This window comes from Desmodus rotundus, chromosome 3 (genome assembly GCF_022682495.2).
Source record: "Desmodus rotundus isolate HL8 chromosome 3, HLdesRot8A.1, whole genome shotgun sequence".
NCBI classification, from domain to species: Eukaryota; Metazoa; Chordata; class Mammalia; order Chiroptera; family Phyllostomidae; genus Desmodus; species Desmodus rotundus.
In genome coordinates, this window is record NC_071389.1 from 38,546,902 (window position 1) to 39,123,617 (window position 576,716).

The 576,716-nt window shown below is 43.3% G+C and overlaps 2 protein-coding genes across 11 annotated transcripts; both read right to left on the reverse strand.

The window, feature by feature from the left end:
- Window positions 1–5,117: 5,117 nt before the first annotated feature.
- C8B (complement C8 beta chain) lies at window positions 5,118–45,867 on the reverse strand. Its single transcript, XM_024571258.4, has 12 exons — window positions 45,627–45,867; window positions 37,942–38,098; window positions 34,859–35,000; window positions 32,837–32,978; window positions 30,235–30,367; window positions 27,618–27,815; window positions 23,924–24,164; window positions 21,802–21,930; window positions 19,216–19,379; window positions 10,537–10,690; window positions 8,172–8,240; window positions 5,118–6,017 (listed from the first exon to the last, which is right to left on the reverse strand). Exons 1-12 carry the CDS (start codon window positions 45,737–45,739, stop codon window positions 5,866–5,868), a joined length of 1,794 nt encoding a protein of 597 aa, XP_024427026.3. The 5' UTR covers window positions 45,740–45,867; the 3' UTR covers window positions 5,118–5,865.
- A 25,983-nt stretch (window positions 45,868–71,850) lies between these two features.
- DAB1 (DAB adaptor protein 1) lies at window positions 71,851–462,476 on the reverse strand. Of its 10 annotated transcripts, XM_071220927.1 has the most exons (18): window positions 353,960–354,068; window positions 336,716–336,918; window positions 301,466–301,540; window positions 209,557–209,696; window positions 200,535–200,633; window positions 138,905–139,036; window positions 138,162–138,281; window positions 137,704–137,742; window positions 136,054–136,119; window positions 129,056–129,115; window positions 105,139–105,189; window positions 105,000–105,047; window positions 100,293–100,355; window positions 97,839–97,947; window positions 89,710–90,258; window positions 86,006–86,133; window positions 85,542–85,652; window positions 71,851–75,214 (listed from the first exon to the last, which is right to left on the reverse strand). In XM_071220927.1, exons 3-17 carry the CDS (start codon window positions 301,467–301,469, stop codon window positions 85,557–85,559), a joined length of 1,704 nt encoding a protein of 567 aa, XP_071077028.1. In that variant the 5' UTR covers window positions 301,470–301,540; window positions 336,716–336,918; window positions 353,960–354,068; the 3' UTR covers window positions 71,851–75,214; window positions 85,542–85,556. The 10 variants fall into 10 exon arrangements, with proteins under 10 accessions (XP_071077028.1, XP_071077026.1, XP_071077025.1 ...); XM_071220925.1 differs by lacking the exon at window positions 301,466–301,540 and having other exon boundaries at window positions 129,062–129,115; XM_071220924.1 differs by lacking the exon at window positions 301,466–301,540.
- Window positions 462,477–576,716: the final 114,240 nt, after the last annotated feature.

Here is a 576,716-nt window from a genome sequence, read left to right on the forward strand (position 1 = left end):
CAGGAGGTAGTGGGGGATGGAGGAGTGGATACCAGGCAATGGTCAGTGATGGATGAAGGAACACTTGGGGTTGCAAGGTGTAGACGTGAGATAACTAGTGGACGTGGCCACCGATAAGGGAGCACCCAAGCCCCGGATCAGCCTCCTGCACAGAGGTGAATGTCAGACCAGCCACTTGACTGCCTTTGACAATCCTCCAACAATTCCCCACAGCAAACACAATCCTTATTTCTTTCTGTAAAATGCAATCTTATGATGCTGGGCAGGGTTAAAAAAAAAAAAAGAGGCAGACATTAGGCAGGGTTGGTTGTTGAGCACCCAAGGACAGGAAGGCAGTTGAGAACTCACCATGTGCCAGGCCCTCTGGGGTGATAGCAATCCCTGTGCACATGTTATGTCATTCAATCCTTACACTTGGGCCATTGGCAGTGTTGGCCACATTTTCTGAAGAGGACACTGAGGCACAGAGAAGACATGACTTATTGAGGACGCTCAGCTAGGAAGTGGTGGCATTGGGCCTTGGACCTTTGTCTGTCTGCCCCAAAGTCCTCCAAATGGCTCTGCTTCTCCTCTACTAAATGCCACACCAGGGGCCTTTCTCTGTCTCTTCTATGCAAGTGGGCTGGCGAGCAGGCACCAGCTGTACAATGAGCCGGGTATGCTTCTGCTGCTGTGGGAAGAGGGGCACAGTGCAGTGGCCGCCCTTGGAGGCAGGCAGTCCTGCGTGTTCCTAGCAGTCGTCTGGGGCAAATCGCTTAGTCTCTCATCACGTGTCAGAGGCAGATAAGAAGTCCTTCCTCTTGCAGGCATTGAGAGGATTAAGCTGGATTAGGTATGTGAAAGTTCTTTGTAACCATTAATGCCCTCTGCAAATATTAGTTATTATGCTGTTACATTTTCCCTTAATAACCCAGAGCTTGGGAAATAAAAGCTTTCTATGTCCTTTATTAAGACATCTCCTAAGTATTAAGCTGTTTTATGTCTTTCTTGTTCTCCTGTGTTGTAGTAGGTTTCACACGGAAATGCCTTTAAAGCAGTTTTAAATGACTATAAAAAGTCAAACAAACCAAGTATAGCCCTTACGGATGTTTTGAGAATCCCTAGAAACAATGATGCCAGTGCTATAGCTGACTGTGGTGGGCCGGCTTGGTCCCGGGCGCTCTCCTGTGTGTAGCGGTTCATGTAATGCTCCCAGAGCAGTATGCTACTGTCACCACCCCAGCTTACAGATGAGGAAACAGACGCACACATGGGTACATAACTTGCATAAGACCACAAAGCTAGTGAGACACAGAGCCAGGCCATGTTGCAAATGCAGGAGTCTGGCACCAGAGCACCCACATCTAAATGCTTTGCCCGCTACACAGCCTCTGTGATTCCAGTTCTGCCCGAGAGGCTGTGCTGTCCCTGAGGTAGCTAGGTAAGGCCACCTCTGAGTTCCTGAGTACCTCAGTATAGGAGACCTTTCTGTGTGGCATGGGCCCAGCTCCCACTCAGAAAGGCCAGTGGGGAGCAAGGTCCAGCACACAGGACCTATACCCACGGATAGGTTCTCCCGTGGGGAATCAGGCCCTCATTGCACCTAGGCCGCTCTGAGACTTGCTCTTGCTAAAACCCCCTCACCCTGAATTGAGGCAGCAAACGTCTACTACATACCTTTAAAGTAACTTCCTAAAATCTATGCTAAACCTTTCAAGGACGAGTGTAGCCAGCTTAACCACTTTTCCCTTTACATTTGAAAATATCCTTCCTTTTTTATGTAATTAGCAACATCCTCTCCTTTGTTTTCTGTAACCGCCTAAAGTGAACCTGTGCATAGTAAATGAGGATCATCCTCAATGTAATGTGCCCAGAAAAGCAATAAAAGCCTGTCCAGGCAAGGGTCAGACACTCTCCTGAGAGAGTGGCCTCGCCGTCCCTTTTTGTCCACAGGACTCAGTAGTCCGTGTGAATTTGTCCGCTGCAGCCACAACACATGGATCCCACCAGCAGGGATCTGCGTCACCTCCGTATTGGGATCTGGCCAAACATTTAAGAGAGACAACTCAGGGAGGAGCAAACCTCATGGAAAACTGATTTCACATCCAATAAACAGGGATTCTCAAAAACCTCAAGTGTCCCATCCCAACGCGCTGCTGTCAGGTTTTAGGTGGGCATTCTAGGTTTACCATAAATCTGTGATGAGAAAATGAAAGTGGAGGAAACATGTTGGAAGACAATTTTTAAAGTGAGTCTTAATCATTTCCCACCTCTGCCACATGCAGAGCAGGCCTCTTAACCTTGTTAAGCTCTGTTTCCTCCATCAACCTGTAAACGTGCTTCTCGGGTTAACTCTAGTGCCATGATTGTGGATTTTTCTGCTCTCTTCCTCTGTGAAGTTTCCCAGAAAATTTCTGATGGTCGTGAGTGGGTGTTCCCACACCCCTAAACAAGTATTATCAGCCCCCATCTGACATCAGCTTTCTGCCTCTCTTATTTGACTCTTTGTTTGCAGTGTGCCCATGAGGCTGGCTGGAGGTGCCTCCCCCAGCCACTGCCGTGTGGGTTGTCCCTATGGCATCTACATCTCAAGCTTCATGATGCCACCACCGTGTGCCAGCAATGCACAAGTTTCTCACTGTCCTAGGAAGGCTCTGTCCTCGGCTCCACTCGCATCTTTTTCCATTAGTTCGTTAATTCATGCAGCAACTATTCATTGTTGCCTCATCATCCCAGACACTGTACTGGGTGCTGGCCCTCCATGAGTGTGGCAGGTAGAGACTATCCTGCCTTCATGGACATTATATCTGAGAAGGGATAAGAGATGGTAAGTGAGTAAATTAAGATACTATGTCTGCAAAGCCTAAACATAGTGGCAAATACACTGTCATTAGGACATCTTCAATCTGGGAAACAAAATATTTCCCCATCAAGATGCTAATCCCAAAAGTCCCCAGGGAGACCTGGCGGGTATCCTAAGGGCTTTCTGTTCCAGGCACACTCTCTTCCTGTTTTTTTCAAAAAGCACCTGGGAGCAGGCCAGAGTCCTCTTCTTTAGAACAACGATGGCATTTTCCCCTGGATTGTCTGGCAGCAGGCGCTCCTTCTTCTGGCCTCCCTGCACATCCCTCCACCATCCCACCTTCATTTCCATAGTCAGCTCATTCATTGTAAGGATCGGCTTCCCTCTGAAGCTTTCTTCACGTGTCATCTGGTGACTGCATTAACATCTACCCAATCAAATGCAGATAAAGATTAAATGAGATAATGTAGGCTGAAAGACTTCATAAACTGAAAAGCACTCTCTAATTGGCAGCTATTACATAATAATTATAATAATTATTATTCCCACAGAAGTTATGTTATTAGCCAAGGTCATACAGGGAGGAAGCATAGATACAGAACACCTCTCCCCACCCCCCACAATCAAGCACATGGCAGAGCTACCAGCATTTCAGAGATTCATGCTTTTGGCTGCAAAACTCTCCCACATCTAGGTATCCTGTGCTGTGTTTGAGCTTCCAGGACCACTGCCAAGCCACTGCCTAGACTGTGCCCCATGGATACCTCAGCTCCTACACGGGCACACTGGTGCGAACTACAGTTGCTAAGGCTTTCCAAAAGCACAGTTTGCATTTATTTTGTTTAATTCTTACATTATGTTCGAGCCTCCTCCTAAATGCATTTGTTTGCAAAAAGAGCCACAAGGGGAAGTTCAGCCCACAAATAAGAATATAATTATTACACAGTTTAGCAGCGCCTGGGCGTCACCTGGGTATTCACCAGTGCTCTGCAATTCAATCGTCTCTCCTTCAAGACCTTATTTAATAGGATAAACAATTTCTGTTAAATGCAATAAATGTGAACCTAGGCTGTCATCTCCATAATCAACTCAAATTTCCCATCAGAAGCGGTGGCTGTGGCTGAGATTCAGAATTTAATTTGGCGGCGCTGGCTTCCACGTGCTGTGCTGGTGTCGGCTTCGTGGGAGCCTCCCATCCACCAAAGACAGAGCCGCTCTTCCCCATCTCTGGGGAATCTTAAAAGAAGATAGATTATAACTCAAGAAAATTATACAGCCCTGGTATAATGAAAGAGAGAAAACATTATTGGATTAGCCTGTTGAAATAACAGCAGACAGCAAAGAAATAATATTAAGTCAAAAAAGTCCCAGACCTATCAGCTCAATTGCAGGGGACAGGGGGATGCAGGAAAGCAGATAGAATCCATATGCTTGCTCCAGCAACCCCTCAGCAGTAAAATACTAGCTGCCTCTGGGGGTTGTTCAGTTCCAGATGGGTGGTTGGCCCAGAATGGGGGGTGGTAGTGCTCCATGCTTTGGTGTCATGGACGTGTTAAGGCCTTAAGCCCTAGGACTGAGCCCAACAGCAAACTCAAAGGAGATGATGTGGCAAAAACAAAACAAAACAAAACAAAAACCCAAAACAAAACAAAACAAAAAACTGGTTGAAAATGAATAGGATGAATCAATTCACCTTTCACTAACTCGTTTTTTTCTACCAATTTGATTTCAACAAATTCACATTAACTTCTGAATTCAGACTGAAAGTTCCCAAGAGACAAATAAAAATATTAAGGGATATTTTAATATCATAGACTAACAGCAATAAAGATTACATGGTCATTTGACTCAATCTAAATAGTAAAAATATTTTGTTTTTTAGTCACCTGAAGATCAACTGCCTCCTTATTCTCCTCTTCAAGTACCTCCCTCCCCCAAATGGAATTTGCACAAAAGCATGACTGAGTGAAGTAGAATGTACAGAGGTAGGAGAGGGGTTACATTGCACATTGCCCCCCAGCCAACTTGAACTTCTCCTTGACAAGTTTTCTCTTCCAGCCAACACAATCTCTCCTCTATTTTTCTCATTATTTTCTTAACTGTCTCTCATTCAGTGATCAGTTTCCCTGGCTCTTATTTCCAACTCAGGATCTTCTCTGGGTACCCACTCACACCACAGCAATTCAGCTCTGCCCCAGAACTCCTGCTTGCAACATACACAACCAACCCTTCCAGTGCTCAGCACCCAAGGGAGCCAAGGAACCAGAATCCACTCCCCTCAAGATGCATGGGTGAAGATTTGTCAATCACACACACATAAACACATACACACACGGCACTTTCTCCTAGGTTTTATTTCATAAAATATTCTTTGTTAAATGCCCAAATTTATTGAAAGAAAGGGAACATGAACATCATAATTGCAAGTTTGAAACCCTAGAACCCAAGTGCTCAGGGTTGCAGCCCAGCTCTGCCACTTCCTGACTGTGTATCCCTGGACAAGTCACTTAACTGTTCTAAGTGGCCTGTTTGACAGGGCTGATATATCACATCCATTGTATAAGGTTGCCATTAGGATGGAATGAATTAACTTACTGATGAATTAAGCGCTGTGGTTGGTCCAAAGTAATCATTCAACAAATATTAACTGCCACTGTCATTGACCGAGACAGTGTACTCCTCCAGGGAGGAGCAACTGAATATTTATTCATTGATTCATTACTGGACACCTACTCTGGGCCAGTCACTGCTAGACAGTAGGACTTTGAAGTGACTAACTCTCAGCACAGTTCCTAGCTGGTGGTACATGTGAGTAAAAGAAAACTGTAGAGATGAGCCAAGTGAGGATTACCAAAATGATTAAGCCTTTAAGGAACCTGTAATTATTGTTTAGCTCACTATGTGTTCCAATCCCTGTTCATGTTACAAATCTTTATTTTAAACATCTCGATCGGCACTGCCCTTCAGCCCTGGGCTAGCCCCAGGGGGGAGCTAGGGTGGGGCGAGCTGCCTGAGATCCTAGGGTGCAAACCCTTGCTGTGTGCAGCCCACGGCACTGTCAGCGGCTAGATGCTCTCCCTTCCTTAACAGGTGAGTGTTTCTGAAGTGGGGCCCAAGCAGGGGCTGCCCGCATTTTGAGGAGGTGGATTCATGCACTGCCTCTGTCTTGTTTTCTGTCCTCCAGAACATGGGGACCAGTTTGACCAGCAATTCCATCGCCCATCAATGGGGACATCTATAAGAAAGAAGGTCAAAGAATATTAATTAACCCTGATTACACTGTGGTGCCCTATAGGTGGGTGGGACATATAATCCAAAAGGCTTTGGGAGTCTGAATCTCTGATCTTCCTCCTCCAGTCAACTGTTCTTCTTTCAGGCCATTGTTTTCACTAAGCTCCCTTCTACCACAGGGCCTTTGCACACGCTGCCCCCCTGGCCAGAACATTCTTCCTTCCTCTATTTATGAAGTCCGTCCCATTCACCCTTCAGGTCTCAGTGTAGGTGTTCTTCCTACAGGAACACTTTCCCTGACCCCTACCTCCCTATCAATTCTTCATATTTGAAGCTCTCAGAGCATTTTGCGGCAGTTACAATTCAAACTTTAAATATATTTTTGGTACAATTCAAATAATGTTGGCCTTTATTTCTAAAGAGGAATCTCCAGGATGACAGGATCTATATCTGATTTGCTTGCCATGGAGTCCCAGCACCTAAGCTGTCATATAGGGGGCCCTTAGAGAATGTTCGTTGAATGAATAGTTTCCAGCTTAGACACTTTTCAGCTATAGGGTGCTGGATAGTTTACTTCTCAATGTATGTATTAAGTAAGAGCTATGTTGTCTGTTGTGAGCCTTGTGTATGTTAAATGACATAATAACACTGTGCTCTCTCTTCCCTCACATCTGCCTTTCCCCTAGGGATGTTCTGCTTGATGAGATTGGCAAATAATCAATTATACCCACCATGATATATCTATCATGTGTCTGGCTGAGCCTCTAACTCACAGTGTAATATTAAGTAGCAACACTACTTAATATCTCTGGGCCTCCCCATTTGTAAAATGAGAAGGCTGGAGTAGGAGTTTTCCAAGGTCTCTTCCAGCCAATAGAAATCCAATTGCACTCCTCCTGGCAGATTACTGTGTGGGACCTGGTTGAAGTGTGGGAGGAGAGGGAGTGAAGACAGCCTTGAGCATGTTGCTGGGGAGGGGAATAGTAGAGACAGTCAGGAGTCAAGATCAAAGCGTGTAGAGTCAGACCCACTGGACTTGAACCTGAGTTCCCACAGGTACTAACTGTGTGACCATGGTGCAAGTTAGTTCATGGCCCACTAAACCTCAGTTCTTCATCTTTAAAATGGGGATATCAACAGTATCTACTTTATGAGGTTGTGAGGATTAAAGGATTTAATATGTGTAAAATTTAAATTTAATATATGTAAAATACAAAATGTATAAAATGGATATAAAATTAATATATGTAAAATACAAGAGGATTTAATATTTATTTAGCTCTAAAACAAGCTAATCAATATTTATTTGGCTCTTACAATATGGTCAGCATCATTCTAGGTGCTTTATACACCTGATGAGAAACTCAAGACAACACTATGACATTCGAGTTTCCAACATCTACAGATGAGGAAACTGAGGCACAAAGAGGTGAAGTAAGTTGCTCAAGGTCACAGTTATTAAATGATAGAGATGGAATTTGAACTCAGTTGAGTTCAAGCACTCAGCAAGGTATCTGGAACACAGTAAAGTGCCTAATAAATGTTTATTGCTTCAATTTGATGTGTCATTTCCTCTTTTAATGGTATCACCAAAACTCATAGAAAGGAAAACAAAGGGAAGGAGGAGTAGTGGGTTGAGAACTCTTAGATAATAGACTGCCCAAAGAATTTGAGAGCTGGGAGGGATCTTAATGAGAGTTTAGTCTTTTGTTTGTTATTTCAACACATATCACTGAGCAGCAGCTGTGCTGGGACACGGGGACACAGAGATATAGTGGACATGATCATCCCTACTCACAGAGTCCAAAGGAGGAATTAACTAATTCTACTTGGGAAGGGGGAGGAGCTAGAAGACCTTTTACAGAACAAGACACATCTGCACTACATTTTGAGGACTGAATAGGAGTTCACTAAATTTAAAAAGAAAAAAAGGATAAGCATTTCAGAATGATGACTTGAAAATGCCTCTAGTCATCCTATGACATGAAGCACTCTCAGTTGCAAAATAATAAAATACACAACCTGGAGCCAGGACGGATCTCAAGTTTCATAGTGTCCAGCTCCCCACCAGACACCCCACCTTGCTCTTGCTCTTTTGAATTACCCTCTGAACTTCCCTAGATTTCCCTTTCCCCACCAACTTGCAAAGACTCCTTACTTTTCTGGAAGGTGATCTCACAGCCTTGGCCTTGAAATCCATTAGGACAGATGCATTCGCAGCGTGATTCTGGAAAGGCAACGCAGGGAGAATGTGAACTATAATCATGTGGCCTAAAGAACTCTTGGAGTTCGTTTCTCTACATTACTGCTTTTCCATTAGGTTAAAAGAGGGCAAACATTCAGCTGAATGGTTTGAAATAAGATGGTTCAGTGCCAAGAATACCTACTCCTTTCTTGATGGCCCTTTGCTCATAAAAGAACACATTTATTGCCATCACGGAGAATTATATGGAGTTGTTGAGGAATACCACTCATTAGCAAAAATTTGACCTAACCTTATGAGTTCAGAGTCAGAAGATACATTGACGGTCAGTGAGACCAATAGTCATTTTCACCCCAAGTAATTACCTAGCTTCTGCTTGATCATCTCTAGTAATGGGGAACTCACCACCGTGAGATGTCTCATCCTCCCTTTGGCCAGTTACTCCTTATGTTACTCTGTAACATACTGGCCTGGAGCTTCTCTCATCTGGATCACACTGCATCTCTTCACAGCTTATAACTCAGGCCCTGTCAGCATCCCAGCCCCTATCTTCATACTCTTCCCCACCTCCAGTGAACACCTCAGTTGGGTCCCAGGTTCTAGGTCCAAATGTCACACAAGGCAAGGGGGGTTTCAGCAACCCTAGATCAAACCCTTGAGCTTCTGAGCTGCTTTCCTTCCTACTGAACTGAGCCTCACGTAGGTGTCCTTGTCCTGAAGGCAGAGCTTCCCAGCCTTACACTCTCACTGTGTCTGCTTTGCTCATATCCGTCTCGTCCAACAAGTTAGACACACAGCCTCAATCTCAGCTGGGTAGCTGGGATATTTCCACACGAGAACAGGTCTTTTCTGTGTCCCCTCTGTTGAGCTTTTTCCATCCACATGGTTCGTCCTGCCCACTACAACTGGCTCCCCGGGCTGGGATGTCCTGGAACCAGTTGCTCTAGTTGTCCCATTTTGTCATCAGGCTGGACTGGGCACTTTTTCAGAGTTTTGCTAGCCTTCCATAAGAGAGCATAAGATCCCAGGCACCAGCATCTCCCAAATTTGTCCTACTCACTGCAGTGACCACAGTGTGACCCTCAAAGTAGGAATCAAATTCTAGTGGCCCATCCTTTCCACAGCTCCCCAGTACCCCAATCTGTTCACTGTGTCTCAGTCAGGAAATGCACAAATGGTTTCCTCTGCTCAGCCCAGGGCCCCTTCTTTGACCAGATTTCCTGAGTCCATCTCCACTCTTTTTTGTTACAAATCACACAGCCTCAGATGGCTCCTGTCTTCAGGTTAATGCTGCTATCACCCACTGTGCCCCTTGTGGCTGGAACCCAGGTCCCCTGACAGCCAGAGCATCATGTCTTAGCTGCCTGTGTTCTGAGTCCTTGGGAGCTAGACTAACACTTCTACCACCACTTGGTGTTTTCAGTGTAACTCTTTGGTCAAGTCCAGCTCTCCCACCAGTCCATAAGCTCAGCGAAATCCTTGGTCCTCTCTGCCATGGATTCAGCTGTAGAACAGCTTCTCAGCCCTGACTCTACAGTGGAAGCATCTGGTAGTCTTTTCAAAAGCTAATCCCAATGATTCACTCTGGGCAGAGGCCCCTGGCTTTGTGTTTGTGAAAAGCTTCCTGGGCGATTCTCATGGGCAGCCTGGGCTGGGATCAGCTACCTTAGAGAAACGGGGTGCCCTCAGCCATGAGCTGCACCTGAGTGCAGGGGTTTCCTGCTTCTAACCCAGGAGAGGTGGGGCCTCTGTCAATCTTGAGTCACACCCAGGCTGCAGGTTCGAACTACCTGGAGAGGGTTTCACCATCCTGATGCAGGGCCCTTCCCCAGAGATACTTACACCATGATCCAGGTTGGGGCCGAGCACCAGCAGTTCTGAAGGTCCCAGGCATGGCATACCTCACTTTATTGCACTTCACAGGTGTTGTGGTTTTTTACAGATGGAAGGCAAGACTCTCCACCAGCAAAAAGATTAAGGCTTGCTTTATCGCGATACCCACTTTATTATGGTGGTTCTGTAACCAAACCTACCATACACTGAATCCAAGGCATGCCTGTAGTTTGAATGCTGAGTTAGCTTGAAGAAGCTCAGCTTTAAGTGGCTCCCAATGACCATGGGGCCCTTTTCCCCCTTTGAGACAATGAAAAGAACTTCATGATGGATCCTGTGGCCTGAGGCAGAGGACCAGGGATTAACCTAGAAACTCTCCTTGAGCTACTCGGGAGGGTATGTGGCTTTGATAACCTGTTCTGGCCCTAGAAGCAGCCCCTCCAGATGAAGGCGTCCACAGGGGACACCAGCTGCCTGGAAGCGGTACCTTTCAGGACAGGGACTCCATTCCCATGGCAGGGAGCACAGACGCAGGAGCTGACTTCTCTCTGGAACTCCTCCAGGGCCCGCTTCATGTTCTGCTTCACTGTGCTGGAGTAGGCAAAGTCTGCGGAGGTCACCAGTTCATACAGAGGCTCTGCCTGGGAAGGGAGGGAAGGCATTTAGGTCAACAGAAAACAGTCATTAAATAGAAGTGTAAAGCAAGGCTCTGCAGGAATGGCAAAGGGTTAGTGCATGCATGGAGACCAAAAGTGGATTCATCTGGAAATGGATAAATGACACAGCATGTAGATACGCTCATTCAAGTTCAAGTCAACCAGCACTTACTGAATACTTCCTCAGTGCTGGGAACTCAGCACAAGTAAGGAATAAAATAAAATCCCCACTCGCAAGAAACTCAGAATCTAGAGATAGAGACTAACGTGCTAACAGATACTTATAGCACGGTGGTGACAGGTAACAGTGGAAACTTGTAATGGATAGAGAGGAGCAGGTGGTTAATCTGTCTGAGGTGAGGGAGGCAGTGATTTTCAAACAGCTCTTTGAAAGTCTTAAAGGAACATCAACCTAGCATCACTCTACCCCCCAAATCTATCAAAAGCATTCACATCATGCAAGAGCCACCATCAGAAAGTCTTTCCTGAGCTCCAAAGCGCACAGAACACCTTCCCACCAGGAAATGCTCAGGACACTCTATACTGCTCCTCTGATACAACTTCTTGTTGCTCCCTGGTGGTGGTTACATTTTCCATGTGTCAAAATCTCAATCTATCTCTCTCTCTTCTTCTTCTCCTTCTTTATCTTCTCTAGTTAGATTGTAAACTGGTGAAGATCAGGGCCACAACTGCTCAGTTCTGTCTCTAGCATCCATCCCTGAGCGCAGTGAGGACCACTGATAAAGTGGATAGATGCATTGAATGGGGATTGAAGACCTCATCATCAGGGCAGTAGCAGCAGGCACGGAGGAGTGGACAGAAGAACCACAGAAGCAGGAGGAGTGATGCTGGTTGCTCAGAGGGCACGGTAGTGTTTGAGAACTGGAAGCCACCAATGGAACTGGAGGTGTTTGTAGGTCAGGAAAACCCAGCAAAGCCCCAAAAGGTAGTTAAAAATGTTCATTCTCTTGGCTCTAGTTTCAGCTCCAAGGCCAGGTTCCTCTCCAGATTTTGTTAGTGATCCTGCTCTAATCCAGCCCTGGAGAGTTTAGGGTCTGTCTAAATACAGGCAATCATGCCTAATAGAAGCCTCCAGTGAGAAGAAAATTGCTTCCATTTCTTAATGCATCTGATGCTGACCTTCACCCCAGTGTGCAGAGAAAGGCCCCTTGGTGGTCCCATTGTCTCACTGTTTTGTGGTCAATGAATTGATCCAGAGGCTGTTTGCAGAAGCTTCCAGCCTGCTGGCCCACACAGAGGGGGGCACAGAGGATCCGGAGGCAAGGGGGTGGGTTTGCTATACACCAATGATGAGCTCTTCCAACAGTCAGCTTTCCCTACGGACTAGCCCGAAAGGCTGCTTTTAAGCACCCAGGCATCGTCCTACCAGCACTACCAGCATTGCTCCAGGAGGGAGCACGAGTCAGCGGCAGAACTGGAATACCCTCCATGGACACTGTGTGCCAGGAGCTGTGCAAGCAGCCCACAACTACAACCCACTTCTCTTTCAGGAGGTGGCGTCATCAGTCCTGTCTTTAGGTGAGGGGAAATAACTTGCACAAAGTCAAATAACTCCTGAAATAGCATTTGTTGTTCCTACTAGTTCATGATGATTACTGACAAAAATGGCTCTAATAGTTCTATTTCTAACCTCTATGCCAGCATACTCCAAATTTTGCAGATTATGGCAGAATTCTGAGCAGCAACTCAAAACTTCACAGCTTCCTTTTTAAATTAAATTAATATGACTCATCTGTCTGTTCTTTGGTTTGCTGGCCCTCTTTTCCTGTCTCTCTTTTCTCTTCTGTTTTCTTCCTCCCTCTCTCCCACCTTTCTTCCCTTTTTTTTTCCTTCCCATCTCTTCTCTAAATACACAGTCCCAACTACTCACATTGATTATTGGGTCCTTAGCACACCTGCCTTACCAAAATTTTATTTATCATATTTCTGCAAAGAGATGATGGGTGCTATCTATTAAAGACCATGCAATTCTCTATAATGGACCCTGGTGATTGACATTTTAAATAATAACAAATACTTATTGCCATAGCTAGCATTTATTAGGTGCTGAACTAAATACTTTATGTACATTATTTAACTTAATCTCCACAACAATCTTATGAGTCAGGTGGTCCTCTGTATTCCCATTTTACAGATGAAAAGACAAAGGCACAGAAAAGTTAAATAGATTGACCGGAGCCACACAGTAGTGGGAAAGAACTTGAACTGTTACCATTGCGGTCTATTTCCTTTCAGTGCATCTGTTTTGGATTGGTAGATGGACAAATACTGTAGCAACACCAAGTTGGTGGCCTAAGACAAATATAGTTTTGGATTCCACTTTTTTCACTCCACATTGTATTATGAGCATTAAGTGATTTTTTGTGGCTACTTGGTATCCTATGGTATGGGTGAATTAGAACGTGTTCAACTTTGGCCCTGTTATTAAATCTTTAGGTTGTTTCCTTTTTTCTTTTGCTATAATAAATCACATAAAACAAGGCATGTTTTATACACATGTCTTTACCAACTTTAACAAGTCCTTCTTTAGGTGATTCTGCATTTAGGGTTGCTAAATCAAAAGCTATAGCTTTTTTAAATGTCTGAGGTATGTATGGTTAAATTCTTTTCCTGAAGGGCTGTAACGATTCATAGTCCCAGTTCATTTTATGAAAGTGCCCATCTCATCGCTCTCTATTGACATTAAGTCTTACAGATTTTTAATAACTGTCGTTTGATATGTAAAACAATATTGCTTTGTTACTTTAATGTTTAATTCCTAGAAAAGTTGAAAAATTTGCAAATTTATTCATCTCCTGAGTTCTTCTGGCTGTTGCCTATCTCTTTGAGATGTGCCTTTCTTATAAATTGCATCATTCCTTTCACGGCTAGAATTTCACATGTGGTAAAATTATTTTGTAGGTGTGCAACCTGCCATTTAATCACATTCACGGTTTTCTGATTTAAAATTCAGAACTTATTTTTGAGGGTGATGTCATCAGTCCCATCAGTCCACGCCCAACATCATCTGCCCAGGACAGGCTAACACGACTTCTGTGTGTTAAACGTTCTCTTGGTCAGAGTAATTCGCTTTTAGAGAATCTTTGACTAAGCTGCTTTAGAAAGTTTTGGCAGCTGTTATCACTGTTTACCGAATACAGCAGCTTCTTTTCTTTCTGGACAGGTGGCAGGGCTGCAATTCCCTGACATCCTTAAGGGCAGCTTTGTAATGTGAGTTGTCTGGAGCCACGAAAAGTGAGCAGAGGGAGTGACCCTTTCAGACTGAAGCTGTTGGAGCAGAGTAAGGTGACTTCCTATTTCCTTACCTCTGCCAGCGATCTTGGGAGCACATGCCCAGGTAAAGCCTTCATCACCTGGATCCCTGAGTGATGGTGGGAAAGCCCCCTGGCCAGTATACTTTTGAACATGTCACGGAGGTTTGGGGGTTGTTTCACTGCAGCATAACCGAGGCTGTCCTTGCATCTCTGTGGGCACCATTTGCTACTGTATTTTTTCCTTCTACCCTGGACAATGCCCACACTCCACACAATGGCTTCCATCAGCCTGGATCTCAGACCACAGCCTAGCTGCTCTGACTACTCCGGAAATATGCGTGGATGATGGACTTGGTGATTAGGGTTGCTGGTTAAATACAGAATTCCCAGTTAAAATTGAATTTCAGATCAACAACAAATACTTTTTTTTAGTGTAAGTATATCCAGTGAAATACTGTGGAGATGCTTATATTAAAAAATTATTCCTGAGGACTTCTGGCCAAGATGGAGGCATAGGTAGACATACTGTGCCTCCTTACACAACCAAAAGAAGGACAACAACAATTTAAAAACAAAAAACAACCAGAACTGACAGAAAATCGAACTGAATGGCAGTCCGACAACCAAGGAGATTAAGAAGAAACATTCATCCAGACCTGTAGGAGGGGCAGAGACAGGCAGAGACGGGCTGAGAGGACTCACGGCAAGGCGGTGCTAGCGGACCCAGTGATTGTGGAGCGGGGTGGGCAAAGCTGCAGCAGCTGGTGGACTGGGTGACAGACTGCACAACCCAGGGCTCCAGCTCAGGGAAATAAAGCCTCAAACCACTGATTGAAAACACCTGTGGGGGGTTGAGGTGGCAGCGGGAGAAACTACCAGCCTCACAGGAGAGTTCGTTGGAGAGACCCACAGGGTCCTAGAATGTCCACAAACCCACCCACTCGGGAAGAAGCACTAGAAGGGCCCACTTTGCTTTTGGGTAGTGGAGGGAGTGATTGAAATCCGGCAGAGAGTGGAGCAAGTGCCATTGCTCCCTCTCGGCCCCTCCCCCACATACAGCCTCACAGTGCAGCGACCAGCGTTACCCCGCCCTGGTGAATACCTAAGGCTCCGCCCCTTTATGTAACAGGCACGCCAAGACCAAAAAAAAAAAAAAAAAAAAAAGGCCCAAATTAAAGAACAGATCAGAGCTCCAGAAAAAATACAACTAAGCAATGAAGAGCCAACCTATCAGATGCACAGTTCAAAATACTGGTAATCAGGAAGCTCACAGAATTGGTTGAATTTGGTCACAAATTAGGTGAAAAAATGAAGGCTATGCTAAGAGAAACAAAGGAAAATGTACAGGGAACCAATAGTGATGGGAAGGAAACTCGGACTCAAATCAACAATGCAGACCAGAAGGAAGAAAGAAATATCCAACCAGAAAAGAATGAAGAAACAAGAATTCAAAAAAATGAGGAGAGGCTTAGGAAACTCCAGGATGACTTTAAACATTCCAACATCTGAATTATAGGGGTACCAGAAGGAGAAGAGGAAGAGCAAAAAAATTGAAAACTTATTTGAACAAATAATGAAGGAAAACTTCCCTAATCTGGCAAAGGAAATAGACTTCCAGGAAGTCCAGGAAGCTCAGAGAATCCCAAAGAAGCTGGACCCAAGGAGGAACACACCAAGGCACTTCATAATTACATTACCCAAGATTAAAGATAAGGAGAGAATCTTAGAAGCAGCAAGAGAAAAGGACACAGTTACCTACAAAGGACTTCCCATAAGACTGTCAGCTGATTTCTCAAAAGAGACCTTACAGGCAAGAAGGGGCTGGAAAGAAGTATCCCAACTCACAAAAGGCAAGGACCTACGTCCAAGATTGCTCTGTCCAGCAAAACTATCATTTAGAATGGAAGGGCAGATAAAGTGCTTCTCAGATAAGGTCAAGTTAAAGGAGTTCATCATCACCAAGCCCTTGTTATATGAAATGTTAAAGGGATTTATCTAAGAAAAAGAAGATAAAAAATATGAACAGTAAAAAGGACAGCAAACTCAGTTATTAACAACCACACCTAAAACAAAAACAAAAGCAAACTAAGCAAACAACTAGAACAGGAACAGACCACAGAAATGGAGATCACATGGAGGGTTATCAAAGGGGGAGTGGGAGGGGGAGAGAGGGGGAGAAAGGTACAGAGAATAAGTAGCATAAATGGTAGGTAGAAAATACACAGGGGGAGGGTAAGAATAGTATAGGAAATGTAGAAGCCAAAGAATTTATAAGTATGACCCATGGACATGAACTATAGGGGGGAATGTGGGAGGGAGGGGGTATGCAGGATGGAGTGGAGTGAAGGGGGGGAATGGGACAACTGTAACAGCATAATCAACAAAATATATTTAAAAAATTATTCCTTATTAGTCTGAAATTCAAATTTAATCTGACATCCTGCATTTGCTAAATTTGGCTACCCCTTACACACTTCCTTTAATATCTCAAAATGTCTTTGGGATTTCTCAGCCATTAAGGATCATTCAATGCACCAGAAGCTTTTCCCTTCCAGACCTCATGGTTGTCACTCCATTATCTTCAGGCATTTAGTATTGAAGAAAATTCTAAGACCAGTATGACTTTTATTTTTATAGGATATATTTGTTGCTAAAAGTAAAAAAAAAAAAAAAATCACCAGAATGTGTTTCAGTACAGTTTTTTTCCCCCAGTACTTTTGCCTAATTTTCAACAAGCTGTTCATTTTGCACTGTCAGCTCAGGGAAATTTCCCTCATTATGTGTTTGATTAATGCATCTTCACACTTAATCTTGTCTCCTTCTCAGGAAGAAGTTCCTGAGTTTTAGATTGTAACTCTGTACTCCCTGTCCATCATATTTCTTTCATGTAATTGTTTTAATCTGGTTGTCTTGTGCTCCTACATTCTAAGAACCTTTTTATAGCACCTTCCACATCACTGGCTCAATTTTCTGCAGTGTCAATTCTGTTCTTTATAGTTTCCCAGGTAGGTTTTAATTCTGCTATTGTGAGTTTGGTTTCCTATATTCAGCTACGTCCCTTTTCGCCTGATTCATGTCTAAACATCTCAGCTCCTATTTTTTATTTCATACATTCCTCGTGTTCTTGAATTTTGTTATAATCACAAAGCAAATGCATTTTAAATTAACTTGTTTTTCTATATTTTAGACATATGCTTGTCTGTTGCATGTTGAATGTCATGTCAATCTTTTGTGCTCAGAACTTTCTTTATATGTCTATTGCTTTCTCTTAACTCTCCTGTAAACAAAGAGACCTCTCTCTGTGCCTAAAGTTCACCAGTGAACAGTGGGAATAGGGCACTTCTGTGGCTCTCTTCCCCGCCAGCCTGTCTCCTACAGGAATCCTGTCTCAGATCATGGTCTTCAACACTGGTCTTGGCCAACACTTGTGTCTAGGAATTGGTTATGTAGTGGGCTCTGCTGTCCTGGGAAGCAATCACTGTTCTAGCTACCTGGTCAGCTGACTCTGCAGAGGAGAATTAGTCAGAGATCATGTGGAGCCATTTGCAGGTTTCTCTTGCCAGAAACTGCATGAAGGAGTGGGATGCCCAGAATGGATGTTTCCAGCTCAGGTTAGGAACGTACAGAGGAAGTGCCTAAAACCCTTCAACAATCCTGCCTCCCCCGTTCCTGAAAACATCTCTGATTCTGCAATCTCTTCCCCTCTTTCAGCCCACATAGGCCTGCAGAGCCCTACACTGATCGTGGGTAAGACTTTCCACTCCATGCCTTGTGTGCTGAGAAGCCTCAGGAAAGTGCTACACTTCTGTGGTTCTTTGCAGGCCTGTTTGAGACCCTTAGCATGCAAACACGGCCTCCATACCCCACATCCCATATCACACCGTATGCTTGGCACTTGGCATTCCCAATGCCCAGGCTGGCATATCCGGCCTATTCAGACAGGTAATCAGGACAACCCATTAACTCTCGATTTTGAATAAAAGGTTCAGGTAAGAGAAAACTAAAGTGTAAATGCCAGGATTCTATTTTTCCTTGAACTCTGTTCTCTCCTATGCCCATATATGATACCAACCCATGTCACCGTACCATCAGCCAACCCTACATTTCTCTGGAGCTGCCTGCAATTCTGTCCTTCTCAGTGCTTGCCTACATGTCACTACTGAACAAGTGGCAGAGGAGAGCATTTGAATGGCAGCCTTCTTGTTCTGCAGACACTATGCATCTGACATACAAATAAAGACCCTGTGGGAAATTGCCAGGGTTGGGAAGCGCAGAGCGTCCCGTCAGAGCGCTGGCCCCTCAGCTCCCCTCCTTCGCTGCAAGAATAAATCTCCAGAGGCTGGAGGCTGGACGCTCAATGACTGTACAGATGACGGTGAGAAGAGGACGGTGTAAGATATGACATGGACACCCTCCTGAAGGCCCCACAGGCAAGGACCTACCGCTGCTGATGTGTATGACAGTCCTGTTCCAGCAAATGTCTTTTTAGCTTAAGTTTGTAAAACCGCTCTTGTTTGGGTGACAGGTGGTTGGGATCATTATTTTTTAAAAGTCTGGAGGGGAGGGAAAAGGTGCAAGTCTCGGGTCTGGACCTATCAGAGACCCCCAAGCCACAGAGGGGTGCAACCTCTGTGACCTTAGCTTTTGTCAGCCACAAAATGGAGATAAGTACTCTTAATCGGAAGATAAGACTGTTAGAGCCCCTGGCCGAGTGTCATGGATACGTGCCCCAAAGATGTGAGGGATCACCGTGAGGTTTTATCCTGCCCTTTAAGACAGTTGTGCCTGGATGTGTCTTAATGTTCAGCACAGACTGTGTTTCTCATCCTTGCACGTCCCTCTATTTTCCTCCAGCGCCGTAGTTCCTACCACATTGCAGGAACACAGCAACTATTTGTTGATTGCCTGAATGCATATTTAAATGAACAAATAAGTGAATGAGTAATTCTCTGATGAAATGACAACAATATTAACAAGGCTGGAATAGAAGCTGATGGTTCATTTTCTTTAGCAATTTGGGGGCCCAAGGGGGAGGGAGGCAGGATTTTCTAACCGGTGCCGAGCAGTATATGGTAATCAGTTCATTCCAGATGTATTTTCCACTATAAGGTATGCATCTTGTGATTAGGGGCTGGGGTTTATTGAGCTCTGTATCCTACACTCTGGCTCACAGTAGCCCCTCATGGCTGTTTTCTGAATAGAGGGAGGATGGGTAGAGCTGCTGCCAAGCTGTACCTTGATTTTGATGATGTCTGGGTTGTACTGCACTGCGTCTCCCCACTCCTGCATCAGGTCTGCCGTCGGCAGGTCCTTGTATGCCAGGGCGGTGATGTACTCACTTGCTCCTCCTCGCACTCGGACCACCAAATCCATCACCACGCTGTTTTTCTTGTTTCTGTCTGATATGGACACAGAGACCTGGAATGTCAGAGAATCTACTTTTGCACCTTAGAATTTACTGCAACCCAGCTAACAACCTGGTTACCACGATGTTCACTGAGCTTGCCCTGGAGAAGTGGGTAGACAAGACACATCCCTGCCAGCAAGAGAGGCACACTGCAAGGGGCAAAAGGCAGCTCAACCAATCATATGCAATGCAAGTTGGGGACAGAACAAGAGAGATATTTATTTTGAGCATCTATGAATGCCAGTCACTAAGTTAGTCAATGGAAGATAGTTACCAGATAGATAGATAGGTAGATTAACAGCTCAGGTATTTAAAGAGATTAGCAGACAGTTGATAGACAGATACATACCTGCGTACATATATACATTCCTATGGCTAAGTTGATAGATCATAGTTAGGTAAATAAATTGGTAAATAGATAGATACATAAATCCATCTATACATAGGGATAGATTCATAGATCATAGATAGGTAAATAGATTGGTAGATAGATTGTTGATCATTCACGTGTCAGTCACATCTAAGTGTTGTACATGTATTCACTCAATCTTCACTATGACACAGAAAGTATGTAATTCTTACTTAGCAGAGGAGAAGTCTCAGGCACTTGTGTGAAGGAATTTATGCAGATAGCTCTGCCCAAGCTCTAAGCTATATTGCTTCTTTGTGTGGGATGGCAAAGCTGGGAAAAATCTGTAAAGACTGGGCTCTGCAGGGCATAGATACCTATGAAGGAGTGATCTCTATAGACTGATTATTATTTTGATTTTTCTTGGAGTTTCCCAGAAAGCCCTCAATCACATCAGTGAGTCATTCCCATTCTAATTGGTCTACGTGGCCAAGGTCAAGACATCTACTTCTACTTTTGTGAAGCAACTACTCAGCTCTGAGCCTGCAACAGCTGAGCATCATGCGAAGGAGCCTTGCATACTGCTGGTGGGGGTGTAAACTGGTACAACCATTTTAGAAAATAGCTTGGCACTATCCAGTCTAGAAAAAGAACATACTTGACAACCCAGCAATTCCAGTCCTAGGTGTAGTCCCTGGAGAGACACTTGCACAGGTGGACCCGATGCCTGAGTGAGAATGGTCATAGCAGCATTGGTTCTAAGTGTGTGAGATGGCAAAATACCCAAACTTAACAGTAGGATGGACAAGGTACTGTATTCAAACAATAAAGTACTATGCAGTGATGGCAATGAACTAGTTATAATTATACACAAACACATGATGTTGAATGAAAAAAAAACCCCAAAGAACTGAAAAGACTACATTCCATCCATACACGGTCCAAAGACAAGCAAACTGAGCCATACTGGTCAGTGATACATACAGGAGGTGAAACTATTAAGAAAGGAAGAGCATGGTTAACACAGGAGTCAGGATGCTGTTATCTTGGAAAGGAAGAAAGGGGTTGTGATTGGTGAGGGTTTCTGGAGTGCTGAGCAATGTTCTTTCTAGTGACTTGGATGGGGGGTTGCTCTACAAGTGGTCTTTAAAGAGCACCTGAATTTAATGTATGCCTCCATATGTAGGATGCATCTTCCAACCCAGCTGCACCGAAATGAACCAATAAATGTCAACTAAACATCAGCCACAGTGTGAGAGATTGTTGTAGATGAGCGGTTAATTTTTGTTTTGTTTTGGCTGTGGAACTTTTTTCACATAAGCTTAGTAAATACAGCAGATGAAGGAGAGCTGCTCGAGGTGCAGAAGGGGCTGAGGACTAGAGCCCTGCTCATCAACCTCTCTTTCCTCCTCCACTGGCCATGGTGCGTCCCAGCTCCCTTGTATGGCCTTCGAGTTTCCTACTCCTAAGACACCTGGCTCTATACCCTGGTTTCAGTACACACCCCCAATCTGGTCTCTCCTGCCATGAGGACTCTGCTGCATGATTTTTGATTTTGCCCGTTCTTCTAGTCTCTCTAAAGCCCACTGTCTCAGGCAAGGGCTAGTCTCCTCGCCTACCTTCCTTGACCCCAGCATCCTACCTCTAGCCCAGCCAACTCCAGCTAAAATTAGCCCCTCGACTAATTTTCCATTGTCAGATTTTTTTTTTCCTGCCTAAAACATAACCTTGATACTTGACTCCTGTGGTAGCAACTCAAATGATGCCTCCCTTAGGAAGCCCTCCCTGATGCCCTAGGCTAGGTTTGGTGCTTATTACTGTCTTGTCTTTGGTTCTTTGTTTGCCTACTTCATGTGAGTACCATGAGGATAGAAATGCAATTTTATTCATTTTTGTATGCCCAGCACATAGTAGGGGCTGGGTAAATTTTTATTGAATGAGTTATCATTATTTTAATTGAAATGGCTTGAAATATCCAGTATTTAACGTAAAGGAAGACGAGGTCCTGGAGGTGCTCAAGGGGGAAAGAGGATAAGCATAGGAGTCACAGGCCCCTGCCACTCACCTTTTATTTCCCTCAGAATACCCTTGCATGTGGCCAGCGACACGCCAAGCTTGAGGTAGACCACCTCCATTGGAGCACCAACTTTAAAACCTTCTTGGGCACAGGCACGAACATCCTTAAGAGAATAATCTGAAAGAAGCAAGAAAAGAGGCTCTTGACCTAAAGGTGATTCATCCTGTCCCTTTCCCTGTGTTGATTCCAGAGGCCTGACCCTTGCTGGATATCATGTGGCCACACAGGGACTTGGGTGCAAATGAGTGGGTGGCCAGCCTGATGATAAGAAACGCAAGCAGCTACTGCACCAGGGCAGAAACCTCCTAAGAGATCAGTGTCAGCTTCCCCTGCAGCCTCCTCAAAGACTCTGAGGGTCCTTGTTGCCCACCAAAGAGAGGAAGTGCTCAGAGAGCCCTTTTCTAAAAACATGGCTCCTTATCAGGTCTCTAGAGATTGAGCCAATGAATATAGGGCTGCTGCAACCATCTCCCTTCCCTTGACCCCCTTCTCTCATCTTTGATGTAGTAGAGCTTGTTAATTGATTAATTGAGGCAATGCATATCAAGTGTGTGGTACAGTACCTGGCAAAGGGGCCCATTCCTACTTCTTCTTCGTCTTTGGATCATTTCCCACTTGTCCCACTCTAATTCTCCCCAAGGCATCCTCCTCCCCTGGGCAAGCTGAGATCTCAGGTATGCCTTGTAAGCACCTTTCTGTAGCACTTTAAGGCCAGTGCAAGAACCGGAATTTTGACTACTCGGGTTGTCTAGTGATATTGGTGCAGATTCCCCAAAGCATGTTTTTTGAAACATGAATCCCATGATAATGTCTCTTACCATTCTTGTACTAGTAAGTTTGATAAGCAAAGGGACTTCTGTGGTCAAGTAAGTGCGACCAGTGCTGTATCGGAGCAGGTGGAGGGCCACTTCGTGGCGGTGTACTTGTGAAACGCCTGAAGTGGGGTCTGTCGTGCTTCCCCAATTTATTTTATCTCAGGGCCCATCCAAGAAAGCATGAAAATCAATTTTGATACCACTGGCATGGAGAAAGGTACCCTCAATCTTGGCAAGCCTTAGGCCGCAGCGACATAAGTTTACATTATGCACCATGTGGCTTTTAGCAAGTACCCTGGACTTATAATCAAGCCCTGGCTCTGCCACTGTAAACTCTGTGACCCAAGGCAAGTCACTTAGTCTGACAAGTGCCACGTTGTTGGAAACAGTACTGGTTTGGGAAGCGGGAATCATGCCTTAGACTTGTAGTTAATTATAATTGGAAAGAGTGGTAACATCTGTATGGACAATGGATTGTAGAGTTGAATATTAGTTTGTAGGCTATGGCAATAATCTGCAACCTTGATATTTAAAGTGTGGTTTATGGGACAGCAGCGTTGACATCACATCAAAGCTTCCCAGAAATGCAGAATCTTGGGTTTCACCTGAAACTTATTGAATCAGAATGTGCCTCTTACAAGATTCTCAAATAATTCACATTCACGTTTTGAGAATCACTGGTCTGGGGTGAGCATAGATGGTAATGGTAAAGACAGAGATAAAAGGCAATTGGGGGCTAAGCTGATGGGACTTGCTAACAGGTTGAAAGGAAGGTACAATAATCAAGGTTGACTCCTAGGTTTTTGCCCTAATCTCTGGGTTAGAAGACAAAACTATTCTGAGATGTGGATGACTATGGAAGAAATATACTTGGGAAAGAAAAACGAATGTTTTCTTTGCGGGGCATATTAAAATTGTGATGGTTGCTAGGCATTCAAATGGAGATATCAAGGAGGCATTTTGACAGAGAAGAGATCCAGGAGGCATAAAACTTGGAAGTTATCTGCACATGGAAGGCATTGAAAGCTCTGGGATTAGACACTATTGTCTACAGGGGCATTGGAGAAGGAAGACTGCCTGGACAGAGGGCTGGGTAGAGAACCAAATTTAGCAAGTTACAAAAATGAGGAAGAGTCTGCAAATGACATTGTGAAAGTACAGTCGGGGAGGGAGAAGGAAAGCAAGGAGCATGACTTAAAACTCTCCTCCCTGCAACTAACGGAAGCCTCTCCCCATCAACACACATAGCTCACACGTGCCCCGGTAGGAAAGCCATGGGCCCCCGGGCCATGTACCTGCTTTCTCCATGGCCTCTTTGTTCAAAATGAGTGTGTATTCATAAATGCCCCCCAGCACAGCCTCTGTGATGTAGTGCGTCCCGAAATCGCGGAAAAGATCTCTGTACTCCCCATAGCCGTACTCCAGGGGCAGCTGCTTGACTCGCTGAAGGAATTCGTGATGCAGCATGAGGCTTCGGGATTTCAGCTTGTAATGCGCCACTTCAAGGTCAGAGCGTGCGTGCAGAAATTTGCTTCCCTAAATGAAATACCAACATGGGAAAACCAGACCTTTAAAGTTAGGAATCTGGAACGAGATGATGAACTTTACAAATACCAGCCGATGTTCTCGGTCTGGGGTCATCACTCTTATGATTCCTTTAGGATACTTGAAGGAAGACAGCTTCTCTGACATGTCTCATAAATATTCTGATGTCCTTTTCAGCTTGGAAGAGCTGGCTTTTCACTCACCTCCTTAAAGTAGCAAATAAGGAAGGAGAAGGGGAGGTAACCAGAAGCAAGACATGGCAGGGGGCAGCGTGGGCACATGTGGCAACAGCGATGGGACACGGGATTTGCTGACCCACAAAGGCAACTTTTTATGTTCTTCAGAAGAAAAGCTACTCAAGAAAAAGTAAAAGTGGTGCTTTAGGGAGGCGAGATACTGTCGTGCACGTCAAGACACCATCAGCCACAGCCTGCATGCCAAAATCAATGCCTGGCTTTGGAAATAAAGTTTTATTGGAATACGGCCATGTCCATGTGTTTATGTCCAAAGCTGCTGTCACACTACAGTGGCAGAGTCGAGTCCTGTCAACAGGCCTGTACGGCAACCACGAAGCCCATTTGGCCTTTTAGAGAAAAAGTTTTGTGACCCTGTTTTGTGGGATCGTCTGTAAGGTGGCTATGCTAGGTGACGTCCAAACATCCGGGAGGTGTTCATATAACCCGAGGGGAGGGGCTGCTACACTGCTATGGACGCCGAGAAAAAGGTGAAAAATTGGCAAGTGTCTGTGGGGTACATTCTGCCCCAATCTTAAAACTTCAGCAGCCTGGAGGATCAGCTCCAGAGAGCCACGCCAGCTCTGGGTGTGGCCCCACCCAGTGCCCTCACTGGTGTCTGCCTGGCTCCCACCCATTCTAGTCCTGCCCCAGAGACTCCTGACTCTCTTCCTTCGTCCTTGCCCCTCCAACCTAACACTAGGCGCTCTGTTCATGATTTTTCTAAGTATTTGAGGCTTCATCTCTTGCTTGGGTTATTATAAAAGCATTCCCACCCATCTCTCTTCTTTTTATAATCAGAACTGACATCCTTACATTCTGATAGCATTATTACAATGCCACTCTGGGCTTAAAACAAACCCATGCATTGGCTCGCTGTTGCCTCTGGAATAAAATCAACTCCCTTATTTTGAATACATGAGCTTCACAATCTGCTCCACTATCCTCTCTGGCTTCAGCTTCTACAACCCTCAGGTACTCCTCTCTTACCTTACTATTTCCATCCCCCACACCATGCTTCAAGCATCATCTCACGTCTTACTGTTCCCCAATCTGCCATTTTATTTCATAATATAATTCTGCACACGCTGTTCCTTCTGCTGGAACTGCTCTTCCCTCTCTTTTCTGCCTGACACACACCTACTTATATTTTAAATCCTTGCTTAGCTGTTGCCACCTGTTTGATACCATCTCTGAATTTCCTGTACACATACTGTTTTCCAGGATTGCATTGCACTTTGCTTGTATTTCTTTCATAGCATATGCAGTTCTGTATTACAACAGCCACTAGAAGATTAAGAGTAGGTTACCTACATACACATTTACCTCTCGTACTGACTGTGAGTATGAAAGCAAGAATCATGCTATATTTGTCTTTGGGTCCCAAGTCTCTAGTTTAGTGCCTCACACAATGTCAGCAGTCTGTAAGCCACTATTTGGATTAGGGAGATAGGGAGACAGAGAGGGAGGGAGGGGAGAAGAAAAGGAGAGAGACAGACGAAGAAAGGGAAGGAGTCAATGGGTGGTACCCTTCATTTTCTCTCTTAACAAGGAAAGGTCCTTTTAGTCAGTTCTATCCTTCATCATGAGCACCTACAAAGTGCCATCCTGAATCTAAAAAGGTAGAAAACCAGACTTTGCCACCCAGGAGCTCACAGCCTAGAAGATGGGGAACAATAAAGCAAGATAATTATAGTCTCATAAAGGTTTACTATCCATCCTCTACTGGTTGCTATTTTTGCAGCAGAGATCTTTCTGAGCCCCTCACTGTTTCTTCTCACATAAATCACTGTCAGCTTTAAGTCTTGGTCTCCCCATGTACCTCTCAGATTAATTTTCTATCATGTCACATCCAGGTTGAAAAGGCTCAGAGAAGAAAATGCACCTCCCTCACTCTGGAATTCAAGGTTCCTCCCATCTGCCTGTTACCTGTTCTCCAACATCACACATCCCATTACTTCCCACTCCTATTACTCCTCTTCCACCAAGGAAGGCTTTGACCTTCACCTTACGGGCAATAGGATGAGATGACTAGATTGGCATCATAAAAACATGTCTTTGGCAGCACAGACATTTGAGGGGCAAGTTGGAAGACAGGAAACCCTTTAAGAGAGCAGAGCAAGAGATGACAGGGCCTGGGATAGTTAAGATGGGATCTGAGTTAAGATTTTAAAATATTAAAGAGTTATACTAAAGGATTTAGTGGCCAAAAATGGTAGAAATGAAGAGAAAGGAGAATCAAATATGATTCTGAAATTCTTAGCCCAGGAAAGTAGTAGAAAAAAGAATAATATTTCACACAGAAAATTTAGGAGGAAGAACGTGCTTTGGAGTGTCAGGGAGGTATGCAGGGCGTGATGCTCAGAGCAGTAGGTGATAACTGGTCAGAGCTTAACAGAAAGGTGAGGAGCAGTGATGAAGGCTCATGGTTTGTCCACAGAGAGGAGGGAGGTGAGCAGAAGGGGTCACCCAGTCTGGCTGTAGAGGAAGAAAAGATGTCACAAATTAAGGAACAGGCAGAGAGCCCTGGCCAGTGTGGCTCAGTTGGTTAGAGTATTATCCTATATACCAAAAGACTGGGGGTTCAATTCCTGGTCAGGGCACAGACCTTGGTTGTGCGTTCAGTACCCGGTAGGGGCATGTATGGGAGGCAACCAATCAATGTTTCTCTCTCTCACTTCCTCTTTCTCTCTCAAATCAATACACATATTTAAGAAAAAAGAAGAACTTAATGGAGATAATAGACCCCAGGAAGGGAACTGATAAGGAGCAGGAAGAAGACAGGAGAAACTGGTGTGTGATGTGAGGTCAACTCCACCAAAGGCCCCCCAAAAGTCAGAGAATAGGTCTTGGGTGAATTCTGGAGAGGAACGTCAGCTGAACGTTTGAGACGGAAGTCAAGTTGCTGGGTTTGAAAAGTCTCCAGAGGTGATTTGGTCTGACATAGCTACAATCTTAAATTAATGAAAACCAAGGGGAAAAGCTTCTTAGAAAATGAGGGTAAACAATTTGAGAAGGCCACTGCTGCCTGGCCTTCTAAAAAGCAAGTTGACACGAGACCATGCTGTTTTTTTGTGTGTATGAGAGATTCTCAAGATAACGGGAATGTAACTGGTTGCCGGGCTGGTAGTAATGTGGAATATAAACACATCAGTGGGCATGAAAATCAAAACGAATACATAGAAATTGAAGAGCAACAAAAGGTACTTACAGTATGAGAGAATCGCTTGGTTTTGCGAACAAAATGTTTGCTACTATCACTTGCCATGTTAATGCCAAGTTCAAATATCCCAGGTATTGCCAAACCAAACTTCAAACTGTATTTGCTGGTGTCCAACTTTGAAACGTTATGTTCATAATCTGTGTATGATTCATATTCTGTCAGTGCAAATTCATGTTTGCCTTGAGTCTAAAGGAAGAAAAAAGAACATGTTTTTATTTGATTTGATTCTTATCAGCTCAGTAGAAGTCCACAAACACCCACGGTACTCTTCCTGCCCGCCAGCCACTGGACCTGGTGCTCTGGATACAAGAAACTCAAAGCCAGCTCCGTCCCTCCCCCCGGGGCTCCTGGTCCAGCAGAAGAAGCAGAGGGGTCCAATACTGGGGGGAGACACTCAGAACTGAGCGCTTGGTTTGGACTTGAATCGGCAGAAAGGTAGGAGAACGTCCGGGTTGAGGACTTGGTTTGGGCAGGGACATGGGGGGGCAAAGGGCAGGGTGTGTTTGGAAACCGCACAGGTTCTAGTGTGGCTGTATCAGAAGACATGAGAGCAAGGAGAAGAGAGGGGTGTTGTGAGAGAACGTGCTGGTATACAAATGCTGAGGCTTCTGGATGACTTGCTCTGAGGTTGGACTTAACCCAAAGATGAGCCAAACCTCAGGAAGATCATTCTAGAACAACATAGTGGTTAGATTGGTAGGGACAAATTTGGGGTCAGAGAGACAGGCCAATGAGGAGGCTGTAAGAGGAATGCCAGACAGGAAATGAGGGCCTGACCAAAGGTGGTGCAGTGGGGACGAGGTGACGGGTGGGAAGATGCCCTTGAGAGACCTCAGAAGAGCTTCTTGCTTAAAAATCAGGGCTGATCATTTTGTGCTCAGGGGAACTGCCAGGGGTACTGCCTTGGTGGCCCTGGAGTGACTGGTCCCGAGTTATCTCCACCCCAACAGTCATCAGCTTCTAGACGCTTGGGGTTCCACAACACTTCAGCTGCCAGTACAGAGAGGCAGACGTGATTCCAGTTGCCAGTTGGGGCCTAGAATAAGGCTGCCATTTTCAGGTTGGGTGACCTTGGCCATCTGACTTCACCTGTGTGTGCCTCATGCCTCAGTTCCTTCATGTGTAAAATACAGACAATAATTATTCCTGCCATTGGGCTTGTTCTGAGGGTTGCGTTTAAACGGGTAAAATACGGTACAGCACCTAGCACAGCAGCCAACAAAAGTTGGCTATGAAGAGGGGAGACTAAGATGTACAGGCATGGGCAAAAGGAGGTTTACACTTGTGAGTATGTGAAACAGAGTTTATTCTTATTGATTAATTATTATTATCGTATTATTATTGATTATTGATTAATTATTGCATTATTTCTATACAAACAACTGTAAACCTGCTTTTGCCTCCCACCCCTACCTCCATATATCCTGCCTGGGCCTGGTTGGTAAACAGCTGTCCTAAGATTCTCTCTTGGAAGTGCAGGCTGGGGGTGGGGGCTCTGGCTCCATGGGGGAGGGCGTTTGTCCCAGGCTCCCTTTTTCTTTGTTGGCCAATAAGTACAAGTGGGGACAATGGGAGCAGGAAGGGCGGTGGGTGGGGTAGTGGCTTGACCTCCAGGAATGCAGGTTTTGAAGTGGAAACTACCGTGAAGGTCATCTAGTCCAGCCCCTCATTCCACAAATGAGGGGAGTGAGGCCCAGAGCAGGAAAGGAGCTGAGGCTGAAGTAGAACTGGGGCCGGGGCAGAGCCAGGCCTCGGGCCCCCGTGTCTCCTCAGACCTCCGGTGCATGTCACTCACAGTAGCACCATCTGTTCTAAACCCCGCCCTCTGTGAGAACGCTTTGCAGTTCGCGTGTGCCACACTACGGGCTTCTATCGGTAGAGCACTTTACAACTTCGAATGCTTAGAACAATGCCCGGTTCTGACAGGCAAGGACTCGGGAACACCAAGAGTTAACGTTTCCCGAGGGCCACCATTCACCCCGATAGGGCGGGTGTGCTGAGCACGTACACACATTCCCGCAGTAGTCCTCTCCCCACAGGGTAGGGCCTTTGTAACCCCCAGTTTAAAGACAGGAAGAGGGGGTTAGTCGAAGAACATATATGAAGGACCCATGGACGTAGACAAAGGCGTGGGGATTGACTATGGGAGTAGTGAGGTGGGCTGGGTGGAGGGGGCAATGGGGGAAAAACTGGGATAACTGTACTAGCATGAGCAATCAAATATTTGAAAGAAAAAAAGAAAGAAAAACAAGGGAGACTTGGGGCATTTAGGATTACACAGAGGCAAACTGCGGAGCCATCACATCAGCGAGACTCCACATCCTGAGCTATTTATTCTTCTGTCTTCCTGGTGGCTTCTGATATTATTGTTAGTACAATCACTGCTACTACAGCTATTGCTCTTACTCTGTGCAGCATGTCAGCCTCCCCCCATGTCATGAGGAAGGAACCGTCCATTTGACACACGAAGAATTGAAGCTCAGAGAGATAAAGGGATGCCCCAAGCTTGCCCAGGCACAGGCTGCAGGCCTGGCCTCTCAGCCATGCTGGCCAGCTTCTCCCAGAGTTCCCACTGCCCTGCAGGGGCCTCCTGGCTGCCACATACCTGTGGGGTGTAGCTCTCCACGTTGTATGGCTTCCTAAACCTCGTGTTCAGAATGTAATGAGGGGTGCACCCACCACCGTAATACCTGTGATCGAGAACCGGGCCCTCCAAACTGTTTGTGAACAAATTAAGCCTGCAGGGAAGGCATGGAGAGGAAGAAGAGGTGTGGGTAAGCAGCAGACATCCCAAACGGTAGGTGGTCCTACAGAGTTTCTTGGCACGGCATTCAAGGCCCTTGATAGCTGGTAGGGAGCAGCTTTCCCACTTCATCTCTGGCCATTCCCACACACAACCTACCCTAGTCTCCCGCTCCTTCTCTTACGTATAGACAAAGGGAGCACTTATGTGTAAGTGCTGTTCCTTATGCCTAGAATGCCCTTCCAGCCATTTACTGTTTGGGTGTTTTTTTGCCCTTATCTTTCAAGATTGAGCTCTGCTGTTGCCAGTGTGCGAAGCCTTCACTGACACTTGCACCAGGCTTGGAGAGAGGCCCTCCCATTGTGCTTGTCCCATTCATGCAGTTATTGTTCCGTATTGTTACAGTTGCCTTACAAGGGCGCTCGAGCATAATAGGTAAGAACACAAACTCTGCAGCCGGACGCCTGGGGTCAAATTCCTGGTCTGCCATTTATGAGTTACATGACCTTGGCCACACTGGTTAACCTCTCCATACCTCAGCCTCCTCATCTATAAAATGGGAACAAGGAGAATACCTACCTCATGTGGCCATTGGGAGGAATGCACATGTCATATTTGTTAAGTGTTTAGAATACGGCCTGGTCCATGATAAATGCTTGTTATCAATTATGTGTCTGGGGTTCCCACTGGATTGTGTGCCCCTGGAGGAGGAGGCTTGTCTTCTGAATTTCTGTATGTCTCGCATCACGAGACAGTAAAATGATTAGCATTTACTGAGGTCTACCTGGAAACAGACACAGTAGTGTCGTGGTGACCCAATGCAACACCGTAGTGTCCCCGAAGCCCTGGGCAGTACGCATCATTCAGTCCATTTAGAACGGATGGAAATCCCGTCTGGAGTCACCCATCACTGCTCACTGCGTCCTGTGGCCCAGGTCTGACTGCACCTGAAAGGGCTTCTTGCTGTTGTTGAAAGGAGTTCTGTCTCCTGTCAGCTTCTACCCATTGGCCTCAGTTCTGTTCCCAACAGAATTGTCTCAAGCTCTCTTCCCTATGGCAGAATGTCACGTGTCATTAAAAAATTATATATTTATTTATTTTATTTAACAAATATAATGTGGTGCTTACTTTGTGGAGGCGCTGTAATAGTCGATTTACACACATTGACTCATTTAATCCTTATGAGATAGGGATTATTATTATTATTATACCCATTTAACAGATGAGGAAAGTGAGGCACAGAGAAGGCAACTGACCTGCCAGAAGCAAGTAGTGGGGCCAGGATTCCGTCCGAGGGACTAATTCAAGAACAGAGGCTGCATTCTTCCCGCCACACAAGCTGCCTCTCACCCACTAGTTTCTTACCATCACATTAGCTTCTTCAGTCCTCCCAGAACTTGACAGAAGGGCTTTACTGACTTTCTGCTACACATGACAAAACTGAAGCCTCCCGTAGATAAGCACTTCACCTGAAGTCGTGTGGCCAGTGAGCTTGGACCTCCACCATCTCCACTCAGAGTCCACTGCCAGCTCTGAATGTCCCCTCTGTCCTCTGGGACAGCCATGTGACCCCTGAGAACTGTCTTAACTTTTCCAGGCCTCAGTTTCCTTACAGAGGAGGTGGGGGTTAAAATAATGAGCTTATAAGGTGGCCCTGAGAGGATGTCTTCCCCAGGTGAGGAGTCTCTCTCTCTCTCTCTCTCTCTGTCTTTCAAATAACAGCCCTTTAAGATCGTGATTCGATTTTTGTTTAGGAGGAGGGTGAATCCCAGCAGCGTCGCTGCTCTCCTCCCCACACTGTGTCACATATGGTGATTTTTAATGCCCATGAGGGGAGGTTCTCACTCTTCCACCTGGAGGCCAAGGAGCTGCAGAACAGGGCAGGTGAGCAGGACAAACACCAGGCCAGTGTGGTCCCTTCTGACCTGGCTCCTCTGACCTGGCCAGAGGACTGGACCCACTCAGAGACCCCCAGAAGCCTGAAACACAGATTAACTGCAGACCCTTCCTGGAAATCCATACCTTCACTAACTGCTTAGGAGCCTCCTCTCTGGGCCAGACCCTACGCTTGGGCCCAGGGTTACAGAAGCAGATAAAACCTCCCACACAACTTGGCGATGGGATTCAAAGGTAAGGCTTGGAAAGCCCCTCACACGGCCACAAAGTAGGAGCTAAATGCGCATGCATCCCCGGGGCTCGCACAGAGCCTCTGTGGTCTCCATGCACAGCTCTGTCCCTCGTGTTCCCAACGTGGCCCTCCTCGTGGCCCTTGTGTGTTGGTGGGACGTACTCCTGCAGCTCCTCGGAACTATCCTCAGAGAGCAGCCATATATATCCACTTACACCACAGTCTTTGTCGGCAAGGCTAAAAGAAACAACTCTTCACATCAGCTTGTACTTCTTCTTTAGAATTCCATTTAATTTTGTGCCTTCCCATCTATACCATAGAAACACAGTAACTTACCCACTAGCCAGATTGTCAATTGCCCAGTACTGATCCATTTCTTGCTGACACTTTTTATAAATCCTTTTACAGTTTGCCTCATCTGACTGGTCCCCACAGTCGTTGTCCCCATTGCAAAGAAGTCTGCGGTTTATACACCTGCCTGGGGTGGAAAAACGATGTCACACACAGTTACGGGGCTGTCAGAGGGGAACTCATGTCTATGAGCACCTACTGGGCACCAGGCACTTTCTAGACTTTTAACACTTTGTTTGACATTTATCATGGTGGGTTGGTAATGGCTTTTACATTTCACTCCCCCAAAGAGGCCAGTGTCTGAAAGCACTTCGAGGGGACAGACAAGAAGTCTGGACTTCCCTCCCTGAGGCTGGGGGGAGAGGGGGGTTTGGTGGGTCCTGCAAGTCATACCAGCTGTGTGACTTTTCATATGTTACCTAACTCCCCACCTCAATTTACTCATCTGGAAAACAGGTAAGTCATCTACCTACTGCTAGGGCTGCTGGGAATTTAAATGAGTAAATAGAACAGTACTGACTCATTGTGCATACCTGCTGGGGGTCGTTATTACTATAATTAGTGTTTCTGTGGGCCAAGGACACATTTGCTGCAGGATTGGAACCCATAGCTGCCTAATCACAATTATTTCCAGTAAACCTCACTGCCTTCAAGACTATTGCCATTTGAACTATTTTTCAACTATAAAAGTATTTGGAGTACATGTTTGAAATTATTTGCAATACTTGACTAACTTGACTTCCTTTATTATTTATATGTTCTTGGGGGATAAAGCCCATAATACAGGCAACCTATTTCCTTAGATGTGTCTGGTCAATTTTAACCAATGTTCTTGGGGTGTTAAAGGCAGAAGAATAACATTCGGGTCCTCAAATGTTTCTTACAAGGCATTAAGCTAAAGCCTGCCCGAATGACCATTATGACTTTGGTCAGAATCACGGAACGCTGGCCATAATGAGTCTGTGGACACATTGTAAAACAGTCTTTCAGATTTATTGGATGGAATTTTGCATTTGCAATGAGCCTTAGAAATTGTTCTACAAATCCCTAACTTTTTCTTGAAAGATCCCAAAGCATAGTCCACATGGGTACAGTAAATGTAGAGACTTGTAGCTCCTATCTAGATAGTTTGGGTCAATCAAAATATTCTTATTTTTGCTGGACACTTGCAGAAATAGAGACGCATATGTTTACTCGAGTGAGCCAGATGAATGGGTTGAAAAAATAGGTGTTTACTTAGTCCTGCAGCCGATGATTATTTGTTTGTGTGCTCCTTTCTTCCTTCTGTCTGTCCATCCACGTGTCCTTTTTTTCCTTCCTTCCTTTCGTCGAAAATGTTTGTGCTGATATATCATGCCGTAGGGGTTATGCTAGACTTGGTGATGCACAAATGCAGAAGACAGGAACTATCCTTCCAGAGATTTTTCAGAGATCACTGATGCTAACCACCCTTGTTTAACTGTTTCAGGCTTTGCCTCTGACAGAGCCAGGTCAGCTCACGGTCTGAAAAGAGCTTTCACACCCGTCATGTCACTTGAAACTTCTAACAAACTTGTAAGGTAGTAATGTCACTTTTGATTTTCTTTAGTGAGAACCAACGTGCAGAAAGGTTAAGTGACTTCTCCCAAGTCACAAAGTCAGAAACAGACTTGATTCAGGATTTCTGATTCCTGCACACATCCTTTGGGTGTCCTTAATGTCTGTGAATGTGATTGGAATCCCCAAATTTCTAACTGCGACTTTTCCACCCGCCTGCTGTTATAACCTTCAGCAAGTAACTCCTCCACGTGTCAATTTCTTAATGTGTAAAATGGGGATAATAATTAACACCAACTTTACAAGATTGTTTTAATGAAATAATACATGTAGAAGGAGGAAGACAAAGAGGCCTCCTGGCCTGACACATGGCCCTGATCTTAAGCACTAGGCAAGGGCCAGCACCATCGTCACCATGTGCTGCCGCCTAATTTGCTAGCTTCCCCCTCCCACTCCTGTGTCCCTTTGTACCTGTCTGTGCACACACAAAGCCTTCACATCGCACTTGACTTCGGCATGGTGCGCTGGTAACACAGTCTTCGGCTTCCTTGTCAGAGAGTCTGCACGGGTCCCCATGGAACTGAGAGGGTCGCAGCAAGGTGGCATGTCGGTACTGGAGTGGAGAGATTCAAGGTGAGCCGAGGGCTGAACCTCATGGACCTCGGGTGCTTAGGGATATGTGCTTAAGGCTCCATGTTGCAATTGGCTGTTTGACTATTTTACCTGCACTGTGAGCTCCCTGCAGGCAGGGACCTTGTCTGATCTCTGCATCTGCTGCAGTCAGTAAAGGTTTGCTGAATGTGGGGAAAGCATGGGCTCTGGAGTCAAAAGGTGATAAGAAGATTGATGTAACTCATTCAATAGCCTGCAGCCACCATCTCTCAGCTTGATTACTCCTCTGGGCTGACTCAAGTATTCTCATTTACTTCAGTATCTTATAAATGCAAAAGCATGCACTTGGGAGCCACGGCAGACTCTGATACTTTCTGGTTTTGTAATGTTGGGCAAGTTACTTAATTTCTATGATCTCAGTTCACTGATCTTTAAAATGGAGATAATTAATTACAGAAAGGAACGGTTGTGAAGTTTCAATTACATATGTGATGTATATATGAAATCCCATTACATTGTCTGGTACATAGTAGGCACTCAATTTCTGGTACTTCCTGTTCTTTTTATTATTAATAACCTTTAGCAGTCAATCTTTATCTCCACCTTCCAGTCTGTTTATTTCAGGAATATTGATAGAATTTCCAAAATATTGATTGAACTACCCAATGGTTAAAAGAAAAAAAGTAGGTATTATTTATGCTTGCTTGTTTGTTTTTAGTCATAATTGTGCCCCCTGGGCTGCCCTCAGGGAGGTCACAGATGGTGGTAGGCACCAGGCTGTGAGGTGGGTGGCCTGACAGAGGAAGTACACAGTGCTCTGTGACTCATAGGGGCATTCCCAATGCACACTTAGGAGATGGAAAAGTGACATCTAAGCTGAGCCCCAAAGGATGAACAGAAAGGTTGGGCAAGCATGGAGAGAGCTGTAAGGAGAGGAGAGGAGTGTAGTCTGGGTAGAGCTGACTGCTGTACCAAAGCTGAGAGACTAAAGAGAACCGGCCTCCTTCCTGGAAGTGAAATTCATCACGGCTGGAGTGAAGAGTGCAAGAGGGAGAGAGGCGAGAGATGGGGGGAGACAGAGCAGCAGCAGGCAATGCAGGGCTTTCCAGGCCCTGCAGGAAGGGTGGATTTAGTGTTTTATTATGGGGCAGTGAGAAACCACGGCAGGGGAAGGAAGGAAGCAGATTTGGGTGGCTTCCAAATGCCAGTTGCAGTCAAGATTTTGGTGAAACAAAAAGGGGCAAATGAGGCTAGCAGCCCCTTTGCAGAATGACATGTTAACCAGCCACAGTTATTAATTGTGTACTATCTGGAAATCCAAAAAATATATAAAAAGTATAGACAACCATTCACCTATGCTCCTTCGCATTTCCAGAGGGTCTTTCTTCCTAGAAGGCAGAGGCTGGCTGGACAGGGATAAGGTCTGAAAGAAGACTATCCCCAGCCACTGAAGGTAAAATTGGTTTGAGGAGTGTGGAAATGTTGGAGGAGAGACATCTCCCAATTCCAGTTTGGAAGGTTTGATGACTCGCCTCCCTCCAGCCAGTGACCCTGCTGACAGTGATGATGTCAGCTGAGGGAAGTGTGTAGAGAACTCCAAGTGAAGAGCTCTGAGTGGCTGGGTGAATGGGTGACTCATGCTGAGTCTTCCTGGTTTATGTGCAGATGAAGCAATTATCTAGATAATTGGATCAATGTTGATAACTTCAGCAATAAAGCCTGCTTTGGGAACCAAATGATCCTGCTTGGCTCTCCACATCGATCCAATTAAGTGAGTAACTGTCCCGGGTCCCTAGCCCACAGTTGGTTTGGTTTCCCAGGGAGCTGGGGAAATGGCAACCATTCTCTGACACATCTGCTGCTCTCAGAGCTGGGGTCCCGGGTCAGCTGTCCTGCAACAAGGGAGCAGGAGAGACAATGCTGCAGAGACTACGTGTTTGATTGGTAGAGCACTAGACGAGAAGCCAGTGGCCTGAGTTCAATGCCTGCATTTGCTACCAGGTGAACCTGAGAACGCACTTACCTCTCGGTTTACCTATCTGCTTAATAGAGAGTGTAATAACTATTCTCCCTTCTTTACAGGGACATCAGAAAATACGCGATCAAGCAACACATATTTATGGAACACCTGTCATGTGGCAGAAGTTGGCCTACGTAATGAAGATAAAAAATGGAGTAAGCCTTTAACAGCACACAGGTTAATGGAAAGCTGAATAATAAAAGAACAGTAAATGATAAATGCGAGGATACCTGAGGCAGAGGGAGCTATTACATATCATAAAAGGGTGCCTCTCTACCTGTAAGTGGGGTGGAAAATCAGGGAGGGCTCCTCAAAAACACTGGTCCCTAAGCAGGGTTTCAGATTGTGAGTGGGTGTTAGCCAGTAAAGGAAGAGGGAAAGGTCACTCTGCCTGAGAAAGCAGCGCGAATAAAGGCACAGAGAGGAGGCGCAATGGTCAGGGAAATACAAGTGTTCAGTGTGCTGGAGTGGGGGTGCTTTATGGGGACGTAGGCCAGGTCTAGTTGTGGGGTCTAGCCTTTAATACTGCAAGCATGGACTTGATCCTAAGGGCCACGGGCAGACGTTGAGTGATTTCAGGCTGGGGAAAGGCAGGCCAGACTTGCATTTTTGATGCCTCCCTCTGGCTGCACGAGGAAAGATGGATTGAGAGGGCAAGCTTGGAGGCAGGATACCTAATTAGGAAGCTGTTAACATGAGCAAGGACACATAAGTTTCAGAAAAAAAAAAAAACCCCTGAAAGATCAAAGAAAGGATGTAATTGCTACTTGGCAGCACAGAGGAATGGAATTAATTCATTAAATCAGCCAACATGTAATGAGGTCCTACTATGTGCCAGGCACTGTTGGTAGTGCCTCAGCCAGTCTTGCTGAGGATTAAGGTTCCTGGAAGCTTAGAGATCTCTCAAGGCCTCGGCACTTACCCTTTTCTTCTGACAGGGATCACACCTGGTCCAGGAGGACCAGCTGGACAGTTCACAGTCAACAGGCATCAGTGCCACATCCACACTCCGTGTCTGCCTACTCTTGGCGAGGCTCCCATTGACTGCATCTGACTCAAGAGAGGGTGGCCTTTCACCTCTGAAAAGTCACCACGAGAGAAGAAAGTCAAGTATCAAACGGGAATTAAATATACATACAACCACCTATCCATCCATTCAGTAAATATATGTTTGCTCACTTGTGCAAAGCTATTAGTTTGTCATTCAAGTATAGGTTAATTCATCTAACAAATGTTTATTGAATACCCAGTGAGTGCCTGACATTATGGCTAGCTGTGGTCGAAAGTGTATTGAACTTGTATCAGAAGACAGTCCATCAGATCTCTCAACAGGGACTTTGCAGGCCAGAAGGGACTGGCAAGAAATATTCAAAGTGATGAAAAGCAAGGACCTACAACCAAGTTTACTGTATCCAGCAAAGTTATCATTTAGAATCAAAGGACAGATAAAGAGCTTCCCAGACAAGAAAAAGCTAAAGGAATTCATCACCACCAAGAAGTATTATATGAAATGTGAAAGGGTCTGCTTTAAGAAAAAGAAAAAAAAGACAAACACATGAACAATCAAATGACAAAATTACATATCATCGAGAATTGAATCTAAAAAACACAATATATGAACAAGCAGAACAGAAAGAGACTCATAGATACAGAGAACATTTTGACAGTTGCCGGGTGGGAGGGGAGTTGGAGGATGGGTGAAAAAGGTGAAGGGATTAAGAAATACGAATTAGTTGTTTCCGAATAGTCACAGGGAAGACTAGGAATTAAACTTTCAGAAACATTGTATCTCCCTTAACCTGCCCTCATCCCACTTAACGTACCACCACAACCACATGCTTCGTGATATTTTAAAAAGACAAGTTTATGGTCTAAAACAGAAAAAACGACCTTTTTAGATAGCTAGACTACGTACTATGAGCTTTGATACGATAACTTCAGTTTAGGCACTTGGCTCCTCTCAGAGCCTAACTGCCAAAAATAAGATGCTTTCCATTGCTTTTGTCAGAATATGGCTTTCCAAGTAAGAGCTACCCAAGTACTTCTACCTGGAATAGCACTACCCAGTATAAACCAACGAACTCCTATGCACAATTCTATAAATCTGAAACATTTCTTCAACTAGTGGCTTCGGATAAATTAGCTACTTAGTGCATTACCTTAATATCAAACATTCTAAGTAATTGTAGGGTTTAAGGAATAGGTATTTACTAACTATGCATGAAATGCTTCTTTCACCCCCCCCCCAGCTCTGTAACTATATATGTTTAAAATAAGTGTCAAGTATTCACTAGCTCCTATTAAAACAGGAGAAGAAGAGAAAGAAGCCTGTCCATCGGCAGCTGGGTCACTTGGTCTGGTTTTGCAACCTGTGTGAGTGTCACTTTTCTCATTTGTATGATGAGAACATCATACCCGGCTCGCAAGACTGTTTCTAGGGTCAAATAAAATGTATGTGAGAGCCCTGTGTAGATAGTGCGGGGAATACAACCAGCTGGATGGAAGACCTTAAGCAATTCTCTCCCCGGCTCTGAGCCTCTGTTTGCATTGCCTAGAGAGGGAGAGGTGTGCACGAGGCGGTCTTCAGGGTGCCTCTCCCCATGAGAGTCTATGAGACATTGACTGCGAACAGACCGTACTCGGGACGCCGTGCTACAGGAGACACAGAGAACTATACCACACAGGTTCTGCCTTCTGGAACTGAGTTTGCCTTCAAATAGGAAAAGAGAAACATATGTTGGCTCTTTCAGAATTGGCCCAGTAGGCAAGGTTTTAAAGCCTACAGTCTCCGCAGCCACAGCTGTGCTTTAGGGCATCACTGTGACTGCCGGGGGGAGGCTGCACAGGGGTGGGGAGTGGCTGGCAGCAGGAAACACAGGTAGATGGCTCATGCAGTTGGCCCGATGAGTGACGTGAGCCTGAGGTGTGGCAGTGTTGGGGGCAGAGAATGGGGAGGACAGACGAATGAGATGTTTCTCTGGTGGAATGGATGGTAGTCAGTGATGGGTAATTGGATGGGGTCTGGGTTAGGGAGAGGGGGTTAGGTGGATGCTGGTTTTCAGTCTGAATGTGTGGGTGGGTGGGCGACACAGGAGCAAAGGAGCTTATTGGGGGAGATGTGGCTGGAGCATGCTGAGTCCTAGTTGCCCATGGAACACCTATGTGGAGTCATTCAGTAAGTGGTTCCTGTGTGGTTTTAGAATCAGGGGAGAGATTTGCGCTATAGATACAGCACAAATCTGATCATGAAAAGCTGTGCCAGAGGATATGACTGTTTTCATGAGGGCGATCACGTCGGGGGTGAGCTCTTGGGGAGCGTCAACACCACCAGGAGACCAGGAGAGATGCGCCCTGCCAGTCCAGGTGTGCAGCGGTGACAGGGATGGGGGCAGCCTGGGGCCTGAGCGGGGACAGGCAGGCGGCGTCACATCTACGGAGCAGTCAGGCAATGTGAGGCCTGAAGTACGTCTGGAAGACAAGGCTGTGCTGTTTTGCTAAGTTCCCGACACAAGGTGGGACACTCAGTCAAAGAGTGAATGAATGACTTAATCTGACTAGGCCTCCAGCTTCCCCATGTAGTATGATGGGTATATGATGAATTTTCTTGTTCTTCCATCTGAAAGAGTGTATAGCACTGTATGATTCTTTGTAATTGATGTTCACTTTCAAGGCACAAAAAGGGGAAGAAGTGTGGAGAGAAGAGAAAGAGCAGTGAGATTTGCTGGTTGCCCAGGCTGTGCCCCACTCTGTGTGAGGGTTTTACGCCTGTGCTCTCCTTGAACACTGGCCTCAGTGCTACATGGCAGCTCTGCAGTGGGGCTGCCTGGCTGGGCAGGGAGATGGCCTGGAGCCCTGCATCTGGCACAGGTGGCCCTGGGGTCGTTGGCTTGACTCTGGAGTCTGTGCTATGCCTCTGCCCCATGCGGCCTGGAAGGGAACCGGGCCAGTGTCCACTCCACCAGTCCCTGTGGTTTCCGTGGCTCTTTCATCGCTGTGTCCAAGACTCAGTCATTAGGAAGAGACTCACATAGTTTCCACTGCCTCAAATACACAGTCTATCACTCCAGACAAGGCCATTAACCAATACATTCTCACTTGGCTAAAGTCCTAAAAAGAGGATAATATTAACTACAGCGAAATCTGTCTCCATGAACACCCCAGAGACCTGCAAAAATCAATTGCCTAGTAAAGTTAGATCTTTAACGAAAGGTCAAAGACTCCGCTGGAAACCACAGGTGGCTACTTTAACATGGTAACTTGAGGCAGGATGCTGCACACCAGCGGGATGCAGGGGGCACTTCAGAATGTGTTTTTCTACTCATTTGCCCAGGTTTGACAAAACAACATTGTCTGTGATTCGGCTGCTCCTAAGTGTGTGTTTGACAGCTCTTCCCGTTTCAACTGAGAAGCAGTGGCTCTGGCTGAGTAGGCCAGTCAGTTAGAGGGTTGTCCTGATACACCAAGGCTGAGGGTTCAATCCCTGGTCAGGGCACTAACAAGGAGCAACCAATCTATGTATAAATAAGTGGAACAACAAAATCTATGTCTCTCTCGCTCTCGCTCTCTCTCCCTTCCTCTCTCTCTCTAAAAAAATCAATTAGAAAAAGAAACAGTTACATTGTGTTTTCAGCAACTATCAATCCAATTTCAGACTATACTTGAGACTGAGTTGATAAGTAATGGGCGCACTTGCTATTAAGAGTTGCAATTATTTCCTTCTCTGACATTTGAAAGCCTGTTAATGGGCAAGATGATCGCTTATAGAAGGAACTTGGTAAAAAGTAGTTTTAACCAGCAGACCTCTCATTTTTGCACCCAATTTTCATTATGGAGGTAGCAATATAAGAAGTAATCAGCTGAATAAATAGTATGTTTGTAAATTACATTGGATGAGATGTGTGTGGTTTATAAGTACTGCAAAATGCAAATTCAAAAGCTAGCATTAAATTGCCTCTTTAATTCCTGGGAATACTGTGGAGCCAGGAAAGGGCAGATCCCGTCAGGCCCCAGCACATGGCTGCAACACATGTTGTTCCCGCCTGTGGGTTCCGACAGAAGCATACACGTGCACATTTAGAGCGACCGACCTGACTTCTGTCATTCGAAATCCTCTGTGGTTTCGATGGTGAAAAACTAGACAGAGAAGTACGGAAAACAAAACAATAAACACTCATGTACTCATAGCCCAGAACTGGCAATTGTTAACATTTGGTATGCTTCAAGATTTTTTTAAAACAAAAAATAACCCTATAAGTTCAATATCTGAGTTTTACACCTGTCTCAATTCCATTTACTGTTCTCCTCTGAAGAGGGGAATGTTGTCATGAATTTGGTATGTATCCTTCCAGTCTTTGAAACAGTGTGTATGTATACACACACACACACACACACAATACATAGTTGTGCTTTTGTGTACTTTACTCATACCGCACACATTATTCTGCAACTTGCCTTGTCAGCCAACATTGTATTTCTGAGGCCCATCCACACTGGTTTATGAAGAGACCTAGTTCCTTCCTTTTACTTAGATGTTCCATCATAGGGCATATACAGCATTCAGTTTAGTCTTTTCCTGTTTGAAGGCCATTTACTTTTTCCCATTGTTTTGCAATTGCAAGTAATGCTACAGTAAACACCTTCTACAAGTCCCTGGAACGTATCCCTCCACATAAACACTGGCAAGAATGTACCTGTCCTTGAGGTGCACAGGATGCTGTGGCCAGCATTAGGACATGTTTCACCCGGGTCCTCGTCTCCTACACTCTTTCTAACAGGAGTCTGTGATCAGAATAAAGGTGAGGGCATCAAGTACCGCAGGCTTAGGTCAGCAGTGAATTGCGAGCCATCGGCGTATACAGGCGGCTTGCGTCAACACGGTTTGGCTCGCTGGAAACACCCTGACACAACAACTCTCTTGTTACACGTAGTTTGTTAGGCAACTGCGTCCCCTTTGCAAATAGCATCATTCCTCTCTGCTCACAGGGGCAGCTTCTGCGTGGCGGATTTTCAGTTTCGCCTTTCTCTGCTCTTTGCTGTTGCAGATGCGAAATTTAATGCAGCATCTCAAGGCAGCAAATGTGTGGCCCAGAGATAGGGAAATGGCCTGGGACTCCAGCAAGTCAGATGCACATGCAGGAGGAGAGGGGGTGATGCATGAGCAGGGATACACACAGGCTCTGGGACCAGAAAAAAACTGGATCTGAATCCAGGTTCTGTTACGTAAGAAGTCAGTAGCCTTGAGGCAGTTACATCCTCCCTCCAAATCTGTTTCCCTCTCTGTGAACTGTAAGCAGCAGCGCTTGCCTCGAAGAATGTGAGGATCAGAGCTCATGTATCTAGTGCCTGGCACGGAGTGGCCGTGAGGACACGGTGGGTCTTATGAGGACAATGGGATGATGGTGTCATCTGACTTGATTACAGGAGTAACTGGAAATGAAAACCTTCTTAGCTGACATGAGGAGTCTCAGCATTTTCGGTCCCAGAACTGAAGGCTCTTCTCCCACTTCGTGTGTGGAGCCACATGCCGTGCTCAGGACTGCCCCGGGGAATCTGGGCGGAGGCCAGAGCGCCAAACCTGGATTCAGGCAAGGGTCTGAGGCTCATGAAACATGAGTGAATCTCTCGTCTCTCACAACCAGTTTTCTCTGCTACAGTGTGAGTAAGAGATAACCCCCAACTCATGACATTGCTGGTGGATTAAACAAGGTTTCCCAGCCTTCACTGTACTCACCCACTCGCACTTCCATTTCCAACCAGAGTGAACTTCCCAATATATCTAAGTAGGATTGTGTCGCTCTTTTGCTTAAAACCTTGCAAGTTTCTTCTTTTTATCTCGGATGAGGACATTTTAAAATTGCTTTTAGAGAGAGAAGAAAAGAGAGAGAGAGAGAGACAGGGAGACAGAGACACAGAGAGACAGAGAGAGACAGAGAGAGACATTGATTGGTTGCTTTCTTGCATGCACCCCAACCGGGGATTGAAATCACAGCCTGAGCATTTGCCCTAACTGGGAATCAAACCTGCAACCTTTAGGTCCGTGGGAAGACGCTCTAACTGAGCCACACCGACCAGGGCAAGGCACGAGCTTCTTAACTAGCACTCTAGTGCCCCCTCAATTCTGCCCATGATCTGACTTCCCTCTACCTCACTTCTGGGAGCTGCCTACCATGGCCTGTGCTCAAGGCTACTGAAGTAGACTCACAGCTTCAGGAACAAGCCAGGCTCTCTCTCATTTCCGTGTCTTTGTGCTCCTTCCTCTGCCTGGACCACCTATACCCCCCTTGGCTATTCAGCAAACACCTGTTCATAGGTAAAGACTCAGCTCTAGCATTATCCCTTCTGGAAACCTTTCCAGACCCCACCCCCAGGAGAGTTGATGACTCCCTCTCTTGCTTCCCACCTGCCCCTGTACCATCTCTTGGCAACAGCACACAGAGCATGTGCTCGTGTGTTGGCTTTCTCCATGGGAACGTGGGCTCTTTGTACCCTACTCATCTCTGTGTCCTCAGAGCCTGACAGGGGGCCTTGCATGGGGGTGGGTCAGTGCTGTGGGTAGGGTTGCTATGACCCCTTCAAACCCTCCATTGCAGACACATTTCCTTGGATCCTGAATGCTTCTCTGCACACACATAGTACAAACAGGCAAGGCCTTGGCCGCGTGATTCTTCTTAGGGCCAAGTTGAGATTCTTGATAACCATAATAGCTATTATTTACTGAGACCCCAATGGGTAGGAAATACTCATCGTGCTGGTCTCGAGGTGAGTCCAGGGGGTACTATGTGCTCCTTACACTACGTGAGAGGTTGTGCTCAGAGAGCATTTATGGAGTGAATAAATGCATTCAGTCCTTCTCCCCACAGCATTGCTCACAAGGTACCCACAGGGAGGCCTAGGATGCCAGAGGGCTCCAACTTCTCATGGCAGGGGCTTCTCATGCACCAGGGAGACCCCCGAATTGCCAAGTCACTGCCCTTTTTTTCACTGGAGCCCAAGTTTGAGCTTCCATTCAGATTAAGTTTGAGTTTTGACTCAGATATTGTCTTCGGCTTGTTTTGCATCTTACTGATGGATATAAAAATGATGAAATATATCATTTAGCATTTAACCCTGGGAACATCTGGAGTGTGTGTGTGTGTGTGACAGAGAAGAGGGGAAGGGCAGAGAGACAGAGAAAGAGAGAGAGAGAGACAGCACGCGAAAAAACCCCAAATCTGAGTTGATGAGCAGGTAGGGTAGGCCATGCTCAGGTAGTAAAATCACTGATAGAATGGATTCCTTTTTTTTTCCATGGATAACAAACCTTCTTTTGCATAACAAATCGCACCAAGGCTTTGTTCAGAATACAGAACCAGTATATCCTATTATTCTTAGCATGACAAAATACACTTAAACATGTCAGTTTCTTACGGGGACTTTTGTTGAAGTCAGCCGCTTGGTTTCACAATAATTTGAAGTGAGTTGTTGATATTATTTTATCAGATGCATGCAAATTGCTCCCAGGGATGTTGCTCATTCAATAGGCATGTGACAAAGAGACGGTCAGCATTATGTAGCTTTATAGTCCCTGCCATATTAATGGTCAGGGAATCGTGTGTAACTGTCACTCACCTGCAGCCAGGCAAACTGAGACATCCCAGGGCAGCCCAGAGGAGGAAGAGCCCGGCCGGCGCCCTGCAGGCCCAGATCCTGGATGTCTTCATTTTCTCTCTGTGACGGGACATCCGGCCGAGGCGCCCGGATCCACAAACAGCCTGCACAGGCAGCGCTGTCGCCGGCGTCCGTCCCCACTGAGCAAACAGCTGAGCAGTGCAAACAGACCAGTGACAAGAAACCCCTTAGACTTTGCACAGACAGCAAACCTGCCTGTAACTCTGGAAAGCAATGACAATGACCAAAAAAAAAACCCAACTCTGCAGCAGCCTGGTTTTTATCCACATATGACGGACTTTGGGGAAGCAGCTGTGGGAAGAAGACAGTCTGCTAGTGGGCAAGGACTGTGGGGTCCAAGTCCAGGCTGCCTGGTTCAAACCCTCTCTTTAAAATTTCCTTTCAATTGCAGGTTACATTCAATATTATTTTGCATTGGTTTTACGTGTATGGAATAGCAGTTAGATAATTGTCCACTTTACAAAGTGTTCCCCCAATGTGTCCAGCGCCCACCGGGCACCGTGCATAGCTATCACAGTATTATTGACTCTATTCCCTGCGCGGCACTTTGCATCCCCGTGACTTTTGTAACTGCCAGTGTGTACTTCTCAATCCCTTACCTCTTTCAGCCGGTCCCCCAGCCCCTCCCCTCTGTCGGCCATCAGGCTGTTCTCTGTGTCTATGAGTGTTTTTGTTTTGTTTGTTCATTTATATGGTTCTCTAGATTGCACATACAAGTGAAATCACAAGGTCTTTGTCTTCTCTGACCAACTTATTTCACTTGGCATAATACCCTCTAGTTCCATCTATGTTGTCACAAATGGCAAGATTTTGTTCTTTTTTATGGCCAAGTGGTATTCCACCATGTATATGTACTACGGCTTTTTATACAGTGAGCCCTTACTTTGTCACTTACTAGCTTTGGGACTGTGAGCAAGTTACTTTTGCTCTATGCCTCAATTTCCTCACTTGAAAAAAGTGATGAGGATGAAGTAAGTTAAGGTACCCAGTGAGCTCAGAACAGGCCTGTGATGCACACTCAGACACCTGGAAGTACCAGGTGGAATGCAGGGTTGGAGTCAGGCCAAGTTTTGAATTCCACTTCTGCCTTTTTCTAGCTGTGTGACTTGGGGCAAGTCGGCGAGGGGCTGAGGAGCTCTGGAGTCCATCTACCTGGGTTCAAATTCTGTTTCACCAGCTGTGTGACCTGCGGCATATTATTAACCTCTCTGGGCCTGAGCTTCGGCATCTATAAAACAGGGATAACAACAGTATCCACCTCATGGGGTTGCTGTGAAGGTTAGATGAATCTAAATATTTAAAACACTTAGAAGTGTGCCTAGCACATACTCTGTGCTCTCTCTGTAAGGGACTGTCTGTGATTCTGTTTCCTCATATGTAAAATTGAAAGGGCTACGCCTACGTATCACTCAGAGTTGGGAGGGTCAAGAAGATACTAAACGTGAAAATGTTCCACGAACAGGCATTATAAAAACCAAAACTATAAGATAATAATTACCCAATATGGGTTGTTGTTATTATATAACTTAGGTAGAACTTCATTGTGTTTGGGGAGAAGCAGATCACTTCCCTGACCTTGCTGGGAAGTGAAGTGTAGTAAACGACTGGTATTTGGTGAATTTAACGTTTGTCGCCAACAACTGCCAGTCACCCTGAAAGCCTCATTAAAGGTCGGGAGCGACCCCTTGTCCTTCCTCTGGGTTGAACATAGCAAAGACCGGTGCCACGCAGGTGAGTAAGACTTGTTGTGTTTGAGCCTAGAAGCATAACCTCTCCCTCATTTTTCCATTATTCTGAATAGTTCGTCCATTCTGTGTGGCCTCACTGCTAAACTGGATTTAAAGGAAATGTCACACTAAGGCTCTCTTGAAATGCCTTATCCAAGCAAATGTTCACCTCGGTGCCTCTTGAAGTAGTTCCCAGATTGCTTGTAACCAGATGTGGGATGGGTGCTTTCCCATTTTCAGTTCCCATGTGGACATGGAATGTCAGCCCTGACTTCCAGCCTGGAGATGATACCTACCCTGACTGTGTGAGGCACGCAGGAGTCTGGTGTGAAAGAAGCAGAGTGCCACACACATATGGACGAGGCTCTCAGATGAACCTCCCTGAAAACCGTCACTGGCTCCTCAGAACCAGCACAATAAAGTCCAAACTGCACTCACCTGGCATTTATGAAAGTGATCTGCGATTCATAAAGGGCTGTATGAACTTGGTGGGTGGCTGTTGGTGAGGAGCCTCAGAGGGGAGAGCGCAGGCAACTTGTGCGAGGGCTGGAAGAACGACATAGACTGCATTTGATTTCCTTAAACAGGCTCTCTAATTTCTCTAAGACTCAGTTTTCTCATCTGTGAAATGGGGATAAGAAATCATTCATACCTGCTTTATCAGGTTGTTCTGAGATTTGACTACATAAAACACTTTGAGCCCTTATTTCCTGACCCAGTTGGGCATTCTCTCGAGTGCAGCCTGCTCCCCCTTCCAGGCATGTCTGCCAGAGTACTGCCGGGCTGCGGCTGGGAAGGGAGTGGATGGAAAATGTCAGAGGGCAGCGGTCCCTTCCCAGTAATCGTGCCAGAACCCAGCACATGCGGTCTGCTGTCAGCCCGTCCTGGTGAATTCAGTTATCATCAGCCCCAGCACAAGGCACCATCTCACTGTTGTCCCAAAGGGGGTAGTGACTTGAACTTTGACATAATTGATTGCAGTAGTTAATCATTTGTAAACAAGCAGAAAATTGCATTTCCAGAGAGATTCATGCCCCCTCTGACGTCTGCCTGCATTTAAGGGAAGCCACGTCCTCCCAAGATATGGCTCCCTTTCCTCTTCTTTGACCTGATAGACTCAAGACAAACTTGCAAATATTAGATGTTTTTTAAAAAAACCTCACTCGAGGATATGTTTATTGACTTTTTTAGAGAGAGGGGGAAGGGAGAGAGAGAAACATCAATCAGTTGCCTCTCATATGCACCCAGACCGGGGATCAAACCACAGCCCAGGTGTGTGCCCTGACCAGGGGTCGAACCTGCAACATTTTGGTGTATGAGACAATCCTCTAAACAACTGAGGCACCTGGCCAGGGCAGGAATCTTCGCTCTCACCTCCAGATATTTTGTGCATGCTCTTTCTCTTGCCCAAAATATGTGTCACTTAGCTAAATGTGACTAATTATTTAGATTTTATACTAATGTCACTTTCTCAAAAGAGCTTTCCTGATTGACTCTCCTGGGGTTCTTTGGTTCCAGGCTCCAGGTCTCCTGGAAGTCCAACCTCATAGCGCCCCCTGGTGGTGTCAGATGCCACTCACCTGAAGGTCATGCCAGGAGGATGGAAGCCTTAGGATGCAGTGGTCACACACGTAGTTTTCAAGGGCAGTTCTTAGCAGTTTGACAGTTTTTCCCATACATCATCAGCAAACTAAGTATCATCTTTCATGTCTCTGAGATGGGGTTCCAAAAATCTATGATCAGGTACAGGTTTGTTTTTTTGTTTGCTTCCTAAACTCACTCTTTCTTCCTTTCTTTTCCTTCCTTCCTTCCTTCCTTCCTTCCTAACTTCCTAACTTCCTTTATTCCTTCCTTCCTTCCTCTCTCTCTCTCTCTCTTTCTTTCTTTTCGGTAGTTCCAAGACATTACCTGCTCTTAGGAAGTTGCAGGACTGATTAGGTCTACCACAGCCTCACCACTCCTCTGGTCTAGCTGCTCTTTCTAAAGGCTGTAGCTCTCTTCTCTGACTATAACACAGATTTAAAATGATCATGTATCTCTAGGCCTTCAAATGGTATGTCAGAATTAGAAGCTCTAGGTCAATGGATTGCCTAATAGTTCATTGTTTTTCTAGCCTTTGATGACTAACTTTCTAGTCCCCACCAAGTTCCATAATCACACAACACCACACGGTTTAGGCCTTTGTTATGGTAGAACTCTACTTCCATTCCCTATTTTTTTTGTATGAGTTAGCTTTTGCTGCCTAACAAATAATCCCCAAACTTAGTTGCTTAAAGCAATAGTCATTTTTTAGCTCATAATTCACTGGGTCATCAGTTAAGTCTGGGCTAAGCTGGGTGGTTGTGCTGGTTCACTCATGCAACCTATCCTGATTGACACACTCTTGTGTTACATACAAAATTTGGTGTGTATTCACCTTTTTTTTCCCCAGGAAAAAAATCCATAGCTTTCCTCAAATTCTTGAAAGGCTCAGAGATTCAAAAGAAGTCAAAATAAAATAAAGCAAAAAGTAAAAATTACCTCGAGATATAACGTTTTTTTTTTTTCCCTCACAAAATTATCTGTGGTTCCTTTGAAGGTAGTGGGGTAAGTAGTCTTTAGCATTTCATTTCTCCCATTTTTTATTTTCTATCCTGGAAAAGTCCCCTAATCTCTCAGAGCAGTGGTTTCTCTAGTTTAAAATGCAGGCTTGTTGAAATAATGCTTCAATAACCATTTATTAAGAGCCTGCTAGATCCCAGACACAATGCTAGGTGGCTGGGTATAAAGATGAATATGTAATAGACCTTCCCTATCAGAGCTGACAACCTGGTGAGAGGGATGAGACAGTAACACATCAGGGCGGCACAGTGTGATGAGTTCAGTCACAGAGATCTGCAGAGTATAGTTTGGCTGCAGCCAAATGTTCGTGCATGTGTCTGCCTGTCTGCGCATGGTCATCGGGGAAGATTTCTCATAGACGATGTTAGAGCTGGCCCTTACAGGGTGAGGAAGAGTTAGCAGATCAAAGAATCAAAGGAAGGGCATGTGGCATTACAGGGAAGAGGTGAACAAAATCCAGATACACAGGTAAGAAATTGTATAGTATTTGTGGGGAACTGTAAGCCATTCTGTGTTGTGGGAGCACATGTTCAACCTGAGTAGTGGGAAGAAATGAAACTGGAGAGGCAGGCAGGAGCCATATCACATAGGGCCTGATGGGCAGTGCTAACGATACAGGTTTTATTCGAAGTGCAAGGGAGAGCTATTAGAGGGTGTTAGGAGGGGGAGGTAGGGGGCAGCTTTCTTTGTAAGAGAGATTACTCTTGCTGCCATGTAGAGAATGGATTAGAAGGAGGCAAATTGGAGCGGAGAGACCAGTTAGGAGGCTGTTATAATAGTCCACTGGGAGAGGATGATGGCTTGAATTAGGGCAGTGGTAGCCGGATGGAGAGGAGGGCATAAACATAATATCTGTCTACTGGTGTTCAGAGGAGTAACTAACGCGCTGCTTATGGAGGGCTTTGTAAACCACACAGCTCTGCACAAAGGTGGGATTATTATGACCGAGATTATGCTTCTCTGGTAAGGAAGGTATATTAAGTCCCCACGGCTCAGCTCAGCAGCTGTTCCAAGCAGCACGGCTCCACAAAGCACACGTTTCCTTGCCTGTCATCTCCCCGTGGTCCCAGGGATCAAAGGGCAGAGCCTGGTCCACCTCAGGGTGAGTTCTCTGTCTTCCAGGCTCATCTTCCCTGGATCCTGGAGGGAAGTCAGGGCCCATGTGTGGGAGGCCCTCAGTTACTGTGTGGTACTCCCTGGGGTGGGGTCAACCTGCAGAATGTCTTCCTGAAGTCTCACCATGGACAGCATGGGAGACCTGAGCTTGTCGCCTACCCCCATCTCCTCATTAGCTCCAAGACCTTTTCCTGGGGAGATGGTAACCATACTCTACCCAATAATGTTCATGTAACTCTGCTTGCAACCGGCTGTGAAGATGACTGAAGAGAGCCTGGACCACTCCCCATTGGGGACCACAGCTCTGGTTTGGACCATTATGCTGCACATGGACCAGAAAAGGGTATGGGGGCTTAAGCTGGCCTTCTTTCCTTGTTCACATGATGACCAGTATACTGACCTTCTGTCCCTTCGCTCTAGCAGGAGGTGGGTTAAATAAATAAATTAGATTGGCCCATGAATCCAGCATTCCAGAGTCCATAGCAGTGTCTGAGATCCCCTGATCTTCACTGTAGGTTTTTCCTGGAGGCCTGGGGAGCCTGACTTAGAGGAGCCCCTGGCAGACGGCTGTGGTCCCTGCACCACTGGAGGAACTCTGTACCCGTCGCAGGGGTATTATCACCACCGTGGCTCAAACGTGGACCAGAAGGAAGTGGGGGTGGGTTCAGTGGGCAGAGAGGTCTTTGGACTAATTGGGGGACCAAAGGAGAAAGGGAAATAGCTCTATTTCCAAATAGAAAAATAAAAAAGGAAAAAGATAGCCAGAAAAATGAATCAAAATCTCATTCCTTTGTGCAAAGAGAATAACTTTTCATGGATCCCCATCCCCTTCCTGAGGCCTCCAGTTATACTACATTTCCCAGCACCCCTTGCAGTTCTGCTTGGTCCTGTGACCAAAGTCATGTGGAATATGAAGGGAAGTGATGCATGCCATTTTACCCTCCCCCATGCGGTCCTGCACTCTCTCTTTCCTCCTGTCTGCCAGATGAATGTGGACACCCAGGGTGAAGCCAGTGCTGAAGAGGGCAGAACCTCTGGTGGCCTGGGTTCCCATATGACTGCATGGAGCAGAGTCCTCCACACTCCCTGCTGGTGAGACTGTGCCTGAGGACAAAATCCACTTCTATTGTATTGAGCTGCTGAGATTTCCATGTTTTTCTGTGATGGTGGCTAGCATTCTCTAAATGAATACACCCTCCTCCCACAATTCCCATTCCGCACCTCACAGCATTGACGAGCATTCACTGACAAGGAGCCATGGGTTGAAGACAGCCATTCACGCAGGGGGCCTCTATGACACAGCCCTGGTGGGGGCAGAGAGGCAGTGTCTGCTTAGCAGAGGAGGCTCACACATATTCCAGGGTTTGTTGTCCTCCGTGTTGACAGATATGGGAATTCTGTGTCCACTATTATGTGTATTTCTGGATCTAGGTTTGGATGTGTATTGCTCTGCGGACACACACAATGCTCTGTTTCTTCCATTGTGCACGGCTCAGAAAACACAGATGTGCATTTCCCTCCGGCTGTAAAGGGGAAGGGACGAGATAGCGGACACTGAGTGTAAGCCATGCAGGTCAGGAAAGCATAGAAAGTGTATCAAGAATAGTTGATCAGTACCAACGGTGATGGTCAGCCCTGTGAAGACCAGGCAGGCAAAAGAGGCCAGCAGTGTGCTCCAAGGTGGGTTTTGGCCAGGGTGCTGAGAGGAGAGGTGAGTTTTTGGGCTTTGCCTCATCATTTGGGATGCACTTGCCAAACACATATAAGAAGATCAGAAAGAGAGAGCCCTTAAGGCACAATATGATTAGGTGCTAGAGATTTCAGACTTAGGGCGGGCTTGGCTGCTGGTCATTGACCAGAATGTCAATCTGCGGGGCCCCAAGAGTATATGTGAGGAGAGTGGGTAAAGGAGAAACACTGGAAGACAGGTAGGCCATGACAGTGGTAAAAATTATGCTTTTAATAAAGTCCCCAAACTGGGGAAAACTTTAAGTCATTGATCATGAAGCAGTAGTGTGGCCGGAACCCACATGTGGGCAAGGTGGATGATTTCATGTTTAATATTGGAGCACGGTACCTCATGTAGTCTTAGGGTAATTTACTGGCTTCATAATGCCTATTGACATCAGCCTAGGCAGGGAGGCATCTCAAACTCAGCTCAGAGCAGTACATTTTTATAAATGAGTTGATATTAAAGTAAGGGTAATTTAAAAAATCAAATATTGAATATTTACTGTCTGATTTCAGATATTTCCAGGAATGCCAGAAATACGTGAGGAGGGAAAAAGGGATTCCACCTGGCAATGTACCAGGAAACTCATTACCTGGGGGACTTGAAAACAGCTCGATGGATTGCGTAGTTGCATTGATTGTGTGGATTAACTGTGGCAAATAGCGAAATTTAAGTCACCTTGTTCATTTGTTCTTTTACCCACCATTGGATCAAGTTCTTACTCCTTAGCCTGGCAAATGAACGCGTTCTCAATCGGTACACCTCAGCTACTCTGAATTCTATACCAATTCATTTATTCATGCAAATATATACATTCAATGTCTACTGTGCTAGAGTGGATGATGCAGCAGTGACTATCACCCTTGGCTCCCTGCCCACACGGAGCTTCCAGTTTTAGAGAGGAAATAAACTGGAGTAATTACACATATCTGTCATGATGACTTGAGTAGCTGGATGTAGTAAAACCATACACTTTCCGGATGTCTTTGGGGTAGTGGCTGGGGTGCAGAAGGAACTCTGGGAAATGTCCCCTGGGCTTGGAAGCCCCAAACCAAAGGATGAAGTGGTTGAATAGTCAGGCTTTTTAATCACTGAAGCTGTTGCTGATGTTACATAGTGCCCCACAGTGTCTCTGCTATCTGGTGTTGCCACAAAGCACTACCCCCACATTTAGTGGCTTAAAACATTAATAACTTCATCATTACTCACAATTCTGTAGGTCAAGAACTCAAACAGGGCAGAGCAGGATGGTCCTCTCCGTTCCATGTGACATCTGCTGGGGCGGGGGCATCCCAGAAGGCTTTTCCATGCAGATGTTTGTTGATGTAGCTGGGGAGCTCGGCTCAGGGCCAGACGGGACAGCTTGGCTGGGGCCTTGGTCCTCCTCAGAGCTTCTTTCTCCCCAGGTGGCCACGCCACAGGCCTTTCCACATGATCTTGGCAACAGGGTAGCTGGATCCTTACATGGCAACTCAGGGGTCCCAAGAAATTAAAGCAGAAGCTGCCAGACCTTCTTAAGGCTCCAGCCTGGAAATGGCACAGCACAGCTTCCATAGCATTCCACGAGTTAAAGTGGGTTACAGAAGTCTACACACGTGGGAGGCAGCTGGGAGCTACACAGGGGTGTGAAAACAAGGGAGCCATGTTTGGAGGCCAGCTACTACATTTAGGAAGCAGAGTAGTTTAATAAGATTACTTCTTTTTTTTAATATGTCTTAATTAGGAAGAAGCTCTTTTACCCCAAAGAATCTGAAAGTACCCTTCTTTAACTGCTGCTGCTAGGGGGCATGGCTCACAGAAGCGGGCGGAGCTTTATGAGTAGGAAGTATGCTACCGCTCCACCAGCTCAGGGAAATGTCGTCTTCAGACTCACAAGTGAAGCAGCATTTCTCTGACCGGGACTCAAACCCCACAATGGACTTTGAGACTTGGCAGCTATAAAGACCAAGAACTTCTTTCAAAGGGTTTCAAGCCCCCTGATTCATGAAAGGGTGCTATTCAGAGACGGACCAGGGGAGAGAAGAGCAGAGACACTCAGAAGAGGGTCAGCAGATCTTCCATCAAGACAAAGCAGGACATCTGGTCCACCTGAACCAAGACTGTGCCCTCAGCTGAGGAAGACTTCAACTCCGACATCAGAACCCCACTCTGGCATTCTCAGACTTTGTTCTACACATTTCTGCTTAACTGTGCAGTAAATCAAGCATATGACCAGGCTCACCTTGCCTGCATGTTGAGAGAACAGGCTTTCCAGTAAGAGTGTCTGATTGTAAAGCCTGTCTCTTCTACTTGCTGGCGTGTGGCCTTTGTGTTAAGTTGCTTAATCTTTCCAATCAAGATTGTGAATAGTTACTTAACTTTTCTATTTAGGAATGCCACATATGGCAGGATCTCAATAAATGTTAATTATTGTTATCATTCTGATTGTTAATTTCATAATTTCCACCTTATACAGTCCTTCCAGCTAGACATCTGACTTGGATGGGCTCCTATATCTGTCTATTGGTGTGGAAATTTTGGTACTCAGAATGGGAAAAACCAGAATAAGAGCCCTCTTCTCAGGAGAGAATGGCAATATCCGTCCAGGTGCAGCCAGTATCCAACCTTGTAGCATGTGCCGGAGAGGCAAACCCTGGCCTTCTGAGCTTGGCTCCCCGCACAGGGTGGAGGAACGGCACAGCTGAAGTCAAGGCTGAATCACCTGCACTTCTAAAGCATGTTGACCAACCCAAGAAAGTGTCGTTTTTGTTTCATTGTACAAACAAGATATTTGAGGAGTCCTATGTGAATGCAAATAGGATTTTGATTTTTATTCAAAGTATACTTTCTGTGTTTCTATTTATCCTGAATGCATTAGTCTATTTGATCTGGACTTGTGTTTGAATAATTGAATTTGTCAAGGTGAGCAATTGCTCTTCCTCAGAGGCTCCCTTTCCCCTGGAACCTGACACTAGTCTGCATAATGAGCCAGACGTGGGGGACTTCCGTGTCCCCTGAGAGGGGAGGCACAGGGCAGTGGGTGCGCACAGACTGCAGCCCTGCTGCGTGGTGCCAGAGTAGGGGGCTTAGTCTATTCCAGCTTCTATAACAAAAATACCATAGGCTGGGTGTCCAGTAAACACCAGAAATGTACAGGGTCTGGCACAAATAATGACCCTTTTTATTACAAAATTTTTTTATTACAAAATCATAAACATGTAATTCTGTAACATAACAACATCATACTCAAGTATACCATAAGACATTTTAGGTGAAATATTCAAATTAAAACTATAAATTATTACACCCATATGATGACCCTAGCAACCACACTCAGGCAGGCGTTACTTCTGCTGGACCTGGTATTTCTCACAGTTCTGGAGGCTGGCAGTCCAAGGACAGGGTGCCAGCAGATTCAGTGTCTGGTGGGTCCACTTCCTGGTTCACAGACCGCCGTCTTCTCGCTGTGTCCTCACCTGGTGGGAGGGGGCAGGGAGCTCTCTGGGTCTCGCTCATAGGGACACGAGTTCCATTCGTGAAGGCTCTGAGCTCATGACGGAATCACCCCAGACACCATCACACTGGGGATTAGGTTTCGACAGATAAGTCTGGGGCACACGCACTCAGTCGGTAGCAGGGGGCTTCTGCACTGACTGGTCATGTGAACTTCAGTTTTCCTGACTGGAAGATGTGGCTGATTGTGCCCACCTCAAATAGGGCTCCTGTGAGGCTTGAATGAGTTAACACATAAACTACTTATAGCAACTCAGGGCCCGTGATGAGGACACTTTATAAGCATTAGTTATTACCATCACCCAGCTTCTACATCAAGTGTGGAAGTTTAATCCTGTTCTCAGGCCTCCCCTGTCTGGACCCTGACTCTGAACTCTAAGGACTTTCTCGCACAAATGTGAAAAGGGACAGAGGGGTAGCCTTTTCTAGATGTACAGCTCTGCCTGATGCCCAGAGCCTGGCCCCAGCTTTTCGATTCTTCTGTGGGAAGAACAGAGTGGGTCGGGGAGGGGAAGTCCTGGGATTCATCCTAGAGTATGAGGTTCGGGACCCATTTCTGCTTCTCTGTACCCTGTGTGTGTCACATCTCCTTTCTGGGTCTCAGGTTCTCACTTGCACAATAAGTGTGGCGCTCCCTGTGGATGGGAACCCCAGTACTTCAGATCCAGGACAACCTGCTGAGGCAGGGTGAGCCCAGGGCTCCAGGCAGCCAAGCCTGAGTCTCCTGCATTCCCCCCAGAGACCAGAAAGGAGGTGACGACTGGAACCCAGACACTAAAAAAGGACACAAGGGCCACAAGAGGCTGGCCTGCAGCTGTTCTGTGTTCAGGAACTTGCCCTCATAACCCCCGATCGGCAGTCTTCGTCCTCAGAGGCTGGGAGAAAGATAGTGTGTAGGGGGCACTAAGTGGCTCTGTTGTGCCCATGCAGGCCTTGCTGGTGGGGCTTCCTTCCAAACCCTCTAGAATTAGCCATGCCTTTTCCAGTCTGCTCTGACCCTCTGCTCCTTTTTGGCATCTTCTCCTGTTCCTCCCACCGCTCTTGAGTTCATCTATTTGGCTGCCCCTCTGGTGGGAGGGCAGTTCCGCCCTGCGTTCCTGACTCAGTTGCCATCCTTGCACTTTTGAGAGGCAGTGCCAAAGAGTGTGGGCCACAGGCCTGAGCTTGAATCTCCTTTCTGTCACTTACGAGCTACGGGACGCTGGGCAAGTTTCTCTCTGATCCTCAATTCTGTCACTGTAACGTAGACAGAACAGTACTTGCATGAGGGTTATAAGGATTGGAAGCAACACTTATACATTACCTGTTAAGTGCTTGGCTCACAGTAGGGATTCCAAATATGGCAGCTGTTCAATTTCAATTGTAGCTAAAACTACACTATTGTCTACGATGCCCTATCCAAGTCCAGGACTGTGGAGGAGGTCGCACAGTTGTAGGTGGCCTCATGCGACCATAAAGGTTAATCAAAGGTCATTCCATTTAGGGCCAGGCTTTCATCCGACATTTAGCCAAACCTCAGATTTTTGACCAAAAAGCTTGAGCAGAAGACTCACCAGAACTTTGAGATCTCCAGCATCCCTTTCCAGCGGGACAGGAAGAATAAATCAGGAAGAATAAACTCTTCCTGGGCAGGAAGAATAAATTCAGTGCTTTGAGTTTTCAGCCTGAGGCCCCAGTCCCACAGGTGTCCAGGAAGAGAGGTGGCAGGCTCTAAATACCGAACAGGAACAGCAGCGATGATGACCATCCCGGCATAATGATAATCTCGGCGGGTTTAACAAAACGGGCTTGTGTATGGATGTGTATAGGTCTAATCCCATGCTCCCCATGGTGCTGCTCAGGCTATTATTTTTCTTAGTAGCTCTGCCCCCCACTGCAAATCGCATACATTCTGCAGAACTTTGGGAAAGGAAAGAGCCCCTCTCCTCAGCGCTCCCATGGCTCTGTGTTCTCAAGCATTAGACTTTGTTGGCCGGGAGGGTGCTAGAGCGGGGGAGGCAGTGGCCAAGCCTGGGCCACAGCGGTCTTGCCAAGTTTCTTGTCAATACCTGTTGACATTTCCCTGAGTAATTATTCCGGGGGCCTCGGTATATTTCTTCATATCACTGGATGGATTACAGGGGCTCTATTGATTTTGTGGTTTCATGTGTGAAAGATCTAATCTTAATCCTCCATTGTTCATTTTCCTTAACCTTTCTTTTAACAACATGATAGTCAGGAAACCCATCAGAATGGAAATTGTTTCTGAGGCATGTTGTCATAAATATATGCCACAGACGGTTTTATTTTATGGGAGAAGCCATATTCTTTGAAGTAATAATAATGATAAAATTTGTATGGTATATGGCAGTTTACAAAGCACTTTCCCATATCAACTCATTTAATCCTGACAGCAATCTTGATAGGTAGGAGTTATTTTTTTATTTTGATTTATTTATTCTGTGAGTCTTTCCACAACATGAATTTTTATTACTATCCGCTGTGTCACAGATGAGGAACCTGCATCGCTCAAGGTCACACAGCTCTTAAAAATAAGCTTTGGAGTCAGGGTGATCTGCACTCAAATCCTGAGCCTGCCAAGTTGTCGCCATATAACCTTGGACGAGGGGTTTAAATTCTCCATGGTTCATTTCTTTGCCAACACAACGAGGATGATGCTTCTTTTTCAGGATTTTGCAAGGACTAAAGATGATGTGGGCAAACCACCTGCACTGCAGTACCTGTGGCACCAAGGAGAGGATCAATGACTGTTAGCTGTTAATTAAAATGGTAATATTAATTATTTGACGAAGATAGGATTTGAGTCAAGGGCTTTATGTCAAACCTCAGTTCTCCTTTGCTGGAGAGAAATTAGAATCGGTGCTTGTTGTCTCTCTCTCTCTCTCATTACTTAATATTTAAAACTTCAGTGAATGACAATAAATCAAGGACTTTTCAGGTGAACACCTGGAAGTTTCTATTGGTGCTGGGGGTGAAGAATAAGAGCCATCTGATAGATGGCAATGCCCTTGAGTCTTTCTTTCAGGAGCGGGATTCCAGCCAGTGGTCTGGGAATTGATACCCAGGGTGCATTTTGGACACTGGAGGTGTCCTGCCCACATCTGGGCCCGGCTTCAAGAAAGGCTGATAGGGTGTGCAGATGTTCTCACCATAGCTTGTATAAGTCAAAGAATCATGAACTTGAACCAAGAAAGCAGAGGGACTGGGGCTTTACCCCCAGCCCTGCCACTCACTAGCTCCAAGGCCTTGAGAAAGTAATTTCCTTTACCCAGGCCTTGGCTTTCTCTTTAAAATGAAGGTGTGCACCTGTAGTTTGTGTTTCCTAGGCCAAATTTACCTGGAAAACCCCCAAATGATTTAAATTCTAATGCCCCCCCTTTCCCATCCCAGAAACGAGGGTGGGGAAGAAGGAGGCAGCAGGAGAGGGATGAGTAAAAGAAAGAAGCGATGCTCACGTTAGGAAGTTTTAGCTTGGCTGACTTCCAGAGGGTTTCTCCTGGACCTCACATCTGTGGCTTCAGAGCTCTGGAACCGGATCCATTGTCTTGCTGTCTGTTTCACTGCCTCCTCATTAGTTCTTGAGTGTCACTCAGCAATGCAGGTAAGGTGCAAACAAATATATTCCTATCATCAGACGGCATTTTCTCTCCTCTCCTGTTCTGTCCTCCCTCTCTTCATGCCCCTCCCTTCTTTTCCTTTCCTTCCTCTCTGTGAGGAAATGCTTTATCTTCTGGTTTAAAGTCTGGGTCTCCACTGATAAATCCTAAATGTCCGGACTTGTGCTACTTGGTACATGTCATCCTGTCTGTCTGGATGGGCTTTCCACTTGGCCCCCCATTCTCCATCTGGTGAACTCCTTTTCGCCCTTTCAAGACCCACCTCAACTGTCAGCTCCTTTATAAAGCCTTCCCTAACGATCCCAAGAAAAGGAACCATTTCCTCTTTTGGCCCCGTAGCACTACCTGTATGATGGTATCTCCAATAATGGATTGTAATTCTTTAACTGCCGTTTTCCTCCACCTGTGCGCTCCTTCAAGGAGAGCGCCATGCCCGTATCTGTTTGGTATCCCGAACACTTGTGGGATATTCTTCTTTTTATGATACTGCCGTGCTGGTAAGAATGCTAATAACCCTGCCAAACAGCCTTTATTACTCACTGATGCATTTATCCATAGACGCGGCATATTTTATACCATAACAGGCACTACTTGTCATCCAACCTCTTCATCAGAAATTGGGGCTCAGAGGGCAAAGGAACTTGTGGCAGCCTACCCGGCTATGCAGAAGCAGAGCTGCAGGTCAACTCTAGGACCCCTGATTCAGCTCCATGTCTTCCTCTCAGTCCTGTGTGTTCAGTAAACCTTGACCACTCACCTACTATGTGCGAGGCACTGAGCAACGAGGAGGGACACGGAATTAACACAACATGATCCTGCTCTCAAGGGGTACAGTCTAGTAGGGCAGCAAAGGTGTTTACCCACATCATCCAAAGCACTGTGAAGATTTAAGCCCCACTGACCTAAGAGTGCACTGACCATCTTGACAGGGGGCCCCAGGTCACAGCTAGGCTCCTTCAGGAACGCTGCCCGGGGCTGGCCTGCCCTGAGCCGCCTCGTGCTGAACCTGGACCCCTCTCCCTGCGCTCTGACTCTGACAGTAGCTGGTGTCCACCTTCTGTCCCCGGCTCACCGTTTCAGAGTTTATCTGACTCTTCCTCCTGGCATTGTGTACTCAGGCTCTCTTTCGGGACCTTGAGGCTCTTTCCAGTCTGTCTCTTGCTGTCTTGATAAAGACTCCCGCTCTAGTTTCCAACACCACAAATCCCCACCGCCACCAATCCCCACTGCCACCCTCCTCACTCTCCCTCAGGCCAGTCCCAATGCCCGCGGCGAAATTAACTTAATCCTGGCACTGTTACAGAGATACTTCCACTGGCCGACTTTCTCTGTGCCCCTGGCACGCCACTTTTCTTTTTGTGGAGAGCAAAACTGCTGAAGCACGTTTTCCTTGAGATGATGGTTTCCAGCGCAGCCCTTGGGTTGCAAGTTATAGCACATTTGCAAGATACAATCCTTGTTCTACCTAAAATGCCATCAGCAGAGAGGATGCATGGCTTTGTAGGTTATTATTTTTTGAGAAATCTCATGTGGAGTTTGAGAAAACCTCTCCCCCATGATCCATAAGCCAGATGTTTCCACTGGGATAACATGGCGTTATTAGTGGTGACTCTCCTGCATTAGTGTAACAGATATTGGCTGAGCTCTTTCCATCTTCTGTCCAGGTGAATGTGGAAAGAGCCGGGGAAAGGTAGCCTAACAGGCCACACGGCCCAGGAGCTTCCTGAGAGTCAGCTGGATCCCAAGTGGAAGCAGAGGGACAGTCAGCTCACTCTTACTTCCCCCAGGAAGCACGGAGGGGTGAAAGACCGAGGGACCAGGAGTCTTGTCAGTCACGGTTCCAATTTTGGCTGCCCCATGTATCCGACGAGGCTGTTTCCTGTCCCTGATCTTCAGTTTCTTCCTTTATAAAAGGTGAGTGAAAATACCTGTCTCATAGGACCATTGTGAGATGGAAGCCAAGAATGTAGATACATTAACCCTCACCCCAATACCATCTTCTACAAAGAAGACCTGGGTGTAAGAGGAGGTGGGGCAGGAGCCCGGTGCAAATGAGGACACTTGAATTGTGGAGATAACTAATGAGCTAACTAAGGGACAGACCCCTGGACTAGCCATTCGGGGGTGACGAGGTGGAAGGGGCTGCTGGTCACAGGCCAAACAACCATGTCTAGGGGTAGAGGACGCCTGGGTCTGGCCCAGCTTGGCAGTGAGGCAGAATGGATTTCTGGGAGACCGAGGATTGACTTGGAGCAGGTCTCCAGCCCCCTCACAGCCCTGAACCAGACACCAAAGCCTGGAACTAAGACCTGATTACTGGGCCTGGGCATTCACAGCCAGGGACCAGAGGAAGGCTATGGGTCTGCAGGGAGACCCATTCTGACTGGGACAGCAAAGCCAGCCCCAAACCCTACCTGCTGGTGGGGGCAGGACTGCTCATCAACTACTTCCGTGGGCAGAACTGGCTCAGCACTGAGCATCGTGGGGCTGATGGCAGCTGGACACAGGCACAGAAGAAACCTACAGAGGGCTCCCAAGTCTCTCTCTTATCTTTCATCTTCACAAGAAGAGAGCGCACTGAGATTTCCGGGACACCTTAGGAAGAGAGCCAGCAACTTCTCAGGTTTTAACTTCATGACAAAATTCCAGAAATCTTGCCACTCATTGTAATTTTAATTCCTCCTTGTCCCTTTGAAAACCTGAGAGGAAGTAAATATTAGACTCACCCAGACTTAACTCTACAAAGTAACATGGAGCCATGGAAGGTCTTAGAATAACACAGTAAATGAGCAGACGTTTGTTACAGAAGATTTATCAGACATTGTATAAAAGGAAAGACAAGGCGAACACTCAGGAGGGGTAATGGGACGGAGAAGAGGGGAAAGATGGACATGTGTAAATAAAGGGAAATTGTCAGAACTCTCCTGTAAAGACTGGCAGAGGAGGTTCAGGTGGCGGATCAGGCAACACTTGCTCCCGGAGGGTGCCCTGTCTCTACTGGAGAAAGGCTGGGAGTCCAGCTGCTCCACTCTCCCTTCAAATGGAGAAGCTTGCCCTAGCTGGTGCGGCTCAGTGGATTGAGTGGCGGGCTGTGAAGCAAAGGGTCGCCGGTTCCATTCCCAGTCAGGGCACATGCCTCAGTTGCAGGCCAGGTCCCCAGTGGGGCGTGTGCAAGAGGCAACCATACATTGATGTTTCTCCCTTTCTCCCTCCCTTCTCATTTAAAAATAAATGGGTAATTAAAAAAAAAGAAAGAAAGAAATGAAGAAGCTCAGAAAGTTCAGGGTTATAAGCAAGGGTGAGGCTAGAATCCGGCCATTGGGCTGGCCCAGGCAAAGCCTGGGAGGGGAAGGGTGGAGAGTATCTCTGCCGCTCATTCTCCAGCTGAATTTCAAGCCACTACTCTACTGGGCTTCTGCTTTCCTACTTAAAGGGTGGGATCAGTGATCACCCTGCTTCGAAGAGAGGGTCATGATGGTGTGCGCCTCAGACCCTTCATTAATATTGAACGGACACAAATGTAGAGCCTACATGTGCCGCCCACTTCACAAGTGCCAGCTCATTTTCCCCTCATTACAGTGATATTCTCATGTCTGTTTTATAGATGAGGCTATGGCAGCTCCGGAGGTTACCTCGGCCAGCAGCACAGAGCTCCTAGGTGACAGAACTGGGCGCTGGGATGTGAACTGTACACTGAGGACGTGTGTACTTTACTGTAGGAACACTGCACCTCAGTTTCACACGCACACCCATTCATCTCTACTGATCTATGCATACAAGAAAGATGATATTCCAAACCCCACGGTTCTGTGAAGAAAAACAAGTACACATGCTATGATACTATTTATATTTTAAAAACCCAAACACCTACAAGATAAAATGATTTCTGCAGCAAACATTTGTGAATGTAAATGCCTAGAAGAGTAGACTGGATAACTAGTTTTCTCTGCGAAGGAATGGAGGAGCCTGGTCAAAATTTAGTTTTCTCTCCAAGATTAAAATTATTTTGATATTAAGAATGTATTTATGATTTATGTGTATTAAGATACATTTAAATAAACTAATGGAAAAACAGGGTTGACAGAGAGAGCACAGTTAGGAGTAAACTTATAAAAACTTTGTATTTTTGTTTCTTATATTTACTAAAATAAAGGGTGCATGCTAAATAAAAGAGAATGCTGTTGTTATAAGTTGTAAATGATGATGTGTCTCAGAGAGTGACTTAGATCTTTCATCTTTGATCATAGCATGGCTTGCTCAGGTGAGGGGAAGCTGGCAATGATGCCGAAGAGAAGAAAGGCAGCTAACTGTGGGTGCTCAGCCACTGGAGTTTCTGGGCCCCCTTCTTCCTTCCTCTGGCTCACTGAATGCCACCATCTCTGAAATGTCAGCAGACTCATTGGCTGAGCAACAATTAAGTTGGTCCCGTCCTCCCCAAACTGCCCTCTCCTCCCTTGAAGTGTTATGCGGAGCAGAATGCTTTACCTTCCTTATGGTCTCTTCGACCCTGTTTAGAGGATGATAGCGAGTCATTCAAACTTTGTCCAAAGATTAACTTCCTTTGAGAAGGGGATTGATGGATCTGCACTGACTGCTTCATTAGGGTGGTTTGGAGCTTAGAGTGAGAAATCGCTTATATGTTTGAGTCAGTTTTGTTGATTCCAAATCCTCTTCTTTTTCTCCAACATATATTGCTCAAGAGCACCAAACTATCTCCAATGAACAGCTCAATGGGTACTTTTTATCCTGAAGCTAAGCGAAGAGTCAGCCTTTAATGAAAAACCTGAGTTCTGGAGTTCGACTGGGTGTGACTCTCAGCCCTTCCATCAGCTTATTCTGTGACCTGGGTACCTTCTCTCTAAGCCCCCATGTTGTTTTTTACAAAATGGTTGAAACCTCATGGAGCTGTGGTGAGGATGAGGACCTGCGATGATCTAGGGAAAGCATTTCACACACAAATGAAAAACTCCGTCAATATTACCTCGTACTGTGATGCCTGCATAGCATTTTACACCTTTGTCTGATGGCTCCTTCTTTCTTAAAATAACAGTTATTTCTGCTTAAAAAGGTAATATTTACTCATTACAGAGAAACTGAAAAATAAAAAATTCAGCACAAATAATAAGAGAGAAGTCATATGTAATCTTATTGTACCACCTGGATTTTTGCAGTTTTTTCCCTATAAATGTATATGAATGTATATATTTTTATATAACCAAATTAGGATCACAATCTATACATGATTTTAACTCTGCTACATTGAGTTATTAATTTAATAAGTGGCACAGGAAATCCTGGGATAAAATAGAGCTTCTACAACATTATTTTAATGACTGAATAACCACATTCATCACTCATACTCACTGATGCTGAGGATAAATGTGAGAGAGAGACATGGTCTCTTGTCTTCAGGGGGATTGTCCCTGATTATCCTCCCATTCTACAGATACGGCATGTAGACAGTCTCCTACATACTGGAAATTTAGATTTCCAGTATTTCTGTATTGTACATAATAAATGAATAACATCTTAATGCCTATTTGTTCACCACCATGGAACTTCTGTCTTCTAAATTCCAGTTTTAGACATGGAATCACAATGTGAAGATTATGCGCCTTTCAAAAGAATTTGATATAAAAATGTCTTTGAATCAAAGACTCCAAGTGTTTAAGGGTGCCTGTGTCCTCATACGCTCACCAACACAGGGGTTACTACTTTTTAAGTCATTGCTGATTTGAGAGGCAAAAATTATCTTAATCTGAATTTCTTTGACTACAAACATTTATGCATCTAAACAAATACTTTGTGGCCGTTTAGCAATAGTGGAAACAGAAAGTATGTAGCAACCTAAAATTTTACAAAGTACAATTAGGTTTAGATAAAAAGTTCGTTTTCTCCTTCTGGAGACCCCCCTCCCTAGGGTTACTCCCTTTAGGGCCGGCATGCTCCTGACTTCCACCCCCAGGGCCAGCACTTTGCTTCCCTGGCAGGTAGCACAGTGCCTGGCGTGTAGCGCACACTCAGTAGATGGTTATCAAATGAACAAGCAGTTTCCCAAATAGCATAAGGAAACATTTCTATGAATATATAACAATTACATATACACTTTTTATATTAATAGAAATGGGAACTTACCAAACTCATTCTTCTTATATATCTGTGACATTGTTTCACATAAACTTATTTACATTCACTTATTTTTAAAAAAGGCTGCATGACACTGTACTTTAGTTAAGGTGATCCCTCCTGAAGCAGTTGGTTGTTTTCTATCTCTAGCTGTTATTTATGGGCCATTTGTATTTCTCCTTTGGGAGTTGTTTGCTCATATTCTTTATCAATTTTTCTATAAACTTTTTTTATAAGCTTTCAGGAGATTTCTTTATATTGAGGATAATAAAGTTTTGCTTATAATGTATGCTATAAATACTTTTCTAATTTTCCATGGCCTTTTCATCTTGTTTATGGCACTTTTTAAACATAAATATTCATGAAATGAAATCTATTTATATTTTTATAAATATATATTTTCTCCATTTGGAAATGTATTTGAGGGCCTTTCCTACCCTAATATATTCATTAATTTTTCCCATATATTTTCATGTCTATATATGATACACTTGATATTAATTTATATGAATTTTAATTAACTACATGGTCTGAAGTAGTAATCTAACTTTTTCTAGCAGTTTTTATTAAAATAATCTTTCTCCCCACTGATCTGAATACTTTCAATTATACATTAATTTCTTAGGTTTATTTCTGTATCTTATATTATGCCCACTGATCATTCTTTCCTTTGTCCTGTACCAATTATTTTAAATTATTTTGGCTTTAGGTTTTGAGATCTCATAGTATAAGTTTATCCTCATTACATTAATTTTTCTGTAATATTTTCACATGCTGTTCTATTTCAGATATGCTTTAGAATATGATTAAATATTAATATATGATTGAAGTCGTAGAAGTAAGATTATGATTGGAATTGCATTATCATAAATTAATTAGGAAGAATAGACACTTTTATAATGTTGAACCTTCCTCAGTTTGTTCAGTTACTTCCTGTTCTTCAACAAGGATTTGTCATTTTTTTAAATCTAGATTTTACATTTTCAGTATTAAATTTATTCTTGGGTGTTTTATTTTTGTTGCTATTATTAATGAAGTCGATTATTCCATTAACTGTTCTAAACATTTATTAGCAATACAGAAAATATCAATTTATATATATATTTTTTTTTGAGAGAGAGAGAATGAGGGAGAGAAACATCGATTTGTTGTTCCACTTACTTATGCATCCATTGGCTGATTCTTACATGTGCCCTGATCAGGGATCAAACCTACAACCTTGGCATATCAGGACAGTGCTCTCACCAGCTGAGCCACCTACCTGGCCAGGGCTTTATTTATTTTTTCAGTTACTTACCTTAATTCTCTTATTTGTTCTTATAGTTTTGGACAGTTATTTCTCATTAGATAATATTATCTGCAGACATTGATAGTTTTCTCATTTTAAATGCTTGATTTCTTTTTCTTAACTTGCCTCAAATTTCAGAAATGTTAAATGATAGCAGTGATGGCTGACAGCCTTGACCTCCATCTGATTTTACTGGGGATGCTCTCAGGTTTCACGGTACATTTAATATTGGCTGTTGGTTTGAGACAGATGTGCTTTATCTATGAAGGGAATTCTCTAATTCTAGTTTCCTTTTTTTTTTCCTTTTCTTGAGGAGAATAGTGAATTTTATCAGATGCCTTTTTGGCATCTGCTATGATGAGACAGTCTCTCTCGATGTATTAATTGCATTCCAAGAATCAACTTTTTTTAGTCATGGTTTACAGCTGTGTTTAATTTGCTAATATTTAATTTAGGAATTTCTGGTTATTCATTTGAAAGCTTAGGCTGTAATTTGGACTACTTTTTGAGGTTTCCTTATTCTAGCTTTGAAATACGAGTTGAGAAACTGGTTTTTCTGTGTTATTCAATAGCTTATAAGGGTGTCATTTTCCCCTTCATTTATAGCCACTTTAGGCACACCGTGCTCATTGGTCCTGCCAGTTCTGCTAATGCTTTTCCCGCTACTGCCATCACCTCGAGGTGCACTCCTCCTCATTTAAGACCCACCGTAACCAGCAATGCTTCTCTCCAGCCTTCTCCCACCATTTCCATAGGATTAGCACATGCTTGGATTCCAGCTCTATCCCTACCATAACTTATTCATCTGCAAACCTATTTTTCCCATTAGAGTCTGAATTTCTTGAAATGAGGACAGTAATATATACATCTTGTAAATTTTTTTCCTGAATTTCCAGTGCCTATCATTGTACTTGGCCTATAGCCTGTGCTTCATCATTCTTTTATTACATGAATAAATTCTTAATCCAGTTTTGCTTTAAATTTTGCCAGTGAAAACATTTCTAAGAGGTATGGGTATGCTTCTTTGCCTTCCTTTGACAATGAAACAGAGCTAACAATCACTCACTGACGTTCTGCACTCTCGGGAGCGCCACTGTGCAGGGACAATGGATGTGAAAGCATGAGGTGTGCAGTGAGAGCTAAGCATAAAAACACACAACAGCTATCAGACTTTCTTTGGTATTGAAAATGGGTCATGTATAGAGCATTTACTATGTTCCAGGTGTGGAATTATCAAGTTTATTTCTCGTAATAGCCTTATGAGGTAGGTAGTGTCGTCTCAGTGTTACATGTGAGTGAACTGCGTGTTAGCGAGCCTACATGCCTTGTCTGAGGACAAACAACGGGCAGGCCGTGGAGCCAGGGCCCACACTACCGCTTTCTGAATTGAGTCCGTCATCTGGAAGTGGCTCCATATTGACCAGTAAAGATAGTGTGCTCTTCCTATGTGAGAAAAGTGACAAATAACAGGCAAAGGGTGAAGTCTGATCAAATTCTCTACTGCCAGCCTCTGCCTAAGTTTAGTGCATGGTAAAAAGAAAACGATTGAATAGCTACCCACCTGCTTGGCTTTGGCATCTGTCTCTGTTGAAAGTGGGCCAACCATCCAGTAAGGTTTCCTTTATTTTTAGTTTATGCTGATTTATCCTAAGAGGATAAACATGGGCTATGTGATTGTGGATCCCCTCTCTTTTTCTTTCTGTGGAAGTCTGAGAGGGCACAGGGCAGGTAAGAGGAAACAAGTTTCCCTGAATAACCAAGTTCCTAGGCTTAGGAGCTCATGGCCATGAACTACAGGTGAGTGACTCTGGCCTATAGTCTGAAATGACGCAGACTTCAGGGTCCCCCCGCCCCCAAAGGGAAGGCAGGGTAGGGTCGCTGAAGCACAGTCTGAAGGACAGGCTAGCATTTTCCTGTTTGACAGTTTGCCAGCCCGGACTGCTACTTATTCCCTCCCCAATCATTCCTGCTTGTTTCTCACTCTGGGCTGCGCCCCCAGCACAAGCAATAGAAGTAGCAAGAGGTTGTTCAGAAGATTAAAGACCCAAGTCACCAGAGGCTGCCGTCTTGGAAGAATATTTAGACATTTTCCACTAGGCAGTCATTCATATTCTTCAGCAAAGGATGAACAGCGAGCCTGTTCAAAAAGGTTTCCTTTTCAGATCTCTGAACCTTGGAAACTAAAGTGAGTGCAAGGATTTTGTTTTGAAATTAAATATTCATTAGATTGGGTTAGAGCTGTTACTGTTCTTGAGAAGAAAACTGGATTTTTCCTTTGTTTTTAAAATACCTGCAGTCATTTCACTTAGGAATCAATTTCTGTACTAACCAGTCAGGGTAATACATGGTGTGATTTTTCTAATATAATAGACACTAGTTGGAACTGAATACCAAAAAGACTCGAACTGTTTTACAGAAGGTGCATGAGCAATTTGACATCACAGAAACCCTGCAGACAGAAGCAACCACGGAGTAAAGGAGAGACCTGGGAATCAGACCCTGGGAACCGTGATGGCCTCTGGGTGAGCTCCTTGGCTGTCAATTGACAGCTGTTTCATAGCATCTCTTTGTTTCCTCAGCTGTAAAATGGGGAGCACACTTCTTTCCTCCTGGGGTCTGTGTAAGGATTTATAATTAGTGGTTAGAAAAAAAGTGCTGCCTACAGAGAGGAGATGTTATTCCTATTTCAACATAAATACTGAGGACTGGCCACCAAATGGCTTGAAAGTCATTTACATCCTCTTTTAAAAAAAATCTTTCAGGCACTGTTGCTCACATTACCCTTGAATTTAAACATATTTTAAAAGCTTTCAAAGCTTTGAAGGTTGATTTCAATGAAACCTGTTTTTATTCTAGGCGTTTTTCCTACTGTCATTCTGAGTAAAACAAAAAACATTTACTGTCAAAACAACAAGGGTTTGCTCGCAAGCACAAAATGAAAGCAGAGATATCTGCATGATTTATTTTGGCATCTGACTACCAGTTAAATAGGACACCTTTTAATTTGTCACTTCTTTAAGATTCACTTAGGTTGGAAAAAGAAACCACCAGCACTTGGTTTCAGCTAAACTTGAACTAGTTGGGCGGAAAAGGTGTATTCTTTATTCCTCAGACACACGTCCTTTCAAAAGTGCCCGTTAAGGTGAAACCATGTATTCAGCAACATACTTCAGAGGGTAACATCTAATAGATTTTTTATTTTTCCTCAAAACTGGAGGAACTTAGACATCTAACTTATTACCAAGACCAACAACAGGTCTGGGAAGAGGCATAGGAGATTGATGCTTTGCCATGAGCCTACACAGAACTATTTAAAAGAGTGAATATCCAACTATTTTTTAAAATAAAAACCAACTACGAGTAAAGACGCAAAGTTCAAATCTCAACTCTACCAAGTCACTCACTTGATGTCTCCGAGTCTCAGTTTCTTTCTCTGTAAGCTGGGCACAGTATCTCCCTGGCTCGTGTTGCCTAGCGCCCAGCAGGCGCATGCTGGTTGCTCAAGGGTGAGCCGCTGCTGTCATTCAGAAGAGCTGGTGGAACGTTTTTCAGCAATTTGGTCCAGGAGTGAGCCCTGTATGAACGTTGTTTCTTCTAGCCGCCTCACATTTATTTTGCTGGAATCTAAGTCTATGCTCTCATTTTTGCAAAGTCAGTGGGAACATCTGTTCAGTACTTTCTGTGTAAGAAGGCCAGGTTGCAGGCATGCGTTTATGCAACCGTTAATATAACCATCCCTCAACAGAGGTGTTTTCTGGCATCCCAATGACCTAATTGTAATGTGTAATCTGGCTGATAATTGGCTAGACTAACTGATTTAGTAGCAAGAGGAAATGAAAATGACACACACATACACATATGTTCATACATATATACATACATAAACATATATACATATTTTTCTGTTCTTCAATACATATAGAAGTCAAGGTCCAGCTGCAGACTTTTTTGTTTTATGGTTTTGGGCATGGAGTGGGTAGGGGATGTGAATGAAAGTAAATGCTTCCCTCTTTGGGTCCCTGAAAGCAACTGACTTTGAAATGAACTAAGGTGGAATCTTTGAGAGTCTAGATGAAGCTTAGTTTAACCACCAACAGTTTATCAGGATTTTGTTTTCTTTTTAAGGAGAATTTATAAACCCATGGGGTTAGTCCTTGGGTCCTTCCCAACTTTGAAAGTCTCATGCTAAATGTGGTCCGAATACCACACGTCTGCAAAGCAAGTGCTTGTCCTGACAGCATCCTCCTCGTTCCTCACCGTAGCTGATCTTCCAAGCGTATCAAGTGCCTTAATTCACTTGAAGATGAACTGATTCAACTCCTGACAAAAGCTTTCTCTTCCTGGCCTGGTGCCAGGAAAGCAGGCCTTCCCCTGGCCGGGTGGAACCTTAGACAGAGGCAATTTCCTCTTCCAATCCCTTGCCTGAATATCCAGCAGAAACTCGTGGAATAAAACCAGGCTAAGCTGTTGTTCTCAAACATGTTTATTTGTAAGTTTTACATGGTGTGTTACAGAAATTAATGGAAAATTTCTAAAAATTTTGCTGTTCTGTTGAATGCATTGTACATAAAGTTAAAAATAATGTGTCCATATATGTTAACAAACTGTCATCTGAGGTAAGGTTAAAGTAGGTCTAGAAATGTACTGCAACAGTCATTTTCTCTTTCTCATCTTTATTAAAAAAATATGTGTCAGAACACAGAGATTGAAATGAACCAAACCCACAGAGTAAACTTTTGTTTTTAAAGAAGGTGCCTGGTACATGACAGGATGGGTTTCACCCGACACTGGGATGAGCACAAATTATCCAAAAAGTCTGCGGCATGTACGGGTTGAAGAGCTATGGGGAATGGGGACAGAAGGACAGGTGGCGTTTCCCTGGTTTCAAAATTTAAAGTGACAAATTTAGTGCCAGTGAAGGATGAGAAATTAACAGCTGTACACATGTATTTCTATCAGTCTAACTGGAACTGTGCAGACTCCCAGGGCCTTTCCATACGGGCACCTCAGCTCTCACGTGGACATTTCACTGTCCTCCTGGCATGGGATGCAGCGGTTCTGAGCTCACCGAACAGCAGTCGTGAAAAATCAGAATTCCGCCAGTGATAACATGGATGGCAGTTTAAAATCTGGCCTCTAGTTCCCTCACTGAATGCATTACATGAGCCATAGTCTTTATGTTCAGAGTCAGTTACACTTTCAATCACATTCAATGAATGGCCAAGTCTACTGGGCTGTCGTCACCTTCTGCTGTGAAATCAGCTCTAGACGGCTTACCTGACAGAGCGACATCTGCCAGAGTTCACTTTGAGTGTGTCAGAAGCAACCCCAAGGATCAGTATTAGGGTGTGATACTGCCAGATACACTCAAGACAGCCACATCGAAGGAGAAGATAGCACCACTTGTTTAGAATCAGAGTCATGGACAACATTGTCATTTCAGCTGTTTGTAAATGGGAACTGCCTGTCTCATCAAATCCCCAGAGCATACCATCAAGCTGGTTTCGGGACAACTCTATGGTTAGCACACCTTTCCCATTTCCCCCTTCGTGTGAAAAGATTGCCTAGTTATATGATGTATGCACGTTCCTGGACAAGTCATGGGGACAAACAGGTGATAGCTGCAGAGGGAGGTAAATGGCCCTTCTTACTTTCTGGGTTCTTCAGACCTTCTGCATTAGCGTGACATTTACATATATTCTGCAATGGACATCTGGTCAGTTTCCCTAACTGGAAAAAAATTACATTCCAGTGACCCAATAATGTAAAATTTGGACTTCTCAATTTTCTCTTTGTGAAAAAGCATACCTCCTTCCAAATCATTTTCGTTTCTATTGATATGAAGAACCAAAGTACGCAGGCCTATTTAAGTTAGTCATATCAATGTAAATTCTAATTTTCAAATTTAAAACCAAGTAATAGTAATCACCATCAAATCCAATTAATCACATGCTTCTTTAAAGTTTTCTTTTTAGTGTTAAACCACTAAATTCAACATACTATAACTGCATAGGAACATCAGGAAAACACATTTGACCTGTAGAACAATTCTCTGTAGGGCAAAAATATATAGATTCTTTATGAAAATCATGTGCTAAACATACGAACCGAACACTGCACTTTTTGTCTCATAAATGTAAAAAAAGGAAGCTTAAATTCTTCTGTTTCATGTACAAACAGTCCAGTGATTTCTATGGGGGTGGGTGGGACTGTAGAGGTTGGAGGGAGGTTTAGAACCTGAAGGACAGAACTTCAAAATGTGAATTGCCTTTTTCTTTTTTGATGCAGGAGGCAGGTACTCTCATGGAAAGCCTAGATTAAATGATGGAGTCACATGATCCCTTTCTGTTCACTAGCTGCTGCTGATTGGCCAACTGCCGCTGCCCGCTGTCCCTGAACTCCAGCTTCCTCCCGTGTGCTCCAGAATAACACCTGGAAAGCGAGCCCCAACCATCAAGTTCATCACATCCTGCACTCAATCTGCTACCTTCTCTACAGTGTAATGGCATTATTAAAAAGCATTTTCATTAACATTTATATTTACAAAAAAAAACCTGGCAATTTTTTTTTCATTAGAACTCCTTAAAGCCGTTTCCCTTAAATATTTAAAGAGTTTAATGGTAAGGGTTTTTTTTTTTCCCCAAGGTATAAAATAAAAATCCCATTTGAATTTTCTGATGTACAAAAAGAGATAGAGATGAACCATTGTGACCACAGAATCAGTTTGTTACTCTGAATATTCCTGTCACCACTGTTCCATTAGAAAGTCGGGTTTTAAGATCCAAAACCACATTACCAGGATTGTACCAGAATTATTTGGCAAATGACTTTTCTTTGAAAATGGCGCGTGGAGAAGACACTTGACTGCATAGCATCACAGCAGCAAGATACCGGGAAAATAAAAAATGTCATTTTATTGTACTTAGAATTTAGAGCTTCTCAGGAAATCAGATGTATCTTTTCATCCTTTTCATCAATGGGATTTGATGTCCTCTCCTACTCACAAAATGCAGGTTCAAACTGAAAGCTGTCTTTCTTCACCAGGACGCAGAAATAGCTAAAGGGCTGTTTTGGCAACATTCTTGATCATAATGAATATAATCAATCACTTATTTGTCTTGTGATTTCCTGTTAATTCATTATATATGAGACTTTTTTCCAGTTAGATTTCTTCATCAATATCTTAAAAAAGTCAAAAGCAATACAAAAATTTGTACACCCATGAATTTTCAAACATGACAAGGGAAGGAATGGGAAAAAAATGGCCGACCAGGCCCTGTGGAGCAATGAAAAAACATCATCATATGTCAGAAGGCCTATGGATAAGGAGATGGTGGTCACAGAGGACCTCTTGCTTTGCCTAAAAAAGTCAGTCTCAACCTTGCTGTACCTCTCTGAGGCCTGTCACTCCAAATTTGACATCTCTACAGTGGGCAACAGGTAGAGAAATAAAAAGAGAATTATCATTTTGCATTCTGGGTCATCTTCAACCCACATTAAGTGAGCTCAGAATACTTGTCAGGTAAGCATTTGCTTGATTTGTGATTTAACATGGGGTATGATTTTGTTATACTTATGTGTGTGTGTGTGTTTTTGTTTTTGTGCTGCCATAGATATCTGCTGTTGGTTGCCAAAAACTCTTAGTTCCCTCTTCCAATCAAGTTCCATTGGGCAATCATGAATTTCTTCATGGGATGAAGTGAGGTGAAAGAATACAAGAGAGCCTGTCGCGATGCTGATTTCCATGCCAGTCTTGAAGCACCCGCCACGAGCCCACATTGATGCTATTTCTTAGGTCTGTTGATCTGCGCATAGAGAGGCTCCAGCTCCTATGGATAGAGGGACAAAGTGAGACCCGCTCTTTTCCAAATAGGAAGTTCTGAGACAGCTTGGGAAGGAGAGTTGGGGATTAACAGAAAGGTGATAGTGGCTGATGGATGACCTTAGGTGATTTTTGGATTATTTGATCATGGTGCATATCATTTTGGCAATAGTTTTTATCATCAAGAACTACTCACCCAGTTTTGTCCTTGGTTTTCAAGTGAGACTGACTGCCCCTTTTAGGGAAATAGCATGGTATGGTAAAGAGAGCCAGACAAGCTGTGTGATATGGGCAAGATACTTATCCTTTCTGAGACTCACCTCCCCAACCATGAAATGGGAATAATACTATTTATCTTACAGGGTTCTTAAGAGGATTAGAGATAATATATATAAAGCATCTAGCACAGTGTTCGGCAATAACAGGTCTTCAGAGAATTGTAACAACCACCATGAGTCAAGTGCACATTTTTTCAGCAGTTTTATGAATGTCTACTTGATACGGCTGAAATTCTATTTCAACCTGCTCTTTGGTTTCTTCAAGCAGAGATGACAAATGGGCACACTTTACGGCAAGAGAAACAGCCATTGGGTCATTAGCTCTTAGTGAAAAGCTTCTGGGACTTGTTTCCATTCAATCTGCTGTTTCAGGTTCGGCCAGTCCTTTGCCTGCACCCATGGGGCTGTCCTGAGATATACACACACAGGACATGGCACAGCGACCTTTCCATCCAAACGCAGATGGTAAATGGTGCTTGGCCTTGGTGAAAGCACTTCGGGACGTCATGTCAAAAAGGCCGAGGAGGCACTGGCTGAGCAGATTGTATCAACACTCTGGTCTTCAGCCTGCATAGGCCCTCCCATTAAAACTGATCTTTATGCTGTCACTCTTGGATGTTTGTGCCAGAATTAAATGCACATAGTGACATCTCAACTCTGCCATATGTTACATATTAGCCTGCCTCCTGCCATGGGAGTATAGAGCTTTTTATATGCTTATTTTCTTGAACCATTAGATTAAAATGGCACCCTGTGAGCCCCTACTATGTGTCTAGCACACTAAGTATTTTCAAGTACACTGACATTTTTAACTTATCACAATGGCCATGTAAAGCAGATGCTTTGTCTCTTTTGCAAATGAGAATCAAGCACAGAGGGGTTAAGTAATTTGCCCATAGTCACACAGTAGTAAGTTTGGGACATGAGACCTAAAAGTAGGGTCCAGTGCTTTTTCTAGTCTATTACAACAGCTGACAAAAAAAAAAAAAGAAAAAGAAAAAGAAAAGAAAAGGCCATCTCTTCAAGCTATAGTGTTGTGGAGTGCTTTGGAGTTTATAAAGCTCCCTCGTATCTTATTTTATCTGCCTAAGGGTCATAGGAATAGCTTTTATTCTTTCTGTCCTCATTCTGCAGATAAAAACTGAAGGTCAGAGAGGTGTGTGATCTCAAGGTCGTTGTGCTGCCTCTCATGTATTTAATATATCATATTGCTCGTCTTTATTGTAAAGTTGAAATGAACTAGAAGATAATTTCGTCCAGATCCTTCATTTTACAGATGAGCAATTTGAAGCTCAGAGAAGAGAGCTCTCTTATTTCATCAAAGTCCCGAGGTTATTTAGTAACCATGCCATGAAAAGGATCTGGGATATTTTCTTCTAGAACTCATTATGTTTGTATTCTTCCGGGGAGAAAGACCCTCTTACCCTCCCAGGCACCCTATTTTGTAATGAATCAGCACCTGTTTGTCCCTTCGGGCTTTCTGCCTACGGACTTCACACTGCCCTTTAAACATAATGAAAACAAGTAATTCTTCTTCCAGCTGTCCAATGACAGAAAGTATGGGAGCCTATTCTTCCACATCCTGCTTCTGGTTACAGCTTGCCAGTTCCTTCTGCCCTTTTACATGGGAAACTAGCACAGTATGTGCTCAATAAAGGTTTGTTGAATTGATGAATATGATATAGTTTGTACGTTCTTTGCTGTTCTGATCCCTTTGTCCTCAAAAGTACTCCAATTTGGCTTTAATTCTCTCAAAATCTAATCTAGCAAAATCTATAGCAAGATGATTTAGTAAGCAGCTAATCTATCCTCTACCAATGCCTTGAAATGTTTCAAATACCTGTTGTAAGGCTAACTTGTAAGGTTCCTGTGTGTTTGTGTTCTGGGATGGGGTGGGCGAAGCCACGGTGGAGTCACAAAGTACACCTTTCCAGTACACAATGCTGGAAAACACCATTTTCCTTGTCCTATGCCGGGCGACAAGGATGCATCTGAATCTTCCCTGGGCAGACTTGCTCAGCCCACTCTCCTTTTCGGCTGCCTTCAGACGTCAGGCTGCCTTGATCTCACCCTACAATGTGCTCTCTTCTAATTTTGGAACTAATTTATTCAACTGAGAATGACACCTAAAAACAGAAGAAGACAGCAGGCTCAGACAGGGTAATTAATGCCACACTGCATTAACTTTCTGCAGCTGAGATAAATATTCACACATCCCCTGCTTGCTGGAATTTAGCTTCAAATGCCCGTCACAGCAGCAGTAACGAGTGCAGTCAACTCTCCATTATCCCCACTGATGAAGGGGATCGCTGGTGTGGAAACCCCCATGCAGCAGATCATCCCAAAATCTGACACTGTGATGCATTGTCTGTTTGGTGATAGCTTTACCTTCCTTGTTACTGAAATTTAGACTGTCAGAGCTGGAGGGGAGCATGGAAATCATCTGATCCAGACATTTCTGACCTGACTTCTGGCAAGGTCGCGATGAGGTCCTGAGGCTATTTTTGATATTCTAACATGTCTAACTGGACTCACACATTAACACAGCACACTGAGTGTTTTTGTTTGTTTATTTGTTTTCTCTGGGCAGATCTGACCACACCTCTGTCCTTCTTCAACTCCTTCAAAGGCTCCCCTTTACCCACAGGGTAAGGTCAAAATGCCTTAGCTCAGCACAGGAGACCCATTAGTCTCATAGTCTATTAGAACCAATAAATGCCCCTTCTAGTCCAAGGATCAAAAGTCAACTTTCAGGTCAGGTATATCAGGCTTTTTAAAAAGTTTTTTTTTATGCCTCTGCCAGAATGTTCTTTCTGAAATGAATTTGGTCATGCCAGTCCCCTGCTTGGAACGACCCTCCTGACTCCTTATTACCCCAAGGACAATGCAAACCCCTCAGGGTGGCACAGGAGGCCTTTCCAATATGGCTTCACCTGCCCACCCAGCCTCATCTACCTCGTCGCTATCCTATGCACCCCCTTCTGTGTGGTCCTTCTTGTCTACCTGACAAGACGAGACTCTCTGACCTCTGAGACCCTGCTCTGGCATAACTTCTGCCTTTGGGGCCTCTTTGTCCTGCACCTGGGAGTTCATATGTTCAGAGCCAGCCCTAATATAATGGCTTCCTAGACTGTGTAGTGCCCTGTGCAGACCTCTATTTTCACTGCCATTATGTTATCTCCTAGTACCTTCTACACCAGGGGTGTCAAACTCATTTTCACCGGGGGCCACATCAGCCTCTTGGTTGCCTTCAAAGGGCCGAATGTCATTTTAGGACTGTGTAAATGTGACTACTCCTTAACAGTTAAGTGAGAGCTTGGCACTGCAGCCAGGTAGAAACAAGGTGCCAGGCCAGATAAAACGAGGTGGATTCGGCCCGCGGGCCTTGTGTTTGCCACCTGTGTGCTACACAGTGAACTCCACTGCACCTTTCTCATCAGTATCCCAAATGCTGAGTGAGAGCTTGGAGCACGGGAGGCACACCTGCTAACAACATGAAGAACGAGGATGTGAGTGACTGAATGAGTGACGCTTCTCTTATTGGGAGTTGCCAAATACTCATGAACTTTAAGCTCACCTGTGCTTGACATATTAATACTTTCACTTCTAGAGGTTAACCAAGTAGGTGGAAAACCAGCCAGTGCAAATAAAAACAAAGTCAACCCCCAACCCTTGAGTTAAGTTGAATACCCTGATTTCTGGGAGGTGCAGTGAAAAACGAAAGCACGCAGATTTGAAGTCTGCCAATCCCCTGCAGCCAGAGTCTACCGGGGACGCACTTGCAGTTGAACGTGTTGGGCTTATTGCTCAGTACAGTGAGGGGAGCACGGGCATCTGTGTAGTGGTCGTTAGGAAGGGCTTATTACAGCACTGAGCTTATGTTAGATAATTTGGGGAGGGTCAAGAAAGTAAGGGGGGATGCCCTCAGGAAGCAGGGGTATGATTATTTTAATAAATCTTACCTTGAGGGCCGAACGAATGGAGCGAGGTTATAGGTAGGAGAGAATGTTTGGTCATTTTTACAGTGTGGACAATGCTCCTGTTTTGCCTATGCTTGGCCATGTCTACCGAGTGGGCTTCATTTGTTTTGACCCCTCATGGTCACAGAGGTGGCCTTGTCCGACACTGATGTTCGGTGAACTAGTTCATATTCAACAGAACACCAAAGCCTGGCTGTGAGGGCTGGAGACTCCTGGCTGTCAGGCTGCTGTTCCCTTTCTCACTGTTACCCACTTAGTAACTGTAGGATTCTGTAAAGGTTCCTTAACCCATCTGAGAGCCAGCTTTCTTATCTGTAAAATGAAGCTAGAAATCCTCTCTGTCAGCTGTGCAGTGAGCATTGGAGGACAAAATACACACCGATTGCCTCGCACAGAGCCTGGCCCAGAGGAGGCACTCTGGAATGGTTAGGTCCCTTATGTCTGGGTACGTGGCTTTACACCTCCTCTCCAGAGGATGGTCTTAGGCTTAAAAAATCACTGGTAGGTGGCTTCTCCTTCACAGCACGTAAGTGTCACTGCACCTGGGCTCTGTTATAGCACCTAATGATGGCCATGGGTCAGTTCGGGGAAACTGCAGAAAGAATGTGGGATTCACCTAAGGAATCTGTCTGCCAAGCCCTATGGATAAGGGACTCCCACATATGTGCTGAATACTTGAAGAATGAGTTACGTGCTCGCGTACAGCAGCCAAGCAGAATCACGGACTAATAATAGCTTATTTTGACAGAAACACTTGCAGTCTATAAAGGACTTCTCTGTATTACATACATGGTCTCGCTTGGGCGTCACACTGAGACTGTACCCTGGGCAATCCTATCTCCATTTACAGAGAACAGCAAGGCTCCCCAGAGTTCATCTATTCTGAGCTTGTCACACAGCAGATGAAGACACCAATTCTCTCCCATGGGCAGGAGAACCTGTCCAGAGTAAGCTCCTTGCCGTCAGAGGTGGGTCCTGGATCTCAGGCCAATGGTCTCCAGCAACCCTAAGGAAGTCCATGCTTAAGGGACTTGGGTCCTGTTGTTTGTTAGCTGGAGAACGACATCCTGGGGAAAGGGTGCTGTTGAAAGATCTTGTTTGAGGATTGGGTCTTCCATCATCTAACCGGGTGACCTTGGGAAAGTCAGAAGGTTCTAGAATGCACAGCTGGAAGGGCCTGTGGGCACTGTTTTACAAAAGACCAAAAATCAGAAATGAAGCCATCTGCTTCAGGTCACACAGTGATTAAGTCCAAGGGAAGCTGCTAAAACCCAGGTGTCCTGGTCTTGTTTGTGTGCTCGAGTTATTTAACCTGGGTCTAGATTTCGACCCTAGACCTGTTACATGTGAATCTTTTGATTTTAGCAAGTCATCAACCTCTCTACCTATCATATTTGTGAAATGGAAAAAATAAGAATACTGAAGAGAATTCCTCTGAGGATTGATTTAGGTGATGTTTATAAAAGTGCTATAAACACACCAGTAACTTTAAAATATATTTTCTTAGTGGTAGTAAATGAAAGGCATTGTGATTACTCTGCAGAGTGACTTTAGAAGCAATGAGTGTGATCCAAGTCAGAGGTCAGAGGTCAGCCCTTTGGCCAGTATTGGTGGCTGCCTATTTTTTGTATGGAACTTGGTTACACTCTCTGCTGCTTTTCTGCCTCAACAGTGGAGCAAATTAGTTGTGACAGAGATCGTATGGCCTATAATACATAAATTTACAGATAGTTTGCCAGCCTCTGATCTAAATTATCAGTGTATTCTAGTTGTGCCCACTACTCCCTAAAATCATGTTGTAATTTTGATCCCTTGTTTGGTTTTCACTTTTGATCTCCAGAGCCTCATAGCCAGCAGCCCACTGGCATCTCCGCTCGGATGTCTCATGCCCACCTCAGGTTCCGCTGGTCTCAGAGGGAACTTGCCTTCCTTCTGCTCACGCATGTGCTCTGTGCTCAGTAGCACAGTGACTGGTGCCACCTACAACACTACATCAGGAACCTGGGGGCAATCCCAGGTATGTCCCCTCCTTCCCATTTCCATGCAGTCTTAGCTTCCTCCTGATTTCATCTTTTAGGTATCTCTAGGCTCAAAGCCCACGCCCCCATTCTGGCCCATACTGCCCTCCGCCAGAGCCTGCACGTCTCCTGCCCAAACCTTTCCACCGGCTTGGGCTGGACTTCCCTCTGAGTGCCGTGCCCATGAAATGGACAGATAAGTTTCTGTTCTCTTGGCTTTTTGCTTTAAGATTCTATCTTTTGGTTCTATTTAAAAACAGAAGAGTAATAGTAATCCTGAACACATGTATTTTACTTTCAAAGCTTACAAAGCACTTGTGCATTCGTGATATCCTGTGATTCTGAGACTGCCCTGGGAGGGAGCTGTTCTAATTATCCCTGTGTACCCACTTGAGGGGACCGGGGCTTAGAGGGGTTACGAGTTTGCCGAGGTTCATGTGCTTTGGAGCCGTAACTCAGACCTGAGTCCCCTGAACTCTGTGTGCCTTTCTTTTCTTCTGGGGGGGGGGGGTGTGTTTGAGTGTAAGATACTTCCTCCCAGAACATCTGAAGTTCAGCTTTCTTTTCCCTCGAACACTAGAAATCCATCAGATAAATTTTATATATCTTGGGTTCCTACTATGAAGATCAGTATTAAAAAAACGACAGTGACTTGTTACTGACGGAGATGTCTATTGTTAGTGAGCGAGGCAGACCAGACAATTCCCTATTGTTACAGATGCTACTCTGACTTGACTGACAGCTGGGGTGTCTGATAGGCAGTTTATTTACTTAGCCATTAAACCAAATAAATGTTTTCCTTTTTCTTTCATCTCCTCAAAAGCTAACATTTTGCCCTTAAAATTGGTCCAGCAACATATCAGTGAAGTATCAATTACCTGCCATTCCCACACCAGCCATTATAATATTACTTTGGTTCTTTTTTTGCCCCTGTTGGCCTAGTCTTTCAAAGACACGTGATTCTCCCAGGCGGGAGGGTAGGAGAAAAATGAAATAATGGAAGATATTTCTCTTTATTGCTAAAACAGGATTGCTGTTTGCGATCGGCCCTGTAGCTCCCCCCATGGAGGACTGAGCCCATTGGCTTCCTCTTACTGTGGTGCAATGTGGCTTTAACGCATCAGCCAATGGAACCCCTGCCTCCTCAGGATTGTGCAGGTATTTCTAAGAAACAAACAGCTAGAGATAATGGGTTCCAAGGGCGATAAGAAAGGCAGGACTCTTCACTGAGGAAAATAAAACCACGGATGTGACTACCCCTGCTTGTCATCCCTCTCCGCATGCCTGGAAGAGCACTGGGAACTTGCGGTGGGTAAACTTCCAGTTGGTTGGGCGGGTGAATGGGATCGAGGCAGGAAGATCGAATGTAACCTCGCTGCTATTGATGGAGGGGTCTGGAAAGGCTCATTCGGACTTCCCCTGTGGGTGTTGAGGGGATACATGTGCAAGGCTGGTCTCAGCCTCTCGGCTTGCAATTCTGGACAGGCAGTTGTGAAACGGCCAGGCTAAGCTTTCAAGGGAGAAAAGTGCTTCATCAAAGATTATAGTCCAGCCCTCGTTTGGACCCAGGAGCTACTTATTATGATTTACATGTAAGTCCAAGACTATTCATTGTTTTGGAAGTGGAAAGGGGCCCGGGAGGCCCTAATTAGGGTCATTCTGATTATGGGACAGCACCGGTCAGAGAGCTAAGAAGTGGATTCTTCTTTTCTTCCCCATGTCAAAGCTATTTTGAGGTGTATCACAAATTAATTATCTGAACATAGAAAGTACAAAGCAAAATCTCCCAGCCAATGGCCTGGGCCCTTATGGTAGAATTTATTAAACCTAAGTCCTCATGTATGTATATAACCCGAGGTGGTGGGGAAACTCCCTTTACCAAGCACATATGATGCTGGTGGTGGCGGCGGCGGCAGCAGCAGCTGACCACTATCGGGTGCTTACTCTGTGTCGGACACGGCGCTGAGAGCTCCCATACATCGCCTCGTCTAGTCCAAACAATAACCCTGTGAGGAAGCACTAGTTTTATCCCTAGTTTTCAAAATAAGTTAGAGATTTATTATAAAATCGCCTCAGGGCCACACAGCTGGTAAGTGGTAGAGCCATCATCTCAACTCAGACAGCCTTACCGCGGAACCCAGATTTTTCAGCCCAGGGTTAGTCTCAGCACTGAGTGTTCGCCTCTATGCTGGAGACTCAAATTATGCTGTCTCAGTTAGTGTAATGGATAATATAAGCCCTTTCTAGCAGAAGAAGAAACCGAGACTCAAGAGAAATTATGGTCCTTGCCCAAGATTTCCCGCTATTAAGTAGCTGAGCTAGAATTTGAACTCAAGTTCCAAATCCTGAGCTCTTCTCACTGAACCATGCTACGTCCATTTACAGCTCAGCCGTGGCGTGGGGTTCTGGATGGAGCAGCAAACACGGAACAGGCTAAAGCCCACGGGACAGTTCAGCGTGAATGACTGTCTCAAGCTGAACAGGCTCATAAATATGAGGAGTTGATACATTGATCTGCACATGGTGTAAGTCATCTTTGTTTTCTAGAAGAACTTCAATTTTAGGATGATGTTTGCTGTTATCTTGATGAATGGCTCTTGTCACCTGTAGTTCATTCATCAAATTTTTTAAGGCAAGAAGAAGCATGTGAAATAAAACATACACAAGGGGTAGAAAACCTCCTGGGGATTCTTCCCAAAGGAGTCCACCCATGAGCCTCAACTTTTCTCCTTCCTGGAACATTGATTTTGCCTTTAATTCACCAGCTCCCCAAAGAGCTTGGCAAGACTAACACTTTAGACGGGTATGACATGGTTTTACGTGGCACCACGTGATACTCTGTGCCGTTGTGCTGATATAATGTGGCAAAATATACAGTATATTAAGTTCTTCGATTACGAATCTACTAACAAAATGCACTTTCTTTTTTAATTTTAGTTATTTTCATTTTTATTGTATTTTCTCCAGAACACTGTCTTAGCTTTCAATAACTGTCAAAATAACTTCCATCTGAACTGCAAAGGAGGTAGCCTCAGAATCCCTCTCTGAATAGTGAGAACCATCCGCTATTTTAATGGTCTGACCATGCTGGTCAGGACTAAACAAGGAAGAAGCTCTGTGGGTCCAGCCTTGCCATCAGTCCCACATGTCTACAGAAAATGAGGAAAGTCTCTGAAAACTGAACACATTTGACAAGGAGTGACCTTAGAAATCATGTCTGGGTAACAAGGTGTACTCCTGTCTCCTGACAAGGTTCGCTTCATCAGCAACTCTTTCTTTCGATCAAATCAGATGTATTGAAATTTGAGTGCCCAGAGCCACTCGTAGGAAATGTAAGTGCACTTCGCTCCAAGTAGCTGCTGATGGAATCTGAAGTGGGTGGGTGGCAAGCCACGTGCTGTAGCACAGGTGCAAACGGCGGCGCCTCAGGAGCAAATGCTACATGTCTTTGGGCTTTGAATTTCCCTTTCACATCGGAAATGGGGTGGGAGCCTCTTTTGGCTAGGCAAAATGGACTCCCACGACCTTCCATCTCCGTCAATCTTGTTTCAAGCACTACTTATTTTTGCTTCTTGGTCTGGCTTCTCTGTGTGTTTGGTTGGTGACCTCTTCAGATCTGTGGAGTGTAGACAAATGCGGCGACACTTCGCTTACAAGAGTAAAGCATCTGAACCACGTCTCACTGAAAATTGATCAGGGTGGGCAGAACAGGTCCATCTCAAAACTGATGCTTTCAGAAACTGAACCCGTGTTAAGTAGTATTGAGCATGCCTCACTCAATTATCACCCCTCACCGAGAACATATCATTAATAAAATAATATGGCCATTCCCCATTCACCCCTCCCCCTCCCCCCAATGTATGTCAAAGGTCATGCATCCATGAGGGAAAATAAGATGACAGACGGACATCAGGCAAGGAGAGATAGCACAAACACAAAGGGTATGTTCAGGCAAGGAGCGAGGATACAAACACCAGGGATGTAAATTTCAAAGTGAAACAAGCTAAAGGGAAAGCGAACAGCTTAGGGATGAAGGAGATAAAAGGACAGATACCTACCCAGGCCTGCGCTATCTAGCTACCGGCCTGTGGACTTATATTATCAGCACTGGGCTCCCCACTGGGCTCCCCAAATGGATCACTGTTGGATGAGGCCTGTGATCCATCAGGCTAGAACACAAGAAGATAACACTTTTTTTTTTCTTTTCGACAACTGAAAATATAAGACAGCAGCACATACTTTCACGCACACAAACAATCAGCTATTTTAATGGAGACGGCAACTTTCAGTCAGAGGACGCCACGCCCACAAACGCCAGACCTAGTAAGAACAACTTAATAAATGGACAGTTTTTCACTGCTCATTGGAGCATAAAAGAAAGCCCCTTAGTGGCCCTTTAAGACCTTAAGCGCCTGAGCCAGCGTTCTTTCCCATGTAAGTTTCCTCATGCACTGTCTATGGCAAATATAGACATTTTAATTTTAAGGAAAACAAAACTGGAAAGAATAAGCCCGCCACTTACAGCTTCTTGCTCTTCGCTTTTGCTGGGGCTTTCGAAGCCCTCTTCGAAGATGTCATCTGTGGTGGGATCACTGGCGTGGGATGCGGAGGATTTGGACGGAGAGCTCTGTCTAGGGGCCGGGGTTGGAGCTGCACAGAGACCAGGCAGAGACAGGACGCATTGTCAGTGTCTTTGACACATGCTGTAGCCGTGTGTGCCCCACAGAAACCTCAGGGATCGGGTAATGCTCGAGTCACGTCACAGGACTCCTCTTTCTGTCACAGGTCAAACTGGTGGAACGGTTCACTCTTTCTTCTGTGCATATTTATGTTGTCCTCTCACATTCTTGATGGATGGGAGGGTGCTGGTCCACACGGAGGAAATAATCAGTGGTTCTCAAGGGATGGTCCCTGAATCAGGGGTATCAGCTACATCTGGGCACTTGCTAGAAGTGCCAATTTTTTGGACCCTTCTCCACACCTGCTGAATCTGAAACTCCGTTTTCCTGTACACTCACGTGGAGAACCAGACTTTTTTATTTTTCCTTCTCTATTTCTTAACATCATACGATTAATTCAATAAGTCAATCAGAGGACAATAATACACATTGATTGCCTTCTCTGTATCTGATACTGTTAGAAATTGGACAGATAATATCTGTAATCCTCATAAAGCCTCCTTGGAGTAGGCTATCACAATTACACAGATAAGGCAAGTGAAGGATGCTAAATTGCTCCAGGCCACAGAGTTGGCAAGCAGTAGAGCCAGGCTGCCTATCCTGACACATAGTAGGCATCTGATAAACACGTGCTAAATAAAGTGTCTCAGCGGCCTGGGAAAGGGCTGTACCGAGGGCAACCTCACAGCTGGCGCTGTATTCCTCCTTCTTGCAAAAACGTGCATTTTCTCTCCTGGCCGTCCTGCATTTTCCTCTCATTTGTGCCCGAGGTTAACAACAAATATGCCATTTGAAACCACTCTTCCTTCAAAAATTTCTAATTTGCCATTGAAAATACCAGTCACTGGCTCAGACCCAAGTGAGGGGGTAGCGGCACGGCTTGAGTTAGTAGCTGAATTTCAAACACCATTGATAAGGCCTCCCTATAATACCTTTGCAGAATTTCCAAAAGCTGGCTGCTTATCAGACAGTGGGTGAGTGAATGTAAAGCTTGGGGAGCTCCTTTCGCCTTGGTGAAGCTATCTACAGTGAGAACAACAAGGCAGTTTATTGTGTGCCAGCGAGCTACACGCTGTGCCGGGCACTTTGCATTCATTATGCTCTCTAAGATAAACACCTGAGACACTACAGAGAGGTGAAGTGACACCTGACTTTCTCAGGGTTAGCACAGCTGTGGAGCAGGAGCACTGGGATTCAACACTGTCTGACATGGTCTGTTCCACTGCACTTTTCTACACAAGGTTTACTTTGGGTCTAATGGATCCTCCAGTTAAAACATTTGAAAGATGATGCTCATGGCAAAGAGGACAGAAAGGTTGGTTTCGATCATTCTCTTTAAAATAAAAACATTGTTTTTCTCTAATTTAGAAGGAAGTCTGTTTTGTGTCATGAGATGATTATGGAACAAACTAGTCAGAGTAGATCTGAGTGAGATAAGCGATAGGGAAACACCCTGATAAGTTGTGGGCATTTAATAATTGTTAGTGCAGTCCAATTCTGAACTGGGTGTGATGTGGATTATTGCTTACTAAAGGCTAAGAACCCCAGCTGAGCTGCCCAATCTGAGAGGTATACTGGTCATACTCTTTAAATGAAATCAATAGGGAGCATAACTAGGAGTTTATTTACACAAGTGGTTTAAGCTTTAGAAGGTCTTTTGGGATACCTCTAACTCTAAAACAGTGATTCTCAGTCTGCAGCTATTCCACTCCCAGGGGGCATTTGGCAATATCCAATCGTCTTTGATCATGACTAGGGAGCAGATGGATACCACTGGCATCTAGTGGGCAGAGGCTGGAGACGCTGCTAAAAATCCTACAATGCACAGGACAGCCTCCCACAGCAAATAATCATCTGGCCCAAAACATCAATAGTGCCCACGCTGCAAAACACTGCTCCAAAAACACAGCAGTAAACGAGTGACCTTTGTTTCATCTGTTTCAGTCTCTGTGACCTTTCCCCAAATGCCTCCCATGTTCTAGAGACTGAGCTAGCAGTATGAGAAGAATAGGGGTGATTATGACCTGTCCCCTGTCCTCAAGGAACTTAAACTTCCCTCTTCTGTTTGCAGCTGGTGCACTGAAAGAGAAATCTTTGTTTTCAAAAGGTACCTGCTTATATACGCATGGCCATCATTTCTTTAGCATTTCGTCTTTTTGTTCATTATTCGTCACTGAAACCCTGAGTGGCAGTTAATAGAGAGGCCTCACTATGTAGAGCGTCTGGCCTGAGTGGGAGTAGGCTGCTTATCCGCATAGAAGGCGTTCATTTCCAGACAGCACCCTGAGTCTGGCTGAAATGACACTGTCTAATTATGTTAACATTAGGGTTTTTTTTTTTTTGACAATTTGTGGCCTTGGCCGAGCAGTGATCCATACCATCGTGACAGTAATGAAAATGCCAGACTCAGTGTTCTGTGAGCCTTTCCTTTCCCCTTATCGGTTCTCAGGGTATGGGCTGAATCTCCAGATGCCCTCCCCGCACAGTGCTGACCAAGCATGCGCGTGTTCAAGGGTATCTGGATTCTCATTGGCTGCAGCGTTCTGGTTTTCCAGATGTTTGCAGCAGAGAGGTGAGCGGGGGTAGAGCCAGTGAGTATCAGAACTGGAATGGGGCACACTGCTTACTTCACCCATGACCCGGCTGAGGGCGAGGGAAGTCACACACGTGCCCCATGACCCAGCTTGTGGTGGAGGAGCCAAGATCACAGCCCTGGTCCAGAGCACCGCACAGAGTCACTCAATATGCGATAGCAGTGACAATAAAGCCACCTCGAACTCTGTGGAGTGTGTAAGGTTTTAGTGTGTGTCACTGACTCTTGTCAATAACCCTGAGCGTAAGATAGATGAGGAGGCCGAGGCGCACAGAGATGAAACGACTTGCACTCAGGCACAAAACTAGTAAGTCATACAGCTGCTGCCCAGGCTCCCAGTCCGGAGCTTCCTGCTCTGCCACCATTTTTCTTTCCAACTGGCCTAAGCTCCGAGCCAGCATCTGGCCTCAGCTCTACCAGCTGTAGGAGGCCTCATGGTCGCTATAACTCTGCTGTTAAGTTTTCCTCTGACCTGAATTTTTTAATTTATTATCCTTATTCCTAAAGATTTTTCAGTTTACATACACCATTCATTTTTATTTCAGTGAGCCATTCAAAAATCTCTGTCATAGCTGGGATATACATGAGTGAATGAATGAATGAATGAATGGGCAAATGAACAAAGATCGAAGAGGCAGAGTGACATGGCAGAAAAACAACAAGCTTATATTCAATTCTACCACTTTGTCTATTCTCTTTGTCTTTGGGTCTCACTGTCATTATCTGTAATAGGTCCAAGAAAACTTGCCGTAAGCACTATTACGAGTATAAAAGTAATAAATATAAAGCATTGGGGGAGACAGGTGAGTTATAATTGGCACCTAATAATTGGTAACTATTATTACTAGCAGCAAGAGTAACATAAACAAAGGGCCCTGTCGAATGGAAGTAAGATGAGCTCTCTGACCCTAGAAACAAGACGTCACTCCCACTGGGTTTATGAAGGGCACTCACGTGAGTTGGTTGATGGCGTGGTAGAAGTCACAGGGGTCAAATTCAACTGGGAGATGTCAAAGTCATCACAGTCATCTGTATCCTGTGCCACCCCGACTTTGTTGAAGTAACTGGAGAAGGCCTCTGAGGTACAGGTGAGGGAGGGTTGGTCGGATTTGCGGGAGGGCACCGGTGGAGGCTGGGCCATCTGGAAATCCTTAAACATTTCTTTCCCCATTTTCTGCCTGGGCTTGTCGGTCTGTGGACTTGACCTGGTGGAGTCACCCGTGGCTGGGACGGTTGCAAGGGGGGTGAGGGGACCTTGGAACATGGCGGCTGGCAAAGGCATAACAGTTTGTGTGGGCATGAAGGCGGCGGGCGGAAACTGCCCGGCCACAGTTGGCCAGGGCTGCTGAGTGGCAGGGAAGAGACCCGGCTGGCCCCATGCGATGGGCTGAGCCCCCGGCATCACCTGAGCGACTGGTGGCTGAGCACCCATGGCAATCTGCTGTTGGACGAGGGGCTGCTGGCCCCAGAAGGATGGGAGGACGGCGCCCATTGCAACGTAACCTGGAAGGTAAAAAAGAAGAGTCAGGCATCCTGGGAAAGAGTAGTTCATGGAGGCAGGTGATGGGCAAAAAGGTACTGAGGGAATGCCTAAGCGTCAGGCTGTGTGCTAGGGCCCGGGGATGCAAGGATGAATAAGATGAAGTCCTGTTCTCATGGGACCTGCCTTCCAGAGCAGCAGTCATGGGAAACCTCTCTAAGGAGATGACTCCTAAGCCAAAGCTAGACTGCAGTGAGGGAGCAAGCCAGGCAGGTATGTGGGTGGTGATAATAATATTGCTATAATTGTTGAAGGTTTCTGACATCACATAGCCTCCACAGCCAGTGTGTCTCAGTGGAAGGGGCAGAGGACTAGAAACCAGGCACACCTGGCTTTGATCTTGCCTCCCCCTTTGGCTAGAGCTAGGGCCTTCTCAACTGTGGAGCTCTTTGGTGTGAAGCCAGGTCATAACATCTTCTTTCCCAGCATCAAAGTCATGGGCAAAGCAAATAAAAATGGGAATGTTGGAGTTTTAGAGGCCAAGGTGAAAATTCAGACTGCCACTTCTTATCTATGGAATTTGGGGAGAGCTTAGGGGACTCTCTAAGGCTCCCTTCACGGACATGGACATAAAATACCTCCTGCCTCATTTGGATGGTTTAGAGATCGAGTTCATAAATTTGAGGTGTGAAGTCCTACACTTGACAAAGAGTGAACATTCAGTAAATGTTAGCAATTAGTATGATTTTAATCAGAGCCTATAAATATGTACTTAATAGCTTGCTCGAATGCAACAGACATGCAACAAATAAGCTATCAGTATTATTATGCATTTCTGAATTATTATTATGCCAATTTTAGAGATTACATATATAGGTTATTATCTATTCAGGAGCACCGCACAGCAGCACAGGTTGGGCACTGCGAGCATCCAAGGGGCGTACTCACGTATGTTACTGTGATAAGATACAGTCGTTTTTAAAAAGGAGTGCAAGTGACACTTTTTATGGTAACGACAGTAACAATAATAATTTCCACGTATTAAATGCTTACAATGTACCAGGTACAGCATTAGGTGCTTTACATTTCACAAACTCCCTGTGGGGTGGGCATTATCTCCAGTTTGGGGATGAGGAAACTGGCCCTCAGAGAGGACAGATACCTCATTCAGGGTCACACAGCTGGCACAAGGTGGCATCATGATCTAAAGCCATCTGTCTCCGAAGCCAGTGTTCTTCCTCTGCGCCAGACTGTGTCCCCCAGAGCGCCAGGACAGATTTCCGGTGCTGCACAGTCAGTGCCACTGGCCTGGCCATCGAGTGTTTTAGCATAATGGAGGCCTGGAGAAACTCCCATGTGCTTCCGGTGGACCCTACCCTTCTCAGAAGGTACGATGGCCACATGCACGCACAGTCAAGCTTGGGAGACAGATGACCAGGCCAGGCAGATCAGAGAAGCTGGCTTTGCCTGGCCTTTCAAAACCAGCATTTTTATGGCTGCCTGAAGGAATTTGCAGGTACTAAGCAGCAACACCAGGAAAAGAGGAGGGACGGGTGCAGGGGATCACAGCTACTTCCAAAGGAAAGGCAGGCAGGCGCCATGGCACTGGTCATGTCATGGGTCATGTCAGTGACTCTGGTGAGCCCAGAGCAAACAGGTGCAGGTGCCCCCTCATGCCCCAGTCTCCCATGCGCCTGTCCTTGAGTTGATTGATAAAGGATAGAGCCAACATTGAAAGCTAGGTCATTTCCTCGCAAGGTGAGAGGAAACTCCAGCAGGACTGAGACAGGATATGGAGAGGAGTTAATCTTGATGATTAACTGAGCAGTGTTAAAGGCTTTTATGAAATGAGGCTGGGGTATCAACAAACACAATAGACTATATCTTTATGAGACATTTCAAACTTGAAACTCGCTTACATTGCCTGTTGCCTTGCCCATCATATAATAGTGTCAGGACTTAAACCTAGCAACACACTAAGAATTGCGCAACTTTGTTTTTACCTTCTGATTTATTTTGATGGGGCTCAGTGGATCTCAATGGGAGTGTTACTGCCCCCTAGAGGATGATTAGGAAATTTGTGGGGCGTGTTTTGGTTGTCATAACTTGGTGGCTGGGGCTTGGGGCACTACCCGCTTCTTCAATGCAAGCGCACTGATACTAGACGTCCTTCAATGTGTGAGACCGACGTGAACAAAAAATTAGCCTACTTTCTATTTATGATTATTTGGGCGTAGACTGAACTTTGAGTTACACAGAAATTCAAAGTTTCTTTTTACAAGTTTTAATGTACTTAATGTTCTGGGAATGTGACAACGGTGTACGTTGAGAGAGGACTGTTATTTTCTCTTGCTTGGAACACTGTCAAGAGTTGTCCACCCATTTGGAAAGCCACGGTCCCTCACCGGAACACCTCTGGTGGTGGCTGAGCCAATGTGACACTCTTGTATTATATTTCTTATGTTTCTTACATGTTCATACCTGGCTACTTAGTATGTCTGCTGCTGTGTTGTACTTAGCTTTGTCCCGATTGAAATACCTATATTTTTATTATAAATTAGCTTTCTTTTATTTCTTCCTTACACTACTGTTAGGGAACTATATTGATTTTTGAAAACCTGTATGCAGATGGGTTATATCATCTAGGAATTTCATTTCATAACATCACAAGCACATGTAACTACAAGAGAGCACTGGATCTGACCATGTGGAGAGCCATCACGGGTCTTTCAACCACCCCACCCCTGCTGCCCATATTGGCGAAGGATGGAAGGCCTCAGCCTCCCCGCAAGCCGATTTTTTGCTTTGTTTCCTTTTCACCCTCCTTGATGCCACCAGAGGACTGTTCTAAAATGCAAACATAGTGCTTCATTTTCTTGAGTATCAGGCTCAGATGCCTTAGCTTGGTTTATGAGCCTTTGGGGGCTCCCACCTCTTTTTAAAAAGAAAAAAGATTTATTTATTTTTTTAGAGAGAGGGGCAGGGAGGAAGAAAGAGGGAGAGAAACAGGATCATTAACTGGCTGCCTCTTGCACACCCCCAAATGAGGACCTGGCCTGCAACCCAGGCACACTCCCTGACTGAAAATCAAACTGGGGACCTTTTGGTTCTCAGGCTGATGCTCAATCCACTGAGCCACACCAGCCAGGTCCTCTTCTCTACTTCTTCATCCCCATTTTCAATTGACACCTTTTCCCCCAGCCACTGCGAACAACACTCAACCTGCTCTCTCTCACCTCTGCTGGTCCATGTCCCTAGAGAGCCATCCCATACTTCTCTATGTGGCTACCCAGCATTCGCTCTTTGAAACTCAGCCCAGCCTCACCTCTGTCTGACGCCCTCCCAGACCTCTAGACTCAGATGGTTCTCCTTGAGCTCCCACAGTCCTCACGTTCGTATCTGACATGGCACTTGTCACACTGCCTTGCAATTGTCTGGTTATTTTGTCTTCCCTCATTGGACTGGAAACGACCTGCTAGCAGAAACCCCTATTTTCTCTCTTCCCGCTCAGCAGGTAGCACAGTTTTGGGCACACATCAATTGCTCCATAAATGCTTGAGACTGGAGAAAGGCTCTGTACAAAGGTGGATGAGTCAAAGTAGAATAAACACCTTCGCTGAATTTTTCCAAGTAAACTCCAAGATCTGCAAGTGCTCTGATCTCTGATGAACTCACTGTTGGTGGCAGGGATTTCCCCCCCTTATCATTTTCCCTACAAGGAACCAACAGATGGGCTGTGCACACGTTTCTGGAGAGAGCTGTTAACATGTCTCTCTGGCTTCACACCACCTGTTTCAGATCAAAGTACAATATTCGGAAGGGAAAAGAAGGAGCACAGGGTAATTGGGCATCATATTTGGGAACTTGCAGGGCTCACTTGCTTTGCCTGTGGGGGGGCAGTTCCAGCAGCCAGGGCTCCTCCCAGACCAGTGAGCTAAGGTTCTCTGGCCACACAGCATGGTGCATGCCTGATGGGACACCTCAGTGGCAGGGCTGCGGAAGCCCTGGACACAGGAAGCCACTTGGGGGCTGCCACTGCAGCCACATAACCGCTTAGTAACTGCTCACTCATTAACATTTAGCCGTGGAGGGAGGAGATGCCAAGGAGCATCTGTTTATGCCGTGGAGTTCAGATCAATCATGAACCTTGCTGTGAGGTAAAAGGAAACACCTGCATTACTGCCTTGCAGTTAGATTTTTAAGAAGTGTTGAAAATTGCAATTTATAACCAGATGCTGGTACCTGGGGATACATTCATTATTTGCAAAAAGAAAAAAATCGGACTAAAATGTAAGAAAAACACTGAAAATGAAGAGACGTCCCCAGCATATATAGAATGTATGTGGTACCTCTTATCTGTGTTATTTCATTTAACTGACTGATTGATTGAGTCATTCATTTCGGTAATATTCTGACTGTGTGCCAGCACTGTTTTAGTCTCTGAAGATGCAGTAAAGAACACAGCAGTTTAAAAAAATCCTTGTTCCAGTGGAGCTTACGATTTTAGAGAAACTGCAGATTCGTGAGGGCGGTTGGATGCAGCTACACAAAGCATGGGGAGCAGAGCCAGGGCTCCTGATGAACAGGTAGCAAACATCAGGTGAGCGCTTACTTATGAAAATGCTGCCAGGCACTTGCTGTATTTCACTACCCGTATTAACTCGTGCAATCCTCAGAACAGCTCCGTGAGCTGGAACCTTGTCCCCATTTTACATATAAGTGCCCTGAGGCCCAGAAGAGCCGTAGCTGAGTTAGTGGTGGGTCTACCTCTCCAGGCCCCCTAGGCCAGCTTCACCATGAACAGTCAGGAGGCTGAAGACCTAAACTTTATTACATGCATTAAAAAAAATTTCAAGAAGATAAAGGAAAATAACCTAGGTAGGACAAGACATATTTTCTTTTACTTTAGAAATCAGAGTAATAATAATAATAATAATAATAGTATTTTCCACATGAAGCATCTACAAAATACCACATTCTTCAAGGCACTTAACTTTTCATTTAATCCTCATGAGATTGCTACAAGGTAAATAATATTTTCAATTCAGTTATAAAGATGAAGAGACTCTGGCTCTGACAGGTTAAGTAATTTGCCCAGAAGTCTAAAGCTTCTGAATAAATGGCTGAGCCAGGATTCAAGCCCAGCCTGTTGGCTGTGAAAGCCTCCCACAGCCTGTCCACCCCACTTCATGTCCCGTGCACCTGTCACGGGCTCTGCAGCTATGGATGGGGAGACAGAGATTCAATAGCTGCAGAGATTTTTAAGGCCAGTTAAGGGAGAAAAAAGGCCAGATAGTTTAACACCAACTGAAACCTAGTTTTGTTCCTCACCATATTTTAAGTAGAGTAAGAAGAAAGCAAAATATGCTAATAAAAATTAATTTTAGATGTATGTTCTAAAACTTGGAAGCTTGGAAGTAACCTAACCACTTTTTTTTTTTTTAAGCAGCTGAATAAACCAAACCTGGATGTGCAGAAATGGCGTGTCCATAGTTTGCAGCACGGCTGGTCAACCAGCAAGATTGAAATCTAGGCCTTCAAAGCCCTCGTCTGGCACAGGCTGGGGAAGAGGCCCAGAGCAGTACCGTGCCTGGCACAGGCCAGTCCTCAGGGGCTTTTCATCGAATGTTAGGGCTGGAAGACATGAGAAATTGTCTCCAGTCCCACCTTCTCACCTACAGGGAAGGGCACGATGACTTGGAAGGGCCAAGTCATTCCTCCTCTGCCCGGGGTACTCCCAACCCTGATTCCTTCCGGGCTCTCTCCCTGCCACTCCCAGTCTGCTCACAGCCCATCCTTGTACGAGCCCCTTCTGATTACAGCCTGTACATACACCTGCCCTTCACCTGCTCCAAAGCTCCCCTATCCTGAGCTACATTTTATTTTTGTCCATACCACTTACTATTTTCTGACATAGTACATAAGTCGTTTTTGTATTGTTGCCTGTGTCCCTAACAGAAAGTAAGCTCTCTGCAGGCAGGCATCTGTCTGTGTGAGTTGTAGTCCCTGATACACCCCAGGCACCCAGAACCGAACCCAGAACCGAACCTAGAACACAGGAGGCACTCTGAATATCTGTGGGATGAACATGCCTGCAAATTAGTGAGTTCAGTGCCTGGAGTTCCCATCACCTGTCCCAGCATATCTTCATGAATCAAATAATGAGGACAAAGCACGGGTATTCTGAACGCAAGGTTGATGGCACAGGCAGGTAGTGTCTTTCTGATGGGAGACTGTTATTCTTATTTAAAAAGACATACTTTAAGGAAATGTGAAGATCCATGTTAGGTAAGGAAACGTATTCATCACCACTAGCCCATTTTAAAGATGGGTAAAAAAGAGTCAATTGGGAAACTTAGCGACTGAATACATTTCTAGGCTACCTGTTGCTTCTAAAAGTTCACAGTGATCCCTGAGCTCATGGTGAATAAGTGTAACTACTTCAGAACAGGGTACACATTTTTCATTCACTTTGAATAACAACGAGGTTTATATTTGGCGGCAAGAATTTGCTTCTAACACTATATAATTAAAAGTCATTACTTATAGAAAAATAAGCAACTAGATTTGTATTCTAGAATACTTCAACTACATTTGCTATTTATAAGAATAATGTAGGGAAAAAAAGATGAAGCTACAAACTTCAAATATGTACTTAAAGAAGGCAAAAAAGTCTTCAAGTCTCCCCTGGATGTAACAAGGAGAACTGGTACCACCTTTGGCTGCGCCCCGGCAGTGTGGGCTGGCTACCCGGCGTGCCCGACGCTATGGAAACAAGATGCTTGAGATCCCACTGGTTTGTAACTCACCTGCGATACTGCTATTATATACAGGGTCTGGCACAAAGAACACCCCTTTTTTATTACAAAATCATAAATGTGTAATTCTGTAACATAACAACACCATCACACTCAAGCATAGCATATGACATTTTAGGTGAAATGTTCAAATTAAAGCCATAAATTATAACACCCATATTATTAGCCTACCAACCACACTCAAGCAGGCGTTACTTCTGCTGGACCCTGTATTTTTACCCTGTTGTACAAGTAGAACATGTATTTTAAAGAACATTTGGAACACAGAACAAACACTTTCTAATCAGTAAGAGCCACATTAGCCTCTCAATTCACTGTTATGCAGTTTGCTCTGGTTCCTTAGGTTTCTCGTATGGGGCACCTCCCCCTACTTGGATCTACAACCACATGAGTCAGATCACATCTACCAATCAGATCTCAAGAGGTCTTTGGGGAACTAATGGACTCACCAGCTCCCAGTTTGCACCTTTCTCCTCTGGCTGAGATGAACAGGAAGAAAGGGACTTGAACTGATTTGCAAGGCTGTGTGTGCACCAAGTTCCCTAAAGCTACACACCTGAGTAACCTAGAATCTTGAACACTCCAGGTGAAAGACACCACTGAATTCCAGCCCACAGCATACCAGGCCTTTGTAAACCGTACCCCGCAACCCCATGGCAGCTTCTCAATGTCACCTGAAGAGTTACAAGGGGAGAATGGCGGTCCCACAGGCACTGACATAATCTGACAGCTGGTTCAGTCAACCCTTTCTCCAAAGGAAGGGGAGCAGGTGGAAGAGGGCTTACCTGAGGGTACAGCAGCAGTGCCGAAAGGTACAGAACCAAACATGTCTGCACTCGCTGGAAGTGTCTGAGATGAAGACGGGATAAAGGCATCACCTGGAGTTGCAGGAGTCTGTCAGACAGAGAGAGGTAGAGGGTGCATGAGGCTCCTGGGAGACCTGGCTCCGCAATCATCAAGCACCGGAGGCAACAGGTGCAGGAACTGAGCGTGTGTGGGGGGCAGGTGTGCATGGGTGGGTGGGGGAATGCTGCAAAAGCAAGCCATAGTCCAGGCCACTTAGGTGGTATGCAAACCAGGAACTGGTGACACAGATAATCTGTAAAATGGGCAACATGATAACTACTTCTAGAGCTGCTGTGAGGATTACATGAGATCATGCATTCAAATCACCGAGTATCAGGCTGAGGCATATAGTAGGTGCTCAGCAAACAAAGGCCAGTATCATGACTATTCAGTTTGAGTCCCTACCTCTTAGGGGTGATTTCAGGCCTTCAAATTTTTCTATAATATCTGGCTTTCCCCTTTAAGACCCAGTCAATTCAAACGGACCTACACTCACCTACTGAGGACCTACTGTGCGCCCAGCTCAGGGTTTGTTACTCAAAACACAGTCAATGAACAACAGTTGTTGACTAAATGAACCAATGAAACTTAGCAACTGGAGCAGAGATCCTTGTATCCTGGTGCCTCCCAGAATTTTGCCTGAGTCTTCACGTGTAAGAAGTAAGTATTTTTAAGAAGATGATTTTAAAAAAGGCCTGACCTGTAAACTCTACAGTGGGGCCATGCTGGAATTTGAGAAAGGTCAGTTGCATGAACCACTGGGTAAGGTGAAGGGCACTGAATTAAAAACATCAGTGTGCAGTTTCTTTTTAAAGGTCCTCGTCTATTTACAGAGGCCCTTTGCCTACAGAGTCTGTGTATTCGATGACGTAATATTCTTACTTTCCCCCCATTGGGATAGACTGGGGCAAGTAATTAATCCTGAAACCAGGGCAATTAGACAAGGCCGTTTTTAGACTAGCAGCCTGGGGGAAGAATGGCACTGTTCTGAGGATAATTAAATACCCATTTGGACCGCACTTGGGTTCAGGGCCAGAAACACAGCCATGAGATGCTGCATTAAGCACTTTTACACACAATCAACATCATTCTCTTTTTCACAATGTGACCTTGGGTGAGTCACATGTCTTCTCTGGGACTCAGTTTGCTCATCTGTAAAATGAAGGGAAAAGGTTATGAGATCTCTTCAGGCCTTTCGGGCTTCATAGTCCCACGGTTCTGAGATCCCCGGTGCCCAGGACACAGCTGTTCTGCCTGGAGATGGAGGAGGGAATTACATGTACTAGAGCTGTCCAGCTTCCCTGGAGACAGGAGCTGCTGTCCCCTCCTTCACAGCTGCTCTGGACATCAGGTGTTGGTAACAGAACAGCTGTGCCTAGATTCCCTGGCGGCAGCTGTGGGCAGCGGGTCTCGTGCCATCTGTCTTCAGTGGTGAGGTTACAGCCTTTTCTCTGTGAGGCACAACTCGCCAATGAACCGCAGCACCACCCCTAGGTTTGCACAACTGTGCAGTGCCCAGGGGAGCTGCCCCTCCCAGCAGCTTCAGCTGGCACAGCTATGGCTGACTGCTCTCCACCTACCTCTGGGGAGTGGGTACATGGGTATGGGGGTGGGGGAGAGATGCTGAAGGGGCCATCTCAGCTGATCCTGTTTTCCACGGCTACAGGGTGGCCTTTGAATGCATCCAGTTCTCAAAACACTGCGTTTCTGTTTGGTTTTGGTCTTAATACCGATCTTTCTTCTTTTCATGTCAAATGAGGGCTTCCTAAAATCTCTGTCTCCCAGCAAGCAATGACTGAGATACACTAGCTGAACCTGGAGCTGGAACTCCATAGCTTTGTGAGCAGCTCAGGCAAGCTAACAGGCAGGGTGGAAGAGGGGAGGAAAGAAGAGGACGGACAGAGGAAGGAAGGTAAGAAGGAAAGGGCAGAAAGGGGTGGGGGAGAAGATGCTTCCTCTACTGCGCAGACCACCTGGCAGTGCGGGCTCTGGGTCGGTGCTGTTGAACGCCTCACTGTGTCTCTTGTCCTGTTGAGTTTCTTGCCCATACTCCCAACTAGACCACGTGCTCCTTGTAGGCGGGCGACTGCCTCCCATGCATGGGTCTCTCCACTCCCAGCATAATAGCAAGTACCCAGGGGATTTGTAATTGCTAATGCATGATCTCATTGACTGCTCAAAATAGAAGCATGTATCATAATTTCTTTTAAAATTTAATCAAGGAAATTGAGATTTAGAATTACTAGTTATTTTGCCCAAATCACACAGCTTGAAGGAGTCAGAGTTGAAGTCCAGTGGCAGGCCTCTTTTGCCCAAAGCCCCTCTTCTGGCCAGTGTGAGGCTGAAGAAGAGAAGGGAAGCGATGCCAGCCTCAGAGGTCAGTGCATACTTACGGGGGGAGAGGTTATATCAGGAGGGGTGGACATGTCCCCAAAGAGTTCTAATTGGGTCACAGCCTGCAAAGACATAAAAGATAATGATGTAACCACAAGGAAGGATGCTGATGCTGCTGGGCACTGCTTGAAAACCAGTATCCTATGAGGACAAATATTTCTCTCTTTCAACACAGCTATATAAACAATGAGCCCAGTTGGTCACCACTAGGCCTCACGATCCTAAAGACAACCTCTGAGGTGCAGCCAGAATCAGTTCCCGCTTCCATGTGTCTGGCTGTTCATGCGGGCTCAGTCCAGGAGATTCGAGCTTGGCCACCTCCCATAAACCATGCTCATGCCACTTCACATGTGTTTACCATCACCGCCAGCACTGTCACTGTTCTTCGGGAGGACAGGCAAGAGGGCAGTCCCATCACTGGTTTTTCTTTCCTGAGTGCACCCACATATACAAAACACCTCTCGCATGCTAAGTATAGCAGGACATGACTTCGCAGCCACTTCTCCATAAATGCCCCCAATATCCACGACCCTGAGAGGTTGGCATCAGCATCCCCATTTTCACAGATGAATAAACTGAGCCACACAGAGGTGACCTCAAGGTCACCCAAGCTACAACTGGAATTTTCTGTGCACAGAGTATGCAGGCACATAAAGTCCCTGAAAGAGTCTGTCTTGAGAATAAAAAATGTAGTTGGAGGAAAAGAAAAAATGTATTTAATACCAGGAAGGGCATCAGAAACAGCCCAGCATATACACTATTAATCACTCCTAGCAACTCCATCGCTGCAGACATCATATCATCCATATTCCCCATCCATCATACGGGAGTGTCTGAGCAACGCCAGCTTTAGCTGTGGAAGCAACCCTTGAAGATATACTTAGAAATAAATCTGCATACTCTCCCAGCTTCAGAGACTATAGGGAGTCTACGGCCAGGATTCCAACAGCCTGACTTGAAGTATATAATCACATGCTTTGTGCAAATCTGCCCACTGAGGAAAAGATACTCCCCGCTTCTCTTTGGATTTTGAGTGATATCTTTTCACTGGGGGAACCTAAAAACATCACTCAGTAGAAACAACAGGGAGAGTCTGCCTGCCTGCCTACCATGCAGGCGGACTCTCCCCGCCTGCCTGCCTGCCTGCTTGAATTCTGGATCTCTGTGATGCACACCGAAGAAAGGAATGTTCTCTCCTGCTGACAAGTGAGGGAGCTCTGGTGGCTGGACAAGGTCCCTCACCTGGGACGCTACTTCCCGTCTCTGCCATTCCTCACAGCTTTCGTTCCCTCCCCTGGACAACGGAGATGGTAATACCTTCTTCGCAGATTTATTGACAATATTAATAGCAGGACTTTCTCTGAAGTTCGGCTAAGCATGGCTTAGAAGGTACAAAAGGCTCTTTTGGCTGAAAGAGGCTTAGCCTGTCTTACTGACTTTCAGTTCTTCCCTCTAAGCCTTCAGATGGAATAACGGTGCCTGGTATAAAGCAGGGTCCTATACATGTTAATTTCCTTCCCAACTATGCAATGTTTTTTCCATATACACTGAACAAGTGTCAGGTACTGGGAACATAATGATGAGAAATGCCAAGTGCCTGCCAGCAGGGAGCTGACAGTCTGGTGGGGACAATCCATAGATAGAGATAATTTCAATATAATGCGGTGGGAATGGCAACAGAGGTCTCTATGGGTGCGGTGGGAGCACCTCGCAGGGACCCAGACAGCTTTTGGCAAAGCTTAGTGAGAGTTTTCTCAAAGAAATAGCCCTGATCTGAATCCTGAAGAAGAGAGGCAGTTAGCCAGGCAGCCAAGAAGAGGAGGGGCGGTTGGGAATACACAAGCAGAAAGGAGAGAGGCCTGGAACTCTGAGCAGGTGGGTGCACAAGCAGTTTGGAGTAACCAGGGTGAGGGCGGAGAGAGGAGGAGAGGAGACCAGCGAAGTGGCCAGGGGCCAGGTCAGAATGGGACTCAGTGCATTTCACAGTCATTCCCATCAGCTCTCTACCAACTCGACTCTCTCAGAGGATAGCAGTCCACACTTATTGGATGGTAATGTGATGGCCAGCACGCAGGGTGCTCTCCCGGATCGGCTGGACCCTAAACACCTCCTTATTTCATTAGCTTGTTTCCAGTAAGTTATATTACTTGGTGAAACTATGCCAATCCTTTAGACTCTCTCCCAAATTCATGTAAGTAATGACTCTACTTAACTGAAGTGAAGCTTCTGGGCTGCCTCACAATTGGAACTCAATACTTTTAAGATGGTCCACAGCTATTTTCAGAGGTTGGAAAATATTAAAATGAAGTTAATAATTAAGCTGCACAATATACATTCCAAATGTGCTGAACTCATGGCACACTTTTACTAGCACCATAAATATAATTTACTGGCTATTTTTCTCCTTCAACACAACTTTAAAAATATCCTCCATTCTTGAGATACAGACTTCCCTCCTGCCCGATGATTTTCACTCAAGGATTAAATGAGAAAAACATGCAGAGGCATAAAACATAGATTATTATTTCATTCCATTGGACTTGTATTTTAAACAAAAGCTTGAGTTAAATTTCAGAGAAAAAAATGGATTCCTAGGCCATATACCTAAAAATAATTCGAATAACCATATGTGACTGAGAGTCTGGAGTAACGTTGATTTTAACAGCTTCCCTCCCTATGATGTTAGGCCTTTTATTTGTAATCTGATAAGCCATTTTCCATTGAAAAGGATTGTCGTAATTAATTATTTAAGGGACCGAAGAGAATAAAGCTAACCATCCCCATTTGTAAAACTCTTTACAGTTTACAATACACTTTGCAATACATTATCATCACGTTTGACGCTCGCTGAGCTGCGTGACATCGGCAGCACAGGTGTCTCACCACCTACGTTGTGCAGAGGAGCTGACTGAGACAAAGAGGCTGAGTGACTTGCCTCTGACCAGTTAGCTAAAAGCAGCTGGACTTGACCCTCAGGCGAAGCGGCATCTTGTTTGTCTATCACTTTGCATAGCCTTGGTTAGCCCTCCTACGGGGTGGAAGTCCAGCTCCACCCTGTTCTCCAGCCCAAAGTCGAGCTCCTGAAAGGTCTGCCATGGTTCACACCCACTCGGAGAACTCATCTGGAAGGCCGGCTCCTGGTGCCTACTTGCCTTTCCATTACGAGCTCTTCAGATGTCTTCTTGGAAAGAGAGATGTGGCTGCTGACGGCAAATTCTGCCCCTTCTTTAGTCTGGGGCATTTTCCAGGGTCAGCAGAGTGATACTGGAAGCTGCCAAGGCCACTGACGGGGATGAGGGGTAGTTGGCTGTTTATGGGGGACCTCAATATCCCCATCAGGTCTGTCCCTCCCCAGCCATTCTTGAATATGAACGAGTGATGTTTTCACAAGAATATCTGAAGTGTTACATTGTCCAACTGCTGTTTCAGGGTTAATCTCTAGGTCCTCTGTTCAACTACACTCCTTGGCCCCTCCTATAGAGAAATTCTTAGGGCACCGCTGGTGAAGGCTGAGATGCCTTGGCTGACCCCTAAGCCCCTTCTCACAGACCTACTACCTATGTTTTGGCATCAGGAGCTCCTTCATTTAGGAAAAGCATGGAGCCCCTACTGTATATCAGCTGCTGTGCTGAGAGCAGGGGGTACTGGGAAGAATAAGGCACATTCTTATTCCTACTCTCATGAGCTGGCTATCTGACGGAAAGACAGGCCTATAGACACAAGCAGGGCAGTGTCATGGAGCAGAGAAGCATAAGGGTTAGAAAAGAAAGGGCAGCCTCAGGGCCTTTGCACGTGCTTTTCCTCCTTCCCAGAGCACTCATTCCCACTCCCCCACCCCCATCCCACCCATTGCCTTTCTACCCATCTATCAGGGCACAAATTTGAGGACTTCCCTACCACCCCCCCCAGGAAATGTTTCCTAACTTAGTTTTTATCCCATTGCACTACCTGGAACAGCTTTTGTGATATTTTGATTTCAGTGGTTCTCAAACTTGGGTGCACACTGAAATCACCAGGAGGTAAATATCGATGCCTGGTTTGAAGTACAGCCTAATACCTCAAACTGTAAAAGCTCTCTCGGTGATCCTAATTTGCAGCCAAGGTTAAAAGCCTCTAGAAGGCACCCCGCCCCCGCCCCCAAACACTCTGATGAGGGGTGAGCATATTCATTGGTCTATATATCAGTCAATTTGTTTAAATATTGGTTGTAAGCCAGTGTATCTATTCCAGAGTATGCTGGCTGAGTAGCAGTCTTGCCTGTCGTTTATTCCCAATGGTGCCCTTAGCACATTGTTTCGGTGTCTGAATCCCCTCTATGCTGTTCTACTACAGTACACCTCTCCAGGTTACCTTACCCTACTCTTCCCCACCCTGCCCCACCCCACCACACCTTACTTTAGCCCGTCCTATTCTGTGCAGCGCTGCTCTATTATACTATGAGCTTCTTCTTCCCCACTGCATCTCCAGCCATTTATCAGAATGCCTGGGACACGTTATGAGCTCGAAAAATATTTCTTGAATGAAATGAAGGAGTGTCACTTCCTCTCTGACACACTCTTTCACACACACGCGCGCGCGCGCACACACACACAGTGACTATGTGACCCTATTGCAGGGCCCCCCAGGAGCCTTCCTGCGAACACCAGAGCAGAGCAGAGCGTGCATGAGGATGACCAGACTTAACAACAACAGCCTGGAGGCCTTACCTTTGTTGCCTCCAAAATCTCATCAAAGTCCACCGGTAGGTTTCTGTTCTGCAACCACAAGGCAAGACTTATGAGCGTGAAATGAATGGTGGGGCAATGACACGAGACGGTTCACCAGACAGGGCCCTCTCGTTCTTACCGGGCTGGCCGCGGCAAACCGTTCTTCAAAGTCCTCAATCGGCTGGCCATTCTGAAAGTGGAAGGGGTGATGAGTGAGGATGAAGTGAGTGACACACAAATGACATGGATTAGTGAGTTTTATGAGGATGGCATCTACAGTTAATGCTCGCATGGTCTCAGCGGGCGGGAGCTGTTGCCAGCATCCTGTGAAAACCCTGGAATAAGTTCCCGACATAACAGGTGATCAAATACGGGCCTGATTAGGAAACACAGCAATGGCAAGTGTGTCGGTTTAAAGTTCATCTTCCTGAAATGACAGGTATTACCCGGCCAGTCTCAAGAGTGGCAACAGATAAGAACCTAATCTTTACCCTGGAGATTTTTAAAAGAACACAAAATGTTATCTGCTTTAGCCAAACTTAAGTCTTTAGCCTGTAAACAGCTAGTTTTGTAAGTGACTTTGTGCATGCTGTCCCCTCTGTTTGAAACGCTCTTCCCCTCATCCCTGCAAGCCCAAAGCTCATCCAAATTCTCAAACCTGGCTCAAAGGCCACCTCTTCCATGAAGCTTTCCTTGATCTTCTGAGTTGAAAACCCTCCTCTGAGAATAGCAGCCCATCATCTGTGCTGGTCCCACAGTGAGCTACCTGAACCAGAGACCGTGCTGCATTCACTTGTGAGTCCCCAGGAGCGAACGAGAGGGTCTGGTACACAGCAGTGCTCCCAAATGTATGAATGGAATGAATGTGTGCTTCAAAAGCAGCTGGCTGTTGCCCAGATCTATTGTTTTAATTATTGCTTATTTTGCATATAATTGTTGAGAGTTTCACTAGATTACTCCAAAATATTGCTGCGTCAGCATCCATTTTGTGTGGCCACATGGCCTGCAGCGGCCTTGAACTGACACCAAGCCCTCCGGTGACGCGTGCCCCAGACCGCAGCTTGCAGTCTCCCCACCTCCTAGGGCCTTCCTTCCCCTCCCCATCAAAGGGGTCTAGATCAGACCCCTTACCAAAACTCTGATTTTTGTTGGCTTGAATTGCCAATCCAGGCTTAGCCCAGGAACTCCAGGCACCTCACCCACGGGCCCTAATAAAGGCCTTAGGCCCTGCTGCTCTTTCTCCTGCACCCTGCCTTGGCTTCCCCACGTGGCCCCTCTTCCAGGACCTGTGAACAGTGACCTTCTCTATTCCGACTCTCCTGTGGTCTTCGCTGAACTGCGGCCCACCGTCTGATGCCCCAGGGCTCAACTTAATAAATGTTAATTTAACAAAGTCGCAACAATAATATTTACTATAGATAGTATATAATATCTATCGACATAGATATGTGACTATGTTTCGATCTATATTATGAGCTAATTATTCTTTGGATGATTTCCAAGCAGTGTCACAGTAATATAATTCCGACAATACTGACATTAAAATGAGTTATTATGCATAAGCAGAAATAATGGTATCATTTCCTAATTTTTAGGAGAGCCGCCTGTTGGCAATAGAGGACTGCAGAAACTACTACTTAGCAATCTCATAACACTCACGTGTCAGAAATCACTTTTGCTCTGTCTGTAGGAAACGTGAGTTGACGTCCCTCCGCCCCAGGTACAAGGCTGCGAGGCAGAACCGGAGAACCAATGTGCCGCTGCGGCAGGGCCTTCAGGCCACCCCCCTCAGCGATCCCTGTCATCACCCACCTGCTTCCACCAGGCACTGGCTGCCCAAGAGTCAGCTGTGGCAAAGAAGAGACGATGAACCACCGTGTCAGATAAGTGTAAAAGTTATTATTATTATTTTTTGGCCAGAGGTGGGGAGAGGTGGTGAGACAATATTAGTTTAAGTGATCCTGTAATCTATGGAGTGGCCTGAAAGGTTAAGGGTATGTTGCTACATCCTTTATAAATTCGCACACTTCTAGGGATTTATGGCACATTCCCTACCCACTAGCTCTGGGTCATAACTTTTAATAAAAACATTTTTTAGTGTCCAAAATCTCATTACATCTGTCCAATATAAAAAAGCAAATGGCTTCAGAGCATGATGGATGAATTAAATAAATTTGAAAAACAGCCTGTGGTAGAGTCTCATAAAAACCCCCACCACATAATGAAAATGTGTGAGGATAACCAGTGTTGGCGTGAGCCCGTCACTTTCCTGGTGACAGAGGAGGTGGCCTTTGGTGAGGGGTGCAGTTGGGGTGTGATGAGGCGATTTCACAAATCCAGATGGAGCGTGGTCTGGGCTCGCGAGCAAATGCATCTCCTCGGAGTCACACGGATACAGATTGAGTCGTGGCTGTGCCATGTGCTGGCCGTGTGACCCTGGACAGCTCAATTAGCCTCAGTTTTCTCTTCTTTAAAGTGGGGATGATAATGATGACATCCTACGAGAGGATCAGCTGAGATGTGGGTGCAAAATCTCATTTGGTGTTTGGCACACAGTAGGTGCTCGATAAATAGTAGCTATCATTAGTATCCTTTCATCCCATTTCTTTTGGCTCATTTTTGCAATGCAGACACACAGTTTTTAATGATGGAAAACTATTATTATGTAACACTGGGAAAGAGGAAGAAGAAACAAAAATCTTGCCAAGAGCCCCTAGTTAGATATCACCCCTACCTGAGAGCACAGTCCAGACTCTGTGTCAAAGGATCCCCAACACTTCCGAACACCTTGTCCATTCTTGACCCCATCTGCTCCCTCTCATCTCTATTCCAGTGGCAGTCTCGCCTGACCGTCTTTCCCCCATTCAAGCCTTTTGCCCTTGGCGCTGTGGTTCCCTTCTGGGTTGACCCCGGCTCAGTCATTTCTCAGCACTCCTTCCTCCTGTGCAGGGCACACCTTCATCCAGCCAGGGCGGAGATCCCTCCAGCTCGAGCCCTCTCTCCCTGTCCATCCCCACGGGAAGGGCCTGGAATCCATTCCCTAGTCTCTGCACACCCCCAACCCTTGCTTTATCTACAATCACTGCTAGAGTTTTAGTTTATTTATCTCCAAGTCTTTTTCTTAAGATATATTTTCCATGTATACATGTACTCTACTTTTAAAAACCTAACATGACATCAAATTTCACTCACCACTTAAACTCCCAAGGAGGACTTGAAGGAAGAGAGTCTCCCGCTCTGTTTCTACACAGTGCTTGCCTGAGTTGTCATTAAGACATTAAAATAAAGCTTCTACGGGGAGTTTTATCTTCCCACAATCCTTTTTTGGAGCAGCGGGGACACTACTGTCCATAACTGAGTGGGGTAACTGTTGAGACCGAATTCACGTCACTCTTGCAGGAAGAGTGACAGTGGATGAGGTGGGACTTGATGAACAAAAAAGATGAAAATTTACTCATGGCTGTCACATCAGAAACCCGCAGTGTTCCTCACCTGACTGCACAGTGCAACCCTATCGGGGAGCCTTAGCCAAACCACTGGTGCCTGAGCCCCACCTTCAGAGATTGGGAATCTGTTGGTCTCGGGTGGGGCCCTGGCACCTGTAGGTGTTAAAAGTTCCCCAGGTAATTCTAATGTGCTGACAGATTTGCTAATCACCGAGCTGGGGAATGAACTCTCTGCAGGAATAATTAGAGAAAATCCTACTGGGAAAACTGAAGGCATCCCGATTGATTATGTAATTGATTAATTAATTTCTTCAACAAACATTTGTTGGGCACTTTCCACAGGCTGTGTCCTGGCTAGAAACTGGACCTACAGAGATGAATGACGTAGGGCCCCTGCTCTCCTAGAGCTGAGAGTGAGCCAGGGTATACAATCACTCTAGTTTGCGGGTGGAATGGATAGGAGGGCAAGAGGGAGAACACAGAGCTTCTAGATCTCAGCTCAGACTCAGGCCAATGTTGCAAAAGAATGAATTCAATTACCCATTAAGAAAGCTCAGGAGAAATGGATTAACTTAAGTGATTTGTAACTGCACCGAGGTGGGTACTATTAAGGCACCTAGTGATTCCAGGCATTTGGATGCATGTGCATTTCCTCAGTGAATGACTTAACAAAACACCTGCTAATGAAGACGAATTCCCTCTGGGGTGTCTAGGAGTTTACGCTCTCTATCACCTTTAGCCAAGAGTAAACAGCCACTTTCCTACTTCTTGGCAGAGAGAGACAGGAAAACCTGTTTCCTAATTGAAGAACCAAGGAGAGTGGAGAGGAGGAGTTGAGATTGGGGAACAGAAACTGTGATGTTAACAAATGATTTCCCTCAAGAGCAGAACTGTCGAATAGGACGTTCTGTAATGATACAAAGTTCTATATCTGCTCTGTCCAGTATGATAGCCAGTCGCTGCATTGTGGCTATTGTATGGCTAGTGGCTACTGTACTGAATAGCTCAGTTCTAGATAATATCTATCTATCTACTAAAAAAACCCCTTCCAGTTGCCTGGGTGCTTTCTAAATACTAGACATGTTTCTTCCTTGTAGAGTCTCTTCTATGAACATCCTACCTTTGCATTGATTGGAAAGGTTCTCTGGGGAGGACTGAATTCTTTGCTATGACTAAACAGAACCAGGAAATCAAATTCAGTTTGCCAAAATAGCAGCTTTCTCCTGGATGTAAAAGTTTTTTTCCTTGTCTAGGCTAAGCCAGAGCAAGATATTTGTGGGGCTTTTTAAAGGAACTTAAGATTCTTGTTTCAAATGCAACTGCATGAAGCCGCATCATCATTCCAGCAAAATGGTCCTGGCCTGCTGGGATTTGGGCTCGACGGTTTCGATGAATGCAAAGCCTTGATCCAAGAGACGGCTTGGTGATGCTTTGAGGATCTGTCTCTATAATGATTTAAAAAATTGCCTTTAATTACTCAAAGTTGGACCTCATTTCAGCAGCCAAGGGCCCTTCCTCCCCCAGCTACCATTTCAGGAGGGCCTCCAAGGTTGCCCAGAAGGTTAGAGGGTGGAGGGAAATGCTTAGATCTTACGATGAAAGTTACATCTTCCCTTTGAATTGCACATAAGTGCACTATCTCCACAAATCCTGGGGCAATAAAATATTTACAACGGGCTTCCTAAAAGTTAAGCTAGTCCTTGCAACTGCCTTTCTTAAAATGCAAAGGGAAAGTCACGAGAGGGACTGGTGGTGAGAGGCATTTGCGGGCGCATTACTCGGGTGTTTTGAGAGAGGCAGAGCCCTTGGACAGCGGCCGGGCCTCTAAGCGGACCTGAATGAGCCCATACGAATGCAGGGTGGACAGCTGTGGCTACGGAAACTGACTCTGGGTTTTGAGTTTTCCAACTTCAATATCAAGAAAACTAATTTGCTTGCATTTGAAAACAATTTATACTTTAAAGTGAGAAATTTGATGTGTTTAGGAGATGCAGGGTGGGGGCGTGGAGAGATGTCAGAACCAGCGGCTGTGAGGTCAAACCACTGCTTCGTTATTGGCATTTCCTTGTGCGAATTCCTTCCTCCCTCTGAGCCTCAGTTTTCTCCTCTGTGAAATAGGAATCATAATGCTTACAGTGTGGGCTCTCCAAGGGGAAGCAGTGCTCTCATGTATATGATTGATGTATATGGAAAGAATGAGCTCAACAACTGGCAGAGTAAAATCTCAATGGATGTCTGCCCTTTCCAAAACTGCAGAAAAAGAAGTGGGGGAGGGAGAGAGAGGGACAAAGACAAGGAGGAAGGGAGAAAAGAAGGAGGGGGAGAGAAGGAAGAAGTTGGGAGGGAGGGAGAGAGGAAGGAAGGGATAACATAGCCATGGAATTCCTTGCTGGGTAGGTGAGGGTAGGCAGGTTTCAGTCCATTGCAAAAGCTTGGGAAGCTGGTTCAGGGAAAGGGTGCAGTGCCCTGGAGGGGAAGCTGAAGGTGCAATGTGGTCCTCGCAGAGCAGGTGCTGGGTCCAAGCTGTTTCTGTTTCTACACGTTTCCCCTATATTTAACACGGGCAAGGCTGGGTTGCTCTGGGAGTCAGCCCATTATTCCACCAACCTGATGCCCTCCTCTCCTTTGGTCTTCCTTTCCATCCCTTACACCCATTTCAAAACTCGGATGGCAATCCATGCTTTCACACCAATTTTCTAAAACACATCCATTACTTTCCTGATGATATATACATATATATATAAGGATGGGGTTGCTGGTGCAATTTACAGGCTGATGATGATTGTGCAATGAGACACTAATAGCTAAGTTTGATCTCAGTGACAGTGATGCAGGGAAGGAGATGACTGTCATGCCTGAAAAATGGCAAAGCCAGTGTTTGGGGTGATGGCTATCATAAGACTGTGATAACTAGTCCCTCATTCAGTCCACATTTGTTTATTGAGCGACTATGCTAAGGCACAGTCCTTGCCCTTGTATCATCTGAGGGAGATGGAAAAGAAAACAGACAATTGTCATAAGTGGTGTCGAGATAATTCACACAAAGCCTTTAGTGTGCAGTGCCTGGTTCAGACTAGCAAAGTGACTCGTGCTGGTGATCACTGTGACCACTGTCTTTTCATCAAACACATGGTATTCCACCCAGGCGTGAGGGGTCAGGGAAGCTGGAAGCAGCCCACAGTCTGAGACAGTGGCAGTACTGGTGTCGGGGATTCGATGGTGACGATGGTGTGGTCATGAGGCTGGTGGGCAGGGATCCTGGAGAGAGAGATGATGACATAGCTATTCCTACGGTGATGGCTGAAATGGGGCCAGTGGCGGGAGTTAAGAAGAAACACTGAAAACACCATCCTATCCATTGAACTGCTGCTTCTCTCTCTTCATGCTGTTACACTTAGCAGCTTTCTGGGCTCTAGACCCCAGTCCCAACCCAAGGCCTCATCCTAAAAATCTGCCATTTGACAAGGAAGTGGGGGCAGGTGTGAGATGTCTGTCTACAGAAAGACAGACCTGCACAGGTATAAATATACAGAGGAAGCTAGAAACCAAGGGGAAATGATTTCCCAAGGCTTATAGTTATTTGTTTTTAAATATCTCTTCCTTTATCTCTTCTCCTTTTAAAAATCTATTATTCTAGTTCCACATTAGCGAAAACTCATGGCTTTTTCAAAAACTCGTAACAAGATTTGGCATCAGCAAGCAGTTCAGTACCTTGAGAAGGGAGTGAATTAGAGTAACAGTCATGTGCAATTGGCCCCCGTCAGCAGGATGGCAGGGGCTCAGCTCACTCTGGAGGACGAGGGCAGGGGAACTTCTCCAAGAGCCACGTCGCTCTTTGCTGCTGTGTCTCTCTTAGGCTACTCCTGCGGTCCAGATGGCCGCCAAACAGTAAGAAATATTGGATGGAGTGAAAATCATGCGAGAGGAACAGAGGCTCAGGCTGAGCATGGAGCAAATCAGAGGAAACCACAAATGGAGAGATGTCACAGCAGAGGAAAAAATAGTCAGGAGGGCTTCGCCTGCTGCTCTGACAGCCGTTCTGTGCAAAATGTTTTCCCTTTTCTTCTCTGGAGGAATGCAGATTTTACATGCTTCAGCATTCATTTCCTCATCCGCTTCCCCATTCCTGGATTCGGTTCTCAAGGCAGTCTATGAATAATTAACAAGGTTTTCCTGAATGCCCACTACAAGCAAGGCACTATGCCAATGTTTTGAGGACCGACGCGCTGTCCCTTCCCTGAGCTGCAGCAGTTAAGTTAGGGAACCGGAAGGTACCCATGCAGGTCAGAGCATGCAGGTGTCACATCATGGGCACCACACCAAGCATCTTCACAGAGCATGTTCTACTTCCACTGCCACAACGCCATTCACAGGACTGAGGCCAACTCCTCTGCAAACAACCCAACCAAGAGTTCTGTCTCCACGCGAATGGAATTTGACTAGTTTACCCATCTCTTGAATTTTTCTTTGTTGTAAAATTAGGGAAATATCCGCCTCACAAGACTGTGTGGAGAATACCCTGGATAAGATTTAAGGTAATAGCTTGAGTAGCATGGTGTCTGACACACAGTAAGACCTCCATTAATGTTTGCTTATTTGGGTCAAATATTAAGCCAGCAGTTCGATGGGGTGTCCTTTGGGAATACATGCTGATTTTGCGGCAGCTGTTTGATGGCGTTTTGAATAGTTTACAAATTGCGGCATTGCAGAGTAGTAGAATTAGAATAGACCATAGAGAGTGCAGACCCAACTCAACCCTACTTTTTTCCAGATGAAGAAACCGAGGCCTCCAACTTTTTCAAAATCATGATAATTTTAGTGGAAGAACTAGGATAAAACTCTAAGTTCCCAATTCCTAGTCTACCTGACCGCAATTCCCCTCACAATTGTAAGGAGTAAGAGGAGACAGTAAGTCAGAACAGAGAAGCCTGGCTCACGTTTTACAACAAGGAAAGCTCAGCTCGCTCATGTGTAGAACAGTGAGGGAAATGGATTCTTCATAGAGCTCTGAGGATCGAGTGAGATGATGCTCACCAATAAGCCAGGCTTGGAAGGCAGCCTAAGGGGTGGAAGTCAGAGACAATCTGGAAGAGCATTATACTCAACTGACTCTGGTTGTCCAACTACAAATAGTTTGCAGCTTTGTGTCATAATCTCATACGCTCTCTTAACAGGTCTCTCATATTTCTTCCCCTGCCAGGTGTCGGTATAAGCTCTTCCCTGTGATGGGCTGCCCTTCCCATCCTTACTCACCAGGAGAACTGTAACACATCCCTTGAGACTTGAGTATAGGCCCCTCCCACAAGCCTCCCTCCATGGCCCTCAGGGGGAAGGGATGATCCTCCTCTCGGCACCAAACACGTCCAGTTAAAACGGGTGACTACCTTCTCTCTTCTCTACTATAGACGATGCCCCTGTAGAGACTCTAAGGCCCTTGTGTGGGAAACTGTATCTTCTTCATCTTTGTATTCCTAATATCTAGACAGCCCAGTGGCTAGCACACAGAAGGAAATTATATTCAACTGACAAATTTTAAAAAACCAGAATGAATGGATGGATAAACTTGCATATATAAGAGATTAGAAAACGGAACAGAAAAGTCTTGGTGATAGCATGAGTTACTAAGTGGAGGGAATGGGAGCCCATATGGTGTTGTCAGATGCTCAGCATGTGTGTGTGCATGCATGTGCACACACACGCACACACATGTGCTCACTCACAGAGACTGGGCATGTGCTGCTATAAACTCCAGAAAAGATGTCATATCCACTCTGTCATTTAGCTAATGAGGCTTTGTAATTAGAGTAATGGCCCTGGTTCCAACGTCAGAGAAATACTAGGGAGACATCCCAGAAAAAAGTTGTAAGAAAAGGGACATCCTATTTATTCTATCCCTTCCAATATCTGGATGGCATTTTCATCTGAGTGTGAGTCCTTCCCATGACTGAGACCCATCAGTGGTTCAAGGACAGCAGTCAATCTGTGGCATTCCTTGCTACTTTAATCCTAGCCAATATCTGATCTTATCACTCCCTCCCCTAGTTGCTAGCAATTGGTGAAGCGACTGCATCCCATACCATTTAGCCTCTCAAACTTAGCATGTCCAAAGAATGCTTGATCTCCCCAGACCAATTCTTTCCTTGTCTTCTGATTTCTGTAACGGCCACCAACTCACATCTAGATGTTTGAGCCCCCAAATGTATACGTTACTCGTAATCCTTCTGTGTCTCACACCTGGACACCCAATAGTTCAGTAAATGGTGATTCTATCTCTACACATATCCCAGCACCATCTTCCTCTCTCCATCTCCTCTGGGGCCTTCCCTCTTGCCTAGATTGCTGCTTCTATTCTTGTCCCCTTAAGTTCATCTTCCATAGAGCAGCTAGAGTAGTATTTTTTTAAAAAGCACATATCAGGTTCACTCGCCTGCTCAAAATGCTGAATTTTTCATTACACTTGGAATAAAACCCAAACTCCTTACTGCTGCCTATAAGACGGTCCCTGCTCGGCTGCTGCCTCTGTGTCTGAGCCCATCTTCCACCACTCTCCCCTTTCCCACCAGGTTTTGACCAACACTGGTCTCCTCTCTGTTCCTCATGGACAACTGGAACATTCCTGTCCCAAGGCCTTTGCCCTTGTCATCCCATGTTCCTGACCCACTCTTCGGCTGACTGGTTTCCTATCGTAATTCAGATCTCAGCTCAGGTATCACCTCCCTGGAGAGACCTCTTCTGGCTAGTTACGTAAATATGGTAGCAGCCCCCAGCTCTTGTCACATTACCCTGGTTGGTTTTTGGCTAGCACTCCCTCTCTGTCCATTCACTTGTTTGTGGGCAGCCCTCTCCATGCCACGTGAGATGGGCACTGGATGGGACCTGGTCTGACTTGTATGGCACTGGTGGCTAACACTGTGCTTGACACACAGTGGACCCTGGACGGTGTTTGTGGGATGGATGAAGGGAGGAACGCTTGAACAGAGCCATGCATAAGTGACCAGAGACTGATTCGCGGAAGTACCTTCCACTATTGCACAAAAGATGGAATTAAAACAAAAGAGACACTTTGTGCATACTATTACAGGGACAAGGGAACTCCAATTTTGTCACTTTGACAACAGTGCTCTTGACTCTGGCTTCTTTTCTTGCTTGTTCTCTGGTGATGGACAAGCTATCTTTGAAGATCATGCAGTTAGGGCAAGAGGATGGCATATTCAATGAGATCTTACAAAGATTCCACAGGCAGAGGTCTCTTCACTCACATGCTTGCTGAGTCTCCTTATGAAAGACCCTTTTGATTTAAAGTAATCAGTATCTCCTTGTTTAGGTCACAAGTGGTTGAGATCATTATTTTTGGTTTTGGTAGATCCATAAAGTCCCCAAAGGTACCCATTACTCTTGCTCCTACTCTCTTCCACACCCTGGCATCCCATCATTCATTAAGAAATGGTGATTCTATTTCTAGAATGTATCCCAAACAGCCCACTCTGGTCTAAAGAGGAGGAACTGGGTTAAATAGTAATATTAAAACCTCATGCCTTCTCAGCCAAGCAAAGGTCAGCAGGATAATAATAATAGCTAATGCTCACAGGGAACCTCCTCTGTACGTGCCAGAAGCTGTTCTAAAGTGCTTTCATGTATTAACTCGTTTAATTATCATGACAAATGGAGGTACTATTACTGTAATCCTTGTTTTCAGAGGAGGAAACTCAGGCACCAAAGGGTTAATTGACTTGCCCAAGGGCACACAGGTGGTTAACCATAGAGCTAGGATTTTCTCCAAGGTGGGGTGGCTTTGGAGCTCAAGCTTTGAACCATTATGGTGTGGTGGGGAGAACAAAGGGTGTCGGATGACACGCATTTTAAGAGGAGGGTGAGAGGTAAGGGTTCTGAAAGGAGCAGCCATAGTGGGCAGTTCAGGAGCCTGCCTTGCCAACCCCTGCGCCCCCCCCCCCCCCAATCCTCTCTGCAAGGCCAGGGCCAGATCTCACTGCAAGTGTCATCCCTGTAATGATGATGGGGGTAAGGGGGACTAGAACTTCCGAGGTGACAAAAACAACAATGACATAGAAATAGCCAAAGAGACAAAGCTATGAGATTAAAACTATAGAAAAAGGGGGGAAAGCCTCAGAGTACTGAGCTGACAGCCAGTAACAGCGGGAAAAATGAATAATTCTGGAGATAAGGACAGATGCTACCCTGCTGGAGAAGAACATGATGACATGCTGGCAGAACTCTAGAGGGGTGGGGAAACAGGGTGGGTGGGAAAAGGGAGGAAGGGATGTAAAAGGCAAGAGTGGCCAGGGCTGGGTGGCTCAGTTATTTGAGCATTGTCCTGTACACCAAATGGTAGCCGGTTCGATTCCCAGTCAGGACACATCCCTAGGTTACGGGTTTGATCCCTGGTCAGGACACATATGTAGAAGCAACCAACTGATCCTTCTCTCTCACACTGACGTTTCCCTTTCTCTTTTTCTCCCTTCCTCTCTCTCTAAAATCAATAAACATATCCTTGGGTGAGGATTAAAAAAAAAAGGTAAGAGTGAACATCACCTTAACATGAGCCCTTCTTTATGCATCTCAACCTCAATCTTCTTACCCATAAAATGGAAAAATAATACTTGTCATGCTAATGAAACTAGATACACTTAGTCACGCATTAGAATCCATCAGGGGAGCTTTATACATCTCCTTTTATATATAAAGATACGAAAGTCTTATAAAAGCAGGTTTATTGGAGTGGGCCCCAAGGAGCTGTGTTTTTAAAAGTGTCGCAAATGAATATTCAGCAACTCCGTTTTCAAGAATCACTGAACTAGATACAGCTTGCCAAGCTGCATCCCTGGCCCCCAGTACATGCTCAACAAATTTTCATTTCTTGCCTCCTTTCTAAGTCATTGCAAAAACAAGGTTTTGTGTGCTTTGGGGTGGGACTGTCACCAATATATATTTTCTTATTCTCCACAGTTGTTCATTTATCTCTTTCTCCTTTTTTACGACTAGAGTTTGTTCATTATTCTTCTGCAACCACTAATAACGGCAGTTAGGGAGAAAAGAAAGAGCTTCAACATGATGATTTATTCAGAAAAGCAGAAATACTGTACCAAGAGAGAAGAGTGTCAGCATCAATGGATATTTATGGGGAAACTGCATATTATAGCTCAGCTCATTAGAGATGCTGTAGTTAAGGTTCTGTGAATGTTAATGATCTGTATTAGAGGAATAATGGTAGACTCGCAGCAGCAGCAGTTAACAGATACCTCTGAATCACATTTTCTTACCATGCAACAGATCTCCAAGGAACCTGATTTATGCCCACTGCAGGAGCAAGCACGCATCAGTGCATCTGCATCTTGGGGACTGTACTGTCATTGCCTCAGCACAGGTAGCACTATTGGCAATGAGTTTTAAGAACAAGATGGATAGATGCTTCCTTCCTTCTGCTTGACATCTCACTGTGTTCTGGTCTAGAGACAGCTTAGCCCAGCAGGAAGAGCATTCACTAGCTTTGGGTAGGGTGGCCCTGCACCCTGGTTTATCTAAGACAGGCCCTATTCATGCCTAGCGTCCTGTTGTAATTGTTAAGAGGGAACCCCCCTTTCACTTTCAAAAGTGACCCAGTCTGGATGATAAACCAGATCACCCCAGTTTTAGGGTCAGAGACAGCTGGATTAAATTCTTAGTGATGCCTCTTCTAACTGTGCTAAGTGATCTAACTTCTCTGACCTTCAATATCCTTTACAGTAGAGAAGAGACCTACATTGTTTGGGAGAGCCTTGAAGTAGTGAATTAGGTGCCTATCACAGTCCCTTGCTTGGGTGCTCAACATTTGGCAGTTACAATTGTGTGTTATCCCTGCCCCATAGCATGGCACTCTCCCGCAGGCTCAGCCCCACCACAGGTTCTTGGGTTAAACTTGATCTTGTTGACATTATTACTCGGGCATGGAGAATTGAAGGCACTCCAGCCCCTTATTCTGTACACCAATCTTCTTCCTTCCAGTAGACTAAAAGCACCCTAGTGGCTGCACCAGGTCTTATGTATGGTCTTACTCACCCTCATATCTCTTAAAGCACTTGGTACGGTCCTTTGTCTATATAATAATTCATAAAAATAACTACAGCTAACATTTCTGGAGCCCTTACTGTGTGTCAAGTGCTGTTCTAAAGGTTTTATATATCATACCTTATCCAAGTCCTCTAAGGAACTCTATGAGGTAAGTATCATAGTCATTATTCTCACTTTACAAGCAAACACACCCCAGCATAGAGAAGTTTAAATAACCCATCCAAGGTTACACAGCTGATAACTGAAGGAGAAAAATTCCAAGCCCAAGCAGTTTTTCTACAAGCACTTTTAACTTCAATACCATGTTGCCTACCAAGTACTGAGTACTTACTCTGTGCCCAACATAACAGAATCTGTTATTTAATCCTCACAAGACCCAGGAAAGTAGCTCTGTGTCTTTAACTGTCATGAAGAATCTAAAAAGGAAGCACCTTACCTACAATCATACAGCTGAGAAGGTAAAGCTCCAACTAGTTTCACACTGCATACTCTTCCTGCTGTCTTCCTGCCTTCCATCTGGGTTCACACGTTCAGTTCTAGGATCACAGTGCCTCTGATGGGAGGAATAATGTAAAGGATCTACTCATCTGACCTCATTTCTCCCACCCATGGAACTACCTAGTGAGTTCCTTCGACAATGGTTTTCACACTACCCTCTGTGGATCTTTTCCCTTCCAGAAATTTCTCAGTCCTTCAGTGGGTGTGGGGGGGAGGGCTTCCTAGTGTATAGGCTTCAACCCAGCTTCAATCACATCTCTTCTTTCTTCTGCTTATATAGAAGGCTACCAGGTATGCTTCATCTGAATAAAGTTTCCTGGGCTTTATAAAGGGTTGAAGTCATTCCTCTAGGAGACCACTGGTAGGTATTTTAGCAGAGGAATGATGTGGTCATTATTTTATTCTGACACGATTTTTGCCAACACACAACCGAGCGTACAGTAGAACAGGCAGCTGCTTATGCAAACACTGATCCCTTCTGCATTTGCATTTGTGGAAAACAAGTTTCAGGAATGATTTAACAGTGAGCCATCTACAGTGCTGTTTGATTCCACTCATGACAGCTGAGTTTTTCAACCTTGGGAGAAAGAGCCATAGCATTTCAAGTGATAACATGACACTGCCCAAAGGAGAATCATGGGCTGAGAACAGAGGGAAGATGAAAGGGCTCACGGCTGGGCTGTCTTTGGCAAGAACCTGATGCCAGAGGATGGAAAGGCAGATGCACACTCTCAGAAGTTGGAGGTGTACAACAGCAGGTACGTAAATGGCAGAGCTAGAGGAGAGGAGAGAAGGTGGTCAGGCCATGTGGACTAGTATCTGACCTCCCAAAGCTTGCCACCCAGGATGTAGCTTAGGCCTCGTGTTTGTCTCACCCCCCTCCCCCGCCAAATCAGTGAGATCTTTCCAGACATACCCTGGTCATCTGCTCAAATGTACCTCTCTCTTTTGCTCTTTTTCTCAATTTCTCTCTGCAGGGCCTCACCCCAGTCCTAACCCACAGTGGTCCTCATGTGTCCACTCCTTGGCCTCTTTGCCCTCAGACCCATTCTTGGGTCTCCCTGCTCTGTGCTCTATGACAGGAGCTGAACCCTGTAGACTACATTGCCCAGGCTCCCTTGCCAACACACTTCCACTTAGACTTGGCCAATAGGAGGCAGTGGTTGGAAACTGGATGGTGGGCAGAAGGGAGAGGGGTAGATTTCATCCCAGCTTTCTTTGGGTAGTATTCAGAAAGTGGTTGAGTCTCCTCCATGGTTTTAGTTTCCACCAGAAAACCCATCTCTCCATGGTCTGGACCCCGCTGGACAGCCCCAAGGCCCCAGTACTGCCAGTAATGGGATACCGACAACCCCAGCTCCTGGACTTTGCTAACGCCACCTCTTTCCTTTGTCCTTCCCATATCCTAGGGACGGTAGCAACTTCCAACTATTACTAATGATGCTTGCCCCACTGTCCCGTTTGGCCTTTCAGCTCTTCTAACACTGTTGTAACTTCTTCCCCACATTTAATTCCCTGTACTACACTGCTGTGGACTCTGTTTTCCTGACTCCATCCTGAGGGATACACATAGATAATTCCATTAGCTTCCTAATGGTCTCCCCACCTGTCCAGCCACCTGCCACGGGCCAATAGTGTGACGTTGAGAAATGCAACTCTAATAGTGTCACTCTACCCAAAAGCATCAGTGGCTTCCTAACAAGTTCCAGCTTCTGAGCACCACCTTTCAGGTCCTTGGATCATTGGGGCTGGCTTCCTTTGGTACCGCTGTCTTCTGCTCCCATGGTCCTGCCACCCTAGACTTCTCATCAGCCCCTGGGATATTTCAGTGCCTTTAAACATTTGGTTCCCTCTTCCCAAACGCTGTCCCACCCTTTCTCCAGTGCCAAACTCCCACGATCTTTTAAGACTCTATTCCAACCCAATCCCCTGGGTGAAGACCTCACCAAAGTCCCTTAGGTGAAGTTTACTTGCCTCTACTCTGCTCCCAGAGCATCTCATACACAGCTTCTTACAGCCTTGGTTGCACTGATTATAATTATTTTTATAAGGCTACCTTCTTCCTGAGACCCTTAGATTCTTAGGCAGCTAGTCTTATTCTTATCTGTGTTGTGTCTCTAGTGATTAGAACTCTGTCTGGCAAGTAGAAGGTTCTCAGTCAATATCTGCCAAATGGATGGATGAATACATAAATAAACAGAAGCTGTAAACAAACAACAAAAAGAAGGACTTTACGAGGGTCTGCTATTGCAGGTATGTGAGCCAAAGCCCAAGAGTCAGGAATACTCAGCTGCACTGACCACACACATCCTCGAGGGATTCTTGTATTGCCGAAGAGGCTGAACCAGATAGTATCTTGCAATGTTCCTACAAGCTCTGGGAGTTTTAGGAACTCAGCATTCTATCTTAGGACAATTTGTAAGTGCAGCTAAAAGAAAGCCCACTTAAGAAACATCAAAACATTGAAATTCTATGTCATTCGTGGGCATGCGTAGATTCAGATTCTTCCCCCTTACTTCGGGACAGCCTCCTCTGGTGTGACAGTTATGTTAACTGTGTCGCAATAATTATAATTTCTCTACAATGTGGTGCTTAATGAGGAAGTGAAACTGACAAATGTTCAGACTAGATTTAATCCAATTATACAACATCTTGATCCAGATTTCAAACGAAAGGAAAAACCAACTGCTGAATTGTGAATGAAAATTTATTTGCCATGAAAAATGGATGGGGGGTTGTAGAGAACAGTTGTCCAGAGAAATTCTTCACATTATGGATTGACTCTTCCTACATTTGCAGCAGGGAAACTGAATTAAATCTACGGTGAAGAAAATCAACTGAGTTCTGACTGTTGGGGGAATGGGATCTCATAAAGAAACACGCCAGCGTTTGGAGGACAGGAGACAGAAGTGGCAAAATGAGGAGCTGTCTGACCTTCAGAGATGGGCAGCTTGCACTGAGATTTGTTCTTTGTGATTCACAAATACCTTTTCAGTATAAGGATGATGAAAGCAGTGTGCCAGGCAAAGAGAGAGGGTCTGGAAATGAATTAGACATGGCCATGACTCATTGAACTCAATCTAAAGGGGGGAGAGAGGTATTCATAGCCAGCAACCAAGTGCTGGGCCTCCTGAGGCCTACGTGCTGTTATAAAGACTCAAAAACAATGAGTAACAGGTGAGGGGAACTGAGGCCTGGGCATCGATTCTGATTAAGGTGACGGTGAGGAGATGAAGGGCTCTGCATTTTCTTTAATCTTAAAGGCAGTATGTTTTAGTGGAAATTGTGTGGGTGCCTGAGTCAGAACAACCTAGGGTTCAAATTCTGGCTCTGCCACTTACCAGCTTTGTGATCCTGGGTAAGTTATGTGACCTCTAGAAGACTCTGTTCCTTATCGAAATGACACTTACCTCCCAAAATTGTGATCACTGAAACAAAAGTCAAGACCAGAACCAAGTTGGTCCATGGCACATAGCAGATGCTTAATTAAGTCTACCTGCTTTTTCCACAGCTAAGGTAGCCTTGGCTTAAAATGTGGTCAGGATTTCTATCAGTTTCTCCCAGTGTGGCTCCTTTTCAGGCAGAACAGAAAGATGCAGAGTCCTGATTTCAGGCTCTCCAGAAGGTAACTAAGGAGAAACAGATTTTCTAGGCACTTGCTCTATGCTCAATGCTTGCTCAGTGAGATAGATGACTTGGTTATTATACCTGGTAAACTTCTTTACATCCAGTGCACTAACTTCACAGGGCAATGCCACAACTTACTTCTGTGCACTTCACAGTGGGTGTCTTTTAAGTCCAAGGTGGTAATGATGACAGTAGATATAGGGTCTTTGGGGTGTGTGGCTTGGCAACTGAGATACTGGGAACAAGACGATGGTGAGGTAAATAAATACTAGACATAATGAACATGGGGGCAAATGAAATGAGAGAGTAGATGCATCATTCTGAGGTCCATCACTTCAGTCACCTTCACAACACAGGAATCCCTTATAGAGCCATTTACTAGCAGCTTGAATACTCCTAGGGACAGAGACCTCACTACTCTGAGAGGCTGTACTTTCCTCTGAAAATCAGCTCAGAGAGTCTGAAATTTCTTTCTTATATTGCACCCAGATTTGTCCTCTCCTGTCAGAAGACTTGGGCCTTTGTTTTAATCACAGGACATCCCATAAAATAAGTGGAGGCAACCTGTACATAACATTCCTCAATCTGTACTTCCCCGGAGTCTATAAAAGTAACCCTCATTGTCACAGGAGATGCTGTCATATTGCTTCGTGAGTCTCACCAAAGCCCTGAGATGTTGGTAGAAGATGCTCATCATTTTCCTTCAGGAAAATGAGTCTCAGAAAGTCAAAGTGATTGATGAAGATCACATCCAAAGTGAGGAAAGAATTTTGGGGGGGAGGATCTGATCATTCCTTTCAATTTCTGGATCTGTGTTTCATCAGAAGGAAATTAATGTCAAGTCCAATTTACCAATCTGAAAGCCTTTGTCCTTATTTACCACTATGCCAAACTTCTAAGAATCTCTCTTTTGAAGGCCCCCAAAAGGTATTACTGATAATTAGAAAGTCTTCTTTGCCTAATACAACTACATAAAAGACATTTAAACCAGGCAGTTATAAGGTGAAGGATAAAAGATATTTTCAGCCAGAAGACTATTGGGAGAGGGTAGGAGGGAAGGGGAGAAGAAAATCACTGAGCATTTCTCATGCCAAAAATCACATGAAGCAGACTAAGGTTAAGGTCTGTGTCATTGAAACAGTTTACCTTCACAGTAAGTTTTAACCAAGTTCAGTGTTGCAGGGGCATGAAGGGTCTGGAATAGGCACTTCAGCAGCCTGTGACTGCACCACTGTGATCCCACTGTGGAACTGGAATCATGTTCAACGGCTAACACTGCAAAAAGCACTAAATAATGAATGCAGTGATGGGTTGCTTAGCACACACCTTCCTGCCCACTCAGAAATGTGCATTTCTGACAGCCCCAAAGGGGCGGGATATTTATCTAAACAACACGACCAGCATTATCAACAGGCAGAAAGGAAGACCACTTATATGTCCCTGTTTCTTCGAGATTAAAATGATGATAAATTAATCAACTCTGATTGCTGCTAAGTACAGGCAGTATAAACCCAAGAGCCAGGGGGACCTCAATGATCTGCCTAGAAGGTACTCCGTTTCTTTTGTGTATTCCAATCCTGCCCATCTTTCAGAGCTTTGCCCAAAGTATATCCTTTTGCCTGAATGTCCTTGTCTCTCTAGCCATCTAACATTTCCTGTCAGCCAGCATTTATGCCATTGGATTTCGGAGATCTTGACATAAAAATTATACACATTTAAGATATAGGAGAAATCAGCCCCTGTGCAGAGCTTCCAGCTGCCCTGACCAGGAGGAGTTAAAATGTACACATATCCCCAGAAGTGAGTGGGGTTAAGCCTTATCTTGGCCCAGCGTTCCTAGGAAAGAGTGGAGGGGAGCATAGTATGATCCTAAGAACAAATCTGTTAGGAGAAGGGGACATTATAGGTCCAAATGCAAATAAGCAAACAGAAGCATCCTAACATGTTATTTGTGAAAGCAGAACATGAAAGGAGCCAGTGCAGCTGAGCCCCACAGTTAAGGAGCAAGGTAGTGTGAGACTATTGCGGGGACCAGTGAACATGAGGGGGGAAGAGTACAGAGATGCAAATGGCTTTCTCTTTGGACCTAGGACTAGCTATTTGAAGAAAATACTTTGCTCCCATAAGTTGATGCACTAGGTTAGGTAAGATCAATAGGAAACAATGATTTCTAACTTCTGCTGTCCTAAAAGTCTGAAACCCAATACATCAAATTTGCCACCTTACTGAGGCTGTCTCTATCCATGGAAGAGTGAAGATGAGCCAATGACTGAGGCTTTAGGACAGGGGTCCTAGATGATGATACTGAGGGATTCCATTTGCTTCAGGGCCTACAATAATTTACATGTGCACACATTTTTTTTTTGAAGGGTGGGGAAGAGTCTACCATCAAAATCTCAGAGATCAGAAATCCTAAGAAGAGTTACTTCAAAAATAATGATGATTAAAAGTTATTCTTGCCCTGGCTGGGTAGCCCAGTTGATTGGAGCATTGTTCTATACACCCAAAGGTTGCAGGTTAGATTCCAGGTCAGGACACATACCTAGGTTGTGAGTTTGATCCTCGTTCAGGACGCATATGGGAAGCAAGCAATCCATGTTTCTCTCTCTCACATCGATGTCTCTCTCTCTCTCTCTCTCTCTCCCCCTCCCTCCCTCTCTCCCTGAGATCAATAAGCATGTTCTCAGTTAAGGAAAAAGTTATTCCTGTCCTCAAGGAACTCCCCCAAAGAAGGGAAAACATGAAGAATAATATCTCACAGCTATTGAATCTTCCCTCTTCACAAATACTTTGCTGATTCACATCCCTAAGCTCATTTAATCCTAACACAAAAACTCTTAGGCAGGTACTGTCATTAACCCCAAAGCCAAGGCTTGTAAGGAACCCATAGACCGATGGCCCACATGGATACGTAAAAGAAAACAACAATCCACTGTGATCATTGCAAACAGGAGCACAGAAGTATCCCAGAGGGGCTGCTTACACTGGAGTAGGGAAGTCTTCCCAGAGGAGAAATGTAATCATCTAGGATGGCACTCCCAGCTCGATGAGAATTGTTTGCTGATGCATTGCTTATAACAATAACAAATAGAAATGCTCTCATTTAATCTAATCCATATCCCCTGTTAAGGGTTTTACATAAATGTTTCCTTTAATCCTCCAAATAAACACACAAGGTGGGCATTACTTTCCTTTTACATAGGACAATAATGAGGCTTAGAGATATAAGAAGCTGCTCAAGGACCCGTAAGTGGTGGCTAGGATGAGAGCACACCCAGATCTGACTCTGAAGATCAGGCTGTTTCTTCCTGGGCTGGTTTGAGGTTTCCTCCAAAGACAGCTGAGTTTCTTACCAGAGTTTGTGTAGACATGGACCCAAGGAAGAAGAACCTGGATGTTAGCTAGAGCTACAGGCCACTGGTCAGTGCCTCTTCTTGTGGGGAACTTAGGGAAGTCCGCGGACTCCCTGCTTCACATGCACTACTCTGGCTGTATTTGTCTTTTTGGCTAAAGAGCAGGCAGCGAGGAAGCAAGAGGGGAGATCATGGCAGGGACTGCCACAGCCCAGAGGCGTCCTAGGGAAGGTCCCTCATCAGGGAAGCAGGTCTACGGGAGGAAACCTAGAGAACAGGAAGATCCCAGACAGGGAAAGGCGTAGGGTATTTAAAGTACTTCGGAGAGGTTGAAGCAAGTGCAACCAACTTTCCGATACATATACTATTTTCCTCTCAAAATCACCTCGCAAGTTAGATGCAATAACCCCTTTGGTAGATGAGAACACAGACTTGGAGGGACAAGGAAACTTGTCTGGAGTCCCACAGGTAGTAAGAACAGGAGTTGACATTCCAAATGCATCCATCTGCCTCTCCATCAGCACCTGAGATTTTTACCTCCTGCCTCTTTTAGACGTTTAGAAATGTTGAAATCATTCATGGAAAAACCATCATCACCAACAGATAAGCCCAGGATTCTGTGGGAACAGCAGGTTGGGAGCCACTGCAGGCCATTCGGGTGGCCCAGATATTTTCCACCAAAACCTTATTCCTTTGGATGACTCTTTCAGAGTCAGACAGACACAGAATTGCCATTAAAAGAAAGTGCTGGGGATTTTTACTAATTCCTACTACAGGCTAGGGTCATTCATACATTCATTAAATACCCCCAGAGCGGCTGCGTTGTGCCTGGCTTCCACGGACCAGGCCCTGGGCTTGCTGTGGGAAACACAAGGACCTCAGGAAGCGCCTGGAAGTGACGGGGAAGCAGTGGCAATCTGACACTATGTGGTAAAGGCTATTAATACAGGAATGATAGGGTACAGGGCCACAGAGGCAGGGGCTCTCTGCTGACACTGTGTGGAGCAGACTTCCAGAGAGTCTCCCTGAGAGCACAGAGCTTGAAGCTAAGAAGGACTGTTTGGGTGGGCTGCAGAGAGAATGGGGGAGGGTGTGACTGCTTCAGGAAACTGTAGAGTTCAGGAGAGCTGGACTGGGAGGAGGCAGATAGAGATATAGACTGTATCCAGGACCCGAGTGCCAGGTATGCTGTACAGGTCAAGGAGCTTGGGTTTTTTTGAGCCATTAAGCATGGAGATAGTGTGGCCACCCTGGTTAATAAATTCGCCAAAATGAAGGTGGCAAATGAAGTCTGTTTCCCCATATATCTAAACCTTTTGGGGGCCAGTGAGGCAATTTAGGCGTGAACTGAATTTTAGGGAGCTGCGTCATGGGGGCTGGACCAAACTGAGATGGAAGACCAGTGTCTCAGTGCCAAGGAGGCTTGATTAAACGCAAGGGCGTGAGGGAGAAAAATGGCCTTTTCTCTGAGTGGCACCCCATTGCATACCCTCTACTATGTTTCCAGACTTGGGTTTTCTTTGGGTACGTTTTTTTTTTTTTTTCCATTAAAACTTACCTGCATTGGGTTTAGGAAGCAGTATTTAGGTGGGTTATAGTGGTTTCAGAAAGATGCTAGTGGAGTGGGGTAGAAAAAGGGACACTCATCAGAAAGAAATGTCATAAGGACCAAGGGGAGCTGGGGTGGGAGGCGTAAGGATTAGACTAGAAAGACTCCAGACTCAGTGAATCCAACAGCTCAGGTGAGGAAGAGACATCAGGAGCTCACTGGCCCCTCTATGCATTCCATGTTTGGATCCCCCACTCCCAGTCTTCTGACAGGTGGTCTCTCTCAGGCGCAGCCCCAGTGATGGGGAGTGCACGCTCTTAGCTCAGCTTCTCCGGCCCTGCACAGCTGTGACTGCGCAAACATCACCCTCACTCGGAGTGGGGCCTGGCTTTCTTGTGTGGCCCCACTCATCTTGGTGCCACGAGCTGGACAACACAGGGCGCTACAGTCCCTCTTCCAGACACGGCCCTCTGGGCACCCATCTCCATCTTTTCATTTCCATGGTTCCTCTTCTCCAGGCCAAGCATTTCCAAGTCCTTTAGCTACTCTTCATGGGATGGGGTCTCAACCCCCCTTTTCAATCTGATCTTGAAATACGCAGGTGTGTCTTTATGTCTCCCACCATGTGGGGTCCAGAACCAGTAACAACAGTCCAGATAGAGTCACTCAAGTCTCACAACGGCTCATTAGGGCCAGAGCTGGGACTCCTGAGGGTCTGCACGACTTCAAGCCCATACTCTTTCCACCCATGACTGAGTTGATTAAGATCAATAGTGATCAAACACCCTAGGTTTTGTTGTTGTTGTTATTGGTTTGTTTTACATAGGCCATGACAGAATCTCATGTCCCCTTGCTCAAGAGCCCTCCCTGGCTCCCCAGTACTCCCTGAATTTATGGAGAAGTTGCCTGCGAAGTACCAACTGGAAGCCCTAAATGTAGGTCTGGGGCTCGGGTGCCTTGGGGCAGTCCCACAGACCTGGAAATTTCCTCTCCCTCTCACACTCCCGGAGTCCCACCAGCACATGGGCACAGTGCTTCCTGGGTCCTCCGTAAGCCGACTGCACATGGCCTTTTCCAGTTTTCTGGCTGGACCCTCACATATTCTAAAGGCCCTGACTAGCCCTTCTTCTACTGTCCCTCTGAAACTTCTAACCACTTCCAACTTGGAAGGACAAAAGTCTTCCTGGAATAAGACACTGCCCCCCACCTGATCAGGTAGAATAAAATCTTTGGCTGAAGTCTTTTGCCACAGAACACCTCAGGTGTGGTGGTTTGCACGATTCAACTCACTCCCACTGGTGGAGCCAGACCTTCTCCCAGTTGGCACCCCTTCCTCAGCCCCACCATTCTGTCCCTTGTGCTTCCTTCCCTCTGGCCACTGAGGGGTCCCAGCGTGCAGCCCCAGCAAAGCCATGTGGGTCACGACACATCCAGGAGAGGGGTTCCTTTCCTCAGGTTGTAGACACGTGAACCCAGGTCACGGGAACCCAGCAGTAGGAAGGAGGTAGACATACTTACACTTACAGGTTGACTTTTTGGCACATCATAAACACCCTCCTTCTTTTGGCTGGTGGGAACCTATGGAAAAGTCAAATTCAACACAGTCAAAAACACTCTGGCGCTCCATTTTGAAAGAACAAAGCAACCAGACCTCAATGCCAGTCTGGGCTTGCGTGTGTGAGAATAGCCCCTAAGGCCCCAAGGGGCTGTGAAAGCAGCGAGCTTGGCTTCTTCTCTTAGGAAAACTGGGTGAGGAGGGGGGTATGTGTGAATCATTTAACAAATGTCTGCAGGTGTCTCTGCCTTTGGGCTCCTCACAGTCACAGAAGAGGAAGCTGCAGAGACCCCAGCAATCATGTGGTTAAAAAAAACCCAAAAACCCATTTCACCAAACACAAAACTGAGGCCCAGGGAGGTTCTCTGAGCTGCCCAAAGGGATTAGAAGACAGTTTTCAGCTTCAACACCAAGACTGAGATCCAGGCTATTTGAAATATAGCAAGTATCAAGGTCCTAGTACCAAGTACCACTTCGGTTGGGATCATATACAAGCCACTGGATAATTGCCAAAAGTTTTTGTTCAAGGAAAGGACCCAGAAATCGTGTGAAAATCATGAGACTAGAATCCAGAAAAGTCTCGATTTAAAAAAAAAACAACACCATATCTCTTTCTTATCCATCTGCTCTGATTGGGCCACGTGGTGGCCATACGACCCTAAGCTGGTCACTTAGCTCCTTTGAGCTACATTCATAAAATGGGTGCTATTGGCTCCACCTCTCACACAGATTATTGTGAGGATTGAATGAGAAAACACAGTGAATAATCAAAAACGATTTGCATCACAGTACCGTAAAATGTTAGAATGACAGCTTCTTTTATCATCAATGCCGTATATACATGAATGCATTTTATAATACTAAGAACAGTGTATTGAATACTTTTCTCATTTGTCAGTCAAGGGCTCTGTACTGAAATATTCCAGATTGGAAGTACCCATAGTTGTTCTTCTTGAGCACCTGGCAGAGCTTAGCTCACACCCGCATTGGAGGGATCAGCCAGCGGTCGCTTTAGAATTGTCCGCTAATGTGTCTTTCATCAGACTGGGAGCCCCTTAAGAGCAGGCATAGCACTGAATGCCCAGCAGGTGTTCGGTATATGTCTGCTGGGTAAATGTTCCAGAGAGGAATGTGGGAAATGGTGAAGAAGAAAATATCTTTTAGGCTTGGGCCAGGTAACCACACCATTCTTAGACAAGTAAGAGTTTGCGCCTATTCTTTGAGTCCCTTTGTCAATTTCACTCTCATTTAACTTCACAACCCTTACAATAACCCTAAGAAGTTGGTATTATAGCCCACACTTTAAAGAGTGGAAACTGAGACTCAGAGATGTTTGGGCAACTTGCCCAAAGCTTCATAGCTAGGAAGTGATCAGATTCAAACCCAGCTCTTCGTGGCTACCAAACAAGGCATTTATTACTAACAGCATGAGCTAACACTGATGAGGCCCTTTCTACGGGCCAGGAGCTATTTTAAACATTTGTTTATGTACATCCTCATGTAATCCTCTGGACAAGTTAATCATGGAAGGATGACAATTGTCCCTGTGTTCCAGAGGAGCAAAAGGAGGCCTGGAGAGGGTCCTGCAGTCGGTGAGCAGGGGGGCCAGGGGTCTGAGCCTGGGCAGATTGCCTTTTAACTGCTGCACTATACAGACAGCTGCATCTCACCCCTGTTCCCACGGTTCCTACAGCTGTTCGGGGAGCTTCTCTCTCTTTGACATCACATTCTGCATTCCTAGGAGCTCGCGCACATGCTCGCAGAAAACAGTCTATGCGTTAGCAGGGCTGTGCAAAAGATGCACTTTAGAGCAGCTCTTGAAAATCTTCGTTTGCAGTAGCCAATGAAGAATGCAGTTTCTTTGCTCCTGATAACTGGGCTGCACCTACAAGGAATCCTCTAAGAATGCACACAGAGTCCTAGTTAACGAGGGCCAGTAAATTACCAGCCCTCACTTTATTTCTACTAGCCCACTCTGCTGAGCAACACCGACAGCATTTCTGTTCCCCGTAATTCACTGCTCACTGCGGGCCCTTAGCAAGCTGAACCGCTGCTGACTCTCAATTACCCCTGCAAACGGAGGAAAAGTGGTGGGATGGATAAACCCAAACTGTGCATAATTGAAAAAGCTTTTCTGCTCGGCTCTCCCATGGGTGAGATATTAATCTGCCTGTTTGTCCTTTAAGATTTATCTCAGCCAGGACATCCTCTTGGAAGACTTGCCTGACTCTCCAGGCCCAGTTTGAACCTTTCTCGTTACTCTTGCAACCTCTGGTGCATCTTTTCATTAAAAAAAATAAAAGTTGCCTAGTACCTATTAGGTGTCGCACACTGTGTTTTGCCTGGAGCAATGGTGGGAAACAAGAGGAATATGGCCCCTGATTGAGCGGAGCCCCTTGCCTGCTGGGGAGATGGAAAGAAACTGGGCTGCTGCGGAAGAGTGTAAAAAGTGCTTTATCGTAGGGAGGACTTGTGAAATCACACTGCAGCTGCCTGGTCCTCCTCTGCATTCTCACTGCTCTGCAAGCTTGCTGAGGGCAAGGCCCCTGTTTTCATATCCTTGTTCTCCCATATGTAAATACTGGTTAAAGGAGAAATATCTAAACATCAAACATTTACCACATGTGTGCTGAGGGCAGAACACTGGCAGAGGTGCTAAAGGGACGAGGACCAGACAGAGCCGTGGTCCTGGCTCTCCTGTCCCCCTGGCTGGTCCATGCAGTCTGTCGATCAGTTCAGTAACCAATGTTATAGAGAGATAACAGCTCTGGACCAAAAAACCCTGGGAGATCTGGTTTCTAATCCTGGCTCTGCCACAGGCTGTGTGACCTCAGAGGTCACTCTATCCTCTAAACTCAGTTTCCTCATCTGGCTTTTGTAAGCATCCAAGGGGTTGTCTATAAACTCCTTGAGTGTGGGGACCTTGGGCGCTTGCTAGGGGCTCAATATGTAATTACTTTTTAAGTGAACTATATATTTAGTACTGTACATGCAGAAGGCACTTCCAGTTCAGCAACATAGTAACAGCACAGAGAGGCAGTTTCAGGCTTGGGTGACATAGGACTAGAGACTTATCACTTAAAAATGATGCACTTGACACATATCATGAGTGATTAAAAATGACTTTTGAATGAATGAAATTGGAGGACGCCTTCCTGGAAAGCTGTGATCTCACTTACACAGGAAGCTTGTTAAGAAACTCAAGAGCACTGAGTTTAGAATCAGAGGCTCTGGCCATGGACCCAGCACTTAAATAGGAGGACCTGATTTTTCTTACATTTAAAATGATTGTCATACAGCCATTTCTATCTCACCGAGTTACTGGAAGGGTCAAAATTGAGTGAGGTGTAAAAATGCTTTGTGCTGTGAGGCTCCGTGTTATTTTAAAGGGATGGCGGCTAACTGTTTGTAAGGCATGCGAACAGAAAGACAAGTACTGTTATTAATCCAGTTTGGAAAACGAGACTGGTGAACCTCAAAGACAGGTTATGTTTACTCAAGAGCCTCTGCCTCCCCTAGGCTGCAGTCATAAATAGCAAAGTCAGGAGAGGCTACAGCTTTCTGCTGGGCTCTCTGACAAGATGAGGTGAGCAAGTCCCGTTCTACTTCAGTGAATACATGAATGTAAGGCATCCTGGGCAGCACCGGACACTGATGACTTGGAAGCAAAGGGAACTAATATTTACACAGCACCCGCTAGGTCCCAAGTGCGGTCCTCACATCTGCATGTCCCTTCTAGGAGCAGAGGACACTGTATCCCTATTTTATAGGAAAAAACAGGTAAAGGATGAGGACTCAGGTCCCTTTACTTCATTCCAGAAAACAGGAGATGACATGAAATCTGAGTCCACCCTGGACCCAGCTGATGTGCGAGACACATTGCAATCGACCCAGGAGGAATAGATATGAAGCACTTGGAGGCCCTTAAAAAAAAACAAGGAGGCTCCTAATAGCAGCTTCCTAAAAGCTCAGCCATATCTTTAGGCCCATGAGTTTATCTTTTGTTAAGCAAATTGAGGCCTAGCCTGGCAATTGGAGGAGAGGAAAATTACTAGAGGCCTTTTCAATAGAGGGCGATAAAATACTCATTCCCTTAAATGCTACCTTCCTGTTAATGATGAACAGACAGGAAGATCCGGAGGTCAGAACTGTTCAAAAACAAGTGTGATTTTTAGATAGTGACTTGAAACATACACAGAATCTGATTGTGAAGATCAGCATCGGCATGTTTGGAGCTTAAACGAGTCTTGGGATTAATCTGTTTAATATTTATAGCGGTCAGAGAGACCTGGTGTGAGTGGGGAGTTCTACCTCTTGTAGCTGTGACCCTGTGAGCCTCACGTCCCTCATCTGCCATGTGGCAGCAACAGGGCTGTTGTGAGGGACAGTAAGATACTGCACATGAACCCTCATTCACACAGCAGCTCACAATCTGCATAAATGCTACCAGAACTATGTGTGCACCCATGCACGCACCCACCTACGTGCACATTCACCATCTCTAAGAGTCCTGTGGCCCTGCAAAGCGAGCCGACATGCCCATCTACAAGCCAACATGCCCATTTAAAGAATCACAGACCTATGATGAGGCAACCAGGTGCAAAGAGAAGAACAGGGCATTGCCTGAGAGACCGCTCCATTTCATTTACTCATTTTACAGATGAGTAAACTGAGGCCCAGAGAAGGAAAGGAACTTGACAAGGTAGAATAATGGCTGAGTTAGTGGGACTTGTACTAAGATCCTGAATCCACATACGGTGGACTCAGTGTGTGGCCTAGATGAAGCCTCTTCGGTACTTTCTTCATGTGAGCTTGTTTCGTTCCCATGCCAACCTGTCAGGGAGATATTATTCCCTGATTTTGTCATTGGGGAAACTGAGTCTCTGAGAAGGCAAGTACCTTGTCCACTACCGCTCAGCCGAAGGTAGTTGGTGACAGAGCCAGAACTAGATCACAGTTCTCCACTCACCTAAACTGCCCCCCGAACCTCGTCCCCCACAACCCTCCACAGGATACAATGGGAGGCCTGCCGACTGCAGCTAAATCTGAATTCAGAAACCTCTTACACTGAAGGGACTATTAGTTTAAAAGGTGCTTTGTACATTGTCTGCATGTACCCCACCCAGTTTTTTAATCCACTTGTCCATTGATGGGGGTGCTGGGAGAAAAAGGTGAAGGGGTTGAGAAGTACAGATTGGTAGTTACCAAATAAACATGGGGATGGAAAATATAGCACAGGGAATACAGTCGATAATATTGTAATAACTGTATGGTGCCAGGTGGGTACTGGAAACATCAGGGAACCACTTTACAAAGTATATGAGTGTCTAACCACTATGCTGAACACCTGAAACTAATACAAGATAATACTGAATATAAACTGTAATTCAAACAATTTTTTAAAAAGGAAAAAGAAAAGGCGTTCCTCTAACCAGAGGAACGCTGGTTAATGGTTCCCTTCGCCTCGCATTCAGACACTGCAAGGCTGTACTTGAAAATCTGACACTGAAGGCAAACATGCAACTCATCTGTTTGAAGGCAGAGACTTTGTCAGTGATGTTTTTAAACAAAACCTGGAAGCACAACCTCGCACTTAAATCCAGACCAGACAGATTCAATGGATAGAAATACAAGGGACCCTGACTGCTGCACAGGTGATAATCTGTGGACAACTTCTGACCCCCTGAAAGCTCCCTTGTCCCTGGGTGTTCACTGGGTCAGTTCCAGGAACACCCCCCCCCCCACCTCGTGGATACCAAAACTGGCGGATGCGCAAGTTCCCTGTATAAAATGCTGCAGGTCAATGCCTAACAGTTGGCCCTCTCCACCTGTGGATTCCCAGCCAAAGACAGGAAACGGTACAGGTATTTATTGAAAGAAATCCACGTGGAAGTGGACATATTGTTCAATGGTCAACTGTGCTTAGATTATCATTCCACAGGGCTGGCTTCAACTGAGCTGTTGATGGAGCTAACGCTATACTGCGGTCATTTAGAATTCTGTACGTTTGATGGAAACGGAAAATCTGTTTTATTTTTATTACGCAAGTAATGCGTGCCCAAGGCATAACAACAGACCACACAACTAAGTAAATGAAGAAAATTAAAATCACTTAGGAAATACATTAAAATTTTCCTACTTCTATAATGTTCATATTCACATTAGGGCTGAAATTCCAAAGAGTGAAAAATGGGAGGCTGTCGTGTGTGCTGGGCGTGTTGCTGGGCTGCAGTTACTCAGACTCTCTGGTGGGGAAGCGTGAGGGATGCAGCTGGGCTTCCACGCACCAGCCCGGGTTTGCTCTCAGCTCTAAATAGCTGTGCAGCCTGAGAACGCTACTCAACCTCTCTGAGTCTCAGTCTCCCCTGTAAAAGAGGGATTCCGGTGCCGACTTTGTAGAATACTTGTGAGAACTAAATGGATTAAAAGTGTGTTTATGGTTTTCTACATAAGCATACATTTAAGAACATTAATTTACCTCCCTTTCAGAAGGGGTAAAACCTTTAGCTTCATTTTCTTTTATTCAGTTAATTTTCCCAATGTTGTTTTCAAGTAGCATTTTTGAATTTGCACTTCATTTTCTGGAGTGCGGTTAGCTTAAAGAAACTCAACAAGCACATTCTTTTGAGAAACAAAGCACTCTGTTATATTATGGACAATATCCTTCCAATAGATTACTTTAGTTAAGTGGAATATTTGATTTTGGGGTCAACTGAAAATAGTTAAGAGCCATTCAAAGTTAAAACACTGTACCCAACCGGCCATTAACCATTTCAATGGTCAGGCATGAAAACTACCAGTAAATTAGAGGGAAAACAAAAGCCAATTCATGCAGAGGTATTTGAACAAGCCTGGAATGACCAGGTGGAGCGGGTGGGAGAGAGCCCTCGGCCCTTCAGACCCATGGGAGCATTTATTGGTGGTGGTGCAACGCTGAGAGAGAGAAGTGATTTTATTATACCTGGTAAATGTTTTCTTCTGTTTCGGGATCACGGATTGGCTCGTGTCCAGCCTCAAACACAATGTACTATTACGGAGCGGCCAGAAAGGAAAGGTCAGAGGAAAAAGAAAGAGGAAAAAAAGCATTTGGAATTCAAGGTACAAATCACAGTGAGCATTAAAGAAATAGGCACAAGTGAAAATATGTTAAAGCAACAACTGAATTATTGAAATACCAGTGGGCCTTGCACATTCCTGTCTTTTCCAAGGACAATTACAAATGTCCAATGGCCAGTCTTTAGTGATGATTGCATGGAGCCCAGTAGAACCTTCTGGAGTTATAACCTCTCACTCAGTGGCATTTATCTCAGTAATGTCTGCTTGTGCTGGCACTGCTGAGTGGGAATGATGTCTCCTGGGACTGCGTGGACCCCAACTTTGTAAACTCTGGGTTACAGGGACTGCCTTCCTTTTTTCTGTAAGGAAGCCAACTTTGAAGGGCTTGGAAGCCCCAAACACCGTCATCCCAGAAATATCACCTTAATTTATATCCTCAGTTTTAAATACTGGATATCAAATCTTCCATGAGCATGTTTCTGCCTCTAAAGGACCAGGCCATTTCAAAACAACCGATGTCCTTCATTCTCTGTAAGCCGGTGAGCCAGGGCCGAGCTCACATTATAAACAAACCCTCGCCCTCGGCACTCATTGTAAAGCAAGGGCGGTCAGGTCACTCCTTGCATCTTTGACTTCATTTTCCTCACATGCCAGATACTACTTCCACTGCAGGTGACCCACATTGTCTTACCTTTTAAAATCTGTATTATTTTACTTTTGTCTTAGAAGTTTTGTGTGAAAACATGCATTCACATACATGCTTATGTGACACATGCGCATCTATCATCCATGTGTGTCCCAGTTAGAAATATGTTTCAGGTTTTCTTTCATGTTTAACAAGTCCATTTTGGGGCTTCTTTCTCTCCTTGGGAATAAGCATGGAGAGGAGAGGAGAGGCATCCCCTTCCCTTTATTTCTGCATTTTGAACAAAGCACATATTTGAGCCCAAGTCATCTCTCTACACACACCTGGGCTGCAACCTTGAAGAGAGTGCAGAGAAAGCTACGGGCTGGGATGTCTCTGGGATCTCCTGTTCCCTCCTTACTACAGCACCTGTGGCATGAGCCAGCTAATCAGAGGGGTGGCCTGACCATGCGGGGCTCTGGCAGACTTCTCCTCACAGCCTTTCTAAACCCTACAAACCATCTTTTGGGTCTGTGTTCAAATGTTGTCAAAATGTCAGTCCCCATCTCCAATTCTTAACTCAGAGGAATCATCTTATTACTCAGTCTCTCTAATGAACTCAGAAAAGTCAAGAGACTCTTGAAAACATTCAGCTCTGGGATTCGACTTTTCCAGGCCGTGGAGGGGGGGAGGCAGGGGCAAGAAGGGAGAAGCCTATCTCCAAGTCCCAGGTCACTGACACTGGGCAAACTTCAGTTAGTGTTTATGGAAATTCGCTCTTGGAGGGGCTGGCAGTCCTCATTCTCAGAAATCGCCTTGGTCCCTCTCTAGGCTCTGCAGGCAGGGGATGCTTCAGGTCTCAGACAAAATGCCTGTACCGCAGGCCTAGGCATTCCTGCCCCTAAAACCCCAACTGGTTTTGGAAATTACCTGGTATACAGGATCTTCGACATCCTCTTCCAGAATTGTCTACAGCAGAGTGAGGGTAAGGAAGGTGCAAAGCAGAGGATATAAAGGAGAGATGTGAGACTGTGTTACAGGACAGTAAAGAAACCAGCTCTGGGAAGGATGGGCTGGTGGGTCATTAAGGTAGAAAATACACAGAAAAACATCAAAACCCTTGTGGCCCCCCCCCACCCCTTTGTAGCAACAGCAAAAGCAATTGTGTTTCTTTCATTGTCCTCCCCTGAAATCTTCCTCTGGATTCAAGATTTCAGAGGATAACGGATCATTTCTAATGCCTTGCTTTTGTGCCAGTAATTTACAGGGGAACCTTTCATCTTTATTTCTGCTTGGCAGCAGGAGGAGAAGCCCTGACTTTCCGTTTTCACATCTGTTGACGTTAAGCCCCAATCTTCTCTGGCACCAGGATAAATTCACAGGTATACCTGATACACAGCTTGTTCACACTGCTTATCCTTTTGTGCCTTTTTTTCCAATTCTTCTCTTTGCTTCAATTCATAAATAAGTTGAAAGAGATCTCTCAAGTCCAGAATAACAGGTTCAGCCTGGAGTAAAATGTGGTAAAAAAGCATTAATATAAGGTGATGGGGCTGAGCTGCAGACACCCATTTTTGTTTTCACTACGACCCACAGTTCTTCCTTTTTCTATTAAATGGAAAGCATTCCATCTTTAATTAATTCTACCTTGTTTATATTGGTTTAGCAAATTGCACTAGGCTAAAGTTCATTTCTTCAACTAATTATATTTGTAAATTCATAATAATCATAAGCATAAAAGGCAATGCTTTTATTTATTAGTAATTTCAGATACAATAAAATTGGAGTAGGCCTTCTGCAAAATAGCTATTTGTTTTCTCTTATTTTCTTTTTAAATGAGGCTATGAACACAAGGAAACTTATTGGTATACTGTGCCTCCATTCAGCATAATCAGAAAGGAAAATAATTAGTCATTACGAAATACTCGTTAGGAAAAAGCACAACGAAACTGGATGGGCATGAGTGTGAGCGTGTTCCCTTGCTTCAAGGCTGTGTTTCTTTTCCAGATGGGAGCCCGAGTCCCAGCATCGCTTAGTCACACATCGGCGAGGGCTTTCGGAACCCCGCAGTGTGACTGTGTGGTCCCCTAAAGTTATAAGGAAAGGCGCCCTCCTTCAGTGGGGTACTCACCGCCTGGGCTGTTTTTATGGCCACAAATCTGTGATTCCCTTCCTTCCCACAAACGTATCCAAAGGCCCGGTGATCTGTGATGTCCTTGGCAATGTAGGAAATTTCGTGAACAGCATGATGATGCTGAAGGGCCTATGGGAGACAAAAGGAAGAGCATATTTCAGGGGTCTTTCCCTTGGAGCTGTTAATCAGTAAGAGATGTGTTTCAGCTACGTGTGAACAGGCCCAACGGGCTTTGGAAAAGCTGTTGGGTCCAGATGGAAGGAAAAGGAGCTGTGCCTGCCTTTGAGAAATGGAGGCTCCCCTCCGAGGTCTTAGTGCGGTGACCGAGAGATAAACAGGACTGCTCATATGCTGAGTGAGCGTCTGTGGCGGTGGCTTCTGCTATATCTTTCTTCATGACTCAGCCCAGTCTAAGTTCTGGTTTGATATTTAATACATTCACGTACCCAGCACTTATGCAGGCCGTGGTGGAAGATGTACACTGTACATCCACAGGGGGCGCCACTCATACTCGCAGAACCACGCCTTGCACAGTTACAACAATTTTCTGACAGATGGTGATAGGTGGTCTTGAGGAACAAACCCCTTTCTCTATCTCGGCCAAAGTCACCATTTGGGCTGGAGGTGGGGTTCCCCACATCTCTGAGGCTGTTCATGAGTTGGTCCCTCTGTCTGCAACGCCCGTTCTTTTATCCATTTGCCTGAATTTTATTCCTCCTCCAAAGGCCACTGGAAATAGCACCACCTCTGTGAAAGCTCCCCTGAGCAAGGCTTTACCTCCCTCCCCCTGAAGAAATAATTCTTCCCTTCTGTGTTTCCACAGGACTTTAGTCTCTAGTAACAGTGAAACTCCTGATGCACTGGACTCCTCACACACAGCGCCCTGGGCTCCTGCTTTCCCAGACCTTCCTGCTCTATTGGCTTACTCCCTTGCCTGTCTCCCCCACCAGGGTCTGTCTTCCGCATCTCTGTCATCCTAGCACCTTGCTGTGTGCCTGGATAGGTAGTGTGCCTGGCCCATAGTTGTAAATAAGGGAAATGGGACACCTGCTCAGTAATTTGAAAATCTTTTGAAACTGACCTTCCTGCCTTTATTATCTCAGCTCCAACAAATAACGTTCCTGTTGGTGATAGTGGTCTTTACAACCATTTCCTATACTAAATCTACTTAAAGAAACCCTCATTAAACAGTACTCTGCAAAGGGTTATTTGTGTATCTGAGTGTTACATGATCTGCTTAAAACCCTTAACACTTTCAGGGCCTTTTCATTTTACTGGCTATTAAGAAGCTTCCTTTCTAGCCACTGCGTGAACATAAGGCACTCACTGTACCTCTGGACCTCAGTTCATTCCTCTCTCAAATGAGATGTTTGTATTAGATCAGTGACTCCTAATACGAAGCCCTGGATCTATTGGGGTCATTAAAGGTAACAAAAATAACTCCCAAGCAATTTTCAACATTTTAAAAAGCTAAACAGAAATTTATAATTATTGCTAATAAGACTGCACATTTCATTGTGTATGCAAATGAAAATGCCAAGTTTATGCGGAATTATATCAGGTTACTGCTGTTCTCTTTAGCTAATCTTTGAGCAGATTCTGTTTGGAAATCCATTCTGGGCTTAAATAATTCAGATAGGAAAGTGAATGATTATGAATGTATTTTTATGGACAGAATCTTACTCCTTACTGAGTCCCTGCAGGGAGGGAGACATGTAACACGATGGGAACTAAGTTATGAAAACGCTGGGAACCACTGGAGTAGATGTTGTGTGAGGTCTTGTTCCATCTCCCTGGACCCTTTAGCCATGAGAATCTCACATCACATGGCCAGCCTCTGAGAACAGTGGACATCGGCTTCTCAGGATGGTCATCACTGGTCCTGGCTTTCCAAAACATTCATTCCCAGCCTGTTGCCATCTTTCCAGGCTTCCAACTTTACAAATCATCTCTGCAGAATTTGCTGCCACACCTTAGCCTTCCAGAGTCTGATCATTCACTATCCTCTTTACTCCCCTTGGGACTCTCCCTTCAGCTTTGCGCCCCGCTCAGGTTGCCCACTGCCCACTGGACATCATGCTTGGAGGGTGTTGCCAGTGCCAATCACCCTGGCTGCTCAAATGGATATGAGACAACTGTATAATTCAAGTGGATTTCAACACAAGTAAGGCTGGTGAAGAAGGAAGTATTTGTTAGTAGACTAATCAGGATCCATTTATTCTTGTTTTATTAAGAGCACATATTTAGCTAGCAGAGGAAAACTGCTCAAAGAGCAGTAGCTTTTTCATGGTGTTAACGATGCAAAATTGATGAGGTTTATATTCACACTATGTGGGGGTATTGATTTATGGGCTTCTGTGAGCTTGAATGGTAGACAGCAGGGGAAGTGGGAGACAAAGACTTTCTCCTCTCCCTTTCCTGAAACTATTCCTCTCTCTGCATAATGTGAAGAATGTTATCCACGTCTCCTATTAAATCAAAGTTTGACGACAGTACCTTATTGATTGCCAAGTGGAATATTGCTCTAAAATTAAACTGCGATTAGAAGTCTTCTTTGTGGAATTAGATTTGGAGATGACTGCACGATGGTAAAACGTCACCTATGATGCAAGACGGCATATGGAGATGTAATTGATCGGAGAGTCCTCATTAAGTGTTTTAAAATCAAAACATTTTTAACGCCTGATGATACCTAATATTGCCTTGCAAAGTGTAGCTGTGTGTGCATAAAGTGCTTAAAGATACTTGTAACATTAGCTTTTCCCATAGTTAATTTTATGACATGTTAAAAAGGCCTGCTCAGGAAGTGGCTCATTCGTTTGGAAACGAAGAGTCAGTGAGGGGACGTGTCTCCACTTTCTACAACTTTAACCGTGCAGATATAATACAGATACTTGGACGTACAAATATATTAGAATCCTGCTAATCCCACAGTCGCATTATCACACTCATCTCGGCAGCTCAGAGGATCTTGCAAATACTTGTTCACTGAGCCTCAAAATTGCTCCAGGCCTTCAAGTAGATTTTATCGGCATAGGCAAAGACAGTTGGAACAGATGATGACTAAACATCCTCTAGTTCAACTCTGATTTTATTCATAAGGGGACTGACGGTCAGAGAGAGTTCTGGCAGGACCAGTACTAAACGCAGGTCCTGTTCTCTCTACTCAGGATGACAAAGCTTTGAAAAAAGAAAATAAGATTACGCAGCATCAAGGTCTCCTTTCCTTAGACTCCTGGCTCCCTAGCCCAATAACAAAACTGTAACCCCGGGCAGGCTGGGGTGAAGAAGGGAACTGCTGGGTGGGGAGGCAGAACTGACTCTGTTCCGGCTTCCAGCAGGTATCTGAAGTCAAAGAGGGTCATAAATCAGGTGTGGGTAAGGGCCAGCTGTAAGGATCTCAAAGAAAAGGACAAGTAGCAGGATCCGGAAGCTGACTCTCAGGAGCTAGGCCATCTGTGGTATCTGTTGAGCAGCGAAGGCTTAGAGACGTGAGGTGAGGGAGATAAGGACGGCTTCACCCCAGAATGTTTCTGTGGGGAGACCCTGGAGTTCTTCTGGGGGTGGTAGCGAATCTCAGGGTGGAGTGGGAGGGAGAAGGTGGACGGAAGACAGGTTCTGGTCGGCCTTCTTCCACACTTCTTTTGGAAAACAATTTTTGCCTTGGAAAAATTTAGTCTAGATATTAAAACACTCCCAAAAATCAAAGCAGGTATCTGGTTTTAAAACTAGAGGCTTCAAGAACACCCTATCTCTTGGCAAAATCTTCATATATTCCTCCCATTCTGAACCCTGTTTATTACATCATGGATCAAATTTTTTACTCAATAATTCCAAGGACGATTCAAAGATCGAACTCCTCAATCCAGCTGGACCTCCCTTCCTGGGTGAACTTCAGCTAACCTGGACGGCAGAAAATCTGAAGAACTCATCACTCACACTTTAGGGTCTATACTTGCCCACCTCTGTGGCATGGGTCACGCTGTTTTCTCTGCTGATCTAGCTCTTCGTCCTGACTCACACTCCATCGACTCTACATAACCATACCACACCTGTGTTTTGAGGCCTGGCTCCAACATCCTGCTCATCATCCAAGGAACCTTCCCTGACCGCCCCATTCCCCTTAGTTATAACGCCTGTCCCTAGATCTCATTGCGTTGTATTTGTTCTTCTATCTAGGATGCTTCGCAATTCTCAATTTTGTTTCCCCTTTACCCATCCCTCCAGTTATCCACACCCTATGTATTTATTGAGGGCCTGTTATATTCCAGGCCTCATATTAAGTGCTACTTTTATCCAGATGGTTAAAATAGAGTCACTTCTTTAAGGATTTAGCAATTGCGTAACACAGGGAGGCACTATAACAAGACCAGCTTCATGTTACAGGTGTGCATAGGTTGTTACATTGAATGAGGAAGGGCATCAGAGAAGTGTTGACAAAGGTGCTGACCTTGAACTAAGCCTCAGAGAATAAAGGGGGAGTACCCAGAAAATCAGGAGGAAAGAGCATTCTAGGCAGAAAGAACTTGGTTTTTTTCCTTCACTTTAGGGATGTTAGCTAGCTGCTTAACAGAAAGATCGATGTCTGGTTCTCCTCAATTTTACTGTGGCTCCTAATTTTGTTCCCTTTGAACAGTAAGTGCTAAATAACATTTGATAAGTTAAAGAAGGAAGGAGGGAAGAACCAAGTTATCTGAAGACATACACTGCACAAAGTAGTTGCTCAATAAATGTTCGGTGAATGATTGAATTGGGGTAATTCATGACATTTCACACAGGACCCATTTTGTGAACAGAGGGTTTCTTATCTGATCATCATTAAACCTTTTTTTTTTTTTTTCATTAGCATTTCCATGAGCCATTTACCAATGTTTAAATGAAGTACCAAATTGTTTGGAAGGTTACCATCTGACAGAATAAATTACAGAGAAGACTTAATTTGTACTATGGCTCAATACAGCCAATTAAATAAAGTATGGATTAGGAAGTCATCTGCTCAGACTTTACCATTAGCTTTTTTTAAAGAATAAATTCTACTCCATTTAGCCTTCATATTTTTATTGTGTGTGTGTAGGAGAGTGTGTGTTTTTCTGAGGCAACACTATTTACAGAAAAATACCCACCAGGATTCAAGTGAGTTAACAAAAAAACAAAACAAAACAAAAAAGCAGATAAGCAGAGAGACCCAGAATAAAAATAGATACATAGAAAAATACACTACTTCACACTACAGGCAATTACAGTAGTTAAAACCTCACAAGACAAAGGAAGGCCCAGGCTCATTATAAAGGCCTTTCTCTTTTCTAACATATTTTTGGATGCGTTTGCTGCATCACTGCACCAACGAGGCTGGGAAGTAACCTCTGTACCAGCCCCCAGGCACCCCATCAGCAAATGCTAAATGGAGCAGGTCAGAGTAAATTCATCCCTGAGTCCCCATCCTGAAATCTCCCAGATTTTACTTAGGATAAGACTAAATTTCCAAATACCCTAGTCTCCAGGTGAAGAGGCAGGGTGATAACAGAGGAAAGAATATGGACTCTGGAACCAAAGAGAACACACTTCAACTTGAAGCTCTATCATTTTTCAGATGTGTAGCTTTGGGCACATCACTCTAACTTCCTGAACCTCATTTTCTCTGTTGTATAATATGAAGAATGATACAGAACCCAAAGGTTGTTGGAAATTCTAAAGTGACTCATATAAAACATACCAGATATAAATGAGGTGCCATATTTTCTCCACCAGAATGAGAAAAAAGAGATTAACACCCAGTGTTGACAAGGGTATGGGGAAACATATTTGGGGGGCTCCTGGTTTTCTCTGTGCAATGGGGATAATAATAGTACCTCTCTTGTTGTCCTGCTGGGAGGATAAATGAGTTAGTGTATGTAAACGGCTTAAAACAGTGCAAAGCACCTAGTAAGAGCTTTGTAAGTGTTGGCCATTATGGTTGATTTTGTTACGTGTGGGAGTGTGATTTAGTGCAACTTTTCTGGAAGGCAGGCTGGCTGTATGTTTCAAAGCCTTGAAGACATGCATAAACTTTGACCCCATGAATCTTCTTACAGAAATTCAATGATCTGTGGATAATGTAAGATGTGGGCAAAGACTTGAAGTAAGATATTCCCTGAAGTGCTATTAGAATAGTGAAAAATTAGAAACGCCGAACACTAACGGACTGGTTGAAGAAATTGCATTTCTCAGTAAGATGAAATAATATGCAGTAACTGAAAGTCATCTTGGGAACATACGTATTTTTTTTGTAATGGAAATATAATCACAACATCCTGTTGAATAAATAAAAAGCCTATCACCAAATAGTGTGTTTAATGTGATCCTGTTTTTGAAAAAGAAGTATGCATTTCCATATACATGTGGGTATGAAAAGTCTGGAAATGTATCCAGCAAAATCTTAACAAAGGGTCTCTCTTAAGTGGTGGAATTACTACTTATTTTTAAAATCTGACTTCTTGCTTATTTATATTGATTTGTAAAGAATCATACTGGTTGATACTAATTATATAAGATGCTAATAAATATTAAATACTAATAAACATTAAATAAAGAAAAACATAAAATGCTTTGTCTTTCATATTTGAAGTCAGTGAGTTTAGGGCACATGCCACCGTTCACAGCCAGCTCCAAGCCCACTCAGGGCATGGCTCACAGCCCTGCCCACTCAGCCTCCTTCCTTCTCACCCCCGTGAGCAAGCCTGGCTGGTCTCACCTCCCAGACATCTTTCCCTTCGGCAATTCCTCCCTCATCCACCATCAGACCCAGGTCACAGCCGTTATTTCCAGCACGGATTTATGCAATAGCCTCAGTGTCTACTCATCCACTTTTGCTGGCCTCTGCTCTAGTAGTTACATCAGAGTGTGAAGGGATTAAGAAAAGATCTGCCGAATTTGATTAGGACTATCTGATACTTAAAACACATCCCAGGCTCCCCATTGTCTTTCGGATAAAGACTAAAACCTTTGCCAGGACTTCTGTCTACCTGCCTGATCTCTCACCACAGCCCCCCTGCTCCCTACCACCGCGGCCATTATGCAGGCCCTCGAATGCATCACATTCCCACCCCAAGTTTTGCACATTATTCCATCTGCCTGGAAAGCTCAACTCCCTCTCCTTCAGGCGTCAGCACGGAAGTCTGTCCTCAAAAGCTTCCCTGAATTTCCAGGAGAGACTGGGTCCCAAGTCCCAAGTCCTCTTAGCTTCCTGGACTTTTCCATATGGGCGCTTCTTCAGTTCGTCATTATGTATCTGAACACATACACATAACAGCCAGCTCCAGGACGGCAGGCGCAACAACATCGTTTTCCTGTCATCTTTTTATCCTGAGTGGTTCTTGGTATTTGGCCATAAGCACTTTTGCTGCACAACTAATTGGCCAGAAGGCAATTTTGTCATAAAAGATAACAAAAAAATAAAAGAGGAACATTAAAAAGGACATAATGAAACATAAACTACTAATGACAAAATTTAAAAAAAGGCTATTGCAAAAAATCTTTAAAGTCTTTTGTGCATAGCATTATCCATTTTTTTGACTTGTTGATTCATGTCTTGGTTTGGCAATTCACTTCTTTTTTGCTACAATTTCCTCCTTCATTAGGAGAGGTATCTGTTTCCAACTAAAGAATCAATAATTAATGCTCTCACAGACTGTTGAGGATTAGCAGTCTTCTCTTCTATATTTTCCATAGCTTGGTAACTTGTGGTTTTAATGGGTGGGAGAGGATAATTCACTCATCAAAGGAGCTGCACACGATGTTATCATTTTTAAGCATAGCCCGCAATCTGGATTTACATGCAGGTCTGCAATCTGGTTTTACATTTAGTTGTTATCATGCACTATTTTAAGACCACCAAGCCTACTCTGAGGCTCAGATTGATAAAATATAACAGAGAAATGATATCAAACTGACAACTAGCTTAAATACATTAAATCTGTCGAATGTAAACCAAACTGTCAAGTGGTTATTTTATCTTTCACGGTGAATCATCTTAAGGCAGTTAATTGTGCCGTGAAAATGTTTGGGGCAAAGAAGTTTATAGAAAAGATGCTTACGATGAATACAGCAGACACGACCTTGAGCACTTGCATTAAGTGTTAAGAATTCAGTACTTAATATATTTTTACTGTGTTAAAATATACATAATTTTACCATTTTAAATTTACAGTTCTGTGGTATTAAGTACATTCACATGGTTCTGCAACCATCTCCACCATCCATTCCCAGAACTTTTTTTTTTTTTAAAGATTTACTTATTTTTTTAGAGAGAGGAGAAGGGAGGAAGAGAAACATTAATGTGTGGTTGCCTCTCACATGCCCCCAACCAGAGCCCAGGCTCCTAACCCAGTCATGTGCTCTGACTGGGAATCAAACCAGTGGCCCTTTGGTTTGCAGGCTGGTGCTCAGTCCACTGAGCCACACCAGCCAGGGCCATCTCTGGAACTTTTTCATTTCCCCAAATCAAGTCTACCATTAAACACTAATTCCTCATTCCCCCCTTGCACCAGCCCCTGGCAACCACATTCTACTTTCTACACCTAGGAGGTTGCCAGTACATATTTTAAATGAATAATTTGAATGAATGAATCTGTCAGCAGGACCTTGAGTCCAAGTCTTCCTTCAAACCCCGCCCCCAACCCCACTGACTTTTTGCTTATTTGTGCATCCGTTTCCCTCTCTAGCCTTCCTTTCCTCGGCTATGAAAATTGGATTTGGTAAATGCTCATGTCCTCATTTGCTCTCAACACTTCTTTTAAATCCTTTTTAAGTTTTATAACAAGACGACAGCTATAAAAGACAGCTTCTTAGTAGCTCTCTACACACATGTTATAAACACAGAGCACTGGAAGATGTGAGTGAAGTCCTGGTCTAAAAATAGGGAGATGAACTAGTCAACTAGCTGAGAGCATCCTAGGCCTATGATTTCAGCTTAAATTTGTCTAATAGGCAAAGTGGAGCCAGGTGTGCTTAATCAATTAGCAATCACCAAAGTGACAACGAAGCATATTTCAGCTCAGGAGATATGAAAACCACCTTAAACAGAAAAGTGGCTTCTGTGTGAAACACTAGTCTCCTAACACTGAAGTTCAATCAGAACTCTGCATCCCGTGACCAAGGATGTGGCTACAGCATAACCACAGTTGGTGGTGGGTTGGGCTGGCTGTCTGCTCTCATTCAATTCACATTTGTCTCCCAACGTCCTTGGGTACTAGGGTCCATGGGCCCCGGAAACACTGAGATGGGTAACATGCAGTCGGTCTCTCAAAAGTCCAAAATTCCACAGAGAGCGCATGTGTGTGTGAGGCAGAGGGCTCCTTTTCTGCTAAATACCCAGAGTAGTTTGTACATTGCGTTGTTCTGTCTCCATTTCCAAATGGCATGAAGTGTGATGGAAGGAGTAAATCTCAGCTTTGAGGCCATGGGCAAGTTACCTTTTCTCACTGAGCCTCAGTTTTTTCATCTGTAGAGCGGGAACCACCCCTCCCTTACAGGGAGGTGAGGAGGATTACCTGAAGTGCCTAGCAGTGCATCTGGTAGATGGGGCTCTTAACACCCGGGATCTTATCCCAGGCAACTGAGATTAAAATTATCATTTTAACGGTTCTGTCGCCCAGCGTGGTTCCCCCAGGTGAGGCCTTCCTGAGAGATGACAAGATAGGCTGGGATAATAGTTTTGGAGTAGTCACAGGGTGGTGAGAAAGAATCTACTGGGAAATCAAGTCACCAGGAAAGAGAGAAGAGGAGAGAGAGAGAGAGAGAGAGAGAGACAGAGACAGAGACAGAGAGAGAGAGAGAGACAGAGGGAGAGTCTCAAACTTTATGGTAAGAACCTGGATCCCCAATCCCAGGAAATTTAACCCTGTAGTTTCCAGTTATATAAATCAGTGAATTCCTTTTCTGGCTGAAGACTGTTTGAGGTGAGTTTTATATCACTTGTAACAATACAGTAGTCATCATTGTCCCTGTCGTAGACAGCAGGAAACAGTCTGAGAAGAAGTGACTTGCCCAAGACTGTCAGGCTGACATGGGTTTTTAGAAAGTCTCGTTGACACTCAAGTCTACGCCTGGTTTATTGTTAGTTGTAGTTAATGCTGAAATTGAAAATTTGAATCTGCTTTGGGCATATATTGGCATTAGATAAATACAGAGTTACTAGAAAGCAAGATTTTTCAGTGAAAGCAAAATGAGATGTAAACTTAAGAAGTAACCCAATAATTTTAAATTTTAATTGGAAATATCAATATACACTCATGATTTAAACACTATATTCCTAGCACTGTTCACAGAAAGGGCCTAGAAGCAATGAAACCCCGGTAGCAATGAGCACACCTAAGGTAACTTTTTATTATCTAGCTGTCCATCTTGCAATCTCTTAACTTACCTAGAGTCAGAGAAAGCGAATATGGGAAAAGGTAAAATTTTCTGTTTATTTAAACATGTTCATAAAAATATGTTGGAGAAAAAAATGAAATCCTAGCATGCTCCCCTCCCTACCTCCCAACTCCCTCTTCCTCTCTCTGAGCGCAGGAGAGTCCAAGGCCTGATCATTCAATGACTCATCTGAAAGTAGGCTGCAGACAAAAGGGCACTATCGAGTCCCCCTCAGGTAACCACTGGTCCAGAACACAGACGGTTGTTAGCGGCTTAGAGGTTCTCCGAGTCAGAGCTGCCGGTTTCTTTTGTCCTTGCATTCCCACGGCACAAATAAACATCAGTCACTTTTCTGTTTTCTACAACCATATTTTAAAAAGTTGAGGTTGAATAAATATGAGAAAAATTTATACTTCTGAAAGTCTGGGGGAAAATACCCCAACCTTGGAAGATTCTACAATTATGCAAAAGGGTTCAGATTTTATTTTCATTATATTAAAACAAGGGTATTACCCTAGCCAGTGTTCAGTTGGTCGGAGCATCGTCCCATAGACCGAAAGGTCACAGGTTCAATTCCTGGTTAGGGCATGAACCCAGGTTGCGGGTTTGATCCTTGGTTCGGGCGTGTATGAGGAAGCAACCAATCGCTGTTTCTCTCTCACATCTATGTACTTCTCTCTCTCTCCCTCTTACCCTTCCTCTCTCTCTAAAAGCAATGAAAAAAATGTCCTCAAGTGAGGATAAAAAAATGGGTATTACTCAGAGAGCGCCAATTATACACTAGGCACCATGCCAAGAACACGACATACGGAATCTTCCTTTATTTCACTCCTCCCACAACCCTGCATACTATTTCCCTGACTTGGACGGCTGAGGTAACTGAGATTCAGAGAGGGTGAGTAACTTGCGCAGGTCACATTGCTGATAAGGTGAACTGCTGCCTGCTATGGCTCCAGACCCCAGGTAGCCTCTGTGCACTTGAATTCAATTTTGAATGTGCTTTAACTGCCTATATTTTCATTCTCCTAAAATTCTTATTTTTATTTCTGTTACTTTCTGCATGAAGACTCCTAATAACCATTGTAGGTGTTTAGTAATGTAACCGGTGATTTCCATATTTTAGCTTATGGTGTAAAATTATTATACAAGTAGGTAAATGAGTATGAATGCATGAAAAAGAAACAGCATGTGTCGCCACCAGTCACTGCAGAAGTGAGGTTGTTATATTTAATGGAAAATTACTTTCTGCATCGTAACCAGTCTAAAATTAACCTCTGCCTTGGTCACAATGAAGTCCTACATGCCAGAAAGAAACTTATAAGAAAATGAATTGGCTAAAATGAAGCCCATAGAAAGAGTGCGGGATTAGGTAGGGGTGAGAAGGCTGGGATTCCAGGTCAAGCTGTCTTCATCCATAAAGTGAGGTGGGTAGCCAGTGATGGTAAATATGGCTTCTAAGATCCATTTTACTAAAACACTTGGGTGCCAGGCACACACATGACTTTGGACAGACACAGGTCCGCCTCTGAAACCCAGATCTATCACGTACTACTTGTGTCACCTTTGACAAAGCACCCAGCTTCTCTGAACCTTGGTGTCCTCATATGTAACTCCATTCGACTGGGGTGAGAACTAAGTAAGGTCAGGATGTTAAAATTCCTTGCATCCTGCCCCATCCCTAGTGATGCTTAGTAAGTGGCAGTTCCTTTCCAGCCCAAAGATTCTGTTATCCAAATTGCCAGTCGTTGGTCCATGTGGAATTGTGTCCTCGCAAAATCCACACGTTGAAGTCCTTCACCTCAGGACTTCACGATGTGGCCTTATCTGAAAATAGTGCCCTTACAGATGTCATTAGTTAAAATTAGGTCCTACTAGAATAAGGTGTGCCTCCAATACAGTACGACGGGGGGCTTGATAAAAAGAAGACATTTGAACACAGCCACATGCACAGAGGAGAATGCCTTGCAAATGTAGAGGCAGAAATTGGGTGATGTGTCTACAAGTCAAGGAACACCGAAGATGGCCAGCAAACCACCAGAAACGAGGAGAGCGCTATGGAACAGATCCTCTCTCACAGGCCCCAGAAGGAATCAACGTGGCCAAACCTTGGCCTCAGACTCCTAGCTTCTTACAACCATGAGACAACATGTTTCTGTTGTGTAAGCCACTCAGTTGTGATCATTTGTTTTGGCAGTCCGAGTGAAGGAATGCAGTCTTCTCCCTAGTTTTCTCTCTGGATACCTCTGTTTTGAGGGGTTTGCCAAGAGAATACAGCAGTGAAACAACATCTTGGGCGTCTTGTCCCATCTCTACTCCCTCGTGAGCCTTTATTTTCCCATCTCTAAGATGACGGGGCGGGACTGGCCCCTGCCAGCTTTGTTCTGCTTTTCCATGCAGGATAGCAAACCCTTCAGTTTTCCTATTACTGTCAGACCTTGCCACTTAAATCAGAAGCTGAGCATAGTGCAGTACTGTGCAATTTATAGCTGCATCTATCCAATTATTTCCCATTTAGTGCTATGTAGCGTTTCCCCAAATACAAGGCCAAACCACCGATGTGGTAGGCCGAGCTCTCTGAGTACCAGGATCAATTGTTTCTCTTACACTAATTGGCCCTATGATTTGTTGGCTTGTTGCCTTGGAAAATGAACTGTCAGTAAAAGAAATTAGCACAAAAGTGCCCCCTTTGTTGAAAAGGCACCAAACACCCTCTCCTTCAGCTCACCTCAGGGTCTCAGAGGGAAAAATTGGCATGAACTGATATATTCTAACCTGCTGCTCTGTCTTTTCCTTGTGAGAGATGAGAAAACTGAGGCTCAGAGGGGTTACACAACTTGCCCAATCAATGTTTAATTGATGGGCGGGTTCAGAGCTGGGGTGACAAGTTGGTGTGATGGCACCCTTCAGGCCCGGTTTTGAACATCAGGTTGTCTCCTTAAGGACAGTGATGGGCAGGTTCTGCCCAGCTCTCTGCTCACTTATCCCTCCTTCCTGGAATACACATTCATCTCTGCGGCACACTCAGAGACAGCAGCACCCGAGGCAGCTTGCCCAGGGCACATGTAAGGAGGTCTGGCTTACTTGCTCAGTGCTTCCCATGTGAAGTACCACCAGCCGCTGGCCCAGCTCTGTCATGCCTCCATGACTCAATTCTAGCAGTGGGGCTCTTCTGTGTCAGGCACCGGTGCTGGGTGCTGGTGATACAACCCTAGAGCTTCTGAGGTCTTTACCTTTAAGGAGTTCATATTCTCTCTGGAGACAAGAGGTCAGGTGCCTTTGCTTAACATTTTCCAAGAAACCCATTCCCTTTCTTCCTAACACGTACCACAGTCTGTAATTATCCCTTCACTTGCATGATCTACCTGGTTAATATCTGTCGCCTCCATTAGTCTGCGAAGACTAGGAAAGCAGTCCTGTGTCAGCTCCTGGCTCACCAACGCATCCCCTGCACCAGCAGTGTCTGACACTAGTGGGGACTCAGGAGTGATTTGTGGAAGGAAGAGAGGAATGTGCTCGTGCCATAATGAGGTAAGAACAGGGTAGGCACGGAGACCTGAATGGACTTGACTCATAGGAGCTGACTAGGTACAAATTAGCCACTGGGGGTGGGGAGGTAGAAGGAATGAAGATGCTCCATCTACAGGGATAACAAAGCCACGGTAAGTTACAAAATAGCACTTCACAGATCGGGAACTGCAATCAGTTTGGGATTACTAGACCATAACGTGCTAGGCAGAAAGTGGCAGTGAGAGAAGGCAGGCAGGGGCGAGGAGATACAGGATTTCGAAGGCTTGGTTAGAAAATCAGGGTGGTGGTGAAATTGTCTAGTTCCTTTGTATTTGACTCTGCTATTAATCTTAACTGCAGTAGGTCCCTTCAACAGGCTGCAAAGGGAGTCGTCTTCAGGCTGGAGAAGCTGAGCCCCTCCTCCTGGCTGGATGTGTAGGGATGGGAGCCACTAACAAACACAGTATGCCAAGGAGCTGATCAGCAGAAAGCATCAACGTGGGCGGATCACAGGTGACAGCTGGTTACAAGTGAACCTGACTGTCCTGCTGGTGAAGCGGGCCTGAGGGCTCTGGCCAGACTGCAGCTGGACTCGGGGAACCACCCTCTGCCCTGGGCAGACCCTCTGGTCTGGGGACAGTCTGGCGAGTTTGTCAGCCAAAGGTGAACCCACCCTCCCTTCTCCCACTCCTGCTCCATAGCCTATAATCCTTGACCCCAAAATAGTTCATTAAAGCTCCCTCACAACAGAGGACAGGGTTCTGTCTTATGAAAAAACCTGAATGGCGGTGCTGATAGTGGCAGTGGTGATAGTGGTATGCCTCTGTTGAATTGGGTGCACTGGAAGTTTCTGAAGACAACTGGGCATGTTTCCCACATCATAGTGTAAGGGTTTGCCACTTTATGGTGAAATCTATGAGTAAGCATGGTCTGGGTGCCAGGCTCAGATGGCCTGGGTCATTCCTTGGCTCTGCAGCTTTCTCCATTGCATGACATTAGGAAAGGCACAGGCCAGCACTGGACCTTGGTGGGTTTATTGATGAGATGCTGTCTCAGACGGCCGCCGTGAAGACTGGATTGTCAGCCTTGGTGCACGTATGTGATGGAGGGTCTGGGAGGGCCAGAAAGCATGCAGGCATGTAGTTTAACCACCTGGAATCCTGTGTCAGTTGTCCTTCTAGAGCACAGTCACCAAGGGCCTGCAATGGGCTGGGTGCTGTGGCAGCAGAGGCCCATGAAATGTGCACGACCAGAGGCAGCCCCTGTCCTCCTGGAGAACATCATCTGTGGGACACAGCTGGTGCATGGACCTCTGCAATCAGATGTGGTAAGTTCTCAGGCAGAAGGAGATGTTGGGCCTGGGCCAAGGGAGCACGTAACAGGGGAAGTTAACCTTGCTTGGCCAGGAAGAGGAGGCATTCAGGCTGATTCAGAAAATATTAGAGGAGTTCCAATGCAAGAAGTAGAAGAAGGACATTCCAAGGCAAGGGCAGCACAAGGCGGCTTCTAGGGTTGGCTGTTCAGAGGGTGCAGGTGTGAGGCCATCTGCATGGCCTCTCTGCATGCACTTTCCAGGGCAACTTCCCAGTGCGATCTTCAGGACAGGTAGGCCAGCGGCAACAGGTGAAGAAGGCCTGTCATGTCATTTTCAGGATTTTGTTGGGATTTCGGTTCCCAGGATCTCTTACAGGGTTTCCTTTCCCAGCTGGCTTAGCTGCTCCCCTCTCTGTGTTCCCTGAACCTCTGCTGTCCCTGTGCTCAGAACACTTGCTATTCCAGTTTGCAATGACCTACTATTATATGTCTCTAACCAGGCTGCGAGTCTGTTCGTGAATCTGTGTACAAACGTCAATGGCTCGCCCATTTGGCAGAGCTGGTGTGAAGATCACGAGAGCCGCGATGGACAGCAGGATGAACCAGGGACAAAGGCTCTCCTGGACCAAACTGTACCCAGGCTGCTCTGAGCTCTCTACCAGGCCTCAACTTTGGCTTGTAGAGACTTAAAGAAAACACTGACAGTTTCTAACAGCTTGAGGCCACATCATTAGGATAACCCTAGCCCCTTAAAGTGCCTGTCTGAGAAAGCTCAAGGCTACCCAGCCAACACCCGAAGACAGGGCCCCTGTCTCCCCGTCTCCAAGGAAGGTTGGGTAAGTGCCAGTTAGTAAACCCAGATGAGTTTCATGTGGACTGACCTCATGTGCCCACCTTTTGTGACTTTTCTTCTGGTCTGACTCTGCACAAGCTCCTGCTATTCCCTCTCGCTCAGTTTCCCATTAAAATGCCTATCACCGCTGCACAAATCCGAATGGAGCTCAGCTCTTACCCCCATCCATGGTCAGTAGTTTCTGAATAAAATGGGTGTCCACCACTTTAATGTCCAGGTGTGTGTGTCCTTGACAGCATACTGGCGATAACATCCCTATTAGCATGAGGGTGGGCCCTGGGACAAGAGCATTATATGCACAGTCTCAGTTACTACGACCTTGGAACGGGAGGCAGTCCGGGAGGAGCCCAGGGAGAGTAGGGCACAGTGGTTAAGAGCACAGGCTCTGGGTGCACAGGTCAAAGCCTGGCCTCTAGGCACAAGCTGTGACACCAGGGCTCATCCCTTACCCTTCCTCACCTGTGTAAGGGGATAACTGTCTCCATCTCACAAGAGTTCTTTTGAGAATTATATGAACAAACACATGACATGCTTAGGATGGTACCCAGAACACAGGAAGGGCGCAATAAACGTGATATTGTTATTTTAAAGTCAATGGAAACATATCCTGTGAGGGAACATTTTTTCTGTTTATGCAAAATATAAATCCTCACCTAGCACACACCCTGGTGCACAGTCAACACTTCACAAATACCTGTTGGGTAAATGATTTAATGTTACAAATCCTTCTCCGTGCTGTATTATTCACTCCTACACGCTTTTCAGTCTTGTCCCAGAACTGTGCTGTGACAGCTGGTGTTTCTCCAGAACCACTGTGGCACCCCTGAGTGCACCTACGCATGGTATAGAAGTGCACCTTCTACCATACAAGGCAGATGAGGACGCGAGCGAGTCCTGTGACACCCAGAGTGAGGCCGTGAGCAGACGTGACCAGGAATCCTTGAAGCTCTGGGCTCAACTGAGCAGAAGGGAAACTGGGCTTGAGCCTGTTTCATTCTGTTCTTCCTTTGTGTATCAGAATGGAAAGAGGGGACAACGTGATAGGAGTTGTCAAGTTTTGAAATGAATAATAAGATGTCTTTGGAGTGAGGCACATAAAAGAGATGAGCTAAAAATACAGCAGCTCCGAGAGCATCTGGGAGGCAGAAGGATTAGCTGGGCGTCTGGAACTGCAGGAGAACAAAGCTCTTGCTGAAGGGCACATTTCCCGCACCAGCTGCAACTACAAGCAGGTGAGCGAGAGGAGGAGGACACAGGGGTTTCCTTCTGAACACCCTCTCCCCACTTCAGGACATTAATTCCAATAAATCGGCACCTAAGAATTTTTTTATCATTTGGATACAATGGGAAACATCAGGGAACTCAGCCAGTGGGAGAGGGTATTCTGGAGCATCTCCCACGAGTATGGTGCTAGGTTATAGGATTATTACTTCTCATTACAAACCAATGAGGAAGGTTTTATTATAAGTTACAGGGAAGAACCCTGAGGTTCAGAGGGGTGAAGTTGCAAGCCGAAGTTCAAACAGGTAGAAATTGAAGTCCTGGCACTGGACCCCTACCGACCTTAACTGTCTAATCCCCAAGTCCAGGAACTTGATGATACACTGCTCCTTACATTTCCTTTGTGAAGTGTCCTCTGCTTGAAGTACGTCTCCTAAAATACTTACAAACTATCTCTACACCCACACATCTATCCATCTTCCTTCCCCTGTTGTGTTAAAAGTTTCCCATTGCTTTTTTATTGATTTTAGAGAGACAAAGGAAGGGGGATAGTGGGAGGGGGCAGAGAGAGAGAGAGAGAGGGAGGAGAGAGAGAAACATCAATTTATTTTCCACTTATTTATGCATTCATTTGTTGCTTCTTGTATATGCCCTGAACAGGGATCAAACCTGCAACCTTGGTGTATCAGGACAATGCTCTAACCAACTGAGCTAACTGGCCAGGGTGTCCCACTGCTTTTCTCTTTTCTTTTTTCCCTTTCTTTCTCTTCCTCCCTCCTTCCCTTCCTCACTCCCTCCCTTCAAAACTGTTTATTTCCCATCAATTTTATTTCCATTTTGTTTAAGAGTTTGTACAATAGAAGAACAGCTTAAGACCACACTCTCTGGTTGTTTCTTCCCAAGCAGTGGGGGCTGCAGGCCAGTCTTCAGTGCAGCTGAGCGCTCCGGGCTTCAGTGTGGAACTGCTGGACAGGCCCGGAGGGCACTGTGTGTGTCTTCAGAGCAGTCTGGACCACAGGCTGAGCAGCAGTGAACGCGGGAGCTGGAGCAGCCATCCACCCTGAAATGCCTCCTCGGTCACAGTCCTTTCAGTGGTCTACCCTTCCTTTCAATCTCTTAGGATCTCTGTGGAAGTGGAGATCAGGCACGACTTCCCATGGTATTCACGGGAGATGGTACCCAGCATGCACAGAACTTCCCAGGCCAGCATCCACGACCTCAGTTCAGACCCGCTGAGTGAGCCCTTTGTTGCTGCAGGGATGGCAATGTCCACACAGCGCAGAGGACAGTCTGTGATGCACAGAGAGTGGTAGGCGGGCTAACGTAACACGTGCCTGTGGGAGGCTGGGGGCCAGCCCTGGGACCAGTAACCCCCAGAAGCTGTGGCTCCCGGGAGGCTGCCTGGGTCTGGTTAGTGAAGGTTCCCGAGGGGAAGCGTCAGCACTCGGAGTGGCTGCAGAGGCTGCAGCGAACTCCAGCACAGCTTGCCGGCCGGTGTTCCTGGAGGGCAGGACACTGACAGCAGCCGGGTTTGCAGTGGTAACAATGGCTCAAGCTCCTCCCAGGTCCCCTGCAGAGTTACGCTGTGGACACCATCACTTTTCCTGCTGCAGATGTGCTGTTGCATGTGGAAGTCAAGGCTGCTGCCTCCTCAGTGGGTTCCTGCCGCAAGGAATTTGAGGACACTCTCCTCCTTCATTTGCAGGACATCAAGGGCTGCAGACTTTGTGAAAGTTTCCCTTTAAGTTATGACCTAAACTCAGAGCAATGCCATATGGACCCTCTCTGGGTAGCATGAAAAGGTTCCATTACTTTTACAGGCCCACAGCATATAAAGTATGTCATTATATTGTTCAAAGATCTCTGGCATTAACAGTTAATGTACAGTTCATACTTACATGTGCAGAGTTTATAGCTTTTAAAACTCTATCTAATTTTTATCTCATTCATTATCTTGTTTTATTATCTTCATGGAAAAAAAAGAGGAAAGTACTTAGCCCACAGAAGTTAAGTAATCTGCCCAAAGTCACATCTAGTAGGCAGCGTATCTGAAATTAGCACCTCGGAGGATCTCCCGAGTCCTAAGTCTAAGTTCTTTCTGTATCGCCTTGATAGCAGCAGCAAATGCAGAGGCTGAGAATATGCACCCTGGAGCCAGATTGCCTGGGTTCAAAACCTGGCTCTTCCACTCACCAGCTATGTGACCTTGAGTACCCTCTGTGTGCCACTTGCTCATCTGTAAAAGTAAGTATAATGATAGGACCTACCTCTTGAAGTTGTGATGATGTAGTAGGTTATAATATTCAATACACTTAAAACAGTGTCTGGTATCTAGTAAACTTGTAGAAGTGTAAGGTTTTTACTTATTTGATTTGGTTTTTATTTTTGAAAGTGCTCCTTCTCCTATTGTGGAAATCCTCCTAGACTGGAGAGGATCCTGGAATTGGCCCAGCACCACCCAGTTAGGAAGTGGAAGAGTTGGGATGTGAACCCTGACCTGTCTGACACATTCGGCTGTATCACTGGGACTCTCACGTACATTCCTCCCTCTGGGATTAAATGCAGAAAGGGACCTAGGTTGAGTCTCTCCATCCTGGACCAGACTGAGGAAGTGTGCCTCCAGGGGCCATGCCAGGATAAGGACACCCTCTCTGGAGCACAACGGTTCTCATCACTGTGTATATGTATTTGTCCATTCAACAAAATTATTCATTGAATACCTCCTATGCTTCAAGCACTGTGCTGGGCCCTAGGGACAAGATGCTGAACCAGACAGGGCCTCTGCCCCTCTTGCACTCAAGGTCTAGTGGGGAGCCACGCATGAACAATAGCAATGTGGTATGTTAGGTGCCGCAAGAGGCAAGGGCAGGGTGAAAGGGCAACACATGGGGATGCCTTTGGCCTGTAGAGAGGGGTAGGGTAAGTCCTAAGCACCTACATTCTAAAAATAAAGATAAGTATTTAGAAACCATACAATTTAATTTCCTATCCTCGAAAAAATTATTAAGAAACCTTCCTAAGCCTCCCTTTCCAAGACACAAAATAAATAGTCCATTTCTTGTTCAGGAAAGGAGTGCTAAGGGGGGCTTTAATCATGTTGGTCCCAGAAGAAAAGGAAAAAACAGGTCAAAGGCCTGAAGATGTAATACAGAGAGCCAGACAGGCCAGGGCTCACATAGCAGCGCTACCAGGGCACAGGTGTGGGCCGGCTAGGCCCGCCCAGCGTTGGGTGTGAGTTCCGAGATGGGTCAAAATGACCACCTGCACCCAGGCTTCTTCCTGAAGCTGCCGATAAGCAGCACAGATGATGCAAGTGAGATAGAGGCCCAGGTAGAGGTAGGTGGCTCCCCACTGCCGCCCTTTTTGTGTCCTGGAGGTGTGCCCACGGAGGTTCAGAACCTTGTGGTGGAGACAGGATGTCCTGCTGATCAAAAGGTGCTGTCCTTTCTTGGCCGCGAGCCTTCTTAGCGCCGGAAACAACATATAGCACCACGTGAAGCAATAATTCTAATGCTCAGTGGACCCAGTCCCAGGTTAACGCCTGGGGTCCAGGCCTTGAAATCATTCTGTGCCGGCATTAGAGGCCTAGCTTTAGTTTTCTCAAGTACAAAGTGGGGATAATAAAACACTTTCCTTCAGGGTGACTTTGATGAATAAAATGGGTATTGTATATAAAACACATTACCAGGATCATAATAAGCTTCCAATAAATGGTGGTGGTGAGTGAATCCCAGTCTTCAAATAACCAGTGCGACCCCAGGCAATAACTACTTCCAGAGGTCTCAGTTTCCTGATCTGTAAAATGGGATAATAAACTGCACACCATAAAGTTTTGAGTTACATCAGGTGACTTTTGTAAGCATCAGGAATAGGGCTCAGATGGGCTTGAATGCAAAGAATTGTGGAACTGAGCCCCGGCCGGCGTGGCTGAGTTGGCTGGAGCGTTGTTCTGTGAACTGAAAGGATGCCGGTTCGATTTCCAGCTTAACTGAGTGTAGCTTCTTTCTTTCACTTGTTCCTTAATTTTTCACCCCTTCAGTAATGTGTGCTGAGCCCCCGGTATTGGGCAGACATGCAACAGGGCAGGTTTGGCTGTCTGTGTCCCCCTTTCCACAGATACTTTCAAAGGAAGGCACAGAGCCCAGCCTCAGCTTATAAACCTTTATAGCATTATCCTTTCTTCACTGAATCTGAGCAATTTTAGCAGCAAAATCCAAACTTCTGTTTTTCGCTTTCCTGCACATACCCTGAGATTTTGTTTCTAGAGGCACCTTCTTGGTTAACTCTCTACAAAGGTCAGAGGGCCTGAGGTCAGAGGAGGAGGAGAGGGGGGGCACTTTGGATGCAGTCATGGTGGAATTAGCCAATTCTACCCCTAAATTATCACCCCACGCCCACTTCCTTAGGATGAGCAGGACTTCAGTTTGATCACATTGTTATGATTCAGTTTGATCACCTAAAATTATTTTGAACTGGCTGTCCGGGGAGTTCCTCGGGTGGGCAGACCTCCTTGATCATCTCCGGAAGGACCTCCTCACTGCTTATAATCAGTCCTGTCTCTCATCCCCAAATCCCTGGATGCAATGCCCATGAGGCTAGCTGGTTGGAAGCTAGCAGGTAGGGCTTGGTCAGTTTGGTTTCTAGAAAGTACCATACCTGGCCTGCCCTACTTCCGCACCACAGTAAAGTACCTGCCAACCACCCTGGCTGGCACTTCGCATTTACAGCCTTAGACCTCAACCTCCTGCCCTAAAATATTTGTGATCTTCATCCTCACTTGCCCTGATTTTCCTCACTTTTGACCTGTTGATGGCTTCCTGTTAAAAGCCCTTCTTTGGTCACTGCTTTCCAAAACTGACCTATATTTGCTCCGTCTGTTAGAATTCACACTTTCTTTCAGGCTGAGTTGACTTGGCTGGCTCTGCGAAAACACTTGCACCCATGCACTGACTTTACCTGGGCGTCTCAGCAAGGCAAGGACGGAGACTGGATTCCACCTGCAACTGAGCAGATTCAGCAGTAACCTCCAATGGCTCTTCACAGTGGGTGGGGCTCCCTATGGCAAGAGTCTTTGTCTCCTTAGAGTATCTTCCTAGTTTGTTTCTCTGCCCTTGATTCTGTCTTTCTACTTTGGACAACATGGACTTAGGCCATGGACTGAGGCTGTGGACACCTTACCCCATCGGGGAGGTGGAGCCAGTTCTCCAGTCCCATCTTGCAGGATTGCATGAATTTGCATAGTTATCACCAATCCTTCTCTACTACTTTCTAGCTACCTGGATTTGCCAAGAAAGTCATCTCTCTGACTCTCAGTGGCTTTTTAGAGGTGAGGATTATTGATGTCACATATGTTAAGTGCCCATCCGAATGGCTGGCACAGAATAGAGACTAGATGTATTTTATTACCGTCAAGAAGGAAGACATGCCAGTCGGGTGAGGCCTGGCTTGAATAGAAGTAGGGAGGCAGACTACGAGGAGAGAACTCTGGGCAGTGAGGGCGAGAGTAGGGTTAATACCCCTGGGAGGTGAGGTGGAACCACTTTGCTTAAAACCAAATGAAAGAGGGCCTCAAATGCCAGGATGAAAATTTGAGCCTTGAAACACCAGGGACAGCAGTCTAACGTAATTTGTTAAATAAATGAAAGCAAAGCCCTCATTTAAAAAAATCATTGCAAATACAGGGAGTGAGGATTCTTGCCACCAAAATAAATACAGTGATGATGTTAACAGTACAGATAAAGATGAGAGTGATGGTAATCCTACTAATAATACTGTCGACTGAATGTTTCTTCTTGCCAATCACCATGCTAAGAACTTTGAGGCATTATCACATTTGAGCCTCAGAAGTAGCCTATGGGAGAGGCACCATTATTAGCTCCAGTTGATTGATGGGGAAATTGAAGCAGAGAGAAGTTGTCCTTTGCCCAAGATCTGCAGCTGGAAAAGTAGTGAGACTTGGGTTCACACCCAAGTCTTTCTGACTCCAGAGCTGTGGGTTTTCCAAATCCACAAAGCACACTGACCTCCTATTTCCATTTATTTGCTTAAAAGCCTACTGCTCATTTTCTTCTGGCTCCTCTCACACTACTGATTTCTGAAATGCCTAAAACAAAAAGACATGAGTCCAATAACAGATACCTCTATGGTAAGGATATATCTAATCTCTCCATTTCAAGCAAAGGGACTTAAAAAATTAAATCCAGCACAAGAAAAATTGAGTGCCCCAGGACTACCTGACATACAATTCAGCCTGCATGTTTCTGCTCCACGAATCTGCGTATCCTGAAACTTCACTTACCATCAGGTCTCCCCCGGATCTTAAACGCATGAGATGAACCTGGAAATCTCCTCACAGGAGCCTTCCCTGACCACCCAGGCTAAGGTTCTCCCCTCAGTTATCCCTATCATGTCACCCTTTTCATGGGCTTCATAATATTTATTACTCAAAAATCAATCTGTTCATCTGTTTGTGTTATTTATTGTCTTGCCTTCCCTGCTTACTTCTGAATCTCCAGTGCCTAGAATCTGCCATATATAGTCGATCAATAAACATTTGTTGAACAAATAAAACTCCTACTCATCCACCAAGGCTTCATTCAAAGCCTCCCCACCTTCACCTCCACCCCCAAGCTGGGATCAGTGTCCCATAACACTCCCCTCACCTATCACAGCTCTTATCTGATTGTATCATAATTACAGATGTTTCTTGTCTATTTCTCCAGCTGGACCCAGGAGGGTAGGGGTGATGGGGCCTTTTAATTATTATACTTTCAGTGTCCAGCCTGGTATCTGGAGATGAGCAGTTGTTAGAAAAATGTTTTTGAATATATTTGCTGATGACTGGATGGATGAATAAATTAATAGAGGAAGTAAAGAATATATGGATAATGTATTTTTTCTGATTGTGGAAATTAAAATTTATCAACACTGACTGATATATTGTACATTCAAAGACCTTTGGCTTAATATATTAAGGTAGGCTAGGTTAACCATGAAATTTCAATGGCTTGTCACAACAAAGGTTCATCTCTGATGCAAGTGGTATGTCCAACCCGGGTTGGCAGGGCCTCTGCTACCATCACACTGGGCCCAGTGGATGGATGTTTCCACATTACAACCAAAGGCCTTATAGTTGTGAAGGCAGGAGAAGAAGGAGCTAGAGGGTTGCATCCAGTGCTTATGAACTTGGCCTAGGAGCGATGTGTGTCATTTCAGTTCATAGGCAGTTACTGTCACGTGGATCCTCACTGCAGGAGCTGGAGATGTGGAGGAGCCGTGGCTACGAGGTGGGGTAGCAAAAGTCTCTTCCATGTTTGGTGGTCGATCGCAGAGCTCCTAAAGGCCATGCTAAACACTAACACTTCAGTGTGCTCCAGGTCTTGAGAGGTATCACCCAAACTATTTTAAATATAAATTAGTTCATCATTATCTCATTTTATGTATTTATCAAATACATGATTAATACAAATAAAGCCACCAAAACTGGAGCTTTGTTTTTCTTCAATAAGCTGTAGAATGTGACTTAATGCAGTTGACAGAAATCCAACCTAGGGTAGAAAAAATTTTGTTTGGCTTATTCTTTACAACTTTATTAAAGGCAAATATAGCTTCTCTCAGGTTTTTGAAATAATACCTCACATTTATTTACTGTCTGCTTGGTACTAGTGTGGTTGGTCCTTTATACATAAAATCTAATCCTTACAACCATGCAAGATAAAATTATATGTAATTACAACTTAAAAAATGAAGAAACTAAGGCTCAGAGGGATCATGATTCTTGATCAAGTTTAGAGAAATCATAGGATTCAACTGAAATATGAACTCAGGTCCATCAGCACACAGCCCACAGAATCCATTATCATCTAGTCCAGTGTCTCTGGAGGATGGAGGAGTGAACTTCTGAGACCGATTCCTTCCACTGTCCCTTTGACCTCTAACATCCTCTGAAAGAATTTTATAAGCCATGGTAGAAAAAAAATCAAACTGCACCATATAAAAGTCTCTGATTGATTATGCATGAATTACGGCTTCTTCTCTGTTTCAAGATGTAAAAAATAATAGAGGATTACAACTTACTGATTGATGTTCTAGTAGAGTGTGAGCAATCATGAGGCCCACTTAGAGAGCCAAAATGATAATCAATAAAAATCGGGGCAATTCTCAGACTTATACACTGAACATGTCTAATGTCAACTGCCACAGGGGCCTTTGAGAAAGAAAGAAAAAAGGACATATTCTGACTCTACCTTATAGAGAGTTCACATAGTAAAACTAACTTTGGCTAAACATTCTTTTTCAAGGACAGTCAGAAAGACCTGAGAATTTTCTCAACTCTGCCATTTCTTAATTGCATAAACTGGGACAGTTCCCTTATTTCTCACAGTCTAAGTGTCCTTTTCTGTAAAGTAGGGTTGAGAGAGTCGAGGTAGCATAATAATTATGACTGACGACTGTGCTATTTGATAAAAGGACTCATTGGTTCACCCCTTGACTCAACAGATAAATGTTCATCGAGGACCTCATGAAAGTCAGAAGAAAATTTTGGGTGGATACAAACATAGACAAAAACAAACACAGCCCGTGTGCTTATGCTGTTTAAAAGACATAATATTTAATATCTCCAAGCCTCAGTTTCATCATCTGTAAATGAAAGGTAATAGGGTTTTTGTAAAAGAAGTGATGCATATATTACCTAGCACAATGTCTGAGAAAAAGTAAGTGCTCAATAAATGTCAGATTATTAGTAGTAATAACAGCAGCAGGGGTAACAGTAACTAGCTCAGTTCCTAGAACACCAGGGGGAACTCAATAAACACTAAACATTGTTGAATGACAAAACAAAATGTTAGTATAATAGACTGCATGCATAATACAGATATAGTCTCTCATAAGATATATTTATCAACACATTTATTTCATCCTTATTACTTCTGAGGCTTTAAAATAGGAAGAATTTTGGGGGACCTTAAAAGTACTTAAGACCTGCCCCTATCCTCAAGTAAATAGTTGGCAGTCAAAAGTAAAAACGGGGTTAGAAAAAGCCAACACAACATAAACTCTAACACAGGTTCATTACAGATGTATAAATTGGCATATATATAATTCTCAAAGGCTACTTAGGCTCAGTGAGTTAGAAGGAAGGGGACTACACTGTAGGGGGGATTAGATTATGAAGACATCATGGGAGGAAGGTTGGATTGAGATGGACTTTGAAGCCAGGTCTGTATTTAAATTGATGGTAAAGGGAAGGAAGATATAATTCCAGGCAGAGAAGTGGTATTTGCAAAATACAGAGACCTGCACCTGTCTTGACTGGGAATGTGAGAGTTGGGCAAGTTAGCTGGAGTACGCAGGTTGTGCCGGAAGAGAGATAGTGAGCGATGGAGTAGGAAAGACTTTGGGTGCCCGATTAAGGAGTTTTGAATCAATCTAGTCACAAGCAATAAAAGGCCAGAGTTTCAGGGGAAGATTTATTAGGTCAAAACCCCAGTTCCATCGTCATGAGCTGTAGAATCTTGGGCAAGTTGCTTAACGTCTCTGAACTTCTGTTTCCTCGTCTGTGAAATACAGATAGAAATAGAATCTCCCTTATCAGGTTATAATGAAGACAAGTGAATTAATTAAACTAATATATGTAACTGCTTTGAATGGTGCCCAGCACATAGTAAATGCTTCTTTGTAGTTATTTTTTCAGAGGTTGCACATATTCAAAAAGCTTGCAGTACCCACCAGAAGCAGGCACCTAGGCCTATTGTTTGTTCATTTATCCTCCTATTTGTTTAGCAGCACTAACTGAGTACTTACTCTAGGGGTTGGGAATACAAAGATCATACATCAAAGTCTCCACCCTCAGTTTGCTCAGACACACAAGTAATGACACCAAATACAGGACGGGACGAGCTATAATGGAGGTGCTGAATTGCACTGAAACTAAGATCCAATAGACAAGGCCAAACCCTCACTGCAGAGATGTTAGAATGTGAGAGAAAAAAGTATCTTGAAATCATTGAAATATAATATATTCAAGGAATAAAGCAGTACAGAAAAAGGAGTGGCCAATTCTGTCTGGTAGACACAGGGGACCTTCAAAGAAGAAGATTCAGTAAGGCTGAGATTTGCAGGGTGAATAGGAGCATGGCAAGCTGGCTGGGAGTGAAGGTGAGAGTGTGTGTGGGGGGGCTGGCATGGAGGGGGTAGCCTACTGAATTACTGAAGCTCTGAGACCTAGGGAACAGTATGAGCAGGCATGGGTCATCAGGGGCAGGGGGAGTGTGGGAAATAAGATCCATGGAGGAGGACGTTAGGACATGAGGCTGGAGAGAAAAGCAAAAGGTAGATTATGACTAGTAATATCAAATATCTTTCAGCCCTGACCATGTGCCAGAAAGTCTTAAGTACTTTAACCCTTCCAACTGCCTCACGAGGGTGATACTGTTAGGAACCCCATTCCAGAGGTAGGTTCTGTTAACACTCGATCAGTAGCACCGTCGGGATTTGAACCCAGGCAGTCCGACTCCACACGATTTACTCACCACGCAGGACTCTCATTCTTGCCCTGCCATGGGATAGCGTTTGACTTCTCCTAGGCGACTTGTAAACTTCTGCCTTGTCAGACCCAAACGGAAGGCTGTGTCCACATGGGACTTAGAACCTAGAAAGTCAACCCTTTTTCAATCTCTTTTGTACACGGACTTTCTAGCAACTGTCCTCCTTTAGTGGTGTAATTGCTCTGGTGTTTGAAAACCAGTAACAAATTAAGGGAGCTACATAATCAACTGTTACATTAATTAGTCACCCTTTGTTGAAAGGCAAACATCCTGTTAAATGTGTGAGTTAATAATGACTTCTGCATCAATTCTCAGTTTTGCACATTTGCGAAGGCTCCACTTCAGTCCCCGATGCGCAACCCTCTTTGTCTCTCCCGATAGCTATCTGAACCAAGTCCAATCATCTCCGGGCAGCCTCAAGTCACAACAAAGAGGAGGCCTGGATTCTGGCAGAGCCAATGAAATACAAAGAACACTATAGATTCAGATAAGCAATGCATGCTGTGGCTGATAGCCATGCTGTTTATTCACCCATTCAGCCATTCAGCCTTCCACCCTTCACACATTGATTGGTCGTCTAGTCTACACCAGTCACCACACAGGGCACTGGGGTACAGAGATGAGAATAATAGCTGACATTCAATGAGCACTTTCTATGTGCCAGGCGTCTTCCTAGGGTTCTACTTATTAATCCCCATAACAACTGTATGAGACAGGCGGCCGAGGCACAGAAAGTTAATTACCTATGCAAAGCCACCAAGCTAGTCTGTTGGTGAAGCTGAGATTTGAATCCAGGCTGTCTGGCTGCAGAGCCAGTGCTTTTAATCACTGTGCCGCGTTGCCTACTATTTCAGAGATAAATAAACAAGGCGCCCTGCTATAGATGAGCTCCCCATCTAGTGAGGCAATAGACATGTAAGCAATCAAATACCAAAGCAGTGTGATCTTTGCAGTGACAAAAGCATGTTTATAGAAAACCATGGCCAGAGGATCTTCCCTTCAGGGATTCATATTCAATCTTAACCTTAATCTCAATCTCAGTCTCTCAGTCTCTCTCTCTTTCTTATCACAAACAACTGTCCTACACATTGCTAACAGCAGAACCTAAGCCACATTATTTAAGTAATGAAGCTCAAATGATGCTGATGGCTTGAGATAAGCTTAAACTCTTGAGCAGGGCTACAGCCACCATCCTGCAGTGATGTTTTAAGGCTATGATACTGACATAGGCTACGCTCTGTCTTCATTATATTAATTCACTGTAATGATTCCATTCAGCAAATAGTGTTTGGAAGTGGCTGACATGATACCCAGTTTGCACTTGCACACATAATTCTAATATTTCATTATTAAAGCGAGCTCACAGATTGAGCGCCAGGATTTAAAACGAACAAAAATCTATAATTACAGCATTTGATTTTTTTTCTCATTGCCAGTGCCTGTTCAACTATTTTGATTGAGAAGCCTGTTATGCTCAGAGCTTTTCAGAGCTTTTCTTGCTTCCAGCAGAGGCCAATGACACGGAGTGTAGGATATCACGGGGTTGCAAAGTTCAGGGGATTCTCTTTCTCCTATTTTAAGTGGGAAATAATGTTTTTCATTTCCTGAAGAGTGGATTTCTAACTGCATATTCCCATGTGTGAAGAGGCGGGGATATGTTAGGGGCCTCCTAAAAATTGTTAGCTCAGTAGCTTTTGGCCTGGTGCCCAAGGGAGCTCCTGTGAGGAAGCTGGAAATGACCAAGCCCTAGCTGTGAGCAGGGCAGCTCTCTCCCCAAGCTGGCAGGGCCCAAACAGGGGAGCTGAAGGTCAACACAGCTATGATGGGGTCTCCGAAGCCCACAAACCCTGGAGAAAATGAACAAAATGGGGCTATTTTTAGTTGTTCTTCAGGCTCTGCCTAATAGTGACTCCCTGGGTGCTACCAGCTGGATGCTAACATTACCCAGTAAATGAGATGAGGCACTAAAAGGAGAGAAGGGTCAGCTGGAGGGCGGTGGTGGTAAAAGGCAGGAAGGCACAGGAAGGAAGGTCTCACTGTGGTGAGGGGGCAGATAGAAGAATGTAACAATTCCCTAAACCTCAGTGCACTGAGGCCTTCTCAGGCTCAGCAGAGGATGAAGCTCACAGATTGGGCCTACTCAGGCCCCAGAATCGCACAAGCTGGGTGTGGATCTCACTAATTAGCTCTTCATCCCACCCCAGGCTTACCCTCTCTGACTCTGAGCTTTGGGTTTTCTCATTTTTAAAAATAGGATTAATCATATCTTGTGGATACGAGGATCACCCTTTGCAAAGTACCTAGAACAGAGCCCTGGAGTAGAGTAGCTATATGTAATGGGAGTATGGGGAGGACATTGTAATCAAGAGAAGCAGCAGGTGCAAAGGCCCTGAGGAGGCTTTGGGTGGGCAGAGGACTCCTAAGGAACTGAATGAATGCCAGGCACGCTGGGGAGGAGAGTGGGGTCAGGGGACCATGGGAAGTGGACAGGGGCTCCAGCCCCTCACAGGCATGTCAAGTTCTGTGCTCTTTAGCAGAAAAGCATAAGAAGCCACCAAAAGCCTTAAGCAGAAGAGAGGCAGGCTCTACGTGTATTTTAAAGAGGGTGATGTGGCTCGATTTTAGAGAATGGGTTGAAATGGGTCAGAAGGGCTACACAGAGACCAGGCCGGAGGCCCCTGCAGCAGTCCAGGTGAGGTGGTGGGAGCAGGGATTATAATGATGGCAGGTGAGATGAGGAAAGGTGGGTGCATCTGAGAGATAGGTAAATGGCAAATCCAGCAAGACGTCACAGAAATGGGGATCCTGTCTGACTCGTGCTACTGGATGGACAGTGCTGCCAGGGACAGGGGCCCTGGAGGGTACCAGGGTTGCCCACCTCCTAACACTATGTGCCAGGGGGAGTGAGAAACTGGTAACATCCTGAACACACATTTTGTGGTCTGCAGCCCAGAGCTGGTCTGGGAACTGTTGCTGACCTGTGACCAGACAAGCATGAAAACAGGAGGTCAGAGTCTTCTACGGCAATGTGGCTGCAATGCCGTGTGCGCTCAGCGGCCTGCTCTCGTGAGCAGGATGGGGTGGCGGGGGCTGGTTACCACGGGGCCCACGAGGTTGGTCCCACGTGGCCCAAAGCGTGCACTGTAGAACCGCGTCTTGGCCCTCGACAGACTGGAAGAGAAAATAACTTGTCCTTCTCCACATATAGTGTAGAAAAAACACCACTTTCATCTAAGCCTCACAATTTAAATTTTTCCAGTGAACTTTTGTCGAGTTTAACACTAAAGTGGGGCTGATGTTAAGAGAAGTTGGGCTGGGAATTAGGGCTGGGAGGGCTTAAATTAATTTAAATCACAGCCTACTGACTGAATCCATGCCCCCTGTGGTTGAGGAAAGCTGTATATGTTGGGAGGACTGTATGTTCCAGGCATAAACTTTATGGGAAAAGACGAAGCGAGAAGAACAGAGCTCATGTGTTGGCTATAGGGTGGGGCTGGTGATGGCTACACCGAGACTACCTGGACTTCGTGGCATTTTGATGGCAGGTTAGAGAGTGGGAGGAGGAGGTGAGGATTGAGATTAGGAGATCATGAAATGTGTCACAGAAAAAGCTGGAAGGGGGCTGGGGAAGTGGGCTGCCTGGGATGGTCATAACCAGAGTGTGAATCCTGCTTGGAGGGGTGGCCTAGCACTTGAGAAGGCCAGGCCAGAGAGAAGGCCGATGGGCCCAGCCTGCAGTTCTCAGTCACTTCACTACCTGCCTCATCAACAGGTGTGCTTGATGTCTGTACCCATCTCCCAGGGCTGCCTCTAGGTCAAGTACCCTTGCAATAAACTTCAACACCTGTGTACACTTGAAAATGATCACAGCCACGAAGAGATGGGCGGGAAACCTCTGGGGGAAGTGACAGCTCCATCCAACTCATCAATTTGGTTCAGGCTTGCAACAGATTTGGGATCTTTGTAGGCAAATCTGGATATTTAAAAAATTCTTTCCCTTGCACCCAGCACACAACAAACACCCTAATTGATGCAAAATGCTTCTATGGCAAGAACATGCTGGAAATAGGGGTGGGGTGGTATGGATTAATTGGACCCTGGAGTGAACAAGGAAAAAAAAAGATGCATTTTTCAAAAGGTAAAGCTCAAAGAGCCTGGAAAAGAACAAAGCCCTTTCAAGTGCTTCTTGGTGTATATTTTTTCCATCCCCCTGTTGTTTGCTGCTCCAGGGAGAGGCGGGAGCAGCCAACGAACCCCTCAGTAGGTGCTTGTCACATTGTGTTATTACAATTCTATATTTCAATTAAAGCAATGTAGCCAATTTCAAAGTTCTCCCATGCACCACTCACGAGGCAGAGATCTAAGGATTCAACTCACACATTTTAATACCCCACTTTTTTCCCTTCTCATTTTCATGTAAATCAGTTTGAACACTGTCTTTTTTCTTCTTCCTCTAATCTAACCCTCAAAATACGATGCCAATTAAACAGTCTGTGCAAAGACAACCTCTAACACCCAGTATAATTTCACTGTGCCACTTTGATTTTCTTTAAACTTTTCTTTCTTCCTTTCCTTTTCGATTTTCGCATTCTAATTTTACGAGTGCTGGGATTTCCTTCTAGGGCGTAAGTAGGATTTGGAGCCAATCGGGCTTGGGTCCTCTTCCTAGAACTCGTGTTTGACTGGAGGTGGAGGAAAAAGCATGAGGTGGAGCTGGGAGCCCAGAACACGGATCCAGGCTTAGGGGCTTCCTAACTGGGATGACCTCAGGCAGATCTCTTAACCCCCGTGAGCCTCAGTATCCTGATCTGTCAAATGCAAAGACCAAAATAAAACCTGCCCTGCTGGCTTGTCCCCTCCTGAGTGCTCAGTTCCTGGGAGTTTCCTGCCCCTTCTTTTAGGCGACAATGATCACGCTGGGTTCACCTTTCCTAAAACAGACACAAGATCTTAAATGACACATAGAGCTTCTGCTATTTTATTTGATGTTTTGACACCTCTCCTCCTGTTCATTTATTTCCCCCAGTGTTTTATCTCTTTGCGCTGAACGTGTGGGGGTGGGGGGCTGGTGGGTTTTTAGTTCCTTTAATCTCCACAAGACACAGGCTCATTAAGTCCATCTCTACACAGGGGGTGGGAGGTGCACATGTTCTGTTGGCCCAATTTAAATGCTTCCTCACAAATTTTAGGTCATGTCTTGTGTTCTGCAGGGTACACAGCTCTTTGAGAAATAACGTGCAAACCCATCTTTGATGTAATGTGGGTCTGGAGCGGTCCCAAAGCGATCCAGTTGGTGGGGTGGGGCTTCCTGTCTGTTCCTTGTCTAGGGAGGGCCATGAAGGATTAGAGATCATAAAAATTTGAATTTTCACTTATATCACGAGGCCTTCCAAGATGTGAAAGTGCTGGAGACATACAGAGGGGCTTCCTTTTGATTGACTGGTAGAAAAAGGGAGGCGCGTGGAAAGGCATAAAGTTGATAAAGGACTAAAGGAGTAGTATTCACTGGTCCTTCCTAACCTGAGTGCCTTCTATGTGTCAAAGTTGTTGGGGATCAGATGAATGAGATCCTGTCTTTACCCTGGAGACTCACTCTTGACAGAAGGACAGAACCAAGTGAGCACGTACATTATAGAAAAATAAATAAAAACAGACACAGAGTAAGAGGTAAAACAGAGGGAGACTGACCAGTTCTGTCAGGGTCCTGCCACGTAGTAGGTGGTCCTCAGTATTTGTTGAATGATTAGAATCCTCGCTCGTTAAATGATTTCTAAACACAATGTGCTGTGCTGCTGAAATCAATAACCCCAGGTGTCATTTAAATGCTCACAGCCTTCAAATCATGGGTGGATCAATGCATATTACCTCTCAGGGAGGCATAAGTTTCCTGCAGCCCCCATCAGGCGAGCCAAGGGGACAGGGCGAGGGCTGCGATTACAAAAGTGGTTCTGTCACACGGGAAGCATAACTCCAAGTTCTCTGTTCAGGTCATCCTCGGGATTACCTTGCACACGAACACTCTGCCATTACTGAGCTCTGAGTGGGGTGGCCACATGTGTCCAATCATCTGGCACATGTTCATGGAGCCTCTGTTCTGTCCAAGGCTCTGTGCTCTGCTAGGGATAAAAAGGTGAACAGGACCCGGCTCTGCCACCATGTACAAATAAAAACCAGGCCACATGTTCAAGAGAAGCAGTGGTCTGATGGAACAACATATTCTGCATGTGGGCTCATCTTGGAGAACTGGAGCTCTGTTACCCTCAGAGCTCTCTATGACCCACTCCTGTGTGCAGTGTGGTTCCGGGAGGAACCCGACACTGTTTTCAGATCTACCAGCAATGGGTTTTGTAACTTTGGCCTTAACTCTCCCAGGTCTGTGGCCTCTGTTTCCTTTTGTTTGAGTTAAGGAGCTGAATTAATTCAGGGACAGCTAAAGTTCCTTCTCGTTCTGAAATTCTATAATGTTACGATGTTTACAACTATAAAAAAAGGAAGATTTCATTAATTCATTCAAAATATTTATTGAGCACTACTTATGTTCCAGGAACTGGGCTAGACCACGCAAATACAAACACTTATCATACCCAGTCCCTGTTCCCTGCCTAATAAAGAGCGAACGATGGCGTAAGGCACACGGTAACAATAATTACAATTATTTACAGCTATCGAGGGCTTACTATGAACTAAGTGCTTTATGAGTGTCATTTCATTTTCGCCTCCGAATAACCCTATTCTATAGACACTGTAATTAAGCTCACACGTGGAAATGAAACTGAGGTGTAGGGAGAGCAAGCAATTGCCTCAAATCACACATTAGAAAGCTGGGACTCAAACCCAGAGCCTGCCCCGACTCCACTGCCACGGTCTCGATTACTATGGCACACTCTGGTCTTAATGAATGGATAGAAATATATACAACACAGAGAAGAATGTGCTTCGAATAATAAAAGAATGTAGGTAAAGAGCAGGGGAGAAAAAAGAATACTAAGTGGGGGCTGGGGAGTAGAACCAGGGAAAGTTCTGAGAGAGAAGCTGTCTGCCCCAGGCCCGAAGGATGGGTGGGCACTGGACGGAGTCGGGAGGTGGTGAGGGAATAGGGAGAAATGGAATTGTCAACAAGGGGAAGGAAAGTTTGACTAATCTGAACCTTTGGAGCTGATAATACAGTCCTTCTTACACCACCAGGGCTGGGAGACACTCACCAGTGAGGCAAAGGCCACCGGTTTTCCCTCCATCAGTTTCAACCTGTGAGCACGAGCAGCTGCTCTCAGTTGTCCACCGGCAACGCTCCTCCCTCCCATGTTTTCTTCAACAGGTCAAGTCTTGGCTGAAGGGTCCCCTCATCGGAGCTTCCTTCTCTGACCCCTCTTAGCTATTTTTGCAATCCCTGACAGTTACTCCCTATCGCATCACCCTAAACTTAACACACACACACACACACACACAAAACCCAGTACTGATCATCATCTCAAATTATTTACTTACTTGCATGGTTATTGTCTGACTGTCCCAGGAAAATGGGTAGTAAGTGTCACAGCCTCATCTGTCTTGTTCACTCAGGGCTGAGTCCTTGGTGCTTATTATGGGCATCAACAAATGGTTGTTATACACATAAGTGACTGCATGATCTCTGCCCTGAATTTAGGATGCATTTGTGATGAGGCTGGGTTAGGTGATCACGAGTTGAGAAAATTTAAATTCTGCTCTGGGCTCTGAAATGCTCTCTATATACAACTCCTGCCTCCGAAACCTCAGTTTCCATGTCTGCCAAATGGGAATAATAATGCTTTTGTTAAACACTCATGGATAATTAGAAATGTCCCACACAAAAAAGTCTGGGATGTCTTTATGATAGTCCTGCTGTCACCTTGTCTTTTATTCTAGAGTCTAATATGGAAAGTAAAATAATTTGTTGAATTTCAGCATTCCTTTCTGCCTGCCTAGACATCTGCTTCCAGGCTAGTCGACTAAGAGCGTAGAATAGCCTCAGGGACCTGTGTTCAGACTGAGGGCCAAAGACATATTTCTGAGTAAGGGCTGTGGTGGCACCCCTCGAATCTCCAGGCCTGAGCCAGTGCACATCAACAAGGTTGCTTATCAAGGTCTCAGTCATGCTCCATGAAGGTCTTGCGTTGTAGCCCCGCAGGTGAATCATCACCAAGGTGGGGTGGTCTGATTCCTGGTCTAGCAGGCCCTTCCACCATCTTCTTCCTGAGAAATCCTGCTGGACTTTCAAAGAGCAAGAATGAATGAAACTGCCAAGCAGAGGCAGAGGCAAGTGGCAAAGGTTGTTTTCAATGAAGAGACTAATGTGTCTTCTCAAATTTCTTGGAAGCTCAAGGGGCCAGCTCAAGGCTCCTACTGATTAACAGTTCCTTTGCACGTGAGCTCCCACACCAGCTCTATACCAACTGTTTTATAACAATACGCATCACCCAAAGAAGCTCAATAGGATTAGTGTAAGAAAATTCCCAAACAGTGCCAACAACTTCATATTGTTGCTTATTAATTCATTCCTTCAGACAATTAGCAAAGATCAACCCAGCATTAACAATGGACTAGGAACCATGCTAGACAATAGGATTACAAGGATGATAAGATATGGTTCCCAAGCTCAAGAAAATCATGTTCTAGAAAGGATGGCAAAACCACATTTGGTCAATCATAATACAATTGTACATGAGTGCTTGAGACAGAAACGCAGAGAGCTACACTGCCAGGGAGGATGAGAGGAGTGTCGAACACGGGGATGTGGAAGGCACCACTGAGGAGCAAGGAGAAGGAGAGAGGGAACGCACATGGCCTCACCCCGTCAGGCACTGCAGTAGACGACCCTTTTTTAGACAGAGCAGTGGGCTCTGGGGACGGCCTGTTTCATAACCCTGCTCTGTTGCTTACTACCTGGGTGGGTCAGGCAAGTCACTTAGAGATCTTTTGTTTCAGTTTTCACATCTGTCAAGTAAGTGCTAAATTTAAAAATTGGCCATTATGTTATTGATAGGCTACCCCATTAATCCTTTAAAAAATCCTGTGAGGCAGGTACTATTATCTCTATTATACAGATGAGGTCATTGAAGGTAGAAGAGTTTCAGTGACTTGACCAAAGTCATGTGGTCATCAGCTGACATTTATTGCATGTCTACTGCCTGCAGGAATTGTGCTAAATGACTTAGATATTTCGTCATATTGAACCCTCACAACCACCTTATGACGTGCCTACTATTACTAAACTTACTCTTCAGATGAGGACATGGAGGTGCAGAGAATGCAGGTAAGCTGACCTTTGAGAACAGGGGTCTGGATTCCAGGGTAGAGGCCAGCCAACTTCTTCCATAAGGAGCCAGACAGTAAATAAGTATCTTTGGCTTGTGCAGCTATATTGCCTCGGCTGCAACGACTCCACTCTGCTGTGGCAGTGAGAAAGCACCGTAGACAACATGCCAACCCACAAGCGGGTTCTTAGTGCTGCAAAGAACTTTTATTCATGAACCATGGAATTTAAATTTCATATACTTTTTACATGTTGTAAAATGGATATTCTTCTTTTGATTTCTTGCAACAATTAAAAAATGTAAAAGCTATTTTTAGCTGATGACTGGACAAAAGCAGGTGGTGGGCTGGATTTAGCCTGCAGGCCAGAGGAGTGAGCCGATCTGGCTCTAGACCCTATCGAGTTGCATTTCAGAGCCTGTTCTCTTCACTGTTAGCCCAGACCCAAATCCAATCCCCATCTTTCCAAAGCACATGCTCTTTCTTATAAATGCTTCTACTTTTGAGGAGTATGGCAGAGAATTCAGAATCCACACAGTCTTTGAATAGAATTCAACCCAAGGTTGGAACACTTCCCTGCTGCTTTTGGTGATGCCTTAGAGTCACTGCAAGAAGTAGTTTCTATGGAAACTGACCTGGTCTCCCTGCCTCGGTGATCCTTAAGTTTCCTTCCTGACCAAAATATGAATATAGAGTCACTATGTCCTCATCTGTCCTCCCACCCATTTTGTACTTGGGATTTCGGACACACCAACTTTCTCCACAGAATTTAGTTGTTAACAGACCAGAAAATTGAATAAACACTGTTTATGAAGGTCATCTTTTTTTGTTACACTCAGAGTTCTTGATGTATGAAAATAGAATGCAGATGGTACTATTTTCTCCTCGCTGTATCTTCAAGTACAGTTACTATAATTTAATAGATTAACTAAAAAGGGGGGTTGGCAAAGAAACCTCCTTGGAAATGTATGGAGTAAACCAGAAAAATTTTTCCTCTCTCCTTTAAGGAGAAACTCTATGTTAAACAAAAAAGGCAAACCAGGATTGCAGGTCTGTAATCAGTTTTCAAATTACAGAAGATGTTGTTCATTGTTGCGAAATGGGGCTCTGACAAGAAGTCAATCAGGTGTATTTGCTGCATCGATTAGCGCTTCAGCGGCAGAGGGAGAGGGCGAGCCTTTACCCAGGGCCAGCTCTCCAGGGACTAGATAAGCTCCTATACTCAGAAGCATCCACTCCACTCAGATGTTTAGCTCTGTTTACCCTCCCAAAGCAAGCAGAAGATTCACTGAGGCCCTCCAGGTTTGAGAAGAGGCTGAGAACCCTTCTGCTGGGAATGAGACAAAAATCAGACTGAGGTCAGTCAAAGCAGCGAGACCCAGACAGAGGACAGAGGTTCCGAGTTCACACCCTCTGGGTCCCATTTCAGACTCTGCCTAATTTACCAACAACCATGTTGCTTAACTTGTTAAGTTGCAATTTCTTTCATCTGCAGAGTACAATAATAGGAGTATTTGCATGATGGGGTTATTAGGAGAATTAAGCATAATAAATGCACGGTAAGCATTTAGCAGTGTCTAACAAAGGAACGTGTGCAAAACGGATGGCAAACATCAAGTACACCTTAGTGCCAGCATCAGCTCAGCCTCATCCTAAGGGAGATGCACAAGAATTCCCATGTAACAGCTGAGCTATGGAGGTAGGAACTACCATTCAGGGATTCAGGAAGCAAATGAAGGGCTTTCGGTTGGGCTAAGGCGGAAAGGCCACGTGTGCTGGCATCTTCTCTGAGCTGGTCTCTTAAAAGGTGTATGGAGTCTGACCTGTGGAAGGCCTGGCCTTGCTTTGGGTGATGAGGCATGGCCTATTTCTCAAGGGGCTACGGTGCTGGTAAGGGGGGATCTCAAGTTGGGCTGGGTTGGGGTCTTTTTTCAAAGAGCCTGATTATCAGGCTCACGAAGGGAACGTCATTAGGCCATGGGGAACACTGTTCAGCAGGAACAGGTGACATGGAAACAGGAGCTCCTGCCTCCACAGCTCAGCTGTTGCATCGTTACGTGGGAATTCTTGTCCTTCTCCCTTCACTCATCCATAACCTAACGCATCCTGAACCTGCCGATGACATGTAACTACTGTTTCCACAGCTCAGCAGACCCAGTTCTCATCCTGGGTGTGGGGCACTTGTACACACATCAGCTCGGAGGGCAGGCTGGGACCCTCGCAGGTCCTACTGCACACAGGAACATGCGCCTTTAGAAGCTATTCCAGCGACTGCCCGCAGTTTGCACAAGGCCGGAAGGATGCCAGCTGAGGCCAAGGGGACAACTCAGAGTCTCCTCTACTCACACGAGGCTAAAGGAAGCCCGAGAATAAAAATGGTACTTGGGCTAATATTCTCTCTCACAGATCAAGCTGATGGTTACAAGGGGGTGGGGAGGGATTATAGCCTGGTGGTTTTAATACCAGACTTACCTTGAATCTACAAAGATACCTGCCATCTTTGAAATATACAGCAGGGAAAAGTAATTAGGTGGCTTTTTATGACTCTCTATAGCTACTGAGAATTAATAGGAGCACCATGGAGAGAATTCTTTTTATGTCCTGGCATACATCTTTCGGTGAAAGCAAAACTAGCATTTATCCCGAATAGGGCACCGTAGTTACTTCGTGCCAGCACTGTGCAAACACCGTCCGGCAGACAGCGAGATGAGAGGCAGAGACAGTCACAGCTCTTCTAATTTGTACCTACCCGGAAAAGCCCAATGACGCCTGGCACTTATGTGTCTTTCCCCTCTATTTTCGCTCCAGCTAAGCTATGAGAAGAGTCATTTGGCTGAGAAAGCTGCAAATCTTCTTGTAGTGAATAGTGAGGGTTTCTTCATGGGAGACTTTGCTACATTTACAAAGGTGCCCTTTGGACTTGCAGCCACAAAGCTGAGACTGTCCCCAGGGCGGCCATTCCTACAATAAGCATGGCGACTAACATCCGCACGGTGCTTTACAGTTCAATTTTTAAAAAATTTTAGTTCATTCTTTTCTTATTCTATTAGTGATCCTGATTTCACCCCCATTGCTCTCTCCTGTCTCCCCTGCCCCCACTCCCACAGTTAATCTGCACCCGCTGTCCATGTCCATGGGTCATTTATACTTGTTCTTTAACTAGGCTCTTCCCTTTCTTTCCTCCCTTATCCCCCCTGCCCTCTGGTCCCTGTCCGTCTGTTCCTTGTTTCCATGCCTTTGGTTCTATTTTGTTTCTTTGTTTGTTTTGTTCATTAGTTTCCTGCTATAGGTGAGATTATACGGTATTTGTCTTTCACCGCCTGGTTTATTTCACTTAGCATAATACTCTCCAGTTCCATCCATGGCTGTCCCAAAGGGTAGGAGTTCCTTCTTTCTGCTGTGTAGTATTCCATTGCGTAAACATACTATAGTTGTTTGATCCATTCATTTACTGGTGGACACTTAGGCTTTTTCCAGCACTTGGTTATTGTAAATTGTACTGCTATGAACACTGGGGTGCATAGGTTCTTTTGAATTGGTGCTTCAGGGTACTTAGGGTATACTCCCAGCAGTGGAATCACTGGGTCAAAAGGCAGTTCCGCAGAATTCAATTTTAAACAAACTCTTGCAGTTGCATCACAGTGGAGCCTTCCAACCACTCTGTGAAACAGGTGTGAAGTAGTAAAGACTATTTTGCCCATTTTACAGATGAAGAAAAACATGGCTCAGAGTTAAGTGCCTAAGAACACACAGCTGATTAGTTACACAGCCACACCATAAACTTCTATCTTTAGTTCTTAAATTTCACTCTCTTTCCAGCAATTGACAGTTTGCAGGGCATTTGCAGTTTTTAAGGCATTTCTATCATGCATAGTCTGTAATTCCATCTGCAGTGCAGGGCGTATTACTATTTGCGAATGAAAAAAACTGAGTTCCAGAACATTTGTATAACCTGACAAGATAACACGGCTCACAAATGGAACTAGCACTGACCCTGAATTTCTCCCACTGATCCTTTATTGATTCAAGTACTGGTTCTGTTTCTAAGCTGTTTTATAGGCCCCTCACAGTAAAAATCTTTCTTAAATGTTAAAATCCTTGCAGCCCTTGTTATAAACGTCTCGTGAAGATGGCAGGCTTTCGAGAAGGTGGGGCAGGAGTACGACAGGCCAGTGCTGACACGGCCACAGCACTGGGGGTCACCACTCTGTGACCCCCAGCCTGCCAGCTTTGTGGGTCTGCAGTCAGGGCCAAGGAATGCAGCCTGGCACAACTGCGGAAACGGGAGCCCCGTGACATTTGAGGAGGCACAGGTTAGTCAGAGAAAGAGGTGGCACTCATCTTTCACTGTGAAGAATATAGGTAAAGGAAGAGGGTGGTGGCATGTATCTCCTTCTCTAGTACTTTTTCCAGCTTACAAGGCCAAGTTCCATTGCAAAACAGCCGTTGAAGAAAAATATAGCCATGGCCGGTTAGTCATCATTCCCAAAGACTCCCTAGTAAGACTGCAGAGCTGCTAGAACTACATCCAACAGATTTTGATGGGGGTAGGGGCGGGGGAAGGAAGTGTAGATCCTACGGCAGAACAGATCGGCAGTGTGAAGGGGCGACATTCATTCGCATTAGGACAAGACACAACATGCACTGAGGTAGTGGCAGGTCCCAGGGGAAGAGGCTGCTCCAGCCATCCCCTCCCTCAGCTTCCAACAGCCTGAGAGACCAAAGGGGATTAGAGAAGACAACGCTCCAGGCTTCCGTGCTCAAAAGTCAGAACAAGGATTGCTCTGTGGCGTTAACGTGGGGAAACATGTGGCACACAAGCAGCAAATGTGGAATAAATTTTGACTTCAGAATTTTAAAAAAAAAACACAGGTTCAGCCCTGGCTGGGTGGCTCAGTTGGTTGGAGTGTCGTCCTGTACACCAAAAGGATGCGGGTTCGATCCCCAATTGATGTTTCTGTCTCACATCGATGTTTCTCTGTGTGTGTGTGTCTCTCTATTTCAAATCAATAAATATCCTCAGGTGAGGATTTAAAAAAACAAACAAACCAGGTTTAAATCTTCCATCCCTCACCTCGGGCAAGGTTCTCAATGTCTCTGTGACTGGTTTCCTTATTTGTAAAGTGAAAATAATATGGTAGCTCATAGTTCTGAGCACTGACCATGTGTCAGGCACTCACCCAGGTCGTCTACACATATGACTTAATTTAACAGCCTTTTGAGGGTTGTGAGGGTTGTAATCGTTATTTCCAATGCCAAATGAATAATCTGGGTTACCAAAAAGTTAAATAATGTCCTAGATAACATAGCTATCTCCATGTACAAATGTTTTGAGGAATAAAGGCTAGTGTACTCAGGTAGCTGGCACTTAGCAGAAGCCCACTAAGTGATAGCATCAGCTTTGATTGTTATTAATATTATTGTAATGGCCAGCCACAATTCATCTACAGGTCTCTCACTTCTTTGGATATTTCACACGGGCTGGGTGGCTGCTGGTGGACCATTTGTCTTAACTGGCTCTACATCTTTTCTAGCCACTTGGTTCTCTTAAACTATTTACACACAGGGGCAGCCTCCTCCCAGACTTGTTCCAGTGCCGCCAACAAGTGTTTAATCCAAATAATGCAAGATTTATGGCATTCTTTTATTTGAGTTGATTCCAATGTGTCAGCAGATATGAATTGCAACATAAAATAATTACACTTGAAAGTGAAATGCAGGCCTAAGGATTCTGGTTGGCTATTTTTTTTTTTGAATGCCAGTAATTTCTGAAAGGCTGGGTTTATTTAGTGCTTTTCCCCCCTCCTCTCGAGCACTTAGAGACCTCAGTATCTAGGAATGCCATTGTAGCTACCGTTATTACAGAGTACTTTATCAATTACCCTGACAGTTATTCATACTACACATGAACGTACTTTAAAGTTGTCACATGTGCTCCATAGACAAGGTAATAAAACACATAATGCATCTTTCTTATCAGTAAATCCTAACGGCTGTTACCAGCCAGGGGCTCTTGAATGGGAGCCTCTCAGAAGTGTGACAAAACAGAAGTAGCTTGAATTTATATGTAAACAAATTAATGGAGTCTTTAATGCAGCCCAAGAAGGTGGTTCCCACAAGGAAGATTAGCAATTAGGGCAGGAAGAGGCCTATTAAATCTTGTTCCTCCCCAACCATGTGGGTTGTTCCCTATAGCAACCCCCCTTCCAGGTTAAATTGCCTAAGAGACTGGGATTCCCTTACTGCCCTTGGGAGAGAACTGATTGCCCAATCAATCTCCCCGTTCTGATGCTTGTGGTTACGTGGCAAGAGGCTGGAAAAAATAATAAGCAAATGAAAAGTGACAGTATCCCAGGGAAAGTCTTCTATCAGCCTTGTTTTCTGCCCTTCCTCTTCCACCTGTTCTGTTTTCTGAAATCATTTTAAATTTAAAAGCATGAAATTTCAGGTGCACTCATCTGCATCTACCTTCTCTGGTTCAGCTACCCATCTGTAGAAAGTGAAGGCACACAAAGGCTGGCGCTATGAAAACAATACCTGGGGATGGAGGTTAAGAAATCTGGGTGTCCACGCTGACTGGGGCCTGTACTAGCTGCGTGATTTCAGTAAGGCTACCGCTCCTCTCTGAGGTTCCTCATCAATAAAATTAGAAGGTATCAGTCTGCTATAGAAATAATGGACAACTTCTACGTTTATTAATTTTTCTACTCTTTTTTTTTTAAGTGAGTACCTACTGTCTGCAAAGTACTGCAAGTGCACTGGAGGAAAACCACGATCCCTACTGCCCAGGAGGCAAAAGGCATTAGGCGTCTGCTGTCCTGACACCCCCCCTCGCAGCGCACTTTCATTGTGATGGAACATACAACACAAAAACCACCATTTCAGCCTTTATTGAGTGTACAGTTCAGTGGCGTTAAGAACACTTCGACTGTCGTGCAGCCGTCACCAACACCACTTTCCTCGTTCCCGACTGAAACTCTCGCCTTTAAACATGCACTCCCCAGTCTCCCCACCGCGTCCCCCCTACCACTCTTCTACTTTGTCTCTGTGAATTTGGTGACTGTAGGAATCTCATGTAAGAGAAATCATACGATAGTTGTCTTTTGGGGCCTGGCTTATTTCCTTAAGCATAATGTCTTCAAGGTTCACCCATGTAGTAGCATGTGCCAGAATTTCCTTCCTTTTTAAGGCTGAACACTATTCCGCTGTATGTATGTACCACGTTTTATTTATCCATTCATCCACTGATGGACTGTCGGGTCTCTTCCACCTTTTGTACAACACATTTTAATAAGAATTATAACAAGTACAGACAGGATCACTGACCGAGATTCCTGGGGCAAAGGTGCGGGAGCAGAGTGGCCTGGAGGGTAAACTGGAGTCGGCAAGATAAGGGACCAGTGAAGGGAGAATGGGCAGGACAGAGGCAGGGGAAGCAAGCTCCGGGCAGAAAAAGGAAACAAAACAAAAACACACCACTTGTGAAGGCCAAGAAAGACTGGCATATTTTGAATTGACAATGGTTCCCTGTGGGCGTGGGGGGTCAGCGGGAGATGAAGCCCAGGGCATTTTTGCTCCCCCCTCTGAGGTGACTGATCATTACTATGATTCTCTTCTCTGTACAATATCTCTGTATTACATCTCTATTTCACCTACACTCCTTGTATTATTCAATTAAAAATCATCTGCTCGTTTAATTAAAGTGATTCTGTTTGCTTTCCTTCTCGGGTCACTCATACGGAAGGGCACCGGTATGAACTTGAAGTGAGACACCCACACAGTGATCTTGCTTATCGCACTGCCACGTAACTGGTTGTTTACGCAGCTGCCAGACCGTGGGTCCTGGGGAGGAACGAGGTTTCTCTGCTTCATCTCCGTGCTTGGTAAATGTTTGATAGAAGAATTTAATCTTTACAAATGAGAGTATCAGGAAAAGAAAATCAAGACTTGTCCAAGGCGTTGACGCAAGCTCTGGTCTTTAAGGGGGGAATTTTACACTCCATGGAACTGTGAATTTCAGTTTTCCCAATGATATGCATAGAGTTTCATAAAGAGAACTGAAAGCCAAGGCAGATTTGTGCAGAAAGTACTCTGAGGCTAGAGAAGTGTCATTGTCGTTTAAGGTGCATTCTGTTCTCTACTAGAAGACCTTACCTGAGCGGCAGCAATACAGGTGCTGTTCTGGGCAGAAAGGCAAACTGACGAGTGCCGTGGAGGAACTGGAGCTATCCTGAAGGAGGCCACCATAAAACCACTATTTCAGATGTCACTAGTTCTGAATTTGGGCAGCCCTAGGCTGCATTCCTTTGCTCCATAAACCTGTTCTCCATAATTATATGAAGTTGTTAGAATGAAGAAGATCAAAGGAGTTTATTCATTCATAAACATCTGTTGAATGCCAACTGTATCTTCTCTGAGGACAAAAACAATGCACATCATCAATGAGAGCTCACTGGTAGGGGACTTTAACATGCATTCTCTCTCCTGGAATTACTGCCAGCAGACCTCCGAAGAAGACCACAGCTGTCCCCACGACCCCCCCACGACTGTGTAATAACTGAGGAAACGGGTTCAGAGTGGTGAGATGACCTGCCCCAGCCTGTAGAGCTGTGAGTGGGGGGACACATATATAAATACATTTTATTCTGCTTGAAAGTCAAAGATCAGGAATCTTACAATAGTAATGATCATCACATTTTTTTCTTCTGGGTGACATTTATACAAACATGGAGTATTGGTTACATTGCTCTAGATATCAGCCAAAGAAAGTGTGTGACCAAGGGCAAATGGCGGCCTAGACAGATAACACCTTGAGAATTAGTAAGTCAAACTCTACGAGAAACCCCAGTTCCGCCCATTCTCAAAGCTCTTCGGCGTTGTTCAGATTTGTAGGTAAAGCCAGTGGACCACTATTCTCATCAGTGTAAGAGACTCTACACTTCCACTGCTGCCCTAGATGAGTATCATGAGCAGATAAAGAAATTAAGGCAGAGGCATTGAAACTAAAGGTGAATATCAAAAAGTTTAAAATTGTATTTTTCAAAATGAATGTATTACCATGCTGACAATTATGTAGTGAAACAGATAGTATTTGTACATGTGGCAGTACAACTTTCTAGAACATACACTACTTTGACCAAAAAAAAAAAAATAAATAACATATGTGTCAACCCACTAATTCTGTATTCTGACTGAAGGAAATATTTACAGATGAGTATAAAGATCTGTCCAAAGATGCAGGTACTTACAATGTGGTGTTCATTATGTTTTACTCATATGCTAGAATGCTTTATAGTGACTTAAAATGATGTTATAGTAAAATATTTTTTAAAAGATGAAGATGGGGAAAAAGTATGTTACAAGGCAACATGTACAGTAGCATTTCAATTTTGAAACAAATTACGGTTGTGTAGAGAAGGCTGGCGGTACGTACATCAAAATGCTGACTGGGTTCATGTCTAAGTGGTGGCCTCTCAGATCACTTGTATTGCTTCTTACAACTTGTCTGTAATAAATATCCACCACTTTTATACATAGAAAAGCATCGAATATAAATAAGGATTAGGCTATGGGACTTGCGGCCAGCCATCACCTTTCTGAGACCCAGGTCCATAACCAGTAAAACTGCATGTACAATATGGATCTTGCAAGATTGATGTGAAACCAGTTAATAAGGGAAAAAAGTGAAAGTTTTTGCAAAACTACAAAGACACTCTCAAACACGAGATCCTTTATAGCACGGTATCAGATGAAGAAGTTTTTAGTAAGTGCTAGGGTGTAGTTGTACCATAGGCTACTGATGAGTGGGAAAAAGCGGAAGCCAAACTTTGACAGCACAGAAATAGACATGAAAGAGTACGCATGTCTATTCGTGTGGGTGGATGTATCACACTGCACAGTCATAAGATGATGTATCTCCGTATCTGCATCTCACACACTCTCCTAGGACCCATTTATCCACAAGATGAAGTACTTTCTCCTCAAAAGTGAGGTTATGACCATCTTGAGTTTAGACAATTGACAGTACGATGTTTATTTTCTAAATTTTAAATATATAATTTTGAAACAGTCTGCACATCTCCTAGACATCATGAAATATTCAGACCTCTGTCTCTGGAGGTGTAGGCATTTTGTATTTAAATATTAAGGCCATGCTTCCCTGGTAATTTCTTGCAGATTTGAAATCTCCTGATTTTCTAAATAGCTTAGGAAGTCAAATCCAGTCTGGCAGCCAAATCCCTGAGCTGTGTGACTGAGGCAGCTGGAGGAAGGCTGAGTGCTGCGGTGGTCCCAGTGGAAATGCTGGGCTGAGGCCATGGCGGAGAGCTGTCTGCAGCTGAAACAGCTATACACAGCATCTGATGTTGGGCTCATCGCACAGACTGTGAGGCCGCAGGCTCTGCTCAGACTGTCAAGTCACTAGCCTGTCCTCAGTGCCTAGGGCATCTCTATTCTCCTCCAACCCCCACATTCATGGCTCCTTCCAGTGCAATGTGGCTAGTAACACCTATAGCTCATAGTGTGATTGCAAGGACTGAATGAGATTGTGTGTAATTCATTCAACACACCAGCTCTGGGAGGCTAACCTCTCTCTCTCATTGGGTCACAACATGCCTGCATATGCTCCAGGACCCAGGGTGCCCAACGATCAAAATTCTGAGGAGTGAACCCCACAAGTCCCTGAAGGGACTCCCACCCTTGGGAAGCACCCCCCATTCTGGCAGTGCACAGGATGGGTGGAAGAAGGCAAGAATTCCTGTCCTCTAGGAACTTACACAGTAATATTAGTATAGTGTGCGGAACATAGTAGGTGCTTAATAAACTTTAGTTCCTTTTCTTCCCCTCAGTTAGAGCTTACCTTCCCCTCAATTTACATAACATACTATCCTTATTTTATTGCAGGTTATACTTTATATCATACACATAATAGGTACTTTATACTGTCTTTGAAAAATACATATGGTAAAAGAGAAAAAGTGACTATATCTACACGCATATGAGGGTAGGAGGAAAAGGATGAGGGAAAAGATCAAGGCAAGCTGGATGGGGAAAATGGGAAAAATCAGTTGCATATATATTAAAGGTCACCAATGACACTGGAAGGTGAGATTAAATACATACATGCAATCTTTAACACGCTTTCTACAACCTATTCATCTGGAAGTTAAAGGAACCGGGGAAGAACAGATAGGGCTGGAATAAGTGGCTTGTATTACTGAAGGCCACCAGCAGAGGGGACGGAGCTGCCATTTTCTTTCTCAATGAGAGAACACTGACAGGATACAGATGTCAGCCACAGTGGCCAAGGGTTTTAGGCGGACACAGCTAGACAAGGAGGTGAATCAGAGGCTGCTTGACTTCTGCATTGAGGATCAGTGCAATTGCACAAACAGCTACTGGGAGCTTGGCATGTGCCAGAAGGTGGGAGACACAAGAATGACCAAGTCATGGACCTCCCTGCCTGCAAATTACTCTAGCATTTTTGTGTGTTTATTTGTTTAAAATTCTCCCCAGCTTCCATATTTGCAAATAAGCAGGGCATGCAGATAGAAAAGCTGGGCCCTGGCTGGTGTGGCTCAGTGGATTGAGCACCAGCCTGTGAACCAAAGCGTCGCTGGTTGGATTCCCAGTCAGGGCACATGCCTGGGTTTCGGGCCAGGTCCCCAGTAGGGGGCACGTGAGAGGCAACCATGCATTGATGTTTCTCTCCCTCTTTTTCTCCCTCCCTTCCCCTCTCTTTAAAAATAAAAAAAATAAAATCTTAAAAAAATTAAAAAAAATAGAAAAGCTGGGAAAGGTGCAAGCAAGAAGTAGTGACTGTGAGGATATGATAAAAAAAATGTGTGGACAGTAGGTTTATCTCACTGTTACTACTAAAATTAAAAAAAATTTATAATCATTAACTGTAACAAATGATGAAAAAGTAAACCAGGAATCACTGAAATGTTTTGTTCCAGGTAACATCCAACCATCCATGAAAGGTGTACTCGCACACCAGATTCCTGGCTTTGACCAGCAGACTGAGGGATCTTGGCAATTCACCACCCCTCTCTGAACCTCCGTGTGACAACCTTGTGTAAAAAAAAGAAGAGATAATACCTCTATTTTGCAAGATCATTGTAAAGACTGGCTAGTTAATTACAGCTCTCACACTCCAAAGCAGAACACTGAGCCACTAAGAGGTTCAGTGATTTATAAAAGTACGAAATGAGATGTATGTAAAGCAATTCCAACAAGATCTGGGACAATAGTAACTGTTCTCATTATTATTATCATCACTATTACCATTGTTGTTTTTATCATTACAGTTCAACCTGCACTTTTTGTAACTGAGTAACAATTCAAGTTCAAGCCTTCTGACATCATACACAGACTGCTTTCTATGGCACCGGTCACCTAGCACATAGGATCCACCACGTACCTTTCCCCAGACAGAACCCTCTCCCCTGAGAGGTGAATTTTACCAGGCTCTCCTCTTGATCCAATCTCTCACTTTCTACGACACACATTCCTTCATTGTCCCCAGAACTATTAAAGCTGCTGCGTCTCAGGCCACCCTGAGACGTACTAGAAGGAAGCACAGGGAGAACGCATCAGTGCTGCACCTAATTACTGTACGACCATCTTGACGCAGACAGCTCTCATAAGCAGTGTCTGTGCAAAAACAGAAGCCCCTGTTAAGTAAGCAAGGCACAGCCATGCAAAATGAGTTTTAAATTAAAATTTAAAATAAATGCACAAGATAGAAAAATAATAAACGGTAGATCCGATATGAAGCAATCAGTTGTCTACATAAAAGCAGAGACACTAAAACAAACAGCTCTGATTTATCAAGTGCAACGGCTTCTGGAATTTGGATGAGAATTTTCACAAGTGTCTTTCTCCATGACTCAGTTGACCCTCAAAACTACAGGAAGCTCCCAGAGCACGTTAATGTCTGTGATTTACAATGCACGTATGTCATAGGCCCTCTTGCAAGGACACTGAAAGTGCACTGGAGAAATGCCATGACCTCGCTTGATTTTGCTCTTTTTCCAGAGCACTTGTTACTTTTGACTGGAGTATATTAGTTATGTATGTCTATTGTTTCTTTGTCTCCCCACATCAGAACGCAAACTCCACAAGGTAGGCGCCTTCTCTTTATTCCCCAGTGTATGCACATCCCTGAGAATACTCCTTGGCACATAGCAGGTACTCAATAAATTTATTTGTTGAATGAATAAATGGATACAAATATAACCGTAGTCCTAGTCAAATGACCTAACCTCCTTGAGCCTCAGTCAACTAATCTGTAAGACGGGGCTCATAATACATAACTACTAGATGGATTGCAAGAAGTTAATGACAAAAATTAAGTGAAGCACTTAGCAAAGTGTCTGGCAATTAGTGCTTGATAACTAATACAATTCCTCAGAGGTGTGTATTTACCCTCAAGGTTTATGCAGAGTACTTCTACACCCATCCCAAAAGTCAGCCACCAAAGAGCAATTACAAAGGGCCCAGAGATACGGAACCGCCTTCAGCTCCCGTGGATCCTCTCCCAGAATGCTCATCATGGGGTCAGAATGAGAATGTTAGAAGATTCCTTAGTGATCATCCAGAATAGAGCCAGCAAACCATAGCTTGTGGGCCAGCTACTTGTTTGTATAAATAAAGTTTTATCGGAACTCAGCCAAGCTCACTTGTTTATATACTCTCTATGGTGACTTTCCCATTCCAGTAGCAAAATTAAACAATTGCAAGAGACCATATGGCTCACCACGTTAACTATCTGGACATTTAAGAAAAATCCTGTAGAACAACTCTGAGTGTCCAGAGGAGGATACAGAGTGACAGAGAACAAGCAGATGAGCTATACCCAATGTCACACTGCATACTTAGGCTCTGAAGCTCTGAGACCAAGTGTCTCACACTTGGACCCCTTCAGAGGTCCAAATAATAGCTGAGAAACCGTCAGTCAGAGGGCTGGTCTGAATGATGACAACCTGAGGGCAGTCTGACTTTTCCGCTGGAGGCAAACGAATGGCCACTTTCTTGCCAGAAGCCCTAACTGTGCCCTTGAAGGGGAGAGACACCAGCACCGCAATTTGTTGCACATTTGGCTTTGTGCAAGTCCCTTAACCTCTCTGGGTCTCAGTTTCCTCATCTGTTAAGGAGGAATAATAATACTTTCTTAGTTGAGTCCTTAGGGGATTAAATGTAATAAGACCAGGCATGTGAAAGCAGCTAGCACAGAAAATATTCCCTCTTTACCTCCTTAAAGACCAAAATTGATTTAAAAAAATGATTCATTACAGGACAGATATCACATTTCTGAGTTTGCCCCAAACCTGCTTGAAAACAGTCACAGCCTCACTTTCCAGGGTAATGTGAACATCCTTTTTCCCCTGTCATGAATTATCCCCTGTCTAAATTATCTCACAGAGGCAGCTTCCTGACAGTTTCAATTTCTAAAAATATGTTGGTTTTGAGCTATAAATTGATTTTCTTATTGTGATAAATTAAAATCCAATATCATCCAACAAGACACTAAACATACAGAGACCCGATTTTTCCCCTTAGATGTTCAGTCTCTTTGATATTCAAATGGATCTGGGGCTGTTGTCAGGCAGGTGGGAGCCTGAACATTGAAGAGAATGAACAAAGAGTACGGAGATGGGACAGAGGGAAAAGACTGTAAAGAGAAATGAAAAGCAAAGTAGGAAAGTGGAGGAAGGAAAGAGAATACTTCATATTTCCTGTTTTGTAAGCATCAGAGAGGGATGGTCAAGCCTAGGCAGTTTGCATATAATTTGCCGGGAAGCCTTGGGCGGCATTTCTTCTCTTTGGGTTTGAGGTTTCTTCCTTTGTTAATGAGTGAGTTAGTGGATGCACATGGGACCTTTCATTCCTGATGTCCTAGAATTGGGTAACTGACTCATGTTCCAATTCTTTCTATACTCACTACCCCAGTGGCAAAAGTAGCATCTTTGGTATGTAGCATCTTGGGCTCCAAATCTGCCCCAGACAATTAGCACTTCATTGTAAGTTGATTTCCTCTTCCTTCTTTCCTCTCTTTCATTCCATCCCTCTCTGACTGCCTTCTCTCCTTCCTTAAGTGTCTAATTAGCATCACTGTCACATGCCAGGCCCTATATGATACCTCGCAGATACAGCATTGGGTAAGACAAGGTACCTTGGGAGCGTGCAGGCTGAGGGGAGTGTGAGTGAATTCATTATGATATGGACGATCATGGCTATGAGAAAAGTGAGAAGAGGGTGCTTTAGAAGCATTACAAAAGGACTTCTTAATTCTGCTGAGAAAATCTGGACCAGAGAGGGGACGATATAGCATATAATGTAATATTATTTAACACTTAAAGCTTTTATTATACCAGACACTGTTCTAAGTCTTAAGGGTTTGAATTAAACACTCATTTAGTCTTGCACTAACCTAACTAAAGATACTTTCATTATTCCCATCTCACAGAAGAGTAAAAGAGGCACGAAGTCATTAAGAATCATTGCTTTATAACCAATACAGCTGGTCAGGAGTAAATGCAAGGCAGTCTTGATCTTGAATCCATGGTCCTTTCACTATATCCACTCTCTGGTGCCAGCACCATACCAGTAAGGAGCGTGGGCTGTGGATTCATACAGACCTGGCATGAATCCTGCTCAGAGGTGCAGTGTGTAAGCACTTAGTTTAATGAAACCCCTGGGCTTGATAAATGATAATCATTGTGCGGTGTTGCTGTTGTTATCATTGTTGACATTACTGAGCCCTGAGAAATGAGGACATGTTCACTGGGGAAAAAGGGCAAAGGACATTCAAAGTGGAGGGGTCACCTTGAGCAAATCATGAAAGCTGGGCTGTGAATGGTACACACAGGAAACAGCAAGACAGTACCCGCAGCATGCCATCACCCACTGATGATAATGCCCCAGGCTGCGACCTGCAGCTGGGCAGGGCGTGCACTGCACAGCTCAAAGGGAAAACAGTCATAGAATAGGCATCGACAATGTGTATGGTCATTGCAGTAGTTTCCCAGCAAATGTCAATGAGTCACAAAGAAAGGAACATTTTCTTCATTGGTACAATGGCATCTTAAAAGCAAAGGGTGACCTTACAATCACTGTATCTCTCTCTCTGTACGTCGAGTGCAGCTTTGGGGCCACAGAGTAGACTGAATAATAACTGATGCTGTAATAAACATGATTCAATCAAAAGTCTTTGGTTTGATGTTCGAGGCCTTACAATCTGGCCTTGGCCTACCTTGTTAGTTATCTTTCACTGACAGCACTCACACCTCCTCCTACACAGAACCACTGACACGTCACCACCCTCCCCCAGGCCTGCCCTCCTTCATGACTTCCCACTGGAGAGTCCTAGCCAACACTCCCTTTCCTGGGCACTGGTCCCTTTATATCGCCAACTTCGAACCCTGACCATTTTTCAAGGTTCAGCCCTTTCTTCCTAAATCAGTCCATATTTTTTTTCAAATGGAAGAAATCATTTCTTCTTTAGAATTCTCACAATAATTTTATCTTTTTCTTATTGTATTCATTATTCTTGATATGAATTTTAGCTATTTATATATGTCTTACCTCCTATAAGTTCCTCAAGGAAAAGTTTCAGACTGGTTCATCCCTATTCACCAAGTAGAATGGAAAATTCAGTATTATAGATATGGTACAAAAATACTTTGCTTATATGTAAAATAGAGTGAGATTTTAAATTCAGGTAATTGTAAACAGGTTTTTCATCTACATGAATATCTGTTAGGACATTAAAAGTCATATGGCAAAGGAAAGGTTTTTGTTGTGTGTGACTAAAAGTCATAGAGCAGCCCTGGCTGGTGTGGCTCAGTGGCTTGAGCTCCTGCCTTCAAAACAAAGGGTTGCCGGTTGGACTCCCAGTCAGGGCACATGCCTGGGTTGTGGGCCAGGTCCCCAGTGGGGGGCATATGAGAGGCAACCACACATTGATGTTTCTCTCCTTTTCTCCTTCCCTTCCCCTCTCTTTAAAAATAAATAAATAAAATCTAAAAAAGAAGTTATAGAGCAAAGGAAACATTTTTGCTGTGTATGACTGTCCTGTATATTGCAGAATATTTAGAATCCTTGGTTCCTAATAAATTCCCATCTTACCACCCTTTCCCCCAAAGATTGTGACCACCAAAAACACCTACATGAATTTCCAAAACACCCATTATGGGGGCAGAACCAGTCCAGTGAAGAATATCTGGAGTAAAAGAAAGAAAAATAGGCTTAGGAAGTTATAAAATGTGAATTTGAATTTAGTTTCTGCTACACATAGTAGCCATGAGCAAGCCACTTATCCTACCTGTACCTTAGCTGACTCATCTGTATAGGGGGTTAATAAAAACCCCCAAGAGTTACTTGGCTGTTAAATGAGACAGAATCCAAAAAAGCCTTCTATAAACCATACAGTCATGCGTATAGGCTAGTCATTTATATGGAAAAAGGAGGAACCGAAAAACACCCCCAATAGCCACAGGAACCTTTTAGGAAGAAGAAAGTGGGAGGTATCATGTGCCCCAATTTCAAACTATACCACAAAGCTACCATGATCAAAACAGTATGGCACTAGCATAAAAACAGATATACAGATCAATGGAATTGAATAAGGAGTCCAGAAATAAATCCTCACTTATATGGTCAATTAATTTACAACAAAGAAGGCAAAAATACACAATAGGGTAAAGACATTTTCTTCATTAAGTTGTGTTGGGAAAATGGGGCAGATACATGCAAAAACTGAAATTGGACCACTTTCTTATACCATACACAACAGTAAACCCAAACGTGTTAGACTTAAATGTAAGACGTAAAACCATAAAACTCCTAGAAGAAAATATAGGCAGTAAGCTCTTTGATATCAGTCTTAGCAATATCTTTTTGAACACGTCTCCTTGGGCAAGGACAACAAAAGAAAAACTAAACAAATGGGACTACATCAAACTGAAAAGTTTTGCACAACAAAGGAAGCCATCAAACAAAACAAAAAGATATTTGCAAATGATACATCTGATAAAGAGTTCATAGCCAAAGTATATAAGGAACCCATGAAACTTAATACCAAAAAAAAATCTGATTAAAAATGGGCAGAGAAAGTGAATAGCCATTTCTCCAAAGAGGACATGTAGATGGTTAACAGACATATGAAAAGATGCTCAACATCACTAACCATCAAGGAAATATAAATTAACTACAATGATATATCACCTCATACCTGTCAGAATGGCTATCATCAAAATAAAAAAGTGACAAATGCTGGCGAGGATGTGGAGAAAAGGGAATGCTCATGCACTGCTGGTGGGAATGAATACTGATTGGTGCAGCCACTACAGAAAACAGTATTGGGTGCGGGTAGTCCTCAAATAATGAAAAATATTCATATAACTGCCATACAACCTAGCACTTCCACTTCTGGATATTTTTCTGAAGAAATCTAAAATACTAATTCAAAAAGACATGTCACCAGTCTTGTGAGAGTCCTGTATTACTATTTCACTGGCTCCCAGGATGATGGGGACATCCGCCGACCCTCAGGTCCCAGCATCCTGCTCTGCAGCCCCTTCATTATCCCCTCCGTCTGCCTCCGTAGGACCAGTTTCCTTTTCTCTTCTGCTGCTGCTCTCCCCAGAGCATACCCAAAACATCCAGTTAGAACTGAAGGAAGAATAGTCCTCTTTTTGATGAGACACAGGTAAGGTGACATCTGGTTTTCATTGAAGAATAAACTACTAAATCAGCCTTAAAATTTAAATGTAGCCATTGCATTTAAGACACCACTACCCCTCTATCATGACGGCCAATATTAAATCCTGGGCCACCCTCTACCTCTGCCCTGCTATGCCCTGCGTATTCTGTGTACATTTGCCAATTCTCAAGCACTAAGTCTATTTTCTGCGCAGTACCGCTGAGCATCTACTATGTAGAAGTCATCATGCTCACTAGATGGACAACAGTGATGAACAAAAAGATATGGCCTGTTCATCTGTGTGTCTGCAGAGGTGCTCAGTGTATACACTTCCCTCAGTGTAAGGGAAGAATGAATGAGCACTCAGGTTTTTCCCTTTTAGATGGTTGTGCATTTAGAAACACAGTTTTCTCTTCCCTGCTTTGCTCATCCAGTCCTCTCCAACTCACTCCTCCACTGCCAAATCAGTGAGCCCTTTCTGTAAAAACCTTCCTGAATATTCTAGGCAAAGCCCAGTCTCGATGCCCCGAGTCCTGACAACTCCATTCACACCTGTGTCTTAGTGGCTGTCAGTTCACTGTGTGAGTCTGGTTGTACCACCTGACTGTGACCAGTTCAGGGGCAAGGACCACACATTATAGATCTCTGACTCCCCGGAAAACAGCATAACATGGCACAGAACAGGCATCCAACATGCTGACGCCTGACCAAGTACTGGTTCTACTGCCAACATTCTGTCCACCAGACAGTCCCAATTGTAACTCCACTCCTTTTATCTTTACTCAGGAAAGCTCATCAGAATGACAGTGAATAACGATGACAATAACACAGGGTTATTACTGAATCTGTTCTAATATACAGGGCCTGGCACAAATAACGCCCCCCTTTTTATTACAAAATCTTTTATTACAAAATCATAAGCATGTCATTCTGTAACATAACAATATCACACTCAAGCACACCATCTGACATTTAAGGTGAAATGTTCAAATTAAAACTATAAATTATTACACCCATAGTATTACCCTACCAATCACACTCAAGCAAGCCTTACGTCTGCCAGATCCTGTGTATAAAAGGAAATCATTTATAAACTTTGTTATTGCTGTGGTCTGAATATTTATGCTCCCCCCATTCATATGTTGAAATTCTAACTCTCAAGGTGATGGGGCCTTTGGGGATGAAGAGGTTGTGAGGGTGGAGCCCTCATGAATGGGATAAGTGCCCTTAGAAAAGAGCCTTAGAAAGCACCCTGACCTTCCTACCACAGCAAAAAGGTGCCATCCATGAAGAACGGGCTCTTACACGACACCGAATTTGGTGGGGCCATGATCTTGGACTTCCCGGCTTCAGAACGGTGAGAATAAGTGTTTGTTGTTTATAAGCCACTTAGTTTGTGGTATTTTTGTTAAGACAGGTATGTTATTATTAGTAGTATATTGATAGCATCAAGGATTCTGGACCCAACTACCTGGGTTTGAATATCAGCTCAGCTACTTATTAGCTGTGTGACTTAAATTATTTGGCATGCAGTTTTCTCATCTGTGAAATGGTGAGAATAATATCACCTACACTTCACTGAATTGTTACAATGTACACAGAATGGTGAATATAATAGTGCTAAATCAGTTTTGGCACTAAAACTGATAAACAAAATTCACATGTGATGGTGGGAACAAGATATTTCATCATCTTGAAAATTTGATGCAAACCACTGTCCTCTATACTGAGAGACACACATATCTTTAGGGTCCTGCACGACTTATGATTTTTATGGCATAAGATTATAATGATTCTGTAGAATAAAACTGTAAATGAGATAAGCAAGTTCAATAGTTCGCCTGGAAAGACACAGGATTTGGAGTTGGAAGATCTATTCTGAGCCACGTCAGGGACAATTCCAGAACCTGTTCCCTTATCTGCAAAATAAAGATGACATCACTTCTGCCTTGGTGTCCACTGGTCTGATTTGAGGACCTGGTAACGTATTGATATGAAACCATTCCTGATTTGCCACCACGCCTCCTACTGCTGATCACAGTGAACTTACACACACCATGCCCTACATTCTCACTGGTTCCTTTGACATACTACCAATACCTCAGGGTCTGAAAATACGAACAGCTTTCAATACTGACTTATTCCCTGCAACATGCGAATAACAACACAAAATTTACTCATATAAGGATTGGGATCAAGAACCCTTTCAAACTCAAGACAAGGTGTAAATTGCTGCAAAGGGTCTCTCTAATTGGAATCAAAACATTTTTGACAGCTTTTGGATTTCAAAATTCTAGCTATTGTCACGTTCTGCAAATGTTTCTTTTCTTAGTTAAAAAAAAAAAAGTGCAGTCAAGCTTGAGCAGACATACTTTAGACATGATAAACAACTAAAATTAGCCATTCCAAATGACAACGACCCAGTTTTCCATTTCTTTGATATTTAGGACAGAATACTTCACTTAGGCTCTAGTCCTGCACAACTCGGCGGTGCGCTGCTGGGCAGAGACTAAAGTTTAGATAACTATTTCTGCTCATACTCTCCAAAGAAGATTTTGAAAAACTTCCATTTATCTGAAGATAAATCATATTTATGGGAATAACTTTAAGTGAGACACAGAATTTTAAAACTAGTCCCAGTTATCACCTTAGCTGTGACTTTGCTCAACGCCTCATTTCCGCTTGACTGCCTTCCACAATTTCCCCATCATACGGTTGTTGCTTCAGTACTCCCGGCAAGGGGAACTCGCTTGCGCAGAAGGCGGTCCACCGAACTATTCAACAGCTCCGAATGGTAGAAAATTATTCTTATTCATAAGCTGAAACTGCTTCCTAGAAACTTCTATGGACTGGTTTTGGTTTTATTCCCTGAGTCAAACAGAACAGACCCCCACCTTCTGCTACACATCTTTCTGGAACATTATTACTATGGGGTGCCTGCCTCCTATTGTCTCTACTTCACCCTTAAATGTGTTCAGTCCACTCCACCAGCTTTCCCCAGACTTGTGTTCAGGCATATGGACAAGGTAAGGTTGCAGAAGCTGCTGCTAGAGGCCTGACGTTAATCAAACAGAACCAGCGTAGACTAAGCCAGGCAGAAAACATTCAGCTCTGCCTTCATCCTGATTCTCCACTAGGGATATGACAAATTTTCCAAAAGCCAGGTGACTTGGGGTGAAATAATGATTTTACTGTTGTTCTTTCCTTGTGTGCAGCTAAAGAATCAAAACTAGTATTACAAGGTTTGGTGGTATCTTTCTTTGGGGCCAGCTTAGCTACCCTTGAGTGAGGATTTAGATAAAGGTAAAGAATATAAACTACCTGCTCTCATTAGTTAAAATTGGGTGATTAGGACTTTAATTATCTGGGCACAGCCTATTTGATGGTGGGGTACATGATGGAATAGCAAAGCCCCAAAATACATCCCCCAAATGAGATAAAGCATCTGATTCTCTGCCTCACTCCTGTGTCTTTGGTTAGACCAGTTGACATGGTGAAGGGCAGGCATGGAATGGGGAGAAGGTCGAGATGATGACATAAAATCGGGGAATCAGTTAGGCTTGATCCATATTACATGGCTCTCTAGAGGATGCTAGGGAATCCATGTCCTCCAAGTTTCTGAGAGCCCAAAGCTCTCTGCCTCCTGGGTGTTATCCAGGATCCCAGGAAGACACATGTGTATTGAGAAGTCTTGACTCAGCACAGTTTCCCATTCCCCCAACTGCCCTGGTCCCCCTTATCAGAATATTCTTTGATTTGCCTATATCCTTTTTAAAATGTATGGTTCAAAACTGAGCACAGGTCTCCAAACTACAGTCTTCCCAGGAAAAGGAAAACCATACTTCCCTAAGGCAGGAGAGGCTTACATTAGGCTATTAATCTTGCAGCATTCAAGCTCCTTTACTACAGATGCTTATATCTTCATTCTGAACTCTCTCCTACCACGGCACCTTTCTCTCCATATAGAAGTCAGTTGCATTGATTTTTGACCCAGGCCAACTAGTGGCTAAATCCCAGTTCATCTCGGACATGCTGGGTGAACTTGGGAAAGTCCCTCACCCTGAGAGAAAACAAACACTGCAGTTAAGTGAAAAGACTTGTGAGCTAGACTGCCTGGGTTTTAATCCTGTCTCCACCGCCACTTACTTCCCTGAGTTAATAGACGTTTCTCTCCTCGATACTTTCAACTATAACATGAAGGGTTAATACTACATACCTCATAGGGTTGTTGTGAGGATTAAATGAATTGGTACTTACAAAGGATTTACAACAACGCCTGGCACATATTATGTGCTTGATGAAGTAGCTATTATTATTATTATTATCTCACAGGACTGTTGTGAAGATAAAACTAAATAATGTACGTAAAGCGACCTCCTACATACCATGTACTCAATAAACTGAAGCTATTATCATCAGCTGTTTTTCATTGTGGTAAAACATAGACAACAAAAAACTGACCACTTTAACCATCTTTAAGCGGTTCAGTGGCAGAAAGTATATTCACGCTGTTGTGCAAACATCCATCCGGCACTGTGGCCTTCTTTCCAAACTTAAACCCTGTACCCGTTAAACACTAGGTCTGCAGCACCCCCTACACCCAGGCCCCGGAGACTGCCATTTTACTGCCTGTCTCTTTGAATTTAACTCCTTTACGTAACTCACGTAAGTGGAATCCTGCAGAATTTATCTTTTTGTGATGGGCTCGTTTCACTTGGAATAATGTCCTCAAGGTTTACCACCCGTGTTGTAGCTTGCGCAGAACGTCCCTCCTTTTATTGCTGAATATTACTCCATTGTCATGGAGGTACCCATTCGTCCACGGAAGGACGCTTAGGTTGCTCTCCCCTTTGGGCCATTGTGAATAATGCTGCTACAAACAGGGCATCCACATATCTGTTCTACTACTAGTTATTCGAGAGAAACTTTTCTTCAAGAAAACCTATTTTTACTGTTAAATTATCACCCGGCTACCCATATTTTATCCTAATATGGGTCAGAACAAAGGGGAGTAAACAATTATGCAAAGTGACTGGGGTTAATTAACTTGGCTAGTAGAGTATTGTTTATACAGTGCTTGATAAATTACCTTGTGAAGTTCAAAGGAGGTAATGTATGTGGAGGTGAATAAATAAAAGGACAAGTAAGTCCATTTGACTCTCACCCTCTTGACAAAACAGATCGTAGAGCACTTTTTCTGTGTGTCCCTCACCCTCACATGAGCAGGACCGACAATGGCGGACAAGCCCCGGGATGATCCTGGGAGCTAATCGCCTCTGGGAGGGTGACAACGACACAGACTACTTCTTTGGTTCATTCAACAGACATATCAGCCCTTACATTTCCCGGTCATGTGGCGATAGATTTTTTTTTAGACAGAAAACTCCATTTATTCTTTTTGATTAAAGCATCTACAGGTTTCCACAGGTTAAACTCAAGAGAGTTCGGATGCTCTGACTGAGTCAAAAGAGCCTGGTGGGTCTCCCTCTAGGACGCGTGTCATTAAAGTTGCCAGCACAGAGAAATTTAACTTAGACTGTCACATTACCCACTGCTCTTCAAAACTCATCAATCTCCCATTCAATTACCAGGCCTGTGTAACACTTTTATCACAATTACACTATAAGTCACGCTGCAGTCACACTGTGGCCAAGTCAGGGAAGAGCCTCCCTTTGATGGATGATTTCAGTTGATCAAGTTTGTCAGTTGCTTTATGTGTTTTTATGCTTGTTTGATATTCCTGCCCAGTGAGTAGAGGCTTCTAAGGGCACATCTGTCAATGGATTCAATTTCACAATGCCATGTGATTCTTTTACTTACCCCTGTCTTCTCATCAAAGATTTTGATTCCTCCAAAGGAGATGGTTAAAAAGATTTTCTGTTTGTGTTCTCCTTTGGAACGAGCGCCAGCAACAACACCCTATTGAAAAGAAAGACATGGTTTTTACTTTAGTGTTTTCATTTGAAAATGCCCTCCAGGCCTAAAGGCATGTCAGATACCATCAACGGATGCCACCAATCACGTACTCTCCTTTCCCTTCCCTCCTTCCAGGTTTCCCTATTTGATGTGCTTGCATTTTCTTGCTGTTTTAGGGGCATACTCATCCTTGCTATTCTAACATTGTATAAATAGATATCTGAGCACCGATTCATTTGGCTAACCACAATTTACAGAATGCCTACTTTGTGCCTACATACTCGGCTCAGAATTCGAGACCCTGAGATAAACACAATATGGTCCTCTTATCAGTGTCTTTGCTGGGTTTCGCATTGCATAGGGTTGTAATCTTTTCAGTAAAAGGTGAGTTATGGAGTGTATTCCTACATGTGATTTTATTTTTATGCTTTTGGAAAAAGTCCTCATATGAATCAATTTAGAGATTAAAGAAAATAAAAACTATTACCAGACTGCATGTCTCAATTTTTGCTTGGAAAAAATACGATGATCACAGTCTCTGCCCATGGTTTGTACTGTTTACTCAAAGACACTTTGTATCTCCCCTACCCTTCCCCATCGTCCCCGGGCTTTCAAAGAAGTGCTCACCACAAGTAGTCTGTTTATCAATACATCTGTTTCCACACTTTTCCACACTTTTTATAAACTAAAGGTATATATATATATATATATATATATATATATATATATATCGATTAAAAGGTAAACATCACAAAAAGTATGGGTTTCACACAAGGCTACAACTCAGAGGGTAAGGACATGCCAAGGGATTTACACTCAGGGGCAGTAGCTGACTCTGCGTTAGGTATTTCGAGGCTTCCAGCCTCTTCCTCACTGTTAGCCTCTGCAGAGGGCAAGATGAAGCTAAACTCTCAGCAGTTACGGTTATGGGCTTCTTCTAGGTGTAGTAAAGTCTGAAATGATACCAATTTCCTATTTCCATAAGACAAAAGTCATTTGTGCTGTTCTCGGAATGGCACGTGCTCAGCGTTGGCCTCTGAGAATGACTGGTGCTAGACAGCAGTAGGAACAACCAGAAGGCACAGGGAGGAATGCTCGTTTCCTGGAGGCTGTTCGCTTATCCTCACTGTGGGTACTGAAAACCCTCTGTGGAATCAGAGCATCTGGAGGACACACCTAGCGCTCCGTGAGTATGGGTGAATCACTGAACGCTCAATTCCACTTCCCCAGGTGTAAATTCTTTTTCTGCATGGTTGAGAGAATTAAATAAAATTGTATTTAAAATACCAGCACAACGTCTGGTACACTGTATGGATGTAATAAAAATGAACTTCTAGTAAATGAACGATTTTTCTTACAGCTTATGTTCTGATTACTGTTTGTGTACCTACTACCAGGAACTTCACTCCCTCACGAGCCGCCCACTCATTCTGAAGTGCCTATGACACTTTACTCACAGACGTAAAGAATGTTAGAGCCAGAGAAAAGCTGAAAACTAATCAGTCCAAATCTCCCCACTGACAGATGAGAAAATGATGCCTAGCATGTCCAGAGATAGCAGAGAGGTGGGAAAAAAAGCTGATAGTATACAAGTCAGCTCTTGAGATTTTTGGTGTAGGAAGAAGCTATTTCTTCATGTTGTGGCTTCTTTCTAGCAAGCCGACGTCCCACTCCTGTAACCTTTCCCGATGTTCTTCTTCCAGCCTCTCATGACTGCTACATGTTGACAGAAGATTCCACCTCCAGTGACTACCCACTAAATAGTTAAAGAGTGTCTCATCCCTAAAGCAAGTCCTCTGTCCCTTTAACACCTCTGCCCTATCCAAAGGTTCTTCGATTCCTGAATACACTGCTTGCTTTCCTATGAATTTACTGAGGGATGATTTTCAGGACCTGGGGGAACGGTCAGAGTATGTGTCTTTGCAGTCCCAGGGGAATCCTATTTCTGCTCAACACCACCCCATCAGAGACAGGGTCTCTGACCCCTCCACCTTCCTTGGCAAACTGCATCTCATTCTCTCTCCCTACATCTCTTTCCTCATGGCACTCCCACCATCTGACATATGTATTCATTTGCTGACGGCCTGCCTTCGCTCAAAAGAACAAAAGCTCAACTGTTCAGAAACTTTGTTTTGTTCAGTCTGTGTGCCCAGTGTTGTAATTACAATGTTGGAATAAAGCAGGCACTTGAAAAGGTGAAATGACTTTCCCTCACTCAGGTGATGAACAAGTCAGACTTTGACCTAGGAAAAGTTGACTTTGAAAACTGTGTTCTTGGCTGGACTCGGAGTGAAGTAACTTATGCTGCCACCTCTCTTCAGCCTAACCTTCAGCCTCAGGTGTCTAGACAAGCACGAAGGAGAGAGCAAGGGGTTGCCCCATCAAAATAGGAGGGTTGGAAGGACTGTGCCAAAGGGAGAGGAGCCCCTCCTTCTCATTTAATTCCTTCCTAGGTGAGGATATCATAGGATATAGTGCTGAGAGGGCTACACCTCCAGTCAGGAAGACTAGCTTCCATGTCTCCATCTCCAAAACCGTCCTAACAGTCTCTAGGGCTTAGAATTTGCAAAATCAAACAGCAATAATCCCAGGCACATAGTAGTACTGACTAGATAATGCCCTCCTTTGCTTCCTGGTTCCACATAACTATCAAAGAATTCCCTGGTAGTGAATGGATCTGTATTTAAAAAGATGGAGAGAGCTCTGACTGGTGTAGCTCAGTGGGCTGGGCGTTGCGCTGCCAATTGAAAGGCCCCTGGTTCAATTCTCATCAGGGCACATGCCTGGGTTGTGGACCAGGTCCCCAGTTGTGGGAGTGTGTAAGAGGCAGCTGATCAATGTTGCTTTCACGCGTCAATGTTTCTCTCCCTCTCATTCTCCCTCCCTTCCCCTCTGTCTAAAAATAAAATCTGCCATACTTATTTTTAGAGAGAGGGGAAGGGAGGGAGAATGAGAGGGAGAGAAACATTGATGCGCGAAAGAAACATCATCAATTGGCTGCCTCTCGCACGCCCCCAACCAGGGACCTGGCCTGCAACCCAGGCATGTGCCCTGACTGGGAATCGAACTGGCAACCTTACTATTCACAGGCTGGTGCTCAATCCACTAAGCCACATCAGCCAGGGCGAAATAAGTAAAATCTTAAAAAAAAGAAAAAGATGGAGAGAGCATGAAGAGAGCAAACATGCATGGCCCAGGGGCATTTCTCTTTGGGGCTGCTGGCAGTTGCTTTACGTGACAAATGAAAGCAAGAAGGACTATCCGCACAGCGCTATCTTTGGGGAAATAAAACTCCAATTTTACCAAACAGGTTTCTCCTTTGAGACAAGACCCTGAGTCAAACTCTGAAAAATCACTCTAAGTCCGAGCACGCCTGTCACCAGACAGTACGTGCCACCTCAGGGGTCTCATCTCCCCCAAGATTACTCATTGCTGTTATGCAGAACTGATGTAACACAGCTGTGGCTGGGGAGTTGGAGATAAGGAAGTAGGTGCCCTTTGGGGTTCTGTGCCTAAGATGAGCCATCTGACCTAGCAAATCACTGTTGGACACCTGAAAATTAGGGAGGCAAACATTTTCTTGGGTATCTGTTATCTACAAGTTCTCTTACATGTTATATAATGTCACCCATATGACAATCCTGGGAAGTAAGAATTATCTCCCTTATTTTACATATGAGGAAACATAGGTCAGAGGGTCCAGTGATCACCCCAGACCTCAAGGAACTAGAAGACACTGAGGAAATTTAAACAGTGATCTTTCAGATTCCAATGCCGGAGTTCCTTCTAGTATGAAATGCTGTAAGAGAGTTGAGGAGAATGCATAGGTGACAGAAAACATATACTACACAGATACTACAGATATGCCAACAATGTCCTGAAAGTAGGTAGGCAGAACCACCAGCTTCCATACTGAATAGTGAAAGAGACTCCAAAATGAGAATAATCACACTTTTCCCCTCCGAAGAACGTTAGGACATTTGGACCACACGGACTATGCACATGCTGCACTTTGCATGGTACGTAGCGCGTGGGGAGATCTCAGTAACTGAATCACCATCATTACTAGTCCTCATAGCGACATGATCAAGCAACACCCTGTGTTAGGCACTGTGTGAAATGAGTGGCACAGGTATTCCCTAAGGGAGCCACACACAGGCAGCATCTTGCTGGAGGATTCACACACCCAGGAGGGGCCATGCATGCCAGGCAGGACTGACAGGCCACCCTGACCAGCTCACTATCCTATGAGACGGGGTAGAGGAAAGGGCTGTGAGAAACCTCACCCAGCATGGCGCATGCACGTGACAGAATGACTGGGATCTCCATGGAGCACATAAAGCAGGTGTGAAAACTACAGGCTTCAGGCGTGAATGACTGAAAACCCACAATGCTATTCCAGAAAGCTCTGTGAATGAAACCTGGTCTCCAATCACCCCTACGACTCACCAGCTGTAAGACCTTTGGATAAAAGCTTCTCCTAAGTTTTATATTTCTCAGTTAAAAGGGGAAATATTATCAATACAAATATCTTCCTCCGTCCTGCCTTGTGCCCAAAGCCTGGCCCCTGCAGACACATTCTCTGTCCCTGAGCTTCCTGCCCTCCAGCTTCCAGCTGGAGGTCAAAGGGTGGACAGAAAGAGAGGTCAGGGTATCTCGCCCACCCTCTGCCTGTCCTTGCTCTGCATCTCTGGCAGTAGCTGTATCTTTGTTTGATGACGGAGGGGACTTCATCCTCCATCCTTTCTCCCTGGGTTCCAGTAAATACATCTCTCCCTAGAATAACAGCTTCCCACTCTGGCTAGTTTCTGGGTATCCCACCAGTCCTTGTTTGCTACCCTAACCTTGTCTACCCTTGTAAGTAGCTCCTTCATTAAAGTGCTCTCATCTGACCCAGCCCAGGTGGGCTCTGCCTCTTACAGAACCTGACTGACACATTTAGGGCTCTGTAACCTCATCCTCTCCCACAGCTTCAACCACCACCATTTTACCCATTGTCTCTGAAAGGCGACTACTTTGGAAGTCAGTGCTGTGTCTACTGGGTAGTAGCTTACTGATAGGGGCTTAAAATCTAATTGGGAAACTAAGATACACTAAATGCAGATCAAAACAGAATATTGTTTAGCCTTAAACTATGTCTTATCAAACACAGGGCTTCTGAAGATCTGGGTTTGAATTCTGGGTTATCACAGGTTCAATGAAGGTTCTGGAGCAAATCCTTTAACTTCCATGAACATCAGATTTCTTATTTATAAAACAGGGAGGCTAGTATCTCTCACATGATACAAAAATGATGTATATTAAAGTACTAGCTGGCTGTAAATTAAAATAGGATGATGACGGTGCTTCGTTGGTAGACAGGCAATGGCTCACTCAGACTCAAAATATGAACCCTGTCTGAGACCTTTCCAATCCAATAGAATACTCTAAAACAGGGGAAGGCACCAGCTTCAAAGAGTCTAACAAAGAAAAATAGGATTATTTTTATTTCTTATATGGTCTACTGTGAACAAGTAGGCCTTTTTGCAAGGCCAGGAGGCATTTTGTACTTCTCTGCCGCTTTCTTTCCTGGGCAAGTGGCCAAATGAAGAATCGATCGTTTATGTTTCTGTGCTTCCTAAAGAAAAACTGCTGGGAGCTGAAATGTCAACATTCTTTTTGGCAACTTGCAAATAATGAAACACAACCGTCTGAGAAGCAAAGCCCCTCAACAAGCTCAGCACATCTGAAAAGAATGTGTTAGAGCAGGACGAACTCTCAGGGCTGTGGGAACCCCATGGTTATGAGAGTTGACAGATGGGACACTTCACTGCTGGTAGCTCGCACACATGCGCACGGTCGGCAGTCATCACCAGGTCTGGTCCAGCTAATGAGGCCCTACGTTACATGACCCTCCAGGGAGTATAAGCCAACTCCTGCCTCATATACACGTTGACCTTGGTGCTTCCGTGGAGGCAGCTGGACAACAAGGCACTCTGTGACAGATGCCTGCCAAATGGCTATGTATCAGGACATTGAGGGGCGGGGGGGGGGGGGGACAGGGAGGAGATGCATCAGAGCTCCTTTCTCCTCTTCAGCCAACTTGTGGCTCTGGGTGGGAACCAGATTGTTGGAAATTTTCTTGACATCTCTTAATTAACATTCGTCAGGAGCAGATCTCTATTTGCCTGGCCTCAAACTCAATAAGGAGGGACTTCAGCAAGACTCAAGATCCTGGCCTTTATCCCCACACTTGATTAGGGTCTGCTTGGGAAGCAGGTGTGACTCTCTCTGACTGGGGAGCTTGGAGAGAAGCTGAGCACACATGGCTCTGTCTCTTCTGGGTCTCTGTGCAAGCTGCCCGCTGGTAGTGAGGTTGCATTCTGGTCTGGTCTCATGTGTGCGTCAAGGTCCTGCTCTGGAGCAGGGAAGGGGATGAGGAGGTCAGGGGTTGGCTGCAGTTATCTCAATCCCCATAAACCCAGTGGAACAGCCCGGCTCTTCCAAAGACACCTGCTGTGACCGTGTATCTACAGCATGTTTTCGAGAGCAGCACCTGGCAGCTGTAAAGCTGGAATTCAGAATTCTTCTTGTCAGACTCCTCCATTTGTCAATCCGATTTGAACTTGGTAGAAGACGAGGCTCATTATTGGACTGCCCTAAAAGCTCATGACATTGCTTCATTATAAAAAAAGGGATACATTAACGTCTTCCAAGGTAATAATCTGTGATATCGCCATTTGGATGTCTCTTATACCTTTTTCTAGTATACCTTATAATACTGTAGGTACATAACTATTAAAATAAAGCTTGCTTGTGTAACAGCTAAAAAAATAAAAAGAAAGTAATGGACACATAGTTTAGAAAATTAAGAGTTTTTAAAAATGATGATTCCTTCCGTCATACTTTAGGGAGACTTAGCATTGGATATACATGTTAAACTGCTGAGAAAATGTGTACAGTGTAAACAAAATTAACAGCTGTGATTTATTAATCAAATGTTAAAGGAAAGGCAATGCGGGGAGTGCTTTGCAGATATTGTCCCATATAATACTTTTAGGCATTTGGCCAACATTGTGGGGATTGTTTTTTTGTTCCTTTTTTCTTACATTAAAAAAAAAATATTATACCGGCCAAGCTGTATCCTCAGCAACAATTTAAAGATAATTTTTTAAATGCTCGTAATATATTATTAGATGAGAAAAAAGTAGCATATAAAGTTGTGTAAATCACATGGAGGGTTATCAGCAGAGAGGGGAGGGAGGAGAATGGGGGATAAGGTACAGGGAATAAGAAGCATAATGGGTAGGTACAAAATAGACCGGGGGAAGTTAAGAATAGTATGGGAAATGGAGAAGCCAAAGAACTTATATGTTTAACCCATGGACGTGAACTAAGGGGGGGAATGCTGGTGGAATGCTAGGGAGGAGGGGAATGAAGGGGAGGAAAAAATGGGACAACTGTAATAGCATAATCAATAAAATATATTAAAGAATAGTAATTCCAGTTATACTACATATGTGTATATATGTGTATATAATACAAAGAGAGTTTATAAATTACAAACTTCTAAAATGTTGACACTAATTTTCTGGTGTGTTGAGACTGAGGATGATTTCAATTTTCCTCCTTATACTTTTCTGTATTTTAAAAATATTTTACAATGAACATTTTACGAATTCTATAATCAGTAAAATAATTACATGTTTTAAACGCATAAGCTATTTTGTGGAGCCCTGGCTAGCATGGCTCAGTGGGGTGAGTGTCGTCCGCAAAGCGCAAGGTCACCAGTTAGATTCCTGGTCAGGGCGCACAGCTAGGTTGTGGGCTCCGTCCCTGGCTGGGGCATGTGCGGGAGGCAACCAGTCAGTGTTTCTCTTGCACATCGATGTTTCTCTCCCTCTCTTCTTCTCTCCCTTCCCCCCTCTCTAAAAATAAATAAATGAAATCTTTTTTAAAAAGTACTTTTTAGATGTGTTGCTAAACCATTTTAATTTTTAAAAAAATATTTTATATCACTATTTTTTTTTAAAGAAACAGACTACATGGAGACCACAATCTAGGAACGAACAATTTTCTTTCTGCATGTTTTTAATAGCCATTTAATTTTTAATTCTGTATATTAATTTTTTTCATTTTCTTTCTTAGATTTCTCAATGAAAAGGCTTCTTGGAAGCATTTAAAATAAGAAACCTCTTTGTGGTTTCTCCAAATTCCAGTATCTAGTTACACGTTACTTAAAAATTATTTCCCTCGCCGTGGCAGGGTTGCTCAGCTGGTTGAAGCAGCATCCTGCACTCCAAGAGGTTGCCAGTTCGACTTCCGGCCAAGGCACATACCTAGGTTGTGGGTTCAATCCTGGGTCAGGCTGCATATGAGAGGCAACTGATCAGTGTTTCTCTGTCACACTGATATTTCTCTCTCCGCCCCCCCCTCTTAAACATCCTCGGGTGAGGATTAAAATTTACAAAAAGTTTTTGTTTAGTATAAAGTGTTTGAGGACATTAATGAAAGTACAAATAAACAAAATCTGCTTTTATCTTAACATAGCATCTTTTACCATATTTATCCCATAGTAAAATATAAAATCTATTAAAAATAAAGTGGTAAAAATTAATAAAATCTCAAGGACCGTACAATTTGATGATTGTACTTTTAATTCTGCAGGCATTGCACGAAGGAAATGGAATTGAATACAATGTGACAGTCGAATGATAAAAGAGGGTCTAATAAAACCTTTCCACATAGGAGGTGCTCAGTAAACATTCGCTGAAAGATTGAAATCTCTTTCCAAAGAACAGAGACAGTGACTCATCAGTGACCCAGTAGTGAGCAGACAATTTACCGGTAAACAAGTAAATAAATGTTTCACCACAATGGCTGTGATGGGCTCTTTCTCTCAGTCACATTACGCCCACGGTGTCTAAGTAAGATGCTGGCACAGTACCTTGAGTTTCATCATGGAGTCTTGACATAACTTGTCTCCCCGGGCCGCAGACACCTCGTCAATCCCGATGAGTTTGGCCTTGTACCGGACCCCTTCACCTTTAAACCTCTTTATCAAAGTGGCTTCGCTGCGGTCCTGACCTAAAAACAGACAGAAGCAGGATTCCAGTATGTAGGCGTTCAGGGCCTGCTAGCTTCGAATACCCACAGCATGGAGGTCTGCTCTTTTATTTCCCCTATTTCAGGAAAGCCAAGTCATTGGGCCAAGTGGGAAAACAGCCACCACCACAACAAAACAACACATGGTAGCACTCCTGAACGCAACTTCTGGCTCTCTCCTCTTAAATCCTGAGGCACATCGCTTCTCTTCTCTCAGCCTCTCTTTTCTAAGGCAGGAAAAAAGGAGTTAAAAACGAGCACGCCCGACAGGGCGTGAAGATAGGTAACACACGCAACAAGTGTCAAGTGCCCCGTGCAGTGTCCGATTCCCACCGGATATTCCATAAATGATAATCGCCCTCTGACTTTCTTGTTAGAACAGTATTAGCACTCAGTTCTTTCGTATTTCTAGCACTTAATGGGACTTTGGCCAGGATCCAAGACACTCCTCACACCCAATTCCGTGGGCTGTTTTTATAGTGAGACTCCAGAGTAATTGCTTTGTATTAAGTAATGAACCGGGGACAATTATCAAAAAAATGGTTTTATGATCTCTCTCTTGCTAACTCATGTGTGTACAGAAAGAGACTTCCACACTACTTGTGTGCCCACACTTCGCAGCAACAGCTTTCTTAACAATTATTAACATAATGTTCTGATAAAACACATAAACCAGAAGTTCAAACACATCCACATAAAACATGAACAGTAAAGTTACAGTGAATTGAGTATGTGTTTCATATGAAACGTTACATAAACTGTATCCCCATTCTTCATAACAACTCAGCCATATCCATTTTCTGGATGATGAAGATGAAGGTCAGAGAATTCAAGCAGCTTGTCCAAATTCACATAGTCAGAAAAAATATGACTGCAGAGGAATTCACATTTCTAATCTCCTCAAACTTTCCTCAAACTAGTCACACTGCGCATGCGGTCCTTAAACCCTAGAATGCCCTAGGCTCCTGATACTCATCTCCTGAAACATCAGTAACTTCAACTTCTGACACTTGCTCTGCCTTGCATTCCCCCATCAGTCAGAATCTTAGATCTGGGGACACTGGTGATAATTCAGCCTATTTCACTCTATCCATATGATGTGCAAAAAACCTAAGGCCTTTCTGTAATGTGGGGTTGAGAGTTATTTGAGGAAACATGTAAAACAGAAAAAAAAGAACCAACAGCAGTAGCTAACCACTGTGTAACACTCTTTGATTGACAAAACATGACTTGCATTCATTCATTTATTCATTCATCATTACCGAGCATCTCTGTGCCAGATGCTTTTATGCACTGACCACCACAAATGAGACAAAGTCTGTGCCCAACAAAGCTCAAGTTTCTGGTGACTGTGAATACAAATAAAAATGTGTTGTGCTGGGTATACAGAAGGTACAAGCGTGAGAGTTAACCTCCTCATTTTAAATCATAGCTCTGCCACTTCTAAACCAACTGAACTATCTGTTGAACCTCAATTTCCTTACCTGTTGCACGAAGAGTAAAAGTAGCTTAAATGAGATACCATGTGCATAGCATGTATTCACGTGTTAAGTTCTCTATAAACGGTAGTTGGCACTGGTATTGTTAGCACCACAAAAGAAGCACGTGGAAGATGCAATGCGAGGGCAGGAGGGCACACGGGAGAAACGTCTGCGGAGGCAGGCCTGGGCCTGTGGTCCCCAACTCCTAGTGGGATTTTTCCCACTGCATCCTTGCTGACTCCTAGTATATATAACACACCAATAACTAGTGAGAAAATATATTGAATGTAAAAATTAAGTCTCCCAGGTTCAGGGAGAGCAGATGTCAGAGGCTAAAGCTAAGAACGCAGAGAAGAACATTCGCCTCTCTGGACATCCAGCTGCACAGCAGGGTCCATGGTTCCACAGGTCACCTTTCCCTGCATTATTATGTACTGTTTGGTAGGAGTGGCCTAGGGCTTGGTCTGTTTCTTGGGAAGGTCTTCCTACTCTACCATAAATACCGTCTCTGCACCTTCAACACATGAGACAGTTTGTCACTATTAACATCCCTTTCACTGTTTGGGACTTCCTCCAACACTTAATTAGAACCACAATAACTGGGAGCATTTATCATGTCTTGTACAAAACATATATTGAATATATGCACCAAATTGTTTAGCCCCAGAAAAGAATCCTAGAGGTGGGCACTATTATTCCGGTTTTACAGACAAGGATCTAAATTGAAGGTTTGAGAGAACAAGTAACTTGGCGAAACTCACTAAACAGGAACCTAAACCCAGATCTAGCTGAGATCAAAGCCCAGGCTTATGGTTTGCTTGTGTTCTGTGTTTTTAAGCCTGGTGGGTTCTCTTCCCTACTATGATTAATTTTTTCTCATCTCCCCCAATTCCCTATAAGACCCATCTTTTACCTGGCCCAGATGTGCTGGTTCTCAATACACTGGCAGCATTAAAATTTCACTGGCAAAACAACTTAAAAATGGAACAGTTTCTGGACCATAAGTCATGTCTGAAAACTGTCCCTGAGTCCCACACAAAGACAGCCTTAAGAGACATTTGTCAGGGCACAGAGCTCTCCCAAGGAGGAAGCTTCTTAAGAGGAGGCCGAGCCAGATCAGGTGAACAAGGGCAGAGATTAATAAGAAAATATTAGGCCATTTCGAGGAAAGTAGGGAGCCCAATTTAGATTAGGACCCAGGGCCAAGCTAATTTGTATGAAGGGCACTTACGCAGTAGATAATCCAGTTTCTCATTAAATGCTCCACCATTAAAAGGGTAATTTTTCATGAGCACATCTTCAGCAAGGTCTCAGTTATATTAGTTAAGAAATAAATAACAGATATCGGAGCCATAAGGTCGTTACCATCAGAGGCACACGCTATTTGAGGGTGTTAAAGAGAGGGTCAGGCTTCATGCATCCTAAGTCATCACGAATCTCCAGCTTCTTTCGCTGAAAGCACCACTGACCCTGTGCTTCAGGACGGACAAGAGAAAGGCCATGTATTTCAGCAAAAGCATTAACATCATCACTATCTATTATCAAGCACTCACTAAACCAGACCTTGTGCCAAGAGTTCTACCTACGATCTTCCATTTAATCCTTATACCTGTTCTTTGAGTGAGACCCTGCAATGAGCCCTTTGTTATAGAAGATGCCGCCACCACCCAATGGCAACGGCAGAGGCTATGGTTTTTAATAACCGCTTTACTGACACTTAACTCCCCTACCATTCAATTCACCTCTCGAAAGTATACAGTTCAGTGGGTGTAGTACATTCCTAGACTTATACAACCATCACCACAAGTTCATTTCACACTATTTTCATCATCCCAAAAAGAAGCCCTGTATTCATTAGCAATCACTCTCGATCTCCCCCAAATCCACCAGACATAGGCAGCCACCCATCTAATTCCCATCTCCATAGAGGTGCCCATTCTGGAGGCAAATTATAGTTCATATCAATAGGGTCATACAATATGTGGTCCTTTGTGACTGGCTCTTTCACTTAGCATCTCATTTTCAAGGCTATTGCATGTTACAGCATGTATCGGTACTTCACATCCTGTTTTGGCTGAATAATATTTCACTGTATGGATATACCACATCAATCCACAGACGTTTAGGTTGTTTCTATTTTTTTGGCTATTATAAATAATGCTGCTATGAACACTGGTATGTCAGTTTTGGGGTGGGTGCACTTTTCAATGTTCTTACTATTATACCTAAGAGGGAAATTGTTGGGTTACATGGTAGCTCAGGTTTAACTTTTTATGAACCTATCCACTGTTTTTCCAAAGTGGCTCTACCAGGCTACCACCTCACCTGCAAAGCAGGAGGGTTTCCGTTTCGCTGCCGGGTGTTCTGGCCAGCGTTCCTAACTGTCTGTGTTTTGTGCCTTAGCCATCCCAGTGGGCCTTAAGTGATATTTCACCATGGTTTTGTTTTGCATACTCCTCAGGAACATGGACACTGAGCATCTTTACATGTGCTTATTGTCCATCTGCATATCTTCTCCGGAGAAATGTCTATTCAAATGCTGAATAGACAGCCTGAATTTGAACCCAAGTGTTGTGCAAAATGTCATGCTTATAACCATCAGGCATGGGCCCTCCGGTGACCTCACTAGATACTCTCTTAGAGTATCTGCCATGTTTTGCTCTGTGTCACAGCTCTCTGAGCAGATGTCTCATGGGGGCTGTAGGAAACTGGCAGACGGCTTCCTCCTAGGACGAGTACGCCATCACAAGCACACACAGTATACCCGATCCTCTCATACCTTATCTCGCCTAATCTTCCAGGGTTACTGGACGTAGGCGTTGTCATCATTCTGTGGATAAAGTTACTCCAAGTTCAGCTGGGAACAGAACCTCATCCCGTCCTGCTCCAAGGCCTGAGATCTCCCACTAGGAGGTAACAGGACACGATGGTCCAGTACAGGAGCTGTAGATTCAGAGGACCTGAGTTCAGTCCCAGCACTCCCACCCATGCCCTAATCAGGCTGCCTTGCATAAGTTCCTGTCCGTCTGTGTCTGCCACAGTGTCTTTCTCTGTGAAGTGCAGATAGTAACAGTTGCTCCCACGTGAGTCACTGTGTAGGTCAAATAAATGACAGCATGCAGGATAGTGACTGACAAACAGTAAGAACTCAATCAGTGTTGGCCATTGTATCTGGGTGAACATAACTCCCGTTTGCCTGAGACAGTTCCTGGTCACACCTTTGGTCCTGACACTATTATCACTAGCACCCTCATTACTCTCAAAAGTAATGACAGTGGTCTGGTTAATACATTGAGTGGGCACCCTAATTATGTTATCATCATTTGTATACCACCCTGCCCTAGAGTGTTCTTTGTGCTAGGCACTGTGCTGGCTTTCTGTGGTAGCTAGGTGACTGAAAAGTGTCTCCTGTCTAGAGGAGGCCACATTTAAAAAGGGGACATACACAGCTATACAAAATATGACCAGGGCTATGAATGTTATATAGAGCTGAGGGGAGGAGAAATTATTTCTTTTTGATGGGGAGAGGATTAGAAGCAGCTGCAGAGGTGAGATGACATTTGAGGAAGGCTTGGTGAGAAAGTAGGGACTCAACAGGTAGAGAAGCGAGGGAGAAGTTTTCCAGAGGAGTAGAAGGTATGATGCTATTCAGAGAACAGTGAGTAAGTTGGCGTAGGCTAAGTGTTTCTGAACCCTAGTTAAATTATAGAATCACCTGGGAGCTAGTAAAAATGCTTCCCCACAGCACTTGCCGGGTGGCTCTGTTGATTGGAGCATCGTTCAGTACACTAGAAAGTTGTGGGTTTGGTCCTGGTCAGGGTACATACATCAGTTCCAGGTTCGATCCCCAGTCAGGGCACATTTGGGAAGCAACCAATGGATGTTTCTCTCTCACATCAATGACTTTCTCTCCCTCTCCACCTTTTTCTCTCTCCAAAATCAGTAAAACATATTTTTGGGTGAGAATTAAAAAAATAATATAAAATACCACCCCACAGATTTTTATTAGAGATTGGTGTGGGGCGAGCCTGAGACAATTAATGTGCGATGTGCGACAGCCCATGGCTCCAGTGACGTTGGCAAAGGCTGCAAGGGCCAAGCCAAGAAGGACTTTGGAAGTCAAGCTAAAGCCTTTAGACCAGGGGTGTACAGCCTGAGGCCTACGTACGGCCGCATGCAGCCCAGGATGACTGTGAGTGCGACCCAACACAAAATCGTACATTTACTTAAAATATTACGAGATTTTTTGTGTGTGTGATTACATGTCTCAATGTATTTAACGTGTGGCCCAAGACAACTCTTCTTCTTCCAGCGTGGCCCGGAGATGCCAAAAGGCCGGCCAGCCCTGTGTAGACTTTGTTCTGTAGGCTATGTGAGCTATTAATGATCTGGTCTGGTGTGAGGGTTGGATTTCAAAGACATTATAGCAACATATGGGGAAGTATAAGGCTCTCATTGATAGATTGGTTGATTAATTATTCATATATTCATTAATTGACTTATTTGATATATGGGGTCTGGCACAAATAATACCCCTTTTTATTACAAAATCTTTTATTACAAAATCATAAGCCTGTCATTCTGTAACATAACAATATCACACTCAAGCACAGCATATAATATTGTAGGTGAAATGTTCAAATTAAAACTATAAATTATCACACCCATCACTACCAAACACACTTAAGCAGGCGTTACTTCTGCCGGACCCTGTGTATCGAGTACCTACGATAAGTTCTAAGGTGCTAGAGATACAGTAGCAAACAAAATATGTAAATATATAAATATCCCTGCACTGATGGAGCTTCCATCCTGGTGGTCAAGTCTGTATATTACCGCAGTAATTTCCTAATTCTAGTGTGATGAGAATCACCTGTAATAATATGCAACAAAGATATTTGCTTAGATTTGCTTTGTTTCCCAAAGATACATTTTTAAAATCTGATTCCCTCACAGCATCTGTCACAGCAGCCCTGGCCTTCACGTGTGGCTCCTTCCCTACACTTGAGCTCCACAAGGGCAAGGACTGGAGTGATCCATCTGTGTCCTCTGACCCTGTAGGCTCACAGTGCCCAGCTCTGCTGAATAATTAAATGAATGGATGAATTTATGTATTTATTCAAAAGAGGATTCCAGGAGTCAGGAGCTCTGTGGGGAAGTGTAAGGAGTCACTTAAAAACCCCTTCCAGACAGACCATATTTCAAATCCATGCCATGCGTGTGGTTCACTTAGTCTTCAAGGAATAATACAGTTCCTCACGGGATAAAGTAAATGTCACACCCACGGCCACCTAATGTTGCTTTTGCTCTACGCCATTAGAGAAGAGCTCTTCTCAACCTCATCACAGCCTGCTCACTCCATAACCTGGGAAATGACTGGCCTCTGAATTTAAGTGGAGGCAGGCAGTCCCCAGGGCACTGAGTGCATTCCAGGTTTTAAACAGGCCACAAGGATGCTGTCTGGAATTACACTTTGTCCCTGGCTCGGAGCAGAGGGCACTGCTAATGTGGAGGTCCCACACTGGGAGTGACCTCTCAGAAGCTTCGACAAAAACAAGTACTTGTATCAGGAGTCAGGCTGAAGGAAGCAGGCGATTAGCATTTTTATGACCCTGAGGCAGAGAGCCCACAGAACCCACTGGAGTCATAAACGGCCTCCCACTCCAGGCTGTTCGCTGAAGCCCGCTAATGGCCAAATAAAAGATATTTCACACCCAAGATTGCTCTCTCTTTGTCTCCCCCTCACAGGTTATAATGAGCATGGCCACAGAAACCCACACAGGAGCCAAGGGGAATATTTCTTTTCCTAATGTGGTCAGTGTGGCTGAGAATTCTTTTAACTTTTAACTGGTACAGTACGCCTCTGTCCAGAAGAGGTCAACTTCAACATAGACCTTCTATCGAGCTGAATACTCACGTTTGTGTGGTTTAGATAGTTAAACATCTAAGGAAGCCTCTTAGCCAGCTCTGCTGCTGCAACAAAATACCATAGACATTTATTTCTGACACTTCTGGAGGCTGGGAAGTCCAAGATCAAGGTGCAGGCAGGTTCAGTTCTGGGAAAGGGTCCGCTTCCTTACTTGCAGATGGCTGCCCTCTGGCTGTATCCTCACATGGCAGGGAGGGAGCCCGTGAGGGGCTCTGGTCTGTACTCCTCTTATTATAAGGGCATTATTCCCACCATGGGGGCCCGTCCTCATGACCTCATCTACACCTAACTGTCCTCGGAAAGTCCAACCTCTGATACCACCACATTGGGGGGTTGGGCTTCAATGTAGGAATTTGGAAGAAGAGACACAAACATTCAGTCTATAACAGGAGGGGAGAGAATTAGGAAGGAAGAGTAAAAGGCTGGATGGTACCTGAAAATGAGCAGGTACACCTGCTTTTCAGAAAGCATCTCATTGAAGCTTCTCAGCGACCTTGGAGATAAAGCGGCAACCCATTCGGAAGAGGGGGGGACTGTGGCACGGGGAAGAGAGGCCCCTGGTGCAAGGCCACACTGCTGGTGAGGAGGCACAGCTACCTGACTCTTTGGGTCAGAAGGTGTTGCAGTAGCCCTGTGACTTCCCTTGTGTGTTTGTGTTAATGGGAAAGTCATTTGACTTTCCGGAGTGTCGGACTCTCCGCTTGTACAATACTGTAGTTATTTGCACTCCTCCGTAGGACGGTTAGAAGGATTATAGGAGATAACACACGTTTTGCTCTCAGCACACTATCTGGCACATGGCAGTCACTCAGTAACTATTTATTGCCTTTCTCCTTCCCACATAATATATTTCACATTAAGCACCAGTGGCCCAAAGCTAACCACAGCAAAGTCATACTGCAGTGGAAGTAATGGTCCCGGCTGTTAGGGACTGGTTTTTTTGGTTGTCTGGGAATAAGGGTGCAATTAGGAACAGAATGTTCCTTCCTGAGGCAATAGGGAGATCACCTTATGAATTATTAACCAGCACCCAAACTGAGACATCCTCCCACCTTCTGCGTATCTGTCTGAATCACACCAGTCCATCCATCTTGATGAAGAAAACTTCAAAGGGAGTTTTTTTTCCAGCCTGTCCAACATTATTTGGTCTATTGCTGAAAGCATCTTATTACCTGTTAGGTTGTCCAATTTAAGAACAGATTGTGTGCGGGGTGGGGAGGGGGGATTTCAGAGCCCAGCAGCACAGATAACTTACTTTACTTAGAATTCTAACTTGCAATTATCCAGGTGTTGATTTGCAATGGACAAATAATTATGTGTGCTGGCTGCTTAGGAGAGAATGCTGATTTGGTGTAATTACCTAGCTGGGTAGTGGGAAGAAAAAGGGAAATAGCACGCTTAGGAGGCTGTTAAAATGTGCTTCTATGAACATGGTTGCTGTCATTATTGCTAAAAGGTAAACTAATTAAAGAGTTAAAATCATATTCAACCTATGATTCATGTACACAGTTTCTATAAAAACGTTCTTCACCGGTACTTGTGAAAAGAGCTCTGTATGAAGGGCATCTGGAGTCCACTGGTACCTTTTTTCTGTACAAAGCCAAGTGCTAATATTCTAGAGTCTAATGTGAAGGTCTGGAAATCTGCATTTTGAGGCTTAGCCCATGATTCCAAGGCTGAGCCAGATGCGGAACTACTGAAGTAGAAGGCAGGGTCCTCTGGTGACCCCATATGGAGGACTCAATCCTTATGGTCTAATAATTGGTCCTCCTGCCATTTCCTGAAAAAATAGTCTACTACTATTTGGGTTTTTGTTTTCCCATGCTGTGTGTTTGTAATGTTAATTTAAAAAATCTATTATAAAGATTGCATGGCATCATTCATAAAGTCTTCATAACAAAAGACAACAATCACTGGCCACAGCCTGTCACTCTGGCAAATCCTTAGACCAACAATTTCCCAGCAGTGTCCCTTCAAACACCCACTCAAGTTTCTCTGAAGAAAAATGGAAGGGATGACCACGCCAAAGACGTTGGAGGCATGCTTCCTGCTCCTCATGGCTACTCCCCGCACACGATAGCACGTTAGGCAGGAGAAAGCTGGGCTGGGACTCTCCCCCAGTTAGAATGTGCGCTGCTGGAGGGCTGATCTGGGCTCCTTGTGCATCCCCCAACACTAGACAGTGCCTGGCATACAGTGAGTACTTAAAACTATCTGCTGACTACATAAATATATTTGGTAGGGAACACTTTCTTTACTCAGAGTTTCCAACATCCCTCTTCCAAAACACATACACAGAATGTCCCCTAACTTTGGAAAACCAAGTCTAAATTTTAGTCACAGAGGTAAAGTCTCAGGTGCTGCTAATCATGGTCGGCGGCATGGTAACTCCCAGCACTTTGTACAATAGACGGCAGGCATAATAGACAGATGGCCGATCATGTCATCGTGGACAAGGGAGCAGCAGCAAGATGGATAAAATGTGAAGTCTCCTGGTTTTAAGACTGTGGAGACATCTATACTCCTCTGTGGCTGAGTCCTTCTGAACACCTCCACGGAGACTGAGGAGCTCAGTACATCCTGCTCACTTGGCTGGCAGGGGCCAACCAGTCTGGCTTCTATTCTCCAGCCTGATTCTGAGGATCCAAGGGCGGTGCACACCATTCACTTCCCTGGTCTTTGTATGGCTGGGCTGTGTCTTTCTCCTGGTGGCCAGGGGGCAAAGAGGGTAAAGCCACTGTGTGTTGCCACGAAGTGCAAAGTAACACACAGGGTGTGTAGTATAATACTTTATCTCACACTGATGTCACAGTGCAGGGCACAGAACAGGTTTGCACAACATGTAAGTTCTTCAGAATTCTTTGATTCCATATGACAACCCAGCATGGCATGCATTATTAGTCCCTTCTTGTGTAGATGAGAAAATTCAGACTCCGGGAGGCAAAGGCTCCTATCTTAGGCCCCAGATCACAGAGCTATGAAAAGGCAGAGCAAGGTGTGCAACAAATAAATGAAATTAACTGAAAGAAGTCTTAAGGAAGAGAATCTGAAAGTTGAGGCTGGGTAAGAGATGGGAATGCAGAAGGCAGAGGAAGAACAGGTCTGAATCTAGTCATTATTTTTTGTTTTTGTCGTTTGCAACCAGTAGGGTCATGTTATGGTTTTAGTGCCTGCATGGAGAAAGTCAAAGGAGAAAGATGCATATAAAAGTACAACAAGAGCACTGGCTGGTGTGGCTCAGTGGACTGAGCACCAGCCTGCAAACCAAAGGGTCAGCGGTTCAATTCCCAGTCAGGGCACATACTTGGGTTGCGGACCAGGTCCCCAGTAGGGGGCGTGTGAGAGGCAACCACACACTGATGTTTCTCTCCCTCCCTTCCCCTTTCTAAAACAAAATAAATAAAATCTTTTTTAAAAAAAAGCATAAACAGGAAAATTGGATCTAAAGTCAAAGGAACATGGGGGCAGGGGAGTGAATGGGAAGGAACAGAGTTGGGAGAGACCTTAGCTCTCAGCTGACTTTGTCACTTGGGGGCCTCTTGGCTCAGAGGAAGTCACTTCATCTCTCTGTAAATGAGGATAATAATGCTCACCTTGCAGGATTACTGTAAAAAACTGAGTGTTTTCCACATATGCAATCATATATGGAAAGTGCCCAGAACCGTGTGGCTCTTGGCCAGTATCTTATGTTGATAATATTTTTATTCCTTTCCCTGTGAAGTGCAGGCTACATGTAGTATGCCTCCCAGGCCCAGTTTCAGGAGAAGACTCATCCCTGCACGTGATATGTTGGCCTGGGAAGGCTCCTGGGTGAGTTAATGTCAGGAAACTGCCCTCCACCAAAGAGAGGCACCTCACCGAAGGCCCTGTTCCCCTAGTTTCATCCTCTCTCCCTACTGTAGCTGGCATCCAATAACTGGTTGCTTAGATGGGCTTAGGTATAAAGTCCCAGGCCCCAAGCCTTTATCTGAGACAACTCTGAAAGGCAGCTGGAGAGCTCCTCGTGGAACAGGGGGATCCGCTGGGTCCTCAGTGCAGCTGCATCACTGTTCCACTCCTCCCTCTGCCCAGGCCTGCCACCTGCACTCACAGTGGGGTTGATTTGGAGGACACAACCCAAAACAAGCTTCCTACAGCAAATCTGTCTCCGTCACTGGTTTCCCAGGAACGCGATCAAAGTCAGTACAAAATCAATGTATTTGAGGGACGGTGTTCTGAAAGAGAGGGTCTTGATGAAGCCAGCACACGCCTGCAGTGATCTAAGGGAGACAAGAGCAGGGCTCAGAGGCAGCCCGAGTGCTCAAATCATGAAAACTGACACTGATGCTCCATGAGACTAAGCCTGATCAAGAAAATAAATCCAGAGGTAACACCCTCTCAACAAATGCAACTCAGAGGCCTCCCGCAAAGCTGTTGGGTGTTCGCCAGCCTTCCTGGGCAGCTGTGTCTGCAGGAGTGAGCGGGGTGATCACCCACCCAAGGGCATCCCGCTGCCACCAGAAGTGGGAGGTACACTGCAGTTTGCTTTTCTAAAGTTCACAACTTGTCTCCCTTTGGCAAATGCAATGATAGCAGATACTAGGCATCTACGAAGCTCTGGGAACTGATGACAAGTGAAGACGATCTTGTTTTCAAATGAAAAAATAACAGACATTTTAAAAACTTTTCCTGTTTCCATTCTTTAAAACAACTGCTTTTTTTTTTTCTAATTACAAATTGAAATGTGCTCAATCCTTAAAATTTGGAAAATGCAGGCAAGATAAAAAGGGGAAAGTCGCCCATAAAACCTTCCCAGGATATCTATGGGTTGTATTGGAGTACATGCTCATCCCAACTTGTTCCTAAGTGTACGCACACACAACCACACACTTCTCAACAATGTTTCACACTGTCGGTCTGTAGCTTGTTTCTTTCATTTGGCAGTGTCTTCTATAGTCTCTCCCATATTGACATTTTTTGTAATTTGATTCTCAGGGCTGCACAATATCCCATCACAAACATGTATCACAATTCCCTATTATTGGACAGTCCAGATGTTCCAATTAAGCAGTGTAAAGAAGGCAATACTGAGAACTTCTTCGAAAGACAGAAGGAAGATAGAATTTCCCTGTGAGGATGCCCACATGGAATCTTTCTATACTTATCAGAGTTGATGCTTATTTTCCCCTCCCCTTCCTCCACTCCAGAAAAGTGTGGAATAGGCAATTTGCGACAACCAATGCAAAATTAACCTCTGCCAATATCTTTTATTGAGAGAAACCCATGAGGGCGAAGGGAGGTTGACAGTCTGATTCTGAAGAATCTTGTCCCTTCTGGATATGCTGGCCATGGAAAGCCAGGTGACTGAGCAAAGACAGAGAAGCAGAATCAATTTCCCCAGTGAGCTGGGGTCACAGTATAGCAGAGAACAGCCAAACCCCAAGTTTGAAGGGCCCGCCCAATGTGCATGAGCACTCAACATTTGAAAGCTTGCTCTTGAATCCAGACAGAAGTTAATTAAACCATGAATGAACGAGGGTGTATATTTTCACATGCAGCTGCAATTGGCCAAGAACTTTCTTCTGTGGCAGCTATAACTTTCAGGGGGTCATCTCCATTAGAAAGAAAACAAAACCCAAAAACCAAGAGGGTTTAATTGGGTATCTTTGCTGCCAACTTGTTTGCAGACTATTTTTTAAGGGAGATTATTTTGGTCCTGGTATATTCTGGTGTGAGCAAGATTCACGCCTTATCTTCCATCTGCCTTCTAAACAAAAGGGCTGTGTATACTATCGACTGATTAAATTATTTCTTTACAGTACAAAGAAGTATTTGTGATGAAGACAACAGAGAGGGCAAATCAATTATTTACCGAGGAGGCTTCACTATAAATTACATTTGATTAAACTCAGAGATAAATCTCAGTGATCGAGGGTTTAAGTGGAGTGTGCTGGGAGAGACAGTGACTAAGTGCCCCCAGACGTCGCCAGTAACGAATGCCAGGGCACAGGCCCAGCCCGACACCCCTGGATTTCTGACACAGATGGGCGAATGTTCACACGTGCCACAGACATGTGTTGGATGTCTACTACGTAGCACTGGCCCAGGTCCCAGGGTCCGGTTGGGAACAAGAGAGAGAAAGTCGCTCTTTGCCTAGAGCTTCAGATCTAAAGGCGAAAGGAAGATAATAAGCCAGTAAATAAATAATGAACACAATCATTCCAGATTGTGATAAGTGTTATGAGGATGATAAAACAATTTGATGAAATGAAGAGTGACTGGGACAGGGTGGGGAACAATTAATTTAGACAGGGTGGCCCATGAAGACATTTCTGTAGAAATGACATTTGAAAGGAGATGTGAACAGCAAGAAAAGGGCAGTCACGCCAGGAGGGAACGCGTCTGGCCAGCTTACAAAGTAGAAAGAAGCAAGTGTGATCAGAGCAGAGAAATAAAGGGGGAGGAGGTGGGAGTGGCAGTAAAGGAAGAGGCGGGGCTCCTTCTTGTGTTGCTTTAGAAATCAGGTAAGGAGCATGGATTTGGTTCTAAGTGCAATGACAGGCCATGGGGCTGGGGGGTGGGGAGGATGCATTAGGTAGGTGTATGACGCACATTTTGTAAAGATTCCCTGACTGCTCTGGGGGCAAAAGGGGGCAACACTGAAGGAGTTTTGTACTAATCCAGGTGAGATGAGGATGATGGCAGAAGATGTAGAAAAAATGGACTGAATCAAAACAGACATTGGAGGAATAGCAGATACAGCTTTACTCACAGAGTGTCTGCAGAAGCAACAGGAACTGGAAGGAAACCAGTGTGACTCTCGAGTTCTGGCTTAGTCACTCAAGTGGAATGCAGTCACTTCCTGGCAAAAAGTCATCCCAATCAGTGATGGACACAGAGCCAGGCAATGGACCTTGATGACTTAATGTTTCATTCAAGGCCTTTCAAGTTCCAGCTGTGTAGAGAGTATGTGAGATTCGGGAGCAGAGAGATGCAACTCCCAAACACGTGCTCTGCCACAAGGATAACAGACCTCATGAAGTCACTGAAAATTCCTCACTTACAATATGGAATAGAAAAGACCTACCTGGAAGTCTGAGTGAAATAAGGACGTGGGAAGTGGTCTTCCTGGCACATAGGTTGCTCCATAAACGTGAGTTCCTTTCCCTCCAGTTTAAATTTAGCACCAGAGTTCAGATTGAACTGTGTTGATGCTGAAACCCCATGGTTTCTCCTTGGCATGATGTCATCATATAAAAGCACCACTTTTTTTTCTCTTCCTTCTTTTCTTATTGTTTCTATCTTGCTGAGAGCGTGAGAGCTGGGACCTTGTCTCATTCATCAAGAGTAGACACCTTCGAGATAACACCCAGATCTCCAGGCTGAAACACCCAGCCCATTGCCCTTTCCCACACAACAGTACGGCCACGGTGGCCATGTTTATATGATATGACCCCACCCACTGGCCCCTCTTGACTGAACCAGGTGGTGACACCTGGTCCAAGCTGTGTTGCTTAGAGGCCCATCCTTGGTCACTGGAAATTGAAGCAGACAGAGAAGTCAGTCTCTCCTTGTCACCAGAATTGAAACATGAGGCTCTAGAATTCTGGGGGCTATCTTTTCCTGCCATAGGCCTCCATAAGAGAAGGCAAGCTTACAAAAAAGCAAAGGAAAAAATGTGATTCCAAATTTTTGGGTTGTTTTTCCACAGGCTCAGCTCACACATGATGTTCCTGAAGTTCTGTGAGATGCCTCTGGGTCCTTATGATGTGTCCCTCTGTTGTATTTAAGTCCATTGAAGATGAGTTATGTTACTCATAACTGGAAAATTTTTCATTAGCAATGGTTGTGAATTTCTGTGTATCTAGTCCCCCAGCCACTCCTGGCTGGCAGGGAAACAGTCACCAAACGCTTGCTAAAGGGAAGGGATGGGGACGGCTGCACCCAGTTTCCTGCCCCAGGGTCTCTTGCTTTATTCCCAGTCCTCTCCCTAGATTCCCAGCTGCTAAGAAAGCCATGAAAAGAGGGAAAAAAATGGGTTGAGATGATCTTTCCCCTGGTTTTATCACTAAGATCTCAGACCTCAAACTGTCTAATTTTTGTAGTTTATCTCTCTGAACGGCGTATCTTTCAGTGATTTTAACATATAAGAGACAGTTATCTTCTAAACAACTTCTTTTGGTTCCCTTTCTTCCAGCAAGAAAAAAACACACAGGTCTTACTGATCAAATGACAAAATCACGAATACCTCACAGCCTTGCTGACTTCAACAAGCACCTCCCTTCCAAAGAGCTCAGCGTGGTCACAAGCATGACCTTAATGCTCCCGAAACCACTGTGCTAAATTGCCAGGAAACAAATGAGACAAATTTTGATAATTAGCAATAGTAGGATATAACACATGAAAGGAAAACAGAAATAAGTAGTAAGTTCCTTTTAGTTTAATTCAGCCAATATTTTATAAGCATCTTTCAAGTGACTGACATTGTGCTGGGGGTGGGGCTATCATTTATTAAACACCTACCAGGTTCCAGGTACAGCGGTTGACACTGGCATACATTACATTTCATTTAGCCCATATTATTGCCCTAAGTGGTATTTTGACCTCATTTTGTGCAAATGAGAAAACAGACAGTCTGAGGTCAGAAAACGGGCCCAGAGTTTGCATAGCCAATAAGGCGATGTGATTTATCCAGGATTCACTCCAGTTAGGCTTGTTTCCACACCCCTGTGTGTTTCCACTCTACCCACGTTGTCTCCTTGAGGAGATGAGTAAAATGGAATTACTCCTTTTTACAAAGTCCTCAGTCTAGTGGAAGAAACGTAGTTTCATAAGAGGCAAAATGAAGTATATATAATATATAAAGCTGCCACCAAAGTGCAAAGGGAGCACCAGGGAAGAATCACACATTCTGATGGATGGGGACGGGCTGGCTACAAGGATGAGGTGGCATTTCAATGGGAGGTGAAGGGATGCAAAGGATTCTAGAGCAAATCTTTTAAAGGAATCCTGACAAAAATGGCAATTTTCATTATTGCACACCTACTCAGTAAGCCCCGGGAAGAGGTGACAAACATCATAATTGAACACCAATTATGCAACGTTTAATGCCATCAAGGACCCTAGGAGGCAGGTATTATTGTTTTTCAATTTTAGAGTTTACCCTAAAACTCTAAAGGTAGCTTCTTCCGTGTCACACAATCTTCATTTCATTGCCTATTATTTCAAACCCAGTTCTCTGTGACTCTAATGTATTTCCCATACTAGACCACACCTTCCAAAGAATGGAAAGACAAAGAAAAAAGAAAAAGAAAAAGAAAAAAAGCTATAAATTATAGGTGCAATAAATTATAAGGCTTTTCTCTACCCTCAAGGAATTTACAATCAAGACAGGGAAGTAATACATAAACCTCTGAAAACTGAAACAAGCAATCAAGAGAGAAAAACAAGGTAGGAACAATAGAAGTCAGGATCCGGATCAGTCCAGGAATAACTAGCATATATATTACACTAAGCAGTAGCCCAGGGGTTTGCAGGAGAGACACAGGACTTTGAAGCATGGTCCTCAGAGGAAGTTTCCAGTGACAGGTGGGACTGGAGCCAGGTTTCAAATGATATGCACAATTCACATGAAGTGGGGATGTTGACAACCTCCCTCGGTCAGGGGCAAAGGCAAGAGCAGGGTCAGAAAAGCTGATGCAAACAAGCCCTTATCTAACGCTGCTGCATACTACTGGACATTACTCAAGAGCCAGGAATGGTTCTAGGAACTTACAGATGAAAAGAAGCTGCGACTCAGAGTGACATGATTGTCCAAGTCGTACAGCCAGGAAGAAGGGGTTCTGCATTCAAATGTGTCTGTCTGACTCCAAAGTTCATGCTCTTTCCACTACGATCCAACACTTGCGTGTCTGGGCTCAGATTTGGGAGGACAGTGAATACCAGCTCAGATTTCCCCTGTGGATGTTAAAGATGTCTTTGTTCAGGGGCAGAGTGTGTGCAAGTCCAGTTGAAGTAAGAGGAATTGGTGCCAGGAATATAAATCTTTTACCCCTTTTGAGGAAAGGGATTAATGAGAAGTCAAGAATCTGAAAGGCAACCAAGACCTTGACAGTCCTCACACTGAATAATCTGGTTCCAAAATCAGTAAGAATGAGACAGCTACAACAAAATCCCTGTGGAGAATTGGCACCATAGGACATGCTCCCAGGAAGATAAAGTCATCAAGGAAGTGCGTCATGCAAAGGTCCTTTCCCCATGCTCTCTCTTCCCTCCATACAACTGGACATGCTACTGCCCCTTCTTTCTTTGAGAAAAGAAACTTAGAGAAAGTTCTTTGATTATATTGGTTCTCCTTCTTTCCTGATTTATGCATCCTTTCTTTTGAGATCCTTAATGGAGGTATTCTCTGACATTCAGTCCATGGTCTTCTTTTTTTCACTTGATAATCTCACCCTCTCTGAGATGACATGTAGTCAACATATTTAGCTCCAATACCTTCCTGAGCATAGTGCCCACATTTCTATCTGTCCTCTGAATGCTTGCATCTGAGTTTCATGCAACAACCAAAATTTAATATGTACAGAACAGAGATGACCAATTTCTCCCTTATTCAAACTGGCTCTTCCCTCTCAATGCCCAGTTCCACTGTCACCCCCAACCCCCACCCTCTCCAGTGAAGTCTCACCAGGCCAAGTTAGAGTGTAGTCACAACTCAGCAATCTAACGACTCACTTACAGCAGAATTAGCAACGAGCACCCAGCACACTGTAGTTACTTGCAGGTCTGGTGCTCTAATTGTGATTCTTTTTTAAAAAAGATTCTATTTATTTATTTTTAGAGAGAGGAGAAGGGAGGGGAAAAGAGGAAGAGAAAGATCAATGTGAGTAGTTGCCTATCATATGTGCCTCAACTGAGGACCAAACCCACAACTCGGGCATGTGCCCTGACCCGGAATTGAACTGGTGACCTTTCGCTTTGCAGCATGAAGCCCAATCCACTGAGCCACACCAGCCAGGGTACCAATTATGATTCTTATCCATGGTTGAGTCCTCAGTGTCTAGGATAGTGCCCAGCACCACGCAGGTAACATTTGTCAGGTGAATAAATGCCATGGGCAGTGTGTCCAGGGTAAAAAATTTAGAGAAACTGTTGATTTCCCCTTTTCCTTACCATGTCTTTCATGTGGGATCGAAGAATTATAAATAATATTTCTAAAATGTCCTCACTGTCACCACACTTATTCTGGTCCTCAAATCTCACCTTGATAATTCCATGGTCTACTGATTCATCTGTTCACAACTTCCCCCTACTTCAATCCATTTGATAGAGAACTATGAGATTGCTCTCAGACAGAACATTCTTACAATGTCATTCTATTATTCAAAAGTCTTCAATGATTCTGCTTCCCTCCAAACCAAATAATAAAGAAATTTGCCATCCATGTATTCAACATTTCATCAAATATCTATTGTACATCTATTTGCTAAGCATTAGAGAGCTAGAGGAAAACCTGATGGATAAATTCCTTGCCCTCGTGAAGATCACAGTGTTTTCAATTGGAAAGAAAACGAATTCCTTCCTCCTCACTGCCATTTTCTCTAACATATGCTCTTTGCTTCAGCCAAATGAAGCCCAATGAAACACAGGTCCCAGGATACATCCTACATGTCTACACATCTGTGTGTTTTACTGCACCATTTACTCTTTCAGGAATGAGACCTCTCCTAGCTCATCTGCCAGGCCACCTCTGCCGCTGTCACCTTCTTGTTCCCACCTTCTGCCTGCCAGTCCAAAGTTTGGGGAGTCTTGCCTCCCAGTTCTCTCTTAAGTGATAAATTTAGTTCCTTCCAAAATGCTATTTTGCCCTTGCTCCCTCTCTCTAACAACCTATTAATTCTATTCCCAGACATTACAAAAAACCCCTTTCTCTTTAATCCATTTTGGACAGTTTTTTAAGAAATAAACTAAAATACACAAATACAGAAATCAACTTATTTACAAAACACATGTTCTAACACAATTACAATCTAGTCACAGATTGAGTCATTAACAGCCTTATAGAGAGGGATGTGTATCCTTTTACCAATCACAGAAAAAGTCACTCTTCAACAAGTTATTTTTACTAATATTAATTGATCACTTTAGTATGTGTCAGGCTTTTTGAAAATATCTTATGAACATCATCTCATTCAATTCTCACCAAGATCCTATAATGTAGACAATGTTATCATCCCCATTTGACAGATGAGGAAACCAAGTCTCACAGAAATAAAAGGGCTTGACCAAGGTTACACAGACAGTTGGACTTCATTTGAGCTCAAGTAACATTTTTTATCATTATCAGTTTAACCATTAACAATCTTGGACTTCTGGTAAAGATGGTGGCATAGGCAAACAGAGCTTACCTCCTCGCACAAACATGTCAAAATTACAACTAAACTACAGAACAACCACCATTAAGAACTTTCAGAAATAGAGCTGAATGGAAATTCTACAGCTACGGAATTAAAGAAGTAATCAACTAGGGAATTAAAGAAGAAACCACATGGAGACTGGTAGGAGGGACGGAGATACAGAATGGGCTGGTCCCACACCCACACGTGGCAGAGAAAAATTGGCAGGGATATCTCAGAAACGAGGGGTCTCAGCCCCACACTAGGCTTCCCGGCCATGGATTCCAGTGCTTTGAAGATAAGTCCCCGTAACTCTAGGCTGTAAAATCCAGTGGGATTGAAACTGTGAAAGACAGAAACTTCTGGAGTCCCAGGCAGTTCTTACAGGGCCCATACACTGACTTACTCAGACTCACTCCCTCTGAGCACCAGCATGGGGGCAGCAGTTTGAAAGGCACCAGAAACATACAGGGAGGAATTGAATTGTTAGGCATCAGAATGAGAGCTAGGGGCAGCTTTCTCCCAGACAGAAGTTCTGGCAAAGGTCGTTGTTCCTTTTCTGAGTCCTCCCCATACAGAGACAACAGGCAGGTGTCATTTCTGAGACTCCACCAACCTGGATCACACTGTTTGTCCCACCGTGGTGATTCCCTGAGGACACACCCCATCCAACTTTAGGGCCCACCTAAGCTGTTTCCAGTTGCTCTTCCATATGAATGGCTCGTCTTGGCTTATGCTTCAGATTTTCCTAAATTCTCTCAAATAAGCACCATCTGGCCTCAGTGAACCCTGTACCTCTTGCTAACTGGCCCCAGGCTCAGCACTAGCAGCAGACAGCCTTGGTTTACAGCTTAATGTAGCCTGGGCACCTCCAAAGCAGCACAAAGAGCATCCATCTGCAGGTCACTTTGTAGCTCACACTGGGTGAGCCCAGATAGAACACAGGTCATGGTGGCTGACCCTGGATGGGCCAACAGCAATCAAGGCTCAACTATAAGAAGAGGGTGTACACAGTCCACATGGTGGGAACAACCTGAGTACCCATTTGGGATGATAGGGGAGGCTGTGCCACTGAACCCTACAGGACACCTACTACATTAAGCCACTCTTCCAAGCCTGAGAGATGAAGCAGCTCTACCTAATACATAGAAACAAACACAGGGAGGCTGCCAAAATGAGGAGACAAAGAAACATGGCCCAAATGAAGAACAGATCAAAACTCCAGAAAAGGAACTAAACAAATGGAGACAAGTAATCTACTAGATGCAGAGTTCTAAACACTGGTTATACAGATGCTCAATGAACTTAGTGAAAACCTCAACAGGATAAAAAAGATCCAATCATAAATAAAGGATACACTAATTGAAATAAAGAACAATTTACAGAAAATCAACAATAGAGTGGATGAAGCTTAGAATCAAATCAGCAATTTGGAATATGAGAAAGCATAAAATACCCCATCAGAACAGCAAGACGAAAGAAGAATTCCACCCCTCCCCCCACCCCCCTGCCCAAAATGAGGATAGTGTAAGGAGCTCCTGGGACAACTGCAAGCATTACAACATTTGCATCATAGGGGTGCCAGAAGAAGGAGAAGTAGAGCAAGAAATTGGAAACCTATTTGAAAAAATAATGACAAGAAAGTTCCCTAACTTGGTGAAGGGAATAGACACACAAGTCCAGGAAGCAGAGAGAGTCCCAAGCAAGATGAACCCAAAGAGACATCATAATTAAACTGCCAAATGTTAAAGACAAAGAGAGAATCTTAAAAGCAGCAATTAACCTTGTTAGTTACCTACAAGGGAGCTTCCATAAGACTGTCAACTGATTTCTCAAAAGAAACTTTGCAGGCTATATGGGACTGGCGAGAAATATTCAAAGTGATGAAAAGGAAGGACCTACCGCCAAGATAACTCTACCCAGCAAAGCTATCATTTAGAATCAAAGGATAGATAAGGAGTGTCACAGACAAGAAAAATCTAAAGGAGTTCATCATCACCAGCCAATATTATATAAAATGTTAAAGGGTCTTCTTTAAGAAGAAGAGAAAAAATATGAACAATAAAATGGCAATAAATATATATCTATCAACACTTGTTTCTAAAAAACAAAATAAACAAGCAGCACAGAAACAGAATCATAGATACAGAGAATGTTTTGACAGTTGCCAGATGGGAAGGGGGTCAGAACAATGGGCAAAAATGGTGAAGAGATTAAGAAGTACAAATCAGTAGTTACAGAATAATCATGGGGATATACAGTATAGCATAGGGAACAGAGTAGCCAAAAAACATATGTATGACCCATGGGCATGGACAACGGTGTGGGGACTGCCTGAGGGAGTGGCAGGGCTGGGTAGAGAAGGGCAATGGGGGGAAATATGCGATAACTATAATAGCATAAACAATAAAATGTAATTTTAAAAAATATTTTATTTGTTTACTTTCAGAAAGAGAAGGGAGGAAGGAGAAAGAGGGACAGAAAAAGAGAGGGAGAAAACATCAATGTGTGAGAGAAACAATCAGTTGCCTCTTGCATGCCCCCTACTGGAGACCTGGCCTGTGTGCCCTGACTGGAAATTGAGCCAGAGACCTTTTGGCTGCATGCTGGCACTCAATCCACTGAGCTACACCAGTCAGGGCATCAAATATAATTTTTAAAAAAAAGAAAAAGAAAAAGAAAATTAAAAAAATTTTAATAAACAAGTTTGACCATTAACAGCATACTGACTTCTTTAGGTATGTAATTAATGGATATAATATACTTAGCAAAATGCCTGACACATGGTAATCATTCAATAAACGTGATAGAGGATAGATGTGGAGAGAGAAAACTGGCTGACAGACAAACAAACAAGTGTAAACTATATTCACATACACTACTGCACAAAGTCATGGCAACAGACCTGTCAGGAACTTATTATTAACCTGCTTTAAAAATAAAGAAACTGGGATTCTGGCAGGTGCAGGCGTTTTGATGTGTTTTCCCACCTAGAAGCTCGGCAGGTGCATGACCGGAATGCACATGTCCGAGTCCAGCTCCAGTGCCCTCTGATGTGGCCCCATGGTCGCTTGGCTCTCCCAGACCTATACAAACCTCACCTGCACTGTCTTCCAGCAACCTAGGAAAACAAAAAGGGTCTGCTCTTCCCTCAAAGACGTGTTTTAGAGAGGTCACGGGTTGGCTACTCTTGCTCTCAGTCTCCTCAGGAAATCACCCACAGGTGGGAAGCTTTTGATACTTCAAAAATCCTCTCTCTCTTGGAATTTTGAAGCCTGCGGGCATCTCGCTCTGTGGGGTCCTGCCTCCCTCACTGCTGTCTGGAACACTTGAAGGCACTAAGATCTCAGGTTCTCAGATCAAGGTGAAGGTTTCAAAATGGCTCGGTAGAAAAGAGAAGAGTGCTTTGCATTGTGGCTGGAAAACTTTCCTTTGAGCCAGTGGATCCGTGATGCTGGTTCCTGGAGTCTAAATTTCTTTACAACAAAGGTGCTCGGAGTGGCGATACTGATACAATTGCCCAGACAGGTGGAGGAATTTTCCATACAACATTGACTAGAAAGCAAAGCTGTAGCAAACGGGGCCAGTGGCAAGGAAATGCCAGTAAAGCATTGGAGCACAGGCGTGAACTTGAACTCAGATGGAACTCCATTTTCAATGTAAAAAATGCTCAATTAATATAAAGAACTAAGTGAAGTGGTTTGTGCTCAGTTAACACAACACAAACCACTCAGGATGTTTTTAGGGAGGCCGTCCATCTGTTGTCTCCACTACACCTGTGAATATCTTTTCCTGCTGGAGGAGAAACAGGAGGGCTAGAAGAAAAGAATCCCTCATTTCCCAGCTCTCTGAGATGCCTTAAACATGTTGCTTCAAAATGACAAGAATGGCAACATGTTTATATCTGCTGTTCCTTTTCAGGTCAGCCTCACGAGGCAGTTCCTATTGTCAAATCTTCCTCAGCCCCCCGTGTGTACGAGATTACTGCAGGCACTACCCGGAGGATTAAGAAATACATATTACATATCATACAGAAAGAGGGCAGCTCTTCTACATGCTGTCTGGAAGATCAGAAATGGGACGTGCTGCACACCTCGGTGTGCACCTGCAGAGGGGACGTGCAGCACACTTAATGAAGAGGAGGCTACAGGAGGAGAAGGGACAAGAAAGAAGAAAAGTAAAGAACTACCACTGAGTGACAGGTGTGTGTTTGTATCCTAGGGCTATTGTAACAAAATACTACAAACTCAGTGGTTTTTAAAGAGACAGGTATTTATAACCTAGGCCAGGTGGCTCAGTTGGTGGGAGCATTGTCCCATATGCCAAAAAGTTGCAGGTTCGATTCCTGGCCAGGGCACATACCTAGGTTGAGGGTTCAATCCCCAGATGGGGCATGTATGGGAGGCAACTGATAGATGTTTCTCTCATTCTCTCCCCCTTCCTCTCTTTCTAAAATCAATTTAAAAACACATATCCTTGGGTGAAGATTAAAAAATGAACAACAACAACAAAACCCAGGTATTTATAGTTTTGTAGTTCTGGAGGCCAGACGTCCAAGAACAAAGTGTTGGCAGGAATAGTGCCTTCCGAGGGCTGTGCGAGACAGCTGGTCTCATGCTCTCACCTAGCTTCTCGTGGTTTGCAAGCGATCTTTGGCATTCCTTGGCTTATAAATTCATCACTCCAGTCTCTACCACTGTCTGCATGTGGCATTCTCCCTAATTTCCCCTTATTGTTAGGGCACCAATCATATTGGATTAGGACCCATCCTAATGAGCTTCTCCTAAACTAATTACATTTGCAATGACCCTATTTCTAAGGAAGGGTCACATTCTCAGGTGCTAGGAGTTGGGACTTCAACATACAGGGGTGAGCAAAAGCAGCTTTACAGTTGTTCGTATGCAAAAAGACATGCAGTAGCTTTATTAACTGTGTTTTCCACACTCACAAATGTAAACCTACTTTTGCCCACCCCTGTATAAATTTTTTGTGGTGGGGGTGGGGCACAACTCAAACTATAACACAGGTGCTCTATCCATGTTAGCTCATTTAATCTTCAAAACTATTCCACAGAAAATAAGACATTATGGTTCCCTTTCTACCAATGAAAAAGCAGAAGCTCAGTCAGGTGAAACGATTTGGCCAAACTGCACGGGTAGCAAGGATGGAGCTAACATTTGAACCTAAATCTGATGACCCATGCGATGCTCTTTCCATTACCTAACCTCCAGCTGGGGGTTATCAAGGCCATAGTACAACACGCAGGTACCTGGTCCACCTGCTGCCACGGATGACTGGCCCCATTTTAAGCCCTTCATAATGAGCCCCAAGCATCAGAAAACTGGAGCTGTATGTCACAGACGCGGTGATCAGAGGCACGCAGCCGCAGGTACCAGCCACTTACCCCAGAAACAGTGTGAATACCAAATCATGGGGTCATTAAAGCCAGAAACAGCTCCGAGGTGGAGAGAGAGTCTAATTGCCAGACAGAGACGCCGATGAGAGAGGAGACTACATCCTGCGGCTCACACTAGAGAGCTTTCTGAAATCAAAGCAAGCGAAAACAAAAATGGCTTTCCTCTAGACATTTCATTGCTTTTCTTTCTTACTTGGCACAAGGCCCAAAAAACATTTTACTGTTTAGATATGGTTTAGGTAAAGAAGACCTGATTCTTATTAACAGAGTTGCCAATTGGAATACATCTTTCACCAGGAAGGAAGAATTGCAATAATTTCAGTCTACCTGGAAAGGGCAGGGGGATGATGGGAGCACTATAAGGCTTTTGAAACTATTTAATTTGTAAGTCTGGGAATTTCATGGAATTTCCAAATTAAATCTCTAATTTTTCTTTTCAGAAACTTAGATCTAAAAATGAGTAGGATGTGGTCATAGCCCTGAACAAGTTCCCAGAATTGGAATCATGTTTGGTTCCTCTTACCTGGTAGCAATGCCCTTTGTAATAAGTGTAGTGCTCCCGGTGTAGGAAGTTTGATCATTGATTTCAGCTGTGGGCAGATGGACTAAAACAAAGGAAGGAGATTCCCCAGGGCAGGGGTGGGGGTGCTTGCGATCAGGCTAACTTAAAACTTTTGGCCCGAAGTCCCCACCATCAGGATTCTGTCACTGGCTTTTTGGACTTGGTGTCTATTGCTATTTATACACTCACCCCTCCCCTTTCCACGCACCACCCTCTAATACCTGCTCCTAGCATCCTGACTCCAGATCAGGCTCCTTGCCCAGGATTCTCTTGCCCTCCTGCAAGAGTTATCCCCATCCTCATCTGACTGCATTGAATTAAAACATTTCTCAGAAGGCTTATTAGGTGCTGAGCAATATAGGAAAGAGCGTGAGATGACTATGACTTGCTGCTTCTCCCCAGCAGGCTCATAATCTAGTAGAAAAACTAGAGATTTAAACCAGTGATAATTTTCTAATAAAGATGTATCGATTGAATGGATGGGAGTGAGAAAAGAGGAAACATTAAAGCTTAAATTTTCTGAGCTCCTACTACGTATCTGTCCTTTTTAATGTAGTCACTTTATTTATATGCCTTACTTTACTTTATCTCAAATCCTCAGAATGACTCTGTAGGAGGGGTACTGGAGAAGACCTGGTAAGCTAGCGGGTGGTTTGGATCAACCCTTCACATTGTGTGATGCTGGCTTCACTCTGAACACTAATGTCAGGTAGGCTGCTTGAGTTCTGTTTGATTCTGTTATGTTAGATGTTTCCTAAGAATCCTATACCTTTGTTCCCAAACCTGTTTATGAGAGTTGTATTTGTTATTGTATGCACACAATGATTAATTAAATAGTACATGTGTCCATGAACATGAGTACAAAAGGAAAGGGAGTTATTTCTATGAAAATGAAATTTAATATTGAGGAGAGTTTTGGCCAAGATGGAGGTATAGGTAGAAACCCTTCACTTCCTCACACATCCAAAAGGAGGATAACAACCAATCTAAAATCAATAAACAACCAGAAGCGGCAGAAAATCAAACTGCATGGAACTCTGACAACCAAAGAATTAAAGAAAAAATCAACCAGAACAACCAGACTGGTAAGGCAGCGACCCCTTGGGCTGACTCAGAAAAGCCACAGCCAGGCAGCTAAGGGGTGGGGCTGACTGCCAAGCTCAGTGGGCTGCACAGTGGGGACTGACTTAAGGGGAAAACTGAGACTCAGAGCTGACTGTGGGCCAAGGCTGGGGTTGCCGCGGTGGGAGATACTTCCAGTCTGACAGGAGAGTCCCTTGGAAAGTTTGCTAGAGATGAGCAGGCGAGCTGCATTGTTCCCTCTCTGGCCCCTCCCCCACAGGCAGCTCACAAGGAGGGTTGCCCTGCCCAGGTGAATACCTAAGGCCCTACCCCTTACAATTTATCAGCTGCACCAAGACAAAGAAATAGGGCCCAAATGAAAGAACACAGCAAAACCTCAGAACTACGCCATGAGGAGATTGCCAACCTATCTGATGGAGAATTTAAAGCCCTGGTAATCAAAATGCTCACAGAACTGATTGAGCTTGGTCAAAAAATGAAAGAACAAATGAAAGATACCCAAAATGAAATAAAGCAAAATATTCAGGGAACCAACAGTGACAAGAAGGAAACCGGAATTCAAAGCAACGATTTGGAACAAAAGGAAGAAAAAACATCCAACTGGATCAGAACGAAGAAACAAGAATCCAAAAAAAATGAAGAGAGGCTGAGGAATCTCTGGGACAACATGAAACGTTCCAATATCTGAATTATAGGGGTGTGAGAAGGAGAAAAACAACAGCAAGAAATTGGAAACTTATTTGAACAAATAATGAAGGAAAACTTCCCCAATCTGGTGAAGGAAAGAGACTTCCAGAAGTCCAGGAAGCTCAGAGAGTCCCAAAGAAGTTGGACCCAAAGAGGAACACACCAAAGCACATCACCATTAAGTTACCCAAGATTAAAGACAAAGAAAAAAATCCTAAAAGCAGCAAGAGAAAAGGAGACAGTTACCTACAAAGGAGTTCCCATAAGACAATGAGATGATTTCTCAAAAGAAACCTTACAGGCAAGAAGGTGCTGGAAAGAAGTATTCAAAGTCATGAAAGGCAAGGACCTACATCCAAGATTACTCTATCCAGCAAAGCTCTCATTTAGAATGGAAGGGCAGATAAAGTGCTTCCCAGATAAGGTCAAGTTAAAGGAGTTCATCATCACCAAGCCCTTATATGAAACATTAAAGGGACTTATCTAAGAAAAAGAAGATCAAAAATATGAACAATAAAATGACAACAAACTCACACCTATCAACAAATGAACCCAAAAGAAAAGAAAAACAACGAAAACAAAAACTAAGCAAACAACCAGAACAGGAACAGAATCAGAGAAATGGACATGACACAGAGGGAGTTGGGGGGGGGGGGAAGGGAGGAATAGCAGGGGAAAGGTACAGGGAAGAAGAAGCATAATTAGTAGGCATAAAATAGATGGGGAGAGATAAAAAGTGGAATAGGAAACGGAGGACTCAAAGAACTTATATGTACAACCCATGGACATGAACTAAGGCGGGGAGGAATGATGGAGGATTGGGGGAGCAGGGTGTAGGGGAGGTCAAGGGGGAAAAACTCAGAAAACTGTAATAGCATAATCAATAAAAAATACAAAAAAAGGAAATTTAATATTGGGAAATAATCAGAAAGGATAAGTTGTTAGAAGAAAGTGCTACCCCGCAAAAAAAACAATTAAGTGAAAAAATACAGGGATCCAGAAGGATTCTAACATCCTGGTTAAGGGTTGCAAGTGCTTTTCAATCCTCATGGCACTTTAAAGAAACCCAAGCTGGAAATGATAGATGTGCTTGATGGTGTGGATTTCGTTGGAAGAGCACACAGCATTCCAACCAGCAAAATTATTCCAAGGCCAAGAAGTCCTTATACTGACATCAAAAGATCCACAAACTGATGAACATTTATTATATATTGTCAGTTGAAATAAAATTTAAATAAGGGCACGAATCATTTTTTATGATTCCAGACTCCTTTTTTTTTTTTTTTGATTACCTGACCAACTACACATTCCAATCTTCTGTGTTAAGTGCTATTAACAGGAAGATTTCTCTGTTGGGTTAACATCCTATTAGCTAAGAAGCTCTGGGAGCCTTCCTGCAAAGTAGGTCAATTCTTTGCTCTATGATTCTGATCATGTCAAGGCACTTATTTATGACTTTTCTAATTCAACTCACTTCAAATAGAGTCGTATTTATATTATCACAAAAAATTACATCCACTATAGCCTTTGCTACTAGCTCCTTGGTGAACAGTAGGAAAATATTCATCATTTATACAGCGTATTTGCTCTGAAACAATGAAGCCCCCACATGGCATAACAATGGCCCAACCCGGAGAATTTCTCAGAAGGATCACAGTCTTGCTGTACAAATTCCAGGTGGTGCAGGTGCTGGTTGTCTGCTAATAAAATTCTCTCAACTACTATTGGACAACGCAGAGAGCATCCAATACCACACACTCAGTTCAAAACCCCAGAGAAAGGCAACCCCAGAGAAAGGCAATCCCAGGAAAGCCTCATTTCCAGAAAAGCCAGCTTCCAGGCTGATGTTTAGAAGGAGCTGTATTTTCCTTCTTGAATTTTTCTCCCTGATTGGAAGCATTATAGCAAAGCAGTTAAGAGCAATGTAGACAGGCCTGGATTCAAATGCAGACGCTGCCACATTCTGGCTGTGGGATTTGGGGCAAGTTACTTAACCTTTCTAAAGCAATGTTTCCCCATTTATAATGTGGTTATGATAGTGATTATTTTATGGAATTGTTGTGAAGGTCAAACAAGAAGGTGTACGTGGCAGTCGGAGTATTCTTGGCTCCCCTTGGAGGTCTGGTATTTTAGTTTCAGCATTAACCGATGTTGTAGAAGTGTCCTTCCACATTAAACAAAAAGCCCTCCGCCGTAATCTGAATCTTGTTTTAGGGTGTTGCAGCCTTTCTTTCGTGGGTGAAATGCAAAAATCTCTATTATCATGACTATTCTTCTACTTCACTAACATGGGGAGGGACTGAGTGCCAGGAGGTCTAGTGAAGTCCAAATCCTTCCGGTTGTGGGCAAGTATTTACAAGATCTCACCTAGAGGAGACAGAAGACCTCCCAGGGCATGTTCAGGTCCACCGGGGCAGGAAGAGGGAAGGGGTTTATCTTTCTAATGTGGGCTTTGTCCACCACGTCCAGTTACAGCTGGGCAGTAGACATCCAGGCCCCAAAGAAATAATGGGCATTCCCGAGACTCTACAAACCAAAGCAGTCGCTGCCTTCTCTCATTTCAGTCAACTCTAAGCACGACCATGGGAAAGTACACTGGTGACAACTTATGGAAACTGCCCAGCCCGGTATCTGCTCCAGAATCAGTGTTCCTAAAAGGCAGGCAGAGGGAGTATCATCATCATTATTTTTATTTTGTTCCAGTATTGTTTACTTCACTGTTTATTTTCCTGCCCCAACCAAATGACACACCATTCCCATATTTTCCCCCGGAAGCTGTTTACCTCCAAAGCAATAGAATAAAGTAGCAGATATTAGGGTGGCACAGATTATATACTCCACTAAAATCACAATATAGGTATAAGTTAAACTTCAGGTATTTGCTATTCCTTGGCGATTCAGTTATGGACTCAGGCCTTTTTATGTTTCCATCAGGTTTTCTAAAAACTGAAAATATGGCTTCCTCATTTGTAAAACGGGGCTCTGTTTGACTTAGAAGAATATTATAGGAATAACTATAATCCAAAAAAAAACTAGAAGTCTGAAAGTAGCAAGGTTGACAGGGACTGATATGATCTCATGGTTGCTAGGATTGGAAATCACTTTGGAAAAATTTAGTAATTAATCCTAAAGCTGAAAATATGCATACCCTATTCAAACTAAACGTCCTACCTAAAAGTAAGCTTATATATACCGGAATATATGGAAAAAATGGCCACGCTGGCACTGTTCCAAGTGTTCCAAACCCAGATGTTACAGAACGGATTTGAAAAACGGTGGCATATTTATATAATGGAATTCTCTACATCAGTACAAATAAATGACCTACAGTACAAAGAACTTTATTATATGCAACAATGTAGATGAATCATAAAGATGCACGTTGTACAAATGGAAATAAGCAGGACAAAATACACACTGTGTGCTTACATTTATATGACCTTCAAAATCTGGCAAAATGACACTCATCATTTACAGATTTAACTATGAAGAATAGCAAGGATGGATCATAAAACACGAGAGTTTCTGGTAGAGGGGAGGAGGTGATTCAGGTTGGGAAGGGATGTAGGAAAATTCCGGGTGCTAGTTCCGTTCTAACGTCGTGATTTGGGGATGTGTTTCGTGGTTATTGATTTTACAACCATTCATTAGACTGGCCATTTATGTTGTATTCAGTTTACTGTATTTTCTGTGTTTTCTTATACTGCACAATAAAAACTGAAAAAAGATGTATGATCACATCTATAACTCACCTAACAGAGTCTGTGATGCCTATTAGGTGCAAAAAAATGGAGAGAGAGCAGCTCCCGGCCCTCTCCGCCTCTTAGAGAAAAAGCACAGATGAGCACAGAGCACGGAATACTCGTATTACATTCTGAAGGTTTACTTTAACTAAAAACAATTAACTTGCTTGGGTTACTTTTAATAAAGGAAAAATGATGATTTTTAAAAAAAAATTTGTGGAGAAGGGTATCATCGTATTTCAACATCATTTAGAAATCCTGAAATTCCCCCTTCAGACCCCACAGGGCAAGGGGGCACCTGGGGTTTGGGGCAGATTAGAAGAGAGGCCCAGACTCTGCATTTAATGACACGGGGCTGCTTTCCCAGGCTCAAAGAGGCCCCTGTTGCTTTTATTTAAAGGAGATCCTAGCGCAGAAGATCAAGGCCTAAAGCAGCATCTGCTAAACATCTCAGTGACTGCAAACCCCAAAGGGCTACATTCGGTCCTTTGTACCTGCAACCATTAGTGACTGCTAGAGGAGCAGAGCTCAGGGAGGGCCCACAATAGGTGAGGAGTCAATTTAATTTTCATGCCCTGCCTGCCACATTCTTAACAGGACCCAATGCGAATTTATGTCAGATGCAAATTGTGTATTTGTCCAGGATTCAAATGGCAGATCTGCTCTCCGTTTCAGATTCATTCTTGGGCCTTTAGCTGCATTTAATGAAAAGTGGCTATGTTCACTATGAACCAATTTTCCCCTTGAGTTTTATTACTGAAATCGTGAAAAAAAATCACCTTGAATCCTCAATCCTACCTGCTTTAAATGCCATGGGGAGAAATGGTGGTATCTTCTTTAAAAAGACACATACTGTACTTGAAACATTTGTGTGTACGTGAGGCCGTGATAAGCTATTAAACTGAAATGGCTTTTTTTCTGTCTTTCTTCTGTGTGGGTGTGGGTGGAGGGGCAGGTGGCGTGAGGTTTGGTGTCCTGTACATGCACAGTAATTTGCAGTGGCTTGTCTTTACATGTAGTAAGGAAAAGTTCTATTTAAACAAGAAAAGAACTGGGACAGATGGTCAACACTGACCCTTAGGATATTAATCTGTCAACCAGCGGATTATAGCAGCATGCCAATTTTCACAAACCAGTTCTGGTGTTTTAGAATTAGTCTTTCTTTTCTGTTTGTTTTGTCCCAGTGGAGGGGGAAAAAAAAGAAAGAAAAAGAAAATCGAAAGCCTGCAAGAGCCCCTTCTCTAACACAAGCTGTTCACACCCTGGCCCACGTGTTAATCCCACCATCCAGAGATCTTCATTTCCACCCTGCCACGGGCTCCAAGAACAACTTTGTTTGCAATCTTGATTTGGAAATGATAAAGCCAGCCAGCCTTAGGTGACAGAGTACAGTAAGGAGGGCTGTTGTCCTCTTGCCCCTAAACTCTAACTTCCTCCTTCCCCAACCCAAACACCTTCTCACTCCATTTTCTGAACTAACCAAACCTTAGTTTGGCTAACAACCATGTTCACATCATACCCTCCCTCCCACACTAATTCTGGTATATCCCTAGAGGCATATGCCCTGAAGGCTAAAATAGCTGCACTGTTAATGTTAGTGTTTGATGTAATGTATCAGCAAATCCATGACGCTTGTTTTTCAGCTGTGAACAATGGCTTAAACCAAGAGGTAGAACTCTAAGATATTTCAAGGTTTATGCATGGGTGGGCAAAACTTTTCTGAAGCAAATTTATGGAGACCCCATAATTATGTCATACAGGACAAAGTATTTTACACTAAATTAGGTTCTGGAAAACAATGAGAAATTATGTCACCAAGCTCCCTACATACACTTCTGAGGCAGGATAGTAAGCAGCCAGGAAAATTCCTTGGCAAGTGGAATGGGGAAACTGAGACAGAGAGCTGATTCATCAGGCCTCATATCCAGCACCCTGACTGGCTTGCCTCCTTCCTTCTTGCATGACCACTCTCTGAAGCATTAAGCCCTCGGGACAATGAGGTTCTGATCAGCATCAAATAATCTTTAGGAACAAAACCTGGGGTCTATTTACCATAGAGACAGAGTTTTGGTCAAACTAGAAAAACATCTAGGCCTCAGTTGTGTTTCAGCTCCAGGCCCAGAAAAGCAGCAAAACCAAAGGAGGCACCGTGGTCTGGTAGGTCACTTGGTTAGAGCATCATCCTGATACAAGAAGGTTGCGGGTTCGTTCTCGGGTCAGGACACATACAATAATTAACCAATGAATACATAAATAAGTGGAACAACAAATTGAACGCTCTCTCTCTCTCTCTCTCTCTCTCAAATCAATGAAACAAATGAAGCAACACCATGGCTGGCATCAAAGACCAATGACTCCCTAAACTAGCACTGAGCAATCAGTGGAGACCATAGCCCTGACCCTATACACTCATTCTGATGCATCTGCATATTAAAGGACATACCTGGAGAGCTGAAAGTCTATTGAGATCCTCCACTGAGACTGCCTCTAAAATTCCTGCCTTTAGTAAAAAGATAAAAACCCTTAAGGCAAAGGGCCAAGTGCACAGTCTCTCTCTAGAGCAGGCCTGCCCCTTCTTTCCTCAGGCATGTATCTTCATTTTTTTTCTCCTAAACTTTAAGCATCCCCATAAGACTTGCAACCAGGAGAGCAGTGGGCAGTGCCAGCTCATCCTGGGCTAACACCTTGAGCCTGTCTCTAATGGCCCTTCTTTTGCCTGTATAACTTGTTTCCTGAGTCCATGCAGCCCAGCTGGCTCATTTCTTCTGCCTCTGTGACTTTCTTTCTAAAAGGCCAAGGCAGCTCTCTAAGCAGCCTGCTCAAATCTTCTCTTAAGTGTACTTTCGCTTTGCATGCTAAATAAACTCTCCTGTGGTAGAGTTCTTGGCTCTGAATTCTTTCTTTGCTGAACTCAAGAACCAAGAGCCAACATCACCAGTAACACTTCCATTGAAATTCAAGTAATAGGTTGGTCTTTCTGGTCAGTCGGGGTCTCTCTATCTCTCTCACCTTCCCAGCCCCTCCTTTCTCTCCTGAGAGCTATTACCTGCCAAGCATGATAAAAATTTATTCCCATGAGAAACCAAGCTAGCCAATGCTCAGATTTTAATACCCAGTTCCAATGCAACTCCTTTTAACTCCTTCTCTCTTCCCATCCCTCTATTCTGCAGAAGAATTATCCTTGCTTTCACTCTTCCATTTGCAATAGCACTTGGTGCATTCTTTTTTCGTAGCAGTGATGCCTGAACCCAGCTGCCTATATGAATCACTTAGATATATATTTTTTAAAACATATCATTTTTTGGACACTCTGAGATTCAGACTCAGTAAGCTTATGGTAATGTACTGCAGTGGTCTTTATTTAACAGCTTCATGGGTAATTCTGTGACGTAGACTACCACTCATCCCATGAAACCTTATATCATAATCATGTTGGATAATGGATAGGCATTACAGCACTGTGGCTATGAGCAAAGACTCTAAAGCTGGCCTGCTTGGGTTCAAATCCTGCTCTATCACGTATGAATGGTGTGATCTTGGGCAAGGCACATAATCTCCTTGTGTCTGTTTCCCCAACTATAAAGTGAGGATACTAGTACCTAAGACATCAGGTTGTGTGTGGACGTTTTATCTTTGTCCTCTAACAAATGTCAAATATCTAGCCCTATCTCAGTGACAGGTGTCTTTCCAGACCAGTCTGCTGCATGTAGCAGACACTCTATAAAGGGCAGTATGGAAGTGGCATTCGGAAGTCAAAGAGGAACTGCAGGAGAAGACCTAGTAGTGCCAATTAAAGGGCCCAGAACCCTTGCCCCAGTTGAGTCTCTTCAAAAGCAAGGCTCACTGGCAAAGTGAAGCTCCTGACTTGATGGTCCTATGAGCTTCTTTCAAACACTGAAGTCTACACTCGCCAAGGATCAGTTCCTAGCTGCCTTTCTGCTTTACACAGACCTGATAATCAATGAGCATCAGAGATGCTGCTGATCAATGCACTTCACAACACTCTCATTGAACACTTATCTTGAAAATGCCCATGACAATCTATTACACAACCTAATTGAGAGAATGGATTAAATGTTTCCTTATCTCTTTACCTAAAAATTGCAAACAGGGAATGGAAATACTGTACAAGGAATGCAACATGCAGTCTCCCAAATCAACTAGTTCAGGGAGATTCCATGGGCTGTGTTAAAATGATTTCCTCTCATGGTTTGCTTTGTTAATTGAATATGTGCATTGCTCCCTGAATTAAGTACAAAGACATGTGAGAGCAGTAGTGAGGAAGCCCAGCATGAGCTTTGCGTTCAGGCAAACTTGGGTTTGAATCCCAGCTGAGCTGCTTCCTAAGGGTGGAGTATAGCTTGAACTATCAAACGAAGAGAGTAATAACTGCCTTGTTGTGGTTCTTATAAACAAGTAAAGGTTATATTGCTAATCAAGTACTTCCCACACTGACTAGCACTGAAGTACTTGAGGAATTATTGTGATAAAGGCTCAAATAGTTACAGAACATCCAATAATAGCCTATCGGATTATGCAACCCCACCCCTACCCTCACCCCTGACCTCTGCTTTAAATCCATCTATGGCTTCCCATAGGATAAAACTGCAAATCCTCGGCCTGGCAAACCCTTGGGATTATAGGTTTCATGATGAAGAATGAACGTGATCAAAAGTACGCTAGGCTAGATGAATCTGCATGGTGAGGGCATTTCCATCTCTCCTCATCATCAACTCAAGTTCACTGTTTTTGAAACACTTCTCCCTGATATGTAATTTACCCTCTTGCCTCGCCAGACCATACCTGGATCGTGGGCACCACTGGACCTGTGCTCATGGATGCACATGGGCTTGTGATGTGCTTCTGGTGCCTGGTGCCATACTCCAACACATAGTGTCACACACACACACACACACACACACACTCACAACTGCGCTCCTTAAAATCCCACCCACCCTTTATGGTCCATTTCAAACATCACCCATTCAAGGACGGTTTCTTCTCCCCATCTCATCTAATTATGATCCCCCTCACTGAGCTCCAAGAGTGCAACAATGCAACAGTCTACTGAGTACATGGAATGTACTAGGCTCTACAGCACAGAGATAGATAAGCAGGAAAGAAAACGCATTTCAAGCTCAGTGGTTCTCTAGTTTCCTTCAGAGACTGTCTAGGCATGAGCATCGTGCTCCACCCCAGGATGCCGCCATCCCAATCCCACCCACCAAGCTCTTGCTCACCCTTGGGTCTTGGCTCATACTGTCCTCCTTCCCCCAAAACTCTTCCCTCTCTCTGTGCCAGGCTAACTCCAGATAAACCTTCAGAACACAGGTAAGATGGCATTTTTCCCCGGGAAGTCTTATGAGATTGAATGCCTTCCCCCACCCCCGTGCTGAGTTAGGAACCTCCTTTGTGATCCCACAGCACCCTGGGCATTCTCTCTCCTGGCCCCACTTACCATGCCATACTGTTACTTCATTTTACTGCTGAAGCTTGGGCTACAAAAGGAGAATCTGGAGAAAAGAAAGTCTAGAGGCCTCAAGACCAGTTATAAATAATTGGCAATGGCAGCAAAGGACAGAGGACGACAGAATTTGGAGAATGTTAACATTAGCATGCCTTGGACTTGTACACCTGGGCACAGAGAAAGGAACATTTGGTGGACAGATTCTCAGGGAAAATATTCAGGAGTTATATAAGAAGATAGAGAAACAAAGATGAAGGGAAGAAATCCCAGGGGAGACAAGGAATGAGAATGGGAACAGACCTTTATGAGCAACCGCCCACATAAAGGGTCCTTTCCAACATGCTTTTATTTAAATCTGCACAGAGAAGTAAGAATTACCACCTCCTTCTTAGCAATGAGTCACCTTACACTCACAAATATCAATGCAGCTAGAAGGTAGTAGTTGGGCATTGAACTTATGATGCTGCCTCCCATATAAGCAATTCCAAGTTCACAATAAAAGGGAATTTCTGATTTTCCAAAACAGAATGAGGCAGATTTCCCAGGATCACCCAGCTAGGAAGTACCAAGACACAAACCTGTATTTCAAGGACTTCAAGTTGAGCCCTTTCCCCTGTGCCATAAATGCCTTAACAGACTCCCTGAGTATGAGATTCCAGAAGAAGGAACCTGGAGGATTCTATCCTCCAAGATCCTAGTGTGGAGTTAAGACAGCTCACAGCTGTTAAACAGGGTAACTCTTTGTCCTCCTGAGAGCACAACACAGTGATCCTCAGGCTTCAATGCATGTGAGTATCACCTGGGACACAAAGACCAGGTGAATCCAAGTTTCTGGAGGTGGAGCCCATGTAATGGTATCTTAAGGATTCTATATAAGTTTAAGGTGCAACCAAGTAGTCAGAATCACTAACCTAAGTCGAACCTCCTCACTGAGCAATTACATTAGAATATAGATTCTCTCTAATACATATATACAATGCTTCTACAAAGCCAGCCCCAACTCTCAAGTCCAGGGTTAATGTAGGAGAAGCAGATTCATGAAAACCTACATGCGGTGTCCAGCTGGCTACCACTGTACTGCAAGTGCTGCCCCAATCCATCAGGGTGAATTGTGCTTATTTATTCTCACTTCTCTGGCAGATAAGGGTTCTAGGGATACAATAGAGTACACTGTAAAACATTATTTATGAGTGGGCCAATAGATTTTCACGGGAATCAGGTTTTACACATTTCATTTTCTACTGAAACAATGGAATGTTACATAGCTAATAATAGGGCACAGGCCTTGATTAAATACCCAATCCATAATTCAATAAAGAGGTTGTGCTGACATAATCAGCAAAGAGGGACCCTTATGAATATCCAAATAAGCCCAAACCTGAAATGCACAAGTCAGCATTCAGTCCACAGAGGTACATTATTTGTAATGTGTGCAAAACATTTTTTCTTCCAGCACCCAACTTCAAGAATTTTTGAATTAGCAAAGTTTTGTTAGTAAAGACATACTGCATTCCAGATGAAGGCCTGCCAGGACTCTCAGGATGTTTTGCTGGGGAATTACTCTGTTTCAGTTACATAAGGAATATATGCTCTTTAGTTGAATAATAGACTGTTGATTGAAGAGGTTGTGAAAATTCCTAGAAGCTTAGCTCAAGGTGCTTGCTTGATTTCCATTCTGAACCAGACTGCCAAATTTTGATGACTATTCTCATGCGCCCCAGCCCAAAAGTGTGATCCAAAAGACCCCAGGATGCGAATTTACCACTTTGGAGTAGCATAAAAACTTCATACCACACATACAACTTTACAACACGCACATACTTCAAATGCAGCACATAACTCTTGTGATTACCCAGACAAACGTGCTTGTTTTTTATAGACACTGTGAGTGTTAAACCCGGCTGTGTTTGTGTTTTCCTCGGACCACTAGGAAACTCAGAATCAAATCCATAGCCCCCACCAAATAAACACCAGGACTTATTAAATGATTTTACCTATTATCGATTTCCTTGTTTTCATAGTTCTCTAACTAAAATTCCTGATAATGTAGGCATCTCTATAAAGCCCCTCACATCATCTTTGTAACAAGGAGGGTATAAGGCATTACATTTTATGTACCAAGTTGCATGTGATTCTGAAAATTTTACGTGCAAAGACGTGAATGCGCCATGGGCTCACGGAACAGGGTACTAAAAATGGAGACCTTCCTAGGAAACCCTGGGCACCTGGCCACTGGTTGGACAATGCACCTCCCTGGGGGCGGATAATGCCCGCACAGTTGTTTGCTAACTTTTCTTTTGACATCTCCAAGCCCAGGCTGGGCAATACCCCACAAACACTCACAAGGAACATTCCAGTAGCATGTAAAGCCATTAGGTTAATTTCTGAATAAGGTTTGGGGCAGGGACTAGAATTCTGTACAAAAACATATTTGGAAAGAAAAAAGTCCTTCTCCATTATCCCAAGTACATAATGGCCACTACCAAAAAAAAAAAAACAAAACAAAACTGACCAACTTTATCAAAGCGAATATATTTATCTCCGAAGAAAGGTGGGTCTCTCTGGTCTCTCAGTCAGAGGGCACCTCACCTCCTTCGGTTGAGAAGCATTCCTACACCATGGGAGAATACATCACCTTGGTCTCGAAACTCAGTTCAGAAGTGGTAAAGAGTATTGGCAGGAAAATCAATGGAGATAAATCTAAGAGCAAACCCTGAATGAGGAGTCAGGAGAGGGAACACGCAGTCCAACAAAGTGGTCAATCAATTCAAAGGACTGTTATCAGAAACATCTTACAGAGGAGGAAATCTTTCCATGGGTGCTTCTTGATATTTAAATGATTAATAGGCATGTGTTGAGCATAGGTTAAAATAATTTCTCAAGGACATATTATTCAACTCAACTCAGCCAGTAGTTACTGAGCATCTACTACCTTCTGGGCACTCAGAGAGGAGCTAGAGAAACAGTAATACACAATGTAGTTATCTAATGCTGACAGACGTATCAACAGTTCTCAGTGAATATGCAAAACTCCATGACAGAGAAAGTCTCCTACACCTTAATATGTGGTGGGAAGACAAAGGATGCACGGCTTGGGAGGTCAGGAAGACTTTGCAAATACATGTTCTCATCCTCACTTTTGAGCAAACAAAACTAAGGCTAGAAACAAAATTAACCAGCAAAATATTACTTGCCTAGTATCTGGTAGGCTGAGATTCTATCCAAAGTGTCTGTCTGGCTTTTCACCAAAAAGAGGAAAAAGGAAGGGCCAGTTAGACATGCTTTAAAAAATATCTAATATCCATTTATTTTCCAGACTACTCTGCATCCATTTAAGAAGTTTTTAAAGCACACAACTGACTCTAGCTGGTCTCTCAGCAATGACTAGATCACTGCTTCCCATTGTGTGAATGTGAGTGTGTGTGTATGTGTGTGTGTGAGAGAGAGAGAGAGAGCAAGAAAGAGAGTGAGAGCAAGAGACGGAGAGAGAGTGGGGGAGGCTCTCCTCAGATGCAGCCATCTCCACTCTGCAGCCCGTGCCGAACCACGCAGGCTCGCCCTGTTTGCAAAAACGCCTTTCCGAAGAGTGCCCTGCACCCTGCCTGAGTAGGGTGCTGAGATCTCGCAGGCAAACTGTCTCATTGACAGTCCACCTCACAATTCATTTAACTCATCCAATTAAATGCATGGATCACCCTTTATGCTCTGAGTTGGAAATTTTCATCCTGAGTCATCACTCTGTAATAATGGCTCGATGTCTGTGACCTATGGGAGAAGGCAGGGGTGAAAAGAATTATAAATTGAATTTGGGGGAGGAAAAAAGTATACCAGACTCATGAAAATAAGCAAGGCCAGAATCTGACTCACAGCTCATTGGAGAGTGTTTGATAATGACCCAGAGAAAAGGCCCTGAGAGCTGCCGTTTGGATATTCTCACACCTCAGTTACTGACATCATCAAGGAAGAGAGTGTGTTGTGTGTGCATGTGTGTGCATACATGTGTGCACCTGTGTAATCTCCTGAGAAAGTCAAAGCCCCAGGGCTTCTATGTCATACCTCCACTGCTTCTCCTTTCTGGTCTTTGGGTTTTCTTCAGTTTTACTCAGAACTGTTCCATTAGCCAGGGCCTTGAGAAAGAACCCTGGGGAATAGTCCTAGACTTCACTCTGCCGCCCCCACCACAGTAATGCAGCACCGCGACTTCAATAAAAACAGAGTTAACATCTGTTGAGTCTTTACTAGGTACCACGTACATTGCTATAATAGATCACCTTTAAAATTTTTCTCACTTCATATGCCTAATGATGCCACATGAATAGTTATTTATTTTACCTCAGTTTAAACATCAGCAAGTGGAATCAAAACAGTTAAGTAACTTGCCCATGGTTTTACAGCTCAGAGGAGGGGTGAAGGTGCGGGGGACAGAAATTCAATCCAGGTCTGTTGGACTCCACTTGACCGCCTCACTCCACTGCTCTAATCAAGGCCCTCGTTACCTCTTGTGTGGATAACCACAATCAACTCCTAATCATTAATTTTCTTATCCCCTCTCCTGCCCCTTGCCTTCTACTTTCTCTAACATAAGAACTTTGAGGCTCATGTCACAGGAGCATCATTCTCTAAGTGGTTTGACCACAAGACATGATAGATGATATTTGAAAAATCATATAAATGCAGTCTTTTATCAACATTTATCAGAGAAAAAGCAAGAACACGGTTTCCTTTCAATCAAAGTGCTGAAACCCTGGTCTCACAGATCTCTCTTTACCCTAGGGAATGCAGCAACCTAGTTATCTACTCAAATTATTCTGACCTTCCAAGGTCAAGTCCTGTTAGCCCTTTCTAATCCAAAAATAATTAGTGGATAACAGACCCTGGGCTGTTGAGATGATTATTTGTAAGCAATCTCTGGTCTGGAGCAAATGGTTTTGCAGGAATCACTAACCCTAATAGATTCTGCTGAGCACTTGCCACCTGCTTTCCTGAGCCCTTTGTCATCTCTGACAGTAAAAGGGCAGGCAGGTCCCCATGTTGATCCTGGAGATACAAAGTTGCTGCTCCATTGTCACTGATGAGAAGAGTCAGGCCCATCCACCCACCATCTGGAGAGGAGACTGGATGGATGGGCACCGGCATCCCAGGGAGGCAAACAGGAGATCAATTAGAAAGACAAAGAGGTTTGTCCACAACTGGGCTTCTGGGCCAGCTCTCAGAAGTGTTTCAACATTTGTTGGCAGAGAATAGCAAAGGGATAAAAATAAACTAAACAAACCACCCGAAGGGTCCTTCATGGCCCGAGGGATTCCGCAGAATACCTGGGAGTGTACAGTAGCTGATGCTAGGACTGCACAGGGGGAGGTATAGGAGCCTGAGGCATAATGTTCAAATCAGTGTTTGTACCTGCTGAAACTCTGGAAACAAGAGCAGACCCCAGAAGACCGGTCATTTAGACTAGTGGTTCTCAAACGTGACTGCACATTAAAATCACCTGCAGGGCTTATTAAGGAACAGATCTCTGAGTGCATCAACAGAGCTCCTGTTCAACAGGTCTGGGATGGGTGCCTGAGATATGAGTTTCTAACTGGTGTCCAGGTAAGACTGGTCTGCTGGTCCAGGGGCCACACTTTGAGAACCACTGCTTCAGAGACAAGAAGGAAAGACAACTAGGGAAGAAGTCAGCTTTAGCCAGAACCAATATGTGCAAATGTCTTCCCAGTCCAGAAGCATGACCATATTCAATCTTCCTAATAGGCATGAAAGCAAGCTTTGGAAATCACATTTATACATGAGGAAACTGAGGTACAGCAAGGTGAAGTGACCTGGTCAAGGTCACATGGCTAGAAAGAAGCAGAGCCAAGATCAGTATCCGGGTCTTCAAGACCTTAAAACTTCTCTACTTATTGTTCTCAAGAAAAAGCTCCAGCTCCGGGGGAATCTCAGAAAGACCCATTAGCTCCTGAACCTACTCTGTCTTCTCTTAAATGCCTCTTCAAAACTTTCCTCTAACAGGCAGCAACTCAATGCCCCGCCCCCCGCAGTCTTTACTGCCTAAATCCAACAGACATAAGATGAAAAGCACAGAGCAATGTAGACCCACCACTCAGGGACCTGCCCCAAGGAAGAGAACAGGGAAGCAGAACCACATGCAACTCAAAGTTGGACTCTCTGTCGGGGGTCTCTAGGGGTGGCGCACTGCATTGCCCATGGAGGGCCTCCAATGACTGACTTAATTTTCTAAGCACAGATTTGGGGATCGTTCAGACTTACAAGCTGTTTTGGTATAAAGGACTATGCATTTGATGTAAAGACTTCAGATATGGAGATAGATATATACTTATTTGCCAGAGGTCAATGGGCAAGTCCCTCAATTTGCTTGAGTTTTAGCTACTTCATCTGCAAAATGGAACTATCCATGGCAGCTGTACTATCTCACGGGACGCGTGAGAACATGAAGTGAAATAATTCCACTACGTACATATTTGGTGAGTTATTCGCTGGCATACCAATGAACAGTAATAGGAATCATGAGTACAGTAACTGTAGGCTAATGAGAAAAATAAAATAAAACTTGAAGAACAGTGTTCTCCATTGAGCACCTGATTCTGGCTTCTTTACTTCAGGATTTTGCATTTTATCAAAAGCCATCGGCTTTCTGGCCATGGTTTTCTCTTCTGAGATATGGAGATGCCAGCACCTGCGAGACCTCATAGTATGGGGCAATCTTCTTGTACTATGGCAAACTCCCAGATCTTAGAATTTGTAGGGAATGCTTCAGTGGATCTCAAGGCTCACAACAGAACAAATCTGCAATAATTACGGCCCCATCACTGCACCGTCTATACAGGGTCTCACTGTTCATTAGTCCTCTCTCTACTGCTGTCCCGTTTCTTGAGGACCGTTCTGACTGTGCCCTCTTAGATATTCCTGAGCCAAAGCTCTGAGACCCATGTCCTCCTTCGTGTTGATGGTTTAACCTCATCCTCCTCTTCTTCTCCCTTGCTTATAGAAAGCTCAATGGTGCTTTACAGTCACCATTCAATGGGCTCCACTCAAAGTTCTATGCCACAGATATCTCCAAAACCGTGGTGGGAAATTAGTTTTCCATCCTGATCAAAATACTGGAGCACACATATGAAAAGCCTGGACCACGGGTGTGGAGCAGGGGGACAGCACACTGGTCCTCATGGCACAGTGACTCTGCTTTAGGCCACTGAGCCCCAGGTTCCTAATCTTCAATGTGTGGACGATATTCCCTAACCCTGTCATCTCCCAGGGCTGTTGTGAGAATCAAAAGGTAAGATGCACGCATGTGAAGCTGAACAGAAAACCATCCTGTAACAACAGCGCAGCACTGCAAGAGCTGAAAGCACAGACAGAATAACTGGGCTTAGTGTCAAACCAGCAGGGCAGCGTGGTGGCTAAGAGTGCAGCGGTTAGGACATAGGCACTGGGCCTACATAGGTGGCTTCACATCCTAGCTCTTCCACATAGTAGATGTGCCTTTGGGTAAGTATTTTAATCTCTCCAGACCTAGGGTTGCTCATCCGTGAAAGAGAATTACGTGAAAACACTGAGGACAGTGCCCAGCACATAGGAAGGGCTCAGTAAGGTGGAGCTTCTCTTATCATCATCAGCATCCTCCTCCTCTCTGTGCTTTGGCCACTTCTTTTTCTCCCTATAGCTCTGCCTTTCCATGTTTCCCACCTGCACCATGCAGCACCCTTACGAGAGCCTTCCTAGCCCTTCTCCACGGAGGGACACAGCAGGGTCAGTGACGTAGAGGCAGGGCAGGTGAGCCTGCCCTTGGTAAAAACCTTTCCATTCCATCACTGTGTATGTTTTTGAAAGTGCCAACCCATTTTTTCTGTATGGACTTTAAAAAGACTTCTGAATTTCCTCTTTGAATTAATCGTTGAATTAATCAATTTTCACAAATAAATTCATTTGACCGAGACTTGCCAACCACAGTGTGGAGGAGAGCAGGCTGGCTTGAGCCAGACCCTGGTTCCGATCCCGGACCCAGCAGATGTTAGTGAGACGGCCTTGGGCAAGTTACTTAACCTCTCTGTGCCTGTCTCCTCAACTGCAAAATGGGTGTAACAGTAATTCTCAGTTCAAAGGGCTGTTGTGAGGGTTAAATGGGCTGTTTCATGTAAAGTGCCTAGAACAGCCCCTGGCACCCTCAGTAAGTGCTGGATATTTTATTATTTGATACTTTCCCTGATGCCTCAAAGACAAGTGATAAAAGGAAAGGCTTTGATGGCTGATGAAAGGGCAAAGAGCAATCAATCCCATTCTGTGATGGCCAGAGATGGCTCTTCCTTTACCGTGCTGTGTCCTTTGGAAAAGCCCCTTTCCCTCTTTGAGTCTTTGTTAAGAAGAAAGAAATCCAATAACATTTTAGATGTATACAATTCTTTCCTCTGATGGAGCCAGCCCCCTTTACAGGAAGTGAGGAATCAATAATATCTGATAAAGTCCTTTTTGCTTGGGCAAAATGTAGCCTTTATGTAGCCTGAAAATTCACTTTTATTTGTCATGTGAAAGCAAGGAGCAACCATACATGATGATAACTGATAATAGTAATAACAGAAGCTGATGTTTACTGAGGATTTACCACATGCCAGGCACTTCCAAAGCACTTCTTGTTGTGTGGCTTATTTAAGGATCTGCACAACAAATCTATTACATAGACTGATACCATTATCCCCATTTTAGAGATGAGAATATAGAGGTACAAAAAGTCCAGTAACTCAATTGGAGCCACACAGCAAGCAGCAGCATTTTAACAATCAACAATATCGGTTACTGTTTCTTTAGCCCTTAGTGTGTGTCAGAACTTTGCCAAACACTTTATATATTTATTTTTAAAAGCTAATGTTAAAATCACAACATGAACTAAGTCCAATTATCCCCACCTTGCAGATGTGGAGACTGAAGCTCTAACATACTAAGTAATTCATTCAAGATCTCACACCGTTCGTTAATTAGTAGCGCCAGATTTGAGACCCAGATCCACCTACTTCCACATCCACCGACAACCCATCAGAGCACATGGTTTTAAGTCCCCATTGAATATATTCCTCTTCTCAAGTCAGGAAGGTGCATCACTCCTACAGGAGAGACAGACACACAGACACCAAAAGGCACACAACTCCTATCTAACAAAGAGGACAAAACACCTGTTTAACTCCACTTAGGTAATTTAGAGTCAGTTTTTTCTAAAACCCAGGGAATGTAATCTTACACATAGAAAATGCTTTGGGAAGCAATAAAGTGAATTACATTAAACTATGGTTTGAAGGTGATGATTTAGCAAACTGCAGTGGTGTAAGTAAAAATGAAATAGAAGATCTCTTTGCATATTATTTCCCCAAAGAGTATCACATAAGGAACAGTCTTTGCACATAAAGAAATGAGAATATAGCACATATAATAAATGTAAACTACCATAAATGAAAACTTGCCTTTCCTATAAGCTCTCTCTACCAAACCTACACCAATCCTGTGGAAGGTTATTAAATATGAGCTGGAAGAAATGAGAAGAGATGTGAGCAGCTTTTAGCAGGCTTGGGGTGATTTACATATCCCTCCCTGCCTGTATCCATTCTACTAAATGCTAAACATTTACTGGACACTCCCCATGTTATAGAGTGGTGGGTGCAGAGTTGAAGGACTGATGCTGTCCCCAAGGAATGCACGGTCTAGCAGGGAAGGCAGACGTGGTCCTAAGGCACGATAATTAAATAGAATGTAATAAAGTCTCTTAAAACCTCCCTACTCTATTAAGAATAAAATCCCCAAACTGTAAGTTTAGAGACTCATCTCCTATTACACTTACTACATACCAGGAACATAAGCTTCTTTCAGTTCCCCAAGTACCCTAACCTCTTTCACCTTTGCATGCTCTCTGCTTCTCCTTGGAATGCGCCCGGCCCACCTGTGCACACGCGCTCACACTATAAGCATTGACTTTTCCTGGGAGGATGAATGAAGGCTTTCCAGAGGAACTGACCTGTCAGCTGGAATCTGAAGGAGGAGTAAGGTATTTCAAAGTAGAAAGAGAAGAAAGGCCAAGGTGAGACAGAAGATCCAGTAGGAGGCGCTGAACTACGAAAAAGCAGGGCATGTAGGAGGGTGGAGGGAAGCACGGGGTGCTGGGGTGCTGGGGTGTGGGGGGTACAGAATAAGACAGGAGCATCTGTTCAGGCCCAGTTCCCAAGGGTCTGCCTGTCAAGGTCAGTATCCTGCAATGGGTTGTGTGCAGCACAGGAGCCCCCAGAAGGGGATTAGGGCATTGGTCTTAAGAACGTGGGTTTTGGAAGAAGAAACCTCTGGCAGCTGTGTGGAGGAGAGACTAGAACTGTCCGGGCAGGGAAAGTGAGGCTAGGGGAAGGGAAAGATTTCCTAAGGTTGCACTTAGTGAGGACTGACACCTGGACTGGAAACCACTAGGCAATCTGAGTCTCCATCCAACCCTGTAGGAGCCTTTGGGTAGCTTCCCGGTTGCCTTGTTAAGAAGTTCCTTCTCAAATGGATTCCAAAGAAGAATGGGGCTCCTGCAGCTTTCACTAACTTCTTCCCTTGGCAAAGTAAGAATTCTAGCTACCAGTATTTTTTATTTTATTTTTTAAAAGATTTTATTTATTTATTTTTAGAGAGAGAGGAGAAGGGAGGGAGAAAGGGAGGAAGAGAAACATTGATGTGTGAGAGATACATTGATTGCTCGCCTCTCATGCACCCCCAACTGGGGAACTGGCCTGCAACCCAGGCTTGTGCCCTGACTGGGAATGGAACCAGTGACCTTTTGGTTTGCAGGCCTGCACTCAATCCACTGAGCCACACCAGCCAAGGCTAACTATCAGTATTGTTTAAAAGGCGGATTAACTAATATATGCCTTGTAAAGGATCCATACATACGGGGGGCTTTTCAGCAAGGAACAGAGCAGCGGAAACTGCCTTGTGCAGCCAGCACAGGCCCTGCAAGGGCTGCTCCAGAGAGATGTGCCAACACCTAGAGAGAAGGGGTTGCTTTGTGACCTTCACTTGAAGGCTTAGAGGGTAGCGACAGCCAGCTTGCCTCCTGATGGGCCAGTGGCCACCACTATGGGAAAGTGCATCTTGTGGGGGGAAAGGAAACCGCAGCCATGACAGCTGTGAGTAAGCAGGAGGACCGCAGGCTTGCATGGATCATTTCTCCCACGTCTCCTTGGTACAAGAACAACTCTGTAGTGAAATCATGGGTCATTGACAGGGCACCTGTGGATGTTTGGGGAATAAAATTGTTGCTACAAAACATTCAGCAATGTGAATAAAGGGGTAGGGGATGATGGGATCTGGACTTAGAAGTATGAGGCCTAACTGCAGCTCCATGACCAGCTCTGTGACCTTGGGTCAGAGTCTCATGTCTCCAAGCCCGCGTTTCCTTGCCTATCAGATGAGGAGAGTGACCAGTCTCTCATAGCATGGTTTTAAGGAGTAAGTGACAAAAATGCACATAAAAATGGCCTGGAGACCGGTACTAAGCAATAAAGCACTAATAAGGGGCAGCATATTGAAGAACCCAAAGTGGGCCAAGAGGCCAGACACAGGCCACTCCAGACATAGTGGGTGGAGTGCAGAGTCTGAGAGGGAGGGAACCTGGTCAGGGGGAGCATCAGGGCTCAAGGAGGGAAAAGGCGCAGCAGACTCAGGGAAAGCCCACTAATCTGAAGAGTATCCAAGAGAGGGAAAAGAGAGATGAGGCAAACCCAATTATAATTTCCCCTTTAACAGTCTAGTTAATTTATTCAGATGTTTGAACAAACATGTCTTATGTACCTAGTGATATACCAAAATCAACTGACGTCCCATAATTATCCAGACCAAAACTTCTCTCAAAAAGCTCACAGCAGATATTATCCCAATTCAAGCACCCTGCGGTGTGAAGGAAGGAAGAGAGGGTATTAGCTTGAAAAGCTTGGGGAGGGGGAGCTCAAGGAAGGCTTCCCAGAGCAGATGAAGTCAGTACTGGGTTTTACCATCTGAGCAGTAGTCCGTAAGGCTGGGGAGAACAGAGGGAAGGGAAGCAAGAATAAAGGCTTGGTCGGGGATGCACACCGAGGTCAGTTAGGGATGCTACAAACCAGGCGCGGCAGGCAATGAGGCAGGAGTGGGAACCTGCAGCATCTTCCCGTAGGACGTAAGCAGCAAGTGAGAGGGTTTCACGCAGGCGAATAATATGGTCGCTTCAATCCCCCAAGAAGGTGCATAACGAATGGGAACCGGAAGAGAAGCCTTGGTGTTGTGTCTCGGTCTCCTACCAATCCCCATGTCAATTACCCAACTGACCTCCAAATCAGTGAAAGTCTAAAAACTGAAAAAAACAGATGAGCACAAACTAAAACAGTGGATCTGCTGAGCACAACAGACCTTCACTTTATCTCCCAAACCAATATCAATACCTGGGGTTCTAGTCCTACCTCTGCCATTAACCATGGGCAGGCCACCCAAACCCGCGGAACCTGTGAGCACGGCTGCAACATGTGGGCAGGGGACCAAGTGGTCTTGGTCTCGGGTGGTCATCACTGTCAACGCTATAGTTCGAAGAGGACCATGTGAATCAATACTTCATTTAATCAAGTTCTTATTTCAAATTAGACCATCAGAATAACTAAGCAAAGAAGTCTACCTCTGTCTGTCCCCTGACACATGGGAAATTGCTGGTGACTATGCTCCTGTCTCTCCTGTAGCCCTGTCCCACTTGTCGTTCAGCTGCACTCTGTCCCGAGGTCAGTCGTTACCGTCAAACAGTGTGTTTAAGCTACTAGAACGCAGTCATTCAGCATATCTTTACTGAATGCACACTATGTGCCAGACACTGTTCTAGGCATAGGGGGTAAAAATCAACACGGTCTCAGCACACATGTGACATGCAATTTAGTCTGTTGATGGGGAGGGGAGGTGTTCAATGATGACTCATCTCAAAGAAATAAAATGCTGATCTCGGTGCTATGTGTTATATAGTGGTGCTAAGTGGCCTGGAGGCAGAGTGCCTGGGTTTAAATGTGAGGCTGCCATTTCCCACAGCACAAACTGACACATATGTTTCATTCAGAGAGCTTAGCTGGTTCTCTCAAGGCCACATAGCTAAGCATAGCAAGGGCTGGGTCTTAAACCAGAAACCACTGCTTCTTATGCAAAGCAATTGAAAAAATTACAAAGAAACCCTCTTGCCGTCACATTTCTGTACCTTTGTCAATGAAATCCCCTTCCTGATTGGTGCACAGTAGGCATTCACGGTAGGCATAGGTAAGCATCCATTCATTCATCGCTAGTCAAATAACATGCACTATGTGCCAATCACGCTCTCCATGCTCTTAGGTGTGTGAGTGTATCTGTGATCTTTGCTGAATGACAGTACCCACCAACTTCCAAATCCTTCCCAGGAGCCGGTCCATGAAGACCCCATGCACACAATGAGAGCTTTCTGAGTTCTATCTGCAGCACTAGCCCAGACAGAACCCTTTCAGTGCTTCATCTGCATGCTGTCATAACCTCCCACATCCCACGTGACCTGGCTCCTGCCTGTATCTCCAGAATCACTCTTTACACTTCTTCAAAATGATAGCCTTCTCTCAGTGCCTCAAGGGCTCACAGCTCTTTCTGTGTGGGCTTTTCTCAAAATCTTTCCCAGAACAGTCTCAGTCCCCTACTTGTACTCCTTCTTACTCAATTGATTCCTAGTCACTCTTTGGGTCTCATGTTAAATGTCACTTCCCTGAGAAGTCCACTTTCCTGGATCTGACTATGTTAGGGTCCTCTCCTATACGCTCTGATAGTGCACCCTATCTGTCAAAATGCCTGCCAAAAATGCATGCCAGGACTGTTGCAGGAACTGGGAATTCAGCATTAACACACAGACAAAACTCCCTGCCCTCATGGAAACTTCCTTTCCAGGGGAATGTGGCATAGTCTCCCAGAACTCTCACTACAAGAGTAATTATTGTCATTATTATGCAATTGCAAAAACATTTTAATAATAATAGAGCATTTCTGTAATTAATTATTCGAATGATCATTAGCTGGCTGTCTTTCATACTCAATTAGAAGATCTACGAGAAGAGAGGAGTGTCTTTGTGTTCACCACTAAATCCGCAGAGCATAGCACAGAGCCTGAAACCTGGCAGGTGCTCAATGAGTTCAGATGAAAGATGAATGCATGAATGAATGAATGCAGCTGAAATTCCCAAAGCATCCTATACAGACTGATTTTAAAAATAGGTTAAGGAAAAGGAAGGTGTTCAAGCAAGCTGCCATTGTCACAAATTCAAGTAATCTGCCATTTTTACGGATTCCCTTCAATCTCTGCTGTGCGGTTCTCATATTTCTGCCAAGCAGAGGTACTTCAGAACAAGCTGCAAGGTAGTAATTATCTCCCCCAATATGCCTATAAATAGTTTCAGGCAGCCCTCCACCCCATCCTTATTTCATTACTGGGTTTCTGTGCTGAATTTGAGAGGCAGATTTTTTTTTTAAAGCTTTGGCAATTCGGAGGCTATAGCTGGCTCATAGAGACTGTGCTTGCAGGTGCGAAAAAATACATTTTGCATACACAAAAAATACATGGGGGTCAGGCTAACTCCTTTGAAAATGTGGCCTTACATCTTTTTATTTTATTTCCCTGAATTTTTGATGAGGATAGATTTTTGTTGGGGGCAAATCAGGTCATGTAATTCCCCTGCTTTTGTAAGATCAGAGGGAGACTATGCTTTCAGGATGAAGTCCAATGTCCAAGGGGACTCTGTATCTGAATTTAACACCTTCACAGCATGCCTTCTATCACTTTTTTCTCTAGTAATGAACATACGTGCACAGTCCTTGCTTACAAAGATCTTCCAGTAGGACAAGGGAAGACAGACAACTCAAGCACAAGTCCCAAAATAGGGACTCTTGATGGAAAGGGAATTTACATAGACCGCTGTTAGTTGAGAGCTGAGCAGGTGAATGAAATTTCGAAGAGCAAGTTGAGGTAGTAATGCAGAGATGTATTCACGCATAGGAAACAGTGGGTGCCAAGGAACATGAGAATGAGCATCACCTCCTGCCCCCACCATAGCCACACAGAATAATTGCCCCACAATTTCCCATATCTCCAAGTGTTGGACAATCTAACAGAAAGATCCCTTCATTCTTTGTCCACTAGCTAAACTCTTGTTAATTCTGCCATTTCCCTCTCTGCCTTCTCTGCTCCTCCATTAAGCCTTACTGGTACATCTGTCTCTTCATACTAGACTAGAGGGTCCCTGAGGGCAAGGAAAATGAAGTGTGGCGCTTGGCGCAAGTGTGTGTGTAAGCCGAGCTGGGACTCACTGCCTGAGACAGGAAGCCTGGCTTGGTGAGGTGGGAACCAGTTGCCCATGAGAATGGCTGTCACCGTGCTGCCCACGTTGCTCCTCTCAATGGCACATGTGAGTGGTAGTGGCAGCTAGAAGACCAAGTGGGTCAGCCTTTAAACCAAACTGACCAAGAATAAATTGACCAGTGGGGATTCTTGTACAATCTTTACTTGGCAACTGAAAAAGGCCTCATGAGTGATTCATCAACGGCAAGCTTATTGAGTTCTGTGGCCTTTGCACTGAACTGTACTGTCTCCATTCCAACCCAAGCCCATAGTTGTACATTTGTCATTTTCTATGTCTCTCAATATCTATTTCCTTGAAGGACATTACACAACCTTTTCTAGTTTTGGGAAACTGAGGGCGGCAAGGAGGCATGCCTTGTTAGATTTGGCTCAACCTCTTCCTAGGGCAGTGCTTTTAAGAAGATACCAGCAATTTTTTTTCAAATTAAATAGTATTTGGAAATCCAAAAATCTAAAAAGATTTTAAAAAAAGTTATTTTGAAATGGGAGTGGCAAGCACCAGCTGCCATTTTCTCATGCTCCCTCTTGACCTCCCACTCGTGAGGCACCTCCACAGACCTGTGGTTCCACAGAACAAGAAAGGAAAACATCAGTCTAGAAAAGTGCAACGTGTTGGTATCAGCGCGTCTAGCAGGTTGGCACTCGATGAAGACCTGAAAAGTTAAGGGGAAAGATGTAGATTTACAGTCACTGGAGTTGACTCATGGCCTGGGCACTTATTTGATGACATGACCTTAGGGAAGTCATCTCAGCTTCCTAAAGCCTCAGTTTCCCTCTAAGTACGGTGGGGATCATAATAAAGGCTTTGGTGGATTGCCTTGAGGATTAGATAAAATATATGTAAAGTAGTTCATATAACAGGCAAGCAACAAATGTAAGCTGAATTAGCATTTATGATTCAGTCCAATGTGCTAGTTATCATTGCCGTTTACGATGACAACAGCAGTCGTTTCCTCACTGCAGTCAAATCGAGGCCTAGAAGGCTGTGAAAAACGGCAATCATTCTTCAACACCCGCCCCCATTAAAATACAAATGGCAACACTAATTTTAAAGAGCTTCCATTGCAAAGAAATAAAGATGGTTGAAACAATTTCTCATGTGAGCCTCTCACCTTTGGAAAATAAGGTTGCTTTGTGAGAAATTAAAGCACACCCATTTTGGGGTGTTAATGGAATTTCAAAGAAAGGGGCTCCTTTCTGAAGGCACTGGAACCCTTTGTGTATTCACGTATTATTGCAGTGCTCCTCCGTTACCCTAAAGCACCAGGGGAAAGCTCACCCGCACTCAACACAAAGGGGGATTGGTGAGACCACCTAATGAGAGACAGGGTCCCCATGAGCCCTGGACACCCAAACCTCCCACAGAATTGGGTTTCCTGGCAGTCCTACCTCAACAGTGATTGGCGGGCTCAGCCTAATGTCACTCATTATTCTTTCCAATAAATATCTATCGTGCACCTTCAGTGCGCTTGGCATAGAGTACAGAGCAGTGAAAGAAAGTGGTGTGGTCTCCACTCTCTCTAAGCTTCATTAAGGGGCAAGCAGGGGATGGGGTACCGAAGTTCTTCCCACCAGAGCCCCAAAAGTCAGTCTTCTGATTGCAAAATCAACAGCTTTTCTTACCTGGAAATAGAACTAAAAGTGACTGATCATCAACCATGTGTCAGAGACTGCAGGATGCATTAATACGTGATCTCATCTAATTTTCACAACCACCACAGGAGAGTTCACTTGTCTTACAGATGGGAAAACTGAGTCTCAGAGATGCAAAGTCCCTTGCCGAGGGTCACATATTAACTAGCCTAGCTGAGATGGTCTTATCTCAAAGTGGATGCCTTTCCACTACAATTTGCATCTGTAGCATGCTGGCTTTCCAAACCTAATTCCATTAATATGTACAACGTCTCCAAGTACATTTAAACAGTGCGGACCGAATGCCTGCCATGAAGAGCAATTAGTGGATCTACATTTAGAAACCACATGCCTTTATTGGCTCTTCTCTCTCTCTCTCTTTCTTTTAATGCTCTCTCCAATATCAATTCACTTTATTCTTTTCAGTGAGCATTTATCCAATTTCAAGTCAATGAAAAATAATGTACATTTTTCAACAAGTTTACATTAAGCACTGCAAAAGTGCTTATGTGCTATTTAGTGCTGATGGTGCTGGAGCAGGGAACGCATTTGAATATGCCGTTAATTGAAGTCCAAAGGGGTTAGCAGGGAGCTAGCTGGCTTTGTTCTGTAATTTAGGTAACTAAGAGTTTGTTAGAAAGACTGCGGGGGAGAAGGGTCGGGGAGGGAGAGAGGAGGAAGCAGAGGGAAAGGAAGGGATGCTTAGCGATTGCAACTAGAGACTATGCTTCAGGGGATGATCTCTTTCATCAACCACCCTCCTCCCCCACTTGGAGGATGAAATGACACCTCCATCTACCAGACAGCACTGAACTTGGCAGTCAAAGGGTGGAGGTTCTATTTCCACTTCCACAAATTCCTCACTCTGTCTCGTTGGTGAGATCTGTATGGGAACAGTCTAAGATTCTACCAAAAAAAAAGACAGAGACTTCAACATCAAGGGGCTTATTTTTGCCTCTCCTTTGTATTTAAGTTAAACTCTCAGGATCTGTGTGTCTCCTCCCACAGGTCTGTCATTTCCCATTTGGTGTCCCTCTCAGTAGACAAATTAGTACCAGTGTGTGCCAGGCTGTGGCTCAGAGTTCTTACGTTGCCTCAAAAAATGGGGTGGAAGCTCAGGTCTGAATTCCAGTTTCTCTTGCTTCTAAAGTCACATGTGAACGTCTACAATCTTCCTTTTGGTTCTTCTGCTGGCCCATGTCTACTGATCAGAACCAAACCCCAAGCAAAGGGCTCTGTCAATAGCCAGCATATAGAAACAGGGTTAACACACAAGTGTTCTGAAGTCAGAAAGACCCGAGTTTGAACTCTCCTTCAGCCGGTGAGTCTCATGTGTAAGACAGGGCTTTGTAACAAACAAGTGCTTTGTGTGTGATGTTGGACACATGCTGAACCCCCTAATAATAGCCGCACTGATTTTTATTATTAACAAAGATCATTTGCTTCAGACATCATAGAAACGCAGATGATGAGACTTTGAACTCTTCAGTTTATGAGTTGCCCCCAAAGGAGAAGCAGAAAAAAACATTTAAAAAACAATTTAAATAATTAATTTATAGCCTCCTTCTTTCCAAATAGAGCTTAACCTGCCTTTGCTAGATATTTATTTCCTCTGGCAAAGCTTCAAGGCTTGTGGTAGACAATGTATTTATATCTTAAAGGGCTTGGTTCTTAAAAATTTAATAAAGCCACAGTTCAAAACAAGTTGATGGGTGGATTTGTCAGGTCATATGAAAAGGGTCTACAGTTAAAGACCTTAAAATAGTCACATGACCTTCTTGGGAGCCAAGCTGGAAAAATACTCCTTGTCTTACTTTGAGTTTACTGAAAGCCTGCCCTGAAATAAGGATTTCAGTGCAAGGACTGACTTAAGCGAGGTGAGAAACACTGTCAAAGGAAAGGGGATGTGACACATGGGACAAAAGGCAGCCCGCAAGAGGTGCATTATTAGACCAGGGGCCAGGGAGCTCAAGAAAGTGTAGTAAAACACACAACTTTAATTATTCCACCAGAGGGTGAAGGACCTGATGGGGTATTTACACACTAACTCCCAGTTAAGGGCTGTTCCTGAGGGAAGTCAACAATGCGATAAGCAGAATGGTCTTTCTCAGGTCCAGAAAAGTCGGCGCAGAAATGCGACGATGGGCAGTGGGCACTGGAATGGCAGAGATCAAGGGATATGGTGGAGCCTGGCAGCCTCTGTCCTACTCCCGAGCTCTCTTGTCTAGATCCATGGGTGACATTGCTCCCTTTGCAGGAACAACACCCGCCCGGGGCCATCTCACCTGGCCTATCCCTTCTCAGCCTTCAGCGGCAATCTCCTTGCTTAGCTTCTCTAACACGGTTCATTTACGGCGTTATACGAAAACCACCTGCATCTCAGCCATCCCTGTAGATGAAGCACCCAGAACAGTACCTGACACGTGATAAATGTTTCTGAAGGCCATACACTGTGACAAGTGATTACACTGCATCTTGCATTCCTAGTTTTCATGATATCCCTACCTATTAATTTTCATCCCTATTTTATAAATAAGGAAACTCAGGCCTAGCGGAGTTAAGAGATAAAAACTGAGAATTCAAATATGGCAAAAATTGAGACTTAAATTAGAGTTGTTTGATTATAAAGCCTTGTCTATTTTGTATGCTAAACTGTGAAACAGAAACCTGCAGAATCGCAATGGGTGTGTTCAAGCAAGGCTACAAAGAAGTTTAAGCCCACGACAGGCTTGGAAGGCAAATGCACAGTGCCACAGGGTGTTACTGGGGCCACATGGGGAATACAATGCAACTGCTCATTCCTCCAGACAGCAGAGCCCTTCCAGACTCACTCTCCTATGCCCAGCACACTGCACAGGCCTGGCACCAAGTGACGGTCCCAGGGAGGCTTACTGGACAGAGCAATGAATAAGTGACTAGCAGGTAAATAGCAGAATGAACTGAGGGGAGGCAAGAAGAGGACAGAGGCCATGAAGGATGGTGATTCAGCACGGAAGTGACATGATTGCACTTGGCGTCCTGGACTAGGTTTTTATTTTTCTGAGCAATATTTACTGAACACCACTATTTTAAAGCAAAACTTGGGAAAGCCTAATTCATATACTTTATTTGTTTATTTTTTAAAATTCTCACCCAAGGACATGTTCATTGATTTCTCTTTTTGTAAGAGAGAGGGGTAGGGCGGGACAGAGAGAGGGACAGAAATGTTGATTGGTTGCCTCTTGTACATGCCCCAACCAGGATCAAACCTACAACCTAGGCACGTGCCCTGACCAGGAACAGAACCCTTGACCTTTTGGTCTGCAGGACAACACCCAACCAACGGAGCCGCAGTGGCCAGGGCCCAATCCATATACTTTAATCACATTGTGGGGTTTTTTTCTGCTCAAACACATGCTCTCCCTCGGCTGCAAAGGCAGTTCCATGAATTGAGGAAAGTCTGTACTTTGCAAGGCAAACTGGATATGCACAGTGGTGAAAGCTTCTGTCGAAAACTGGCTCTACTGTAGGGTGTGCTCGCTGCTGTCAATGCCCTTTTCCTAATCACAAGGAAAGGCGGATGCCTGATGGGCAGCTTCAATTTCACCCGACGCCTTTGGTTTGTGAGCTAAGGGGACCACCCTGCAACATAACTCACATCTCCCATCACTGAGCTGAGCAGATCTGACAGCTAACATTTTGCTGCTTTATTTGACCTTAATCTGTTCTTGAACTTTGACTACTCTTACTGGATAACCAGCCACTGCAAAGGGGAAGGAACCGACGTGCGTAATGCCTAGCTCCAACACTGTTGCCCCCTGTCTATTGTTTTATTCGGTGGCTCTCCATTGTTCCTCTCCTCCGGTCCCAACACTTGCCTCCGCACACGCGCACCAGGCACTCTCTCAACCTACCTGGTCAACTTTAATACAAACATAACTCAATTTTATTTTTAAAAATAGGTATTTATGTGATTATAGAAAAGTCTCATAGCTCGGGCTAATAACACCTAAACTGAAATCTCAGATTAGCTTCTTACAAATGGTGGGGCCTTAATCCAATGAGGATTAATCCTTCACTTCTTTAAACCTCCATTTCTTCATCAAGAAAACTGAGATAACAATGTCTAACTTTCAGGATTATTGTGAAGATTAAATGGGAAAGCAGAAAAACTGTCTGAACCAGTGCTTTAAAAACTTGACCTGTGGCAGCTGCTCTCATTAGCACTGGTATTAATATTAATAAGCATTGTGTTGCTACAGTCATCGCTATTGTGTGATTTAAAGACATAGAAGTTCCATTAATATTTTAGAGAATAATGTCTATCACTATGATGTTAAAACACCACCAAAACCATGCTTGAACATGACATTAAGACAGGACGGTCATTTAATATTTTCCTGCCATAAAACTCCTGAAAATGAACTGTCCTGCTGAATAATGACAGAACTCCAGAACAATAAGTAAAACACCACTGTCTACGTCCTGGTAGGAAAAGTCAGCAGGAGCTTGTATGCCCCCTTGTTGGGGGGCATGGAGATTAAGGGGTAGTGATTTCTTCATAGATGTTATAAAATCCTCATGTCTCCTAGACTGCTGTGTCTCCTCAGTGGTACACCAAAGGCCTCATTTGTCAACTTGCTGTCTCAAAAAATAATCTAAATTTCCAGGAAGGCTATAAGAAAACATACCCAAGCGCACACATAATACATACAGATTAAAGTTCATCTCAAGCCAATAGGCTTCAGTGAATTTGATAAAAACACCATGTGGTTGCAATCAAATGCATTGGGTTTCAGAAGAAGGGCAAAGAAAGAGTATTTACATTTTAACAGGTAGTGAGTCTGATTAACAAAAGAAAAACAGCTAAACAGCTAAAATTAAAAACTGGGGCCAAAACATACAGTTTTCACTGTGCATGTATATGCATGTATATGAATACGTGAACATACAAATGATACTTTTAGTACCAACCCATTAAAGTTGAAACATCAATCTTCATCATCTCGGTTTCATAATATTAGACTCTGCCACTTTAATCCGGTATTGATAAGAATGAACAAGGCCTGGAATTTTACACCTGGGTGCATTTCATTTTGTTTCTCTTCAGTGACAGAATGCAACATGACACAGCTCAGCGTGACAGCATCAGGCTGGGACTGTCACCTTAGGGGCTTCTAACATCTTTAAAATTCTCACAAAAGTGAAATTGACTGACAGCGAAGCAAAACGATGCTTTTAACTTGAGCTGGAAGATCAAAAAAGTCAATGAAAACACTCGAGGTTCGTGTAGGCTCTCCAGTGAGGGGTCTTTGGGAGGGAGGAGCTGAGGCCTCTCAAGTGCTAAACTGCTGTGAACTGGTGGGACCCCAGGACGGCCTGGAGGGCTACCGTCACCCAAAGGCTGTGGTGTCCAGAGCGGCGGAAGTTATGCCACAACTATTTAATAAAGAAAGTTTTTTTCTTCTCTCATCCTATCAGACAGAACGTGACATGTTGGGAGGAGGGAGAAGTTCTCATTCAAAATCCCTGCTTCCCACCTTACGGGCGACCTAGGGGACATCACTCAACCACTAGTACCTCCATTTAGTCATCCACAAACCAGGCTACATAAACACGTACTTCAAAGTGTTGTGGAAATGTCAAATCAAAAATGGGTTGTGTGGCCCTCTGTCCCTCCCTCCCTCCAAGGTCTCTGTTGGCCTGGGCCCGTTCTTCATTGGCCTGAGGCCCCAGGCCAAGTCTGCTCCCAGCTCGAGAGGGCCCTTCTGGATTGGGGAGTGGTCCCCAGTGGTGGTGAAACTAGATGGGGTATAGCAGCAGTTCCTTGGGGATGTTATCTAGTGGTCTGAAGGCAGGGCTTCAGGCTGGTGGGGAGGAAGGTGCTGCAGGTACCCACAGCATCCTTGCTGCGTGCTACCATGACCTATGGAGGAAGCCCCTTAACCAGCCCTCATCAGCTGCCTGGTCCATGGTGTAAGAAGGTCCTAAATGTGGTCCACACCTCAAGGGCCATGATATAACACACCAACTTAGATGAGACTACCTCCAGTGCCATCTGAGGACACTAGAGTGTCCATATCACCAGGAGCATGACCTACCCCTGCCAGTCTGTGGACAACCCAGACAGAGGTCTAGCTGTGGTTCCAGCAGTCGGCTGGTAATCCCAAGACTTACCACATCACAACATCCTGTACCTGCCATAAACTCTGAAGACCTGCAGCAGAGCCCTTTATACAAATGACCAGACACTCAGCAAGGGGAACCGCATGGTGTAAGATTGGAGGCTGAGATGCAGAGGCTAGATAATGACGACAATGACCATGACATAAAACCTAAAACATAATTGCTGGCAATATTACACGTGCATGCCATTGTTATTTACACAGCACATTCATACAGACTAACTCTTTTTGATTTATATCTAGACAGTACCCAGTGAGATAGGTGAGGTATTACTGTTACTTCCATTTTAAACTGGGGGAATCCAACATTCAAAATGGTGCAGCCGACCTTCCCAAGGTTAAGTGGCTAATCAGTGGCACAGTCTGGGCTCAAGGCTGGCTCTGGCCCCAATCCCAGATCACCTTCTGCCATCCTAAACTGAGCTATAAGGCACAGAGCAGGAGTAGAATGGAGGGCCTGAGGATGTGGCCAGTGGATTGTGGCAGAAAGAGGGCTGGGCAGTGCCTTGCCCCAGCCCGGAGAACTAGAGGGCAGTAGGGCAGCCAGTGGGAGGTGAGCAGGAGTCTGGGGTGGACTGTGCGGCCCCGGGCCTGAGACGGATGACCTAGAGCAGTGCTGTGCGAAAGAAACCAAAGGCAAGCTACAGACAGGTGAAAACTTTTCTAGTGGCCACAAGGAAACAAGGTAAAAAGAGGCGGAATTTTACTAATACACTTTACTTAACCCAATATATCCCCAATATTATCATTTCAACTGGTCACCAATGTAAAAAATTATTAATGAACTATTTTACATTCCTTGTGTATGTGCGTGCTAAGGCGTTGAAATCCAGTGCGTATTTACACGCACAGCACATCTCAGTTGTGTCTAGCCACACAGCAGGTGTTCACTGGCTGCCCGCGGCTCGCGGCCAACATTCTGGTCAGTGTAGATCTAGAGGCTAGATTGGGGTCAAGGTGGACAGGGTCCTGACCTCTGGGCCCTGGGCAGAAGCAAAAGGAGGAGCAAGACAACACTTTTCCTACAGTTCACCTGGACCTACAACCTTATTAAATGCAGGCTCCACCTAGGACCCAAAAGGATGCCTTTCCTATTAGTTATATCTTCCTCCTTGTCCTTTCAACTTTCTCTCCTCAGGTAAATAATTAGAGGGGAAGCAGAAAGTATGAAAACTGCAGAACAAAGCCTGGGTTGCATCACCGTATGGGCAGGGGACCTCTTTCAGACCCTGTGGCTTTACTTATAAAATGAGGTGACTTGACTAACCCAGGAACCCTTCCAATATTTCATCAATTTTTCCCTTCTTTGGCTTGCTGTGATGGTTAATTTTATGTGTCAACTTGACTGGGCCACAGCGTGCCCAGATATCTGGTTAAACCTTATTTCTACGGGGGTCTGTAAGGATGTTTCTGGAAGAGATTAGCATTTGAATCAGTAGACTGAATAAAGCTGACTGCCCCTCCTAACGTAGGTGGGTCTCATCCACTCCACTGCCAGCCCTTTTCTTGAGAGAGAAAAAAAAAAAAAAAAAAAGAGGGAGAAAAAGGGAGAATTCCTGTCTCTGTTTGACTGCAGGAGATGGGCAGGGACTCGGGTCTGGCTTAGACTCTCATCACTGGTGATGCCCGTTCTCAGGCCTTCGGACTCACTTTACAGCTACACTACCACCAGCTTTCCTGGGACTCCAGCTAGCAAACAACAGGGCCTTTCCAGACTCTGTAATTATGTGAGCTAATTCCTTATAACCCAAACTCCACCGCCTTTTTCCATTAACACACACACACACTCACTCTCTGTCCTCAGTGACCTCATTATTCTGTGTGTCCTTCTGCACTACAATTACCTTTTTGTATCTCTGTTTTCCCACTACGCTGTAACTACTGGGGGCAGAGACTGTGTAGCTGCCCTAGCACAGGGCTTGCCTATAGTGCATGCACAATGAATGATGGAAGTTTATAGAGAAATATGACCAGAGATGATATATACATATATATAAACAAGATACATATGTGTGTGTATATACCAGAGAGAGAGAAAGAGAGGGGGGTGGATTTTTTCTGTTACACTGCACTAAGTCATAATTTCTCTGCCCAGTTTTCTTCACCAGTGGTAAGTAAGGGCCATCTAGTGTGGTCACATGAGTTGATAAATTCCAATCCAAAGCAAAGAAACTTGACATTGCTGTTGGCTGACCAGCCTAAGAGGAAGAGGGCTTGGTTTCTCTTTCATATCAGAGAAACAAAGTAAAACAAAACACAGTGAAAAGTGCTTGAGGATTCCTTAGATTTCAGCATCACGGGAAATGCAGGCTTTCAGACTGAGAGACAATGAACTAAATAATCACTTGAGTATCACTGGCATCCCGGGACACAACCACCAGCTCTTCTACAACTCAGATTCACCCTGGGAGGGTCCAGCTACCCCATGGAGACTGTTACAGTTGGAGGTTGATCCTGACCTGTGATCTCACAGCTCCCCACGCCATGATGAATATGTTAGCTTAATGCAAAAAAAAAAAAAAAAAAAAAAAAAAGTAGGGAAAAAGCAATGTTTTTCAAATATTGTGGAGAGTGAAGGCAACCAGGGAAGAATCTGCAATCAGAAGCTTAATAAAAGCAAAAAAGCATTTGTTCCCTATGCGGACTTGCTGGAACAAACTGTTTCCATATGTGACACGGTACTCAGACTGTGGGAGAAGAGGAAACAGAAGCGCCACCACTTCGCACACTGATGGTAACCAACATTAGCTTCCTGAAGCCAGAAACTTTCTGAGTACGTAGTCTCTGAAGTTCGAAATGTCTTTGTGTTGGTCCATGAATTTTGCGTTCAAGTGCTCTTTATAGAAATCTACCAAATCCCCATTAATCCAGTGTCTAGTCAGCTCTGACCGTCTCTAATAATGATTCTATAACCTTTCTGAGAGAAGGTCATCCCACTCCTAATGGAAACACAGTGATCACTGAAAGTAAGAAATTGCCTCCCTTATTCTACCCCAAGTAGACACTTGGCAGACACTTGGTTTCTTTCCTACTTTCTTCTGCACAAATGCAGGCCAGTGCTGAGGAATGTCAGTGTGTTTCAGAAAGTTCTTTTTGGACAAGGACAAGCCCAGACTAGCAGCTGTCTGTGAATAGGGTAGGTAGGGTGAAATACCCCTTGTTTGTGATCAGCATGTCCACAGAGGGCGCCAGGATCCCTCTGGGATCTGAAGGGCAGTGTCAAACTGAATGGAGAAGCAGAGAAGTCAGATTAGAACTGGTAGATGGAAAGGAACTAATCAGAATTAATTCCAAAATAGACACCCTTGACTCATCCTTAGCATTTTATATATCCCCATTGCTGTTTGCAGGCGGTGAGGCGACCACTTAAAAAAGAGGGTGGGGGTTGAACAATAATCATTAAAAATCTAATACGTGTGCTTAGGGTTGTGTTTTTTTTTCCTTCAGTTTATTAAGCTGTGTAACCTTGGGAGGTTTACTTACCCTCTCTGGTACTTCCAGATTCCTCACCTATAAAGTAGAGTGAATGTTCCTTCTCTGGGGCTGCTACAAAAATTAAATACATGAAAGGCCTCCAGCGTGGTGTCTAGAGCATATCAGGTGGTCAAAAAAAGTGACCCCTTTAACTAGTTCCATATACCTCCAACCCCACCAGCACTCATCAAGGTAATGGCACGACGCCAGACCCTGCAAGGGGTTTCTAGGATGGTGCCATTTTCCAATATTCCCTTTCATTTTACTGTAAAAATGTATCTTTAGTGTGGCTCTGGATAAGATTTTCGGCATGGGTTTAGGCACAGTCTCAAGGGGGAAAAAGCATTTTCAGAAATGCCTATAATAAAGTGCAAGATAATAAGATACAGCGAATATATTTATCATCACCCCTTTTATTCACATACCACTTCATAGTTCACAAGGTACTTTTATACATATTCTCTTGCAGGAATGCCGTGCAAAATATTTTATTATCCTCATTTTTACATATGAGAAAGCCAGGAATCAGAAAGGGTTGGAAACTGCCCAAAGACCCAGAATACTTGATACACAGCAGGACTGGGGTTTCTACTTAGATTTTTAGATTTTCTTAATTCCAGAGCCAGTGCCTCTTCTGACGTCTTCCTCATAGAGGTTCCAGTAGAAGTTCAGGCTGTGTAGATTTCCTCCATTCACTAGCCAGATATTTCCTGGGCAGCGTATGGCTGTCATGTCCTGGTACTATGGTGAAATTCTCATTTCACCCCCAGCTGTGCCCTTGGGTCTTGGGTGGGTTTACTTCTGTTCCATGGCATATAAAACTAGCCTTCTCAGGCTGGCACAGATAATTCATACTGGAAGAATGCCAAAGAAAGGAAAATAGCTTTCATAAAGGAAAGCATCACTTTTAATTTTCTCCTGAAATACCTATTATTTCCTTCACAATGCTTAAACGACCTAATATCTTAATGGGGCTTCTTAAAGCTCCTCTAAGATAGGAATATTTAAATTAAAAACTATGTATTTAAATTCAATACTGAAGTGCATTAAAGATTCTGATCTGAACTCTAGTACTGCCGGGTCATCCTCATGTGGCCTGCGGGAGAGTCAGCCTGCTAGAGCGGTCCCGGCAAAGCCAGGCTCTCCACTGGCGGTGAGCCCTGAATAACACTTCCCTGTTGGCTCAAAGATGACGTCGAGTTGTTAGCTATAGGAACCCAAAAAGAAGTATGAAGAAACACTCTGAATACACGGAAGCAGAGCACTGAGACACAAACAGGCCTGGTAAGTGGAGCAAGATGATAGAAAGAGATTGCAGAAGATATTTGGCAGAACTTCAGTCAAGGTCCGTGAAATCCCAGGGCCAGGAATGTGTAGGCAGGTAGTCATTTTCTACTTTTCTGCTAAAAGTATTCACCTAAGTCACATTCTAATGGTGTTACTTTCTTCTTCAGAGACAATCTGAGGAATAAATTATTGAATTTACATACTAATTCTTCTAAGATGTGACCATATCTACCAATCCCCCCTGATATCCAGTTATGCCTCCTTATAAACCTTGCATGCAGGTCGTATGAGCCAAATCATACATTAGTTCGTTATTCATTTATCCAAACATGGGTGCAGGTATCAGACACTGCTAGGCACTGGGAATGAAAACATAAATAATAATCCTTGGCCTCTGGGAGCTCCCAGTCTAGCAAGGCAAAGCCACAATTACAGAAATGTGACAAGTACCCCAAAACTGCGTTAAACCGTGCTTCGGGGATGCAGAGGAGGAGGTCTTGAAGAGCTAGCTGCCTGAACTGTGTCTTGAAAGTCTATGACGGTAGTCACCCATGGGACAGGCTGGGGAAAGGCACTGAAGGCAGAAGACACAGCATGTGCAAAGGCACAGAGGAGAGAAAAAGCACTCCCCAGGTTTGTGACCTCTGGTTTGAAAGCCTTCATATACCTGCAACATCATCTTCAGTACATCTGCCTCTTCAAATCCTACCCACTTCGTAGGACATTGCTCCAACATTGTCTCTTACAAGTAATCTCCTTTGCTTACTACCCTGGGCAAAATGATCTTTTCCTTCCTTTTTGTTCCCACAATCCACATTTTAGCACATTCCACAGTCTGCTCTGTGTTCACAGTGACTAAAACACAAAGTAATTGAGTGTCCTGAAAAGAGGCGAGTGCAAAAGCAGGTGGCAGAACAGGAAGAGCTGCTCTGACACAGCAGTGCTGGCTGAGACAGAGGATGTTGGGGCTTCAGCCCCCATTTCCCTCTCGGGACAAAGGCAGCAGAGATATGAGTGAGGGACTCGTTGAGCCAAATCAGACTGTCCTGCTTTAGCCTGAATTATGCACAGTGAAGGTAAAGCTTCGTGTGTTGGGGAAAGGCACTGATAAAAATATTCTTGGCCTATAAATGACCTAATAAATCACATGAAATTTTCCTTACTTTATTACATTGATAGATCTAAGACAGCCTGGGGCCCTACAGTAAATAGTAAATGGAGCCTAATAGCCTAAACTAGTGGTTTCAGAGTTGTAGACTCTTATGGATTAGTGAAATTCCCATTAAATAAATAAATAAACTCACAAGGGCCATTATAGGGTTCCAGTCTTTATATTTTACCAATCGAGAATATTTTTAAAATATGTGTATTACAGTAAATCCTCACTTAACAGGGTCCATAGGTTCTGAGACTTTAAGCGAAAAGATCTATGATGAAGTTAATGTTTACCATAGGCTAACTGACATGAACAATAGTTAACTTCCCACAGCATCCCATCGATGTTGTAACAAAACAGTGTTGAACAAAATGTTATTCAAGGACCTGCTGTATAACTGTCATTTCATAAGAGAAAGGCATTTCAACACTAAAATACAGATGGATCATCTCAAAATGAAAGCTAGCCTTTAAATTCAATCAATAGGGTTTTATGAAAAACCCACGATATCGTTCTTAGTTTTCTCATTTCAAATTAGTCCAGTTCAGAGGCTAATCGGTACTTTCAGTGTCTTTATGTAAGCCCCACTCCAACACCATACGGGGCCAGCCGCGCTGAGGTGACCCACAGTGAGTCATGCCCTTGCATAATTTCCTCCTCTGTGAGTGCTGGCAGGTCCTGTGACTTGCTTCTAGTCCAAAGAACATGGCAAAGGTGATGGGAGTGTCACCCACTCCCGTGATTACATAAATTCTGTAAGACTCTGTCTTAGCAGGCTGGAGAGAGATTCTCCTGCTGGCCTCGAAGAAGGAAGCTGCCAGGACATGAGGGGGCCACGTGGCAGGGAACTGCAGACTTGATGAGTTGAGTGCAACCCCTGGATGGCAGAAAACTGGAACCTCAGTCCTACAACCACAGGAACTAAATTTTGTCAACAGCAGTGTGAGCTTGGAAGAGCAATCCAGGCTCCAGAAGAGAACATGGCCCTGCCGACAACTTCTAGCCTTGTGAGACCCTGAGAAAAGGACCCTGGTGAATTAGGCCCAGATTGCTGCCCCATGGAGCTTCTTGAGGGAAGATCTCACAGGCTTTAGAACAACTGTCTGCACATACATGCTAAGGAGTAAATGCTTCAGAATGAATGGGATGAGCCCCAATAGAAGGCTGTTGGTGATAGCTGTCCCTGTTTTTCAGGCTGCCAAAATCATGGAAAACATGCAGTTGGAACTATGACAAGATAGTCTTCATAGTTCCAAAAGTCCTCCAAGCCCTTTGGGCTGCAATTGCATTGCTAAAATCCTTCTGGAAGACCCAGAGGATCTGGTGAAATAGAAGCTGTCGACTGTGCTTTGAGCTGTAAAGTAGACATTTAACAGCACAATTTCATCCAAGGTCCAAGACAAAAATTCCCAAGAGGACTGGGTGGGGTGACGCCTGAAATAGGGGACCCAACCATCTCTATGATTGACATACAAATTTCACAAAAGACTTCCTATTCATCATCACACCTGATCCCTTCAGCAATCTTACGATACCAGATGTCACCCTTAGTACATTCACTGTACAACCAGGGATACTGAAGTTTAGAAAAGTTACAAAACATGCTCAAGGTCACCTGATCAGTCATAGGAGACTTTTTTTTTTTTAAGCAAATCTAGTGCTATTTGCACAAAACTATGATGCTCTGGCATCTGACTGTCCAGCATGCATGGGGCTTAATTCCACAATTTATGGAAATCCTACTCTCCACGTCCTTCCCTCCTGTGCTAATAGGTGTGAGACAGACCTCTGAGGATGACAGCACAGGGATACTTAATCTGCTTTCAACAGTCACGCCCCCTCCTTTGGCCTTGAGAAAGACATCATGTGGGGTGAATTTTCTCAAAGAACAAACAAAAAACACACCTTTTTCATTCCTGTCACAAAAATGCCCCAAGACTTCATCTGACTGCAACATTACCTCTACTTCATATTTAAAGAACAAAAATTTTCTACCCTAATACAAATGATAGTTAAACTTTGATTTTTTTGTTTTGTAAATTTTTTCCTTATTCCTTTCACATGAATTTCTTTTTTATTTTTCTTTGCTCATTTGGGAGAAACAGACTAGGTACCAGCATTTATTTATTGCCTTCCAAGGAAACACTGGTAGGCCCTTTATAAATGTTTTCTCATTAAACCTTATAACAATTCAGTGAGGAAAGTATTGCTGTTATTGCTACTTTTTTCCACCTAAAGAAAGAGAAGGTCAAGAAGTGAAGAACGTGCCTGAGATGACTCAGAAAAGCTATGGATGGGACCTAAGTACTTGTCCCTGCCTCCCTTCCTTCCTGCCTCCCTCCCCTCCTCACTCCAAATACGGGAACAAATCTCTGCCCCTAGGGGCAGGAAGTTCTGGTCCGATTGGAAAGAGTTTCAGTGCAGTGAACAATGTAAATGTGCTCAGTGCTGTGACAAAGGGAAATACAGGGGCCGTGGAAGCACAGAGAAGGTCACTGAGATTAGCAGTCGGGGAAGGCCAAGCTGAGCCAAGTCCTCCAAGAGAACGGGGGACACGGCATAATGAGGTGACACGGTGCAGATGTACCCGGGCTGAGTAGGCTCAGAGTACTGCCAATTGGGCGGTCAGCATGCCTGGCGTGCTGAATGTGAATAGAAGACTGCAGTGACAAATCTAGACAGGGTGGCTCAGGCTAGAGCCTTTCATGTAGTGCTAAGGGATCTGGACTGAGTCCACCGCGGCCCAGGCAAGCACATGTTGTTTTTCTATAGACTCAAAAGTGATAAGACATTCACATTTGCAACACACTTTCACAGGTGTAAATGTAACTATGCTCAGTTTTGTGCACATTAATCGTGACTCTATTCCCTTTATTCCCCATTTAAGAAATGAAAGAATCACAATGGAATATTACTTGGCCATAAAAAAGAATGAAATCTTACCAGTTGTGACAGCATGGATAGACCTAGAGGGTATTATACTCAGTAAAAAAAAGTTAGTCAGAGAAAGACAAATACCATATAATTTCACTTACATGTGGAATCTAAACAACAAAATAATTGAGCAAACAAAACTGAAACAGACTCACAGATACAGAGAGTGGACTGGTGGCTGGCAGAGGGGAGGGGGCTGCAGGGACTGGAAGAGGAGGCGAAGAGACTAAGAAATACAAACGGGTAGTTACAGAGTAATCACCATGGGGGATGTAAAGTAAAGCATAGGGAATGTAGTCAATAGAATATTGTGGTAACTCTTTATGGTGCCAATTGGGTACTAGAAACATCGGGCAACACTTTGTAAAGTATATGATTGCCTAACCACTATGCTATATACCTGAACCCAACACAAAATAATATTAAAGGTAAATTATAACTGAAAGGGTAAAATTAAAATAAAAAGAAATGAAAAAATCAAGTATTATGAGAGTTAATGATAGGAAGAACCCTATATCCAGTCTAACTTTTCTTTTAGGAAGGAAATCATTTGTGATTGTTCATACTTTAATATTAATAACATGACTCCTAAGACACTTCACGCTTACATCTGGACACAGCTGCCCCCCCTGGATGCCTCCTGGGGCATTAAGGCACCTGCCTGGCTTTTCCGTGGAGTCTTTCAGAATTACTGCTAGCAGGCTGAAATCTCCTGTCCTTTCTTTGGACGCTCCTGCAAAAGAAAATCTCCAGCAGCTGACAAGGGTAGGGCTCCTCATATAACTCCCCTTTGCCACAGAAACGTCTCTCCTGTGTCAGCCCGAAAGAAACCAAAGGCAAGTGCTATTCAGAGTGGATCATTGTAGTCATTTATTAGAGAAGTAAAAGGGGGAAGGGAATAAACATCATCCCGGACAGTGGAGGTTTCCAAAAGCACATTCAGGGACCACCATGCGGATCAATCTCATTTTTTAAAAGAGCGAACAGATGCAAATAGAGACCTTAAAACAGTAGGTGTTAGAGAAGAGGGTGCTCTGGTAATGGCCCAGCTTTTGTCCACAACTATAGTACCTGCCAGGACCCTGTGGTCCAAGTCCTTCCCCAGATGTTGGCGACTTGCCTGGCTGGCTTAGAAACTGACAGCAGGTCACTGTATTCCCATGTCTGTCACTTCCCTTTGGAGCTACAGTGACCACACTGGGGCCACATCTCTAGTCCATATGCCCAGCAGAGCAGGGCATTCACTAACTAGAGAGAGGAACCGGTCTATCATGGACAGCATCCTCCTCCTTGTTAGCAGAGTGGATGGAGGCCAAACTGGTCCCAGCACATGCTGCCTCAGCAGGCAGTGGGTAGAGGCAGGTGGATGCTGTGGGAACACCTGGGGCGTTATGGCGACTGCAGTAACCAAGCAGAACCGTCTTCAGTGGATCCTGTGGGGGCAGCCCTACTTAGCTGTCAACGTAGAGGCTCTTCAATGGCACTCCCAGCTTCACTCAGCCAACATGCCAATCACCATCCACTAGTGGGCAGGGCTGGAGTGAGTCCAGTGCTACCGTCCCTGGGGCTGGTGAGCTGTGCCCACAGCCTTTCTCCCTCCCACCAGTCTCCTTCTTCAGGCTGGACAGTGTGACACTGTGGAAAAACTAGCTTTGGAGTCAGAAAAACCTGGGTTCAATTCTGCATTCTACTACGTTACCCCATTCTCTGATTCTTATACTACCTTCATTCTATGCACTTCCAAAAATAAATAAATAAAGTCTTTTTAAAAAGCTCAACTAATTGACAGCTAATTCTAATTCTAGTGTGTCCAGCTAAAAATCAACCCTCTTTGAAAAGCACAATTATTTTAACATTTTATAGACATCAACATGGAAGAAATAATATTTTCATTCTTTCTGTGTATTTTTTTAAGAAGGGTTTTCAGAATTTCCATGTCAAGCCCTACAACACCATTTACCTTAACTAAAATTACAATGTTATTTACATTTAACTTAATATCAGTCCATTCATGGCCCTCATCTTACCTGACGTGCCAACAGCAAAGGACACAATGGGTCATCCCCTTCCTGGAAACACGTTTTTCTCTTGACCTCTCTCCTGGATTCCCACCCCCCCCAACTGGCCATTCCTACTCAGTCTCCTTCACTGTTTTTTTCTCATCTCCCCAACTTCTAAACGTTGAGATATCCCATTGCTCATTCCTTGAAATTCTTCTCCTCTCTATCCGAACTCATTACTTCAGTAATCTCATCCACTCCAATGGTTTTCAAAATCAGCTAAATAACAAAGTCTCACAAATGCCCGTTTTCTGCAGATACCTCTTTCCTGAGCTCTAGGTCCCTTCATCCAGCCCCTACTCCACAACTATACCTGTGCATCTGCTCCGCATCTCAAACTGAGTGTCCAAACTAACATTCCCCAACCCTTTCTTCCTCCAATGCGTCCCACTCAGTAAATGGCTGCTCCATCCTTCCCAGTTTCTCAGCCCCAAACCCTTGGAGATATTCTCGATTGCGCTCTCTCTCTCTCTCTCTCTTTCTCTCTCTCTCTCTCACACACACACACACACTCACACACACACACACACACACACACACACACACACCCCAAAGTCCTAATAAGTTCTGCAGGCCTTTAAAATCCATGTGGAATTTAATTGTTTCTCAATCCCTCCACCACTTCCTCTCTGATCCAGGCCATACTCATCTCCTCCACGTCTCCTTGTTTCCACTTGCCCTCCCTCACCACAAGTGATTCTCAACACCACCACTAGAGCAGGCCTTTGAAAAAACAAGCCAGACCTTGTAACTCAAGAGTGGTAAGATTATGTCAATGTTTACAAATGAGGAAACAGGCTCAGAAAGGTTAAGAAAACAGTCACACCACCAACAGGTAATAAAACGAGAATGATTTAAACCCACCTCCTTCTGAATCCAAAGCCCATACTACAAAGAAACCATTCCGTGCTTTAAATGCAAAGTAAATTTAGATCATAAGCTTTAGTGGAATTGAAATACACGATTTCACACACGCAAAACTCTAAAGTACATTACACGTTCGTTCGTTCATTCATTCATTCAACAAATACTGTTTGAGAATCTATTATATGCCTGGCACTATTCTAGACCTGGTGATTTGTCAATGAATAAAGAACTTATATTCCAATGAAGGAGACAAACAATAAAACAAAATAGAAAATGTCAAGTGGTAATAAGTTACAAAGAGTAATAAAGCTGGGTAAAGGACAGGGAGCACCAAAGAACAACGGGTGAAAACAAGTGGAGAAAGATGTTCTTAATGCACGGACCAAGAGCATGAGGCCAGCTACACTGAAGCGGAGGTAGTAGGAGGTGAGTGGGGGGAGTAAACATTTTAGTTAACAGTGAATGGTTAGGTAGAGGCATATCACCTGCCATGTAACCTGAAACAGATGCAGCAGAAATGCCTCTCCCGGAGCATTAAAGGAAATGCTTCTAACCTTTCAGCGTACAGCAGATTAAAGTGTGTATAACAATGCCCAGCACACAGTGTGCTCAGGGTGTCTTAGTATCTTGGAGTGTAGTATCTGCCACTCGTTCAACTTCAAAACAGTCCTCACTATTCTTGGACCCCTGCATTCTGATATGCATTTTACACTCTGTCAAATTACAAACACACCCACACATGTTAAGATTTTGATCTGGGTTGCACTGAATTTATTGCATTGTCTGCAAAACAACAACAATATTTACAAAGGTACCAAGAAAAGAGTTGTACATAGAACACACAAAGACCTACATATCAATAAGAAAAAGAAAACCACTCAAGATAAAACTAGGGGGAAGGATATGAGCACAAAAACCTGTAAGAGAAAGCCTGAATAGCCGACAAACATATGAAAAGAAGCTAACCTTCAAAGTATTCAGGCAAATGCAAAATAACACAGTGATGAGGAATCATTCTGCACCCATCCTACTGGCAAAAACTACAAGTCTCACAGCACTAAATGATTTAATTATTGCTTTTTGCATGGAGTGTAGGGAACTCTTATACCCTGTGGGTGGGTATATACATTGGGAAATGCACTTTAAAATATAACTTGACAATATCCATTAAATGGAAGATGCATATATAGTAAGAGCCAACAGTCTGGTCCTAGATATTCTACCTTGCCACATCCTTTCACGTGAGACCAAAGGGATAGATACAGCAACAGTTATTAAAGCTTTTTTTGTTAAAGAGTCGCATATGGTAAACGACCTAAATGCTCATCATCAGAAGACTAGGTAAATAAACATTGTTACATTCATTTAACCAAACACAAAGTAGCAGTTAAAATGAAAACATTAGAACTCTATGGCTATGGAACAATAAGGATAAATCTCAAAAACAATGTTGAGCCAAAAAAGTAAAACACATGTTCAGTGTGAATGCATTTTTGTCAAGTTTTAAAATATCTATCACCTAAAGTACATTTTGTTTTAGATATATACTACCTAAAAATTCTCTCAGAAATGTTAAACCCAAAATTGAAAATACTGGTTTCCACTGAAGGAAAGATGGGACAGGTTCAGGCAGGGGCACCACAGAGGGTTCTACTGGTGTCTGTGATATTTTAATTCTTAAAGAAAAAAAATCTGAAGCAAATAAGGCAATATTTTAAGCTTGGTCAATATTGGGTAGTGGGTATAATGATGTCTATTATATTATTCTTTACATTATCTGAATGCTCAAAATATGTATAATTTTAACAGCAACAATAAAATACCCGGATGGCTTTATTGGTTGCAAGTGAGACTTTTCAGCATTTTGAAGGCCATCTGTAGAAATATATGGCCATATGCATCTTCCCGAAATTATGTATCTGCTTCCAAGCAAAAGTAAACACACCATATTACACTGATTGTCAGAGGAGTGAATTTGCTATTGTTCTCCATGCTGGGGTCCCTTTGAGTTGAGTGTCTTTCAACTGGACTCTGTCTGGAACGGGAGCCCCTGACGTGATGGCCCAAACCGTCTCTCCAATCACCTGCAGGGAAATTGCCTGCGACTGCACATTTGAATTACGCACAGTTCCCATTTTTCTTATTGGATCTTCATAATCGAGATTTGTTTATTGAAGTATACATCTCTCCTTCTTAACACATGGAAAATATATGACTTTTGCATAGCCTTCTATATTTCAGTTCTGAATTCAATGAACACCTAGTAAGCTTTCTCATGATTACAGGTGCTTTCTCTAGCAACCCAAATGTGAGCTCCTTAACTCTCATTCTGACAGTGTCTATACTGTCTTTTTTTATGGAAGCTAACAACTACTCCGAAAATGTATAAGCTACCCCTCAGAGGTGTTCTCATATCAGAGCATGAGGTTTAAAATCAGACAGAACAGAACCAGGGTCAGGTCACAACTCTGCAAATTATTAACAGGTGATCTGGTGGAAGTTACTTCGCTTATCTAAATCGAAGTTTCATCCTTTGTAAATGGGGATAATAAAAGTGTTATGGTATTTTTTAAAAGTGTATGTATGTTATAGAAATCTGTGGTGAATTAACTGAGATGATGAATGAAAAGACTCAGAAAAATGCTTGTTACATATTAAAGATGAATTAATAATTAATAGTACTATTCTTAATTGCCATAAATATTAGCTATGGGGCTGGCCAAAAAGTTCATTTGGTTTTTTCTGTAAGCTGGCTCTGGTAGTGCTTAGTTGTCTTCAACTTCATTCCAAGGGATTTTGTTAGCTTGTATTGTGAGAGCTGTCACATCAGTGTGCATTTAAAAAAGCTATCAGAATTGGTGAGTTTTTATGTACCAATTTTAATACTGAAGATGGAAGAATATAAGCAACATTTTCAGCATATTATACGTTATTATTTCAAGAAAGGTAAAAACACAACTGAAATGCAAAAAAGAAAAAAGGATTCGTGCAGTGTATGGAGCAGGTGCTGTGGCTGACGGAACATGTCAAAGGTGGTTTGCGAAGTTTCGTGTTAGGGATTTCTTGCTGGACGATGCTCCATGGTCAGGTAGGCCAGTGAAGGTGATAGGGATCAAATCGACACATTGAGAACAATCTAAGTTATACCACGCAGGAGATAACCGCATACTCAAAATACCCAAATCAATAAAGTTATTGATGAAAATGAAAAACGTGTCTTTTATGGAAAAAAACCATATGGACATTTGGCCAACCCAATATTATCATCACTGGGGGAACATAACTGACACATGTGAGACCTTGTTTCTATTTTCAATCGATCATCAATCAAGAGTCCCTGATTCCTACAACTCAAATGTAGAATTAACACTTTTTCAAAGAAAGCCCACCCCACAACATACAAGTATTAGAGAACATTTTGTTTCCCTAAATTGGGGTCAGTACGGGCATCTTCAAAGTGTTTGAGCTAGAGTACAAGGGATGCGTTCCCTGACTCTACAACACAGAGTTGGGCATTTCTTCTTCTGGACACCCATAGTTCATGCTTCGGCACTTCTAATACCGATTTAAAAAACAAATAAACCACACTGTTGTCATTTACTATTTTCTTTACCCGTTTGTCTGCTCCTTCCACTCAGCTGTGGGCTCCAGAAGGGAAGAGACGGTCTTAGTCACATCTTTATCCTCTGTTTCAAGCACAGTGCCTACCGAACTCTGGGTGCTCAGTGAGTATCTCATGTACAAATGAAAATGAGAAAGCAAAATCAAAACAATATTTACTGATTGCGTGCTGTGTGCCAGACACAGAGCTAGGTCCTTTGTACATAGCACGCGATACAGTCCCGTAATAACACCATGAATCAAACACAATCATTACCCATGCATTAAAGATGGAAAAATGATTCTCAGAGACATAAGTCTTTCCTGGGCACTAACTTTGTTCTAAGTCTAAAACTCTATTCTCTCTACTAATCTATGTCACCCACCTTATAGAATGAACTCTATTTGGGGAAAATGCAGGCAAATCAGCACTTTTAGGATAAAGACTCTCATGTATGGAAAGACTTTCATTCGACCCAGGAAGCGAAGCATTTATTTCTGACTCATCCAGCCCACTCGGTGACATCACATGCCAAGCCCCTGTTTCTTTGCGGCTTTTTCTGAGTTTCTTACTCATTGGCCTGGCACCCCACCTGCGTAGGCCTGTGGAATCTCCTTCTTTTAAGCTGACCCCTGCAGATTTCAACTCTTAGCAGCTGAAACATGAGGTCTGGGGGAAGCCTCTGGATTCGGAATTCTGTCAGCACCTTTGGTGGCCACTGTCACCACTGTCATCCATCATGGACTGGTCTATATCCCAGGTTTTTATATAACATGCCAGACTGATACTGAGACTAACTGTTTAGGTGTCTAATGAGCCCAAGAGCTACAAATTCCCAATAACTCCCACACCACCACAACCGACAGAGCTTTCAAAGGCAGTATATTAGCTGCCATGGTGTTGGGGGGTGTGTGTTTTGTACAAACCCATCAAGACAGGCATAAAAGACAATAATATAAGGTGAAGATTTCTTCATTAGTTTTATTGACATTACTTTGTTCATTCATTCATTCAGGCATGTACTCAACAATTATTTACTACACAATTGCTACCTGCCGAGCCCAGTGTGAGACAACAGAGATACAACAGTGAACAAAACAGATGCCCCACCCCCCATGATACTTACATTCTTAATATATAGTTAGAGCTCTAACAGATTAAATGTACCTTAGAGATTATCTAAACACACGCTCCCAGTTTCTGGGAGGAAACTGGGACCCAGACGTCAAACAGCTAGTAAATGGCAGTTTCTCTGCCATTCCCAATTGAAATCTCTTTCCAATACACCAGATGGCGCCCATCTGATGAGCAACATGTGAGCTGACATTTATTAGGCGCCATGAAATCGGGGACATTTCAAAAGGCTTGGCATTCAGGGAATGGAGATTTTTTTTAGTCCTCAGTTCACTGTCAGCAGCTCCACCGGAAGCAGTGGAAGCTAATTTGACAGTGTGGTAGTGTCATTTCATGGGAAAGACAGCAGGAGCCACATAAATTTTTTAGAAAGGGACTGTCATTAGCATGACCATGTCCAGTAGAGAATGTTCAGCAGGGAGTGGAGGCTTCTGAGGCATTTCAGTTGCCTTCTTTTGTCTCCTTGAAGGTTTTAATTGCATGATACTGGACACTAGAATTGTGTGGGCTACCTCAAGAAAGAGGACCTATTTTAAAAATAGAGTGGAGTTGAAAAAAAACAGAAAGACACTGGAACCCACTCCTGAGACTAAAAGAAACACCAAGTGCCAATGCCCAGAGATGGGATCCCTCTCTGAGTTATGCTTTTCCTTCTAGACACTGCCTTTCATCTGCCTTTCTCCAGAAGCTCTGCCCACTCAGAAAGGATTCACCCACCTTGGCGACGCAGCTTCTAGTCGCTGCTCCTATTCTTAACAAACTTATTTTAAACCTGCTGCTGTCAGGTGAGTGGCAAGGCCTCCTCCGCAGACTAAAAAAAGAAAGAGAAACTACATAGTTAAATATGAGTGGGGAGGTAGGGAGCTGGGGAGCTAATTCATAAACTTGGAGAGCTGTCAGGTATAATAAATGTCAGGCTCACACTACCAGCCTCCAAAATGGGGCAATTTAGGAGAAAGGTCCTAAATCTTGGCCCCTAGGAGGTGTCTGATATACGTTACCTCCTTTCTTCCTGGAGCTTATGGTTTACATGGTGGCGTGTCATCTCATTCAAGCATGACAACATCCATGTCAGGTAAATGAGTTGTTATTACCTGTGTTTTACAAATCACAAAGGTTCGAGTTATTTGCTCAGTGTCCCTCATTAAATGAGAGCAGAGGCAAAGCTCAAATCTATTTTTATGCCTTTCCTCCAAAATTTTCAAAACACGATCGCCATGTACATATCTGAATCACATCTGTTGCATTCACCACAATGAGCAGAATTTAAAGGATTGCATTTTAATCCCCTTAACACTAAACTCACAGGATAATGTAGACTCATCACAATGCCCCCCACCCCCACCCCTTGCTGCAGTCCACAGCTCAGAATTTATGACTACTTTATTAGGAGCACACACACAGGCTGTTAGCAACCTCCGTCTAAATAGAAGCCAGCACGTCTTCTTATCTCCCCACCTGCATTATTCTTAAGATGATTAACTCATACTTGGGAGCAGTGCCCTGGTATCTAGCTTAACATCCTGAGTTCAAAGGTACTTGGCTCTGGACATGGAGAGGTGACCCAGAATTTTACAGCAAAGAATAATACAGAACTGGACTTGGGATCCAAAAAGGTTTTTACAAAGGTCTTTAATTCTCATTTGGCCTGGGCAGTCTAGTTTGTCTGTCATTCATTCATTCATTCATTTACTCACTCACTTACTCACCCATCCATTTGCATAGCAATTTCTTCAGTCATGGGGGAATCCAGTCATTCAACATGTCACTTTTATCAGAAAGGGGGCATTCTTATGTGACTAAATCCAGTTCTTGCTCTCAAGGAGCTCACAGTGGAGTAGGAGAAGAGACGTGTAAATTAGATCATTACAACAGGTCTGGAAAAGTGCTAGAGGAATTGCTATAGGAACACTGGGAAACAGGGGCCAGCTTTTAGAAGACCTTTGACAGGGCCTTCAAGGATAAGCACAAAGAACGCGGACACAAGGGAAGGGGTGAAAGGTAGGGGATGCATTCTAGGCAAAGGACTAGAGGAATGAAATTACACGGCATGGCTGAAAAATAGTGAGTCCAAGACAGCAAGAGCATCCACATGGGACATGGGGCAGGAATGGCCTGGGAGGAGCACATACAAATGGCCTTTTTATGTCACTCTAAAGAGTTTATCTTCTCTCTTCACTAGCAGAAAATTAAGAACTCTTTTTCATCTAGAATGGGAAATTTTGATGTTTGAGAGTAGGACGTATCACTCCTTTCTCAGGGTAGAGGGAGTCAGACGGAGGGGACTGACCTCACCGGCCCTGCCAGGCTCTTAGGACCCCCTGGAGGATGGATACCCAGGGGCTAGATTCGCAGGGCTGCCCCACAGAACTCTCCGCCGTGATGGAAATATTCTGCACTGTCTAATAGGGTAGCCACTGGCCACATGTAGCTTTTGAGCATGTGAAATGTGGTGAGCGCAATCAGGAAATGACTTTTCAATTTAAATTAATTAAAATTTAAACTTGCCGCATGTGGCAAGTGGGGACTGGGACTGGTGAGCAGAGAATTAGAATTTCCTCAGCTGCTTCCACCTCCTCCTCCTGCTCTCAAGTGCTCTAGCCTCCGAATCTCCGGGGATGAGACAGATTGCCCCTTTGGGGGGCATTGCAGACACTCTATTTACTGGCTGTCGCTCACTGGATTTCAGTCCTGGGAGGGCGGGGACCACGTGTTTTCCATGTGAGTATACCCAAACGGCCAGCCTGGGGTCTGACACGAAGAACCTGGGTGAGCCAAAGCAGGAACTGAGCAGACGATTCCTCTTCTCCTAAAGAAGCTTAAGGAGAAGTTAAACACACACCACTGCCGAGACTTTTTTTCATAGCCCAGAAGTAAGCTAGATAGGAAAATAAATTATTCCGGTTACCTTTATCATTCATCTAAAAGAATTTCCTTCTTCCCACTATCAGGGCTCTAGGCAAAGGAGGTGGCAGATTTTCTTTCTCTCGGAACGGAACGTTGTTCCTATGTTCTACTGCTTAAGCAAAGACAGTAATTACAATTTTTCCGGTATCTTGACTATAAGAAATCCCCTAAGAAAAAAGAATAGCCCAAAAAGATAACTAGTGTTGAATAGCACTTCGTGGTTTATGAAACATTTTCTCACGCACCGGTGGGTTTGATCTCAACAACAGCCTTGTGAGTTTCAAATCCTCACTCCCATTTACAGAAGAGGAAGTGAAGACTCAGAGATTATCCAAATTGTTTAAAGAGACAACCTTCTAAGAGGTGGAATTAGACTGGACAATCAGATTTACCTCAGAAGCCACCTATCATGTGTAAGGAAAACACTCTAGGCCAATATAAAGGTGTATTAAATGTAAATCCTGAAGAATGGATTAGATTTCAACATGAGAAAATTGAAGAAGAGGAAGGTACTTCAGACAAAACATTGAGTTTCACCTGTTCTTTTTTCCCTGCCTGGAGAACTACCTCTTCTTTTTCTCTTTTTACTTGCCCCAAAGATTACTTCCCCCTGAAAGAACCCAGATTAATTAATTAGGTTCCTCTTCAGAGAAGGTAAAAACCTTCCATTTCAAAGACGTTGACCGGCTGTCAGGTCACTTGTCAGTTAATTAATTTATCCATCCATTCAACCAACAAACTTTTAAGAAGCCCTGTTTCAAGCCAGTCCCTCCACCGGGAATTCACAGATGAGAAAGGAAACAGCCTTCCTTCTCTAGAAGCTTCCTTGCCTCGTGACACTGATTACCTTGAACTGAACTATTACACACTTCTAGATTTCATTTGTCTACGGCACACTGCGCCCACCCCAATCACACTAAGCTGAGAAGTAATGTCTTAGTACATACTGATGACAAACATTAATTAATTGGGGATAGAAAAAAGTGAGAAACAATAAATTACTATTTGCTGAGCATTTCTTAAATCCTTGTACTAAGACCAGGGTGAGAAAGGGAAGAAGGACAAAACAAATATGAGGAAAAGGCACTTCCCTAAGGAGCTGAGAATCTGATGAGGAAGACCAGAAGTCAAAAAGACCGAATTGAAATTTAATAAAATAATTAAGAATACACTTCATAAAGCAACCTGGAATCTCATAAAACACACACATTAAATGATGGTTTCACTGCACACACTTATGGCTCATCTGCAGTGTGCGACATGCAGGGCTGGCTATTTGGGAAAGAACAGCTAAAGTCTTAACCAGGTTTCACCCATCATCTGACTAAACTCGCCAATCGGAAAACGCCAGCACCACTGCCCTACATTATATTAACATGAGGAAAACTGAGGCTCAGAAAAATGTTAGCTTGACCAAAGTCTCAAGTAATTGGAGGCACCAAAGCTCAAATTCAGGTGTCCTGATTGCATGCCCACTCTTGCTTCTGTTAGACAATATTGCCTGCGTTCTTATGGTCAACTAACGAAAGGCAAAAATGATGAACAGAGGCTGGAATGAGCTCAGGAGGGTGGACTTGGAAAATGGAGGATGGATATGACATTACTATGAAAATTAAAATTTTAGTCATTAGATTGAGCTTACTACTGCAGATTCAGCTTATGTGATTAAACCCCAGGGACCATTCTTATTATCAAGGCTTGGTTAATCATATCAGCCATTCATTCCCTCTGGGATTCACCTTTGTTCTGGAAAGGACCCTATTTAAGATAAAGGTAGACCTGCCGCCTTCTTGCATTCCCTGGTAAGATTTTCCCAGCTGTGCATACCCAGGCATATGAAATAATGAAGAGCAGTTACATTTGCATGCATCTGTACTATATATGCATCTACTAGCAAGGTGGACATGCTAAGAAAGAAAACCAAGGGTGGGATGCTGAAATCTGGCAGAGATTATTTTATTCATCACTGTATCTCCAGCACTTAGCAAGGTACGAGGCACAGATTAGTCCCTCAATAAAGACATACTGCATCACTGAACTTCACTGCTTTGTTTTTCTGGTCAACTATCAATCGACACAATCTCTGCTGTACAACAGCCAAAAGGGGAAACACAAATAACCACCATAACTGGGGGAAGGGAGAAGAGCGGGGATAAAGAACTGAGAAGGACACTTTTACATATACTTACGATCTTTGTCAACTTGCCCCTTCCTTCTCCAGCCCCATGTTCCAGCCTATCAAGTTTAAAAGTGTATCAACCAGAGCAGAAAACAGATCATCTGCCTCACCAGCAAGTAGGGCCTGGAATTGGCCATGTTGCCATAGACCTAATATCTGCTGTGCTCAGAGTGGGGTCTGGCATCCAGGTAATAACTGAGTCACTATCTTTCTGTGGACGGCACCAGCGCACATATAGGACATCACTGCTAACTTAGTTTGCTATGCTTTTCCTTATCCAGAATGGGAATGCCACTCATTTATTTAAACTTCTGAGTCTAGCCCTTGCCAGGTCCCGTCGTGAGAATTAAGAGGCTGCTTCCCTTACTATAAGATCTTGGCTGGGTTCTGCTGTAGAAAGGATGCCATGGGGCTTGTTCCTCTCACCTGCGGAGCTTCAAACACCCATTACTTTTACCTTCTGCAGCTAGGCCTCCTCGGCCGTATTACCCCCTGCATTCTGATACAGCTGAAGGGAAGCCCTGGTTTCCGGGAGCCCCACGCCTACTGCTTATTAATGCCTCTAGTCACAGTCAAGTTATTTCCCCTAATTCTTATATTTCTCAATCTCACATAAAAGTCTTAGGACATCTTACGGAAGGGCCTGCTTGAGTTACAACAACCATGCAGTCTTTGGTTGGAAGGCGCTAGTTTATCTTTTTCTAGGTACTATAGATGAAAAGATATCACAAGTAAATGGTTATGAATTTATGGTTGAAACTGGTAAGAGTACAGCGTATTTTACAAGCCCAACTCCAAAGTCCTAGGAAAAAAGCAACCTTCAACTTACCATGAACTTTTTCTAAGCCTTAAAACCATCTTTAGTTCTTTTTTTTTTTTTTTTTTGCCCTTCAGGGGTTCTGAGCATCTCTGTGACAAAAGCATTTTTAGGTGCTTCTCTTCTGCCTTTAATCTGCTAACTCTGAGCAAAGGGGTCACAAAGGACTTTCATGGGCAAAGGCATGAAGAGACAGAGAGGCTCCTCTGGAGTGGAGAGAGCACCATGACCCTTTCGGGGTGGGGAGTGCAGTATACATCAGGGGACTGCAGCAGATCCCTGCATTTCTAAAGGAGGTGTTCAGAATCTATTGGCCCTTACAATTCTTTATTCTCCCTTCTCAAGGGAAAAATAAAAATACAAGGGCGGGGGGGAAGCAAACCCATGCACAAAGACAGTAGCAACACACACATAATTCCTTGGGTATGTATACGACCCTGCGTTGGATGCTTTACAATTTTTAGATATTCTCTGCAATTCAGTTTTTTTCCCCCCAACCTATTTAACAGTTTTTGAAGTCACTACTAAGAATTCTAATATTTACCAGCAAATACTAAAGGTCATAATCTACTGACCATTCTTAAAACAACTTTTAAATCCCCTTTTCATTTGTAAAGAATCAAAATTCTCACTAAGAATTTCAAAACACAATTAAAGAGAACTATGTTTTTAGACAGTCTCCATTTGTCATTCTCCAGGGCTGTCCAACCTGCAGCCCAGGATGGCTATGAATGCTGCCCAACACAAAATTGTAAATTTACTTAAAACATGAGGTTTTTTTTGTGATTACATGTCACAATGTATTTAATGTATGGCCCAAGACAACTCTTCTTCTAGTGTGGCCCAGATGCCAAAAGGTTGGACACCCCTGTGGGATTTCAAACATCATAAAGCAACTGGGAAAATTTCAAGAAGGGCAATTTCAGATCAGTATCCTTTGATCATTGTTATTCTGGCAACATAGTTCATGTACTTAGTAGATGCTCAATAAGTACTTGTTGAATTGAGTTGAAATAGGTTGTTACCAGTTGCTAGAGTGGCCTAAAGTGGGTGCTGTGAGGTTCTTCCTCACTGAATTCCCCTGGTTTATGGGAGAGGCAGCACACACGTTAACAGCACTAATTACCCACCAGCTAAATGGGAAAGAATATGATTGATCAACCATGATGGATCAATACTTAACATGTTTATTATTATTATTTTTATTTTAATCATTCTTAAGAGCTTCCTTACTTGATAGAATAATGAGTGGTCCCTGGAATCACTGTGAATGGCTATAACTGCTGAGATGTACTTAGAAAAAAATCTATAGAGGATTAGTGGTTAATGGTGCATGTCTTCTACACACTCTCAACATGCATGGACCTACATAGTAATTTCTCCCAGTACTTTCTGCCCCCAACCCCTGCGTTTTTTCCTAATGACTAAGCTAACCAAATTCTTAACATCCATCATGATCCCTTCTCTCTCTCTCTGTTTATCTGCGTGTATTTTGGGGGAGGGAGGAAGAATATGGAGAATGGGGAGGTGAGAGTCAACCATGCTCAAAGCCAATGCCTTGGTTCCCCACCTCCCTTTTCTCTGCTCTGTTGCTTACTGTCTACTCTGTTCTTGCATCCATCCAGCTTCTGACTCTTACCTAGAACTCCCATTTTGCATGTCAGGCTTGCCTGCTGGACCAGGTTGTTTTTGATGCACTGGAAGTTTACTCCTTAATCAGATCCTGTCCTCATTTGGGCCTCTGGGAGCAACTGGATCATGGCATTGCCTGCCATTTGACAAAAGCAGTGCTGGTGGTGGCTTCCACACACCAGTGATAGAGACCAACCCCAACAACCACATGGGAGCCCAGCTTATCACCGAGGCAAATGAAAGGGACACCGAGGGTGTGCTTTCCTTAAGCATTTAGATCCAGCCCATCACATCTGTTACTCCCCACAGAAATCTTCTAGTCTCCTTTAAAAAAAAAAAAAATCCAGCTTCAGATTCCTCCTTTCCTTAATCTTTGCTATATGCTCTACCTAGAATATTCTGCCTGCTGCTTCCTTAATGTACAAACACTCATTTCCCCAAGTCTATGTTTTCCTTTATTTTATTTTTTTCCCATCCTCTCTTGGTATGCTGTCTGGTGGAGTTCGCTCTCCCATCTCTTAAACAAAGTTCATTTTCTGTCTCAGGCCCTTTTAAAAACCTAATGACATTTTAATGATCTTTTTCCATGTCTGATCCCTGACTAGACAGTGAGTCTGTCAAAAGCGAGGCACCATATCTTTTTGTTTTTGTATCCCAAATATCTAACATAGTGCTAGGTACATTCAATGAACAGAATATATATTAGATAAATATTAGACATGTTTCCTAAATGAAAGAATGGAAAAATGAACAAATGAATGGACCAATGATGAAAGATGGATATGGGTGGGCAATGACTGGCTGAGCAGCGAATCTCTGTCTCATGTCTCATGGCTGAGATCACCAAAACCTCGGTAAAGGGCAGACTAGATCAAGGCCTGATGGTCTCCAGCTGGAAACTCTGTCTTCAGAAGGACAGGGGAGTACTTGTCACATTGCTGCTCTTAACCAGTAAAAACAATATTAATTGCCCTGTTAATTAGGGATATGGGGACTACCACAAAATAACTTTCTTTTTCAACCTGTGGCTTCAAATAAACACCATCAAAAGCTACTTAAAACCCCTAAGCCTCTAGTTCTTCTTTTGTAAAATGAAGGTAATGCTATATAATGCATGAAATTATTTGGAGGACAAAATGCTGTAATTCGAGTGGAAGTATAAAGCAAGGAGGCGATTACCTAGTAGCCAGTTCATTTACATAGTTCTCCCTTTTCTTGTATTGTCATGGATTTTGAGCTTAATCTATCTTCTGCGGTGGACTGCTATCCATAGAGACTGCAGGGTGCTCTCAAAGCCCTGGGTACACAGCCAGCCCACATTTCCCAGCTTCCTTTGCAGGTAGTTGTGGCCCTGGGACTGGTTCTAGCCCACGGGATGTAAGTGGAAGTTGTGATCAGACCTGGACCCTAAAGACCACCTGTGGACCCTCTTCCCTTTCCTGTGTCTGTTCTAATTGTCCAGAATGGAGACCAACCCCAGGAAGGACATGAATCAATTTGTAGAAAATGGCTGGGCCTCCTTTTAGTCTGTGTTCCTGGATGCATGGAAAAGAGATGCCCACCAACTGGTTCACCTGCCCAGCACCGTAACATAAGCAAGAACTTAACTCCGATTTTTCTTGGATGACTATGCATTTTGGAAGAGAGGGGCTGGAAGTTCCCTAACTAATACAACTGCACCACCCTTTAGGGCAGCATCCACAGCACTGAACACAGGACAGAACTAGAACAGTGCTTGGCAAGTAGTAAATACTCATTAAACACTTCTAAAAGAAAAGAAATGCATGGCTCTGTCTATCAGCTACCAAGTGCCAGTGCTGAAAACGTGTCCTTGAATTTGAATTCATGGACTTTCTCAAAACTGACTATAAAAACAGTGTTCAAAGTATTATAGCTTCTGGCTTTCCTACCGTGTAATTCTCAGCACATATTGATTTTGAAGCTTAAATCTTTGCAATTCCCTGATAATGCTATTCCTCAGAATAATGAGGCAGGAAGGTCCCCTACGCCCACAATTGTACTGGTTGTGTAGGAACTGTGATTTTCTTTAACCACGGGTATCTGCGTTTGCTCAGGCCCTCATTATAGTGCACGGGATGTTATTTAATCTCCAGTGAACCTTTCCCAAATTCTTTTCCTCCTTCTTATGAAACACAGTTGAGTCTCTTGCAGATACTGTATTGGCTTCACTCCCGTACTTTCCAGGATGATGCTCAGAATTACCCAACCTGATTTCTGCTGCCCCTCAAACATGGGAGGTGTGTTAAGTTCATGATCCCTAGATGTGGGCAGCGCCAAGTCAGACCTGCCCTGAAGGCTGCATGCAGTGCTTCAGACTTGAACCAATTATTCAACGGTCAAGTATCTACCGAAGGCCTTCCACATGCTCTTTGCTGGTGAGGAACTTATGATCTAGTTGGCAAAGTAAGACAAATAATCAAAAAAACATACTGCAATTTTGATGTGAACCTTAGATAGAGAAAAACATCCATATTTATATTTTGACAAGTCATTTACTCCATCATTTATTTGTTCATTGAATATCATGGGGATATATCAGTGAATAAAATAATGGCCCTACTCTAATAAGCTCTCAACCAAATACTTCTACTTATAATTTGATCCCAATACATCATGACTTGTACTGACTCTGCCCATGCTACCCCTCTCCATAGAATGCCCTAACACTCTTTCTACCACTCCACTCCATCAATTCAACTTTTCTGCCTCAACTTTCTGGCAGCTACTACATCCATTCAAATTTCTGCCCAGGCACTTCCTCTTCTATTATGCTGTTCTGATCATCTATTTTTTAGAACAAAACATGTTCTGCTCTGTGTGACTTTCAGTAATTTTCTTTTTGCATTTGTTATGTTATAATTAGGAATGTACAGATCTATCTCTCCTCCTAATATGTGGTATTGGAAGACAAGGCCCACTGTGTCTTATCTACCTGTAGGTCCCCATGCCTCAAATCAGGACAGGCACACAATAATTCAGCAAACTTTTGCTGCCCTGGACTCACCTTAAAAGGAGGAAGTGAAAGCCCAATGAAATAAAAGTGCTTGCCCACGAACTCTGAACTAGTTAGCAGCAGAGCTGAAATTAGACCCATGCCCTTGCCCAGATAAATCAAATTTACTGCCATGGACCATGTGGTTTGCAGGAGTTCTGTATGAAGACAACTGTTAGTTCTGCACCTCAGTTGGCAGAATACAGTACGCCAATCTGTCTATGCTTGGTAGTATAATTACTTATGTTTCTCATGTTTCAATATCGTTTGTGTACAGGCTATAGCTATTAAGAAATAAAAATATGTAAGACTAAGGCAGCACCTTCACAAGGAGGTCATAACCTAGGCAAGACAGCAAACATATTAAAAACTGTAATATAGGTTTCTCTTCCTCCTTCTACCCCTTGTTAAAATCCTTTAAAGGCTACTCTAGATAGGTTTCTTCTTCTTCTTTTTTTTAATTGTCCTGTGGCCTAGCACAGATTCCAATACAATCTATTTAACAGAGACTCACTCCAGCAAACCTAAGATTTTCACTTCTTCACATTCTAGTAAGAATCTACAGCTTTTCATAATTTGCCCTTGCCTACCACTACAGAATCGTGGGCCCACGGCCACGATTCATTCACCAGTCAACAGCTTCTCACTAATGCTTTGTTTTGGTAAATACACTTATTTAGTTCTTTTTTGCCCCAATAAATTACTAAATGCTCTATATGCATGATTTCATGTAATCGCTCTAAGGAGAATACTTTTATTCATTCCTCCTTTTACAAATAAGAAGTCTGAAACCCATAGAGGTGAAGTAATTTGACTAAACTCATCCCGACAGCAATTGTGAGACCCAGGGTTTCAACTTGTTTTTTTCTGAGTTCAAAGCTTATGTTCTTTTTACCACATCAGAGTCCATAAGTTGTGAGTGTGGTGGTTCCAGGCTGGGGAGTGGGTAGCATTAATTGGTTGGAAAAACAAAAATGTGGTATCATTGAATTTATTTTTTTAGACACATACATTATTTTAAATAAAGACGCTGAGCTGTCTAGGTGTCCACATACCATTCTGCCCCCCCCCCTAAAAAAAAACAAAATCACTAGATCTTACCAATATGAATGACTATCCCTTGAATATGCTAGTTTAAAAAGTCAATCATCACTCTGGCTGGGTAGCTTAGTTGGTTAGAACGTTCTCCCAATATGCCAAGGTCGCAGGTTGGACCCCCAGTCAGGGAACATACAAGAATCAAAAATGAGTGGAACAACAAATCAGTGTTTCTTTCCCCCGACCCCTAAAATCAATCAGTGAATAAAATAGGCCACAGTCTGTGCAAACATGAAATATTTTTTTGAAGTAAAAGGTTTTGCTGCAAGAAGGAAAAGAATGGCTTTGGCATTGCCCCCGCACGGGGCATTTCTGAAAACCCAGTCACTTTACACTGCCTTGGTATCGCTGTTAATCACGAGTATCCTTAGAACCTACTGAAACACTGAGATCTATGGACTATTTTTCGAGGATGAACACAGTTTCATCTTATACCCAGATGGCTCCTTTAGAGACCAACCTTTTAGAACTGTCCAGCCTGCTAGAGCAGAATAATTTTGTAAACGAAGTATTTAAAGGGTTAGCGTTTACACAGCCAATAACCTTGAGAACACTGAGACAGTAAGAAGCTTAAACACACTCTTGAGGAGACAAAAAGAGAGCTCATTAGACAAGTGCTTATGACTGCTGCCCCCTGATTTTCTCATTTGGGGACTTTTATCAGCTTAGCTTCAACAGAAAGCAAAGAAAAATATCTTCCCTTTTAATGTGCTTATTGAAATGGAAGGTTTTTTGTTTTGTTTTGTTTTGTTTTTTCTTGCTGTTCCCTGAAACCCTTCTCTTCCAAACAAAACCTGCTAAGAGTAGTCTTCTTTCTTCTTTTGGACACAATGATTTTGGAAGGAGAAAATGTTGGCCTTCCGTGTGAGCAGAGGATTGGGGAGGGGCCCAGGAGCGCTGATGCAGAGGGATAATAGGCAAGGACCTACAGACGTCAGGAGCAGCCAGCCCTCCAGCATACCTCCTGCACAGAGGCCTTCTCCTCGGAAGCCTGAGAACGCATGAATAGAATCACCCAGCAAGATGAAAGGGAAACACTCCCCGAGCTGTCTTCCTTTTTCCTTTAAGTCCTTAAAGACAAATCACAGTCATTGTTACCCAGATGTTAGTGACTCAAAGACTTCAAAGAAGATTTCTCTATAACTTAAATGAGTAGATTTAATAATAGGGGAAAATTCTATTTATATCCAATGTAAAGATAATATTCATTTGTCCTTCCCTTATACTTAAAAAAAAAAAAAACTTTTATCCATCGCTGACTAATTCTCAGTGTTAACCTGGCTCACAGCCCATATTCTCTTATTTGATTCTGTAGTAAGGTAGATAAAATTTCAGCTAAGTAAAACCAGTGCTCGCAACCTAAGTACTGGATTAAGAAGTCATGTAGCTTGCTGTGAAGGACCCTGGATGAGGTGAGGGCTCTTGTTCTATGTGATTGCAGTGATGGATACAATAAACCTCACGCCTAATTTAAGAGTATCTTTAAAACAGTGAAGAATTGCACTAAGAAATATTTATTTCTATAAAAAAGCAAAACAAAAGAAATCAGTCTGACAACCTTCTTTCATATGGATCCAATGTAAGGTTTATTGCTCTAATTTTTTCATTCATGTATATGCCCCCTAAAAAATTAATAAGCAGCTACTATGTGCCAAATATGAGGCTTCACAAGTCTAGTTGGAGAGATGGACAAACATACTAACAATGAAAATATACTGTGGTAAGTAATGCAAAGGATGTAAAATGAACATAGACGCTTTGGTCACTGAGAAGGGCACCCAACCCAGGAGAAGGGGGGTGGTTTTAGAGGCAAAGGTTCAAGACTGAGAGGGCAGACTTGGCTGAAGGCCCTATGAACCCATAGCTGGTTATAGCTGGAGCACAGTTATAATACAGTTATAAATAGGGGGAGCAAACAATAAGCACATGAGGAAGGAGCTCAAACCCATGCTAACCTGAAAGACTAGAAAGCAGGAGAGAGGCGGGGCCAGTTTTGTGTTTTGGGCAGGTAATTTCAGGCAGCCTAGCGCCAGGCAGAAAGATGGATGGAAAGATCAAGTCTGAAGGAAGAAAGATGCTTGGCAGCCCATGCAATGGAGACCCTCTCTGTCTTTCAAACAGAGGGAAGGGAGCATCAGCTCTTGCATCCCCCCACTGCTGCTTCCTGAAGGGAGCAAGCACACAGGTGTCAGGCCAGCCAAAAGAAGCCCTGTGCCTGTCCCTGTGCGTGTTGGGAGGGGCAGCACAGAGGGGCACTGTCCTCATCTTTGTGACTAGCTGTGTGACTGTTAACTCTGTAGACCTCATTATGACTCAAGTAGGTCTCCAGGTATAGACTTGGAGGGCAAGCAGAAGCAAGCCACATGTTCCAGCCCAGCTTTGGGAGCAACATAAGGGTATTTTTATCTCTGTCTGGTTTATCTCTATGTCTGGTTTGCAGTTGGCTCAAATGCACAGGGAGAGGGGCATGATTCGACAGCCCTCCCAAAGTTTTCCCAATAAAATCTAAATCAAATAAATGGCCTTGGGCATGAGAAGGAGAGAGAGATGGCAGACACTCTGAAGTTGGGACAAAAGATATGGTGTCATCAGTAATAAAGGGCATATGATCTCTCAAAACCGCCACAAAGATAAACAACTAAACCACTTCTAAGCTAAAAAAAGAAAACCCTATAAGGTAGCACTCCTTTTTCTGCATTCCTTAACATTGTTAGTGTATTTATTTTTTATATAAAACTTCCTTGTGTCAAAAAACATATCGAGACCATCTTCTGTTTGCCATATACTTCAGTCTCTGATGAAAAATAATTGCTTTGAAGGGGGAGGGGGCACCATGTTTGGACACCCTTAATCAGTGCATTGCCTGATAAGACATTTATTAAGGATAAAACATTTCTTTTATCCCAATAGCTGCCTCAGCAGTTGTTAAAATGAGGATGGGGGTGGGGGAAAAAAAGCCTTTATCATTTCCTGATCTCTCTAGCAAATTGCCAATTTATGCACAGAATATTACAAATACTGCTGAATTATTTGAGCCTGGAATTAATTTAGAAAATCTTCTCCTTCTTTGAGTGCCCAGGGATTTGGCTTATCTTTATTTGCTGAAGGAACCATGTCACTGAAAGCAGTCCCGGGATTATTTCAAGTGAATGAATAATGAAATTGCCCAGCTTTCTAATGGTTTCCAAATTCCATGACTAGCTCGGGACGCTCTCCTGGGTAGTTCATCGGCTGGATTCTCCCAGTGCAGGAAGCAACCAGGCTCGGAACAGGAGCTCCTCTATGGAGCGATCGCAGCCAGTGAGGAAAACCCACCGCCACTGGGGGTTACTGAAGGCTGCTTTGGAAAATGGAGAAAAGATATTTCATCCTTCAGACAGTATCATTAGGGTAACACACACAAAAAATAGTCAATTACCAAAAGTGGCTTTTCTTTTTTTTTTAAATAATCCTTCATTAGCGTGAAATCCCTTAATCATGGAGGAAATCATTGCTCTTGCTGGAGGTAAGAATGTGCCAAACGAGAGAGAGGACTTCTTGGCTTTAAAGCAGGGGTAAGTCAGGATGGAAAACAAAGAACCCAAATGAACTGCCGTTTTACACAAAGTTTTCTACGTAACACAGCTATACTTCCACAAACCCTCCACTCACCCATGCTACTCAGTCGTGTAACCAGCAACCATAGTGGTTACTCCCTTCCTTTTTTCTTCTTGCTCAGCCATGGGCCTTTATTGAGGAAAACCATATAAGTAGAAAAATAAAAACAAAAATATATGCTTAATGTACAAAACCAGCTACATATTTACTATTTGGCAAATTTCACTCCAATAATTCCTCTACTCCTACCCAAATACACATATATACACAGAGATAAATGGAAAATGTAGACTTTCATTCTGCTTTTCCACTTAGACCATAAGTATTTTGTCAAGTCCTTAGCCATTAAAAAAAAAATTACAGCATATAATATTCTATCTTATGTCCATGACATAGAATGTAAGATATTACTTAAAAAAAAAAAAACAATTGAATCCCCAACACTCAAAACAGTGCCTGGCAAAGAGTAGGTGCTCTATAAATTTCTGAAGGATTAATAAAATAATACAAATAAATGAACAAACAAATGAATGAATGAGTGACTACATAGAGAGATGGTTTTCCCTGTAGAACTGCTGAATGAGCAGTCAGTCCGTCACTGTGCTACCCCAGCAAACCGGTGTGGAAAAAGCAGACTCCTGAGTAAGGAAAGTCTGAGTCAAACCTGGTTTCACTGAAATTGTTTTAACTCATTCTATTACACACTTGATACACATTCTATGGAACCCAAACAACACATCTCTTTTGTTCTATTAAATAAAATTACCAAGTCTTGTTTTAAAAAGAGTATTCTGGTCTCTTTCTCAGTCCACTGACTAAATCAGAATGTTGGCCCAGCATAGTCACAAGCCCCTCTCCATAAGATTTCTGGTAATTCTATTGACCTGGCATTTCAAGGCATTAAAATAAATATAATCAGTTGTAAATATCTACTGATTAAACATTAAACCTAAGACATAAAATTGCTGTGTTCAAGGGGCTGCCATTTCCCAGCTATTCATCTCTTTAGGTGCAATTTTGATACATTTGCCTTAATGTGCCATTTATGAAATGTATACCTTAAACCAGCAGTGAAATGAAACCAACATCATTAATTCAACACAAATCAGGGAGCTGCCACATGCATTATCCTACCCTGTGCTATGTTATCAGCACGCTATTTCCCGTGCTGGATGTTACAATTGCTCGATATTATCCCTTATTGCTTTAAAGGCAATTTTACATTTCACATTCAAATTAATGGCTACTCTCTAGGGGTTTATTATGTTTAATTACTTCTTATTTCTGAATTCTCCCTTTCTCTCAGAACATCCTTCCCTTAAACGATGGTCAAAGACTTGCAGTGCTACCACAGAGCACAAGAGCTGTTAAACCGGATGCTGACTAGAATGGATGTGGAATTTGGAATACACTCTGATTTTTCATGTTTTTCCTTTTTTTTAAAAAAAAAAATCTAACTGTAACAGCATAAACAAAAAAAGTAAAATTAAAAATAAAATAAATTTAAATGTAACTTTGAATTACAGTTTATATTCAATATTATTTTGTATTAGTTTCAGGCAGAAAGCACAGTCATTGGAGATAATCATATCCGCTAAAAATTGATTCTCCCCCATATTTCAAGCACCCACCTGGCACCATACATAGTTATTAGGATATTAGTGACTATATGCTCAATGCTGTACTTTATATCCCCATTACAATAGTCTCTTTAAATTCAAGAACAAAGTCTCTGAGACCTATACAAAAGTAGTATCTGGTCAGTTTAAGAACCTGGCAAGGACAAAGGTCCTAGGCCCATCAGAGCCTTCCTGTGCCACCCAGCACCACACTCGTACACACAAAGGGTACACCAGGTCCTGCCTGTGAAGACCGTCTTAGCCAGAACTACTTGCTAGTACCCATCTGGCACTCAGCTACACCGACATTGCTGATCTTTTCAGATTCCAACCTCGGTCTTCATTCAATTCATTTTACTATTTCGTCTTGTCCTTCAGACTCAAACCCTTGAATAATGTTGCCAGTTCTCTAGTCTCGTTTCCCTTCTTGTTCATGATGTGTTGTGGCTACTCAGCTAGCTGGTTTTCTGTAATGATATAAACCCTGCCCTCTCCAGAAGCACCTTGGATGCACCTTGGTCACACTGAGACATCCATGACTGGGTGCCCCTAATTCCCAAAGCAGACTTCAGTCCCTCCAACAGTCTGGCAGCTACTGTTCCTAGACTGGACCCCCCCGCCAGGCCCTGGGCCCATTCTGGAGGCAGGACTTTTACCATCAGCCTTAAAATCTAGGGCTTGGTATTAGGTTGTCCTTAGAAACCCAGCATCTGGGCCTGGCAGTTGTTCTTTCACCTGGGCTCATGAGTCCCCAGGATGACTTCTCTGCCCAAAACCCTGTTTCCCTAACTCGACATATCCCCCTCTCTAGGTCATGGACTGGCCCTTGGGTTCTGCTCAATTGCCTTTCCTCGCACCTCAAATGTCTCTAGGACAGGAGTCAGACTTGAGCCCCTTTTATGGTGGCCGAGGTCCTGCCTCCTGCAGATAAACTGCCCAGGTGTCATTGATGTTTCCAGCGGACTATTACCTCCATTCTCCAAAACTGTGCTCTGTCAGCTTCTCTGGCATTCTAAGTGCTAACTAAACACTGCTGGATTCAAACCTTAAAACTATGCCTAGCACCTAGCATTTTTTATGCATCTATGGTGGATGAGATACATGCATTTTCTTTTTACTTCTTCCCAATAGTCAATATAAGAAACAGACTATTATCTCACTTTGAAGATGAAGAAAATGACAGAGAGATGACCCAGGGTTCCACTGATGTGAGAATCACAGCCTGCACTTGACCCCGACCGTTTCTCTGCTGGCCAGATTCTGTTTCTACTTGTATTAGTTTCCTGTAACAAGTGCCCTCAAACTTGGTCTTAATACAAAAGAAATTTATTCTCCCAGAGTTCTAGAAGACAAAGTTTAAAATCGGTTTCACCAGCTGAAATCAGGGTATTAGTAAGGCTGTACCTTCTTCAGAAGCACTAGGAGAGAATGCTATTCTTTCCTCTTCCAGCTTCTCCTGGCGGCTAACATCCCTTGGTTTTGTGATCACTCCAATCTCTGCCCTGGTGGTCACACTGCCTTCTTCTTCTATATCAAATCTACCTCAGCCTCACACTTAAAAGGACACTGCATTTAGACCCCACCTGGATAATCCAGGATAATCTCCCTACTTCAGGACACAATTTAATCATACCTGCAAAGTCCCATGTGAGGTAACATTCACAGCACCTGGGGATTAGGACCTGGATTTCGGCGGGGTAGGGGGGTGAGGGTGTCATTATTCAGACTATAACACCGCTAAACAACACATTTCCAATTTTCATTCATTGAAAGCACTGGATTTTTTTTAGGCATTGTGAATTTAAAATTAATATTCATAAGAGTGAATTTCTTGAGTTTCCAGAACAAGATGCATGCATTTCTCACATCCACGATCTCATACATTCTTCAGAGTAGCAGGAAAGGAGGCATAAGTCTCCTAATATTATAGCAGGGGAAACTGAGGCTCAGGGAGAAATAGATTCTTTCCTCTTGCCAAGAGGCCAAGGTAAGAAGGGAGCAGGTGAAATGTGCACGTAACAAAGTGACCATGACTGATTTCCTGGCTGAACAATCATCATGGTCCCCAGACCCTTCTCTACTCCACCTATTTCCTTTCTTCTAGAAGACAGACAGGACCTCTCGCCTGTCCTCTCACCAGTCGGGGAGTCACCGGGGTCCTTTGTGTGCTCTGCCTCTATGACCCAGGGCCATGCTGCTTGTCCTTCTCTTCTAATGCATCGAGATAATGACTTCGATGAGCCTTTCTCCCAAGTCACTTTCCTCATCCACAAACTGTGTTACTTTCTCCCCTCGTAATTATTCTACATTTTTGTACTTTGAACTGCATTCACCATCTGCTAGCCCAATTACGCAAATGATCCAAATCCTTTTGAATCTGGTTAAATTGTTCAAATGGATTTGCTCACTCTCTACTTCTGAAATCATCTGGAAGCCTGGATGTGACACAGCGAGTCATAAATAGATGGCAGTGGGAAGGTGGGAGGTGGTTGGGGGTGGGGGAGACATGTCAGAATGATGTCAGGGAGAGAATGGGAGGTTGCGCGCTCGGTGCGGACAGTGAGTTCTGTACCTCCTCCCCCAAGAGCCAGGAGGTAATTGTATCAACCTCTGAATGTGCAGGTTCAGCACCTTTGATGTCTCATTTTTTCATGCTTAAAAAAATGATTTTTTCTGCTTTCTTGCTTCCTTGGAAGATTTTCGTGAGGATTAATGAGATGGTTTTGATTAAACACCTTGGAGAGCAACGCTACATAGATAATTGACATCTGGATGATGTTACACACTTAGCTGTTGCATAAAAGAAGCTAAAGTCAAAACTGCCTCTGCCGACCTTCTATCCTTTGGTTCCTGTCTTCTCTGTGGAGGGTGCTCTTTGTGTCCAGGACCCTGTTTGACCTCTTTGGGTTCGTGAACCATTCCTCCAACACAATATGTTAAGTACCAGCTGGGGAGATAATGAATGCAGACCCAGCCCTGATCCTCAGGAGACTCAGTGTAGACGGAAGGAAGAGCAGTAGAGGTAACTGAAACACAGTAAAGTGAATCCCATAGGGAGGGAAGCAGAAGATTCTAGAAGAGGAGAGAGGAAAGTTACTGATTCAAACTGGAGTTAGTCTGTCAGGGTATCTGACCCCAGAGTGAGGAGTAGCTGAACTAAGTCTTAACCAGCAAGCAGGAGTTGGCCGAGAGAGACAGAGACACATATAGAGGGAGAAGGAGAAGGTGGGGTCAGGGAGAGAGGGAGAGAGAGAGAGAGAGAGAGGTGTCACAGGCTAAGCAAACAGCATGTGCAAAGACCTAAAGAATGACAGGGCAGGGAATGTTCCAGATGGTTTCAGGCCCTGTTGGTTCCTGGTGAAATTGCAAAACACACAGAGTAAAGGTCACACATGTGAAGGTATGTGATTTGTAATTCACTTGGGTCACAATGAAACTAGTGTGCAAGAAGTGATGAAAAGAATACTAACCACTTTTTAGAGGATCTCTTCCCTCTGCCAACTGCTGCCAATAATTCCTGGGCTTCTACGGCCCTGCTGTAGGAACTGAATGATTAAAAATAGGCCAGGCCATTGAGTGCTCTCTTAGAGGGACTTCACAGCTTTCTAGATTTTTTGTATACACTGCCCTCCATTTCTTGTTTGCTAAAATACTGAGGAAGAGAGGAGTGATGGAGGCCATTTAAAAAAAAAAGGCACAAGTTTGTAAACCTCAAAGTTTGATCCTGATTGTTTGTTCAGGACGGAAAGCATCCTGAAAGACGTCAGAACTCTGTAACATGTGCAGCGATGAGCCCCAGGTGCACAGAGAACCTGGCGAGGAGCGGCCTCGCTGACCGTCTCTGCCGCACCGACAGACCCAGCTGTGGAGGCTTCATTCCTTCACCCATCAACATGGCCCCAGGCCACCTCCACGCTAGGTCCTGTGCTCGGTGCCTAGACAGAGAAGACGATGACACAGTCCCCGCCTTCCTTCAAGGTGATCATACGTTAGGGTGGGTGAGGCAGAGTCCCCGTGTTATACTTAGATAAAGCCACCATTACCTGGGTGTTAACACTGAGTGCCAGGCAGTACAGTTGGCATACTGCATACATGATCTACTGTCTCTTTTAATCCTCTCCCGAGGAGAAGTTTATGACTTTAGAGAGAGGGGAAGGGAGAGAGGGAGACAGAGACATCTATGTGAAAGAGAAACATTGATCAGCTGCCTCTCATAAGTACCCCGACTGGGGACTGAATGGTAACTTAGGTATATGTCCTGACTGGGAATCGAATCTGCAACATTTTGATGTGTGGGATGATGATCCAACCAACTGAGCCACCCAGCCAGGGCACAAGATCTAATTTAATCTTCATAATATCCCTGCGAAAGGGAACTCTTTTGGCATATCCACTAAACAGATGATGAAACAGAGGCTCAGCTTGCACAACTGTAGCTGCTGTTCAAACCACACCCCTCTCAAACCCCTCCACCAAGCAGAGACAGGATTCAAGCTTAAATAATTTTAATTCACAACCTGAGACCTTAACCACTAAGAATGAGACTGACTGTTAAGAGTCAATGAAATGACATAAACCTCATAGATCCTTGGACTACACAACATAGAAAGCCCAATCCCAGCCACCTTGGCACAGATAAGGACACCGAGGCACAGAGGAGTCAGGGGACTCACTGAAGGTCAAAATGCAGGTAAGAGGTGTCCAGTGCTCTCAGCTTTCTCACACTCAGAGTGATTTCACTGTACCTCTTCCCCCATCCCTCCTCGGCCCCCAGCAGTGGGACTTGAGCAGCTTTCAGGCCACACTATGCCGACTCTTTTAGTCAACGGGAGCTGCTTTCTAGCCTGCAGCATGGCTAAAGCTGCTAATTCTAGAGACACTCAGCCTGGGTTCACATTCTAGCTCCGCCACCTTCTGCTGTGTGACCTTGGGCAAGTTATTAGGCAATCTGTGCCACAGTTTCAGTTTCCCCTCCATGAAATGGGGCTCATGATAGGATTGCTATGAGGATTAAATGAGTTACTATGTATAATGGACTGAATCAGCGCCTGGTATGCAGTAAGCACTCAATAACTGTTAGCTATGTATATGATTACTACACCTGCCCTCCTCATTTGTTCATACACACTGCCAAACTCTGGTGCCCCGGTAGCTTGATGGGGTCCACACTGCCACCCCAGCCTTTGTTAGAAACACAGTCAGCCTGAATGCAATGCTTTACACCTTGAACTCTATCTCCTTGTTATCTGGCACAGATGTCCTCAAAGTGCGGACAGAGACACACTCAATGACTAATACTTGTTTTGTAGCAAGAGATGATAGAGGCTAACGAGTTTCTTCATAAGTCTCTAGGCATATATTTTTTAAATATCTGGGATCACCTTCTAACATTCTCAGTAATTTTGTTATTTAACAAATCTGTTGTTCGCTCTCTGTTCCCACTGGCTGTAAGCTACATGAAGGGACTTAGTGGTCCGCGTCTCTGTTGGTGAATCCCAAGCAGCTAAAATTGCTCATTTAAGTGTCGGTTCAGCGAGAGTCAGGCCTGCTCCCCACAGGAAGCTATTTAAAAAAGAGGAGAAAATAAGAAAGGCATCACTTAGCTCAGTGGGCACACAGGAAGTGCTCAATGCATGCTTGCTGACTAGCGAGTGAAGCATCAGGCATGCCACATGCCAGCAGGGTGACCTTGGGCAAGTCACTCCCACCTCCGGAAACTCCGACTCTCTTGCCTGTAAAATGATAATAATACCACTCACCTCACAGATTATTCCTCAGATTAAACCATATAAGTGAACATTACAAATACTCTTCCGTTTTGAAAAGTGTGTGAACATGTTATTGTTGCTCTTATGCATGGAATGGCAGGGACATCGGTAGTCACTCATTTATTCTTTATTCACCATCATTCATGTAACCGGTACCTGCACTGGGCAAATGGAAATAAAAGAGGTGCGGCCACTGTTCTCAAGGGGGTTACTGGCTGGGGGCAGAGAGAGGAGGATTTGGAGGGAACTGGGGGGTGGTTTCCAGCCAGTCAACAGGGAAAGTGACCCGCAAAACAGGCTGAATCTGGAGATGCACGTCAGAGAGGGCACGACAGGATGCACGTGGCAGGGTTGAGACACTACTCAACGTGTCAGGCCGCCAGTACCTATTAATACGCAACCACCCTTGCCACTGAGCATCGTTATTTCCACGGCACCCACGAGGAAAGATTAAATGACGTAGCCAAGGTCACACAGCTTTATGTGGCAAGGGCCACATTTGAACCAGGCCTATAGGACTGAAATCACATCAGATACAGTCATTAGGCAAAACAGTCCAAGACAAGTTTTGTTACCCTTAGAAAGAAAGCTCTTAGCAATGTTGGGTGCCATGCGATGGGGAACTTTGGGGCCCAGGGTCTTCGCTCTTGTCCTGGATGCTTCTCCCCAGAGCTGGACAAAGATTGAGCACCAAACCCTCAGACTTGCCCCCATTTGCAGGACTGGCATTGTTAATTAGCTAGCAAGCCCTCAAAGGAATTTTTCCTCCTTTTTTTTGGTAGTCAGTGATTTTAGTCACACATCCTTTCAGCAATTACCCAGAGCTCTGCGTAGGAAAGTCATTTGCATCTCTAAGAGACTCATTTGCATCAGTCTGACCAGTGGAGCTCTGCTTCCCTCTGTAAGGTACTGAACCATCATGTGAAATGTGATCAAGAGCATCCCTGAGCCTCTTCCTCTGGGTACAGTAGGCAGGAGCACACCATCTCGCCTCTGTGCTCCCAGCCAGAGTCTAAAAGAGAAGGTCGTTGGGAACTGCTCTCCGATTCTGGAAATATAAGTCCTAGGCTCCAAGAGTACCAGGGCAGGCCCACCTTCCAGGTATCCCAGAACAAGTGGACTTGAGTGTGGTGTCCCCAGGCAGGTGGTAAGTACTTCATGAGCTCCACATGTGCATGAGGCATGCATCGGGTGGTGTGAGGCCTTCTTTTCCCTGAAGAAACTCATGAACTAGGTGTGTCTCTCACTGGCAGCCATCTCTCAAGAGCTGTATGACTTGGGGAAAACTAAATGAACCCCTTGGAATCTTAAGTTTCGTTAACTGTAGAATAAGAAGACACACCTTTGTTACAGAGTTGTGAAGATTAGATGAAATGATGTATATAAAATGCTTTGGGCAAAACCTGGACAAGTAAGAGCTCATTAACAGTAGCTGGTCATTGCAGTAATGGTAGGTGGTAATGGCATCAGTGGTGGTAGACTGGTAAGAGTAGTAACTGAGGAGAGGTAGAGGCATGGAGCAATGGGGGCCACAGTGGCAGTAGCAGAGGTAGCAGCCAGAGGAGTAGCAATGACAAGGTGCTAGACCTCTTGAGCACTATGAGGAACTGAGAGAAAATTACACATCAAAGGCAAGGCACATGGAAAAGCTGCATTTCTCCCAGAGTTGGAGAGGAAAGCAAAGGGATAGGGGTGGACTCACCTGTCATTCATTCATTGAGAGCCAGCTTTTGTGCCAATAATTGTCATTACAGTTGTTAGTACATTAAATCTTCACAATGTTTTTCAAAAGAAGAAAGTGGGACTCCAAGTGATTAGGTGACCCTCTCAAGGCAGAGTCCAGATTGAAGTTGAGGTGTGCCCCATGCCAATCCCAATCTCTTTGCCCGACACCACAAGAGGCGAACTGTAGATGTCAGGGTCATGGGCTCCCTGAGAGCCCATCGCCCTCATGAGTCTGCCTTGGGAGCACCAAACTACAAACTCTTTGAAGAAAATGGTCTTTCCTCTTCCTTTTTGTACCCCAGCACCTGTTCTCATCATAATGCCTAATGTATAAGAGACTCAATTCATTAATATCTACTGTTCACTTACTAGGGCCTGGGAACCCTCCTAGGCACTTCAGGCACTTCAATGAACAAAGCAGAAAAAAAAAATCCTGCCTTTGTGGAACTCATGTTCTATCAATGGGAGACAAATAATAACCAGAAACATATTGAATAAATTAAACATAGGATTATTGAATGAGATCAATGAACAAATGAATGACAGACTAGAGGATGGATGCTTGACCTGCTTCTGACCCCTTTCCGATCTGGTCATGATCATATTTTCAATCATAAACTTCATATTGGCATGACAATTTCCAATGTATGTCTGTGATTTGATCTGATGGAGGAGGTAATTACAGAATCACGTGCTCTATGTTGTGCAGAGGGAGACTGAGGGTCAGAGATGTCATGGGCCGTGCATGAAGTCGAACCCCTCGAGACCGAGGACCCCTGAGCATGGAGGGCAGGTCTCCTGATCTCCAGACCCATCTCCCTACGTCCCAGGTACATTCACACTCACTCACGTGGCTGCATTTCCTGCTGTCAAAGATAAGGAAAAGTTCCAGTTTTACTCTCAAGCACATCTCTCTGATTCCCTGAAGTCTTTCTGAGTCTTAACATATGTTCTGATCACTTACCCTATCACTTCCTGGCGATCACTACCCTGATCACATCAATACCGTAGCTGTCAATATCAACAACAATAGTAATCTTAGTTAATAACAAATCAACAACTTTTACATGCAGGGTCTTTTTCAGTTTCCAAGGAGTTTTACTCTACCCTCATTTACTCTAACCTCCTGGCCGCCATGAGAAGTAGGAACAGACTAGACTGATGTTACTGACCTCGTTCTGCAGAAGGGGAAAGAGACCCACACTCCGGGAGATGAGGAGACTGGAGACAGCTCCAGCGGGCGCTGTGTGGCAGAGCCAGGATGGGATGCCACACCCTTCTCCTGTATCAGTGGGCTCCCTCCGCCCACGAGCCCCACACCCGGCCCCCAGGCACAGTGGATTTGCTCCCAATGTCTCACCTACCCCCTCCCAAGCCCCGCTTCCATTCCATGAGTCAGCAGCTGCCATCCACACTCCTCATCTTTCTGCGGCCGAGACGGGCAGGATGTGCGTTCTTGTGTGGAAGCCTGTAAAATCTATTTATGGGCCTAATTGTCAGTTTTCGTGAGTGACAGACACACAGTGCTTTGACTACCCAGCCTAATGTGTCTGCATCTGACATTTTAAATGGAAATCTCTCCCTCCCCCTCCCTGCTCTTTCAGGAAGTAATCTGAGATAGCAGGTATTTTTAAATTCATATATCTTTAATTATATCTACACAACTGTCAGAGATTAATGATTTCCTCAATCTGGCTCTTCTTAAAGGAGTATTTCGAACTTAAGAAACGCCAAAAAGAGCTTCAACAGACATGCTGACAGTAACAAAGACATTCGCAAGCAAGGGCTTTGGCTAGAGTCAAGTTCACGTTCTCGTTGTGGATTAATTTTGTGTGATATTTCTATGAATTATTGAAAAAGCGGCACTCATGCGGACAGCAAATGTAAATACACATAAACCAAATTAAAAAGTATGTGACAGACTGAGAGGGGGTTCTGTGTGGGAACACACCCTGCCCCCGGAGAAATAAGTAATAATAGGTCCCAGGTGGTATCCATGGACTTTGACCCCCCCCCCCAAAAAAAATCTTACCTTCCTATGTAAGCAAACTGGATCTAGAAGCCTGAGGTCAGGAAGTACTTCACAAAGAATCTCACCCAGCTCTCCTGTCTGATACCAGAATTCCTGCTGGGATAAAACTCATTTAACAAAGGTTTGCTCCATGCCTGTTGGGTGTCAGGCACAAGGCATGGCCCCTGGAATCAAAGGGCCCCCAATATAGATGGAGCAGAAGCCAAGCCAATGATCAGCTGCAGACATGGAAGAGGGCGCTGAGGGATACAGGGGTCTTGCTAGCGGGAAGCCAGAGAGGCAGAAAACTGGGTGCAAGGCCTCAAGCTAACCAGGTGTGTGATGCTGGGAGAGTTCATTTCTCTTTCTTCCTTAGTAAAATGGGGTTAATAATCCTCTGCCTTGGTGAGCATCACATGCAATCTGGCTTCTGATTCCTGTGGTTCTCTCATGCCACTCCCCTACGTGAGCCCTGTGCTTCAGCATTCTGAATTTCTCACCTTTCTTCCGAACACTGGGGTTCCTTATGCCTCAATACATGGAGGATCTCAGGTAGCTCATGCATGTCTTCCTTTTCCTTAATAAACTTCTAATCAATGTCATGACCTAGCCTGAATGCCACCTCTTCTAGGAAGCCTTCTCCTATCTCCCTGGTACATTTGTTGTTCCTCTAATCCCTGGTAAAGACCTTCACTGAGGTGCTTATCACAGTGGACTAAAGACATTTCATTGTCTATCTTTACACCCAGCTGGGTCCCAAGAAAGAAACTGTTTTATATTTTATGTCTTCAGGGCCTGGATAGTGACTGGCCCATGGTAGACAGGTACTCAATAAACTGTTGTTTAAATGAATAGTAAATTAATGAATACATGATGAGTTATATGTATAAACAAATATCTTATAAAGGTTAGTTAAAGGAACTCATCATCACCAAGCCCTTATTACATGAAATGTTAAAGGGACTTATCTAAGAAGAAGATAAAAAATGTGAACAGTAAAATGACAACAAACTCAGAACTATCAACAACTGAACCTAAAAAAACAAAAACAAACTAAGCAGACAACTAGAACTAGAACAGATTCACAGAAATAGATATCCCATGGAGGGTTATCAGCATGGAGGGCGGGGTGGGGGGAATGAGGGAAAAGGTACAGGGAATAAGAAGCACACATGGTAGGTACAAATAGACAGGGCAATGTTAGGGATCTATAGGGAATGTGAAGCCAAAGAACTTAACATGCACAACTGATGGACATGCACTAAGGTGGGGGAATGATGGTGGGACTGTGGGTACAGAGCAGTTGGGAATTAAGGGGAGAAAAAAGTGGGACAACTGTAATAGCATAATCAATAAAATATGTTAAAAAATAAAAAAGTTAACTTTTAAAAAGCTACTCTTTAGTGAATGATTACCATGTCCTAGACACACAGGTACAGACATATAATTTCAATTGTCCATAGCAATTCCACAAAGTAGACTTGTTCTGAAGAAACTTACAGCATGGGCACCGACCAATCAGAACTGTGTCAGTGACAGACATCAGCCATTTAGATATTGTAACGGGCTGAAGGCCAGCACCCAAAAGATACCGTCATGTGCTGATCCATGCATCCTGTGCATGGGACCCTACTTGGAAAAATGGTCTTTCCAGATGTAATGAAGAATCTTGAGATGAGGAGTTCACCCTGGATTATTTGGGTGGGTCTTAAATCCAATGACAAGTGTCTTTATAAGAGATACACAAGCCCTGGCTGGTGTGACTCAGTGGATTGAGCACTGGTCTGTGAACCAAAGGGTCACCAGTTTGATTCCCAGCCAGGGCACATGCCTAGGTTGTGGGCCAGGTCCCCAGTAGGGGGCATGTGTGAGAGGAAACCACACATTGTTGTTTCTCTCCCTCTCTTTCTCCTTCCATTCCCCTCTCTCTAAATAAATTAATTAATTTAAAAAGAAACAAACTTAGTAAGAGACACACAAAAAAGAAAGTTATGTAAAGACAGAGTAGCAGGAGATGCAGCCATAAGTCAACGAATGTCAACAGACACCATACACTGGAAGAGACAAGGAACAGATTCTCCTTTAGAGCTTCTACAGAGAGCACAACCTGGTAACTCCCTCATTTTCGATCTGGCCTCTAGAGTATACGAGAATAAGTTTCTGGGTTTGTTTTTTTAAAGCTACTAAGTTTATAGTATTGTGTGACAGAAATCGCATGAAATTAATACAGAGAGGTGCTTTTACGTCTGTTACACAGGTGAAGAAATCGAAGTAGATACGAGGGTTTTCTGCAAGGTATGCAGCTGGTCACCAGCAGAGATGAGGTGCAGATCCAACCCATCTTATTCCGAAGCCTTTGTGCCCTCTGTGATGTCACGGTTCTCTCGTGGGCAGCCTTCACTCCTCAGAGAGATACCCCCAGTGGTTTTCAGTTCAAGATTCCTACTCACGCAGATGCCCAGGCCCCACCTGTGGAGATGCCCACTCATTGGGTCTGGAGGGGGGCCATGGCACTTGGGGTTTTTGACAAATGCTCCAGGCGGTTGTGCTACCCAGTGTGATCGAATACTACGCACTGAAGGATTGGGTTTTTACTCTCACAGTCCTATCGGAATGCCCACTCTGAAACACATACCTGCTAACACAGAAAGGGAAATTAGATGAATAAACCTAGCCTCAAGTTGAAAGCCAAACTCTCCATCTTTTCCACAGGCACCCCACGCTCTCCCATGCTGCTGGTCTTAAAGGAGTAGATTGGGGTTTGGGAAACAAATACACCAGTTGGTTCTAAACTAAAGGCATTCAATTCCCCATCGGGTTTAAGTCATTTGTAATGCCAAGAAGCTGAGCTCAATATTTAACATTTGATTCCTAATCCACAAATATTTACACGTAGGGATTTCCCCATGTTCACCAAGTCCACCAGAGTTTTTACACTTTTAGCAACTGTGACTATGACACCTTGCCACTCCCCACCCCAAAGCAAGGAGCATCTGGCCACTCCTCCGGGAGTTCTGCTGCAGGGGGCAGTGTATGTGTGCCCGTGGTGCAGCCGTGATCGCTGAGAACTGTTAGAGGAATGAGCACTGGACAACTACTTTGGGGAAGGAGAAGAAACAGTGATGATGATGATGAAGAAGGAGGAAGAGGAGGGGGAGGGAAGGGGAGAGGAAGAGGGGAGGAGGAAGAGAAGAAGAAGGAGGAGGAGGAAGAAGAGGAGGGGAGGAGGAGGAAGAGGAGGAGGAGGAAGGGGAGAAAACTGATGATGCTACTGTAACAAGTACCTTCCAACGGTTTCTGTGGTATTTTTTATTTGTTAACTTCATGGCAAATTAGCATTTAAAATGGACTTCCAGTGTGAAAATATTGATAGAATTGCACTAGGAAATCCAGCACACTCTCTTTAACTCCTCCTTTAGGAATCCTGGAATGATTGGAATGACGCTGGGAGACTCAGTAGCTTTATTAAGTTTAGTTACTTTATTAAGTGTGTGGCATCCTGCTAGGAGTTGAAAAGTAAAAAGACCCTGTTCCTTCCTTGAGAAGTCTTTACTCTCTCCCTAAATGACTTGTCCTATAAAAATAAGACTTACCCGTCATTCAATACCTACTATGTGCAAAGCCCGCTCTGTTATCTCATATATAATCTCCAATTCTAAAATCCCAAATGTATGGGTGAACAAAGAGCCTCTGCAGGTTAAGCACCTCATCCAAACTTGTATTTCTTGTATAATGTGGAGCCACATTTCAAATACAAAGGATCAGTCAAGGGCCAATCAGACAAACTGAGCCCTTGCCAGCTATTCAAAGAGGGAATTTAATGTGGGGGAACCCTTACAATGGTGTTGGAAAACTGAAAAGCCAGGGAAAAAGGAAGTGGTCTAGGGATTAGTGAGAGCAGGAAGCTGCTACCAGCCCCTGATTAGAGGAAGGAAAGGAGGAGGGTCTGTGACCAGACATGAGATGGGGCCATCCTTTAAGAGGCAGGCAGCTAGAACTTCAGCAAGGTTGCCGGGGAGGGCTGCAGCCCTCAGAGAGGAGCCCTCTGGCAGGGCCTGTATCCACTGAGGAGACACAATGACAACCAGAAGCAGAGTGAGACGGAGGAGTGCCCTGCCTTCTCCCTTTGCCCCATCCTCCCCTCTTCCACTGGCTCCTTGCATGGTCTAAGCCCAGTGGGAAGCCCTTTGTAAGATACGTGCAGGAAGTAGAGATTCTTCTGGGATCATGCCCTGCCCAGCACAGTGGAGAATGAATCTGGGAGCAAACAGGTGAGTGATGAGTACAGCAGGCCTATCTTACTTCTTAGCCCTTGCTCTTGCTTACAGAAGAACGCTATCACCATCAGAAGAAGCTGGGATCCACTCCCAGACATGCCATTGCTCACCATGTGACCACAACCAAGCCACACATAGTCTGTGCCTCTGTTTTGTAAAAGCATCCTGGGGTTGTTACATCCAGCCTCATCCACTCAGAGAGCCGACCCAGCGCCAAGCAAGATGGCATGCACTGTGGGGCTTGGTCCACTAGCAGGCCAGGTGTGCTTCTGCTTACCTTGAACCTTGTGGACAGGTTTTCTTTCATTTAACAACACAGGATATTCAGACTCACCCCCCTTCCTTCTTTTTAGAATATCCCCTTGAACCTCTTACCTGCGACGCTCCTTGACCTTGTTTAGTTAGCTCTTTTCTTTCCAAGGATATTTTCCAGGGGCTGGGAGACCAGGAGCATTTCATATCAGAAGAGAGACTGGCTGGCTGGGGACAAGGTTGTTAAAGATGGACTAAGGGCGCTCCCAGTAATCCTCTTTAAATCATATATGGCAAGAAATAGAAGACAATCATGTCTTGTGATGGAGACAAGATCAAAGGATTAAGAGGTTTTGGGTAAAGAAGGGTTGGCATTATTTGGTCATGAGAATTACGAGAATCAGTCTACTAAAAAGAACAGCTTCTAGATGCATGTCTGATAATATGGCCCAGGATACCTTTGGAGATCTTGAGTTCTTTCAGGGTGAAGGGCAAAGGAGAGCTGTGTGTCTGCCTGTGGCAGCTGCCCTCACATCCCAGAGCTAGAGACAAACCCCTCTCCAAAGCTGCCCGCTTCCTCCTGCCATCACTGTGGGAGATGGTGGTTCCTGTATGAGCCCACACGGTCTCCTGCTAATGACGATGACCTCACCCACTGGCCACTGAGCACTGAGCTCAGCCAGGCACAGTGTTCTGTACAGCGTAACTCATTATTCCTCACAAGAACTCTGTACAGCAGGCAGAGTACTTTCATTTTATAAATGAAGAGAGTGAGATGTGGGTCGCAAACAATTTATTTAAAGTTACTCCATTACTAAGCGTTACTAAGAACATCAATTATTTGATGACTACTTACTATGTGCCAGACCCTGTACTAAGTCAGTGCTTTATAGTTAAGCCCCAAACCACGACAGCCTTCTTCACAATCAAGGATGAAGAACCAGAGTCTGAGAGAGATGTAAACTGCCCATGTTCACCAACACTTAGAAGGGGCAGAAGCAAGATTCAAATCCAGGTCTCTCTGCTGCTAGAGCTCTTAATTACTATTCATCATTTGTTCACTCATTCATCCACCAAATACTTACGGGGCGCATGATACATGCCAGGCACTGGTGGAGGTGCAGGTCACATGGCAATGATCACAGCAGTGCCCCGGTGGAGCAGACACTCACAGCGGTGACACTGTAGTGTGGGTGACAGTCCCTCCACCAGTAGTCACTGAGCACCTCAGTGCCACGCGCCACCCTAGGCCCTATCACACTGCTCGTAAGTGGAAGGCCGGTCGGAATGCCACACCTGTGCTGTCTCCAGGACCATCGCCCCGCCTTAGCTTCAAACCGACCGCTCTAATGGGTAGTGCCAGGGGTGGGTGGGGCTGGAGGTGCAGGTATGGCATGGGCCCGGGATCTGAAAACTTTCACTCCAAAACCTTCAGGCCACTCACCCAAAATAAACTGAAAGCGAAAAAAAGCTAAAGCAAAAATGCCTTTGTAAGCCTTTCCCCAGAAAGGTTAAACCTGACACCTTCCAGTTGGTTTAAGCAGCTCCAGAGAGACGTGGGCTGAAGTGCTGAGTGAACAGGTGCCAACTCAGCTCATTAAGTCCCCATGGTTTTCATCTTCCCCAGGCTAATTGGCATTAATGCACGGGGTGCCGGATGGCCATTAAGTGGGTAGCTGCAGAAGGCTCTTTAAGATTCAAAACCTACAGGAGTGTGGGATCAAAGACACAGACCATGGCAGTACATGAAAAGCAGCCGTCCAGCTCTGCGTCGGTCCTCGCTGATGTTTACTGCACCTTGGTGGAGGTGGGGTGTGGCGACAACTGGTTTCTGGGAAAACATGTTTCCTGTTGTCACCGGGAGTGCTTCTCATTCTGCAGTGCTATTATTTGTCTGTTTCCCCAATGATACTCCATTCGTAAACATTACGAAGCACCTACTGTGTGGCAGGAAGTGGCCTATAGACAGGGTTTTCAAAGAGAAGCTGGATCCAGTCCCTGCCCTCTCATCTGTGGGGTTGGGGAAAGTGCAGCACATCATAAGAGCTACTCTAACACAAACCCGTGCCCAGAGTTCAAGAAGCCCAGGGGAGGGCCTAACTATCCTTGTTCAGCTGGGTCCAGGAAGGCTTCATGGAGGAAGTGACATCTAAGCTGAATCTTTTTGGTAATTGTGTCTGTTCAGTCCGTGCCTGACTCCGATGCATACTGATCCCCTTGCATGACTCACAGGGTGGGCTGCAACACCTATTGTCACGGTCTATGTCCCTAATTCTGGAATGACCACGGTTAGAGCCAGGCTGAGCTTTGCAGATTCTCTTTGCCCCAAAATATGGAATTCAGACCCTGTTAACTCAGAATGGAGAAGCCAGTAAAGCAGGGCATGAGCACAGTGACCAAGAGGAGACTGGCTGCAGACGGGGAGAAGCAAGAAGCAGGTCTAGACAAAGCAAAGGAAGACAGCTCTGGAGGAAGGACAGGGGGATGCATCAGCACCTGGCTCTCCAGTGCTGGCCTTCCGTTCCTCAGGAGGCCCAGCCTTCCAGATTGCTTCTTTTATGAGGGTTCTGTTCCAAGCAACAAATGGCTCTGGAGGAAGGCCAATGTGAAGACTGGGCCTGGAGCTATAAGTAGCACGGCTGTTTGAGGACAAACAAGTAATATTGGACTGCTAAGTGGTAGCTTCCAAGATGACAGGAAAGGTACCACTGGTGCCTTCCCACCACCACCCCCCCAAGAACAGAGCCAGGTCGTGACAGGCACATGCCTGAGAATCAGCCACGATACAAGGGCTTTGGTTTTCCCATAGTAGCAAGAGCAGCAGACTAGCATGTCACTACGTATACATCAAACACCATGCTGGTGCACTTATGTGTATAATGCCCTTTGGTCTGAATTTGCTTCCTGAGAAATGGGTCCCATCACTCCTGGTTTACATGCAAGGAAGTTAAGGCTTATAGAATTCAGAAGTTGCCCAAGGTCATAAGGATTAATTACTAAATGGCAGAGCTGTGACGGATCAATTTGTAATTCTGAAGACAGTAATACAATCACTAGGCTATATGTTAAGTACACTTGCCTCCCTGGTTGTTGTGAGGGTTCAGAGAGTTGACTTAACTGAGGCCCCACACATACTGGCCATCAGAAAGATGTTCAAGAAAACCGACTCCCTGGCCTTCCTGGCATTGCTGAATGGGCTTGACGGGGTGGGCATTCCCCTTTTGTTTGTGTGGAAAGAACACTGGGTACTAAGGGCTTCCTTCTCGGGCTATCAACCCAATAGCGGCTTTTGGTCCCTTTTGTAAGGCTTTGCAGGATGTTAAAGGGCAAATAGCCTGGGGATTGCTGGTCTAACTCACAGTGCCTTCAATAAGCCCCACCTTTAACCCACAATTGCCCACCTTTGCCTGAGGGACACAGGGTAGCAGGGGGAGAGGAATCTGAATTGTGAGTTTGAACCAAATGGTAGCAACCTGAAGAAGTTAGAGAGGACATTCATAGCAACCCATAATATTTAGGTATCTTGCTCATCAGTTTGGTGCAATGTGGGGAGCACGAGAATGCATCTTGCAAACTTCCAACTGCAGGAAAACAAGCTGGCCAAATGCCCCAAATGTTACATTCAGAAATCCATCTCCATGTCTGCACCAAGGCCATGCCTCCCACAGACTGCTCCCAGCCAATGGTAAAGCGGGACAGGGCTCAGGCTGGTCCATTCCCATGAGACACAGTGTTCCTCTGATGAGCAACTTTGGTTCAAGGACTCCACAAAGGCCTTGTCTAAGATGCTTCCACCCACGCTTCCTCCCTTCCCCTCTTTCACTCTGGGTCAGACCTGTATTGCTATCTGATGGTTTCTGTGGCGTTCTTTGGCTCCCTGCTCATTTCTTCTCCCAGGTGGGAGGAAGTCTTTTCAACTCCTCTTGCCTATGTCTGGTTGGAGTCCCACCAGCTCTGGACTCCCCCAGCTGCTGCAGACATTGGAGCCTGGTGAGCAGGGGCAGAAAGAAAGACAGTCAGCCTCTTGTTACACCTGGAAAAGTCTGACATAATGGATGCAGTAGGACCACATATTAAATGTGGGCCCTCCAGATGCAAATTTTCCTCCATTAATTTTTTATCACTTAAGTTACTGGGTATCACAGACATTTTTTGAAATCTACCAACCTCTGCAGCTGGCTTCAGAAGGATTGTAGGGATGATTTTACCCATAGAGACAGATAATCCTTCAGCTTTGAAATGGAAGATCATTAATGCTTTGCCAATCTACTTTGATCCCAGAAAAAATGGACCGAGAACAGAAGGTGATTTCAAGGTTTAAAGCCACCCCTTCTAACTCTAGCTGCTAAAAATTAAAACTGAGCAAGGCATAATGAGACGACTTTTCAACCTGTCCTTCTTATGAAATAAAGATATGAAATAAACCCCCAAGTTTTCTTACTGAAAATAGAAGCTAATGCGGTGAACAGAGTTCTGAGTCAGAAGCTGGAGCTTTTTCACTCACTCAGCTTTGGGCCCTGAGCACGAATGATTTTCACCTTCTTTTAGAAATCAACGTATTATTATCTAAAATAAGTTATGACAAAGAAAACACATAGAACAGTGCCTGGTACATTGTAACTGCTCAATAAATATTAGTTCTCATAATATTACTAATAATAGTGTCATTATTATTGGTTTACCCTGAAGATTAACTAATAACAGTATCTAGCATATTTTCAGGCCCTCAGTGAATGTTCATTTTATCTGGACCTAAACCATGGGCTTCAACACTTTAAAAGAAGTGACTAATGTAAGTTTCTTTTTTAAGAGGCCTGGAAAGGGAAGAAGGAGGAAGACAACTAATATTTAAGTAAGGTCTAGGATAAGGTATTTGTCTTCATTTCCTTTGAGGGTCTCTATTGCATTTTCTGTTTGATTGCAAGCAGTTCTGATTCTTCTGATGGATATATGTGCTGAGCTCTCAAGAAGATAAAACGAGAAAGAGAGAGAGAGGATAAAACTCTGTACACACAGGCAATGATGAATGCCAAGGACAGAAAATTTCCAGTAGACCTGGTCTATAAATTGTCATTTAAATTTGCAATTTAAAAACACTGTCTGGCTTTTTGATTTAGCTGACTGTATATGGGAGACAAATAATGGAATCCTAATAAGCAATGTTTAAATGACATCTCCAGTCTCCCAGACAGAGAGGGCGGCAGAAGAATTCTCCGAAGAGAAAATAAATCTACCAAGAATAGGAAAGATGACCAGAACTAAATAGTTGCACTAATCACTTGATGACAGATACCAGAAAAATGTATTTCTGGCTGTTTAAAATTCGAACCCTAACAGACGAAGGAGAGGTTATCAGCTGAAACCCCCCAAGTCATTGTGAGGGACAAAACTGAGCTCCAGTTTTACATTTCATCACATTAAAGCAGATGAACCAAAAAATCAAGGCAGCAGAACAACATATTAAAGTTGATAAGCTGAGGTTAAAAGGTTTGAACTGCAAAAAAAAATCACTCGAGCTCAGAGGCACCCACTGGCAAATCTTAATTCTAATGCTGTACCAGAGTGGCAGCCCCCACGGGTCCCACCCGCAGAGGGGAGCGCGCCCTAAAGCCTCGGTTCCTTCCTGCTGCAGGAAACCAGTCGGGTCTTCCCCGGCCCAGAGTACAGGAGGGAGGCGCGGCAGGAGTGCGAGGATGGAAACAATGAATCGGTCACTACTGAAAGCAGCTCTGCGTGCCGCGGTGAAGCAAAATCCGGCACATTTGGGAACGGACAATTGAAACTGGTAACAATGACAGAAGGGTTGGGAGACAGGTTTGGTGAGTAAAAGCTAAGGAAAATTAGATCACTTAGCATTTTTTTAAAAAGTGATCATTGTAAAACTTTATAACGACCTAGGAATAGCTTAAACTGTAAGGTTTAGTAAAAAATGTTATGCAGAATTAAATATGCAGTAGGATCAAGTAAAATGCATATGTCTGCATGCTTGTGTGTACATACTCATGTACAGGAAAATTTTTTAAAAGATTCAAAGAAAATATACCTAAGTGTTAACTGTTCTCACTCAAAGCCAGAATATGACTTCAGAATCCTCCACGTAGTACTTGACGCAGCCATTAAAATCGACCAGCATTAACAAATTACACAAAATCTATTTGCCATCTATAACTCTGAGAGCAGGAGGAGAAGCCACAGTAGTCATCATTTTAAAACATTAAGGGAAAACTAATGGAATATAAATTACTGATTCTAGGAAAATACAGGCCAAAGGCCAAAGAATTACCTAACTAATATAGGCTATTCTATTGTTCAACAAATGCTTAATGAGCACATACTATGTGCCCGGTCCTCTGCATAATAGGAAACAAACACAGTATGCGTATAACTTAAAGGAGCTTCACTCCAGCAGAGCGGGGAGCAAGTTGCTGCCAAGCAAGATTTCTAATCTGCTGGCCTTCCTTTCCACTGGAGAACAGGGTAGAATTTATTTTTCACAACTAGGTTTTTAAATCTAATAGGTAGATGATGTCTAAATGACAGAAGATATTTCACAAAGTATCCATTGAACAAAAAAATAAAATAAAATAAATCTGCCTTCCAAGACTATTTATTTACATCTCACGGCCTCCCCAACCTCCTTGGATACTTGGTCTCTTTGCTCCAGGATTTCAACTTATTGCAACAAATTATAATTGCTTCTTTGCTGCCTGTCTTTCATATTAGATCTTAAATTCCTTAAGCCCAGAACATGTTTACAATCTTCTGTGGCCAGCACTCTGGGTTGTTTCAGAAAATGCTCAAAAGTGGAATGAAGGAAAGAAAGAAGGCAAGAGGGAGGAAGGAAAGAAAGGAAGGAACTCAAAAGAACATCATAGTCATTACATAGGCCCCTAACACAATTAATTTGGGCTGATAATTCTTGATTTGACTAATATTTCTTGAATATTTACTACGGGGTAAAGGCCGCAGCAGGCACCCTCCTTCACATTTGCACTTCGTTTCTATTTCTGGTATTTTGAACTCCCACCAGGAGGTTATTTATTAAAGCTACTATGGACGGCAAAACACAGAGACTGAAATCAGACTCTTCAGGTTCAAAACCTCACTCTGTCAGTTTCTAGCAGGCTCCTGAATCTCTAGGATTCTAGGTTTCCACATTTGCATGGGATATGTGAAAACAAAGTGAGATTAAATATTTAAAATGCCTGCCACACTATAGGTCTTCTTCTGCCTATAGAAATGGTTTCATTTCGCACAAACTTCTATCACATGCCTTCCACTATTTAATCACAGCTTCAGCCTGACCAAAGCCAGTGGGTATGTGGCTAAGATAGCAGGTACGAGTTTTACAGAGCCTCCTAAAGCCAGGACTAAAAGGGACCTTCGCTTCATTGCACATTTCCCACGTGCTATCAAGCATCAAGTTACCTTTCATAAGTCCCACCTGATTCTAGCACTCATGGCTATCCATCACAGCTTCAGTAAGACATCCAACATCTTTAGCACACACTTCCACACCGCTGTTAATAAGGGACACGAGGGTGATCATTCTCCCAATGATAGGGGTCCTGATCCTTTTTAGGATCACACAATAAGAACATTTTTCATTGTTGGAGATAATTCCCCTTCCCGTGCACATTTGTCAAAGGCACTTTCCCACAGTCCCGTACATCATTCTGAAATACATGATAAGATTCAGGGCTGCTATTCATCATCTGCTGGGCTTCTTCCAATGCAAGCTCCTGCATGGCTTTTCCTACCTTTGGCTTAATGATCAATTGCAAGTTCTCCGGAGAGCAACAGCGCCAGCCAGGGGTGGCTGAACGACCCAAGTGACAACAGTCCCCAAACTGAGGGAAGTGAATCAAGGATGATATAGAAATTCTTTATAAAAGTAAATTGCATGCATAGCTACTACTTTACAACAGGAACCAGACACCTAGGAAATGAGCTTTCGCTGAGGTTTTATTCCATGGCCACTGCTGGAAAACAGCATCATGAGGCAGGAAAATCCCATGTTTTGGATCATTTAGACCTGAGTTTAAAATTTCCTGTTCTTCCATCTACATGATCGGTGACCCTGAATTTATTTTGAGCTTATCCGAGTATATTCCTTCATCTGAAAAATGGGAGTATTACCAACCTCATAAATGTCTTGTATTCTCTTACTGCATTTAGAAGCCACATAATTAGAGTCATTTCCCATTTCTCCCACTGATAACTCTAAATTCTCCTCCTCCCAGCATTGAGAGAATATAATGATGCACAAGCCTCAGTCCCCAGTATCAAGTCTCTACTTAAGGCTCATCCAGCAAGGAAGAAAGGTATACAAGCACAATCCTAAGCGATGGAAGAAAGAAAGAAAAGCTTTATCGGGATAGTATTTTTTAAAGCAATATGCTGACAGTCATGGGCAAAGGAAGGCTGAACTCACACGGGGGGAGGGGCACACCGAGAAAGAGCTTCATGGGAGCACCATCGGAACTGGGTCTCAGGGGCCCAGCTGGGCCTTGACAGACAGATAACAGACAGGGTTTTTTCTCAGGTTGAAAGGAGAGCTGAAGCAAATTCTCTCATGTTCACGGAGGGTCAAGCAGGCCCGAGTGTTGAGAATGTGCCAGGTGCCTCTACGGCACGTGCAACACTGGCTGAATGGATGAGCTAGACGGAACAGCAGGGCCATTCTGAGCATACACATGGGTTCTGGGGTTACGGCACCGACCTTGCCTCACCTCTCTAATGTCCAGCTCCCCACCTGGGAACTGGAGATTTTAAAAAAGAAGTGACCTCAAGGGGTGTTCTGGTTGAAAAATTACTGTAAACATTTGAATATATCACCTGATATTTTGTAATTGCTGACAGACAGCAGCTACCTTCACTGCCAGCATCTTCTCTATCATTTCTGATATGGGGCTGCCAACTGGAAGGTGAAATAGGCTGGTTATAATATTCATAGATTATAAGCATTTGTAAAATTGGAGTGCTTGTTCCAAACAAAGATCTAGAAATGCATTTTGATTCACACACAGTCAAAATCCTTCCAATCCACCTAGTCTTTACCTTTGTATGTCTGAAAAACAGAATAACTGACATCCTTAGGAAGGAAAGTGGTTCCCTCTCAATCACATGGAGCCACTGTGTGCGACAACATCCCACATGCTGCAGATAAGGGAGATGAAGAGCAAGGACGCCTAGGCTTGTCTAACTCCCTTTCTAATCCGCCATATTTTGTCATCGCTCCTTTCCCTTTCTGAGGCCATCTCAGCCTCATGGTGCTACTAGTGGAATCTGTAGGAAGACGTTTCTCAGTGTACGCACCACTTCATACTTGGTATGAAGAGGACACACCATTCAGTAGGGAGCAGCTTAGACCAGGGCTAAGCATGAGGACAGGCTCAGGGGTCAAAGAGATCTAGATGCAAATAGCTCTCTTTAGTTGCAAGTTGTGTGGCCTCAGGAAAGCTGTTCACCTCTCTGAGCCTCAGTATGGGAATACTTGTCTAAAGGTTGGTTTCAAGCTTAAAGGAGATAACGTGAACAGGCATTATTTCCTCTTTCACCTCCACTCCACCCTCTCCTTTGCCTTTGATCTACATGCGCTCTCTTGATGGACTGCAGAAACGCTCAGGCTTGCAACTCATGTACCCTGACCATCCTAGCAGCTGTGTCGCAAGGGAAGGGGTTGCTGAAATTCCAGCACACCTGGGCACATCATCTGCTCAGCAAATCCACAGAGATAACAAAACCCCCTGCTCTGGGGCATTTACTGATTATCTGTAAAGATGAAGCCTCTCCAACCCCACGAAGGAGTGTACCCTTACCTGACCCACAGGACTTGGAGGGCTCTTGTACAGGGCTTTGTTCTCCCCAACATCAAAATTCAGGCCCAGCCACTTCCTCAGGCAGCACACTGAGCTTAATGAAGCAGTGGGATGAACTAATATGGCAAATCTTATAGCTCTTACCACCAATATGGCCCACATCATGCTGAATTATGGCACCAGACGTGATTGGACACACATCGCAAAATGAGAAATTGTTCACAGAATGGAGGAATTTTCCGTGCAACATGATAAGAATCTCCAGAGCCAGCATTTAGGGGAGATGTTAGTGTTTTTAAATTTTCTTTCTCCTTGTACAAATCATTCTCCCTCACACTTTTTAATAATTAATTCAACAAACATTTACTGGGTACCAACCATATGAGTGCTGTGCTAGGAATTCGTAGCTAATTGCAAACACAGAGAAATAAGCAAATGATTATAGGAAAAAGTATGATGATTTGAATAAGGACAGGATGCTACGGACCCCCCACAATTCCAGTCAGGTGAGGCTTTGTTATCATAAGTTCCTTTATTAACTCATGTATTCATTCAATAAACATTGCTACATACCCACATCTCTGAACAGTGTGCTTGGAGGAGCTTGGAGAGAGAAGTTAAGTGCTTAACAGGACAGACACGGTCCCTGCACTCACGGAGCTCTCAGCCCAGTGAGTGATAAAGAGGAGTAAACAGATAGTTAAGACAATGTATTGTGATGGGCAAAATGAGGTGCTTTGAGAGCACACAGACCAGTCATAACCTGCAACTGAGGATCATAAAAATGGGTTGCAATGAATCACCAAAGCATTTCTGGGAAAAGTCATATTAACTTTAAACTAAAGCAAAAGTGGGATAAGCTTTAAAAATAGTAATAAAAAACATATTCCTGGAAGAAAAAAAAGCACTTACAAAATTCCCAATGTGAAAAATCACAAGGTAGGATCAGGGAACTGAGATTAATGCAGTTGAGCCACAGAGCGGAGAAGCCTTATGGAAGAGCAGTGAGAGATGTAGCTGGAGAGATAAGGAGAGGCCAGACAAGCAGTGTGGACTTCATCCCAGGTGAGCAGGAGCTGCTTACTGAAAAGTCTAACAGGGAGAAGGGACCTGATCAGAGCTTCACTTTGATGAGAAGTGTCGAGAACAGCTTGGCGACGGATAACACTGAAGATGTGAAGACCTCTTAGGAGGGTTCTAGGATGATCTAGACAACCTAAACCATCTTCGGGAGAGGGGCAGCAAAGAGAGAGAGAGTGATGGATTTGAGATATATTTAGGAGGTTTCAGGGACAGATAACCAGTGATTATTAATTGAAGGCATTTTGAAGCTCAAATGTTAAAGAGGATGGCCCAGTCAAATGGTTCCTGAGTACTGAAGGATGATCTGGAGTTACTCAAGTGAATGGGGTAAGGAAGACCTGGGACCTAAAGCTCAATGTGGCTCAGTGTGGCAAAGTGACCGGAAAGGTGACAGAGACGAGATCTCAGAAAGCTCGCTTGGTGTGTTGTCCTGTGCGGTGTGCTGCTGGGGTTATAAATTAAGTTCTAGGGGGAAATGAGGTGTGAAGTAGGCTTGAAGAAAGCCCGACCTCTTGTGAGTTAGAACCAGTTAGAATAAGGCCCTGAAAAAGCTCATCAATGAAACCTGAAATGAATTTCTCTTCATGAAATGACCACAATGAGTGAGGTGTCCTGTAATAAATCCAAGACCATGTGCTCAGAGAGAATACAGAGGTCTCTCCCACCCACACATCATATGATCTGACAGCCAGTCTTACCATTAAGCAAGAACTTCTTGACCTAAAACAAGACTCCCTCCCTCCCAAGCCCTTCAGCCCAAGAGCTTTATGGATCAACCTCAGAGAAATTTATGGAGCCTTGTAATTAAATCCTTGATTTTGAGTTTCCAAAGCCTGCAAATCACAGAGTCAGGAGAGACTGATTAGCTCACCCAGCTCCAAACCCCTGCCAAGACAGAAGGATGCCATAAATTTACACGATGTGGCTAACCTGCTTCCATGCCCACCACCTAACATCAGTGGAGCCCCTGTAATTGTTTTCCTGGTCCCCCACCCCAATCCCAGCACCGGGTGGACCCAACAGAATGCACTAAGGGAGAACAGCACACTTGCATATTGGACAGGCTTCATGCTTCCTAGCTCCGGCAGACAAGCCACGGGGCCTGGGAAAATCTCTCCATCTCTCTGAACATTGTTTTCTTATGTGTTCCATAAAGTGATGTACCATTTGTTCTCATTAGAGACAATTTTTCTAAAATGGCCAGCATGCAGGAAGCACACAATAAATGATGGCTATTAATTAATGTTTGTAGCTCGACAACCCGGTCCATTTTCCTTGGTATTTCCTGTCCACTTTCCCAGTTGTTCTTGAAACAAGCGTCCATTTGAAGATGGACTAGTTTTTTCCTCGCTGGCTGATTAGCCCATGCAGCTCCGGGGAAAAGAGTACGACTTTCTACCTCTCTTTACATCCAGCAGCACTAAGAGAAATGCTGCCTCTCAGGGCTGGCAAGAGAGATGGGGAAAAGAGGAAATTTCCTTGCCTTGAGTCCATGTACAGAGAATTGAGTTGGGCATTTTGTTTTTGTTTTTTAATGTTCACCTGAGGACACATTCACCAATTTAGAGAGGAAGGGAGAAGAAGAGAGAGAGAGAGAAACATCGATGTAAAAGAGAAATATCAATTAGTTGCCTCCGATACATGTCCTGAACTGGGATCGAACCCACAACCTACATATATGCCCTGACGGGGGATCGAATCTACAACCCTGTAGTGTATGGGATGATGCTCTAGCCAACTGAGCCACCTGGCCAGGGCAGTGTGACAGGTGTTTTACCTTTTTGACTCATGTAATCTTTATTACAACACTTTGAGATAGGTACTGGTATCCCCATTTTACAGGTGCAGAAGCTGAGGCTCAGAAAGATTAAGTAGCTAGCCGGAGACACATAAGTTAAAAATGTGCTGGGCCTTGACTCAGACTTAACGTTACCTATTCTAAAGCATGGGCTCTTCCCGTAGTCTTCAGTGTCCAGAAGAAGAAAGAAACATACCTAGAGGTTATTCCTAAGAACTTAAGTTGTTTGAAATCTATCGAACTGAAGTAACACCAGCCAGGGAGTCATCCCTGGGTTCCAGTCCTGACTCTGTCACTGACCTACTAAGTGACTGCCGTCATGTCATTGTCCACTTAAGACCTCATCTATGAGAAAGAGGCTCTGGCCAGCCCCAAACACTAATCCCTAATAACTACTTATGTTCTTCATCTTGTAGAGAACCCACTCATGTTTCAATGTACACAGGCTTTCAGAGTATTGTGTTACTCATGTGTACTAAGATGAAAATCTACTTGCTTTTGGTCAGGAAAGAGTGAAAAGGGTTTTAATAAGAATTTTCTTTATTATGAGAAACTAGTAGTATTTAAGTAATAAGAAAAAATTTGGCCCTGGCTGGTGTGGCTCAGTGGATTGACTGTTAGCCTGTGAACCAAAGGGTAACCGGTTCAATTCCCAGTCAGGGCACATGCCTGAATTGTAGGCTAGGACCCCAGTAGGTGGCACACGAGAGGCAACCACACATTGATGTTTCTCTCCTCTCTTTCTCGCTTCCTTCCCCTCTCTCTAAAAATAAATAAATAAAATCTTTAAAAATATGTAAAAACAGTATAAATTTGGAGTAAAAATTAAACCAATTTTATGAATAGTAATAGACTGAAAATAAATAAAAGTTGCAAAGTAGAGAAAAAAATTCCTTTCAGGGAAGGAGGAGACCTATAAAAATCCCGAGTCTCTCGAGGTGGAAGAACAGGAAAAGACTGGAGTCAGAACCTCCTTTCCAGGTGTCACGCTCCTCCGAGAACACTGAGTGCCACCAGGGCTCTTGGCAGGGGCCGGGTAAACGTTTGTGGACAAAAGAACTAAGTGAGTAATTAATGCCTCCTCTATGTTTCAAATTTGGCCGAGCAAATATAATTTCTATATCCATTTAGTGCCTGAGGAAACTAAAGCTCCAGAAGTGGAAGTGACTTGAGAGAGGAGTGAAGAGAGTGGTGGGCCTGAGGGATGAGCCCAAATCCAGTGTCCCGGCTGACCTCCGGCTGCCTCCCCTGCAGCACAGGAGCAGTGGACAGAAGCGATGCATCAGCAGCTCTGTACCTTGGGCCTGATAAAAACATACAGGGTCTGGCAGAAGTAAGGCCTGCTTGAGTGTGGTTGGTAGGGTAATAATATGGGTGTAATAATTTACAGTTTTATTTTGAACATTTCACCCAAAATGCCATATGGTGTGCTTGAGAGTGATATTGTTATATTCCCGAATCACATGCTTAGGATTTTGTAATAAAAAGAGAGGTGTTATTTGTGCCGACCCTGTATATATTTTAAATTCATCTCCCAGAACCTTAAGGATCCAGTGGGATAATGAAACAGCAGTATTTCATATGCTCCTCAGTGATAGGCCACCATGAACAGGGATGATGTTTCCAGGCTGACTGACTAGTTCAGAATCAAGACCCTGCATACGGCAGTATTAAAACCATTCCTTAACAAAAATTGACCAGAATCATGAAAGAAATCTCCGAAAAGTTTTACAGCTTCTGAGGCACACAGCCAAGGTTCAAACTCTGTATGATTTGGCCCCAAAGCGAAGGCAGCCACCACGTGACCACCAGCTTGTCCTGGGCCCGTCAGAGCCTTGATCCTTGCGGCCAAATCTTTCTGGGAGGAGATACCAAGGAAGCACGGTGTTGTCGTTAACTCACGATTCTTGGGTATAACTCTAACTCTAACAGAAACAAAGACAGTAGATAAGTTTATTTCTAGGTGTTTCTAGAAAATCAGGAGATAACGCCTAACGGTGATTTCAGAAGGAATAGGCCAAGCCGGTGCCACGTTGCAGATCCCAAGCTGGCCCTTTGCCCATGAAACATCCCTTGCTTTTCGGATGACAAGTATTACACAAGCGCCCTGAAAGACGAGGCTCAAAAAGGCTAAATGACCATCTCTGGTTACAGAGCAGGTGCGGAGAAGAGTTAGTATTAAAAACCAGGTCTGGCCCTGACCAGTATGGCTCAGCTGGTTAGAGTGTTTTCCTGTAACCGAAATGTTGGGGGTTCAATCACCGGCCCAGGTACCTACAATTCTTGGTCATACAGGAGGCAATAAATCAATCTCACCCTTTCCCTTTCTTTCTCCCTTCCTCTATCTCTAAAAGCAATGAAAAAATATCCTCAGGTAAAGATTGAATAAAAAAACAAAACAAAAAAACAGGTTTGTCTGGCTCCAAAGTTCATGCTCTTTCCAGCTACACTAGGCTGCCAGACTGGGCGGACTGAAAACCCCCAGGCACTGCCCTCAGAACGTCTGCATCTGCTCGGGATGGGACCCATTCCTCTACTGCACAGGCTTCTACGGGGCGGACTGAGGCCGGGATTACAAGTAACAAGAACCGTTTCAGCTGTTCTCCCCTTTGATGGCAGGTAACAAACCTGAAAAAATACTTTCTCTTCTTCCAGTTCTCCATCAAACTGCACTCCTGGAATATGCACCATTTGACAAGCTGTATGTGTAGTGACACAATCCAATAAAAACAAAATGAAGAAAACAACTTCATTTCTCACTACTTTCATCCTTTCCTTATTTAAATTGTAAACACTGTAGTTACGGCTCATACGGGGCCTGTCTAGCAACTCATTTTATGGTGAAACATGCCCCCGTGTGACTTGCATTTAAAATGGCCTGACTCGGTTTCAGTGGCCTGGGTTACGAATCAGGGTGAGAGGTTTGTGGGGAATTCTAAGGGACCTCTGAACTTCCTTTAAGCCTCTCTTTCTCACAATAGATGACCCATGTTGTGAGGTATTCTTTTTAAGGAGATAAAATATCTGCCCCAGAAACTATCTGAATTTTGCCAGGAGGGGAGAAAAGCCCTCTTCTAGTCTGCGATATAATGTAATAACATGAGAAATGCCCTTATGATATAAAGTCCAAAACAAAGCAGGGCATGAAATCGTGTGGATAGTAGGAACTCGAGCACCTCGAAAAGGTCAGTCCACAGGGAGATAACTTAGATGTTAATAGTAGTTACTTTTGAGTGATGGGATTATGCATACTTACTTTGTCTTTTATAATTATTAGTAATAAGAATGTATAGCTTTTTTAAAAAGTCAAATTAAATCACTAAACATAATATATATTGTTTTTCCTGAAAGAGGCTTCCTCAATATTATTCAGTGTTTCCTCACCACCAAAAGTATTATATAAACTTTGACTAATACCAGGCACAAAGACTACTCAAGACAAAAAAAAAAGTTAAATATTAATCTTGTTGATGAACATAGATATCAAAATGCTAGGGAAAATATCAGTAGATCCAACCCATATATAGGAAACAATACAACATGAACCTGAGGTAGAATTCACCTCAGAAACGAAGATTAGAAAGTCTATCAGGGACATCCACCACCACAAGACAAAACTGTAAAAATGTTCATTGAAATAAATATTAAAAAGCATATGATAATATTCAACCTGCAAATTTAAAATTTAAAAAGTGCTCCCTGAAAAATGATAAATGAAGGGGAATTAATAAAGAATCTTTAGTAAAAACTTAAATATCACACAAGTAATTTAGAAGCATTTCCATTAGTTTCAGGGCAAAATAAGGATATCTACTATCACTAAATATTGTAGTGACAGACCTAACCAATGCAGTAAGACACGAAAAAAAAGTACTTAAGGATTGCAGAGGAAGACAGAAACTTGCTTACAGGGTTATATATTGCCTCCACAGAAAATCAAAGAGGAGTTCAATAAAGTATTAGTAAGAGTTTAGCAAAACAATTATATTCAAGTCTAAAGATCAATATATAAATTGTTTATTTTCTTTTAAAATTCTACTTGTTTTGGACCAGCTACCAATATCTGTTTAATGGAATATTGATTATTCCATAGCCCAAACTGAAGAATAAGAAATAAGTTAACCCTATTACCAGCAAATTCTCTCTTTTGCTTCAATGTATGAATGTCTTCATAGTGCCTGGGGCCAGACACATATATCAAGAATAAATGCCCTGGCTGGTGTGGCTCAGTGGATTGAGTGTTGGCCTGTGAACCAAAGGGTCACCAGTTCAATTCCCAGTCAGGGCACATGCCTGGGTTGCAGGTCAGGTCGCCAGTAGGGGGCATGTGAGAGGCAACCACACTTTGATGTTTCTCTCCCTCTTTCTCCATTCCCCACTCTAAAAATAAATAAATAAAATCTAAAAAAAGAAAAGAAAGAAAGAAAAGAAGAAAGATGGTGTGTCACTGTTGCATAATTACAAACAAATTTTAAAATCTTGCTCTGGGACAAATCAGCTACATACTTTTTAAGATCCCTTGGCTCTACAATGGGATAAGAGAAAACAATGTAAGATGAGGATGACAATGATGAAGCTAAGGCAGACAAAGAAGAGGAGTGGGGTAGAAATGGAATGAGAAGTAGAGAAAAGAAGTGAGAGGGAAAAGAAGAAAGATGATAGAAAAGAAAGGGGTAAGAGAAGAGGTAAGGAGAGAATGAGGGAAGGGGAAAAGGGAAAAGGAGGAACAGCTAAACTTTGCTGAGTCTTTAATATATGCCAAGTACTATACTGAGTGTTTTATTTGCTTCATTTCAATTAATCTCATAGTCAGGCTTTGAGGTCTATAATATTATATTCTCATTCTATCGGAGAGAAAACTGAGGCTCAGAGAGTGAAGTAATATTCTAAAGTCACATAGTTAGGAAATGTAGCATAGTGAGAATTTGACTGAGATCGACCTGCCCAGAGTCCATGGTATCCGCCACTAACTAGAGGATGCTCCTTGCATATGTATTGTGCTGGCTTTAGAGCTTCTGAGACTATGGAGATGAGAAGGATATAAAAAGGTCACCTTCACACTCCCATTCCAAATCCTCAACTAAGCCAATGTCCTGAAATCCTAAATCCTCTCTTTAGAATATTTCTGGTTTTGCATGTTAAAATTAAGAATGAAAAGATGTGCACTAAGATACAATTTTTAATGCATTAAGCATTCAAGACCACAAGTTTAGTGGAAAGGTTAAGTTTGAAGAAAAAATATAATTTGTTAGTTTGCACTGAAAAAAGTATTTAAATTCTAGTACATGCCAGGATTTGCAATTTTTTTCCATGCAGCCATTCTCCCAAAACCTGTTCGCTCACCTCCTTGCTTTTCTCCTATTATGCTTAGACCACAATGCATAAAGAACAAGGTTTACATTAAGTTTTAGGGAATAAAATATACTGCTTCAAAAATATTTGTGTTTCAAATAAATATCTAAAGCAAAATTTATAGTCCTTCCTGGGGTTTGGGCTGTCCAAAAGCGGCATATGTATTACATTTATGTCCCTTGTTTTCAGAGAGTGTCAGACCAATGCCATCACAAAACATGACAGGGCAGACACAGCGAGGTCGCAAACAAATCACTGCCTATACAGAGCAACCTGGGGCATCTGGATTTGCAAGCCCATATCGGCAGATTTCAAGACCTGAAATAGAGCTCTATCAATCCTCCTCCATGCAGCTGAGAAGACAGGGGAGGAACAGAACTGAAACCACAGGAGAAAACACACACACACACATGCACACACACACAGAGCGAGAAGTTGCTTGGATCCAGTTACAACAGGAAGACACTGAAAGGCATGGTCCTAAAGCAACAGGACCAAGTTCTTCAGGAAACATGAAAAGGGACAGAGTTGCTATCACACAACGCATGCCAGTCTTCATTACCAGACATCTATGTGCCTTCCCTGGGGCGGCACTTTCCAAGTGTGGGGAGTGAAAGGGTGAACAACAGGTCCAGGTCTGAAGGGGTGTACGGCAGAGTTGACAGAGAAAAACACAGGAAATTTTCAATAAATTGAGAAGCTAACAAAGTGCTATTGAAGCAAAACAAATGAGCAACTACCGTATTGTTCGGATCATAAGACGCACCTAGGTTTTAGAGGAGGAAAATAGGAAAAAAAACCCGCTCCACCGCTGCCTCCCCGCCCCCCCCATCCCTGCCTCAAGCCAGGTAAGCTACATTCGGACTATAAGACGTACCCCCATTTTCCTCCCAATTTTGGGGGGGTGCATCTTATAGTCCAAGAAAGATGGTAACACAATTTAGGGCATAAAGACAGCCCCACCCCCGCCCCAGGAGATACCACCTAAGCTCAAACCTGAACAATAAGGAGGAGTCCACCTAGAAAAAATGGAGAGTGAGGAAAGGATTTCAGGCTGAATGAATGAGAGTCCGTGATTCTCAAAGCCTAGTCTCTGAATCAAAGGCATCGGCATCATCTGATAACTTGTTACAAATGCAAAGTTTCAGACCCCATCTTGCCCTAGGGAACCCAAAACTGGAATGAGATTGGCAATGTGTTTTAACAAGCCTTCCAGGTGACTGGTGAAGCTGGAGTTTTGAGAAGCGCTGGTCTATGCAAAGGTCAACTTCAACAGACAGCATGGAGGGGAAACAGGATTAAAAAGGGGTGGGGGGGCAGGGTGTGCTCAGGCAGAGATGTTGCTGGAGGGATGGATAGAAGGTTTATCAAGAAGGGCTTCATATGTTATGAAAAGAATTTTGGATTTTACCCAGAGAATAATGGAGAACCATTAAAATGTTATACTATGAGTAAAAAAAGAAAACACCCAATAATGCTGGTGACTTTTTTAAAAACATAAGCAACCACAAAGACAGATGACATGTCATTGCACAGGTAAAAACTCACTGTCCTGTCAGACAAGCAGCCACGAAGAAAAAGAACACAGTCAGCCCTACCTTTCTTTCTGGAGTCTTTCTTGGCGCTGGTTTTCACAGCTACTTGAAGTTCTGTCTCAGTTGACATCCTACTAAATCCTTAGTCCACTGCACACAGATCCAGGGCCTCGGCCAGGCTCATGGAGGACTCCTCTCCAAGAGAATGACTCCTCCCTTCAGAAATGACGCCCGGAGCTGCACATTTCACTCACTCCTTCCAAGTGCTGCAAATCAAGGGAAGAGAATAATCACCCCTTTGAAGTGAACATCAGGGGGGAATAAACTGCCCAACAGACAAAAACAAGAAAGTCTTGGTCTCCGCCTATAAACTGCTCGCTTGAGTTCATCAGGCCACTCGCTGACAGGGTTCACAGCCAAGGGGAGGAGAGGCCTAGCTGCAAAACTGTTTCTCCAACTAGGAACTCAAAATAGACCTTTGGAACTCTGGGTTTTCAAGAAGGGCAAAACCCAATCTTTGTTTTCCATGTTTCTTAATTTCAAGCACCAGATGCCACCCAGAAAATATAGCCAAGGAACATTTCCTGGGCAGCCCCGTGCAGGCATTTCCAACACTGGGGCACCCATCCGTCAGCCAAGCTTGATCAGAGCCTGGGCAGCTAAAGCAGATCATGGAGAAGTGACCTGTGGTCTGTCCCTCACTGGCAGGCATCAGAGGGGACATGGAATTGACATACAATTGGGCTTCAAGGGTAAGGTGACAAATGGGACTGAGAAACTTCCAGCAAGCCAATTTTTATGTCAGTTTTTCCCCCAGCTGTAAGAGCAGGCAAGCATTTAATGCGGGGAGGAAGAGAGGAGAAGAGAAGAGGAGAGGAGAGGGGAGGAGAGGAGGGGAGAGGAGAGACAAAAGGAAAGAGGCAGGCAGACACACATTTCATTCAGTTTTTCTTTAATATATATGCATCACACACTGCTGGGTACTATTAAGTTCAGACACTTTGCTGGGAAGAGATAATAATGATAATACAACCACTTCAATTACAGCTAGTATTTACTATGCGCTTACTATGTACTGTGCCCTCAGCTACTGCTTCACATACATTATCTCATTTGATTTCATTAAATTGAATGAATGTATTCCCTGTGTCAAGTCAACAGTCTTTCCCAGGGACTACCTATCTGACAGTTATATCCGAGAGTTCAGTTGAAAATAAGCATTTCATTAGTTCTCCAATTTTAAATAATATTAAGATAATATTAAACTATAGCTTAAGCTGTCAAGGCCCTGATCAAGTTTGGCTGATCAGGCTACTAGAAAGGGATCTTCGATCTGTGCAGCCAATTCTCAGCTAGTGGCATAGATGTAGGACTGTTTAATCTGAAAAGGCTGTCCTTAGATGCCAGTTTCAGCTCACAAAGGATAATGGCCCCAACCTCTTAATCATGATAACTAAAGATGGCTTAACTAGACGTCTAGTAGAAAAGCCATGTAAAATTACACTAAGGCTTAAATCTGGGGGAATACCCACCTTATCCAAAGATATCTGGTTGGTTTGTTTTTTAACAAGCTATTTTTTTTTTTTAAAGACACTAACCCGGAATGAAAGTTGCCTGGACTAGAGGATCTAAGGTTACATCTAAGGAAAATGAAAAATTATCTTCCCAGGATGGGGTCCATACAATTTTTCCCAGGAAATGAGGACTTTTCTTGCCACTATTGTGCCATCTATCTGCACCACACCACTAGCCGAACCTCTCCAGTCCCCAAAAAGACAATATTCCATGAGAGACAACAGTCACACAGGGACATAATTAATCAATAGTAATACTTATCATTTTGTTAGAACAGCTATCTACTGAAGCCAGGCGACCATGCTGGCCATGACTGCAGTGTCCAAGCCTGATCCCTGTGCTCCGAGAGGCTCAGTCCAGCAGAGGTGACAGTCATGTAAAGGACTGCAATACACAGGACCAGAACAAAAACAGGCAAATACTTAGCATTCTGGGGCACAAAGGACCGACTGTTCACCTTTACTTGGAAGAGTCAACAGAGCTTCACAGAGGAGAAGCCCTACCCTGTGAGGTCCTGAAGAGGGGTGCTTCTGCCCAGTGGATGAAGGAAAAGGACCAACGGATACTCAATAAACGCATGTAAAATGAATGAATGGTTGTTTCAGGCAGAAGGACCAGTATGCACCAGGAGGCTTGAAATCCAACAACAAAACTAATAAAAGGAGTCATGAGTCTAGTAGGGAGGTGATATACTTTTCCATCTCTCCCAGTTTTCTCCTGTGTTACCTTCCCTTAGAATGTTTCAAGTCTACATTGACATTCTGTTGACCCCTCCTCAAGATTCAGTGCAAAGACATACCTCAGGCAGAGAGATGTTCTCACCCCTCTGTTAAATGGAATCTCTCCCTATTTATGTCACGATCTTATGTTTGCCCAGATTTATAGTTTGAGCCACCTACAGGCAATGTGATACTGAGGAAGTTACTCAAACGTTCTTTGCCTCAGTTTCTCTATCTGTATAATGGGGATAATAATATCAATTTCATAAAACTGCTATGCAAATTTACATGTGATCACATGTATAACATGCTTGAAAGAGTGCCTGGCATATTACCTGGCAAGACTTGGTAAATATTAGGCACTAATAGTTTCTTTTTTTTTTAATAATATATTTTATTGATTATGCTATTCATTGTCCCATTTCCCCCCCTCTATTCCCCTCCGCCCTGCACTAATAGTTTCTAATGTTAATTGCTCAAGGTCACGTGGCTGGTATATGCCCAGAGTCCATATTATCATCACTTTCCTTTTACAGAAGAGGAAACTAAGGTTCAATCTGCTTTCTAAGGACAAATTGCAGGAAATAACAGAATCTAAGCTAGACCCATCATCATGCTGGTCTTGCACACAGAAGGTACCTAATCCAAAAATACAAAATAAGCTGAACTATATGGATTTTACACAATTTCAGGAAAGGCAAACCCCAACTCTGTTTTCCATGTTCCTTATTTTGAAGTCCTAGATGCCACCAGAAAATATAACAAAGGCACGTTTCCTGAGCAGCCCCGTGGCGACATCTGAACAGTGGGGCTGACCTATCCGTCAGCCAAGTCTGACCAGAGCCTTAAAAGTCACTGTGTAAACTGGACTGGCTTTGGGCCCCTTCCTCCTCTTCAGCTTTACAGGCTGCAATACAGCACCTGTGCCTAGTCTGTGGGTATCTCCAGCGCCACTTGTTTGACAAAATGTGATTGTGTTCAAGTGTTATAAGCATTACTTGTGATTTTCTGAAGTACATCCCTGTATCATAATGAAAGGAAACCAGCATCACTTCGAATAAAAACTTAAATAAGGAAGCTGCAGCACAAAGAACGTACCACGGCCGGGACCCTGGCATCCCCTTTTAATTTTCCAAAAGCCAGAGGTTGAGCAAATGCTGTGAAGTTCTGTGAAATTCGTTTCTTTGTAATTAAGGAGATTAAAGTCCTCTAGGGCCAGAAAGCATGTGACAACTCAAATCATTTTTCCCCAGCAAAAGCTGTGAAACCCTATCAGTTAAGTTCAGGCTCGCCTAGAATTTTCAAATGCTTCAATAATGTTTCCTTGCCCCACACAATCTGCAGTAATTTAATATTCCTGAAGTGTGTCAGGTTTTTTATAATGAGCTCTTCAAATCTAAATGTGAATTATGTAACATTCCACTACAGACATTTCATCTAGTGAACCGCTTCTAAATGTAAAATCCATGTTCAGTGACTGGGGGTGGGGAGAACGCCAAACCACAAGCAGAGAAAACAGATAGGACTTAAAAAAAAAAAAAGCACAAAGGTTTCAGCAGCTAGAACGGAACACACACACACTAGAACACAAACTTGTATGCTCTCTTCCCCAACCACCCCTCCCCTCATACAACTCTATAGTAAAAAAGCTAATGTTTGTGAGGGCCCATGATTTGTCAAGTATTACACTATCAACTTCTCATATATTATTCAACCCTTCAACCACTTGAAAGTTAGATATTATCTTCATTTGACAAGTGAGAAAAGTGAGGCACAGGCCAGTTTCATAGCTTATCCATGGTCACATGACTCCTATGTAGCACTGGACAGGGTCCAAGTCACTCTTGCCCCTAACTTCAGTCTAAACCCTCCCACATGTCTACCAGCTGGCGGACAAATGAACAAACACGTGGTGTACCTATACAACAGAGTATTACTCGGCCATAAAGAGGAATGAAGCACTGACACACGCCCCAAAAAGTGGAGGGGCCTCAAAAACATCCTGCAAAGTGAGAAAGTTAGATACAAAAGATCACATGTTGTATGGCTGCATTTATAGGAAATATCCAAAACTGATAAACCAAAATTGATAAATCCAGAGTGACAGAAAGCAGACCAGTGGTTGCCAGGTGCTGGGGGAAGTGGGAGAGGAGGAGTCACTGCTTCTTGGCTGCAGTACCTCTTTTGAGGGTGGTGAAAATGGTCTGGAACTCGACACAGGTGACGGTCGCACAACACCATGATCGTGCGAAACCCCACTGAAGTGTACACATTCAAACGGTTAACGTTATGCTACGTGAATTTCACCTGAACTTAAAAAAATGCCAAAAGACCCTTCCCACCAGGTCCTACACCCTGATTTAGTTAAGCTTTCTGTGATATGCTAAGAATATGTTGTAATATTCTAAGTTTAGGGACAACCGAGCTTTAAAAACAGATGAAGAGGAGGGAGTCGTCCCAAAACCACGACTCTGGGTTTGAGGGGCAGCGACTGCATAGCTTGGAGGGTTCAGGCCACTACCTCCATGTTTGGTGGTTTGGGACATTTTAACCAGGTTCATCCAACCTATCAAGCACCAAAAACAGACCATTTATCAACATGGCACAAAGGTTGGCAATAGTGCAGAAGAGGAGCCTCAGTTTTCTCATCAGTCACGTGGGCAGATTTGGCAGGTTGGTGAGCTTTGGGTCATTCAGAAACCTAGCTCGCTCTACAGCATGCCACCTTCCGTGTAAGAAAGGAGGAGACATAGTTCTACTTATCTCTACAAAAAGAAACACAGGCCAAACAAACCATAAGACAGTGAAGCTTTTGTACCTGGGGAGATCCTGGGTGGCGGAGTGGCTGGGTGACTAGGTAGAAGGATAAGGGCCACTGCCCAGAGAATAGCTTTTAGTATAACGCCACATTTGGAAGCACATTAATGTTCTATACACCTAGAAAAAAGTAAGTTAATGGGCATGGGAAGTGGGGGAAGGCTAAAACTGGAAGTGGACTGAAACAAATTAATCCAATTGTGTTTCAAATGAACTTCCTAAGCACAATCCCTGAAGGGATGAGCGAGAAAGAACTAATCCAAATAATTTATTAACACAGAATTTGACTATTTACATGCAGTTTTGGGGCAGAGTTTAGTCAGGGGGAGCTACGGACAAACCTCAAACTCTTCTTAGTTGACTTGCTTGAGTAGTATTATGGACAAAGCAATTACTAAACTATTTTAGATGTATTATAGGATTGAGCAGAGGAGTAAATGTTTTGACACTCTTGAGAGTTAAGGTTCTTGTTCTGGAAGAAGGGACTTAAAATAAGGGGAAGGCAGGAAAGAACACTGTGGGGTAGACTGGAAACTGGAGATTTCAGGGGGAACTCATGGCTCATAAAACACGCATGCATCCGTGTATGTGTGTATGTGTACATGTGTCCACTAGCTCTGTCCACTGAATGGGTCTAAGAGCAAAGATACCCCAGCAACAATGTGATACCTAATACCTAGATTTTGGTTTCTAATACCATTCCCCAGTAAAAGGAACAAGGGGGTTCTTGGAGAAATGGGTGATTCCACAGCTGAGGCAGGACAACTATAAGATGATCCTGAAATATTTTTTTATTCCAGAAAGTAGGGGTGTGTTCCAAACAAACACAACTGATAGGGAAAAGTCACAAGGATACAGAAGCTACCTTGGTGGGGCTCTCACTGTCTTAGCCTGGAACAATTTAAACACCAGTGTAAGTTAAGGATGGCATTAAGCAATAAACCGCTGAAAAAACGGGAATCCATGAATCCATACTGATGACAGATACACAAATGGGGTAAAAGGGGGGCTGTCTTATTCAGAGTAGAACAGGTAACCCCAGTAAATACAAAGGGAAGGCTGAGATATAAAATTAACATTTTGCAGCCATCAAAATAAAGTTTAGCTTGGCAAGAATTACCAATAAATGCTAAAGCCAGAGCCAATTTGGATGAGAAGCAAGACATTTACAGGTCTTACTTAAAAGTGTCTTCCCACTCACTGCTTATAGCTGCAAGGGAAAGATTTGTGATACACAATGGGGACACTGAATGATACCTCAATTAGCTTATCAAAACTAACATTAACAAGGAAGGGCAGATGAGTATCATGTGATAACCTGAGAAGAACATATCTTGATCACGTAGTATTCTGGCCAGGAATCTATTCAGACTATACTTTTAACAATGGGGGGAAGGACTGTGCTCTCGAACAGTGTAGTAATAAAAGACAAAGACAGGCTGTAGAAATATTTTAGATTAAAAGAAACTAAACAGATACAACAATTAAATGCAATACCTGTACGGGATCTTGTACTGAAGAGGAGAAAATGCCACAAAGGTAATAATTGGGCCAATTAACAAATTTGAATATGAATGGGTAAATTAGATTAAAATATTGTATCAATGTTAAATTTATTTAATCTGATACCTTTCCTGTGTCTATATAAGAAAATGTACATTTTCTTGGGGAACAGTCACCAAGCACTTAGGAATAAAGGGCTAAGACATGTGTACCTTACTTCAAATGATTCAGGGAAAAATATGTACATGTGCACATGTCCACGTGTGCATAGGTGTGTATACATGCATAGACACAAAGGGGGGGAGGATGCACGAATGATGAGGCAATAAGTGGATCTAAGTAGAGAGAATAGGATACTTTTTGTATGTTCTTATGCTTTTTCCTAGAATTTTAAGATTTGCAAATTTAAAAAAATTTAAAAGAAAAAGCCTTGGTCAGCCTCAAGTACACAGGGATGTGTAACAAAGGTAGTTCTGGCCTTTTTTCTTTTAAGTTCAGACCCATTCCAGCTCCCTAGACAGCATGCTTCCTAATTCCCAAGGCTAGCTGAGTTTAAAATTAGATTATGCTTGTCAGTTTTCATTACAGATTCTAACTTTACCCCGTATCTGCCTGGACTTTTTTCCTGAGCTCTGGTCTTCCTCTCCACACTATGCCTCCATGCCAGGAATTTGCCTACTAAGACTGTCAGCTACTTGCCCCATAGATCACAGTAACCTCCTTTAATTACTTAGCAGAAGTCAGCCTTTCCTGGATCATCTCCCTCTCCATACCTAAGACTATGGCTTTAACCTGTCAAAACCTTTTTTTTTTTTAATTGAGAGACAGGGAGAAACATCAATTTGTTATTCCACTTATTTATGCATTCATTGGTTGATTCTTGTATGTTCCTGATCGAACTCACAACCTCGGCATATTGGGAGGACACTCTAACCAATGGAGCTTACCTGGCATGTGCTCACTCTCTCTCTCTCTTTCTCTCTTCCTTTCCTTCCTTCCTTCTTTCTTTCCTTTTTTTTAATATGTCAAGGGCTACTGATCTGATCTGGCCCATTTGGAAAATGCCTCAAATTCACTTATTCTGCATTATTTGTTCTTTTCAGAGACAAGAAAATAGGAAGTGTACGGTTTTGCTAGAACCCAATGGTGACATTTATTAAAAGCTGATGGGGGCGTCAAAGTACAAACACTGTAGGAACTTTTGCAGAATAATACTCAAAAATACCACACCTCTCTCTACTGTACCACCACCCTCATAGTGAATGTAGAGCCATCACTAGCTTTGCTCAAACCCTTCAAGAAAAATAACACATTGATAGAACGTATTCCTGGCTTTAAAATTCTGAAGCCCACAGAGATGATGGATTAACAGCCTTACTACAGACCCAGTCACCGCTGTTTTGCCATAACTGTGAGTGTCAAGAAAGGGGAGAAAAATCAGATTAAGAAGACATCTCCTGGCCCGAGAGCTCATCTTCATTATATTGTTTGTCGGTGATGTTTACCTGACATTAGGAAGAAAGAAAAAGAATTTCAGGCAGTTTACAGAAAGCTTTATAGAAAGACATTCTCAATAACAGGATAAAGTTAATAAGTAACACTGAAGGGAAGGGGAACAAAAAGCTTGAAAATGAAGGTGAGCACAGAAACAAGGACAGGGCACCCCAAAAATCTGTATGGTGGCAGGAGATAGGCTACAAATCCATCCAGGAGATTCCTCGAGGCCAGAGCAAAGAAGGAAATACGATTGGTTGCAGCTTTCACAAAGTCTGTGCTCAAAGTTTTTTTCTTTGAACCAGACATGGAAAGGAAAAGAATCTACAGGCTTTCATAAAATCAACATTCTGTGTTATCATGGGCATTAAAATCAGCACCATTTCTACAAAAAACCCAACAGAGAATTTTCAGTGTCCCTTCACTTATGTTGAGTGCATAATTTAGTACTAATGCCTTTAAGTGGGGTCAAAAAAGCCACCCAAGTCATTTTAAATTCTCTATGAATAATGCATGCTTTCTTTTAAGAACTAAATTGAAAATAAATAAGTGGGATATAGCTATCTGGTAGACTGGCTTTTCTAGGGCAAGCTCTAGAATTTTTTAAAAATTAAGCAGTTTATCAGTTTACTCATCTGTAAAATGGGATAATGCTAGATATAAGTCATGGGATTAAAAGAATAGGAACAAATGAAAGATATGTGAAAGTACTTTTGGGCAAATAAAATGTTATGTTCCAGAAGGCAGGCACTGTACTACTCAGGTGTCAGTCATCCTTCAGCAAGCTGACGATACGAGAAACAAAACATGGTTTTTTTAAAATCAAACTCAAGGCTAACAGCAGCCAGAACCAAGTTTCAGCAATTTTAAAGGAATTTATGTGACAGCAATATGGCATACTTATGAACATCTCATTAATGGATCACAGAGTTTCATTAAGTATTTATTGCACCATGAAAATTCATTACATAAACTCTTAATGTATCAGGGAAAAAAAAAACAAGTATATAAACCTAAAATAATTCCATTAGCGTTTTCAATACTTGGGGCCCTACTATTATCCAATCTTCTAAAACCCTCTCCTCTGATTTTACAGAAATGTAGGTAGCAGAACCTAGAGCAGGAAGCTGTCCAAGGGGCTCGGTCAGAATCCTGCCTCACTCTGCCACTGATTCCCTATGTAATTTTGGGCACTAAGCTACGTAACCACTCCCAGCCTCAATTTCCTCATCTGTAAAATAGGGATCCTGTAGGCCCTACAGTCTTCAAACAATGCAGCTCAAAGAATACTCAAGAAAATCCACTGGGGTGAAGAAATCAAATGCTGCTATATGTACTTACAATTATTCTTACCTAAATAAAACAGGAAATAGCTTATTACTTTAATATACATATTAACAGTAGCACATGCATGCAAATTTCTATATAAAAGTTCCTATGTTGTTGCATAATACACACTTCAAAAATCATTCCTATATGGGGGGTGACTACTGGCAGGTGACAAGGGGCCCCCGTGGTGATTTAACAGGCAGCGGCAGAGGGAGTTCAGGTTCCTTCAAGATGATGTCAGCCCAGGATGCATCCAGGACTGGAGGCCAGAGATACGGGGCCCGGGGAGGCCAACTGGGGCACTGCTGCAGCAACAGGGCTAACTAAGCTTAAAACCTTATAAAAAATAAAATAAAACCTTATGCTCTTCAATGTTCCTTTCCAAAAATGTTCTAGATAAGTGAATCTTCAGGAAAAACAAGGAAAAAGACAAACATTCTCAACTCCTTCAGCATAGAACAAATAAATCTCAGGTTCTATATATCAAATAATCCAACACACGTTTCCTATGCACCTACTCAGTGCACAGCAGAGCCTGTGCTGCAAGCTGGAGGTACAGAGGGAGATGGATCCAGGCCTCGTGGCTGCTACGCCCTCCCGGGGGTGGGGACGGACCTCAGGTGGCCTGCAGCCCTGTCCCCAACACTATTCTGAGAGGGGCATCTCCCTCATCGGCTTTGTTTTGTTTTCAATAAACAGCTTTTTGTATCTTTGTATTCCTCATCGGCTTTTTAGCCAGGAGGCCATTTCTCATTGTAACCCACTACCCTCTATTTGCACTTCACGATGGAACACCCTCTACAAGCATACCTGTTCCTTCCACAATGGCTCTGAGTAACAGGGAACTACTATTATTCCCCAGGGTCTTGCAGGAAACAAAGGCAAGTATTTAATGAGGCCCTCCTTGTGAAGGGGATTTTAAATAAACAAATGCTGCATTTGGCAGCTTCATCTGCTGATTTTTCCTAAAACATACACTGCCATTATTTACTCTCCATAAGCTGCATTTCATTATCTTCAAAGGTGATGATGGGAAAAAGAACACAGGCCAACATCTGCACATGGCAAGACCGGAGAGGATGCAAGAGATGTCCCCAAGCTGCCTGGCTTCAACGGCGGCCCTGAGCAGGGGCTCATCCTGAAGCTGTCCCCATTCCAGGGACTGTCCGGGCTGCAATGTCCCTTGGTCCCCAGCAACATTGCTTCGCATTGGCCCCCAACTTGAGGTCTCCACCAAGAGATGCCACCTTCTCTCTGCTCAGAGAGCCCTGAGATGGGTGGCATGCTTTCTCCCATCACTGACATCCTATCTGAATTCTCAAACATCTAATTTTTACCACCTTCCTTTGGGGGGAAAAAATTCCCGTCATCTTCCTTTGCTTTGCTAATGATCTGCTAGTCCAATCTCAATTACTGTAAAATGGGATACACGGATAGCTCAAGTTTTCTCCACAAAAGGATCTGTATTTGATGGGAAGCAACCCAATTTCCACAATTATCTCACAAAAAGCACACACAACAGTGACAACCACGGGCGGTCTTTTCCTAAATGGGATGTGCGCTCTGACAAAGGGACTCTTTTTTGTTTGTTTCCTGATTTGTGAATGCATTTATTACAACCTTTTCACAGAAACATAAAAATTCAGTCACACCGGGCAAATACTGCGCAAATCATCAACATGAAGAACTGTTTCCTCCCCGTGAAACACCCTCCTCATTGTTACCCCAGCAAACTCTGAATCTCAGTTCAAGGTCCCCTCCATGGAGAAGGCTTCGCTGACCACACACACCCTTCCCCTTGCACACCAGCCTCACGTGCACTCTTCCCCTTGCACCCAAACCTCTAGTGAGCCATACGGTAGCACAGTGCAGAGGCCCCCAAACTTTCCAAACTGTACCTGAGCGGCTGGAAAAAATAGTGACACTTGTTTCCCATTATGGGTTCTCATTTAACTGGTGCAGCCTGGGCACTGGGATGCTTAAAAACTCCCCCGGGTGATCTGAGTACGAAGCAAAGTTTGGGAAACAAGCGCGCGGGCTAAGAGAATTCACATGCACCTTCAGGGCCAGCTTGACCCCACTCCCTAGTCCCGCAGGGTTGGGCCCATTGTTAAACTCCCCCAAGCCAAATGCACTCATTGCAAACTGTGATGACTCTGAGAATACAGGACAAATACTGTGAGTGTGGTAAATGATGTGTAATCAATATAGAATGCTTATTACATAGTGGTCAGTGGAGGCAGGAAAATGGCCCTCCAAAGATGTCCATGCCCTAATCGTCACAGTGATTTAGATGATGAGCATTTGGACTTTTGAACTGATGTTGTTTGGGTGAGATCTGAGGTTTTGAACTGATGAGATCATAGTGAAACCTTGAGTATATTTTGCATTTGAGAATTTTGCTGTATGTGAGTCTTGGGGGCCAGTGGGTGGACTGTACTAGACAAAATAATGGCCCTCACAGATGTCCACTCCCTAACCCAAGTCCAAGCTGACTACACCAGGGGTCGATTCCTTACCCAAGTACAATTCGCTGGCTGACCAGCCGCCACATCTTGGCCTGACAGGAAGAGTTAGATTTAAAGTAGCTGCATGAGAAAATATGCACATGCTCTCTCTCAAGAATTTGAACTCATTAATACAGATCCTGCCAGTGGTAATGGGAGCAGAAGTGCAAAGGCACACAGGGAGAAGCAGTGAGGCAGCCAGGGGACGACGGAGCAGAAGCTTCGAGTTAGCAGAAGCGAGGCCCAGGCAGAGAAAAAGTGGATGATTAGGAGCGAGAAGGAGTCATTATCAGCAGAGGTAGAAACTGAGCATACACAAGGGCAGGGAGTGAACAAAGTCCTGTGCTGTGAAGCAGGGTAACCTCATCCCTGGAGACAGCCAGGGTCCTTCCCGGCAGGATATCAACCCCAGTGAGGCCAGGCTGGGGGTTACTTCTGAGACTCCAGAGAAACTCCTCCCTGCCAGACTGGGGAGTGTGCCTGACAATGCCACAGCCCTCCTTACTCCAAGGGGTTGGGGTGGGGGGGGCTGTGACACATGGCCTGAGGCTCTCCTCAGGTGTCCTTACCTCTACCTCTCATTGGAACCCTTTGATTTGTCACTATACATATACCGTAGCTGGCAAAGAAAAAAGATATGTGACATCACACTCGCAGACTTGCCTTGGGTTTTAGAATCAAGGCTCCACCAAGTTCCAAATATGTGACTTTCGGCAAGTCCCTTGAAGACTTTGAGAGGAAAAATGGTACCTGACCCCTGACAGTTAATGACTAGAATGAAACATATGCCAACTGTCTGGTGCTATAGGAGATATATATAGATTACATACTGTTTGCCTTCCCTTCCCTCTATTTCATTTGTATATAATTCCTTGGAAGGAAAAAAGAGAAGTTTCTAAAATTTGTTTCCTATACCACATACCTATTAGTTTTTCAATGCATACTTGCTAGAATGAATCAGGAACTAATTACCTAAAACTATTTCTACTGCAATATGAAATCTACATTAACTTAACCGGCCCTTCAGGCTCCACTTCAGCCTGCCTCCCCAAACTCACAGCTGAGTTCCTCCTCCTTGCAGGAAATGTGTGCTACAGGCTTACTAGGTGGGTCACAGACACCAGAACACACCCTAGGCATCCAATGCTACGCCTCCTCACCTAACTCAAACTCCGCCCATCCTTTGAGCTTCCTTAAAGAAACACATGACAAACTCAAAACAGGAGTATTCCAGGAGAGTTAATAAAGGGATTATTTACACAAGGGTGAGCTGTGTTGAAAGGAAACCCCAAAGAACACTGCAGTATCTCAGGGACTGACTAGCAGAACTGTTCCCTCTCCTATAAATGAAGGGGTGAGACAAGGGAAAGGCAACCAGAACGAGGAGGGAACCCTGTAGAGAAAGTTGCCTTAAAAGCAGCTGCGAGCCCTAGCTTGGTGGCTCGTTGGTTGGGGCATCATCCATACACCAAAAGGTTGTGGGTTTGATGCCTGGTCAGGACAGGTTTGAGCCCTGGCCAGGTTGCATATGGGAGGCTCTCTGACACAGATGTTTCTCTCCCTGGCCCCACCCTATCTCTCTTTCTAAAATCAATGAAAAACTGTATCCTTGGGTGAGGATTAAAAAAAAAAAAAAACAAAAACGGAGCAGTGACCTTCGATTTACAGTACACCAGGCCCAGGGCAACCTAGCCAAGAGAAAGCCCAAAAGTGGATCAAAACACAGACTCCACCCCTCCTCCTCCCTGCTCTTCAGCCTCCTGCTGGAACAGGGTATTGGTTAACCCTGAGAAGAAGCCCAGGGTCCAGGAAGCCCACAGGTACCATCCACACAGGTGAGCCCTATAGACGGCAAAAGGAGAGTGAAGAAGAGTTGACGGTGCATCTGGAAGGGAAAGCAAACGACAGCCCACTCAAGTCCAAGGGAAGATCCTCCTCCATGAAAAATACTCTGTCACAGCCCCTATTCTTCAAAATCCCTGAGGGACTTCATGAAGCCACGGCTCCTTGACAGAGCATAAAACAGAAGATGCGGGAAGGAAAGCATAACTACATTCCTGAGAGTGTACCGTATGTGCCGTGTTCTGCACTAAGCACTGTACATTCCTCAGTTCATTAATCTTTACAGGCTGGGAAGGTAAGTATTGTCTCCATTTTGTAGTAATGGAAACTGAGGCACAGAATTGATGAAATAGCAAGCTTAGGTCCCACTATTTCTGGGCTGGACCCAGATCTAGAACACAAGGGCATCTGACTCCAACTATCAGTGTTTCCAATAAAACTGCCCTGCCTTGTATAAATTGTTATCTTTTAAAAATTCGCCTAATCTTGTCCCTGGATGAGCAGGAAGACCACCCGAGGACACAGATGGTATTCTAGTCCTCTTGCGTCTCCTTTTACCCCTGTGCTAATGAGATGCAGGAAAGTCCCATATAGAGCTGAATAAATAAAATCACAAAATCTTTGAAATCCCACAATCCTATTTTTCCTCAGTTTAAAAATAACCTGTTGTGCCAAATATTCAGAAACTTCTTTTCCCTCTTTAAACAAACCTTTTTTTTTTTTTTTCTTTTTTAACACACATCTCATATAGGGATTCACAACTCATCACTCCCACAGGAAATACCCGCAGGTTCCTTGTCAATTTAGGCAAGCACTTGGTAAGTATGGAAAACAGTTTAGATTAATCTCTGCCAGCCAAGTATGAGGATTCTCAGTAGCCTTCTTATATACAAAGTTTTAAAAGGAATATCAGGTTTGTTTCCTTAGGTCTATCCAACAACATTTTTTAAAACATGGACTCTTTGGTTAAAGTCTTTATTACTAACAGCACACACAACGAAATGATTAATGGCACAACCAGGGCAGCTGTGCATTTGCCTTTCTGACATTCCATCAGTAACTCCGCTGCCTCCCCTACAGGGTAGCAAGGGAGAGTGGTGTGAGCGCCACGTGGAGGTTGAGGCCTGAGGGCCATGGGACTCACTTCTTCCATTCCACACTCACCTCCCATTCCACACTCACCTTCCCAGGTCATGGGAAGACGACAAGCCTTGTCAGAACACAGCAACAGGGCACGGAAAGGATCTCCAGCTTTTCAGAGAAGGTGCCCTCCGGTCTGGCCTTCCCTTTATGCACACACGGGACCTTTCCTTTCTAAGGACTATCAAGGTTTGCCAAGTACTTTCCTGTTTGTGCAGTCATTTCGTCTTCGAGAAAACTCAGTAAGGTAGGTATCTCCATCCCTATCTGACCACGGTTGGACATGGAGATGAGGTATTTATAGCCATAGGTTTCCCAGTTACAAGTATTAAAAATAAGACTGCAATCCAAGTCTTCTGGATTCCAAGGTCTTTTTTTGTACCTTGCTTGTAAATGACTCCTGGGTCTTTATTGTGCTTCCTTTCTTTCTTCTTTGCAATTTTTTTTAAATTTTATTTTTTCTAACACCATTTATACCCTCTATATAAAAAGGCCCCCTATACCCTCTTCCACTTCCACTCACCTCCTCCCCACCAGCAATCACCACACTGCTGTCCGTGTCCATGAGTTCTTTCTCTTTTTTTCCTTATTGAGCAATATTTGCTCAGTCCCTCCACTCCCCCAGTCTCCCCCAACCCCCCTCATGCTTTCTTATAAATTATCAGTTCTAAGGTCAAAATCCATACCACGGGGATGGGGATGGGATGGTAGTTAGAGGACAGAATGTGTTGCTAATAGGCTAACTGGCCACTACCACCCCTACCCCACTCCCACACACTCCCAAGCCTGTAAGGCCACACCTCCTCCCCTGTCCACTGAAGCTCTATACTTTTGCACAGCCACCTGGGCCAAGGCCTGTGGGGCCACTGACCCCAATAATGATGCCTTTTCCCTCTCTGGAGGGAATTTCAGCCGTGGACATTCAAATTTACAATCTAAATTAGAAGTATTCTGTAGGGATAAAAGATCAAGATAAAGATAACAGAATTAATACTAAATGGCTTCCAACAGCCAAATTGGTAAATGAATTAATCCAGATTTTTAATTGGGTTTATCTCTAAAATATGTGCCAGTCTTGATTAGGTCCCCATTAATTGGCGGTTTTCAGGAAGCTGCCAGCTAGTCCTGCAAAAAGTCACTTGCTTGACATTAGTGATTCTCTTAGGTATACGCAGCTAATACCCATCCGAGGAGGAAGGGATATGTGATCAGAAGAAGCATGAAAAGATCTCTTCCCTCAGGAATTCCAGGGGGAAACACCTAAGAAAAATCACAGAGTTTAAAAAATGGGATATCAAATACTCCTTTGAAAAATTTCATGAAAGCTTCGAATCCCTTCCCCAAGCTCAAGTCAAAACTTAAGATGTCAGTCAGGGATTTAAAAAAAAAAAAAAAAGCAAAAGCAAAAGGTAAAATGAATAAATTTTTAAGGCACAATTTAAAAGCTGTCAATACGGCATTCAATGACTTTTCATCTCTCAATGTTTTTATCCCACCATTCTGTTGGCACACTGCCACAAATCACAATAAAATAAGAAGATGCTTCCAATAATACTAGGATTCTACAGCTAAAAGGTACTTTCACATCTGTGTGCCCAATAAAGTTCTCTTGATACCTTTTGGAAAACACAAAACAGGAATTTTTGGTCCTCATTTTAAAGATTGAGAAACTGAGACTCTGAAAAGGAAGGTGGTGACCCGCAGCTCCAATACTGGCAAGTGGCAGCACTTAGGAGTGAAGTTCGAAGGCTTTAGGCTTCCAGCCCAGAGTTTTAAAGCTAGAAAGAACCTTGGATGTCATCTAGACCAATTGCTTAGAGTCTTCATTTTGCAGAAGAAGAGATGTGTCTCAGAGAGATTGAGTGTTCTGCCCCAAGTCGCCCAATTAGTAAATCACATAGAACAATTAGCCAGGTCACCTGACTCCTAGTCAATTTCTGACACCACTATGGTCCAGTCTGTGCTCCATTCATAGCATCGGTCAGAGAAAGCACTTCCATATGATTTCATATTATTAGACAATTTCTAACATCATTCACTTTTATAAGATTCTTGCCCCCAAAACAAGTTATTTTGGAAACATTTCAAAAATCCTAAAAGAGACATTTGACAGAATTACAGGACAATAAGACTTTTGCCCACACTGGAGAAGGAGCCCTCTGTTCAGAACACAATTTACCGAGACTCAGCTTCGCAGAGAGACATTCTAGAAAGCACTTCCCTAGAACTTCAGGCACAGGCAAGATGGAGCTCAGAGATCCGTCTCCTCCCCGGGGACTGACGTCAGCTTGCTGAACACAGACAAAGCCCAAAGACCTGAGCAAATTAATTTCTAATAAAGAGCTCAAATCAGAGACTTAAAAAATTAAGGGTTACATTACCCCTGTGGTGCAACATGTTGCAAAGCATAGCTCCGGAAGAGACAGCTGCCACGGCCCTTGTGGGAGCTGAGCGTCTCACCACAAAGAAGGAAGGACAAAGTACACCTCCGGGACCACAATTAGGGAGTTTCAGTGATTACCAAAGGAGGAGCCAGGCGAAGTGCAATTGCATGGGGAGAAGCAGTCCAGTCTTCTACCGTGAACACCATCAGGGCAAAGGGCATTCAAACACCGGGTCCCTCCACTCTAAACACGTTTCTCTGCTCATTCGATCAGCACACAGTGTAACTTTCTGACTACAGGCTGTTACGCATGGTTCAGTTCTGGAGATGTATGTAGCTTATGTCCTAGCAGAGGGAGGCAGACAGTCACAAAGGAGTAAGTCAAGTACATAGTATGTCAGATGTTAGGAAGTGAGATAAAGAAAAATAAGGATGAGAGGGGATTAAGAAGTGCTGGAAAAGGATATGTTTTTTAAATGAGCAGTCAGGGAAGGCCTCACTGGGGTGACTCTGGAGGAAAGCTTTTAAAAGGTCAAGGTGGCCCTGGCTGGGTAGCTCAATTAGTTAGAGTGTAGTCCCATACACCAAAAGGTTGTGGGTTCAATTCCTGGTCACTGCACACACACCTAGGATGCAGGTTCGATCCCTGGTTGGGGCACATACTGGAGGCATCCGATCAATGTTTCTCTCTCACATCTGTTTGTCTCTCTCTCTTAAATCAGTAACTCTATCTGTGAGTGAGGGTTAAAAAACAGGAATACGCGTGCCTGCATGCATATTCAAGGTGCATGCCATGCAGGCAGATGACTGAGGGAAGAGCATCAGACAGAGGCAACGGCAATCCCCAAATCGCTTAGACAGAAAGAAATATTTCCAAAGAGCAGTGCAGACGCTGGTGTGGGCAGAGGGGACAGGGAGGAAGGAGTAAAGGGTGAGGCCCTGAGAAGGAAGGCAGAGCAAGGCCCTCGGGACAGAGAGAGCAACAGGGTCTTCACTCCTGAGGTGACTACGGTGAGTAATTCTGCCCAGAAGACTTGGTGGTTCAAAGCTGGCTTCACCATTCACTAGCCAGACGACCCCGGGAAAGGAAACTTTTTGTGAGGGTCTGTTTTCTCATTTGCAAAATAAGAACAATCATCATCTCACCTTGTCTATCCTGCTCCCTAATCATTCCTTAAAATGACTTCAAAATGCTAGACTCTTCCTGCATGTCATCTCTCTTCCTCCACAGAACCACCACATGGGTTGAACATTTTCCTCTCTGTGTCACAGATGAACCTAGATGCACAGAGTTAAGGTTTTGCCCATGAAAGTATAGGCAGTGTCAGAACCAGGATTTGAACACAGGGCTTTGTGACTCCAAAAGCCGCAGCACTGAGTTGCTTGTGATGATGCTGGGAGAAATGGCTGGAAGCTACATGCAGCATGGAAGGGGCAATGTGACCTGGTGACAGCTGCAGCTGTCCTAGTGTCAGTGTCACTGAGTGCTTTGTCCCTTCATGAGAGCGGGGCAGGCCCATGGGTGGACACCCCAACCAGAGCACCGTAGGATTAAGTTTATCTGGATTCTCTTCTTAAGTCCGGTTCCGGAAGTCTGAGGGAGCTGGGCAACTGAGGTAGCCACCTGGGGCATAAAGTTCCCCGGGGAAAAAAAAGAAACGAAAGAGAGAGAGACATCAAATTCTCTGCCGCTCTCTCAGAGTGACAGGGGTCATTTACTCCTCAGCTCCTCTGAAGGAGAGGAAGGGAAATCCGCAACATTGCTCAGCAGGCATTTATGGCCTGGACATTGCTCCCAATAAATCAAGATTCAATTTGACTACCAGGGGAAGTTAACAAATTCTGGTTGCTTTTGCCCCTGGAATGCCCTAAACAGAACCCATATCCAGGCAAATGGTACCAGTGGACACCTCCACTCTAGCCTATGGAACTCGATGCTGACTATGTTAGTGAGCTGTCTGGCTATACGTACACATCCATCTTCTCCATGGACTGAAAAGTGGCAACAAATAGTGTGATGATGACGATGATGATTAAAATAACAGAGACTGTAAGGTGAAGCCTAAGCTTCATTTCCAGCTTTAAACTCTACTGTTTCTTAACCTCTCTGAGTCTAAATTCCTCAAGTCTGAAATGGGAATACTGATACTTATCTTGCAATATTATTACCAGGGAAAAATGTATGTAAAATCCTTGGTCCATTGTAGTTCCTCAGTAAACAAAAGCTGTTAGTCAATAAAATAGAAATGAACACGTTTTACATGGCGCTTTTCCATCCATAATCTCATTTGGTCCCTACAACAAATCCACAGACCTTCATTCAGGGTCTTTCACATAGAAGTCGCTCAAAAGATAGAATCCAGAGCTAGGATGGGGCTTACAAATAGGAACCTAAGCATCACATTTTACCAATGCGGAAAATGAGGCTCAGAAGGGGACATATTATACTTTTATCTAAGCAAGTTACCTCTATAATAATTCAGAAACTTCTTGATGGCAAAGTCAGCCAAAGACAGATGGCATCACAAGCTCAATGCCATGGGGAACATCACCAGCACATGGACAATGTACCCAAGATCCAATTTAGTTGTTGTGATATCCTGAATCCCCTGAAGGTTAAGTTCATTTTACACAGGAGAGTGGAGGAAAGCACCCTGTGCCTTGAATGGAAAAGGGAACCTATTTACACTGGACTCTTGCTCAGGAAAACGAAGGCCAGACTTTCCAAAGGTTCTAATTTACAGAGTGGCTGGTGGGCAGAGTATAGTGGGCTGTATTCAACTCAAAGACTGCTGCTTTATCCACCTGCTCATTACCCAAGGGCTCCAGAAGGCCAGTTCCATGCTCAGTCTAGCTGGAGAGGGGCGCTTCTGCAGGACTGAATTGCCCAGTTTCATAAGGCAGGGCCAGCAGAGTCTGACTCTCTCCAAGGTGCTTACTCTCCTCAGGACCCTGGGTGGGCCTGTGTGGTTGGTTGCTCAGAAATCCTGGGAGGAGGGCCTTTCTGTGCCTTTCCATTTCTTTTTCCTGGAGCAGATGGGGTGCTAAAATTATGGATGCAGTGCCCCAGTTTTCAGGCACCTACTGTTTCTGTGGAAAGAATGCTTAAGCTAAAAGAGAGCGTGGGATAAAGGCAATTGAGAAGGAGGTGGCAAGGAATGGGAGGGAAAGATTGCAGGTTGGTGCCTGTCTGTGTCGCCTCCCTGCATGGCTGTGAGCAAGCTGCAAGCTCTCTGAGCCCTCCTCTCGCAGTCTCCACACTGTGGCTCCCAGAGCCGCCACATGATTCTTCCTCTCTAAAACAAGGTTTAAAAATCACATTCTATGACTATGTTGGCACAAAGACAAACATAATCTTTGGCCCTAAAAGTTCATCTTCTTCTTCAGATTTTAAAAGAAATTAAAACATTGTTTTTTTGTGGGGCCCAAGGCACTGTGCTGCTGCACTAGCTAATGGCTAAGTTGGCCACAGTTTTCTCACCTGAAAAATGGAATTAACAGCACCTCTGAGCATATTGTGAGCATTAGCAATGTAACCTCTAATTCACCGAGCACCATGACTGGTATCCAGTGGATGGACACTCGGTGGCTCTTAATATTATGTTATTGTTATTACTCAGAAAATATAACTTAGCCATTCCACAAAGAAAACAAGATTATGAGACTTTGGGAAGGGGAGGCATGCCTTCGGTCTCTCTGTAATTTATTCATTTATCAACTCTTCAAAATCTCCCCATAGCTGTGAGAACATGGCCGTTGCTGAACAGATGCACATACTGAATAATGACAATGAGCTTAAAAGGAGATATTTCCCACCAGAGAGAAACTTTATCAAAACTTTTTGCCATTTTGCATTTGCTATTAGTTATTTTAAATATAAAAACATCAGAGCACTTTTTAAAAAAACCAATGGCCCAGGCTCAATGAGCCGCAACTGAAGCTGGGGTGTGGAGGCCTAGGAAGACCCCCTCACCTGGAGTCTCACACGTGACTTGATTTGACTCCCATCAGTTCCAAAAATACTTCAAAATATAATGGTCCCTGATACCTTGAAAAATCATAATAAATATTAGCATATTAAAAACTTTGAAAGATGCTCTGTTTTAAAAAATCTGCTTTACCTTTATGACCAGAAATTCTATAATTTAAGTAAATTTTCTCCTTGGCATAACTGTAAACACCTCATCTGATGTGGGACATGCTCACCACCCTGTACTTTGTTCTGTTTTTTTTTTTTACTTCAGGGTCTTTGCAGGTATTGTTCCTTCTCTTGGTTCCTTCTTATCTTACAGGACTCCCCTCAAATGCTACTTTTTAAAGTAGCCTCCTCAGCTCATCCAACCTATAATACCCTCCCCATGTCCTGCCTACCAGTTACTCTACCTCTTTTTGTTTTACAGTAGCTACTTCATTTAAATTCTATCAAGAATGTGTTTGCTCATTGTCTAATTCCTTGAGGGCACATAGTTTTCCTGACTTATTCATTGTTGTAGCCACTCCCATGAGAAAAACATTGTCTAAGAGCACACTTCAATAATTACTGGATGGATAGATGGATGGATGGATGGATGGATGAATGGACGGATGAGTAGATGGATGGATGAGTGGAACACAACTATGATACGATCTTTAGAAAACCCCTTTAGCCTTCTGGGCCTTAGTTTCCCCATCTATGTTGGAGGACTTAATAATTAAAGCCCTTCACAGTGTTGTTATTGTATACACAGCAGCTATAAAGACACCACTAATTATTCTCTATGTGGCAAGAAACTTTTCCTGGTGTTACTTTACTGAACTTATCTTTAAAACAACTTTATGAGAGAAGTATTACTATCCCGGCTCAAAGATGAAAAAACTGTAGACAAAAGCTCCAAGTCCTACTGGAAAGCGGTGCAGCCTACTGCCCAGTCCTAAGCCAGAGTTTCCCCCACAGCAGCAATCCATGAGCCAGAGGGACTGGTGGCTCTCACTAGTGGGAAGAAACATGACTGCAGAAGGGGCAGGAGTGAGAACAAGTGAGGCACTTTGCACATACGGCAATTCGCCGTTGACTAGTCTATGCCTGGAAAACAGGAAGCATTTCTCAAATTAGTGGATTTTAAAAGAGCTTAACTTTAGATCTACATAAATGTCTTCTACTTTTTTTAAATAAAATCTTTGGTGTTTAGGTCACAGAACTTGTTCTAAATCATCTGTATACTTGACAATCAGGCACCATCCACCTCTCCTGTCACGTGAAGAGTTTTTCTCCTGGAGAGCAATTACCCACAAATGCCAGGCTACAGGAGGTGTTTCTGCAGCAGCAGCAGCTGTCTCCTTGGCAGGCTCCTCAGGCAATTTTATTGGCAGCATTCAAATGGCCAGGGGGTCAGTCAGAGCTCAGCTGCCCGCAAGCTCTCAGGTGGCCTACCAGCCTCTGCCTGAACATCTCAAAAAGAAGAAATGGGCTGGGGCCCACCGCAAAAGTTAAAGCTCAGCAAAAGATGACTCTGCTCAACCAGAACCATTTGGGCCAATTCTGGATTTTATTGGAAGCCAAGAAACTCCCACGAACCCCTTTGCTAAACAAACTGGCAATAACAACCGTCTGAAGAAGGGTATAAGACACCCATATGTCAAGGTAATAGGCAAGGACATGCTCTGGTAGGCAGCCTCTAAAATGGCCCCAGAGGTTCCTGCCTCATGACATTCACGGCTTTGTAATTAGAATATGGCAAAAGAGAGGACATGTCACTTAAAAAATTAGGTGACAGAAAGACTCTCATCTCCTTCTCACTGGCCATCTCCTGCCCCTTTGTCTGTTGGCTCTGATGGAACCCAGCTTCCATATTTGTGAGCTACCCATGGGGAGGCCCATGTGACAAGAAATTGAGAGAGACCTCTGGCCACCAGCCCCTGGGGAACTGGGCACTGCTGACAGCTCTGAGAAGGAGCCTTGTGATAAATGCAGTAGCCCTGACCAGCTCCTCCAGTGCAGCCTTGAGAGATACCTTGAGCAACAGCACCCAGCTAAGGCAACTCACTGAAGCTGTGGAGTAACAAATGTTTGTTGCTTTAAGATGTAAACATTTGGGATAATTTGTTACTCAGTAGTAAACTGATGAATAGGTGTTCTTAAAACAGAATATATGTTTTTAAATCATGTCAATACCATCACCTCTTCCAAGTCTGCTCAAATGTCATGTCTCTGGGCCTATCCTAATCACACTATGGAAAATCGGAACTCACTCCTACTCCCGTTCCCACACCACCACATACCACACCAGCTTTGCCTATTTCCCTAACTCTTAAACATTATCTTGGAATACTTCATTAGACAAAGTGTGGTCTTAGAAAGAGCAGCACCAACATCCCATGGGAGCTTGTTAGAAATGCAAACATTAGGGACCATTCCAGACCTACAGAGTCAAAATCTGCATGAGAGGAAGATCTGAGGGCGAGTCAGAGTTGCATCAACATTTACGGAAGACTTTTAACATTCTAAAAAATATGTCTTAAATTTTTTTTTTCTATCTCCTATCCTTCCTCCAAACCCCAACAAAAAGTGAGACATAGAAGCCATTGTTGATCCTGAACTCAATCCACCACTTGGAAGTACTTGGTCTGCTCTTGTAAAAGTGAGCACAGAAATGAGAGACACAGAGGAGGGACTACTCTTAGGTAAATTTTACAATCAATGCCATTTTGATGTAAACTCATTTGACCAAGGTTTCTGTCTTCTTCCCAAGTGGCAGGTCAGAGCCATTAACCAATCCTATACCTTACCTCTCAGGTTGTCACTAGTGAGGGGCTGACTGAAATCTTTCTCTCAGTTGCACTCAGAAATCCCAGGGAAGATTCTGATTGGTCCTCACACATCATTTGCATACTCCCAGAACAGACAACTGTGTCTGCAGGGCTGGAGCTGAATGGTAGCTCCAATCCAACCATACAGTTAACATGAGAAGTACTGAAGAAGAAGAGAGAAATGCTGAGTAAACAGAATGTCAGATGCTCATTGCATTTTATAACTTTATGCCATTTAGGTGCTGTTCCTCCACCTGAAATGCTCTACATAAATGACCTGACACCTCCACTACTCTATCTACCTCCATAACCCTAGAAAGTTCGTGCTCAGCCTTAAGGAATCAGTTCAAGAGTTACCTCCTCTGTGCGGCTCTCCCTAACTCCCACGGGAGATGGAAAAATGCTCTCTTCAGTCATCGTACTGTATTCTTCCACTCTTTATTAGAAAAAAATATATAGTAACCATTTAGGACATTTTGACTCAGTATGATAAATGTACTATTAAAATTTTAACCCCTTATTTACCAATTAATATGAAAAAATGAATATTCACCTGAGTCTCAGCTTGAGCGTTGAGGTGAGGCAAGGCTTGGGCTTGTTACACAGTGTTTTCACATTCTGCATGTTTATTTGGACACGATTGCATCATCACTGTTCTATGGATTTTCTGCTTACCCTTTAGGGTAGCGCAATTTGCCAAGACCATATGTAGAAATAGTCTCTTCTGTCAACAACAGACATGCAGACTCCATGTCCACCTGTTTTGTTTTTGTCCCACAATTCCCAGCCCATGCCCTCTAACTACTGCAGGTTAAAGGCCTCCATGTCATTAGCACTGGAGATCCCCACCTGTCTCTCCATCTGGGAAACTCTCAGGGATAGTCACAGATCTTACTGAACCACCTTGTCTTCTTAGAAGTGCTGCAAGGCCCCAGGGCTGCTGCTAATTACAGGACCTGTTACTACTGTGTGTGCTGTTCCCCTCCCCCAGGAACAGCTTGTTTGGAGAGTGGGGGGAGAGCTATGGAGATGGGCATCTTCATCCTGGCAGAGCTCACAGTCTAGCTTCCAAGAGCTAGTATCAGCAGCTGAGGACTGGGGGAGGGCAGATTTGGGTCAGACTCAGCAGCTGCAAACAAAAGCAATTGGCTGACTCTTCCGCGACAGTTTTTCTACTCACATATTTGGAATCCAGGCACTTCCTCTTGTGGATGAAAAAGGGGCCACATACTAAAGCTGAAAAGCTCAGGGGAAGCTTTACCAACTCAGGGACCTAAAGTAAACACATTGGATGGTCTGAAATTAAAACTTCTTAACTAAAAGCAGGTCATGGTGGGTTGTTAAGTCCTAGGCCAGCATCTTCCTTGACAAAGGTCAATCTGCACCTTAAATGAGCCTGTCTGTTATCTTTTTGCATCTACCAATGACATGCCTTTGGAACGTCAGGGTACAACCTCTCACCACAGCTGGAGACCACAGAACCCCCGTTGTTATCTTGTTCTCCTGCATACTCTCTCTAAATGCTACAAATGTTCATTGTTAACTGTCCTAAACCCACCAATGTAAAAGAAGTATGTGCCTATTTCTTTTTGGTTTTATCCAAATCCAGAGATTTCCCCCACTTTGCTTTCTCCTACCTCCCTAATCTATCATCAGTGAATTTCATGTAACCCCTTTACATCTTCCCCTTTGATTCTAATGTATAAAATAAGTGGTAAAACTGCCATTTTCTGGAGCATTTTCTCAATGCATTGAGATTTTGCTTCCCAGCAACCAGCAATCGTTGTCCGTTTGGCTCAAATAAACTCATAAAAGTTCTTACGGGTTTGGACCTTTCTTACATTGCCCCTCCACATTAGACACCTGCTTAGGGTAAGGCATCCTGAAGGCATTTAATCCCCACCGATTCCCCTGCTCCTTTCTCTGGACGTTTTCTGCTTCTTAGCGAATAACTCTTCCTTCCCCCCAAATTCAAATACTTTGTGTGACTTCTCTGCGGCACATGAGCTGTGCCATTTTCACTGACATTAGGAAGCTTCTTTGCCTACATTGCCTCTTCTCCTTGCCCACTTCCCTTAGAAACGCTGAAAAACCCCGACACTTGCTTTCTTGGCCTCCCCTCTGGCTGGAAGTGGCCATAAGGTCCAGCTCTGGAAAATAAAGAGTAAGTGGGAGTTCAGAGGTATCTTCTCTTGTGGAAATTCCTTCTGGGGAATTTTTTTTTATTTATTTAACCTCTGATAAAAGATAAGAGGCACATAAGGAAAGTTCTAACATATCACCCTGGCTGCCACGGCTTCTTTCTTTCTCAGTGGCCATGTGAAGGTGCAGTACTTGTTTCTATGGCAGCTGTACCGGGATCATGAAGCAATTCGTCTAAGGATGATGCAGTGCAGAAATCTGGAGTCCCCAAATAACAAATCTGAACTACTGCACCAATCTTGGGACCACCCACTTCTGATTCTTTGTTATATGAGGTAACAAAATGACTTTATTCCTAAAGTCACTATTAGCCAGGTATTCAATTCTCTCTTACTAACCGTGCCATGTTCCACTTTGAGATTCTTATGCTAACACTTCTGAAACTTTATAAGGTCACAGAGCAATTAATAAAAGCATAGATCTTCTCCAGATAAGCAAGCATAGTGCCAACATTTGCCTACTATTTCAGGAGCATCACAGGCCCTCAACCCATTAATCTCCTGTTCATAGAGAAACTTATGGATTATGTACACACACAATGGGGTTATACAGTCAACACTGATACATAAAATAAGGACGCCAAGTTATTTTTCTTCTGTCTTAGAAGATACCTATAGCACCTTCATCATTACTTGTGAATGTTGACTGTGTGGAAGATCCCTAAACACCTAAACATTCTATGTCATCTCATTTAATTTCTAAACCCTATAAGATAGGTGTTACTGTTATCTCTGCTTTATATAAAAGAAACTGATGCTTTAGAGTGACTAAGTACATTGCCCCAGGTCACAGAACTAGTAAACAGTGAAGTTAAAATTTAAACCCAGGCAGTCTGACTACACAATGCTTCAATTATAGTGAGGAAGCACATTAATAAAGTTTAGCAACAAGATGGCTTAAAATATTAAGCTAAAATGTTTAATTAACTAGGGGTATCATTTGTGTGTATATGTGTGTGTACATAAATAATTCTTAGAGTGTGGCTGATCTGAATAAAGGTACAACTGAGTAACCCAAGTAGACTATTCCATTTGTGGTACTTTAGGGTTTACTGAGATTTAATAACTAATTTGGATATAAGCACCAAGTGCTTCTCATGTGTCAGCCACTGTTTAAGCACTTTATTTGCATTATTTTAGTTCAGCTTCATGATAAAGCTATTGCGTAGGTAGTATTATCATCTGCATTTTACAGATTCCGAAATGGAGTCACACGAAGGTAATTTGTGGAAAAACACATAGCTAGGGAACAGCAGTGTCCAGATGTCTACACAGGCATAAGCTTTACCTTGAGTCACTGCATTACATTGACTCCAATTTTAGCACTTGACTTGCATAGCCTCAACCTAGAATCTGAAAATTCATAAAAGCATTCACATTTTTCCAGGGTTAAAAATCAATCTTCAAACATGCAGTAAGTGTCCCCTCTTTCCTCCTTAGAAAGTAGGACTCACAGCTATTCCCATGGCTTTGGGTATCGCCCAGCAGGCATAAAGGAGTCAGCCCACAAGGACCTCTTCTCTCTGTAGTCACAACCTTGGAAATCTCGTCAATCCAATGGTATCAACTCTTACCTTTTGGTAGACAATGCTCAAGTCTACAGCTGCCATCCTGACCACTCTCTCAACTCCCAAGCCCTCATGTCCAACTCTCCAGAGGAACTTTTCACAAAAACGCCTAAAGGTTACTTCAAATCCAGTGTCTGCATACACTTGAAATCCTAGGATCTCAGAAAATGGAAGGCACCATAGAAGGCAGGTGATACAGTTAAAAGATTGGGGATTTTGAAGTCAGAAAGCTCAGAATTCATACCCTAGCTCTGAATCCATTTCTTCTGTAAAATGGGAGTGATAACTCTCATTTTCCTTAGTTGTAGAAGGATTAAATATGATAATGGATAAAAACTTGCCCAGCAGTACCTGGCACTTCATAGTCACTCAGTATATAGTAGTCACATTTACAACTATTATCATCAACAAAATTTTGTTCATCCACCAAATGCATAAATCTTTCCACAATACCCACAACAGATGGCCATCCAGGCTCTGCTAGTACATTTCCAAAGATAGAGAGCTCGCTCACTCACACCATCTCCCCAGGCAGCCGGTTCTATTATTGGACAGCACTCACTGGCACAGAGTCTTTCCTACATGTAGCCAAAATCTGCCTCCATGAATTCCTCTGGTCCTAGCTCTGTCCTGCAGAGCAGCACAGCACAATTCTGCTCTCTTCTCACACAACAGTCAGTCCGGAAAAAGCAATCACATCCTCGCCACATCCGCTCTTCTCCAGTGATTCATTTCCACACACCCGTTCCCATGACACGATTGCCAGATTATCCACAATGCTCACTACTTCCTCAAAGCATGGAACCCAAAGGAGACACCGAAGTCTAATACCTTGTACAAGTGAACACTACATTTCCACTAATGCATTCAGAATTCACATTGTGATTTTTTTAGTGGCCAGATAAATATCACTGTTGCGTCATCCAGGGCTTGAAGTAAACCAAACCTGTAAGTCTGCCCTCCCCCTATTGAAAAAAGATCGTGCTACGTCTTCGCCCGTTTCCATAAAATATGGACACCAACAACACAACGTGACTTATGCTGTACACTCTGACTTTGGCCAAGTGAGAACATTCTGAGTCATTTTTTTGACATCCGTGTTGATACTCATGCCTCAATTCTTTACCCAAGCTATTGATAATATATTTCAGTAAGTTTAATCCAATATCCTCAAATTCAGCACTCAAATTCAGCTTCCACTCAGGTTCATTTCCATTCAATTTAAGAAACAAGTATTTACTGGGAGATACTATATTAGAGTCTCAGGATGTATAAGGGAGTCCCCTCCCTCTTAAGGGACAGGCACAAAAATTAAAATGACATTACCACCTGGTAAGTGCAATGATAGCGACAGCAGTTGGGAAACACTAGCCCAGAGACAGGCCGCACATCTGACTGCATATTAGCATCACCTTGAGAGCTTTTAAGGAGCCACACACCAACCAAGTAATTCAGAACCTTTGTGGGTAGGACCAAAGCATCAGTACTTTATAAAGACCCCCAGCTGACTCCAATGCTGAGCCAACTTAGAGAAGCAGTAGCCTAAACCAGCCCAGTACTTCTCAAGCTTTAATGTGCACATGAATCACCTGGGATCTCTTAAAACTCAGTTGCTGAGTCTGTAGATCTGCTGTGGAGCATGGGATTTTGCATTTTTAATTCCCTGCCAGGAGATGCTAATGCTGCCAGTCCACTGACCACACATTGAGTAGCACAGGCCTGGGACATGCCATCTAAGTCTCCCTAAATTCCCTCTCCAGTCTTGCCTCCTTACGGTATATTGCAAGTTGAACCCTTCCTTCCAGTTGATTGAAACAAATAAATGGTAAGATAAATATAATGATGATTTATGAGAAAAGCCGTGAAAGCCCAGAGAAGGACACCTCATCAGAAAGGGGGTGATCGGCAAGAAGGCTTCCCAGAACAGGCTGTGATTTCACTGAATTACACAGAGAAGGTTATTCCATACCCAGCAAGAGTTGGGCATAGCCTCAGAAAGGCGGGGCGGCGGTGGGGTAGGGGTGGAGGTGCGAAAACAAAACACAGGGCCTATTCAGGAAACTTAAGTATTTCTTAGTCCCCATCACTCATTGAACCGTATATCTGACCTGGGATTTCCCCTTCAAAGTTGATTTGAACCGTTACTTAACTTTTCATACATTTAAACCAGACCCAGACTGTATGAACTCCTCAAAGACAGAACCAGGTTCAACTACATTATACCAAACAGGTGTCCAGTCCACTACAGATCTTAGAGTAGGTTTGTAAAATAATTACAAGTTATGTTTTTAAAAACATATCTTTCATTTCCAGTTTTGTTTTGTTTGAAGCACAGACTGGTGTAAAGAGTTAACGTTATTTACCGAGATTTTGAAAACAATGTAAACCAGGGCAACTGGGGTGAAGGAATGCTACCAAGGGTAATTAGAAAAGAGGAACGCTTCTGAGAGAGGTTGTCAAGCAACATAAGCAGTGTGAGGATGATGGGTAGCTGTATCTAAAGAAGGCGGCAGTGGTTTCTGTCTAATCTGAGAGCAACACGGCCCAACCTGTTCAAATGATTGCCACAGAGGAGAAAGAAGTTCCCCGTGTTTGGGGCAAATGAAACTGCAGTGGGCTGAGAGAGGAAAGTCAGCCTGATTCAATCAGACATTATTATAGTCCAGCCTGGTTAATGTGAAACAATTAATACAACCATTTTCATGCAGATTAAAACATTTCAAATTAACAGGTCAACAGCACGCCTATGTTGTAAATTTGGGTTCCACCGGAGCCAGGTGAACCATAACGTGAACCAATCTAAACTTCTTCACGGAGGAGGGCTCCGATCCTTAGAAACCTGTACTCAACTCAATTTGGAGTTAATCGCTTACATTTTTCTCTCATCTACCAGATATCCTAATTTAATGACAGATCTGCTGGGCTTTCTTTTATGACAAAAGAGAAAAAGAACATGAATTATTCATTAGTAGTAAAGGTATCACTTTATCTGTTTATTTTCCAATTACGGGAAGGCAGATAAAAAAACAGTCAATAAAACCAAGAGATTTTCCCCCATTGTATGGAATTAAAAATAGGCAGTGTTCATGCGGGTCTTGGAGTCTATAAAAAAACATTCCATTAGAAGTGGGTATTGGAGAGGGGACGGCTAAGAAAAGGGAACCGCTCATAATCTAGATGCCTCCCTGTGGCAGTGCTCTGAAGGTTCTCCAGGTTGGTCCCCACCACCTGTCCATCCTCCTGTCTCTTCCTGCAGCGCCCGTCAGCCCCACCCGGACAGCCATTCTCCTTTCAGTCTTTCAGCCTTTGCTCAAGCACCACGCTGGTTTAATTGTCTCTTCTCTCTGCTCCCACTAACCTCCCATTTATTCTTTAAGGCTCTTCTCTCCACTCTGCATTCTGCAAAAAAGTTCACCGTCCCTTCCCACTATGCTCCACACCTGCACAACACAGAGATGACTCCCATCCTAGATGTTCCAGTCGCTCTGTGTGTTTGGGTTTCAAGTGATTCTTGAGAACTACATGAGAGCCAGGGTTGAGGTTTTTATCCCTCTTTATATCTTTGATGCCCTGCACACAGTAGGTGCTCAACAGATGTTTGCCCCATCCCCCATAAGCCATGCGTATCACCATAGATCATGGAGCCCGCCCCTTTTGTCTTCTTCCTCACCTTTCACTCTTTCTTTCCAGAGAAGCCAATAGGAAGAGACTCTGATTTCCCTGTGCTTCAATTCCAAGTTTCTTTCAGGCCAGCCCTGGGCAGATGCAGGCAGAAAAGAGCAGGGAAAAAAAGCAGCTCCCAGTCCCTTGGCACAAATCACCTGCCCCTCCTCTGGGCTCTTAGACCCAGTGTTGCTGCTACAGCTAAAAGGAGTGGGTCTGCTCTGGTGTGCACACGGGGCAGAGTGGGGCAGACTGAGAAACAGGGTGAGGGTCAAATCCAGCCCTGCTGCTTGGAGCAAATCACTTAGCCTTTGTAAACCTTGGTTTCCTGCCTGTAAAACAAGGACAAGCTTCACCTAAATCTAGGTTTGGTGAGAACTAAATGCACCACTACATGTAAAGTGGCCTAACAGGGTGCCTGGCACTGACCAGGTGCTCTTATAACCAGATGTTTACTATTTTACTATCTACGAGACTGTGAGCTTCTGAAGGACATAGATCATGTCTTATTTACCACTTTCCCCGCTAGAGTTCCAGAGCCAAGCTGTTATAGACTGAGTGTTTGCATCCCCCCAAATTCATATGCTGAAGTCTAACTTGCAAGGGGATGGCATTAGCAGGTGGAGCCTTTGCGAGGTGATTAGGTGATGAGGATGAACCCCTCAAGAATGGGATTAGGGACCCTGTAAAAGAGGACCCAGAGAACTCCCGGCCCTTCCACCAGAAGAGAACACAAAGAAGTCAGCGGTGCGGTCCTGGAGAGGGGCCTTCACTAGGACCGGACCATGCCAGCACCCTGATACCAGATTTCCAGCTTCCAGAACCACGAGAAGTACATTCCTGCTGTTTATAAGCCACCCAGCCTGTGGTATTTTATTACAGCTGAGACACTAGCCAATCATCGTCAGTAGGTACAATGACGCAAACAATGAAAGGTCAGCTGAGATAAAGGGCCAGCCAATTCAATGTGTCAAATGTCTTTGGCCTCCCTCCGCACTCCATTCTCAGAACAGCCCAACCCAGAGAACATGCTCCTTTCTCTACAATACACCCCCCTAAATAACGACATTCACGATTTCCAGAAATCAAGAACTAATTGGACCTCATCATTCTTTTTCAAATCTGCCAATTAGGGCCATTTCATCAGCCTATCTTTGACCTTCAATGAGACACTTTTGTCCAACTTGCTTACTTTGTTTCTAAAACAAATTTGGACTAAACAATTGCTTGACTTCTTCCAACATTAAAGGCTTGTGAATCTGTTAATTACCTACAAATGATTTCATTTATTTAACAAGCTTTTATTATCGATTTCTTTGGGCTCTGTACATGTGCTACTTCTTCAGGGCATAATGCATAGGACACACTTCCCTTCCTCAAGGAGCCCGCAGTCCAGCAGCCAACTGTTTGGGGATAACACTACCCTGGAAGTTGGTCCTATAGTCCTTTCCACGGTTCCCTTTTATATTCAAAGTATTGGGCAGTTTTTGGCCCACCTTGTTCTTGTTAGCTCCAAAATGACCAGATCATGCACGGACATGAACTTTGGGACATCGAAACTCAAGATCAAACGAAAAAGAAATGCTCGTGTTCTGCCTGACCCAGACACGAATGCTAGACAGCAGGAAGCAAAGCAGGCAAACTATGACCTAATCTGGCTTTTCCCAAAGTGGCTTCTGCATAAAACTAGGACACAGAGTGCTTTGCAAATGGGTGCTGTGGACAGATGCTTATGGGGAGCACTGTGTTAATCTCTCTCTCCGCTACAGGACTTCTCAGAGCCTCTGATGTTTCCATACACACTGTGGCTTTCTACTGGGAAAGGCAGTCCCTTCTGCACGTAGTTGTTTGATGACTCCCAGCCACATAAGAATGGTTCTTGGGACCGAAACACTTCAATAACTAGAGATAAAGGGCCCGAACAGTGTGTACTGGACTCATCGCCCTACGTGGGAATATATTTCCCAGTTTCAGAATCAATGTGTGCAATCCTTTGCTCTGTTTAAGGGTGTCCATCAACAGCCCTCAGGTATGCCCCCAGCTTTCAGTGTCTCAGATTTCCCAGGGGGTTGGGCTGGAGGGAATATGCATAAGCCTATTTCCTTGCTTTGGCTACCAGCCTTGGGGGACCAAAGCCCACTACTGGAGCTGATCTTAGTCTATCTCTTCTCCATGTAAGTGCAGCTTGCTCCATCCAGTGCTTGACTGCATTGTTTTCCTCTGTGGCTCTGATACCAAGATGCAGCAGGCAGAAGGTGGAGCTGGAACTGGCGTCTGGCACTTTGATAATCTTTGCTCTCCACCATATAGCTAGGGTTCCCCCGACACCAGAAGCCACTGCACAGTATTCTGCTGCACACTCTCCAAGAAGAAAGTGGAGCAAGCAGTGTCTTAGCTCAGGCTGCCATTAAAAAATACCACAGATGGGGAGCTTAAACAGTACATTTATTTCTCACAGTTCTGCAGGCTGGAAAATCCAAGATCAAGGTGCTGGCAGATATAGTTTTTGGTGAGGCCTCTCTTCCTGCCTTGCAGATTGCATCTCTTTACTGTGTCATCACTTGGTGGGGAGAGAGAGCAAGCTCTCTGGTGTCTCTTGGCACATGGACACTAATTCAATCATGAGAGTTCTACCCTCATGACCTCATCTGACTTAACTGTCTCCAAAAGGCCCTACCTCCAAATACCATCACACTGAGGGGCAAGGGCTTCAACACAGACCTTCAGTCCACAGCAGGCAGCACTGCCAATCTTTTCCCACACAGAGCCCTCTCAACAGGAATACTGGGTGGGCCTACAGGGTCACACTTGGAGACCTGCTGAGATCATCTCGAGCATGAGCTGTCCGAGGAGGGGAAGGCATGCATCAGTCTTCCCCAGGGTTATCCCACATGCCACCATTCTACAGCACCAGGACTTGCACAGAGGACTTCGTTAGTAATTTTCCCAAGAGTGGGAATGCATCTTTACATGACCCACGGGGACACCATCTCCAATGCTCCAAGGCTACAGCTGGGGCCTCTTCAGACCTGCTGCCAAGCCTGGCAATCAGGCACCGCAATGTGGTTAGCTCTGCCATGGAAGGCGTCACGGGAAAAAGAGGGTTAAGAGCACCAAAATGACAGCATGTGTCAGAACACACCTCCCATGCCTTGGCAGAGGAGGGGAAATGTAAGTGCTGAGACAAATCGTGTTAAGCTTTCCAGGGAACTGAACCAACATGGGAAGAAAAGGATTCCAGTCCTATGGGCTGGGTGGTACCACAGTGGCCCCTTGAGGTGTGAATGGCCAAGTCACTTACTTGAAGCCAAAAAGATTAAAAAGTTAAAAAAAAAAAAAAAAGGAACATGAACCCAGGATTGACTGATCTGAAATTCAGGTCTCAGTACCATGAGGATATTTAAAAATCACCCTTCAGTGATTTTTTAAAAATATGATTGGATCTCCAAGGACTCCACAGGTCACCTTTGGGGAAGGAATCTAATCACTACAGAGCACAAGTCACTGAGTCTCTTGGGCCTAAAAATACACATCTCTTGGCATCACCGGGTTGTTTGCTAACCATGACAGCTGTTTCATCCTGCAGGGTGACATTTCTCACAGGTGCCACCTACCTAGTGGTACAGAACACATCTACCTATCTTGTGAGAGGTAGCTGGGTCTGTGAGTTTTCTGGGCCAGAGCCAGAGCAAAGAGAAGGTACTATCTCTGAGGAGAAGGAAGGAGGTTGGGGACAAGTCCTGGGTCCAACATCTGGGCCAGAGCTAGGATGGCATGTGAGTTTTCATCTCGCCAGGCCTGATCCATTAATAAGTGGCAACCTGCAGTGTGGTACTGCAGGGAATTTTGAGCTGTGCGTCAAACCACGGAAAAGAACACCACACCAGGTTAGAGCTACCCACTGTCGAAGTGGGCTGTGGTCTCCCAGACGCCAGGGACTTGACATCCCAGGACCAGAAGGACCCTACACGTTTTCAGCGTATTTCCCAACAGCGAGTACTTTCACACACCTTACCGAACGATATGCCTGTCATTACTCGGTCAGGTTTATTTCAAATGCTGTAAAATATGGACAGAAAGGCTTTCATGAAGTTTAAATGATTCTACGAAGGTCACAGAACTAATAACTGGAAGTGCCAGGACTCCATGCTAGGTCTCCCCACCACCAGTTCTCTCTCCAGTCCACCAGCTTCCACGCCCGAAGGCCGTGACAGGATTCTTATTTCCACCACTGACTTAAAATCATGGGAGAGGAAACTGAGACACCTTCTTGAAATAACATCTGCCCACTCGATTTATGAGATGAAAGAATATATCAAATATTACCCTGCAAATTATAAATCACTAGACCACTTCCAGTTATTAGTAATGTAATTATCAGTAGTAACATTAACAAAGAATGCTAACAGGCTGACATAAAACAAGGGCTTTAGAAAAAATCATTAATGTTGACAACTCTTCAAGAAAAAAAGTCCAACCCGATCTACCTACCTGAGCAAACTGCTGTCATCCCAGCAGCCTACCTTTGTATAATTATATAATTTATATGCTGCATTCATAGCACCACCTTCACTCACCCCAGAATCAACATCCCACAAAGCAGCCAGAGTCCAGTGTAAGGGGAACTGGACCGTGGTCAGGAGATTTGGTTTAGCAGACCAACTAATCCCAAGGACACAAAGCTAATTAGTGTCATGACAGAAGTGGATCCCAGGCAGCCTGTCTTCCAGATCCTTCCTCCTTCCTCCCCACACAGCCCACGAGAGGCCCTTGGCAGCTGTGTGCTGTGTCCTGTAACGCAAGCTAAATGGACACAGCTCCATACTGCTTTCTGGGTCTCTGGTACAAAGCCACTGACAGGGACGCTCTTACAGGCCATTATACTCGTATTTTATATTTCCACTAGTTTTGCAACCCATCCTCCCTTTCCAGGGTCGCCTTTCTTCTTTTCGTATATTTAAACAATAATTCTAATTGTGCGGGCCTGACTATCTGCCCCTGTGAAAACTTTCTCCATGCTTGGACTTAGCAAGGGTATGTATGCATCATGTGCATTAACTCTAGGATGCTCTGCAATTTCTGTCTTTCAAAAAGTATATACATATGTGTATATATACACCTATGGATACCTCTATATTCAGGGGACACTCACAACAACCAAACAAGGGGCCTGAGTGCCCAGCATTACATCTTCTCTTCTGAAGAGTGAAAATCTACTATTAAATAATCTGGGAGAGGTCAATCAATAAGTAAATAATTGATGGTGTTACATTAGGTTAACGTATAACATATAATATTCATTAACCTGTCAAGAAATACCGCTTGAGCTAAACCGTATCTCTGAAATGAGCATTTCTAGTGTTAATTCAAAAGGCAATAGCAGTCACCCAGGGGACGTTCTGAAGGTTTTATGTTTTCATTGCGGTGGTGTTTATAGAGGGGTTAGCAGGGCAATAAAGATCATATTTAGGAACGCAGCTCGGTGACAGCTAAGGCATTGAACTACAATCAAGTCATCTGCCTTCACTTAAGCAACCCGGACAGCTCCACTCTGGCGAAGCAGCCTGGCAGAGAAAGAACTGACAAGCCTGTGGAAATTTACTGTAGTAAAGGAGGGGTTTTCCTTTTTCCTTAAAATAGAATTAAAACCCCCAGCACCTGGTGTTTATATCACATCTGGCTTTGAAGCGCTCTAGGATATTGCTGCATTTCATCACCGGGGTGGTGTGATTGCTACCAGCAAAGTTTGTGGAAGCAGTGCAGTGGGCAGAGCACACAGGGTCTGCAACAGAATCAGAGAAGCCTGAGTCGGCACAGCCGGGCAAATCTGGGCTTGTTTAAATTTATTGAGTCTCAGTTTCCTCATCTGTAAAAGGGAGAGAATAATAATGACCTGGAAGTTCGATGAGGCAAGTCCACAAAACATCTAGCCTTGAATCTGACACAGAGCAGATAATTAACAAAATTTAGGATTCATTTATCCTCCCCCATTTATCAAATTGAGTGTCCATGGGACACCTTCCTGAGAGCAGGGGGTGCACCTCACTGCTCTCTGTGTCCATAAGGCCAAGGGCAGTACCTGGAATAAAGGAGACACTCAGGAATCTTGCTCATGTCTACTGGATGGCCTTGACCCCACACTACCTTTTAGCATGTTGGAAATATTTGTAGTTTCCCCAATAGGTGTGACCCTTCTGTGGCTTAGTACCTGCTAAGCACATGTTCCTCCCTCAGTCAGGACTATCCTTCCCCCTCCTCTTGCCTGTGAAGCCACTCTCCTTTCTTTAGTCATCCAGAGAGCTTCGGCTCTGTAAACGGCCATCCCTTCATCCCTGACTCCTGATCCTTGCCCATCTCTTCCCACTCACTACCCAGCACCCTCCAACTCTCCCTCACCTGTGCTACTGCGGCCCCTTGCTCCATTATTAAACTTAACATTGTAAATTATTATTGATGAACAAGTCTGGACAGGTGAGCTCCCACAAAGCAAAGGCTGTGAGGTTTTGTTTGCCTCTGCATCAATAAATGCTAGTACAGAAACTGTCTGCTAACAAGAACAATAATAATGGTGAGAACAGCTAACACACATTTGTCGACAGTATGCACTTACTATATGCCAGACACTAATGCAATCGCTTTAAGAGGACAGTATTGTTTTATCCTCCCATTAACCCTATTATTTAAATACTGTTATTATTCCTGTGTTATAAATAAAAATTGTTGGCAGAGAGAAGTGAAAAACTAATCCAAGATTCCCAAGCCTGTCCCCAGTAGGGAGCCTCTACAGTACCATGGTCAAGGATATGGCTGGAGTCCAAATGACTCAGCTGTGATGCACTTGACCATTTACTAGATGTGTGACTGGACCTGGCTCACTAACGCTTTCTTTTAAATTTTTTTTAAATTTTTCAATTATATTTGACATTAAATGTACTATTTTCAGGTGTAACTAATACACTTTCTAACATCCTTCTCTGCAACCTTTGCCTACTCGATTATAAGTGAGATTACAGAATCCTGTTTCCCTTATTGCTAGGGTTGGTCATGTACCACAGTTGAAGGCAAAGGAGATGTAGACGAACATTCCTCTTCCCCAATCAGGCTAAGGCTTACAAACTCAAGTTTTCATCCTTCCCACCACTGCTCTTCTCCTTGGCTCTCCCCCTCCTCCTGCCTTGACATTAAGACAAGAAAACTGGAGCCGCACCAGCTACTTTGCATTCTTGAGGAACAAAAACTGCCCAGTAAGGATGATGGATCAGAAAGACAGAGGATCTTGGGTTCTCGACGATATTCTTGAGCAGATTTACCAGTACTAGGTAACTCACTCTCTCTCTCTCTCTCTCTCTCTCTCTCTCAGCTTCTTTTTATGTAATGAAAATAAACACCTTACTTGTTCAGGCCACTTGAGTTTTCTGTTATTCACAACCAAAAACATGAACAGACTTAACCTCAGTCCCTCGATCGCCAAATGGAGGTAATTATGGTGTCTGTGTCTTACACACAGTTGTGAGGATGAAATTTTAATGCTTTTAAAGAACACACATCAGTTTCTGGCACATAGTAAGAGCTTATTGAATACTTATTCTCATCGCTATGATTACTACTAGTAGTCAATGTGATACTTAGCACTCAAGACTCCAATGCTCAGCTTCCTCTCTTTTTTTTTAGTGATATAAATCTTCCGAAGACTCTTCTCTTCTACACACGTAAATATATCAGGTACATCAACCATCTCTCCCTCTGGCCTGTGAAGAATGCCTCTCGATCTCTGTGTCACATGACATGCAGACAATCCCTGAGTTGTACAAAGAGCGAGGATTATCACACACATCTAACAGATTAAAAACTGCAGACTCACGGCTATAAAGGGATTGCTCAAGGTAACATGGCTAATTTCATTCTAAGTTTTATGGGAGCTGGAGTAAATTCCAGATTTCTGTGCCTGTTCTATGAGCCCTGCTTGACCTGAGCTTCGCCTTCTCACACCAGGCACACTGGCCTTCTGTCCAATCCTCAAATATCCTATACTCTCTTTTGCTTCTGGGCAGTTGTCCTTGCTGTTCCATCTGCCCAGCACTCTCTCTGCCTTGCTCCTTGCATGGCTGTCTCCTTCCCATCCTCTGGACCAAAACGTCCTCCCTGAGGACCCCAGTGAAGTGCCTGCCTCCTAGCTCAGGGGCTCTCTCACCTCACTCTATGGACCTCACTCACATCTGTAATGATCTGCTTATTTGTTTATTTACTGATTCCCTAACTAGAATGTAAGGCTCCTTATGGCAGACATTTAGCCTGTTTTGTTAACCACCATAATCTTAAAGTGAAAAGAAGGAAGAGAGGGAAGAACTTAAACCCAAGCAAAAGTCTGAGCTTCACACTTGAACAGACCTGAGCTCCAATCCCGGCTTTGCCAGGTAACAGTGTGATGCAAAGCAAATCATTTAAAGGCGCAGGTTCCAAGCATCCTCATCTCTAACATGAGAATGGGCCCCCTTACCTCATCAGAATGTGGTTAACATGGGACGCAATAACATGGGTCAAGGATGTAGCCCTGGCCTGGCACATACATAAACTCTTGTTCCTTCCCCCTCTCATCCCTCCACTCACGTGCATCGCCCCCAGTGGCATGGTGATAGGTGAGCTCTGCTAATTAACACAGAGAACAAGTGCAATTAAACATGTAGAGATCAGTCAGTTCTGCCCCTCACAGACCTACCCCAGCTCTCCGCAGACTGTGGTCCACTAACTTATCTGTAAGTTGCAGTCAGTATTAGCACCTTTTGCCTAGTGTTGCTGTGAGGATTAGATAAGTTTATATGTATTAATTGCTTAGAATAGTTCTGGCACATAGTAAACTCTCAATAAATGTTTATTACTATTATAATCTGTGTCTAGGTGGGCTAATCTAAACAATGGGATGATATTTGCAATTATCATTGAATGTCTACTTCAATACAACCTAAAATCCGTCACTGTTACAGCCCTTGTCCTAATCCCTTACTTTGGCAGTGCACACTGTGTTGGGAATAACAGGGTAGAGATGGGGTCGGAGGAGGTAGTGAAGGCAGTGCTATAGCTGCAACAGGTATCTGGTGGGGCGGCGTGACCTGGGGGGGTGGGAAGGAAACACCCGGGAATTGGACTCCTGTTCCCTTGAAACAAGGCACACCAGACAAGTGGAAGCTGTCCTGGTGGGGGTGAATGGGGCAGTGTGATGTGGTCAAGGTCACTGTGGTGAATCTGGAGGCCAGATTAAACGGTACAGCCCCGTGTGTGCGGAAAGAACCTGGAACACAGCTCAGAGGACGCCTGTCTGGAGTAGGCTGCAAGCCCAGGACTCTGAGGTCTGCGGAAGCCCGGATGTGGAAGGCCGCCTGCTCCGAGTCAGACTGCCCTGCTCTCAAGTCCCGACTGCTGCTCACGACGCAGGGTCTCCCTTGGGCTTAACCACTCAGCCTCTGTCCTCATCTGTGACATGAGCAACTCCTACTGCCTCAAACGTTGCTCCAAGGATTCCGAACATGTCTTCCATGCAGTAAGCACTTAATAAAAGGCAGATAACTAATAAACAATAACAGCAAACACAGGACTTGACCACACGCTAGGGTTTGTTGTAGGTACTTTACAGATATGAACTGGTTTAACCTATAAATAGCCCTGTGAGGAAATGCTATGAGTAAGAATGATGGTGATGATATAACAGCAAACACAAATAGCACTTCCCACAGACCAGGCCTTGTTTAAAGCTTTCCTTATGTTACCTCTGACTCACAACAACCCTGTGAAGTAAACACTATTACTATACCCACTATACAGATGAGGAAACTGAGGCAGGGATTAGCGAACCTCCCTAAGGTCTTCTGGCTAGTAAAAGTAGAGCTGGACCACTCACCCAGTGTAGTTATCCTCTCAAAGGATAAAAGTTGATGAAAATCCTAAAGAGAGTCAAGGAACATTGTCCTTCTTGATTATAAACAAAGAAACTAAGGCCCACATAGCTGGGAACAGGAAAACTGTTTCTTTCTGGTAATGTTATCTAACCATAGCCTTTTGATCTGTGATCCAGAACCACATTCTTTTCAATAAAAAGTAAGTTAGTAAAAATATGTACTAACTATTCCTTCTAAGCTGGCCAGAAATCTGTAAATGTGTAAACTTAACTGAGGACTTTCCTGGCTTTCTTCTGGAGACAGGTGAATACAGCTATGTGGGACCTGGATAATTTTTTTTAATCCTCACCTGAGGATATGTTATTATTGATTTTAGAGAGAGAAGAAGGACGGGGCGGGAGGAAGAGAGACGGGAAGGAAGGGAGGGAGGGAGGGAAAGAAACATTGATGTGAGAAACATTGATCGGTTGCCTCCTGTAGACACCCTGACCGAGGATCGAACCTGCAATGTTTTTGTGTATGGGACCAATGCTCCATCCAACCTAGCCCCCCGGCCAGAGCTGAGATTTTTTTAAAGCACAATGTTAAAAAGCAACTTTATGTGCTCCGATAATTAAAAAGAACAAAATACATTTGGCCCAAAATGGGATGTAGTTTAACAAAACTGGGTCTTCAATCATTTGGAAATGCTAACATGCCGACTGCCTGATTAAACACAATTTGTATTGTCAATAAAAAATGCAAATGACTATTTTACTGGCAAATACAGCATTAGACTTTGCTTGATATGAGGATTAAATTGCATTTCAAGAACAATTCAGGAGGTCAAATTATAAATGAACATCCCCTTCCATTGTCCTTAGGTTCTGGAAGCCAGGATAGGAAATACAATAACAAAAATAATTGCCTGCCACTGTGTGCCATTTCAGTTAAAATAAAACCCATGCCAGTTCTGTGTAGTGGAGAATAATATTTAAGCCCCCAAATGGGTACTGTAATTTAGTGCCTAATTTGGTGAAATTTACATGGCATACACCCACCCATCTGAATCAACTGATAAAACTCTCTTTTATTTGTATTAAAGAAAATGGGGATTAAAAGCTTCAGAATCCACATCACATAGATGCCGAGAGCATGGGCCCCATTTTAAAACCTTTTAGTCAGTCGGGACCAGAGCTAAATCAAGTGCGCAGGAATTATGTTGGGCTGCAAATATTCCCCCGTTACAGACAGGAATAAGACATGCATTTTGAATCCCACAGAAAAATATGGAATCACAGATGTTGCTTTTGAGCATCTTTATTTCTGAAATTACAAATAATCATTGTTGGCATCTGCAAGTGGAAAACTAAAAAAGCAAAGAAATACCTCATCACTGCATTATGATGGGATAAAACCTTAGGATGGCAGGCAGCCGGCGAGGCACTCACACAGTTGTACATTGACATTCAGAGACGCACATGGCATTTTGGTTAAACATCATTGCCCAATTTTCCAAATTTCCCCTTGTTATTCTCTTCTCCACATTTCTCCCATTAACTTCAAGGAAGCCAAGTTTATACAACCTCTAATACTTTGTAAGAGTTACTGTCATTTTCTTTCTGAAGGCTGAAATGTATTTTTAGGGCTGTTGGTAAACATGACTAGTCCAGGAAGAAATAAAGATTTCTTCTGCTCTGATTAAATGGGGAACTGAATACAAGGATTCTGCTTCAATGCAACTGTTTGAACATTAAAATTTGGATTTAAAAACATGGAAATAAAATATCCACTGGAAATCAGTACCAGGCAGCTCAAATGTGGTAATAATGATCTGAGGATATTCCGAACAATCTCTTTGGAACCCACACCACCACTAGGGACTAGTGGTGATTACTGGATGTCAGGCATTGTCCCATGTGCTTACAGAGTAACCCAGTTAATCCAGACCCCTGCCTAGTAGTTAGGTGTCTGACTGCTAGTCATGGAGGCATTAAGTAATGGGCCCATGATTACAAAGTTACAAGGGTTAGAGGAGGTTTGGCTTGTGAGTCTGGGCACTTCTGGGCCTGAGCTCTTAATCGCAGCGTTGCTCAGCCACTTGCATGCCTCTAGGTGTTACCTCCTGTGCCTAGTCTATTTACTAAGAGAATTTCCTGAAGCAATTTGTGCTTGTTATTTATATATGTAATAAGTGAAGTATCCTCCACCACCCTGTCTGAGGTTTTGCTTTCTGCAATTTGGGTTCTGGGCAGTCATCTGTAGTCTGAAAATATTAAATAAAAAGTGCCAGAAATAAACAATTCGTAAGTTTTAAACTACATGCCATTTGAGTGGCATGATGAAATCTCACACCTTCCCACGCTGCAAACGCTGTCGGCCCGTTAGGCACCTAGCAGCCATCTCAGTTAGCAGATCGACTGTTCTGTTTCATTATTGTTGTTAATCTGCTACTGTACCTATTCATACACTAAACTTTATCACAGCATGTGTACATAGGAAAAAACATAGTACAGACAGGGTTTGATATGATCCATGGTTTCAGGCATCACTGGGGGTCTTGGAATGTATCCCCAAGAATCAGGAGCGGCTACTGTATATATAAAAAGGGATCATGCTCCCATTTTACAAAAAAGAAAATAGACTCAAAAGTTAAATGACTGCTGTGCAAGGTCCCTCTCCCAGTACGTGGCAGGGCAGGACTGGAACCCTGAAGGCCAACCTCCTTCTCCCACGGAGCACTGCCTCTCCTCCCATCTCCATCTCTCTAACGAGCTCGTCAAAGCTTGTTAAACCAAGTGTGTGCTACCTACTCACTCCTCAAGGGCGCGATTCCCCCACTATTCACTGCCCTGCGTCTTGGTGCCTAGCACCCAGGCACCAACTCAGTAAGCACTTGAAGGGCTCTCTAGAACCCAAACTTCTCAGCAACGGCACAGCTAACGCTTTTCTTCCACCAGCATCTTCCTTGTAAATTAGTGCAGTAGTCTCCTGACCGCATTCTCTGCTCCTCCGCAGACTCCTGTACAATGTATTTTCAAAACAGCATCAGTGTTATAAAGCTCGCTGGGAATAAATCTCTTCCCGCCTGGTCCCCTTTATTTCCCAACCTCCTTGACCACCAATCTTGCCCTGTTCCAGGCACACTGGCTGCCATGCCCTTCCTCAAATACACACAGCACACTCTTGCCTTTGCTGCACCCTCTGTCTCAGACATCACAAAGGCAAGCACCCACGGCCTCCTTCAAGACCTTGCGAAAAACTCACTTTCTTAGGGAAGCCTTCCCCAATGTCCCTGTTTAAAATTACACGCCCCACCCCTGGGCTCCCAATCTGCCTCCCCTGCTATCTATTTCTTTATCACGGTTTCCAATATTCCATGAAGCTTGCACACTAATTTTGTTTATTGTGCAATCATAAACAAAATATAGGTCTCCCGACTATAATGTAAGCCCCACTGTGGCAGACACTGGTCTATTTACTGTCTGTAAATAGACAGTGGGTAGGGAAGGGGATGGAGAGGAAAAGAAAAGAGAGAAGAAGAGAGCATGAACAGGAAGACCTTGGAATCCCAAAAGTTCCTAGGGAAACATGGGTGCCTCTAGTCTGTGGTGGACATTCACAGACGCCTGAACAGGTGAGGAATAGTCTGTAAACAGACAGACAGTAAATTACTGTCTGTGTCTTCAGCGCCTGGAACAGCACCTGTCCTGTGGGCAGGTGCTAACAAATGTGTGTGAGTGAGCAAGTGAGGACAGAAGGAAGTGCCCCCTCACCTGTTCAGGCTTCTGTGAATGTCCACCACAGACTAGAGGCACCCATGTTCCCCTAGGAGCTTTTGGGATTCCAAGGTCTTCGTGTTCATGCTCTCTTCTTCTCTCTTTTCTTTTCCTCTCCATCCCCTTCCCTACCCACTTTCCTAGTGTCCCAATTAGGAAAACAGAGTTTACCTGCAATATAATCAGAGATGCACAGAGCCCTTGTTTACTTTAGATGGTGCCTGTGGGCAGTGTACAAAAATCAGCAGGTGTATGTCCTTCGTTACCATTTCAATCCCCTCCTTGCACAGCCATTCTCAGTATCTACTGAGCCCAAGCATCTGGGTACATGGCTCAGGCTTTTTTTTAAATTTCTTTTTAAAAATTCAAAATAAGATGACATCTACTATAACCTTAGAGAAGCAAAGGGACCTAGTCAAGCACATACATGGATGGTACCTATTTCTGCTTAGCATTGTAGAGTACACTGGCACCCCATCTAAGCCTGGAACTCCTCATATAATTGTCGTTCAGGGGGTAATATAATGTGACAGGGTTCAAATGCAGTCTCTGAGGTCCGTGGTCCTGTGTACTAGGCATGACCCCAACCCTGACAAGTTCAGGGACCTTAGACAATCATTTTAGCTCTGTTGGCTCAACGATAAAGTTACTAAGAATTCCCATTGTACTTCACAAGTTCACTGAAATGAACAAGTAAGATATATATTTGCAAGTAATTTATACACTCTACGTGTTTAGAAGCTATATTATCTTAGCCAAGTACTTACCCTTTTTAGCCTCAGTTCCCCCATCTGCACTGAACGATTTCCTGCTGAGTGACGATTAGGTGAGAGAAGGCGCCTGAGAAAGGCTGACACACTGTCCCCCTCAGCACATGTCCATCACCATACGGTTTCTGCCCACCTTCTTACTGACCTGGGAAAAACAGGACTTCTTTCTTTCAGAAACTGTTTCAAGGCCTTTTAACAACGCACTGTGTTATATTCTTATTACTAAATTGCTATTTCTAAGGATGCACTCAAGAATGTAAAGTGGGAATGAAAAGAAGTGACTGCAGACCAACAATTTCAGGATGACACATTAATTGAGCTGATATGCTTAAGGCACTAATAGTCTCACTTTTTAAAAGTCATCTTTTAATCAAAATCCAACCAGTATTTGCTGAACATATGTTAGGTACACACTATCATATTAGATGCCAGAAGAGGTTTCAAGGATAATAATTGGAAATGTATTGAATTAAAAAATAAAGATATTGTCCCATATCACAGCCCTTACAATCCAGTTATGACAAAATACCATTCAGCACCAAAAAGTATCAACAAAAGACTTTAATGTTTAAGCAATAGCTAAGTTATTTTGAAGCAGCTCTTTATTTCCAAGCGAACACCAGGAAGGCAGAGCTCTTGAGCTCTGTCGGAACGCTGGAGATCAAGCAGGGTCTGGGACACTTTGAATTCATAACAGACTTGTCCAGTGATGGAAATTTCCAATATTGGTCACCCAGGCATGAACGGAAGATGCCAGAGAGCAGAAGCAAAACCGTGTGCCCTTCAAGTTATCCCAAGTTGAAGGGAATTTGCTCAGTAGACATTACTGCAACCTAACCCTCATTTGTGTTAAGTGGTTAAGACACAACTTAATATGCCTTAAGCCCCTTTCCAGAAAGAGGAAATCCCCCAAAAAGCATATCAAAAAACTATGGAAATCCTGACAATGAACTAGGGTAAATTAATGCTTGTACACGGGCTCATACCTCTTGATTTCATTTAAAAGCACGGGCCTGTTGTCAATTTGCATGTGTTCTGTGCTGGAAAACAAGTACCCTGGGTCTAATGAGGAGCACACAGTGAAACTCCACCCTGCTGCTGTGGGTCAGGAAAACCTCTGTGTCTGTGTGTCCTGGCCCGTAAAGTCTGTCTATTAGACACACTATACTTGAACTGATCGGCAGCCATCTGCATTGATTGGTGCGGCCACTGTAGAAATGCAGCCACCGTAACTGTTTGCTAGGGAGGCTAGATGGAGACGCGATCTGCAGTGCCTCAGCTCCTTCAGAGGCTGCCGTGTGCTGGCTGTCCCTGACCAGCTGGGCTCACTGCGTCACAGTAGGTCACATTATTGAGCATCAAGCCTGGCCTTGTACTAGGTGAAGGCACTGCACTATTTATTCCTCACAACCACCGGAGGTGTGTGCACTGAGGAAGCTGAAGCACAACGTTTGAGTAGACGGGGAAGGCCTCACCATTAGTACACAGGGTAGTCCGGCACCAGCACCTGAACTGCACTAGAAGGGTCCCCCAGGCCAGGGCATGCCCTGAGCACCTGAGAACCCACTCACTGTACCTCTTTTAATCCTCCCAACCATTCTGAACGACGGCATGATGATCACACAAAATGGAGGCTCAGAGAAGGTGATTAATTCACCCGGAAGAGTCAGCGCTGGGTTCCACGCAGCCGTCAGCACGTACAGAGCCCTGCCTACGCCCAGGTGCTGTTCTAAGAGCTTCCCGCAGCAACACTCAGCAGCTCCAGGGTGACTACCGCTCTTCACCCCCACGTTACAGATGAGGAAGTTGGGTCCCATATAATCAGTAACGGGCCCAAGGTCACATAGCTGGCATGCGTCAGAGCGGAGATTCTGATGTGGGCTATCTGATCTCAGAGTGCGTGCTCTTAACTCCCATGCTGTAGCTCTGATTGGGGGCTCCCTATGTCCAAACCCCCTACCCTTGCACCCCGGTTCCTCCCTCCATTCAGACCAATACAGTCTGCCGGTTCATTCTCTGTCCTGCAGCTGGGAAGAGGCTGGGAGATGATCTGCTACCAAACCATGGTTTTAGCACTACGCAGTCAAGCCACAGGACTTTCTTCTGTGCCCTGGGAGTTTTCAGGTGTCCGCCCCATGCCCACAGACACTTGTCCAATAAAACTGGTAGTTTGACAAATATCAGAAATGGATTCAAATAAACATGGGGGATTCCTCCTAATTCTCCAGGTTCTAACGCCCCTGAAGGTGAGTTTTTGTTCAAATGTCAAGTATTGGTGTATATATGGGAAACAAGGGGATCCTAAAAGAGAGGGAGAGAGAGACAGATACCTCTTCTGAATTTTTTTCTTTTTCTTTTCAGCTGTAGACACTCAACTGGGTTAATTTTAGAACACGAAAAGAGATCCCATCTGCAATAGTGAACCTTTCTCAAGACCCGAGGAAGACAGTGGTTACAAAGGTGCTGAGAAAAGATGACTACCAAAACTCACTGAGAAGAAATGTTCTCCACCATCCAGCGGTCAAACAGGTTTAGGGATGTGCGTGTAAGAAACCCCTTCCAACGACACAGAAAGCACGCTGACATGATGAAACTCCTAAGCAGTTGAGGTAACGACCTCTGTTAAACAGCGTTCCACACTACATGATGTTACCCGAGAACACCCTCTGGTGCTTTGTACCAGGCATTATTCCAAGTACACTCCTTGACTTGTTTCTTTTTATCCTGACAACAGCCCTAGGAGGCAGCTACTATCATTACGCCCATTTTACAGGAGAGGAAATTGAGGCAGGATTAAGTAACTTGCTCATCTATTATAGTTTGTTCCAACCACTTGGAATCACCCAGAAGTTCCCAGAATGAACCTTGCCTGTCTCACCTTGTTGTCTTCATCAGGGGCTATTTGCTATGCCTGGAACTCCCTTTTAACCTTCTTATCTAGATGATTCCTACGTATCTTTTGAGACTCTGCTTGTCCCCAGAGTTTTCTATTTGCATTCCCTCCAGGTGGGTCCGAAGCTCCTTCCCTGCACGCCCACCACACTTACGTGCTGTATGACGAGGATGTTTTCATGGGCCTGCCTATCCTCATCTCAGGGGCTGGGCACAGCACGTGCTGCACCAGTGTCTCCTTAGGGGGAAACCCTCCCTATCTATGACAGGAAAGGTGATGGGCAGGAAATCAAGTTCAAAGACGACACTAATAAAAGCTCTGCTGACGAAGCTCCGCAGGATGTGTCAGCCACTATGTCGAGCCATGACATACAGGACGTCACTTTACCCTCACCAGAAATCTTCCAGACACGTGGAGATATGAGGGGGAACCCACAAAAACGGGACTTATTTTTTAAAAATTGCGTATTTATTCTCACATGTTTAAACTGCCATCACCTTCAAAATACTCTCCATTTGATGTAATACTCCTATTAAGATGTTTTTCCCACTGCTCCAGACAGTTTTGAACTTATTGATTTTGATGCCTTTTAATGTTTCTGCCACTTTTTTGTTTCACCTCTTCCACATAGGCAAACGTTTCCCTTTGAGGATTTTTGTCATCTGGGGAAACAAAAAAAACAGTCGCTTGGGGTGAGATCGGGTGCATAAGGAGGGTGGGGCACAGGGGGCATGCTGTTTTTGCTGTACCATGCTGAGCACTCAGCGAGGCATAGGCAGGTGCACTTGTAAACCATCCATCATGAAATGGGCAAACGCATTGAGACTTCAAAAAAATTCACTGAAGCTGAACGCAGGCTCTCACAACAACACCAGCTGGTACACTGATCCAGATGGGCTCCTACAACACTAAACCTAATGGGGGAAGCCTGTACTACAAGGGGCTCACCCTCCAGAAGAGTCCCGGGGTCCTTTGGGGTCCCCCCTCATATTATCTCCATTTTACAGTGAGACAAATTGAGGCTAAAGAAGGGTAATTAACCTGCCCCGAATCACAAGCCAGTAGGCAAAAACAAAATACTACAAGATGCAACAGAAACAAATGCACCCCCCAGACCACCTGATTCCAAAAGTTCCTGCTATTCACACACACAGTTCCCGGCTGCCATTGCGTAATGTGCGTATCTGATTCTTTTTGCAACCAGAGCACTCAGATCTCCTCCAGAACATCATCCTCCTAAAATACCGCCTCTGCCAAGGCCTCTTCTCTAACTGTTAAAGAAAATGAGCTAAGATCGCCTTCAGCTATGCCATCGTGGTGGTGGTTGGAAAAATTAATCCTGTGCCATTTTGCATTTGCTGCTTGTGAATCAAACTGTGAAAGCTAATTTAAAAACTTTCACACTTGGTTTGAATGAGGACTGTCAGCGCTTTGGGAATGCTAAATTGTACACAATTAGCTCAAACGCTGTTACTTTAGGCATACCCAGCAGCCTCTCAAACTCGGCCACCCCACTGAACCATGGGAGGAGTCAGAGACGTCCCAGCAGAAAGAGGTACAGAGAAGAGTAAGTGGTTCGTGATGGGATTGGGTACTGTCCCAGTCTGTAATCCCGTTAAGATGGAATTCCCTCCCAAGACCACTAGTGCATCCCTGTGATCATGGACTTTGAGGAACACAAGCCTGGGTTTGATTCCCAGCTGCGCCACCTACGAGCTACAAGGCCTAGGGTGAGTTACGTAAGACATTATACCTTTGCCACCTCTAAAATGGGGATAACAATACAGTCATCACAAGGTTTTGCTAGGACTATACAGCATGTGTGGCTCACCCTTAGCACGGTGCTCACATGTAAGAGGACAGTCAGTACTTACTGTTGTTATGATGTCTATCATTACTACCCTAATAGGACGTGCACACCTTGAGGGCAGAGACACTGTCCTGTTGACCTTGACATTCCTGGCACATTTGTATTATCCTAGAGCCCAGTCTTCTTCACGATGATTATTATTATCATGCACAATAACATTAGCAAGAATACAGTTTGGACTCTGAGAAGGTCAGAAGTCTTGCCCAACACTTGGGCAGAAGGTAGTAGAAGGGTAACTGAGCTGGACCTGGGCACCTGTATTCCCGTGCTGGATCTGCCTTTCCTACTGGCCTGGGGCGCCCACCCAGAGCATTCGCTGTCCTGGCAGAGCAACCGACTCACAGCACACCCTTGGTAAATAATTGCGATGAACAAATAACAACATTTGAGCCTCTATTTTCTCACAGGAAAAATAAAAATAATAATAAGTGCTTCAGAGAAAACAGTCACGAGGTCAGTCTGTAAAGGAGAAATGGAGTACCACATGAGGGTAGGGGTCTAGAGGAATAAGGGAGAGCCATCAGAGATGACAGAAAAGCGTCCACCTCCTCTCCAGGCTCCACTTGGCCAGCAAGTCCATGGTCAGCGATGTCACCTTTTCAGAGCTATTTCTGTCTCTAAGTAATAAGAGCTTATATCGAAGTGACGTCTGGTGCCCAGTCATCTGACTCCGAAGTTCTACAATCTTTCATAACTACCAAAGGGAAAAAAGGTTTAATAAAAGAATTTTAATATAGCAGTTCAATTTTAAGCAAAAATAACTGTAATTACTTAGAGCCTTCATAATATCTAAAATCTGATTAAAATGTGCCACCATTTATGAGCTGAGATGGTTATCAGGAGTCACGGCCGTGCGCTTATTGCTGGTGCCCGTGTCGGAAAAAACTATGGATGGCTTCTTTTTCCCACTTGCATTGTACTCTAATCCTTTGATAACAAGGGCAGTTTTAATGCCCAACAGATACAAAAGGGGAAAGAAATGAACATTTGTTCAGCTAGTGTTGTAGAGGTCAAGAATGCGCAGGCACTTTAGAAACAGCGCTAATATAGATATTATCACATTTTAAAAAATGAAAACCATGAGACTTCGAAAGGTCGATAGCCCAAGGTCACAGAGTCAGAACATGGAAGAGGTGAGTGAGGTTAGAGACTCGCCATTTGGTTGCTGAGGCCGAGCTCTTACACCCACAGAAGGGCGTACCTAACTAGGCTGGTGACAGCTAAATCGAGCTTCCAGTCAGCAGCTGTGGAGTGGCAGTTCTTCCCAATTCCCCGGGAGAAAGCAGGGGGGAGAGGGTGGAGGAGGAATCCACAACATGCCATGTAATAGGTCACCTTCGACTTGATTTCATAAGTGGGAGCGTAAAAGCCTTGTACACATGTTACTTGAAGAATGTTACTTCACAGGTAATCTGGTGCTGAAACAATTAGTATTTTAAAACATTCATCCTATCAACAAACAGTGAATGATAAAATACTCATCCACTCATCAAACATTGAACTGTCGATTTTCAGAGCCCTTCTTGGCCACCCCATGTGAAATGAAACCCCGATACTTCTCAGCTCTGCTTTTCTACTTATATTTTAACTATTACAGTAGACACACAGATGCAAATTTATAAATTCATTTATACATTTATTTAGTGTCATCTCGACTCCCCAAAATGGAAACTCTCCTCTGACCAGAATCTCTAACCTGTTTGGTCACTGCGGTTCCCCAATACCTGGAACAGTGTGCAGAGCACAGAAAGCCGCCTGAAATATTTGTTCCATAGATGAGCAAATGAATTGGAAACTGAGGTTACGACAGAGCAAACGAATAGGCCATTATACTGAACCATGTGTCAAGTTCTCAAAACACAGTGAGGGTTTTTTTTAAATTCTCTTTCCTTCAGACAACCTAAATTGCCACCTACCTCTTTCAATTATTAATTCAATCATTTAACAAGTATTTAGTGCGCAGGGGGCAAACACAAGGCCCATGGGCCAAATCCGGCCCTCCACCTTGTTTTATCTGGCCCAGCACCTTGTTTTTATGCGGCAGCAGCACTGAGCTCTCGCTTAACTGTTAAGGAGTAGTTACATTTATAGAGTCCTAAAATTACATTTGGCCCTTTGAGGGCCCAGGCTGATGTGACCTCCAGTGAAATGAGTTTGACACCCCTGATTTAGTGAGTGCCTATGGTGTGCCGGGCACTGTTTCAGGTGTGTGGACTCTATTTGTGGACAAAATGGATTAAGTTCATGAAGCTATTCTCATGTAGAAAACAACAGATACAAGGAAACAGACCTTTTATAACATTGAGAGGTTGATAAAAGCGATGACATCAAACAGGGTAAGTGATGGGGAAGGCAGGGAAACAAGTAGCTAATTCAGTTCAACCTCAGGGAAGGCCCCTGGAGCAGGTAAATCTATCAACAAAGATGGGTTATTCAAACCAGGAGAGAACTTTGGGTCCGCAGGACAGAGAGGCAAAGTCCCACTCCACTGTGTCTAAAAGGCCCAAACAGTTCTCATCTTCCATCCTTGGCTTCCTCATCTGGCACAGTGACAGTAATAATACCTGTCCTACTTACCTTGTAAAACAGGTCTGCTGTGACCACCAAATAAAATATCCCAGTTCGCAGGGCAGGAGGACGGAATGAGTGAAGGTCGTCAAAAGGTACAAACTTCTACCACAGTTAACAATACTATATTGTATATTTGAAAGTTGCTAAGGGATTTGATCTTAAAAATTCTCATCAAAAGAAAAAAAAATACATTGTAAGTGCCCCACTGGCTCAGTTGGCTGGGCATCATCCTGTACACCAAAAGGTCGCAGGTTCAATTCCCGGTGAGGGCACATACTGAGGTTGCAGGCTCAATCCCTGGTCGGGGCACGTATGGAAGGCAACCAATCAGTATTTCTCTCTCACATCAGTGTCTCTGTCTCTGTCTCTCCCTCCCTCCCTGTCTAAAATCAATGAACATGTCCTCAGGTGAGGATTAAAAAAAAAACATTTGTAGCCCTGGCTGGTGTGACTCAGTGGATTGAGCACAGGCTGTGACCCAAATGGTTGCTGGTTTGATTCCCAGCCAGGGCACATGCCTGGGTTGTGGGCCAGGTCCCCAGTGGGGGCCATGGGAGAGGCAACCACACATTAATGTTTCTCTCCCTCTCTTCCTGCCTCCCTTCTCCTCTCTCTAACAATACATAAATAAAGTCTTCAAAAAAAACATTTGTAACTATGTATGGTGATGGCTGTTAACTAAATTGATCATGATGATCATTTTGCAAAACATACAAATACCAAATCATCACTGTACCCCTGAAACTAATACAATGTTATGTGTCAATTACATCTCAATCAAAAAAGGATCCCTCGTCGTTTTTTTATAGTATTGTTAGTACTTAGATTTAAAATATAAATGGCCGGGTTCAAAATGATTCATAAAAAACATCTGTAATACAATGCAAGAGTATCCAAGTAAAGCTGTTTTGAAGTAATAGTTGTAGTTTTCTAGGCATTTTGAAGTGGCTTTAAAGCAAGAGAAAAGAAACAAAATGTCCTCAGTCATAAGATGAAGGGATTGCATTACATGATTTCTGTGATCCCTTCCTGCCCTAATTTTCTAAGATCCCATTGATATGAAAGAGCCTTAAAAACTCTAATTTGCCGCACAAATGTGTGAGATAATGGTCATCGCAAAGAGTTGTATCATTAGTCCGATGATCCCCTTTGGTTCCGGAGTTCAGGGCCCCCAGCATCAAAGCATTCTTCAGACTCATTTTATCTAAGCGATTTCAAGATCTCACTGAAAACATAAGCTGAATGGTAATTTCATTACTAGAGATGTTTTGTTGTCTAAGTCTAATTTAAATGCCCATCCTTAATTCTGCTAATTATCAGCACTAATGAAAGACAAAAATAGCTAATCCAAAAGACCCATTCTAATTTGTTTTAGGCTGTATTTTCAGATTTTTTTTTTAGAGTACAAGATCTGCCTTCCCAGTCCCAGTGTGGCCACATGACTGCTAGAAAGAGCAAATTCCAGGTAAGTAAGAGATTCCGAGTAGAATGAGGGGCATCACCACGCTGCGGTCCTGGGACGGGCTTCAGGGCCCCATCACTTCTCTGACACTACAGCGAAAAACTTCGTCGTTTTTATTCTAACCTCAAGGAAGTAAATTAAGTCTGAAAACTTTTCAGGTTGCCTCCTAGATGGAGCCCTTGGCCCTTGGTCCCCGTTACCTCTATCAGTCAGAAAGGGTACCTGGGGACGAGCAGGAATAAAAACTTACCTCAGATGACCTATCAACATGAGCCCAACAGAGATGAACTGATGCATTCAAAATTTACCCAGTGTTTTCTCTGTGCCAGACAAGTTACCGAGAGACGAGAATAGAGAGAGGAGCACAGTCGCCTCCTTATCCGTGGGGCCTATGTTCCAAGACCTCCATTGGATATCTAAAACCACAGGTAGTACTAAATTCTCTACATACTATGTGTTTCCCTATACTTACACACTTATGACGAAGTCTAATTAATAAATTAGACACATAATAAAATAGATTATAAAAATAGAGTACAATAAAAGTTATGTGAATGTGTTCTTTTGCTCTTAAAACACCTTATTGTACCATATGCACCGTCTCTGATGAGGAAAGGTGATAAAATGCCTGTGCAGGGAGATGCAGTGACAGGAATGCCACACGCACTGTCTAACCACGTTTGACCACAGGTAACTGACACTGCGCAAAGCAAAACCCAAGATAAGGAGAAAACAATGTGAAGACTTTCCCTGCTCTCTGGAAGCTCACTGTCTACTGCAGGAAACAGACCACCGATACATGAAGAAACCTGCTAAACTGGCACAGGGCTACAATAGAGCTTTGAAGAGGGTGAAGAGAGAGCTGAGAGAGGAGTGCCTGTGTCTGGGTTCAGAAGGTGAAAAAAGGGAGCGGGGTTGCAGGGCTGGGTGAAAAAGGTGAAAGGGTTAAACAAACAAACAAAAAAAAAACATGTGAGAAAGAAAGGAAAGAAAAACAATAAACCTCATAGTCAGAGACAACAGTATGGTGATTGCCAGAGGGAAAGGGGTTGCCAGGCAGGTAGAAGAAGGTAAAAGGGGGATAAATGGTGATGGAAGGAGACTTGACTTGGGGTGGTGAACACACAATACAATATACAGATGATGTGTTACCGAATTGTATACCTGAAACCCATATAATTTGATTAACCAATGTCACCCCAATAAATTCAATAAAAATAAAATAAATTCTGAAAAAAAGATGAAAGAGAACTCTTCATGTAGGAGGTGACCCTTGATCTACAGCTTACAATGTAAATAAATGGTTGCGACATACTGGAAGGGTGGCTGAGAAGCAGGAACTGGTATTTATGTGTGAGGCACAGTACTGTATGTCTTATAACTATGGCCTCATTAAAGCCCCTAAGTGCAGGTGACATAGGTTTTTCTCACCCCATGGTAATGGTGAAGTGACAGACACAAAGGTGGTATAACTCTGCCCACGTCGCTCTCCCTGTCTGAGTCGGAAATGAAAGCCTACCTACCCGTAAGCAGGGGCTGGAGCACCTTTGTCCCCTCCCACAAGCTCCTCCGCGATGCTGTCCTAGAGTCTGAGCGGCTGCCTGTCTGACTCGAACCCACTATGCAAAGACTGAGCCACATCACTCAGTTTTTCCCCTCTGGAAACACATACCTTGTTTACCTCTCTCCCTGCGGTGCGAGTTCTCTTCTCCCTTTGGAGAAGACTCCAAAGACCTGCAGGGAAGAAGCCAGATCTGCCTGGCCTGGCCCCTTACTCTTCCCAAACACAGTGAAAGAGGTGGGTCCAATCATCTGAGAAGAGGCCACAACAACCAACATAGGAAAGGGTGGGCACAAACGGGTCAATAGTTGTTCGTATGGAAAATAACACGATAATTAATAAATAATAATACAAGAATAAACTCTGTGTTTCAGGTCCTCACAACAGCAGCCCTATTTTTGCCCTCCCCTGTAATTCAGACCCATTTCCTTTCCACCTGGGAACAGAAAACCTTCAGCCTCTAGTTCTAAAGGTAACTGACAATGGATTTCACTTACTGAAAGCAACTTCTGGGCAAGTGATCCTGACCGCACCCACCCACCGCCCCATTCTAAAGAGCGTCAGACCTTCTTCATCCTGTTGTAATCACTAGTCCCGTGACCCCGAGACCTTTGACACAGCTCCCCTCTATTTCATTTTCCTTTGATTTCATCTCTCCTTCCTAATCAAATTGAGATTGCTTCCATCCCAAACCATCAGGTATCGGTAGGGTTTTTAAGCACTTCTCTACCCCCTGCCTTGCTTTTGTAAAATGTCGACCACATGTTGGATACAGGATGAGGATGAGGATGATGAGGATGATGAGGATGATGATGATGAGCATGTGTGTCCAGGGCTCTGTGGTCTGGGTTATAGCAGACCCCACACTGACTGACCATCCCACGTTTAGCCTTTAATTTTCTGACATTAAGCTTCCTCTACTAGACTTAAAATCATATTTCTAAATCACAGAAAGCTGTGGTACCTTTCCTCTAAATGGGTAAGAAAGAAAAAAAGAAAAAGAAAAAAAAGGAAATTCCCTGAAGAGAATCCTTGGGCTTTCGAAATGTTTGAAAATAATCTTTTTCCCATTAATGCAAGAGGAACACATTTCCCCTGCTGTTTAAATGGCACCTTTCAGGACTGATGATTAACATAGAGTCGTACCACTCAGGCACCCTCAAGGAAAAAGCGACGTGCGGCATGCATTACTTCAGCGTCTGCACAGCAATTCTGCATGTGGGAATTTCACAAGGTACGGAGGGGGTTCCCTCCTAAGGGAAAGAAACAAGGCAAAAAGGTATGGCCCAAAATGAATGATGTTCATCTGTACTTTCTCCAAGGGTCACTCCAAAAGAATATACTCTTCTATGACTAAAATGCTGACTGTGGCCTCTTTTCCTTAACGATTATGTCTGTAGCATCTTCCCATTGGGTGGCTATTCTGAGACAGACACATTTATTCATGGGCAAGGAATGACAGGCATAGAATACTACAACTCTACAGTAGTAAACCATTGCAACTGGCACAAATAGTTATAAATGGAACTAACTCCTTAACAGCCACATTGCCAAGAGCTCAGGGCTCTTGCCCATAGCCTGAAGGGCTGTGCTGACCAGCAGCCCTTTGTTGAGAATTTCCCATATGCTGAGCCTTGTGATGAACCACATAGCTACCAAGTCATTTAACTTCCATCCTTCTAAGGCAGCCATTATTATTATCCTTTCTCGTATGATGACACAGAGGCCCACAGAGCATAAGGACTGGTCTTCCAAGGGGCACAGCCAGGATTTGAACACAGATCTGTTTGATGTCATCACTCTCTACTGTGTCCGTATGTGCCATTAGCATCCACGGACAGAGCTGACCACTCCTATAGGTTCAAAGCTGCGTAACAACAAACCACATGCTAATGCCTGTCTGATTGCATTAAATGTTTAGTGAAAAGTACCGAGGACAAGCACAGTGCAGCTCCCATGAGGTCCCTAGACTTGAATGGAATGCGCTTTCTCTATTTGGAGGATGACTCTCAGGGAGAGAAGCAGTAATTATAAGTTCCTGCCTGGCTGAGCCAATCAAAGGAATGTCTATACCTCTGCTGACACTAGAAAGGGACAGTGACCTTGGGAAGAAAAGGAAAGTAAATCTCAAATTCCAGGTGACTCCACACAAAGTCAAAACATCTGGCATCAGGCATCTTCAAAGAAGAATAGCTGCTCCAGTCACATGCCCAATACTAAGATAAAATGAATGTCCCCTTCATGAAAGATTATGATGAACTTTGTAAACCACAGTGTGTGGGTTTGGAAAATGATTCAATGGACTCAGTTCACACAGAATTTACTAGAGATTTCCTGAGCATTCTGTGCTAGAGCTAGAGATGCAGAAATAAATAGGACAAAGCCTCTGACCTCAAAAAGCTTGAATGAGACAGAGGTGTAGCCGCACCAGCATCCCACTTCTTGTATACTCACCGCGGGCCAGGTGTTGCGCTAGTTGCTTCATGTTTACTACCTTCTTATTTTAAATTTGACTTTTCAATTAGAGCTTACATTTAATATTACTTTGTATTAGTATCAGGTGTACAGTATAATGGTTAGATAATCGTATATTTTACAAAGTGATTTTCCCCAATATTTCAAGTATCCACCTGGCACTATACACAGTAATTACAATATCACTGACTATATTCCGTGTGCTGCACTTCATATCCCCATGACTGTTTGTAACTACCAATTTATACGTCTTAATCCCTTCACCTTTTTCACCCAGCTCCCTAACCCCCTTCCCTCTGGTAACCATCAGGCTGTTCTCTGCATCTATGAGTCACTTGCTCAAGTTTCAAAAACTAGTAAATAGCAGATCTGGGACTCAAACCCAGGCTTTTCAGATTTCAAAGACTTTTATCTTAAGCACTAAGTTGTACTGGCTCCGTGCTGAGAAGTTCTATTGCAGCATCATAAGAGCAACGACAGACAGAGACACAAGTCCAAGAGGAGTCATCAAAGAGAAAGGAATTCATTTGGGGGCGCAAAGGAAGGGCCGACCATCCTTTACAGGGTTGATATCCAAATTAGGTTTTGAAGCCTACCTGTGGGTTCCTCAGGCAGATAAAGGAAGGAGTTGAACATTCGAGGCAGTTGAACATTCAGTAGCCCAGAGGCATAAGAGATACCCGTCCAATAAGGAGTTGCAAGGAATTCTGTACAGAAATTATATGGAGTGGTACTAGGGACGGAGATAACAAGTTGGCTGAAATGCAGGCAGTGACCAGGCTGAAAAGTCATACATATACATGTATGCACAAACATTACACACACTCTGCCTTTTTATGTGATTTTCCCAGAGCAGGGAGAAACTTGAGTTTTATTGGCCCAACTGGTATGAGTGAAAACAAGCAGAATTCAGCTAAGGCCATGACTGAATTTCATGGGGACAGTCAGCTGCAAAGAACCCAGTCTACTGACATTAACCTTATATCAAATATCCGCATGTGTTTACCTGTCATTTCTTCCTGTTCAGAAGCACCCAGCTACCAAGCACGTAAAATGTGGCGTGTTGTGCACCTGTCATTTTCTAGGGGGCCCAGCTATAGTCAAAGACGAAATGAAGCAAAGTAGAGAAAGAATGCAAAGTAAATGGAAACTGTGAGTACCTACAATCTCTTTACATGAAGGAAACTATCAGACCGCAGCTCCCAAAATGACTGTACTTCCAAATGCAAGGAGGCAGCAAACTTAGACTTGGTTGACTTTGTCTCATCTGACAACACACAGGCATGATAGAATGGAAAAGGAACCAAATGAAGAAGATTTAAGAAGAACTCTGCTGAAGACCTCATTCTGCCACTGAATCACCGCATAACGGCATGACGTGGAAGACATCATGCAACCCCTCCAAGCCTCAGCTTACCATCAGAAAATAGGCTCAGTAATATACCTACTGCCACGCTTTGGATAAAGATTAAATCCTATAAAATTCATATAAAAGTACTTCAGCACAGTAGATGACAAACAATCCTCACATGGCAACATGAAAATTACAATCTAAAAATACTTCTGAAAACTTCCGGTCAAGATGGAGGCATAGGTAGGCCTGCTTCCTCTTCTCATGCAACCACAAAAAGAATTACAACTAAGTCTCAAAACAAATAACACCCAGAACTATCAGAAAATCAAACTGTATAGAAGTCCGACAACCAAGGATTTAAAGAAGCCACATTCATCCAGATGGGTAGGAGGGGCCGAGACGGGCAGAGAGGCAAGGAGATACGGTATGGCATGGAGAGGGGGTGGGGGTGGTGGTGGAACTGGCACAGGTGGTCCCACATTCACATGTGGTAGATAAAAATCAGGAGGATAACCCTGGGAGCAAACAATCCCAGCCACAGGCCAGACTGCACAGACCAGGGTTCCAGTACTGGGAAGATAAATCCCCATAACTTCTGGCTGTAAACAGTGGGGGTTGGGATGCCAGAAGAAACTTCCGGATATTCAGGAGACTCCACTTAAAGAGTCCGCAAGGTCTTGAAACGTTCACAAACCCACCCACTCTGGGATTCAACACCAGGGCAACAGCTAGAAGGGTGCCAGTGGCATACGGGGAGTAAGTGAAGTGCTAGAAACAAGGCAAGTGCCAGGCAAACCTCCAGAAGCCAGGAAGCAGCATAGACTCCTCTCTGAATCTTCCCCCCACACAGAACCACAAAGCAGTGAAGAGGGTTGCCCCACCCTGGCGATTACCTAAGGCTCTGCCCCACACAATTCACAGATGTCTTTTCTACAATAGGCCATGCTACTAAGTCAGGAAGTCAAAGCAGCTCTACCTAATACACAGAAACAAATATAGGGAGGCTGCCAAATTAAGAAGACAAAGAAATATGGCCCAAATGAAAAGAACAGAACAAAACCCCATAAAAAGAACAAAACAGAAATTACCAACTTACCAGATGCAGAGTTCAAAACACTGGTGATCAGGATGCTTTCAGAACTCACTGAGTATGGCAACAACATAAAAGAAGAAATGAAGTTTACATTAAGTGAAATAAAGAAAAATATACAGGGAACCAACAGGAAAAGGAAATAAATTGTGACTCAAATCAGTGATTTGGGACGTAAGGAAGAAATGAACATTCAACCAGAACAGAAAGAAGAAACAAGAATTCAAAAAATCGAGGCAAGTATAAGACTCTAGGAAATCTCCAAACTTGCCAACATCTAAATCATAGGGATGCCAGAAGGAGAAAAGGAAGAGCAAGAAATTGAAAACTTATTTGAAAAAATAATGAAAGAAAACTTCCCTAATTTGAAGAAGGAAAGAGACATACAAGTCCAGGAAGCACAGAGAGTCCCAAACAAGCTGGATCCAAAGGGGACCACACCAAGACACAATGTAAGTAAAATGCCAAAGGTCAAAGATAAAGAGAGAATCTTACAAGCAGCAAGAGAAAAGCAGAGAGTTACCTACAAAGGAGTTCCCATAAAACCATCAGGTGATTTCTCAAAAGGGACTTTGCAGGCAAGAAGTATCCAAAGATATGAAAAGCAAGGACCTACAACTTACATTACTCTGTCCAGCAAAGCTATCATTTAGAGTAGAAAAGCAGATAAAGTGCTTCCCAGACAAAGTAAAACTAAAGGAGTTCATCATCACCAAACCATTACTACATGAAATGTTAAAGGGTCTTATTGAAGGAAAAGATCAAAACTATGAACATTAAAAAGGCAAAAAAATAACAATTATCAACAACTGAATCAAAAAACAAACAAACTAACTAACTAAGCAAACAACCAGAACGGGAACAGAATCATACGTATGGAGATCATTTGGAGGGTTATCGGCTGGGAAGGGGAAGGGAGAGAATGGGGGAAAGGGTGAAGAGATTAAAAAGCATAATTGGTAGATACAAAATTGACAGGGAGATGTTAAGAATAATATAGGAAATTAAGAAGCCAAAGCACAACCCATGAATATGAGCAAAGGGTGGGGGGAATTGCTGGAGGGAAGAGGGGTACTGGGTGGGGGGTAAAGGGGATAAAATTGGGACAACTGTAAAAACATAATCAATAAAATATACTTAACAATACTTCTGCCTAAAATATGTTTTTAAACAAAAGAAGAGTTTCGGCTTGAATTGGGTATGCCTATGTTTAAGTGCCTGAATATTTCTGACAGCTCCAATCATAGCAACACTGGTTTATGGAGTACTCAACGTAATGCCTTGAACTACCTCATTTAAACGTCACAACCACTCTGTGGAGTAGGCACTACCATTACTTACATTCTACAGGCAAAGAAACCGAGGCACAGAAATAATTAAATTAGTTTGCCCAAAGATAACACAAATAAAAACTGAAAGAGTAAGATTTAAACTCAGATATTCTAGGAACTTTGAGTCTTTCCTAATGCATCTGTTTAGAATTAATTACTTTCAGGGTATGATGGTTAATTTTACATGTCCACTTGAAAGATGTTTTTGGATGTGAATAACATTTAAATTAGTGAAATTTGACTAAGCAGAAGGCCCTTCCATAATGCGGGTGGGTCTCATTCAATCAGCTGAAGGCCTAGTTAGAACCAAAGGGATCAGCCTCTCCAAGCAAGAAAGAATTCTCCAGAAGACAGCCTTCAGTCTTCGACTGCATCACTGGCTCTCCCTAGTCTTTGGCCTGCCAGCCCACACTGCAGATTTTGAATTTGCCAGACTCCATAACTGTACAAGTCAATTCCTTATAATACATCTCTTTCTATACACATCCTATTGGTTCTGTTTCTCTGGAGAACCCTGACTAATATATAGGTTTCTTGTTATTCTACATCCCCCAAACCATTCCTCATCTTTCAACTCAATTTATGTAGCAGAGGTTTTCTTAGTGCTCCACATGAACCAGGCACTGCACTGGACTTGATTGCCAGGTTGAGACAAGTCTCTCCATTCAGTCCCATTCTGCCCATGGTTTCCATCCCTGTTAGTCTACCCATCTCCTCTCTGGATTGCAAGATCCTTGAGATCTGGGGCCAGTCTTTGAAGAACATCAAGTACAGAGCTTCGAATAGACAATAGAGTAAATGCCCATCAATACTGATAAAATGAACACTATTTATGCTTGACATTGCTTATTTTACCCTTTACTGAGTTTGTGCAAGGCCCCATGCTAGATGCTCAGTATTCGTTTCCATCTCATTTTGTCCCAATTTGAAGGAACAAAACAGGAGACCCTGGGAGGTTAAATTACCTTCTCACAGTTGCAAAGGGTGATTCGCACCCAAGATCTGAGCCCAAAGCGAGCGGACTTCTCACCACTGTTTCTGTTTCCGCTCCTTGCTCTTACCGTGACCATTCCCCAAGTAAGAGATGAGGCCCAGCATGAATGAGCATCGCCCAGAGCTCCAGGCCTTCAGCCTTTTGGCCTTCAGCCAAATCCCACAAACATCCAACTTCAGAGCTTACAGGAGGCAAAGTATTAAAAAATGAAGGCAATGGAATGTTATCTATAAATACCTCAAAGCTTCTTTTCCTTTCACTTAAAAATTCTCTAGTAATTGTTTTTACTGCAGTTAATCATAAAAATGAATCACCTCAAATTTTTAAAAGAAATTCTCCTTCAAAATATGTCAACTTTGTGCCATGAATTCATTTATTATGAGACCACATGATGCCTGCAAGTACTGCATTTTATTTAAACGTGACATTTTTTCACTCTGCTTTGATTCCACATCTGAAAAATCGCTTCTATCAATCTTTCATTGGAGCCAAACATAACTGTTCTGTGCACTGAAACATTAAATACAGACCCAGGGTCCTAGAATCAAATTAAAAATAAAATAAACTAGCATCAGGCTAACATTCATAACATCATATCCAAAGAGACCACAGATTTGAGAATTATTGTGAACCTACTTCCAAGATAAAAATCAATCAATCCTAATCCTTTTGGATCTTAGATCATTTCAAAAGTCCAATGACTTTATGTGGGTTGATTTTTCTGTTTTGAGTTCAATTTTAGAAAGTGTTTACTATTTGATTTTGAAAGGGCTAGACATTTTCAAGGAAATCACCAGACCCAGTTGGGGCATTGATTGTGATCGATGATTTTCTGCGTCAGTTGCTGTTGGGTTGGGCGTGGGGGTTGAAATGCACGCTATATACTTACATTCCCCATAATGCATCATTCTCTTTCTAAATACTGGCAGCAAACAGGCACATCCAATATTGTATTACTTTCTCCTTTCACTCATGACGATGTCCCACACGGGCCCTGAGAGTCTGAGAAAAGAAGCATTTCCCAGGTTCTAAGGATGAAGGGAACCCTGGCCAATCCATCATGCTTTGTCTGCTAATGATAGACTCATGCATAAGAGCTACCATAACTAGAGAGAGGCAGCAGGCATGAAAAAGAGTGAATCAACTGTCAACGGTTGGGGGTCTGAGGGATGGCAAAGCTGTGATTAGAATTCTCAATCAGGACTTCCAGGATTCATCACGCTATGGGAGGTAGGGGAGGTGCGGGGGAGAGAAGTTTGTAGAGGCATATCCCCCAATCAGCTTTGCCTTCCCTTCTTAGCCGAATTAAGTCCCAGGGGCCATAGAAAACTCGGTGTCTTACTGACCCAAAGAATGAAACTTGAAAAGACCTGTGAAGTGAGGAAGATGTATGTGGGGATTAAACAGCCTCCTCCCCACAATGTCCCGATTAATGTCTCTGAAATACTGTACAATTCTGATCTTGTCACGCCTGATCAAGGCGTGATTCCTTTCTTTCCTCCTTCCCCTCCTCTCCTGTTTTCCCTTGTTCCATTCCTTCCTTTCTCCCTTCCTCCTTTCTTTCTAACTTCCTTCCTCCTTTAACTTCCTTTCCTTTCTGGCTCATCTTCCTATTTTCCCCTTCTTTCGTACCTGCCTACTTATCACTATACTTTCCTTCCTCCCATATTCATTAAGCACTTACAAAAAAATAAAAACACTTCCTAAGGGAAGAACTCAATCTACTGGTAGACAGACACTCATGTCTAGACAACCCCACTACAGTGAGAAATAAAACAGCAGTGCTCTGGAATACAGTGGAACTGGGGGGAGGGAGTAAGCGATGTTCAGAAAAGCTTCCCAGATGAAGTGGGAATGCGTTGCCAGCACAGGAATATAGCACATAGAGTGGCATAAAGACAAAAGGATATGGTATTTTGAAGGAAAGCTAGGTAGGTCAGTGAAGTTGGAGCAGAGTTTATGGCGGAGTGATATTAAAAGACTCTGGAGAGGTAGACGAGCCCCTGTTACAAAAAGCTTTGTACAAAAGGAATTTAGGGAGGCAATGGAGAGAAATAATAGGCCCTAAACAGAAGTGGTGGTGGGGACTAGCTTTGTAAGTAAACCTCAGTAAACACACACACACACACACACACAGAAGTCCTCCCTCAGCACACTATTTAAAATAGCAACCTAACGCACTAGCTATCCCCCTCTCCTGCTTTATTTTCCTCCATCACACTTATCACCATCGAGTGCCAGATTGTAAAAAAAACAATACAAACAGAGCCACTTTCAAATGGAGCCGGAGCCGCCGTGCCAGAGGAACTGCCTTGCACGTCTTGTGCCTCCAAACCTTATTAATTTTATTTATCATCTGTCTGCCTCCACTGAAATGTGAATTCCATTTTGAGAGCAGGGATTTGAGTTTTGTCCATTGCTGTATCCTTTGGGTCTTGGATACGGTATAGAACTGAGCAAAATAACCTTTGGACTGGGCCTAAAGCAACCCTATGTCCGAAGAACTGTTTGCAAGGGTAACAAGCAAGCAGGTATTGTGACTACCTCACTGATGGCTATGAGACTGAAAATTAAAAACACTGTTTAAAATAACAGCATCGCTGGGTTAGTTTTGCGCAGCAATAGAGATGCCTTCCTTCTATAGACTTAACTGTTCCCCTTCCCTTTCTCAAAAACACACCTTGCCTTTGCCTACTAACGGGAGCACTATTTGGGCTCCTGCCCGGTCAGTGCTTCCGGAATAGCTACTCTTTCTTTGGATCTAAATAAATGCTTGGTACCTCTCCCTTTGAAAGGCCTTTTATTTTTTTAAGTTAATAAGCTTTGTTTATTAATTTTATTTATCATCTGTCTGCCTCTACTGAAATACAAGTCCACTTTGAGAGCAGGGATTTGTGTTTTGTCCACTGCTCCATCCTTTGGACCCAGAATATTGTTTAGCACGTAGATTTTTCATGAACATTGTTGAGTAATATTGTCTGTTCAAAGACAGAAGACCCCAATCATCTCAACATTTTATTTAAACAAAAGACTTTGCCTTTAAAGTGAACACATCACTTACATTTGTTCAGTCTCATTTCCCTGCAGAATGCAGGTGAAATGCCTACTTTAAAAGTAGTTACAATGAAAAGTTGTGTAAAAAAACTTTGAACAATCACTGACTTGTAGTAAGTCCTCAATACATGTCAACAACTGTTTTCTATTTTTGTTGATATATAAACTCTCAGTGCCTGGGAAACTCTTGAAGACAAGGACCAGGTCTTAGCCACCTAGCACACCCTAGGGGCTTCTGATTGACCAGACATCTGAACCGTGAACCCAAAGGATTCACTCTTTAGGTTTGAAGATGAGCAATTTCCCTAGAGTATTCTAGGCATCACAACACAGGGCAGGGCAAAAATAGGTTTACAGTTGCGAGTATGCAAAACAGAGTTTATTCTTGTATTATTACTTATGAATTATTGTATTATTTTCCATACGAACAACTGGAAACCTATTTTTGCCCCACCCTATCCACTCTTTTCAGAGAGAAGGAAGACTTGGAGATGTAATGTGTTTTACAAACAGTGCCGTGCACAGGACCAATGCACAGCTGGGGTCACTGAGGGCCCCAGAGCCATGTATCCACGCTGCCCAGGGGAGCTGATGATCGCCTTCCATGACGTCATCATACAGCTACCACAGCAACTGGCAACATTGCTTTGAAACTCTGACTGCCTCCCACAGGAGACCACACACATCTTAACAGAAGGGCTGGGGAGGAAGCACTACAATGTACAGTTAAGCGCCCGCGGTCTAGGGTCCAACGTCTGGGTTTGGATCCCAACTCTGCCACTTTCTACTGTATGACTTCAAGGGAGTGACTTAATCTCTCCGCACCCTGACTACACATCGGGAAGAATGAGGACCCTATCTCACAGGGCCACTGCGTGGATTCCCTGAGTCGATCCTGTGAAGCACTTAGAACAACACTTGGCACATAGTACATGTTCAAAAAAGGCTATATTTTCTCATCAATACAGTTGAGAATGTAGCAGGTACCTGAACAATGCTTGTTGAATTGACACTATAACATAAACATATTCACATTTTCTTTTAGTTGCCCATTAAAAATGATAGTAAAGGGGCTTAGGTATAACTCAACCCCTATCCCTGATCAGAGAAATGTTAAAAAATAGATATTATGTGTGTGTATATGTGTGTGTGTGTGTATACTAACACTAACTCAAAAGGATCTGCCCCTTTCTGCTTATACGCCTTGAGGTACAACCTTTAGCTTCAGAGTCTCAATTTCTTTACCTGTGAAACTCATCTATCTCCTAGCATTGCCTTGTGGCTTGATAAGGTAACATCTGGTGTTTTACAAATCCTAGAGCACTATAAAATATTAAGTTGGAATTACAAGTAGAAAAGCTCGAGTCACTCAGCAAAAGAGAGAGTTTAAAAAAATAAAGCACATCAAACTACTCTGTCTTCTTACATTTGTGCAAAATTAAAATGACTCTTTACAGAATCCAATTTGGATAAGCCCACGTCAATACTACTAATACAAGCCATCACTAATGACAAGATGGATAGCTCAGGAGGGCGAGCCGTTTCATGTTCACTGTGTGTCATGTTTAATTCGCCAAAAGGAGTTTGTGTGTATAATTAATGCGCTTTTCTTCCTGGCTCCATTTGGAAACATGTAAAGGGTCTCTAGGGAATCCTGTAAGTTAGAAACAATTAATAAAATAAAACCACTTAATTAAAGAGAATAATTGGACTCTATTTTACACCAGAAAATGGAGGGATAAAAATCACTTAGGAAACACATTGTGTAAAAATGGCTGAGTTTTAGAAGAAAGGACAATCTGCAGACAGAACACATGTAAGTGACGATAGTGGCCCGATTTCCCAGGCCCTTTGTTCTGGAACGATGTGAACCCAACCGCCCTGACGTGCACAGGAAAGGCAAGATTACCGGCCCGCAACGACAAGTGCCGTTCTTCGGTAGGAAAACTTCATTCATTCACTACTTCAACCGCACATTTACAGTACCTGCTCTGTCCCACTGTAGGGGCCCAGAGGGAAAAAGCAGCCCCTCTCCCTCTGCCTTCCAGAAACTCTAAGTCTAGTTAGGGAAAGAGAGAGTCCACACGCAACTAAAATACAGAGAGAGAAACTCTGTGAGGCAACAGAGGACACCATGGAGCCGTGGCGGCGGGGTGGGGCGAAGGGGGGCGTCCCAACCCTGCCAGAAGAAACCAATAATGCTTTCAGAAGCTTGTTTAACAGGACACAAAGAGGACAATGCAATTGCAGACATAGCATCATCTACTACGTCACAAATACATGAATTACTTTGGTAAATTACATAAAATCCAGTGTGTCCCAAGAACAGAGTACGTGTTTCTGGGCAGAAAAAGATGAAGTTGGAAACCAGATAGAAAAAGAGCACTAGTTCAAATCATATAATTATGTAAACCTGTATGCATCTAACATCTCCAGGCTTCAGTTTTCTCTTGAATAAAAATGGAGTTTTAGGAACACCCAGATGGTAGTAGCCTGTGTTGTGGTTCCCAACTATCTCCGTCCTTCCCAGTGAGAGGCTTACCCATCCATACCTTTTGCCACATGACTGCCAGCACCTCAAAGCATAGGAGGAATATCCCCTGCCCTGATGTTTGGCCACATGGCTTTGGCCAATGGGATATGAGTGGGCATAATGTGCACCAGAACTGAGCAGAAACCTGAAATGCACTCATCGTGTTCAAACTGTTGGATTCCTGCCCTCTGCCGTGAGGACCCCATGGCCCAGATAGGACTATTCCCAGAGCCTGGGTTCCTGGAATCAAAGGACTCTTGGACCAGAGCTCAGCAAAACTGCAGCACACCCGAGTAACTACTGAAATCTGAGGGAAGCTTGTTCCTGTAGCAAAAGTTCACCAATACATAGATGAGTGAACAGCTCATAGGCTAAGAGGAAGTCAAACAGCTAATAATACAACAATCAGAAGGGTGCCAAGATAAATACATGCATGGGATAGTATTGAAGAACCAATAACATATGTAAAGTCACTTGTCCCATATTAGGCATTTAATTAATGTTTGATTCCTTCACCTTGGACCTTCCAGGAAGAGACAATAGTTTCAGAGTTAAGCAACTGTAATGGAGGTCATGCCAAAGCATGAATATATTCATTTGTTCCATACGAGATACCTGCCATCACAATTAATTGGACATGTTCTAGCTTGACTCTCATATTGTACTTACTTTGGGCAAGTCCTTAAGCTCTTTGCACATCCATTTTCTCATCTGTAAAATACTTACTTAGCGCTGTAACTTCTTCAAAGAGCAGTTGTGATAATCATATTAGTTAATCCATTTGAAGTCCTTCAAAGAGAGCCTAACACCATATGTGTTCAATAAATGTAAACCATTGTTAGTATTCAAAGAGAGCCTAACACCGTATGTGTTCAATAAATGTAAACCATTGTTAGTATTAATATACTATTCAATAACAAATACCTGCTATAATTCACTGAGGTTACTCCTACACCTTCTCAACACTGTAACCATAACCTGAGGACCCACCCAAAATACAGTATGCATTTGTACACAAACACATAAACACACGCACACACAATCCTTTATCCTTTACAGAGCTTCCGTCAATGTATCTGTACAAGTAATAGGAAAAGCCGTTTTCAATTCCTTTGAAAACTCCCAGTGAAAAGACACAGTGGTGAAATATTCAGACTAAGTACAGCAAACTCACTAGATAGGTTACAATTTTTTGTTTCTTAGGTAAATTCCTTACAAAGAATTTTCATTATACTTTCAGAACTCCAAAATATTTGGTCAGATCAATAAGTAAGAAGATTGAAAAGTAATCAATATAAGCTCCTGAAAGTTTATTCCTAAGCAAAATAGATCCCCTGCCTTCAAAAGGCTGGTGGCATTGTTTGCTGTCCCAGTGACCTTAACATCAAAGTCATCGAGTAGTTCTAAAGCCTTTGAGAGTGACAGAAACCTTGGACACTCTCTCCAGAAAAATGCACATCAGGAATTCAGAATCCTCACCACATGCTCCTCTGCGGTTTCACAGCGGATAGACGATGGGACGAGCAGGCGTCAGTGGTGAAAGGGGTGTGTGGGAAGGGGGACACCTACAAAATCTGTACAATTCCCAATTCAAAGTATGAATGACAGAGGCCCAAACAGATCTCTCTGAGAACAAGCTTCCAAATTCCCTATTTAATGGGGATTGGTGGGCCAACTGTGCCTCAATTTTCTGTGCTTAATTTCCTCATTATAAAATTGGGATAATAATAGTTCCTATTTCCTGGTGTTGTGAAATCTAAAAGAGGTGATCCATGAAAAGTGCTTGGCACACTGCTCCCACAATAGAAGCTCTTAGTAAATAGAAGCTATTATTCCCATCTTGGGATGCAGGACTCTGAGGCTCAGAAAGAGGAGTAACTTGCCCAAGGTTGCACAGCATATCGGTGGCAGGGTGAGATGAAATGTTCAAGAATAGAACTTACAAGTGGGCCAAATGCTGGAGTTAACAAACCAGGGCATCTAGAAATAAGAAGTGCTAAAATCAGCTGATATTTGTTTGCGGCTCAGCTGTTCCACTGCGCCAGCTGCTCAAAACTTTCAGACGTTTCTTAGCGTGGCACAGACACACCCCACCCTATAGCCATTCCATCAGCCTCAAATCTAATTTCAATCCTAGAGAGGTTTTTTCCTTTCTTTTTTTTTTTTAAGTAGGCCTAAAATTGAATATCCATTCATATTTATAGTAAAGGGACATTTCCTAAGAAAGCGCCTTGTAAGGATTCCGACCCTCTTTCCTCAGCAGTTTTTCCCCCTGGCCATTTTGGGTCTATGTTGATTCCTTCCCTGGTTGAAACGTGTCTCAGAGGCTCGCACTGCTGGAAGGCACAGAAGCTTACAGGCCCACGGCCATGGGAGTGCCCAGGGCCAGCATTAACAGGACAGGGCTCAAGAGAAGCCAGCACTGGCCCCAACTTTGGATGGGGAGCAAATCAATTCAACAGCAAATGTCAAGCATATTTCCAGGAGAGTATTGATGAGCTCGTCCAAGTAAAAATTCCCAACTTACTATCTCAACAACATGAAGAACTGTTTAAGATAAAAAGACAAATTATCAGACGTTGCCTAGGCCCAGCGATGAGCCAAACTGGTACAAGAGACCTGAGTTACTGACCCCACAGTGCCATCTACTCGAACAACTATGGGAATCACCCTCGGCTCTTAGGTCTTGGCCATCTCAGAAAAGTAAAACAACTAGGCAGCAGCGAGATGTCAGACCAAATGGTCTGCAAAGACTTTTTCAGTGTAAGAATTAAAGGGATAGAAGTATACTCATATTCATAGCAACACATTTCATAACAGCAAAACAACAGAAACTAGCCAAATGCCTCCCATTACCAGATGAGATAAAGGGATACTCTTAGAATGGAATACTATACAACCATGAAAAAGAATGGACTGTATCTACGAGCATCAATGTCCAGAAATCTTGGAAAGAGAATGAGAAGCAAAGTCATAAGAATATTTTACAATATAATTTTAAAGTTCAAAAGCAGGCAAAATAAAATTAAATAATAAATTGTTTAGGGATAGCTGCGGAAAGACATCGAGGAAACAACTGACATGAAATTCAGGCTAGAAGTTACCTGGGAAAGAGGGAGGGGGTTGTGATCAAGGAGGAGCCCTTAGGAAGCTTCCAGAGACACATGACACTCTACTTCGTGGCCTGAGGAGTGGGCACTTGGGTTTTTATTTTAGTTATATCTTATTATGTATTGTTCATTAATTGTACACATATGTGGTCATAGGCTCTTTTGTACATATTCTCTATCACAATTAAAAAGCAGGTCTAAAGGGCCCCTATATTTTAATTACAAAGGACTACTACATTGCAACCAAATACGTGACATACCATTAAACCCCAAAACAACATGGCGACACAGCTGACATTGTCTTTATTTTACAAGCCAGGAAACTGGCTCCAAGCAGTTCAGTAAAGAGGAGGGGCCACGCATCTGACACTGTCTCTTTGTCTGCAAAGCCCAAGTACTTTCCACCATATCAGGCCTGGGGTAGGCAGGACAACTGTAATTACTTTCCCCATGCTACCAGTATGGAAAGAGTCCCAGAAAGATGCCGTGTCTTGCTCAAGGTTGCCCTGGAATTTATAATTAAAAGGGCAGAAGTCCCTAATCTGATCCTAAAGTCCAGACTCCTGGCAGGGTGGCTGGCTAAATCCCGTAAACTATAGGGAAGGAGAAACTGATATTTATGCGCCAGTCCCAAAAGAGAGGAAATATACTAAGTCTCTCATGTTTATCCCCTCTGATCTGGTTTGCATGAGGTCCAATACATGCAACACTGGAAAGATGTACAGAAAGATAGGACTATGCTAATACGGCAGTCTGAATGTAATTTTCATATCCAAATGTGTCTTGCTTTTTGAAGGACCAATTTTCTCCAAGGACATTATGTGCAAATATGTGCAAATATGTTCATGCCTTGCTTCTCCCAGCCCCAAACAGCAAAATGGCATGACTCCATTTTCTGATATCCATGGATTTTCTAATTTAAACAGGGCTATTATCTTTCCTGTTTATGAGTTTGTTTCGCATCTCGGGAAATTTCAACCCACACATAAGCTACAAAATGTGCTTCCTTCCATTTTTTCCATTACTGTTAATTAGGTAGTAAAATACAATCCACCTACGTGAAGAAGATGGGTAAAAGAAAGTAAAAGCTAAATGAATTTTTCATTTCACACATCACGATCTGTAAGCAAAGTCAGAAAGTCCCCTGAAGCTAACCATCCAGTGCTTCTTCCCCCAGTGATGGAGGGTTTGGTTGTTTACATCCATCACTAAACGTCAGAGCTGCAAGGAACACCGAGAATCCAGCCCATTACCTAGCACAGCATTTGGCACATGGCAATGGCTTATTAAATGTTTGAAAACTAAGTAATAATAGCTCACGCTTATAGTAGCTGATATGTATAGAAAAAGCTTATCATATGTCAGATATGGTTCTAAGCATTACACCTACATACATTAACTCATTTAATCTTACAATAATACCAAAAGTTTAGTATCATTATTATCCTCATTTCAAAGACAGGAAACCGAGGCTCAATATGGTTATGGCACTTGCCCAACATCACACACCTGGGGAGTAACAGAGCTGGGATCCAGGCTGTTGGCATCTGTGTTTTCAACCCCCCACGTTATCCTGAACGTCTCTTAGGAGAGATGGAAAGAATGAAGCCCAGGAATGCAAAATGACTATAAAGGTCATACAAAGTAATACTCTGGAAAAAAGCAAGAGGCTTGGAGTCTGAAAGACAGTTCCAGTCTGAGCTGGTTGCCCTACATATTTGGGGACCTGAACAACATGCATTTCCAGGGGCTTACTGGGGTCAGGCCCCAGTGATTCCAAGAACGCAGGAGTAGTGTCAGTCTGCTATTTGCATGTTTCCATTTCCTGCGCTGTAAAACGATACCAGTGAGAATGAAATCAGCAAAGCAGCAAATGCTCCCCAAATGGCAGCCACCTAAAGCAACCGTGTAAGTTCAAGTCTAAGTATCACGCCATGCACTTGCCCTCTCACTGGATACCGGTCAACTTACCCAAGAGGTATTTTTACATCTCACCTCCCAGAACTAGGAAAAGGCTCACACTAGGAACAGCCTTAGAGAAAGGTCACACAGAAAGGTGGGAAATAGGTAGGTGAGTGGGGATTGAAAGGATATATCTTAGGACTCTAGGAGAGTAAACATTTCATTTGTTCCACTGTGGTGCCAGAAAATGTCCCAAAGAATAACTAAAATCAAGGGGATGGGTGATATTGCTGGGCGCTGAAAACTCAGATGTTGAAGCTGGACAGATCCAGGACTGCACTGCGCCTCGTCCACTCGCTAACGCAGCTCAGGCAACCTCTCCAGGCCTTGAAGTCCTCATTCCTGCTACATACTCACACTGTGAGGATTTCTCCCAAAGGCCAGCACATGGGAGAAAAAAAACCCATGGGGTTGAGGGAGGGACAGGAAGAAGATCCCAAATCTCTCTCTCTGGGGTCGGTGCTCATGTAGTCTCAAGGTGATACAAACTCAAGGGATTATTTAAGAAAGAAAGAATTAAAGAAAAAATTATATGCTTTTCCCCTTCCAAGCACTTGATATTCTTAATAAGCATTTTCCTTTTCATATTTCACCCATCTGTTATGAATAGAACATTAGTGGATAAGAAATATGAGTGATACACATATATATCCTCAGGCATGGGCCTACAAAGTGGACATAGAGGAAATTGTATTATACAGAACAATTACCATTTATATAGTGTATACTTCTCTGTAATAATATCAGCCCACTGAATACTCAGAATGGTTCTGCATGCCCAGAGGCAGCCCAGGTGTCAAGCTTGGGATGAAATCGAGGCTCTGCTCTGAACCCACAGGAAACCTCCCTCTCTGGAACATGGAGAAACCTCATGTGGTCTCGTGGGTCTCAGAAAAGGATATATGTGAATACAATGCAAGTGTTACTATAGTGATCAACCTCATGATACGCCATGAGGACAAGAACACTGAGTAATTGAACCCAGACTATCCAGCTAAGAAGTCATGGAGCCAGGTCTGGAATCTGGGCCTATGTGACTCCACGGCACTCTGCTACCTCTCCTTCCAGACTTTCTGCCTGGCTCAGCGTTTGCTCTCAGCCACTGTGATGGACAGCACTCCATCTGACACCAACACGTTCCCGGTGTCCCCCCCCCCCCCACAGGAATCTGCACTGACAGCCATGCTCGCAGCCCCATAACACTGGCTCCCCACCTCTAACCCTGCGCTCAGCAGGCATCGTCTGCTCCTTTCTCAGTTCCCTCACCACGGTGTGAGCTCCCGAGGGCAGAGATCAGGTCCTGCTGACTGCTGTGCCTTGTTACCCAACCTAAAGCAGCTGCTCAGGAAATATTAGCTAATGAGTAAATAAATGATTCCAAAAAGGAGAGTGCAAAATAGAATAATAAGAAAGTTGCATGCTTTCGTGAAAGGCTAACTGAACAGAGAGAACACACCCGGGCTCGAGTTGTAGCTTTGCCAGGCACTGGCTCTTTTTTACCCCCCCGACAGCATAATCCCTTATCTCTGGATTTCTACTTAGTCATAAATAAAATAAAATAAAATAGTTGTGCTGGACCGCCATATCTTCTGGCAGTCTAGGAAAGCCACTGTTTATCTGTGCATGTGAATTTCTTCTAATTTTATTGGTGATGGGATGGAGAGAGACAGAAGGAAAGAGAGAAGGAGAAGAAAAGAGAAAGAAGGGGAGGGAGGGGAAGAAAGAGACAGAGAGTCTAAAAGGTAAGTTTGACAAAATCTGCAACCTTGGACAGGTCATTTAATCTCCCACTGACTTCCAGTTTCCCCATCTGTAAACTGAGAAGGTTGAACGAGGTCATTTCTACCATCTTTTCTGATTTTAATTGTAGTGCCTTTTAATTCCACTTTCCTCCTCAAGCCTTGAGTCCTGACCTAGAAATCCACTGTACCTTGTAAATGTTTTTTACAGTCCTTTTAAAATTCACACCATTGTAAGTGGTCAAAGCCTAGAGAATGAATTTAAATCTAAAGTTTAAAAGTGATTTCAAATACCTTCCAATAACACTAAACTTTTGTGCCATTGCAGCGTAAATCTTGGGGAAAAAGCTGCTATCCTCTGACTTTTTTAGAACTTTAAATGCAGACCTTCGAAACAGACCCCTTGGGAAGACTGGTCACAGCTCTGTGGGGCGGCCAAGGGAGCTCTAGGAACAAGAAGCACCAATATACACAACTGTGAAGATCTTGGAACGTAAAATAAAATACTTCACCCCCCTAGTGAACTAGAACATTCTCCATCTTGCCAGTGTAGACCCCGAAATGTCCAATAGGCTCCCTTGGACCTGGACACGCAGGGCATCAAATATGAGGCTCAAAGGAAAAAAGCAAACAGGCCCCTTTTCCCTCAGGGTGCCTATTTGGGAGCACCCACATCCAGGAGCAGACCCTTACAATCGCCCCCAAAACATCTCTGACAGCATGGTATCATGAGGGTTCTGTCAATGAGTCATTTCGATGTGCTTTTTGTATTCCAGGTGACCATTCAACCAACAGTTACCGAATGCCTGCTTTGTGTTCACTGTTCACACGCTGGCTAGAAAAGAGTAATAAAGACGCTCAGTTTTTTAAATACATATGTAATACACATATACATACGTATACATAAAAACATGCATTTATGTAAGTTAGAGATACACTTAGTGACAAGTATTTGGTCCTCTTCTCCATCCAACAAATATTGGCTGGCAGTCCAGGCCATAGGGTTACAGAAAGCTCACAGCCCTGCCCTCCCCCCACACCCTCAAGGGGAAGTCAACATATGAACAATATTTGCAACCCCGGGGTTTGCGCCCGCCTCTCCTCTTAAACCCTGAGATTCTCTTCATTCTTTGTTTAGAATGTTGAAGAGCCTTGACGGGCTCCACTTTAAGGCAGTGACTCTCAACCAGGGCTGATTTTCCCCACCAGGGGACAAGGCCTGAAGATGTCTGGGGGTTGTCATCACATGGGGGAGAGGATGCGACTGACACGTCCTGGGCAGAGGCCCAGAACGCTGCTAACCAGTTGTCCTGCGGCAAAAAGTCACCGGCACAAAATGTTCATGGTCCTGAGACAGAATCCTGATCAGAAGTGTGTTTGCGCATTCTCAAAATATTAGGGTTAAACTTTAAAACTCAGGGATATTTGTTGAATCGGAGAATTTAGGGAAAGAAGCCTGAGCTTAAGTGAAAAAGAAAAATTTGAAGAATCAAAGAAAAGCGATCCAATTGAATTTGCATGGAAATAATAAACATTTGTAGGACGACATTAATGTTTGCCTTCCCCGGGAGGAAATTCAGGGCCATTTACAACTCAGGCCAATTTCTTTATATAATACTTGCCATAAAACGCTGTCCTACCTCCCGCGTCACAAGGGGGAGGCCAGTGCCTGAGCCTGCCTTTGGTTTTCCACCTCGTGGGGCCTACAGTTTAAGACCTTCCATCTCCCAGTTACAAGAAGAACTTATCTCCAGAAAGACACATGGGCCCTGAGGCCTAACTCAGGGTTGGGAGAAGGCTGTAACTCAGACACCACACAATCAATATTCCAATTTGGAATTTGGCACTTTGGAGCCAGAACGTACAGAAGCACACATAAAGGATCTGCTTATGACTGAGGTCCAACTCCTATTTATAATATAATCACCTAATAAAAACAATAATGGCCTCTGGCTGACTTTACACAGCATGCTGTAGCACACGAGCTCCATAGAAGGGTTTTCTCACAGATCTTGCCTTCAAGAAAATATACCGAAGTTCCTGTTTTTCTATCAAGACTACAGAGCCCAGACGAAAATATCTTTTTGCATTCCGAGTACCTACATACACAGTATGTACGGTAGATTACCTTATAATAGGACACTGTCCTCAAGGAACCGTTCTGCTTATAAATGTGACCTTTAAAGTGAATATATAATGTACCTTCTGGGTTCTCCCCATTGCGAGCAAAAACTGCCTCTCTCCCCTTCCATGGCTACCTTAAAAAAATAAATCAAGGTGCCCACTGATTCACATACTTAGCTGCTCGTAGGTTTGCTCCATCCCTCTGCCTCCTCTGACCATGACCACACAATGATGCTCAACAGTGATACAAGGTTAACAACAGGTAACTGGACTGATAAGCCAAGTTAGTGGTTAAGCGCATGTAAAGTTCCCTGAGGACAGAAAAAAAATAGTGTGTGTGCGTGTGAGTGTGTGAGACAAAAGCAGTCGAGTACAACTCCCTGCCCCTCCGGGCCTCGTTGAAAGCATTTCTATCTAATGGAAGATAAAAGACAATAATGCACAGCAGCCCAAGTGCAAAATGGTGAAGAGATCTCAACTACACAAATTTATCTACCTCCCACATTGTCTGGGCTCTATCTTTATTACCTATGATCCACTGTTTGTACATCTGAGGATTATCTCCTGAATCTATTAGCAAAAGTGGATGCGAAGAAAGCACCAATTGCAAATTCTGATCCAGCGGAGTGAACGGGGGACGGTGGTTCCCCTCACCACTGGCACAGACACAAACAGATTTCAAGAACATAATCGCTAGGTTCTTATAAAATTCAAGTTCATTTTCTCCCATTGAAAATTATGTATCTGTGGCACCATTCTGAAATACATATTGGAAGATACTTAAAGAATTATTGAAGAAAAATTGGATATAATTTTTCTACCTTTATTTCTGACCCTTCCAGGAAGCATATCCAAAGGAGGAAAATAAGTATGTGCTTTTTTTTAAAACCAGAAAAATTCTTGATTGCAAAGCCTTTCTATGGCACAACCAGGGAGACAAGTCCTTTTGCTGGAAAATTGAATTTGCTGATACAGATACGCTAAGTATACTCATGACAAATTGGAACACATAAAACAATCAACAAATACAAACTTTTGTTTTAACAGTGAATATTTGTTTAATAAATAAACAAATGGTTATTTTATTACTGATGACAAGGCTAAATGTTTTGGCAGAAAAGTAAACAAGAAAAGAATAAACAAAAAAGTCCTAAGAATGAATGAGCATTTCTGTCAAAAGCATTTATAATACAGATCACCTAACAGGAAAAGTTTTATAATTTCAAAGCCTTATTTGCTAATAAGTCAAAAACATGTAAACCTTTATTAATTTCTTTAAAATTCTATATTAAGCAAAACATTATTTCTTGCATGGAAAGCCTTATTCCCTAATAAATCAAGAACATGTGAGCCATTATTAATTTCTGTAAAACTTCTATATTAAGCAAAACATTATTTCTTGCCTGGAAACAAGCTTTTGATGGAAGTGAATAATCTTACAAATTACCATTCTACTAATATTTGACATAAAAAGAAATTCATCCCAGAGTAAACCACCTTTCCAATTTCACTGAATAAATTCAAAGTCGCATCATTCGGGGAAAATTATTAATAGAGTGTTTAAGTTGCAAAGAGCTTTAACCTCTCTGAGTGACCTAACCAAGTCCTTCCTCTTCCCCTTCCCTCCTTGGACACTTTGACCTCTCGTCTCAAAACAGAACGACCTGGCCCTGCCTGAAGGTTCTGCCCAGGCAGCTCTCAAATTCTGGCTGCACACTGCAATCATTTATGGATCTTTTATAAAAACACGTGGTTGCACCTTCCCCAAGACAATGACGCAATTACTCAATTGACCTGTGCAGAGGTATTTATTTATTAAAGAAGACTTAACATGTAACTGCCGCTTGGGGGGCTCTGCCTTGTCCCGTGAGTATAGCAGAAGCTCACCTGTTAGAACTGGAATGCTCCAAGTCCCTACCTAATTCTCACAGGGCTCAGCATCCCACTTCCTTTAGCTGGTCCTGCTATGACCTGCCACTCTGTCCTACATCACAGGCTTCTGCCGGGATTTAGGGACACTAATCCCAATGCTAGTACCTTCATTTAGGGCTTGTTCTGCCACCTATTTACAGGTCCCAACACTTCTGTACCCCAGGTTGTGTCACAGAGCAGCACATGTAGCATCTGATGGGAACAAAGGGACTCTCAAGGCCCTGGTCTTGAGCTTACCCTAAAATAAGCTCTCCACTTAAGCAAGTAGCTATGTGATTGCCCACTCATTTCCTCGACCACAGCCAAACAGGCTTGGCGATAAGTTCTTAGTACTGTGCTAAGTACTTGATCAAAGGGATTCTTACCGAACCCTCACAACTGCCCTCTAAGTCAGGCAACATTACTGCACCACTTAAGTAGTGGAAGAAACTGAAGTGATATCCTTGCCTCCGGTCATAGAGCCAGGAAGAAGCAGAGGTGGAACTTGAATCCAGTTCTGATGACAAAGGCCACTGTCTGAGTCAGATCTGCTATAACAAAAAACCCCATGCTAGTACCTTGTAGACAACAGAAATGTATTTCTCACGGTTCTAGAGGCTGGGAAGTCCAATGTCAAGGTCTCAGCGGATTCAGTGTCTAGTGGGGCCTACTTTCTAGTTCATAGAAAGCCTTCTTCTCGCTGTGTCCTCACATGGTGCAACAGAAGATAAATCTCTCTGGAGTCTCTTTTATAAGGGTACTAATCTCATTCATGAGGACTCCATTCTCATGACCTTAGCGCCTGCCAAAACCCCATCTCCAAATACCATGAGACTGGGGGTTAGGTTTCAACATATGAACTTGGGGAGTACACAGACATTCAGTCTACAGCACCCATGCTTCTAACCACCCTTTGTTTGTTAACCGCCACAACAGGCAATAGGTACATAATGCTTGCTCCGACCCACACACTGCTCTAAGCTCCTAACATAAATCAACACATTTAGTCTTACCAGACCCCTGTGAGGGTGGTCAGACAAGGAGGGTGGGGCACAGACAATATATGAGATGTGACCTAGATCAGAGGCAAACGAATGTAAATGTCAGAGGCAAAATTTGAATCTAGGTCATCTGGTTCTAGAGTCCAAAGTCTAAACCTCTCAGTCCCATTTTCTTCTCAGCCACCATATCGCTGAGGTGACAACAGCTGCCCTGGCCCTCTGTTATTACTCTCAGCACACAACACAGTAGCACCATAAGTGCTTGGCTGCTTCCCCCACAGGCTAAAGCTAAGTGAATGTAACAAGACATCTTACTTCCATATTCTTCCAATCATACAGTAGCTGGCATACAGCAGAAATGTAATGAAGAGCTGTTTGACCCATGTATTCATTCAACAAACATTTTCTATATTACTTTCTATGAGCTTCCAGGGATAGCAAGATCAACTGATCGGAGTTCCAGTCTTTAGAAGTTTATGTTATAACTGCAGAGATATGGGCAGAATATTTTATAATAATTTCATAATGAGTGCACTAACAAAGGTACAAACGAAGTGCTGGGAATGTGCTGCAGTGATTCAGTAGTAACACAGAAACCCCAGTCTCCTTTTATTAGGGCCCCATTGCCTGGTGTTCCATGTCAACTCAACCAATCTGGCGCTTCTCTTAAAGGTTTCCCCCAAACCGCTTTCTGTGCTAGAACTGACTCTGAAACACTGCGCTTCTGAGATATGCAGCCGGTAAGTAAGGGTACTACTTTATAAGGGTACTAATCTCATTCATGAGGACTCCATTCTCATGACCTTAGCGCCTGCCACAAGTGCTCTCTACTCCCCGCCCTGGGATTTTCTCCAGGACCTAGCAAAGTGCCTGGCACACAAATCGATGCTTAATAAACGTGTCATGAATGAGTGGGTAAATGGATGAATAGGTGAAGAGAGAAAACTGTTCTAAGATAGACTTACCAAAACACACAGCCAACTGAGAAACTGCCATCATCACCTAGTTTTATAAAGGAAAAATCAGAGCACTATCATGCTTGACTGTTCTTTTCAACAAAATCCACCTTCTGGATTTTGTGGAACATACATCCACACACACACGCACATGCATGCACACACAGGACCTCATGAATTATGTTAGCTTCACTTGGCCCAGCAAGACTATCATTCAGAATTGAAGGTGAAATAAGGAGCTTCCAAGACAAGAAAAGCTGAAGGGGTTCATTACCACCAAACCAGTGTTCCAAGAAATGTTAAAAGGCCTTTTTTAAGAGGAAGGAAAAAAAAAGAGAAACATAGATATAAAGAACAAAATGGCAATAAATACATACCTATCAATATCACCTTAAATGTAAATGGTTTAAATACTTCAATCAAAAGACAGAGGGCAGCTGAATGGATAAGAAAATAAGACCCTTATACATGCTGTGTACAAGAGACCCACCTCAGAACAAAAGACACACACAGACTGAAGGTGAAGAGATGGAAAGGGTCATTGTGCAAATGGAAACAAACGACAACAAAGCAGCACTTGCATCAGACAAGAGACTTTTTTAAAAAGGTTACAGTAAGAGATAAATAAAGACATTACATAATGATAAAGGTATCTAGCCAACAAGAGGCTATCACTCTTATAAACAGTTATGCACCCAACACAAGAACACCTAAATATACAACGCAGGTCTCGACAGACATAAAGTGAGAGATCGACAATAATACAGTCACAGTGGATTTTAACACCACATTAACATCAATGGATAGATCTTCCAGAAAAAAAAAATCAACAAGGAAATAGGAGCGGTAAAGGACACACTAGACCAGATGGATTTAATTGATACGTTCAGAGCATTTCACCCCAAAGCAGCAGAAATACATTCTGTTCAAGTGCATAGAACATTTTCCAGGATAGACCACATGTTAGGACACAAAACACGTCTCGATAAGTTTAAAGAGACTGAAGTCGTATCAAGCGTCTTCTCTGACAAAAATGGTACAAAACTGGAAATGAATTACAAGAAAAAAACAAAACCACATAAACACAGGGAGGCTAAATAACGTCACTAAACAGTGAATACGTCAACAATGACATTGAGACAGAAATCAAAAGATGCCTTGAGACGCATGAAAATGAACACACAACAAACCAAAGTTCATGGCACATAACGAAAGCAATCCTGTGAGTGAAAGTTATAGTAATGCAGGCCTACCTCACGAGGCAAGAAAAAATTCTCAAACAAACAACTTAATATACACTCAAAGAACCAGAAAAAGAAAAAACAAAGCCCAAGCGACTTGAAGGAAGGAAATAATACACATCAGAGCAGAAATAAACAAAATAGTATAAAAAAGTACACAGATCAATAAACCAAGAACTAGCCCTTTAAAAAGATAAACAAGATGGAAAAAAGAGAAAGTACCCAAATAAATATCAGAAATTAAAGAGGAGAAGTAACAACTGACAGCACAGATATACAAAGGATTGTAAGAAAATATTATGAACAACTATATACCAACGAACTGGTCAAAATGGATAAATTCCTCGAAACACAATCTTCCAAAACTGCCTCAAAAAGAATCAGAAAACCTGAACAGGCCAATTACAACCCATGAAATCAAAGCAGTAATCAAAAAACTCCCAGCGAACAAAAGTCCGGGAGGGGATGTCTTCACAAGTGAATTTGCACCAAACATTCAAAGAAGAACTAACAACTACCCTTCTCAAATTATTCCAAAACCTTCAAGAAAAGGGAAGATTCCCAAGCTCATTTTACAAGGCCAGCATTATGCTAATCCCAAAACCAGACAAAGACACTACAAAGAAAGAAATTATAGGCCAATATCCCTGATGAACACAGATGCTAAAATCCTCAACAAAACATTAGCAGACTGGATTCAGCAATACATTAAAAAAAATCATATACCCTGAACAAGTGGGATTTATTCCAGGGATTCAAGGTTGGTACTGTATCTGCAAATCAAGTAACGAGATACACCGCATAAACAAAATGAGGGATAAAAATCACATGAGCACATCAATAGACACAGAAAAAGCGTTGTATAAAATTCAGCAGCATTTACGATAAAAACTCTCAGCCAAGTGGGAACAGAGGGAACATAACCTCCACATAATAAAGGCCACATATGAAAAACCCACAGCTAATACACTCAACAGGAAAAACTAAAATCGTTTCCTGTAAGATCAGGAACAAGCCAGGGATGCCCGCTATCACCACTCTTATTTACATGAGATATTGGGTAGTAAGCGTCTTTGTGAAATTGCCAGGCCCTATAAAAGGTAAGTTGTAATTGCCCCAACTAAGTGCAGTACAGATGAGTAAATCTGTGCGTTTGGAGGATGGAGCGCCCAATTTTGTTTTCACACTTGGATGATCTGTGCCCAAATCAAAGGCAAACCACAACATATGCTTCTGTGCAACTTGTCTTATTTTTAGCAATGCGTCAGGGAGAAGAAGGAGTCACTGGAATGGACACAATTTGGCAAAGCATCAGAGAATGCCTCAGCAACTTGGAGGTGGGTTAAGAACATATGTTAACAGCCTTTTTCATGAACCCAAAAGGAGACTAGTGAGGACTGTCACTGCTTACTAAAATTGTTGCTACTTTAAGCATTTCCTACCTTTGATCAGCTCCCCTTTAAAGTAAATGAATTGTAGTGGAATAAAAAAGAAAAAAAACACTGGAAGAAATGTCAAAAGTCCTGGCTCCGAGATACTGCCTCTGTCACAAGCTAAGCTCTAAACTTTGGGGATCAAAGCTACTAGCCTGGAGTTTCCAAACTGATGTGGGCGGCCCTGGGGCAATTTTTTTTTTTTTTTTTTTACACATGTCTCAGGGCCTAACAGGAGGGGCTGTCAACTGAGAACCATCCCCAAGTTTTTACCAATTACATTCAGTGGAGTTACTTGTGAAATCTCACTTTTAAACAGGTTTCCACTGCTTCAAACACAAGCAAAAACCACGTTGAAGTAGAAGGTCTCTAAGATTCTTCAAATTGTGACATAAGGTAATTTTATGAACTCAGTCGCATCCCATTGCAATTAGGAGCTGTGAAGATAAGGAGTACTTGCCCAATCTACCTTCTGGTTACAAAGCACAAACCGATGTATTTAATGAAGCTACAGAGCAAGAATCGTCTATTTAGAGTGAAATTAATACTACGGCTCACAGGCAGGTTTGTTATGAATGTTTGTTAGAATAAAGGTGGATTGCGTCTTCCCCCCCCAGGCATGGGTGGGTTAGCTACTTCAGCAATCATTTGATCATTACATGTTAGCAACTGTCTGTGGTTGGAAACAGGCAGGCCGGCCCCCAGCCTTCAACCAAGAGGGTGCCCCAGGTAACACAAATACGGCTGTTTGCTTGTTGACGGGCTGGAGCAACTTCCTCCTGTATGACGCACAGGAGGACAGAGTCAGCATCGCTCAGGGGATAAAAGCTGATCGCCCAGTTGCATGTACGATATAATTTATTACTCTCAGCATTTTGCAGACAGGAAAATTGAGACATAATAGAAGGAAATCAAGGTCAATAACTTGCTTTCAAACGTGGCCCACCACTCATTAATGTCATGACTTTAGGTAAGTTATTCCACCACTCTGATCCCAGCTTTTCTATGCGCCAAATGGAAACGGTGACAGTGGTTCATATGTTAATCCACATGGCCCCCTTAGACAAGTATTCAGCACGTATCCGGTTGCCCATTAAGTTCATTTTTTTTTTTTCCCTAAGATGGCTCTAGTAGTGCTTAGTTGTCTTTAACTTTGTTTGAAACAATTTTGTTAAATTGTATATGGACAGCTGTCATATCAGTGTGCATTTAAAAAATTAAAATTGGTGAATTTTTGTGTAGCCATTTTAATATTGAAGATGGAAGAAAATAAGCAACATTTTGGCATATTATTCTGTGTTATGTCAAGAAAGGTAAAGATGCAAAAAAAGATTTGTGTAGTGCATGGAGAAGGTGCCATGACCGATGGAACGTGTCAAAAGTGGCTTGCGCAGCTTCGTGCTGGAGATTTCCTGCTGGACGATGTTCCGTGAGCAGGCAGACCAGCTGAGGTTGACAGAGATCAACTGAGACACTAATGGAGAACAATCAACGTTCTCCCACGTGGGAGGCAGCTGACATACTCAAAATGTCCAAATCAATAGAGTTATTGGTGAAAATAAAAAACGTGTCTTTATTTTATGGAAAAACCCATATGGACTTTTTGGCCAACCCAATACTAAACACTCAATACCAGTTATTGCTTTTACTATTTTAGTTGTCAGTAAGTTAATATGTGCCAAGCAATTGGGAAAGTTTTAACATACCAGCCAATGAACATTCATTGAGCACCTACGAAGTGCTAGATACTGTTCTCCACGTCACTGAGTCCCACAACAACCGTCTGAAGTAAGTGTCATTATTTTCATCGTATAGACATGAAAATTGAGATGTTAACAAAAGTAGTTAACAAACTGAAGATGAAAACTGGCTGACCCAAAGCGAGTAGGCTTTATCTTTTTGCTTGAGGCTGCTGTGAAGCTGAGATGGTGTTGTGTAAATGAAGCACCTAGCTGCCCAGAGTCAGTACTAATGCACAGTACCTACTATCATTAACACAATCACAGTACCATACTGCTCAATACATTGTTTCCCAAATATCAAACATAACACCTTTGTATTTTTTTACCATGTCTGACACCTGAGTCTTTGCCTACTGATTTTATGTAATGTGACCAGCATTTTAGATAATTTAGATAAACTGCTTACTTAGTGCAAAGCCTGGAACACAATGATAAGAATGAGCATGATGATGATACTGTATTTTACTGTTATTATTATTGTATGCCAATACTAGGGATACAAAGGTAATAGAGCAAAGGCCTTTCTGTTCATGCAGGACTAAGTCTGGTGGCAGGGACAAGGGGTGGGGACAAAGAAACCAGTGCCAAGCACACTACTGACCATGTTACAGCAAAAGATAAGACCCAGGTCTGGCAGGAAAAATCACGACAGGCTTCACAGAGGAGGCAGCCTTTGATTTATGGTATGTAGGCATGTAGGATGTAGAGAAGTTTATCAAATACAACTTAAAGGGCATCCCCTACAGAGAGGCTATGTCCAAGTGCTGCTCAAACCTCCAGCCCTAGCACACACATAACAGCATGCTGATTCCACTTAAAATGTAAGAGGTGATTATGAGTTCCCTATACCTCCTCCAAGATTATGCTTCCCCCCTCTCCTAAAATCTCTTCATCCCAGAAACTGCCAGGGAGTGGTGAGGAAAGAGAAACTCTCTTGTGTAATCTGCCTGCTTTAAAGCAACACGACCGAATGTTCCTTTGTCATTCCCAAAGGGAGGCTTCTACACGACAGGCTAATCACTTGCAAAATTACAAGGAGCTGGTTCTTAGTTATGTACAAGCAGAACAGCATTCAAAGCATCTTCACATGGTTGGTTTTATAACTCAAGAAAGACTGCTCTGATTTAGCTTATTTTTTCCAATTCAAACTCAGAAGATAATGTAACAAATGGATACTGGTACCTGTCAAATGAAAGGGAAACAGAAACGCAGGAAACAAGCCTTGGGTAATCAATCCAGGCTTCTTACATCTGTTCATGGAGATAGTGCAATCATTTTGGCATCCAGAGCATAAAGCATAAGGCTCTTGCGTATTTTTATATAGAAGATGTTACTCTTAAAATACTGATGTGTCAATGTCTGTAGATTAAATACTGCCTGAATCACAGAACTGTGTATGTCACTCATGCAGACTGCTTACTTGTTCTCTTCCCTTCCATACGGATGGTCTCTATTTTGTTTAGGTCCAGGAAGCAGCCCCACCACATCCAAGCAAAGCTTTCAGTGGAAAATTTTTATGAGGAAACCAGTATCCCACTATTTTCTCCTGCACACACCATCTGCCTTGGCTAGCCTGCCATGCACAGTGGCTCCAAAATCCACTGAAATAAATCTATGTACGTACAATCAATTCTCAAAGAATATGACTTTACAGCTCCTCTGTCCATACCAAACCCTTAATGTTAACAACTGAGCATGGGATTTGGGATTCATCTCAGAACTGATGGTATGAAATTAAACTTCTAGCTCAATGCTTTCCCAGAACTAATGATAGCCTCTGGTCCTGGCATGACCTGGCCCTGAGAGGTTCCCCACACTGGCTTCCAAGTCAAGATGCTGAAGGCAGATGTGGCTGCTCCTTGGAGGTCACAACAAAGCAGCTCCTGGATGGCTTGTTTGTTTGCACAAAGAACAGAGCCTGTGCTCTGAGGCTGAGGTTTTGCAATATGTCTCTAGTACACGGGGCATATTAATGTGTTCATTTTCCTTCTCTCTCCCTCAGTGGTGAGACACGCCCAGACTGCTGCCCACCTGATCTGAAAGTGAACCAAAATGGCAATGTCTATGTGTGGTTGGGGTGAGCAATACCAAGCCAAGAGTCTCTCATGCAATAGCAAGGAAGGAAGTGTAGGGTGAAGGCTGAGCATCAGACAGATGAGAGAGCCTGCTCTGCTCATCACTGACTGCCTACTGCTGGCCAGGTAGCTTCACCTCACTGAGTCTGTTCCCTGTTAATGAGGATGAGTCCTTACCTGCCAGTATCGATGTGAGGCTCATTCATTCATTCTTTCAACAAATATTTATTGAGTGATATATGAGTTTTCTATCGCTGCCCTAACAAACATAATGGCTTGAAACAACATAATTTTATGGTTTTCAGTGCTGTGGAAGTCCAACAAAGGTCTCATGGGGCTAAAAATCAAATGTCAAGAGGGCTGCATTCCTTTCTGGAGCCTCTAGAGAAGAATCCACCTTCTTGCCTTTGCCAGCTTTAGAGGCCACTGATTCCGTGGCTTGTGACCCCTTCTTGCATCTGCAAAGCCAGCAATGGTAGGCCGAGTCCTTCTCTTGCCGTAATCACTGGTTCTCTGCAGCTGGGAAAGATTCTTAGCCTTTAAGGGCTTGTGTGATTATATTGGGCCCATTTGGGTAATCCAGAACAGCTCCTCATTTTAAGGTCTTTAACCTTTAACACTATCTGCACAGTCTCTTTGCCATATAAAGTAACATATTCACAAGCTCAGAGGATTGGGGCATGGGACTCTTTGGGGCACCATCACTCTGCTTATATCAAGCATACACTGTACACATCAGTGAACAAAGGAAGATCCCTGCTTCAAGGAGTCAAGATTCTAGGGCAAACGATAAAAACAGACATAAAAAATCAGCAAGGAATTCAGCATGTTAGAAGGTATGAGTGCCATAGAGACAGAGGAAGGTTTAGCGGGAACAGGTTGTAGCATTACAGATGGTTTCAGTGTATAGTAGAGAGAGTGAGCTGCTGGTCAGAGGGTGGAACGTGTGAAACTGAGGTTATGAAAGGGTTACATTTACTGGGAAATAACAAGGCCATTAATTTTCAAAAATGTATTTAGAAAGCCAAGCACAAACTAGTTCATTTTTGTCCCTCCCAAGGGCAATTATTGTTCAATGAAAAATGGCCTGTTAAAGTTTTTCTCTCTGCTTCTTAGGTTGGGGTATCTCGGCCCAGGATGGAGTAGGCTTTCTAACATAGAGATGAGTCGAGAAGCCCAACTCTGCAAACCACCAAGTGAAAAACTTGGAGACAGCTTTTCCTTCTCAGACCTCAAAGTTTCCATGGGTTCATTGACACTGGCCCCTGGAGCCTTATGCTGTTTGGAGACTAAAGATCCATAAGTATGGTACTGGAATAAAGACAGACCTGCAATCAAAAAAATAAAAACAAAAAATACAGAGACCAGAAAAAATACCCATATATATATATGTATATATATATACATATACACACACACACATATATATATATTTTCAAATGATTTTTGACAGGAGTGCCAAGACCATTCAATCAGGAGAAGACCGTCTCTAAGACAAATGGTGTTGGGAAAACTGGAAGTCCGCATGCAAAAGAATAGAGTTGGACTCCTACCTTCTACCATATATAAAAATCACCTCAAAATAGATGGAAGACCTAAACGTAAAACTTTAAAGTATAAAACTCATAAAATACAACATGGGGGAAAAGCTTAATGACACTGAATTTGGAAATGATTTCTCAGATATGACACCAAGGTCATGGGCAACAAAAGTAAAAATAAACAAACTACATTCAAAGGATACACTCACCAGAATAAAAAGGCATGGGAGAAACCATTTGCAAATCATAAATCTCATATGGGGTTAATATGCAGAATACATAAAGATCCCCCATAACTCAACAACAACAAAAATAACCCAATTAAAAATGGGCAAATGACCTGAATAGATATTTCTCCAAATAAGATACACAAATGGCCATCAGTACTCATTAAGGACATGCAATGCAAAACCACAGGGAGGTATCACCTCACATCCATTAGGATGGCTACTACAAAAAATAATAAGTGTTAGAGTAGACATGGAGAAACTGGAACCCTTGTGCACTGTTGCTGGGAATTTAAAATGGTTCATTTACAATGGAAAACAGTATGGTGTTCTTCAAACTACTTAAATTAAAATTACTATATTATCCAGCATTTTCACTTCTAGGTATACAGTCAAAAGAATTAAAACCAAAGCCTTAAGAGATATGTGTATATCCATGTTTATAGCAGCATTATTCACAATAGTCAAGAGGTGGAAGCAATCTGGTGTCCACTGATGGAGGAATGAGTAAAGAATGGAGTATACACATACAATGGAAGGTCAGTTATCCTTAAAAAGGAAGGAAGTTTTGAAGTACGATACAGCACGGGTGCTCCTTGAGGACAGTATGCTAAGAGAAATAAGCCGGTCACAAAACAACAAATATGGTACAATTCCACTTGTATGAGGTGTCTAGAGCTGTCATATTCGTAGAAGCAGAGAACAGAATGTGGTTGCCAGGGCCGAGGGGTTGGGAGAAACAGGGAGCTGTGGAAAGGGTCAGTTTCAGTTTGGCAGGAGAAAAAAATTCTAGAGATTGGTTACACAAAAGTGTGAATAGCTTTAACACTTAAATGTATAATGGTTAAGGTGGTAAATTTTATGCTGTATGCATTTCACCACAATTAAATTTTTGAACTTAAAAACGATAATGTAACATCAGAAAGGATGTACCTGTGGGATGTTTGCAGAGCATGTCAGAAATGTTGGCGCTGTCCCCGTGCTCTTAGGTGCTCTTTGAGGAGATGTGGTGGTTTACACAGAAACAGAAGCCCCCTCCCAGATAATGAACAGCACCCAGATAAGGACGACTGTCTGTCCAGGGTCACAGCAGCCACAGGACAGAGTTTCTCGAGGCTTCCGTGGCAGCCCACACACTCCCACTGCCCAAATGAAGAACTGACAGAGGAGCTACTACTATTCAAACACTGTGCATCGTCACAAATAAAGCGTGTTACTACATTCTGAAAAGGTAGAAACTGGGCAACCTTGAGTCTAGGTGTTCCACATAAAACTCTCCCTTGGATTTGTGTTGACCCCTTTTTGTTCCAGAGAAGTTCATAGTCAGAGGCGTGGCCTAGTCTATATAAAACAAGACATGAGGCAGAAAACAGCTTCGCACACTCATTTCTCTGTGCAGGTGCTAGGCATAGGAAAATCACCTTGGGATCATCTGTAACACATTCACTCAGCAAACAATTAGTTAGCCTCTGTCCTCTACTAGCCCTTGGCCAGGCCCTGGTGATATGTAGATTCGACATAGCCCCCGCCTTCGAGGACACTCAGTCTAGCAGAGGAATCAGAGAGCAGAACCTGTAATTACACTTCAGGATCCAGAGGCAAAAGACAACACCACACACTCAGAGAAAAGAGTAAATAGCTCAGTAAGGGTGAATTTGGGCTTCGCGATGGAAAACTAGGCAGAAAAGAGACAAAGAAGTTACTGGGTTAGAACAAAGTGCAATTTAACTCTGGCCATATGACTGTGTGTCCCATTTTTTAAAAAATGTCCCTGAAATGGCATGGTGTCACGGAAACTACCAAATGGTGCTTCACTTCATTGCTGATTTCATTTTGCTTACAAAAAATGGATGGTCCATTGATCACTCCCCTTGGGAGGTATTTAAATATGTCCTTAGCCACCTCTTGAGAGATGCACATTCCAGTGAGTTAAGAGCATGGGTTATAGAGTTAGCAACAGCCGAGGTTTTTATCCCAACTGTGCCTGTCACTCCCTAGGTGCGAGGTCTCAGGTGAGAGTGACGGAGCCGCCCAGTGTCTGTTTCTACTGTATAACACAGGGAAAGAGAGTGGCTCCTATATCTCACTGGGCTGTTGTGCGGGTTAAGTGAAGTAATGGATGCCAAGTGCTTAGCACATGGTACACACTTCATAAACGGTATTCATCCGCTCGTTCCTTCTTTCATCAGAGATTTAATGAGTGCTGCTCTACACACTGGAGGTTTAAGGTAAATACGGCACAGTCCTCTTCCTCAAAAAGCCCTCGGGCTAGTGGGTCACATAGACATAGTTATACAACAGGACAATAGATGCCAATTTGTTTTCTCTCTCTACCACTCAGGCCCCCTGAAAAGGGGGCCCTGTCTAGTTTATCTCCATAACAGGGATGGGACAGAATTCTTATCAGTTGTAATGGCATCTACAGGGACTAAGAACAGTCCTGGAAAACTGGTGACCAAAGAACCAGAAACTGAACAGAACCTGTTATAGTTCTATGTTCTATAACAGAGCTGTTCAAACTAGAAAAAAAAAAAAAACCCCTAGACCAAATGGATCTATTTCTTCACTTTGCAGATGAGCAAATGAGACTGAAAAGACCAGGGTCACCTCAGGTCACTCCATTAGTTGAATCCTTGCTCCTGAGATAGTGTTCTTACCCCTCTCCACACAGCACATTCCTCATCATCTGCTTTTATTATATACATCTCTCTCTCTCTCTCTCTCTCTCTCTCGGAAGAACATGATCTTCACCCCAGAGTTTTCAGATGAGGAGGGAAACCAAAAACTGCCCACTGGTTCTGCTCACACAGGCTCTGCGGTTCCGGAGGCCGTATGAACTTCCCCCCGGGCCTGCAGTGGCGATGAGGAGGCATGGAGCCAAGTCACGGGGATCTCAGTGGTGACATCAGCATAAGCAGTCTGCCCCTCTTTCCTAATGATACAATCCAGCTCCTCATGTTTTTCCCACTTGGAGGGTGGGAGCAAAGCTTTGGATTTAGGCAGCCAAAGGTTTGAATCCTGTTGCTCCACTTATTAGGTGAGAGACCTCAGGAATGTCACTTAACCTATCCAAGCCTCACTTCCCTCATGTGGAAAATGGGTCTAATACCACCTACCTTTGTATATCATCAGGAAAACTAAGAGGCTGTATGTGGCGGAGCAGCATGGGGCTGGGAAAGGGCAAACCTCAATAACTGTAGCCACCAGGAGAGGGGAGAAAGAGGAGGAGGTTAGTGTTAGCATTAGTAGTAGTATCAGAATTTTATCTTCTCCAAAGCATACAAATGAAATTCTCACTGGTCCACCTCTGATTTTTGAACTTCATACCTTTTGCATTTAGTGACAAAAGGCACTGTTGACAAATCATGTTTGGTGGGTATCTGTGTACACACATACACACATACACACATCACCACCATCATCATCATCATCTGTCTTCTAATCACATGGTAACACTGTAAACCCACCAGGAAACTAAAGATCAAAGGTCAAAATGCCTGACACCAGGTCATTCCCCTACAAAGTCAAGAAATAGATTTGAAATTAGGTATCTGCCACGAAGCCCACAATCCATCTGCCTTACTCATCCCATGCTCTTCCTGGGGTCCTACAGCAGATTCTAGACAAAAGCTTCAAAGGTTTACTTCCTCTCCATTTCCAGGTACATTACTGAACTGCTGGACTCCCCTCCCGGTCACCACCCTCTCCTCTCCTGCAGTTACAGCCTCATAACCTTGCCCACGTTTTCCCTTACACATTTATCCCGGTGTGCGTGGGGGTGGGGGGAGTGCTTTCATAAATGATTATTTCCCCTTCCAAGTGAATAAACCTTGATGTCATACATCTCTCGACAAATATTTCTTTCCTTTCACATCCTCCTGATGTTTTATAAACAAGAATCCTGTCCTTATAGGATCCTTCCATTGCCTAGCCCCGCAGTCCACATACACCCAGAACACTTCCATTATCCTAGACGGCCGTGTTCCTCATGCTAAAATCATACCTGGGCTCTCCTCTCGTGGAGCCCTACACACTTTTGGCATCTCATGCTATTTGTGCTTCCCCATCCTTGTGCAGGCTGAGCAGTCCCATACTGATGGGATCGCATTGAACTCCTCCAGGCTCCTTTGTAGCCCCCTCTTCCTTCTCCAGCAGTCCCTGACAACTTGTCAGCTTTGTCCCAAGCTCAATGCTCCCTCCTCTCGGTGACTCCACCTTCTGCAACTTGTGCCCCACCTACAGGTGGCCGGTTAAGTCTATCTGCTTTACTTTCTGCCTCCATCAATTTCTCTGAAAGCTCCCCTCCCCTCCCATTCCTTTCTTCCTCGTGCACTTCAGACAAAGACAGCCCTGTGTGACGTGAGCTCAGCTTCCTACCCCCACAGCTCATTTCCCCTTCGGGTTTTCCTCTTATGCCTCTTGTTTATCCCTCATTATTTTATCACCTTCCTTCTCCATGACCCTAAGTCTCTAATCTGCACCAAATGCTTCATCTTCTCACAAACTTACTCTTGTCTTACTCACTCTTAAGCCTCAACATTATTTCAAAACATGTCACCAGCTCTGTATTGCTTCTTTCATTCAGGGCCCTTGAAGCTATTCCAGGTGTGCCTGCCTCCTTTCTGTGTCATCTTTTGGAAAAGTGTTCAAAGAGATCTTCTTTTACACCACAGGGTAACTGTCAGTTCATGCCTCAACCCTCTACCTCATTTTAAACAGAAGACATTGCTGGAACCTTGTTTTATGCGCCCCAAACTCTCATCTTCTATTCACTCTTCCGGTTGTGGCTATCTGGACTCTGATGCTAATTATTCATCTCTGACTCCCCCAACCCACCTCCCTGATTTATTTTTTGCTGATTTCCATCTGCCCTTCACACCCTCTACTCTAGATGGATTCCAAATAGCAAATTTGATCAAGTGATTTCCCAGATTACAAGGCTCCAATGGCTTCCCATTACTTTCAACATAAAGTCCTAATTCTCCAGTATGAAATTCAAGGCACTTCATGATCTGACCCCTGCCTATCACTCCAAGCTCACAGTCTTCTACTCACCACTCTCCAAGCTCACCAGAGAACAGTTACATGGACCACTTTGCGCCTAGGCGGGTTCCACTCTGGAAAATACTATGGTAGTTCATGCCGCCCTGCCTCTAATGACATTCTTCTGTTGGGAATGCCTTTCCTAGGTCATTACAGACACAGTGTACTCCTATTATCCTTTATCTTTGGTCCTCTCATCCTTTGAGCCTCAACTCAACAAAAGAAATGAAGGGTAGATGGAGAGAGCAAGAAAGACAGGGAGGGAAGGAGGCAGGGAGGGAGAAAGCAACTGCATGGTATACTCAGTTAATTTCTTGACCAACTACTACTAGATCAATTATAACTAACTTACTTCCAAAATGAAAGGTACAGTAGGCAAGTGGCCCTATACAGCAGGTCCTCAAATAAGGCCTGTTTTGGTATGAGTTTTGTTAAAACATTGATGAGATGCCGTAGAAACTTAACTCTTGTTTATATCAATTAGCCTACAGTCAAACCGGTTTCATTAGACGTGGTTTCACTTAAAGTCGCAGAACTTACCAACGACATGTGTGAGGACTTATGTACTTCCCTTGACACAGTCACCTGGAAACGTAGATGCCCCGATATAAACCAGCACAATAACCATACCAATAAAAATAATATGTAATATATCATACTGCAGGACATTTCTGAGTTCCTTATCTATATTAACTCATTTGTGCCTCAGTAAATGGTGAGAAGGCACAAACATGGTACTTAATTTGCTCAAAGCCAAGCAGTATTTAGTGGAGGGCCAGAGTGTCAACCCCGAAACCAATGCCACTGAGTGCACCTGCGGTCTGCTATTTTAAGTGGTACTGTGAACACACACTAAACTGTCTTCAGCAAGTCCTCAATATCTTGCACGCTATCTTATTATAGATAAAAGTCTTGGCCCTGCGTGGCCCTCTTAAGAAGACCGTAACATTCTTCCAGAAGCCCGTCATGGTGAAAAAAATTAAGGAGTGTGAATCAGGAGACCTGATGAGATTCCAGTTCTATCTATGTTACTCATTAGCAGCATGGCCTTAGGCAAATCATTTAACTTGGACTTCAATTTCTGCCTGTAATGGAGATAATCACACCTACTCCCATAGGAGGGTTCTAAAGTATAAATTAGATAATGTCTCTAAAAATATTTGCAAAAGGTGCTCATTCCAATTGTAGCAGCTCTAGTCCGACACCAAAATAACCACGATTATTCTCCTCACATGAAGATCACCTGGAGCTCCTAAACCCACGACACCGAACTATTGCAAGCATGTGCCCTGAATGCATCCAGGTGGCATGAATTCTCAGAGCCCCGGCATGTACACTTTTTCTGGACTGTATCAGTCTTGTTCCGCATAACGTTACTCGTCTCAAATCTTCCCTTGAAAGGGCCCTGCAGACAGGATTGCAGCTTCCCCCAAGAATGAGACAAGGAGAAATCAAGGAGAGAAAGAAAGAAAAGCCGGCTTTGGCCCCTTTTCATTTTTTCAACCTATCATGATACACATAAGTTTTTAAAACTTTCTTGCTGTTTTCCCTCTTCTCCCAACTTCCCACTCATGAACTTGAACCCTGCTTACTATGGTGCCCAGCTGATGCCAGAGAGGATCCTGCTTTCTGTACATCCAATTATGTAACCTACACTCGTGGCAATTTTCCCTTCGACATCTGCATGCCCCACAACCATCTCAAGAGCATCCTTCCCTCCTCAAAGGACCCATATGCTCGTTTCTTGTAAATAGTTTATAAGTCCTTCAACCCTGTTCCCAGCAACCATGCTTCTTCTCCAGCTGTGTGCGAGAAGCTCATCCAATCCTCACCAGAACCAGGCAGTCACAGAGCTAGCATTTGAAGCCGGGTCCCCTACCTATAGCCAAAGCTCATTCCAGAATCACACAAGAATGTTCATTCATTCACAGCCCAGCACTCTGTTTGGTACTGGGGACACTCTGATACCCTTTAGGAGGAAAAAGGGATAAAAAATACACTCAGAGAGGTACGAACAAAGAAGAGGCTATGACAGAAGCACCGGTTACTTTGTGATATATTTTACCAGAAGGATGTAGCACTCATGAGCACTTATTATAGAATAATAAATCACAAGCATTTATTATAGAACCTTTCATACATAAGATAATCAGAAAGAGCCATCAAGATCTTCAAGATCTAGCTCCCTGCTTGGCACGTGGAAGGCATACTAAAAAATAAACTAAAAAAAGACATCAATTAATTAATGCTTCCATATTCTTAGTGAAGCTGGGAGCTCCAAGAAGCATGAGTCCTGTGTGTTTCGTGGTTCATTTATTTACTTTAAAACACACTTTTATTGAGCATGTACTATGTGCAAAGATAGGCTGCAGGAATCAAAAAGGATGAAGGCAGTTCACGATCCCAGAGATGTGTCTTGACGCGATCAAACGTAACCTTACAGATGTCTGAAGCGCCATCCTGTCTGTGCATTCCGCACGGTACTTCTAAGGGCAGACGAATACATAACACACACACAGAGCAACTTTACAGGGCTGGAAAGTTGCATTTGGAAGGAAAAACAGGGTGCTAATGCCAAGAGGAACTCCGCTCACAATTTTTTATATTCATTCGCTTCTCCTAGTTAGTTTAGTTTGTATCAGGGTCCACTTATTTCCTTAATGGAATTTAATAAGTCAGACAGGCTTTTTTAGGTACATGTTAAAGACACTTTCACCAAACAGAAGCCAGCCCAAACTTCCCTAGTCATTTAACATAACCTACGTGCGGGCGCACCGCGGGGATACTGCAGCTTCAGTTCCAGAGCACCACAAATAAGCGAGTGCTCCATAAAGCGTGTGGAGGGTTTTGCGTCCAATCTGTAAAAAAATGCGACATCTGTGAAGCACAATAAAGTAAGGCATGCTTGCGATAAACACTCCTACGTATTGGGCACCTTGTAAATTCATTCACTCATTTATTCCTGCATTCAAAATATATTTAGTTTTTTTTTTGAACAGTCACTGGGTGAAGGGTGAGACAACGCTCCTGGTCACAAGGGGCCCAGAATCTTCTAGAGGAAAACTGCCAAACTAGTGTGTTAAATTTCAGCAAATGCAGCTGCAGGAAAAGGAGAGAGCTAGTCTCTCTGCCCAGAGAAGTTTGATAAGACAGAAAAGGAGATAATTTGGGTGGGTCTTGAAAGATCAGTAACAGTGGTGAAGAAGGTAAAGAAGGTAAGGACAATGTAATCCCCTTATATGGCAGAGGTTCCCAAACCTGGATTTGTGAGTGGGCCCAGCATGGTCAGGAAATAACCAGAAGACCAATGTGGTTCAAGCAAAATTGTCTGTGGGGCTGTGGCGACAGAGATGAAGACAATAGAATGTCAACTAGAATAGAATGTCACAAAGCTCCGCACTGTGCTATCCATTAACCAGGGAGACTTGTTTTTACTGAAATTCCCTTGAGAGACAGTATGGGGGTGAGGTGGGGGTGGGCAGGCCTTGCCTCCACGCTGCCTGGACTGCACTTTCAGGACCTGCCACTTCCTCCAGGAGTGGGTGTGACCCAGGGAAGGCTAACTCCTCAGTCTCCGCTTCTTATGCAAAGTAAAGAGGATAATAACAGTAAGTAACTCTTTGGGTTGTGACAGCTGAAGGAGCATTTAGAATAATGCCTGATCACGGAATATTCGCAATAATGATCCCTCTCTAACAAAGTCATTACTGCTAGTGATTCACTGAAAGGAGTTTTGGTTTTCCCACAGCTCCACTTCAGACCAGCATTTCAGGCACTTCCCTTAACTGGTGCTTATCCGCTAATCAAAGACATAGGTGGGGGTCAGCAAACTCCTGCCTGGGGGCCAGATCTTGTTCACTGATTGTTTCTGTGAGTTTTATTGGGACACATTCATTTGTGCGTTGTCCGAGCTACTTTTTAGCTACGATGGCCTATTTGGGCTGGAAATGTTTATGATCTTGCTCCTTTCAGAAAAAGTTTGCTGACCCTGATATAAATGACTTAATGATAAAAAGAAAGGTGTCACATGCCTAAATAGATATACACGTGTATCTATAATCCAGAAACTTGATTCAAGGATTACCTCATTATCCCTTCCTCCTTTGGTCATTAGGTTGGGCTAGCAGTTTCCAGTGTTCTACCATCCTGTGACTTGCTTACATGAGTGGATTCATCTGTCAGCCTGCATCATATGTGGTGCAGCAGAGAACAACGTTAAAACGCTTACCTCAGGTCTTAGCAGATTGTGGGAGCCAACACAAGGAGAGCTTTATTCAAAGCAATCATTTCACTAACACAGGTTAAATTACATTCCCCTTTTTTTCTATCAGACAGACGTCAGACCCAATGGGTATTGTGTTGCAAAGACAAACGGCTGAAGGCAGAGCGCTTGGAAAATACTGGCCTTCCCCTGGAAACACACACAGGTACATTAGCCTCTAGTCCTGAAGTACAAAAACAGTCTTTGTGGTTGTCTGACATACAAGAGATCTCAATCGCTGTTTACTGAACCTTAAACCTCGATAAAATAGGTTACTTTCAGGTCCTAAACTAGCTTCAGACTTATCCTTTCCTTAAGGAACTACAAAAGACACTGAGCTTGTTGCACCACATGCCTTTTATTATGTTAGAATTAGGGGTTAGTGCAGAAGAAAGTGCTTTAGTGCTTTTCAATGAGCCTTCGCTGCAGATGCCTCCGGAAAATGGTGGTTGTCCAGGCCCTTAGAGCAGTGTGTCCCCAAACGGTTTCTGTGAACACTGTCTGAATAAGTGCTCTGTAGGAACAGGAAGGGGGTCCATGTCCGTAAAAGCTCAAAACATTGGAGTTTAAAAAGGTTAAACATATTTCTTCCCAGGAAGACTTCTCAGAGCCTTTACTTTGTGCATTATGAGTCTCCAAGAGTGAACAGAAAATTCAGAGGTTCCCAAATTTATTTAATGAAAGAAAGCCATTATGGGTCTGATTTTCCTAGAAATGTAGCTTGGAAAATGTAGTCTTTAGATTATGAAAGCATTTCCTGATAGATGTGACCTACTTTACATAATCTCTTAGAAAGCATCTACTCATTAAAAATTAGATTGGGGTTTTTTTGGCCATTCTGCCTATTAAAGGAGCAAACAATTACTAATTTACATATTAAATCTTATCACTCAGCATCAAGGGAGACAACTTCTAGGAGACCATCTTTGCAAACCTCAGCCTTACAAACTGCTTATAAGCTATCAAATTGGATGTCATATATCAAGAGTAATTTAAGGAATGAATGTGCCTTGAGCCACTACTTCAAACCAAGAACTGCCACAGAATTACTTTTTATTCCCATTTTGCAAATGAGGAACTTGGGGGCCAGAAAGTAACTTTCCCAACTACAAAACAACCAGCAGTCAACTCACAGGTATCACTGAACCCAGGTCTCGATAACACGAGCTGATTCCATGTGCCTGAACAGCGCTGAGTGATGGAAATGGTGTGTATCTGTGCTGTCCACTACCTCTGTTACAGCAGCCACTAGCCAGGTGAGGCTCCTGAGCACTTGAAATGTGGCCAGAGTGACTGAGCAATTGGATGTTTTATTACATTTTATTTACTTTAAATTTAAATAACCATGGGTGCCCGTAGCTACGATATTGGAGAGTACAGATCGATACCATTCCTTTCTTAAATACAGAGGCTATGCTACCTAATTTTACAGACACCACCAAGCTATCAGTTTTCCACTGTCCACCTCGAGTTTTACCTTATATTACTAATCCAGGAGCTAACAGGTCCCAGAGACAGTAGGTCAGAGGGAAAACGGATGTGGGGCATGGCGAATATAGTAGAGAAAAGAAGTGAAAGCAGGAAATAGGGGAAAGACACGAGCTAAAGGAGCATAGCCAGCAAGGGGTATTCATTGTTAAGGCCAAACCACCCAAAGCATTTTAATAAGTTCTAAGGTGGGCTAGGCAAAAAGACACAGCAAGGTCAAGAGCGCCCAGAAGTCTAGATAAATCAGAAAAGAGCCAATAGACTCCAAGACACTATGTTATGCTTCCATTATTCTGTTCAGTCACTGAAGCACAAAAAAGGTCTGGCTGCTCAAAACATTAGATGCAGGTTTGGAAAAATCCATTTAACCTAACACCTTCCTGCTGAACGGGAAAGTGAAGGATGTACCACTGATTTTCTGGGGCCCTTTGGAAGTTGTCTGTTTTTCAATTTTTCTTGCTAAACTCTGACACAGATCCCAGGACTCCACATTTGGGAGGGGTGGGGGGGGGGGGAACAACACAGTTTTAGTTGTTACTTTTGTATCTTGATTATTTGAATGGTTGATACAAAAGTAAACTATTGGTTTCTCTTTGACTTGACAATTCTAGCAATTCATCATCAGAGATGTCACACTGATGACAGAAATGCAAGCCAACCACAGCGGTTAAAATGATGAGCTTTGAAATCACACTGTCTGGGTTCAACACGGGCTCTGCCACTTAATAGCCATGTGACCTTGATGATGTACTAGTACTTAACATCTCTATGTCTTGGTTTTCTGATCTTAAAGCTGGGACAAGGACAAAATCTACCTCTTAGGGATCTTCTAATGCTCACATAGCCAGACTGTGAGCTCTTGTTATTAAGTCAAGGACCCAGCTCCTCTAAGACCTTGAAAAAGTCATTTGTCCACACCAAGTCAGTGGGGTTTTAAATCTATAGAATAGCAAAAACAATGCTTCCTCTATACATGTCTCTCTTGCGATGTTCACTTGTGATAAGAAGGTAAAGCAGAACAACAATAGTTTCTCTTATATTAATAAAATAAATGTTTTTTCCTGGAGTAAAAAAGAAACCGTTTATTCCAAAGAAATAATAAAATGTTGCAATTAGAAGGATGCTCAGCAATCACTGTAGCTAATCCCCCGATCCAATGTGGCAGACTGCTACAGTACCCTTTGCCCTCAATTTTTTCAGCCTATGAAATCTGGGAGAGGGAGCACATTATCTCATATAAACCATTTCACACAGACAATTCTTTGAACCAACCTTGCTGTTTCTGACCTCCACACCTTGGATGGTAAACAGAAGAATTCTAATTCCCATTCCACATGGCAGTTTTTTAAATGTTTGAAAATGGTGATTATACTCCACACTTCCCCCATACACCCACCTGTGCCAACAAACATGTGTTTCAAAGTATAAACGTCTCTGGTTGCTTCTATTACTTTTCTAATTGTTTGAGGAACAATCTTTTCTTTCTTTTCATTTTTTTTTAATCATCACCAGAGGACATGCTTAGAGAGGGGAAGGGACGGAGGGAGGAAGGGAGAGAAAGAGGGAAAGAAACATCAATATGAGAGAAACACCAATTGGCCGTCTCTTGTACGTCCCTGACTGGAGGCTGAACCCGCAACCTAGGGATGTGCCCTGACCAGGAATCAAACCCACAACCTTTCACTTTGCGTGATGATGCTCCAACTGAGCCACACGGGTCAGGGCTCTTTCTCTCTTTCTTTCTCCCTTTCTCCCGTTCTCCTTCCCTCCCTGTCTCCCTGTCTCCCTTCCTCTCTCTCTCTCTCTCTCTCTCTCTCTCTCTCTCTCTCTCTGTCTTTCTTTTTGACCATTCAACTAAATATATTCCTCCAGGCACACTCTAATTTCACCAGTTCCTGTTCCACTAATATTTATCTAACCTACTACATTCCAAGTCTAGTGCTAGGCTCTAGGAAAAGGAGCTGACCCGCTACTTGGTACGGGAGACAGATGTGCCCAAACATACTTGAACTTTTGATTGGCCCTCCAGAGGGCAGAGACGGGAATTCACTATTAACTTTTTTAAGTACTAATTCTTCCATTAATCTACCCTAAGGCTGATCGGGCATCTTGAATAGCCTATTGGTGACTTGTATTAACTTAAATCAATTCCCTTCCTCCCCCAATTTCTTCATAAGAGCAGCCTGAGAGTCACTACATTCTATTTCGCTCTAAATAATGGTTTGTACCTAGTGCAAGACTTTACACTTAACTCCTTTAAATTTTACCTTATTTGACTCACTCAACCCTTCTCATGTGTGAAGATCTGTCTTATGACTGTTATTTTGGCTCTTCGGCCTCTGTGTTATCTGTCGATACGGCAGGCGTACTCTGTCCACTTACACCCAATCCCTGAGAAATCGTTCACAACAAAACCACTTCCACAGGGTTGCTCAAGTTTACCAGAGATACCACCTGTGAAAGGTTTTCCATTCATTCCTGCAGTCAACATGATGGAGTGCCTCTCTGAGCAAGGCCCTAGGCAAGGGAGAAGATTATAACGCGAAGGAGACAGGTCACTGCATTTGAGACACAAGAGCCTCAAGGAAGTGACTGTGTGTAGATGAATAACTAGAAGGTGGAGAACGATCAGGCGAGCTGCCGATTCTGCCCGGGTGGCGGGGAGGATAGGCTCTGGAAGGCCTGAGAGAGGGGAGGGCAATGGCCCGGGGCCCTGACAGAGGAGCAGGAGTTCAGCAGGCAGTGGTGAGGGAAGGGAGGTAACAGAAACTTACAGCATTTTTAAATGATGCGAGGGACAAAACTACTTTTTTCCGGTTGTTTTGGAGTATTTTTCTTCCATCTGGAAACTTGCCTGAGAATGAGTCAGTATGTTAAATCTCACAAACCTCTCCTCAACGACAAATAGTTCATTCCACTTCCAACTTTTGATTTCAGAGTTTACAGGGAAATGTATTTCTTTTCTATCTTAAAATGCAAAGCAGAAAATTCTCCACGTTTACAAGTCTGGGGCAAACACTTCGAGCCTTTGTTTCACAACTCTGAACGTCTCAACAACACGCACGCCTGCTACAGTCAGCGAGGCCATGCCCAGATGCTGGCTCTGGCCGCGGACTGGCCACACCGAGGCCTTTCAAGGCTTCCTGGGTTTCGTCCCGTTCCTCACGGGGCGCCCTACTACATTTCACTTTCTGTGTCACCGTTAGTTCCTTTGAACACTGACTTGAAGGCTGGGTTACAGTTTTGATCATGTGTCCTTCCAATATTAAAGTCTTTCATCAGGGGAAATGCTTTCTGACTCCTGGTGGGGCTTTCGTTTATAAACAGACTTTTCACAGTTCTTCCCTCTAATTCAGTCTCCAGTTTAAGCTTGCAATGATTAAAGATATTGGCAGGAGCCAGAAATGAGAATTTTTCTCCCCTTCTTCTCTGCTTGTGGCAACCGACTCACCATAAACAGACTTCCAGCCACAGAGAACCCACAAGGCAAAGCAATTAAGAGCAAATGGAGTGTAGTGCAAGGGTTTTGCTCCATTGTAAAGGGTGAGGAGGGACTGTGGACAGGGACTGTACCTCATTCTTCTTTGTTTTCCTAGCACTGGGCATAGCACCAAACCTATGGCAGGTGTTTAACATCAGCAAATACTGAATGAAAGAGTAACATGATGAATGGAAGGGTGGCCCGGTTTCCTGGTCTCAGAATGGGACTGCCCTAATTAAATAAACATGTAGTATTAATTCAGGCCTGAGATTCTAGGCTTGCATCATTCTGTGAGCTAAAGTAGGATGCTGACAAGCCTATTTACTTGGGTCATAGGCATATATGCTTTAGAGGGCAGGCTAAGGCTGAGAACCCCCATCGCTTGTACCGTACCTATGACCCCAATGCCTCTCATCAGCTCACTGGTCTAACAAGCACAGTGCTGAGGGCCAGAATCCCATCTATATACCCTAGAATGTTAACGGTAAAAAGCCCTCACTTTACAGATAAGAAAAGCAGGCTGAGAGATATACAGTGACTTGCCCAAGGTCACATGCCTAGTCACCTGAACGGCTGAGGCTGAATTCATTATTGCTTCTCCATGAAAGCTGATCATTCACATTCAAGGTACAAAAATAACATGCATCAACTCCGGCCATAATAGACCTAATGGACTCAATTAACCCCAAGGTTCCTGCCTTGCAATGAAGACCTGGCAAATCTAGGACATCAGGGGCCAGACCTGACATGGGAGAGAGAGCAGCTCTGAGGTGGGCAGCACTGAGTCCTCAGGGCGTGGTCTACCTTCCCCAGGCTTCAGGTACTCACAGGTTGACTGTGTGGCTGCCCAGGCACAGCACTTGCTGAATTCAAATTATGGGCAGTTTCCAACGGATCAGGAAATAAGAGGGCCTTTAAAATCATCATTTGGATTTCATTCAAACCTAAAATAGAACTGGTGTGTGACAGCCCCAAGGCCTCAGCCCCGGAGGGCTCCCCTCCCAGTGTGGCTGCAGCAGACCTGAGACACCATCACTGAGAGGCTGCAAGTCCATGCGAGATGTGAACAGGGCATCATACGGCAGCACTTATTTTCTGGTTAATTTTCAACACCTGAGGGGCAGAGAATGCAAACACAGTAGGCTCTCGGTCTGTGGAGGTGAACCTAAAACGGTGCTTGGCACGAAGTAGGCACTTACTTAAGAGGCTGAATGAACAAATGTTATGAAAGGTCACCTGGCCTACCCATGAACTCCCCAGCTGGAAGTACCAAGCTGCAGCTGAACCTACACATGATACTGTAGGAAACAAGATTATTTAAATGCTTCATGCCAATATCAGTCTTTTAAAAAAAAAGCCACAAAGGATGTTTTTCCCATTGTCTCTGGTTAATAGCAACATATCTTACACTGGTCCACGGAGACCTCCCAAGTGCGGGCCCTAAATGATCTCATGTAGCCTGGGCTGTTTATTTGAGACACTTCTCACATGAATCCACTGCATTACCATTCAGTAATGCTGAGGAAAGAGAAGCAATCATAGCTTGTGCCCATCTAGACATATTACACAATTCTTACACAGTGCAATCACGAAATGGGATTTATTCAGTCTCAGGCACTGACGTTGATGTGGCCCAAACCTAATTTTCTAGAGGACAGCACGATTCTCATTGATTTGGGGAGATGTATTCACATTGTCTTGCTTTGCAGACTAGCTCTCCCAGAGTCCATGCAAAAACAATCTCAAAACATCAAAACACCAGTGAGAACGGTGGGAAATCTCTTTTCTTTCTTAAAATCACGGAAAGGACCTTACCGCCCAAAGGGCACATTCCGACATGATGGGAAGTAACATAGCATGGCCTACCATAAGGCGCTGAATAATCGGAAATGCATAAAAGGATTCCATTATGTGCATGAAATGATTTACCTCTCTACTCAACTGCAAAAATGTGGCCTGTCATATACATTAAAATGAAATCTCCCTGAGAAACTACGGAGTTAACTTTACACGGTGTCAGTACCTTAGCAATTTCACCACGACTGTATAGGAGTTTTCAGATATACCCGTATCTGTATTTGTTTTTGTCTGTCCCTGTAAGATCTCTAAATTATGGTTGCCAAATACGTACTGAGTGTCTCACTGAAAAATACTTTGCATGTATGGATACATATGTATGAAAAGGCACCTGCCCTCACAGAGAAGACACACAAAAGCACCCATTCTGATACACAAAATCACTGTAAAAAAATATACGATAATAACAGAGATGAACAGAGCCTAGGTCAAGGGGGTCTGGGAAGGCTAATAAGAAAGAGGGGAGCGTATGTGCAGGTAGCTCTCAACCGTACACCAATCATCAGGTATTATTGCAGATGAACAAAGTAACAGTGTATATAAAATCAGAGGGTTACAGAGGGCAGGGACTTCAAAGATCGTTCATCCAAACCGTTCTTTCTTGGCTGAGAACATGTAGGTCCTGAGAAGTCACGTAAGTAGCTCAAGGACACACAGGTCTTCTAACTGATCTGATAAGAGAAGCCCCGTGTTCTCTCCCATCCTAGGACTCCCTGCTATACTGCCCATCAGTGGTTCACTTCTTTCACCTGGACACAGGTAACTCAAATCAGCACAGGTGACTCAGCAGCAGTGACCCCAGAGTTTCAGTCCCTTTTTAATATGAAGACCTCCTCTAGGACTCCAGCTGGAATGAAAAAGCACTAAAAAGTGAGCGGCGTTCCTGGCACTGCCTGCCCCATTATGCAGTAATGACTGGCTAGTTAAAAGCTGATAATATGTTAGGGTGACACAATATCTAAATTGCGGTCCCTTCCACCACTCCTGCCACAGAGAAGATGAAGTCAAAATATATAGCTAGAAACAGAAAAGGCCCCTAATTTCACGGTACAGTAGATGTTAGGACAAGAAAGGAACTTACACCTATGAGGTCAATCTCATCGTAGAGTCAGGGAATATTAATTTGCCAGCATGCTGTATGCTGGAGAGTTTAAAGGGAAATGGGCACGAAGGGTGCTTCAAAACGTCAACCTCTCTCACGAAGCTGAGCCAGAGCAGTAAAAAGGAAACTGTTTTAGTCACCATATTTTATTGCACAAGGAGCTGAATCAGAAAATTGGAATATTAATAAAATATTTTACATGAATTTTGCTGATGAAATAAATAGCTTCATGCTTCTATGAAGATCTGATATGTTGCAGTCACCATTAAGGGCAGTGAATCCCTTTTTGTAATTACTAATAGGGATGGTTTAATTACACCCATAAGTCCCAAGATACTGCTGCAGTATGCCAGCTGGGGGCTGAAGTGCCCACTCTAACAGATTCCTAGATTATCTCGACCCTGACATGCAAATCCCATCAGCTTTGATTCAAATACTTCTAGGACGGGGTTTAGGCAATATATCTTTTGCCTTATTCATAAAGAAAAATAATCACAATAGCTGCATCGATTTACTTACCTTGTTACCTCTCTGGGGCACAGTTACCTACTTCCCGGAGAGGAGGAATGAGCTTGTGAACAGACTGTCACAAACACAGAGAGAGGAAGACCAGACAGAATCCAAACATCCCAATGCTTTTATAATTGGAAGACTCATCTCAGGACCACCCTCTGGATAAGGGAATGGTCCCATTCAATGATAGAAGCCTGCTATGTAAATTGATAGTAATTCACAGGACAGAAAATTGTCTTCCTCATCCAACAAAGTGACTTTCTTATGAAGAGAATCGAGGGAACCAAGAATGCTTGAGAGATAATGCAGTGAGCATTAATCTCATAGCACCTGCCCACCTGCCAAGCAAGTGTTTCCCACTCTGATTTTCTTTTGGAGTATCACCTTCTTATTCCAGTTTTAGTCCATGTAGTTTAGTGGGGTTGCCCTCACCATCTGGCACCATAGGTGGACAATGGGCATGAATTCTACCTCCCCAACCCTGACCAGAGTTATTTATTCAGGAATGAGAACAAGTCTTCTAAGAGCCAGCTCAACACCATTCTGTAGATCCACTGGGGAGAGAGCTCTTTCTCCTGTGCCAGGGTTGCTACACTAGCAGGATGGAATCCTGTGTTGTTGGTGGCCGCGTTAGTCACTGCTTCGCAAGAGCTTTCTAACACAGCCAACCAGAGAAAGTAAATTGGCATGCGAAACCAAGGCTGACTGGGCCCTCAGCTCCAACCATGCCTGCAGCCAGACCACACCCAGACCTGATAACTATTTGAGGACAACCTGAAGGGTCCTCAAATAGTCAACATTTTAAATTCAGACTTCTAACTTGACATGGTAGCTGGCATGCGACACATCCTCTATCAACCTTCCATCCAAGGGGGAAAAAAAGAAAGAATGCATACATAGAAAGGGAAAATATACTATCTTGAGACTGTACACCAGGGACGAAAAGACCAGAAGAAAAGCTAAGTGTTCCATGGGTATATCTGCATAAAAAACACAATCACAGCCTCGGTCCGCTCCATACTTTGAATGAGGACAGCGTCAGCCCACGCTGTGTGATACGGTAGCCACTGGCCTCGTGGGGCTATTTAAACTAAAATTAAATCGTGTTAAATTTTTTTAAAAAAAAATTCAGTTTGCCAGCACACCAACTACATACGGTTCAAGTGCTCACTAGCCATGTGTGGCTAATTGGCCAGTGCAGACACGGGACGTTTCCATCATTAACAGAAGTCCCGACGGGATGTGCCGGCGGTATTCCACCCACTCCCCTTGTGGGACGGGCCACTCTCTAACCAGAAATCAAGTTGCCACAAAAAATTAAGGGATGGAAATATTCATCAAAGAATAATTTATAATAAAAAAGAATGAGCCCTGGCTAATGTGCCTCAATGGATTGAGCACCATCCTGCAAACCAAAGGGTCGCCAGTTCCATTCCCAGTCAGGGCACACGCCTGGGTTGCGGGCCAGGTCCCCAGTAGGGGGCACATGAGGGGCAACCACACACTGATATTTCTCTCCCTCTCTTTCTCCCTCCCCTCCCATCTAAAAAACTAAAGTCTAAAAAAAAAAAAAAATGAGCAACACCTTAAATACACAGGGGAAGAGTTAAATGATGACTCACGCATGTAAAGAAATGTTGTATAACTGTTAACAAGGACATTTAGAGAATGTTTTTTTAAAGCTATGGGAACAATACGAGTTTCTTTTTACAAAAGAAAAAATAGTGTATTGATAACACGAACTCCATAAAGATGTTTATACAAGAATAATAGAAAAATAATCACAATAGCTCATTTTTAAAATGTTTTCTATGCGCCAAGTAATATCCTAAATGCTGAATATGCATTATCTGGTTCAATAATAAAATATTGAGTAAAATAGATAATAGACTCATTTCTATTTTACAGGTGAGAGAGTAAGACCTGCCAAGATGAACTCAAAGGGGGAACCCGCACTGAGTCCAGCGCTGGTCTGGCCGCGGCCCCGGCCTCTTTATCTCTGCAGTGCAAAACCGGAACGGGGTGCCTCTGGGTAGAAACACTGCGGGCGACTTTTTTCTCTTTTATACTCTTTTGTATTTTCCAGATTCGGTAAACAAAAGTACTATTTCTTAAAAAAATTCTGAAAGAAAAATTCATTGCATTCGACTACAACCACTATACGCCTAAAGATGACTGCAGCCTGCAGCGGGTCCTCACTGATAACGGGTTAATTATGAACACGAGGAGCTTTCACATTCTGCAGAAGCTTCTGCTCAAATCTAATTTCTCAAAGTATATTGCTAGACGCTAATGAAAACCCAAGGAGACACATGCATTCAGGAGATGTATAGCCAATGAATTTTCTGTTGTTTTTATAGTGAACAAGTTTTTTATATCCTACCATTTTTATGCCAGCTATGAAAAAGATAAATAAATATTTATGACATTCACTCAATTCCACAATAACTACTAAGTTGCTTGTGTTCTCACTCTGGTTTGAAATGTGCATATTTCAGGGGCTGGGAATCTCAACCCTAAATGAGAAAGCCACAGAACACTGTCATTTACAGACCCTAAAACTACTCATTTGACTCACTGCAGGGATTTGCCTTGGGAGCAGCACAAAACGAGCCTAATTAAGGCAGCTATAGACTTAGACAGATAACAAACCTCAGTGCTGTCCAGCAAACCGCTAAGCACACACCACTAAGAATTGCGTTGGAGGCCGCTTTTACTGCAGTTTTTGCCTGTATCAGACAGAACTGTTTGATCAGAACACCAAACACGGTGATTGAGGAAACAAAGATAAATGAGGACCAATTTCCGCCATGCAACTGTCTTGCAGAAACTTTCCTTTACCGAAAATGGTCCAATAGACCCCTTGGTATATTGACTGAACGTCCCCTTGACGGAGATTTACGTAATCATAATGTACTAAGTATAAAGAATAGGCCAGAATTCACCAAAGAGTGGTTCCTGAGTTTTAAAAAACAAAGTCCACAGAGCCACTATCTTTAGCCTGAAAATGTGTTTTTGTTTCTTGTCTCACCTGATTTAGTGCCAATTTTTTACTTTTTAATTTTTCAATTACAGCTGACATTCAACGTTATATTAGTGCCAAAACCTTAAACAGAGGGATTTCACATTTAAAAAACAAGACTTCTAGCTGAGAACCTGACTACTTTGCTCCAGCATTCCCATATTGCAACTGTCGGCTGAGCTGAATGGGGGCTCTCCAACCCGCCCCCTAACTGTTTCACTCACCAGTGTCCACTGCACAGCCCTTGTAGGCACCTGATCTTGCAGAACTGAAGGCACATGAAAGGCCCTTAAAATGCACCACACACATCCTCATTTCACCTAGTTAAAAATAACCATGTTTCTCCTTAGACTGCTTTTTGACCAAAGGCAATAGGAGAATTGAGGGAACTGCAGAGAAGGTGGCACTAAGAAAAGGCCATTTCACCCAGTCACAATCTCAGGGCTAATACTGGGTGACAAGGTGTCCATGAACTGGCCCCGCGTACCTTCCCAGCCTCACTTTCTCTGGCTCTGGCCACCCCAGCATTTTATGACCCAGTCACAGTAACTTAGTTAGGACTCCCCACACCCAGAAGTGCCCATCTCTACTTTTATCAGGGGCCCCTGACCTAGGACATGCCTCCTTCATGCCTTCATCGATTTTGCATCTTCCCCAGAAGACTGTACGCACTATACAAGCAACTATAGTTTCTGTCACACTTACCCTGTAAGCCTGGCACGGTACCCAGAATATAGTTATTGCACAAAAACACACACCTGCAAAGTTCAAGTTGCCTTCAAAATATTTAACTTAGACACTGACCCTTCCTTACCCAGGCAAAATTTATGTCTTATTTTTTTTACCTCAATTAGTACTTTTTTGGTTATACTTAGCCATCACATTATTATCTGTTTATTTGTGCTTCTCAGACTCATTCCAGATCTTAAGGATGGAGCCTGTGTCTTTTTAATGGCTATAACCATGGAGCTCACCATGGTTCCAGTACCGGTAGGGGCTCAATAAATGAGTAAATGGATGAAATGATAGAGGACAAAGTCCTCTCTCATAAATCATTACTCCTTGTAACAGACACGGAGGCACCATTACCTCCTCATCCCCATCACCGTGACCCTCAGCCTCACTGCCATCGTTCCCACCAGCATCACCGTCTCCATTGGACAGACAGCAGAAACCCGGTGTGTGTGGCTTTCTGCCGAGGAGCAGGGTCCACATGCCTGCCTCTGTGTCTACGCCACGCAGCTGCAGTACAGCCAAGGGGACGGAAAAGATCAGCATCCTGACGACTGTGCTCATTCTACCTGTTGCCACCTTCTCTTTCACACTCTCCCAATTTAAAACTAAAATCAAACAACTGCTTGTTTAGATCATATCGAAGACAAAGTTGCCACCATATCAGCAACCCGTAGTGCACCTAGAAGGTAGCTAGATGAATAATGTATGCATAATTCCATTCCAGTAGTGGCATGCTCGGTGTCTTTACCTACAGAACATAGCTCATATCTTCTTTCTCTGGAGTTTTCTGTAAGTTATGGATTAATAAACTCTCCTTAAGAGTGCAGCTTTATTAATCTTACAAAATATTCAGAAAAGGAAAATATTTTATTATGCCCCTCTAAAGTGAATTATGACAAACCAAGTCCCCAGCGTGGGGACAAGAAATAAAGTTGCTTTCTGCAGCAAATTGTGTGTGTGTGGCGCTGGCTTTCTCCCCTCCAGTCAGATTTGGAGTAAACAAAATAGCAAACTGTATCCTGACCTGTGAAGACAGGAGAAGCCACCAAGGGCACGACAAACCATGACCCAATTTCTGAAGGAAGGAAGGGAAAATTAGCACAGGGTGGCATTCGTTCAAGATCCCCCTTCTAAAACTGAGGGGGGAAGGAAGGGGACACAGAGAGCGGATGTCTGTCATCATTCAAGTCTGAATTCTCTTCATTATACTGAAGCGTGTCCTTTCAAGGGGAACACCTGTGTGACTTCCTGCAATCCATTCCACGTGTCTGCAGGTGGAGGGGTGAGGCAGAAAGAACCGCCACTTGTGCCCTGTCAGTGTGCACCCGGTACAGTTCTAATTGTGTTGTGGGTGTTACGTCCTCTGATTTATAAAACAACCCTGTAAGACCTCATTTTTCCTCATTTTTTTTGAGATTTTGAGAGTTAAGGGTCTTTGCAATGGCCACAGAGCTAGTTATTGGCCAAACTAAGCCGTGGTTTGACCATCTGTAAAATGGGGATAACAACACCCACCCTGTCTATCTGACTCTTCTAAAGATCGAAGGAGGAGATACCTGAATGGCACACGTGTGTACACACATGCACACACACATGAAATGCTACAGAAATATGAGATGCCCAGAACGCCGATCCACCGTATATGCACCTGCTGGCTTCCTTTATTCCATCTAAATGTCGAGCACTTCCATGTATGCACGAAACCAAAGATTCAGACCTTCACTGCAAAGAGGAATGAAATGGTTCCAGCTCCCCTATTAGCGCCGTGGTGCCCCTATGTCCTTTGTGCCAGGCCTCCAACCTAAGCCGAGTGCCCCCTTCCACAGAACCAGCAGGCTGCTCTGCCAGTCTGCAGGGGCAGGTCCAGCTCAGCATCCAGTGATTCCAGAGAAGCACCGCCCAAAACCGCGTGCTTCCAGGGCCTGTCTCCATTCACTCTCCCTCTGTCACGTTAAAATACAGGTTCACAATCCCGTATTCAAATTCACTTCGTCTGATGTGTTAAGAACACAGATTCTATTTTGCATCTTAGAAAGGCAGCATATCCTATGCCATACACTAACCTTTGATTTGTAATATCCCTTCCTGGGTTTGGGGTGACACCCTGCAATCAAATTCATTAGTGCTTCTTAAGCCATATGTATGACTATTTGCACTCAGATCAATAATTATTATAAGTAGTCTCATGAAAGTTCAGGTCAGATCAGGTCAGGTATTGCCACTAAACAAGTTCTAAAAAATAAAAAATAAAAACCCACCCTGTGTTTTCAGAGGCTTTCAGATTTGGGAACTGCAGAAAAGGAAAGACTGTTCGGTCCTACTCCTAACAAACGATTCACCAAGCACGCAACACCGAATCGCCTCACCGTGGCTGGACAGAGATCACTGCCAGTAGAGTCCCTCTCAACTTTCTGCAAAGGACGTGGGGTGGGCTGGGGTTGGGGGAGAGGGAAGAGGAGGAGTAAGTGTTTCACCTCATCGTTTTCCTTTAGCCCTGCAACACTAGCAAACACTTGTGTCAGAGATTTCTTTTCCTGGCACATGAACTAGTCCTCTGCCTCCTGGCCCCTTCCCCTCTCTATTGAGTGTAGCAAGAGGCCGATCCCAACTACATTTCCCAGGCCCCCTGGCCAATGACTTCCAGTTAGATGCACTCAATGGGAAAGACTGGCAGGAGATGGGAAGGAAGGTTGAGGAGAAGCTAGGGTCTCTCTCTCCCCTTCTCCCTTTCTTTCTGCTTCAAGACATCATCCCCAGAATTGGCCAAGGCTCCACTGAGGTTCCGGCCCACCCCTGTGTGGTGCCTGCTTTCACCGCCCAGCCTCTGCTACACTTCCAACAGCCCAGTTGGTGGGCTCTGGTAACACTATACCCTCCTTTAGTGCCTGCAGATCTAAATGCAGGTGGGCTACTCTTGGTCCTTTGTTTTGTTGTCACACTTACTTTCAGCTCTTCCAACACCTCCTAGCAAGTTTCCTGCATTGAATTCTTCCCTTTAAGTGACCTGCTATGTGTCTCCTGTGGAGACTCTCACTGATACAATGTATATCATTAAAGTGATTCCATTCTGCTTGGGCACCAGGGTGTGGCTGGTGTGGGTCTGGGTGTGTTGAGGGATAGCACAGACAGGCAGTCTGAACCCCTGACACACACTGGTGGGCAGAGTTCCTTCTTTAGGAAGTAATTTTAAATCAGCTGCAGACAGTCCACCGTGTGAAGAATCACCCACGTAAAACACTTCTGTTACTATGGGGTGTGACAAGACCTACAAAATCTACCTCCTGACCCTCTCCAAATACCTTCCTGCTGCAGTGAAATGATGCGTGTGAGAATATGGGGGACACAGCGCATTGTAGAAACTGTCAAATCACGCTATGCACCTTTAGGTTGAGAACCCTTCTTCTCAAAAGGGGTTGATTTGATAACACGGGAAGGAAAAAAGGAAGGGAGGAAAGGAAGAGAGGGAGGGAGGGAGAGGACAGAAAAGACACAGTTTTGGAATAAAAGGACCTAAAAACATGTCCCAAAAGGAAATGTTTAAAATTATAACAGAAAGCACTTATTCTGTTTTCATAGATTCAAAACAGTTCACTATAGGGACCCTTCGACCTCCACTGCAAAGGAACTGTGGTGGGCTTTAAACACTAAAGGCAGCAAGTAGTTAAGGTGAACTTCCTCAAACAGTGAGCATGCAGGGCATGAAGGACAAGTCCACAGAGCCCCTGAGGGGCTCTCAGTCTTCAGACGGTGGCACAGGAAGTAACAGGCAGAACAAGTGAAGGCGTAATGAAGTGTGGTGTTTAATAGAGACTGGGCTCAGGAAGCCTGAGAAAGATACATAAGCCTGGAAAAAGCAGGCAGAAGGAAGCGGCAAACTTAGATTAAGCCTATGTGGAATGGCTTTCATTTATTTTTTTTTTTAAATAGGGCAATGTTAGTCCAGCATTCAACCTGCCTCTTCCCAGCCATGTTGATTTATGGCTCCTCAGTCAAGACTTTGCTCTCCACTGATATGTTTAAGTGTATCTCGGAGTGACTTTGCTCTCAAATGTATTCAGAATGACATCTGGCCCCACAGCTATGAACCCACACATAGAACAAAGAGAAAATATATAGTATTATCAAATTAAGCAAGTGGTGCATCCCCTCATCCTGCTTTCTATGAGAGATCCTCTTCTATACCAACCTAAACTAGTATGGTATATATTATCTTCATTCCAGGAAAATACAGTGAAACACGCTGATGGCAGATAGGAGAGAACAGGGACAGAGGTAGACCACCTGACAATTTGAAATTTTATCATTGATTTCACAGCGGTAACTGTTGGACAGAAATAAATATCTGTCCTACACCCTAAAAAATAAATATTATTTGAATGAGAAGAAATAAGTGGGAGTGGGCTTATGAAAGAATCAATGTCATAAGGAATGAGACAGAGAGGAGGAGGAAGAGGAGGAGGAGGAGGGAGGGAAGAGGGCACAACTGGCAAGTCATAATCAACAAGACATGATGCCGCAATCGGACATCTCTCTCACTGTCCCTTTTTTACAGCTATGTTATCATTTCCACACACAGTGGTCCTTCCTCAAGTGGAATGTGCTCCCGGTATTCCACTCTAACATCGTCATAGTATATTTGAGGATTTTAAGGCAACATGAGGTGGAAAGAGCATTGATACGGGTGCAAGGGGGCCTGGGTTCTGTCCCAGCTCAGCTCGATGACTTGGACACGTCTTCATGTCTCTCAACTGGTGGCTCCCGTGTCAAAGTGGGAACAACATTCACTGACATGAGAGAAGCCTCAAAAGTCCAATTAGACTGTAGCTACCAGCCAAAACTTGCCCCTCGGGCAGCCAGGTGACTACGGCCGGCCCGCAGTGCTGGACCAGTGTGTCTGGAGCCAGACTCTGGCCCCCAGGCCCCGGCTCCTGTTATGTCAGACAGGGTGTCTGACCAGGAGAGGTCTGCGCCACCTGTGCACATGTCCTCGCTCTCCTGGGAAAACCAGAGATGTCTTTCAAAGACCTCTACCAACCGAACCAGGGGAATGGCTGCTACTTGGACTGATCGCACCCTCGCTAGCCTCATTTGTCACTTCTGCACTCCCGCAGGCCCACGGGGACAAAGGACATCATCCCCTACGCTGTCAGCCTATAAAGAAAGGAAGCGATCCAGTCAAGAGCGGTGCTAAGCTGCCCACGGCCTTTTCCTTAAGGCTATTCTGAGTATCAGACGAGAGCTTGTAACGCACCGAGGGCTTAGTAAGCACTCGATGAGCACGAATTTCTGTCCTCCCTTCCTAAATCCCACCATCCAGAATAAGAAATACAGGTGGAATGTGAGGAAAACCAACATATAATTAAGAAATATAATTTTTGAAGATAGCATTTACAATAGCAACTAAAATATATAAAGCACCTGGAAATAAATGTAACAAAAGTACCTATCTTTATGAAGAAAATTATAGTATGTATTGAAAGACTAAGAACTAAATAACTGGAGAGAGGTATTCATGAATAAAAATACTCAATATCATAATGACGTTATTCTTCCTAAATTAATCTCTAAACGATGTTAACTCCAACCAAATTTCAAGAGTATTATTAGGTAACTTTAAACAATGATTACAAAACATATGTGGAAGACAAAAGGCCAAGAAAAAGCAAGACATCTTTGAAGAATGTTGTAGGGGAATTGTCCTGCCAAATACCAATGCTTATTACAAAGCTGTAATAAAGAAGTGTGATTCAGGCAAAAGAGTGGACAGAACATATGCCTAGAAATTGACCCTAAGTACCAGGATGATGATTTTTTTCCCCATGTGGAAGAAAATCAGAACCCATTCCTACCTCACACCACACACACACACACACACACACACAAGCACACACTCACATACACACCCACCCACATGGATTGTGGATCCTAAGGAAAAGGCAAAACAATAAAGCTTTTAGATGATAATAAAAAGGAATATCTTTAAGGCATTAGGGTAAGAAAAGGTTTCTTAAGCAAGACATAAAAAGTACTATCCATAAAAGAAAAGATTGATAAATTCAACTGTATTAAAATTAGGAAGTTAGATGGCAGAAGGCTGGCAGGAATCCAACTCCTATGTGGTCTGTGAAGCATTCAGCTTCCCAGAGGAATACATTACAGTAACCTTTCTGCATTCATTGAAACTATGTTCCAGCGGTACATGCCATAGCTGGGATTCGGCACACGGTTGGCCCACCTTCGACTTCACCCACTGTTGGATTATTGGCATGTATGGTTTAACATGCGTGTATTTGAGTGATTGTATTTTATATTTAGAACTTTTGTGAGCGTGCAATCGTGCTCAGAACGTGTCCCACAACTCAAGACCAGTGCCACCACAAGTCACTGTCAGTGGGTGGGCATCGCTGGGCAACCACAGGACACGGCAGGGCCTGGCTCCTCTTCCTTAGCCTCTGTGCAGTGTCTGCATTCTTTCGGACCACTCACACCCAAACGTAATGCTCAGTGCTCGTTCTGCTCTCACTGGGATTTTACTTCCACTCCCAGAAGCACAGCAGAAATCTGTACCAGTGAAATCAAAGGCAGAAACACTCAGGGTAGATTCTTGGCCATGATCAACTTCAATCCCTGTGGGAAAAGCTAATCTACTGTGTCCCATAATGACCATTACTGGGGACAAAAAGCCTCTCACAGTGAGCCTGGAAGTCTTCCCCTTTCTCCTCTCATTCTTTCTGTCATGCATTCCTCAGCAATCATCACACGTTCATTCTAGATATTGACATGTATGCAATAATATATGATAGGGCAGGCTAACAGAAAAGGAAAATGTCACCCAAATATGGCATGTTTTAGATTCTGTGAGCTTTTCCAAGAGGATGTCCCTCACATGTATCAAGAGAAATGCCTGTGTTGGTATGAGAGTGCCCAACTGTAACACTCTGTTCCTGATGAGAAGTTACTCCTCCGGGACCTGAGGACTGGACCCTCAAAGCATGTAGTGTCCAGGTACTGACTAATTAATTAGCATCGTCATTCACAATTTTTCTTTTTGATCGAAAGCATTGACCTTTATCATATTTTCCTGCAATGGAAGTGGCTACCTCCACTGAGTCAGCTATTTAACAGGACGGACTCACATACGTGGTTATTGTCAATGATTCTAAAGACGTCAAGAAAACACAGGCGCGAGACTTTCAATAGATGACGGTTACTATTTATTTCCAAGTCCAGATTAAAAAATAAAGAATGTCAATGAAAAATGTTTTCAAGATGCTGATCAGAGAGAATTGCAATACTGTCAATGGATAACAATTTACCCCAATCTTTTTATCCACATGAACTTAATGAACCGCATCAGACTACACAAATTTTATTCAATTCAACCCAGCAGAAACTTATTGAGTATCTACTACATTTCAGGAACTGTTGTTAAAAGGAGAAGCTACATTTTCTTCCCCTAAAGAACATGTAAATGTCCTTTTTTGGACATTCATTACATAAAATACTATTTTTTTTCCTAATTCTCTCTGTCACAATGAGCTATAAACTAGATGACAATCCCATGGGATTTGTTTTAAGTTCGTCCTTCTGAGAAGCATGTTCAAAAGAAATATACGGAATGACAAACATCAAATTTAGGATAGTGGTTACCTGTGGCAGGTGGGAAATGTGATCAGGGAGAGGTTACTAAGGGGCTTCAATTAAATGGCTTGATTTCTTAAGCTAAGTGGTAGGTACAAAGGCTTGTTTTGGGTTTCTTTTTTACGGTATTGTTATTTATATTCTTTATATGTGTTGAATATACTACATTTCAAATCACACCTATTACTTTCATAATAAAATTAAATGTTCTTCCTAAAAATAAGTGATTACCAACAGACATTTCCTCTAATCTATCTCTTAAGACACTGAGGGGGGGCTCCTTGAAATCAAAGGTTCTATGGTACATAAGTTTGGAAAATGAGTTTCTTTACTGGAGGAAATCTCTGAGGCTCTATTATGTCAGTAAATACCAAGTCTTACTGAGAGTAGGATCTATAACTCAGTACTTTACTGAGTACTTACAAGCACAGAACATTTTTCCCTTCAAATGCTCTTCCTTTGAAATACAACCATCTTGGGGAACACTCATGTTCCCTGGAACACAGTTTTGGAAAGTACTGTATAAAATCTTCCATTTCAGCCACATACTCTACATTGTAGACACACCCAGCTATGCCCAACTCCATACAAATAATGAACTTGCATGCCCACCTGTCTTTATTCATGAAATTCTTTCAGTCTGAAATCCCTCCCACCCCTGAGAAACTCCTCATCATCCTTGCTGAATTGCAACCTCTTCCGCAATAACTTCCCCACCCTTTCCTTTCTCCAGGTGGAACAAATGTCTCCTCTGGAAGCTTCCACTGCTGTGCAGATATTTTCTGTACCACATCTCACACTGGAGAAGTTATTTAGGCAGGAAGCTGGGTGCCTAGATGGCAGAGATTGCACCTTTGCATTTTTGGCACTGCTCATAATGCCTAGCACCCTAGCACAGAGCCAGAGTCAGACACAATGTAGTTGCTCAATAAACATTTGTTGAATGGATGTAGGTGTGATGTCTGTGCGCATAACTGAAGTTGGCTTCCTCAATTTCCCAGACACTCTCAATGCATCCTTGTAACTTTTCAGCCTTTGTTGTCAATTGTGACACTAACAACAACAACACAAAGAATGACTGAGAGACAAATTCTGCGGCAGAAGCAAGGACAGACAAAGGAAGACAAAGGAATGGCCTGACTGATGGCTAGTGAACAGATAAACCATGAGTCCAGTGAAGAAACAGAAAGACTGACCATCAGAGAGAGTAAGAAATTGGTATGAAGCTCACAGCCAATACTAGGGTTGGTAATATTGCAAGACTCACCGTAGGCGGTCAACACAGCTGACCTGAGTTCACTCTGACCTTGTTACCTCTGTCTGAGAGGGTGCGCCTCTCATTTTTACTCCCTGAGCTAAATAACCCATCTTTGCCACCACAAAACTTTTATCATTTTAGCTGTGAGTTCTATTCAGCAGAATTTTATTTCTGTTTTCCTTTCTCTTTATGAGAATCCCCCACTGGCATTGTAGATTGGCTGTATGTCAGGTTCAAATAAAATAAAATAATAATAATAAAAGCAAGCTGGCAATTTCTTTCCAATAGAATATGCTGCATATTTCATGAACTAGAAGCCAGAGGAGTTTTGTGACTCCTGAACCAAAACCTTTTCATATCTGAGGACTAAATGGAAGAAATATACAAAGAGCATCTCGCAGAAGAAACCTGATCATTTGCTCTCCAACCTAAGGGAAGAGTTCAAGTGATTCATTGACTTAATGTTTGTTTGTTTGTTTTAACACAGATTCCTATCCTGACACACATTTCATAGACTGCGTTTAGCGCTAGTTTTCATGTATATAAATGTACTGCCGAGGGGGGGTTCCTTCTCCAACTGGATATTCGTTTTTCAGAACAGAACATCTGCCGGCTCTTGCTCTGAGCCTGGCTATACCTCCCCACCTCCAAGTTGTATTTATATTTTCAAGCCACTTCTTTGTCCCGATATAAGAGGCAATCTGGTCCTGAGGAAGGAGCACTGGACGAAGAGTCCAATAATTCTGTGTTCTGACAGTGCCTCTCAGGTGTAAAGTTCTGTATCTCCCCAAGCCTGGTTTGTTTTCCAATCTGTAAATTGGGAGAGTTGACTAATCTGCTTCTAGAATTCAATCCATCAAACAGTCATTTTCTTTTCCTGAAGATAATTGCTGCAGGTACCATGGCATGGAGACGTAAGTATGGTGGGTGTCACAATTCCTCTCACAAAGAGGAAAAATGTTCAAGAAAATATTTCCAATATGCTAAACAAAACAAAACTTTGTCTGAAATGCCAAAATATATCTCTTATTCCGTACCCCGTGGTTAGGGGGGAAAAGATACTATTAGGATGCTTAAGGCTCAGGATATTAATGACAAACAAAAAACACTTTATTATCAAAGGGAAGGATTTTTTATCTCATTTAAGGGTAATATTAGTAACTAAATAGCATTACATGCTAGATACTATTCTAAGCACTTTGTGTTAAGTCCTCTAATCCCCACAACAATCTTTGGGGCAGGTACTGTTATTTCAGTGTAAGGAAAACTGAAGCACAGAGAAGTTAAATACGTTGGTCTGGGCCACACAGCTGGCAGGGCTGGGGGACCTGAGGTCTGAACCCAGGCAGTCCAGCACCCACGTCCAGACTCCTAATCACCTGTCACATCACTGTTCCCCATCAAACTTTACAAATTTTACAACCCACGTGGGAGATAGCCAAGATCACCTCTCCACTCAGAGGCAGCATAATACAGTGAGTAGGGCAGATCTTGGAATCAGAATGCTTATTATAGTCAAACCCTAGTTCTATACCTTCCCAGCTGAGTGACCTTGGGCCAGTTACCAACTCTCTCTGTTCCCCAGTTTCCTTATCAATTAAATGGATCAGAATTAGAAGCATCCACTTTAATTTATGAAAAAATAAATACATGCAAAGTGCTTAAAAGGGTAGCTATTAATAAGTACTCCATTAAGGTTAATTATTCTTGTTTTTATTAATAAGGGAAGTGATTTTCCAAACATGACAAAGTCAGAAAGTACCTGAATTCAACCCTGGCCTTCCAATTCCAAATCCCATCCTCTCCCCATAGCAGAATTCCATGCTCTCTGTTGCTGTAAGTTATCCTTCTCCTGAAATTCTGCTACGTGCTAAAGCATCCAACAAGACCTTTTCCCCTAGAAAATTGCTCAACGACTCACAAGGTGGATAATGTTGCCTCTGTTTTGCAAATGATGAAACAGGTTCTGAGAGTGATTTATCCTCAATCACTTAACTAAGTGAACCTTCTTTGTAAGAGTTAGCCCTAAATAACATTTAAAGTTCCCGACAGCAGCCTTCAATTTATGCAATTTTTAAAAGTGCCATCTAAAAAACATAAACTGTGACTTTTCTTGCTTTGTTAGCTTTGTTAGTTTGAGAGAAGGATTGAATCCCAGCAAAAACAAAATGTTTGACTGGAGTGAATTATCAAAATGAAATGCTGCCTCAATTAGATTCTTCATTTGCCTGCAGGGTGGCCCCAGGCATCCAAAATCCACCAGCTGCAATTTGTAAGATGGGTGCTATCAGGTACCACGCCAAACACCCACCCATTTCAGAAAAACTACTTTGGAGGGCAAAGAGAAGTGAAGCAGCATATTCCTCTTTGCTTTGGGAGGAGAAAATGAACAATAAGTGATACCATCTCTTGCTGGCAGCCTCACACAATGGTATGTCTTGCAAATGAAACATACTGTGAAACAGCTTGAGAGATGAGCTTCATCAACAATAAGTAATTTTTATTCAGATTTTATTGTTGAGTACAATGAACATGATTAAATGTTTCAGATACGCCTATTCAGACCTTAAGCAAACCACCAAAAAAAAAAAAAAAAAAAACCCTACTAAAAAAGCCATCTTCTAAATCTGCTTTAGGAAGAGCTTTAATTGCCAACTTGATGTGTAGAACCGAATTCCCACTTTTGAAAACGGCACTGCTCCCAAGAAGATAGTAACACATTTGTACTTCCCACCTTGGCCTTTTCTCTCATCCCTTCGGATCCTCTCAGCGTTGCCAAATAGTTACAATGTCAGTCTTTCAAATCATTGCATTTTGAACTTCCTAAACCTTTACGAGGGCCTCTGTGTAGGATAAAGAACAATAGCCCTTCAAAAGTCATGTCTGCGAGTTCTTCAATACTCCATTTGAATGCTGGGGTTTCAATCAAGGACATCAGCAGACAATTTCTGATTGCTTAGAAGTTGACTTTTATACAGCTTTGATTAGGTCACCCTTCTCAATAGGAAATCAGGAAAATCCTTGATCCCTTTTAGATTCCAGAACTGTCACCAAGCCTTGTCGGGATAGGAAGTGACAGAGATGGGGTGGGGTGGAAGGGTGGAGCGTTCCAACGCCAGCCAACTTCCCCTCCCCCATCGATCTTCATGCCTGTGGAGTTGGGGGTTCCATGCGGAATCACTCATAGTCGCAGAGATTAGAAAAACAATGGGTGCTAATTCAGGGGGTGGGGATGGTTTATAATGTTATGGATTTCCCAAAGGCCTATAATTGGCGCGTAAATGTACAAACGTGAACAGGATAATTAGGGGGTTCTGAACATAAGCTACCTTTAATTTGTATGATTACTTAAAAACATGTTAAGTGTTATGAAGTGTCAGCGGAACCCCAACAAGGCCTTTATTCAAAACCATAAACATTGTGAAAGTGTATCGAAAGGGCCAGTTGGAGAGGAGGGAGGAACAAGGGACGGAGGAAGGGTCCCAGCGACCGGCTGAGAGCTGCATTGTAGCTTCCTTCTCCGAGGACCCACCCGTCCGCCCTACTCTGGGGCAGCAAAAGGCGCGCTCGCTTCCACAAGCTTTCCACTGGACCCTCTTTCTAAAGGCGATAAGCCCAAGCGTGCGCTGGCATCCAAATACACGCACAGGCACGGACCCTCACGGGCACGCACCCCACCCTCCCGACACACGACGCAGCACACAGATGCCCGCGCCGCGGCGCTCTCCGCTCCACCCACTCGCCGACGTGGAGAATCCAGCGAGAGCCAGACCCCGGTCTCCAGGCGCCCGGGGCCTCCCCACCCCCACCCCATTCCTTTGGACTCTCTCAGTCCAGGCGGAAGTGCCCAGGCAGACCCCCAACAATGAAGACTTGTGTGATGCAGTTGGGGGTGGAGGGGAGTTTACAGGGAGGGAAGCACACACAGTCCGGCGGGCCCGGGACTGTGCTAAGCAGGAGCTAAGCGGCGTCAGCCGAGAGTCAGCTCTCCCTGGCGCAACTCCCTCGCGTCCCCTATCTCCCTGCTTGGTTCACAAGCACCGCCAAAAAAAAAAAAAAAAAAAAAAAAAAAAAAAAAAAAAAAAGGACGCTTTAAAAAAGTGCACAGAACATACGCGCCCTCCCACCAGGGGTCACAATAATACTTCGCGGGACGAAGGCAGCGGGAGGAGAGTCCCGGCTGCAGCCACCACCGACGTTTTGGAATTTACTTTGTACACTCATCCAATGACCCCTTTCCGACACCGCGACACAACCTCCCCCATCTCTAACTCCCTGACTCCAGATTTTCTCTTTTCATGGCTTCTTCATGGGCCAAACCACGGGGATTTTAAAGTTTCTCTGGGGCGGGGGAGCGGGGAAGGAACTGCTCTCTGCCTCCGAAGTAGAGCGTCTGGTCTGGAGCAGAGCGAAGCCAGAGGGACCGGCTGGGGAAGCGACCTGTCGGGGTGGCGGGGCGATCGGGGGTGGCAGGGAGGTAGGGGCGCGACAGAGAACTGAGTCGGTGGAGGACCCGCGGAAGGGCCAGGATCGGAGGAGACGCGGGGTGTAATTCTGAGGGTGTCTGTGAAAGGATAGGGGTTCCTGAGACAGTGCGATAGATCTGGCTTTTCCACAACTCGGGGAGAACCGCAGCGCTGCAGAGGTGTAGGGAAGTGAAAAGCGGGCCCGGCCCGGGAACGCCGCGAGCGAGGCAGGGAGAAGGGCTCGGGAGAACCCGGTAGCTTTTAGAGTAGGAGCAGGAAGGTACATGGATGAGTAGAGCCGAAAGCCCAGGAGGAAGAGGGGTGCAGGGGGTTCTGGAGACGAGTGTTTGGGATGAGCAGGTCTGGAGAGAGGACCGCGCGTTGTCAGAAGTAAAGAGATCGGGGGTTATGGGGGAGCCCTATAAGGAGGGCGCAGAGGTCGCCCCTTTCCCCTAGCGAGTGGAGGAAAACTGCAGTCACCGTCCCCGCGGCGCCCCTAGCCGAACTCCTAAGAGAGGCGCCCAGGAGCCTTCCTCCACGCCTGGGGGCTCCAAGTGTCCGGGCGCCGTGTCCCCAGCGGGCACCTGACAGCACTGAACTCCTGTCCCGCCGCGCCTCACCTCCGCTCGCCACGAGCATCCTCCTCCGCTGTCGCAGCCGCCCGGGAAGCGGCTCCCCATGCCCGGCGGGCGGCGGCACTCAGGCTCGCTTTCCAGCCCGGGGAAGCCCGGGCGAGCGCAGAGCTGGGTCCATCCTCCCCGAGAGCCACCGGCCCAGCGTCAGAGCAGGGGGAGGAGACCGCCCGGCGTGCAGACCCGCCTCCTCCCGCAGCCCCCGCCCCAGCCACCCCCACACCCACCGGGGGCCGCTAAGCTGCTCACCTGCGGACTCCCCGGCCGCCGCCTCCTGGCCTCCCGCCGCGCGCCCTTCGCCCGGGCTTTACGGCTCCCGCTCCCGCTCCCGCTCCCGCTCCCGCCCGGGCGCTCTCTGCGCTGCCGAGCGCGTTCCGAGAGCTTAGCGGAGTCGCGGTGGAGAGGAGGAGGAACAGCGAGCCAGCGAGCGAGCGGGGGCGCCGCGGTTCGCAGTCGCCCCTCTGGAGCCCTTGCGCTGACTGCCCATCCCGGCGCCCGGGAGAGGGAGAGCCGAGCAGAGAGCACGCCGTCCCTGCCCCGGCTGTGCGGGCGGGGAGAGTGTAAGGGAGAGAAGGGGAAACGCTACCAGACTCGGGTTTCACAAAGTGTCCGTGTTTTTGTCACCATCACCATAGCCTGGCTCCCGTCATTTTTCTCTGGAGCCTACTCTTCTACCCAAGCCTCCCAGCAATGCAAACCCATCAGGAGGGCCAGGGGGCGAAAACTGAAACTGAAGTCCTGCGAGGGCGTGTTGCCCCCACGCCCCTCGGCAGGAGGGGGCGCTAGCTCCCAGCGGCCAAACCTGGTTTGGAAGCTCGGGTCCTCCCTGAGGCTTACCAGACTAAATTGGGCAGAGGATGGGAAGGTCTGCACCTGTCACGTTTTCAGCTGCCCTAGGAGGGATTCTTGCCCCTGACCGTATGCAGTTAAACCCCAGCTCTTCCTTTTCCCTCCACCTCCCCACTCGCTTTCTTAGAATGCCTGGGAGAGGACAAACCTCAGATTAAAACAGGAGTGGAAGGCCCCAGCTCCCTACTTCTGGTCCTAGTTTACAAAGATCCAATAAATGGCGAAAAACATTGTGTCTGTCTAGAATTTTTGTACCCTGAGACTAGATTCAACTCCAGTAAATGCCTGTTGTCTATACCAGCCTCCAGAGGCCAAAATGCCAGGTGTGGGAGGAAAAAAAAAAAAGCAAATCAAGGGCTGCCCCATTGGAGCAGGGAGTGGGAAAAAAAGGCAGGCAACAACAGTTCCTTACAAAGTTTATTTTCATCCTTTTTAGGGGCCACATGTCTGTCCTCCAGCTGTGTAATAATAAAGCTAATGTGGTGGATTTGAGTTTTGTTTTTTTTTCCCCTCATAGCTTTTGTCACTCACCCATGAAAATTTAATGAAGCATCTAGGGTTATTACTTCCAGAGTCAATGGGCTAAAAATATTTAGCCTAATGCACTCCTTGTGGAGCCAATAGGTCCATGGTTGGTACATACACAGTCATAGAGAGACCCTCCCTTTCTCCACAAAATTCACGACCCATTAAACTTATCCCGTAATAACAGCTTCTGTGCAAATGGAGGCACCAGCAAACGGAGGCTGTCATGCACCTCCTGAAAAGATAGCAATTTACACAGAATCGAGAAAAATGTGTGAGGTCACTGGCAGGATGCAATCTTGGGAGAACGGTTGATCAGAGGAAACTCCCAACAAGGCGGGCGCGAGGTACCCCTCCTCCCCCTGGGTAGACTGTTTCCACTTGCTTCTGGGTGTGGCCAGTGAATCTCATGGTGGGGACCAGAGAACTGGCTCAAGTCTCTCCAACTTTTCCAAAGTTTCAGACAGTGGCCAGAGTTGCCAACAAACAATGAAGATTTGTTTAGTAGGAAGTTCAGGCTCACCAGGCAACTCTATTAATAAAGATTAATAAATCCTTTCAGTTTTCTCATCTACGCAGACAGACGTCAGGAATCTGAACTCAGGACAAAGATAACAGGGGACATTGACAAATCAAGAAGACTTGGTTGGCGTAAGAAGAGTGTAGAAAACTATGATGCACTTCAGGTGACTGGGGTAAATGGAAACCTAGGTAATCAAACATAGGTCTAACTCTTTCTTGATTCTACCAAAAAGAAAAACATTCTAAAGTTTCTCGCTGCTTTAGGGCACAGCCAGGGAACATCAAAACCACTTACGTACGTTTTAAGATCCTTCATGTGAGACTTGTTGCTCTCATCACACCTCTCCCTTGTTGTGTTTTTAATTGACATTGTGATTACAGAGTTGAAGGGAGTGTGTGACACTGAGTTGGCAGAGTAATAGAAATGGAAGAGGCTCATGTAAAACTCTATTCAGTGTTGGACAGGGTCCACCATGAAACTGAGCAAATGCCCATTAAATCCAACAGGGGCAACAAGCTGCAGCTGTTCCCAACTCCAGGCTGAAAAAGAGCATGATATGTAGATTCTAACTCATACAGCTGCCCAAGGACCTAATAGTCTACTGGTTAAGTCAACCCAAATTTTAAAGTACGATTTTAACTTATTGTGCTAAATATGTCAAGAAACTCATCTAAGTTTTGCGGTGTTGTTTCTTTTCTTCTCATTTGAGTAACAATGTCATTTGTATTAAGTATGGCATAAGGAAAAAATCAATATGCATTCCTTTATCATCTACTCTGAGAAACAACAAAGCAATAAGAACAGCAAAGGTGTTTGAGGTCTGTCCAGAAAAAGTCCAGCCATTGTTAATTTAATGAGAACGGTTTGCGTCACATCGCTGTAACCTGGCAGCCAAGGAGAGTGGACTGGAATGCGCATGTATGAACGATGATGCCTTCACTGTACTAGTCAGTGGAGACAGTAGACACATTGAGTGAGCACGTGTTCTGTGTGGCCTTCACATTCAAAATGACTGAGTGAGTAGGGCAATGAATCTTCATCACATCTTGCTTTAAGCTTGAACATTCCTCTGCGGAAACTATTTGGATGATTCAGAAGGCCACAGCTATGGACAACTGGTGATTAGCAGCTTCATCACGACAACGTGCCTGCTCATGCGTCACATCTCCAGCAGAGTTTTTTAGGGAAACATCAAATCACCCAGGTGACTCAGTCAGAAGACAGATCTCGTATGTATTGTTTATTATGTTCCAGGCACTTTTCTGGGTATTTACATACCTTAACTTATTTAATCTCCACAATAGCCAACCATATTGCTGTGTACCCAATAAAATATACACCGGAATCTGATGGGCCTGAGTCATCTTTGACAAGCTGCTTACGTTTCTGAACTTCAAAATTCTCAGCTCCTCAATGCTTATAACAACTTGGTAAGACACCTGCTTTATAAGATTGCTGTGAGCCTTAAATGAGGTAATGCACTGGACACAGCGGGAAGAGGGTAAGTCCCATGTAAAACTTCTCTTTCCAGAATAGTTCCAAACCAGGTCATTGTAAATCAACATTTACAGAGTCCATTCTATATCTCAGGCACTATGCTAGGCATTGGGAATAACGATGACATCAGAAACAGATCCTGCCTTTGAGAAGCTCAGTCAATTGAATAAAAAACATAGACATGAGTAGCATGCAGATGAGCAAAAAGGAGTTCAAGTGAACATCACATAATTCATCCCTGTGCACTTGATTCTCAAGACACTCAGAGGGGCAACCTATTTAAGTGCTGTTTCAGGCTGACCCATGATTGAATGCAAAACCAAATGCCAGAAATCATAAATCCAGCCAGTAATAACTCCTCTTCCAAAGAAAGGGATGCAAAATAGCTCATTTTGTGTATTCTATATTATTTAAAATTCTGTTTCTTTCTACAATTGTTTGAAATATACCTCTCATCGGATGAAGCATAATAAAATGAGTTTGTGCTGTAAGATCTGAGGGTTTCAAACACAAATTACTACATAGCCACTGTTTATTAAATAGTTTATAGTGCTTGCATATGCCAGGCATATGATAATGTTTCTATACACATAAGGCTCTCAAATTAATAAAACTTTAATAATGTTCAGTAGGAACACTTCTGCCAAGTTTATTAGACACATGTGTTCAAAGTACACTAACAATAGAATGCACAAATATCAAATGTTAATACTAAAGGTACATGAGCCTCTCACATCGTCCCTTTAATTCAAGTTCAAGTTCAAACTCAGATTATAGTTTGAACTCAGATTAAACTGAGTTTAATTGATTAAACTGAGTTAAGCTCAGATTAATTTATTCAAAAACTGTTTAGTGATTGCTTACTCTGTGCCAGACACAATGTTAGGCATTGGCAGAGGAAACAAAAAGAAAAATCAAAAATAACTTAAACAACTCATAGCTATCTGAAGGAAACCCACCAACACACTGCACTGTGACAAATGCTATGAATTAGTGCTAACTACAGGATGCTAGAGGCACGACAAATAGGGGTATTTAACCCAGGGTAGGATGCTAAGAAGAGTTCATAAAGGAAGGGATGTCATCCTGAAAGACAACAAGTAACCAGATGAGGAAGAGAAGGATATTTCAGGCAAAGAAGAGACAATGTGTGAAGGCACAGAAGAGATTCTTCTCTGGGGGTGGCTATAGTTGAGTCTAAAAAAAAAAAAAGTGGATAAGTAGTAAATGTTCTGGGTTGCCATGTTTAGGACTCTGGAATTTAGAGTAAAAGTAAAAAGGTCTACTTAAAAAAAAAAAACAGGGAAAAATATTTTGCAAACCTTACGTTAACCACATTTCAGATACTTTTCTTGTATGCCCTAGACACAAGTATTGGGATAGCTAAAAAGCCTGTTATAATTTTCCTGTAAAGTCAAAGACACATTTTTCATTTTCGCCAATAACTTTCTTGATTTGAATAGTTTGAGTATGTCAGCTATCTCCTGCTATTGACTTCTAGTGGGTAGAGGCCAGGGGTGCTGCGAAACATCTCCCAATGTGTAAGGCAGCCCCGTAGCAAAGAATTATTTGGCCAAAATGTCAATAATTGCAAGAAACTTCACAAACCACTTTTGACACATTCAATCAGTCACAGCACCTTCTCCATACACTGCAGAAATCTTTCTTTTGCATTTCTGTTGTATTTTTACCTTTCTTGAAATAATAAAATGTCGCACATTTTCTTCCATCTTCAATATGAAGATGGCTGCACAAAAATTCACCAATTTTGATAAGTTTTTTTTAAAATGCACATCGATATGACAGCTGTCACGATACAATCTAACAACATTGTTTCAAATGAAGTTAAAGACAACTAAGCACTACTAGAGCCAACCTATGGAAAAAACATAATGGACATTTTGGCCAACCCAATAAAATAGCCATTTGATATTTTTCTTCTGAGGTCAAAAAAGCAATAAAAAAAGTCTGTAGGTGGTTTCATCAAAATAGAAGGTCCCTTCTTTCATGACACTGCCTTGCTTGATTCCAGGAAAAGGCTGTGTGACAGTATTACTGAACTTAACTCTGGCTTATAGTCACTATAAATAGCACTCCTTTTATTTTTCCAAGGAGCGGGTGGAGGAGAGTAGCAACAACGCAATTGCATTTATGCCACCCATCTTCTCTTTTTAGCTAAATGCACAGGAGAAACAAAGTGGGGAGCTAAAGTGATTGTCAAAGGCTCTTCAGTCCGGTTATAAACCCCCAATTTCTTTCACTCATGACGTGGAGCTTAAGGTGATACTAGTACTTGAAGATAGGAGTAGACTAAACGCTGTGAGAAAATGACGGAGTTTCTGATGCCTAGGGCGCACGAAGGGCAGAGAGAAGAAGCGGCCCACCGTGGGACCAGGTGCAGTGGGGTTTGCAGCTACTATGTTAAAGGTATGACAGATATGTCACTCCTTTGACTCTATGGTGCCATTCCTTCTCCTTCTGTAAACAATGCTCAGCTTTCTTTGGGGAACCAGTCCCCCACCAAATAATTTTTTTTTAAATTTAGTTCTGGTAGAACTGATTCTATACCCCAGCTCAGGGGATGCACAGTGCAACACATTTCTTGGCCACAATTCAGGGATGGTCAAATGGGTAACCTGTGTGCTTCTGAGACTGCCACGGGGAAAAGTGTTTTCTCTTTACCACTAAACTGGAAAGTGGAAAGATATTGAGCCTGTATCCACAGAAGCCCATTTCATAAGAAAAGTCCTCTAGAGCATGAAACTAACAGAGAAGGAAAAAAAAAGACTAAGGGATTAAAAAAAGAGAGAGACTTATGAGGACATTGTTGAAGGGCTTTAGTTTAGCCGTGCCTGAAACCAAATACCATTCCCTCCACAGGTTTTTCAGTTACATCAGTCAAAATATTCCCTCTATTACTTAATCCAGTTTGAGTTTTTGCCCCACTTTTGACCAAAGGAATTCTGTCTAATATTTCAAATATTGCATAAGAAATTTTCCATATGTTATCCAATTTACTACTTAAAGAACCCCAAAGCAATTTGTATACTTTAATACTTGGCCTTGTTTTAAGAAGAACATGAACTCACATTTTACAGGTTAGAAATAAACTCAGAAGGTTAAATATTTTACTCAGAGTTACACAGCTGGTCCAACAGACAGCTGGAAAAAAAATGTCATTTATAATAGTGTAACATAAAATACTTAGGCATGAATTGTACAAAAGTTGTACAAAGTTTATGCACCAAAATTTGCAAAATACTGATGAAAACAATTAAAGAAGGCCCAAATAAATGGAGAGGCATACCATGTTCATGGTTTGGAAAATTTGATACTGACAAGATGTCAGTTCTCCCCAAATTAAACTACACACTTAACACAATCCTAATAAAATTTTCAGCTTGCTTTCTGAAGAAATTGGTAAACTAATTCTAAAATGCATAGAGGAAGACAATGGGACCTGGAATAGCCAAAACAATCATGAGAGAGAAGAGCAAAATCAGAGAGCTTATCTGACCTGATTTCAACACTTAGCATAAAGCTACAAGAATTAAGACAGTATGGGACTAGTATTAGCACTAAGGATAGATAAATTGATCAGGATAGTGCATCCAGAAACAGAACAACACATGTGTAGTCAATTGACTTATTATCTGTTTGTTTGTCTGCTTGTTTGCTTTCACAAAGATGCCAATGCAACTTACAGAGGAAAGAAAAGTCTTTAAAACATGGTACTAAAATAACCGTATAAATATATGAAAAAAAGTTAACCTCCACCATTACCCCACACCATATATGGAAGAAAGTATAATTGCTAAAAGGCTAAAAGTTCTGGAGGAAAACCTTGGAGAGTAACTTCACAATTTAGAGGTATGAACAGATTTCTTAGAGCAGACACACAAAAAAATAATCGAATATAAAAGAAAAATATAATAAATTGGACTTTATTACAATTTAAACTATGTGTTGATCAAAAGACAACAGTAAGAAAATCAATGCCATACCACAAACCTGGAGAAAATGTTCACAATACATATATCTAACAAATCACTTGAATCCAGAAAATATAAAGGACTCTTACTAATTAGTAATAAAACGATAAACAACCTAATTAAAATGGACAAGACACTCAAACAGACACTTTATAAAAGAAGATATATGATCGGTCAGGAAGCAGATGAAAAGGTACTCAACATCTTAAGAATATGCAAATAAAACAGTAAGGAGATATGACTTCACACTGACTAAAAGGGCTAACATTTGAAAGACCGACTATACTAAATATTGGTGAGAATGTGAGCTCTCATAAATTGCTGATGAAAGTGTAAAACAGTATCACCGTTTTAGGAAGCTGCCTGGCACCTTCACATGAAAGTAAGTACACGTCTACCCTACACGCAATTATAGCTACTCCACTGCCAGGTGCTCACCAAAGAGAACTAAAGCATGCATGCGCACACACACTGCAGACTTCATAGAAGCTTCACTCAAACTAGGGCAAACTGGGGACAACGTCTTTCCTCAGCAGAAGGGATAAACGGATTGTAGATTATCATGTAGTGGAATACTACTATGCAAGAAACAAAACACACTACTGATATACGCACCAAAATGCATGAACCTTAAAAAGATGTTGAGTAAAAGAAGCCAGGCAGATCAAACTTCTCTTAAGATCTATGCATTTTAATGTCTTTTTAAAATGTAATCTTTATTGTATTTTTTCCATTACCATTTAATTCCCTTATACCCCTCTGCTCCCAGCAACCACCACACTGTTGTCCATGTCCATGAGTCCTTTTTCTTTTTGCTCAATCCTTCCACCCCCTAACTGCCCTGCAACTAGCTATCTTTAATCTTAATTTTTTTAAACAATTAAAAAGTAGGCACAGAAAAGATGGAGCATACTATACTCTCAATATAAGAAGAGTGCTCCATGCCATGCATGGCACTGCCAAAGCAATCAGTATGTAAAAAAAAACAAAGTATTCTTTAAAATACATTAATGCAAAAATGGTTAGACCAATAATGCAGGAGGATTCCCTTTTCTCTACATTCTCACCAACACTTGTTGTTTGTTGATTTATTGATAATAATCACTCTGACAGGTGTAAAATGATATAAGCATGGGGGATTCTCAAAAAAATTAAAAATAGAGCTACATTATGACCCAGCAATTCCACTTCTGGGTATTTATCTGAAGAAATATAAAACACCAATTTGAAAAGATGCATGCACCTTTATGTTCACTGAAGCATTATTTACAATAGCCAAATAAGGAAGTAACCCAAGTGCCCATCAATAGATGACTGGATAAAGACATTGTGGCACTTAGATACAATGAAATATTACTTGGCCATAAAAAAGAGCAAAGGCTTACCATTGCAACAACATGGATGGACCTAGAGGATGTTATGCTAAGTGAAACAAGACAGACTGCATAAGAGTAATACCATATTATTTCACTTATATGTGGAATCTAAAGAACAAAATAAACAAACAAAACAGAAACAGACTCAGAAACACCGAGAACGAACTGATGGTTGCCAGATGGGAGGGCGGTTGGAGGGTAGGGGGATTAACAAGTACAAACTGGCAGTTGCAAAATAGTCACAGGGATATAAATAACAGCACGGGGTATATAGTCAACAATATTGTAACAACTATATATGGTGCCAAGTGGGTACTAGATTTATCAGGGAGATCAATTCACAAATTATATGAATATCTAACCACTATGCCGTATACCTGAAAGTAATATAAAGTAATATTGGGGGGTGGAAAGAATGGTTAGACCAAAATGGAGCACCACCCAGTGATGATGTGGGTGTCTTCAGAAGGTCAACAATTTCCTGACAGAGGAGTTAATCAGATGTAGGTTGGGTGATACCCTGATAGGAGTTCAGTAGAGAAACTCCAGCCTCAGATGGTGGAAGGGAGTGAAAGAAAGGCATCTTTGAGCACTAAGACCTTGAGGTTCTCCTTGCAAACCACGATATTCTGATCCCTTGAAGAGTTCTTGTCCAAAAGCACAGAAACCATAGTCACACTCTAAATGGCGAATAAGAGGCTATGATTCTGTATCAGACAGTCCCTCGTGGTTTAATTTGTATGTAAACCACATAAGGAAAAAAGTTGCTACTCTTTCTGGAAACATACTGATGCAAATCACACTTTATATTTTTTTAAATAAAAAAATGTAATTGCTCATTGAATTGTAATATGAATGCAAATTAACTTAGTGTAATTATACTGTGCAATTTTCTACTTTAAAAACTTAGAAAATGGAAGAGACCTGATAAGTAATTTGAACTGTAATTCTTCATTGTGTTCCTTCATTATGCAGTGGTTACCATAAGCAATTTGCTCTGTTTTAATGTAAAATGTTTTTAGTTCATACCTTTGCATTGACAGGACTCAGATGACACCATTCAATATATACAGATACCCATTCCCCCCCTCCCCACAAATGCACTGTGGAAATTATACAATAAAACTGATATAGCACAAGGGAATTTGTGAAGGATTCATAATATATTTTCCTTTTGGAATCTTTAGCACGTGGTCTCTCTACCCTAAGCCCGAAATGTGGGGTAAGTTATCAGGTAATTCCTAAACAAATAGGAATCCGATGATCAGCATTCATGCTTTAATGACAAGAGTTTGGCACAGAAGTAAAGAAAATGAGTTCTAGCCCCAGCTCTGCCACTAATTAATTGTGAGACCTTCCCCATTGTGGCCCTCTTTTCCCTCATATGTAAATTAAAAGGTCGGGGTAGGTGATTTCCAGCTTCCTTCCTGGCCCTTCCAGGCTAAGATTGCTCTGTAGTCACTCTTTGCTTTGCATTGTTTAAGCCGCATGAGTGACAGTAAATGAATTTATTTAGAATTAATGACAGTCTGAATGAACCACAAGACCTTTAGTTCAGATATTCATTTCTAAAGAACGTCCATCACAAAGATCATGATGATGCAGATATTTAAAAAGATAGTAACTACCCGTTTTCATGCTAATAACAATTTGCATGTGTGGTTCCTTCAATGTGGATTCCGTTAACTGCAAGGCAAAGACACAGGGAGCTGGGGATCTCATTAAGAATCAGCATGGGGCTGTGGGGAGAGAATGGGTAAGGCTTGGACTCGCAAACCTTGCTTTGGTATTTCCTGTGGCTAATAACCACACCAGGCCTCAATAATTCCATCTCTTAGACTGGATGCTCTCAGCTACTTCCTGGATGTTTTGAGGATAAACACCTAAGAAATGGAAAGGCATTTGGTCACCTATATTTGTAAATGTCTCAATGACCCTGTGAAGTAGGTGTTACTGTTATCTCTAGTTTTCTAGAGAAGAAGGAAGGTGGGGGCTGTAGGGGGGAGGAGGAGGAGAAGACGGAAAAGAAAAAGGAGCTAAGAGAAATTAAACAACTTGTTCAGGGTCACAGCCCATGACACTCGGGCTGTCCAGAGGAGAGAGTAACACCCCTTCAGCTTCTGGATTTTATGATAACACATACAGTGTAGGTAATTTTTTTCTCTTCACATACATGATGTTCTCAGAGAAAGTTTCATCTTTGTGCAACCAAGAATATTATGAACCTCCATTCCTCAGCTATAAAATGGCAATAAAAATACCTACATTTCTCTAAAAGATAATCTTTAGTTTCTACTTTAGCATTTATCCTACCTATCCCCATTTTCCTCTTCTTAAAAATCCCAGTTCCTATTTGGGGAAGTATGTGATTTCTCAGAAGCTGATTCTCTCCTCAGCCCTGGGTTGGAGCACATGACCTATGTAAGCTAAGCCAGTCAACACGCTTCATCCCTTGACTGGAGAGGTTGATTCAGGGGTTGGCAGAGAACTTAACCTTGCCCAATCAGACTTAGGCTGGAAATACTGAGACAAAAACAGCCTGTAGCCCAGAAAGCAGCAGCTAGGCTCCTAAAGGTAACAGACCTAATGATAAAGCTGGACCCAAGGAGGTCAAGGCAGAGACACAAAAAGAAATCACATCCTGTCATATGACTGAGTCACTACCTAAAGCCAGCCAGCATCACCTTAACAATAACATGAGCCAATTTAGCCTTTGTATCATATAAGCCAGCGTTATGTGTGACTTTCCACCAAAACCAGGCCATCAACTCAGAGAAGAGGTTTTAAGTATGTAATGAAATAATGAATGAGAAATTGTAAAAAGCTACACAATCATAAAATTTAATAATGGTAATTATGACAACAATGACAATGAGGAAGGAAGTGAAGGAGGAGGTGAGTACCTTTGAACAAATACCGTGCTGACAGTTTACACAGATCAGAAGCTTCCTTCAGTGATTAAAAAAAGTTCATTTCCTCTTGTTCCCCCGATTTATCTTACAATCTTTGAGCAGCATACGTATATAGACCCCTGGGCAAATCAAAACAGATGACGGATCTTTTTCCGACCATGCCTTCTACATGTTTGCCTCCATTCCTTCCCATCTGATTTCCTCTTCCAGGATTACCCTTCCCCATTCCTATTTATTGAAATCCTTTCCAATCTGAAGGACCTAGTTTAAATGAAGCCCCTCACCCCTTTCATTCTCTCTTTTGCTTCCTTTTTATATTGTGCTTATTTATAATCTTGATCACTGCCATGTGTTGGGGTGATTTTTCACATGTCTGGATCCCCCATAAAGATTATAATCTCTCAGAGTAGATGTTATGCTCCTTATAAACAGCAGAGAGAAAAAGATACATGCGACATCTGCAACCACACTAATGTCAAGGATGATTCAGCCAATGCGGTCGTCATTCCACCATTGAACAGTCATCAACCAAAAGCATCTGAGGTGCACCTTATGAAAAAATGGAAACTCCTTATAATTAGGAGTGTTTAGACCATAGTCTAACTGGGAGCTGTGAAGAAAGACAGGAGAATGCATGACAGAACAAAAGAAGAAAGAAGTAGGAAGGAGAGAAGAAAGGAAGGAAGGAAGGAAGGAAGGAAGGAAGGAAGGAAGGAAGGAAGGAAGGAAGGAAGGAAGGAAGGGGGGAGTATGTTTTGGGTAATGTTGCCAAAGGATGCTAAGGCAAAATTCTCCGTGGTTCTTATCCACCTTCCTGTTCTTAGGGAGATAAGACATGGTCACAGTGTTCTAGTGCCATTGCTAGAATAGTACCACTGCTATCTCTAGTACCAAGAGATATCTCCAGGCTAACGAGAAGTATAGAATCTCCTATATGAGCCTGAGGTAGCAGCATTATTTGTGTTTGTAATCATAGAATAAAACATGAATAGTGATTAAGAGCATATAATTTAAAGCTATAGCTTCATTTCTAATTTTAGTTTTGATACAATGCGGGTGTGAACTTGGGTGAATTCTTCAAGTCTCAGTTGCACTAATCTCTCCTGTATACCAAGGGTAATAATACCTGGCTCTAGTATCTATTTTATTAAATAAATTATTAAATAAAATAACTTTAGTAATTTTTGTCCTGGTCTGGCATATGGTAAGAAACAATAAATCAGTGGCTATTAGTAGTAGACATTGCAGTGTGATCATTAATGTGGACATGACTATCTCCCTTTGGTTCACTCAGCTGTCTCTAGAAAAGTGATCCTTGACATAATAAGCACTTGTATTCCAGTGTATAGCCTTGGATGGCTTTGGCAACACCACGGTCAATCCTGGTACTGAAACGTCCTAAAATAATCACCTTGGCCATGCTAGAAAAACATTAAGACATTGGCACATATTTTATTACTTGAATGAGCTTCTTTTCTCTACAACCAATAGTCACTGGTCTTACAATTCCCGATGTTTGCCACCATTGACTTGAGTGGATATATTATAGCAGGTAGGATCCAAAGTTATCTCTATAAAAAAATATTACTCACGCTCTTGCATTTCCATATGTTTTCTGAGTGGGTGAGAAATGGTAGAGATACTGCTGGCATGCCCAGAAGTGTCAGACTCTGGTGTTATCCGTGGAAGACTGCTGCCACCGTGAATGTCACATGTGGGTCAATGGCAAGTATTTTGGAAACTACTGATGCAGGTGAATGAAAACCATCAAAGGGTTTTGAACATTTGAGTGAGAGAATCAAACTTTAGTCATTAGACACATCATTCTGAAAGATGTGGCAGAAAGAAGGCTGAGTAACATATCCAGTTCACCCCTTACTTCAGGTATTTCATTCTATTCCTTCTCTACCACCTACATCTTCATACCCCTGGACTTCTTTTCCCCTCATTCTTCTCTCTGTTTATGGAATACCCCTCTAGCACTTTATGTAACATTACTAACATTCCTTGAAGCCCAACTCAAAGTTCAGCATTCTACCCATTCCATCCCACCCTCTTCCAGGTACTATCGCTTCTCTCATTTATGTTATTTAATCATTATATGAACCCCTCTATTATGGTCATTTGTTTAATGCCTACTCCTCCAGCAAACTGAAAGCCAGCCACCCTTGCAGCTTCCCACTAGCCAGTCCTTTCCCAAACCATGTCAATTCTGCCATTGGCGTGTAACCCCAACCCATTTACTTCCATCATTTCTCCTGGCAACAGCCTTGACCAAGCCACAGACACCTCTTGCCTGGCACTTCTTTCCTCCCTATTTTCACTCTTGCTCCCCTATAACACATATTCCAAGTATTAGCTGCAGAAATATTTTTAAAAACATAATTCAGACCCTCCCATTTAAAACACGTGTCCATGGTTTCTCACTGTATTTAGGTTTCTACAAATCTTGATAAAGGTTTTAAAGTCCCTCCATAATCTGACTCAACTCCCTCCACTCGCCCCTTGCTCAGTCTACTTCAGCCACCATGGTCTTCATTCAGTTTTATAAGTCCCCATCTCAAGGCTTTTGCAAGTAATGTTGTTTTCTTGGAATGGTCTCCCCAACTCCTACACACTCACCGATACCTTAAATGGCACTTGTTCAGGGGTCTGACATGACCCCATCTTTAATGAGGTCCCCTAGTTAAAGTTTTCAAGCACTCTGTAGTTTCCCTTTGTAGACCCAATTGCAATTTATAACTATGTGTAACTATAAAGTTCAAGTATATTTTAAAATTATGCTTTGACTTAATACCTATTACCGCCAGTAGACTATAAGATCTGCAAGGGCAAAGCTATGTTTTTGTTTGCTTGTTGTTTTTGTGCTTGTTTGGTCACTGTAGTGGGCTGAATGATGGCTCCCCAAAACATGCTCATGTGTCCCCCTTCAAAGCCCCAGAACCTGTGATCATGGCCTGTTGGAAAAGAATTTTTGCAGTTTTTGCATCAAGTTAGGATCTTGTGATAAGAAGATAATCTTGGATTATGCAGGTGAGTCCTGAATTCAATTTCAAGTATCCTGATAAGACACATTGAGGAGCCACAGAAAAAGGAGGAGGCAGTGTGCCCACAGGGGCAGAGATTGGACTGATATGGCTGCAAGCCAAGGAACAGGTACAGTCTTGAGAAGCTGGATGGATTCTTCCCTAAAGCTTCTAAAGGGAGCACAGCTATGTGGACGCCTAGATTTTGAACTTTTGGCCTCTAGAACTATGAGAGAATAAATATGTATTGCTTTAGGTTACCTAGTTTGTGCTTATTAATTACAGCAGCCCTAGTAAATGAATACAGTCACCTATACATTCCTAGTGCTGATCAGGAACTACTTGTTAAATGAATGAATGAGTGAGCATTCACAGAAAAAAGTCATGCACATTCATCGTTATGTACTAGAATTTGCCACAGTAAGTAGAACGCAGTAGGTGTCAGGGGAGGAACTAGTCAAAGGACATGAATGAATGACTCATGGACATGGACAATAATGTGGGGGTTGACTGTGGAAGTAGGGGGTGGGCTGGGTGGAGGAGGGCAAAAGGTAATATTGGGACAACTGTAATAGAATCACAATTTAAAAAAGAAAAAGAAGAAATAAAGTTTATTTTTAAAACTACAAAGAAATTGTTTATTAAATTTTATCTAATTGAAATTCATTTTACAAAATGTAGGCATGTGACATTTTTAGAGCTTCTGTATGTAAAAGAAACTTAAAGATTAAACTTGGCAAATTCCTTGTTTTATAAGTGAGAACGATAGAATTGAGAAAGCTTATGTGACTTACCTAAGTCCACACAGCAAGTTCAGACCGGGGGAAATTGCACTTATTTATATAATTCATATGCCAACATCTACCAGACTATCTTCCCAAGTACAACTTTATTATTCTAATTAAAAGCATTTGATACATTGCTGTCTTTAGTCAAAGACACCAGCATTCATTCTCATTAAACTAGCTAGTATGTGTAGGTATAATAATAAAATAAATATTGAACTAAGTCCCCCAAAATTATAAGATAAAAAGTTTTATCCCTTCAAATTCCAAGAATCCAATAGGGAATATCAACATTATATAGACATTTACTATTACATTTGACTTGATTTAGTTATGATTTGATTACTGGCATTCAAATATTTAAGCAGCTTGTCAGGTACCATTTCTTCATAAGAATTTACCCCAAAATATATTAAAATGCATAGAATAAACCAACTCATTTCAGAATTAAGGTCTTTCCCACTTAATGTCTGACTTAGGGATAATTCCACTTGAGGAGTCTCTAATGACTGTGGTTTGAATTTAATACCTTCCCATATCTTACCTGCTGCGTGGCAGAAAAGACTGCATCTGTTTCTCTCAATATGAAAGGAATCTCTTCAATCCATCCTTCTTTCCTTCTCCCACCTCTGCATGGTCATGATCACTCACTATAGCTCTGGGAATCAGAATTTGTTTTTATTTCACCAGTCTAATTTTATAATTTAGGCAATGTGACCTATTGGTGTGTCACTCACCCATCTAGCTATCAGGTATTAATTCAATAAGTATTAATGCTGACCTACTTCATCTGGTTCCAAAACAGATTCATTTTTGTCATTGTGTCCCCAGCACTTCCATCTTCAGTATAGATGTACCATTAACCAGTCTATAAAATGAGCTGAATGACAATTGCTAAAATTTGACATATTACTTCCTTGGGACTTATTGTATGCAACTAAATTTGGAGAACGCAGTTGTAGTTGGAGAATCTAGAAAGCCATTTTATCAAGTTCACAGCTGCAGATCTATTTTTAATTACTCATACCTACGTAAGTGCATCCATTATAACCTTTAAGAATCCTTGGGACTGGAGCTTTCAAAATCTCCCTTGAAATCTATTTCTCTGAACAACTATGCCATTTAGAAAGTCCCTGTTTTTATTATTCATATGTTCATTTATTTAAAAAAAAAAAATCCTGAGTGTCTCTGTGTGAATGATGCAGTGCTAGGTACTAAAGAAATGACAGATTAGTTCAGCTTCAAAGTAACTTGCAGATAAGTAAACACATAGTGTTACAAAATAATACCCTAAATACGGTAATAGAAGTAACTACTGAGAGTCTTAAATGTCTCCTCCCACCTCTCCGAAGAGCGATCAGCAGGCTTCAAAAGAAGGGTGCTTCTGAGTGTATTGGGACAAAGGTCACTCACCCACTGGATTCCTCACTTCTCAAAGGGTTTCTCCAACTAATTCCTTTCTAGTGACACCAGTCACCCTGTTAAAATTCTCAAAGTTCCAAAGAGTGAAACCCTTGTGAAGATTTACAGCTCTCTGGGCAACCACTTGGCTACTGCCTAAATGAGGTATACCTAACGCACCATTTTTTTGTGCTCAGTTTGTGAATGCCTCAGTGTATTTCATTAGTTCTTATTTTTATTTATTTTTTAGACAAAGTTAGGGGTTTTTTTGTTGTTGTTTTATAAATTACTTCATTGTTGTTCAATTACAGTTGTCTGCATTTTCTTCCCACCACTTATTTCATTAGTGTTTAGAGAAAGATGTACTGCTTCTGCAGGCTTTGTTTTCAAAGATGTCAATAAAGAACTGGATTCTAAAAAAACCCCAAAACCAAAAAACAAAACAATATTGTAGGATGGCTACATAACCTGAAACCCAAATCTACTTGTACCACACCCTTATTTCAGAGGACTTAATGGCTTCCCGGTGCCCACAGGGTAAAATCTGGTGTCTGTAAGCTCACGTATGGGCTCTCCAAGATGAGAACTTGCATTTCTGCAGCAGCCTCCCTTGTGCACATTCCCTCACACATTGCAGACCACCAGGCGGAAGAACTCCTTTGGGGTGCGGGCAGATGAATCACTGAAGGGCTTTAGTGGAGAAGTGGTGAGAGCTGATCTACACTTTCAGAAGCTCCTCTGCAGTCCCTGAATGAAGCAACTGTCTCAGGAAAATCCATATGCAATTCAGTTTCCTTCCTCAAAAACCTTATTCTAATGAGGCAGGCCATAAATCAGGAAACAAAAAATGAAGAGAAAGTAAGTAACGAAAATGTTCCCATAACCCTCCCTTAAAAATACAACTACAAAGGACCCCGCTGTATCTATTATTACTTCTGTAAACATGTCAGTCGGAGGGTTTGCCGTCAGCCTCCCTGAGTTAGCCCAGGGACTATCCACTACGAAGTCTCGGATAACTGGGAATCTTGACAAACCCTGAATTGCCTGTTAATAAAAATAGTGCTGTACATACCCCGTCCGCCATGCACACATGCGTGTAGGTGTGTGTGTAAATTATTGTGAATGCTTAGTTATTGTCATACTTTTTATTCACTCATTTGTGTAGTGTGCCTTGAATTCGGATGTTGGTGCTATTTTCTTTTTAAAAAGGATTTTATTTATTTTATTTTTAGAGAGAGGGGAAGGGAGGGAGAAAGAAAGGGAGAGAAACGTTGATATGTGAGAGAAACATTGATCAGTTGCCTCTTTCTCGCCCCCAGCTGGGGACCTGGCATGCAACCCGGGCATGTGCCCCAACTGGAAATTGCACCAGTGACCTTTCGGTTCACAGGCTTGTGCTCAATCCACTGAGCCCCACCAGCGAAGGCTATTTTCTTCCTTTGTGAAAAATAAAATACAAAACACAAAAATCCTAAACCAGTTGAGAAATGACCAAACTACCCTTCTCTACTAGGCAATAACTTAGTTACATGGAAAAAAAAAAAAACCCTCAACAATAGTGAATAGTGAAACTCCAAATAATCGAATCTACAACTAATAACATGTGAGTGTTGTATTATTATATGGAAGAAATAATAACTGCATTTGTCTCCTTTAATGAATTAATTAATACAATCAATAGTTATCGAGCATCTATTAAAGACAACAAAACAAAGCGTTGTCCAAGACATTGTCCTTGCCTTCGAGGAGCAGAGGGTTTCCATCTATTCTGAGGTCTCACTAGCACAAAATAAAAGCCAATATAGGACATGATTCAATCTGCCTCATTCGATCATGCCATTAAGCCACCCCCTTTCACACACATACACACACACACACACACACACACACCACTGAAAACACTGATTAAGAAGAGGCTTTACACTGTTACTGACCCCAGTTCTAAATGACTAAACCTCATATACTATACACTCTAAATGTTGGTTTGCTCCTCATTTTTCCACTTATGACTTAAGGCTCATTTTCTCCATGGGAACTTTACAGATATATAGTTCATATATATACTGAGGTTTATATATATAAATAATATATATAATATATATACTGAGTTTATACACACACACACCAAGGGTGTATGTGTGTGTGTGTGTGTGTGTATAAATACATTTCTAACTAGGATTTTGACTCTTCCAAAGCCATACCACTCCAATTTGTCTTGGATAACCATTCTGTCCCATCTGATCTGGGATCCAGGGGCCACTGCTGAGTATCAGGAGAGGAGAAACAACACCCTAACCTGCGCTCTATGGGATAACAAGCCCCTGTCAAAAGCCCAGAATAACCCCACACTTCAAAAAATACCTGTGGAAATGTAAGAAATATGATAGAACATAAAACCTAAGTCAGAATTCTACTTCTTCTGAAGCACTTTAAAAACATGGAAATATTACATTAATAGTGACCAAAACCAGCTCTAGGTGTGCCATCTTGTGAAGATCCCTATTGCCACCATGTCTTCTGGAGCCCCTACCTCTTCCTTTGCCATTTTAGGGTCTTTTGGACCTGACTCCCTAAGTGGTTTGTAGGCAGAGGGTGGACTATGTAGGCACCTTAAGAAACTCTTTTCCCATCATTCCAATGGCTATGAATCTCTTTTCAAATATATCTGCCATTTAATGTTTTTTTTAACTCAACTTATGAGAATGTGGCATATTTGATGTGACTTGCTATATCCGTGAGGTTGATTTTATTGATTCTAGAGTCATTTAGAGTGTTCAATGTATGACAGACCTCTGTACCCAAGCACCGAGGATACAAGAGCCAGCAAGATAACTGTGATCCTTTCCTTGAGGTAGTTTCCAATCTTTTGGTAAAAGACATTTTAAAGATTAGGTTCATGGCTATATATCCCAGGGTTTTTGTTTGTTTGTTTGTCTGTCTGCTTGTTTTTCACTAGGGGCTTCTAACAGAGGCACCGGTTGTAGTTGCCTTTACTGTTAAAACTCCTTATCTCCTAAAATTCGTATAGTAGGAGGTAAAGCCTTGGTATTATTCACCTGGAAGGAAATGGCTAAAATATAAAAGGCTAAGGGAGAGCAGCACAGTGGCTTAAGTTCACACTATAATGTAAACAACTGATGCTGGATATTAGTTTATGAACGAAGCTCTTGCAGGGGGCAGGGCACAGAGGAAAGTACACTAGGTTCTGAATTAGGGCAGTCACAGCAGAGGGGCACAGTGTGACAAGGGGGAAATTGCCTACTGGATAAACTAGTTTTGGGTGCTTTACAATATTTTTTGCTGAAAAGAATGTTAAGTTTAGAATCAGAAGTTCTGGGTTCTTGTTTGGGCTCTACTACTTCACTGTGTAGCTCTGAAAAAGGCCTCTACTGTCTCTGAGGCTCCAGTTATTTGTTTAAAAAAAGGGATAACATATTCTGCCCTACTCTCTTACAAATTTATTAGGAAGATAACATTGATCACGAGTTACACAGAGGTAAGGTGTTAATAAGGCAGGGGCACTGTTCCACCACAGTGGATACCTCAAATTATTTCTAATCTAAAACACAAATGAAAGAAGTGTAAGCTGGGGCACTGATTTAAAATTAATTACACACACACACATCTTTGTTGGTTCAATTACAATGTCCTAACCTCAAACTTTAGAACAGTGAACTTCAATTTACCCAAAGCCATGCTTTCAGATTACAGGAACAGAGGATTCCTTTATGCCTTTCAAAGGAATTACCACATCGCAGTGAGAGTTTATCTCTCACTTTTGGAAATAAAGGTGTTCCAGTAGGACTGGCTTTTGACCAATCATCCCACAGTTAACATGTGTGATGCACATTTCATTTAAAATGCCATAATGCTTTTAAAGCAGTTATGCTTTCCTAAGACAGTGTTATTTCTTGTTTTATATTAGCCATGATTTAATTGCAACTCACAAAACCCAGTGGGTTTGTTAAGTCCTCCACACCAGCATTCATTCCATGCCTCCTCCTTGTCTTGTATCAGCTAATTCTAGACCCCCCAGGCTCCACCAGGACCATCAGCTTCCAGAGACAACTCTGCATTTGTCCCACTTCAGTAACCCTCCCCACCTGTCTTTTAACATCTCCCAGCCCTTGCTGAGAGGTTAATTTACTGAGGTCCAAAGAAGGTAAGCTTCTGCCCTTCTTTGAACCTTTATACACATGAAGCAAGGTGAATCTCTAAGACTTGAACTTGCTTTTCTAAGGCACTAAAGCCCGTATTTGTTCTTTCTACCACACCCTGCTAATTATAGAGCATCTGATTTCTCCACAGCACAGTGAGAATAATTTTTTAGTGGGAGAGACCTGGGTTATAGGAGACTATTAAACAAAAGAAACTATGTTGAAAGATGTTTTGTGATGTGTAGGACAAAGAGGGCTATTTAAATTGAAATCATTTTCCTAGTATCCAAGATCTCTAAATCTCATGCACATTAAGTTTGAATTAACACTAACAAGGGTCTAACAGCTTTGATGCTGTGTTCTTAGATAATTAAATTCTTAGAAAATCATTCCACATTTGAGGGAGAAGGGAAGGACACAGAGAGTTCAGTTTTAATTCAAAGTCACTTACACGTTGTTACCTGCTGTTGCCAGGCCTTCGAGGAATCAGCAGGGAGGATTTGATTTGGTATTTAAAATGATCTCTCTCTCCCTCTCCGTATTCCGAAGGGAGGGGGTGGAATTTTCAACTGGAACTCTCCCTAAGCTATCACTTCACTTTGGCATCTATCCTATGCTAGAAGAGCCATCCAGACCATTTTGCAACCGAGGGCTGATGCTCCTGCCAGCACCATCCCTCTAGTTGCAGCCACACCCCACTTTAGATGTACAAAGTGCTTTCAGTTTACAAAGCCCTCTTGACATTCATTACTGCATGTGGCCCTCAGAGCCACCTGCAGAAGTTCGAAAGATGGCACATTCTTCCAGGCCATCATCTGAAGACAGATTGGCTGCCCATAGGACTCGCGAGGTGGCATTTACCTTGGATGAATCATCCAAAAGCTAATATTTGACCCTAAGACTTAGTCATCTTGTCTGTCTTAGAAGTGAGCAGGCCTGGGAATATTGACTCCTGACAGCAAACCTTACGAGAGACTGGTGAATATGTGAGAATTCCAACCAAAGATTTTAGGATGAAAAATAGAACTGCGGGTGGGTGATGACTGTTAATTCAGCACGACCAGGACATTTTTGTTCCAAGACAGCCAAGGAAACAGAAGATGGTTTGATTTTCGAGATGAGATGAAATAACTTGCTAAGTCATTCACCTTGAAGTTAGAGAAAACAACTTTGAACCAGGGTGGAGGGGCTGGTGGTCCTTGAACTAGGTCCCTGCCCCTGTCCCGATTAGTGCTTGGATTGGCCCCATAGAGACCTGCTCTCAGGTCTCTCTTTTTACTGTCTTTCTTTGACTGGTTCCCCATGCCTACCATGGATTAGTAAGGTGTAGCTTCAGCTTCGTTCTGGTTTGGAAGATGAAAATTGTTACTTTAAGGTGACTTTGTAGATTCTGCTTTGATCTGATATGAGTTGGTTTCAAGTTAGACCCTCAAGCAGTAACCTTACTTCCTAGGCTAAGATAGCAACCACCCTACAGCCTGCTCTGTTTGACAGGACATGACTCCTCTGGGAGGCTGAGGTCACAATTATTAGCCCCATTTTTCATATGAGGAACCGAAGGCTCAGAGAATTTACATAGCCCAGTGAATATCATACAGATACAAGCAGAGGCTCCAGACTTGAATCTATACTTTGGGCTTCAGGTCCTGTGCCCCTTCTACTATATCACAATGCCTATGGAAAACAATAATCATAGTATTCAGTGAACACTGTTCTAAATATTTTCGATGTACTCATCATTTGAACATCACAGCAGCTCTATAAAGCAGTTCTTACTATTATTATTTTCATTTTATATATGATGAAGTGGTGGCATAGAGAAACCAACTAACTAGTTCAAGGTCACACAGTGAGTAAGTGGTGCCTGAATTTAAACTCAGACAGTTTGGCCCCAGAGTCTGTCCTCTTAAACATATCCCCACAAGTAGAAGCAGAAAAAAACCTGTCTTTCTTGTGAGGAGTTTCAGGGAATGCCAGGAGGGTCTTGGCTTGGGCAAACGTCCTCTTCTCAAATATTGACCAAGGCTAACATTCCAATACTGAGGTCTCATTCTGGTTTATAGAAGTTTGTCTAGCTTCTAAAAATGCAAATAGTTCCCCATCAATTACTCACATAATAGTGTAGTGGAACACCTGAGGAAATGAAGGTTTCATGAATGGAGAGTATACCACACCAGGATCCTACAAAGGGACAGGAAGCTCAACAAGGAGAAACCTTATATCTACTCTTTGGGATCCTCACATCCATCCAGTGCAGTCACTATTATTATTAACCCAGTGAGCAAAATAACATTTGTAACACTACACAGCTTGTAGTAGAGAAATAAGAATTCAAATTCTGGTCCATCTGGCTCCCAAACCAATGCCCTTTCTCCCATTGCCTGATTGCTCCAAGGACACAAACTCTTCATTGAGGTCACAATCCCATCCCTTCACTCCCAACTCCCTCCTCCTGAAGGCATCACTTTCTAAGATGCGAAGACTTCAAATCTGCAATTGAACCAGACTATCAAATGTCAGAATAATCCATGTTTAGCAGACGGAATGTGGGGAACATTTCAAGAAAGGGTTTTCTGAGTGTTTGTTCTTGAAATGCCATTCCCATGAAGCCCTTAGTTCAATTACTCCCAGCCACAATATCCAGCTGACAGCTCGGAAGCCAGTCCAGGCAGTTACTGTGATAGAAGAAACTCAAATAAATGTTCCTCTGGTTTGGAAAGATGCTGTCAACTTCCGGGGGGAGGAGGGAAAATCAGAGGTCAGGACTGAACATTTCCTGAGCCCCTGTGATGGGCAAACATGTTCATAATTCCCTAGAACACTCTCAACAACCTTGCAAGGTGAGAACTACAGATGAAGAAACTGAAATTAAGTTAACCAACCAGCATAGAGTAACATAGCTTGTAAATGCTGGAGCTAGGATTTCAGGGCAAGGCTATCCCTTCCCAGGACCTCAGAAGTCCCTTGGCTTAGCTTGTTCATGTCCATTTTCAGGCAGCTTACAACTCCTATAAAGGTTAGAAAGTTTAAATTTATGTAACCACTACTTCTAGCAAGTACTCTTTCTGCTCATAGACTCTTACTATCCAATGTCCCAGGCTCTACCTGGTACAGTATGAACCAGGTCATTGTACTTCTAAAGAAAATACAAAATGTAAAAGACACTGTAATACACATCTTGTGAATAAAGTCCATACCTTGTCTGTTCTATGTATTATTTGTATTTTCAATGCCTTATCCAGAGTAGGCACTCAATAAACATGAGAGGGAGGGAGGGAAAAAGGAAGAGAATGAAGTAGTGGAGGAAGGGAGGAAGGAAGGAAGGGAGGGAGGAAATATTTTAGAAGTAAAAGTAAACTGGTATAATTTGGGAGCTGATTGCATGGGAAGGAGTTAAAAAAAGAAAAAGAAAGAAAACTAAAAAGAGGCAGACATGGGCCATCAAGAATCTTATTGCCTAGGAGATGAAAGTTATGTCTGCGAATATTTATCATCCATTTACAGAGTATATTCTTTTAATAAATGAGAAAGAGTTCCAATTATTTTTTTATTCCAAAGTTTGTATTCAGTTCTAGCACTCAAATTACAAGCAAGAAAATGATTTAATTTAATCCTACGAAAAATTTCTATACTTGTATCTGAGAAAATGTGCTGAAATAACTTTGAATAAGACTCAAGAAAATGCCCCTGGCCAATAAGCTATGGGAAAAAATGTATTCTGATTAGCTGGTGAATCATCCATGTGTTCGTATTTCAGGGCTGTGAGAGCCCAATGTTGTTTCATTGAAACTTATCTCCCAGTTATACTATCAGAAAGTACAACACACCTCGGCAGGCTTGCTGACCTGTAAGAGCAACTGGAATGCACACCTTGAACCACACCTGCAACATTGTAATCTAATTTGTCAAGTCCTCAGACATGTTCTTACTGAAAACATAACCCCCCAAATTATAACAACAGAAATCAATTTCCTCATTTAATCAGCATCTTCGTTAATTCAACCATAAATTATATGCCAAAGGAATCTAATCACATTGTATGTGAATCTTGTGTAATTAGCATTAATTACAACATAAGATATAAAGGCATTACGTGGTATTGTATGTATTTTTAGTTTATCATTTTAAAAAAGTTATATCTGCTTGTGGTAAATCTGACTTTATTTCTCCAAACACATATAAGAAAAATATCAAAATCTGGCTGATTGGTTTAGGAAATGGTGTCATTGGAAGAAGATAATCTTTTCAATTCTACTAGTTCTTCAATAGATACTGAAGCAGCTCTTCCCGGATTTCTGTACAAGTCTTCCCCACTATCTGGTCTTCCTGACAGCCTAGAAGAGAGAATGCTTATGATCCAGTTACCGTACGTGTTACAAACTTCTGTTAAGGTACCCGTGAGCCAGGTTTACTATGCCCAGTCGCAACTGCAATTCTTCAGATTCTCAGATGAATAATGGCAAATGGGGCCCCTGTTTTATTCCATTTTATAGTGACAGAGCTAAGTCCTACCTGTCTTGGAAGTAGAGTTATGAGGGGTATGAGGTAGCTATCCATAAACCACCTTTGTGGTTAGAGAGCTACGAATGTGATACTCTGTTCATTCTTTCACTCATCGAACAGACCTTTAGTGTATGCCTACCAGGCACTAAGACTGAAGTTGAGCCCTGGGAATTCGAAGATGAATACACAAAAAATCTCTATCTTCAAAGAGAGATCAGTTTGGTAGAGGAGGCAGAATATAATTAAATTATGTCAACATTGTGTTGCAAGTGCCTTAATAAAGATACATGAAAAGAATAGTAATGAATACAAAGGAGAGAGAGAACAACTCATTGAGCTGGCAGAGGACAAGTAGAGAAAGAGGAGAAGATGCAGAACTGGGCCTTAGATGAGAAGACATCATGATCTAAGGGAAGACCCAAGGAGAGTTCAGGCAGAGAGGAAAAGCATGTTCAAAGATAAAGACCATTTCTTCGTATGTACAGGGGACTATAAGCAGTTCGTAGTGGGTAGCAGTACTAAGATTGGATAGGAAAAGGTGAGTCAGTTGAGACAGCAGCCAACTTTTTAATATATTACATATGGAGAGAGAATAATTTAATTCTCATAAACCTGAAGCAGTAATATTCATTATCCTTAATTTATAGAAAAGGGCACTGAAACCCGTCAAAGCTACATCGCTAGGGATTAACAGCATGAAAGTCTAATTTGATTCTAGAGCTTTGTCTCTTTATCATTACATGAGAGTTTGGACTTTGTCCTTAGGCTATGGAGAAGAGTTCCAAAGAGAAATGTTATGGTCACAGTAGGTTTAACAAAGACCCCTCAAACCACAGGGTGTAGAATGGACCAGAGAAGGCTGTCTGGAGGCAGAAAAACACTTAGAAGACCACCATTAATCATCAAGGCAACATAATGAAGACCTAAACTACTATAGGAGGTATGGTGGTTTCCCCAGCACAATCAAGTGATTTACCCAAGATGACATAGCCAGCTAGGGAGGGACCAGAAAGCAGGGCCCTGGACTCTGCTCCACCATGCTGTATTTTTCATGATTCTATTAAATGTGGAATTAAAAGTAAAGACCCTCTATTATAATCTGAAGTTGGGGCCCAGAGGCACAGAACATAGAGTTGGAGGAAACCTTAGATTGATTCAGTACATCTATCTTCTCCAGTCACAGATTTCTTATAGACTATCCCTGTTGGATGATGGTACATTCTTTACGATAAATTCATTATCGTAGGATAATGAATGATTAACAACCTTTACTCAGTAAACATTTATTAAGCATCTGTTGCGGTTAAGGCATTGTGTTTGATGCTGTAGATACAAGGAACAAAGCCAACAGAACCCTTCAGGAACTCATCAGAGGGAAAGGGGGTGGGGAGAGGTAGGAGAGGGTGAAAGGGGGGTAAATGGTGATGGAAGGAGACATGACTTGGGGTGGTGAACACACAACACAATATACTGATGATATATTGTAGAATTGTACACCTGAAACTTATATAATTTTATTAAAAACAGGAACTTGCAATCTAATATTAAAACTTCTTTCCCTGTAACATCCACCAATTGTCCCTAGTTCTGCTCCCTAGAATCAGAGTAAGCTTATTCCCTTATGCATGGCAACATTTCAAATACTGAGAGGTCAGCTCTCAAGTGTTTCTTCATTTTTCTCTTTTCTAAGCTGAACAGTTTCTTCAACAGTTTTTCATATAAGGCTGTCAAATCTGACAATGGCTACTCAGTTTGTAATGAAGGAATTGTAAAAAATTATTGAAAAAATACAGCATCTCTCACTATTAGCAGAGCCCAAGGCCAACACAGAAATCAAATCAGTTATAATCAGAAAGATTGCAGATGTTGGTATGTTGAGGTATCTGATCACTGGAAATGGACTCTGTATTAGAAGTGAAATAATAGGGTAAATTTAAAATAAAAAATGCCTTAAAATGTGTGCTCAACATTAAATATTAAATTTAGATATTAAAACAAAGTTAAATGAATTTTAGTGATCAGAGGCCTTTGTTTAAAAATAATATTAGAAAGTGGTTGGAGGAAGCCTCTCTCAATCTTCCAATAAAGACAGAAAATCCAAAAACTCATAAAAACACATCAATAACTAGTGTCAAGATAGTGACAAATTATTCAAGAATTGCTCATTAACTATAAGCATTGAACTGTTTGAGAACATAATCAATGTTCTCACCATATCATGCCCATCTGACCCTAAAAAGGATGATTCTTCAGCCTCTCCCAGCTATCTCCACTCTGATTTCCCAAACAAAGTTATGTTTCAACTTGAACACTGAGAAGACATCCTCTTCCTAGATGAGTTCCTTCCATGTCAGCATTCTCTTCTTAAAACCACTGCAAACCACAATTACCAGAAGTAAGAACAAACAAGTAAAAGTGGAATTGGGAAGAAAGACAAAATGTTAATGGCGGTGCAATGAATCTGAAGAGGTATGATTTCCACAAGTGAGATTTTAAAATTGCCAGAGAAGATAGAAGAGAAAACAAGGAGTCCTGTAGCAATGAACTCTGAGGACTGTTATTCATACACACTTCATCTGATTGGAGTGTCCAGGATCCTGGAGAGGAGGGTGAAGAGGGAAGAGTCTGCCTTCGTCCAGCACTAAACCAATGTGAGGTAGACACAAGAATTGTACTAAGAACTCTGTCCATCAGTCTGCCATCCAGCTGCAGACGGGTTAAAGGCATTAGCCCAGCTTGCCAGTTGACAGAAATTGGGGTCAGGGGCAATCTACGTATCACATTTGTTGGCAAACACTAGATCTGAATAGAGCTTTCAGTTAAAAAAGGACTAATGGGAAACAACTATATCAACATGGGTACTGTATGAGAAAGTGCTATAGAATAAAGGAAAAGGAACTGTGTATTCAGAAGGCTCCTGAAAATTATTTACTACAATAACTTTAGAAGAAATAATTTTGGGAATCTATTTAGCAGCCTCAATCTAAGCAAAAAGGTACGGCTGCCCTAAAACAAGTGCCAAAAGCCACAAGAAGAGGAAAATGGAAGTAAACTAAAAATGTAACGAAATCAGAGTCTACATTGGAAGTAGTAAAGAATAGAATAGATGCTGAGAAAAGAGGGATTTGTGGCAAAGAGGATAGATTGGAAAATTCTCAGAGGGAGAAAAAGGACAAAACAGATAAACATAATTACAAAGAAAATGATAGAGGACAGCAGAGAAGCATCCAATCTATGAATTACAGGCTTGTCTGAGGAGCAAATGAGGGCAGCTGAAGGAGAAATAATCAGAAGGCATAATTGAGGAACAGAAGAAATAATCAAAGATATTATCAAGGAAAATCTTTCTGAGAGAGAAACAAAAAATGACAAACAATCTGAGCCTATAAATTAGAAAGGCTTCCTACATTTTAGGTTAAATCAGTTAAGAACAGATTCACACCTATGCAGAGCCTAGAAAGGTGGTTTACACAGCTTTACTGATAAATTGTGGTAAATATTTTGGTGTTTGCATGTGTGTTCCTCCTCCGTCCAACAAGACATTTTATAATAAGTACATTTCATAAATTTATAGGTCACCTGCCCATCTATCTACCTCCCACACATATTCTTTTGCAGCTTTCTTTTTTAGTTAACAATGTGTCAAATTTTCTAGAGTTCTTAAGAACTCTTAAATATTTTATAGCAGTCCATCATGTCATAAATTATTTAATGCTTTATTGTTGGTCATTGAATAATTCTAATTTTTCATAATTATAAATATAACTTTGTTATAAACTTTACTATAAAGAATCCCATTTCTGTTTATTCCTATCAGGCAAATCTGCCAAACTTAAATTGCTAGATTAAATGATACAGACAATAAATTTGAATTATACATTTTAAAATCCTAAATGTTCCCTGACCAAACCAAAACTTCAGTTACCTTCAAGATGACCACCTGCAGATTTGCCTCAAACTTCTCCCCAAAATTTTAAGCCAGAAGACAATGGAGAAAAGTCCATAGTTCTCAGGATAAAAAGTTGCAACTCAAGATTTTTATGATGAGCTAAACTGTTATAATGTGTGGAGGCAAAAAAAAAAAAAAAACCAAGCTGTGTAAGGGCTCAAATAATATCCCACTTCGTGTCCCTATCTAAAGATAAAAATAAAAATTTCCTGAAGAATAACCCTTACTAACTTCAAATTACATAGGCTATAAGGTCCAAGAATGAGAAGCTTTGCTTTAAAAGGCATTTACTCTTAATCAAAAATTAAGACAGTGATGTACATTGTAAAAACCACTTCAGATTTTTTAGAAATATTGGAAATAATCTTTTTTATTAAATCTTTTTTTATTGTTATTCTATTATGGTTGTCCCATTTTTTTCCCCCTTTGCCCAACCCACCTCCTCCCCTGGCCCCCACAGTCAATCCCCACACTGTTGCCCATGTCCCTGGGTCCTTCATACATGCTCTTTGGCTAGTCCCTTCCTCATCTTTCCACCATTGTCCCCCTCTGCCTTCCCCTCTGGTCACTCTCAGTCATTCCCTAGGTTAGAATTAAGTGATGGATTAAATAATGCATTATGTGTTTATAAATATTTTTAATGACACAGAAAAATAGGACATAGACAAATAAAAAAGAATAAAAATAAAAAAGAATCAAATAAAAAAGAAACAAAAGATGACTCAGATTTATATAAAGAGAATGATCTACCCATGTAAATGAAAACCAAAATCAATGTTTAACAGGCCAGAAAAAATCAAAATATTTTTTATTATTGTTCTATTACAGTTGTCCCAAGTTTCTCCTGTGGTTCTCCCCAGCCTTGCTCACCTCCCCACTCCCACAATAGATCAAAATCTTGATAGGTTGGCTTTGATTAGTGGAATTTGAATGTTTTTCCTTTTCTTTACACTTTTCTTAATTTACAAAAAATTTTAAAAGATTTATTTTTAAAAAATATTTATTTATTTATTTTTAGATGGGAAGGGAGGCAGAGAGGGCAAGAAATATCATGTGTGGTTGCCTCTTGCATGTCCCCCCACTGGGAACCTGGCCTGCAACCCAGGCATGTGCCCTGACTGGGAATCGAACCAGAGACCCTTTGCTTTGCAGGCCGGCTCTAAATCCACTGAGCCACACCAACCAGGGCTTAATTTACAAAATTTGTATAATGAGCATCACTTTTATAATCACAACAGAATTTAAGTTAAAAAGTTTCGATGAAATACTTTTAACTGATCAAAGTGTTGGTGAGACTTAAAAATTATAATTTTTGTAAATTACTCATAAACCTATCAAAATAAACTATTTTATGTTGGGTTCTCTTTCAATCAATCAATCTTTAAATGTTTTTTTATACCTATAATGTAGTTCACATACAATTTTAAAAAAATATTTTATGGTTTGTTTTTGAATTGTGGCATTTTACATTAGCATTTTCCTTATAGTTAAAAATAGCTATAAATCCTTGAATTTAAATTCTCTATTTTCCACTCAGTTTTACTTCCTAAGCACATACGCACATTTCCACTTGGAGAGGTATCACATTCGGTGTGTGAATCATGCCACCCATGTACACGCTGTGTTTATACGCCCATTTTCCGCACTGTGGGGCACTGAGGTGTTGTCAGTTTGTCACAATGACAAATGCCTCAACTTTGTACTAAGGGCTTTTTTCCTCTCCTCATACTTTCCTTGGAATATTCTCCAGAATGGTAATTATTATACATGAGGGAATGCATAAGCATTTTTATGATTTTTGGTATGTGTCCAGATCACCCTTTAAAATACATGAAGTCTATGTATTATTAATATATTCTTAGAGAAAAAAAATGAACCACAGGAAAAGCTCACTGGAGTTCTTGGACATTAAACTTTAGAAGAGACTTTGGAGATCAGCCATCTAGTGCAATTTTGATTTTAAAGGAAGAGGCAGAAATTCAGACCCGTCACTGACTCCAGGACTCAAAGCAAGTTTCATAGAAAACAAAGGTCAGACTTAGGTCTCTTAACCATGGGGCCCCCACTCATGCCACCAGGCCAATGTATTCTCTTCCTCCTTTCTCATTTCTCTTCCTGGATGAAGAGGAGAAAATTGTTTATTTTAGCTTAAGGCAGCAGAGGAAGTGGAATTTGCTTCAGATCAAATCCTTGCTCTGCCACGTGTACCTATTATCACGTTACTCAATTTCTGTCCTTTAGTCGAAGATCCTAACACTATGACCACCTCCCAGGGCTTCTGTAAGGGGAAGGGGTAATATTTGTGGGCCACCAGTAGTTCATATGGCACTTTTATGAAGGTTAGAAAGAGTCTCTCCCTCAGACAAGGCTAGAGTGAACCATTGGCAGAGCAGACAGTAACTTTGTGCCAATGGTTAAATGGTGAGGAAAAGGTGCTCCCCCCTGCAGGGGATGCAGCCCATGCAGGGCACGCAGGGCAGGGAGCATACCACAGGGTGCTATCAGCCCTTATTTGTCCCTTTGTTCTGGAGCCTTTGTGTCCAGGATAAAATCTGCACAAGCATACAGTAAGACCTGATCCATGGCAGCCATCATTCTTATTCTCATCATTATCTAGGGTGAGAACACAATTTCCTTGGGACGCTCACCCCATCTGTCCCGTAACCACACAAGTGAAGGTAGAGAGTACTTCTTGGCAAGCCAGAGTTAAACAGAGGCCCGAACCCCACTGCTGTGAAGGCCAGCGAGGCCAAATGTGAGCACCGACCTTCATTAATTCAAGCTTTGTACTTCTGCTGAGGGATTGTAGTTTGCCTGATGCATCTGTTCTTCCTAATTTGGCCTGTTTGGGTAACAAAGCTCCCAGCGATCATCTAAACCTCATTTGATGCACCTGTGAACAATTCATTATATTAATATAACAGCAGGGGAGGAGCAGAGACACTAATAAATAGAATTTAGCTGCCAGGACTCCTTGTTGGAGCCACAGAGGCCCTTTCCTTCTCTCCTCTTTGCCCCCAGCCCTCAGGAGGCCCTGCAGACACAGGGAGGGTGCACCTCACACCATCAGCTCCCACGTCTGGCCAGAGTTAAGCACATCACCTGTCTCTTCTCAAGCTCTCTAGACTTTCTACCTTATCTGATCTGAAAAAAATTTTTCTTAGTTAGAAATGGAGCACAGTTGAGCTTTGGTAACTCTCCTCGAGGCTGAATCTCCATTTATCAAAGTGGATCTGTACCACAGCAACACCCAGAGTGATTGGTCAATGTCTTTATTTTGTTGACTCTCAGCATTTCTGTGCCAGCCTAATGTTGGAGAGAATTTTCCCTTTTCCATCACTTTAGAAGATACAAACATTTGTTTTGTAATGCTTTGTTTTAATGCCCCTTCAAAAACATGGGTCGTTTTTCTTTATTCCCCCACAAATATAACCCACTCAACTTCAAACTGAAATATGTAGTTCCAAAACCCAAAATCAATGTACAGATGTCCCAACACATGTCCCTCCCCCCACCTCAGTGAGTCACCCTCACCCGCCCAACTTTCTTTTCCAGGCCCATTTCTCCCACTTCCTGTCTTGTGGCTTCATACTCTAACAGGGGTATTGACCTTATGGCATCTCTGGGTCACACTGGAAGAAGAGTTGTCCTGGGCCACACATTAAATACATCACAACATGTAACCACAAAAAAATCTCATAATGTTTTAAGTAAATTTAAAATTTTGTGTTGGGCCACATTCATAGCCATTCTGAGCCACATGTGGCCTGTGGGCCGCAGGTTGGACACCCCTGCTAGGAAAAGGTAACTGTTTGTACTTCCTCTCAGATGTTATGCTATTCCCTGCCCCTGTGTATTCATCCAAGCTCTGCCCTCTGCCAGGAATGCCACCCACTGCTCAATTTGCCTTGTTACCTCTTACTCATGCATTCACATTTTGCTCAAGGCTGACTGATTCCCTTCCATCCATGCTCCTGTGCATACCCGTATCAACACACTGATTCTTTTCTGTCATAATTATTAATGTTTCTATCCCCCACCCCCAGTAGTGTGAACTCTGTAAATGCAGGGACTAGGTTTAATCATATTTGTATCCTCACTGGATGAATAAAACCATGCTTGGCTTTTGGCCGGGGGGATGACGGGGTGGAGGAGAAGGGAACACATAAAGTATCGTTAATGGTAAGACAGGGTCTTCTGTGGTGCAAGTATAGAGAGCGCAGGTCCAAAACCAGACTTCCCTGCTAATTATTGGCTGTGTGAGCTTAAACAAGTCACTCCACCTCTTTAGGCCTTTATTTTTTAGTCCATACAAAATGTTGGGTGAACTGGTGTTTTTTAAATTATGATCTTTGGAGCTGCAGGGATTCTGGTTGCATGAGGGTTACCAATAAGGAAGGCGTGTAAAATGGAACTCCAGTACCTTCTTTCCTCAGACTCATCTTTATTTGAGGAACAGGGTCTATATCTTTAACCATTGGCCTCAGAAAATAGTTAACAACTACAGAAAACTGCCAGATGCTCTAAATGCATTAACTCACTTCCTTCTTACAACAATCATACGACAAAGCAGTATTGTTCTCATTTTTAAAATGAGGGACTGAAGCACAGAGAAGTTAGATAACATGGACACGCAGCTCCGGAGTGATAGAACTAATATTTTTGCTGTGAGTAAGGGGCCTCCCAGGTCTTATATCTGCTGGTTTTATTATTGAGCTGAGGATATAGCACTTAAATAAAAAGAGAGCTAAGTATGTAACTTAGTGTTTACACAACACTAAGCCAGTGATGCAAGCAGAGTCTTGAAGAGACTGTGATCAGTCTGGCCAGGCATTTTCAGGAAGGCTGATCAGAGGAGGTAAAACTTTAGCTAAATTCTCAAACAAGAGTGGGATCTAGAGAAAAAGATGAATGAGGGAGAACCATTAGCCCTAGGAGAAAGGGAATAGAATGGGATAGAATAGAATAGAATAGATTATGATATATAAAGGAAATATGTTTACCAAACCCAAAGACAGCAAGGGCTTCACATTCTGTCTTTAAAGGGCATCCATGTCTGCTTGTCACAGCATACACAGAACCTAGTCAGTCAGGGTCTGGGTCCCAGCGGCACTGCCTACCAACTGTGCTAACCGGCTCTCTTGGCTGTGATGAACTTCAGTCTCCCTCATCTTTACAGCAGGATTAATGCTAGTGACTGGTGTGTGATAGAATACACCGTTTATAATAAAGTGCAAAGGCATCAAGGTTACTGCTATGTGTGGGCATATTTCAAATATTTTCAAAATTATCTATACTGTAAAAAGTGTGTACACATAATTCTTGAAATAACAACATAAGAATGTACATTTTGAGGGCCTTAAATTTTTATTAGCATGTAATATAGTTTAGCCTCAAGAGAGGCACAGAGAAGAAATGAAATGCCCAAAATTTATTCGTGGAGGCAAGAGGGAAGAGCTGTAGGATGAGTGTGCTTTTTACTACCCTGCTGCCCCAAACTTCTGGTGGCCCAGGCAGCAATTTTCTCTGAGCCCTTGAACAGTAAATATCTCAGTGACTGAATTCAAGAGCTAATCTATTTTGAGTTTCCTGCAGCACTCAGCTCAGCATCAAGATTCAAGGAGATTTTACTTTACTGTGTATTCTATTCTATTCTATTCTATTCTATTCTATTCTATTCTATTCTATTGTTTCTATTCTCCTCTATTCATTCATGAAATATTTATTGAAAAACTATTTTGTGCCAGGCACCATATTATGTTCATGGATACAGAAATAAATAAGACCTAGCACTTGTCTGCAAAGAACTGATAATTTTTATTCACATACAGACACATAAACAACAAATGTTTGCTATATCTACACATTAGAGAGTTTCTTATGTACAACAGAGGCTACATTCTAGTTGTAAAGGGAGCCTGGCATACAAACTTGGGAGAAAATACCAGAAAGCTCAGGCATCTTGATCTTGTACTTTTCTTAGCTCTTCAATTAAAAAAAATGCTAACATGTCATGAGCACATAATAATAAACATTAAACTACATGTTTCGCATGGAGTATGCAATTAATCCTGCAACATTATCACATAAGTCTTATCATTGCCCTCATTTTAGAGATGCAGACACCCGAGGCTTCGAGAATTTAAAACTTGCCCCAGGTTATTTGCCATACTCTTTCACCTCTTAACACTTTCTTATGTGCTGTCCTCTCTGCTTAGAAAATGCCACCTCCCTCCATGCCATTGCAAAGGGTATAAGTTCCTTCTCTCTCTCTGCTGTGTAGAATTCCATTGTGTAAATGTACCATAGTTTTTGGATCCACTCATTTGCTGATGGGCACTTAGGTTGCTTCCAGTACTTGGCTATGGTAAATTGTGCTGCTATGAACATTGGGATGCATAGGTTCTGGAGAGCATTATGCGAAGTGAAATAAGCCAGGCGGTGAGGTACTAATACCAGATGATCTCACCTTTAACTGGAACATAATCAAGAAAAGAAAAAAGCAAACAAAATATAACCGGAGACATTGAAGTTAAGAACAATGTAACAATAGCCAGAGGGGAGTGGGGAGGGGATAGTGGGGAGATGGGTCTACAGGAGCTACTATAAAGGACACAAAGACAAAATCAAGGCGGAGGGAGGTGGGACTGGCTGGGGTGGGGTGGAGGGATGGGGAGAAAATGCAGACAATTGTAACTGAATAAAAATAAATTAATTTAAAAAAAGGAAAAAGAAAATGCCACCTCCCTATTCTTCACTGTCCTCCCTTACCCACCCACCCCAAATACCTGGATTACTCCTAACTCCCACCATCCTTCCGGGTTTAGTTTAAAAATTAGTTTTTCAAAATAGCTGTCTGTGATCTCCTATGACACTATGTCTCATAGCACATGTACTCCACAATCTTTGCTTATCATAAGGTACTGGAATTGCTTGTAAAATGCTCCTCTTCTCCACCCAGCATAATCTCCATGATCACCATCCTGCTTGGTTTTATTTTAATCATTAGTACATTTAAGAGGCCAGTAAAGGGCTTGCTTGGCACATTGAAGGTTTCAATAAATATTTCTCAAATGAAAGAAAGAGGGGAGGTATATTAAATACTTCAAACAGCCATCAAATTCTAAAGATCTCTAAGCACTTACTAAGAAATTCTTCCTGGGGTCTTATCATATGGTTTCCACAGATGGGAAAAGGACAGTCAATTGGTGAATGGCACCCGTTATCACAGGCACGTTGACATTTGTTGTACTGCAGGGAATTTCTCTTAGTACAATATTTCCTGGGAGGAGCAGGTAAATATTGAGACAAGATACACATCAAGTTTTTTCCCGTGAACCACTGTACAATAATCAATTCCAGAGATAACAAAGGCATTTGTTAACAGCTCCATCTCCTTTTTCAAAGCTCAGTTCTCACTCTGGCAACGTTACAAAGCTCAAAAAAAAAAAAAGTGTTGTTAGCAGATGCCAACCACTTGTCAGAGGAAAAATCCAAAAGGCACTAAGCAATACCTCAGCTTTTTTACATACAGATAGGCTTTCTGTCCTCCAGTTCATCAAAATTCCTGATGGAGTGGCTGTAGAAGTGGAAAGTGAAGGTTTTACAAGCAGATTAAATAAGAAAAATTCAGCCCAGCAGAAAAATCTCCTTGCACAGTCCTCTGGTTTTCAGATTCTGCTTCAATAAACAAGAGTTTATGGCTGGAGGGGGTGAGGGTAAGCAGGGAAGGGGATAACGATGGGGGAATAATGGGGACAACTATAATGAACAATAAATTTTTTTAAAAAGAGTTTATGGCTAGAGACGTAGGTTTTCTTTTATCAGAGTAGTTGGCACATCAAATGTGTAATTATTTTAAATAAGTTTGAGTCACCTGGGCTAGATTTTGAGGGCAATACTTTGTTTCATTCACCTTTGTACCTTTTTGTCCCTGGATAATACAGAGAGAAGGTACCCACTGTAAATTCCCCAAGCAAGTGAGTGACTGACATTAATGTACATTTAATGAGTGAAGCCAGTGCAGCCCCTGCTTGGAAGAGCTAACTCAATTATTCTTGGATGGATTTCTGTAGCATTTCTATTACATACCTTTGGAATTGCCTATGCAAACATACTCATATAGTTAAAAAACTCTTTTCAAAAGATGGAATCAAAATTGGGAGCAGATTTTAATTTTACTCTCGCTGAAGAGAAGATGCTTTTAATTTTGTGTTAAAACTGCAATCTGATAAAGCCCAGTCATCTCTGCATCCCACTGAGCACAACAAGAGAAGCTTAACACATGCTGTAGGAAGAATGAATGAACAAGTGAATGAATGAACAGGTCTTCCTCTTGTCTCAACTTTCCTTAGTGTCTGAGAAAGCAGAGGGACAGATGAATGAAAAGACCTGTTTGAAGCAAGCACACATCACACTTTGTGCCTTCTTCAGATGGACCACTCTTGATTCAATAGCCTGGGGACAGAGCTACCTAGACTCTAAATGTTTTATACTCTACCTGACATCACTATATACTAAGTTCTCTTCTTGGAGGTTGATGAAACATCGTTGAGGGTCTGATCTAAGTGTTCTCGTTATCTCTAGTGAGCCAGGAGAATGTAAGAGCCTGGGTAAAAAGAGAGCACAGTTATTTGTTCCTGGCCCCCTGACGTAGTGCCAACCTTAAGAGCCACTGTCAGGAGAATCTGACTGTACAGTCATCTCCAATCCGTGCCTTGTGGCTACCTTAAGTCTGAAAACATATCCACCCCCAGTCTGATCAAACTATTCAGCTATCTTACTAGGGACCAGTTGGAGTTTGTAATATCTATGAGTACATCAAAGAAAGGGAACTTATTTTTCCAGTGTCTACTGGCTGGAGTCTTTCTTCTTTAGCTTCATCCAGTCTTCCTATTTCCCACATGCTTAATTTCACCCACCCTTTTTTACTTCTTGCAAGTAAAATAATATAGATGTAAATTCAAATTATGGTTCCGCCATTAGGTACCAGATTGTGGAGAATGAACATATGCCCTTTGAGCCCATCCGGTCATCCACAATGTGAGGATAACAACGCTTCTGCATCAGAGCTTGAGGAAGGATCATGTTAATTAGACCTTCTCAAACCTAGATGTTTAGGCATTAATTTTTGAAATTGATTTTAAAGAGAGAGAGAGGGAGGAGACACACACACACACACACACAGACATCAGTTTTGTTGTTCCACTGATTATGCATTCATTGGTTGATTCTTGTATGTGCCCTGACCAGGCATTGAACACACAACCTTGGTGTATGGGGACAATGCTGTAACCGACTGAACTACCCAGCCAGGGCTGTATGCATTAGGTTTTGATTGCTGCGTAACAAATTACCGTGCATTTACCAGCTGAAGACAACACCCTCTTATCCTCTCACAGTTGTGTAGGTAAGAATTCTAATCTGGATTTCATAAAACCGAAGTCAAGGTGTTGACCAGGCCATGTTCTTATCTGGAGGCTCTGGAGAAGAATCAGCTTCCAGGCTCATTCAGGTTGTTGGCAAAGTTCAGTTCCATGTGGTTGTAGGACCAAGGTTCCAGTTTCCTTGCTGGGTGTCCGCTGAACCCTGCTCTCAGTCCCTAAGGCCACCTGCATACCTCCTTGTGTGACCCTTCCCACCTTCTAGTCAGCAACATGGCACATTGGCTTCTCACATTTGAAATACCTCCAACTTCTGCCACAAGCCAGAGTAAACACTTCTTTTAAAAAGCATGTGTGGTTAGATTAGACTCACCATATAACCTCCTCAACGTTGCATAAAGTCACGTAATTGTGACAGTGAAACATCTCATCACATTCACAGGTTCCACCCACACTCAGGGGCAGAGATTACACAAAAGTAGGGCCCTGATGGTCATGCTGAGAACTCTGACTACTTCACTGTCTCAGAATTACCTTGGAGCTTTTAAAAAATACAGATCTTTCTGTCTCTACCGCAGGCTCTCTGAATCAGAACCTCTAGAAGTATGTCCTGAGAATTTGTATAATTAAAAACAGCCTCAGATAATCTGGCTGTACCCAGTCTATGAATGCACATGGAAGGCATCAAGTTAATATATTCAAAAAGAGCCTTGGACAGTGCCTGATATGTGACATGAACTCAGTAAGTGTTATTTTCTGACTCTCTTTCCTCTAACATTTTGCTACTCAACGTGTGGTCCATAGACCAGAATCTTAGAAATATAGACACTGTGGTACTAACTTATAGATTCAGACTCTGTACTGTAACAAGATCTCTAGGTCATTTGTAACCTGCTTTAGGAAGCTCTCCTAGGATGGACCTATATCATCAAACCTAAAATGCTATTCAAACTTACCATTTCCAATTTTATGTCTATATGCAAATATTTCAATTGTATTAGAATCAAGTCAACTGAATTCCAGACCACTTCCCCACATTTATTTTATACTCTGTTCAGTGCTAGATGATATATGAAAAATCATTGGAAGTTATAATCTGGGTTTAATAGAAGCTCACCATTATTGGATGCATAAAATACAGAACAATTCAAGACAGCAAATTCGTTAAAACTGTCTGAGAACTGTAAGGGCATTTTATTTCAGAGTTGGCAGGGAGAAGACTTTGAGTTGTTTCTTCTAGGTTATAGACATTGTTTAAAATGTAATTCAAGTATTATTTCATTCATTCATTAAGTAAGTATTTGTTCAGCTCCTGCGGTGTGCTGGGCACTGGAAATACACATGGTTCCTGAACTTCTGGGCTGTCCCTCCCGGGCTCTCTCCCCTGGCTCATGCCTTTATTGCAGCATTCACCACACTGCAATGTATGTTCTTGCTCAGTGTCTCAGATTCCCATGAAAGATTTGGCACTTTTGGAGACCAAGCTACATTTTTCTTGGTATTTGCTTCAGCATAACAGTGCTTGGCATATAGTAAGAGCTCAATGAGTATGTGAATAAGTTAACAGATGAATAAATGCAAGAAAGAAAAAGGATATTGCATGGTAAACATGCGTGGATAAAGGTATGGAAGAAAGAATAACCTCAGCATCTACGATAGAGAATCCCAGCCTGACCTGAGAGAAGGGTTCGTTTCAGAACAGTTGATGGAGCAGAGTTCATTGGAGCTAGAGTATAGAAACAATTGGAATATTTAGAATGGAAAATGAACTTTTCAGTTAAGTCCAACAGATATAAATCAAGCTGATGAGCAAGAAGTTTTTGAGGAAAATGGAAGAGATTTGGCATAGGTTGGTAATCGCTGGTGCTTCTGAAGGTAAATCTTATAGATCTGATGGCTCTGAAGAGAAAGGGTTGCTATGGCAGAGATGAGGCAGGAAAGCAATGAATGTATCGGTGTGCATGCACGCACATGAATTTAATGTGTGTATTTGGGGGCTGTAAGGAAAGAGGTATCATAGCCATCCAAGAAAAAATGTCATGAGCAGATGCTCAATATGGAAAATTTCCCATTTCAAATAAGCCAGAACATTTAAAAATAGATTGATAGGCCAAATCTGTCCCAACAGAGCTGTGAGAAAATGTCCTTGGAATGCTGATTTACAGTTTACTCACTTATGCATTCATTCAACAAATATTAACTCAGTGCTGGGCACTATGCTAAGGTCTGGGATTACAGAGATGAATAAAACAAGGTCTCCTCTCCTCTGGGGCAGAGGAAGAACCCTCCAAATTAAACTTATTCACTCTTAGAGGAGCAGTCATGTTAGTGATAAGATGGAATTGCTCAAAATTGGAGATGAAAAACTCCTTCTGCAAGTTCTTTAAGCTTTCATTAAAAGTTTGATATTTTCTGGCTCAGCAATGTGGCAAAATGGAAGGCAGACAGATAAACCTGGGGCTGAATTCATCTTTTGCTAGTTATGTTGAGTGTGTGTCTGTTTCCTCATTTGGAAATGGCACAGTCCCTACATTACAGGGTTGTTGTGAAATTCAAGGAACTGATCAACACAACTCAGGTAAGTGCATGGCACACCTGTGAGTTTGAGAGGTTTAACTTAGAAACTGCAAATACCAAGCTATCAGCCACATTTGGCCAACAGGAAGCACCAAAAAGATCAGAGAGGGAAAGACAAAAAAATTGGGATATATCTTCCCAATTGATTCCCTATTCCTGCCTTCTTCATCATTGGTGCCCCTGACAGAAGCCACATTCCTTAGATGCTAGGTCCCACCTACTGCCGCTGCTCCACTCTGGAGCAGGCACTGGGCTCCCCTCTTGCTCCTTCAATGCAGTGGTAATGCTTGCTGCACTGCTGATCCCCACCTAGCTGATTCACTAACCTTTATGGGTTTCCTTAACTCTGCTCAGATGAGGTAGATGTCATCCCATTAGCCTCATCTTTTTGTTGCTGTTGCTTTCTATATTTAAATCATTTTTTATTTTTCAATTACAGTTGACATACAATATTATATTGGAACCATCTAGGTTGAATTATAATTTCTATTAGTGCTTTGATTTGTAGAAAGACATTAAGTTTTACTTTTACTTCCAAAAGTGTCTTCCGTGAGTTATTCTGTGAAAAAGAAGTTTCTATGGTCAAATGAGTTTGGAAAAAGCTGCCTATTTGATTTCCCTCTTTGAGAGTCACAATACATATTAACATATTAAAGGTTCAAGGAAGCCTAAAATGAAGAAATGTGTTTAATTTTATTTAACAGCATTTTCTATACCCATTTGACCATGAAACTATTATTTCATGTAACACCTATTAACATTCCACTCTTGAGGAAATGCTGAACTAGGCTAAACTAATAAGATAATTTGTCACATTTATAGCACTTTGAGGTCGAAAGAACATTGGACATGGAATCAAGATTTGCTACTTCTTATCCTGAATCTGCCACTAACTCATGGAAGACCTTGGGCAGACACCTCACCCCACTGGAACTCAGTCTCCATGGAGGAGTTGGAGAATCGGTCTGTTTTCCCTCATGCAAATCTGACTCCAATGCACACTCATCCTATTTGCATCAACATGAGCAATCTTGGCAGTTGGGGAAGAAATATCTCAGGAATGTTGTGCTTTGTTTCTTTTGCAACTGCAGCTTTCACCCCCAGAATTTTACTGCTTCACAGTTTTTATTTCAGTCAAGACTCCAGAATGTCAAAGGCACTTGTGTTGAACTGCACAGAAATGTTCATGAAGCAAAATTATACCATTTTTAATGTTCTTTCCAGTATATCACCCTATAGTCTGCCATAGTAATGGCATAGTGATGGTAGGGAAGGTATCTTCAGAACTGAGGTTTTAGGATGGGTTGAATGTGTTTTCACTTGGTTATTTATGCATCATGGAGGGGAGAGCCCTCAAAAGAGTCAGTAAAAACATCTTGCAGTGTCATAATCCCTCACTGTCAGAAGGCCTAGTCCCGCAAAGCAAAGTCTGAACACATTTAAACTCTGAGGACTACTCGGCTGATGTAAAGGCTATTAAATAGCCATCCAGTATCACCCTGAGCCCTAGAGAACTCGGCAAAAAGAGCTATGTCTGTAGCCATCCGAGCATCATCACAGACTCTGGCAGGCTGATGTCATTCCATACATACAGCACAGCCCAGATACTTCTCCCAACCAGGCAAATTGTAGCTACAGGAAATGGAGTTGAATGCAGATTTCAGTGCTCAGAGTTTTAGATAAAAATGTAAATGAGGAGCAAGACAATAATTAAACAAATCATTCGCAGGAATTTTTATGACCTACTTAAAAACCATCAACACAATTCAAGACACAGCAAGAAATCCTGAGTCCTCAAAATAATTGATCTGCAGCAAGGCAAACACTCATTTAATCACCACACTGCAGTTGAGTCAAGCGAGCAGAGAGTTGACAACTGGTTCCTATTTTCTCATACTTCACTTTTTTTTTTAACCAGATATTTGAGGAGCAGGTAATGAATCAAATTTCAAAGAAAGATCGGCAAGATAGTCTATTCTTACCCAGTATTATGGTCTATCGTCCACCTTCAAAGCTATCTGTGATGGCGATGACTAAAATTACTCGTAAAACAAACTGACTCCTTCCCAATGGGGGCAAGGAGATGGAGGCACTCTGTAAAATGACTATATGCTGTATAATTTTTTTAAAAAAGTATTGTAACTGGAGATGAAGTTAAAATTTCCATAACGCACACATCGTAATGTGTAGTGCCTGTCAAAATTGTTGGATAATGTTTGGGATTGGAGTTGTGACACAACGTGTTTGCGCACTTCCAAAAGTGTCACCTATCCGTCTGTGTTACGCACCACTGTGGACGTAGGGAATGGCCATTTCAGACAAGTTCACTGTAAATGTAGGTGTCTGTCAAGGTTAATACTTGAGAAATGTAGCTTTGGCTAGAGAGGGCCTTATCGTGTAGGCTGGGGAAACTGAGCCACACAGAAGAGAAAGTCTGGGATTGCAGAGAGAGAGAAAGATGACAGCAGTGAAATCCAGAGGAAGCAGGAGACCGGAACAAATATTGTTTCCTTTCTACAAATGAGACAACGAAGCCCACAGACACATGTTGTAAGTCACCCAGTGAATAAGTGTCAGAGCCAGGATGACAGCTCACAATGAACTCTTAGGCCAGTTCTCTTCCCTACATACTTTGTTGGTCTCCAGCCAGGTTGTGGCCTGTGAGGTTTTAGAACAGTTCAGCTATAGGGAATTGGCATTTGCCATCTCAACTCCTAAGACCTATGGAGGGTCATTCCAGGGGAAGAGAGGCAAAGCTGTTACCAGCTTGCTATAATTAGGGACATATTTTTTACTTAGAAACAATACTCTACTCTCATTTTGCTAAGCATGTTCATACCTTATATTTATGGTCCACAAAGGAATTGGATTCTGCGGCAAAAAATACACTAAAATCTTTCTTCCTTGCCATTATGACTTTGAGTTTTAAGAACATAGTCATCTACTATATAATGTATAGAGCAGGAAGGATTGGCTTTATTTTTCCACGTAGCACTGAATCTCTCTGGGAAGTTCATCACCCTCTCCTCTGTGTTACTTCTAGACTCTGTCCATGACTTTAGCTTAGAAGTCATCACCCTGATTGTACTTACAGTGGTCAAGAGCTTGCAGTCAGACAGATCTGGGTTCAAATTTCAATCCACCAGAAGTGATGTTGGACAAGTTAAACTCTTTGCGCCTTTGTTTTCTCTTCTAAAAGTGGCAACAGTAACAGCCACCTCTAAGAGTGTGTAGTAGATGCTGTTGGCACCGGGGCTGGGCACGCATCCCCAGGTACCCTCCCCTGCTGGGAAGCCCTTTCCCGGGAGGTTTCCCCTGCAGCCACTAATGCAAGGCAAGGCCAATGGTGTGCAAACTCCAGAGACCACCTCCTTGCTTAGTCCTTTTCTCCTGCCCTACCCTGCTTCCTTCAATCTCCTCTTCCTAATGGCATGCCCCTGACCCATCACTTGCACAAAAAGTTCCCTAAAGCTCTGATTCTAGGGATCTAACTTAAGGCAGAGTTGTGAGGATCAAATGATGCATCGGTTTGCACACTACCTGACATGGGTGAAGCATTGCCAAATAGTAGCTATTGTCATATTATTAGCCCCATATCTGGAACCCTTATCTCAATTGCTGGCACTTGGAGCTACTCAATAAGTTACATGAAGTAAGGCTACAGGATATTATGTCTTGCCATCTATGCTTCTGATCTGAGTACCTTGAATATCCATGGAGGTGTCTGCACTGATCTCTGTATCATCTCCAAATAACATTGCCACCTCTACCTATTTCTGTATATTTCCTTGAACCATAATAGCCATAAAAAATATATCTATGGTATTCCTAAAGACAAGATGCCCATAGTGGAGAGAAGAAAACCTTTCCATTCTTAAGAAGTATAAATTATTCCCAGATTTTCTATAAACATCAAATTTAAAAACAATGCATATTTTTATAGATTTTAGGAAGTATGTAGGGGAAAAGCATTAAACTGCTTATAGGGTTGTAGTTTAAACTGTAGTTTTATAAGTAATGGAATTCATGGGCTATTGGTATATTTAAAGTAGTTCCTTGCTTCTTGTCTTTCAAATACTAGAGTAATGATAACACTGAGTATATGCTCTGATGAATTCAAATAGCTGAACTTGAACCTTTAAAACATAATTCCTCTGTGAAGTGGAGAGCAGGCTATTGTAAATACATAATGAAATTAACCAAGATCCTGACACTTGATGAGTCAATGTCATCACTCACGGGACACTTTTGTTAAAGAAATTAGTGGTGCTTCTGGGTTGTTTCCATTTTCGCAGATGTAAAGATGTGTCTGTCCCCCCCCCATTCTACTGTTCCCATCTATGTCTGCTAAATAGCTTAAACCTTATTCAATCCAAAAGGAGGAAACATACAGTGAGCTAATTTGATGACTATGGGTTCACTTTTTCTTCCATTAGGAAGTATGATTTACACTCCCCACTGTTTGTTCCGGAGGGTGTGACAAGTCCAGGCCGTGGTGTCAGGGAGAAGTGGCTCAGCCTCCCAGCTTGGCCATATAGTATTTGGCCAGAAAGAAATGTCCCACTGTGAGAGATAAAGGTGTCTGTATTCATAAGGAAATTCAACCATTGGGCAAAAGAAGGATATGCTCCATAAAAAGAAGGGCACAATCTAACAAAATGATTGTCCTTTAGAAACTTTAGTGTTTGAGGTGGAAAAAAATACAAGGACTCTTGAGCATATTTGGGAGTGTCAGCAGAAAGGTTTGATAACATGAAAATGTCGATTAATATGTAATACAATGATGCTAGATGCTCTGAAAAATATGGAATAGAAACCTGGGAGTGTTGGGGGATGAAGGGGGAAGGAATTGGGTTGAGAAGACAAGAAGTGTGGCCTGTGCTCTGTAGGGAAGACGAAAGATAAGTAAGGAGGCCATTGGCCTGGGCCCCCAACCCAGGAAAAGACTGGCATCACAAGATGATAGAGCCTGCCTCTCTTTCCAGAGTTACTATCAGGATTTAGTGAGATAACATATGGAAAAGGCTTAGCACAAGGCCTGCCTATGTCTGATACTTGGAGGGTAGCCAACGAGTAGTGATTAGCATTCAGATTCATAGGCTTATGCTTTGGATAAAAACATCAAGGTAGAGAGAGAAGTGTCAAGTAACTTGCCAGGGGTCCCACATATAAAATGTTATTGTTGGTCATCAACCTGCTACATATCTATTGCTAGAGTGCCATGTGCTTTATGCATACTGTCTGACAGTAGCCCTATGAGATGAGAAAACTGAGCTCTGAAGTGCTACCTGAAATAGCTTTAAGGGGTTACAGGTCCTCAGTGACGGAGCCCAGCTTTGTGTCCAAGACTGACCAGTTCCTAAGTCCTGGCCTGGAACTGCTGCTGATACTGGCCGACACCACTTTATAATCATCTATGTATTAGCTCAGTTTCTTCTTAGACTGGGAGCTTCTCAAGGGAAGAAACTGTCTTGTTATCCTATATCCCAGGACAAACCACAGGAATTGGCTTAAATGTATTCGCTGAATGAATGAATGAGTGAATGGACTGAATAGAATGGCATCTAGGAAAAACTAGGTTCTTAGACATGCTGATAAAAAGTGTGGTCATGAATGGAAAAGGAAAAAAATGTCTATTTTATATTATGTGTAATATTTCCCATAGTGCCTTTATCTACCTATAACCTTTCTCATACTTTTGCAAAGATCTCCCTGACCTGGGTCCGAAGTTATCACTCCTACTAAACTCTAACAAGTTTATTATAATAGAAAGAGGCCACAAAGAACAATTGGCCTACTTTCCTCTTAGATAAAAATCAGTTTCTTCATCTGTGAAATGGTGATAATTTCTCACACTGACACAAATTGATTTAATATTAATCCAGTGCTTTCTATATGGCACACATACCTGCATACTCCTAAAGCAAAAGAGAGAAATAAGACAGAGTCCATTTTCTTGGGAATTTTATAAATTAGTGTATGAGACAGACATGTAAACAGGTAATTGCAACACAGTGCAGAAAGTGACATTCTGCAGGCTCTACGTGACGGTGGGCACAGAAGAAAACTGCTGGGTTTAGCCTGAGGTGTTAGGGAGAAGCCAGCTGTTCAATGTAACGGCTAAGGCCACCGGTTCTGGATTTGAAGGCTTCATTCGAATTCCAGCCTGACCATGCATCACCTGTGTGACGTCGGGCCATTTATTTAATACATCTCTCACCTCCCGTTTCCCTGACGATAAAATGGGATAATAATTGTTCCAACTTTGCAAGTTTATTCTGAATATGAAAATGTCACACACCTAAAGTATTTAATTCATTGCCAACACACAGTAAAAGCCTGACAAAGACTTCCCAGAAGACGCTGTATCTTTGGACAGTGCGTCAGGAATTTTCCAGAGAGACAAAGAGAACTATTCCATGCAGAAGGCCTTCCAGGTGGGACAAACAGCCTGCAAAATGGTAGAGAGGTTTGAGGGTTTTGGTGTTTTGAATTTACAACACACGATAAACAATACACTTTGCATCACGGTTTGGTCTACACACACACACGCAACTGAAACAAGTTTCAGAAAACAGTATTTACTGTTACTGTGCGTTATATAATAAACTCTGACCCATACCATCTCCTTCTATTCCAATTTTTAAAAAATAATGATTAAGGTCCGTTAAATTGATTTCATAACCCCTCATTGGTCGGGACCCACAGCTGGGAACACACTGATTTTAGATCACTGTAAGTGCTGAAGTGCTGGCCGTCACCAGGGCAAAACTTGGCCACACTATTCACACTGTGCTTGGTCCTGGGTCCTGGGCCCTGATATCAATGAGGAGGGTTAGAGGTGAGGCTGAAAAGACAGTCAGGGTCCTGTTCCTACAGACCCTCATAAACCATGGCACAGAGGCCCGCCTCGATCGGCAGGCGCTGAGGCAACAGCGGAATTCTGACATGATCAGTTTGCAGCATCTAGGGGATCACTCTGGTGGTGTCTGCAGGGTGGCTCAGCAGAGAGAGGCCAGAACTGGAGGGACGTCACGGAGTTACGCTTTGATGAAAGCTCTGAATAGCTGTTCGATTCTACTGTGACAAACTTTGCAGTAAATTACACACCTTCTCCTAAAATTCAGCACCCTTCCCAGGATGCTGGACCCTCTATCACACTAATGGTTGTACAACGATGTGTTTGAGAGCTAGAAAAGGCTCGTTTCAGGGATGCATCAGTAGATTTGCTTTCTAACTGTATTCAGTAGTTACAGTATCATGGTTGTCATGGCGTATTTTAGTTTTAGAGAGTGATTTGAAAAAAAAGTATGCACCTGATCTGAACTCTAACCCATGGGAAATGATTTTTTATGAATAGAAATGTAATGCATTTTTTGAAATAATATGAAATTTAGGTGGCTACCAAAGGCTACTTTATAAATAAAATTCTGTTGGCATTCTACTATTTATTTGCTAGCAGATTTTTTTTCTTGCAAATTAGGGTTTAATGGTGAGAGAAGCTAACATTTAATGAGTGCCTACTGTACAGAAATGTTTGAAAGATCTAAACCAGTGGCAAGTACACTTCTCTTTAGATTAACTGTGTACTTCTATTCACATCAGCTGAGCTATGTGCTCACCATATATTTTTTATTCATTATGCTTTTTATTTTTATCCTGCTGTCTACTAAGTAACATGTACATTGATGCAATATATTTACAAAAATAAAAATTTTTTAATGAATTCTAAGTTGAATACTTTGAAAAGACATGATTAAATAAATGAACCAACTACCTAAAACATGTTGAATTAAATTGGGATAGGATAACTACAAGGACAAAGGGAAGTGGTAATATTTTAGAAAGTGTGTTTAAGCACTCATTCTACTTGGCAGTAACTGACACTGAAAATCATCATAAAATGCCTCATGGGTGTGGTTTGTGCCAGGGTTCTGGTCAGTAGGTCATATTCTCCAAGAAGTTTGTTCATTTTTTTAAAAATGTTATATTTAAAATAAGCTATTTAACATCTGCATATAATACTCATTATTATACCTTGGTATTCTAATTACCAAATGCAGCAGAGTAAAACACTCAAAAGTTAGTGGCTTAAAGTAGCAATAATATTTATCATGCTCATGAATCTGCATTTGGGCAGTGCTGGGTGAGACAGCTCACCTCTGCTGTACTCTGTGTCGGCTGCTGCAGCTTGACAGATGGGACTGGAATCATGTGAAGGCTGCCAAACTCACATATCTAGCAGGTGATGCTGAGAAGACTCAAACAGCCATAGGCTGGCACAACAGGGACCCTTTGGGCATCTCCTTCCATCCCTATGTGCCTTCTCTCCATCGCCTCCAGCATGGTGGCTTTGGAGTAGCCAGGCTCCTCACAAGTCTTTTCTGGGCTCCTGAGTTACATGTAGCAAGGGAGAGTGAGCCAGGCTGAAGGTGTATTGCCTTTTATGATCTAACCTCCTAAGACCCATAGTGTCCTTTCCACTTAGCGTACCAACTGGGGCATTTATAGGTTCAAGAGGAAGGAATGTAGACCCTGCTCAGATGGAAGAGTGTCCGCGTCACATTACAAGAAGAACACGAGCGATGGGAGATACTTTGGCCATCTTTGGAAAATACAATCTGCTACACCTGCTTTAACTTACTGTTTTGTTTTGTTTTTTTCAAGTAACTGACTAAACAGTTCTGATGTCATTGGAAAGAGGGATTTCATTGTAATTAGTTTAATTCTTACAACAAACCTAGTAGATAGGCATCAGAATAGCCACTCTAGGGGCCCGGAAGCTGAGGCTCAGAGAAGCTTTGTGGCTAATGCTGCCCTCTTCCCATTAAAACTCACTGCCTAACAGAAGGATCTGGGACTTGTGTTTTCTATTTGTAAGCATTATGTCCAATCCAAGGCCTACACACCACCAGAACCCATTGGAACACCGAGAACCAGTGATGAAGGAAATGGAGTTTGGGCTATTTCAGTTTTGTTACACATAACAGTCCAGACACCACCTAGACAAATGGCTCCCAAACTTTTCTGCACATTAGAATCATCAGGGAAAGGTTTAAAAAAAAAAAGTCCTAGTGCCCAGGTTGCATCCCATAGCAATTAAATCACAATGTCTGTGGGTGGAAGCCAGGCATCAGTAATTTTTAAAGATTCCCAGATGATCTCAATGTGAAGCAAAGTTAGGGAGCTATGACCTAGATTCTTCCCAATCTAATCTCTCTCCATTTCAGACTTCTATGAGGTCTTGCCTCTCTCTCTCTCTCTCTCCTCCCTTCCTCCCTTATTCTTGCTACTATACTTTCTCCAAAGTCCTTACCCCAAGAACTTAACTCAGATAGTACACTCTACCCAAACCTTAGACCCTAAACTGTAGCTGAGAGCTATCTAAACTGTGTCTCTACTGTCTCTTTTTTCTCATCCATAATGTGTGTGTGTTGGGAGGTGATGATGATGATGATGGTGATGATACCTCCATTACCATATTGTTATAAAGATTAAAAGAGATAATGTAGAATGAATGAAAGAATCTGAATCATTTCATAAATTTCTTTTATGATCAAATAAATTAAGTCAACATGAATTGAGTTTCAGGTATTAAACATGGATTAAATATTCATTTTTAGGACATATTTGCTTTAAATTTAACACATGGGTTCATGAATAACACTATAAAGAAACCATTCTTTAAAATATTAATATAAATATATATGCACAAGAGGGAAATAATTGGGGAGTTTTATCTCCTCTGACAAAGAAAATAAAAAAGTCATTTCAAGACATTCCTTTCTCCCCTTCAGACAGAGAGTGGAGGTGAGCCACAAGAAATCCAAGATCACACGATAAAAAATGCAGGTGCTGTGAAACATTTATAAGGGCCGAGTGTAAGGCAGTATGTAGGCTTGAATTTGAAATGACGTTTTGGCATAAAACAGATCTCCCACAGGCAGATTTAAAACTTCCAGAAAAGTCTTTAAATGACATATTTTAAAATGAACAATCATCAAATATGCCCAAGTCATTACCTCAAAGTACTTTGCTAATGAGATAGGCTAAAGAAATGGCTAAAAATAATTGACCCCAGTTTTACAGCTGAAAGTTATAAAAAAAAAAAAATCCCCCAAAAGCTATTGCAGGGTACGAACCTAGAATTAGAGATTGGCAACTGTTTAGCATATTAAATACAAACATTAGGACTTGTCCCGCTCCGCACAGAACAATTGCCAATGGGTTTTTTATTCACGAATTTCAAATTGCTTTACAAATGACTTGATGTCATATTCCCTCCTGTAAATTTTACACTTATATAGCACTATGGTTTTTTAAAAAGACAGTTGCCCTAATATCTAACAAGATGTTTGCCCCAATACCTCGTTAGACCTTTGCACAATGCTATAAATTAGGCAAGGCGAGTTTCATTGTTCCCATTTTGTAGATAAAGACATTGAGGTCTAGGAAGGTTAATAATTGCTCGGGTTTGCACAGTCTTTCAAATGTGTGGCTCTGTCACCGTTAACCACGAACTGCAGCACAGAATGGATACTTGTGTGTTTTTCATAAAGAAAATCAAGATAGGAAGAAGGAAATTAATAACTATCAGCATGTATTATGTGAAATATTGAATGCAATATGGAGACTTGCTTATGGCATGTTAAGCCTGAAAAATAGGATGTAAATTGGTTTTACCTAGCAATGTCAACTTAAAAAAGACAATGTATAGGAAAAAGACAAGAAGAAAACATACCAAAATGTTCATTTGTATACCATTATTTCCCAATTTTGTGTTATAAACACGTATTATTTTTACAATTGAAAAGAATAATTTGTTATTTCAACTTTCACACTGAGTATCTCGTATATACCAGGCATTGTTCTAAGACACTGGGCTTTGGCAGTGGAGAGGAGAGATGAAACCCGTCCTTATGCAACATACATTCTAGAGGTGAAATGGACAATAAAAAGGTAAATCAATCAATCAATCAAAAATATTTCGTGTAGGGATAAGTGCTGTGGTGGCAGCATGAATACAATGAGAGAAATGCACGAGGTGAGTGTGGAGGTGGAGTGGGAAAATTGGAGCATAAACCTCAAGGCTGGGAAAGAGCACACTACACAGAATCTCAGGGAGAAGCATTTCAGGACCGGAAACAGTGACGATGGAACCCTGAGGTAGGAATGAGCCTCAAGTGCTGGAAGAACAGTCTAAAAGTCAGTGTCGTGGAGCAAAGCAGAAGGCAAGGGGGCCGTGGAAATAGGTAATCAGGGGCCAGATCATGCTGGGCCTCAGGGACTGGGAAAGTTGTCTGAACTTTTTTAAATGTGATGAGAGGCATTGGAGTTTCTTGAATATGTGTTTTGGGGTCAGGGAATCGTGAATGACCTAATTTACATGTTGCAAATACAACTCTGTATAGAAAATAGCTTGTAGGGGGAAGAAGAAAAATCGAGGAAGACAGATAGTAGCTGATGGTGATTGTCTTATTATCCTGTGCAAGCAAGAATAGACAATGGCTTGGTCAGTGTAGGAGGCCTAAGAGATGGCAAGAAATTATTTGATCCAATATTTTTTTTCCTGAGTTCAAATGATGCTGCCATTTATTAAGTGGGGAAGACTAGGGAGGGGAAATACTAGGAAATCATAAAAGAGTCCTGTTTAGGACACTTTAGACTTCTAAGTGGGGACTTCCAAGTAGGCAGTCTCAAGCCTGGGGGAGAAGTCAGGTTTGGAGACATACATTTCGGAAGTCATGGGCATGTCAATGACATTTAAAGCCTTGTGCCTAAGATTGCCCAGGGAGAGGGCAGTTGAAGAGGACTCAGAGTTGAGCCATGGACTTCTCCAGAGTTTAAAGGTCTCTAAAGGAAGAGCAAGGAGCTAGAAGAGAAGACTGCAAATGAATAGGCATGAAATAAAAGGTAAAAGTAAACTGGGAACTTACTGTAAGTTTTCTTTGAGAACGGGAGAGAGAGAGAGAGAATTGGTATTAGGCATTGGTGTCATATATGCAAAATAATTTTATGATGCCAGTAAACAAATTATTTCAAAAAAATTTTTTTAACATTTCCTGGAAAATCATGAGAAGAAAGGTGACATAGACTGCTGAGGGAGAGACTGAACTTGGTAAAAAGTCCTGACCTGACCTCTTACATCTTCCCTCAACTTCAACACTTTGGAAACTGGAGGTAACTTGGCCTTGTCATCTGTACTACCGGGAGGACAGCAGCCAACATCAAAACCTACAGGCTTAGCAAAGCAGCCCTCCTCTGTGCCACCATCACCTGTGACCCTTCTTCCCATCCGCATTGGATCGAAATGTGCTGCTTCCAAGTCTGACGGCGTTTCTAGGGCATGAGTGACCTGAGGTCAAGGACACTGCTGTATGTATGGTGGGTCCTAAGTGTGTAGTGTGAGTTCAGATCTTGCTCTTTGGGGTCGGATCTAGAATAGGAGCTCCAGTATTTTTACTAGCACTGTAACTCTGGACACATGACTTACCCTCTATGAGCCTCAGTTTCCTGATGGGGAAATGAAACCTGACACCTACATCAAAATGAGATAATGCATGTAAAGTGCTTAGCATAGTGCTTGGTATTAGCTAGCAGGGAATACATATCGTATTTGTGTTGGGTCTCTTCCGTGACCCACTGTCTCCCCTTCTCCATACTGCTCTGAGCCTCAGAAGGATGATAGGATTAGAACCACGGGGCCAGGTAGACCCGAATTCAGATCTTCACCCCTCTGTTTACCAGCTGACTGCCACATCACCGTTTGTCTTTTAGCTCCCCGGGGCTAATTTCCCCTTCTGGAAAGGGGGGAGAAGAACACCATGCCTAATATGCTGCTGTTGGTAGGATAATCGTGAAAGGCATTTGAGCCCTTTGCATTGGTGCACCGCATGCACTCAGTAAATCCCCCTTGTCGTGATCGTCTCCGTGATGTGCGGGAAAGCAGCCCTTCATAAACCGTAAATGCGGGAAAGCAGCCCTTCATAAACCGTAAATGATTACACACCGGCAGGAGGTGTTTCAATGGTTATTCGCAGGAAGTTTCATTGCTGCGAGAATACGAGGACGCTGCCGTTCTCTGAAACTTGCTGAATTTCTCCTTTCGGTCCTTTACAGGATCTGTGATCACTGTATCCTCTAAGATTTGGCCCAGCACACTCCCTCCAGGAAGCCTTCCCTAAATAATTGTACTGTGTCTACTTGTTCTTTTATTCTCCAAACACGCAATCCTTAGGAATAAATTTAGATTTACCAAACAGATGAATTAGGGTTCATTAGTTGCAGCACGAGAGGACTCTCAGGATTGCTTTAAATCACGCACTCCCAAAGTGCAGTTGAACCACATGCCATTTACAAATATTTGATGAACACTCAGGGGCTCTGAAATATCGCTACTGCCCAAATTAAGGCCCAGATTTGGTTTAGGCTATTTAATGCACATATGTTAAACGTTCCTTTGCTAATCTTCAAAGTTGGCTTTGTCCCTTCTAGGATTCCCTATTAAATTCCTTCCCAAAGGAGGGGACTCTGACTTTAGTTTTCGTTGCCTTCAAGGAGGAAATACATCAAAGGGCTGTTGTGGTAGGTGGGGCTCAGAGGTAGGTGGCCTGCCGAGCTGATCTTCAACAAGCAAAGCAGTTGGTACCTGTTGTATGGTCCTCAGTGCCTCTCTGTGATGGAAAGGATGAACCACCTGGAATGATTGTAAACTGCATACCAAAATGGGGTCCTGGGGCATTCTACTCACACCAGCAAAGAATTGTGAAACTGAAGAGCAACGTAATAGTTTTAGAATTTTTTCTTCTTAATTTGTTCCTTTGTTAGTTACTCTCCTGATCAATTATGGTAAGCCCCTTTCATGGGATGAACCCACAGGCTCACTTCAAGACAACAATGAAGGAGAAAGCAGAGGGGAGGGTCCCACTCCTCAGTAGGCTTGAGAGAGGAAGAGCTAAGGGGACAGAGATAATAAATGTTCATGCAATAGTATTGAAGAGAAATATAAGACAGGCTGAGCCCCAGCCACTTATGGGAAGGGAGGTAAAAGAAAACAGGGGCCTTTGTACTTCGTGGCTCTAGAACGTCAGGAACAGGTCCCGAGGAACCAAACCCAGACTTCCTTGGGAGAGGCCCAGAAGGGCAAGTTGGATGACACCCCAGTATCCCTGTAAGCTCAGGTCTGTTTACTTAATCTTAGTCATGATGGGAGGGGCCCAGTCTGGAGACAGAAAGCACCAGGACAGAGTGCAGACTCTGGCTGCTCTTCACGCCTCTCTGGCCTGGGTGGGTACCCACTGGAGGCTCATGGCGAACACTCATTCCCAGTCTCCAGCTTCAGCCATAGACGGCCACGTGGACAGTGGCCCAGACCTCACTGCTTCTGGCCCTGCTCTTGTTCTGTGTGGACCCGCATCTCGTTTCAGATCTTGATGCTGCCTCAGGATTAATATCTGCTCCAGTTCTGGCATCTAGCTTCTGTATTTGGTGTCTCTGGCTCTCGACTCCTGGTTATCCACTCGAGGACAGAAGCTTAGCCACATTCTCCCCACTCCATCCCTTGTAAACAGTGGTAACGGTTTGTTATTAATACTCTCCTTCCATTTCTTCATCTACCCTTTAAACACACACACACACACACACACACACACACACATATATTTTTTTTTTAGAAAATGAGATGGCAAAATAGTCATTGTTCTGTAACTTGTTTTCTCCCACTTGGGCAGTAGGTCATGAACATTTTTCTAGATCAATACATATAGAATCAACATATTCTTTTAACACCTGAATAATATTCCATAATATAAATTATCATAACATATTTAACCATTACCGTACTGATCACTGAGGTTCGATTCTTTCTTTTACCATTATAGGTAATATTGTAATACGCATCCTTGTACCCATGTGACTCACATGCTACAACTTTCATTCCTATTGAAGGTATGCAGTTATTCCAGAGGGTGCATGGGTGCATGGGTATTGATATGCATATCTAAAATTTGTATAGGTGCTCTACTGCCCGATGTAAGAGAGTAAAATTTATAGCTAGACCCATTTGTCACTTTCTAGCTGTTGAATTGGGGCAAATTATTTTGGTTTCTAAACTTCAGTTTCCTCATCTACAAAATGGCTCAATAAGATATATTCTGAAGCATAAAGGTAACCAATATATGCCAACTGGCACAAAATAGAAGCTTAATACTTAAGTTACATCTTTTAAAATTATTTTACTGTTATTAAAAGGCACATCCTAAACTTACAATTAGCAGAAAAATAAAAACCAAGGGCACAGGGCTGAAAGACCCACAGGCTAATCCAGCTTTCCCATTACTTGGTGTTAGGCTGTGCAAATCATTTGAATCTTCTGGGACTCCAAATCCACAATTATTGACAGTGCGGGTCACAATAAGCTACGCTAGGTTCCTTTGCAATTCCTCAATTTCTGTAATTGGTTATTTTATTTACAGAGCATTAGCAAGCAGAAGCTATTGGACTTTCAGATCTATACAGATCCTTCGCACTGAGATAGAGGCAAGATTAGAAAATCAGAAAAATAAATAAATAAACATCCCAGGCCAGGCTCTTAAATACATGGCAGAGAAACACAGTTGGCCCCTAAAGAAGGCACATCCCCCCTGGGATCTCAGCTGTTGGCAGATCTCAGCTGTTGCACCGTATCTACTAGGTTCTCAACCTTTCTCATTACAAAGAGGGTCAGTAAGCGTCTCTGCAGGGGCTGGGGATTAGGAAATAGATTGGTCTCTAAACACCTTTCAAAGAGTCAGTCCCACTACCCCAATCCTCCAGGCAGGTTCCTTCTTTCCCAGCACATTTCCAAAGCCTCCAGAAACCATAACCCCACAATCTGTTCTGTGGTCCAGTTACATGTGTCTACACTCAACATTCAGCCCTCACATCTAACTGATTGTTGTAGTCCCAGAATGTGCAGGCCAGGGCCTTTCTTTTGCCTAGCAGGAGCCCAAGAAAACTTTGCTGAGTGGAAAGGAATTGTGCAATTGTTGTTTAATATAGTTACACTGATTAAATATTCTAATTTAAGTTACAAGCCTCCTTCTATACTCAGAATACTTTTTTTATAAATGCAGATAAATTGAAAATATGACTCATAGACCATTAGCATGGGAGATATTTTAGAGAATCTCTCCCAATACTGTCATTTCTTCCTCTTTCTTTCCTTCCTTCCTTCCTTCCTTCCTTCCTTCCTTCCTTCCTTCCTTCCTTCCTATCTCTCTCTTTCTCTCCCTTCCTCCCTTCCTTCCTTCCTTCCTTCCTTCCTTTTCCTCTTAAAAATTCTTTTTTAATCCTAACCCAAGGATATGTTTATCGATTTTAGAGGTGGAGAGAAGAGAGAGAGAAAATCCATGTGAGAGAGGAACATCAATCAGTTGCTTCCCATAGGCACCCTGACCAGGGATCAGATGCACAACCTATGTATGTGCCCTGAACAGGGATTGAACCTGTGACCTTTAGTGTATAGGATGACACTCCAACTGAGCCACCCAGCCAGGGCTCTTTCCTTCTTTCTTTATTATTTTTTAAAACCTAATCTTGGAATCAGAAGTCTTGTGCATATTTCTGCCATTTGACTGGATCAGTCACAAACCTGGAACCTCGGCTTGCTCGACTTTAGAATGGGAGTACCTTCCTTCCAGTCCCGTGCATGTGTGTGTTTGGTATGCGACTTGGTTATCAGGATAGTCTGTGGATCCAAAAGGAAAAAAACAAAACAAAACTATAGGAACTGTAGAGATTTTAATTCTCCAGAATCTTTCTTTCTTCTGTGTCTTCATTATAAGTCAATTAAAATCCATAATGGAAAAGAGACTTGAGACTTAAGGAGACTTTCTTTTAAAATTCTCTTTCTAAACCTAGAGGCAGGGAGAGTCAAATTGTTAAAATTTTTACATTCTAATGAATCCTATTGAAGTTTCTGATGTTCTATCTGGGCTTGACACAGTCAGTGAAAATATGAAGCCTTTATAACACCAAAAGTTTGCTAACACAACTACAGTAATACTTTAGCCACCGGCGACATTTAAAGAATCCCCAGCTACATAATCACATTAACATTTAATGTGCCCAAGTTCAGCTAAAATATGTTTCCTCTCTTCTGCATCTCTTTCCTGAAGCAAAAAATACCCGTGGAACTGGAGAATTGCCTTTGCGTTCTGTTCTGCGTCCCCCACAGGAAAGGGAGTCCTTTAGCCTCCTTTGCCCACACAGGCAGCTCCTCGAGGTAAACACAGCTTGTTCATGTGGGCAAACATCTTTTATCATTTTACACCCTTTATAGGTCAGCCAGTTTGAGTTGGAGACACAGGAGAGTTCCCGGAGAAATTCATTACTGCCACTCATTCTGGTTTTCCGTCTCAATATAATTAAGCTTGGCTAATTGTCTATCATGATTAAAATCATGCCAATAACAACCTTGTTCTCGAGTCTGGCTCTGCTCCAAAGTTGTTAATCGCTCTTGTTTTAGAGTAGGTCATTCTGTACCTCGCTTCAGCTGTGAAATTCCTTATAAATAACACGCTTAGATAATAAGATCATCCTTGGGTGACCAGGAACTGTCAACTTGGATGACACAAGCTGGGGCTAATATATGGCATAACTGAATTATAATTCGAGTCATTCCTAACATCCTGGACCATGGAACTGACTTTAACTCGGTGCTATTTCACTAGGAAAAAAAAATAGTAAAGTCCTGAATGTAGATTCAAAAAATTAATTGCATAGAGATCAGATGGCAGGAGTTCACGAAACAGATTGGATTATATAAAGTGGGCCCACAGCTCAACATGAGTCAATATGGCTTCAAAAAGTACAAGATTTGCCTGGGTTAATCGAAATTCAACATCTCACCTAACCTAACAGGTATTAGTTATAAGGAGTACTATTATTTTATGTACCCCTAGGGAAAAGAAAGTGCTACCGATTAAAAGTTATGCCAATGCTTTCTTGTCATTCAGAATTTGTATTTTATACTTAGTGAGCGATCTCTTGGGTGCATTTGTATCCTATATCATGCTGCTCTAGTTCCCTGCTTTCCTGAGTACTTTACATTTCAAAGCTGAACCATAGTATAATCTTTGTTAAGCGCCTTTAACTGTCAACCCAACTCAGCATATGGAGTCACGGCAATGTGCATAACTCAGTGGAAGCCATGAGCTCTGACCAAGTGCATGAGCAGAAGTAGCAATGACTGCCTGCTGGCCAACAGCGATTATAAGGTGTCGGCAATTCTAAAATGTAGCCACACTTTTCAGATATTAAAATGTAGAATAAATATACATTTAGGGTTTATGCAATATAGTATAGGATTCAAAGCAAGGGAGATTGATAACCTTGCCCTCCTTAGTGCCAGTAAGTTCCATATCTCAGGTAGGGCTCTGGGCTCTGAGCAACATACCTTGTGCAAGGCTCTCTCTGATTTATGTACACCCTCCCCTCAGTTTTCTCTGGATATTGTGCATGGCTCTGCCTACACCAGCTTTCATAGCGCAATGTCATTTTTATTCCCACATTCACTTCAGAAAAAGTATGGTCCTTGAGGTCAAGGGACCCTTCTTCATTTCTGCCCCATAAACAATTAGGATGGTTCCTAACACATAGCAGATGTTCAATTGATAAATGAATAAATGGAAGAAGGAATGACTGTTGTACCATGATGAACTCTGGATCACAAAACAGTTTTCTTTAAAAAGAATTTTTTTAAATATTATTATGTGTAGATGCTGATCAAGCAGTCTTATTTATCAAAATACACATATAGAATCATTTAAGAACATTTTAGATCAACAATGCCTGTAGGATTGGGTTACAAACAGCTCCTCACTTCCCCACTCCATCCTTGCACTCACATATGTAGACCCTGTGTTCTTTTTTTTGTCTGCTGTCTTTATTTTTTAATATATTTTATTGATTATGCTATTACAGTTGTCCCAGTTTTCCCCTCTTTGCCCCCCTCCACCCAGTACCCCCATTCTCTCCAGCAATCCCCCCTTAGTTCAGTTCCATGGGTCGTGCATATAAGTTCTTTGGCTTCTCCATTTCCTATACCATCTCCCTGTCTATTTTGTACCTACTAATTATGCTTCTTAATTCCTGCACCTGTCCCCCATTCTCCTCCTTCCCTTTCCCAGCTGATAACCCTTCAAAGATCTTCATATGTATGATTCCATTCCTGTTCTGGTTGTATGCTTAGTTTGTTTTTTTAGATTCAGATGTTGATAGTTGTGAAAATTTTGCCATTTTAATGTTCATAGTTTTGATCTTTTTCTTAAATAAGTTCCTTTAACATTTCCTGTAATAATGGCTTGGTGGTGATGAACTCCTTTAGATTTACCTTGTCTGGGAAGCACTTTATCTGTCCTCCCATTCTAAATGATGATAGCTTTGCTGGATAGAGTAATCTAGGTTATAGGTCATTGCTTTTCATAACTTTGAATACTTCTTGCCAGTCCCTTCTAGCCTACAGAGTTTCTTTTGAGAAATCAGCTGACAGTCTTTTGGGAACTCCTTTGTAGGTAACTTTGCTTTTACTTTACTGCTTTTAAGTTCTCTCCTTATCTTTAACCTTTAGCATTTTAATTATGATGTGTCTTGGTGTGGTCCTCTCTGCGTCCAACTTGTTTGGGACTCTCTGTGCTTCCTGGACTTGTATATCTATTTCCGTCACCAAATCAGGGAAGTTTTCTTTCATTATCTTTTGAAATAAGGTTTCAGTTTCTTGCTCTTCCTCTTTTCCTTTTGGCACCATTATGATTGAGATGTTGATACATTTGGAGATGTCCCAGAAGCTCCTTATACTATCCTTTTTTTTTTTTTAATTCTTTTTTCTTCTAGTTGTTCTGGTTGAATGCTTATTTCTTCCTTATGTTCCAAATTGTTGATTTGAATCTCAGCGTCATTCCCTCCCTTATTGGTTCCCTGTAGGTTTTTCTTTATTTCACTTAACATAACCTTTATTTCTTCATGGGTCTTTTATATGCTGTTGCCATACTCAATGAGTTCTTTGAGCATCCTGATAACCAGTGTTTTGAACTCTGCATCTCTTAGGCTGGCTATCTCCCTTCTGTTTAGTTATTTTCCTGGGGTTTTGTTCTGTTCTTTCATTTGGGTCATATTTCTTTGTCTCCTCAATTTGGCAGCCTCCCTGTGTTTGTTTCTGTGTATTAGGTAGAGCTGCTTTGACTCCCTGTCTTAGTAGTGTGGCCTATTGTAGAAAAGGCACCTGTAAATTGCATGGGGTGGAGTCTTAGGTAATCACCAGGGTGGGGCAACCTGCTTCATGGCTTTATGGCTCTATGTGGGGGGAGGGATCAAAGAGGGGCCAATGCTTCTGCCTGGGTTCTGGAGGTTTGCCTGGCACTTGCCATGTTTCCAGTCATTTCACTTACTCCCTGTGACTGGTGCCCTTCCAGCTTTTGTCCTGGTGCTGAATCCCAGAGGGGGTGGGACTATGTGAGTTCTAAGCCCTTATGGGGCCATTAAACAGAGTATCCTGAAAATCTAGCAGTTTCTTCCACCACCCCAACCTCCACTGGTTTTTACAGCCAGAAGTTATGGGGATTTATATTCCTGGTGCTAGAATCCTGGGCTATGTGGTCTGGCCTGGGGCTGGGGTCCTTGGCTCCTGAGGTATCCCTCCCAATTTTTATCTACCACATGTGAATGTGGGACCACCCATTCTGCTGCCTGTCTTTGTCACACCAGGTCTCCATGCCTATCTTCCCACCTTGAGTCTCTGCCCCTTCTACCCATCTGGATGAATGTGGCTTTTTTAAATCCTTGGTTGTCAGAGTTCCATTCAGCTCAATTTTCTGACAGTACTGGATGTTATTTGTTTTGCAATCTGGTTGTAATTTTTTCTATAGTTGTATGAGGAAGTGGAGTTTGTTTACCTAGGCCTGCATCTTGACCACGTCTGGCCCTGTGTTCTAATGAAGAGCCTTTAAGCCTTGTTGCTAACTGGGGACAAATCTAACTCTGCCATTTAACTGCCTGAGAGAACATGAGATTTTACTCTCGGTGGATCTGTTGAACAGACCTACTTCCGTGGATTGCTGTGAGGATGGAGTAACGCACATACCGAACCTGCACAGTGTGTGCTGTACTATACATTCTCAATGAGTTTTAGCCACAGGCTTATAATGCACGTTACAACCTACAAGGAGCTTTCACATCCACTGTGTCTTTTGATTGGTATGCAGTCTCGAGAAGAGGCTCTTCTAGTCCTATTTTTCAAACACTAATATAGACTTGGAAAAAAAAAAAAAGGAGCCTGCACAAAAATCACAGTGTCAGACTAAGACCCTTAAGATTAGTTCTTATCAAATGACATTCATATTTTTTAAAAAGTATTTTATGATTGGGACAGAACATTAGAGATAATCTAGTCCTAAACTCTCACTTATCATATAAGGAAACCGAGGAACAGAGAGAGTAAGTGATTTCCTGTCAGCACCATTCAGCGGCTGGTGTCAGAACTGGGATCTCAACCGAGACGTCTAGTTTCTGAAAAAAATGCTCATTTCGGTATTTTCACTTAACATGGCGTCCAACTCTGAAGAGTGCATCCTTAAGTGCAAACACTTTCTGGTGCTATGGGGTATGCCCTGCCTTCTTCTGAAACCTCAGTTGTTACTGACATGGCTCTTTTCTCTCATTTCACGTGATCCCTTTAGCGCTCTCCCTCATACAGACTCTTTCCCTGATGTACGTGCTTTCCCTCTGTCCAGAAAGCTCTTCCCCTGATGTTTTGTCATGTTTGTCTTCTTACTTAATTCAAGTCTCTGCTTAAATGTCACCTCCTAAAGGAGGATTTCTCTATCCAAATTTGCCTATTAGATCCTAAAGGAGCCCCTATACACTACTGTGTAACATTCTTAATTCCCTTTCTCTGCTAGTTTCTTTACAGCACTTATATTTCTTTATAGCACTAATATTACATCTTTACATATTTAGTGTCATGTCTCTTCCACTATGATGTAGACTTCACAAGGGAGTGACTGTGTTTGTTTTGTTCATCATCATGTCACCACCGGAAGAATGCCTGGCAGATAGTATGTGCTCAGTGAAAACATATTTTGAGTGTTGACTATGTTGTAAGCACTGGAACAGACACTGGGAAAACAGTCATGAGTCCGAAAACCATCCACCTCTGCTCTCATGTAGTCTTAGTCTAGTGATGGGCGTAGTAGACATCGATTAAATAATCACAGAATATATGGTAAGAGCACGTAATCAGGAGAGGTGAACTAGAATTGAGATTATGGGAAGATTTCCCTGAGCAGGTAATTTTCTGTGTACACATGTGAGAGTTAAGATTTTGGTTGTCAACTAGGCAAAGAGAGAAGAGGATGAGAATTCCAATACAGAAAACACTAATAATACCTTCTTGTGATAAGAAGGGGTAATGGTGGAGGGCAGGTATCAGAGGGATGTGCAAGTGGGTAAAAGTCTGACTATGTGAGACTCTTTAGGACAGTTGAGGGATTTTAGCCTTTATCTTGTGGGGCATGGGAAGCCACTGAAGGATTTTAATCACAGAGGTAATAAGTTTAGTTCAGTATTTTTAAATGGTCAACTTCATAATTGTTTGGAAAACGAAGTGGAAAAGAATAAGGGAGGAATCAGAATAATTAGTCAGGAAGTCACTGCCATACACCCACAGGGGAAGTGACAGTAGCTTATACTAAGGTGGAGACGGTGGAAGTGAAAAGGAATGGGTGGACCAAGATCTTAGAATTTAGAGGATTTGGTCAGGGATCAGATGTGAGGATTGAGGAAGAGGGGTGTCAAGGACAACTCAGATATTTATTTTTTCTACTTGTAAAATTGGATGAAAGGCAGTGACAGAGAGAGGGACAATCCTGGCAGAGAACAAGGTCGTGAATGCTATTTTGGACATGCCGAATTTGAAATGATTTTGAGACATCTAAGTGCAGATATGAAATAGCAAAAAATATAGGTGTGGAGCTCAGGCAGGCTCTGCACTGGAGCTGGATCTGGGCAGTTTTAGATGGTCCTTGAGGCTACAGCTGTGGAGAGTGTAGAGGATAATTTGAGAAGAGGCTTAGGGTGGCATTTTAAGAAACTCCAACATTTAATAGCTAGGTAGAAAAGAATGGACCTAAAGGGTACAGAGGAATAGCCAGAAATAAATGAGAAAGTCAGGAGAAATGTGGAGAAATGTGTGTCACTGAGGCCACGGGAGGAGGGTGTTCCATGGAAAAAGGAGCGACCAGCAATGCCAAACATGGCAGCCAGGTGACCAAAGACGGGCACTGAGGTGGGCATCTGGTTATTGACTCTGAGGCCACTTGCTGACTTTAGTGAAGGCTGTTCAAGAGGAATTACTAGACAAAAACAGATTAGAAGAAGCCAAATGGAGAATAACAAGGTTTGTAGTGAAGATGGCAATAAAGGTAGATCTTTTAGGAAAAATTGATGTGAAGTTAGGGGAGAGAAAAAGAAAAGGTTATAGTTGGTGTGAGAGGTTAGGGGGTGGGTTTCTGGAGGGTTATTTATTTAACAGATTCAAAACTGAAGAGACTGGAGCATGTTTATATAATGGGAAGGAATGTCCTTTGAAAGGACATATTTCAAAGCCTATGCAAAGGAATTAACTTTAGCAAAGGAACTAAGACCACTCTAGTAATAGGAGGAAAAGGGTCCAAACAGAGGTAGGTTTGTATGTTTAGTGGGAAGAAGTTAAGGGATTTCTCTTTCACAGATTTATTTTTCATGTAAAATAGGAGCCAGTCATAATGGTAAAGAAATGTTGGGAATGAGTTTGGGGTATGAGGATAGTGGCGAAAGGTGGAAATGCTTAATGGAGAGAGTGTGACAATAAGTTTAACAGAGAGACTGGGTAGGATGTGGATCCTTTTGAGGTTGAAGGTCATACCAGTCTGCTTACTAAAGTGACCCTCTAGTCACCTGTGTAAGTATAAACACCAAGGAAAAGATTGATTTGGTTTATTCTAGGTTGGTTTCTTTCCAGATACATGAGATGAAAAACCAGAGAGGCAAGAGAGTTAAAGATTGTGGTAAATGCATTACAGACATTATACTGAACAAAGAACATATTCCTCATTATGTTTACTAGTTGGATGACAGACATTGTCTCTTTCACTCATTCATTTTTTTTATCCTCGCCCAAGGGCACGCCCTTTGACTTTAGAGAGAGGAGGATGGTGAGAAAGAGGGAGGGAAATATTGATGTGTGAGAGAAACATCAATGGGCTGCCTCTCCCATGCACCCCAGTCAGGGACCAAACCCACAACATAGGCATGTGTCCCCACTGGGAATCAAACCTGTGACCTTTCAGTCCATGGGATGACACTCCAACCAGCTGAACCGCACCAGCCAAGGCTCTTTCATTCGTTCTTATTTAGAGTACTTTTTCAGGTGAGATTCTATGCTTGCCTGGATCATTTTGGTTCATGGCCACCCTTTCTATTTAACTGTGAGCTGCTTTGAAGGAAGAGCCCATAACTAATTCATGTCTGCATTGCCAATGCCTAGGTCAGCATTTTTCACGTTGCAGATGACTGATAAGTGGTAAATAAATACGCTGTATAAATTGATGCATGTGGAAGACATTTAGACAGGGCAATTCCAGTAAGATATTTATACATTCTCTAACAATAAAAATAATAATCACCACCACCCTTGCTACAGATTTATGGTTTACTTCTCAAAATAGAGTAAACAGAATGAGCTGAAAACCAGCCTAAGTTCTGAATGAGAGATGTGGTCATTATTTTTTTAGTTCTCTTTGCTGAGGAGATGTTATTTCTCCCCCTTCCAGAGAAATGAGAAAAAGAGGAATGAACCAGACTAGATAGCTTTAAAATTCTTCATTAGCATCCACACTGAATAAATTTCAATGGCAGGAGCCTTAACACAGCTTTCACTGGATCTGATGCACAGAAAACGAAGCCTGCCAATCTTGCAACATGTCTCAAGATGAAGAAGGTCAACATATCAGAAAATAAAATCAGTAGCAGAGACTTCAAAGAAATTCATCCCATGAGTTCTTCTCAATGAATGCAGTGCAAGATTGAAGAATTCAATTACACGAAAAAGAGGCCCTTTTTTTTAATACCATGCCCAGCTATTAGTTTTTTTGTCATTGCTAACATGAAGGCATATTGTTAGCCATCAGGAAATCTCAACAAATTCATACATTCAAATCACAAGGGATTTGTTTGGTAGATGGATCTGAAATCTGGTCTGCTTCCAACTCCTCACCTAAGATTTCATTTATGCCAAGGAGAATGTAATCAGATATAGAAACACCCAACTCATTGCCACTGAGCTGCCTTATTCCTTTAGAAAAAAAATCCTGCCTTTAATTCTGATGGCACATTATAATTAGCTTTTTCATTTGGGGTTGTTGACCATTTGGATTTCCTCTGTCTTGGAAAGCAGAGACAGAGAAGGGTTATCTAAGTACATTCTGCAAAGCAAGAGCCTTAAAAATGCATCTTATCCTTTTTCTGATAAATCAAATTCTAGGGGTTGATTCAAACAAAATCATGTTTTAGGCTTGCAAACGTAAAGCTTAATTTATGCTATATTAATAATTTAGAAATGCTCTGTGCATGATACTGTATAGAATATCTTGCGGTAGACTAACAGCCACACATCCCTTACATCCTGGCATGCATGCTCCCTGGGAATGTGACTTTGATGCTCCTTCCATCCAGAGGTAGAGTCTGTTTTTCCATCCCTTGATTTTGGACTGGTCTTGTGACTTGTCTTGGCCAAAAGAATATAGTGGAAGTGAAGTTTTACTAGTTTCAGAGCCTAGACCTCAAAAGGTCTTGGAGCTTTCTTGGCCCTCTTGGCATGCTGCTCTGAGACCTCCACAGGAGAAAGTCAGTCTGGCTTACAGGAGGATGAAAGGCATGGTGGAGAATAGAGGCACGTCAGTGCTCAGCCAGCACCACTGCCAGGCATGTGAATGTGGCCATCCTGGACCTTCAAACTCAGCTTCCCATCCAGCTGAAAGTAACAGCCTGAGTAAGCCCAGGGTAAGCCAGTGGAATCCAGCAGGCCACCCAACAGAAGTGTGATAAATAATAAAGAAATATTGTTTTAAACCAGTTAAGTTTTAGGTTGGTCTACTCCAAGGACTAGAGAGCTACACAGAAAAAAATAATTGATCACCAAAAAAAAAAAAGAAGAAAAAATGAAAACAATTCTTATGTTTTTCAATGTTAAGTAATAGTAGTAAATTATGCTATATTCATTAATGGACTATAATGCAGATATTAAAAAAATATGTTTGCACAGAGGTTTTGTTGGTGTGGGAATGTGCTTGTGTTCCAACATTTAGTAAAAAGCAATATGAAATATACAGAAAGGGCTCTTATTAAGTAACAGAGAATATTACTGGAGAAAAGACACTAAAACATTTCAAAGGCTATTGATGGTGAAATCAGTTATATCTTTTCACTTGTGCTTTCCCCCAGTTTGTTCTTTATAACTGTATTTCAGCCTCCTCCCTTTATCCAAGTCAACAACCAAGAATGCTTTTTTTGGGGGGGGGGTCCCAAATTGAGAGAGGACTTTTGTGAGTGTTTTTAGGGAGATTATTGCCTATATTTGTACAGTCCTGCCTAACTTCTTCCTCCCACAGGTCTTGCCTCTTTGCAGTATCAGTGGAGAACACAGGTCTTAAAGTGAAAGAAGCCCACTAGGGTATGACAGTCACTTGTGGAAAATTTAATCTGGGCAAAATAGTTGAACAGGGTTAATAAAGACTATATTGAAGGTTAGGTGTATTCCAGTTTAATTTTATTCATAGCACTCAGCCTTCTGTCCTATTTTATATCTATTTGTCTGTTTGGTCATTTGCATCTCTCTCCAACTAGAATGGTAACTTCATGAGGTGGGAGCTTTACCTATCTGACCCCCTGCTGTAACCTGCCCATAGAACGATGTTTGCAACAGAATAGCACGTTCAATATCTGTTAAATGAATAAACAAGGTAATTGACCAAAGACTGGCTTTATATTTAACAAGTCTCTGTAGGATGAAAATGTAGTGGAGAGAATCCTGGTGTTGGAGTCTAAAATCCTGTTCTGGGAGCTCTTTCATTTTAGACAAGTCTTCTCACTTCTCTACACCCAAGTTTCTTGCTATGAAGAGGGGTTGCTACAATTGACCCTCAAATGTACCTGAAAAGTTAAGGAAAGTTTAGGAGAGAGTAAACAATAAATCCTGGATAATTTTAAACTAGTTACAATAGGTGGCACTTACCTATGTGTCAAGAGCATCCCATGCATTAACTCTTGTCCTTATGACAACCTCACCAAGGAGGCACTACCATGGTTCCCACTCTGCAGAGGAGAACACCTAGACTCAGACACTTAGGTAAGATAGTCCAGCTAACTAGAGAAGGTGGGATTCAACCTTGGTGGAGTTGCTGGGTTGGGTCCAAAAAATATGTTCATTTGAGCATAACAATAATTGCATTTAATAACTGTTGCCTGTGAATGCTGCCACAGTGGTACATGAATGTTAAGATTCTGCCATCTTTGTCCCTTTCCTGTAAAACTCAGGTTCCCCAAATTAACAGGACAGGATGCATTAGTCAAATTCATGCACTCCTCAGAGCATTCTCCTTGAATCACTTTATCACCCTGGGACTCAGACTGCACATTCTAGAAAGAAAAAAAATGCAAGAGCATTGCTTCTCCAGGTCCTGCCAACTGAATATATCTAATGTCTTTAATATGATCTGTCACCAACAGTTTAGGACTTAGGCCCTAAAATCTGCCCCATAGGCCCTAAAATCTTTGCTGTCACCTCCTAACTAGTCTTTTTGCCTCTTTCTTTGTACCTCCCACCTGTCATCTACACTGTATCAAAACAATTTGTCTTGAACTCATATCTTACCATGTCACTCCCTCTTTTACTGTCATTTACAAGGGAGTCCGAGCTACCGAGCAGAACACACATAACACTCCAAGATCAAGTCCCTTGGTTTCCTTGTCCACTGACACTTACTCTTCGCCAGGCAATACCATTCCCCTCCCATGGGGCTTTGTTACTTACTGGTGTATTGACTCATGTTCTTTCTTCTTCCTGGAATGGTGTGCCACAAATTTTACTCACAATTCCTTTTAATCCACCAGGACTCAGCTCAGGCGACACCTCCTCCAGGAAGTTCTCCCTAATCCCACAGCTGAATTGGGTGTCTCTCTTTTCTGCTCTTGGTATCTATCCCCTGCTTGTCTATTTTGTCTGAGAAGGGGATGCCCAGTGGCATGGCATCCTGTCATTGCTGTCCATAAAGTGAGAATGAAATGTCCATAAGATGGAAATAGGATCTACACCTCACAGGACTGCTATAAGGTTTAAATGACTTGCTACATATAAAGCACTTAGAACAGTGTGTATAATTGCAGTGCTTGCGGGAAGTAAGTATTAGGTATCATCTTAACATCTTCAGAAACTTGTACTCCATCTGGCACATAGGAGGCACTAGAGTAAATATGTGCTTAGTGTGAGCACCAAATTGCCTTTACAGTTAGCACTGTTTAAAAATTCCATAATAAAGTCTTAGCATCTTCATTGTGTGTTGTTCAAGCAAGAAAAAAAGTGACCTTAAGAAAGAATCCATTTCAATAACAGGAACCAGGACTCCCTTGAGAAATAGCTGATTCCAGGTGTGAGACGGACGGTATACAAGATGAGCTTGAGGCACCTTAGAGTGCCAGAAAGCAAGGAAGTGCTAATACAAAGCAAAACACAGAATCAGGGGGTATGTCGAATGAGGAAAAATAAAAAACAGAAAACCGAAAGAGCTCCCATTGATCAAAACCATAATACTGGGTCTGGCACAAATATGCCCCCATTTTATTACAAAATCTTTTATTATAAAATCATAAGCACGTAATTCTATAACAGAACAATATCACACTCAAGCATAGCACATGACGTTTTAGGTGAAATTTTCAAATTAAAACTGTAAGTTATTACATCCATATTATTACCCTACCAACCACACTCAATCAGGTAGTACTTCTGCCAGACCCTATAATTTGAACACCAAAATAAGGAAAATAGTATTAAATTTTAACACAAAGTATAAAATTAATATCCATGTCTATAATAATACAAATAAGTAATTGAATATATAAATGATAGAGAATAGAAGAACTTCAAATAATTTCTGTAAATACTTGGCCCTCAAAGAAGTAGAGCAAAACACCGTATTCCTTAGGTGTGGTCTGGGTGTGACCATTTCACTAGAGAAAAGGGAGTGAACAGGGATGACCTCAGCCAGGTGATCAGGTCAACATCAGCAGAGTAAGTCTTGCTATTCAGTACCTTTCACATGAAATGATGAAAATGGTACTTTATATTTGTCATCTTCCCCCAAAAGCCTGTAACCTGAGTCTAATCATGAGAAAAACGTCAGACAAAGCCTGAGATGTTGAGGAACACTCTCCAAATAACTGACCATTACTCCTCGAAACTACAAAGACTGTCAAAACCAATGTAAGTCTGAGAAACTGTCACAGCCAAGAGGAGCCTAGAGAGACCTGAGGAGTAAAAGCTGTGCAGTATCCTGGACGGGATCCTGGTACAGAGAAAGGGGATTAGGTAAAAACTAAGGAAATTTGAGTAAAATGGGCTTTGGCCAGTTATAATGTATTAATATGGGTTCATTGAATGTGACAAATATATCCTAAATGTTAGATGTTAGTAGGAGAAACTAGGTTGAGTTATATGGAAACTCTCTGTTCAGTCTTTGCAGTTTCTGTAACTATTCTAAAATAAAGCCATTATTTTTTAAAGTGTCCATTACATGACAGGTGCTCTACAAGGTCCTTATCACTCATAAGCTAATGTAATTCTATCAGCAAGAGATGAGAATATTGAACAACAAAGAAACTAAGGGATTTGCTTACATAGCTTTTAAATGTCAGAATCAGGATTCAAATCTGGGAGGAACTGCCTTTAAGCCTTGTGATTATTTGATGACACTATATTGCAACTCTGGGATGAGAAGGATTCTCCCCGGGGACCGCGAGTGGCCGGAGAAGGCAGTAGGTGGCTGTCATTATGTGAGCGGTAGATGGTGGGTGTATGTGTTTGCATACCATAGGTGTTGAAATACTTTTTATTTCCTTCTATAATTCTTACACTTCTAGGGTTCTTGACTCACTGATGTTCTGATTTCAATGCTTTTGCTTTAGAAAGGACAACTTAATGCCTTAAACAGCTTCTGAGTCCACTCTAAGAAATAACTTTTGGAACAATAACTTATTTTCCATTCTGCTTTTACTTAAGGAAAGTCTTTCACTGAGTTTTCAGCTTGGTAAATTCTCCTAAGTGGAAGCACTTCTTGATGTGCCAGAGTCCTCTGGAGCCCAGCTCTTGAAATTGTTCAATTCTGCATTGTATTGTCAAAAAATAAAAGGAGGAAGAATGGAAAAAAGGGGACATTTTATATCAATTTCCAATTTCATTTATAGTCTTTCCATGAAAGCACTGGTCATTTCTTTTTTCAAGTGCCATATTTAAAAAACAAACTTTGGGAAAGTGATCAGTTTCTAATCAGTTTTTGATTGTCCCTTCCTTGTGGACTCACACTGTTTTAACTGTTTTATCATCAGGTTTCCCCATCCATCTCCCAACCCCCACCTTATGTCTTCTGGGCTCTGGCATGAGTTTTACCACATGGGGTGAAGTGAAGAAAACTAGTCTCTATCCACACATGTAACCCAAGATTTTCTTCCCAGTTGTATGTATTGAATCAGGTGTGACTCTGTGTATAGGGAAGGATAATGGAGAGAGAGAGAGAGAGGGAGAGAGAGAGAGAGATTAGCAACATCCGATTTACCGTGTTAAATTCAATCAATGGCCTTGCGTTCAACCCCAAGGGCAGGGAACTCCTGCGCATGTCCCTCTCACCACCACTGACCTCCCCCTGGAGTTCCTGCCATTTTAACTACCTGCTCTGTCGGCCCTCTCGAGTTTCAAACAAATGGGTTCCACACTTTCTCCACTTACCTATTCCTGCCCTCTCAGTTTCTGTAAATTGCACCAATGTCTCCACAGTTATCTAGGTGGGAACATTTAGAGAGGTCTTGGACCCTTCCCTTGGCACACTCCACTTTTCTGTTCCATTGCTAGTTTCTGTTGGTTCTGTGTGGGGTTTTTTTGTTTGTTTGTTTTTTTGTTTTTTTTTGTTTTTTTACTTAAACTCCTCTTTCCTTTCCTCTCCTTTCTCACTGCTTCTATGGTATTCAGGTTCTCATTATTTCTCATCTGAGCCTTTTCAATGGTCCGCTAATTAGTCTCCTCACCTCCAGTCTCCCACATCCATTATCTATTGTCCATCTTCCCACTAGTTTAATTTCCCTAAAGCGCAACTCTCATCTGGCAACCCCACTGCTAAAAAAGTTAAATGGCTCCCCACTGCCTCCAGGGTGCATGACAAAATCCTCCATTTGGCATTCAAGGCCCTTCCCCATCTGGTCCTAAACAACCTTTCCAGACTTACCTCCTATAAGTGCCCTACATGAATGTTCTATTCCAGCCAAATGGATCCACTCATTACTGCACGCATGTCTCTGACTATGGGCCTCTCTGCTCCAGTGATCTCTGATATATGGGTACACTTACTCATTTTTCTGTGTTTGCTGTTAAAAGTTATGTCCCACATGACCCACAAGGTTATTCCTGGCCACCCAGCCCCATCTAATTACCTGTACTCTGAGACAAACCTGGCAGCTGTCCTCAAAATGTGCTCAGCATCACGCTGTCCCTCAGACAACTGGGCATCTGAATCAACCAAGTCCTTCTCTTTCCTTCTGTCCTTAATTTAAGGTCCTGCTCTCCTCTGGGAGGCTCCACAGTCTTTTTCGTAAATGGCTTCCCCCATTGACAAGCGACCTCATCCACTCGTTTCCCACATGTGCCGAGAAGTCTGGATTTCAGTAGTGAATTCTAAGTTGTTTTAAATGGGGGTCTTCACTTCCTTTTCTACTTCTTTCCCTCCGCTGACAGCCCATCAAACACACACAAGTGCATATACACTTTTGAATCTGATTCCAATGAACTGCTGCCACAGTGATTCAAAAATACAGTGAGCCTAAGGATCCCTGAAGAACTTATTAAATTAGATTCCTGTGTCCTACCCCCAGAGATGCAGAGTCAGTAGGTGCGGAACACAAACACCCAAGAACACAGTTTTAACCAGCTCCCTGGGTGATTCTAATAATGATCTGAGGACCACACTTTGAAAATCACTACTTTATAGTCTAGTCCTTCATTCCTATTCCCTTTATGTGCCTATCCTTTGGGTCAGTATTTCTGAAACTTTCCTTCTATCCCCATCTCTCAAAATCCTACCCATCCACATGAATGAATGATTGATGAGAGCAGGGACTTTCATCTATTTTGTTTACTGTTGTATCCTCAGCACCTAGAATAGTGCCTGACACACAGGACATGCTAAAAATAATCTTCGCTGAATGAAGGAACGAATCTGACAAGAGGGAATGAAAATGTCACTGCTTCCTGGAAGCAGACTTTGATCACTACCAAAAGAAATAGCCGCATCTTCTCAATCTTAGCACCTTTTTCTTTGCATTTGATCCCATGGAGTGGCAAACTTTTTCTGTTAAAGGGAAAAATAAATATTTTAGGATTTACAGGACATGCAGCCACTGTTGCAACCACTCAGCCCTGCTGTTGTAGTGCAAAAGCAGTCAAGAGCAATATCTAAACAAAGTGGTATAGTTGCGCTCCAAAAAAACTTAATTCACCAACAAGCAGGCAGGTGGTGGGCTGGATTTGGCCCATAAACTACCTTTTGCTGACCCTTATTCTGTTCATTTGTGTATCCCATTTCTCTCTGTGGCTGGATTCCTAGATTCTAAATTCCTTGAGTCGGGGACAGAATCTTGTTAGAAAAGAAATGTGTGTCTGTGTGCATGGATGTTCATATGTGTATGTATACATTTATATATATGGACAGATATGCAAAACACACAAACACATACACACCACAGTGAGTGATTGTGGCTGTATACTTAGATTCTTTGATCCTTAGTTTTCTTATTACTAAAACATTATAGAATATGTATAAAGTGCCTGACATGGTGCCTAAGCTATAACACATGCTGAATATTTCTTACTTTCCTTCCTCTTTTTCCCTTAAAACAGTACTGCCAACCTCATACAATGCACTCAGCAGACATTGATTGTGGTTTACAACACTCAAGGAACATGCTTAGAGCTGAATGAAAGTCTGAGGTGAATGAGAAGAATGTGTTTGAGTAGAAACTATTCTATTTCAAGAGTCAGAGATATGTGATCTAGTCCCAAAGCCACTCACTCTTTCCCCAATACATTAACTTTTCCATCCTTGGAGACAGCCTTTCCATACTTGTCCTCACTGTTTTTATCATCTGCACACCACCCATATTCCCTGATCACATCCTTACACTAATAGTTGATGACTTCATCTCATGTTTCAATGAAAATAGAAGCCACCACAGCACTCTGTCACCTTCAGCCACCAATGCTACAAAACCATCCTCAACTCTCTGTACCTGTGCTCCTTGCCTTTCCTCCTGCTCCCTTGGCACAGTATCCCTACACCTACCAAAGGCAGACACTCACCTCTGTGTCCCCTCCCCTTTTCCTTACAAAGACTTTAGTCTTTTACGCATAACCTTTCTCTTTTGCACCATCAATCACCCAACAAATATGTTCTCATAGCTCCCATTTAAAAGCAAATACGACAAACCGAACCTCTCCTGACTCCCACATCTGGCTCCCGAGTATTGCCCCGCGTCTCTGCCTCGTGTGCAGTCAGATCACTCCAATGAATTGTCTAGTGCTATGGTTTTCATAGTCTTCCGTTACTTCTTGATTTTCAGATAACAAAAGTCAAAAGAACAGAAAAGTGAAAAGACAAAGAAACATTTATATATACTGTCTCATAATTCACAGATGTTGATATTTTGTCTTTTTAACTTCAAATATTTATTTATTTATTAACTTCAGATTTTAAACTTAAGAACTCCATGAAGTCACGTGAAGTTCCCTTTCCCATTCATGTGTTCAGCCCATTCCAAGTTAGCTTCCATCCTCACCACTCCCAAGGCCACCAGTGCCCTCCATGTTGCCAAATCCAATGGACACCTCTCTATCCTCATTTTAATTGTCACTGGGATTCAAGACATAACCTCTTCATCCTTCCTGAATTGCTCTCTTCTCTTAGCTTACTTTACAATTTCATTCCTCCTGGTTTTCCTCATACTTCATTGGCTTCTCCTTCTCCTCATCTCCTTGGCTGGCTCTTTCTCATCCTCTCCTGAATCCTGGGGCTCAAATATCTTTTCTGTCTACACATTCTCCCCAAGTGAGCCCACCAGGGCTTTAAGTGCCATTTAAATGCTAATGATTCCCAAGTTTATATTTCCAGCACAAACCAATATTCTGAGCCCTAGATATCATTTGGCTTTCTACTAGGGGTCTCAAATTTAATATATCATTGGTGAAGCTCTTTATAGCCACCCAGGCCAGTTCCTCTTCTACTCTTCCTCATCTCAGTAAGTGGCATCCTCTTCCTTGAGAAAAACCCTTTGGAGTCATCCCTGATTTCTCCCTTTTTCTGCACTCTCTCTGCTCCAGTCTAGTCCATTATCAACCTCTGTTGGTTGAACTTCCAAGTCTATCTCCAGTTCAACTCCACAAACCAGCCTAGCTCAGTTGCTTGTAACAACCTTAAGACAAAACCTCTTTCTCCAGCACCATTAGCGTCCAACCCTTTGGATCATTACCATTGCCCAACAAACATGCTCTCACATCTCCCTCTAAAACCAAAACAAAACCATCACTGCAATAGTTCCTGGTTTTTGCTTACACTCTAGCCACCTACAAATATGAATGTAATCGTGTCCCTTCCTTGCTGGAAACCCTTGCCACTGCTTACTATTGGTAAAAGCAAAAACAAAATAAAAGCTAGACTTCTACCTACCCCCCTGACCCCAACAAGTGTTACTCTTCTCTGGCTTATGATGTTGCATCCACAAGGTTCTTCCAGCAAACTATTTCCTACTGCTGGGCCTTTGTGTTTGCTACTTCCTCTGCCTGAATGCTCTTCAACTCTTTCCTTGTCTGCCTCATTCTATCCTTTAGGGTCCAGCTTAACCATCCCTTCTTCAGAGAGACTTCCCTTGACCTTATCTAAAATAATAGCCTAATAGCATATATATAAGTGCTAAATTATTCCATTTGATATCATTCTGTTTAATCACTTTATGGACACTGTGACAACAAGCTATTCCTTGTTTATTAATTACCTTGGGTTTTTTTTCCATAACAGTTGATGGCCTGTCTTCCACCACCAAGGAATACAAGTTCCAGGAGGGCAAGACCTTGTCATGTTTACAGCATATTCCCAAAACTTAGTGCAATGCCTAGCATATGGTAGAAGCTCAATAAATATTTGTTAAATGAACTAACAACACAATCTCATCTTGATACCTCCACTCAACTGTTTGAAATGCCTCCCCTCTCTTCTCCACTTTATAAAGCTCTCTTTATTGTATAAATCCAGCTGTTCCCCTGGGAATGGGTCCCTCCTTCCTCTGTGCCTTCATGCTCTTTGTTCCTACCTCTCCCACAGCACTAGTAATAACTACAATCACTGCTGTTTAGTGAGCACCTACTCTATACCAGGTATAGTGCCGAGTGTTTTAAAAATATTGTCTAACTCAATCCATACAATCACACTAGGAGACAGGAATTATGTCTTTCATGGTAGAGGCGATGAAACCAAGTCCCTGAGACTTTAAGCAACTTGCCCAAGGTCACAAAATAAGGTGGAACCAGGGATTTAAACCCCAGTCTGTCTAATTCCAAAGGTTACACTCTTCGGCACTGACTTATATCCCGTATCTGGTTGCACTGTCATTCCTTATATGTGTCTCTCCCAACCTTCCTGAGGGCAGGGGGTTTTGTACAACTCCCACCTCCCAAGGATCTAGCACTCTACGAGGCACAGAATTGGTGCTTAAGAAATATGTGTGAAACAAACACATCTGTCATTCGTAAGTTTATCTGAACACTTTCTGAACCTATTAATATTAACAGCCAGAAAGAAAAATAGCTACAGAAAGAAATTCAGTTGAATGGCTCTAAGAAATAGGTTCACAAAATAGCTAACTAGCCTAAGTGTGTGGAGTCCCAGACTTTATGTTTTTCACACCAAAGACAACACCAAGGTCACTGCCAAAGAAGACAGACATTATGTAATTAGGGAACACAGTGCCAACAATTACTCCAGAAGCCATTTCAAATTGAAACATGCCGGTGTTTGCTTATGTCCCTGTTCACACAAACAAAAGGCCTACATCTTGGAAACTGTTTTGCTTTGTTTGTAACTGCTCAAGTCATTCTTTACTTGGCAGCCAGTGGCACAATCTTGCTGGGAGCATTGTCTGGACCCCAGATTTCGCTGTGTTCTGTTGAAAACAAATGAGAAGGTAAATGAAATGCCCACTTTATGTCTGGGGCATGGTGTTTAGATGACATCAGGAGACAATGGAGCCTGTGGGCTCCTGCTTCCTGGGGTGTGACCCAGAAAGATGGTGAAAATGGAGTCTCTCTCTCTGAGGACTGTCTGGGAACACCTGCAAAGTCAGGACAGACCAGGGCTGTGTCTCCCGTTTCTGTGCCAGGCTTGCTACACTTTCTCCTTGTTCCTGACTGCTAAATGATCTTCCCATTTTGCAGATGAGAAAACTAAACCTCACAGGCACACATAATTAGTTAAGATGACATAACCAGCTGCAGAGCTCAGATGTAAGCACTGTGTTCTTTGACTATAAAACCTATGCCAATTTTTCATCATCATATTATTATTATTATTTTTTTAATCCTTGCCTGAGGATATATTTATTGATTTGAGAGAGAGAGGAAGGAGGAGAGAGAGAAAGAGAAACATTGAAATGAGAGAGAAACATCAATTGGTTGTCCCCTGTACTTACCCTGACTAGGGATCGAACCCACAACTTAGGTATGTGCCCTGACTGGGACTCAAACTACAACCTTCTGGTGTGTGGGATGGCACTCCAACCAACTGGCTCACCTGGCCAGGGCTCATCATATTATTGATTAATCTCTCACTTTACTCTTGCCATATTGGTACACCTCAATCTTCCCATAGCCCCTGCCCTGGACTCTCCTGCTTGCTCTTACTTATGCCTGCCTAACTCTTCCCTCAGATTCTGCATGTCCCACTCCATTGCTCCTTTCAAGTTCTGACATCAATGGTACTTTCTCTGTGACAGCCTTCCCAACAGCCTCCATTGCTACTCTCTCCCTTCTTCCTTTCTTGGTTTTTCTCCATCACACTTACTACCTTCTAACCTAATGTATAGATCTACATTTGCTTTGGCTATTTTTGCTTATTATATTTTCCCTCAAACTGGAATGTAGCCTCAATGGAATCAGTGAATTTGTCCTTTGTTTACTGATTTACATCTAGAGCCTAAACCAGCTTCTGGCACAATGTGAGTGCTCAATAAATACGCATTAAATAAGGACTAGTTTTAACTAGCAAACACTTTGGACACATGCAGTGCAAGTACATCAGTATGAAGTTCATGTTTCTGGGGTGGGGGGGGGGAGTTATGAAGACAACAAAAGTGAGAACAAAGATCTGGCAAAGTGAGTAATATAGAGAATGGGTATGCTGGAGCCAGACCGCCGGGGCTGAACTGCCAGCCCGTCCCTACTGGTTCAGTCTCCTTGGGTGAGGAATTAGACCTGTCTCTCTCCACCCGCAGTTTCCTCACTTGTAAAACAGGTACGGTGACAGTGCCTTTCACATGGGGCTTTCTTTTTAATTCACAAGTTATTATGTATAAGGTATTTAAAACAGTGCCTGGCACGTTGTGATATATAATTACTTGTCTTTATTATCATTATCTAGTTAAGTATCAGTTCCCTTAAAGCATAATGCTGTAAATTTTTCCCATGAAAAGACATAAAACAAGGTATATATATATCTCTTCAGGCACCTAGGGAAGCATTCAACCATGCTGAAATTATTCTGAAAAGGAAAAGAAAAAGAGGAAATAAAATAAAACAAAGCAACAACCAAAATGAACCCAAAAGCTCAGCTTTCTTAACAGTCCTGGGTTAAAAAGGAAGCCCTGTAGCAATATGTGCCGGCACTTAGACTCTGATTATAAGAGGCAATTTTGACTGACCCTGGAATGTTAAAAAGGTAAGAAATTATAGGGCAATGATGCTGGGATAATTTGACTTGTTTAGGGAGACAAGTGAGTCTTATTAGCTTATTACCATCACGGCAATTCCCTTCATTTCCTCAGGACCAAGGACATGGCTGGAGTTTATAACCCAGAGCAACATATAATATTTAGAGCAAAGTGTTGGTACCAGCTGAACACTGAAGGTCAATAGTTCTCTTCTAGAAGACAGGGAAAACTGGACAGTTAACCAGATTGTTATTGGAAAGTGTCTGGCCGTTGGGCACCTGTCCCCGATACATATACCTGAGTAGGGCTACCTGCTACCATGCACATATTCCTTCGCTCTTTCCTTCAACAAATTTTCATGCGTCCCCCTCATTGTGCCAGAACCTGAGCTAAGTGCAGGGGATGCAGAGATCCCTGCCCTCCTAGGTATTTACAGTCTCAAATGTTCTCCTGCTGGTTGAAAGGATGGGCTGGTGTTTTTTGTTTTGTTTTGTTGTACTAGGTTTTCTACCAGGAAGTATAATTCTCTCTCTTTCCTTCTATCCCTACCTGCCATCTAATCATCTATCTATTCACTGAAGGTTGCTGAGCAGAGCAGGCCAGATCCTGCTCCTGAGTGCTAGGAATTAGACAGAAGATCTGAGTTATTTCCCTGATGGGGTCTGTCTTGCTCTGCAAAAGATTTAAAATGGGGGGGAGGGCAGTGTACACACAAGTAAATACATAAATGTATTAATATGTTACCATTTACACAGGTCTGGGGCTTCAGGGTGGGGCACAGACAAGAGCTGTATTTTAAGTGAAGGGGAAGCATCAGGAAAACACTGGAGACAGGCTACTGGGATCAAAGAATAAGACTCCTCATCAGATATGGCATGAAATTAGACCTCCTTCAGAGGGCAACTTAGCATGTATCGTTAACACCTAAGAGTCTAAAAAAAAGTACATAAGACATGATAGTCAGGCAATGAAAGAGAGAGAAAAAAAAGATTAGACCACTGATATCCTGAGACATAAAACTAGAGGCTTCCCTGAATCTCCAAATTAACGAATACAAAAATGGCATATTCACACCCCTGCAAGTTAACTGCTGTTTCAACTTACTCTAAAACTTGATTTCTCACCAGATGGTCCTTTAATCACTAATGACAGCTACTGCTTATACAAGGACAGGTAGAGAACAATAAAGTCACATTAGTCTGGTTTTGCCATCTGATTGCACAAAAACTTGTATCAGCTGCCAATCTCCTGCAGAATGAAGTTCAAACTCCTCGCCCTAATTCTCCAAGTCTCTCTAGGAGGCTCCAGCCCTCTTTCCATTTTCTCTCCTGCTGCTCCTTTCGCGAAGCATGGAAAGCACCACACTGGACGGTTTGGGCTGCTGTAAATGCCCACCTTGGTTTCTACACATCCGATCCTTGCTCAGGGAGGAGTTTCATTGGAATGCCTCGCACATCACCTTGCTGTATGGAAATGTGACCTCCAGTTGGAGTCCATCCCAAATGCTACTCATTTATTCATCCTTCTACTCAAAAAATTATGTATTGAGGACCCCACTGAGTGTCAGTCCTTGGTGGTAGCAAAATGAATGAAAAATGATATCTGTTTCAGGGAGTTTGCAGACTTAGTCAAAGGTGGAGGAGGGAAGGAAGTAAACACAAGTTTGATAAATTATTTTTCTGATTTCTTCCCATAGTCAAAATAAATCTCCTTTGCTTCCAAAATTCCCACCATACAGCAGATATACAATAGGTGCCATTTATTAATTTGCTTTATTACTTTGTTATTTATTTGTATCTCTATTATCACACTTAAGAGTTTTTGCATTCTTGAACTAGTTTTTCTTTATGCCCGTTTCCTCTACCAGAAGGCGCAGGGCTTGACTTACATGCTTCCATAGGCTTCTATTTACAGAGCCTCCCACACAGGAGTTATCCTAAATATTTGCTGAAATACGTTAATTGAAACAGAGAAGAGACAAAAAGGTGAAGGAAAGAAGATCTGAGAGGCCAAAGTTGTCCACTAATTTCAGTTTGAGTGTTTTAGACCCTTCTGTTTCCTCCAGGTTACTAAGGCAAATTTATCTGAGCAAATAAGCTTTCCTATTTGCATTTCTTTGAACCCTAATTTGACATGCAAATAAGCCACTAACTAGAACTGGGCTTTAATCGGTAGTGTTTAAACAGAAATTCCCATAGCTATTCAGAGACCTGTACTTCGAAAAAAACTAGCATTAGCCAGTAGAAGGGACAATGACAGCCACAGCAGCAAAGGGCATGCATTTTCACATTCTCCTCTGAAGTGTTCTATTTACCTCTTCCAGAGCCTCTTTCCCTGAAGATTAGACTCTGAGAGCTGAAGTAACTTAAAGATCTTACAGAGCACTTGGTCCAGCTCACTCAGTCTCTTGGCTGAAATCCTCTCTGGTAGTGGCATTCTTGGCATACCACCAGCAACAGGGAGCTCATTACCTGTAAAAGGTGCTTTCACTATCCATGAGGCCTTTCTGATAGCGAGCACAGAAATCTGACTCCTTGTAACTTTGTTGCCACTGGAGCTGAACAGAGCCAAATTGCTCTCTTCCATAAAACAGCAATTCAGACACCGAACTACAGCTATCTGAATCTTCTCCTTGCTAAACTTAATAGTAGTTGTTATCATCATCATCATCATCACATCTTTACCCTGTAGTGATTCTCAGCTGTTGCACACCGTTCTCTTACCCTGTTGTCTCTTTTCACTTAAATCTGCTGAGTTCACTTTTCCCTTGATGATTTAAAAATATATAAATATATTGATTGATTTTAGAGAGAGAGGAAGGGGGTGGGGAGGGAGGAGAGGGAGAGAGAGACAGAGACAGAGAGAGAGAGAGTTTCGTTGTTCCACTTATTTATGCATTTATTGGTTGATTTTTGCATGTGCCCCAACCAGGGCTTGAACCCTCAGTCTTGGTGTATTGGGACATCAGGACAACACTCGAATCAGGGTTCCCTAGATGACTTTTGCATGTCACTTCCTCCTTTCTATTTTCTCATTCAGGTCTCAACTCAGAGACGCCCTCTTCAGAGATGTCTCATCTGGCCATTCTAGCTGACACAGAACTACCCTCAGGACATCTTCCCCTACAAATTCCAGACACTTTTCTCCACAACTACTGGAAATTGTCCAGTGTGATAGAGTCCCATTCCACTTTTTCATGTTTGGCTGCTGACAGCTTTTCAGCCTCACCTCCCTCTCTTCTGCTCCACACCTGGGCCAGCTGATAAGAAAGCCTTTGTTGTTTGTGGGAGACGTAGGCCTCCCTAAGACTTTACCTGTATGTGGGAACCCTCACCCTGTCCCTACCCCCTAGCCACCATAACAACTCCAAATCTGTCTCATTTCTGACTTGTTCAAGCCACTTCAGACCAGTTTGAGAGACGTGCCCTAATCACCCCAGAAAGCCCTATGTGAGTAATAGACCTTTTCAGGCCACGTTGGTGTATGTGTGGCATTATCAGTTTCAATGTCTGAACCAACATTTGGTGGGAGTCCATTCTGTTTCTGAAAAGTGGAGACAACATCTGCTTTATTTATTTGTTGTTTATCTCTTTGGTATTTATTTGTTAGTTGTCTATCTCTTTGGTATTTGTTAGTTGTTTATCTCTTCTCTCTCCTACTGGAATGAAAGGTCTGATTTTCTATCATCTCTGCAGGGCACAGAGAAGTAACTGCCTGAAGTTGGGGTTCAGTTGAAGGAACAAATTATTCTGAAATTCTTACAGTACACCTTGTTATAATGGCCCCAAATAATAACTCCATTACTATTACTTCTAGTGCCAGCAAATTAGGTGCCAGACACTGTTCTTGGTGCCTGAATTACTTAAATTAATCCCTTTATTCCTCATAACAACTGTACTCGCATAAACACTTATTTCCACTTTACCGATAAAGGAGTTGAGGCACAGGGAAGTTCATTTGCTCAAGATCACATGACAAGCAGCAAAGTCAGGATTAGCATGAGGGGATGGGGTCCCATACATGCTTCTGAGCACCTGACTGAACTGTCTGTCACTGCTGTTACCATGTGGAGTCCCTCCATGTGCCAGGACCCATAGTCATCTCTTCCAGTCCTGAAACAGGCTTCAAGGTGTGTATATTAGCCTTCACTTGCAGCTGAAGAAACTATAGCTCAGAGGGTTGGAGGACTCCACTGGACATAACAGGTTGGCCAAAGATGCCATGGGACTTCAGGACCATGAAATTGGAAGCACAGGAGAACAGACACCTATGCTGAGAAATCAATTCTCCAGGAGGCTTGTTTGCTAACTAACAGTAAGGATTTGGGGAAATTGCCTGAGTCCTATATCCTATTGCACATTAATCACAAATAAGGATCCTTATAATTAACATTTAGCAGTTCAAAGGAAAGTAATCCCCCGGCACTTCTATTGATCTAAGAGAATTGCTTTTTTTATTTGAAAAAAGAGTAATTTTTATTATAATATTAATATATGCTTACTGTAGAAAACTGAGACAATTGAGAAAACTATGAGAAGACTATGAATAACTCATATGTTCATCACCCAGTTATAACTACTTATTACAAAGAAGAATTTTTTAAAGATACAATATTTGGTAAGGCTAAGCCTTATACCTAATATGGCTTTAGGTTAAATTCTGATTTTTCTTCTAACTAGCTGTGTGACTTTAAGTTATTTAATTTCTTTGAGTCTAAGTTTCTTGGAGTAAACACCTAGATTTAAAGCACCTGTCATGCCCTGGCCAGTGTGGCTCAATGGGTTACAGTGTCATCCTATAACCCAAATGGTGGTGGGTTCAATTCCTGGTCAGGGCACATGCCCAAGTTGTGGGTTCAATCCCTGGTTGGGGCACATACGAGAAGGCAAGCAACTAACGTTTCTCTCTCTCTTTCTTTCTCTCTCTTCCCCAATCTCTAAAGGCAATTAAAAAAATGTCCTTGGGCAAGAACAAACAATACATTTAAAGCACCTGTCATAATGATCTGTTAGTGTTCGAAACAAGCAGATATGGTAACACCTAGTGTGACCACTGAGGTATAGTAGGTCCCCAAAGAAGGTTAATTTTCTTTTTTGTTTCCTTCCTTCCTAACTCAGAGTCCCACATTTCTTTTATGAGAAAGGCAATGGGCACTTCCTTTCTTTTGTTCTACCCATGTTCACCACTAATTTCTATTAGACCAGTTTCTATTTTGATATGGTTCTAGAAGTTAAACAACAAATTAATTTCCTTGACCTGGGGGTTAAATGTTTCTTCTGTAAGTTCATATCAGTACTTTTTTCTAGAAAGGTCTGAGGATTTAAAAAAAAATCTGTTGTTCGTAAGATTTATTACAAAATTAGGGAAAAATAAATTGCATCACAATCTTTTTAAGTATAATTTATTAATTATGTTATTAAAGTTGTCCCAATTTTATAGGGATGCTTGGAGACCCAGGGAGCAAAGGGCAAGACCAGAGATAGGACTCAGAATTGAACTAGGCCCAGAAAATCGAGACTCCCATTAGGAACGCCTAAACTTCTATCTCTCCAGATAAACTTACCCACAGATACACAGCATAGCCACACCAGCCAAGTACTGCAGGTTCTCAAAATGTCTAGGGAATAAATTAACTGGCTCAGCTCAAATCAGTTATCGGTGATCAGGGGAACAAGGTCAATTTTAGGGAACATACAAATTTGCCTGCAACCATGCTATTGGGAGTATTGCACAGAGGAACAATTCTACAAAAGAGAGTGGCAAATAGACAATCCCATCGGCCTCATCTAGGTAGGCAATTGGTGATAAATCTTGAGAGGCAAGGAGGCATCTGATCATAAAGTGTTTTGTCTTCTAAGCTCAACCATATTCATCTCATGTTGAAAGTTATGAGCAGGCTTTGGAGGATTTGGAGTATGGGAATGAAAAAGGGTCAAAGTTTCATTTTAGAAAATCAGTCTGGTAAAGGTTTTCAGGTAAAACTAGTAGACAACAATGGGTTGGTTCATTTATCTTCATTCCCTCCCAAAACACTAGCCCTAAATAACATAGTACGTATAAAGAAACAAACACATACAGAGAAAAAGAACAGGAGGGGAAGAAGTAGCTGATACAGAGAATATCTTCAAGTTTTTGGAACGTGGATTAGAAATGAGATGACAGGGCAGAAGCTAAACCCTGAATGCCTACAGAAGGGATATCAAAGTGAAGACAGACTATTAACCCCAGAGTTAGAAAGCTCACCCTAGAAAGAACTGGGATTTGGAGGTCATAGTCCCAGGAAAGGCAAGCATGAGGCTCCAGGCTGAAAAGACATCTGGCTAAGACTCTATACAGACCAGTTTGAAAACCAGAGCCTGTTTCTTATCCTGTGTGTTCATGTGACTATTACTCTCTCGCCTGTGTAGGATATGAAGGTCTTTTGGCAAAGTAGTTGTACCCTAGAAGCTCTAAACTTGACATCAGGCATAGTGAAGAGCAGGGGGAGAAGCCCCACTGGAAACAAGGGCACTAAGTAAAATTGGGATCCTAAAGTGTTAGATGTCACCCCAATCCCATTCCCTGACTGTTCTGAGAATATCACTAACTGGAAGCCTGCCTCATTTGAGGCAAGAGATTCCAGAATCTTTTATGGTGAACAAAACTGGCTCCTGAGACATCTACGCCTAGGTACATCTTAGCTAAATTCTGGAAAAACAGATATGGAGAAAATCTTGAAAGTGGCAGGTGGGAAAACAAACAAAAACCACCATTATGTACAAGGGAAGTATATAAGATTAACAGCAGACCTCACAAAGGAACCATGGAAATCAAACAATAAAATACTTTAGAGTGCTCAAATACAAAAAAGGAAAACCACTGTCAACCTAAAATTCTATATTCAGTAAAACTATTTTTAAAATGAAAGCAGAATAAATCCATTTTAAGATAAATGTAAGTGGAGACTATTGTTGCCAGCAGAATCACACTACAGGAAATGCTAAAGAAAGCTTTTCAGGCCAAAGGGGACTGTTACCAGATAGATGACATATTTAAAAGATGCACACACATGCTTCTTTAAAGGACTATTGACACCTTACATGAAAAATAACGAGAGCACATTGTAGGGCCTGTAACATATAGAGAAATAAAATGTAAACAATAGAGCACAAAGGGCAAGGGGAGGGAACAGAATCACAAACTCATAAGTTCTTACATTACTCACAAAGTAGTATCAGTAAGTAGCATAATGTTATCTGAGTGGAGAATGTAATAAATCATGGTGCATAACTCATTTCTACAACAAGCTTTAAAAATTAACAAACAAGTATGGCCAAAATCAATAGAAGAGTACCATGGAGAGTCCCTTGGTACTAGGGAATACCAAAGACAGGGACCTGGGGCCAGGTTCAAGTCTAGACTCCTATTGTTTCTTGATGACCAGGGGACCTTTTTACCAAGAGTACTTGGCTAAACAAAGAAAGAAAAAAAAAGTTAGCATAGGAGAAATAGAAGAACAAGAATAGAGAGAAGGATAGAAAACAAATACCAACATAACAGATTTAAATCCAACTCTACCTTAATTATGTTAAATATAATTAGACTCAACACCCTGTAAAAAAGCAAAGATTGTCTGACTGGATGATGAATTAAGACCTAATTGTATGGCATTTACAAAAAATGCACTTTACATATAATGACACAGTGGAAAGAGAAAGGATGAAGACATGCATTGTAAACACTAAACTAAGAAATTTGGTGTGAACTATATTACTATCTGCTAGAGTAGACCTCAAGACAAACAGTATTACCAGAGATAGACATCTCCTAATAATAATAACACAGTTCAATTCATCAAGAAGATACAACAATCTTAAATATGCATGTGGTTAATACCAAACACGGACAGGCGGACTCGGAGTCTGTCCTAGTCCACTGTAAAATCCAGTCACCAAATAAAGAATCCTAAGTGGCATTCGTGACTGTAATTTTCACTCTTCTTTATTGTTCATTCACTGAGAGATAAAAACATTTCTATAGATTAATGTTTGGGTATCTCTAGCTGTATTTCCCCATGTATCTTTCTAGGAAATAGACACACAACTCTCTATTCCTTCGGGACACAGTTATTAGGTACTTATTCAGCATATGAGTGTATACAACATCTATTTTATGCCATGCCCTATGTCAGGTGCTAGGGAAGCAGTGAGTAATCAACAGAGTCACTTGTCATTGCAGTTTTCATAAACAAGTAGAGAATCCAGAATAAATCTATGATATTATACTCTGAGATATATACAATAATAGAATATGTACAAATTATTTGGTGCCGTTCTAGGAAAGCAACACTACCTTGGGTCCTACAAAACTAACGGTATTATTATCACAATTTACTTTCCAAGAAGCTGATTTTGCAACATTTGGTACGCCAGCCTCTCTGGGTTTCAGCTTTCTTATGTACTATAGGAGGAGCTTGGGAGTCTGTGTTCCTTTTTTTCCTGCTCTTCCTATGTTACATTATGCAAATTGTGACATATAAGGAAGCGTTTGGATCCATTCGATATATCATCCTTTTGGGCACGTGAACCAGTATGGATTTTATAAACAGACGTATGCCATCTGTATGTTTAAGGGGAAGGATTTGTGAAAATTTAGCTTATAAAGGAACCCAGTAGGATCTTCCACTTTTTAACACAAGATAGAATGCAATAGCAAGAAATTAAATATGGTATTTGTGGAGAACCATGCAGTTAACTTCTTCTACACTTTGGAAAATAGTCCACACATGACTGCATAGAGACAGAAATATTACTTGTGGAAACTAGCAGTTGTATTGTGAATAACACAAGAAAAATATCTATCTTTATTTCTTCATTCAACCTCCTGATTTCTACCCAATGAATGACTTTCTTGGCAACCAATAACATACAGAATGTTCATTAAGAGAGAGCCTGGCAGCTTGTGTTTGAATTCTTTTCAAATTTTACTGTGGTGCAATCCAATTAAATAATTCAAGGAAGGCATTAAAAAGCACTAAATAGTGCCCTGGAGAGTGCCTTAGTAACAGGAAACAGCACAGACAGGCCCCTGAGGCCCGTTCCAGTGTAGGATCCTATTGTTTCTTGATGACGAGAGGACATTTCACTCATCTGTATCACTTTATATCCATACCATCAATGCCAATATTGTCCAATCAGTCCTCAAACCTAGTATGTTAGGTGATGAGAGACCTCCTTAAATCAAAGGAAGTTTATACATTGGCACATCAAGAACCAAGACTAGGCAGAAATGTTCTAGGCCAAAGAAATCCTGTGTGAGGAAGGAAGAGGGATATGATCAGGGAAACAGAGAATTGAAACACCAAAGTATAGACCACCCAGGAGCTGAAGTGACATGGTATAAACAAATTGAAGGAGAAAGAAATGAAATGGGGGTTCGGTGAAGTGGAGGGCCAGAGAAGGCAACTTCAGGGAGGAAGAGGTAGGATGATGACCCATGATGACAAGTGGCTCTGTAAGGAAAAGTGAGCCTCTGATTTATAGCATTTGCTTATTTCTGCAGTGTAAATAATCCCAGGATGACTGATCCCATGCTATGGACTTGCTGTCACTAAATGTGGAGCTGGGAAGGGATACGCAGTGGCACACCATTATATGAGATTTCCAGCCAGAAGCATCCAATAGATGAGCAACAGCAAGTGCAGAGAAAGTAGGAAAATGTAGTAGAATAACAAGGAAGCAATGAAATGTGAATATCAATTGGCTTTGTTTTTAATATGATTTATATGGTTTCATATAATTTAGTTTTTAATAATGACTTTGATGACAGGCTTGCAAAATTCCTAATAATTGAAGAGTCAGGATCTTGTGAGCCGTCTAGGTTTAAACTGAGTATCAGTGGGGATCCAGGTAACATTTCCCTTAAGCAGTTAAATTTGGTTCTCTGGGCTGGGGAAAGGATGGGGAGGAGAAGTGATAGCGGTGTGGGGGTGGGGATTCTTAAAGGGAAAGAATTATGTTCTACAGTTACAACTTCTCTAAAGAAGGGCTGGTAGAATAGTAGAAAATATTTTGGACTAATAGTCTTTCTTCCAGATTCCAGCTCCAGTAGACTGGGTTAGATGCCCTTTCTCTTGGTATTGTATACAACCTGATCTGGCCTTTTCCACACTCTATTTCAGGTTGTCTATCTTTCCCATTCGTCTAGAGGTCACTTGAGGGCAGAGCCTACAAAGAGGCCTGTTTTTGTTTGGCATATGAATGGCCCAAAATAAAGCACTCACAGATATTTTTGAGGGAATGAATCACTACCATAACTTGCTTCTCTTTAGTCTGTGGCCTGTGTCAGTAAGAGTTCTGTATTTACCCCATCTTCTTGGCTGTGTTGGGTTTGTCAGAGGGGGTGCAGCCTTTGGACTCAAACAGATCTATCTGTGCTGGACTCTGGCTTCCTGACTCCGGCGCTTGGGCAACTCAGTTAATTTCTCTGACATTCATTTCAGGGAGGGAATAAAAATGTCTTCATTCATTTGTGAGGGGAAAAATAAGCTAACATATATAGGCTGTTTAGAAAGAGTATAACAACAGTAATAGCGGTAAAGATTTGTTGACTGTTTACTATGCACCACTCATCGCAGTTACCACTTTATGTGTAGGATTCATTCATTTTATTCTCATAAGGCCGTAAGGCAATATCTACCATTGTCCCTGTTTGAAAGATATGGAAACCGAGACCCCAAGATACCCAATAACTTGTCAAAAATATATACAGAGTTTATAAGGGACAGAACTGAGGTTTTAACCCAGGCTGTCTGGCTCCTGAGGTCAAGTTATCTTTTATGATATCAAAATGCTTTTGCCCCAGAGCATAGTGATTTTCCCAGAATATATGAGGGGGACGCAAGAAAAACCGGATTTATTGTCTGGAGGGTGGGCCCTTGTAGTACAGGCTTCCCCTGCTAGGTGGGTGTTCTAGGACCTGATTTGTATCAGTGTATCAGATGGCCTTGTGAGAGGCTGCCTTTGGCTTCAGTGAACTTTTTATTGAAGACTCTTTTAACACATCTGCCCGTTTCCTGATGGGTGATTTACAAGCACACCTGCATATACCGTGCTGAGTGTTCAGCAGTTTTTGACCAAAAAGAGCATGACCCCCGTGCCCCACCCTCCCTATTCACCCAATCTCACCCTGAGTGACTATTTTTTTTCCCCCGGATGAAAACAGTCCTCATAGGGAAACCTTTTGCTAATGTGGAAGAGGTGAAACAAAAAATGGCAGAAGCACTAAAAGTCATCAAAATCGATGAGTTCAAAAACTGTTTTGAGCAGTGGGAAAAATGTCTTGATAGGTGTATTGCATTAAGTGGAGATTACTTTGAAGGTGACTGAAGTTTAAATATGTAAGAATAAATACACAATTTTTTGTAAATAAATTCTGTTCTTTGGGGGTTCCCCCCTCATGTGATATATGACACATATCACCACACTGCCTCCCCTCCTAACATGTTTATATCTTGTCAGTGTACAGCCTCTGTTCTCTGTCCAATCTGTAAGGTGGTTCCAATGCCCCAAGTCATGTTTCAGAAGCCAGGTTTTCCTGACTTGTGTTGACACCTCAGTGTTCACTATCTTTCTCCTTCAGGATCAGTGGGTTCCTACACAGAATCTATGCATCCACACCACCACACATGATACAGGGTCTGGCAGAAGTAACATCTGCTTGAGTACAGTTGGCAGGGTAATACTTCTTAATAAGTGTAATAATTTATAGTTTTAATTTGAATATTTCACCTAAGATGGCATATTGGTGTGCTCGATATTGTTATGTTACAGAATTGCATGCTTCTGATTTTGTACTAAAAGATTTTGTAATAAAAAGGGGGTGTTACTTGTGCTGGACCCTGTATTTTCTGAATGAATGTAGGAAGGCTTAATAATTAGTTATTTACATCCTATTACTTTCCAAAATTTTTTTGGATGCCTTAAACATTTACAGTAAAATAATGAGACAACAAAATGAGGGTAAATAAGTGGGACCAGCCCTGACTGGTGTGGCTCAGTTGGTTGGGCATTGTCCCACAAAGCAAAAGGTTGCTGCTGGCTCGATTCCTGGTCAGGGCACATGCCTGGGTTGCAGGTTCAGTCCTTGGTCAAGGCACGTGAGAGAGGCAACTGATCGATGTTTCTCTCTCACATCAATATTTCTTTCCCTCTCTCCCTCCCTTCCCTTCTCTCTAAAAATAAATAAATAAAAATTTTAAAAAATAATTGGGACCAGGAATATGTGAGTGTAAACAGCAAACAGAAGTAGAAAAATTTAGAATAGGTAAAAAAATCATATATAGTTATATATACAAGACACAAGGGTCATATGATTGTTATGACCGAGCTTCAAAACATGTATCATCTATGTATCTTATCTTATCTACCTGTCTGTCTATCAATCTATCAATCTACTTCCTGGCAGCCAAAGTGAAGAAGAATGTATGTATGATAACCACCACACGCACAGCTCATTACTAGTTTTAAAGTGGGGGGAGAATAGGCATCCTAGTAGGTCTTCCGGTGGTTGAGATTTAGTATATGGTAGGGAGCAAGGAGAGAGGAAATGGCCATTGTCTTCAACAACAGCACTAGAGCAAATGCAGCTTCACATATGATTCTAAAGCTTCACCCGACCTCTTCGAGAATTGTCAAAGGATTTGAGGAATACAAACATAAAATCAAAGGTGCCTATTCTATTGCAAACATTGAGGAGACCAGCCACTACACCTTTGCTTCAAGGTAGAAACATAAAGTCTATTTCCATTTCTCTGGTACTGCTCCATTGTTACTTCACTCCTGTTTGACATATTATTTTGAGATGAAGAAGATCTAAGGCTCCCTCTGTCCTTATGGTTGAACCGTTCATTCTGCAATAATGCCCAGATTTGGATAATATAATCATCCAGGAGTGCTCTGAAATGAAATTATAGGACTGACTGGCAAGGATTGGAGTTGCTCAGAAGTGGGTCTGCACTGAAAATTACTTGCTGCCCTTTGCGATGGTGGCAGTTAAATAACTCAACAAGAGGTCCTTCAGAGAAAATCAATAAACACCAAATTGCAAATATGCGGACGCAATTTGTGGGGAAAGTGGCTTTGATGGGAGTCTGTGTTGGCTGCCAGCGTGGAGTCACTCTCAAGGTGGAGTAAGGCCTGTTGCAGCGCTCTTTTCCAAATGCTGGGCTGGCCTCCTCCCCCTGCAGACTCCGTCTGTGCAGGGCTTCAAACAACTTGACCTGTCACCTCAACCCCACTGTAGGCAACTGGACCAGTTCTGCCCTGAGATAGGGGCCTGATGTGGCTTCAGCCATACTTGACCATGGGCATCAGGTGCCCTGGCTCATAATGGAGAGCTCACCCTGTGTGCCAGTCGGGGCAGTGGGGATTTCTTCTGGTGCTTCACCTGGGGCCCTGGTTCTAAGAATGGGAATCCTAATGTGTTCCTCATCTCCAGAGTCTCTGTCTTGGTAACCTGCCTACCTGTCGCTAGGAAAAGGCTTTGCTTGCCCTTGCTCTCTTCCTAATGCCATCAGCTGCAGGAAGAAGCCTTTGAAAAGTACAAATGAGATAACATGAATCTCTTTCTTAAACTTCTCAATGGCTTCTCATTGTATTTAGGGAATACTTTTGTGACCCGTCTCCTCTCTGTGCTCCGCACTCATCCTAATTAAATACTGTGTTCAAGCCACCCAGTCTTCTCAATTCTCCCATAATCTAGTACCTCATCACAAGTAATTGCACCAACTGTGTTTTCTTTTCGGAATGTCATTCCTCCAGCTCTCTGCATAGCTGGCTTCTTTAAATCCTTCAGGATTTAGCTGAAGGGCATTTCCTAAGCAAAGCCTTTTCTAACCACCCTTTCTAAAGTAGCACTCGTCTCTGTCATTACATTAATTTCCAACCTCAGGCTATAATAACTATAATATATTCATGTGTTTGTGTTCATGTTTATTGTTCTCCTCTTCACTAATATAAATAACCTGAGGGCAGGGAACATATATCTACTTTATTCACAACTGTATTCCCAGTATTTAATATTGTATCTAGGTTATAACAGGTGAAAAATAAATAGTTGTCAAATGAATAACTGAACCATGAACTAATGAATGATCTCGATCCCTGGTGCTACCAACCTGGCAGCCTGAAGTTACCATTGAAGAACCTATTGTCTCAATGGGATTGTACTATTAGATATTGTTGGACACTCTTAATGGTAACTCTTAGCTATAATGCTACCCACTGTTTACAGTGTGCTTTTTCAAGCTTTTGTGGGTATAGTGGAGCCCTTTTACTCATTTTAAATGCAATCTTGTGACAAAATTCAAAATATAAAACTGATAAAAATGGGTCTGCTCTACTTGACTTAGGAGTGAGCAAACTTGAGCTTCACCCAGCAACCCTTCAGCACTTCTGAAAAATCAGGAGCCTTCTGCAGCAAGGCTCGGCCGCCTGAAGTGGAGTCGTTGCTCCATCAGCTCTGAGATTTGCCTCCTAGACTGGACTTCTCTTTGGAAACAGCTAGGCCTACCCACCTCAGATCACCAGTCTCCAGCTCCACTCTGGCTGTGGTCTTACTTCAAACCCTTCTGCCATGCTCCAGCACTGTCATTAACTGTTCCCTGCCTCACTGCCTCACAAAGTATGAATACATCATCAAGACTCTGGGTTGAAACACTGGTGTCTGAAGTTGCTGGGAGCCAGTGACTAATCATCAACCAAGCCGTAACAAACTTTGCCAGCCTGAAAAGGGCAGGAGAGCAGGACAGATGTCTGTAGAAGAATTCTATCAGATGGGATCACTCAAATCAGTTTTATTGTTGTCTTACAATATATCTAATACCCCTACAGTGAGGCTTCTAAGGACCCTGACAAAATGAATCTGAGGTTGAAATTAAACTGAAAAAGCATATGCTTACCAGATTCTCAGTGTCAGCAGTCTTTCCTTATTATGGTGCTGGTTCCCAGCAAAAAGAAGCCCACATAGTCACCCTGCCCTGAGGCATGTCTCAATAAATCAATAAACCTAACACCACGTCCTGGAGGCCTTAGAGCTGTGATCTCCCAAAAGAAGAAATAATGGAGTGAATTTGAAGCCCTCCCCACTTACTCTTAAAGCTCAGCTGATCAGTTCATGAAACAGAAAAACTATCTAGTCAGAGGACATGAGAAAAGCTGTTGACCAGAGTTGAGGACACCCGAGGGTGTCCTGAAAGACCTCCCCTTCTGGGGTGGGGCCCTGCCTCTCTCCCTAGCCTCATTTCCTGTACTACTTTCCTCCTCCTGTCTACTCATTCCCTCCCCCCACCCATCCCAAACTCCACCATCACATAGTTCTGCACCTCTATGCCTCCGTTCACTGGGCTCCCATTGTTTGTAATGCTGAGAGCCAGACCAGGCTTGGCCCTAAGTGTTGGAAAGGCAGAGATGAAACACATATAGTCCTGCCTTTGGCAAGTGGTCAGTGTGATCCGGACCTATGAATGTCAAATACACATCAGATTTCAAAGACTGAGTATGAAAAAACAGCCACTATAAAATAGCTAAGCAATAATTTTTTTGGAAATGATAATATTTTAGATTATATTAAATAAAATAATTATTAAAATAATTTCCTTATTTCTTTTTAAAAGGTGACTATTGGATAATATAGAATTACATGTATGGCTCACATAACATGCCTATTGGATAGAGCTGCTCTAGCAGAGGGATTTCCCAAACCAACCTACCTGGTCATCTTGTTATGGGAGAAACTTGGTTCTTCTTGCTGACTCAGTAGAGAATTACAGATCATCAGTATGTAAGCAGAGTTTATTACTGATATGTTCTCTTGGAAGAGATTGGGCCTTGCCGAGGTGAGGGTGAAAGACATAGACAGGTTCAGGGCAGGGCAAGGCAAGGGCAAGAAGGGCAAGGGCAGCAAAAGCATCCCAGATCCTTTGTCCGCAGGACTTACGTAGTTGGCAGGATGGTGGTGAGGGAGTTACATATTGATCGGTGGGTAAAGGTGGTGTCAGCTTCCCCTGGGGTGACATGACTACCCAAACGTAAGTGTGTGTGGGGGTCTGTTAGCTCGGAATTCTTATCTTGTTCCAGACCTCATGTGTTCATCTTGTTGTACAACAGATATGTGACAGGAGGTAGTTAATTAAAGGTGAGGCGGTTACCCAAAGTTATTGATGGGCTCTTTCTGTAAGCATTAGGGACTCTCTTCTAAAACAGACAGTGACCAGAGGAAGGCAAGTAACCAAAGTTATTTTATGGGCTTCTTTGGGCACCGTGGGCTCCCTCTTCTTCCCCCTTCTAGGCCTTGGGATGAATACATAGTTTCAAAGTCTTTTGTTCCCAGATAGTGGGAAAGTTACATACAGATTTCAAGGCCCCCCTTCCTCCTGGGCTATCATGGTGTTTCTTATGATGTTGGAACACCCGACAATATCATCGGACTAGGCTCAGGACTGCTGAGTTAGTGGGTGAGATTTGTCTCCCTCCTCCATGCCTTGGTTTGCTATCTGTCCTACCCTAGAAGCTTTTCCGAAGATGAGATACCAGGTCTCCATTCTCTGGCAATTCTGACTTAGTAGGTCTATGGAGTCCTAGAATCTATTTCAGTGATGTTCTCCAAGTTATTCAATGTCTGTGCTCACCCCAGACGGCCCCCGGATTACCCTGAGCTTCCCTCTGGAGCAGTGAATGCAGCCCAGCCCTCACCATGTGTCAGAATTACCTGGGGAGACTGGAAAAATATGTATAACTTCCCATCTTTAAGAGTTGGATTCAATTAGTCTGGGTAGAATTCAGGCTTCTCTCTCTCTCTCTCTCTCTCTCTCTCTCTCTCTCTCTCTCTCTCTCTCTCTCTCTCAAAAAGTTTCTAGGTGATTGTCAAGTGCAGCCAAGGATGGAAACCATTTCTCTACCCCAGCCTTTGTCATATACCTTGTAGTTTTCCATGTACTTCTCTGTCTCCTTCATGAGACTGAAGGTACCTTCTTTGCTACCACATCTCTTATATCCTGAGGCCTGTAGTAGTGACTGAAGGAGTGTGACTGAATGAAGGGATTGCATTTACCACTTAAGAGTAGACATTTAAGCAATGACTTTTCTGTCCTGGCTCGTCTGCTGTTTCTACCTTCGGCTTTTATGCTGTTTACTTTTTGGCCGCCTGTACCTTTTCTAAGAAGCTGGCATTCCTCACTCCGCCTCCCCGAAGTTTCTGCCCAGCATTTAGGACCAGGCTCTCTCAGCCCCCCAGCACTCCAGGAGCCTCACCACACCCTTTTATTCTGAAGAAATGCAAGTTGCAGGTAAGAAAGAGTTGATGAAAATGAGAACTTAAGGCTGCATGTACCCTCAGTCACCTCCTCTGACTTAAGCCCAAGTCTCATCACTCAGCACTCGAGGACAGAGAGCAGTCTCTTCGGTGCCCAGAGCACCTGGCAAGGGGCAGAAGACCTGTATTGTAGGCTTAGCCCTGCCACTGAATGCCTGCAGAGCGTAACATCCCTTCCCTGACCTCCCATTGCCCATCTATAGTATGAGTGGGGCAAACCAGCAAAACAACAGAAGTTTCGCCTTCACTAAGACTATGGGATTCATTGGGACCCCGCGTCCCTCCATCACAAAGACCTAAGGAGCTAGCATCTGTCCAGTGCAGGTAATCAGCTGCTTGCTGGGGATAAAGCCCGGAACACAGCGGGGAATGCCTTTGCTACGGTCTTGCTTTGAAATTGCAGCCTTAGCATTTCAATTGTAACACCTTCCTTCCTTTGAAACCTCCCAAAGCCCCTCCCCCCACGCTGGTCCTCAGACCTCAGCTAAGCTGTTTGCAAAGGTTCCAGGGAAGCATCTGCTTTCTTGGGGGGAGTCAGTGGGAACTCAGTACGAGCTCAGTCTGTAAGGACTGACTATGTCTCATCAATGACCAGAATGCTGAGTCTCTTCAAAAAGTATTTTAGAATGAACATTGTACCACCCCATTGTTGCCTGGGATGATTAGATGAATTGGAAAAACAAACAAATGAATAAAAATCACTGCAAAGCTCTAAAAATAACAACATCTAAAACAGGCGGGGGCTGGCTTTCTAGATTTGAAGTAGGGGACTCAATTGTAATACTGAAAGAATAAAGTAGCTGATTCAAGCACTTATTTTATAAAGACTATTTCCTGCTACTATTCAAAGCTGTGGCAAAAATAATAATATATGATTTCAAATTATTTTGAGTCACTGTGTGTATAACTGACAAGGAAGGGAGAAGAGTGGGTATCTTTTGTTAACTATGAAATTACCTTTCTTCCATAAATTCTCCGAGAAACCAGAGGACAGAATGCTGAACTACACGATTCTGATTGGAACAGGAACCTTTCAGCTACTTAGTAAAATTACTTGTGTTTTTTTTTTCCTGCCAAAGGAGGGAAATGTACTTCTAAATGAAAGAATGGATAATTGGAAATATGACAGGATTACAGAAGACAATAAAAATAAATGTAATTTTAAAAGGTCAAAGATCATCTCCGACTTGTACATAAATAATGAAGCTACGTGAGGTGAGTAATGAGAAGAAAGTTCGGGCACACTGACGGGGGACCCAGCGCTTCCGCAGATGGGAAAGATTACAGCTGACAAAACCCCAGGCCGATCACTTCTCCAGCTCACAGCCGAGTCGATGAGGTTGTCCCCTAACAAATGGATGGCGTATTTAGGTGGCCCTAGTGGTAGCTGTGAAGACTTGGTGGCCCAAGCTGTGGACAAGAAAAAATGGGATGTGTGTGTTCCAGAAAGGGCTGAAAACATTTCTAGAACATTTGCTATGTGCCAAGTCCTGGCTGATGGACTTTTTTTTTTTTTTTTTTAACCCACTCAGGCACATTTTATTTTACCATGCTGGAGACAGAGAAACTAAGCCTTGGAGAAGTTTGGACAAATCGTCCTTTGTAATGCCATTGGAACAAGGGTGGCTTTTGTGAGACCCGCCTTCGGGACCGTCAGGCCTGATGCCCACCCCTCTCCTCTCAGCAATACTTCTATTCACGAGACACATGGTTGCATCTTTTACAATTGACACCTAGATGAGGGCAGGAAGATGTCATAGAATGGGCTTTGGGTGGGCGGGGCGGGGTGGTGTCTGGGTCTATGTTGGCTTCCGGCCGGAAAGAAGAAAGCAGAATCAGCACTTCGGGGCTCCTGTGAGGTGCCAGATGCCCTCCAGGCACCTCCAACAACCACAATCTCATCAAACCAGTGATGGTGTTTAGATACTGCTATTTTGTGGCCTCAGACAAGTTAAGTGACTTACCTAAGGCCACCCAGCTCCTGAAGGGTAGAGATGAGGGGGGATCCCGGGGGATGTGGAAGAGTGAGCACATGGGACGAACAGACAGTATGCCAGGGCTGGGGAGGTTGTGTGCAAGGCACAGGTGAGTGGAAGTGTCCAGGGCATATTTGGCAAATATTCACATATTTCCAATGAGTTAACTAAGATACACAGAGGTGCAATCACTTTCCCAAATGGAATAACGTACGTGACTATAAATAAGACAATGTCTGACAAAGTGCCCCAGGTAGCCTCTGGCTCTTCGGGCATTTAATAAATACTAGTTCTTTTCCTTCTTCCTGAAGTAACTCAGTACAGACCAGAGCCAGGTCTTACATCCAAGTCAAATCCCAGAGGAAACCCTTCTTGCGCTGCATGCTCGGAAGGGGTGGTTTATTCTGAGACAGTGCCCAGAACAGCCCGTTGCCAGGTCCCGCAGTGGGACTTGCCTCCACAACATTACCTGGTGGTGTGAGGGAAGGAGCCCTCAGCAGGAGATGAGATGTCAGCATGGCTGAAAGCACAGAAGCAGAGGGAACCTCATGGACAAAAGCCAAGAGGCCAGAGGTGGACAGTTGAGGCTTAAAGAATAATGGAGGCAGGAGGGAGCTGCATCTTGGAGACTAGACAGGAATTAGGTCCTGGAGAACTTTGTGTCCCTGTCCAGAGACCCTGGGTTTATCTAGGGAGACCATCGGAGTCCCTTAAACCAAGAACACCTAGACTTTCAATCTAAACAGCTGTAGGCTAAATTTTACCCCTGTTTGTGGCAGCTGCCCTCTGGGATGAGCCCCAGTGATGCCTGCCTCCTGGTACTCGAGTTCCCATCTAACCCTCTCCCATAGTATCAGGGTTGGTCCGCGTGACAAGAGGATGTGGCAGAAGAGCTAGTTACGTCGCTTCTGAGATTAGGTTATAAAAACCCAGCAGTGCCCTGACTGGTGTGGCTCAGTGGGTTGGGCATCACCCACAAAGCGAAAGGTCACCAGTTCGATTCCCAGTCAGGGCACATGCCTGGGTTGCAGGTTGGGTCCCCATTTGGGGTGCATGCTAGAGGCAACTGATCGATGTTTCTCTCTCACTTCAATATTTCTCTCCCACCCTCCCTCCCTCCCTTCCCCTCTCTCTAAAAACTAACAAAACCCCCCCTTCAGCTCCCTTCTCTGTCTCTCTCTCAGACTACCATCTAGGGGGGAAGCCAGCTTCCACCTCCAGGGCAGCCCTATGCAGATGCCTACGTGTAGAAGAACTCAAACCTCCTGCCGACAACCTTGGGAGTGAGGCTGGAAGCAGATCCTTCAGCCTAGACCAGCTTTCAGGTGACGACAGACCCAGATGACATCTTTCCTGCATCCTGAGAGACCCTAAATCAGAGCCACCCAGCTCAACTGACCCTCAGGAACTGTGTAAACAATAAATGATTGTTGTTTAATACTAAGTTTCGGGGTCATGTGCAGCACAAGATGACTGATATGCTGCTTAAAGATGAGAACACAGACTCAGGCGGATGGACTGAGTTAGGCAAGATCACGGAGTTAGTCAATGTGAGACCTGAGTTGTGTTCTCAGGCGTCTGGCTTCACACCCCCTGCAGCGTGCTGTTCCTATTTCCCCTGGTAGTATATCAGGAACCAGATTATAAACACAATTATTTCAAGTCTAACTCATGAGAATTTCTTAAGCTCTTGCTCTGTGCCAGGGGCTGAGCTATGCAGTGAGTGACATACCCAGGTAAGATCCAAGATGAAGTAAACACTGTCCCTGCCCTTTATTTTCTCTAATTTTCTTATTAGAAAAATAGCATATAAGACACTATAGTAAAGGCTGGAGTGTATAACAGAGTAAGAACTAAACACACAGTCCTAAGAAAAAGAATAAGAAAGTAGCAATTGACTCCGTTGGAGTCAAAGACCTAGGGAAGTTTCCTCAGAGCAGGTGAATTTGGGTTTAGGTCGAGTGGAAAGGCTTGGGAGTGGGAGGAATTGGCATTCCTGAGTCGAGGAAAACATAGGAGCAAAGATACAGTAGCACAAAACTAAGTATATTTAGGAAATTGTTAATGGTTTTGACTGCAATAAGAAAAGCACATGCATACACTAACAGAACCAGAGAAATGGAACCGATGCATGGGAAATACGCATTTCTGCCTGAATAATCACTCAGATTTTTTGTGTGGCTTGTCACTGGCCTTGCATCAGATTAGTGATTGAATGTTTTAATTCCTATGGCATTCTAGTATTCCCATAATAGAACTGTAGGCACTTTGCTAGTTACTTTTGTACATTTTGTTGCATTTATCTCCACCTCCTAGATAAGAAGATTAAAGGCTAACAGAAATTAAGTAATTTGCACTAGTGATAATGGGGGTTATGTTAAGCCTCAGCTTGTCTGAGGCTTCTGCACTTTTTGATACATATTTTGTCCTTCTCTTGGGTTGTTGCAATAGCCTCCTAATTAGTCTTTCAGCTCCACCCTGTCCTCCACGCACTCTTGTTGCCGCACAGCAGCCAGAGTGGCCCTTGTAAGACATATATCAGGTGACACCACTTATTTCCCCAAAGCTTCTGCCCTGGAATGAAATCCAAGGGACAACACACAATCCATAAGGCCTTGTGGGATCTGGCTCCTGGCCTCCTCTCAGATCCCATGGGCAGTACTTTGTCCCCTCCCACACTTGACCTGTGCTTGCCCTGAGCGATTTCTCCTGGGTAGCCCCAGGACTCTCTCCTTGCATTCCCGGCTCTGCTTAAAAGAAAACAGATCAAAGGCCTTGTCCGACTACTCATTCGAATGTAGATCATTCCCCTAACCTGCAGCTCTCCAGTCCTTCTCTACCCTCTTACTCTGCCTTATTTTCTCCATTACACTCAGTCACCTGCCATCACATCCTTTGTTGCATTACTAGTTTATCATCTCTCTTCTCCAGGATGTGAGCTCTCTGAGGGCAGTGAGTTCTGTCTGTGTTGTTCAGTGCTCTTTAGGGTGAAAAACTTGTCTCCATTTTCCTGAGGCTTTCCTGGTTTTAGCATTGAAATTCTCAGTCCTAGGCCATGACTGGACTGACAGTTGGACATTGTCCCGCAAAGTCAAATGTTGCCAGTTTGATTCCCGGTCAGGGCACACGCCCGGGTTGGGGGCCTGGTCCCCAGTTGGGGAGCGTGCAAAAGTCAACAACTGATGTTTCCCTCGCACATTAAAGTTTTCCTCTGTCTCTTTCTTCCTCCCTTCCCCTCTCTCTAAAAATAAATATATAAAATCTTTAAAAAAATTCTCAGTCCTGGGCAAATCAGTAAATTTAGTCATCCCACTGCTATTTCCCTTCAAATGTTGGCCTCATGGCCCTGACTTCTGGGTGACCCAGCCTGTGAGGCCATCACACATGACCCCCACTGAAGACAGAACAAGTTACTGAGAATTAGTCATTTGGTCATCTCCTCTGAAAACCTGCTTGAAGCCTTCTGATCAAAATTCATAGCTGTCTCCTCTTGGCCCCTGTCCAAGGAGGTATGTAGCTAGGAATAGTATGGATTTTCCAACAAAGGAATGGACCAGGTTTGTGTGTGTATAGGAGCTAAGGGTGGGCATGAGGGGAGGAAGAAGGTGATGAGAATAAGAAGCAGAAGCAAAGAAGACCAAAAGAGTCATGAAAACAAGAAAACATTCAGTGCCCGATTCACGATGAGTCCCACAGCTAGGGTTAAGGATGTTCATCGAATCTTTGTGCATAAGATTGGACACATGAAAAATACCTCGAAGGAGAATGTAGGCTTCGACATAGAAACATGCCAGTCACATATTTTCAACAGAAAGAAGTGGGCAATAAAACAACGCTCTGTGGGATCTAGCATCGAGGTTAATAGCACAGGTTCCGGAGCCTGGCAGTTCCAATCCTCGCTCCTCCGTTCCCCAGCTGGGGGACGCTAGGCAGAGCAGCGACTCTGTGAGCCTGAGTGCCATCACTGCGAAGTGACTATAGTAAGTGTCCCCCTCATGGTACGTTTTCAGGATTAACTAACTTGATATCTGCGCACATGCCACATCTTATTATATTATTATCACTGTATGAGCCTGTTTAGAGAGAATATGTATGTGCATTTATGAGTATTTTAGAAAACAGAATGTAAGAATATTAATAGTGCTAGAAGTGTGGGTAATATCAATATTCTTCTTTATGCTTATCCTTAGGTTCTAATTTTCTCCAGCAAAATGAATATTAATAGTATAATTTTATATAAAAACAAAAATAAGCAAGATGGGTACAGAGAACCCAGGTGGGTAAGAGGATTTGAAGTATGAAGCCAGGAAAGTGAGGAAACAGAATTGAGACCCAGGGATACATGACAGGAGAAGGGAAAGCAGTCAAAGCGGAGACCCCAGGCTGCCAGTTACCCACACTTGGCTTCTCCGAGCTTGGCCTCGGAGGGCTGCCCACAGTGAAAGAGCAAGGACAGATGAGGTGAAAGGTGTCGGACCGGAGCACTATCTCACAAACATTAAGCACATATATTGGGTAACGAGGATTGAACTGGCTCCGCAATCTGTTTTTATAACCTGAGTTAATTGTTTTTCATTTCTTTTTTTTAAGAGAATCTGAAATTTGAAACTTCTTTTAATTAGAATCTCATACTACTAAACTGAGATATTTAATTCTTCTAAAAGGAAACCTTTTAAAGCTACAGCTTGGCTTAATTTAGTAGTTCCTTTTACAGAATAAAGTGTCAGTTGCAGGTTTGATTTCCTGCCAAGGGAGTATAACTGGTGAGATCTTTGCAGCAAAGCCCCCAGCCGATGTTACCAAAGCGCTGGATCTCACTTCCTCTGGGTCTGCTGGGAAGAACTCGAGAGAGATCTCGACTTGAACAATCGTGAATGCATTTATTTTTCAACAACAACAAAAAAATAGGCACACAAAAACACATGGACTATGGTATCCTGAATTTGATCCTGAAACATGAGTGGGGAAAACTGGTGAAATCTAAATATAGTTTATGGTTTAGTTTTGACAAACGCACCATGGTTATGTAAAAATAAGAGGGGAAACTGGTGAAGGGTACATGGGAATTCTCTGTATGACATTTCTGTAAGTGTAACGTTCAAAATTGAAAGTTTATCTTAAAATATGTGGAAGGAAATATAACTACGGTGATATTTACTGAGTTCCTATTATGTGCGTAGTGTTTCCTTACATTGTCTCAGCTGATCCCGTGACACCGTGAGGAAGCTAGTTCCCTTCACAGTCGCTCACAGTAGCCATGTCCTCTCAATGCCTCACCGGTACCTCTTCCAGAACCATCCCAAATCCCTCTCACCTGATCTCCCGGACTCCAGTCTCTCCCACAACCCCACATCCTCAGAGGAATTAGATTAATCACTGATCTCATTACCACCCCTAAACCTGTTCCATTTCCCCACTGAATAGAATTCAGCATCTTGACATTTTAATGAGATTATTTCTTTTTGTGGGGGGCTGTCTGTGCATTGTGGGGGTGTTTAGCAGCATCCCTGGCCTCTACCCACTAGATGCCAGCAGCACCCCTCCAGTCGTGACAACCAAATGTATCCCCGGATATTGCCAAATGTCCCCTGGGGGGAAGCTACTCCAGCTGAGAACTATTGGCATGAGAATGAAGTCTGAATTCCTCAGTCTGGCATTCAAAGTCTCTCTGCTATTTCAGTGTTTTGCTGTCTCCATTCACCTTACTTACTTTCCTCCCATGACAGCATTCTCACTCTTTCTTGGATATTTTGTTTACTTTCTTGCCACACTGTTATTTTCTCTTTGGGGAATTCTGCCTCCCCAACAAGCAGAGCAATCCCTATCCTCCAGGACAGTGGCCTGCGTACAAGAGACACTGTTGAATGAATAAATAAATGAATTACAGAAAAAACCTTTTTATCCATCTGTCTGAAACCATGTAATACAGCGTTCTCTCCTCAAGCATACATTCTTAGTGTGTTCCTTCTCTCCCATTGTCTCCTGTGTTCCTTCTCTCCCATTGTCTCCTGTGTTTATCTGTGTTTATATGTGTACAATAGTTATAATCATAGGTATTTATGCATCTGTCTGTCTTTATCACTTCCTTCCCATCAGACTGTGAGCTTGTAAGATATTAACAATTACTCAATGTTAACTTGGTATTTATTATATTCTAGGTTCTGTAGCAAGTAACTTAAAAATATCTTGTCATTTATTTCCCACAACCACATTCTGTGACAGGTATTATTATTATCATCTCATTTTACAGATGAGGAATTTTAAGCTCAGTGAATGTAAGTTATTTTCTCAAGGTCATGCGTTTAGAAAGTAGCAGAGCTGAGATTTAAATTTAAATCACATATCAGAGTTCAAGTACTAAACCTCACTCCAAGAAACGATTCTTTTACTCATCTTTCCAATTCCTACTGCACCAACAACAGAGGTTTCTACTTATGAAATTTGCTCAATAAAAATCTAGTCTGTTACTTATGAAATCTAATCCCTTCCAAGTAAAGTTATAAGCAGCTCCATCTTTGAGTCTTCCAGTCTTTTACTAGGACGGTCCACACAATCACTATGTTATTAGATAAGGGGTCAGTAGCATTTCTTTTCCTTCTGAAAAGAACAGCACATAACTTTCCTTCTTTTACGACTTAGCCAACCAGCTCGGAATGCTCTCCTGCAGTGCTCAAGCCTGGTTCAGGCTTCGCCCCAGAGAGTATGGCACTGGGTCCATTGAGCGGATATTAGACCAAGGTAGCTTGAGACATAGTATATGGAGGTTTTCTAGCATTCCTTCTTCAAAGCAGCAGCAGCTAACATTAACATGTATGCTTATAATGTGATAGCCTCTATTTTAAGTCCCTTAACTACATTAATTTTTTTTAACTCTTGTAATAGCCCAAAGAGATAAATACTATTATTTCCCCACTTTATTGAGAGCTTAAATAACATGCCCAAATGGTGTGGCTCCAGAACCTATACTCTTAACCATTATCTTACATTACCCCTCAAAAAAGTAGACTGTTTTGTGGACCACCAAGGACCCGGTGACTGAAGGTTTTCAAATAGAAGTTAATTTTTTAAAACCCTTACTGGAGGATATTTCCGTTGATTTTAGAGAGAGAAGAAGGGAGGGTGGGGGGAGAGAGGGAGAGGGGGAGAGGGGGAGGGAGAGGGAGAGAGAGAGAGAGAGAGAGAGAGAGAGAGAGAGAGAGAACTATCGATGTGAGAAAGAAACATTGTTCAGTAGCCTCTCATACATGTCCTGACCAGGGATCAAACTCACAAACTTTTAGTGTATGGGACGGCGCTCCAACCAAGTGAGCCACCCAGCCAGGGCAAAGGTTTTATAGAGAATATTCCTGCTTTGGCCATGTTCCTATATCGCTCTGTTCAGCTCATTACAATAGCAATGGTCACCACCCACAAGATACAGATATTAAATAGTCTGTTTTTTGCCTGCAACTGTAAGTTTCTTCAGTGCAAGAAATGAGTCTTGGCTTGGCATTTTAAATGTCTTCCACAATGTCTGAAATGTAGAAGGTTTGCAACAAAAATTTCCTGAATTTGTTGGTTAACTTTTTGAACTAACTTGTTGACTTGACAACAGAGGTCTATGAAGGAAGTCATGAAGAATGGGTCATACTCTTGAATCCCTCCAAGGCAAAGGCATTTTGCTCCTCAAAGCCTTGCTCAATAAATGTGATGACATCACCTATGCCTTCTCAGTCCTGAAGGTCAAATGACATGGATCCAGAGAAGTCCCCTAGTCGGCCCCCAGGCAGGCCCTTGACCACCACGGACTACCTTTAAGAGTCCGATAAATCAAGTTGTAATAGCCCAACCATGCCCAGCCAGTTGAATCCCTGAATAGCTAAAGACAGTAATATATCTTTTGGAGGAGAGACATTAGGTTGTGCAACGAGACAGATAATAGACCTTTTTTTCAGGTCAGCATGGATGAGAGCAAGAGCAAGTCTTTAAAATTTCTATTAGCTTTTGGTAATTCTTTCTAATTCAAAGAAAGAACAAAGGAAGAATTTATGAAACAGAATTTAAACAGAAATGAGATTTTGAATGTGTGGTTATAAGTATCAGATACGGAAAAAAATCAATGAGAGCTCTGCAGGCATGAGGAAGGGGGCACAGCCATTCTTTATGGCCAGGGCTAGGACAGGCTTTGAGGGGAGAGTTCTCAGGCTGGACAAGACTGACACCTAAAGAGCTGTTTCTTCTATGAAAAGAAATATGCCAGGCAGACTCAGAAGGCTTAGGAAACCTAAAGGCCGGGTGCAGATTCTGGGTCCTTTTATTAGCTGTAAGATTTGTGCATGTCACTTTGTTTTTCTATAAAATGAGGGTAATATTTTCCTCAAGGGCACTTGAGAGGATTTGAGATAATGTATTAGAAAAGCATAGTACTGAGCAAATTGTCAATAAATGGTGTATTACATGCCATCCGCAGAGCAGTAGATGGGAAGGGTAAGCTCTTAGCTCTCACAGAGGCTAAAACACTAGTTGCTAGGATGTTACAAACAGGACTCTTACTTGGGCCAAAAATTGGGTTAGTTGACCGCTTAGGTACAGACTCCTTTGATTCTATGCCATCTGCTGCTAAATTATTATTTCAACTATGTCTTTCTTACTATATCTATATACCTTCTATAGAGACTTACTACTCTCGATTCAGTATCTATGCCTTTAGATACTGGCGTTTTTATAAACACATTATCCACCTTCTCCTCTCATCCACCGAATAACAATAGGAGCCCTTGGAACACAAGTGTATTTGCCTGCATCGAACCATTTGTCTGCCTATCATCGAACAATGTATCACTCCAACCCTCCATTCACCCATCTGCCATCCACCATCCACCCAAGCATCCATGCATCTGCCCATTTATTTTATCTGTACGTTATTTGTTCTAGTTCCTTTCCACAGCTTTCCCTTTACTTCTGCTCCCATGTTTCCTTTGGAACTCCCTGAAGACATTACCTTCTTAGTGTTTAACACAGACCGTCTTCTATTGTTAACCTAAGCATCTAGTAAGCTGTTTGAAAGCACATAGGTTAGTATCTTATCTTAGACTTCTTCATATGCCTCAATTGACCTAAAATTATGGTGTAGAGGAAAAGTTAGCAACATTTATAAAGCACTTACTTGGTACCAAGCACTGTGGTAGGTACTTTACATACATTACTTCATAGACTCCTTTAGGAACAAGGCTGTGAGACGCCATTTTTATGAACTTTGCAGTTGAGGAGTCTGAAGTTCAGAGGGGTTACACGTCTCGCTGAAAGTCACATGAAGTGGTAGGGTTAGGTGTGATTACCCTAAGACCGTCCATTTCTACCGCATCACACTCTATCCATTTGTACTAGGAATAGCAAATGTGTCTTAGCGTGTGCTACACTACCATTACCTTCTATGAGCACTGTGGGGGTAAGACCAGAAGGAGTGTCATCTATTTGCCGTTCCCGATCTCCACTGCTCAGTAAATACGGATTGTTTTTCCCACTATCTCATCCTCATCTCATGAATAATGTGCTGTAAGCATTGCCTGGATAGAGGGGTAGTGCCAGGATGCCAGCCCCTCGCTTAGTTGAGTCTTGCCCTTCTGAGATGGCTGGTTCTGTGACACAGAGCAGGTAAATGATAGTAGTGATGATGGATGAATAAATGAATGAATGATTAAATGTATTACAAGGAGGCTGAGTAGGGTCTAACCTACTCAAATTCACTGGAATCTTCTACAAAATGAAAATGGAGAATTGGCAAACGGAGTTCAGGCAACTTAATATACCACTTTAGCTTCCCTCTCTTAGTGTGAGGACACAGAGGCCACCTGAGGGAACAAGGGACCTGAGATCCCAGGGCTGCCTGTGCCAACATCATTCTATATGCAAATGCATTCCTGCCATTTAAAGAGCTCTGCTCCTGAACTCGTTAGGTCATCTAAACTCAGACTCTAGTTTCCGGGAGTTTGCATAAGTGGTGTGAATCCCTTAAGAGTTGGGAGGGAGTGCCATCTTCCTGATGGATTAATTTATAGGCAAAACGTGGCAGAGAAATGAGTGATTGCAAGGAACTTCTTTCCCTGAGATTTGAAACAGGCCCTCCTAATTATTAACCAGGGGGCCAAACGCTAAGGTCATGTACTAAGGCAGGCTTTGGACTAGAAATGAATTACTTCTAGTAGCACAGAAAATATAGGGTGGGGCAAAGATAGGTTTACAGTTGTGAGTGCACAAAACACACAATTCATTCTTGTATTATTATTCCTTAATTGTATTATTTTCCACATGACCTCTATGGTACACCTTCTAACAAAGAGTACAGAGGACAGATGCAGAGCAGTTGTGAAGACTCACTGCCCTCCCCACGGAAGAAGGCTTCTCCTTGTCACCTCCTCCTGTGTTCCTCCTGCAGCCCGGAGTAGTCAAGACAGTGCTGCTATATTCTGGCTTCATAACGGACACTGTCTCAGCCAGGGGATCCAGGTGAGGTCTTTCTCACAACAGGGATATTCCAAAATTAGCTTAGCTTCTTCTGACCCTACTGAGGTGCCTGTCACAGATCAGTTTTCATTCTAAAAACCCTAGTGTAAGGTTAACTTAACACATCTAATTGAGGTCAGTGAAAATTCACTCAGCACCTACTCAGTGGTATGCGCCTTGCTAAAACTGGAGATAGAGAAATGAACAAGGAAGGACACCTACTTTAGTGAACTGGCTGTTTGGGGGTATAGGCAAAAAGAGAAAAGAATTACAATCTAGCACACTGGGTGTGGTGGCACAAGGGGAATGCCAATGCTACTAGAGTGTAAGGGATGGGCTTCTAGCTCTCCTTGGGAGAAATCTGGTTATAGTTCCCGGAAGATAGGATTGCTGAAGAAAGTACTGGACAATGAGTGAATTTCAGATGTGAGGGGATAACATTCCAGGTAGAAGACACAGTATGAGAAAGGATATGGCCTTGTGAACCAGAGTTTTGTGGGCAGGATGCTTCGAACAGGTCATTGTGCGGAAGTCGTTCTCAAGAAGCATCGTGGTGAATGATGAGGCTGGAGAGTGAGGGAGGAGACGAGTCAGAGGTGAGCCTTCTTGGGTAACAAGCAGTAATTGAGAGCTCTAAAGGATGTTACATAGGAAGTTAAGTATTTGGGTTTGTTTCATCCCTGGAAGCATGATGGAGGAAGGATTGGAGGTGGTGGAACAGGAGGTCATATTGTTCTGTGACACTAATTTAGGAAAGAGACAATAAAGTCATTATCTTAGGAATGGAGAGGAGGTGACAAATTTGTGATATATTAGCAGGTCTGATTTTAGAGGCGAGTAGTGAAAGGGAGAAGGAGGAGTCTGGAATAATTTCAGAGGCCAGCTTGGATAGGCAGGTGGAGGATGCTGTTGTCCACTGAAACAGAGAGAAACGGGGTAGAGCTGGGGAGGGTACAGCCATGGATGGGGAAGGCAGGGAGTAAGGAGTTAAGGTCTAGGGCTCTGAATCTGAGGTGCCTGAGGGCCATTTATCTTGGTCTGTCCAGCAGATTGTTAGTATCACTTAGGACTAAGGACATAGATTTCAGAGTTTTTAGCAGAAAAAAAATTGTTGTTGAAACAGGGTCTGAATGAAGTTACCCTGAGAGAATACCTATAGTGATAAGAGCAGTAGGAGTAGGAACCAATTAGGAAAAATAAAGGAAGAGGTATCCACAGAGACGTTAGGCTGCTAGGAAGAAAACTTAAAAGCCAGCGCTGTCCTCAGAAGCTACTGGTCTAGAGGGTTCAGAAGTAGGGAGGGCTCAGCGTCAGTGCAGCACCAGCAAAGTCGGACTGCGGCACGCTCACTGGGGCGGGCAACGGAGTGGCCATTGGGGACCACAGCCAGAGCTCAGGCAATGGAAACCAGATGACAAGGGTGGGAGATGTTAATGGGAGGATAATAGCAGGGGCAATATTAAGAATCTTGGCTGAGAAGGGAAGGGAGAGAACACTAGCTAAAGAAAGAAGGCATATGTCCAAAGAGAAATTTTGTTGTTTGTTCAGGATGAAAGAGTCCAGAGCAGATTTATAGGTTGAGAGGAAATTGCTGGTAGAGAAGAAGGGAGTCAAGGGAAAAACTGACAGAGGAGATATTTGAATAAATTCCTAAGGATGCATGAGAAGCAGATTGAGAGTAAGGAGGAAGGGAGGCCTCCAAAAGGGAAAACACCTCCTTTTCTGGACAGAGGAAAGGAGGTGAGGATCCTATAGAATCCAGCAATCTGAGAAGTGTAATGCAGTGTTTGAACCATGAGTCAGGCAGACATGGATCCAAATGCTCACTCTGTCACTTAGTAGCTTTGTGAGCTGGGAAACTCACGAACTTCCCAGCTTCGTTTACCTCACCTGTATAGTAAGCTAATGGTACCTCTCTGGTAGGTTATCAGTGCATGAGATCAGGTATGTAAAGCATTTAGCATGGTCCTGACACATAGTTAGTACTCAGTAAATTAACCTCATTGTATTGTTTTTTAATCATTGGTTTTATCATTATGAAGTTTCAACTATGGATCAAAATAAGCTTTTGTGGTTTCCAACTAGCACACCTAAGCATCATCGCCAACAACTTGTTAATGTAGAACATGTTTTGAATTCTAAATAACTCTTACAACTCTTTTAAAACAAAATTGTTTTCTTAAATAAGGACTGCACCCTCTAATATATATATATACATATTATATATTATGTGCATGTGTTATATATGCATATTATACACACACTACATATACAAGTATTAAATACATGTTATATATTATAGTATGCATATATAGAAATAGTGCTGAGGTATTTTCTTGCCATTTTTTTCCTGTTGATGTTCTAGCTCCTTTATTCTTAAAAGTTTGAATTTTTAATGAAACACTACTCTGTAAGGATTTTAACTGTGTTCCTCTTACATTTGCTTTAAAGCTGTTTTGAAAAGCTTCTAGATAGGTTTTTCCAAAATGGAAAATATTAGAATGTGGAAGCTCACTGGTGAGGTTATTCATCAGAGCAGAGTGTTTTGTGGGGCTGGTTTCACCTCATTCTGTGGAGTCACCATGTTATGGGTGAACCAGGCTAGAGCCAGATTACATTTACATAAAATGCTCCTGTTGGAGCCTTCAATCTTTGGCATTTTTTTCCTTTTTCCTTTTTCTTCTTCCTTTTTTCTTTTTTCTTTCTTTCAAGAGCGAAGAAAAAAGCATAATACAGGAAATTAAACAATAAAGCTACCAGCAATCACCTCTGAGGAAGTCTTTGGAGTTTGAACAGGTCATGCCTTGCCGATCATTAGTCAGCAAGGGGCATTTCTCTCCTACTGTGGGCAAGGCACTTGCTTTCTGCACTCAGAGAGAGAGGAAAAGACATGTGCTTCTTCCCTTAAAATACTCTCGCAGACAAGAGCTTTGAGATTTAGATTATGGTTATCCAGGGTCACAGAGCTCATAAGGTATGACCTGCAACTTCGATGTAGGATTTCTGGGTCCAAGTGCAGGACCATTTCCAGCATACCACTGTAGATCCTTAACGAGAAACATGGTCTTTGGAATGGGATTTATAAATGTTGGCAAGCATAATATGCAATCCATTTTCTCAGCTAAGAACATCCTCTTTCATGACTTTCCATTCTACTTAGAAATGACCCCTTCCTCATTTCCACTCCCAGTTAAGCTGTTTGCTTTGTCTACAGACTACTTAACTATGTATGTTGAACCACATTGTGGTTACAGGTCCCATCATTTTATTTGGGGTTGGGGGTGAAGATTCCAATGCAAACTGAGAAGGGATGACATGTAGAATAAAACATGCTCTTAATTCTTCTGGAGTAAGAAGCATGATGTTTTATTGTAATGAACAACAGAATGTGAAGGGTCTTAATCAGGCAATTCAGTGCCTACCTCTGGTGTCATTATCACCAACTATTTTACAGATGAGAAAACCAAGGCCTATGTACTCAGCCTTCTAGTCACTACATATTGGTTACACAGAGCATGGTCTTATATCCAAGTAGTTGATAGATGGGGCAAGAATTCAGAGAAATGACATAGGCCAGTTATTTTAAATTGTGTTTCAAGGTGTCCTAGGAATTTGAGGCAAGTACATTAGAGTCTTTTCCTGAAATTACAGCAGTTGAGTTCAGGGCCCTCCTTCCAGCTGAAAAAGTATGTTTGGGCTAGAGGATAGCAAACAGCTGTCTGTTCCTCATTTTTAGGTGATAAAGGCACTGAGAGATGGGAAACACTGTGATTGCAAATATTGGGCAAAACTGGGGAAGGAATCCTAGGTAAGATCATTTTTCTGACATATGGAGAGAAAGTAAACAGAAAAACAATTGTTAAAGAAAATGGGCCTGGCTGGATGGCTCCATTGGCTAGAGTGTTGTCCCGTACACAAAAAGGCTGTGGGTTCGATTCCTGGTCAGGGAATATACCTAGGTTGTGGGTTCCACTCCCGGTTGGGGCATGTCCAGGAGGCAACAAACTGATGTTCCTCTCATATCAATGTTTTTCTCTCTCCCTTCCTCTCTCTCTAAGAAAATCAGTAAACCTATCCTCGGGTGAGGAGAAGAAAGGAAGAAAGGAAGAAGGAAGGAAGGAAAGAAGGAAGGAAGGAAAGAAGGAAGGAAGAAGAAAGAAAGAAAGAAAGAAAGAAAGAAAGAAAGAAAGAAAGAAAGAAAGAAAGAAAGAAAGAAAGAAAGAAAGAGAAAGAAAATGGGTGGTCTGAATTCTAGTCCCAGTTCTGTTTCAAACCCTCAACTTCCTCCTTAGTGTGAAACCGCCACCAATCCCTACCCTTCTTATTCTCATAGGATGATTTGGAGAACCAAGTGAATGACAACATGGAAAGGAATGTTGTTATATTTTAAGAATGTAGAGCCCATGGCTAATCCTAGGACAGGAGTGACCAGCTGGGAGTGATGTTAGCAATAAAGAAGTGAGGAAATACAGTGACTTATGTTTAGGTCCCAGAGGTCCTGTAAGGCCTGGAATTGGTTCTAGAAAACAAAAGTGGAAGTCAAAAGCCTTCATCTGTGGGTGAGGTTGGGGCCACAGCTACATTAATGAAGCTCTACCACATGGCGGGCAAGCACCTAACTCCAGAAAGGCCTCTTGCAAGTAAATCCTCACCCAACACCCTAGCACTTACTTGCTTTGGGGTCTTGAGCAAGTCATTAACCACTAGGCTTTTGTTTCCTCATCTGTAAAAGCAAAAATAATCCTACTTCCCTACAGAATTGTGGTGAGGATTGAATAAACTAATCTTTTAAGGTACCCAGTGTGAG

Excerpts from the sequence above, each read along its gene's own strand:
- C8B (XM_024571258.4), bottom strand. The coding sequence starts at position 45,739 with ATGTCCCGTCACAGAGAGAAAATGAAGACATCCAGGATCTGGGCCTGC. Across the intron at positions 32,979-34,858 it reads CTTTGTGTGTGCACAGACAG|GCAGGTGTATAAACCGCAGA; the intron begins GTACAAAGGGAC and ends TTTCCACCCCAG. Across the intron at positions 24,165-27,617 it reads CCAAGCGATTCTCTCATACT|GGAAGCAAATTTCTGCACGC; the intron begins GTAAGTACCTTT and ends TATTTCATTTAG.
- DAB1 (XM_071220924.1), bottom strand. The coding sequence starts at position 336,782 with ATGTCAACTGAGACAGAACTTCAAGTAGCTGTGAAAACCAGCGCCAAG. Across the intron at positions 139,037-200,534 it reads TCTTTGATGAGAAGACAGGG|GCCCTTCAGCATCATCATGC; the intron begins GTAAGTAAAAGA and ends TGTCTCCCATAG. Across the intron at positions 97,948-100,292 it reads CTGATATAACCTCTCCCCCC|ACTCCTGCAACTCCAGGTGA; the intron begins GTAAGTATGCAC and ends TCTGTCTGACAG.